General features: G+C 37.8%; 4 protein-coding genes and 2 long non-coding RNA genes across 11 annotated transcripts in view; 5 read left to right on the forward strand and 1 right to left on the reverse strand.

The window, feature by feature from the left end:
• The first annotated feature begins 1,836 nt into the window (after positions 1–1,836).
• Positions 1,837–17,989, forward strand: LOC119151821. Its single transcript, XR_005105563.1, has 3 exons — positions 1,837–6,431; positions 8,522–8,577; positions 17,568–17,989. It is a non-coding gene; the product is annotated as an uncharacterized LOC119151821 (long non-coding RNA).
• Positions 17,990–28,062: 10,073 nt separating this feature from the next.
• ARHGAP5 (Rho GTPase activating protein 5) lies at positions 28,063–82,759 on the forward strand. Of its 3 annotated transcripts, XM_037393427.1 has the most exons (8): positions 28,065–28,354; positions 35,701–35,807; positions 41,004–44,902; positions 56,345–56,492; positions 68,644–68,721; positions 70,202–70,333; positions 72,058–72,163; positions 77,835–82,759. In XM_037393427.1, the coding sequence occupies exons 3-8, from the start codon at positions 41,180–41,182 to the stop codon at positions 78,163–78,165; spliced, it is 4,518 nt and encodes a 1,505-aa protein (XP_037249324.1). In that variant the 5' UTR covers positions 28,065–28,354; positions 35,701–35,807; positions 41,004–41,179; the 3' UTR covers positions 78,166–82,759. The 3 variants fall into 3 exon arrangements, with proteins under 3 accessions (XP_037249325.1, XP_037249327.1, XP_037249324.1); XM_037393428.1 differs by lacking the exons at positions 70,202–70,333; positions 72,058–72,163; positions 77,835–82,759 and adding an exon at positions 57,170–57,256 and having other exon boundaries at positions 28,063–28,354; positions 68,644–68,710; XM_037393430.1 differs by lacking the exons at positions 56,345–56,492; positions 72,058–72,163; positions 77,835–82,759 and having other exon boundaries at positions 28,063–28,354; positions 70,202–70,327.
• A 20,009-nt stretch (positions 82,760–102,768) lies between these two features.
• On the reverse strand, positions 102,769–161,402 carry LOC119151673. Of its 3 annotated transcripts, XR_005105498.1 has the most exons (6): positions 160,990–161,402; positions 158,670–158,913; positions 157,179–157,219; positions 103,995–104,096; positions 103,646–103,857; positions 102,769–103,184 (listed from the first exon to the last, which is right to left on the reverse strand). It is a non-coding gene; the product is annotated as an uncharacterized LOC119151673 (long non-coding RNA). The 3 variants fall into 3 exon arrangements; XR_005105499.1 differs by lacking the exons at positions 102,769–103,184; positions 103,646–103,857; positions 103,995–104,096 and adding an exon at positions 117,840–119,089; XR_005105497.1 differs by lacking the exons at positions 102,769–103,184; positions 103,646–103,857; positions 103,995–104,096 and adding an exon at positions 139,028–139,109.
• On the forward strand, positions 135,536–422,952 carry AKAP6 (A-kinase anchoring protein 6). Of its 2 annotated transcripts, none has more exons than XM_037395841.1 (14): positions 135,536–135,831; positions 188,327–188,684; positions 227,198–227,449; positions 232,807–234,573; positions 256,099–256,221; positions 274,792–274,888; positions 276,161–276,327; positions 332,942–333,090; positions 338,953–339,073; positions 369,694–369,840; positions 373,272–373,496; positions 390,275–390,490; positions 413,439–416,902; positions 422,004–422,952. In XM_037395841.1, the coding sequence occupies exons 2-13, from the start codon at positions 188,361–188,363 to the stop codon at positions 416,859–416,861; spliced, it is 7,011 nt and encodes a 2,336-aa protein (XP_037251738.1). In that variant the 5' UTR covers positions 135,536–135,831; positions 188,327–188,360; the 3' UTR covers positions 416,862–416,902; positions 422,004–422,952. The 2 variants fall into 2 exon arrangements, with proteins under 2 accessions (XP_037251738.1, XP_037251739.1); XM_037395842.1 differs by having other exon boundaries at positions 276,164–276,327.
• Positions 422,953–473,611: 50,659 nt separating this feature from the next.
• Positions 473,612–476,437, forward strand: LOC119151320 (transcription initiation factor TFIID subunit 4-like). Its single transcript, XM_037395127.1, has 2 exons — positions 473,612–473,905; positions 475,963–476,437. The coding sequence occupies exons 1-2, from the start codon at positions 473,748–473,750 to the stop codon at positions 476,435–476,437; spliced, it is 633 nt and encodes a 210-aa protein (XP_037251024.1). The 5' UTR covers positions 473,612–473,747.
• Positions 476,438–477,330: 893 nt separating this feature from the next.
• The window catches only part of NPAS3 (neuronal PAS domain protein 3), a 611,211-nt gene continuing 534,722 nt past the window's right edge, over positions 477,331–553,819 (forward strand). The window contains exon 1 of the mRNA XM_037395881.1: positions 477,331–477,875. Coding sequence (XP_037251778.1) covers positions 477,826–477,875 — 50 coding nt within the window. The 5' untranslated portion in view covers positions 477,331–477,825. The remainder of the gene's footprint in view (positions 477,876–553,819) is intronic.

The following is a 553,819-nucleotide window of genomic DNA, read 5'->3' on the forward strand; positions in this document are numbered from 1 at the left end:
ATTTTCAAAATTAAGTTTAGGCTCCTAAAGTAATTCTTATGTCTTTATAAGCTTTACTTTGTAGCCATTTTCTATGGTTTTATGTATTGCATCTATCAGTTACTGATCAATTTAACCAACATACTGATACAGAAAATCTTCTGAACTCAAAACATAAGCCCTATGATACTGTCCCACAAACATTTCTTACCTCATCTGTACATGGTTTTTATTCTCATCTCTTACAAGGTGCATCTGTAGAAGGAACAAGCACACAAAACGTACAGTTAGTCAGCCAGTATCTAATTGTGACTGGAACCTTCTGATTTTTCTAATGAAACTAATGAACCATCAATATTCAAAAGGTATGTGCACACTATCTTCTGCTTGGACTTTCAGCATTTTTTTTTCTTTTCTTTTGGGTGCTTGAAGCAGCCAGTGACAGTGCATCAGCTGTGTGCTTCACTACAGAAAGATGCTTGGGAGTGTGTCTGTCAGTATTGTTGCCTGCCATAATTAATGGCATGATAAGAGCTGTAAGGAACCTGGGAAGCTTGATTGCATCATGCATCAGGGAAAGGACAGCTCAAGAATTTGTGAGTCTTTTTAAATTAAAAAAAAAACACCATGGCCAACCAAGGAAATAAGTTTAGACACAGTCCTGGGTTCTGTGTGTTTGATAAAAATGCTAGGTTAAAAAAGTAAGTAATGAAGGTGATTTGACAAGGAGTGTCATTATAAGAGACAAATTAAATAAATGAAGTGAACCACTGATAAAATTAATTTACACATATTTAAACTATGGTTTGATTTGATCATGCTCAGTGTTTCTGCTTCATTATGATTAGAGGGTCTGATTTCCCAGCTCTTTACTCCTGATTTATGCTAAAGAACGAGGTATACTGTCAGTTTCAGACTTTCTGAAACATCTTAACTTAATGCTAAATTAACCTTAAATTATGGGTTGGATCTCATTATGTTTCTGATTTCCAAAATTAAAAGTGTGTTTGAGAAGCAGAGAGGGGGAGAGAGAGTACAAGGGAGAGAGAAAGCAAGAGTGCAATGCACTGCCCAGATGTCTCTTGTAGGAACTAATGCTGGGAAGCAATACATTACACCACTGTTCTTTTTTTTTTTTTCATTTGTGACTGTTTGCCAGAGATTATTATCACACTATTTCTCATCAGAGCTGGAGTTCTAGTTTATCAAAGTGTCAGTATAAGGACTAACACTAGGGCAAATTTGCTGCAATATGGCTAGACTGTGAGCCCCGGTCTGACAGCAGACTCACTAGAATGAAACCTATCTCTGTAGCTAAAAAGGTTTTCTAAAAATTATTGGACAGCGAGGGACAGATTTTATAGGTACTTATGCCTTAAATACTTTAGTGTGATGTCTACTATTACAGTTTTCAAAAGCATCTGCATGCCCGGCCCTCTTGTTTTACTAGGAAGCAGGCGTATAGGCATTTCGAAAAATCATAGTGATTTTTGTTTCTTGTGTTACTGCATGTCTGACACTACAAAGCATATGCAATTTCTCAGTTGTAGGGGCTTTGCCAGACACAAGGTGCCACCCCTCCCAGAAGCCTCCCAACCTTTTCCTTAGAGCCTATGCTGATAGTCACAAGGAGAGCTCCACCTAGATTTATGACAGCCCACCCTGTTATGTTTTTCAGTTATTCTAGTCATCAAGGAATTAATGACAAATATTAGAGATTTTTTAATTATGATGCATATAGCAAATATGAGCATGCATAGTCACTCTGTTTAGAAATTTAACTTGTTTAACAATAATTGAAAGAAATGGAGAACATTGTGCTATTTTGCCCCGTTCCCCGACAGCAACACTGCACCTATAAACTTTGGGTATTCCTTACCCCAAATCTTCATTATGCTTGAGCTTTAAAAAGCTCTCAGACTATTTGCAATCTTCTATATATTTAGTCCATTAATGAACACAGAAACACAAAGTTTGTGGCTCAAACACAGTAGGGGACAAAAGGGAGGCAGTTAGATGAGGGGCTGAAAATACTAATGAACTGACATTTATCATTATATCAATGGTAGCAATAGCTGTGTGGACACCCGCTGTGAACTGTTCGGCAGCCTAGCCCCAAAGGAGCACAACAGAAGGCCATCACGGAAAGAGAGTGCAATGTTTTTTTACAGACTCCAACTCTCGCTTTTCAGCTCTGAATCACAGTATCGTTCCCACTTATATCACCTGGCCTTGCAGAATAAAGCTGAACAGTTTGGGATTGTAATTCCCAAAAGCACTATTAATGTAAGTTGATCTCATGGACTTCTGGGACCAAATCTTCCCCAAAGTCATGAACCCTTGCTGTATTCTCTGGTGACTAACCAAAACTTTACCTATGCCTACAAATCGATCATGTATGTCAGCAAAGTGTTTACTACACACATTTTTCCCTCAAGATGTGTTTTGCTAGTGGAACCAGAGTAAATATTTCATAGGATGATAGTAGCAAAACTGAATGGCAAACAAACACTTTTACTGATCTCAAACTTGCTGCCTGGCCATTATAGTGAAAGACACACTGGAAACCTGTGGATGGATGACTAGGCACTGTTCTCTGTGAAGCACTATGTTGTGCTCAAGTCCTGAGCCTGAAGTGCTTGTGCAGATAAAACACTGTCCATTGGAAGTCTGTGGGAATTTTGCCCAGGTAAAGGTTGATGGAATGGTCCCAAAGAGCAGTCATCTACAGGGGACCTCATGGGTTAAGGTCACTGCTGACTTTCTATGGGAGAGGGATCAAGGATCTTCTGCCAGGGGTGCTTTGCTGAGTCTCATGACTCAGACTCTGGTTTTGTTGATGGTCATTGTGGGCAGCTGCTGTGATGAGAAATGACAAGCACATCTTTGAAGGGGTGTAACTTTTGTGATCCGAAGTTTTTTTTTGTTTAGAATTAAAAGCCAATTAAAAGTCTCCACACATGTTTAGGAGACTTCATTTTTCCTGCCAGTGAAGGGATGTAAACATGATTTAAGTGATTTTTTTGTTTGTTTTTCTATGACTCTGGACTCTGTATCAAAGCTTACTTATTTTTCTTTTGTTTTAGAAGTATCTTAAAACATTCAGTGTTCACAGAATATTTTCTCCAGAACAAAGACTTTCTGAAGGACAATATCAAATGCTGAAATGCTGCATGATCCAAAATTGTTAGTTTTAAAAGAAAAGCATTTCCTCCTTTTTGAAAGTTTCTTTATTATTATGAGATCCTTTCTGTATCAGCTCTTTGCTACTACAAGAACTATTCTGAATAACCAATATTTAGAAGATGAAAAAAGCTAGTTATAGAACAAAACTCCCCGAAGAAAAAAAAAAAAAGATGCAAAATAACAGCTAAAATACTGTCTTCTACCAGGTCTGTTTTTAAAATTGACCTTTACTTTCTTCTCTAGGGCTGTGACCAGAATTTTATTGCTCAACTGAGGTGTTTCATCCAAGATTTGAATAATACAGTAGTATACATTAGACCCCAAAGTGTATATTAGGGAATTAATATTTGCTTACATAATCAAGGCCCCCAAGACAGTAGCATCTTGCAGTGTGAGCACTAGATGTAGGTGATGATGTGTTGAAAGAAGCTGTGCTTTTACGTGCCATTTATTGCTATTTGTTGTCATTCGGTTTTAAGATGATTCACAGGGCTTAGAATGAGGCAAAGGTATAGCTGGTATATGTCATGATGCAAATTCACTGGTTCACTCTCTAGGTTGCAATGGACTGTGAAAACTTCAGCTTAGTTGGAAAATGCTGTCTACCAGCTTATTTATTAGGGTTTGTCTGTGAAAGCCAGGTTTACCCGAGCTTTGTCCAAGGGTAAGAATTTGGTTGTAAATATTCTTCATTTATTTAATAAGAACCTCTTTTGAATATTTTTGACTGATTTTACAACTATGTGAACATATTTCTGTTATTTTTCAACTTAATAGCTTTTTGAAAACTCTGCTATTTCACTCCTCGTCATTTTGAACTTACATGATTTCATTTCAGGGGGATGAGATTTTGTAGAATGTGTTTTGAAAACGTGCTGTAACTCTGTTGTGCAGCTCACCTAATTGCCCCCTTCAGTGCAGGATGCAGCTTCATGTTACACACCATTCAGTTTACCTGCAGTCACATGCTAAAAATGACAGTCCTGTGTTTATTGACTCTCTGTCCCATATATTTCCATTCCATTCCCTATATAAAATCCAGGCTGAGAAATGACTTTATTTAATTCACTGCTCTGACAGTATTTTAGCTGTTATTTTACATCATCTTTTTCTTTGGTCTTGCTTTGGGTAAGTCAGATTTCTGCTAAAGTGGTAAGCTGATCCAACTCACCCTACAGCCACTGAGTTAGTAGGTTGAATGTATGCAAAATGAGGGGCAGACCATACAGATTATGTGTGACACAAAACAGCGGTCTCAGTGACTGTTCCTTATACTTGGTAGTAGCTGTGTCTGGGCCAGAGTCCACTACCTCATGCCCCTTGAGCCAGCTGCATCTACATTGCCTGTGGCAGCAGGTTTTCAGCTGCCCTGGTTTTGATCACTGAATCTTCCGACCTGTGCCAGTCATCCCTCTTGACAAGCCAGCACAGGGGTGATAAGAGAGTTTTGGCTCAAGCCTGTGTGACAATATTAACACAGTAATCTGAATATCAGAATTTACAGCCATTTTTTGTGAGGCCAGACTTTAAAGTTGTAGCGTCACGCTACAAGGGGCTGCTCAACACACGCGGCAGAGTACGGCATGACCGCGGTGGGTCACCCTCCGCAGCAAGGGACTGAGCATCCTCACCTGGGATCTGAGCTCCTGGCATCTGTCCTGTCTACAGTGGAAGTGGTAAGTGAAACAAACTGTACTAGTTTGTATTTTCTTTCTGTGAAAGAAAATATGTAATATAGGACTGATGAAATACATACAGTCTTTCACAGACCTTCATTTTGACTGAGGAACTTAATGCTATGTAAATATATTGCATTTAAGTAAAATAATGCAAATATATTTATTCATGTAATTAGAAGACAGTTATCTGCCTGAAGGACCTTTTAATGATTTTATTGTTAGATTTTTTTCCCCAGCATGAAGAAAAGTTGATGGGAATAGAATCATCTGAAGTCTGTGGGATGTGTATCCTATGTATTGTCTGCATGTATATTTATATATATTTTGGAGTGTAAATACAGTGACAGCCTACTTTATATGGGTGGAGCATTAGAATCTAATAAAAAGTATAAGAAAAAGTATTGATATGAATAATAGAAGCTTTTTGTTTGTGCAGTAGAAACAATAAGAATTTATATTAAATCAGGTAACTGGCAATAAGCATGATTTTTACCATCACTAGAAGAATAATTGGTGGAATCAGTAAGAGTAGTTTGTTACCATTGTCATTTGTCTAGGTGCTACCAAAAAAGACAGTTGACTAGAAATAAAATACAGCAAATACTTTTAAAAGAAAAGAGCAAATCACTGTGCAGTTGCTTCTTTATCATTCACAGCATGGGATGCATATTAGTCATCACAAACGCTGTGCTGAGGGAGTAGACGCTTTAAAAGCTTTCTTCCTCTTCTGGAAACATCTTGGATGAAGAGTGTAGAAGGAAATCCCTAAAGAAGAATAAACTACCATGTTCATAAGACGATCCTATTGACTGACTAATTGGAAGGATACTGAAAGATTCCTAGGGGAAGTGATCTAGAGCTCTATGACTTTTACAGTCAATACTTAGAGCAAATTTATTTTTTTTATAATGACAGAGAAATCCATGTAAATTGAAAATACTCTATATCAGACTTTCTAATCTGACCATATATTCAAAACCAACCAGTGACATTGAAGAAAATAATAAAGTATGTGGTAGAGAAAAAAATTCCTGTACTAATAGTGTGTCTGTAAGTTCAAAGCTGCTTTACTACTTAAATTTGTGAGAGTTTATTTCAGTAGGAAAAGAATAAAATATTGTATTTGACAAACAAAACTAGTGCCTTAGAAGAAAGAAAATGAATGCCCCGTTTCTCCAATGGCCTGTCCAAAGGGTTGGTCTCTCCTCTGCATTTCATTTCTGTGCCACCTTCTATTACAACAGAAGCCCTGCAAATGCAATCAGGGCAATGTCACTAAGGAAGAGTCCACAAGCAGAAGCTGAGGGGGTTTCTCTCCTTAAAAATAGAAAACACAGGAAAACCCGTGAGCCTTTCAGAGAAGGGATAGGGAACAAGCAGAGAAGCAGGTCAGTGAACCCAGCATTTTACTTTTCTGGAGGATTCCTGCACCAACCATTACCTACCTTTCATTTAATTTCTGATCTCTTGCTTCTTGTCTCTTCTCTCTGTCATTCCATCATAACAGGAAGAAATGGTGCTTGAATATTAGCCAGGTTTCTTGGAGCCCTCTACCTTCTAGGGTCCTAACCCATCGGATTCCTCCAGGTAGGTCCTCAAAGAGGCCAAAGTTAGCCCTCCTGAACTCCAGGGTTGCAATCCTGCTCACTGCCCTGCTTCCTCCATGTGGGATCCTGAACTCCACCATCTCGTGGGCACTGCAGCCAAGGCTGCCCCCTTCACATCCCCATCCAGTCCTTCTTCATCTGTGAGTACAAGGTCCAGGAGCACACCTCACCTTATCGGCTCCTCCACCACCTGTGTCAAAAAGTTATCGTCAGTGCTGTGCAGGAACCTCCTGGACTGTGTGTGCCTGGCTCTGTTGTCTTCCCAGCAGATATCAGGGTGGTGGAAGTCCCCCACGAGAGCCAGGGCCTGTGATGGTGAGGCTACCCCCAGCTGTCTGTAGAAGGCCTCACCAACTTCCCTTCCTGGTCAGGTGGCCTGTGGTAAACACCCACAGAGGTGCCACCCATGTTGGCCTGACTCTTAGTCTTTACCCATAAACTCTTGACTTGTTCTTCATCCACCCCGAGGCAGAGCTCAATATGTTCCAGTTGCTCCTTCACATAAAGAGCAACGCCACCACGTCTCCTTGCTGGCCTGTCTTTCCTGAAAACTACACAGCCATCCCTGACAGCGTTCCAGTCATGCAAGCTATCCCACCATGTCTCTGCAACTGCAGCGAGATCACGGCCCTGCGACTGACACAGATCTCTGATTCTCCCTGTTTAGGCCCCATGCTGCGTGGATTCCATATTTTTCTTAATTCCAAAGCCATCTTTGCAAGACAAATTACAAGTTTGTTTTCAGCATCTTTACAGTGAAATTATCTTACAAACATATTCTGAACTCAGAAGACTGAAAAGTAAAATTCAGTTTATAAATTCAGTATGCTGTACTTGTCTGCTTGTAAATAAGTATAAAAGAATATTCAATTCAGCAATGCATTAGACATACCACATATCCTTTGTACTCTTCCCAAGGAGGATATATACCATATGAAAGATTTATATGGATTGGTTTCACATAATATCATGATTTTCTTGGTGGTGTGGTTTTTTGATAGCTTGTGTATTAACATCAGCATAGCCTAGAAGTTTGTTTTCATCTGGAGCTCTGCTGCAGCTGTGCCTATCATATAAACAAGGAGTTAGCATGGCTCTCTTCAAACACAATACACTTATTCTGAAGGTCTTTCTAGCTCTGCCTGTGACTGAATAGCATTCTGCTATAAGTTCCTGTGTTATTTCACTTCTTCCTAACATTTCATTCCCTTTGTCAGTTCTTTCTGGCAAATATAAATGATTTGCGTGGTGAGGAACAAGAAGGGAAAAGCAGAATAAGCTGTCCTTTCCCAGCGCCAGGCCTGCTCACTTCCTACTTCCCAGCTTATACCCAGAAAACTAAAGCATGGTTTGAACTGCTGTCAGCAGGCACATGGCAAGAGACAGACAAGTCTGACCTAAAGTTTGTCCTCAGACTCCTTTTTTACAGTGACAGTGTGCTATGTTCTTAGCAGCATTTTTTTCACAGTTCAACTGTTCTGCCAAACTAAGATTGTGGATTTTGTTTGCGAGTCCACCGATAATCTTCATTGCATAGGTGCCAAGGTGTGCTGGAGTGCACCCGGGGCTCCCTTTCTAGGGCAGCCTGTGCTTGGTAGAGGTGCTGCATGGCACACACTGTTGCATCCCAGTGCTTCCCACAAACAGGGCAACGTAACAGTGGGTGCAGCTCACTTGCAAGTCTTCCAGGTCTTGATAGCTCCTTAAATCCCACCGTGTCCTCACACTTTGCATACATTCACCATCCCCAGGTACACATTGTAAAAAGCCATTTGATCCCACCTATTCGGCACAGCAGCAATACACAAAGGAGCAACCTGAGCTCAGAAGAGACTCAGACACTTCTTGGTACAAACAGAGATGAGGATTCATCTCTGCTCTGGCAAGGAGGATGCCTGACAGGAGCATGACAGAGCTGCCCTAGGCTGGCTGTTCACAAAGCAGGGAAGAGTTACACTTGGAGTTCAAACAAGTATCCACATCTGCAACACCAACCGTTGCAGACAGACAGATCTCCAGAATCCAGGAGACCCATCTGCAGCTGCTTTCTTCTCATTTTCTCTTCATAAGGAGCTGAAACCAGGAGATGTGGACCAGCTAAACATCTGGAGAGGAGCTGAGCTGTGGTGAGTATGTTTAATGTTTTGGCAGTGGGGAGCAGGGGTTGTGTAGGTGATGGTAAACTGCTCTGCTTAGATTTGGGTCATCTGATAATGACGGGCAAGTTCTAGCCAGACAAAGGCAAAGGCAGGACATAGCACTCTTGAGGAGAAACGGAGCCTTTCACAAACAACTCACCCCTTCCCTATCCATCTGCTCTCCTTTTCTTGTGGACAAAGGGGAATTCTGGACTGCTTATGGATGGAGCCATACTCTGTGCTGGGGAGAGGCCAAGGTATGTGTAGCAGGTTGGCTGGAAGCTCCACCTGGTAGCAGGCTGTGCCATGACTGGGTTACTGCTATGCTTGACTGCAGCGCTGGAAGGCATTTCTTTCCCAAGGGACACAGACCTTCCCAGATATCTGCAGATGACTTGCACACACAATCCTTGTTCCCCATTCTATACCATCCTGGAAGAGCTGCCATGGCAGCATATTCAAGTAGTTGCATGCAACTGCTGAATGCAAACACACCATTCAGATTGGTAAACAATTACCTGGCAGGACTTTGTTCTGATTACATGGCATGATCTGGTTGTCATCAGGCTCTCCCAGCCCTAGCTAGACATCCTCTTGGGCACCTCCCTCTTCTTCTGGTCTTGGCTTGAGCCATGGGCTTGTCAAAGCACAACTTAGCATCCCCCCGCCCGGGGGTTTTCTACATACACATGGTTCTGGTTGCATTCTGCTTGCTTCACCTCCTCGTTGCTAGCTCACTAGTAAAACAGAGTATGGCTCTGCACAATATCAAATAACTCTAGGAAGGAGAAAGGGGGTTCCTGGCAACCCACTGGGACATTAGGTCAAGTTGGAGACTGCTGCTTTCTTTCTGTGGAAGTGATCTCAGGTGCAGGGACAGCAGCCAGGTTATGTGCCAGGCTTGATAAGGGCCATGTCCCACCCACTCACTTTCTGGCTCCCCATGCTGCCAGGTCCTTGGTGAAGCACTCCATTAGTACAGCTCACAAATGTGTATCCTTTGAGAATAAGGACATTTGGAAAGGGAGTGTTGTTGGTAACTCCCTATGTGGACCCTGACAAACTAGTTAGGGCTATACGATCCATAGCCCAAGGACTGTACCATCTGCAGGACAGGTAGGTGACTTGACATCACGAATATCCCTCTTTGCTGTCAGGAAGGGAGTGCCACCCTATGTGTGCTGACAAAAGGCAGAATACCTGGACAAGAGAAGGTGAACTTGGTTAGTATAACTGGTCATGGCACCTGAGCCACTTAAAAGTGAGAAAACACAAAAGCGTCATTTGCAGGCATCCTGTATTGGCTTGTTAAGTGGGCTGTAGGTGTACATTTAAAATGGTAAGACGTGGAAGCAGGTTCCTCAATTTTTCTGCAGAGAGGAATGTTTACACTAGATTCACATTGTGCATACGTATGCTTCATCCTTGTCTAGGCACTGCAACAGCTAGCAAAAGCTTCTGGTCATGGCAGGTCTGGAGTGCTGTGTGGTTGGCGCTAGCTTCTCTTGTCTGTGCCTGGCATTCTACAAATGTGAGACTGTTTTGGACTATACCTGAAGCCTGGTCTACAGACAAAGGCAGGCACGCTCTCCTGTGCATGGATACGGGTCAGGTGAGGCATGCTAGATCCCCCCTAGTTTGCCCAGCCATCTGATGGAGATGGAAGGTGGCCCTAAAGTGGGCTGGCTGCCCCTCAGTTTCAGGATGGAGCCTGAAGAACAGCAAAAAATGAGATCTTGATTTTTTAGAGCACCCTGGGGTGAACACAGGAGAGTCAGGGGAGTTTTGTGAACTTCGTATAACATAAAAGCTTCTGGTTGTAGACTGCAAAGACCCATGGGATGGTTCATGGTGCTTCTTCCAAAGCATGGGATGGACATCCTGATGGGCTTTGCCAAGGCCAGGGCACTGGGCTGGGTCTGGCAAATGGTGTATGCATCTGTGTGCTGTTAACAGAGGTAGAATGGGCACAGCCAGAGTAATCAGTTTAATTAAATGCTTTGTATCTATAATTTGCCTGATTTTAGAGCATATTAAATTGAAATTGAACTTTCAATATATTATTACAGGAACATATTCTGTTTCCTTTATGTCCCATTATAGCTGTTATTAATATGTTCAAAAGTATACATTACACTGCCACAATAATGAACAGAGCTAAATGAATATAAATATCTGCAGTAAAATACAATGAAGTCCTGCGGTGCAATGGTAATGTTAGTCATTTTTGCACGAACAAATTAAGGTAGAGTGTGAAATTCCTTAACTCTGCTATGAACCAAAGTCCCCAGTGGGCATGGAGCATCAAGTCTTTGCAGGACTAGTCTGTTGTAAATATTTATTGCTACTAATTTAATGCTTAGTCACAAAATGAACATTTTCATTCTTCTAGGTGATTTCCTATCTCCAGTGTGTTCTATTTTCACACTTTTCTGGAAATGAAAGCTTGAGAGTTGATTCTGACAGGGTCAGGTTTGGATGTAAAAATAACAGAGAAGCACTTGCTCTAGTCTCTTACAACAAGTGATTCAGCACTTGTGGCTGATTGCTGAGAATCCTTTGATGATGGATTTTATTGGCCAGACTCACTGATTTTTTAAGACCAGAGAACAGTATTATTTGGTCTCAGCTCCCTCATAGTATGGGCCATAAGTTTAACTGAATTAGAGCATATTTTAAAGAACAATAAAATCTTGTTTGCATAGAAGACTCCACATGCTTTGGTAAGCTACTCTAAAGATTAAACATTGTTATATTTAAATATCTGCACTTTGGTTTTCTTCCTAATTAGATCATTTTCATCCACTGTATCTCTTTCTTAAGCTGGGCAAATGGTGGAGTTTTTCTTTCAATAGATACAGGATAGTAATCCATCCTGAACCCCATGAATGTGCCAACAAGTCTGCATAAAATATGGGTGGAAGCTCATGTTAGGATAATATAGATTGGCTTTTTATTTTCAAAGAGACCAAAAATCGAAGAATATTTGTGGTTAAGTCATAATGCCTTTTCTATAAAGAAAATTAATTTATTTCTTCAACTGGTTAAATAAGCTCTTTTAAGCTTTCTTCTTTAAAAACGTATTTCAATTTCTTATTAGAAGCGCTACAGAAAAGGTTTAAACCTTCATTTAAAAAATGCCTTAATGAACAAATTGAAGCAATTCTGAAAGACATTTAGCAAATATTGAAACAAAATATTCTTATATCTTAAAACTTTCCTCTCCACATTCCTGTTGATCTTTCTTCCTTTTCAGATACATTTGCCAACTTGTACTGAAATTTGTAATTTTCTTGGTTCTTCTGAAATACTACTTCACATCAATGAATTGATTACTGAAATAAAAACTTAGTAACCTATAATCATTATTCTCTTGACTACTAGACTAAGGACTAGTCTTTTACTATCCAAATCTTTTCCAGCGCAAAATACGCAGAGAGCATAAACAAGTCCACTCTTACTCTGTTTCTGATGTACGCTGGAGAAGTAAAAAGTACAGAGTGAGACAGGCTTCGCAAACTTCTGCACAAGCTTGCAACTCTTTTCCAAACTCTTTCTGATTTAAAATGCAAATTCTGAAAGGTATGTAGATGTTCTAGTACTTTGGTCACCAAACATGAGTTCAGAAGTACTACAATATTGGTAAAATTAAAGAATCGTGTAGTTTGGAAGGGATCTCCAGACCCTGTGTGGAGCAATGGCCTGCTCAAAGCAGGGCCAGCTAGAGCGGATAACTGAGGGTAACCCCCTGCCTGTACAAAGATCACCTTAATCCATTGCCATGGAACTTGTATTCAGGTGTTATCTGCCATGAACCTTGCTCCTTTTTGAGCCACCTCTTGACAGGTAAGCAAATGCCAACTGAAAAAAAGAATGATTTAGGTCTGTTGACCTTTTGGATGCAATCTCCACATCTTCCTAGCAGATCCTCAGTGCATGTTAAAATGACATCAGGTAACTCCAATGCATTTCTAAGCGTGCTGTTCAGGGTACCTTTGGCATGAAGGAACCCTGAGATGCCCCAGAGGCCACTTTGTGTCTCTCCTTGCTGTCCCTGCCACAGGGACTTGTCAAGATTAGTTTGGGATGGAAGAGTAAACCAGGAGTGTCATTCACTCCACAGTCAGTGGTTGGTTGCAAGAGCTGTAGTTTTTTCTGGTTTTATGCAAGAATTCTAGTTTGTGTTGGGGCTTGCTTTGACCTCAGGTAGCTTCTGGAAGAAGGGGAAGCCATTGGCTGCTGCCATCCAGGGGGTGCCTGGAACAAGGCCAGAGAGCCTCCTTAGCATAGTCGTTTGTACACCTTTAGATCCCCTTTAATCCAGGCTTTAGTAGACCAAAGAATTCAACCTGACAAATAACTGCTGTGACGGTAGGTCATGGACAGAGCCCTGCTGTCAGGCTGTGGGGGCTGCAAGAAAAAATTGTTTGAACTTAAAAATACACAGTTGCCTGCATCCCTGGTGAAGTGCTCTCAAAAGCAGCAACTGAGCATGTTGTACTGCTGAGAGGTTTAAAGAGTTCCTGGGTGAAAACTGTAAGTAGGAGCAAAAAAGGTCACTTTTCTACATCATGGCTGAAAAGTTGTCATGTGAAGGGAATATGCACAATCTTCTAGGAATCTGGAGACAGTAAAAAATATTTCTTACTATTCACTTTGCTGATTACCAGGAGGAGACAGTAATTTGCTAGGCTAACCATTATTTTTTTTTGACATATAAAAGGACGTTGTCCTACTTTGAGTTCAAATAAGATTTTAGTTAAGTGTTTTGCTCTTTTCTGTTAGTGTACTTCTATGCTGCTGTCTTCGGCAGGTTATGCTTGAGCCAGGTTTTTTTATTTCTTTTTTGAGACATTCACTATTTCTATTTTTGAAAATAAAGTTGTGAAAACTATGTCAATGTCAAATACTGGGTAAAAACTGCTAGAGGTGATGGGATCAGAATGTGGTTTTACAGGCTTGTGTAATTTTTGAAAGTGATTAGAAAACAAGAATAGAAATTCCTTTCATGATCTGTTAATTCTTTAAAAAAGTAGGCTTTCTTTGTTCAGCATAGGGCCTTGAAAGTCTTAAGCAATCCCATTAAAAAACTGATTTTATTAGCATTTTAGAAGACATACTTGTGGGAAAAAGTCTTAAAAATTTGTTTGGAGAACTTTGGAACATAGCTTCACTTTACTCATGCACAGTATTGTCTGATCTTTTAACATGAAAAGAGAATTTAGCCAAAATTGGCTAAATGTTATAATAGCAATGGTCTCATGTGCTCAGTTGTAAGCTGATGGCACTGTTAAAATGTAGCATTAAGTCATTACTCATTACTCCCTTGTAATATATGGATCTATCCAGGAATGTGTTAATAGTCCTGGTCCTAAACCCTGGGTTTGACAGTCAGAGGCTTTTGGTCTATGTTATGACCAGTGAAACTTCTGTTTTCATTTTTGGGAAAATGAGAGTTTAATTTACAGCAGAAGCAGGTTCCTTCACATTACATCACTTTGTGCTGACTTTCTCTGGTACCACTTCTGTGCTTTCTGCTGACTCTGCCAACATAGGAAAGGACAAGAGCAGCAAGCAGCCACAGGACCCTCAATGTATGTGAAGGGACCGAGGAAATCTTTAGGGTTGAGTAGTTCTTCAGGATTATATTCTTGTTACCTGGTCCATCAATTTCTTTTTAAAAGGTTCCATATAAAAAAAAAAACAACTTACCATTTTCAAAGCATATTGAAAGTGACATCAACTCAAAAATCTCTAGTTGTGAGGAGAAGCAAGAGATTTTGAACAGCTGAATTTTAAAATTTTAAAATCCCCGTGTTTACAATTTCAGCAGTAGGAAATATTCCTATAAATGAATGCTTTGCTCTGAGTGATTTTCAATGTTACTTGTGCCGCATTATCAGAATGGCTTTCTCATCAGAATTATGCACCGTTTTGAGTGCTGGGGAAGCGCTAGTGAGTTTTTGCAGCACTTCCCAGGCAGACTGCATCTAGACCTGTGTTTGCCCCTTTTAATACCAAGTCTGGACCTAATTCTTCAGCCTCAGGAAGTGGAGCACCTTAATTAGAAAACAGGGAAGAGAGTTGAAGAGGAGTTAAAGAGTTTATATTTCAAAGAAATAAACTGAAAATTGAGTATCCATATCAAGGTAGCACTGTATCCGTAGTGAGAACAGTTCAGGAATCTGAATGAGAGGAAATGGAATGAAAATGCTCAATTAGATTACAGCATAAAAATAAACAGATAGTCTGAACCAAATAAAAATACTGACATTTATATTAAAACTGTAAAAGGCTACAAGAATAGTATATGCATTATTGAAATGCCCTAAGATCGTCATGCTTCAAAACCCCACAGATTTACATACTTCTGGAAAATTTATTTAAAATGCACTTTTAAAAGAATAAAGAAGATGACTAAGGTATTTTTGAACCAAGGAGAAATCTTACCTGACACAGGAAAGCACACAGCGTTCATTTGACAGATTACATTTATTTAAATGATAGATAAACTAGAATATTACTGACTTAACTTTTCAAGTTACTGTTGAATCTTGTAACTTTGGAAATGAAAACAATTGGTAGTGATTTTCTTATTGATTTACTCAGAATTATGAATGTTATATTAAGCACATGATTTTTCTAAGATTTATGAAAACTGCAGTAGAGCAATTTGTTCCCAGAGTGTTCTCACCAACTATAAGAGCAAATGAAAGGGAATATAGTAACCACTCAGTGAAGAAAAAAAAAAATCCCAAACCAAAAAGAAAGCTAAACGATGGTAAACCTATATGTAAAGGAATCAATTTTCCTATTATCTCACAAACACATGCATTTATAAATTTATAGAATCATAGGATAGTTTGGGTTGGAAAGGACCTTTAAAGGTCAGCTAGTTAAACTCCCCCTACAATGAGCAGGGACAACTTCCACTAGATCAGGTTGCTCAGAGCCCCCGTCCAACCCGACCTTGAGTGTTTCCATCCACCACCTCTGGGCAACCTGTTCCAGTGTTTCAACACCCTCATCATAAAAAATTTCTTCCTTCTATCTAGTCTGAATCTACTCTCTTTTAGTTTAAAAGCATTACCCCTTGTCCTGTCACAACAGGCTCTGCTGAAAAGTCTGTCCTCCATTTTTTTGCAAATTATTTGCAAATTTTTGCCAATTATTTTAAAGCACCTTTATTACTAGCTTTTCTTTGTTCAGATTGTCCAGTGAGGATTGGTAAAGAAATTCACAACACAAGCTATAGTTTACAGCCAACAAAACGAAATTAATCAGATAAGGTAGGCATCTTCCTTTTAGAGAATGGAACCTCAAAACATAACTTTTTGTATTTGAGGGGGTCTCCATCCATTGTTTACTATAGACTTAATCTATGAATGGAAACTGTAATAATTCTGCTATATATGGCATATCTTAGTAAAGCCACTTTATCTGCCTATCTAGTCATTAAGTGCCTACCTGGAATTTAAGTGGATACCAGAAACATAAAAACATGTAAAAATAATGATGGATGTTATTTCTTCTAATGTCATTTTCTCTTATTCATTACATGAGGAGACACGGTGACCCTGTAATCACTGAAATACATGCTTAACTTTGCAAATTTCACATGTCAAGCTTAGCTCAAAAGAATTACCAGCATGTAGAAAGTTAACACATACAGGGATGTTCAGACCTATTATCTTAAAAAAAAAGTAATGGTAGCAAGAGTACTACTCTGCATTTTTCTGATGGTTTCTAGGGGTTTTACAGATATGAAATTAATGAAGCCTAACAATAATCTGAGAGATGACATTGCAATTTGTTTGTGGACCTGAGCTGAAAATCTGAGCTGTAAAAATTAAGAATTAGTTACAGTAAAAGGCAAAAGCACCTAGAAATTATGTGCTTGTAAGTTTAAGGCCCCTGGTGCTAAGAATGGGATCCAAAACCAGACTGGATGCTCAGGCTCCCCTTAGCAATTCGTGCAGAATAGCTATGCAAAGCACCATTTGGTGAATGGAGAGTGATGCCCAAAGGAAGTCAGGGAAGCCACCTTAGAGGTTATGCAATTAAACCCCTTAGGTCAAAGAGCTGAGCATGGTGGAAAGTCATCTACGGAAACAGAGATGTATCTGTCCAATATCGTCTTTGCCTTTTCTCTTCAGATGGGGAGTATTCAACCTTCTATCTTTTATTTCTGCGAAAGATCCAAACTATAGACAAAAGGCAAGTGTTGCCATTGGAGTTTTCTATTGGAGCTGTGTCACCAGGCGGAAAGGAAGGAAACACATGACTACTAAGAGTGTAAAGAAGAGCCTGACACCATGGTTAGGACACCAGCTGTAAGGGAGGATGCTGAAACAGTGGTCTTCCTATCCATCCTACATTAGACAATTGCTCAAGAAAAGTAAAAGAACCAAAATAATTTACAGCACTGGAACCAGAGCCCAGGGTTCCTTACTCCTAGGGGAATGCCCTGCACAATACAACACAGAGTGATCTGACTGGAGGTTGGTAGGGCTTTTCTGAATATGTTTGTGTCCTGTTTTGTGTATCTATCAGCATTTTTTAGATTTGGCCCTAAGCAATTTGTTGACTCCACATAGCAATTTAATGGCAAAACTAGTACATGCTTCCGTACTGTGACCAACAATTTTAACTCCTGCAGAGCAGTCTTGAAATAAATTTTAAAAGCCTGACACAGATGTCAGCAATTCATGTGACATATAAAGGTGTGGCAAATGCCAGAGAATCTGGTTACCTCTCCTGAGTGAGACAGGGTTTTTTGACAGCTGAGACAAGAATTGATTTTTTTTATTCTTTGGCCACAATGGGTAGCATCTCCCAGTGTAAGGTGGGGAAACCAGGTAAGTATCTGGGCAAGAGTTCTTCCTATATCTGTATTATTGATGTAGGTTTGGCTCAGCTCTGCTGAGGATTATTTGCCACTCACTGCTTGCATCTTATTATATTAATGAATCGTATAGATGCATGACGGGAGAAATTTGGATCTTAGTGGAATTACTGGCAAACATCCCACTGACTAAACAGGAGACTTAGTTGAACCCGGTGAAGACTAAGGACATGGATGGATGGATTCCTGTGGGGTGTTTCTCAGCAAAAATGACCTGCTCCGCAGCCGGCAAGCCTCTAAAACAAGGAAACCATTAGCTATCCATCAACTCTTTAAGTACTCCAGGTAATGCATTTAACTGGAAATAGAAATGAACTGTTACTTTTAGTTTTCAGACAAAGCTAAAATAACACTTTCAGAAAAGTGAAAATACATGTTCTTTTTTAAAGCAAAGAGCAAAATCAACTAGTCAGTTTTCCAAATGCAATCTGTGTGATTAATGTGTCTCAAAATACAGACGTTTCTATAAAATATTAATTACTTCACTTCTGGACTGTATTAAATTACATTTAGCAGTTTTGAAATTCCTTCCGTATATTTTCATGAGTAAATAATATTTATTAAATTTTTGATCATGAAACGACTTCCTGTGTAATTTTACTCTTTTTGTTAAAAAATCTGACTTGATTGCCAGGCACAAAAGAAGTCCAAGGAGCTTCCTAGAAGCAGAGATGACATTTGTGAACAGGAATCTGAGGAATGTACTTATTTTTGCTTATAGCTATAGTGTCCAATATTTCAGACACACGAATGTTGAAGAGTTACTGATTTAAAAAAAAATAATTTTGCTTTTTTAACGTGATAGCATCATTGTAGCTTCTCTAATTTAAATGATTTACATAGACAAATCTATATGGAACTTGTGAATACAGCTCAAATGCTTGATTTACCTCAGAATACCCAAAATGACTGAAATGTGTTTAATTTTCTGTTTTACTAAAAAGAAAAATTCCCCTAATTGCAAAACTAATTTGGTGCCATATTAGTTGTTTGATGTAATAAGGTTTATAGTTCATAAATACATCTGTCACTTAACAAGATTATTTTCTGTTTTCCTTTCAGTCTTGTTAAGATGAAACTTTGTAAAGAAGGATTAGATTATAAGATAACAAAATGGTATAATGATAGCTACTGTTTAACAAACACCATATTTTCTCTTATTCATGCGCTCAAAGATAGAGAGGAGTGCCACACCTCTTCCATGTGCACAACAGACTCACTGTCAGAAGAGGAAGGAGTTGGCAGGCTCATGAATAACGCTAAAGGAGGAGAGCAGCTGTTTAGTAACAAAACCTTCCTAGCAGAGCCTTTCAGCCAGTTGCTGTACCATTTGACGTGGTACTCGTGAGAGCATGTGCACATGCGTATGTAGCTGGAAAGGCAGGAATGTAGAAAAAAAGACCACAGTGAAGCACTGAGTGTCATATTAACTAGGTAAACATGTCGGTTTTGTAAGAGGAAAATATTTTAAGGTTTTAAATACGAAAGAACCACCTGAAAGGAACCTTTCCTCTGGGTCTTTTTAAACTTACTTTTGTCAGCACAGCATAAATACACGAGGTACTCTGCCACTACTTGTTTCTGCAACACCCCGTCAGGTAGGTCATGGCTTTTGGACAGTCAATGGAAATGTTGCCATTCATACCAACCAGATCAAAATTTTACCTTATGACTTTTCTCAGTTTTTCTCAGCTTTACCTATATATCTGTATATCTATATCTATAGATCGATATATATAAAGGATCATGCACTGGAAAAGACAGTATAGAAATTACTGAGGAAGAAACAATGAGAACTAAGAAAATCACCAAGGAAAAAAAAGCACCTGAAAAAAATGGTAAAGAATGACTTTCAGGCACCACACGACATAAATGTCTATGTTGCTTTTTACTGGGACAGTTCCCATAAGCATATATGCACGTAAGTTGCTCGTACTCAGTAGAATAGCTGTCTTGACTGCAGTCTGTGAAGTCTATATATAGAGAATGGGAAGAATAGGCCTGTTATCCTGAATTCATACCACTGGGCAAAAGGAGGGAACTGCATATCTGTTCAAGGCAATTAGCATCTATTATGAAAACATGGCTGCTCTGCATTCTTCACACAGGCTAAAAAGCCACATACACTTCTGGTGAAAAAACAGAACACATGCAGGAACAATAGGTTTCTAGAGGATATATTCCATAGCAGTATTTGTTTGCTTTTGTCCAGGACTCTAAAACAAATTCTTCACACCAAGGATTTAAAAATCCCAAGGTTTTGCTTTTTTTTCTTACAAATTTGGGCTGTTATACTTCACTGCAGAAATTACCTTAAAAAAGAGAGGTGTACAACATAATGTCAAAAACACCATTACATTAATAAATGTAGATTTGCATTTAAATGTGTTCATATGAATCCATTAACTCTTTTTACAATGAAAACAAAAGATCTTTTTCCCGTTTATTGTCGGTATATAATAACTTGGGCTTCTATTTGGCAACACCTTTTAAGACATGTTTGCTCAACTGACTATTTTCATGCAGAAGTGTTTTAACATGTGACTTAGATGTGAAGTATTTGGCATAGGCATATAGAAGCCATTTCTGAGTTACAGCTCAGAATCCAAGTTTTGGGAGTAAGTGTTCTTAATGTTTTGTTAACTTACGATGCTCTCATACAACCTGAATTCTCCTAATGTAGTCTCATCTGACTACATACTAGATTCATACTATTGGGCAAAAGTACGGAACTGTGCATCTACTGAAGGCAGTTAGCACCTATTGGGAAAATAATGGCCGTTCTGTGTTCTTCACACTGAAAAAAAGAGCCACATTCACTTTTGGTGAAAAAAACCCAGAACTTATATGCACAAACAGTAGATTTCCAAATGAGGCATTTCATAGCTGTATTTGTTTGCCTTTGCCCAGGATTCTGATACGTATACAAAACAAAAGCCTACTCAGCCTCTCCAACCTTTAGTGCAAGATCCACCAATCCTTTCCAGCATAATTCTTTCCTAGCTCTCCCTTTACGTCTGGGGAGGGAGAACACAAGGAGGTACAGCCCTACAATTGTAATTTGGCTTGAAAATATTGCAGCCTACAGTCAATTTCTCGGTAGTTGATGAACTTTCTTTATTTCTATTAGATTTCCTATTCAAGATAATTTCTAAATAGTAAAATATCTTTACAAGGACAGTTTCAATAGTAGAAGTCAATATAATCAATGGTGTGATCACTTTCTAATTGTAATCTGTTGGTAAAATGAACATCCCCCTGCTCCTTCACATAGAATTTGTTGCCTTTAATCTCCTCAGATGTTTGTACTTTGGAGGAAACTGCTCTTCTTGTGATATTAAAAAACTGCAGTCTCTGACAACTTTTTATTAGAGAAGGAAAGGTGCTTGCCATTATAAGGAAGACTGCTTTGAAACACAATGCTTAGTACTGTTTCTTTGGAAACTTAATATTTTAGCGTATTTTTCTTGTAACATCTAAACTGTTAGTATTCGATACTACAACAACTTGGCTATTGAAATCACCTTGCTATGTTTGGAATTTGACCAGTAATATTGTAGTTAAATGAAGTGATGTATTATTCATGCTTAGTTAGGTCAGCTGAACACATTTCAGCCTTACCGTGTTTGCAATCATCTTGACTAATGTCATAATATTTTCCATCACCTCTCCCAAGGCACATTTAGCACCTTTTTTTCCCCCCTTTCAGAAAAAGAAATTCTCAGTTGTAGCTGTTAAAGCAAACAGGCAACTGAAATCCACCCATTTCCTAAAGCTCTGTTATCCCTGAGGCATCTGAAACAAGAACATATTGATACTAATTAGCAGAAAGCAATCAAGAAAACCTTCTTACTCCCAACTCTCTCTGCTCCCCTTACTCCTACAACCAACGTGCCTCTAAACAGAAAAGCCTGAGCTGTCTTGAAAGCACACAGGGAGACATGATGATAGCAAAAGCAAGCCTCCTTTATGGCCTTGACCCCTGTAGTCTTTTCTGGTATCTTTTCCTTGCAGCCCTCTTCTTGTTCACCTATGATAACTGTAATCTCTTCTCGGCAGCCCCCAGTACTTCACTCACTGATTTCAACAAGCAAGCAAGCAACAGAAGAGGTGTTGTTCATAAAAAATCTATCCTCCTCTCCCTTAATCAGATTGACGCCTGCACTGAAATGAGGTGTCATCAGTAGGAACTGGTATTCAAACCTGCGTAGGTTACAGCAGTAGCCTCTGTCGGCTGGAGAGGATGCTGCAGGTATGCCTATGCCTGTTGGAAGCCTCCAGCAACGGGTGCAGGATGCTGTGGGTGCACCAGTGCTCTGATGAAGCCAAGGCTTCTGTGAAGCTGGGCTACAGCAGCCAGGGGTTTGGAGCAGGAGGTAAAACTGACTCATTATAAGTGATAATGAGCCAACAATACCAAACTGAAACAACTGGCTGTTTCCTTCTCTATATTAGGTTCGGCAATAGCTCTCTCCTCAGTGTTTAGGTTTCATTAATATAAAAAAGTGCTAAACTTATTCTGAAAGGGGTTTTTTCTTTTCTTTTTTTTTTTTTTTTTTTCTAAACTAAAATATGCAAGGTATCTGGCTAATTTTCTTTTCCAGTTAATTTTTAGAAGTAGAACTGATTCCGTGTCTTTGCACACTGTCTCTTTCCCATGCCCTGTTCAGTCTTTCTGCACTCCTCCGACATTTTCCAGTCTCCAGGAGTCATGGGCTCCACATTGGCAGATGGAACGTAGCACGGCTTAGGAAAAGGCAGGCAGGGAGTCAATGGCACAAAAAGCTGATTTTGTGAACCTGGTAGCTGTCATTTCTGTATTGGAGTGTGGTATGGATGTTTTGATCCAACTTAATTCATGAGACAACCTCCTTTGTATGGCAGATTTCAGTTTACTACTCTCGCATGAACAGAATTTTCTGTGCATTGCTAAGGAGTACAGGGGGATAGGAAAAAGTGCTTTCTTGTACAACATGCTCTGCCCAAAGTGCCCTTCAAAACTGCTTTTTTTTACCCCTATGACATGTTTCCAGTATGGAAAAAAGTATGGTTATTGTATTGGGTTTGCGTGGCAAGGTTTCGGTAGCAGGGGCTATGGGGTGGCTTGTGTGAGGAGCTGCTGGCAGCTTCCCCCATGGCAATGGAGCCGATGCCAGCCGGCTCCAAGATGGATCCGCCGCTGGCCAAGGCCGAGCCTGTTAGCGACGGTGGCAGCGCCTGGGGGTAACGTATTTCAGAAGGGGGGAAAAACCTGCGCAATAAATCGCAGCTGGAGAGAGGGGTGAGACTGTGTGAGAGCAGCAGCCCTGGCGGCACCCAGGGCAGGAGGAGGCCGGGGGGCTCCAGGCGCCGGAGCAGAGACCCCCCCGGCAGCCCGAGGTGCAGCCCCCGGTGCGGCAGGCTGTGCCCCCAGCCCACGGAGCCCACGGGGGAGCAGACACCCCCCCGCAGCCCGCGGAGGGCCCCACGCCGGGGCAGGGGGTGCCCGAGGGAGGCTGTGACCCCTTGGAGGAGGTAGAGAAATTGGAAGTGAAGATGAACCTGGGAAGAAGGGAGGAGGCGTAAAGGTGTTTTTAAGTTTTGGGTTTATTTCCCATTATCCCACTATGATTTGTATGCTAATAATTGAAACTAATTTCCCCAAGCTGAGTCTGTTTTGTCTGTGATGGTACTTACTGAGTGATCTCCCTGTCCTTATCATTCACCCATGAACCTTTTGTTAGGTTTTCTCTCTGGTTTGTCTGGTTGAGGAGGGGAGCAATAGAGCAGCTTTGGTGGGCAACTGGTGTCCAGCCAGAGTCAACCCACCACCATGCTGGTCCACAGGAGTGATAAGGATGACAAGAAAGTGATGTGTCAGCATCTGTAAGAAGAAGGCAAAAAAAAATTGTTTAGTAGAGATACTGACCATACTCAGTTCCTTTTCCTATGGTTTGCCTACATGCTGCCCACTATTAGGCAATATAATCTAAAATAATGGATTTTTTGGGAAGAAAAAAATAAATAAACAAAAACCAACAAAACCCCCTTTGGATGCCTGGTTTTCTTACAGATGTGGACAGAACGATGGTTCTGTCATTCATACTTAACCAAACAATAGTGAAGCCACAGAATAAGAAAAAAGTACATAATTTTGTGTATATATATAAATATTCTTGACACAGAAATCATTACATGTAAAATAATAAGCAAAATTATGATTCTGGTAAACACTGTTACATATAGCTAACTTGTAAATGAGTGCATTGACATATTCAAATATTTACTTACATTTCAGTTTTCAATAGATAAAATAGCATTCTGCTGCACAAAAGGTCAATAAAAATTTAAGGGAAGAAAAATTTCCATAATTTATTTCCAAAATAATTGACTTCTAGAAACCCAAATGGTGATCTATGGATAATTGATTGTTTATTAATAGCTTTTTGTATTTATGTTAGGTATCCTCAAGACAGAATATTGCAACAAAAAAATGCTTGATCTTGCATAAGCCAGGTTCAGTGCAATCACTGATCATGCTCCTGACATTCCTTTTGAAATGGTAGATCATCCAAATGAGTAAAAAACAGTGAGCAATGCGGTATTAAATTTAAAAATGGATAAAAGATTTGTTTAAAACCCCCACAACCCTGAAATCTGGACCCCCAAACAAGAACCAGGTTGGAGATAAGAGAAAGGTGAAGAAAGGGGAATATTCTACCTTCTATTTGTTGTGTCAGATGTGCTGATGCTCAGGAAACCAGTAATATTGGTGAGCTTTCCCCTTAACACCATGGAATTATGCAGTGATGTGGGTCTCTTAGCAAGTGAATGCATTTATCTAAATGATCCTACTAGAAACCAAACAGGTTTTCCCTAATAATTTGAGATAATGGTGTAAGTATTTATGCTTCTATTTTGCCCTCTCTTCCTGTACACAAATGTTCTTACAGTGCAATGAATTAACATGAGCATAAATAGTAGAACAATTTCAAAGTGTGTGAAGACTTTCTCACAGAGAAGGTGCTGTGACATCGATTCTTAAATTTTATGCAAAACAGTGCCTTTTCCTTAAAGTGAGACAGACCTGGCAGTTTTGTTTAGTGAGAGATGTTGGGGAAGAGGTCTGAAAAGCAGCTTGTGGTAAAATAATATGGGCAGTTTTCATGTTCTAGAACCAAAACCAGCACATTTATTTTTGGTTCAGTACACTGGTACCAATGCTTGCTTTGTACTTCCGAGTGGTATAAAGAAAGCAACGATGGAAGAGCAAAGGCAGTTAAGAAAATGCTGTACCCATGGAAAGTGTGTGCATTACTGATCTGAAATCCCCCAGTTCCAGAGACGTGAGGAAAGTGAGGTGTGAACTTTTCTCTCCTTTGGCCTGGCTTAATGAAAGAGACAGAAAGAGGCTGGGAAGTGGTGGACCGCTGATGCTGATGCTGTTGTTTTCTATTCCTAGGCCCCCTTCCTAAAAGAAAGACAGGCAAACTATCCATTCTTTGTTTGCCTTGCATCGGCTTCTAGATATCAGGAAGGCGCTTACTTTATTTGTGTTTATCATCAGCCCTTGAAGCATGAGGGTATTGCTAAGGGGAAATCTGCTACAGAAAAAAGCTCAAATAACAATAGTCATTACAAATTACAAATGTTGCACATCATTAATGACTTTCGTCTGAGCTTCTCAAGTTTTACTAAAACATTTCTCTGAAATTTCTTTCTGTATAATTAACAAAAATTATTAATAGGATTTCATTATTTTATTTTTATGCCTGCCTTCTCTAAGTTATAATGCTCCCTGTATTCTCCTCAGTTGTGGAAAAGATTTTTTGAAAGATTTCTTATGAAAAATACAAATATTTCTGAACTATTTTAATTACATTTTATGTTAAAAATAGTTTGATCGAGTTGTCATTTATTTTATTGCTTCACCAGTGACATGAAATCTTTAAGTAGCCATATAGCCCTAATTATTATAAGGGCATACAACTACCTGTATGTCTACTGTTTTCTCATGGATTTGAAACTTTCTCACCACTTCCCCTCTGAAACTTTATAAACCTTGCTTGTCTTCTTAAGATACCTCTGAAATGGGCTGCATGTATATCTCTACCCAATAGTTAACACTAAACTGTAAAGCTTATACATTTCATAGAGTCTAGGAAAAACACTGATTCATAAATATGCTTATAACCCTGCTTGCTGGTTTGTTGGCCATAACTCTTGCCTTTCTGTAGCTTTATCCAAAATCAAAGGGTTTAATAAGCTCTGCAAAATCATATCAAGCTGCCTACTCTAGCCTGCCAGATTTTTGCATGCTTCCTAGAAGGCAACAAGCAAATGCAGTTTCTGCACATCAGTTTCCTCTAATTGTTGTGATCTGAACTGAGGAAATCTATATGAAAATCAATTTCTGTCTTTACAGTCTTCCTCCATTATATTAATTTTTTGGGGGAATATTTAAGGTCAAGGAAGAAGAATTAGCTGATCGAATTCTGTCTGGAAACCTGTTCCTTTCTTTCACTGAGGACCGCTTTTGGAAATGATAGTGTGACTGCAGGGGACTAACATCACAGGAAGCTACTCATACCTGTTGCCTTTCATTTGCTCGCTGTGCATCCTTGTGAGGAGAGTACCTCCACCCTCCCAGTAACTAATGGTGTTGCCATCTGCTTCTGACTGAAGCACTCCTTGGCTGTTCTTGCATGCTTTATGTTTGAGCTTGCTGGGAAAGGCTTCCTGCTATTCCCAAGCTCACGTCCTGCTTCATTAAACGTTTTGGGGTTTGGATTTTTTTTACACCTATGTAAGCCTGCTTGCTTTGCTGAATTATTTTTTTTTTTTTTTACTCAGATCAGGATCAAAGTAAGTGATACAATCAGTTCCTACCTGAGAGGTCTTCTACATGAAAGGTCTTCTACATGAAGGAACTTTATGAAAATTCATTAATATTAACTGCTTAAGGTAATTAATACCTAAGTGGAGTTTCTGAAGGACACAGATCGCACTCCTTTAAATTTCTATTTTATTAAGGTAAGAAATCTCAAAAGATTTTTTTTTTTCATATGAATATAAGGTTTTGATTCTGGTAATGTGAAATGGGGCTTTAATACCGCAAGGTAAGTATTTTGAACAAAAAAAAAATAGAAGCAGCTAAAAATCAGGCAATTCAAATTAAAATTAAGTTCTGATTTTAGGCTTGTTAGTTTGCATTTCTTTTTTTTTTTAAAAAAAAAAACAAACAACCCACCTACCACATAACCACAAACACTCTTGAGCAGATGCTGTGATTACAGTGTCAAATAATGTTACTTTTCTTCAATGTGGACCTACCTAAGATGAGTATTTCTAGAAATATTCTCCTGTAGGGCAACATCCACACGAGGCCATTTGCTCAAATTTAACATAAAAAAGTTTAGCTATTTAGAATTTTCTCAAAAATTCAAGCTTACAGGCACAGTAATGTGCCTGTAACATTTTATGACACAGTTTATGAATCTTTAGAAAGCATCTGAATTTTTAAGCCTTTTAATTTTCTAATTTTCAGATGTAAAATTTTAAGACGCACATGCAACGTGTAAAACTGCACAGAACGAACCATACTGTGATTAAACACTACGGTTACAAGTAAACCACTCAAAATTTGGACTGCGCCAGGAAGATGGTTGCTAAGTAAAATATTACTTTGTTCCTTTGTACGTACACATGAAAACCACCTTCGGTAATAAAAGCTGTGTAGAACATGCATTTCCGCGTACGCAGAAATAAGGCGTAGGTGCACTGTGCGCACAGGTGCCCTGTTCCCTGCAAGGGACAGAACGGATTAGCACCTGCTTACTCGTTCTTTCCCCGCGTCCAGTGCCTCACCCAGCACCCCCAGGGGAACCCAGCGCCCAAGGCGGCCACACAGCCACCAGCGCCCCACAGGCCACACAGCCACCACAGGCCGCAGGCACAACCCGGGAGGCCTGCGGGACCAGCAGGAGGATTCCAACCTCCCGCCGGCCACCCGCAACATGGCGGCGCATGGGGATGGTGCTGGAAAGCATGTGTGACATTTGGCTGCTCGATGGGGTTCTGAATTGTCAAAGGCAGGCGGCACGGCTGGCGAAGCAGTGCCCTACGGCCCCCTTGCAGGCAGAGGGTACGGCTGTAGGCCGCAGAGCGGGCTCTGCTGCCAGCCCTCGTTTTTTCCGTGATTAAAACCCAAAAGAAGCGCCGTGTTACGGCAGGGCAAGGCCACGCGAAGTTGCGCGGTAGCCCTCTCGCCGGACGCAGTGCGGAGCTGGGCGGCGTCCCGACCGTGTGTCGCTGCCGAGGCAGGACTCGAACTCGCGGTCCTTCAGCCTGCCGGCTCTCTACGCTACTCGCGCAGCCACTGGGGCAGCCTACGCGCGCGTCCGCGCGGGCCGCTAAAGGGAGGGGGGGAGGCGGAGCGGCCCGCGAGCGCGGGCGCGCGCAGCTGGTCGCCGGCCGCGCGCACTCTCCCAGGCTTCCCAGGGATTCCAGCGGCAGCAGGAAGAGGCGCTTCCCCGCGCACGCGCAGCTGGCCGGGCGGGCGCGCGCTGAGCCGCGGCGGCGGGAGGGAGGGGGGAGGGGAGGGAAGCTGCTGAGGTAAAGTTAGGGGGAGAGAGAGACTCCGTCAGCGAAGCGAGAGCCGGGGAAGCTCGGCGGCCGCCATTACTGAGCCGAGAGCGCCGGGGAGGGAACGGAGAGGTGGGACGGGGCTGCGGCGGCCGGGAGCGCTCGGGAGCTGCGGGCCGGAGAGCGGAGAGAGCCCCGCGGGGAGGAAAAGCCGCCGGGGGCGCCGGCGTGGAGAGAGCGTCCCGGGAATGCTGCCGCTCCCGCCGCCGCCGAGGAGCCGGATCCCGACGGCGCGAGGTGAGGGGAGGAATCCGGTCCCGCGGGACCCGGCCCGGCCCGGCGGCCCGGAGCGGGGCGGCCGGCCCGGCAGGCGGAAGGGGAGCGGGGGGAGGAGGAGGCGGCCGGAGCCTGGCGAGCTGGTGCGGCGGCCGCTGGCTGCAGCCAGTTCAAAGGGCTGGGGCTGGCGTGGGGAGAGGGGAGCCAGCCCCCCCTCCCCCTTTCCCCCGCACGGCCCCCTCGGCACCTCCGTGCGAGGGAGGGGAGGCGGGAAGGGCAGGGAGCGGAGTGCCTGGTCCCAGACAGGTGATGAAGGCCTGAGCAATGGGAGGGTCTGAGCCTGCTGTACGAGGCTGCCAGCTGGTCACGGCTCTCCAGGGAGGGAGGAAGGCAGGAAGGGGAGCTTCCCTGCTCCTCTTTTCTTCCTTCCTCATTCCCTTCTTCCCCCTACTCCTTCAGCTTCCTCCCTTCTTCCATTCCTGCTGCCCCCCCCCTTTTCTGTTCTCCTTTCTCTGTACTTCTTTTCCTCCTCGTCGCCCCCTTTACTCATTCTTGTCTTATCTGTTCTTTTCCTTCTCTACTAAATTTGAACAGTTGTCAGTTCCTCTCCTCCTTCCTTTCACCTTCAAATATTGCTCGATATTAAATTTCAGAAAACTTCACTCTCCTAATGATGTGTGTGCATTTCTGTTTTTCCACCAGGTGGATTTTAAGGCTTTGAAATAGGGTAGCCAGTTGCAGTGTTGCAGCTTTCAAGCGTTTTGAATCCCTTCGACCAGCATAACCTTTAGACTCTCTCCACCCAAGGAAAGCACCAGATATACAGATATAATGCCACACTGTTCCAAATTTAGGCCACAAGGACTGTAAACTGCTGTTTTAATTGAAAATAGAAGAAAGACCATTTACTTGTAAAAGGAAGACATACTTGTCACCTTCCCTCCAGAATACACCCCACCCTTCCTCGCTACCCCCCTTTTGCCCTCTCCTGTATCGCTTTTGATAACAGCATGGAATATTTCCTTAATAAGTAGGAGGGAAACGTTTTTAATCTAGACCAAAATAGGCCTGTGGGGGTATGTGTGTATTCTTTAGTTCAGTGTCATGCAGATAACTGGAGGGTTATTTCTTTCTTAATAAAGATCCTTGACAGAAATTTAAAAACTCTACACTGCAGAGTAAAAACAGGAGGGAACAGCGTTTGCTGGTCAATTGGACGTCCATTTTAAACCTGTGCATTGAAGCCAGTTACAGCACTGGTACTTGTATACTTATGTCATAAATGAATGAGGAATTAATAGGCAGCTTTTTTTCCCTTGTGTTGTCTTACCTTCCTGAGATTCTTCAGTATGACAGCTGTTTTCAGCAGTGACATCAGTGGCCAGAGTTAAGTGCTTTCTCAAAAACCGTATATATTTTAAATTTATAGTACATAACTAAAATGAGCATATTAAATGATCCATCCAGGTGCATTTTTACAAGGGTTTATTTTCCTTTGTGCTGCTTTGAAAATCATTTTTAAGGAAGTGCTAAAATTCTCAAAAATCTATTTATAGCACTCTACTGAAACTCAGTGCTACTAGAGCTTGGGAAGTATGATGTAAATACAGTAGTTTTTTGAAGGAGTCTGTGGTACTACAAGTATCAGAAATTGTTTAAGCATTTGTTACATTATCACTAGCTTGTGTTAGTATAACAAGTTGCTTTTAAGCTTGGAACATACTGAGCTTAAGTAGTATGCTTTTCTTTTTTTAAAGTATCCCTATAGAAAGCAGCTGCCAGCATTGTAAAAATGTAAATAATTGCAACCAAATGCCTACCACTCCCTGGTATTGGACTTTATTTTAGCTAAGGTGTTGCATGTGTAACATAATCCAATTAAATACTTTGGGCTGAGACTAAATTGTTTTAAAATGCTATATTTAGCACCAACAGCATCAGAGGCTGCACATGTTTTTGAGGTTAAAGGTAAAACGTGCTTTCCTAAAGCTGTAGGTGTTTCTACGTGTGCAAACTTTGTAGGAGAGAAAAGCACTGATCATAATAATAGATTGTTCTGTATAACTTCCCCTTTGGGACTTGTTATTTGAGTAGATAGCGCAAAAATAATTCCATTCTGTTTAATAGCAATATTAGAAGTATGCTGATGGGATCTTAAGACTTCCAGAAGCATTGCCTTAACAGAAGATAAATCGCGTGTACTGGCGTCCTTCAGGAGTATTTTGTGTAAAACTTCAAAACACTCCACTACTCATAGTAGACTGGTATGTGGCGGTGTGTTCTTAGCGTGTAAGGCATCCTTCAGGAGGACACTCGCAGACCTTCGCTGAAGGAACGGAAGTTTGCGAAGCCGAATATTCTGCGTTGAGTCCCGCCGGCGTAGCTGTGTCCGTGAGCAAACCGAGAACAGTCACGTCGGTGGCCGTGACGCACCTAGGCAGGCAGAGCCCGTGCTGCATTCTCGCCGGGTGATAAGGAAAGAAATGCTCTTCCCGGGAGCTCGCCGTGCCCGTGCTCGGGGACGGTGCGCCGTGCTGGCGCGAGCTGCTGGTCCCAGTCTCGGCCGCTAGGGGGCTTTGTAAGCGTGCCTGTCCCGCGCCGCCCGGCCCGGCCCGGCCCGACCGCGGCGAGCTGCCGGCGGGTCTGTCCCTTTTAACTACATGTTTAAAGTAAATAATGCAGGAGCTGACCTAAGCTGCATGTTGCTTTTGAAGTACTCCACCGTACTCATAGCTATAAGAAAAAGTTTACTTTCGGGTAGTCCTGATAACACGGGGAATTCAGAACTAGGACCGTCAAGATTTTCTCTGTCGTATTTCTTTCTGTCTTAATGGGCGCACAAAACTCTATCGTTTCTTTTTTTTTCTTTTTTTCTTTTCTTTTTTTTTTTTTAATTCCCTGAACATTTTAACCTAAAGGTCAGTGTAAGTGAACTGGAGTATCCTTGTTTTTTTCATCAGTTTTAAAGGTATTATGTTTTACAGATTGTTGGTTGAACCCTCTCATCACTTCCGTATATTGATGGATTTTAACGAAATATTCCAAGAAAAAATGATTTCAGAATTCCTTGGAGGAAAATCTGAACTAATTATAGTCAATTTATTTTGAATTAAAGTTTTAACTGTGCTTCTCTAGTCACCAACACATACTGGAAGCTGAAATAATTAAACTGTTGCTAGTTCTGCACATTACATTTTGTGGTACATTAGAGTTATTTCTTTGACTTTTAGTTGCAATTCCCATGCATCTTTGCAATCCTGCATCAGTTGACATGTAAGTGTAAGAGAAGGCTGTTTGCATTTAAAAAAGTAAGACCAATACCTGCATGCACAATTTTGGAAATTGTGTATGTTGTTGCATCTTGGCATTAATTTAAGTTGGCTAATTTTTATGCAGAATATTTTTTACTGCTTACATATGCCTTTTCACTTGCTCATTTCATAACTTAAAAAAGAAATGAGTAACCAGTGTTCTCATTTTACACAAGTAGAAATTATACATACGGCCTGTACAAGGTCAAAGAACAGACTACTGTTTGAATTAGGTCTCAAAACTTTGGGTGTTGGGTCCTGGGTTCTATACTGCCATGCAAAATAACATTAAAATATCCAGATATGTGGATCAGTGAAATTTGTTAGGTTGCTGCTGCCAGGATGTAAATTTTTGCAGGAAATGTGTTTTAGCTCTTTTTCACTCCTTACCTTGATCCCTTCTTCCTCACCTGCTGCTTCTTTTTTTTACCAGTTCTTTCTTGGGTCCCCTTTGTAAAATTTCTCCCATTGGTTCTTTTGTGTTCTTCCTGAATAACTTTGTAAATAAGCCTGATCAGGTAGTCTTGCACTAAGGAACTTCTGTGAGCACTATACATGTCTTTAGTAGGAGCTTCTCCTGTGCAAAGATATGAATTTATTTTTCTTTTAAACTTGTACTGTTCCCTTTCCTGTTAAAATATTGGCTTTGAACCTAGATGGAGTGCTGTCAAATTCTCGGAAATCTGTAGATACGTAACTTGAGATGCCTAAGCTCAGACTAGTTTAGCACTGATAATTTGAACCTTTGCAGTTTACCTGTTCGTTGTACCTTGATCTTACTTGTATTATAGGTTGCTTTGGGGGTTTTGGTTAGTTTTTTTTTTTTTAACAGCAACAATGATAACAGATGCCCCCTGGAATGCGAGATTCCAGTTAAAGTATGATGTTTTGTTTTGAGTTTAGAAATAGAGTTTAGGCATTGATTTCATTTTTCGTAAAACACTGGCGGTCTTGAGAGTATTGCTACTAATAGGAGGAATTTAGTGAACCTGGTAAGAACTAAAAGCTTTGAACCTCTGTTTTTAACCGCATTTTTGCACTAATTTGTAATGTGAAGTTGGGCAGTCAGGTTTTTTCTCTTTTTTTTAAATAAATGTAAAGAATTATCTAGGCTACATAACTCCTTCAGGTATGGTAGTTGGCTATCATGCTAACCGAATCTGAAATGAACAATGGTTGGGGTAATCCATTCTTATCCTTCATTTACCTAGCATGACTAATCACCATACCACTTAAACTGTGTTGCTTTTCAGTCAGAGTATCACTATTGAAGGCATTTCAAGGCAGTGCCCATTACTGTCTTGTTATTGCCTGATTAAGCATATTTCCCGATGAGCAATCTGAATCTTTTTTTTTTCCTAGTGTTGGCTGGTACTTGCAGTATTTTACCCTTATTTTTATTGTATTTACCTGTATTTATAAGTGAGATTACAGTTACTTAAGATTAGCAGCATTTGTGAAGGGAAGAATATTGGCATGTTAATAATGGAGACAGGACACATGAAGTGGCTAGGACCTCGTCAGACTTTGGTAAAGTTGTTGATAAGATGAAATTGGTATACTATGTATCTGGTTTAGTTTCTAAAAAGGATTTTGATTTGAAGAGAAGATTCCTCATGCTTGTTCCAGTGGAAAGATACCTCTTGGCAAATACTGAATGAGAAGTAACAAATTACATTAAACTACATCAACATCAGATTTTTTACTGGTTCTTGAAATGAAAATGGTTGATTTGTTTTTCTGGTATGTTTTGGGTAGAGCTGTAATTACTGATGTGCTGATAGGTCTTGGAGTTTGGATACCTTATTGAATATTTTCCAATGCCAAGTTTTGGTTCTCAAAAAATGCAGTGAGCGGTGACTTGGTGTAAGAACTTTCTGTGAGCAGTAACCTGAATCCAGAGCTGTAACTTCCTTGGGATCATGGTCTTTGTTTTTTGAGTGTGCTGTGCATTCAAAAGTCATCCTACAAACCATTTCAGTGATATCTAATGTGTTTGAATTTATTTTACGATCCACTGTAGAGGTCACAGTAGCTTTCTCTTGGTGTATTCGTATACCCTGCAAAGCTGACTAGACTGTGATGGCCCTTTTTCTCATGTGTGCTTTTCTTCACTTGGCAAGCTAATTTACAAACATTATCACAAGACTACGGTAATTGAAAATAACCCTTAAAAATACTGGTCTGTAAACTGTTGCATTTAGACAGCATTACAGAGTGAGTAAAGGACTCTGGGAAAACACTGTTACTTTCCCTATTGGCATTATTTGTGGCTGCTTAAATGGTTGTTGGTCATGAGCAATTCTGTAGAGTCTTTCAGACAACATTTCTGCTTTGGCCATTTTAGGTCTGAAGGTGGTAAACATGTGTAGGGTCAGAAAGCAATTTTGGAAAGTATTCAGCATTACGCAGAACTATTTACCTGTAAGTGATTTTCTTGGCTATGGACCCACATACAAGTTCCTGTGCAGCCACAATTTCTAAATGATAAGGTATTAACTATTTTAGTATTTATTAGTTGCTAATAATATGGTATTCTGTGCTAATGTTTAGAATTCTGCTCAGAAGTCATGGGGAGACAAGTATTTGAAAATAGGGCTTTCTCTGGCCTATTAATGCTTCTGGCTCATCTTGTGGTGGCCTGTCTTGGAGCTTTCTCTTGTGGTAGTGTGCATTGCAAAATGGCTGATGTTCCTTCCCCAAGCACTAGATGCATTCTTTCAGGCAGAGAAACTTTTCTAGTGATCTGTCTGCTCTTCCACGTACCCTTCTCCAGACTCCCATAGTTTGTTTCCTCACCTGCAACTATCTGTTCTGCTCGCCTAGCTGTGGACGTAGAGGAGTGCCACAGCTAGGAGGTAAGGGCAGGGAGTTATTTACCTCCTGTGTTCTCTTCCAAGTAATAAGAGTTTAGCTTTGCAGCTGAGCCAGGCTTAGTGTGGGACTGGTAGCCTGCTGCCTAATGATTTTGGCGTTTGGTAACAAGTTGGACTTGAAGTATTATTATGGTATTGGTATATTGCTTATCACTATTGCTGAACCCTTTCTGTTCACAAAGAAAGTTTACTAAAGCTTAGACTTTTTAAATTAGCTGTATTATTCCCAAAGAAAAGTGGAATTACTAAGAGTATCATCATAAGTAACAAAACAAGAAGAAGCTCTGCCATACCTTCTTGATGTGATGTTTAGCACATGCACAGTGTGGTGCTGCACCCTTCTTCAGAGTGACACTTTTCCTTAGTTATGTGGCTTACAAATGCCTCAAGTTCTCTTTCTGCATCTTAATATGTGCTTCACTGGCTTGGCATTCAAAGTCTGGGTTTTGTGTGGGTACAAGCTGAAGAAGTTCCCTGGAAGAGAGGTCCATTTTTGGTTACTTTGTAGCAGCATCCCTGCAGTACAATCATCAACACTTATCAAGGTTATACTAATAATTTGTATCCTAGTTGAGAATTTACAATTTTCAAATATAATTACGCTTTCAATTTCTGATTTGTCATAGTCTGTGAGGCCTTTTAATTAAGAAATGCTGTACTACAGATAAAAGGGTTTTGAGGTAGATTGTACTTTTTCCCACTAATAAAATGTATATACATGTATTTAAGCATACATTAATTTTATATATTTTGTACTTACAGACTATACTTCCTTCAACTTGGAAAGCTATGTTCTAGATGTTTCAGAATTCCAAATTCTTGTGCAAGTGATTAGTGATATGCATAACTCACATCTGTTATCTGAGATACTACGTTTGGGTTTTTTTTCAGAAAAGGCTTCTGCAACCTAGGTATTGTTAAAATACCAAGTTGAACTTGTGAAATCACAGTCACTTAAGAAGAATTGTTCCCTTTCTGTCCCAAGTATTAATAGCTGTGCTTACAGGATTTAAACCCTCTTAAGTTTAGAGGAAGACCAACATGAGTTCTGAGTTCTGTTTATAGGTTTAAATTGAGGAAAACAATCCTCATGCACAGGTGAAGTGTTGTACCTTCTCTGATTGCTGCTGCTGCTTTCATAATTTTGAAAATATTAATGATTCTTACTTTTCATTTTCAGATCCCTCAGGGAAGGACTTACTGAAGGACACTGTTTAAATGTGTGGCATTACTGCAGGAAGATTGCAGCAGGATAATCATCTTGCTTTGCACCTTGTTTTCCTAAGGGTAAGTTGGGACTTTAGGTCTTCATAAACTTGTGTTTAAGGGGGGAAGTGAGTAAGAAAGTACAATATGATACACCTTATTTTCTTTATAACTAAATCTGGAAATCTAAGAGCCTGTAGAGACAAGGTCCTATGGTGTGACTGTAGAAGGTCAGAGATTCTTCCTGCGGTGATGTCATATATTGTCTTCTGTAGTTCTTCAGAAATTTTCTATTTAAATATAGAAATGCTCTATTTTCAATTCAAAGATTGAAATTAGTTGGGGAAATCAAACAACTCTTCCTTTGAATCTGTAACAAAGATGGGGGGGGCAATGAATTGTAGTGTTTTCAATTTGTTATAATGGAATTAGGCAGATTGAAGTAAGATAATTGAACTTACTTTACCATGAATTTCCAGTGTGTAGTGTATGTTTTAAAACAGTATAAAACTATAAAGTACTTTTAAATTAGTGGTATACTGAAAAGAAGAATCTTCCATTTAGGGAGCAATTTGATAATGATTGCATATTAAATGTGTAGCCATTATAACTTCAGGTTTCTACCAGGTTTATTACTTAACATAGATTTCATTCTGTGACTTTGCTTTGTACAATCAGTGCACAGTAGAAACTGTATAAGGAATGGAAAGAAAACCACACTGGTTTTAAATATCTTCAGTAATTCAACTGCCTCTATGGGTGAAATTCTTCCATGTCAGAAATTTTGTGAGAGACTAATGTGTGTGTTTTCCCTGTGTCGGTGTCCCATTTCACCTTTCTCTTTGTACTTACTTACAAATGTATCGATTTGACAAACATTTATTGCTTGAGGAGGATGAACCTTTGTTAAGTGAGGATGTAGAGTATCTGAAAGTATTGATTCTTTCTTATAAACCAGTTGCAAATTGATACTGTCTTCCTGATTAATGAAATAATCCCATGGATGAAGATTTTTGTGTTCTGGTTTAGTCCACACCAAATCTGTATTGTGCTGTGGCAAACAAAACATTTTATAGTGGAAGTGCTGACTAAACTTCTCATTCTAATGGTTTGAATGATGCTACTGTGATAAGCTTTGCTTCAGAAAGAAAATACCAGGTTTATTTGTAGTAATATAAATGCTGTTCATGAAGAATTTACTTTCGCCATGTATTTTTTATTCCCAGAACCATTTTCTGTTACCTCTAAAATCTGTGTTTTAAGGATGTAAAAAACAGTGGAAAGAGTAAAAACCAAAATTTAAAATACAAATTCTTTTTCTGAATGTGTCATTGAGTAAACTGATTTAAACAAAAAAAGAAAATAATTCCTAAAACATGGCATAAACATTTCCATTTTTGTAATACAAAAAATCTGAAGTACAGAAACTAGAATGAGTTTACTTTCCTCGTCATTTTGTAATGAAGTTGAAACTTGTAAAAGAAGATACTTTCCTTGACTATGATTTCTGTAACTGAAAGCTGGTTTTATGTATATATATAAAAAATATATTTTATTTTATACTTTGGTCAATTAATTTCATTACAAATACTGTTAGATAGGTACAATTTCTAGATGTTAGTAAGTTGGAAAGCTCTGTTGACCAGGCACTGATTCTATACAAGGTATTAAAGGTTTCAATATTTTTATCTTGTGTTGCAACTTGTCATGATACAAATATGTCCTGGTTTCAGTTGGGATAGTTTTCTTCCTTATAGGTAGTACAGTGCTGTCTTTTGGCTCTGATGTGAGAACAATGTTGATAGGACGCTGATGTTTTTAGTTGTTGCTGGGTGATGTTTATACTAAGTCAAGGACTTTCTGGTTTCTCGGGCCCTGCCAGTGAGAAGGCTGGAGGGGCATGGGAAACTGGGAGGGGACACAGCCAGGGCAGCTGATCCAAACTAGCCAAAGGGGTATGCCATACCGTATGGCATCATGCTGAGCACATAAACCGGGGGAAGAACAAGGAAGCAGGGGACATCCGGCATTATGGCGTTTTGTTTTCCCAAGTAACCATTACACATGCTGGAGTGCTGCTTCCCTGGAGGTGGCCGAACACCTGCCTGCCCGTGGGAAGTGGTGAATGAATTCTTTGCTTTGCTTACATGTGTGGCTTTTGCTTTACCTATTAAATTGTTCTTATCTGAACCCTTGAGTTTTACATTCCTTTCCGATTCTCTTCCCCATCCCTCTGGGTGAGGGAGGAGTGAGCAGGCGGCTGCGTGGTGCTTGGTTGCTGGCTGGGGTTAAACCATGACAAAATACTACTTTTACTGCTGCATGTCTTCAAACTCAGATATATTTTAGCAGTTGTGAATTAGTTTTACAAGTATTAAAGCAGATTTTGAGAGCTTTTTGGGTGACAGTTTCTACACTATTTATTTTTTTTTAAACAGAAGGAAGGTACTACAGTACCCTTCTCAATAAATTGTTGCTAAGAATGAAAAAATACATAATAAATAATGGTGAAATATGGATATTATAAATTCAGTATGAATGCTTGTTATGCCCTTTCCTTTGTATAAGGGCTATAGTCGTGGTTTAACCCTGGCCGGCAACCAAGCACCACGCAGCCGCCTGCTCACTCCCCCCTCACCCAGAGGGATGGGGAAGAGAATCGGAAAGGAATGTGAAACTCAAGGGTTGAGATAAGAACAGTTTAATAGGTAAAGCAAAAGCCACTCATGCAAGCAAAGCAAAACAAGGAATTCATTCACCACTTCCCACAGGCAGGCAGGTGTTTGGCCATCCCTAGGGAAGCAGGGCTCCAGCACGCCTAACAGTTACTCGGGGAGACAAATGCCATAATGCCGGGTGTCCCCTGCTTCCTTGTTCTTCCCCCAGTTTATGTGCTCAGCATGATGTCATATGGTATGGAATATCCCTTTGGCTAGTTTGGATCAGCTGCCCTGGCTGCGTCCCCTCCCAGTTTCCCATGCCCCTCCAGCCCTCTCACTGCAGGGCCTGAGAAACTGAGAAGTCCTTGATTTAGTATAAACACTACTTAGCAACAACTAAAAACATCAGTGTCCTATCAACATTGTTCTCACACCAAATCCAAAACACAGCACTGCACCAGCTACTAAGAAGAAAATTAACTATCCCAGCTGAAACCAGGACAGCCGTTTACAGGTTTGTTTACATACATTTATGTTGTTACTTTTTTACTCCACAAGTGTAAACCCAAATACATTAAGTACAGTAGTCTGTACCTTTCATTTATAGGGCTATGTGATAGCTGTCTTTTTTTCTAAGAAAATGAGAAGTATTTTTTATTAGAATGTTTTCACGAAATTATAGAACAGTGTAGGTTGGAAGTGACCTCTGAAGGTCATCTTGTCCAACCTTCTGGCTCAAGCAGGGTCACCTAGAGCAGGCTGCTGAGGACCATGCTCTCTGGGTAACCTGTGCCAGTGCTCAGTCACCCTCAGAATATAAAAGTGTTTCCTGATGTTCATATGGCACCTCCTGTGTTTCTGTCTGTGCCCGTTGCCTCTTGTTCTGGCACTGGGCACCTCTGAAAAGAGTCTGGCTCTGTCGTCTTTGTGCGTTTTCTCCAAATATTTGTGCACACTGATGGGATCCCCGCCCCCCAAGCCTTTTCTTCTCCTGGCTAAACAGTCCCAGCTCTGCCAGCCTTTCCTTATATGAGAGATGCTTCAGTCCATTAATCAGTTTAGTGACCCTTTGCTGGACCCTGTCTGGTAGCTCTGTATCTCTTTTATTTTACACTGTGTCCAGTTCTACAGTACATCCGGTGTGGCTTCACCAGTGCTGTGTAGAGGGGAAGGTTCACCCACCTTGACCTGCTGGTAATACTTTGTCTAATGCTGCCCAGGGTACAGTTAGCCTTGTTTGCCACAAGTGTGCATTGCTGGCTCATGTTTAGCTTGCTGCCCACTGGGATCCCCAGGTCTTTTTCTGTAAAACTGCTTTCCAACCAGTTGGTTCCCAGTATATGCTGGTACATGGGTTATTTCTCCCTGGCTGCAGGACATTGCAGTGCACGAGGTTTCCATCAGCCCATGTCTTCAGCCTGTTGAGGTCTCCCTGAAAGGCAGCATGACTCTTCGGTGTATCAGCCAATCCTCCCAGTTCTGTCATTAGCAGATATACAGAGGGCACACTCTGTCCCGTCATCCAACTCATTAATGAAGACGTTGAACAGTGTTGGTCCCAGTGTTGCCCTCTAGAGCACAACCCTGATTAGTAGCCTCCAACTAGATTTCACACCACTGATTGCAGCCTGCAAGGCCCAGCCATTTAATTTTTTATGTTTTCCTTATAATGTAATTGTTTCTAAATCAGTTAATATCTTTCCATTTGCAGTATGTGTGTAGGCAAAGTCTTCTGATTATTAACTGAGTGTTAGTCGTAGTCGTTACACTTGACAACAGGTTCAGTAAAGCCACTGGAACCTTGTAATAATTCTGTGGAAGTTTGAGTGTAGATACAGTTTTTGTTTATGGTTGTTAAAAAGTTTGTTTTTGTCTTTTGTTAAAGATAGAAGGAGTAATACTACATTTGTAATCTTAAAATCTCCGAAATAAGTCTCATTTTTCTATGTCTAGTATCCGTATGGCAATATTTGTATTTTTCTGTAGAATTCAGGTTAGAAACTTCTTAAAAGCAGTTTACTGTTAGTATACAAGTGAAGTAGTTCACTTGTGCAGATAGGTAGTGGCTGAGCCACATTGCCAGCTTCCTGGTTTTACAGCTTCTTTTTTTGAAACCTAAAACCAAACGTAGAAATGCACAGAAAAGGAGTGTTGTTCATGTAGGTAAGCAGGCTATCTAGTGGGAATATGAGACTGAATAGATGTATGTGTATGTGAATATTGGGTTTGGTTTAGTTTTTCTGTTGTATTTATTGTGGAAAATGCTACTGCCTAGTTACCTGTAAGCTGTAAAGGAAAATGGTAATTTGGGATTTTGAGTGTGGTGTTTTTAGTTTGTTTTGTTTTTTTTAGAAGTATGATGATCACCTATCAAAATATGTGATTAACTGTTACTAAACTGTACCTAGAAACTGTTTATTTTAAAACATAAATAGCATTAACATGAATTAATAACGGGTTTAAGACCTCATTTAAAATAGCTGTAAAATTTTCATGTACACAGAAAACAATTTCAGGGTGAGCAAGCAAAATGCTTTAAAAAAACTCTTTTCTCTCATGAATATCAGAAAGAAGTACCTGCAAACTTTAAATTTTTTCTCCTTTTTGTTTTCTTTAGGAAGATGATCCTCCTCATCCTGGTTATCTGAGCTTCTCTCAATGACAAGCTGAAGTAGGAACAACTGAAAGCTCTTTCTGAAGCCCTGGATATACAACTTAAATTTGTAGGAACCTTTCCAGAATGAAAACCACATACAGTTACCTTGATAATTGCAAAAGGATGAGAGAAAAGTTATGATGGCAAAAAACAAAGAGCCACGCCCCCCATCTTATGCTGTTAGTGTTGTTGGACTGTCTGGAACTGAAAAGGATAAAGGTAATTGTGGAGTTGGAAAGTCATGTTTGTGCAATAGATTCGTTCGTTCAAAAGCAGATGAATATTATCCTGAGCATACCTCTGTGCTTAGCACAATTGACTTTGGAGGAAGAGTTGTTAACAATGATCACTTTTTGTACTGGGGTGACGTAACACAAAGCGGTGAGGATGGAATTGAGTGCAGGATTCACGTGATTGAACAGACTGAGTTCATTGATGATCAGACTTTCTTGCCTCATCGGAGTACGAATTTACAACCATATATAAAACGTGCAGCTGCCTCCAAACTGCAGTCAGCAGAAAAACTAATGTACATTTGCACAGATCAGCTAGGCTTGGAGCAAGACTTTGAGCAAAAACAAATGCCTGAAGGGAAACTAAGCATAGATGGGTTTTTATTGTGCATTGACGTAAGCCAAGGATGTAATAGGAAGTTTGATGATCAACTTAAATTTGTGAATAACCTCTATATACAGCTCTCAAAATCTAAAAAACCCATAATAATAGCAGCAACAAAATGTGATGAATGTGTGGATCATTATTTGCGAGAGGTTCAGGCCTTTGCTTCAAATAAGAAGAACCTTGTGGTAGTGGAAACATCAGCGAGATTCAATGTCAATGTTGAAACATGTTTTACTGCACTGGTACAAATGATGGATAAAACTCGTGGTAAACCTAAAATAATCCCCTATCTGGATGCCTATAAAACTCAAAGACAGCTAGTTGTTACAGCAACGGACAAGTTTGAAAAACTTGTCCAAACTGTGAGAGACTATCATGCAACTTGGAAAACTGTTAGTAATAAACTGAAAAACCACCCTGATTATGAAGAGTACATAAATTTGGAAGGAACAAAAAAGGCCAAAAATACATTTTCAAAACACATAGAGCAGCTTAAACAGGAACATATTCGAAAAAGAAAAGAAGAATACATTAATGCATTGCCAAGAGCTCTTAATACTCTTCTGTCAAATCTTGATGAGATTGAACACTTGAGCTGGTCAGAAGCCTTGAAGTTAATGGAGAAAAGGCCCGACTTCCAGTCCTGTTTTGTAGTGCTTGAAAAAACACCCTGGGATGAAACTGACCATATAGATAAAGTGAATGACAGAAGAATTCCATTTGACCTTCTTACTACGCTAGAGGCAGAAAAAGTTTATCAAAACCATGTGCAGCATCTTATATCTGAAAAAAGGAGGGTTGAAATGAAGGAGAAATTCAAAAAAACTCTTGAGAAAATCCAGTTCATTTCACCTGGACAGCCATGGGAAGAAGTTATATGTTTTGTGGTGGAGGACGAAGCATTCAAATACATCACTGATGCAGATAGTAAGGAAGTGTATGGTAGGCATCAGAGGGAGATTGTTGAAAAAGCCAAAGAGGAGTTTCAGGAAATGCTTTTTGAACATTCAGAGCTGTTTTATGACCTGGATCTTAATGCAACACCAAGTTCAGATAAAATGAGTGAAATTCACGCTGTTCTGAGTGAAGAACCTAGATACAAAGCTTTACAGAAACTTGCACCTGACAGAGAATCTCTTCTGCTTAAACACATAGGGTTTGTTTATCACCCAACTAAAGAAACTTGTCTTAGTGGCCAAAATTGCACAGACATTAAAGTAGAGCAGTTACTTGCCAACAGTCTTCTGCAACTAGACCATGGCCGCTCAAATTTATACCATGATAGTGCCAACATTGATAAAGTCAATCTTTTCATTTTGGGCAAAGATGGCCTTGCACAAGAATTGGCAAATGAAATTCGGACACAGTCCACTGATGATGAATATGCATTAGATGGAAAAATATATGAACTAGATCTTAGGCCAGTTGATGCAAAATCCCCATACCTGTTGACTCAGTTGTGGACCTCAACCTTCAAACCACATGGTTGTTTTTGTGTGTTTAACTCTATTGAATCGCTGAATTATATTGGGGAGTGCATTGCAAAAATAAGGGCTGAAGCATCTCAGATAAGGAGAGACAAGTATATGGCTAATCTTCCATTTACGTTAATACTGGCGAACCAGAGGGACAGTGTTAGCAAGAATCTGCCTATACTGAGACATCAGGGACAGCAATTGGCCAACAAATTACAGTGTCCCTTTGTAGATGTACCTGCTGGTACATATCCACGCAAATTTAATGAGACCCAAATAAAACAAGCTCTGAGGGGAGTACTAGAAGCAGTTAAACACAACTTTGATGTTGTAAGTCCAGTTCCTACCATTAAAGATCTGTCAGAAGCTGACTTAAGAATTGTCATGTGTGCCATGTGTGGTGATCCGTTTAGTGTGGATCTTATTCTTTCACCCTTCCTTGACTCTCACTCCTGTAGTGCTGCTCAGGCTGGCCAGAATAATTCTTTGATGCTTGATAAAATAATAGGTGAAAAGAGGCGTCGAATACAGATAACTATATTATCATATCATTCTTCAATTGGGGTAAGGAAAGATGAACTTGTTCATGGATATATACTGGTTTATTCTGCGAAGCGGAAGGCGTCCATGGGAATGCTTCGAGCATTTCTTTCTGAAGTTCAGGATACGATTCCTGTCCAGTTAGTGGCTGTTACTGATAGCCAGGCAGACTTCTTTGAGAATGAAGCAATCAAGGAACTTATGACTGAAGGGGAACACATAGCAACAGAGATTACTGCTAAGTTTACAGCTTTATATTCATTATCTCAGTATCATCGTCAAACCGAAGTTTTCACATTGTTCTTCAGTGATGTATTAGAGAAGAAAAACATGATTGAAAGTTCTTACATGTCAGACAGCACAAGGGAAACAACACATACAAGTGAAGATGTTTTTCCAAGATCTCCCAGAGGAAGTTCCCTTGACTATAATTATCCAGATTCAGAGGATGATACTGAAGGACCACCACCTTACAGTCCAATTGGTGATGACGTAAGGTTACTCCCAGCACCTAGTGACCGTTCAAAGTACCGACTGGATTTGGAAGGAAACGAGTATCCTATTCACAGTACACCGCTCAATTGTCATGACCATGAACGCAACCATAAAGTGCCTCCTCCAATAAAACCGAAACCACTTGTTCCAAGAACAAATGTGAAAAAACTGGATCCTAACCTCCTGAAAACAATTGAGGCAGGTATTGGCAAAAATCCCAGGAAACAACCTTCTCGAGTGCCTCCGGTACCACCAGAAGATATAGACCAGTCTGATAACTATGCTGAACCTATTGACACTATTTTCAAACATAAAGGCTTTGCAGATGATATCTATGCGGTTCCAGATGATAGTCAGAATCGTATTATTAAAGTTCGAAACTCAATTGTTATAAATACCCAAAGTGAGGAAGAAAATGGGTTTTCTGACAGAATATCCAAAAGTCATGGGGAAAGAAGGCCATCAAAATACAAATATAAATCCAAGACTCTGTTCAGCAAAGCTAAATCTTACTATAGGAGAACACATTCGGATGCGAGTGATGATGAGGCTTTCACCACCTCTAAAACTAAAAGAAAAGGAAGACATCGTGGAAGTGAAGAAGATCCACTTCTTTCACCTGTTGAAACATGGAAGGGTGGCATAGATAACCCTGCTATTACGTCGGATCAAGAATTGGATGATAAAAAAATGAAAAAGAAAACCCACAAAGTAAAAGAAGATAAGAAAGTAAGTCAATTGATTTAAATTTTATTTACAACTTCTGGTGCATTGTAAGAAGGGAAGAATCAAAATATGCAGGAGTTGCATCCTATTTTGAAATGGGTGCTTTAAAATTTTGATGTAGCAGTGTTTGATTTTTGTCCAATTTTCCACTTAACTTGCTCAGAACTGGCAAAGCTGAGGGAATGAGATGGTTTGTGTATCTAATCAGCTGTTCAGTAAGTTTCAGTTCTTTTCACCTCTGTATGTAGGTATGCAGTCTCCCTTCCATATGAGTAGAGTGGAGACAGAATTTGTTCCACAGAGCCTTTTTTTTGTTAATCATAACATTATTATTATTTTTAATTTTAAAAAAGCTCCTTTATGAGTTCTTGGGTAGAACTGGTTCTTTCAGTTCTTGCAGTTCTGGCTGTTGGAATGAAGTTTAGGGCTGGTGAATGAAAGGGGTGGTTTCTTTTTAATTCTCAGTTGTCTACCTGAAACTCTAAAACAAGAGCAAGAAAAGGAAACTGTATAGTGGTTTTACTGACTGCTGCATTTTCCTAGTGTGAGCAAGCAAGTAATCAAGTTGAAAGCTGTGCTACCTGTACAATTCTCTATTACAAAATAGAAGGGAACAAAACGCCTGCCCAGTGTGGGTCTCTAAATAATAATGTGACATTCCACTTGAAAAATGTCTGCATTTTATTTTGATCTTTATGCTTGATAGTTACTTATTTTTTTGATCTACTGTTTTAAAAAAAAATTATGTCAAGGTAGTGTTGTGGTGTAGATTCTAGATGTATACGCTTTTCTACCCTAAAATTAAAATTTAAACTATAATCATTGTCTTGCGTATAGGTTTTGTTTAATATTAAATCAGAAGCATTCCTGGTTAGGTAGATATTTTCTTTCTTGTCTCAAAATAAGTCAACCTTTTTAATATGATCTTTCATAGCATTTTAAAAATGTCCCTTTTAGCTTAAGTCTGACGGTACTTGAGTAGCATTTAGAAATAAGTTTTGTTCAAGTAGAGCATAGTTAAATTTTAGTAATGGATTAAATTCTGAATTGCATTTCCTAGTATGCAGCTGTGATTTGAATTACACATGGCTGATTTCAAGGGCACTAAATTTTCTTAAGGCTTACTCATAAGCATAGATAATGATGTCTTGTGGGTATATAATCATATGGTTAAAAATACTTTGAAGTTATTCTTTTTGGGAAAGTTAAATGTTTTTTAAAACAGTAATTTATATGCTTTTGATTGAAATAATCTTGCCACATAGAAATTGAAATGTAGTATTCATAATCCTACTGTTTCAGCTGTGTTAAGTTGACAGAAAGCTCCTCCGAGTTGGATATTTACACTTAAACTGTGTAGACTTGGTATAGTGGAGTCTTTTATTCCTGGCATTGTGTCAGGAAACCCCCTGATATCCAAAGCCTCCACTTTTGGCTTTGGCCTGTTGAGAGGCAGCCTGACTTGGAAGTTTCAGGCTATTTGAATTTTTATAGTGGTTAAGACTCTTGAAGAGTACAAAAAGCTGTTTCAAATTTTCTTTAACATACCTCTTGGTGGTGTTGTGTTGGTTTTTTATACTGTTCTTTACTTGCAAGTTGTGGTCCAGGGCTGATACTTTGAAATTAGTCAGAGAAAACTTTTAATAGTAAAGTGATGATGGAGAAAGCAAATTTAACTTGATAGCTAAAATGTTTGCAAGCATTCAAAATATGAGTACTTAATGTTTGATAAGTAGTGACTTCTATATGTGTTGAATTTCGTTATGTTGAAGTGAGCGTAGTTCCAGTTTTGTGATGAGTCATTCTAGTCCGTAATATACTCCTTTTGGTGTTTAACTGTTGATTATTTTTTTCTTTTCCAAGAGAGATGCAGTTTTACTAGTTTTGGAACTTATTCACTGTGTTTTCCTGTGTTCTTCTAGATGAGCAGCTAGCAGTCTTTAATTGCAAAACCTCAAAACTTAGTCATATTGTATTTTCCTTGTTCAGTGTTTTTTAGTCTATGTGAGGGATGTTAGTGCCCCACTGTTTACAGATTACTTGCTGGTTTTTTTGAGAAATTTGACCCCCTGGATGTGAAAGAGATAAGTAAAACATTTGTAGTCCTTTCTGAATATTTCTTAAAGCTCTTACTGATACTTTTTCTAAATTGTTCAGTTGTATGTAAAGGGAACATCAGATGCACATGTAGCTACTCTTGGTATAATTACAGTGATTCTGAAATATAGAAATCTTACAAACAAAACGAATTTGTTTGGAAAAACTCAACTTTTGAAGTCAGAGGTCCTCACTATCTCTGTCAAAGATTATGACTTGATTTGTTTTTTAATGATTTTTTTTTTTAAATCAGCTTCGTAGTATGCTGTTGCTTTTTAAAGCCCGAATAGGATATGTAACATTCTTGATACTCCTTTCCTCTTTGTTGATTTGAGGGTTTTGAGATCCCATGTGCTGGGTGAGTTTCTTGTACAGTATTGCAGAAAGCTCCTATGCAGTCATTTATGGGCTTTGCACGTTTTTTCAGTTACACAAAGCAAATTTCATTTGAAGACATAATTTGCCTATGCAAATTTTTACATTTAGAATTTTTTTAAAAAATCACGTTGGGGGGCATTGGTTTGTTTTGGATTATTTGGGTTTGGCTTTCTCCCCCCCCCCCCCCCCCCCCCCCAAATTACTTTTAAAGTTACACACAATGAAAGTTTCTTAAAGTGCTATTTACTTTCGTCTTGGAGGTTCTGGAAAATGTTTTAAAGTCAGGGCCAGAATAAGAAAACGTTTAAAGATAATGTGTTTCGAGAAAGAGACATGACCTTGCTGAAGGATGCTTATTCTGTCCTGATGCTTCCAGGTTCCAGTCTCCCAACTTACTAGATGAAATCATATAAAGGTATGGGCACTAGGACAGATACAGTCATAGGATTCAGGTAGAAATTGAAGGGAAGAATGCAAGAGCTGGGTGGGTAGGAAGGAGGAATGGAGTTTTGGTGAACTACAGAATAGGAAAAATAAGAGTTCCTTTTTACAGCCTTGAAATTAGCAGCCATAGTTTGACTGATCTGCTAACACATGTACCAAACTTCTAAAAAATCTGTTGTGATACATGTTATTAAAAGCAGAAGTGAATAGTCAGAATTGTGCTACTTGTTGCTATTCAGAAGCATAAATTCAGATGTTTTACTGTGGATAGTATAGCCATGACAAATCTGTGGTGAGCAGGTAATGTTACTTGCAAGGGCCTTTAACATTGCTTACTACCAGAGGAAATTAAACAATCTAAAACTGAGATCAGTTCAGTAAATGTGCTTTGGTCTGAATTATTTGCCCGCTGTTGTTGTCCGTAACACCATGTTTGTTTCCTCAGATCTTGTTTCTGTATACTCGTAGTGAGAACTGGAAAAACCATCCTTGTGCTCTGTTTTCAGTTATCACAGAAATAATTCCTATGAAAACTTCTATTCCTCGTTCTCACTGTTCTGTAAAACTCATCCAGAACTTCAGTTTCCTCCGTATTGGTGAGGAATCTTCTAGCAGCTTCCAGTTTTCACCTTTCCTTGTGGTAACCTTTCTCCTGAAATGTTTTCTTCTGTTGTTATGTCTCTGACCTCCAAAGAGGTAATGAGAATATGACTGCTACTTGACCCAAGTTTTAGAAGATTAAAAATGGTTTTGTAATTCCCTCTGAACTTATGTTTTTGAATGAACATGGATGAACCTGTGTAGAATATTGCAAAGAATGTCATAGCAGTGCATTACAAAATCTTAATGTTTATTGATCTGTACTAGAAATTACTGACACAACTGTGTGATCGCACCAAACTTTTTCGTAGCTGCAGTTATTGTCACTTAGTAACCACTGGCCTATTCTTGTCCTTGATAATTTGCAGCTAATGACTTCCTGCCATCTAGTACAGGTGGTTTATAGTACATGTACATTATAGTATGTGCTATATGACATTCCAGTACATGATTTTTCCCTTAGCCTATGACTTTGTCCTTTTTGTTGTTGAATATCATCTTGTTTCTGTTACTCCAGCTGTTGTGGTAGTTTCCTATATGCCACCATTAAATGCCTTCCTAAAGGCTAGATTGGTAAACCCAACTGATTGTTGTAGTTTCTTTGCCTCTAGAAAAGAACATGTTTCCAACAAAGAAGGTTGAATCTGTCTAACATAGTCTAACTTGTGATGTGTCCACCTGTATCCTATTTCATGTTATTACCGTGTTTCTAAATGTTCTGAAATATTTATTGTATGGCCTTGCATGTGCTGTTAACAAGTGGATTGTTAAACTTTTTCTGGTAGGGAAGTAGATGAAGAAAACTGGAGAGAAGGAGAGAAAAGAAAGCAGACTGCCCTCAGTCATAGGACGTTTTAACCAAGTTATGTGGAGTTGTTTGTGCACACTGTGCATGTTGTGTGCCAATATTTGTTAAGATATGATGTGCTCTCCCCCCCCCCCCCCGGAACTTTTTCTGTAGAAGTTTCTCTTATGAAAAAGCGCCTAGTCCAGTCCTTTCCGCTGTTACTATGCGAAGTATCTCTCAGATTAAATATGTTTTCCAGAGTGAAGTCTCCCCTGTATCAACACGCTTTCTATGTTTGATTGTTTCCTTACCGTTGTGCAAACTTGGAAGAACTAAGCACAGAGTACTATGTTCACATGCAACTTTACCCCTGTTGTTTCTGCTTTACAAAGTTAGACCTCTCCAGCTGAACTGTGTGCTCATTCATCTCCATGTCTTTTTTTCAAAAATTGCAGGTGGGAGCTACACAACTACAGGTAGATGCTTATCTCAATTAGAATCTTTATTGCTGTAATATTAAGGTCTAATACAGGACATTATTGTGTGTTGATACCCACCAGACTCTTTAAAAGCAGCAGCCTTAGTTTTTGATTTAGTTAACTCGATGAGTTTGGAGATATGGAACATCAGAGAAAATGCAGAAAATTTCAGGACATGAAAGGGCAGTGAACATTCCTAGAGGATAAGGATCCTGCTGGAGGAAGTCTTCTTACACCTCAGACAGGAGGATCCTCTTCATGTGTGTGCATTAACCATAAAGCTGCAACGGTCATGCAGTTTATGCCTTGATACAAGGCACAAACCACAGTGCTCCTTGGCTTTTCGTTGTTCTCACCATGTTTTAGTCGTGTAAACAAGCTTCATGGAAATATTTTAAAATTATTTATCCATTATTATTGATCTTCTATTATTATTACTTTTGTTGTATATATAATAATTGCAAGTTATTTTTGACCCTTGTCTTAGTAATTCCCTGTATAGCAGGAAGCCTGCCTGATCCAGGAACTTGTAGCTATTCCATGCAGATACAAATAATAACCTTATTAATCTTTACTATGGAATTGATGAGTATTAAAAAATTACCCATTTAATTTAGAGCTGTTATCTTTGTGAACACTTTGAGATATGTTGAGTATCTACGCTGTGTTTTTTCCCCCTCTTATAAAATATAGTTCATTTAGTTTTTATCTTCCCCAGCATATAAAGAAATGCAAATATCCTGAATATATTTCTGCAAAGAGAAAGGCAGAGCCTCATCTTGAAATAAATTCTGCAGGCTTCTTGCCTTGTTATGGAAAACATTTTGTAAAAGGATGAATAAGATTAGTATGAGTATCTTTCATTTATTTGTGTGGAAGAAATTATTTGGAGTACTTTTGAAACAAGTAGTAACTACAGAGATCTTGTAAACAATATAGTAAATTAACTGACCAGTGATAATGCCATTGTTAAAAGTTATTAAATCTGAAAAAGTTTCACTATTTTTGTTTGTTGACCAATAGTCAATAATTTTATTATTCAAAGTCTGATCACTTTTTTTTGTTGTTACTTTTTTTTGTTGTTGTTGTTGTGACTGGAGTTTCCACCTTTGGTGTTCAATTAAATCTGAAAAACGGTATTTTAAAACATTAAGCCTTGTAATCTTGTTTGCAAACATTTGTTGTTTCCAAAGAAGATTGTGAATTACATTCTTTCTATTTTCCTTTATACCAAGATGATTGTAAGATGCCTTTTAATTTACATTAACCTGAAAACTTGTCTCAGTATTTTAGCAAGAAAAATCCACTAGCACCTAGAAGGATTTTTTCACATGTCTTACACTGACTTGTTTTAGAACACCATAGTTGTAGTACAGGTTTGACATCTATTTTTCTATGCTGAAACTTGTTTCCTCTCATTATAATTTCAAAACTATATGAAATTTTGTGTTGCAGCTATTACTGAAATAGTGTCAGGAGCTGTATAGCCCGTGTGTGTTGATCTCAGTTTTAATAAAACTGTGGTAAACACGTGAGAAATGGGAGATCAACTTAGATTTTTATTCAGCTGTTCTAGTGTCAGTTCAGTGGTTGATTTAGCAAAGTACTGTCTACTTCAGACTGGAATGTGCAGTGATTATTTTTTTTTTTTCTTCTGAGGAGTATAGGAAATATCAAAATCTGTACTTTCAGGTTTCATCTGTTCAAATTTAACACTTTTAAAATGCATGTTTGGAGCCATATGCCTTCTTGAGCCTCCATAGTTTAAAACTTAGTATAACAAGCTGTAACTCTAAAAATGGCAGAAGGCAGGAGGGGAAGAAAGACAGAGCATGTCGGGGACTATCTTCTGCATTATTCATGTTGTATAGTTTCTGACGAGCTAGCCATGGATTAGAGATTACAAATACTTTATTGAGCCTATAAAATGAATGCTGTTCATACTGTGTCATTTTATGAAGTATTTTAATAGTCCTGAAAATATTGACTTTGCCCTCTATGACCTAGGGCTGACTACAAATGAAGCAGACAGAAAATATTCTTTGTTTTAAAAGTAGTAGTGAAATGTGTGGGAGGTAGAGAAGTGGCTGAATTTCCCATTTGATAAATTATGGTGGTAGTTCCGATGGGATGGAGGTGGGGGGGGGGGGGGGGGAAAGAAGGGAGCCCATCTTGAGCAGAGAGGACTTGCTAGAGTAAGCAGTCCATCAATAAAGGGGGTTGATAGCTAGGTTTAGGCAGTTTTTCAGTTTTCTAAGTTAATTTTGAAAGGTTGTATTTAAGTGCATTGTACTCTCAAGACTCACAGACAATGAGTGGTGCCTAGCTAGTTCCCTGGCACCTACAGTCAAGAGGGTTAATCTTGAGTATGCCTCAAATCCACATTTTCAGTTTGATGCTTTTTTAAAAATAATATTTCTAGTTTTGAAATCAAGAATTGTATACTGTGCTGTGTTAGAATACATGTTTTCTTGTTTACCTTGTCTTTTATTGAGAGGACTTCAGGTAATCTTTTGCAACATGTATTTCAGTGATCAAACTACTGTAATTAAATCAATATTTCAGGTAAATGCCTTTGGTATCAGTGACTCAAGACAAGTTTGCGATTCTCAGAGTTAAAGTGCTTTCCTGCCAAAATATGTAAGGATCAGCTGGAGGTTTGGCGTTGACCTCTGTTAGGGTATGAAGAGAAGTTGTCTTTGGCAAGACAAGTACTTTCACAAGTAGTGAAACCCATGCTGGAAAGCTCAACATTAGTGCAGCAATCAATTATTTAAAAAAACCCCAAACCAACAGATTTATATGAAAACTAAGGATTTCAGCTTTATGGTGTTGGACTTGTATTTTAATTACTAACATGAAACAGTGGTATATGAAACAATGAGCTTTTTGCTAGGATAAGCTAACAAAACCTTTCTAGAATAAGCTAACAATAACTTGGTGCCTATTAGTCCTTTTTTATTATGATGTATAAAAAGCATACAAAAATGTCTTGGACTGTGCCTAGGTTAGTGCTCTTTGTATGCAGTATTAGGGGACTGCTGTATTGTGGGGAGTGGGTCTATTGGGCAGAACTATTGAACTGAAAATACCGGTGGCAAATTCATAATCTCTCCATCAAAATCTAGGAATTTAGAAATAATTCACTTTTTTTCAGGTGTTGTTTAAATGAACAATTTAATGTTTAACAGTATTTTTGTTTGATATTGTTTCATTAGAAAACTTCTAAAAGTTAATTTTACCCAGAAAAAAATATGATGGTCATTATGTTGACTAGTAGATTTTAAAGTTCAATGCTATGACTGATGGATCAGAAAAGCTGTTATTTTCTCAGGGTGGGGAACACAGATGAAAAAAAAGCTTTCACTTAAGCTTATTTTTCTTAGAAATAAGACTTGTATCTTTTCCTAAAGTCAGCTGATCTTTTGACAGAGATCAGGCTTTTTGCACAGTGACATGGCTTTACTTTCAGAACAAGTTTTTTACCTGAGAAGTCTACAACTAAGGAAAGTGTGGAAGTCTCAAATCAGGAAATAACATGGTGTTTTTTTAATACCTTAAAGTTTTGTTGTTAATTTGCAGATGTTTTGGTGTTTGGTTGGTTGGTTTTTTTTGGTGAAGATTGTGTAGATAGGATTATTTGCAGGAAGATTTGATTTGCACTGTCACTGGAGAGTTTGCCTACTCACATGCCCCAAAAGAAAGGGAAATCATGAGTAAGGTATTTAAATAAATATTGGATGGGAGGGAGACAAAATATGTAACGGGAAATAACTGATAAAATTATCATTGTAACTTTGCAATGTGAAATCATAATTTCACGCTTGTGGGGTAGCCCTGCAATGATCACCTCTTCTCCTGCCTTACATTTGGATCAGTTTGAAAAGGACTTCAGGGTCTGGTTTTTTTGCTTTATCCTTTTATTCTTTATTATTTTTTAAATTCTGTAGACAAATTCTTGCTTTCCAAATTGGAGAGTAAACTGTTTCAGCAGACAACTCATCTAAGAAACCTTTCTGCTTTTTTGAGTGTATGTCATACTTGATATGTCAGTTCCTTACAACCATTCTTGTAAACACAGGACAACTATTAGAAGAAAACATTATTTATTCTGGCTTTGCAGACATATTTGATATTTCATACTATGTCCAGGTATTCTATGCAGTAATAATATCCATTAGTATCATAATTGTCATAAAAATTCTGTAAAATCCTAGTTTATTATTCTATTAACTGGATTGCTTTCCAATCACACCAACAAAATCTGTTTATATTTAATTATTTTATGCTAATATCTTGTCTTAGAAATAGACTGTGTGTCTCTGATTATCTGCTGGGTCTGAAATACACAGTCTGAATGTAGATCCATTTATTCTAAGATGGTGTGGATGTGCACTGAATACCTTGGGGGAAAAAAACAACACTTTTTCATTGTTCTAATGTATGTCTCTCTAAAATGATATTTTCATTTAACATTTGACAAAGATGTTTTCACTGAGTGTTACAGGTTCTTTAGCTTCAGCTTGGCCCTTCCAGCTGCTGCTTATCTGAACTGGTGTTGCCTCTAAATAAATACAATTTTGCCACTAAAGAGAAAATGGCTGATGAACTAGGTTGGGTGCTTGGGACATCAAAGCAGGGACTGTTGCAGTGAGTAGGAGAGAAGAAAAAGAAAAAGCTGTTTCTAATCTGAAGGCATATACTAGTGGAAGCATAGATATCTTAGTCAAGATGAATAAAAGTGACCCAAGGAGCTGACAGTTGAAAAGAATGCTTTCAGATATAGTCTGCTTTAGTCATGAAGGTTTATCCTAAAGTTTTATCCTAAGCTTTTTTCTAAACTTTTAAGTAAAATTTTCATTAAATTTAAATTTTCAGTTAACGTAAAACTTTGAGAATTGAATTGCTGGAAAACAATTTCTTTCTAATGTTTTGGAGAATGCTCTAGTAAATATTCCTTCCTTCTAAGCTGTAAGTGCCAAACCTTTTCTAGAAATCCCAAATTTGAAAGATACGCAATATTTTTTTTTTGCTACCCTTCTGTTACTGGGGCCGGTCACAGGTACTCTGCTGCTGATTGTCTTACAAAGAGACATTCCACATAAAAGGTTTCACCTGTGTGAAATAATAATTATATTATTGAAAGGCTTTGATTAACAGAGTTGTTTCTTTATCAAATGTTGGAGAAGTTCCACAGGTGCTGTAGGGTGATGGTTGGAGAAATGTTCTTTAGGCTGTAGTTTCCACTTTTCCTCCAACTTCAGCTCATTAATTCTCAGTGGGCAAGATAATAATGAAATATGTACCTTACTGAATTGAAATTTGAGGTAGTCAGTAAGCAGTGATTGAGCAAATTTGATGGTGGTTAACTGTTAACTTTTTTTTTTTTACACAAAGTGATTGAAATTCAAGACTCTTCTAGATGTAAAATGCAGAAACAAGACATTTTGTCTTAATAGTTAATTGAGGTGTAGTCTTATTATACATTTTAACATTCTCAAAACCTTAAATTGTAATTTGGCTGTTGTTGTGCTTTTTGTTTTTCTTTTATACTATTGGATGTTGACTGAAGAGCTTTTATATGAAAATGTAACTTCTTTTAACTAACTTCTCTACTGTATATAAACTGTAGGTAAAATGCTGAAAGGGTGGTCAGGCATTGGAACAGGCCGCCCAGGGATGTGGCGGAATCACGTGTTCAAAGTGTTCAAAAAACATGTAGCTGCAGTGCTCAGGGACACGGTTTAGTGGTGGACTTGGCAGTCCTGGGTTAATGGTTGGACTTGATCTTAAAGGTCTGTTCCAGCCTAAATGGTTCTATGATTTTAATGGTGATGTTCATTCAGTTTCCATATTCAGTTGCCAATATACAGCCAATTGATTGACCATTGAATATGGCTATCTCTGAATATTTTCATTAACAGTCAAGAGATGAAACATGGTATCCAATGCAGTATATTGCAGTTCTTGTAATTGTTCAAGGGTGGTTTATCAGTTGAACTGATAAAAGCCCCTCTCCAAGCAAGAAAATTCCACGTGAAACTCATTGTCTTACTAGATTCAATTGGGTGCGGACTTCCTTTTGGCTCAAGATCTTGTGCCTGTAACAAAGCAATCATGCTTTATAGGAGTGCCTGCAACTCTAAGATTGATTACTATATGCTCTGCATCATCATGTTTCTATTCTAGCATAGTTACACTATAAAGGTTATTTAGTGTCTTTAATGAGATGCATACAGAAAACCCTTTTTTGTTTTGTTTTGATATGACACTCAGTCCTGTCCTAAAGATTTCTGTGGAGGTGTGGTGCTGGTGGGATTCATAGAGACTCTTCTGTGAGTGGTGCTGAAAGTTTGTATGCAGACTTGTCATAGAACTCTAAACAACAAGTAGTGTGTTTATTTTTATTCCTACGGTGTTTCAATTACTGATGCATTGGGTGATCCAGTTCCTAATGTGATACAAAAATGACCAAATTTATTAGAAGTTATTTGAGTGCTTTGTCTCTAACGTATGCTATTTTAAAAGTACATTTTTTTTTTTCAGTCTGCCTTAGAGGAATTTTTAATGTCTGATAGCTGTATAATCTCTTTGTTTTTACTGAATGGTTACAATGTGAATTAGTTAAAATATTACTTAAATAACTCTGTTTTGTTGTAGCCGAAAAAGAAAACTAAGACATTCAATCCTCCAATCCGTAGAAACTGGGAAAGTAATTACTTTGGGATGCCCCTACAGGATCTGGTTACACCTGAGAAACCGATACCTCTGTTTGTTGAAAAATGTGTGCAATTCATTGAAGATACAGGTAAGATAGGAGAACTGTTGGAGGAAAGACTTTCCCACTTTGCATACTGAGTAAAGCCTTTCATTTTCTGTTTTAAAATATTTTTAGAATTTTATCCTGGAAATAAATAATTATGGGAGAAGCGCATTTTAAAAGTAGAATATGCTCTCTAAATTGTATGCTTAATATGTGATGGTCTTTTGTCTTTATTTACACAAATATTTAATTTCTTTCTGACAAACATTTGAATTTAACAATTTTTTCATGTAATTTAAAAAACTTGTATTTTTTTCTAATGCCAAATGACTTTTAACCTGATGACATTTCAGTCTTATATGTCTCACTGTAGCACTCTGTTTTAATTCAAATTTTAAAAACTTCTGAAATCCACTTTTTCCAACTGCAGAAAATGGGCACTTCATATGGCTTAATTAGCTTGCTTTCTTTATTTTACCGATAAATGTAGTTTTGTACTTTTAACTTATACAGAAATGGAAACATTTGTTTTTCTAAATACTGTGTAATTCTACATGGAAAATGATAATCAGTTTAACTTGCAGATTTCCAGTTGAATGTAAAATATTAACATATATGTGTGTGCACTGGGATGAAATTTCACAGTATGGTTTTCTCTCTCTTTTTTTTTTTTTTTTTTTTTTTTCCTGGCTCCCTGGTTGTGTGTTTGTCACTGCTTTCAGCCTATTTACTGTGTGACCATGAGGCGAATAGGATGATCTTGCTGGTCCAACAGAAGACTACATTTAGGAGTGGGGAATTGTGTTGAGGTTTGGGACTGACCTGTGGTTGGGTTTGGTTTTTTTTTTTTTTTTTTTTTAAAGATGGTGAGCATCGGTTTTCTGTTAGTGTGTAGATCTTGCTTGCTGTGAGGTTGCCTGAATGCTGTATTGCTGTATTTGAAGCAAATGAGAGTATGAAACTGACTGACTGAAGCTGAAACGTGAGCAGGACCATCTTTTGATGGGTGTCTGCAGTTCAATATTGTTTAGCGTGGGGTAAAACTGCACCTTTTCTCAACATTTCCTTAGTTCTGTAATACAATTTTGGCTATACGATGACAGTAGCAGTTTTAGCAGGAATAAAACTGATAGATATTCTTTCTTAAACTAAAATTCACATTTACTGCTATCTGTGAGAGTAGTGTTTCTGGAAGAATTACTGCAGGTGGTACGCCTAATGACTGTTTTTGAAGACTTAAATACTGCATTAATGCAATGAAAAGAATTAGGTGAAATCTTAGGCACTGATCTTTTGGGAGTTAGATATGTTAGTATAAATCTGTCTTTAAACTTTACCTGCTATTGATTCCTTGCCTGAAGGTAATAGCTGTGTTTTCTTCCCTCTTGCTTTTGCTTTCCCCACCTCATCCAGGAAAAAAAAAAAGGGAAGGAGAAAGAAGGGCAAGGAGTAATAGGGTGGTATAGACAGTTTTATATTTTGTTCGCTATTGTATGTAGCAAAAAAACCAAATTAAAACAAATCAACATAAATTTATGGGTGAGTCACTGTCTGAATGTGTTTTCTTTAAAAGTGGCTACATGCAGCTACTATGTATAGCTATATAAAATAAACATACACCAGTAATGAAGACCAAGTGAATTTTGAAGTTTGTAGGATCTGGAAGGTAGTATCTTATATTTGAGCATGCTTAACTTTATAAGAATGCTTTCAAACAACAAAATTATAAATCTAGATCTAAAGAAAATTGTATTTGCTTATAAGTAATGGTGTCTGTTATCTGACTTTGTGGTAGGCTTTTGAAAGGAAGTGTAGTATTTCTCCAAAAGGATTTTCACCAACTTGTGGGGCGAGAGAGAACTAGTATTGTGGGAGTATGATTTGTCATCTTTTTTTCCTTATAATAGTCAAATAGTGCAAACATCCAGAAGATTTAACACTTTATTCTCCTCTAATCACCTGTCTTTGAGGAATTAGATGTTTAGTTAAGCTTCTGATGTTTTCAAGATGTGAGTGGCTCCTCAAAAGTGGTGACTTGGGAGGTACTGCATTACCTTTATTTGGTTGAGTATTTGTTAGTTCATCCTGGGATGCTGCTGTGCAGCTACTGAAAGCTGGAGAACTTTAATTCTGGACATACATGTAAGCTGGACAACCATTGTGCCATCTGTATGCCTTTTTTGTGGCTGTGAAGACCATAGTTGTCCTGCTGTTTCTGTTAAGCACTTAGCAAAGATGGAAGAAAACCTCTACTTTTTATCTGTATTAGATTTTTTTTTTCCTCCTACGCTGAATTCTGTGTAAGTAGCTTTGGTTGTTCTTTTCAACTTTATACTTGGCTGTGGGAATTTTATTTTTGGTGTTTATTATTTTTATGTTGGGTTAATATTCTGTAGGTATTTGAGTTTCAAGCATTGTTCTGATGGAACATATTTGTTGCCTTTGAGGAGGTTGTTCACTTGCATTGTCTTCAAATCCTGTGCTGAGATAGTCTCAAAGTCAGTGATGTGAGCCTGTCTGAGAGAAAATGCCACAAATACGGTTTTGGAGATGATCAGTCTGCAGAAGGCAAGTTGGGGTCTGTTGGCTTCAGGTGGGAATCCAGAATGGTACCGTTCCCCTTTGACAAAGCTGCTTGGCCCTGGGGAATCATCCCAGTACTTCAGCTGTCTTTTAGCAAGTCAGCCTAGTACCAGTACTAACCGAACTGAATGCCGGTGTTTATTGTCATTGCCTTTTTATTCAAGAAGTGCAGTCTTTCCCAACTCTTCCTGAATGAGGCTAATCAGTATATTTCTCTTACAGATGATGTATTTGTTCAGCTTTTCCTTTTAAGGTACTTCTGTGAAGTGCATCTCCTTCCCTTTGTATTACCACATACAATTTGTATTGTGGCTGAATTGCACATGTTTTTGCGACGATATGATTAACCTCAAATTGAAGAGCTAATTTTCATGTTCTCTATCTCTGCCTCATGAAATTATACAAAACAGTGTGTCGTACCCACTCACCTAAATTGTGACTGAGGCTAGAAAGTACGCAGTGTGAAAAAAGTTTTCTCTGCTTTGTTTTGGATGCTTAGATGAGAAGATGATATCAGAAGGTGTTGTTGAAGATTTGTGCTCCACCGTAAACCTTAAAGAATTGAGTGCATGCAGAAAATACCATCAGATTTTTGTTTTACCATACTCTTCTGGAATATCCTCATAAAAAAAAAATCATCTGCATCAGTAGAAAAGGAACAATATGGAAAAAATTAAGTAAATCCAGGAGCTGAATAGCTCTAGCTTTTTATAAATCAACAGATTTTTTTATTTTGAAGGAGCTATACAGATGCTGTCAGGTTAAAGGGAGATCTGGTAGAGATAAGGGATCCTAAGTCAGGGCCTACAGATGTAGGGGTTTTTTTGTGTGTTTCTGTTTAGTTTGCTATTTTCTGACAAGAAGTTTTATTCTGAACTGGTTTAGCTTTATGGAGTCAACTAATTTCTGGTTTTGAAAGATAACCTAGTGCTTGAATCCCTTTTGGAATCTTCTTGATAGTATTGGAAGTAGAAAATGAGGGAGTGAAGTGGTTAATACGTGAACAGATCTAAACCTAATAAGCAGCAAGTATGTATCAGAACCTCCGTTTCAGCTGCCCTGTGTACTCGCTGCTGGTACTGGTAGTAGAAAGCAGTAATACTACATAGTACTTTGTCTTGTTAGAACCTATTGATTAAAAAACACTTTGTAAAATACCATGTAAGGTTATCTTAAATTTAATAACACTGTCACTTCTGGATAAGGAGTGAGGAAAGGTTGGATAAATACTGTAAAAAAGCTTGCTTGAGTATTTATGCATTCTCCGTGATTATATGAAAACATTTTCTCTATTGAAGCCTTTCATTTTTTAATTCATTGTAATTATAGCAGGATGAGTAATTTTTTGGCTGGTTGTCAGAGCTCTTGTTGGTTCATTTAACAAGATGATCAAAACAATTTTTACCTTTCAGGTAAGTAAGTTGATAATGGTGAATTACCAAGTTTTTCACTAAATGGCTTGGTATAGATGTATAATGTTTTCAGGAAAATGTGTTTTCTGGTAAAGATATTGCAATCTTATCTGTAACCTTCTACAGACTATATAAACACTTACCTATCATTAGTGACATAGCGTAAGCTATAAGCTGCTGGTGTTTGTATGCTCTGTCACATTCTTTGGAAATCAATGTGTAACTTGCTCCTGAGGGCAGCTAGTTAAAGTGACTTTTTGACGTTGGTAGTTAACTTTCAGTTATGGGTTTCCAAAAGAAGAATTTGATGATACGGTTGTTCTGGTGTATTTTGTTGCTTTCTCCTGATGGACTGAAGGTCATTGTGTTATGTCACTTGCAATGAACTTACAAAGTGTATTGGTTTTCTACAAACTAGGTTTATGGAAATGTATTTAGCAGGGAAACTAAAGTATAATTTTCTTAAAACTGAAGTCGCGTTTTTTGTGCAGAATAATGGTGATGTGAGATGTGCTAGAAAAAAAATGAACTAATTTAAAAAAAAAAAATCTATCCAATGTAGACCATTACTTTTTTTTTAGTACAGCTCATTTTTTCTAAATGTAGGCAGAATTCAGATAATTGTTGAAGCTAAGCTGTTTAACTGTATTAATAGCGTGGATTCTGTGTTTCTCTAAGAATTATGTAGAGAGTAAGTAGGATTTTCTGATAATTTTGAGAGAATGCAATGCAGATTTCTGAAGGCTAATTTAATGTTTACCTTCAAAATGCTGGTATGATTTGAATTTTCTGTTGCAATACCATGTGGAAATATATATTGAATGTCTAATTTTAAGTGGAAAAGCTCACATGTTTATGGCAAGTTTGTAGCTCGAGTGTTTTCTGAACAATAAAATTTTTATGCTGTTTTACATGACACCAATTTAATTTCAAGTACTGTTTGTGTGCTATTCAACACATACTGTTGTTGATTATTTTTAACTTTCCCAAACTTATAATAATGTGGGAAAAAATTACTCATGCTCACCGATAGTATTAGCTTATGAGGGTCTTCTAATATTTCAGTATCTTTTTTTAAATTGGTTTTGGATTTGATTTTTTTCATTGTTGAAAAGTTTGGTATAAATTACATTCTGTTTACTGAGGAAGGAGGCATCAAATTAATATGAATACTAGTACAATTTTGCAATGTAATGAATTTAGCTCTTGACTATTTGCAACTGTAATAATAATAGCAGTATTTTAATGTGATTTTCCTCTGGGTTTTCAAATATTTTTTTTAAATCTTTGTAGAATACTGACATTCCTGTGCTTCATTGACAAGATTAGAAATTTTAGATTCTGTACTTCATAGAAAACTGATAGCATTAATACAGTGCTAATTCTACATGAAACAATTTAGGGAAGATAAGCTTATTAGAATAATATGAATTTTAATAATTTAGTTACTCAATTTATGTCAGACAAGGAATGGAATAAAGAAGGATGAATGAATTTGAGCCATATCTCATTTAATGTCTCACATGGTCTTGGTAGGGAGCTATAGGTGAAATTAAAAGTTTTGTACTTGCTATGTGTGCAGTAATCACTGCTTTTGATATTGATGCCACTTTGTAATGCTGTTAAATTAACAACTTTGGAGGTAATGCAAGTAAAAGAATACTGCCTTCTGTGAATTTCCCTCTCACCTAAGTTATACCCAGGTCTTTACATTGAATCTGCCATGAGGCTGGATTTTGACTTTGAAAGTATAGATAATGCGAAGTTTGTCTTTAGAGAATGAGGATTGGGTAGAAATAGGCAAAGAAGATGAGTCAGCAGCACCTGCTGAGGTCAAAAGGCTGGTAAATCATTGAAAAGTATTAATAGTGGCTGCAAAATCCAGAAATTCAAGATTAATTATCTCCCCTTTTATTCAAAGGGCTTGGGAGAGCTAGAAGCTTTTAAGGCGCTGTTCTGTTGGACACAGAAAATAGAATAGGACAAGAGTGGCCATCCTCCTTAGCCTTATGTATGAGATCCAGCATTCTGAGGGTAGTTTCATAAGAAACAGTGTAATAGCCAGTACGATCCTTTCCTGCTGTATGCTTCTGTTGCTTTTAATTTTGGGTGCTTGTCAGACATCTCTGAATCGGTGGAGTTCACTGTCTTGGAAAGCTACATCAGCAAAAACGGACAAGGTCCTGCTGTGTAGCATTACAGCTGGTAAGTTAAGGGTCAAATCCATGTCAAAACAAGTGCAAGGCATGGAGCAGGGCTATGTAGCTAGGAGCAAGGGAAGGATAGAAAGAGTGATTGATGAGGCAGGGAGTTAGACCATCTTTTTCAGTTATAATGTTCAATTAAGTTGACCCAACTGCCCATGAAAGTACATGTTTAGCAAAAAAAATGCATAGGCCGTGGTTGTTACTATCGATTCTGGATGGAGTAACAATAGAGTTAAATAGCCCTACAGTACATTTTGTACCCTCATGAAGTGTGTGAGTGATCCTAGTGGTGTAGTTAATATATTCAAGGCCAGGGCTTCCATTCAGGGGAGTGTAGACAAGCTGGAGGAATGGGACAACAGGAACCTGATGGAATTCAACAGGGACAAATGGAGGGTCCTGCAACTAGAATTGCAAGGACTAAACTTCTGCAGTGGTACATGTTGAGGACTTGAATGGCAGGATAGCAATGCTGCTGAAAAAGATCTGGGGTTGGGGTGCAGAATAGGCTAAGCATGAGTCAATTGTGCATCCTGCTAATGATGCCGTCCATATTGGACTGTCCCAACAGACGGGTAGGCACTACAGCAACAGAAGTGATTATTTGTTTTTACTCTGCACTTGTTAGACCTCATCTGAGATACTGTGAGAAAGGTGTTGACAACTTTGGTTGGGTCTAGCCACCAAACAAGTGGGTTTGTTCAGCTTGGAGAGGGAAAGGCTGAAGAGATACCCAAAAATGACTTAAAGTTGCAGCCAAGGCTAAAGTACTGAAGTCCATGGCAGGAGGAGCAGAGACAATGATCATTAAAATATGAGGTTCCAACTAGAAAGAAAGGAAAGACTCTTGTCCTGAGGATATTTAAGCACTGGTTCAGGTTGCTCAAAGAGGTTGTGGGCACTGTGTCCTTGGAGATACTCAAGATCAGATTTCGGAAAGCAACCTAGTCTGAATTCAGTGATGACCCGTGTTTGAGCAGAAAGTTTGATAGATGACTTCCTGAGGATCCCTTCTGTGATTGCTTCAACATTAAAATAGAATACATTTCAGCAGTTAAGAAGCTATATACCACTTTGTGTTTTGCAACTTGGGAATTAATCACCAGGGAGGAAACCCTGTCCAAACTTGAGAGGAGGGGGAAACAGGCATCAGTTGTTTCTCCTAATGGAAGACCGACTACCAGACGGGTGGAGGAGGAGCACATGCATTAATTCATTAGTGTGTGAGAATCACTGAAAACAAATATGTTTTGAAATACTCATAAACACGTTGTGCACTTGAGCTGTATTGCTAATTAAGGTATCGCTTCAAAGGGAACATCATGGGAATTACATAAAGAATTCCTAAACAGTGCAGACAGGACCAAGATATCAATATCTTTTGCAGAGTACTGACAGTGCTTACGCTGCTCCTCTTACTCCCCTAGCTTTTTCCAGGCCCAAAGTGACCAAACAGCCAGTATGCCTGGAAAATTAGAGTATCTTCAGATGTCACCCGTATTTAATGAAGTAAAGAATGTGCCTACCTTTTTCTAGGTGTGTTTGGCATGTCCTATTAATTGAAGTCTTTTATTCTTTTTTCGAAATGAACAGGCCATGAAATATGTGATTGAGCGATGCTTCATAAAATGATTGAGAGCTTGTTTAATAATTGGTTAACGTATATGATAGAAATGTTAATTCAGCATTGGCTGAGAGCTGCCTGTTCTTTGAGTCTTTAAAAAGTACTCCTTATTTTCTTACACTGCTTACTTTTTATCAAACTTATCATTATTCTTTAAGTTATATTTTTATAAGAAGCAGTAAGACACTTATTTTTGGTTCTGGTTTTCAGTGTGTGAATTGAACGTCATGGATATTTAAAGGCCAGTGTTGATAGGCACAGATAACACCTTGTATGTAGAATTTTAAATGTATTTTATGTAAGTCAGTTTAGTTGCTAGACTCTTAATTGACAAGAGTTTAGATTCTTTGCTCTGTAATTACATTCATAGAAGTTACCATTCTAGATCAGTAGGGTGGTAGTTCCTTTAGTCTTGTGCAGTCTGGGTAGCACAGGGGTTGGGAAGCAGTACACCGGGTCAATCTGTGAAATAAAATTCTAGAATTGTATAGATCCCAAAATTTACAAAAGTAGGTGTGGGAATGATAGCTTCAGCTATTGTGGTGATGAATGATTCCTGAAAAGTTCAAATGGTTGCTGTAGAGGAAGGATTTAAGCTGGGGAGAGAGAGAGACTTGCTGTGATTAGGTGGCACATATTCAGAAATGGAGACAGAGCAATGGTAGCGGAACCTGGCTATGGATGTCAAGTTGGCAGATGCTGTGTGACTTTTTTTTTTAACAGACTAAATATGAATATAGCTGTTGTCACTCAGGAAAAAGCTTTAAAACCATTATAGACAGTTGTCTGAAAAATTTAAACTCTTAGTACTTGCTATCAAGTAAGCAAAAAAGAGTTAGAAGAATTATGAGTGTGTGATATGGGGGCCGGGAGGAAATCATGCTGTTATGTAATTCCAGGGTATGCAGGCAGTTTGAATTGGTTACAATTTGGGTCAGTCTGTCTTAGAGTAGAAAAGATTGGGAAAAGATACTTCATATGACAATAATAGTAACTCTTGGATAAAAAAAGAGACTGAAATGATTAACTTAGAGAATTTCTGAGGAAAGGAAATTACATAGGTTTTTATAAATATTGCTGGGAAAGAGCAGAGAAGTTACTGCTTCTTGTTAATAAAGAAAAAAAGATTTTATGAAAACTTCAGCTACTGAGCATAAACCTAGTGTGCTTTCATGATGTGCATTCCTGAATTACAAAACTACATTTGCTGTGGGTAGTTGTAAAGATCACAAGTAAATGACTTAAAGGGATTTGGATGAATCGGTGGAAGATGAATCCACAAGTGGCTATTACAACACCTTATGCAAAAGTCTGTGTAAGCCACCATTTGCAGGAAGCTGAGAGTATATCCCACAGGAAAATTGTCTCCCTCCTGCTCTTCCTACTTGTCTTCTCAAGCACATACTGCTTACTGGTGTGGAAACTGGCTATTGTACCAGGTAGGCTTTGATCTGCCCATGTGTTGAAGTTAGTATGTTCTGTGGAGGAACCAAGAGTTGTGAAATGTGTTGGTGCCTAAGAATGGAATTGTCCTACAAACTAAGTATGTCTGTAGGTGCAGATCCACTTTGCTTGTTTTCCTTGAAATGCTTTGAACCCTGTGTGAAGTTCCAGTTAGATGGGATGGAACACTAATCACAACCGGCAGCACAAAAGAAGGCACAAGAAGAGAATTTATGAGGCAATACAAGCTACTTCGAGAAAGGATTAGTCCACACAAAGATGAGCTCTGTCTTGAAGCAAATGTAGGCTATTGTGACGTGAAATAAGGAGGATCTAATTCTTTAAACCTAAAGGTGTATAAAGCTTGCAGGTCAGAGAAGCAAATAAATTAGATTATTCTGATATATAGTATTACAACAGCCATTCTGTCTAGTAAGGTTATTGTGAAAATTACAGCTGGACCAGAAGGGAAGCAGGATAAGAACATAGATAAGAATTCTGAAAAAATCAATGGGCTTGCAGATGAAGGAAGTGGATAAATTTTAAAAAATAAATGTTACCTTCTCTCTGTTTCTCAATATATGAACATATATTATAGATACACAAGAAATTTAAAAGCTAAAACTAGGGAACTTGTATGTCTTATCCAATCACATCTTCATGAAGTATAATAAAAAACAAACAATTGAAGCATTACTTAAAAATTACACTTTCAGACTTCTAGCTGTGTGTATGCCCATGAACAGATTAAACTTGTGTCCTTGTGTGCCTTAGAGAAACACTTTAATGACTGTTGACCAACTGTTTTATGAAGTGTTACTTTTTAAAATATACAAGCAAGAATAATTATTTTTACTCTCAGTAGGCATCTCCTTGTTTAATCTGAAAATTTTCTGAAATACTGTAAGCAGTCTTTCTGTGTTGCTTGGGGCTGTACTGGTCTGAGTAAATATGTGTCTACTACATGATGAAATGGGGAGGGGAAGCCCAAATATTGCAATAGAGCATCTCTGTCTTCAGAGCAGCCCAGTTCAAGGATTAAACATTCCTACTAAACAGTGACTGGATCAGACTTCTCAGAAAATGTTGTTGCAGCACATTCAATTCCTTTTGTGCAAAAACAAATTGAATAGTAGTTCGATAGAACACAGAATACCCTGGGGCTGTAGGGTCTCCAACTGAGAATTCTCCCATGCTAAACAAAGAGAATCTTGATCTTAGCTTGCTCTTATCTACTAGTGATTTTCTTATATTTCTTTATTTACAACTTCTGAAAGAGGAATGCAAAGTGTTTACATCTGTGATAGTATGTAGCATATCCAGGGCATTCTTTTGAAGACAGGTTTGAAATCCCTTCCAGCTGTGGAAACCATTGAATCACTGAAACCACTTTTTGCCCTGTGCCACCAATTATACCCTCTGGTGCTTTTTGAGGATGTCAGTGAATGAGTCTCAGTTTCTTGAAAGAACTGTTTAGGAGTGTATTTACCAGAGAAAACTCTTTGACTATGGATTTGGAAAGATAAATGGTAGGTATAAAAGTTAGTTGAAGAAAAGCTTACTTCACATAGACTTGGTACAGCCAGTAGAGAGACATGTGAATTGTTGTGGCATTAAGTTAGAAAAGTTGATATAAAATTAATTGATATAAATTTCCCAGCAGTATGAAGCATTTAAGTGCTTTTTGTACTTTGGGCATTGTAACAGGATTCCTAGTGTTTCTTGGTAGCTTAAAAGGCACACTCGGTGACTGTGGTGTGACAGCGAAGTTATGTATTGATCTGATAATCTAAAATGTGTTCAGTCACTAGGCTGTGATGGTAAAAAGCCTAGGGATTTCACAAAGCTCTAAAACTTGGGAATTTGTAAATAGAACCATGTACTGTTATGGAGATCTAGCTTATAGGTAATTCTGCATCCATAAAAGTAACTTGGAGAATTATGGAACTATAAACTGCTTGTACTCCTTAATGGGTTCTAAATTAACAAAGAACAAGATCTTGGGTAATGGTGTGAAATAGCAGGATGGACAGTTTCATTCAGTGAGTAGCTGTGTGCGAAAAAGATAGCAATGTGATAGGAAGCATAATCACTGGAGTGGAGTGAGCAGGGTGTGTGTGTGTGTACATAATAAAGGTGTATTTTTTAATATTTACTTAGAATGGCTGCTGTAATTATGATGGCTCCATAATGCACAGTAGAACAAAGTAATAACGAGAAGCCTGGAGAACCTCTGCTTCCTAACACCTGTCTCCTTTTCCCTCTTCCTCTGCACCCTTAAAGACAGACTTGTAAATGGCATGATGGTTTATCTTAGCAAAGAAATGAGGAGAAATGTATGCAAGACTTATAAAATATAAATGGTAAAAGGGAAGGTATGTTAAAAGATTAAGTCCTTGCATCTTGCAGGAGTGCGTTACGCCATGAAATTAAAAAAAACAGGAATCAATTACAAATGCTGGATTTTTCTGCAGAGTATTTTACCAGTGTGTTATTGCTTGCCAGTAAGTTGTTACACCCAATTTGTGAAGACTGTTTTTAAAAACATAAATTCTGTGGGTACCAAACTCCAGAATTAAGATTTTTGATGATATAAAAAAAAGATGTAAGTAACAAGAGTCTAGTAGAGATCAGGAAGGGAATAGTTTTGGGTAACTATTCCACAAATGCCTACAGTCAGATTCTTGCTGTCCCACAATGTAGTTTCAGAGTGATTTGTATTAAATGGAATACTGGACTCGATAAACAACTGATACTTTATGTTTTGATAATACTATATCAGTAAAATGGTTAACATGTTAATTTTTAGGCATCTAAGATTTGTATTCCTACTTTTGGTTTCTGTATTAGTAATTATGACTGGCTGTGTTTTGCTCTATAGTATACAAACTTGGTTTTTAATTTGTTTTTTTCCCTCCCCTTCTAAGGATTATGTACGGAAGGCCTGTACCGTGTTAGTGGGAATAAAACAGATCAAGACAACATTCAGAAACAGTTTGATCAAGGTAATGGCAGATTTTATTATTTAAAGTCAAAACAGAACTTGAATTCTCCATGGATTTATCATAGTGCAATATAAAAGGGTTGCACTTCCAAACTGACTTCCATAGCACCGAGTACTTAATGCTCTGGTAGGTTGTATTGGTATGGTCCATTGGTTATTACCAATAAAGCTATGTATAAACACAAGATGGGATAGAATCTTGTTGCAGCTGGCTTTATTAAGTGCTGTTAAAAATATTTTCTAGTGGTATTCTAGTTTTTAAGAGTTTAAATGGAGTCCTAGGTGCTCCTTGTGTTAATAGTTTATCAGTACCTAGGCATTAATGCATTCGCTTCCCCCTCTTACCCTCTGGTAAATGTAGTACTTCTTGATACTTGTTTTATTGAAAGCTGTCTTGAATAATATGGATTAACAATTAAATCTTGATAATAAATTTCTAATGCAGCCTTTCTCATGCTAGAATGTACTGAAATATGATTGGTAGGTTATGCTGTTTACTTTGATGTGTTAAAGGAAAGGGTTGCATTATTTTTTTCCTTCTGTTTTCTCATTTAATTTATGATCTTGGTTGATATTTCAAAATGAAAACACTTATGAATTGTTCTTGGATATTAATAATGAAGTTGAGCCTGTGAAAAATAGTAAAAACACTCTTTGGTGGTAAGAAAAATAAATGTGCTAGGTTCGAGTTTTTTATGCCTTACTATGCTGTTTCAGATAGTCTGAGATTTTCTTCAGTCACCTTATTAAAGGATGTTCCAGAGTTTCAGGTGGAGTGGACTTTTGGAAACTAAACTTATTATTTTCAAAATTTCAGTTTTTAAATATTTTAAATTTTATGTTTTTAAAATTTTAAAAACATTTCAAATATTTTACATTTTGAAGTTCTGCAGTTTGCAGTGCTTCCAATTCTAGCCTCGGTATTAAAATTATGTAGCATTAATTTATTATTATAAATTTCATCTTAAAAAAAATCTCTAGTTATAAAACATGAAGCTTCTGTTATTTGGGAATCTAGCAGTAGATTATATGGCTAAGTGTGGTCACTGTTATGTTTTGTTGTCCTTTTTTTAAAAGGCTTTATGTGGTTACATGAATTCTGCCAATCAATGTGCCCTGTACCAGGTTTTAACAAAATGTTGGGAAATATAATTTAAAACTTACTATTGGGCAAAAATGATAATCAGAAGCCAGTCAGTGACAAATAGAAAAGCATTTAAGTCTGCATGGAAAATCAGACAACTTTATTTTTCTGATCTTCTGCTGATTTCTTATACTGTCAGATTTTCTTATATTTGAATTCATGTGGGTCACAGTGATGGCACCTTATCTGTAGGTTCACCTTTTCATGCATTCTTGTAATAAACGTTTGGCAACATTTTCATATTCAGTGTTTTGAGTAAATTCTTGTTTCATTAAATACTAATGAGGAATGATAGCTGTAAGTTTTATTTACACTGCTGTTTAATTTTGTTTTACAGATCACAATATCAGTCTAGAGTCTATGGGAGTAACAGTAAATGCTGTGGCTGGGGCTCTTAAAGCTTTTTTTGCAGATCTGCCAGATCCATTAATTCCTTATTCTTTGCATCAAGAGTTGTTAGAAACATCAAGTAAGTAATAAACAAATCTTGTCTTGGCCTAGTTATGTTATATTGATTGCCCTTATTGCAATTTTTACTTCATTGTAAGTTGAAAGGACTAGCCACACCAAAATATTTTTAAAAGTGCTTAGACATGTAGTTTTTTTAAGCATTCTTTAAAATTAACAGAACTATATGATGAAATAATTTTAATACATTATTTTTTCTAAATAAGTTGTGGCTTATTATTTCTTCTTTTTGTAGAAAATTTAATAGGAGAAAACTACTTTTTTCTGTTCTGTATTAGGGCTGCATATGATGAAAGCTCTTGGAACTGTATTGCAGTTGTTAACAGGGAAAAAAGTCTTTGAATTCATGAAGTCTTAGATTCAAAGTAGGCTTTAGAAATCAGACACATCTATGGAATGTTATGGTAATTCTTTTAGATTTTTCAAATTCTTTTTGAACTCCTTGTAAGATCAAATACTTAATTATGTTTGCCTTACAAATATTTTTTGGACACTTCAAAGTGAAAAGACTAAATTGTTCCCTTCTTTTAAACAGTATCTCTCTTGTATTGTCAGCAAACTGCTTTACAAAAAGTCTGCTAAACGTTTTTGTAGGATACGACTCTGACAGTATTCCTAATGCTTTTTGTTCAGAACATGGAAACCTAAGGCTTGGGCCTGGACTTGGTTAATAATCGTCCAAAAATACAAAACTTCTAATAGACTATATCTGTAGATACATATTTGTAGTATTACACCTGTATTTTTCAGACAAATTGCTCGTTTAATGTTATTAGTTAGGTTTTAGTTTTTCTTAAAAGCATATCAGTTAGATTTCAGCCAAAATGTGTAATAACTTAGAATATAAATGGACTTACTGCTTAAAATGTCATTAATACTGCATTAAATCACTATTTGTGATATATTGGAGCATATTTCATATTATTCCTACAGTAGTGCTAGGCTATATCAAATTTCGTTTTAGCAGTGCAGTCAAGTAATAGAGGTGAATTTGTATTCCTTTTTATGGTACAAATCATCATGGAATAGAAGTATATTCTGCAGAATGTATCGTTCTACAATACTTCAGTGGTATTTTCCACAAGTATTTTAGCGGCAGCATGAGTTGTTTCGTTTTTTTTTTTTTTAAAGTTGTTTTATTCTGTAGTCCTTTCTTACACGTTGCACATTTCCTCTTGGAAGCATAAATGATGTTGCTTGGGCCTGTAAAAATCCCTGTTTTTCTTTCAGTTGTGTATTTAAAATAGTTACATCAGGCTCATTCATAAGCTTATCAGTTATTTAAATGAGAAAATTACGATATTCTAAGTTCATGTGAATGTCTTCCTTCTTCCAAATCTTTATGAAACTTCAGTCTAAATAAATCTTATGTCTAAGTTTTCACATTTTGCAAGCAGAGGAAAATCTAACAAGAAATGACCCTGTCACATTGTTACTTGTCATTCTACAAGCCAACGATGAGCTAATCAAGTGATTCTTTGCTGTTAGACACAGATGAGTAATTCTGCTTAAATACAGAAAAATATTTCTTTGTTTAGATAGTTACCTCTATAATAAAAAGTTATGCTATACAATAGTATATGCAGACAGGAATTTTATCAAATATTTTCTCACTTGATATTTCTCTGTGGGTATCTTATCTGTATCATTATACCAGGAAAAAGGCTTAGCAACGCTTTATTCAGTATGTCTTGATGTGTCAGAAAATGTCACTTATTTCTATAGAAATCATGGATAAGACAGAACGGCTACACGAGTTAAAAGAAATTGTGAAGAAATTCCACCCAGTGAATTATGATGTCTTCAAATATGTAATAACGCATCTAAACAGGTTTAGTATTTTTCTACTAAAATTTTGTTTGTTGTAACAATTGCAAAAAAGATTGTGTTAGTAACAATGAATTGACCACCAGAATAGAAAATGTTATGCTGTATTGCTTATCTGTTAGTATAACTCTGGAAAATGAAACTAGGAATTAGGGATTCATTAGAAAAGGATTGTATGTTCTGTTGTCTTTTACTGATGTATAAATAGCTGGCGTCATTGCTACTATAAAGTTGTAAGGGTGATTGGTGTATATAACAAAAAAGCTTGAAAAATAACTATGCATCACAGTTACAGGTCTTTTTTTCAAAAAAAATTCTTTTTGTTTGTTTTCAGGAAGTAGCTGTTAAATTTATAGACTAATAGAGGTTTTAGGGGATCTGAAAGTCATTTGGCCTAAACCTAACCCCCACCCCTTTAAAGCAGGGCTGGCTTCAATCAGAATCTAAAATGTAGCACCCAAACTCCCTGCTGAGTAAGTAAAATGTAGGACAAAGCTGTAAGTAACAATAAATTGGTTACACTTGCTTCCTAAATCTTGCCTCCTGCATGGAATTTTAATAGGTTTGTGTTTAGTAAATAGAAAAATAACTTTTAAAATAATCTGATACTGGTAGATATATACTGCCTCATAATCTGCTGCTTTACATGCTCAAGTGTATAATATTAAGTTATAAAAAACAGGAAGACAAAGACCAGCTTAGTCATGTTACTTTTTCAACTAAAATGGGATTATTCTCTGAAATAAAGCTAAAATAACTTTTTTGTAAGAAACTTTGTTTTCCAGTATATGTCATGTAAAGATTAGCTTGTGATTTTTTTTTTTTTAATCTGTTTTTAGACAGAATCACAGAATTGTTGAGTTTATGAAGAACCTCTGGAGGTTGTTTAGTCCAACCCCATTGCTTTGGCAGTCAACTGGAACAGATTGCTCAGGATGGTGTCCAGTTGAGTTTTCGGTATCTCCAAGGAGGGAGACTCCACAGCCTCTCTGGGCAACCTGTGCTAGTGCTCAGTCACCATTACAGTAAAAAAGTGTTTTCTTATGCTCAGGCAAAATTTCCTGTTTCTGTTAGTGCCTGTGACTTTTTGTCCTGTCACTGGACACCACTCAGAAGAGTCTCAATCCATCTTCTTTACACCCTCCTATAGGATATTTAAAACCAATTACAAGACTTCCCCATAGCTTTTCCAGGCTAAGCAGTCCCAGCTTTCTCAGCCTTTCCCCACTTGACAGATCCTTGGTCTCTTAATGATTTTTGTGTCCCTTCACCGGGTTTGCTTCTGTGCCTCCATGTGTCTGTTTTGCTGGAGAGCCCAGAGCTGGACCCCGTATTCCAGATGTGGCCTTTGCAGTGCTGAGTAGAGGGGAAGGATCACCTCCCCAACCAGCTGGCAGCACTCCTGATTGTTGGCTGCCTTCGCCGCAGGGGCCCGTTGCTGGCTCCTGTTCTGTTTCTTGCCCACCAGGATTCTCAAGTCATTGTCTGCAGTGGTGCTTTCCAGCTAGACAATTTCATATATATACACCAATAACCTCTTAATGACTTTTAAGTTGTTAAATTGTTCTAGACGTGTGTGTGTGTGTGTTTGTGTTTTCGCAGGTATTTGTAACACTCTAATTGGGCATGTGATATGGGGGCAGAAATGAGACCTTTTAACTTCCCTGTTTAGTCAACAGAGAGAATGTAGGTACTCTCCATTGCAGTTTGGAAGGAGTCATTCACTGAATGAGAAACTTGAGAATTTAGGCACCTACTTTTACACTTCTCTATCACATATACAACTTACTAAGCGTTTATAAAAGTTATAAGTTCTCCTTTGCAGGGAAATCAATCAGTTTTTCCATTGCAGTCTTGCCAAATACAAATTGAGCCCTAAAACAGATGAACTCATATCAATGGATATAATTATTCCATGCATTTACATATTACAGAATTGCAAGATGTGCTTGTGCGTACGAAGTAAAACCAAACATCTCAAATTTGACACAGTTATTAATTACCTGAAATGTTTCAATAGTTCTTAATGGACCTGATAGAAATTTTTGTGGAAGGATGGCAGTCTCTGAATTGTCAAAAAGCTTCATCTGGTTACCTATTTCCGTAGTGCAGCTGAATGTACAGTGTGAAGTACCTGGATTGCTGCAAGTGAAAGAGCTAAATACAATTTTAAAAAATTCTGAATAGGTTCTAATTCACACCTATCTACAGACAAATGAAGTTGCATTAATCGCAGAACTTACTGGAGAACTGCTTTCTGGTCCACTCTCTTTTTAGTGGTGACCGATTTACATCGCAGGTTGCTAGTAAAATAATCTTAAGGCTGTCATTTTTTCTTTCATTTGCAGTGCCAAGTAGTTGTGGCCCATTCAACAAGAAAACTGCTTGAGCATAAGCAGTTGCAGAGGGTGAGGTGGGGGCGAGGGGTAGATAGAGGTGGATACAGGATCCTAAAGGAAACTTGTAACTAAATTCTTTAGAGTCTGTATTTATTTTTTAAGAGATTAATTTATGGTAAATTACTGCTAGTATATAATTAAAATGGAAATGTTCATCAATTAATTGTTAAATGCGATAAAACACACTTCTACGTGATGGAAGAGTTCTCATCGCAAACTGATGTTTTAAATGCTTTGTGTGTGCATCGTATGTCATTAGAGTAAGGATTGGGGTATTGTATAGATTATAGTGTTAGTGATTGATGCTGGTTTGCTGTGTTCATGAGCATAGGACTTAGTTGTTGAAACAAAAAATACAAGTGTTATCCAGCTGAGTGCTGTTGTAATATGAGGCCAATAACCATGAGAATATAATAAATAACAACAGTGATGTGAATTTTTCTTCAGTGTGATAAGCACCTTTCAGAGGATACTAGCTAGCTAATTGTGGTTGATGAACTATGAGCAGAAGTGAGTTTGAAAGATGTTGAAACAGGACAGTGTTAGATTGACATTGGCTTTTTTGATACTGGTTGTGTTTTATGTTTGTTCTTTGATAATTACTCCCTTTATAAATAAGGGCCAATATGGTATAGTATGCTTCTGAAGTCTGGGGAGACAGATGTACAACTTCTAAAGTCTGATCATAGAGTGGGTTTACAGCCTGAAGTTCCTGAAGAGTTTGCAGTGGAGGAAGGTGGCAGGATCAAGAGAAACAGGCTCTTCATTTTTCCTTTTTGTGTGAACCTAAAAGAAGGTGAATGGGCATTTGCTAAGTACTTACAAGAAGATTGTGAAATAGTTTGGGAAAGTTTGGTAGGAGATGGCATACACGGTGGTAGGTTTTTATTTACCCTTAGGACAGAGGTGAGGTTTAAAGACAGGAGAGAATAAAGTTGATTGTTCGTTATGCTTAATCTAGTTGTGGGTTGCAATCAGGAAAGAGGTGCAGCGCTTTTCCGATCTCACTTTTAGCCATAGATTCCCACTACTTCATTTGTTGGATCTGATGATTATGCAGCTGCAGCATGTTCTAAAGGAAAAGAGAAATAGCGGAAAACTAATTTTCTGTAGAACATACTAGCTGATCTCAGACACCCTGTGGTCTGATGCCAGAAAGTTGGTGGAGAAGGAGGAGGGGAAGAATGAAACAGCAGCAGCAGTCTACAGCTACATCAGATTAGATTAAGAAAACAGTATGAGAGAACCGGCAAGCAGTAAGCTCATGACAAGGGTGGGGAAAAAAGATGCATGAGATGGCCAAACACATAATCAAACCTTAGATGTGCTTAAGTATGTTGGAGGGTGTAAGTTTTAGCCTATGTGACTGAAGAAGCCTCTTGAAAGATTTTTAAATTCAGAGCAAAAATGTCAGGAAAAAAGCAGTCCGTAAAATAGACTATCTGGCTTTTATTTCATAAAATAGGTTTTATTATATAGCAGGTGCTATTCTTTCTCTGGTTTTATAACTTATCATGGTGTAGTTTGTTCTCTAACGGTACACCATTACAGAGTTTGAAATCATGCTCATTGTACTCATTTTAGGGAAAAGGTACAGGCAGTTCTGATTCAAAACTCTGACCGATTCATTGTCCCATCACAATGTGTCTTACACTTAAGTTTTATTTAATTCTTGGTAAGTCTCATTCATTGCTCTACCCCTAGACTATAGTCTAGGAGGAGTTTATACACAGAATTCAGTATAGGAAGGAAACCACCCTTTAATAAAAACACTAAGGAAAATGTAAGCTTACATTTGTATTTTTGGGTTCTTTAATCCTTAAATGAAGTTAAAATGTGATTGTTTTAGGAAGGGGCTTAGGAACATTACTGTCACTAGTATTACTGTCAATAGTATCCAAATATCCTTTGGACCAAACTTACTCAAAACAGATTGTGAGAAGCAGTGTCTGTGTACCCTTACACTACTTATTCCAAGTAATGCGCATGCTAAAATGTAAGCCTACGCTTTATAGTTTTCACTATACATGCATTGTAAATGAGTGAAAATATTTTGTTACAGCATTAGTTCTAGTGTTTACTATAGTTTTCACAGCTTTTGAATCTATGGACTACAGCCAGCTGTCAGAAATTCTTGCAGTTTGCTCTTGTTAATCATCAAAACTGTAACAGACAAATTGCTGAAGTTTTATTTTCTGTCTGTTTCTGCAGGACAACTGTAGCTCAGTTAGCTTTGTGCTGTCTCCTGTAATACAGGGATTACATGTTCCCCGCTGAATGAATTTCTTAGGTGTTTGTCAGATTTATTAACACACACTTTTTTATGTATCTCTCTTGCTAATTACTTCTAGATAAAATTGTGATGTTACTTTAGAATGCAGAGTATTTTTAGACAACAAAATATCCTGTCTCTTACTAGACTATTACTATGAAAAGGACTGCATTTTTTCTGAGGCGGCATTTAGTTGTAGATGGTAAATTTGGTAACAGGATGGTTTGTTTTTTTTGGTTATTTTTTCTTGTAATAGTATTGTAATAATGAATTTAGATCATAAGTGAAGAATCTGTTTCAGCCCTTGCTTAAAAGCAGGAAACTTCTAGAAAGAAAAACCCAGTTGGAAGTCTTTGTGTTATACGCTGAAAAATAAACCAATATTTGTGTGTGTTGATACTAGTGAAATTTCCGCTGGTGGTATTCTTTACAGCTTGGCCAAATTCTGTTGCTGGCCAGTATGAAAAAACCTGCAGTGGTGTGCTTTAGTCAACACTTGATTTGTTTGTTGGTTTTTTGTTTTGTTTTGTGGGTTTTTTTTAACATGTGATCTAATGTGATGCCTTTTTCCTTTGAGTGCCATAGATGTTGGTTAATATCTGACTGTCCTCAGTAAGAGGTGATTTCTGTCACTTTTGTTCTAGACATTTTAATGGACAAAAATCTTAATTTTATGAACTCCTGTAGCTGGTTGAGAAATTGAAAGTTTGTTTATAATTGTCACATCAGAATGTTGGTGGAATGTTGAACTTCTTTCTTAATTAAAAGCTTAATCGTGTTGATAATTGTTAGCTATTCAAATCTGGAAAAGTCATGGTTTCTAAATTTTCTTCTGCATAATCACTTTTAAAAAACAAGAATGATTGTTTAAATAGATAGCTGGAGGAAAGCAACAATAACCTTGAGAATGTTTAATAATACTGCTTACAGTTAGAGAGCTATGAAACTATTTGTAACTGATTGCATACTGGTTTGAATTCAATTTGTGCATGTTCTCATTTCAGGGTTAGTCAGCAATATAAAACCAACTATATGACGGCTGATAACTTGTCCATTTGTTTCTGGCCTACTTTGATGAGACCTGATTTTGAAAACAGAGAGTTTCTTTCTACCACCAAAATCCACCAGTCGGTTATAGAGACCTTCATTCAACAGTGTCAGTTTTTCTTTTACAATGGAGAGATTGTAGAAGCACCTAATCCCGTGGCGTGTCAGCCACCGCCTTCCAACGCAGTACAGATGGTGGAACCAATGGTACCTCTGCAGTTACCACCACCGCTGCAGCCTCAGCTGATACAGTCGCAATTACCAGCAGACCCTCTTGGTATTATATAGACAGAAGATGATTGCAGGCAGCCTGGCACTGGACAGTAAAGACAAGCTATAGACATGCATGTTTCAGGATACAGTAATGTATTTCATATTTATGAAAACTAATTCCCATCCAGCTGATTGGACATCTTTTTGTTATATCCCGTACTGTGTTCCTCATTTGTACACACTGCAGATAAAAACTATGTGATAAGCATGACTGGAGAGGTTTAATTTTTAAAAGCAAAAATAGCTATAAAGTACAAAGCTGCTGCTGCATGATACCTTATTGCAATCACTATATCATTCCTGTGACGGTTTGTCACAATATATTGTGAATAAAATTTTTCTATACAAATTTAATGATTTAAAAAAAAAACATTTATGAAACATTCAATGCTTACAGCCTGCTTTATGGCTGTTTTTGTTATTTAACATGCTATTTTTGGCAATTTTATTCGCATTCGAGCATTCTGTGTAAACAACTAAAGCCCAGCTATAGTTTATTTTGTAATCTCCTGGCTACTTATGTGACGGTATGCTTAGGATGGTTTATGGAAGAATGCAAAATGCACTGTTGAGAATTTTACAATCCCTAACCATCCATCTTTACTTGTAAGTAAACCTGTGGACAGTTCGTTAAGGGTGGGTGAAGTTGCTTATTATTTTTTACAGCACAATACCAAGGACATGCTTGTTGTAAAAGTGAGTTTCAAATACTGTACAAAAATTTTGATGTTGCCTACTTATTTCTTTATGTTCCATTACTGAACTAAACATTTTGTAAAACTGTTAATTCTGTAAACAGCTGCATGTTTAAAAGATCATTGATGGTCTTGTAAACTTAATCTAATATATTTTAGATATTTTAATTTTTCCCACTTGGGAATACATGTAGTGTTTAGAAAATAGTTCATGACATTTTCATATAAGGTTATATAACTTTTCATACATAAACATGAATTTTGTTGTAGTAAAATTCTCTAAACCAAACAATGTTTTAATCTAGGACTTCAATTAATCTATTCTTTAAATCTATTTTTATGTGACCCTTTAAAGATATACAAAAATGCATTGCTAATACATAGCAATAAATACTTTGGGTACTGACAATTAACCTCTTTGGAGTGTGTATATATAAAATCACATAAACTTGTAATCATATTTTTTTCCTGTGGTATGTTGTGCTAAAAATTCAAATGACTGAATTTTTTTCTTTCTTCTCCCTCCTTCCCCCCCCCCCCCCCCCCCCTTTTTAAATTATCTCTCTTTTTTTTTTTTCCCCCCCATTTATGTTACTTTTACGTTGGTACCAATTTTGCTGTAAAAGAATGCTGCTTAATTTAAACAAATCTTTTGGTTAAATATTTTGTTAGTGGTAAAAAATTTAGAAGGTTACAAATTGTAGCAAAGGGGAGACCATAGATAAACACTACCTGTGAGACTTTTCATAGCAGCTTTTTTTCTTTCATGCTCAAAGTACACCTTTTTAGGTCTGCAAAGAAGACAACAGTTTTGGCTCATTCAGCCGCTAGAATGTTTTGTGTAGTTTTAAAAAAAAAAAAAAAAAAGCTTTATGATGGTCACTGTTGTAATCTTCACTTATAACAAGATTTAAGATCGCCTTGTATGTATTATAGTAAATAGATGATTTTGAGAATTAAGGCTTTTAAGAGTTTGATTTGCTCCATTTTCCCAAAATAAAAATTGCCTTTCCCACTTAATGTCCTAGGTATTGTACTTCTAATTATGACTTGGATTATCGTTCTAGATTACTATGATACCATAAACCTGGCTGCTGTTTGAAGTACATGTATATTATAAATTATCTTGATATTGTGTTATATTCTTGCAAGTAATTATCTTTTCTAAGAAAACAAACAAAAAAGAAAAGTCAACCCTATTCCTATTGCAAAGCACACAGGAATTAATAGTACAATAAAGTCTGTCCTGTACATTGTAGCATTCTTAACTTGTTCTACTTTACCTGTTGTCTATATAGCTTTTATTTATAGTTGTCAGTCTAATCTTGGCATGTTTAGCAAAGAAAATGAAACTTCAAGAGTTTTATAAACTATTTCTAGGTTGCTAAAGAATTTATTTTTCTACTGTATATGGTATAGACAAAGCATCACCTGTACAGGAAACAAGTCTATTTCTCATAGAAGTAAGCTTAAAAATAAATGCCAGTCATATCCATATTTAAAAGTTCTATCTATAAAGTATCTCCAGTCTTTGTAATGTGAATTGCATTTTAAACTTTCTATGAATTCCAAGTTGTTTGCCATAATATTTAACTAATCTTTGAATACTAATTTTTCAAATAATTTACATTCCGTTTCATGTTGGACTTGTGATCAGCAGTATTTGTGGTGTCATTTATTTCTTGTGTATAATGTTACAGCTAAATCACTTCATGGTTTTTTGAAAATCTCAATGCTTACGTTTGGCCAAATGTGAAAGTGTTATTACATTTACTGGATAAAACAAAAAGAAATAATACAAAAACATGGCATGTGGCGCTTGATTGTCACATGGAAGAGTCCCTGCATACTGTTAGCATTATAGAAGTGTTATATGCAGGAATGTGGATATGTGTGTATGTATAATATATACACGTTGATATTTTTTATGTGTTTGTGTGTTTATGTACACAAGCACATGTGCACAGACTTGCATGCACATACACCCACATAGGTAAAGTTTTTAAAAGACTAGGAAATTATACCATCGTTATTAAAGAGTTATAATAGAGCTTTCTCTATTATTATTTTTATTAGTGCTATAAAATGAGGAAGCATGTCATTATATACGAATTCCTCATACTTTGGCTCAATGTAGTCCGTTCTAGTTTTAATGAAAATCCAAACAATAATAACTATATTTTTTAATGTGAGCATTTTTACAGTAATATCTATCTTGATAAAGATACAAAAGTATATTATTTTTGGTTGAGCATCTCAGTGACACTTTATGGAGTAGTTTGTCTTTTTTATGTATTATTGGTATAGACATACTGCAGTGTATTGTCTTTCAGTGTTTTCGCAATTTTAAAATCCCAGCCCTGAGTTACAAAAGTGCCATTTTAAGTAATGCTTAACAGGTTATTTCAAAATTCCTTACCCTCGATGATCTTGTGGGATTTTAACATATATAGTGTAAATAGATTACGGATGTCAACTTAAGTGAAAAGACACTTTTTTTGTTGCTGTATGTTTTCTCCATTATTTTAATCCTGGTTGCTAGGAAATTATAGATATGTTTATTTTTAGTTGCTGGAGTTTAGCTTCCAATATTTATGATAAATATAGAAAAAACCTATCAATTGGAAATGAAAAAAATTGGCCTTAGCTTACATGCTTATTTCAGGTTTTTTCAGTAACTGTGATGCTGTTTGTCAACTGAAAAAATTACACATCTATAAAAATTTTAAAGTCAAAATTTTGTTCTTTGTTTATAATGTAATCTTTTGTTGCTACGTCAGCAGAATACTGCAGTGAATTAAATATCAGTGAAGCTTATTCTGTATAAAAGATTCAACGAATAAAATACTAAGATGCTTACTGTGTATAATGTTCAGTTTAGTTGCCTGCTAAAGTTTTAAAGGCAAAAGCACCCTGTCTTTAACATACACAGAGATGAAATTTAGTAGTAAATCTTGCTAAACTGAGTGCACTAAGTGTTTAAGCAATTCTCAGGGTGGGGAGGGTGTCTCTTATGGGTCTCTTAAAATTATTTTTCCTACAGAATTTTTAATCCTGAAGTAAATACTGAGGCTTTTCAGGTCAGCTTTACATTTTCAGAGTTGTATGTCATTGGTCAAAATTCTACGAACTATATGGGATAAATCCAACTCTGATGATACTATTGCTTTGAGTTCTTGTGCACGCAACATCTATGCTTGTTTTTTTTCAAAGCATCTTCAGTCACATGGCTGATGCAGAAATAACTGCAAAAACTTCCTGACAACCTTCAAATCTGAACACGGTTCAGGTTTTATTATATATCTTAACGCTTTCAGGTACTGGAGCATTTTAATCTCAGATAGGATATAGGATGCCTTTTACCTATAACTTACTCAGTGTGCAAATCTGTTTTTTAGACTTCTGTTATCAGAAGCTGTCTGTGCTGAATCTGAGGCACAGTGTATTGTGTTCGGGCTCTGAACAGACCGCAGGTTTCTGATGAATAGCTGTCCTAGGGAACCAAAGTGTGACATTAGTGTTCACTTGTGTCAAATTCCATCCTTCAGCTAATTCATGGTTTCCATGGAATCAGAAGGAATGAATTTAATCTGTCATCGTGGCTAGTGAAAGCAAAGACTTCCTTCCTTTTCCTATTGACAAGTTCTTTCCCAAGTGTGTAGATGGTGCATGTTACGGCTGTTGCCCATATGTTTCTCATCTTCCTTATAAAATACAATGCATGTGTGTTTAGACCTGGTATTTTTGTTGCTGAATTGAGTGTCATGGGTGCCTAGCCAACATTCTGGTGCTTTTATATTACAGAATAGGGTTTAGTATGCCTGATTACATTAATAATAATTTGTCCGTTACTGTTTTTTTATTTGGTGTGACTTATGAAATATGGAGAATTAAATAATTTCACTGAATGCCTACAGTGCGGTAACTGTGTTTTTTTCAGACTTAGAGTGTGGTGATAATGAAAGGCCATCGTTGCTTCTACTTATGAGCTGTTTAAGCTAAGCTGGGAAGGGGATCTCATGGTGGCCCTTCCAGCCATGACTGCTTATCAGTGCTTCAGGGGTAGATACCCTGCCTTGAAGAGTACCTCTGGCTGCTTAGGTGGCTGACTGATAGTAGTATAGCTGTACTTTATTGTACATATTATAAGTAGTGTAGCTGTAGCTTGTATTTTCCCCAGAATTACAGTATCACGGTCTATCTGTTCTTACAGATTTTTCTGCTTCATAACTGATGAAGTGAAGGGGAGGCAAAGTAGTTCTCACCTGTTCCTGCAGCGCTCTCAGCTTTGCCATTGATGAGAATTGTCAGGGACTCTGCAATAGCTTTTGCAGGATTTTACTGAATTACAAGTAGAAAATGTCCAGAGTGGTAAGTTATGAGTTGAAGTTCTTTGGTTAACTGATGCTGAGTGCGATGAACTGGTGAAGCATCTGGGAAAAAACCAAGCTGCGCTATTGAATTACGGGCTAAGTCTCCCTTGGAAGGTTCCCCCCTCGGTACTTGGCCGTGTGACCTCAGTTTCTACCGTGACTGCCCTTACTTGGCCACGTTGACCCCATGCACGTTGGGAATGAGGAAGAGATCAAGAAACCTACCTCAAAAAAATCATGTACTTTAAACAGCCGCCTCTTAAAACACTGAGATGAAATTATTAAATGTAGAATGTAGGAAAAAAATACGGAGAATGAAATGTCCATGGTTCATTACTGAAATATGTATGTATACACACATACGCTTTTGGAATTTAGTAAAGAAGTAATGTTGGTGGCCAGCCTGCTACAGATAAACATTGCTTACAATTCAGATGTTAAGTTTTGAAAACAGAATGTAAACATGTCACTAATTTTGATATCCTATCTGTGAGTTGTCTAGCTCTTCACGTTGATTTGATTTTGTTATCCTGTGTGGTCACACAGACGAGCCTGATTTTGTGTCCTTTGGTTAACTGTATCGGAGTTGCAAAGTTTCTTTATCTCTTCACAGATGGCTGCCGTCTATTCTTTCTTCTCTTAGTACGTCTCTTTGACTTGATCAGTTTTAAAGTCAAAACTTAAAATTTATAGCGTGATCATACTACTTGTAAAACATACTGGGTCCTGCATAAAGTTCATAAAAGTCTGTCAATACTTTCTTGTCCCCTTGTGTCTGCACTTGTCTGTGTGCACTCGTTTGCTGTTTTGGGTATGCAGGACCTGGGGCAATGTGGCACTTGTCCATGTCTGGAGATTCTGGTCGCTTGGAGGTAGATATTGGGGTGATCCTTTTCTGTATCCTAGCCTGCTTATCGTGAGAGTGCTGGAAAGAGCAGCTAGGAAACTTTAAAAATGGCAAAGGGTAAATACTACGTGTGGTCTGTGCGTCGGTGAGCTGAAGATGCTTGCCTCAACTCTTCATGCCTGTGCGAGAGGTTTGTGTGTAGGGAGCTTTCAAGCTGTCCACTGATGGTGTAAAGGGAGGAGGAGATGGGAAAGCGCTTCCCTGTACCCTTCTCTCTAACCTCAAGGGCCAGTGGTGTTCCTGCAGAGTTTGGGGCACCAAGTCCTCTGCCCAGTGTGGAGTTTTGGCCCCCCAAGAAGAGGGTCATGGAATAGCATGTGGCCTTCAACCAAAACTGGTGCAGCAAAAAAATGGTGACACACTTACAACCTTGACTTGTTCCTCAGCATCCCTGTTCCTTGAAACATGCTGCCCTACGGGTCTTTTGTTGCTGTTTTTTAGTATCAAACAGTGTTGAGTGGTATTACCACCAAGATCTGCAGTTCTAAGTCATCTCCTTGTAGCTGGCCAGACTGACTTACCAGGATACAAAGCTGCTTTGACCTGAAATGCTTCTGGGGAAGTAGAAATCAAACTCTGTTCTCCTGGAGCTTGTACATGGTGCCATCAAGCATTATTTTATTTTCTCCATTCTTTTCAAAGAAGGTAGTTTCTAAGACAAATGAGAGGGCTGAGCTATTACCTGACAGAGGTGTATGTTTGTAGCGTGATAGCGACACCAGAAAGTAAATGTCCAGCTCATTCAGTGAAGACATGGAAGTAGCGTATGAAGATGTGAACCTTGCTGCAGTGGTGTGGAGGACTGTCCGTGGCAGAGTTAAGTGAATTGTGGAGAAAATTATCCTGGCTGCAGTTCCTCTTGGAAGGTAACAATACTATTTTATTCCTTTCCTTCCCTTCCCCAGAAGGGAGGCGAACTGGTGTGCATGTAATTTGACTGTCAAAGCTGAGCTCCTACCCAATGGGGAAGTGAGCAAACAACTTGGCACCGGGAACACCCTAGAAGACTCTGCAAACATCTATGTCCCATCCTGGTATCCAAAGTATCAGGAGGAGCTGGATGCTTCTGTTTTCCTCCAAAACCGTGTGCTGCTCAGCTGAGGGGCAGGGTCTCACGGCTCTCTTTGGATTTTGACCACTGCCCCACAGCCAGTATTCTACTTAAAAATATTGGCCATAACAATTGTGGTTTTAAGCTACTGATCTATATGTAGGTTGAGTCAGATTTCCTGAAATGGTACCATCATCCTCCTCCCCTCCATTTTTTTTTTTTCTTTTTTCTTCATGTTTTTTCTCCCCCCCTTTACACCCCCTGGCAACAGCTGAGCTGCTCAGCTAGAATTCCCTCAATATGGAGCAGGGGTTCTGCTGCAGGCCATTCTCATTTGGGAGTACTTGGCTTTACGTCTCACCTCTTCTCCTTTGTTCTACAAGAATGTATGTTAACTTCTGGACTTGCTACAAAACCAATTTTTTTTCCCCTCCCTAAACCTGCTGAGGACGAGTGGGCTGAAGTGAATGTCTCCAGGCATTTATTTATCTTTATGCACCAATTTATGGGACAGGTGCTCAGAGCTCTAGGATGGCAAAATTTCTTCAGAAATGTAAAGAAAAAAACACCTTACAACTTCTGTGATCCTCCTTCCTTCTGATGTACTAGTTAAGGAAGCCTACACCTGTTCTTGTGCTAACAGGAAAAAGTATGTTTTGAGCTCATGTAAACGTTAAATGTCTCTATATTCAGAATTGTGCTGCAAAAAAAAAAAAAAAAAAAAATTAATTGCTGCCTTGGCAGATAAACATTGCAAGTACAGGTGAAGTGAAGAACCACCAGAAAAAGTGCTAAATGTAAGCAAATAGGATGTGTGACTAGTTTAGCTCATCGGTAGGATGCTAAGATAGAGTGGGAATGTTTAGAACTTAGCAGTTTTTAACTGAATTGAAGGAAAACTTACGCTGGGTGTTTTTTCCCTTCTAGTGTTTTCAGTGGCTTCTGTTGCATCTTTATACACGAGGACATGTTCCAGCAGGCTCCATCCCCAGTGCCGCAATGCTCTGGACAGCTATCTAGTTGTGTGCTTGATGGGGAGACTTGAGGAGGTGCTGGAGACAGTTTGCACCAGCCTTTCCCCTTTCAACATAAGAACCGAGTGCTGTAAAACCAATGCCTGCTTACAGGGAGCCTTTTCTAGTTTCATGTAGGGTAAGAGTTTCCCACCCTGGCAAAGTTCTCAGGGGTATACATGGTACATATATATATATGTATGTATAGATATACAAAACCACAAGCTCAACAGTTTTTGTAGGGTTTTGGGGGGTTCATTGATGGGGTGTTTTTTTCTTTTTTTATAAAAAGGAGGGCAAAAAAATGTTAATAAGCATTTTATTGTTGAATGGGAAACATTTTGGGGGTGGTGGTGGGGTGGAATTTACTCTTCAAAGAAAGTATTAGGATTAGCTAAGTAACACTGTGGAAATACCATTGAAGAAAATAAGTTTTTGTTTTTAGTTTTCCTAGTGGCATCACATTTTTCTGACTAGCAAGCAGATTCTTTCTTACAGCTTTGTATAAGTATATTTTATTTGCAGGTATATTAATGCCATTTTTAAACTACTGCAATTGCAGTCATTAGTTTCAAAAGAAACTAATGTGTGGAGGTACCTGCCTATAGACAGCCCTGGATTATTCCGTCTTCTGACGGTGAGTAAAAGGGATTCAGATTTCTTACGATATAAAAAGGAGACAGCTGATGTTCTTCCTTACTGAAGAAAAACTAGGGTATTCTTTTTTTTGCCTGGACTGGTGGAAGTTTTTTTCTACTGCAACATCTGGAGCACCCATGTGCAAAGGGAAGAGAAGCCGGTTCTGTATATATGTAACTTTCTAAAGAGTGAAGCAATGGGTAAAGCAGATAAAATCATGTCTTCATTTTTCCTTCCTGGAAATTTGACTACAAGAATGACTCTTATATAGCCTGTTTTATAGTCTTGTGCCGTAATCTGGCCAAGTATAAATGCTAGACTTATATTTTCTACCCTGTCTCTCAAAACTCCGTAGCAGACCCATATTCCTACATTCGTTATATTCTCATTTCTGCCCTGTACCCAGTTTCTTTTAAAAAAGAGTAGTTGTTTACACATGTACAAAACCATATTAACTCAAAGGCAACATTAGCTCAATTTAGAAGTTTTAGTGAATGTTGTCAGAAAACAGTCTTTGGTTGGAGTCTATCTGATAAAGTTAGATCGAGTCCTGTGTTAATAAAGTGCTTCTTCACCTAAAAGTGAAGTAGAAATTAACTTGAGGTGGAAATGTTGTGCTGCCTGCTTCAGTGAAGGTTCAGTTAGCAAGGAAGGAATTGCAGTTTTCATTTACATGTGAAGTCCCCAGCAGGCAGATTCTACTTGATTGGTGGAAGTCTCTCACATATGTGCATGTACATGCGGAGAGTTATGAGCATGGCTCTCGGGCACTGCTGTTTACTTGTTAAACTATTATTACTATGTCCCCAAATGTCTCAGATTCAGCTACATATGGCATAACCTGTTGAGTTTTCCACCTTGTATTGGAAACTAAACCTAAATTTGCTCTAAGTGTGTGAATTTTTGGTCTATGTCTGCTTCCTGAGGAGCATCCATGCTTTATCCCTGTATCTGGTATTTAAGAAGCAGAGGAGAAATTGAAGGTGAGTGATTTTTACCTCTGTGGATTTCAGAACAATCTGGGAGTTTCTGTATTGGGAATTGGCCCCTGTTCTGTGTCTGTGGAAGAGCTCCAGCTGCAGCATTCCTGCAGGTGTGCTGTGGGTAGCTGGTCCCTTGTGCCTTGTTTCTCGGCAGGGTAGAGGCTCAAAGGTTGGCCTTTCATCACCAGGTGTGTCTTTGAAAACCTGTGGTATGTGACTGTGTACTGCCCTCTTTAAATACTGCTGAGAGAGAGTTTAGAAAATTATCCTCGTTTCACATCAGAAATGTCAGTATTTGTCCTTTTCCTCAAAAGGCTTAAAGGAACGCACTTCTGTTTCTGAACTGCACGCTTTCCCTGATCCTTCTGATTAATTGATGTAGGAGATAAAGAATTGTGTAAACAAGCTTTCAGAATAACTGAATGGCAAAATGGAAGAAAGAAGTTCAAATACATGCATGAGATCTTCACGTGCACCTACTCACTGAGCAGAAAATAATTCTGCCACCCCACCCACCCAGTTCTTTATTTATTATTATTATTTTTTCTGATCCTGTGGAAATGCTTTCACTTTTTTCCTTATGTAACACCCTACTTTCTTTCTCTCTTCCCTTGCTAGGTGATAGACCTTTATGGCCATATAGTGTTTTCTGTGAACAAGATGCTGGAAGTTGTGGAGACTGCACAGGTTGTTTAAGAAATGTATGGTCAGGGCCAGGGGATGGGGGGAGCGTGCGGGGGGAGAGTTATAGAATATTGATGAGAATAATAAAGAAAAGGCCTCAAAATAGTGAACAAAATATGGAAATGGATAAGAACTAGAGTTAAGGCAAAGGTCTTTAAAGGGGGAAGAATTTAGCTTTTAAAGAAGGTGAAGATGCGCTACAAGATGGAGAAATAAGCTACTTCATAGACAGGGGAATGGCTGCATGTATTAACATAAAGGTTCTAGCTCAAGGTGAGCAAGTGGTGTTTTTTTTTTTAACTAATCTGTATTTAAATTGTGCTGGTTTAATAAGTACAAATGCTCATTAGGTTTTAAAACTTACGCAAGTATTGAGACACAACAACTCTTGACTCACAAGAGATATATTATAAAACCAAGTATCTTTGAGTATACAAATATAGGTCTTAATCATTCTTGTATCTCTGATGAAATTAATCTATGCTTTTCTTCTAAACCTGTGAAATAATTCCACAGCTTTCTCCATGTCTTATTTCAGTGATTCAGTATCCTTATGGGAAGAAAGATTCTCTTGCTAGCCAAACTAAATCTTCTTTACTGCAAGATAAACTGACTTCTTCTAGTTCTATTGCAAGTGCACGTGGTGAATATTTATCACTGTCACCTTTATGGTGATCTTTAGATGCTGGAAGGCTGCTATGTCCCATTCCTCTCTCACTGCTTTCCACAGCTGTCTTTGTCAAAGTAACACATTCCTTTAAGCTTTTTTACCGTTTGTGATTATAAACCTTGTAGTATTTTTGTTGCCTTTCTTTTAAGTACATTGGTCATCCAACTGGGCACAGTCCTGACCACTGCAATGAATTACACCACTGTAATATCTCTTCTATCTTGTAAATGTAAAGCTGATAAGCCTCTAAGCCAATATACTGTAAGCCCTGAATTTTGTTATCAGTGTGTGCCTTCAAAATGGTAACAAACAGGGGGACTTGGTTTTAGCTGAAGCTTACGAGATGCAGGTTCTTCTATTGCACTGTTCAGTGTGTGTTTCTGTCCACTTGATGCACTGTGGTGTGAGCTGTTGGGTTACGGGCATCTCCTCAATAAGCATGTGAGTGATGGGGAGAAGATGCGAGGTGAGGCGTTCTGCAGTTCTGCCTTTCAAAGTCGAGAGGCGAGTGGTTTTATTATTAGTTGCTCCTGAAATACTAGCTATTAAACCGTGCTACAGCGCTGTGATCCAATGCTGTCATTGAGAAGGATGATAGAGAAAACACAAAAGACACGGTGAGCCTTGGATAAAAGCAGAGGCAGCATTCAAAATGGTTACTGAATTGAGTGGTGAGGAATAGGAGATGTGTCTTCTTAAAGCATGTATAGTTAATGCAGATGTGCTGTTTTCTTCAATTACCATGGCTGGTTGTTTCATAAAAATATTAGAATTGCTTTGTTCAGTGAGGATTCTAGAATTACCATTTGTTCTTTAGTGAATGCTTCTAACATTCAAGAGAGAAATACAGTTAGGTGATGCAAGTTGGATTCTTCACCTCTGAATTACTTCAATGTATCCAAACTGTTAAGATATTTCCCACTTTTCAGAGTACCTAATTAACATTTAATAACTCCTTATTCTAAAATTGAAAGGAATGAGGATTTCTCTTGCAGCATTTTTAGCTTTGTCTGCAAAGATGTATGTGATGTTGTATAAAAAAATACAAATATCTTTGGCACTGAATCCCATAATAAAGATCTCATTTAGTACACGTTAATTTAAGATTTAATGTCATGTTTTCATAAGGTTTGTTGACTTAAATTTATGGCTTCCTTGATCAGTTCCAGGGCTAGATAAAAGCAACAAAAAGCCCAACAAAAAACATAAACCCAAACCTTAAATTTGTGACGTAAATACCACTGTCTGAAGGCCAGTGTCTGATTTGGCTTTTAAAACACATAGCTGTCCTCTCATTCTTCTCACTTTCTTTACACTCATAGGAAGGTAAATCCATAGTGCTGCAGTGTGACTTCTTATTACAATAGAGGCCATTAATCAAGTTACGCTGGTTTTGGAGTGTGGTATCAATATCACTCCCTTCAGCCTTTAGTGTTGACAATGCATTCTAAAATATTGAAGCAGCAGTTTCTTAAATGACAAAGCAAACAACTTATGGTACACCTGTAAAAGGTAATAACATGAAAGGATTGCTTTAAGAAAAATATCCTATTAGGAAGCGTATTCCTGTAATGCTAACATATTTATAGATACAAGTATGCACACCTGACACGATATAGAATGCACTGTATATTATTTCAGAAATGCAATCCATTGTGGTGTGAATGTGAGGTTTTATTGACAAAAGCGTGGGATAACCTAGGATAAATTGATTGCAAAGCCACTGCAGCAAGCACTAGTACGTACACAATAAAGAATATATAAATCGATTTTATTTTTCGCCATCTAGCACATTTGTGTACTGTTGAGATACTAACATAAGATGAGTTTGTCTTCTTTCTACCCCAAGTATGTTATCAGTATTCAACTGGAACTTTATTAAGGTGTGTCTGGGAACCAAGAGGGGGGTTTACTAGGGTACTGATCACCTTATCAAAGATCACGTGTCTTTGAGTCTGGAGCTTAAGGGGAAGGTCACCAGTGCACTCAGGCTATTTGCTTACATTGCGCTGTTTGAATAGACTCAAAAATAATATATATAACAGTGGCACATGAATTATTCTGGCTAGCAAAGGCCTTGCTGTGAACATGGTTTAGGTAAGCTTCCTTCATCACCATTTCAGTGTTTTGGGCGATCTGATGACTAGCTAGCTGGACATAGTAGAATTCATTTGGCCTGCAAGTGGTTATTTTATTCTGAGCAGCGGCCCACGGCTGGGCCTCAGCAGCAAAGTTGTCTTGGGTTGGCATGTGTTGATGTGCTCTGTGTAAGACTTGCTACGGTGCCACGTGTGCTGGGGTTTCCAGCCATAGACCCGGTACTGCCTATGAACTGCAAGCTGCCTTCAGCTGGGAGTCATGGCTGGGCTTCAGGGCTCGGTGAATGAGTTTCTTTTTAATAATGAAGCAGGCAAAAAAGAAGGCACATAACTAGGCAAGGAAAAAACAAACCCCCAAACATTCCTGTTGAAAGATAGGAAGTGATTTATCTTTTCTTCCAACTTTCTCTTCTCTGTGAAATGCCATAATGCTTTCAGGGGAGCGATGAGATTTGTAAAATATTTCACTACACGTGCTTTCTGTAATAATGTTTTCAAGGTAAAATGTTAATTAATTTTGCAAATGCATACCTAATTGCTTGATCAATGGGATTTTACTCCTTTTAAAATTAATTTATTAATGAAAAACAAAACAAAACTGCTTGAACCATTAGAAAAATCACTTTTCTGTTTAACATGCTTTGGCCAGTTTTCACGTTCCTTGTCTCAACCATATTTGTGATCTTGATGTTCATCACTGAAAGCATTTGCTACCCACAGCTTCAGGTCTCCTCAAGCTGAATTAGACATAGGAGTGAGCCTTATGTTACATTTTCAGTCTGAATACCTTCGTCCTTTCTATCCTTTCTTTTCTGGGGAAGGGATCAAGTACCAAGTGGTGGTTCTGCTCAACCATGCTGATCAGCAACTTGGACAGCAAATCACTCTTGTGGACCTTTTGCACAAAGAAGTTGTTGAGTAACATCATACGTGTTCCCTCTTTCTCCAACACTCAACTGTCACTCTTTTGAGGTGATGGTTTGTATTGGCTGCAGGCCTCCAGCCACAAAATATTTGCTAGGGGACAGGATACACCTGAGTCAATGCTCCAGCAGAGCGACGTGCCGTAAGACAGCAGACAAGTTCATTATAGACAACTAAAGGCCGGGAGGTCACATAGCCTCAAGTGCCTAAGTTGTGAAAGGAAGGAGGACAGGATGTCTTCCCTCGGAGGTTCAATATCATCACTCCAATCTCCAGATGAACATCTGGGAGCTGGCATGCTGCCAGCCCCTGTGAGCAAGCTGGCCGAGTGCTGCAAGTATGCCTCTGGAGACCTGACCCCTGCAGAGTTTGCACACCTCTGCTCCTTTCCTCACTTTCCTCTGGATCTCCTGTGGCCACAATGCTCCACTGAATGTTCGCTCGTATTCTATCGCTGTGTTTCAGTTTCTTTTCTCACAGATGGATTAGCTTGTATTTTTCCTAGCTAAAAAAAATCTCTATTCAGCCAATACTGAAAACTTCCTGAATCTGTTCTCTCAGTTACAGCGATCTTCATGAGATGTATTATTAACTAAGAACTTGACCAACATGCTGTTCTCTTCTTGGCATACTCCTTTCAGTCAATCAGTAGAGCTGTTAAGCAGCAAGGGGCTAGTATGAGTCTCTGGGATGTGCTGTTGTGATAAAAATTTCAGCTTTATGTTATGTCATTTACTGTTATCCTTTGTGTATGACCGCGCAGCCAGTTTTCATTTGCGTTGACTTACGCAGCTGGACCAGCCTTCAATTAAAGACTCTGGAATAACTGTATTGAATGTTTTACTGATATCTCATCCAAGGTATTCTCATCTGTGATACTCACTTGTACAACAACAACAAAACGTTACACATGGCATCATCTCAGATTTGCTGTCAATCAACTCTGTCTCCCAGTATGGCCACTTGCTGTAGAGCCTACTGAGCAGCTGTGTCCATTTCTCCTTCCACCAGCAGCAAACCCAATAAAACACTGGATGATGTGTCATTACTACATGGAAACTTCCGAGTAATTTTGGTGGGGGCTTCACTTCTTTGATTCTCATATTTAATTAGTTTTCAGTATAGCTTCATTTTTTTTCTGTTGAGGTTTTTATGCTTTTGTGAGGTTCCCATCTAGCTCTTCTAGACTATCTAGAAGTTTTACAGAAAGTAAAGTCTTGCTCACTCTTTATTAACTTTTTCTTTCAATTAACATAACTAGGCAAAGTGTAATCCCTCAGGCAAAGAGAAGTGCCCTCAGGCAAAAAGAATTCAGCTCTCAGTGTGGTATCCTTTTTATGTTTCTCCTGAACCTGCATGGGACTTAATCCAGATTTATCTTCTCCTGAAGATTGCTTGCCTTAAAAACACACATACGACTCAGCCTGGGATTTCTTCTAAACATTATTTTTGAATGTGAGAAAACCCAGAGAATTAAATATTTTCATATTTCTAAGTGAGTTCCTCCTCTCTGTCATCTAAAAAAGTCTTTACTTGAGTCTGTTCATGGTCAGAAAATGAGTGTATGTAGTGGTTAGGACATAAAACAGGACTCATGGTATTCATACGTACTTCTGTGCTGGCTGTTATCTTGAGGTGTCCTTACTGTGCCTATGGTTCTTCAAGTTTGTGCTGTAAAGAAAGCAGCTTTTCTCTTTCTCTATCACTGTGAGAGACTCATTACTGCTACTTTAAATAATTAACTTTATGAAAACAAATGTCAACTTGCCATTGCTACTGTTACTTTATTTTGTCAGCAATGCAGCTAAGGCAAATACTTCACTAAATTATCTCTGTGTTGAGTCATGACCCTGCTGTAAACACTGACTATCCCTGTTTAATAGAATACCTAAGAAATAATATTCTTCACCATGGGATAGTTTTAGAAATTATTCCCCCCCCTCCCCCTGCCCCGATGTTTCATACAGTAGGCTTGATCTCTAAGGTAAGAAAAAAAGGAGAGGGGAGAGCTGTGAGACCTCCAATTCATGTTCTCCATTGAACCTTAGAGCACAGCAAATATCTATGAACAGGAAAAATAAAGACTTAATGCATCAGGTCTGCATGATAGACAGACCCTCTCTTCACATCTCTGCACATTACATCTCTTTTAACCAGATGTGAATTGTATTAGAGCTAGAATAATGGTTATGTGTGCTAGAGGCTAATCTCTTGAATCAGAAAGCCATTTGTTTTATTATTTTTAAGGCTCTTATACTGCAGGAATCTGCTGTGATTCAAAAGTGTGAGTAGACAGGCTGTTGCTGATGAAAGTAAATATTGCAAAAAAAGCTGTTTATAGCAAGAAGTATAAACTGATGTGTGTGAGCACATTATTTCCATTTAGAAGATTTCCAGTGTTGCATCAGTGCAATTCACCAAAGATAACTGAAATGAATATCATTGGGGTTTGTTTTGTTGTTGCAGTTGTTACTGCGGCTTTGCGTGTACACATACACATTTACTACATGTTGAAATAATTTGAGTATTTTGTCTGACAACAACAGGTTAAAATAATTAACATTTTTTAAAATAATACCAAGTCACTGCCACTTTTCCTTTCTGTCCGTGCTCAACTGAATGTTATGTATGTAAATGATAATTGAAGCAAAGATTCAAAGCCCTGTTTTTAAAAAAAGTAATTAAAGCAGCCTGCATTGTCACTGGAGGTAAGATAAACAATTTTAAAATGTCTCAAGAGGAGAGTGGATCTGGACACAACTCTTCTGTGTCTCAAGTGGTATGCTGCAGCTATTTAACTATAGGATGAAACCAAAAAGCCACCACTTGGCCCCCTGGTTTTATGGGCAAGTGTTGTAGGAAACACCAAGTCCTAGGAGCAGGCCCAAGAGCATGATTTCCACACAGACACAACCCCTCGGTTTGGTCCATACTTCCACCAAGACTGTTTTTTGTAGATCGACCTTTAGTTATCAAATCTTTCCACACATCATAATGGAAGTCTAAGTCCCAATTAAAGGCTGTGTGTTGTACCAGACCGTGAAGTGCCGAAAAATAGGTGCTTTGAGAGCCAACTGTGGATCTAGCCTGATTAACAAAGGGTATTCTCAGGCCTCTGGAAATAAGCAGGAAAGGCTTACGCTGGGACAACTTTTGCAGTAACTTCTCTGAGTTTCCTGCCCTGCTCGGTCTGTGTCCAGGTTGTTAGTGATCCAGGGGCTTATGTTTTAGGTTGAAATGTAACATTTTACAGAGATCTATCACTCATTTCCATGCACTTTAAAACTGTACTGTAATATAGCCCTTTGGGAGCTGTTTCACAAACAGTTTGAAAATCCATGCAGTGGAGATAGAGAGATGTAAGCTTGTCATGTGTCCCAAGGTAATACGTTCTGGATGGTTAATCAAATCCTTCAGTTAAAGCAGGGATTGGAGTGACTGACTTCTTTTGTGTCCTTGGAGCATATTTGGAAAATTGGCACTTAAAAGACTTAAGAGGTTGTTAAAAGATACTCCTCTGAGGGAAGGCTGCTTGCTTTGATGCAAACTAGTTGCCTAACAAGCAGCCAGCTCAGGTCTGTGTACAGCATCAGGAGAGGTGGACTGCAGGGAAACTTCTTTTCACTGTCTGTTCAGTTGTCATCTGGAAAAAGCGGTTTGTATATGCTGCTGTTTCAGTACAACGTTGCGGTGTGCCTCTGATATTTATTCCGAATTTACTTTTACAGCTTTTGTCTAGGTTTTGTTACATGAAACAGGCAGGAGATAAAGACAGTGGCTGAGAGACAGCAATGCTTCTTTAGCTGCCCCTCTCACTACATGCTGATACAGTCATCCTTAATTCTCACTTATATTTGGTACACTAGATTTACATTTATTCATACTTTTTGCTTTGTTCACCTTTATTTCGTTCTCTTTTTCAGGCGGTTACTCTGCTTTATTGTTCTTGTGTGCGCAATTCCACTGCAGTTATATTTATGAAAGAGATTTTAGCCAAACAAACCAGCTTAGCCTATGCTCCACAGAGACCCATTAAAGTTCTTGTTATTCTTACTATTCATGTCAATGCTTTGAATTTTAATTACTTTCACATGCAGATAAATAGTACATGTTCTTTTTACTTGTAAAGCAGGTTCTATGAATTCTATAAAATCACTTCTGCTTCATCTAGTATTTAATAAGATTTTCAAAAGGCGTAAATTCTGTAGAGTTTGCTGGGTTAAAATTCACACTGAAGTCCTTAGTGATTTTTATCTGTGCTAGATTTAACTTTTTACAGTGTTTTGTACAAAATTGCAGGCTTTTACCATATGTGCATGAGGTCCATGTTTAGCTGTGTCACTGCACTTTTAAAAAGTGATTGTTACTCGTGATCCTTTTTTGAATTTTAAACACACACACACACACACACACACGTGAAGAGCTTGAGCAATGATAGAGTAGACTTGAACACATTGAAGCAGTACACGACACAAATAATAATGCAGCAAGTGAGACCCAGGTAAGATCTTACTGAGCTGCAGAATCAGCAAAGATGATTTCTAATGGAGTTCACAGGGTGGTGTGGATGGGTCAAAGTGAGAAGAATGCTGCTCCCCCCAAAAAGCCTTAAGAAACATCACCATTAGCAGTGACTGGTTCAGTGGCTTATGCATTCTTTGGAATTTTCTGAAAGTCAGCTCGTTCCGTAGATAACATGGCTAAGGACTGCCATGTTAATTTGTATTGCACAGCTAATTCAAGTTCAGGAATGACACTTAAATCTGACTAACTTTGTAAGACATGCAGCAGTGGAGTATATTATGTGTTGCAGTATTTTTCCACGGGAAAAGAATGTTTCTTGACACCTAAGATCATGCTTAGAAACCATTCAATAATTTCTTAATATCACAAGCAATTTGGTTGTTAAGTAAATCATTCCATATGTAGAATAAACCACAAAACATTTAGTCCCTTAGTTCTGTTGCTTGAAATGCCTCTATAGCTGTGGATTAGGAAGGAGCTTTAAAAGACTTAGAAAAATCCCATAGAAGGAATTTAAACAGAAGTAATTTTTCGTTTTTTGTTTTGGTTTTCCCCTCAAAGAGAACATTCATACCTCTGACAAAGGTTTTGAAAAGTTTAATGATGTTTGTACTTTGCGCTTTGACTTTGATAGACAAAACTATATATTTTTCTCTCCCCCAACACAGGTTTATTTTAGATTGTAGCTGGTATGATGTTCAAAGGAAAAAATAAATAGCATAGGTTTTCCTTGGGCTGCCTTAGTAAACCATGTTTTCCTTAAAGTAAAGAAAATTATGTTAGCTTCCAAATTAATTTGTGCAGATATTTAGTTCTTTAGTTCTCTAGACTATTTACAAGAAAAAGAATGCCTTAACTCCCTAATGATATAAGACCAAACCAAAATAAAAAGCCCTTTTGATGTAGCCTTCTAAATCAGCAGGCAAACCAAGACCTTTTAACTTCTTTGTAGTGCTGAAATGAAAATTTTAAATCAAATGGTTTTTTTGCAAGAAAGAAACAACAACACAAAAAAAGCAGAAGAAACAATTCTTAGTTTTCACTGGAGGGTAGTATCAATTTTGCTTGGGTTTACAATGGACTGGTTGTGCTCAGATGAACAGTTTCTACATCGTAACTCTTGCAACAAGGCTAACAGGAGTTCAAGCATTCGTCATATTAAAACCTCTAGAGACAGGAAGGCAGCTAATATACTTTAATATTCTCTGGCTTGGTGCCCTGATTTAAAATACTCCTATAACATCTTTTACATGTACTTTGGATTGGCTGTGTTCAAAGTAATGGTATGCAAGTTGTGGTAGTTAACAATGACTTAAGAATATATGTACTGTTTTGCATCCAAAGAACGCAGAGCAGTTCAGCACATAATTTCTTTATAACCTTTCTGAAAACACAGCTTAGATTTTAAATCTATATCAAGACATGTTATAACTGTTACTGGAGAGGGTTACTGATGTTTTTTATTCTTTCTTTATTCTCGGTTAGGCATTTGGTTTATCTGTTTTGGAGACGGAATGCTACAGAGGCAAGCAGAATTATAGCAGGGGTGAATTTGGCTGGGTACCGGCAGCCACTGCGCGTGTTATTTACATTATTTATATGCTCCTTTGGGAGACTTGCTTCACTTCTGTCAATCATAAAAGAAAAAAAAAAAAAAACCCAGACAATGAATACCTTGTGATTCTCTCTTTGGCTGGATGGGAGAAGGGGTGCACAGAAATTGTTGGATATTTCTTTCTTTCTCTTGGTATCTCTGACTTCCTAGAAATGCTAGTGAACAGTAATGAAGCAATTGTGCATACCATTTAGTTTTTCAGCTACTAGATGGTGAGATTCAATATCCTGAGGTTTATTTGTGAGGGTTTCCATAAATGTTGTGTACAGAAGAAAGAAAAAAGGTGATTCAGTTATTAGAACTGGAACAAGTAAGTACCAGGGCAAAGCTGATTTTGAAATCAGGGCAAAGCTTGGCTAGTTAGGCCAGATTTTTCAGCTTAACAGCTGGGAGTTAGGGATCATTTGAAGTATTTGTATCCCTGTCTTTAGAGTTTGTAGGGGAATGAAGTCCACTAAAACTATCCATAGTTTTTACCTGTAGAGTGACCTGCACCTGCCAGAGTCGGGGCTTGTGCTCTGACCGGTATCCTTGATCCCAGCCACCCTCGCCCAGCCCCGCTGCAGGCAGCTGAGCAGCCAGCAGGCACAGGCGGGTGTTCCAGCTCCTTTCTCCTTTGAGCCCACGCTGCGGGTACTGCTGCCTTACTGACCTGCCGTGCTGCTTGCCCCTTCTTGGGCTGCAGCTGCCATCCTGCAAGTGCCCAGTGGTTCTGTCCCCTGCCCCAGCACCACAGCCCTGCTTTGTGTGCCCCTGCAGCCAGCTGCACATCTTTTTGCAGCATGCTTCGCGGACAGCAGGCTCCTGCTGATGTACGTCCAGGTAAGCCACTACCATTGCTTTCAACCAGTTCTGGCCTTTTTTATGGTGTGGGAAGGGGGATGAGGTGGGGGGAGGATGCTTAGGACTTGAGACTGCATCCTGGCTCTGCTTAACGAGAAAGAGCAAGAGCGCTGTGCTGCAGTAGCCTGCGAGGCATGACCTCATGGTCCTTCTTACCTGGAATGCTTTTGGGTGTTGCATGTATGTTTGTGGGGTTTGTTTTCTTTGCAGTGGCATTATTCATAACTAAAACTCTTTTCTTCTGACTCTTGACCCTAAGTAGTGCTGGCTGTGATTTAATGCTTTCTCCCTTTCTGGCAGTCCCTGCAGTTGGCTCCCAGTACAAGGCTGTGGCAGAACTTGAACTCCAGCAGCCTTAGTATGGATTCCAGCTCTTTCTTGTTTGGACTGAGAGGTATCCTAGTTCCAGCTTGCTTTTCCTGTACCGTATTTCATTATTGCTTCCACATTACGAGGAAGAACTAATATTCAGACAATTTTTTTTGCAGAGACAGATGGTGAATAACTGAGCCTAATGAGGGGAATAAGTTGGATCACGGTAGTAGTGTCAGAGGGGATTACTGGAAGTCTGTCTTGTACAAGCTGAGAATGCAACAAACATAAATTGTAGCCAAAGTATATTGCTATGCAGTTTTCTTATTTAATTTCTTGCCTCTTCGCCAACATTTTTGCAACTGTCCTTGTTACTGAAAGGTAAATCAATGGCATTCATGTGTAGGCATGTGTCCTTGTCAAAAAATAACTTCGAAATCTTTTTTTCCTAGCCCTGTCCATACATGTGCTTTAATATTTCTTTTCCCAGATCTCAGATTCTCTTTCTTTTTCTCCAAAGTGATAGGAATCAAACCAAATCTTTTATTTTTTTTGTTATTCATGTTGTATGTGGAAAATGTTTGGCAAGTGTCGCTGTGCTTGAGGATTGCTCTGACTGACTGGTGAACTGAGAACACTTAATTGCATTTTGCTGTCTCTGTCTGTTCTTGGGAGATTATGGTTGTGCATGTGTCCCCAAGCCTGGCAGTTGGCCTAATTTAGGTTTAGGACCCATTGTATCTAGAGGTATTCAGGGCTGGCATTTGGCCAGGCCTATTTTAATTGCAGCTTCTCTCAGGCTCCTTCCTGGAGTTTTGCTTTTCTCCCTCCCCTACTCTTCGGTTGTGTGGCTGGAGGGGGCGTAGAAGAGCAAAGTGTTCACAAAGACTTGAATCTTGGAAGGCATGCACGGGCAAACTCCTTTGCTGCAGACTAGCCACCCATGAACTCTCATCATCCAACTGGGTAAAGCCTTTGGCACTCGGTGGATCCTGGTTTTTCGGACTATAGTCACTAACAGGAGTGAGTTCAAAAACTGAGAAGGAAGGTGTCGTTTTCACCCTTCTATTTTACGAAGAGGTGATCCTTGCCCATGAAAAAGATTTTTGTTTGCAAAATGATGGCCTGCAGTCAGGCTTACGTTCCCGAGTGGGCTGTTTAAATCAGGCTGTGTCTTTTACTGACGCTTTTCTTTGTCAGAAGGTGACTCTTGAGCCAGAGCCCACTCACTGTTGTTTTTTGATTTGCAGTATGCAAATGCTTCAGCAGACAATTGAAATTCAGGGAAAGAAATAGGATTATGTGCTTCTAATGTCTTAAGTGTTTTGAAGAAAAAGAAGAGTCTTGGTTGTGAGTTATTTCTTCACTTCCATGTTATCCTTTGTAACTCACTCGCCATTTAACTATATTTTTTCTTCCATTTGCCTTTTATAGCAAGAGGGAAAGGACACCTTCCTGTAACTGGGCTGCAGCCTTGCAGATAGGTTATCTGCTTCACTGCTTGTGTGCGGGGTGATGGAGGAGCATGTAGTTCAGTAGGAAACTTGACTGCCTTTGTCCCCCATCTTTTCCTTCGGCTACAAAGCTTACTTTCATTCCATCCAAATCTGGTGGTACCACTCATGCTTTCTTGTGAACACATCTTTTCATCCATTTACAATTGAAATGCAAAGTCGGGAAGCTTAAAATGTCACATAAAAGAAATATTCAATCCAGGGAGGTGAATTAAGTGAGTTTCAGAGGAAGGTGGTGAATCGTCCTTTACTTAATTTTTTAATTTATTTTATTTTAAAGGCAGAAAACTTTGCACCATATTTTAGAAACAACATGCAGTAGGCTGGATGTCCCACTATTTCTCTTTCCTGGAAAAGATTGTGAATATTACCTCAAAGCAATCAATCCTTCATCCTATTGCCACTTTATTTGCAAGATTGGTTGCACATCTGGAACAAGGCTGGGAAGAGGCGTGTTTGTAAAAGGAAACAAGTATTAGAGGAGATGCTCATTTTTCACCGCCTTTTTATTCCTTCCTATCTGACTGATCTGTTCTGCAGCAGAACACAGGTGCTCCCAAGCACCTTTTCATCTTGTAAGCATTGGCTAGTATTTCCAGCAATAGAAAGCACTCTCAGTAAAAGATTTTTGGTTGATGGGTAACGATAGGGCATAGAAGCTGGGGAACAATTTGTGCCTATAATAAAAATTGCAATCAGGTCTCCTGCCAGTGAGAATAAAATTCACTTATCCATTGAAGTCAACAAGATTTTTTGCAGAAAAATTGCTCAGGGAGAATAATGTTGGGAGAATGTGGCTCACAGCATCCGCTGTGATGATAGTGAAAAATCTAGTAGAATGGCTAGCTAATATAGATGACTGACTTCCCTGATCATAAATATGATTCACGGTGATCAAATTCAACTGCATCTGATGTTGCCATTAAAAGACCTGAAAAAGTTAAACACTGAAAAATACAAGAACAAAGCACATGAACCCTAATGACTGCATCTGATTCAGCCAGAAGAAACTGCTGTGATCAATCCATAAGAGAACCTTTCTTCTTGAAAGCTCACGTACCTTACAGCCTGCCAGCCTTTTGTAACCAGTCCCTGTTCTCCAGAAAACACAAGCTTTAAGGCAGTCTCACCTTTCTCTGAATTTTTATTCTAAACATCATCTGCATCATGTCTGTTCATTACATCAGAATACAGATAAGATTTTTGCATTTCTGAGCAGGATGTTGCAGCTGAGCTTCCTAAGTCAGTTAGAAATGCTAATGAACGGAGCCTCCTAGGCTCACCTTGTTTGACAGTTACTGTTATCGTGCTGGTTTTCACAAAGGCCCATGGTGTTTAAATGGAGAATGCACAGACAATATTTCAAGGAAACAGAAAAAGAACTCAAACATCCTGTCCTTCTCCCTTGAATATGCAGGTGCTCACTTGTTTCTCTTCTATTTCACAAAAATAATAATATGATGCTTTACACCTTATTGAGTCCTTGGTTTGCTTGGTTCTTGTTTTCCCAAGTGTGGGAATTTAATTTCACTTGTCCCTTGGTGAAAATAGCCTTGAATGAACAAGAATTTACCAAACATTGCCTATCTCCAGCATTCTCCTTTTCTTCAATTTTTCTTTTCTGGTAAAAATATGTTTTACACGTGAAACTTCTGTCAACTTAATCCTGCTTCAGCTACAATATTTTCCTGCCTTTTAAATATTTTGATTTTGAAAATGTTTGCAGTCTTTGGGTTAAGTTGTTCTGAACCAGACAGGGCTGTTCCAGAGTCTTACCAAAATTAATCGGTAATAATAAAAAATATTTCCTTCTTACTTAATCTGAAAAAGAAAATTAAGCTAAATGTCTGAGAAGCCCAATGCTTCTGATTTTCAAAAGGAAAAAATAAAGTTGCTGTACTGCCAGAGTATTTTGTCACTCCTTTATTTTATGGCTTTACAAGGGCTTTTTAAGGTGAGAATCTTTGTACTAATCGGGAGAGCAATCATGTACTATGCAGGAAATGTCGTCTTGACCTTCTCAAGCCCTGGAAGTGGTTATCCTGAAACATGAGGATTAATATTTCCTGTGTTCTCGTAGTGTGTTTTACAACTTGTTATACCACAAGATCTCAACAGATATCTGAAATATCGGTATTACTTATCTAGCAGCTGTGAGTACAGATAATATTCTTCAGAGCAGTAACAACTGAAAAAAAGAGCAGAAGTTAAGGGAATGCTACAAATCATCCGTGGTAAAGAGTGTTATCTTAACTTCTTTTTTGTATGTGTATGATTGCGTTATCTCTTTTGCATGGCTTTCAGAAGTACAACACTTTTCCTCTAAATTTATCTTCGTATCAAAGCACCATCCCCTCTTTTGTTTTTTTTTTTTTTATGGTCTTTTTTTTTAAAACTAATTTTTTTTCAATATGGAATATAACTTCAGTTTTATATTTTAAAACTTCTATAGTTTTACATGATTTATTAAAGTGCTCATTAATTCCAGCTGGTCAAGTTTAGTATTTATTTAGACAGAGATCAGTTAGGATAATGTGTGTGTTAGAAAATGGTGTGTGATCAGAGAAAGGTGTTTGATTTTGGTTGTTGTTCTTTTTCTGTAGAAGTCGTTTAATGTTCAGTATCATACAGATTATTCACTCTTCTTACCTGTTTGTCGGTGGCCTTGGAGTATGTATGTGAAATCCTCAGAAACTCATAAAGAAATGCATTTTCCCTTGCATGAGAAGAGATTGCCTTTCCCCCACCATAGCTGCAGTTGGGGTAGATGGGAAAGTCAGCATTGGCAGTGTACTGGAAGTCATCTGAGAATCGACATTGCAAATGTATATTGAGTGCCAGGTGGACATCTTTCAATCTTACTGCAAAATACCCAGAGAGATCATTTCAGTAAGTAGGATTTAACCGGTCCTTGTTTATTTGTCTGCTTTCCTAGACCCAGTGTGTAACGAGATATTCATACCAGAGTTCCTCAGAATCCAAACATTGGGTTACTCACTTCAGACAATGAAAGCGGTTCTCTTTGGTCAGAATTCCACCTTCCAAGGTCCTATAAAGCAGGCAGTCCATAGTACACATGAGCTAAATAGCCCTACGTTGTCTGAAAGAGAAAATCAGGAAGAGATGAGCAAACATCTTTTACTCCTCAAACTAAAAAAAAAAAAAAACAAACAAACAAAAAAACCCCAAAAAACCAACAAAAAAAAAAAGCCATAGAGAACCATAGTTGTCACAGCCAAAGGAAAGGGTACCTGGTTTAGCTGGTAATAACGTTTACTGAATGAGAAGTGTTTGTTTAATTAACTGACAGATCTTCACAAAAAAACCCTTCACATGATAGGAAGAGAAACCTTATTACGAACATATACGTAGAGAGGGAGAGTGTGACAGAGGGGTTAAAAGCCAAAAAGGATTCAAGACCTAAAGCAGAAGCAGAGCGAGCCAGAGAAGGAAAATCCATCCCATGCAAAATCTCACTGGGAGGCACTTTCCAGGCAAAAACTCAGTTTGAAGCTCCCTGAAAATGAATGTTTGCCTCCAGATTACTTGGCTGGCAAGGATCCCGTCAGTTTTGTTCTCTGAGCTATACAGACAACATATTGGAGACTGATAGCTTGGCCTTCATTTTTCCCAGGCCTCTCTTTCCTTTCCAGCCTAGCAATAGCTGCTGTTGATGTAGCTGGGTCTGGTATGTTAATCCCGTAAGAGATTTTTCTTTCTTTGACTCATATACAATTTACAGGAAACATGCCCATCTGATGTAAAGAAATTCCAGGTCACCTTTATTGAAGTCCATAAAATTCCTTGTCCATGTGGTTTAACTAAGTATTTCCCATGTGTACCTTATGGAAACAGAAAATTTCAAACACTACTATTTCTTGAATTATATTCTTATTTATATAATAATCTAATATAAATATATATTTATATACTTACATTCCATGTATTGAATAAACATAGTTGTTCAATTCAGGATCAGTTCCTCTTTTCTTTGCTTTTACTGAAAGAAAGTAACTATTTGGTTATAAAATTTATAAAACCCACTGTCTCATCCAGAAATAAACAGGTCTTCAGTAGAGTTATTACAGGGGTTTTTATAATCTTTCTCAATGATGAGACAGACCTTGGTAATTATTCCTATGAATGAATTTCTGTGCTCTCTGTTCACCTCTGGACCTGTACTGCAGCCTCCCTTTCTTCTCTCTTTACATCTCACATGCCATTAATGAAGAATGCTATCAAACACCTTTATCTTTTCCTCCTGTCCTGGACAGCATTTTAATAGCTGTGCTCCATTCAGGGTTACTGCATTCTGCTTTACAGAAGGTATCCCGTTTTGTGATCCTCAATAATATATCCATTTGTCCTAACTGGCTTCTCAGGATCTCTTCGTAAATATAAGGATCCTTTGTTTTTCACTGACTCACCTAGTTCTCTAGTCCAGTTAAACATGGTCCTTTCACCGAACATACCAGCTGAGTACATTAACCTTCATAATAAGACATCCTTTCCCAAGGTGAAGTTCTTCCCATCAGCTGTGCCAATCTCGGGGATAACAACTGTTTCTCCAGATTCTCATGTAGCACCCAGACTTCAAAATAAATGTTTTTATGCGATTTTTCCCTAGGAATTACATATAAATAAAATAAATCCTGGATGCAGTAATCCTTGAGCCTTCTGTTGATCTGCGTTATTTGTCATTGCAGTTTCTTTGTCAGAAACTCGAGATTTTTTTACATCCCTGAACTTGTTTCATGAGGAAATCTTGTTTTTGTGGAAAAAGGTTGCTTTCACTACTTTCCCCACTGTAACTACTTCCGCTCTAAAATCTGTCTACGTGCACTAACTAGATCCTACCTATTACAGTCCAATTATTGGCAATCAGAGTAGGATTTGTTTTCAAGTAGGTGTTGCATGGTTCATCTTTCTTAGACCAGCTTATAGCACTTTCTTTATAACCCTTGATTAGTCTTTGCCTGTTAAAATTAATTAGATGCTTAAACATCCTGTACCATCAAGGATTATCATGCTTCATTAGTATTGTTGTTTGAAATGAATGCCAAGAAAGTGTTTGGTTACAATGAATTGTAATATCTGTATTTTTAGAAACATTTGAATTTGCTGCCACGCTTACTAAAAGGATCAAGTCTGTATCTCATTAAGACACGGCTAAAGTTCAAGTTATTAATGGATTTCAGATGCTTTTCCTGTGAAGGATGAGACTATAAGATTGAGTTAAGACATTTTTTGTATAATATATTTGGTTTCTTATGGTTTCCGTAGATGCCAGTAAATTAGCACACATATTGTATCAGACGTCAGTAAGCAATATACATTATCTACTGCGTGTGCTAGGAAATTAGAACACATTTGGCAAAAATTGATTAGCATTTCTAATTCCTGTGATAAGGATTCCTAGCCTTATTAATAATCACTAGTTATATTCAATGTTGTTTAGTGACAGAGAGGATGGGCATACTACATATAAGGATCCGCTTGTTTCCTGAAATAACCATGACCATTCTGAAGCACTTTTCTGAAAGGCAAGTCTTGAATGGCTATACATTATTTCAATTTCTTCTCCATTTGAAGCAACTAGCAAACAAAGTTGCAGCAGTCTTAAAAATCATCACCAGGCTTTCAGCTGTGAACAGTTTGGTTTGTCTATCTGGAATGGCAATGCCTATAGAGATGAGGGCAGAGGCTGAATTTCCATGCGGCAGACTTGCTGTCGAAGAGGCACTGTGTGTGGCAAGTGCTGGAGTGCCATCATTTGTGTGTGGCAGGTACAGGATGAATCTATCTTAATCTGTGCCTTCAGCTGGTTCACTGAGTACGTCTGATTTCCAAGAGCTGCCCAATGATGTGGGCCAGCACAGTGGGGGATTTTTGACAGGGGAAGGGTACCAAATTCTTCTCTCCTCCTTCCCCACCAGTTACTCTGATTGCCACCTCCGTTCTATTTTTAAAAGGTTGCCCTAAGCACATGTCAGTAATGTACAGAACAACTACGGTGTGACGTTAGTAGCACATGGGTGGGTTTCTTTTGTTCACCAGCTATGTCCTAATGTAAAGGATCACCTGTGGTAGTTCCACATCTTCCACCTTCAGTCTTTGGCATGGCTTCTCCAACAGCTGGTCAGGAGGCCTGTTCTAGGGGTATGGTTGGGGAATGAAACTGATACAAGCTGGACTGAAAGGTTAAATGTGTGAACAGGTACTGTGGACCAGCAAATTCATAGTAACACTTTGTGTATGTGCTCTTAACCAGAAGAACTGTTAGATAATTAGACTTAGCCCATTTTCATTGAAATCCATTAGTAAAAGCTGCTATATAGACTAATTAGCCCTGCTTGTTAGTCAGACTAATACTGCACTGATGTGTTTGTCTTGTTTCTGAATTAATGTTTTTGGAGGCAGCTCAGGTTTGATCTGTGTGATGTAGGCATGCCCCTGTTACACCATTCAACAGAGCTATGCCAGGCTGCCCTGGCACATGGAGCAAGAGTAGGCAGTTGCGGCTTTTCCACATGTAGTAGAGGTCCGGTCGAAGTATGCCAAACAGCTAGGAACACTACAAAACGTGGTATGTTACTTTGGAGTGTCCAGGATGCAGCTAAAGACTTGTTTTTTCTTTGCTAAACAAAATCAATTTTTTTTTTTACAACTGAGATGTATATGCAGTTGTCTCTTTACTTTACTAAAAGTAGCCTTCAGCAAAATGGCTTAAAATCTTGAAAACACATTAAAGACATTAAAGTAGTGGGAAGTATGGTTTCTTCTTTTATAGGTATATCTTTTGGTCAGTGCTTTAATGCAATGATTGATGAAAATGTTGTCTGTGGCTGACATCTGGGATTATTAATGGATGTAGAATCAAATTTCTTTGGCATTAGAGGAAAAGGATGATCTGTGTTTCACTAGATAAAATGTTTAAATGGGAATGGACGTTCAGTTTAATTTCAGGTATTGCATTTTAAACCTGTCAGGCTAATAAATGATGCTTATTGCTCCTATTGCTTCTGTCTGTGTTACTTATGAAAATGTGTAACTTGGAAATGGATAAGAACAAGAGCTTTGAATTCTATGGCTAAAATCTGAAGCTTTGATATGTGCAAAATTCTAATCGAAGCCAAAAGGACATCAAGTAAAAAACAAATAGGCAAGTTCAGAAGGTGGCACTTTGCTCTGTAATTGTTACATTTTACGGCACTCCGAGAGTTAAAAGTAGAGCACTGCACAAGGCTGCTATTGTGAGAAGCCAACTCAAGGATTTTTAATGCTGTAAGACAAAGGGTTCCCTTAGCTAAAAATAATCTTTTCTTTCCTCTTGCTCCTAAGCTTTTTCCTCCAGGGAGCAGAATCATTATGCTGTCCGTACCCGTTCAGTGCATTGCGGGAGTTGCTGAGGTTTATGACGTCATGGCTCTAAGCCTTCCTCCTTTGCCACAAGGTCTGTATGCATAGCTGTTGCCTTTTGTGTCTTGCTAAAATGCCACTTTGATGTACTAATGTGCTTTTTACCTATGTAGAAGGCAGCATTTGCCATTCTAGGTCAGTAAATTTTCAAAGGGGAAGCATAGACGAAGAAAGTGAGCTTTTTGTTGTTGTTGTTGTTAGACAAAGCTTTCCCTCGATTTTAGGGCTTGCTAATCAAACAAAACAAAACACACACCTCATCAAGATTTTACACGGTTCACTTGTCAGGCAGAAGTGTGCCTGGAATCCATTTCCGGTGGAGGTCAAGGATCAGGAGTGCTAAGGCAGTCAAGGGAATGATTCCCCTGTGACACTTTTGCTGTGTTTTGATGAAAGTGAAAGTCATGTGGTACATGGATGAAAAAGCAAACAGATTTTTTCTTCTTCTTCTTTTTCCTGTGGCAGCACTGGATTTTGAAGCTAAGCACAGCAGATAGGAAGAGTCTAATATTTGACAGGCACTGGTATGTGGAGACACCAAAGTGCTTACCTCTGTCTTTTTAACGCCTTGCTATATTTCTTACACAAGTCTGTGTTTTTAAGATTCACGGTAATTTTTTTTTTTTCTCCAAAGAGCCCGGGTGTTTCTCTTAATTAATTCTTCCCTTGGAGTAGGAGAATTATGTATGTAACACATGGGAGGTCGTGACGTGGCGAATGATATGCATAATATCTTACTAGAAGAAGTATACTTCCCCAGTAGAAATGGTCATGTTAACTTAAGTATGTGAATGATGTATGTTGGAATATTACCTAAGGATGCGACTGGAAGCCAAGCAATAATTCATTTACTATGTAGCCTTTTGACTATGCCAGAAATAATGTCTTGTTCATCTATTTGGTTATACAATTCTATTCTCCTGACAGAATATTTCCTTTCAATGGGTAGCAAGCCTTTTACTTCCGACCCTCTTGACTGTTACATAGTGTTGATTCCATTGCATTGGCACATTTTGAGGGTCATTTAATGCAAATTTTACCACCTCTTATGCGTGCAGCTTTTTATTACACATTTTTCTGAAGCTTGATGAGCATGCGATTTTTATAAGATAATAAATAACAATACTGCAAAAGCCACCTAGAAAAAAATTATCAAGGGGTTTTATTACTCAGGGGATCAGTAATGGAATACAGAGTTTTTCCCCTCTAGGGCACTGATTCAAATATAACCTAGGTCATTAGTGAGCAAAAATCATTACCAGCAGCTGTTCAGTGACCTACAGAATGTGAAATGAGTTTGTGGTCTCAATACAGTTTCTACTACATGTGTACGCAGAGAACAGAAAAATCACAGTCAGTGTTGGCCTCCCTGTTGGCATTCTCACTGGAGAAACTAAAATCCAAACAGATGCATGGAGTGACTAGATGGCTCTCACATTTGTGTGCATGGAAAGCATTTGACTGCTGTAAGGAAGGAGAGAAATCCCATTGACAGCATGTTTAAGAAAATGCACAGCTGACAGTTATTGATTGAAAATCCTCTTGCCTCTAATAAGGATAGATTCCCTTTCAAGTGACTGCTGCTGTGGACATCTGAGGGTCTTGAATTAGGCTTGTAGTGATTTCATTGTCGTTAACATATTATGCTGCCAACAAAGCAAAGAATCGTGGGCTGAAATAACAAAGCATTACTATTGCCAAGAGATGAATTTCAGTTTCTTAAAGTTTAGGTGGGGATTGTGCGGCAGCACAAACAATGTGGGTGGAAAAATGTTGTGGGTGGTGGGAGGGATTTCATGGCAGCTCTTTCCACATGACTGAATTAGTTACCGCCTTATCTTCTAAACCAGTTATGTGTTCTTGCCTCAGCTGATGGATGTAGGAAGAAGATACATTTTTTCTTGGCCTTTTTGCTAAGAACAAATGTATTCTCATCTAACTATCTGATACATCTTCCGTGACAGCCCTTGCAGTGACATAAATTTGATGAGCTCTGTAAGTCATTTCCATCTTAAACTACAGTGCAATTAGAGCTTAACTGAATAAGGATTTGACACTGAGCAAATTTTCTTCCTGTGTGATTTTTATAGTATTTTCTAAATTCCTGGTTGCATTAATTTCTTCCTTTTTCTTCTAGTATTCCCAGCAAATGAATATGCAGTGTTATAAATGCTTTCATATTTTTAGACAATTGATCAGATTTGTCACATTTTATGACAGGGTTGGGACTTTATTTTAAAGAATTGCAAACTTGATTGCACTTCAGATAATGTTGATGGGAATAAGAAAGATGTAGCCATGCTGTCTCTGCCACACTTAGTTAAACAGGTTAATTTGGGCTAAATCATCTGTGAAGATGCACAGAAAAAAAAAAAAACCCTCCACCTGCAGGGGAAGTTCCTGACTGCATTGCTTTTAGGACTTTATATTATTTATCTAGGTATGATGCTAAATGATAGCTTCTGGGTAAGAGGTACAAGGTGCATAAAGCCATTCTCAGTTTTGCAGAGAGTGGGCAAGGCAGTTAAGGCTGTGTGAACATGATCAGTAATGGCTGTACCAGATCTGTGGTGTTTTTAACTTGGCAGAAAAGTGCCTTCCTTCTGTGTAGTGCTCCAGTACCTTATCTTCGTTTTACCTAAGCACATTTGGTCATAATTTTCTCTGTACCACCCTGATACCCATTAACTATAGCAAGTAGCTTTGCAAAGTAGATTATCCCTTATATAGTGACACCACCACCCCCACCTTGTTGAAAGCTGGGAACCATTTGCAGGGTTTCCTTTGGCTCATTCTTAGGGGGAGTGAGCAGGCTGTTCTTAGTGAGTAACTCAAGTATTTAGCACTGAAACCAGGCAGCTTTAGAAGTCTGCAAGATCTCAGCAAAAGGACATAAAAGCCAGTGCACTGCTTCATTTCCTTCATTCCTGCATGCCCCATGTTCTGGCAGTGTGAAAGCCTGAAAGCTGTTAGCCAGAACAAGCATGCACCTGGTAGAGCATGGGGGTGCTTATCAAGGGGGCAATTTGCAATATAGACTGGGGAAATTGGGGCTGACCCTGTTTGGGTAGACTTGAAAATACAGATCCAGCATACTCTGGAGATGGTGTCTTCATGCAGAGTGTACTTTTGGCCTGCTCTGATATGCTTCTTTCTCAGCTCGGATAGAAACTCTCTTGAGCATCAGGGCAAAAGTGGAAGAGCAGAAGCTTCCCCACTCAACAGCCTGCGTGGGGCCTGCCATGCTCTTATTTTCCCTCTCTTCTGTGGTCTGTGAATAGTTTAAGGTAAGCATGGAAGGGCATTTTATTGATGTTTACCTTCTTAGTCTTCTTCTGTTAAGAAAAAGCAAGCCCTCAGCATTTGTTCCTGTCTGAAAAAAACCCTATGATTTAAGTAGATCAGAAAGGCACAGATGAAGCAGATGTGACACACTGCCTCCATCGTTTCCCAGGTGAAAGCAGAGACACAAGTCATCTGAGGCAATGCAGAGAACCTGTGAACGAACCATCAGGGTGACAAATCCCTGCCTCCTGAATTTCAGCTGCAAAATCACCTTTTTTCCCAGCTTAGGTTGTGAATAGGATTAATCTTTTTCATACATGAAATAGAAGCACTTGAAATGTGTTTTCTTTTTCTGTGAGGAGAATCTTGTTAAATGCCCTGGCTTCTCTCAGATGTAGGACATTATCTCTGTAGATGCACAGTCCCACTGGTATAAACAGAAGCTATTCTTAAACTCCACTAAATTACCTTGGAGGCTCTGGCTGCTTTAAACTGAAAATCCAAAACCCAATAAAAGATACTACAAATTTTGCTTGTGGCATCCCAAACATGTTAATGTATTTCAGTGAATTAATTTTAACTTAGGTCTGGCCCACCTGATTGTAGAAGAGGGGGAAAGCAGAGAAGACCCACTTCTCAGGTCGAACGGCTGACACCACATGGACAAGCCAGAGATGAGACTGAGGCACCTCTGCAAGTCTGGTGGGTTTTCACAAAAAGGCCAACTTTTACAAACCAACTCCCCCAGTCTCTAGGGCTGAAACAGGAGGGAGGGATGACACTGTTGAAGCTGTGGTCACTGTGGCACTACAGTGGACATCAAAGCTGTCACATAGCACAGCCCAGCTCCTTGTAGCTCTTCTGTTTGCGTGTGGGCAACACGTTCAGTCAGATGATGTGCTTTCTTCCTGACAAGCAAAAGTGATTTAAAAATCCCTTTTTTTACACTTCACAAAAATTTTAATCTCTTTAAGCTGATTTTTAAATGCTTTCCTAATTTGATTTTCTGGCTTCAACAGACTTTGGAATAATTTTTCAACAAAATCACAGACATTTTCGCAAGTTGAAGAGGTTGTTTGTCACCGAGACGAGGTCATGTCAGGCCTTCGCAGCACGTGACTCTTTACCGCCATTGCTGCTGTGTACTTGGCCTTAACGCTTCTATCCATTTAACTAGCTTTTGCCCTAACTTCTGATTATCTTTTACTACTTATTCTATTCTGAAATAACTACAACAGTCAGTTCCACTAAAAGATATTTCACAATTTGTTATTGTGTAAGCCTCTTAAAAGGCCAGCTACTCATATGGTGTGGCAGGGCTGGAGGCCTTTCTGGAGGGTGTAAGGATCATTCCTACCACTAATCCTCAAGGGGGAAATTGCAATTTATTGATAGGAGGTGTAGATGAACCTGGGAGGATCTGGTATAGAAGTAGAGAGGGCTTCTTATGTACATGAAGCATATCTTTTTATCAGTTGTAAAAAAACTAGGGTCAGATAGACACTGAGAGATACTGTGGGGGGAGTGATCAAAAAATAGTGTTGGGCAAGAATTGTTTCCCTTCTGAATTGCAGTGATCTGTTACAGCCAGTTTAGGCAAATCTAGGAGAGGAGCAGAAATGTAATCTCTAGTTTGAAGTGGCTTACAACCTTTTTGTACAGAGGGAGCTGGTGGTGCACCACAGGGCCCTGGCCAGGCAGCCCCTCAGGCACCAAGCTGAGCTCGCAGGCTGCTCCAGGCTGCAGAATCCATTACGGCCATACCAAGTCTCATGCTTCACGCTGAATTCACACGAGGCTCCTGCCCCTGCCCTGAATCCTGGATCTCCAGTTGTGCCAGAAGGCTTTTCACTGCCAGCCAGCCAGGCAGCCTTTGCTCTGCCCACCTGCCTCCCCCTCAGGCCAGCACTGCTCCCCCGAGCTGGCTGCCCTGCCACGCTCCTGTCCCAGCTCCTGTCCCACAGACACATGAGTGTCACCCCGTTTCATGGACAGCCCTGTGTGACCCAGGGCTGGGGGGGCCTTCCCCACACATGTCCTGTTCCCTCATTACCTGTCTTAAAAACTTGTGTTTTAAAAGCCACTTTATCTTGAGCTTCTTTCTCTGAAGCTTTATCATCTGAAAACTCATCCAATGTGAGGTTATTGACCTCCAGGCTGGTTTCATTTATTATAAATATGATCCTCTTTCTTATCCAAATTGCTTTCGTATCCATTTTGGTTCAGATATCCAAGGTATCACCGGGATGTTTGTGCAAAGCCGCCATTTGCATAATAATGTTTGAGTAGGTCATGATGACTAAGCAGTTTAATCTCTTCTGTTTGTGATCTTCATCCTTAAAACTTTGTAATATCATATGGGTACATTGCACCGTTCCAATTAACATAGAATTAATTGTTTAAGGATTTATTTCGCTTGAGCGGTAGGACTTTTACAGTGGTAATTCTCTGACAAGACCGAGGTTGGTTAGAACCATTATTGGTCAACTGTGTGGTCTTTCTGCCACCTTGTGGAGAAGAATCACTAAACTGTTGAGGTGAAACCGAAGTCTTGGTTATTAAGATCCATACTTTTCATAAATGGGCCTAGGAACTGTTGTAGCAGAGCAAAACGTGTTGCTCTCTCCAAAAGTGTTTAAAATTAATTAAAATATTAAAAAGTGCTGAGATCACCCCAGATCACTAAAGCATAAACTGCTTGCAACTGTACTAAGCTATTACCACGTGTTCTTTAGACCATGCAGAAAACAAAAACTATCCATATCCTCCCAACACCAGTCTTCCTGGCCTCCCTGGCTCACCAGTTTTGAGCAATATGGGTTGATATGATTGTCCTCACTTGGACCTGCAACTTCGTAGCTTATTTTACGAGGGTTACCATGCCTGTTCTCCAATTCAGTCATAGCACACGTAATTAGCCTAAGAGATGCACCAGCCTCTGTTTGTTGGCTGTGATGAGTGTTAGTGAGCACCAGACGTTATTAATTTCTCTCTTCTAATTCCTGACTAAGGAATTAGAATCCCTAGCATCCAGCCTGTATGTAGACACTGAAATTACGGTGTTGCCAAATGGGGAAATTTCTGCCAAGGGTAACCATGTTATTCAAAGATGAATTTCATTTAGAAGCATGATTTGTTTCACCCAGACATGTCAGAAGCTGTTAAGTGCCTATGTTTAGCTCTCTATTGCTCATATGCAAAACCTTTAAGTTCATTGCTATACGCTATACATAGAAAGTTCAGAACATTGCAGCTCTGTGCATTACAGATCTTCAGTGAACCAGGAGGTAAAGTCTTCTGTAAAGATTCCTGGCATTTGACAGTCAGTTGAGAAGTGTTCTGCATTTTCCTTCTTCCCTTCCTTCCCTGCTGTGTAAAGGACAGAGAATCCAGCTTCTCCTCTTCCATATGTTGGGACTTCAAGGAAATGGAAAAGATCCAGTTTGTTCACTCCCACTTCCATTTTGCATGATCACTGAATCTGTGAAAACTTTAAACTAGATATGGAAAGGAAAAGCCCCTCCAATTTTAGAGTGTTTTGTGAAGATGGACTATTCAAACAGAAGGTGTTTCTCAGCCTACTTGTGCTACTGTTAGAATGACTTACAACAACAAAATTTGGGTTCCTTTTGTGCTAGGTACTCTACAGGTATGTACTAAGAGAGATCACCCAGACATATTCTGGCCTGACGGAGAGCAAGGCTGGGGAAATAGAGATTAATTACATAAGGAGAAAAGTGTCATTAGCCCATTTTATACTTGGTGATCTGAGTCCTATGGAACGAATGACTGATATTGCAGATAGATAGGTTTGTGAATAATTTAACCTATGTGAAAATAACGTCAAGAGAAGGGGCTCTTGGCATGAGTAAGGTTCTCATCTGCATGAGAATAGGTGTGACTGCCTCTGAAGCATCCTGAGATCATGCAGACAGTGTGCATCAAAGCCCCCAGATAAACTCAGATTTCTTTTATTCCAGTCAAATCCTATAAACCTTTATAGTCTTCAGTATGACCGCTTCTATGGATCAACACATGGAACATATCAATGTCATACAATTTATATGTTTGCATATCTATATTATCCATTATTACACTTTCTGAATTATTTCAAGTTTAGACACATAATTTATATTTTTAAACTGGAACATTACGCTTTTCATAGATGGCAATAGAAATTACTCTCTTGGTAGTCTGGCTTGCTTTGGTTCTACAGCTCTGCAGGCAAAGAGCTTGTATATTAGTTTATCTTTGTTTTATTTCTTGCTTTTTTGGCCTGGTAAGAATAATTGATACAACATAGATGTTGGTGGTAAGAGCATCTGTATTTAGATTTTGATTAGCTGTATAATTCCAGTTTCTGTAAAGATGTCTTTCCCAATTCCACTGTGTCAATGCCCTGACTTTTCATTGCTCTGGGTGACAGAAATGTACTGGTATTTCCTCCAAGATCTGTAGCAAATGACCAACGTTTTGGGGAATGCATTTTCAGTTTGGCAGTTCTTTCACTTCACTTGGCTTTCTTCTTACATTTCACTGCCAGATGTAGCAAAGAACACAGTCCCTAGCTTTTGGTTGTTGTATTTTAACATGTAGTTAAATACAGGTTGTGAACATAAGCGTATCAGAGAATAGAAATAAAGTTGGTTAGTGTGCTGTATTGTACAGTATTTTTGACTCAGTGTAGGCCAAAGCAGTGCAGCAGAGGAAAGCACAATATAGATGGGCCTAAGAACTCTGCGTGTCACCTCATTCTCCTTTTTACAGAAGAGAGGAGGCACATTTTCTGTGTTGCAAGTAGCTGTGTTAAATCTTTCAGTGTCATGTTGGCTATCTTGGCACTCATTCAGGAGAAATCAACTAGATTTTCCTTTCTGCTGAGAATGAATATCACAACATGAAATTGCTTTAATTGCTGTGACTGTTAATCATCATACTTATCTATTCCACTGCTGTTGAGGATTAATTCTGAGGTAAGTGCCTGGATGCTATTTCATTGTTAGTTGAGCCCTGGCAAGTTTAATTGCAAAGAGATTTGGAGGGGGCTGTGTGAGAGAAGCAGACACAAAAGCTGGAGAAGGGAATTCCCACTCCACCAAAAGGGCTGGCTTTCTATTACGGCTCTCTAGCTTGTAACAACTTTTATCGCCTCTGAAATCTGTCCTTCCCTTGAGGTATAAATACAAATGCTGAGGCTCAGGTTAGTTCTTCATAGACAACCTGTGCTTAAGAAAGAAAGAAAAAAAGAAAATAACCTGTTTTTTCTCTTCTTGAATCTGTATTCAAAATTCTGTGGAGTCCCTGCCTAAGTGCTTCAGGCTGAGATAATTTTACAAAGAAAGAAGACTGCTTTAACAGAGTTAGCAGCCTCTTCCTTGGTGCCTGTGTCACCAGGAGGGAAACTCCATCTTGTCTGTGTAAATAAATGCAGAATATTACTGTAGAAAACAGGCTTTAAACATCTTCCGAGTCAACAAAGTTGAGCCTTGATTTAGTATTGTGCAGAACTGGGCCTAACGCTTAGGAAATACTTAGCAAATTCAGAACAGACAAGTTATTCTCTATTTTGTCCGTTTACTCCTCCTTCCTGTTATGTTGTTATAAAAAAAAAAAAAGGGGTTTACACTGGAATGTGTCCAGATCACTGAGAGAGCCAAGCTCATCTAAAACCCTGAGTGGAATATTTTGATTACTGAAGTTAAATTCATGGAAAGTGCCGCAATGCAGTACCACGGAGGTTACATTTGCTGGCGCTGCTTTGTGCTGGTGTAGGCAGCAAGGTGGGCTACAGCCTGTGTTTTGTATACATTGAAAATATTTGCCTGTTGAATGAACAATTCAAATGGTATGGGAATGACTTCTCCAGACATTTTCACCTATAGGTTTTGAACTACTTTATGTAAGAACCTGCTGAAATATCCCTGCTTGGACTAGAAATGCTGGATGCTAAAAAGTTTTTACATTATTGCCTTTTTATTTAAGGAATGTGGCTTAGAACATGTGGCCTTTTAATGTGAAAAATAAATTCTATGTTACATTTAAACACCTACAAAAAAAAAATTCCATTCATTCAAAATTCACACTTGAGCCAATTAAAGTAATTTATTGCTCTCATATGACATATGTAAACTCTGAGAATTTTAATATATACCATATGTAGGAAAATCTAGGCAAAGGTAGAAAAGTGTTTTAGTCTTTTGTAACATGTTCACGTTTGTTGGTTTGGTGTTTTTTTTTTTTCTCCAGAGGGCTGAACATCCTTCCTTGAGGGAACGTGCTGGGGGTTTGGGTTTTATTGCTTTCTGTAGGTAGTTTATATATATGAAGAGGTGCAGAGTGTGATTGGGCCTGGGGGTCAGTGGCTGAACCAAATGAAGCAGTAGCTACTGAATAAAACCTTTTGATAAATGTGTAAATATAAAACCTGTTTCATAGTACAACTCAGAAGTGCTATTCTGAAAAGTGAGATAAAGTGGTAGTTGAAGCTTGTGTGACAATTTTGGCAGAGTCTCTGCTAGGTTCTAACTTCTGTTTTCCAGAATGAAATCTCAAGTATAAAGAATTTTCAATGACATTTAGGATCCTAAATGGTCATGTCAATCTGCAGTGTGGGACTTGGGAGTTTAATATTTTTGTTGCAGATCAGTTTCATCCCAGTGACTATCAAGTTCCGTTGCATAGAGGTAAGCTGTAGGTGAGTCATCCTATCTATGTAGGCTAAAATCTAGACTTGGGCAGTCTCATAGACTCATTTAATTTGGCAATAAGAGGAAAAAATAGTCTTTCAATTGAAGTGGGATGGTTTTATCGCAATTATTTCAGTCTAATGCCCTTAGTAAGTTTTAACAGGTTTCACATCCCATGGTGACTCTCTCACACTTCTATGCAGGATTTTAAAGCAGAACAAAGCTGTGTTGAGATGTGCAATCTTTAAAGCAGAACAAAGCTGTGTTGAGATGTGCAATCTGTGGCTGACCAGTTCCGTCTCGTCCACTGTTGGTAGCTTCCAACCTCTTGCAAGTGAGGCTAATAAAAGTCTTTTACAGATAGCAGGATTTTCCCTATTTCCCCTGCAAAATCTGTGTTGAGGAGAATGCCCATATGTTTCCCTGTCTTTGAGCCAAATGGCATCATGAAATGATGTTCATAGTCTCATTATCTCAGAGGTTCCACACAATGATATGATTCATGAAATGATGGAATGTCTTTTGAAAGCTCTGGAAACAGGCTGACACCTCCCATTGAAACTGTCAGACTGTAGCTGTTTGCTCCCTCTGCACCAGGAAACGCTCAGAGGGCTGGAGGCAGCATGATTCAGGCTGACGCGTCTGTGTCCTGGGCTCAGGGAGCAGTATCTAGGGAGACTTGATTGTCAGACTAGTTTCAAATCTAGAAAAGAGAGGTGGATAAATATTTGAAATAAGAGTGAATTTAGAGATGCACATCTCCCCATTGTGTTCTAATTCTGCCAAAGGTTTAAGCTATCATGTTATGCCTCCTTCTCAGAACTGTCTATGAAAACTTTGATTTCCACCTTAGAGCACCAATGGTCAGCCACTGACGCCTAAATCTGATTACAGTTGCTTGAGACATTTCAGTTGAAGCCCTGCATGCCCCAGCGTAGCACAGGGGGTCCAGAACCAGGCTCTTTCCTATGTCATCTGCTATTTGTAACCCCACCTGATTGAGGCAGCCTGTTTTCAAGCCCAGCGGGTGGTAGGTTGTGTATCGAAGGGGCAGGGGCAGCTTTGCAAGGAGGGCAGAAGAGAAATTTCACTCCTTCCTCCCTCTGTTAGCTGCCATGTTGCTTCTCACTGTCCTGTCGTGGCACCGATGCTTCATATGCTCTTTGCTGTTGTAAGCTGCCACTGCTATTTCTAGTTCACATGAAGTCACAGGACTATGACACTGCCATTCGGATAGGCAGCATATATAGTATGGGGGTTTTTTTATGATGTCCTATCACTTTCCTACTTTCTGCTCCCATCTAGACAAAAAAACCCAAAGCAAACCAGCTTCTTCACTAGGAGAGTAGAGTAGCACTGGAGCAGGTTATGCAGAGAGGGTGTGGAAGCTCCATCCTTGGAAGTTTTCAAGACTGAGCCAGACAAAGCTTGGCTCATCTGGTCTAGTTCTGGCAATAGTTCAACGTTATTCCATGGGTTGGACCAAACACCTCCAGAGGTTTCTTCCAACCAACATGTCTATGATTCATCCCTCTCCTGCAGCCATGAACTATAAAACCTCGGACGGACGTGACCCAGTGTAAGGGATGGATTCAGTTCTTATCTTTTACAGTGGAGCTGTATCTGCTGCTAGTGTAACACATGTCTGTTATTGCTTTGCAGTGATTATTCAAGCATACCTGCTTTTATGGATTTTTTTTCTTTTCTTTTCTCCCGCCCCCGCACCCCCCCCCCCCCCATTTTGGTCACTTCATAAAAGAGGGAAAAGAGAAGAACATTAGTGTTACTGCTTTCAGAGACTGAGTAGTTATGGAAAAGGTGGAGTGAAAAGCTGAACTATATCAGATAGAACATTTTGCAGGTTCAGGCCATACACGCTCCTATGCAAACCTTTTGCTTTTGTGCAAATTTCTACGGTGACTAAGCATATTGCCAAGAAGAGATGATGTACTGAAATAGGCACATATTTTCATTTTCCTGGCAAGACCTGGTTAAACATACCACATCACTCATCCCATTGGGAGAGAGCATATATCCTTAATTAGCCTGGAAATAATATCAGTGATGTGCCCAAAGGCATTTCTGGGATATCTTTCTCAAAATTCTGACATAAAATTTATGGCAGGATTCCTGGGGTAATTCTCTCTCCTCTTTCAGAGTTTCCAAAATGCCCTGTGGATAATGTTCAGTTATTTCTATATCTTATAATAATAATACATCTGTAAAATACATTTTTTGAAAGGTAGGAAGCTGAATATTTTCACGAATTGCCCTAGGACATGGAACCTATGGATTTCTATCTCTTTTCATTTTACAACAATTTTACTTTCATACACTGTGCAATAAATATGCAACCCTCTTTCTATGTCCCAGAGCAACTATAAAGTTTTATAGGGAAGTCTAGCTTATTAGAGGATTGTTCATTGCATTATGCTGCTTTATTGATGCTGAAGTTAGCTCTTTGCATTATTACTGAACATAAGTTTAAAGCTTACTGCACCAAATAAATAACTGCCTTATGGTAGGGAGACACGTAATCTTTGTCCCTTTCACAGTCTTCTCTGTGGTTGAGTCTAGAGATCTACTCTAGAATGCACAAGTTACAAGAGCTAAAGAGGTAAACACGTTGTTAGTTTCATGTTATGCTACTGAATCTATTAGAGATTTGAAATAATGCCTTGTGAAATGAAGAATTTTGAACAAAAAATTCACCAAATATCTAAGGAGTCAAACATTCTTGCAATCTTACTAATACCAGTAAGCACTTAGTATCTAGGAAAAGGTGAGTGACAGCCATTTAAGCCAACTATACTTTTATTCCCAGTTGCACTAATATGAATGATACATATTTTTAAATAACCTGTCTAATAGGGAGAGTTTCTAAACAGACGTCAGGAAATGCGTTCAAGGTTTAACTTCACTGGAGAACATGACAGGCCACTCAATTGTAGCTGTTGGGAGCCAGCACAGGAGCTTCAGTGCACTGCCAACAGCATTATTCCCTCAGCATGTTGCAAACAGGATGGCTGGTAGAGTATTTGAGCACTTTCAAGGAGAGACACTGGCAGAGATTAGATTTGTATGAGGAAATTATGAGTTGCATATGTTCTTCCTGCTTGTGGAGCAAAGGGGGAAAGCAACCAGAACTCCCATGCCAAGGAAGAGAGACAGACAGGCTGTGAGCTCACTTCCAGTAAGAGAGACACTGACTTGGGCTGAAATACCTTTATTACAGTAGGATGAGTGCTTGCTTGTGCTAGTCTGTCAGGAAATAAGTAAAGTGTTTGGCTTTTTTGATTGCTACAGCACTGAGCTCAGGTTTGCATTGAATTATTTATGAAGTCTGCAAGATCTCATCCCTGACTCATAATGGACACCTCAGCACCCACCACTGTATTTGCAAAATTAGGATAATTTTTCTTGGGTACGTTACTTCACACTGATGTCTATTGAATTTTATCTGCCATTTTAATGCATAGTCACTTACTCTTGTAAGCTCTTCGTGCACTTCTTCAGAGACAGCTCTCATCTTTACTGGACTGATTAACCTACAATTCCTAACATGCCACTTTCACCTTCTGGCAGAAGTCCCCTGGTGATCTCTCTTTACTGGAGAAACTGTTTTTTCCTCCCACCTCTTTCCAATATTTCATCTGAGAATTCCTTTTGGTTTCCAGGCTGCTTAATAACCTTGAAAGCCTATGGTGAAAAACTTGGTTGAGTACCTTTTGGAAAACCCCATGAACAGTATCCTCTGGACCATTTTTGGTCATTTTGGTCATATACTTGCTGACACCCTGAAAAGTCTCAATACATCCGTGAGGTGCATGCTCCCGTATTAAAATATGTGGCAAGTGTTCCTCGCTATATTGTTTGTCACAAATTCTTACATTCTTATTCCTCAATGTAGATGCCAAATTAACTTGTTCATCATTTCCAAGATACTCTGTGAAATCCTTTTGAAAATTGGTGCCATTTCCTACATGACACACTCGAGTTATCAGGGCAGTTTTAAAGTGAGAGTTAACATACCATTGTTGGTATCTTAGTTATTTCATGTTTGAGTTTGTTTTGTACTCCTGATTGAAGACTGTGATTCTGTTAGTTTGTTCTGTCTGTTTTGTTCCATATCAGCTTCTCAGTAATTCAGTTTTGATATCCATCTGGTGACTCCCCTGCAAAGAGTTTTGGGCTACAAACTTTGTAAATCTCTTCCGTAGTAACCATAGAAGTGAAAAATATATTTAGCTTTTTTTATTATGGTCTTAGCTTATTAGTACTCCATGCATATCCAGGTTATCTACTAGCTTGACAGACTCTTGACAAGCTTTCTGCTCCTGCTATGTTCAAGAAAGAAGTTACAGCCTGTTTTGGTTTTATTCTTGTGTAAGCTTTCCTCTTCAAACTCTTTCTTTTATTTATTTTTTTCTTTTTGGCCCTGACATCACATTTTCACATTTAAACTGCCATGGTTTATAGTCTTTTTTACATTCCTTATTTGGCCATAGATTTTGCTGTTTGATTCATGTCTTTCTGCCACTAAAAACTTCTTTACCTTGCTATTTAGTGGCTTTTTGCCCTTCCGTAGCCTTCTTTGAAAGATGATGTGTTTCTTCTATGCCTATAAAGTGGTGTCTGTAAATAGTCAGCCTCCAGCCTGCCTGTAAAGGTTTACGTCCTACATTGCTCATATAGCTTCTCTTTAAGAAGCTGTCTATGTAGTATCTTTCTGATGTTGATCCAGTAAGGACACAGTTTTAGTATATTACAGAACAGCTTTTGATCATAACTTTTTGAAACAGGTCCCATGTGCTATTCCAAAGTTATATTAGTTTGGTGTTATATTTTTATTCCATGCCACCAGCTATTCCTTCTTGTACCATGTATGATATTTTAACCATCTTTCTCTTTCCTATTGGAGAGAATCACTGTATCACTTCTCTCCAGCACCTTTTTCCACTCTTAAGTACCAGCTTCATTTTCTCTCATATATTGAACTGAGCTTTTTTTGAAAACATTTATGCTCAGCTTGTGCATATCTTTGACATTCTTTGCTTCTGTTTACAAAGAAGGACTAGTGTTTAATTTTCCAGCTTTGTCAGTTGGTCTAATGAGAATATTTCATTTTTCAACTTCATGTCTAGCACCGATCAGTTTCATGGGCTACTGGGACCTTGTTACTTCTGCCTTATGACCTGTGCAATGCCTAGAATAAATAAGGGACTTTTAAGAAAAGGTTTCTTTGAAATCGAGAAGAAAGTTCTTCAAAGCTTATGAGGAGCTTTGCCAAAAAAATGAATGCTAGTAAGCAACCCGTTTTGAAGGCTTGTTTTTAAGGGTGATGAAGTTTCATGCCTTAAACTGATGCTGATGTGGAGATGGAAATGACAAAAGATTGGTATAGTGGTGATGGGCTAGGAAAGGAACTGAAATTCAAGTAAACAATTTAAACTTCTGAGAAAGCAGAGGAATGCAGAGAGCAATACAGGCAAAGTAACAGTCAAGGAAGAGATGGTTTTAGTTTCAGTCTAAACCTATCAAGGTCAGATGCCAAAAGGTGGCAGTAACTGAGCCATGAAATGATGACTGAGTGGATTATTTCTGGAGCTGTGCCTATGGAGAGACAAGAAGGGTTATCTTGAAGTCCTAAGGCAAAAATACTCCATAGGGTTTAAAGCCCATGGCCATTTTGCTGCCTGACTGTTGAAGAGGAATACAGACATTTGTTTTCCTTTGTTAAAGTGAACTCCGGCCTTTGTGGGAATAAAACTATTTTACTTGTATGATGCCTTGTTGATGACACCACTGAGACACCCACAGCATGCTGGGAGCCAGGTACTCACTGCAAGTGCCCTCAGCTCCCAGTGAAAATCCCATGCAAGGGACCATGCTGCACTGCAGCCTTGTCTGCTTGTCCTGTTGTCAGATAGGGACTCGGGCACCAGCACTGTTCAGAACAGAGGGAGATATTTAAAAATGAGAACATTTTACACAGTGTAGAAGTAAAATGTCACTTTTGTTTTTTTAGAACATTATTGTCACATTTAGTTTTTAGTTCGCTATCATTGAAGAGGCAGATGTGCAGCATTGTGCTTGGGCTATTGTGTTCTCACGATGTCTTGAAATTGAAGCATTTTCATGTTTTCTTCTTTCTTGCACGCTTACTTTTTTTGAGTTTTCAAGTATTCCTATATTGTAAAAATCCACATGCATAACTGATTTCTATTCCTTTATATCTAGATATAATAAAGCATATATTCTTATTAACTAGAAAACTGATTTACACAGAGAATATTAAGTAACCTAATCAAATCATACAGTAAACCGATTTATTTTATGGTCATTTCCAGGAGGCGTGTGAGATGTAGATTTTGTTTTAATCAAAAGCTGATAATTATCTTCTTGTCTGGGAAATGCACATTCAAACGGAAAACTTTAAGTAGAAGCGCAAACTCTGCATAACTTTGTAATTTTCAAGGTACTAAGATAACCAGCTATGTATTAACTAACCTCGCATTAGAAAAATGATCAATTATTCTCTTTGTCTGCTGGCAGCCAGTAGTGCTATACATTCATCACCTAATATTCTTTATATGAAAATGTATTCTGATTTATTATGTAATGATAGACCAAAGATTACTAACGAAAAGTCACTTATACAGTAAGTCAGTCACCTGAGTATTTCACAGCATTAGAATTTAGCTTCACTTGATGGCCAGACAAGATCTGCATCTGCTCTTTGGGGCTTGTACCTCCTATGCATGTACCTGTGTTAAACTGACATTTTCCTACCTATATCGTACACAACATAAACTTTAATATTAAAGTAAACCAGACATATGGATCTACCCCATGTAGGATCAAACACACAAAGTTACATGTATTGTTCAAAAAACCTGTTCTATAGGTCACTGTGAGGATCTGGCTCTTGACTTTGCTAAGGTAGACAACATTATAATTAACATTTAACCGACCCTCTTGCACGAGTGCTTTCTAATATAGTCTGTAATTATAATGCTCATCTACTACTTCCTCCCCTCAAAATGCCTGCATGGGAAGGATCTGTGATAAATGAATGAAAGCAAAAAAGGCCAGGAGAAGATTTTTGTATTATTCATCAGTCCTCTGTGGCATAGGTTGAAAGCATGCAAGTGAATACAGGAAGGTTTTTTAAAAAGTGCATAATTTAGGCCATTGAGTACAGAACAGCTCCTGCCTGTGTTTCTGACTCTTCTACAGAGCTGCTGTATGATGTTGGTCAATTTATTTAACCTAAACTTCTGTCACATTGATACTTGTTTCCTTGTTTTCCTTAGCCCTGACTTGAAACCCTGGGAACTGGCTTGCTGAGTGCTCACAGCTGAAACTGAAATCAACAGCAGCTGTGCTTTGAATAGAAAACATGCTGTAGGAAGCCATGTGCTCTTGAAAAGTCAAATCTTAGATCAGGCACACAAAATTAGTCATACTTTTGCTTTTAATCTTCATGTGTCTTTTTTTATCTTCCTTAAAGCAGGGTTAAGATCTCTCCCATTATAGGGATTTTGTGAACAAGAAGGAGCTTGGTTTTGTGAAGCTTTCAGGTACCCCAGTGAAGGGTAACATAGAAAAGTTCACAAGGAAATTTAATCATTCTGTCTTTTGAATTCATACAATGTATGACAGTCTATGGCTGTCCATTGAATGAAAATAAAACAGGATGGAGGAGCAGCATGCCACATAAAGTTGACCTACCTTATACAGGGAGTGAGATGGCATCTTCTAGATTACCGTAAACATGGTCCCTGAGTGGAACAAATACAGCGCTGTTTATATGCCATAGTTGGAGGATGGAAAAGTATTTCACTAAACCCACAGAAAAGGTAAACTAAATATAAGCACAATATGAAAAGAAGGGCACAGAGGAAAGGGACATAGATGCTCTGATGATGTTGGATCAATTGGAGGTGTAAGCAGCACAAGTGATGGGGAGGACGAGCGCATAAGAGCAGCAATACATACAAGCATTACATAACCACACTGAAGTAAGTGTCAGGCTGTCTCCTGTCGTTGCCAGCCCTGATCCAGCATCAAGCACTCTCTGAGGCATGAGCCCTTCCCCACCAAGCCCAGAAAAAATACATCAAAGGAAATGAGCAGTTTGGAGAGAGGTGAAACCATCTCTTAGCTTACTTCTCCTAGAAGTGGGAGTGGCACAGACTCGACTGTTTATCCTCTGTCAGTCAATTTATTTTACTAATTTAGCAGGAAATAAACCCAGCAAAAATTGTATCATTTTCTTTCTGAACTAGTGTGTTAAATAGGCTGATGAAAGTATCTCGCAAGTTTCATTGGTATGAGGGAAGGGGTGAAACTGCACACCTGGAAAGTTAAGAAGGCTCTAGGAAGGAAGGATTAAGATTTATCTTTTTTTTTTTTTTTTTTTGGTGGACAGTGAACAACTGGATCAGCTCAGCTGCATTTGACAAATTTTATTTGTCAATTTTATAGGAAAATTGCTGAATTCAGTCTTGCAATAGTAAGATCCCTTTTTCATTTGCCATCCAAAGCACAGATGCATGTTTCTTCCCAGTGGCAGGTAAAGGCCCAGCTAGACACCTACAGGAGCTGCAAAGGCATGGGGCAGTGTCAGACCCACTGTACCAAGGACTGTGGAGACTCAACCACACCAAGTGAGAATGCAATAATCAGAGACTGTGGCCAGCAACACCTGAAAAGTTCTCCCAACATACATGAATTGGTTTTGAGAAATTTTGAAGACTGAGAGCACATGGAGGTTGAGTGATACAGGTAATTTGTTTGGGGAGGATGCAAGCAAAGGAGAGGGGTGGAGAGATGGGCTGTGGCATAGGGAAAGCCTGGAGGAGGAGGAGGATGGGGAGAAGATGTGGTTTTCTTGTAAGACTGGAAGGAGAAGAGGCAATGATGCAGAGCCAGCCCAGGTCTACTAGGACTTACTAGATTAGATGCTGTGCTGTGTGAATGCAGCTGTACTGTCTTCAGGGAGAAGCCAGATTTTGAGGCTATGCAGTCTCTCTAATGCAGCACAGAGATAATAATGCTGGTTCAGAGCCAGCTGTTCCTGAAGCTGTGACCAGTGAAGGTGTGTTGCAGGGAACCCACAGGCCCAGCCTGGTCTCATGGCCCTGCCTCAGTGGCAGTGCCCACCCAAGCAAGCTCTGCCTCTCAGTGAGAGCACAGCTGTGAAGCAACACAGCTGGTTCTGGGGGCCAAACAACTACATTAGAAGCATTGCAGGAGGTTTCACTGCAGACTAGACCCCATCTAGTTCCCAGGATTAAATACTTCTTAGCAGTTGCAGTGCATTGGGTGCACTCATGGAGTTCATCTTCTGGTTTAGTCTTGTGAGAAAGGAATGCAGTTTGTGTCCTCAGAGACTGCTCAGTGATTTGAATGCAAGTACAATCAATGTAGATGGTTGGGAGAGTTGCTTTGAAAATGTGCTTTTGCTTTAAACCAGAAAGCTAGTTTAAGCACACATATGAGGATCAACCAGTTTAGATCTAGTCTTCCTTTTGAAAAGCACCTGAGTGGCTTGACATAGTCTTGGCCTCTTTTCTGGATCCGAGGGGACCATTGCATTCCATGTGTTGTGGAGACAGTGCTGCCTCTTGGTGTTTTGGCCCCGGTTGTCTCAGGGGACCACAGTGCTGCAACAAGACTGAGTGTTGCTGGTGAAGATGGCTGGCGCGCCTGGCCCTGGGGTAAGGGGCCTTCTCTGAGTGGCAGCAGGCACACCGTGCCCAGATTTTCAGATTTTAACCTTGTTTGACTCAGATTTCGGTCCCTCGGTTTGTTTTGCATATATATACATTGGCCAGCTAGCCATACCAAAGGGCAGGTAAATCTGCTCTGTGGCCGAGACTTGAGGTAAGCTGTTTTGCACTGTCCCGTGAGCATTCTGAGCTCCCTAACTGTTTAAAGAAAATGTGTTCAAAAATCAGAGGGCCATTCAGTCTTTGTGCCCTGACACAGCTTTGGCCTTGTCTTCTCCAACTCCCAACAACTTCACTTGGAAGGAAATTGTGGGAAAACAAGGGCAAAGCCCAGCTAGAGCATTGCCTGTAGGTCACCAGACCCATCATGGGCCAGCAGCTGCTCTTGAGTGGGAAATCTACTCAGCCTGTGCTCTGGGGTCGGCTTTTAGATTCAGGGACCTTGATGAAATTGGGAGAGCTGCAAAAAGCTTTATTGGCCCCCAGCCCTGCCCTGACAACTAGATTTAGCATCTGTGTGTCTGGGAGCCCACATACGAGGGGTGGAAGCTGAGGGGGCAGGGAGGGCTCTGCCGGGCCTGGCAGCCCAGGTGTTGGCCATTTCAGCCGGCGGCGGCTGGGAGAGGCTGTGCTTGTGGCAGCAGGTTGGTAAGGACTCTGGCTTTGGTGCAATGAGGGGGGGGGGGGAATAGCTGTTGATAAATTTGATTTTTTTGCCAGTGGGAAAAGCTGTTTCTGTCGTGGGTTTGGGTTTGAATTGGGTGCTGAGTTCATGTGGGCAGGCAAAGGGAGGGCAGGCCTGCGGCTCCAGTGTGCCGCCTCTGTCAGGAGAACTTGGTTTCAGAGCAGTGCTATCTGCGGGAGGTCTGAATTTGCTGAGTTGTTAAATTTATGCTGTGCTTCAGTCTGGGGGTAACGTCACACTTGTTCAACTCTTTTTATGATCTCTAAAGCCCAAAAGATTCATTCAGACTATAAACCGTAGCCAGAGCTACCTCCTGGACATGGAGAGGCAACTAGTGAGATAATAGTACCTCAGCTCTGCTAGGCAGAAGATACATGTCCAAGGCCCAAAAGATAGTTAATGCCTTTTCAGATGTGAGGATGTTTGTAATATAAAATTTAATTTAGAAGTAATAAACATAATAAGTAGTGACTGTATTTTCAATATATGAAATAAAGTATTTAAAGATACATTATTCATGCCCACATTGTAGGGTTTCTGAATAAGTAAGTTCGTAACAAGATATTCTAGCCATAATAATAATGTAACTAAATATACTTATCTTTAGATAGTAAATGTAAGCAGTTACAGTTTATAGCATGGAGTGAGTAAACTTGTGTTGTGTGCAAAAAGTTTGGTGAGTTGGCTTCTACAGTGCGTATGTACTCTGCTAGTAAGCCCTCGCAGAGACTTCCCAAAAGAGCTGTAGTGGTGTGTCCCGAGGAGGGTATGTACAGCCCTGCTCCAGGCACAGGCATCCAGCTTGCATCCTGTTCACTTGTTAGGGAATGACATCGATTGTTGTTTGATACCAACAGCCAAGGTGGAAAAAATAAAGCAGCCACAGCCTTTTTTAAATTTGTGGTGTGGTTTTGGTGGTGTGTTGGTTTTTTTTTTTGTTTGTTTTTTGGTTTTTTTTAAGATAATAAAATAAACAGATTTACTGTCTCCCAGTACCTGGGTCATTTCAACAAATGGGTCAATTATTGGAATGTAATTTTTTTATTCTGCTTATAAAAGTACCTGCTACACAAACTACCTAGTATGAGGTGGTAATATGCCAAGTAGGGCTTGTAAGGTGTTGATGGACCTGTTCAGCATTTTTTCTGTACAGTCTTTCTTCAGGGCTATCAAACTAGTGTATAGCATCTACTTAAAGATATAATGAGTTGTTTTCTACTAGTGCTGATTATTTCTGCTATGTAGTGGGGTTTAGTACCTTGCAGCAACCTGTGGTCACCATAAGTTATCTGATATTTCTTGCTGTGTTCCTCCTGTTGTGTTTTTTTGTTGTGCGTGTGGTTTCTTTTACCCATATTCTATTACAATAATAGCCAGACTTTTTTCCATCCTACTGTGTTTAAGTACTAACTTGGAGTCCACTTAATGTTGAACTATGTTTTTAAAAAGAAAATACGAAAGATTAAAGCAGCCTTGTAACTGCTGTAACAAGATGCTCTTGAAAGCATTGAGCCTGTTAAGATAAAAACAATCTTTTTTTCATTATTAATTTTTTAATAAAATGACTGTTGCTTTCAGATGCTAAAAATAGGTCCCTGCTTTAACTAGTATGGGGAACCATGCTGTGTTTTACCCTCTGTGGGTATGTGGGAACCATGCTGTGTTTTACCCTCTGTGGGTATGTGTGTACAGGAGGTGACTTAGCTTTAAACTAAACTAGAAGTTTAGCCTAATACTGGAATGCCTGAGCTAACTTTAAACTACCCAGTTTCAGAGCAAATAGCTGTAAATCCAGCAGCATGAAGCCAAAATGGTTATTCAGCTTTTCCCATGGATTTTTCAGTCATTTGTGTGTACAATGTTTATGCCATTATCCTGTTGTTCCTAAAATGCAATATATAGTAAATATGTGAAACAAGTGGGGAGGAGCATCACAGATTGACTGGAGGGGGCTAAGGTGGATGAAGGAAAATAAAATGTTTTAGAACATGTTGGCCAAATATGGTATAGAAGTCAATCAGTGACGGTAGTCAGCTTCATAGAATCATATAACGATTTGGGTTAGAAGGAACCTTAAAGATCACCCATGGGCAGGGACACCTTCCACTAGACCAGGTTGCTCCCAGCCGCATCCAACCTGGCCTTGAGCACTTTCAGGGATGGGGAACCCACAGCTTCTCTGGGCAACCTGTGCCAGTGCCTCACCACCCTCACAGTACAGAATTTCTTCCTAATATACGATCTAAATTTATCCTCTTTCACTTTAAAGTCGTTCTCCCTTGTCCGATCAGATGACCTTGATGACAGAGTGGACAATATCCCCTACCTACACTGTAGGTAGACATAGGTGTTTAATGAGTTTAGTCAAAGCAGACTATGCATATCTCTGACCTTCAACATTCAGCTGATGGATTCAATACAGTAGATTCAATAAGACCTCGATTTATAACCCTTTCCTTTTAGAGAAAAGGGATAGAGTTCTTATCAATATGTGTGACCTAGCCTTTCCTTCTGACAAGGTCAGTGGTGGAATGGAAACCCTGATATATAGCTGTTTAGTTAAGGCACTCCATCCAAAATCTGGGACATGGGTTCTTGAACTGGATTGCAAAATCTTGCATGAGAATCATGACTTCCTTTGAGTGCCATTACACATTGCTGATGTGTTGTGCACTGGCATTCGGTAATTGTGATTTTGCATTTTATTTTTAATTTAAAGCCTGCTTCTGATTTATCTGACAAGTAATTCAGAATATGGAATTCTCATTTCCTTTGGTCCTTCCATGTACTTCCCCCTTTCTTTCTTGGCTGTTTGGGTAGTGTAGCTGGCAACTGGTAAGCAGCTGCTTTCCTTCATTCAGAGAGGGGAAACAACATAAAAGGAAACATCTGGATTTTGCAGAGAAAAGGTCTGCAATGGCATTTTACTTGGTTTAGCTGTGTTTGTGAGTTTGCTCCTAACTCATTTTCTTGAACATAATTAAATGGAAAGTAAATCATGTCACGGTTAGTCCTTGGCTTATTACTGGTCTTATTGAGGGGAAACAGAACTTTTTAAAGTTAAGGCAGTGCCTGCTTACATGGCAAAGACTTGCTCATTGAAAACCTCTGTGGATTGTGCAAATGTTAGTTATCCACATAAACTGATTGTAAGGAAAAATAATGGCAGCAGGTAGGCGAAACACTTCTTCCCTTCAGATGACCTTGTGGTGGGTTGAGCCTGGCTGGGCACCGTGTGCCCACCAAGCAGGTCTATCACTCCCCTCCTCAGCAGAATGGGGGGGAGAAAATAAGATGAAAAACACCTTGTGGGTCAAGATAAAGGCAGTTTAATGAAGCAATAGCTAAGGTTGTGCACTTGCAAGCAAAGGAAAAAAAGGATGTCATTCTCTACCAACAGCAGGTGATATTTAACCACTTCGTGGGAAGCAGTGCTTCAGTACTTGTAGTGGTTGCTCTGGAAAACATCGTAAATAACAAATGCCCCCACCCCCTTCCTCTTAGCTTTTATATCTGAGCAGATATCATATGGTATGGAATATCCCTTTGGTCAGTTTGGGTCAGCTGTCCTGCCTGTGCCCTCTTCCAAGATCTTGCCCACCCCCAGCCTACTGGTGGTGGTGGTGGAATGTTGGAGAGACAGCCCTGATGATGTGTGAGCATGGCTCAGGCTCAGCAGTGCTCAAAACACTAGTGTATTACCAGTACAAAGCACAGCACTATAAGGACTGCTGTGAGGCTCAGCCAGACTCAATACAGAACATTAATAAAATTTGTTCCCTTCAAAACAATGGGGGGGAATCCCAGTGTGAGGAAAGGGAAAGACACTACAGCTTGTGTTGGAGAGGAAGAATGTGACTAAAATAAGGATTTAGAGTAAGAAATCTATGGCCAGCAATGACCTGCGTTATGATGGTTGAAAGTAGGATGAAATATTTCTGTTTTGGTAGGAAAAAGGTATAATCAAAGCCCTGTGCTTTTGGGTTGGAAACCTACTGGTGATACTTCAAAATGATCAAGGTGTTTATGTGGTGATAGAATGGGTTGGGTGCACTCTCTCTCTCTTTCCATCTTTTGTTCCAGTGAACTGGAAGGAATGCAAATGGAAAGCAACTTTAAGGCTTAGATTTAAAAGATATGTCAGTTCTGGGTTCGGTGAATAACTGCAGCTGTCTTAAAACAAAAGCTTCATTTCTACACCCTGCCAAAGGGGGAAAAAAAGGCAACTGGAGCAGCTACGCACAGTTCTCTTCCTCTAGATCTGCAGTTTTAATTACGGGCTTGCAAAGCTTGAGAGTGCTACCTTTTGTAATCATAAGGTAGAACTTCCTTTTAGCATCTAGTGGTTGCAGTCCTCCATGTAAAGTCACTATAGCAAAATTCATAACACCTACATGACAAATCTTTAGTTTACACCCTTCCTGGGACGTTCCTGGTATAGCTGTTTTGCATGCGATCTGACATATGCCCTGGCTCATAATAAACATTTCTGGAGAAATACCAGCAACAGACTGGTATTTAAAAAATACTAAACACTCAGAAGTCAGGAAAATCACTATAATTTTGTCTTCATTTACTTATCATTTGCATATGTGAATAAACAGACTCATTCAGTCTGTAGTTAACAGTAAACCGGCAGAGGTCTTTGTAAAAATAGCCTGATAATTCCCCTGCTCCTGCCTGACCTCCCTCCCCTCCCTATATTTCTCTGTGTCCATGTTAGCCATGCTTCTACTTCACGACTGCAAGAGGAGCTTACACGGAGGTCACACACAGCCAAATATGTTCTGGAGACTGTGGAGCATAAGCCTGGAGAGGGATGCCTGGTGGGGCTGGCTACTACACTGTGGTGGGGCAAGCCCAGGGTGGGCTTTCCTGATGTGCCTGTCCCACCAGTTGCACTTTCCCAGTGTTCAGGAACAAGGACCAAGCTGACAGACATGAGGCAGAGCCCTCATATCAACTAGATTGACTCCTGGCTTGCCATAATGATGATCCTGGATGTCCTACTTTTCCTAAGAAAAACAAAAGATCACTGTCTCCATTCAACTCTATTCCCATAGCAGTCAGGGTAGTAAAAATTATATCAAATAATAATTAGCAAAAGAAAAATATTCCTTTAATGAAAACTTTCAGAAACTCATATAATTTGAACGGTGTGGCATTTAGCATGCTGCAAACTTTGCTAAGTTGCAATGACATTCCTTAGCTTTCATGTCAGTCCAACCCAAATCATGTTTCAATCATGTAGTCCTCACCGAAATTGTGACTCGTATCCTCAGAGACCTAAGAAAGTTTTAAACATTCAAAAATCTAGAGCTATAGCTCTTTTGGGACTAACACTCTACTATAGGCCACTGGACTGGATTTGTTATTGAGTCAGTTTGAGAGCTTTATTGTGTTGTTTGGAATTACATAGGATTAATGTTAAAAGAGAAAAACAGTCAAAAATGAAAACATAGAGTGTCAAGACAGCACTAATTAGAAAGGCTATGACATTTCCTAGATTTATGGAGATGCTTTGTATTTAATCCATTAATCAAAAGGTACGAATGTAACTTTTCTTTCAAAAGTGGATGATGGGTAAAAGCATATAATTATTTCCTGTGGTTTCCTCTGAAATCAAAATTTTGACTCACAGGTTGAAGTTTAATGGAATGAGGGGCTTCAGAAAGTGGCACCCATGTTTGTTGGACATCTTCAAGGCATTGAGGCTTCTTGGTTCAAGCTGGGCCTTTGCTTTACTCTGGGCTTCAGCATATCAAGTGTTTAGGGTCCAGCCTTTTGTGTACTTTTTTTTCTTTTTTTTTTTTTTTTTTCCCCTACTGTGTAGAAAGGGATTTTCATGGCTAGGGAAAGCAGGTTTTGCCAGAAACTTTTCTCACCCAAATAGAACTGGCGAGTGGCCAAAAATGTGCTGGTTCTTCTTTGGTTGTGAATTTTAATTTCCAGACAGCTCCTTTTGGTACTTGTTCACATAGCCTTTGCTTCTCTCATCACTACTGTGAACAGAGGATGCAAGCAGGTTCCCAGTGCCAAAGATAACATCTACAGGCTCAGCCTCACCAATCCCAGCCCCTGAGGTAGGTTATGGGGAGGGGCTGTCCCTTCTGGCCTTCCCTTTCTACCTGGGCAGTAGAGGCTAGCAGCAGCATGGCCCACAGCTTCCAAAGTCCTCACTCATCCATCTGTCTGATAGGCAGATGAAAGCCAGGCTACTCAGCATGCAGATGGTAGTGCAGGTTGCCCTACAGTTGAAAAATGATAAGGAGATTTTTACTTGGTTGGTTAGAAACTTCTTTACCCTCTTGTGAATAACCACACCACCCCCCCACCCCCCGTTTGTTTTTTTTTAAAACTCATTGTCATTCATTCAACAGTGTGAAATCTGCTCATTTTGAAGTATCAAGCATTTTTCCCTAGCAACAAGATTTTTCTTCTAAATGACAGATTGGATGTAGGAGCAGGGTGGGGCAGGGTGAAAATGTATATTTCTTAAAATACTGTTCAATAACTGTTGTCTGTACAGACCTAGTGGTAAAATCGTACCACTGACTGTTCATTTTAAGTAAGGTTCCCTTACACGATAACCAAATTTGACTTATAAAATTTGTTCTTAAATTGACACACGTGATACTAAGTTTTAAATATAAAAATTATTTATAGCTCATACATCTGCATTCTGTATCACCATGCAGGAATAATTTGTCTAAAATATTCCTTAATAAAAGACATGTACTTGAATGTGGGCTCTGAAACCTATGGCACAGTACTTTAAAAGCCTGTTTGTGTTTTGTCTGTGTCTTTAAAGGGCTTCCGTATTGTCTCGGGCTCCCCTGGAAATGCAGTAAGGATTCGTATCACATCTCTGTTGCCATAGCAACAGCAGTCTTTCCCATAATGAGCTGCATCATCTGAACTGATGTCACAGCATCATGCAGCAGGTCACACAAGGCACCTCCTAGTATTGCATCTTACAGATGTGCCGTAAACATCAAAAGAGGATGATTTGAACAGGACATGGTAAGTGCAAAATGTTGTTCTGTTCTTAATTGCACCGTTGTTTTTTCCTGTTTATAAGGTTTTCCTAATATAAGAATGTGTGGATTTTGCCTTGTGAAAATCATTTTGAAGAAAGATGCTGCATGCCTAAATATTATTTTTCAGGCAGACAGGTTAAGACAAAGGCCTACAGAAAATGCATTCAGTCTGAATGTTTAGACTTGTCTTTGTGTTTGTGATAATACCCTAAAGATTTGCTAAGAATATATTTAAATTTCACAATCCAATTAAAGTTGCTACAGTCTGATTTGCTTAAATGGAAAGAATAGCTGTTTTCACTTTTAATGCCACAAACATAGCTTGTTCCTTTCCCTTTCTCTTTATTTAAGCATTCTTATTATGTGGAGCTCTTCTTTTAACCTATTTTATTTCAACAGCATGAATATCACCTATTTACTTTCATTGGCCTTCCATAACATGATAGTACAGAAAATACTGTGAACCAGTGCTGAACAAGCAACTGGAACAATATTGATTTTAAATATGGTTCAGTACTGTCCTATTTCTGTTGGTATTCTTAAAAAAAGGAAAACATTGACAGAATTGTCAAACAATAATCAGATATTTTTAAAGTAACGTGGCTTTTAGCTTTCCCACTGTTTGACTTGCTTTTAGTCTGTTTTTTTAAATAGTAATATGAATTTATTGAATTTTAGATCTATCTTTTACTGGAAGGAAAACAAGCTTTTTTTTTTTCTGCTGCAACTGCAGTAAAAGGTGTAGTCAAAGATTCATGCATTCTGAGGGGGTTTGCTATGGAAAAAAATAATAGTAATAATTTTAAAGCTTCTACCTCTATCGTAGGAAGAAAATACATATTTCTTACATTTAGCAAGCTGGCTAAAAACATGTTTATAATATTCAGTAATTCTTTAAAATATCTGATATTTGTTTATATCGTATTAAGGTCTGGTTTCTGGAGGCCAGGCTAATTTTGCTTAACTTCAAGTTAATCTTGCTGGATGGTATACAACACTAATTGTTTGATTTTGCATGTTTAAAAGACTCAGTCTTTCAGCTGCTTGCTATTAGAAAGAAAGAAAAGACCAGACACATGTCATTTTAATTGATCAATATGTCCACTAGGAATTAGGGAGTGGTCTCTGGCTCTGTTCTGTCTGTGTAGTTTATATTTCAAAAATGCAGCAAGAAAAATGCCAACCACTAATCTTGTAGTGGTGTCTGTATTTATTGTGGGTTTTAGTCCCTTATACTTCATAAAGTATGGAGTAGTAAATATAATGAGATCTTACTGCTTTTCATAGGGATGGGTGCGATGGTCTCGTCTGGCACAAGCTGGAATGGAGCTCCTATGTCTTAATTAGTTAGTTTATACTGCATCATATATGCTTTTTTTTCAGTATGGTCTGTGTACGTTTGCTGAGGTTTTTTTCTACTGCAAATCCCAAAGCAGATGACTGTAAATGAGCATTAGAATGATGCTTTATTTACTTGTGATGCATTTTTCAGTGTGAAAATAGTGGTCTCCTGTGCTTGCTGTGCTCTCATCAGGCAAACTCGGAAGGTATGAGTTAGCAAGAGGATGGGAAAGAGGGCGGGACAGCTGATGTCTGGCTAGTGTCAGAATTGGAGATGTGAAGAGAGCTGGTGAGCCATGCATTTTAACTTGCGACTTTAGGGACTGTCAAAGAACAGTTTATAAGGAGCAAATATAAGATATATTTGGTTGAAATATTGTGCCTTTACTAATAATAATGTATTTTGTTAGGCCTAGCCTGAGAAATTCTAGTGGTAATCAAGTCACTTGCAAGAGTTAAAAATGAGGGCAAACATACTGGGGGAAAAGGATCAACTTTTGACAGTATTAATAGAGAGATGACCTGCTGTGAAGCATACAGTGCAGATTTTTTTTAGTTTTTCTAATAATGAGAATGCAAATCATGCTGTGTTTTAAACATTATTTTTTTAAAAGTTCCTGTTACTGTCTATTCCACACACTTCTCACAGCATTGTTTGTCCTGGGGAACACTCGTTAATAATGGAGTTGTGATGACACTACTTGTTTCTTGGTGAACATCTTTGCTGATTCTGACTCCAGCTGAATACCTTGGCTGTAGAATACTTCCTGGCCATTTCTGTATGGACCTAAGTGTTTCACTAAGGTCTGTATATGAAGACATGAAAGAGTATGGAGTAATGAAGAGAATCTTACTATGAAGAGCAAGCCTACTTACCTGAGTCAGAACATGAGCAAATGTAGAGACACTACAGATTTAATACAGTTTTGTTTGCTGTTGAGGCAGATTCATGACTGGTACAATTATGAGTGAGACAGCGTTCAACAGTAGGAAATGTGTTGCTTTCAGTTTTGTTACACAGCTGGTTTTACTCATCATTACTGAGGGCAATATGTTTTGTAAATACATATACTCTTCCCCAAAGTAGCTGAATGTGGACAGTTAATCTGGAGGCTTGAGTTCCTCTGTGTATGCAGTTTCATACTGACATGTAGCTGGAGATGGGTGTATACTGGTGAACTTGAAAGGATGCTACTATTTAATCTTTACTTTGCTCTAAAGATTTTTATTATATCATAAATTAATTAGTTCCTACATAGCTTAGCACTGAACAGAGAGAAACAGAAGCTTGGTTCCTCCTAAAACAGCTATGAATTGATGACAGAACCTGACTCCAGCAGTGGAAATTGGTACAGTTTTAAGACTGTGAATATTTCTGTCAGTATATGGCAATGCAAAGGCCACTTAGAGGGGATCAGAGTGTGTCCTCAATGGAAGAAAGCCTTCTTTCTTTAAAGAGGAGTTGAGGGAACCCTGTGCTCTAGACTTCTGTTGGTCATTTTGCATTATAACAGTGGTGGGTTAGTGTCCTGTCCTTCCCACCCTCTGGCAGATCTGGAATGGGTCTGCATCCAGGAACTCATCCTTGGAAAGTCAAGTCAAAGGAGTCCTCTTTATCAGAAGTGCTCAGGCATTGATTAAAACTTGCAGTATTCAAAAAATGCTGGTGAAATATTTCCTTTGAAATAATTGAGAAATTAAGAATAATAATAAAGAAAATCCTATGCCATGTCTTAATTTACTTGCACCCGTCTATAAAAAAATCACTGCTGCATCATGAAAGAAATATTGACAAAATTCTGTGCTTGCCTTTTTTTTTTTTTTTTTTTTTAATTTTAATTTTTTCTGGTCTGTGTTGAATGCTACTGGCTTAAGGGAGATGTACAGTTATCCATAATGCCTGAAGTTCTGGAGTTGTATCTAAAAGAAAAAAGATTTGTATGTATTAGAAGATACCATGTTTGTCTGTTGAAGTAGAATATTTGTATTTTGTATTGTAAGTATGGCCTATGCTATATAACGAACTGTCTGTACATTCTGTAATGAGACATACTGATACTACTGGCATAAAATTAATGATACATGAATGCAAAAATGGCTTCAAGGAATCACCTTGCAACTAATTTATGTCTGAGTACTAATATTTCTGTGGACTAGGGGGGAAAAAATGTGCCTTTTGCTTTGCTGTTTTGATGAAAACAGCCACTCATTAAAGCAGATTCTAGCTGCAGAAAGTGGAAGTTGTATGTATTACCCCTATCATGTGCTGGGCCAGGTCTTTCCTGCCACAGAAAGGGAAGGAGAAAAAGGAAAAGCTGAGCTGGACAGAGAGCCAGGGGGAGGTCAGATTGCTGCTCTATGCAGTAAGGGAGCAGGACATACAGTGGGTGAAGTGACAAGGGATAGGCAACCATATCTGACATCACTGTCATGATCCAGAAAAGGTGGCTGCCATCCTGGGTTTCTCGGCTTCTGCAGGTTTTCGTACAGAGGAAGGGAGACCTCAGCTATGTCCCTAACCCTAAAAAGTTTTTGCTATAGACTTTTTCTATTTTGTCGGTGCTTAAAAGGTCCTTGTCCCTTGTTTGCTGAGTGGGCACACATGCTGTTCAATCAGTTCTCTTGTGCAAAGGCCCATGGAGTATTTTCTTTCTCATATTCAGTTTTGTATCTAATATTTTCTATTAATTTAAAAATAAAGACACCTAACCACACTTCACATCCCTCAAATCAAACATAAAAATGCCTAATATAAATCCCTTAAACTGGTTTGGTATGGTCACAGTAATTTTAACTGCATTAATATCCTACATATATATATATATATATACACACATGTGTACATATGTATAATGTCAGAAGGATCATCACAAAAATCACTCTTAAAGAGTGTCAAAATGTGCTTTCCTGAAGCAAAAGATTTCTTCTTATTAGAATACCTTCAGAAAAGCTTTGCTGCATGAGGAAAAGGGCTAGGGGATAAAGAAAAAAACCAATCCCGATAGCTCTTCCCTTCCTGTTTTATCGTTGAACTACAGGTTTCAAGTATCTAGACTCCTGGCTGCTCTGAATCCCAGCAAGACTGACTCAGCTTTTCATCCCTCCAAGGTCAAAGAATTCAGCTCTGTGCAGTTTATAATGTCTGGTGCTTTCAGATGAGATATTTAAAGCCAGAAATGCTCTCTGCTCTATGAGAACTCTCAGTTCTCATGGCATGTGTCAGATACAGGCTTGCTCTGGCAGCCTTGGCCAAAAGGCTGTCACCTCCTGCTTCTTGTCCAGTATTCAATCCTGGTGCCAGGCAAGGAGAGACTTTCTCTCAGCTGCTGAATGACGTGTCTTCTAAGACACCTGGAAGCAAAGATGGCTTGTAAATGTAAGTGAAGTGTTCTTCAGCCCAGGGCGTTGTCATCATGTCCTGTGGAGACTATTGGCCTCGATGTTAAGAGTGCAGGATGAGCACTGTGAATTGTCATAACACTTTCTCACCTTTGCCAGCTAAGTGGCTTCTGGATCTGTTAAGAGCACCCAGGGTAAGTAGTCAGCTCTCCACAGGACCAGTTGTTTTGCAGGGTGAGGCAGTAGAGGCGCTGTGCCAGGGGAACCACAGGACCCTCTGTGCGGCAGTCAGGTTTCTGTGAGTCCTGAGTGCAGGCACTGAAAGGCCTGACCCCAAGTACTGCTGGTGCCCCAGGTCCAATTACTTTCTCATAGACACTAAGTGTATAGCCAAAATGTGCTCTCTGTGTTTGGCAAAGAGATCTTTCCAGCGATAGCGATTTCTATGAGGAACTAGCTCTATGAAATAGATTTCCCAGCCCCCATGGTACAATGCCTTGTGGGAGCTGACACACTTAAAAAGATGGCCTTTGTTAGCTTTAGGTTGTGCTAAAAGAAGTCCTAGCTTTAAAGTGAGGAAGCACCCAACTGCAATAATTAGTTCTGTTTTCAGTCTAAATGTGTATCTATTACTTTCACATATAGTGGTCGGTGGTTTTTTTTTCTTTCAAGAGTTGCCCTGTACTGATTGCCTTGTAAACTCGATGTTGCCTTAGTTTCAAGGTTAGGATGCAGACATGAAGTTCCTTTATGATCTGTCAAAGAAGAATAATAATTGTTTACCAGCCTTGTGTGTGGATAAAATAAAGGAGGCATGTATCTTAATATAAAATGAGTTGGGTTGTAGATTTTTTTTCTTTTTTTCTGTGTCATTTTTGCAGCATCTTCTCTCTGGACGAGAACTTTGTAGCCAAGTCTTTAATGCATCAAGTTTTAAAATGCATCCCACCTAACCTCCATTATTACTTCTTGCAAACTATGTTAGACTTGCTTTTGTTGTTTTCAGTTCCTGCTCAATTCTATCACGTGTTGACTTCCTCTGGTCTGACTTGCTCTGTCCACCTTTCTGTTCCTGAATGTTATGCCTGTAATTGCTCTCTTCTACCAAGTTGTCATTTTTTTCTTATTTAAATCCCTTGGAAAAAAGTTGCGTGTCCTCTGCACAATCTCTAAAAAGTGGTTTGTGATAAGCTGTATACAGAAAACTTGTGGGACTTCAGGGTTATTACTATATTTTAAAATAACAAAACAATTCAGGTATCCCTACCAAATTTTGGATAGGACCCTTACAGCGCTAGGGGCTGTACAAATACCTGAGAAATGAAGTCTTTCTTTACTAGATTGCATTAATTTTCAGTTTAAATTGAGGTGAGAAACTATTTTCCTCACTTTTTGTAAATATGCCTCATAAAGGATAGGTAACATGCTCATTTCTTGGAAAAACTTTGGCAGACCTGGGAGAAGAAGCTATTTTTCTTATTGCTTGTATAGTACTTAAATAATCTTTTAATCTGTCTGGTTTTGTATTTTTCTGTTTGTACTTCTGTGTTTGTTTTCTGAGGTTGATTAATATTTGGTGTTGGTGGTTGTATTGGGTAAAGCTGAGCTCGTAGTGTAGATCCATGAAATTTCAAGGGATCTAAGGCAAAAAAATGATTGTTACCTATCCTAAATTATTCTGCAGCTTAGTATGATGAGCTTGGGAATGTTCTAGTCTTTCAAAAGAGGAGGATCTGCTTGTCAACCTTTTTTAGACAAACCTTGACTGTATTGTTTAAGATGAAAAACATAATAAAAATCCATACCTTAGTTGCTGAAAGCTGGACCTTTATATGCTGAGTTGGCAACAGAAAAAAAATTTCTGTACACTTAGTTGTTTGGTTTTGTGTTCGGGTTTTTTTTTTGTTTGTTTTGGGGGTTTTTTTTGAAAAAAGCACATTTGTTTTGAAAGTTTTAAAACAGCATTTTCTTTATTGGCTAGGTAAATGCTTATCCTTTGACAGATTTCTGTGACAGAATACCGCCAAGGGAGTTGATATAAAAAAATTTTCTGCAAAATAATTTAAAACGTTTAAGAAAATAACCTACCTGCCTACTGAAATATTAGGCTTATTAGGTAGGAAATTAGAAAATAAAGATAAATGCCTGGTTTACACTACAAAATACAACCTTAGATGCTTGTAGTTGAGCCCACCAAGAAATAATGTTTAACAGGTGACTTGCTGCATTTTCACCCTTTCAGTAAATGTAAGATTTCTGACAGATATTTGGTGGAACTCACACAGTGAATACAAACCAAAAAGGAGCCAGATATTGTCAAGTCTGAGGGCTGTATAAGATTGTTTTTAAGATGATAATTCAAGTGTTAGAGAAACTCAAATAAAATACTACTTAACAATGCCAAAACTAATGAAAGACTTTTCTCAACACTTACTTTTTGTCATGAAAAACTGCACTTCAGAGTTGAATGCTATTAAGAGAATAACTAGGGTCTGTTGAGAATGTTTTCAAATACAGACATCTTTCAGAGCTGTTGCATGTAGCTACTCTAGGCTGCTTACAATTCTCAAGTGTGTTAGTCATGTTTAGAAGCCGCTTTTCCAGCTAAGGAGGCTAATTCCCTGGCCAAGGTACTTCTGTACTAGCAAGTATGTATTGTTCCTGTACTTCAAGCTGCACTGCTAGTTTCCTAAAATGTACCATATTTTGTTAGAATAATACATCAGATTTTGATTGCCACAAAAAACCCCACCCAAACCCCATAGCTACAGCTAGAAAAGGCTGCCGCTGTCAGATTTCAGCATGTCTAGTCTGTCACTGAGGCAGTGACACAGCAGATATGTGAGTTGCCATTTTAAGGGTCAGCTATTAAAATATGCAGGGTATATATTACAGATCCTTAATATGTCATCTAGTCTTGTTCCTTCTCAAAACTTCATCCTAGTATTTTACTAGGTCATTAATAATAACACCCTTGTTTAGTTTTTGGTGACATTATGCACAGATACCTTGGAAAAATAATTAGGAGATTTTTGGTTTTCTTCTGTCTGGAAAAGGTGGAGTCCAAATATGCTCTATGCATGATGTAGGAACAGACAGTGTATCAGCAGCAATGATGATTCCTCTTTCAGAAGAAAACAATTTTAACCCTCCAAGTGCTTGGTACCTGTTTGCAATGCAGTAGCTTTTTAAAGAGAGATTTGATTTTGCATTTCAGTGAATTATGCAGAAAACTTCTTAATTACTCCTTTTGTTTAGCTTCATCATGTCATTTTAAATTGGATTGGAACTTCAATTTCATTTGCTGGTCCCATCTATGTGATCCCTTCTCTTTCTTGTAACTTGTAAAGTCACTTTGGTCAAGAAAATTAAATCCCCCTTAAATTTTTGTTGTTCTCTCTTCTCGTTGGGCGATACAGAGAAATGTTTGTCAGCATGTTGAGGGCTTGAATGGTGAGTTATGTAGGACGCTAGTATTAGATTATTATTTCTTTGAGGTAAGGATTATAGGTATTCTCCCTCATTTGCTTGTCACAAAAATGTACTGAAACTAGTAAAAGGACTTCATGGGATTAAATTTTAACGTAAGATATAGAATAAGAGCTGGTCAGAGAAGTGCTAAGTTACAAGAATGGTAGCCTTGGGCTGTGGCCTGTGATACTTGAATCAAGGAGACCTAGAAAATACTTCTGGCTTTGATACTTAATGTGCCCTGGCACATCATCTCTGAACCCCTGTCTCTTGTTCATCACCTGTGGAATGGACATAATTAATGATATTGATCCTCTTTGTAGAGTGCTCTGTGAAAGTGCTAGGTGACACTACTATCAATTTAACTTTACACACACATATATATACAGGCAAGACAGCAGCAGATGCCAGACAGAATGGTGCAAGGGAACACTGCTGAATAAAAGACAAATTTGGATGCTGAAAATAGTTTAATTCCTTTTTATTTTTACATTCTACCTTTTGGGATTTTTGTCCTGGGATAACGGATTGCACAGTAGAAGACTTACCAAACATATGGAAAACTTAGTGGTTTTGGCAACACAAAATTTACATTTATAAGTAGCATATGTCAAACTGTTGAGCCTACTTAGCTGAAAATAAAAGCTTAATTCTACAACTCAGCTTGAAAAGACAAAGCAGACATCTCTACTGGCTGAATCTAAATGATTGCCATACAGAGAGCAGCAACACCTGGTCTGTAAAGCTTGAGGCCACATGTGCGTGCCATCCTGCTGTAGAAGAAATCTTTTTTGGTGAAGAAGGGGGACCCACCATGATTTTGCATGATCTTCAAGGATTTTTTTCAACAATTAGAGCTTGATAAGAATTATTCAACAAAGTACTGTTTTCTCAGTTATTGCTGATTCATTAAAATACCTATTGTTGATCCTCATGAAACTTTTTTGCCGAGGTTTTGTTCAGAGAGCAAACAACCCAAACCAGCTTATGACTGAGGGATATGCATTAAAATGAGATGTAAGATATGTATAATAGACTAGCATCTATTCTGTACTAGGCAGACCCCTGGGTTCCGGAGATCTCTCTTTTTCCAGTCTAATAAATACTTAATTATTTATAGAAATTAGAATAGCTGTGTCAAGTGACATAAGGATGTATATTTCAGATAGTTCAGGAAAGAGGGGCACGGCAAGAAAGGCACCTTATCAAGCTCCCACAGTTAACCTGTATTTTTTTCTGACTCCCAATATAACTTAGAATCCACTTCAGTTTAGCCTTCCTTAGACCTATATACTGGCATGTAGCTTTGATTCCCATAGTCATCCTTTGAATTGTTAAAAAAAAAATAATCTAAGGATGTAAATAAAACAATCTAGTATGCTAAAATTAGTGCTGGACACACCTGAATTCCAATAACATATTTTCTTGAACTTTCTTGAATGGCTTATGAATTGAATTGTGTGTTTCTCTGTGTTCTTACCGGGTGTTAACTGTTAATGGATTATTAGTGGGGTTCTTCGTATTATTCTTATAAACTGATTGGTTCCTCATGCTTTTAACTAATTCTTAGTAAGTTCAGACTCTGGACAGCAATGACCTAATCAAATGTGTGAAGATAAAATAGGGTTCTGAGAAACATTCTTTGATTTGTCTGGTGCTTTTGTTGGTATGGGAGAACCACAGGGAGGACAGAGGTTGTAGAGAACCTCAACAAACCTTCAGTCTGTGAAATGCTATTTCCCCCTTCTACATCCAACCTGAAAATTATACATTCTGACAGTGAAAACTGATAGCATTTGGAATGAGGAAAAATGCCACTTTGGCAGGGCTCAGATGATATTTTTTTTTAAAGCAGTATTTTCCTAGACTGGAGAAGGCCTCAGGGATTATAATTAGCCTGTCTTAGGCTGATTAGTGTTGGGTACTTGAAGATTCTTGATCAGCAAAATAACATATCCTGACAGGCTAGTGGAACGAGGTCCAGTGTTTCACTTCTCACTGCAGGGAGCTGAGAAAAGAATCGTTTTGGTAGATTAAATCCTTTTATGAGTAAAAATGCTGGATGTATTGAATATTTAGAGGTGGTTATCGCCTGGGCCAGGATGCATTGTGCTTCATTCCAGCTTTCTGAAGTGTTTTACTGAAGGTGAGGAAAATATGGTCTATGCCATATGACTCTGTTTAAGGTGTCCTCATCTTACTGCTAGCTGCAGCATAAAGAAAAGTTGGCTTCTTTCTTAAAACTAAACCCAGACATCTTTACATCTACAACTTAAACTTCACACAGAAATGTACTCATGATTAAAAAGCCAAATAGATTTTTTCTGTTGATCTATGTAGTTCTATGATCAGAAAAATTGTAAACAAGCATTTCAATTTTAATTGCATATATTTTAGATCTAACTTAATAAATGAGTTTATATGATTTGCTAAAATGGAAATTCAATTGTCTGCATTCAACAAAGACTAGAGAATGAATAATTAAATGGAATGTAGAATGTGTATATTGGATATGGTTCAAATTTCCTTCTGAAAATTGTTTCAAGTAATCTTGAAAGATCTTTACACAGAACTAAAATACTAGGGAATACATTATTGCAACATGATTATTTTACACACCAAAACTCTATGAATAGTTGCATTGTCTGTAGTCAAAAAACTTCAGAGTTGGTTATACTATCAGAAATTATTTGCTACAGTTTGCAGCATTTAAACAATCTCTTTTAAGACATCACAGAATCAAAGTTCGATTCCAGTGGGATGAAATAGGCAATACTTCAAAAACAAACAAAATTCTGTTCAGTGACCCTTTAGAAGATTGGTAAAGATGTAGATGTAGGTCAGATTACCAGCAATTTGATATAAAAATTATGAATCTAGTGGTAACTCTGTGGTACTGAGAGTAGAAAAAAGTCCAATAATGTTTCCCCATTGTAGTTAATCATACAGTTATTACACTTTTTGGGTGGTAATACAATACAAATAATATCCTTTTTTAAGGGGAGGAAAAATATTGTTCTTTAAGATTAAAGAGATTAGAGGAGTAGATGTATGGGGGTGGGAAGGGAGACTGCTATCTAAGCAGTCAGTTGACTAGCTCATCAAGTGTATGTGCCAGGGACATTAACTTTGACTCCAAGAAACAAATCTAGAACATATTGAAACACAACAGGGAAAACTTGATTTAAAAAAACACACAAATAAAATGTGAGCTTCTGCGGATGAGTTTTTTTGTTTTTAAATAAGAGTGAAGGAACTAAAAAGGCATAATGGCACTTTAATGGCTCCCAGGCTTTGCAGCAAGATAATTCCTGCTGCAGTGACAAGGGGGAAGGCTGTCAGAGTTCCCTTGAGAGCGGTGCAGTGGCTGGGAGGAGCAGGGTCTGCAGCACAGCAGCGGCGAGTGGGGTTTGGTCTGCTCATTACCTGTGACAATATTGCATGCTTGTAAGTTACGTCTTGGAACTGCCCAGAAATGTCAGCACAAGGTTAGTCTTGAAACTACCTTAGCACGTTTTTCTTTTCACAATCATTTCTGTGCTGCACCTATTACAGGCATGCCGCTGAAACGTGCCTCAGGAGGTGTTTAGTTCTTGGTGCAGGTCTAACTGCTGCTCCTGGCTTCTCATGTTTCACGTCTAATGGAAATATAAATCTGTGGATCTTATTCGAGGCTTACTGGAGTGATTAATAGGCGTCAGGCCCAGTATCTTCCCATGTTGTGTGGGTTTTGGTTGGGTGTTTTTTCCTGGTTCTGTGATTTCCCCAAGGAAAGTGTCATGTGGTGAATTAAATGAAGCCAAGCAGAATTCTTGGAAGCAGCAAAACCATTTGAAATGTATGTGTCTCATTTGAGATTCAAAGGTTTGAAAAAGGACTATGCAACTGTAAAGATTTGGGAATAATCTTGCTCCTCAGCTTCCTGCTAAATACTGAAAATGTTACTGGTATTGCCTGTGAAGCTCAGGGTGCTGCTATAGTATTGTGGAGTGCTAAAACATTTTTTTGTGTGCTGTCAAGCTGATTAAGATCTGAGTACCAGTAATATTACGCAGGTGCGTTTTAAATTCATTTTTCAAGAAGATAACATGAGTATTTTGCCTTCCTGAGAAGTGATAAAAAAATCTTACCAAATTTGATGTGCTTTGTCCTTGCTATCCTTTGATATATATAGCTTTTAAAGGGTAAAGAAGGCAAAATTTTCGGGAATGCATCAAGAACTTTAAAGATGTGTGGCTTTATTTTTGAAAAGGCCAGGAAAGATATCCATGGCCTGAAAATAAGATTTAAAAATTCATTGATTTTTATGTGCAGAAGGCTAGACTGCTTGATATTATCATCTTAAAGTTTTGGGTGTATTTTGCTCTTATTTGAAAATGAAGAATCCCCAGTACTGAATCTGAGAACAGAAGATTCTTAGTTGTGCAGGGAACAGTTTCGTGTAGTGCTTTCTTTGAACTACAGCATAACAGCCAACTTGAAACATGAATTTACAGGAATTATTTATGATAGCTGCAGGAAATGAAGTCCTATTTAATGACAAAGCAGGGATAATAGTGACAAAGTAGACAGGCAGTAAGAACATTAGGGTCAAGATCCACAACTCCATCTGCTGATGTAATTCAACCTGTTTTTGAAGAAATCCACAGTAGGTACAAGTTGTTTTTGCAGAGCCTAAAACCAAATAAGCCGAAGAGAGTAGTGTGATCTGTTCTGGTATGGGTTATATTTCTGTGGTTATTGTTGTTGCTAATGTCAGAAAGAGGGTCTTAGCATGTGAAGTCCCACACAGATGCACACGGAAGTCCTGAGTATCTGCTCCCCACCCCAGAACACATACTGTGTTAGTGTGTGAGTCTGAGAGCAGGCCTGCAAAGGAACGTGGCAGGCATGTGAGAGGATATTAAAGATTTGTGACATGAGCTCCTACATGACCTGTAACAGCCCTATTAGGTACTCCTACCACCACTTATTGACAGATAGATTTTTTTTTTAAGAAGTGATTCTTGCTGCTAGACATATGTGGGGAGTGCTAAATGAGAGAGTCAACATCCTTTTAGGATGCTTGGGCAGATAAGGAAGGGATTTGAGAGGAAGAAAATCACGTGCCCAGGGTGTGCTTGTCGTATCAGGGTACCCCGGTGCACAAGGAGATGCAGAGAGGCAGCCAGGAGCAGCCCAGCTGGTTGGAGTCTGGAGAAAGCATTAGTGAAGGGGCACAGAATGGGAAGAGTTTCATAAGAGCTACCTCAAGCAAAGAGGGGAGGAATTGGATTGCTCCAGGCTGAATGGGTTTGCTGTGGGCTGTAACAAGCTGAGGGAGAATGAGGTAACAGCTGATACAAGTGGGCCAGAAGTTAACTGCTGCTTAAAGACTCCACAGGCCCTTAGTCCTATTCAGCTCCTGTCAAAATGACGTGAACATTGCAAACCCCTCTGTGGCCATCTAATGGGTATGATGCACTATTTCTTAGACTTATTCCCAATACAACTAGAAGTTTAAAGCACAATATGCAACAAAATATATGTAATGGCATTACCCAGTATGGTTACAGCATGCAGAAAATGAATCAGCAGCAATATAAGAACATAATAATAAATTTAACTTTGGCTAAGCGAGCTCATTTTTTAAATCCTTGGAGACTCTGCAGGATGTTTTAATGGGTCTTTTGTGATGTGGATATTTCCTCAGTTTAAAAACTAGACTAAGGAGGTTCATTTTGCATAACTTAGGAAGGAGCCTTCATACGTTAATGATTTTAGGTCACTGCTAAGCTAGACCAGATGTGGATGAATGGCTTAACAGTGAAATGCTGCATATCCCATTACAAAGCTTTTTAGGCTCTATACTTACCCTTTGGCAATAAGCTTGCAATTAATAAGTCCTTAATACACAGCTGTATGTCAAAAAAGGCAATATGAGTTCCACCACTGCTCTTGATGATTTTGGGGGAACCTTTGAAGCCAGCCATTGACAACATAAATTGAGGGAGCCATCTGTAATTAGGAATAGCTTGATCTGTGTATCATTGCCACCCAGAAAGATATTGTCTCCATCTGTGTTACAGAGGTTAGCAGAGAACCATATTGAAACCACAAATTAAACCTATTTTCTGGGTGAAAAGAAGGAAATGATGTGATTTAGAGAGCTGCTAAATAGGGAGTGCACTTTCTGAAATACCAGCAGTAGTCTTTAAGATTTGAATAATTCTCATCTAAAAAGAAGACATTATTGACTTGCAGAGATCCAAAAAATTCTGTTCTCTGAAATATGAAAAATAATAAAAGATAATTTATCAACCTTTTTTCTTGTTGATATTTGATATAGAATAGGATAGTTCCGTTGGAAGGAACCTACAATGATCATCTAGTCCAATTGCCAGAGCACTTCAGGAAGTCCCGAAGTTAGAGTATGTTTTAAGGGCATTGCCCAAATGCCTCTTAAACACTGACAGGTGAGGGGCATTGACCACCTGTCTAGGAAGACTATTAAAGTGTTTTACCCTCTCAGTAAAGAAATTCTTCCTAATGTCCAGTCTAAGCCTCCACTGCTGCAGCTTGGAACCATTCCCATGTGTCTTATCACTGAATATCAAGGGAGAAGAGATTGGTGCCCCCCTCCCTATTTCCCCTCCTCAGAAAGCTGCAGAGAGCAATGAGGTCACCCTCAGCCTCCTTTTCTCCAAACTAGACAAACCCAAAGCCCTTAGCTGCTCCTCAGTACATCCTTCCAGCCCTTTCGCCAGCTTTGTTGCCCTCCTCTGGGTGCATTAACATCCTCTTTAAATTCTGGGGCCCAGAACTGCATACCTCAAGGTGAGGCAACACCAATGCTAAATGCAGTGGGATAATCACCTCTTTTAACTGGCTGATTAGGCTGTGATTGATACACCCTGGGATGTGGTTTGCCCTCTTGGCTGTCAGGGGACACTGCTGGCTCGGGTTGAGCCTGCTACGAACCAGCACCCCCAGATCCTTTCCTTCAGAGCTGCTCTCCAGCCACTCCTCTCCCCAAAGATGCTTGTGTCTAGCATTACCCAGATTTATATTAATTTTACTATATTAAAATTAATTTAAAAATTAACATTATATTAAAATATAAAGGTAGATGTGGAATGGTTAAAATGATTGGGCTCACATGCTCAAATAGTTTGGTTGCATTTGGTGCCTAGTACTCTATTCTTATTTCATTTATAGATGTCCTTTTTGTTTAGACAGGTGTTTTGCAGTCAGAAATGTTATGTGATCCTTTTAACAGCGATGGATCTTCCACTAAATGTTAGAGTGCTCAGTCAATTAACTGATGAAGCCGTTATTGTATCTGTCTTCTCCACCATTAATTCTGTCTATATGTCAGTGCTTTGTCATAGATGAATGAAAATTTAAGTAAACAGGTGAGAATATAATTAAAATCCATGTTTCTGTGGAACCTTTATATCTTAAAATTAATTATCAGTGTATCTGTCTATATCGTGAAACAGATTTATTCTATATTAACTTCATCATCAGTCCACATAGAAAAATCTTTTTTAATGATATGTGCTGTGATTTAAAATGAAAAACTGGCAGGGGTGGGGGGAAGTATTTTTACCGACTTTGCAATATCTGAAATGTTAAATGTAAAAAGTAGACTACTTGCCTCTGCAAAAGAACAAACAATACAAATAGCTGTATTACTTTCTGAAAATAATAGCTACATCCTTCTGGCATGGAGCTCAATTTAATCAATGCTGACTTTGCATCCATTATTAAGAATTTGTTTCCCTAGACTATTAGAACATGATACCAAATTATGATCTGCTTAATAAATCCAAGCATACTAAAACTACATCCTTAAAACAGCAGCTGAGGACTTTAATTAAAATTCTGGCATAAATGACATTTTCTGTGTGTGAAACTAAACCATAGCCACAATTTCATATGTTGTTTTTATGTCTGGAGCATATAGGTTAGGCATACATTTTTCAGCAAATATTGTAGACATGCTTAATTAGGCAAGCGATTTTATTTTCTCTGGGGAAGAACATGTTTTCTTCAGCAGTTTGAAGACCACTCATGGTTTCAAAAGTATCTAAGAGAACATGTACTGACCTAGTACTATAGGTCACTCGCAGAACTATTCAAAGATTCCAGTTAAGACCCAGGAAATTTTTTTTAATGCATTTATGTGGGCCAGAATTTAGAGTGCCTTATGCCTCCCAAGGTAAGAAAAATTGCTTGGAACGAGGCTGAAAAAGCCAGTTTCGTTCCTAGAATTTAAAGTTTTCTATGATGAGATTATTGCAGCTTGTTCATTAAAATGTATGTACCATAACTAAATTATCTTAGTGCATTTTATAGGATTTCATATTTTTTTTTGGAAGTAAGAGATGGAAGTCGTTCATGATTCTTTCTTTATTTTTCATGAAATTGGTGCAAACAGGTATTTCCGTTGAATTTCCTGTCTTGGTGAGTTTACTCTTAAAGCTTTTGAAAAGATATTTACCTTCACACATATATATGAAATCCCTAAGAATGATTGCATTGTAAAGCATCATAAAAATTGTTGATCAAAGTAGTAGTAAAATGAAAAAAAGAATAATTTATTTTGTTGTAAAGCTTTTCCTTGTTTCAAAATTTTAAAACCTTTTAGAAACGGATTCTAAAAGATATTTTGAATGGTTCTGAAACTTTATCTACTTGATTCTGAAAAATGTAGGTACAAAGCTAATATAATATTTTGGAGCTGTTTTTTGAACAGTCTTGTTTCCCAATACACTGACTTACAGTTAAAAATTTACAAAGATTTTTAAAGAATGAGGGAGAAGAATTTGCAATTCAAGTGATATTTTCTGACTTCCATGACAGAAATTTCTGATCAGCGCCGAAAAAATAAAAAATTGTGGCAAGTCAGATGTTAATGGTTGATGAGATAGTAATAACCTAAATGTAGCAGAAACTGTGTAACATTGACCATGTATTTACAATCCCTTTCACACACGTTTTCTAATATTTCAGAAAAAAAAATCTCCTTAATCACATTAGTTCAGAATCGTCTCTGGTTCTAGCAGTATAAAGTTTACAGAATAAAACATTTTCAGATATAAAACTAAATGAAGTAGTAATAGTAAAAATAAAGGTAGTAGTAAAGCTGGTACCCATTTCAGTCTCTGTCATTGTCAGTTTCCTAAAGAAAAAAATGTATTATATGTAGTAACAGAATTAAAAGCAAAGAGAAAAAGAAAAATTGAAGTTCAGCTAAGAATAGATAGCTCTGAAGTCTGCAGCTTTAATGTATAGCGAAAGGTATTGGCCTTTTCAAGCTATTTGGTCTTCTCAAGCTATTCAGTCTTCCCAAAAGGGAAAAGAAGCATTCCTGTGGCTAATATGTGGATTAGTCTAAATGCTTGTTTGGGCCTCAAAACAATTTTTGATGTGAATTTTTGTCCTGCTATGCTCTCTGTTTACTTCTTTCTGCTCTTGGAAGTTCTGAAGTACTATGGGAACACATTCTTGTGGTGTTTCTGACCTGACCCAAATGGAAAATTAAATAACAGAAAGCACCATTACAGTCTTGGTGCCTGCTGATACCTATTGCTTCTGTTAGATTCACTACATCATAACTTTCTGAAATCTATGAAACTAGTTACCTTAGGAAACATTGTGCTGGCTACTGAGCATTAAGAAGGTGTGTTTCTCATTTTATGCACTTGAGGCTTAGGTGAGATACTGGTGTTCACTGAACTTCAATTTCACTAAAATCTGAGTAGCAGACAAAACTTTTGAATGATTGGAAGTTAACATAAAGCTAAATGCTTTATTTTCATTTTCACAGCCATTGACTTTCATTTAAAAGTGCCCTTGGCTTAATTCCATAATGTAAGAAGTGATGGGTGTTGCTCAATGAATGAATGAAGACTGGAACAAAATAAATTACAGTCTAGAATGAAAAGCATTGACAATTGAGCTAGCAGTCTAAATCAGTAAGTCATCTAGCACCTGATAACTCTTATGACTGTCAATGGAACTATGCAAATTTAGGTGCATTGCTTTTTATGAAGATTTTATAAAGGGTGAAAACCTTTAGGAAAGCTGGAGATTGCATGAGCAGGAAAGGTCCTTTAATAGTTTGTTCCTAAATTGTACAGATGTTGAGCTTGATTCCTGCAGAACAGAGATGCTGGCAACTCTGAATAGGCCCATATACAAGCTTTGGCTGGTTAGAGCTTGGAAGATCTATATTGGACTAAAAATATGCTGGTGTTTTAGCACATTTATAAAAGATGCACATCAGTGACTATCAGGGTATGAAAAAGTGGTTACAATAATGCCCCACAGTGCCTAAAAACAGGAATGCATATATTAAGTCTCTTTGCAAGAGTGCCAGGACAAGTCTAGCACTGGCAATTCTATAATAAAATGCACTACAGAAACCCTGAGATAACAGTAAATGAGCTCAATAGCTTTGCATCATATAATGCATTGATACAGAGAGCTCAGGCCACTAAAGCAGTAAGGCTCCATTAGTGGAGTACTTTACCTGAGGCAATAAATTTATCTGTCAGCTGGGCTTACTAATGGAACGTGGCTACTTTTGGAGAAATCGGATTCACAAACTTGAGAAGCCCTTCACTGCATCCTGCTCTGCGGTAGGGATGATCAACAGTGTCCATCTCACATGTAGCTTTACCTGGTGTCTACAAACAGCTAAAGTAATGACAAAAGGGAATCCTGAAAACTGACTAATAATTTCAGTTGAAAATTCACTGTGGAAGAGTTCGCATTATCATAGCATGACTGATAGAAGATTTGTCTGGAACCCTAATGTATGCATGTACACATACATATGCATACACGTACATGTTACATAATGAGTTCTGGCATGCTAAAAAGCTTTCCTTCATTTAAAAATCTTTGCTTGATGACTCATTTCATCCCAATTTTAGAAGGTTTCTTTCCATCTTCTCGTAGAAGGGTGACAATGCTTCACTTCACCACCTCCACTTTGGTCACTGGCAGATGGGAAATGGGTCAAACTCTCTCAGAAGCCATATGTTTGCTCCCCGTGGGGTGCTGAAGGAAGAAAGGATTGATTTAATCCTTATTACTGCAAGAGCAGCCGTGTGGAAGGTGGATTTCTCTTAGGACCTTAAAAATTAATTCTGATTAAGGGAGAAAGTGAATTGGAAGTGCAATACAATAGAATAACTCTGTGTACATGCAATTCTATTTCGTCGTGATGAGTACTTTCTGCTGCTGCCTGTTTGCTGCCAAGCAGCTGCCTTAGCGTTTCCCTGGCTTGCTGTTTCCTCAGCTGTTATCAGCACTGCCTTTCCTCCTCCCCCTCTCCTTACTGAGATAATGGGGAATGTAGTTTGCTATAACCTCCACCAGCACCCGCTCAGCGGCAGACCAGCCCTGGCTGTTGTGCTACTCTAGAAGCTGGTTTGACTTGTTGGCAGTTCTCTTTGTAGCTCCTGCAGCAGCTTGCCTCCAGCCATTTCTCGTTTCTTAAAGGATTCTTGTTCCTTTTGCTGACACACGCTCCTGTGGACATGCCTTGTTTGGACTGGGGCAGAGTTTTGTGAAAAGCAGTACTTTATTATTGTGTCTGGAGGTGGAGGAGAATTTTTTCCCCCTGACGTTACCGAGTCCCAGCAAAAAGGAAATGCTAGCTCTTTATTTACTTGAGGTATAGGCTCAGATTCTTTGCCCAGAAGCTGCTGTAACCAGTTTAACCACAGAACAGGATAAGAAGTGATAAACAGAAATGAGGAACAGCTAATCTGGCAGCAGGGCAGGGACCTTGTGGTAGCTATAAATGATCTTAGCAGTACCTGAGACACCAATTGCACTAGAACGTGACTGAAGTGTCACATTCTGCAAGGTCCAGACTGGAAGAGGAAAGAGGCTTTCCAGGCATTTCTTTTGAAGCGTTCTGTATTTTCTGATGATATATACAAAGACTAAGCTCTAAGAAGTCTTGTGAGTAATGAAAGCATAGATGGAACCACAGATGAATCGTTCTGTCATGTCCTATCAACACTTGGTAGTTTTTCAGACCTGCAATCCTGAGAAGATTTGAAAAATTCCTGATCTGAATAGTGACGTAGATGATCGGGCCTTAATACATTGTTTTTTTCTTAAAATTCCTTAGTGCTGGTGTTGATGTCAGCAAGTGCACATGATGAAAACATACATAAACATGTGTTTTATACATTCTGCTCTGTTTGTGCTAGTTGTTGCACATGGTGCTGCCAAACAGAATTGTCTGCTCTTTCTATGCTTAGTTTTTCTCCCAGCTTCAATTCTGTCTTGAATGTCTGGGAGGCAAGAGCTGAAAACCATAGTTCTTCAGGTTTTAATTTCAACAGCAAAATGAGATTATAACAGGTGCAGGATTTGGTTTATGTTATGATTTAACTCCTAATGTACCTATCTGTTTCTTCCCTTGCTGCAGTAACTAACACTTTCTGATTTTTCTTCCTGTCATTTAATCCTTCAAAAATTCTGAGCCATGAATCTGTCAGGAGAGTAGGTGTGGGTGCCAGCCCCACATCTTTGCCTTCACTTGTTCTTGGAGCTGCTATTTCTCCACTGCCTCTCCTTTCTCACCTAAATGTAGCCAGTGAGAAAGGGAAAGGGTGAAACTCCTCTTAGTAAATCCATGTCATATTTCTTTGAATTTATGCACCATAGCTTTTCCATGTATGTTCTCAAAAACTTTGGGGTGGTGGTGTTTTTTTTTTTTTTTCTTGGGGCATCCTCCGATAACTACCTGCTGTTTCTTGAAATTTTTGTGGTGGAACTGCTGCATCCTGATGCCTCTCCAAAGTCAGGAGTCCTGCTGATATTAATGTACCAGATGCTCCAGAACCTTCATGTACCCCCCCCTTTTTTTTTTTGAGTGGTGCAGGTAGCAGGCAGCATGTCAGTAGTAAGGCTTAGTAGGTTAAGCCTTTCTGTTGAATTGCTGGATCTGTAGAAATACAGCTGAATAGCCCAGGATGTAAAAATCAAGCCAGTGTAAGGTGTTTCTAATAAAGAAGGGGAGAAAGAGGAAATGGGATAATGTAGCTGAGCTGGAGGGAAGCGTCAGTGCATGCACTACAGGGCTGTCAACTCCTACGCTTACATCCTCAGAGCTGAATCATTAACCTGCACTGAAGTAAAGTGAGGTCAAATCTCTCTCTGACTTACCTGTTGGTTGAAGTTTCCTAGGGCTTGGACCTGAGAGTTGCCTGGCAGAGAAGTTAGAGAGAAAACTTGTAAAACGCATGATAAACTCAGAGTGAAAAATTATTTTAGGGGTACTAGACATATTCTTTATCCCAAGCTGAATTTATTTCACTTTTCCTATTTCCCTCACCAATGCAGCTCTGCTCAGAACAGCATTTATAAGAACATTGGTATAGACCAGCCACTAGCACTTTAGTTACTGTTATATGTACGTACAACTTGTACTAGTCTAGAAACCAAAGTGGTGAAGATGCTGACAGTGTACATGTATTTCTAGTCATGCTTGATAGCTACATTTATAATGATGGCAATCCCAGGATGCCTTTTCTATGCTTGAAATATGCTGTAATTTCATAATGTTCAACCTGGAAGCAGGATACCACCCAGCACAATGATCTCTGACTCATCAAAAGAACTAAGTGCGGAGAAACCACTGAAGATGATTGTGTGTGCAGGCTTGGATTTGCAGCTAGAGCTGTGAGACAGAATGGAGGAGCAAGTATATGTGAATATTATTGTGGGATTGGAAGACTTAAAAGATCACCACCACTAAGACTAAGAAATGAGATCTGGGTAATTCTCCACCATACTGGGAGAAGTATCCAGAAGCATTCTACTGACAGGAGGGTGATGCATGTTCTTCACTGTATATTTAACTAGAAATAAGGTACAATTAGAATCAAGGCTCAGCTAGGAACAAGGTTCAATATGTTTCTCTTGCATTGTTGAACACACAGACTTGAACCAGTTCTGCAAGTGGAGCAGATCAGTGTAACTTTATTAACCTAATTGGGTCTGAGGATCAGCCTCAAGGGGCTTATACTGTTTGTTTTGAGATTATTCCTTTTCTCTCACTCCCAAGTCTCTCCTGCCCCCCACCTTTTAGCTTGTACATTTTCAAAATTTGATACAAAGACAGTTTCACTCTCCTTCATCCAGTGGCTATTTTGTGATTGTGAAGAGTAGGAATAAGCAGGTCACAGTGAAACACTTAGGATGTAGAAAGTATTGCAGCTATGTAAATTGTACCCATTCAAGCAAAAACACTATCTACTGCACAAGTTAAGATATTGTCCTGTAGGAGACCTATTTACTTGTGCCTGCATGGTCACATAAAGATATAAATACATTTTTATATATATGCAGGCATTTTTTTTTTTCTATCCGTGTAAAGTGGTGTGTAAGACCTTGATAAATGTTTACCATTGGAAATGAAGTTTTTCCAGATGGATAAACATCTAAGGCTAAATTTTCTTTGGATTTCTTTTGTGAGAGGGAGATAACATTTTTAAAATATATGAGAGAAAATACAGATTTGATAGTATTAATTAAAAAAATGAGGAAACAAACCATAAGAATTTCTTTAAGAATGAGTATATCTTAAGATACTTTAGTATCTTTAAAATACTTGAAAATGATACTTAAAAAGCATACTGTAAAATAAGAACTTACTATTGGCAGCAGGCTTATCCTCATGTCTCACACGCTTTTTTGCTTCCACAGCTGGTTAGGCTATATGGCCTTGAAAAAACATTCTTCATGTGGTTGCAGTTTACCATGCATTGCTCCTTGAAATTTCCAGGGGTGATTCTTATACTCAGCATGAAAATGAGCACAGGAAATAGTTTTCCTCTGTTTTTTATGATCTCTTTGCAGTTGAAAGTGATCTACAAGTTCTCAAAAAGTGCAAGATTTCCTGTATCACAAAACAGTGATCTAGTTTCAGACCGCATACATCTTGACAGAACATTCACTTCTCCAAAAATTTCTTTCCTTTTCAGGTATTTAACAGGTTCAAAATTACTTGTCAATTAGAAAGTAAAAACCCTTTTTTGACTATAGGTTGCTTAATTTCCCCCAAAGCACTCTAAATATAAAGTACAGCCAAAATGAGTTTTACATGCTGTATTTAATCTGCGTCCAACAAATTTCCAAAATTCGGATCCATTATATTAGTTAAGCATGACACATGGAGATATTCTGTGCACTCCTGTGTAGCCTGAGCACAACATCATTGTTGCAATAAAATCGATTACATAATGGATGTTGCTGGGTTTGCTGCCAGGAGAGCAACTACTCTTACGTGAGGAAGCCCCAGGAGTTTGAGTTGACTTTGTTGGACCTTTTTCTTTACTTCCCATTAACATCACAATCTCTTTGTATTTCTTTCTAGGGCTTACAGTAACTTGTGTACAGTACATGAGTAGAAATCTACTTTTGTTCTAGAATTTTTCCAAAACCGTGAACAGCAGTCAGTAACTGTTGATTTATCGTACTTGATATGTTTTACCTTCTCTGAATCTGATGTTAAAGTAACAGCCACAGAAACAACAAAGATAATTTTCTAGTAACATTTTTTTTAACCAGGGTAAATGAATTTCCACTTCTTCCCCCCACGATGCTTAGTTATTTAAAAAACAATACTCATGTCACATCATGTCATCAGAGCTTATAGATCTTGTAGAGGTACAGGCATTTTGGAAAAAGCTCTAAGGCAAGGCATGGAAGGGATGAGAAAGGGAGAAGACTTAAAACCTTTAGTAATCTGGATTTGTAATATAGAGCTTAAAACTGGAATATGAATATATCTATAAAATTAAAAAAAACCTGTAGCACTTTAGTTTCCTTGCCCCTGATCTTGTCCAAAACAAATGGTAGTTAATTTGGTTAATCATACTTACAGAAGTGGTCCCATTTTTTAGAATGATGCTGTGCCTAAGAGAAGCCATAGCGATCTGTTCCCTTCTTTGTTTCATTAAAGCCTACCGGAGAACTTTGCCGAACAACTGTTATTTACCTAATTAACATTACAATGTAGTGTTCTAGTTCCAGTATGCGTTACAGAAGTCTTTCACCAAAGACACCAAAACTGTCAATTAGTCGGTCTTGATTATTTGATTACTGCTCATTATGATGCTCATAGAAAGAGCCATCCTCATTATTGCTTTGAATTTAAGCTGCACACAGGCACGTTTCTTGTTTTTGGTTTCGCTTGACTCTTAATTGCTGTAAACTACTTGAACATAAATTATGAAGATAAGGGGCAACTGCATGAAAGCATGCCTTATTCATGTCCGCGTGAAGCCAAACACTGCCCGTTTGGGGGGTTGTTTTTACTTTCTTTGGTGTGTTTACCATGTGTTATGGTGTCATATCATCATCTTTCATTTGATAGGAGTGCATTTCAAAGGAAGACAGCTGAGACTTTTAAGAGATCATGCATTTTTGAAGGCATGCTGTGCACAAAATTTACCAGTTATGCAAAGTCATACGTTTTCTCCTTAAAGATTTACAGCAAACAGACCAGCGTGATGCTGGTTTTGCATGCATTTGAATGTACATATGAGAAGTTTTGTCAAAACTACGTTAGTCAATCTTCTGTTAATCTAAACAAACAGATTTGTCTGTGTATTTTTACTTGGAAAGAAACAACTTGGCATCTTTTAATGTGCTTTATGTGATCAAACATTAAGTTAATGAACGGAAAATATTTGCATAGATGGCTCTTTTCTCCTTTTCCTTTCTTTGTGATATACCCTGTCGCTTTTATCACTTGTATAATTCTTTTATGCAGTAACAAGGTGCACTGCAGCGAATGCTCCATTCTGACACGCTGTGGCCTCTTGCTCAGCCTGTATTTCTGTTTCTTCCATTAATTAAAAAAAAAAATTATTTTTTTTTAAAAAGTATATTTATTTATATATATATTTTTTTTTTCTTTTTAAGACAGCATTCATAAACACGGAAATATGAGGAACACAAAAATTCTTACCTGGTCTTCGCAGCTGGGTTACAAGACTGAGGACCAACATCACATATTATTACTTCTGGGACTTGTACTTGCAGGAAAGAACTTCCAGCCGTTTCCTCCCTGCTCCCTGCAGACTCCTGCCTGCAGGCAGTGTGTCCCTGAGTTAGTGAGGGTCAAGGTAGAGCAGTTAAAGCTACTTTTCTATGCGATTGTGATCTCTTTTCCTTCTCCCTGTGAAATCCTAATCTCTCCCCAACATCAGCTCCTAGAGTTCTTTATCTGCAGATTGAGACAGCTGACAGCTGGGTTTTTATCCTTATCAGAAGGGAGCTTTCTGAACAATGTCTGGCCCGGTTTCCAGGTTGCCTGCTATTACTATTTCCTTTACAGATTTTCTGCAAAAAGTGAGTGTCACCTTTGCTTCCATGGTGCTCTAGCCCATGCAGAGTATCTTGTATATACTTACTATCAAAGGACAGCAGTTTAGTTTATATCAGAGTGTTACTGCTGCAGGTTACAGCTGAGGCTGCAGGGCAATCTGGAGAGGTAGCAAGCCAGGCTATTGTCACAGTTTCTTATTTTTGGATATAAAAGAGCTATATTATTTTGCCTTAAGCCTCCTAGAAACATCACTCGATTTTAAAATCGAGTGGTTGTGGGTTTGTTTTTTTTTCTTTCCTGTTTTTATTTATGGGACCATTATGATTCTATTCAGAAAGAAAGATCTTTTTCTGCTACTGAAAAACATCTGCATGGTACACTACTTGCTTCTGTTTAGCCTTTCAGCTATTGCATTTTACTGGTGTTTAAGAAAGAATAAAAAAGGAGTAAATATTAGCAGACAGTCTATACTGGTGTATATCCCTCTTGTTAACAATAAGTCCCCAGGAAGATATGTACAGTTATGGTACTTATGCAGGATTAATGAGTAGTTAAGCAAGAAATCCTGACTGAATAAAGATTTCAAAAATGGACCCTTTTACAGGGTCAGAGAACAGGCCAAAGAAAGCAGTGCTTCAGGTCAGGAAGGCTGTTGTGATTTCAACAGTGCCCCAGATGCTGTCTGTATTATTTGCTGTATGAGAGCTTAGAATGTATTAATGTCTCTAAACTTATTGGTACTGCTGTATTTTGGTTTTCCTTCTGCACTTCACATCCAATGGCATTCTTGAATGAGCATTTAAATATGAACTGGGATGTTGATCCCAAGTAGTGTAGAACATAGGTAGCATGAAACTAAAAAGTTGAAAAGAAACTGTCAAAACAGCAGGAGGTTAAAATACAAAACAGAAAAAAAAAATATATATAAAGACATTTAGATATGATTTTGTCACAACAGGAGTTCCTGAAATAACTACATAAACAGAGGCTTGCAGGTAAGGACACAAACCTTAGTCTGATTTTAAAAAACATAAATAAAATACCGCATGTCCTGCCCCTCTTGTCCCCTTGCTCATGAATCTACTTTATACTGCAACATAAACTTTAACTCTTTGAGATGATATGGGTGATGAGATAAACCGCAAAATAACATGTGAGTGATGGAGCTGGCAGCTGACAGAACTCACCTGTCAATATGAATTTAGTCTGACCTCTGACTTTCTAATACAATGTCTAATATCTAAAAGTAACTTCTAAAGTAATGTATTGACTTTCAAATTTTTTTGCAATTCTTTCTTTCTGTGCAGTATGCCAGTGAACTTTTGAATGAAAGTTAAATTATTTCTCATTATTGCCCTTGCTTGTTTTACTCAGATTGTAGTACGCATGCAAACTGAATTTCTGTTTTCTCTAGTTCATGTTATCATATAAGAGTACATTGATTCATTGGATTTTTTTAATAGCTAGAAATGGTTGGTTTGCAAAACTGAACAAAAGTAGACCTTTGTCATCTTTTTTTCTGCTTCACGTGTTGTGGCTAATAATTCATATAGCAATGTTTGCTCTGGAACTGTAATGTTTGGTTAAGGGAAATCTCATTTGGTGAACTGTGGTCTAATACATAAAAATACTTTGGCATATAAATGTCACCTACACTTTTAAAAATAAATTTTTTTTAACCTTAATCTCATAAACTCTACAAATAAAATTTGAGTGCAGGTCAAAATTAGCGAATGGATTTTGAAGATAATGAAGTTCAGTCTTCAGATCTCTGTTTGTCTTTTTTGGAAGACAGGGAACAGTGATATGCTCAAACACCCGGCTGAAATTACTTACATTATTTCAAATATTCTGTAGTTCCATCTTTCAATCTACATCGTTGTTCCAACCAGGAGCAAGCAAACAAGGATGTGATGTTCAAAACCAGGGTGGTAGTTTGGCTCTTACAAGTATGGAAATCTCATGCAAATGCCTGTTCTCGACAATGTGAACAAATGCCATCGTTGGTAATACTTCCTGGGATAGAGGAAGAACCTGAGTGTTAATATCAGGTTTTAAAATGAAAAAAATTATAGAGGTAAAAAATAATGCAGCTCTTTAGGTTCTATTGTGTTCTACAGTATTAGAACCTTCTTTGGATCAAGTACAACATAAAATGAAAATCTATTTGAGAAGTGACTTGTTCCAAACTTCTATGATGGTTTGTGCACATGAAGTCTGTACTGTACTATATGTTTTTCCTGATTGTGTTTATCATTAGATACAGCTATTGTTATACCGGAAAAGGGACAATAACAATTAAGTTGTAATATAGATGCCTTATATATTTAAGTTATATAGAAGTTTTATATAAAATGCCTTAAATTTATGAAGGCAAAGACATATATTAGTAGTCTAGCAGAAGGATGAAAGACAAGCTTTTGCTGTAAATCAAGGTATGGGACTGTGGAAATACTGGAAAAGGTCATGACTGGGGTAGAAAGAGTAAAGGGAGGCAAAGAGAACAGTGACCTGGACACAAGAACAAACACACCTATGAACATATACGCATTATACAAGTGTACATACATCTAGATGAATACATGAAAAGAGTCAGTCTAATTCATGTTGTTAGTATATAATACTAAGTAGCTTATGCTCATCCTATTCAAGTGACTTTTCTATCAGTCTCATCTTCAGATATGTTATGTAGAACTACAGCTTGCCAGTTTACAAATTACTATTTTGGGAGCATCTAGTTTTATATATTGATTTTGCGAAATTAACTTGATATATATACACTGCATTACAAATCGAACTTATATACAGTGGGTAAGGTACCTACCATATGATATCCTAAAGAATGGAGCTTGTACAGATGAAAACAGAAAATGGTTAGTTTTTAGTACATGAAGTATCAATCTATCTATAGTGAGATTTATGCTAATATGGGAAGTACCAACTTCGAATTAGTGCTTCGCTGATTTCCTTTCCAGAGAAACTTTTTAGGAATAACACTCCAGAGAAGAATTCATAGATATCTATAGATACCTGAGGTGTACACAGATGAGCAGGAATTACTTGCCCATCTGGATTTTACAGTTTTGGTGACACTTTTTTTTTTTTTTTTTAAATAAATATAGAAGTGAATTTTCAAGGCTGTTTGCAATATTTTTCTTAGAGGAGGTATGTTTTTATTAATCATTGCTTTACTAACAAGCCACATATGCAGACAGGAACTATATGCTGAAATATTTAATAAAGACATATTTTAAGCAAAACATTGCAATGGAGGAAAAAGCTGTGATTAATAGGTTTTTGGCCTTAAGGGCAGTTCTTAGTTGAACACAGTAAAAATGGTTGCATTGTGCTAAAGAGGTATAATACATCATGAACTTTAAAATGTGCAAATGAGGTGATAAAGACAACTTGTGCTAATGGCCCATAACATCATGATGTAATAAAAGTGATAGCTGAACAGCTGACAACTGTGGTTATAAAGGACCTTCAAAGAAAATGATACTAATGCTGTAGAAAAACCTAGCAAATCTGTAATGACATTTCAAAGTAATGTGGCAAATTTAGGGTTTTGAAAGCAGAGTCTGCAGTAGACATGCAATCTCAGCTATCAGAGTCTGCACAGATGGAAGTGTGGAGTGCACCTCTGGAGTTAGGGAAGCCAGGTATGGGGTAACGGCAGGGTTACATACTCCTTGCCAGGTAGCTGTCCTCACTGGCATCATTGTAGCTGGGGGTTTCAGCTTTGTACATAATAATATCAGACTACAGAACACCCACAATGCCCTTATCAGCCCACCTGCTGCCCAGCCCATGGACTATCCCATGTTTGTATGGCATATGACGTAGACAAATAATTAATTTTTCCTAATTTGGACTGGAGAAGGGTTTTGTGAAATGCAGTGTAACAGAACCTGGTTGTTCTGTCTAGAGATAGAGGAGAAATTTCTCTCCTTGTTGTTGTGTCCTAGAGGAAATGCTGTAGCAGGATTTCCAGCAGGGGAGCAACCTGTGACCAGCTGTCCACTGGCTTCCCTGTGTCACCTTCCCTCCTAAAAGGACGTTGAACTTGGGGCCACAGCTTTTGTGACTTGTTAAGCAACTGACAGCATGGTCCCTGAGAGCACTTGAGACATCATGTATCAGTTCACAAGATTGTGAAGTATATGCGTGCAGCCAACTGTATCACTGGCAAAAACTCAGTTGCATGTTAAGGCCCAGGTATGCACACCCAGGTGTGTGGCAGGAGTGCCTGGGGAAGGCTGCAGCTCGCTTCCCTCAGGAGGGTGAGCAGCTCTGCTGTGAACAACTGCTGACAACATGAGATGCTAAACTTTTGAGTTTGGAATGCAAAATGCATCAGGACTGTTTATACCTGCTGCAAACAGTTACCCACCGACAGCTCCATATCACATATTATACAAACAAAAGCTGTGGTAATGGCAACTGATATAAAGTCTTACTGTTTATCCATGCCAATGTTCTCTTGCTTGGTGTCAGCTCAGATCTTGTAGGTATACCCAATATCTTTTTCTCCAAGGCACGGTCATGGTTTTTTCTTCCAAGGCTATGAGTCATGCTTTGTTATTCTTTTGCTCTGAAGCTCAACGGAAAGGATCCAGTGTGCATTTCGGGGAGTGCAGAAGTGAAGGTATAAATCTCTCATCTGAAAGGGGTTAAACTGAGTCTACAGTATATATGATGGTTGTGGTTTTGACAACATGGCATGTCAGAGCAGTTCTACAGGAACTACAGGCAGACTTGCTGTTCCTAGAATCATATTTACATAAACAAGTCTGCAGCTCTTCAAAGATGGAACAGTTCTGTGAGTCAGTGAATTTTCAGTTGCTTCAATGTCGAATGAAAAACTGGTCTAGCAGAATGAAACCATGAGTAATATAGACTGCCTCTATATACAAGATTGCTGTAATTACAGAATGTATTGCAATGCCTTTGAAATTATTATGATTGCTAAGTACAGAACTTTCAGAGTCTGTTCAGGAATGTTATGAATTAAACAGGAGCCTTCCATAAGCACATCCTATATATATATCTATATATATGAATAGAAAATAGGATATACATTAAGTATAATTGTAGTTTTATTATTATTATGGAATGTGGTTGAGGGTATGTTCTGTAAAGTTCAATGCAAATTATTCTCCTCTCCTTTTGTAGACCTGTTTCTTCACTCTTAAAGAGGTGAAAAGAAATGGAAGAAGAGGTCTGCTTCTCTCCTTCTGTCAGGCTGTGTTTGCAGGGGATGTAATATACAAACCAACTATTCCTGACTGACTGTACACTTTTGGAAGCAGAGCTATTCTGTGCAATTTGTAATAAACACCTCTTTTTGAAACTTATTTTTAGTGTCAGAAGCTTATATTACCAATATGTTGAATCAAACCAGCATGATACACTGAGTAATATAGTCTAAATGAAGGCACCCAGAATAGGCTGAGTTATCAATCATGCTATTTCAGCTCTGCTTCAGGAAGGGAGTATTTAAAGGCTACGCTGAAGATGTTATTTTCATTGCCTGTTTTCTGCAGTGCTGGAAAAAATAGTGGTGGACAGTTTACTGGACTAATTTATTTACTGGGTTCAAAGAAAATTCTTAATCCAAATCTATTTTTTAATTGGATATGGCCACACTGAATTTTCTAACTGTAGAAATATGGAAAGATACTGAGAAAGAAAACTATAAGCCATAAATACTAAAAAGTCTTTTCAGTGTAAATCTTCTTTAATTTCAATCTCTCTTCCCTTCAGAAATTATTTGAAATGCAACTTTGATAGAAAAGAAAATATTTCAGAAATGCTAGTAGATGGTAAAATCCATTATTTACAAAACAACATGTGTTTATTAATGAATCTCTTCACTTGGTGGGGGGAGAAGGGTTATAGCACTGAAATAGAGTTAGGTATTCAGAACAATAATGGCAGTAAACCAATAATTCTTTAAGGCATGATCAGAAGGAGTCAGATACTTATTTTTCTGATGGTTTAGCAGTCTTTAGCGTTGTGAAATGTAGTACAGCCTAAGGGTATGAATACTGACTACAGAAATCCTTATTTCTGTTCCAGCAGTCTTTTCTGACAATTTTCTTTCCTGAACAGTTTCTAGGTTTTAAAGTTGCTGAATCTTCGCATGTGTTTGGGCCAAATAACTTCCATTTGGCCAACTGTTACCTTCCTTTCTGGATTAACAACAGGCAAAGAATCCACCTTTTTTTCCTCAGCAGTTTGATTATCATGATTAATTGCCCTTATTGCTGGAGACATCTTTCATAATTTGAACTTGTCTGGCTTCAACTTTCACACCTGAATTTTCCTCTGCTTTTTAATAAGAAACATATTCTTCTTTGGAGTTTCATGTGTTCTCCATGTTAAATGTCCATCAGTTTTCCTGTTGATACATTAAACATAAAGCTATTTATGCCTTCGAATTTTAACATTCTTTCTATTATTGTTTCAATGACTTTTGCCATACACTTTCTGGTTTTTCAACATTTTTTTTTTAAATGTGTATACCACGCCTCCACACAGCATTCCATTCTCACTATTACTTATGTTCAGAGGTAGTGCTAGTTTTTTCCTCCTGTTTTGCTCCAAAAACCGTATTAACTCAGGTGATCACAGCATAATGTATAGCACTCATTTTCAGTTTGCCCTTAACAATCCTTAATTTCTTTCCCAAGTCAGAATTCTCCCATATGTTAGTTACTGACTTCATTCCTTGATCTTTGGTGTGCAACTCAGCATTTGCTTAGATTAAAATGTGTTTTATTTATTGGGCTAGTGTTCAAAAAAGCATGATCTTAGCCACCAGTGGGGCTCCTCTGGAAAAGCAGGGGAGGTTTCTTGCTGTAACAGGCTTGGACCAGTCATTCTTAGGTTTCCAGTAGTCTGCCTAGCTGCAAACATTATGAGTAGTGTTTTTATATTTGCCTCTAGATTACTGGTGGAAACGTCAAAAAGCATTTGGCCTCTCTAATCCCTGTGGAATCTCACTCAAAACAGCCTTGTTTGATTGGCCACCAAATGCTTCTTTCCAAGATCCCTCAGCTTGCCACCAGCTTCTTAAGTCTTTTTGATATATACTTTATTTCTATTGAAAAAACCCTATGTGCTTTATCAGTGTTTACCTCTCCTCACTGTTAGGATGACTTTGGGGTTAACAGGCCCTCAACTCTTGTCACGGAAACTCTGCCTATGTGCCTGAATAGAAGCAATCAGCTCAGAAAGTGGATAGGTTGTTATGGGAAAACTTGCATTATTTGAGCTTGTTCCTTCTTTCCCCACTGGAGAAATGTATTTCCTATCCCCAAGCCTGTTTTACTTGTGTCTTTTAAAGATGACTACATTTGTTCAACCAGAAAGGAATTCAGGGAAGCAGAGCGATGGCAAAGACTGTCACTGTGTGTTACTCTGAAGAGCCACTGTTTCAGTTAATTTTAAAGTTAATATTCTGTACTGTCCTTTACCTCTGTTCTCTGGTAGACAAAAAGCTGGTTTCTGTTCTGACTGAAGCTGTTTGGTAACATCAGGATAAACTGGGGTCATTAGTGTTACAGAAGAGAATGCTAATTGCTACTGTGCTATGTTAATGCAAAAAGATGCTTTCACAAAGATAGATACTTGAAACAAGATATGCATTAAAACTCCTACAGGGAGCAATAGCAAATGCCAAAGTTCACCTCTTCCTTTGGCACTGCTACATCCTTCTGATTGTTTAATGTCTATTTCTATTTAAAGAATGAAGATTAGGTGATGTTCATATAGCAGTGTTCATGCAGATACTCCTACACACTACAATAAAGTTCTAATAGTTCATTACATCTTTGTATTTCATTATGTGTTTCTGTTGCACAGTGTTGTATAAACTATCCAAGTGGATTATTCCAGATTTCGGAATATTCAGTGAGAATATTCCCTTGAAAAGAATTGCATGTCTTGCGTGTCTTGGCATTTAGAATTACTTTTTGATATATGGGATGAGACTCCACAGCGTTGTATGACAGTTTCTTACTGATGAAGTAGTAAGCTGAAACTTGGGGCATTTTCGTATGGTAACTATTCAATTGCATTCAGTTTATGTTGTTATTTAATTAAGGAAAAACCAGGATGTAGTGAACCCAAACAGTGTGATGTCAACATAATATTTGTAATTAAAATAATTTCAAAAGTACTCTTGTAATTTACCAGTTGGAAGTTCTCATTCTCAAATACTTTTGCGTTCTCCTTTCTGCCTTGTGTTTTTAACAGCAGCAGAATTAGTTCCCTCACTTCTCTTGAACATTCTTTCTTTCCACTGATGACTCACTTTCTTCCCAGGATCAGCATGTAACTCATCTGGAAGCTTTTGCTATTCAAGGAAAAGGTACTGAAGGCATCATGAAAATGGTCTTGACAGTATATTCAACAGCTTTGTAATGCAAAGGAAATCTTCTGAAGTTTATTTCAAAATGTATTACTCAATTTCCAACACATTCTACTGTACTCTTCATCTTTTTGAACAATATTTCAGACTGAATTTAGTTGAAAATTTAGGTTTTTTTCTGTGTTCATTTTGGCCTTTAATATATAGTATATGCAATCGGGTATGCAATACTACAAACATAGTAACGCATCTGTTTTGAAGAGGCAGAAAATCCCTTAACAAAAAATGAAAGCAATGATAGAGAATAAGAAATTCAAGATTGACAGCTGAAATATGACCAAATTTCTCTAAAGTGAGCTTGTCCATTAGGGCAGAATATTTCATTGTTACAAATACAGTATTTCAGAGAAATATGTCTTCCTCGTAGACTGCTGAAAAAAATAATCCTCCAAAGTTTTGATGAAGAAGATTTCCAGGTGGACATACAATTTACAAGGAAGATTCTCATTTGTCCTGAGTAGAAAGAGACTCAGGATAAAATCCAGGACATAATGCTGTGGGGCCCTAGAGTGTGATTCAGTTAGGGCATGTACTTTGAACAGAATTAGTGGCCAAAGGTAGACGAGCAGATGAAAACATGCTTTAATGAGAATTGTTAGGGAGATGATGTGGGCCAACCATAAAATGGACTGTTTGGTTTTGATTCAGTTGGCAATAGGGATATGAGATGCCCCAGAGCAGTTCTAGCTCAAAGCTTTTTGCTTGGGGGGATCTCAGCAGGCAAGGGCACGGTACTTGCTCTCCTGGCATGTAACGCTGCTTCTGGCGAGTTGTGCAAGGCTTGATTCTGGCACGTGTGCCATTCATACTTGGTGTGAGAAAGGAAATATAATTGCAACATGGATTGTAAAGGTCTGGTGGAGTGGGACTGTCTCCAAGGTTAGAGCTGCACCATCCTAGAATATTCTGCCTGGCTTCCAGCTGGAAGTTTACAGTTTTCCCATAGCTCCTGTATCATAGCTACTAGCCCACGCAAGTATCTTAAATATTGAAAGGGTATAGTCCTAGGTGCTGGTGTTTGAACAAATGAGTTGAGGTCTTCCATATCTAGGTAGGGAAAATGGTTGCAACTTAAGAATTATTGGATATGAGGTTGTTTTGTAGGCAAGTTTGAGAAGAAATGGTGATAAACTAATTTTAGGAGTGAGATATTAATTCAAATAGGAATGAGCATCACAACAAAGGAAGGGTTAGAAAGCTCTTTAGTCATAGATGTTTAATGGGACTGCAAACCGTCTAATCAAATTGTTGATGTCACTGTTGCAAGCATAGGAATGCTTGAGCTTGCGTGAAATCACATGGAGAATTTTCAAATTAATTACAAACAAAATAAGTTTATGTATGTGGGTTGAAACTTTACACATCTGGTATGCTTTCTAAATATGGTAGTTTATTGCTATGAAAATTAACTGATTCCCTTTCGAATTAAAAACTCTTTGTGAAATGACTGTTAGAGCCTCTTCTGAGACTCACTCATGTTTTTACTCATTTTTCTCATGCTCAATGACTGACCCATTTTTCAGTTACTTACTGTCATACTCTTAGAGACCTTCCTTTTATCTAGCAAGCAACTCTAGAAAAATTTCTCACTGAGTTACTGAACAGGAGGTTATAACTACTTTTTAGTTAGGTATATTTTTATAGCCTATATAAAACAATGTTAAACAAACTAGCATGTGATACCATTATTCACCTGCATTTTAGTATCAAGTGTCATTTCCCCCTCAAGGATCATAACAGTATTACATTATACGCTCTTCAAAGGAACTAGGAGAGGAAAAAAATGCAGGATCATGGAATGGCTGAAAATGACAGAGCAGTGAACATGAGCGAATTACAGTATCAAGAAAATCTAGAAATGATAGTGCAGTTCTGGTACTTTCTTGGTACTACAAAGAAGGAAACATCTCAATTTCCTTGTAACAAACTTGTAAAAGGCCTGTGCGAGTTTTACTACCGTGGATTTTTATTAGTTTTTGTATAAAGCAATATATACTATACTCACTTAGTTCAGTCCCCCCCAATCAGTTCCATTATAAGTGAGTGGGATTGTTTTCAGAAATTCTTTAGAAGGTCAAGCACAAACACAGAATGATTTGTGTAATAAATCTAGTGATTAGCCTTTTTGAGGGTATTGGATCATTGTGGGTATACCTGTGGCTACAGAAAATGTGAGATGACATTCTCAAAAATACCCAATATGGGTCTAATTCTGCTCACTTGACAGTAAAATCTTTTGAGTATAAAAGGCAGCAATAAGGCTAGTGCTGCCTTAAGCTATAAAGTGCTGCCTTTATTTATAAAAATGCTTTGACACAACCAAGATCTTAGGCACATAACCAGATGTTCACACATTACTTTAGCTGGACAATTTACAAAATTCAGTTAAGCACAGGATTTGGTATTTCTCTAGAATGGTTTTGATGTAGACCAAAGTTCTCAGTAAGCCAGATAAAGAAAATTATGAAAATATTGAGGGGAAATGAACATGAAGAAAAGCTTGAGTCAAGAGTTGTTAAAATTATAAAGACTCAAAAATACTAATCTGAACACAGATGTGATCATACCTATGGGGAAAACACTTTGCGTTCAGTTTAGATGCAGGTATGCTGTTTTTATGGGGGCTGTGCACTAATACATTTCGAGACTGGATCTAAGCGTGAGCCCATGTAACGAAATGGAAGAGACAAGAATCCTTTTTCCTCCAATTTCATTCTCCAGTTCTTGGTAAATGTACAGCTTTTCCTGTGGTTTCACTTGTTACACTTATTGCAAGACTGTGATAGTATAGTTAATTTTAAAATGCATTGTATATGCATTTTTGGTCAAAAACTATCATTAATATTGAACTTGCAATTTACAAGCACAAATAAATACACATATAAATATAAATTTATAGGTCATAAATGAAATTAGTATTATTCTATCATAAATTTAGGTAATTTTTATTTCTTTGAAATCCTAGCTATTTTCTCATAATGAAGATTTTAGCAAATTTCATCAGCAACCTTTCTCTGTTGTAACCAAATATAACATCTTGTATAAGAATATTAAATGTGCTTAATAGCTATACTTTCCTCCTTTTAAAGCACTTCCCACAAATAATCTCTGAAGAACTGCATGCCATAAACGTACATTTGAAAAACCTACTTTGAATCTTCACACAGACTTTATGTAACATTCATGATACTACCATGTTTTAGCATATCCAGAACTGTTGATTGATGCATGGTAGGTATTAATAGTCTTATACTAACTGAAAAGGAAGCAACAATAATGTCGCCCTGATAAATATTTGAATATGGCAATCAAAACGGAATGTAATACTTTTGGAATTTTGCTTCCAAGATTACATCCAGGAAAGAATAAGTCCAGTTAACAAAGTAGATATAATTTGTGATATGAACACAAGGGCATTCATACTCCCAGTTTAGTTCAGATTGCTAAATGCAGTAAAAAGAAAAAAGTCTTATTATAGGCAAGAAGGAGAGTTAAGGTTGGAAGAGCTGTGCCAGGTCTTTGTATTTACTCTGTTTTTTTCATAGCTTCATGTTACTTCTTAGGCAAGTGATAAGGGATCATTTTCTCCAAGAAAAGAACCCTGGAAACAGTTGCTGCTCAGCAAATATGTCTTTCATTTTAATTATGTAATGGGAGTGAAACTGGGTTGCCCTTCATAATTAAGGTGTCTCTACTTAAAGTGTACCACTATGTCTCATTGTTACTAAAGAATATACTGATGCTATCTGGAGGGAGGATGGCAAGTCCTACATTCAGACTGGCTGTTACTTTGCTTTCCCCTTTTTTTCACAGCAAGTTATTTTTTACTACCTTTAATGCTTAAAATTCCCAGACATAATTAGGCTCTGTTTTGTTACTTCTGGTGCATACTGAAAAGTTATTGGCCTGAGGAGCGTGCTTATCAAAGGATGGAAACAGAAGCACAGGGAGGTGATTTGCTTATTCAACAAATGCAGAATCAGTAGAGGAGTGAAGGTGTCTGACATAGCTTACTCTTTGTCTACATAATGGAGAATGTAAATGACAGCACTGGAGAGGAGGAAAGTATTTTCCTTGTTACTAAAAGCCCTACGTTCCTATGATATGTTCCATAACATAGTATGCTTTTTATCCTCCTGAAAATGTTTATCAGTGAATGAAAGAACAGACTGCGGAGATACAAATATCTGATTACACTGTCCATTATAAATTACTATTCTAATTTTATAGGAGTTTTTAAGCTGTCATAGGATAGCATAGTTTTCATTCCACAAAGAAGGATCTGTAATCCTTGTAAAATCAATTTTTCTGAACATAAAGGACAAACAGATCCATTCATCCATGACACAGTTTTCCTTTTGCTTTGCAAAATAAATTTAAGACAGAAGCATCTGTTCCTGTTTAAAATATCATCAAGGAGTGTAGTTACCAATTAGAAGAGGAGCGATGCAGAAAACATGCATGTCATCTTAATTGTATCAGATTTTGGCAACTGCAAAGAAAATTACCTTCCCAGCTGACTGTTCATCTCTCCCTCCCTCTTAGCTTTCCACTGATTTTGAGATTTTTCTGGAAAAATGTTATCACTTGTGGCAGGCTCTATAAATAGCATATAATTCCACAGCTGCTGGGAACACAGACATTTCCAGCCTTTTCCACTGTTTCTGCTGGTAGCTTTCTGGCGGCTGGAATATCTCTGTCATTTTCTATTACTAGACTCTAGAATAACTGAAGCTCATTACAGTCTTTTCTGAATTTATGAGGTAGACCACTTATCTTCTTTCTTTTCTGTCCTGGAGCCCTGGTATCTGACCTAAAACAGGTAAATCTCAGGGACTTGTGAAGTGGCTGCCTTCCAAATTTGTTTCAGCTTCTTGTTTGAACTTCCACTTCTCCTTACTGCTAAATCAGTCAATTATTTGTCTCAGACACTGATTTCCCAAACAGCAAAATGAATTTTCATGGGCAATGCAGAAAGAAAAACAACATAACCAGAATGCAGCTTAAGTAGGCCACAACTTCTGAATGAAACACACCTGGGAACTCTCCAGAGATAACTTACTGATTGCAGATTGTTTCCTCACTGCTTCTTAGCTCAAGCAGTTAGCCAGTGCTTGATGTCTTGGTTGTTTCTGTTTGGAGGGGACCTAGTCATAAAACTGAAATTACTTCATTGAAGCAGTTTTTATTAAACCAGGCTTAAATACAGACTTAAAACACATTCCTGCATGCATATAATTCATAGCTGTATGTTTACCCAGCTTTCTGAACAAATTCTGCCTAGCTATATAGTTTGCTTTTGCTGAGTTAAGAAAGACAGACATATGATGAAGATATGTTTGACTTGTAGCAATATGTTCAAAACAATGATGCAAGTGTATTTTTTGAAGTAGGTACTATTCCATCATAATAAACATTCAAATTTTGTATAAACTATCATACAGAGTAAGAAAATCTAGATTAAAACCGTGAAGAATAATGCTGCAATTGTCCAGACAATTGGTCTTCTGGGTCAATGACTGTTTTCCTGTTCTGCCTATTTATACTCTTCCTTTTTCACATACCGTACGTGTATTTGGTAGCAAGATGAAAAAGTCTCAGAACCGTAAATAACCTGTAATTATATACACTGACTTAAAATTTAACCAAAGAAAAATTCTAGTTCATATCAGCATTTCAGTTCTTCAGAATGTATTACGATCCTACTGTTTCTGTAGGTGCTTGGTCTAAAATTTAGACTGCATAGCAAATTTAATGGATCTCCTGTGTACTGTTTTATGGCATCTCTATTAATTCATATTATTGAATTGTTCAGTACAATTCTGAAAATAATAAGAAAATTATCCGAGTTGTACAGATTTACCAAAAGTGTACACCATATATGTGCAGAGAACAAGGGTTTGCAGCTTGTTTATTCATAAAATGTGCTGGTGCGAACGTTTTACCGCCTGCTGGTGGCAGCAGACAGGGTAAGATCCATCGTTCTCAAGCTACTCTTATGAATCAAATTATATTTTAAGATCATATTTGGACAAGTGTAATTATTTCTGGCTCTGGAAAATGAAAATATAAATCCCTGGTCACATTTCTATCAGAATTCTCTGTGCTTGAAAGCATTCAGAGAAGTCTTGGAGCATAGTGCTACATGTACCTTTTATATTAGAAGAAAAAATAATAAGCCCAAATGAACAACCATAACTGTCTGTATGTTCTCATTGTACGAAATGAGTGTAGCCCAGTCATAATGGGGCAGACAAAAAGACAACACTCTCTGAGTTACTGGGGTCCAAGAATCTGAACCAGAAACATCCATAACTGTTTATTCCCATGTACAAGTAGCTTTCATAGCTGGAGACTGCCATCCCTCTCTTCTGTGCCAGCCCACAGACAACTGTGGAAAAAAAAGTTGCAATCTACTGTGCAGATGGTCTAGTTCTGTGATATATGTTCTTTCAGTGCATGTTGGCCAGCTTTGGGGTGGTCTTTTTGGAGTATTGTAAGGTGATATCTGCACCATCATAATCTGTTGGGTCTCACTGAAAAAAGTCTGTGTTTGGGTGACTCTTTGGTCATTATCATAGAACCACTCCTGCAAGAGTCAAAATCACTGGGAAAGGCAGGAAGAAAGAGAAAAAGCATCCAGAGTAAGTAGGACTTCTGTTCAGAGTCCTTGTTCCCTATAGTGGAACTTCAAACTTTAGATCTTTAACTTTTCCTTTCCTTGCTGAGCCAGAGTCCAACTCCCACACAGACAGTGTTGATGCTTAAGCCATATTTTCCAGAATTCCTGGGCCATTTCTTAAGTACAGTCTCAATAACATGTGGTCCACCTTATATAGCCTTAGAATATAGGCAGTGCCTCCCGTGATAACAAAATGCCATATATAAACAATGAAAACATCCTTATAATTTTATAGATGATGCTGAATAGTACTGATTTCCCCTTCTTCTTGCCTTTAGGAAGTAAAGAGTTCTGTCCCTCTTAACAATTTGTAATTACAGGTATAGTTCAGCTTTAAAACAACATTTGTACTCATACCTATGTGCAATTTGGGGGATTGGAAAGTATCTTACTACTTCATTGTGTGGGACTTTGAGAAGTATGTCTTGCAAGATTAAAAGAGGAATATTTTTTTCTCCTAAAGTTGTTCTGATTGGCAGGAAGCATCAACATATTGCTTTTCATGAACTGTGGCACAATGGCTGAGTTTTCCTTTGCTCTACAGTAAAGGTGAATTGTTAATTGTAGAAAATATGTTAATAAACTGCTTGAGCTATACGAGTGAAAACTCCTGCCTATTCCTTTCTTGTTTGATGATATTCTGTTCTTTGTGGTGGTATGCTCTGAAGTCTGGATATTTTGTCATGTGGATGTTGAATAAAAGAGTACCGTCAAGCAGGACACTGAATGTTTATATTTTACTAAACATCCGTTCTGGTATTACCCTCTTGCTGATTTTTTCCAATATAATTGTTGTGCCACAATTTCTTCCTGCAGTCGTTCTGTTACTGTTGCCTGCAGTTTCAGGCAAGCTAAGCCTCTTCAGTGCACTGGGGGCAAAGGGCCTCATTTTGCCCTGGCGTACCATTAAGGTGCCATGGTTAAATGTGGTCAAGGTAGTGCAAGCTCTAATGTTGATATAGATCAGGGGTCCTCAAACTACAGCCCGCGGGCCAGCTACGGCCCCCCAGGGTCCTCAATCCAGCCCCCGGTATTTACAGACACCCCCCCCCCCACACACACACCCCCCGCCAGGGGTTGGGGGTGAAACCAAACAGCCGCAGATGACTGCCTGGCACTGCATCCGTGCGCCGGGCCCCTGCTTAAAAAGTTTGAGGACCCCTGATATAGATGAACATAGTTATACCCTGTTAATTCTGCTTGCATCTTTTCCTCTTGTTTCACACCAGATAAGCTGTATTTTAGATGGAATTTCCTATTACTCTGATTACTTGCTTTTTTGAGTCTATTCCCTAGCATCTTTTTGTCTTGCACCCATATGTAAGCTTCTCACTTTCTTGTAGCTCCCACTGACCTTTTTTTTATTTCTTATGTCTCCAGCCTGTAGTCCTTGCATTTTTGCTTTATCTGCTTCTTTTCAAAACACTGTCTGCTTTCTTTTATTTCCTGGTCAAATGTTTAGCTCTTGGAATTTAGAAGTCACTTCAAAACCAAGTTTGTGTTCTTTTATCACTGATCCTTCCAAGATATATGTGTTCTTCAAGGACTGAGCTTCCTTGGAAGAGTCTTGTGCAAAAATCTGTAGTATTCCTGTGAAGCATTTCATAGCCTTTTCAAGACAGTATCTGTCCAGATTAGAAAAAAAACTTACCAGAAGTACTTTTTTCATGAGTGCAGTCAGACTACAAGAGTTTGAGTTTGCCCTTAACAATATAAATAGCTTAGGTATTGATGTGTACCTACATAAAGGGGATAAAAGGGCAGGTTGGTTTTTTAATTTCTTTCTTTTGTTCATTCATTCTTTATTTTTGTTTTTTTTTTGTTTTAATTTTTTTTTGTTGTTGTTTTTGTTTTCCTAGTTGTATTCTTCTGTTGTACAAGATTGTCCTAGGTGGACAAAGGTGCTTCCTTCCTGTTTTTTTATTTTTTTTTTCCTCAGGGATTGTGCTTTGAACAACCCGTGTCAGAACTATAGTTTCTCTCCCAGAGCATGTATGATAGCTAATATCTGTACAAAGCTACCCAAAGCATCAGTGTTAACGCTGAACTACTAATATTATAAATATTATGTTAATATCGCTAGTTAAAGTTTTGAAGCAATCATTTTGTACCCTAAAGTTTGAGAACCATCAACATTTGGATTCCTCTTCTAGCTTAACTTAATTTTGTTGAATCTGATCAAGTTTATGGTAAAAAAACCCATATTTTTTGATGTGAGGATTTTTCTATCTCAGAATCAATTAACCTTCAGTTAAAAACATCCTTTCCCAGCTGCCAAGTAAACACCGAATTAAAGATGCAAATGTGAACTAGGGTTCTGTGAATGATTTGGTAAGATATTTTCAGGTAGCTACAATTAAATCAGGTTTAAAAATATAATTTAGACCTTAAGTTTTGTCCTGAAGTTGAAATGAGGAAGTTCCCTTTAATGCACAACTGGAAAAAAATTAGCATTGCAAACCAAGTGAACTTCCATCTAGTTCAGCAGCAGCAGCAGCTCCTAGGGAGCTACCAAGCTAGCTGTGTTTAGAGAGAATTAACAGTCATCTTGCTTGGAGCTGGAAAAGGTTGGTCCTTACGTAGTGCACCACTTGCTTGGTCGAGCCCTTCAAGAAAGTGACGCAGACAGATACGAAATGAAATGTCATGTCTGTAAACTGTTTTGGTTTAGGAAGTGGAAATAATCTGTTTGGGATTTTGGTGGCAGATAACTTCTTGAGAAAACTTCCCAGTGACTGAAGAGTTTAAGATCGTGTCTGCACAAATGCGTACAAACAATTATGGATTCTTCCTGCTCATTTACCTGACTGGACATGGGTCAGATTTGGTAGGCAAAGACCTGTGGTAGTATATTCATGAGTGAATAAGCAGATCCTCTGTGAAACAGTTCTGAATGTTCTCACCTAAGTCTCACAGCCTCTGTGCATACTTAAAAACCATTTTAGATCCAGATTAGTATTCAGCCAAACCTAATCTCGATTTTGCTGTCTTCCAATTTAAAAGACGTTTCATATTATGTGTTTGGAGAAAAATTTTGGAACAAGGGGCTGCCCTCTTGCTAGAATAATTATTTTGCATCCTTCACCATCTGACTTTTGTAGCTGGTGAAGGGAAAAAATTATGTTATGACTGCAAATGCTTTGGTCAGTAGAAAGGCCACTAGAATGACAAAAATGGCCTTATCTAGGGAGATTATAAAAAAATCCTCAAAACATAAACCAAAAACCAGCAACCAACCCCTCACAGGTATGTTGAAGAATCAGCATATGAAAGTTACAGCTATGTATGACTTCTATGTACTGCTGACATTCTGGAGTGAAAATTAGGAGAATAAAAGCTTATGGTGGTGTAGGGTAATTAGCTAATAAAGGATGCTGAAGTGAATTAATATGAAGCAGCTGATTTGTCTTTGTCTGTGTTAATGCTAATCTCTTTGCACCACATCATCTCTCAGTCACTGTTTCTTACTGCAGTGCAAACCTGCACCAAGTCAGAAATGGCCAGGGAACACAACTACTCAGCCCAATATGATTGAGTCTTTGAATACACTCCTCTACCTCTACAAATCTAGCACTACACAATTGTTTTCAATGTCTGTACATGTTGTAGTGTAAATTTTTTTCTGATGTACCTCATAATGGTTGTCTAACAGGATCCTTTCCAGCTATTCCCCCTGTTTTTCATAATGATATGACCCGGGAGTGTGTAAATTTTATGCACTGTTTCAGGCAAGACTTCAGTATACATCACAGTGTTTAGGTTTTTACATAAGCATGTATGGCATATTTTCTTTAGCAGAGAATCACTCCATTCTCTCCGTGGTGACTTTCTAGGGTCAGTATGACAGTTCCAATACTCAATTAATTTCAGAGGAATAGTTGGGGGTTTTGGCTGGTTGTTGTTGTTGTTCTGCGCCCCCCCCCCCCCCCCCCCCCCCCCCCCCGGCTGTTGGTTTTGGGGTTTTGGGGGCTTTTTTGTATGTGTTGTTTGTTTTTTGGCTGGTTAGTTGGGTTTTTTTAGGATAATTGCAGTTAACGCTGGACTAGAACTACTGGATATATTTTTGAATAAACTTGGTTCTTGTGTAAAGGCACAGTTGGTACATCTTGAGATGTGAACTCTCTCTCTGAAAAAGAACTGTTTTGCTTCCAGTACTAATCCCTGATGAATTGTAGGGCCATAATACTGTACAGTTTCCATAGTTTATGAAATTCCTGGACTTGACAGTACAGGTGAAAAATGTTGATACAATGAGTGTACTGGATTTATGCCCAAAGCTTTTATTCATACAGATTATCATACTTGTGACTTTGTAGATATACTGAAATTAGTTTAGATCAGGGACTTTGCGTTTATTGAAGCAGTTGAAGACACTGAATAAACCAAGGGCTTAAAGAGAGGTGAGTTCAGGACTGCTGTTTGAAATTTTCAGTTATGTTTTCTTTAAAAGGAAGCTGTTTGCAGGTCAAGGTTTTGTGCTGAGTTGTTCCTGAAAGGAATACCTGAAAAAGTGGTCCTGCTTGGATCTTCCAGGTCTCTTTAGGAGAATTGCGCACAAAACCCACAACAAGTAGAATGGCTGAAGCACCCTTTTAGGTATATATTATGCGGTTTGGCAAATGACTGAGACTGTGAGGAATTGTCTACCACTTTAATGTCCTTTGGACAAAAAGCACATAGGAAATATAATGACCGCTTCCATTGATAAGAGGTTGGGGTTCTTTTGCAGAACAAAGAGGCCCAGGTTGTGAAAGAAAGCAACATTTAAAGTTTCTGGACAGCGTGGTCTTAAAGTGTTTTTTTTATGACCTCCACCCTATCCTCCTAACTCAACTCTTTTCAAGGCTGCAAGTCTCAACCTGCTCAGTTTTGATCTGAACAGAGGTGGTTACTTATTCCTGTTTGTCCTTCAAGCTGTCTTTTTTGAAGGCTTTTTTGCCTTTTCCATCTCCCTGTATTTCCTTTGTGATGAGGGGGCCAAAATTGCACATAATATGCTGGATGTGTACCATAGATTTATATTGTGATGTAATGATATATTTTTTTCTGTTTTATTTCCTATTCCTTTGGTAAATGTTCCTAACATTTGATTTTCTTTTTGACTGCTATTGTGTATTAAGCCAATTATTTTTATGGACCTTTGATAGTTTTCCTTCCAAGACGTTGCTCTTGAGTAGTAACATTCATCTTGGAGACCATTCTATAAATGCAATTAAGACTTTTGTTTTTTCTCATACACATAACTTCAAATTTGCTCATAGTGAGTTTAATCCAATACTGTATTGTTCATTTTTTCAGCCTTGTAAGGTCCTGCATTTACTCAGAGTTTGAATTTGTCCCAAATATTTCAATACCTTCTGCAGACATTTTAATTTGATTATTCACCCATTTGTCAGGTCATTTAAGTTTATTGAGAAGCAGTGTCTAGCAGAGGTTTCTGTGAAATTCTGTTTGTGATCTCTGTTTGTCTCCATTCATTCTCCATTCCACTGTCTAATTCTTGCTACTGTTTCCGGCTTTTACTCAATTATTTGTCTATTCAAGGACCTTTCTCCTTATCCTATGGCTATTTAGATTCCTTTAGCTTTTGGCATTGCGTCTTGTCCAAAGGGTTTTTTTGATCTGTTTGGAAAACTCCAGTAGTGTGGTTTTTCAAAAGCAGTGGAGTCTCTTCCTCTAAAAAATGGTACATTTTCAGGTTTTGCCTCATTCTGCTACAGTTTCTACTAATTTTCCTGGTATAAACATCACGTGGAAAGGTTCCCCAGAACCTTTCTTTAAAAACTGTTTTCCTAAGAACTGAAGAAGTTGCAAATGAAAGATTATGCACACCACAATCAGCAATTTGCCTATTTCATCCTTGGCTTCTCATAGATTGCTTGACTATATAATGCCTAGACCTTGTGGTCTGTGTGTTTCATAGTCTCTCCTACTATGCCACCAATTTCAGACAGATCTTTTGCTAAATCCTCCAGTAGAATTTCCACTTGCCCTGATTTTCCACAATAATTTCCAGTTTCTAGCTAAACACTTGCCTTTTAAGTTCTACATTGCCCCTCATCTTCTATTAGAAAGAGAAACAGCAGATACCAAAGAACATGTTCGGTCATTGCAGTGTCTTAAATCCTGATTTATAGACATAATCAGGAACTCAAACATTCATGGTGGGATTTCCACAGTTAATTATTAGTCGCCTGGCTTTGCTACCATTAAAGCCTTGGGGGTAGACTTTTAAATGGTCTTTAAGTCAGTCACATTAAAAATTTTAATCATGATTGGATCTATGTTCAGGCTTAATATTGTCATTACTATGCAAGGCTCTTTGGTCCACATCATGCAGGAGTTCAGGCATCATTGTATTTCCTCTCAGATGTATCTTCTAGGAGTCTAGAGACATCAAATAGGAGGCCCAGCAGTGCTAAATTATTTTTTTTTCTCTTCCTGTCCAATTTGTTCAGATTTGTAGCTGTAATAATAGTATAATTGTAAAGGAGATATTTTTTAAATATATGAATGATACGAAGAGAAAAACCTAAACTGGCTCTCTTATAATTCAGTTCTTTGAAAGCTTTTTTAAATTATTGTATTTCTTAAATTATGTAGGAAATCAGCAACAGAATCAGTGCAGCATGGATAGTGTTAATATGTTATTTAATTCAAGTTGCTCTATATATAGTTACTCACATGATGTATTTCATTTTTTTTTGTGTACTGACAGTTTATCTTTGCATAGATGCAGTACAGTGCATTTTCAAGGAAAGATATAATGAGCCTTAAAACTTGGCAGAGAATTTCTGAGACTATTGAAATGGAAAAGATATTGAAGTATGACTTGGCTGTGTGGGATATTAATTTTCATTGTATCTGTTTAAGAAACCTCAACATCAATGAATGCGTTAAATTGATGTTAAAATTTACGTCATTAGATTTCAAAGTCAGCAAGCAGACATAATTATTTAATGATGGAGTTTCTCTGGGGTTTTGGGGCCATTTTGGAGAATGAAATGAATTGTTTACTTGACAGACAGGTGGCTGTATAGTGCTTATAGCTGATTTTAACAATATGTGACAGTAAGAAAAATTAGAGCTCATTAACATTCACTCGACCCAGTGTCTGCACCACTGATCAATGCTTGGGCTACTGTATGGCTTAAAATGCTTAATGAATCTTTGTTTGACAGGAACCAACTGCTGCTGGAGGAAAATGTGGATGATCTGATAGCTGGCAGGGTGAATATGGCCTGCAATTTATAAACAAGGGAAATGTGAATAACTGGGGAGCAGAATGAGTGAGAGAAGTCTGTCAAGGCTTGTGGCAATTGATGAACTATGTTATGGTTGACACACACACTCTACGATTTGCATAAAAGCGTTAGCATCTGACTGAGCAGAAAACCAGGGGAAAGTGAGATTGCCTATGTGATTAGTGGAAGGTAATCAGCCATCTGTTAGGCATAATGCACTTACCAAAGATGAAGATAGAAAGCATATGTGTGCATGTGCTTACACAGGATCTCTCACCTTTATACAAGCATCCATGAAAATATAGAACTGTATACAAAGAAATAACACATGGCAAAAAATACCCTCAATTAATCTGTTTTTTTCTCCCACCAGAAAGAGTACAAGCTTACAGCTGTGTTGTACAGTTCATAAATGAGTCCTTTCAGCAGATTGCAACAGTAGCTTCAGAAGTGACAGAAAGAAGTAATTTGAAAATTTGAAAAAATAATGGCATCATATCTCTCACTCTGTGATGATGAAAACAAGGCTATGCTCTAAAATATTCAGAGATGAACTTTGATCAGGACACTTGAAAATGTTTTTTCAGCTGTTCACCTGCAAATTTAAAATACTCTAGTTTATACAGCTATTCCAGGTACAGAAATGATTTGGTTTAGAAGAAAGCTAGTCTGACTTAACATTGCTTGCCAACCTAAAACTGTCATTGATGCTACCAGGATTTTGTGATGTAGAAAACAAGGCTGAGCTTAGTTTTTCATGTTTATAAAGAACTTTAGTGGTGCTAGAGGTCCTGCTTAGAAGGAAATTAATCACTTTACCTCTTTTCAAGAATTATTTTTGCATAGTAGTGTAAAAAGAGCAACTCTAAAATATTTATTCAGTTTTAATATGTGTTCTAACACTTATTGTAGTGGTTTACAACTCACTACCTGTACATCTTGCAAAATCTGCAAAAGAAAAATACTCTAGAAATATAACAAATTATAAGGCCAGCATTTAAAATCAGTCAGTTAAAATACCAAATACCACAATATATGACCCAAAGTATTGTTTAACTTGATCATCCATTCATATCTTTTTTAGTGAATGTTTTAATGCACTAGATGACAGCTTGTTACATGGAATATTGTTCTTAAATACACTTTTTCAAATGTCAAATTAAAACTGGCTTTGCTGAAATTTTCATATGTCGCTGCTGGTATGTTATGCAAATAGTGGAACTGCTGAAGAAGGACTTCCATGCCCCATCTTGCTGTTTCCACCTTTCATGTGTCAGTACAAAAGTAATATCCTAAATATTGGGGGGGAAAGGGTAGAGCTAAAGGACAATACATGCAAGTGTCTATACAAGAATGGGGTAGAGAGCAGCTAATTTAGTCATCTTCAGTAGCTTAACAAAACTATATGAATGCAGTCCTCTGCAAGGTTGCTGACCTAGCCAGGAGTATGGAAGTCTAACTTGCACGTGTTCAGAAATCAAAAAAGCAGAACCTACTTCTGATCCAAAGTATTTTGGCAAGTTTTATAACTCCAAAATTGCTTGAAATGGGTATGTCTGTGACATTTGCTGTTGCTGCTGGGCCTTGTTGTGTGCTATTGAAATATTTCAAGATCAGAACTTTGTAAAAAACACCTCTCTGGCAGGGATTTTCCTATTTTCCTTTCATAACCAGTGCATGGGGTGACTGAAGCTTGCACTCTCAGTGCCCTGCCAGTGTGTTTCGTAGGTCAGTGCAGGCGTGCCAGGGGAATGGTGTTGCTTTCCACAGTTGTGGAGGAGCTGGGGGAGGGATAGCAGGGTGGAGCTTACTGGTTCTCCAGTGAACTTAGGAGCACCCCTGTGAATACGCCGCTTCAGTGCCAGTTTTCTCGGAAGGTGCAGGAGAACCTTTCGGTTTTCCTTTCTCACAGCGTAGCTGGATGACGATGCCTTTTTATTCTGCCAAGAAATAATTTAATGAATCTATGCCCTAGTGTTTGGATTCAGCTGTTTCTAGCTGCAACAGTTTCTCCTTTCAAGTATTTCTGAGCTTTTTAAAGCTTTCCCGGTTCTTGCTAATTAGTATCCGCAGTGTGTTTTATTACCTTTGTAGGATTTTTTTTTTTTTTTTAAGAATGTGGAATGATCTATTTTAAAGTTTCTCCACATATTCTTATTTAAAGTGTTGCAACTTGTTGTGATCGGGCAGAAAGGAAAGGATTCAAAGGACCTGACTTTCAGAGCAACTAGGATTAAGGAGGCATTAGCTGTAGTGCTGGAGAGCCAGTGTAGAGTCAAGCACATCGTAACAAACAGGTCAGCACGTTCCTAATGGTTGCTTATTGCAAACCCAGGGTATCAAAGCTAGAGCTACACTCTGCATGCAGCATGAACTGCCTTTTGTTTGCTTCTGCAGGAGCATGTTTTAATTTCTGTTTGCTAATTGCTTTAATGTCCCTACAAGAGCTGAGTCATGTTTAAAAATGTTTAAAAGTGCCAAGCTTTTGTGGAAAAATTATGAAGCAAGTGCTGCACTTCCTATAAATTAGTGATTCAGGATCACCTGTTTTACTGGTAGGCATGTTTAATTTGTTAATGATAAACATGCACAAATAAGGACCACATGTGCTTCACCAAAATTTCATTTTCAGGAGTAAATAATGTAAAGTATATGCTTAAAGTAACAAAATGGTTTTGGCTGTTCAAACAGTTGATTTTTATACTTTTAAACTGGGGCTATTATCTGCAGTGTCTAAGACAAAAATGTTTCCAAATTGAGTAGTTGTCTAACATTGGTACATTGTAGATATGTACCATGGTAGCAGTTTAAGTTGAAAAACAGGCAGTGAAAAGAGATGGACTTTTCAGCATCCTGAAATGTTAATTTCAGAGTCTTGCTGCAGTTTTTTATTTGACATCATTTAATTCTGAAGTCTTCAAAATCAAACTAAAGAGTTGGAAATTGTGCAGCAGGCACTGAGAATGATTGGAATATTCTTTCATTCCCTTTCATTGATTGCACTAATAAAAAATTCTGTTCTGAAGTGCCAAATTAATATTTACTAGCTTAGTATCAGTTTTAAATAATGTTTTGTGGAGGTGATAGATGTGCAAAAGATAATTTACTAGGTAGTGGCAGGATAGGAAATAAAATCAAATTAACAGTATATGTGATCTTTTCTTGTCCTTCGCAGCTATGATAAGTAGACTGGTGTTTGGATACTTCTTCGATAGTCTCACTGCCTGCCGTAGTTGCCTCTGGATGCTGAGGCTCCACTTGAAATATTTAGGAATATAACTCTGTAGTCAGTGCAGTTGATTTAATGGTGAGAGGCATTTCTTTCTTTCCTGCAATCTTATAGCTATTATGCTAAATGCTAAAATGCAGTTTTTATAGAAAAGGAAGTCAAAGTATAAAAACTTGGAATGTTGCCCAAATTAATAGCGGCGTGAGTTATTTGCAATCTTAGCATTATGGAAGAGGAATACAAGCAAAAGTTATTAAAATGTAGTTGAAGTATTTCTAATGTGCACTGGTTAAAAAAAAGAAAAAAAGCTTTAAAGGACATAATCTTCCTGATTCTCTTAATATAAACTTACTGAATATAGCTTAGGGTTGCAAAGTATTGAAGAAGCAAGTATGTGCTGGTATAAGGTTTAGTGAAGTTTTAGTGACGACAGGCACGTGTCATATTTGAGTATCTCCAAAATTAGGCAAAAAATACATCTCCTACCAAATTAAAGTTTTCATAATGCTTTAGGTACTTAGCTCCAAACCAGGTGCATGCTGTTAAGTAAGGTATTTTTATTTCTTGGGCATAGGGTTTATGGCAGTCTTCTGTATTTTGTACAGCTAGAGTGTACAGAGAAAGAGGTACAAAGAGGTACATGTTTTACTGATTTACTTGCTCCAGTGAACCTTGTAAATTTATATTGATGATACAGCTTTTGGAATTTAATAAAGCCACTCATAAAATGATGCTTTAATTTTGGGTACATATTTTGACATTTGGAATTCTTATCTCTGAGTTTTGATAGTTATTGCTTATTGCAACAGTTCATATCTAACGGAACTGCAAGAATGTAAACTTAAAACCTACTATCTGCCTACAGAAAATCAACCCAAGTTTCCTCAATAGTTGCTTCAAATTTGCCTTCAAAATTTTTGTTCTATGTGATCAATAATTGAGTGGACATTTGGGAAATTTGAATAAAACTTGAGGTATTTTGTGTTTAGTCATACATTTCAGGCCAAGGAATATGTTCTAATATGTATTAGTTTACAAATACCAGTCTTATTGGAGATGTAGAGTTCAGCAAAGTTCTGCTAACTTTGTCAGTGCTCAATGTTGCAGTTGTAGAAAATCAGCACATATTTTTCATCAATGGAAACTGCCATTTCCAAGGTGATTGTATACAATGAAAGAAATGAAGTTTGCTGTTTTCTTAAACAAAGAACTTGTTTGTACAAATATGCAAAGTTAATTTGAAAAAATCTATTTATTCTTGAAGTTATTGTATGGATTTGCTAGAAGTATGATACCTCTCAGATATGAGCATTTATTCCTCGTGAACATTTTTGTTGCAAAATTTGGTCTCATAACAGCAGTCTCTTTTCTTTTTGTCTTTGCAGCTATTTTGGAAAGAATTATGGTTTAGACTTTCTCATGTTAGCCATGGACGTAGCACTTTCTCCCATGAGAACACAAGAACTGGATCCCGTGCTGTCTGATGCATCTCCCATGCTTATAAACATGACTCCTACAGCAGAACAAGATGGGGAAGAGGGTGTCATGAAGGAGCTCGATTCTGGCCAGCAGTATGAGAAGCCTCCTCCTCTACACACTGGGGCCGATTGGAAGATTGTTCTCCACTTGCCAGAAATTGAGACCTGGCTTCGGATGACATCTGAAAGAGTCAGAGATCTGACCTACTCTGTCCAGCAGGACTCAGATAGCAAGCATGTGGATGTGCATCTAGTACAGCTCAAGGTAGGATGAATTTTATATTGCAGACTTTTCAGTGAAAGGTGGTTTGCTCAACTCTGCTACTAGTAGAGTAAACAAAAGGGCTTTCCGTAACTGCTGTAGCATGTCTGACAGCCTGTGTTGAAAAGCGAATAAATCCTTTCCAGGGAGATAATAGAAACCGCATCGTTCTCAGATTATTGGCAACATTATTTAATCATCACTTAATTCAACAGTCATAACCATATTAAAGAACATGTTCACACTTCAAGAGCAGCTAATACAACACTAACGGTAACCTGACTGGACATCTCAGAAGTACCCAGAAAAATTCCCATTGATTTTTATGCACTTCAGTACCTAAAACTCCCAATTTTTTTCCCCAATAAGCATGGCTGCTCATTTGAAAACTAAGCAAGTTACAGAGGCAGAAAGGTAGCAAGGTTGTCTAACGTCTGGCTTTCAGTCACGTAAAGGTTATGCTGAAGATTGAACTCTGGTGGGACTACATACAAAATGGTAAACGTGTAGAATTTTTTTTCAGATCTGATTCTTGGGAAGAAATATGAAGTGATAAAATTCAAACAGTCACAGCCAGTAAATCAACCTTTTTATTTTCCCCAGCAAGAAAATGCATTACAGCAAGACTGCACTTTGACCCTAAAAATCTGTGTTTTGTGTAAACTAAAAGAACAATCTTCCTTCCCCCAACCTGACAACTGAACACAAGTATCTTTAAACAATTATTTCTGTCTTCATCCCAGATGTAGATTTTGATGTTGAATCTTTAAATTCAAGGTGAAATTAAAATAAATAGTGTCTGGCACTGTGTGTGTATGTTCGTTTGCATGGCTTGGTTTGCTGCAGCACATGAAACATACTTTTGAAGGCAGCAAGCAAACTCCAAAAATAGCAGGCAAATGTTATCTCTTCAGACTGAGCTGTCTTCAGAATCGCATTCTGAAGCCTGTTTATGTGAACATAGTCTTGCTTCATACTCAGCATGATGGTATTTTGTTTGTGTTTATTTTAGGACTGGAGCTGTAGGCTGCCTCAAAATACCATTCTGTGTACTAGTGCTAACCATGGAGCAATTGTACTGTAATCAGTCCTAACAAAATAGAGAGCCAATCTTGAGATTTTTATGGTCCTATCATTTCTCTGAAAAATTTGGGGTAGACATTACCGGCTTTTGATGAGAGAAAGGACTATGTCCACAATGTGCAGTAGGCTTTTAACAAATATGCCTGAAAGGTATTTCTGCAGGCAGACGTAACAAATCTTGCTGGACTTGGTGCCAGTTCTGATCTGGAATTGCTTGTGGCTGTATTAGCGCAGTGGATGAGCTGAAATTGAATGGCTGTGGAGCCTGTGGATGGTATTCACACACAGCTTTGGGCTGGCTCAGAGCATAAGCAGAAGTGATCTGTGCCTGCTTGCAAAAGGTGAATATTCTGTACGTATAATTCAATCTCATACATCCACTAAAAGGTTTTCTTTCCAAATGGAAGTCAGTGAGTGAATAGCATTCCTCTCAGTTTTTCTCCTTTGTAAAGTCTATTTTGAAGCTGCAAGAGTCAACCGTAGTTCATAAAATACTTCACTACTGTGTTTCTCCATGTAATTGCTGTAGCACTTAGGGATTGTTTGGGACTGGGAAAAATCTGGTTACTGCAACTATAAAAAAAGACAAAATAATAACAAGAAGGAATCTCAATTATCTGCAGTTATCTGGCCTGTCAGCCTAGGGGGACTGTCATTGAGGCTGTCAAGTATTTGATGTACAGACCCTGGACTCACAGGGAAGTGTTCTTTTTCCTGTGTATTTATACGCGTGCGTACCTGTGTGCATGCGCAATTGTGACTTGTATTTGAAGATACTTCTAAAATATTTGATATATCTTTGGATTTTTCACAAAGCAACATAGAAAGAAAAAGCTTTCAGAAAGATCTGGAGTAGTAGTAAGAAACACAGCAAAGTCTTAACAAACACATTAGGAATACAGAACTTTTGTAACCTGCTTACCTTTAAATCTGTTTACAGACAAAAAGAAAAAGACTTTAAAAGCAAGTGTTGTGGAAATGCTTTTGTTCAGACTTTAGTAATATTTTAAATTGTTTATCCTTGTATCCTCTTGCATTACATAACTTAATGAAAATCAGCTAAGCAAAAACCCCCAAAAGCAACCTCATACAGATCCTCTTTTTTTATTTCTTCTGTGCTCTGATAATTCTCCTTGAGGGACTCCTTCCAGCTGACCTGAGTCCTTCTGGAATTGTGCTCAGGCTGGACACAGGGCTCAATGTGAAGCTTCACCATGGCTGAGTAGACATGAAAAAGTATTTCATATGTCTTTCAAACAATACATAGAATCATAGGACGGTTTGGGTTGGAAGGGACCTTAAATATCATCTAGTTCCAACCCCCCTGCCATGGGCAGGGACACCTTCTACTAGACCAGGTTGCTCACAGCCCCATCCAGCCTGGCCTTGGACTCTGCCAGGGATGGGGCATCCACAGCTTCTCTGGGTAACCTGTGCCAGTGTCTTGCCACACTCAGGGTTTAGTATTTTCTTCTTTTCATAATAGCAGGAGATGGTTGGTTCATGTTCAACTTGTGATTCACTGTAACTCCTAAACTCCTTTGCTGCATTATGGCTTTTTCTTCTCTCTTATCCATTTTATCTGTGCAATGTTACATGTAGGATTTTGCCTTTGTCTATTTTAGATTTTTTTTTTATTTATGTATTTTATTTTATTGTGTCTCCCATTTCTCAAGCATGCCTGTGACTTTTTCAGTTCTGAATCTGTCTGCTGGTGTGTTTGAAGTATCTCCCCCAAACGCATTGTTGTCATCTGCAAATTTAAGAAGGCTTCTCTCTACTCCTTTGTCCAAATCATAAAGCCAAAAGTGAATGATACAGACTCAGGATAAAAGTCTGTAATATAGTAATTTCTGAATATAATCTTTAAACTCCAGATGTAGCAGCAAGGCAAACAATTTTTCTTTTTCTCATAGTTTGTATTCCTCAGCCAGGAGAGGTCCAATTCCATTTTTATGCAGTTTTCTATTGATTTTGGATGTTTAATGTTGATTTCTCTCCTATGACTGTTGGTTGGCTCATGGTGATACAGCTGGTTTGATGATCTAGGCCATAGCAGACTTTTTATGTTATTTCTGGGAAAAATTGCTCAGCAAACAGATCGTCTCTTTCTTTTGTGAACATTTGCTCTGTATCCCTGTTGCAAATCTGTCTATGCTTCTGCTCTTTCTGCAATCCAAAGCATTGTTTCTTTTCTCTGCCTTGTTCCCTGGATATTTTCATGTTTGCTGCCAGTCTCATGCTACATGACTTAAAGCTTTACTAGCCACCACTGATCCTTTGAACATACTTGTTTCTCTCAGTTTTGCAATGCCCTTTCTCAGAACTAGCCATGCAGCATGAGTGCAAGGCTTGTCTTATGTTGTCCCTTGGGAAATTTCCTGGCAAGCTCAGCTTCACATGAGTGCTTCAGTAAGCTAGATGCATGAATCATAACTCTCTGGGTCCTGGAATGCTTTATATTAGTCATTTATCTGGTCATCACTCTTAACTTAAGCTGGGCTAACATACATTTACATCTCTGTTACACATTCAGTGGAGCTGTTACTAATTGCAAATATTTGTAAAAGAGATGAAAAAACCTTTTGAATCTAGTACAAGCGAATCTGAAAATGCTCTTTCTGTGCTTGTATTGTGTTAACCTGCTGAGATGCTTTCATGATCTATTTAGCTTTTTTATTGTGAAGAAAATATGCTTGCCTTTACAGCACATTCTTTCTTGGATTCCTCCTGAGATCCAACTTGGATTCAACTCCAGTTCTTCTGCTTTACTTTATATCCCTTAACCCCTCAGGAAAGGGTCTAGTGGTTCAACTCATTGATTATTGATTTCTATCTTTTTGAAAAAACCTGTCATTTTGGATGATCTAGTACAATGGTCTATATTTGAGATGTCAATTAACTTCTAACTTACTGTGTAGTAAAGCACTCCACCACCGCTTTGTGACTTAAATATATGAACCACATATATTGGCATAGAAACAGCCACATTTTCTGCTACGATAGTATCTTTAGATCTTTGAAGAGCACTGATCCTTTCTGTCTTTCCAAGAAAGAAACTTCAGTCATCTTTTTCCAGGATACCTGGATCAGCCTCAAACATCTCTTGACAGGATGTTTCATCTTTCCTTTTGACTCCTACAACAAGTTTGTCATTACTTTGGATAGAGGTCAAGTATGATGCAACCATTATCCTTTTGCTATCTCTGTTTCCACTTTTTTGAGCACCAAAAAATTGTTAGTTGCTTTTCTCCTTGTACTTAAATCCTGGATAAGAGAAGAGTGTAAGGCATTGTCAAAGAAAGATATTAAATGGTATTAGCTTCTGATGTATCTGCAGTTAGACACAAGTTATTCTATTTTTCACTCCATTACATGCATTGTGAAAATAAATGTAAACCTAGGGTACTGTAGGAGCCTCTCTCTTGCATCCTCCCCCCTTCTTGAATTCAGTAGGCTTTTATTGCATAAATAATATTGTTTCTGGTTTTATTGAATAAATACGAAGGGTAGACCAAATTACTTTTCTGAGTCCTTTTCAACTTCTTTTTCCTGTATCAGTTCTTTTCAAGAGCAAAAATCAGTATTTTTTTCCTCATGTTAAAATAAGTGACTCAAAATATGGCTGAGTCTGGAAGATGACTTCAGTAGGTTTGGTTTCTCTCTTCTAACCTTTGGTTCGATGACTTAGTGGCTCTAGTATTCCTAGGCTTGTGACAACATACTTGCTTCTGCAGCTGTACAGCTTTTCAGCTGTGCTATCTAAACCACCTTTAACTAAGTGTACAGATGAAGTTTTTCTAAAGTCTAAATCTCTAGACTGCACAGGCAACCGTGTATTGTAAGAGAAGTATTAAGAACTTACCACGTTACCATAACATAATTAATATTTTACTAATAATCACAGAAAGTGTTAGCCACAGTCTTTACAGAAGGTTGTATAGATGAACCTCCTAATGGAAATACTCTGTGTGCTGCTTTATCTTGACAGAAGTTTGTCACACGAGATGACAGTTATACTCAAGAGGTAAAAAGAAAACCTTAATTGGAGAGGTTGACTGCAAGTTTGCTCAGCTGTTTTGCTTGCAGGCAAGATATGATGCCGGTACTTCATGTGAAGGGTTGCTATGCAGATTCGTGAGTTATTCAAAAGGAGGTGAAGGGAAAGAACAACTTTTACATTCACAGAGATATTTCTCAGAAGACTTCTGGGCCTGTTTAACAGTTATGCTTCATGAAACAAATCTCTCTGACAAATAGTTTTATACCTTCTATGTGTGAGCGTTAGTATGAGTGTTTATAAAAGCAGACATTTGGCTGTAAACTATGACCTATAGCTCCATGGTGACAAAGACATACTATTGGGTTTAGTTCTGAGGATCAACAAGCTGTTGCACAGAAATTCATGGGACTTATTATTTGCAGTCTCAGGTCTAGCAAATAGGTTGAAAGCCAGTAACATTGGTAATTACTTGGTTTTGTCACTATTAACAATCCTATACTAAGAAGTCACCTGAAGTTGCATATGAAATAAAATCTATTAAGCATAATTGAAATGCAATTCCGATAACCAAACCTAACATTTAAGGGTTATCTGTGCAATAGGATATCTCCACTATGAAACGTGATTTTCAGTTTTTGAGAATTATTTTAGATTGTTTGTAGCTAAAGGACAGAATGTGCACAAAAAACCCTCCTAAAACGAAAGCTGACTGTAACTACAAGGAAAATGTAACTTCTTTCATATTGAACTATTTAAAACATGACCTAATTTATTAGGATTGTGCATCTCAAAGGGACTCTCTTAAGCTAATGACACTTGACAAATTCCAGTCTCCTTGATCCTGTTAAAGCTGTAAACTTCTCTGAGAGAAAATTAATCTGAAAAGTTTAAAGTTTAAAAGAGAGCTTGAATGTTTCAGTTGAATGCTGAGGGGGAGGGGAAATATTTTCCACATTATTGACAAGCATAAGTAAACTCAAATTTACTGAAGATTTTTTTAAAGAAAATTTTCTTGCAGTACTTGAGGTTTTGGTGTCCACTGCAGATTGAAGCAATTAAAAAAATACTCCGAATTTTCAAACTCTTTATTAACTTCAAATACAGAAAAGAAAGTTAGTTGCAGCTGTATTGTGGATTCAGTTCTGAGTATCGGATTTTCTTAACTGCAAATTTGGTAAGAAAACTTTAGATCTTGGTTCTCTATGTAACATACAGGATATTTCTGTGTTAGATTAATTATGTCAAGGAAAATATATGCAAAATCATTTTGCTCTTATCCTTTTATTTTCTCATCTGATGACAGGTCATATATTTGTGAAACACTTGAACACCAAACAAATAGCAATTTCTCTATAAACATACCATATATTACACTGCTTTTTATGCATAGCGATTCCAAAGTTGTGACAGTCTTTTTAGTTTACAATCTAAATAACTGCAGATTACAGATGTGACTTTTTTTTTTTTTCCTCTCCTCCCCCCCACCCCCCGCCCCCAAGGGCTTAACACAAATACAACATAGGCAGAAATTTGCTACCTGACTGGCTGCAAATCAAATCCAAGTTTGCTTATGAAAGTATGGTGAAAGACTAGATAATAAATAAATTTATCTATATGGAACATTACCAGTGGAATATATTTATGTAAACATAAAATATGTTCTATTACACTGTATTGGTGATATAGTTTTTTTTGGGAGGAAAAGGGTTATGGTTAAGAGCACATTCTAGCTAAGCCTCTAGACAAATGTTAAATTTATTGTGTACTCATCCCAACAATATCAGTGGGGCAGCTTTATAGGCCTTAATTCACCTAGCATTTAACAAATGGGTAATAGGATTTATTTGGATTAAAACATTTGTTGTGGATTTTTTTTAAAAACTGTTCGTAGGTTATATCATATTTTTTATGCTCAAGTTATTTTTTCAGACCAAATATATTATGCACTCCAGAAATGTCAGGCACTCATAAGTAGCTCTACAGGAGCAGATGCTACATAGTAATGTGTATCTATAATGCTGTAATGATAGCCTGATGCATCTATAAATTGGCAGAACATATCTGCTATATATTTAGTTCTATGCTTTGTAAACACAAGATTAACACACACTTTAAAGGAAGCAATTGGTTGGTTAGGAAGTTGTATTCTTATATAGTTTGCCTCTGAACAGCTTGGTGGAATCCCAGCATTCAGTAGTGCAGTTGAGTGTAAATGCTGCTAAATACAGATTAACTGTTCCAAAATTGGGTTTTGCAGAGGCTACCCTTTACTTACAGTCCAGGCTTGAACATCAAACAGGTGGGTTTATTAGCTTTTCTTATTTTCTGATTAGTTGAGTGTGCCTACACTTTTTTAATTTTTAAATTTTCTTCTGTGCCTTGAGCATATTCCAATTTTGGAGAAAAGCCAGAATGGAAAATACTGAGTACCAGAAATAAATCTGTGCTTCTCAAACTTTATCTGGTCAAAGAATGACGTTGTTTAGAAGCCTTCCAACTTGCACGGCGTTTCTGCAGTCTTGCTCAGATCGATTTTTTTAATTTTTTTTTTTAAAGATGATGATGTGACTTGTTTACCACATCTTAAAATGCTTTACTAAAATAACTACAATACCACACCTATAAAAGTCATCTTGGTTTTGTAGCTTTTAGGCTAAATTCTCTTCTGCCTGAGGGGAGCAAACCCACTTTTTCCACATGCCTCAAAAATTGTTCTAATCCCTTGGCTATATGTTACCAGGCATGAACAGAGCGTAGTGCTCGATTTGATATAGAGTGCAACCCTGGAGGTGCTAGGTATGCTGCTTGCTCACCTACTGGGTCAGTGCCTTCAAGGATGATAATAATGATCAAGTAAATGTTGATTTTCTAGGTACTAATTACGTTTAGAAACTAGGTGTGAGTTGCTCAGACTTGCTGGGACTGGTGGTAGTCTGAGCTCAGAAATGCAAAATTTTAGGTTGCTGGATACTTCTACTGGAATGAGTGACAGAGGTGTATCTGTGGTATTAGGTATCTACAAACTAAATGGTGACTGAGCAAGATGATTCATGATGGCATTGTTGCCTACCTTCTGTCCTAGTGTTTATTCTGCTCTAGTCATTAAAGTCTGTTAAGAACACATTCCTGAAGGCCCATATTAAATTCCCAATGAGGAAAAAAACCCCCTCATCTGATTGCTTATACCATTTTATAATACATACTTGAATGCATTGGATTACTGCTAGTTATATGTTACTGTTGGCGCTAAAACCATTTTTGGTGCTACAAATATTTTACACTAAGCAAGTACCTCTTAAACCTGTGTAGGCTCTTACCTATTTTTAACTTCAAGTACCTAAGTATTGCTAGTGACTGTATTGATTTATTAATACTCAGACAATCTTTTCTTCAACAGTAACCTTAGAAAAAGCAATAAACCACCAACATTTGTAATCTAATTCTAAATTATGATCTAGTACAGTTATAGATAATACTGCAATTTTCAAATCAAATTGTATACCCTTAACATTTAGCTAATGTACACTGATAATTACATTTTTTTAAAAAAAGCAAATAATGGTATGTTAGCACAATACTTTTAAAAAATTAGGTGGATTTAAACTGTACCATTCGGCCTAATAGAAAAAAACTTTCCCCCTCTCCTGCCGCTATTGTTCAGTCTGTGCAGATACAATGAAGTTAAAGTGATTTTCTCCTGTTATCATTTAGTAAATAAGTCTATTGATATAGCCCATATTTATGCACACCCACCATCCTCTAATTGTCTGCTTGGATGCCATAGGAGACATAGTATGAACACAGAAAGAGCATACATACTTTACTGGAGATTCAGTTGCCTTCTAAAGAAGGCTGGTCATTATTTGAGGGATCAAATTGAGATGGAAGGCTGCTGGTTGGAATATAGTAAGAGGATGAAAGAATTGGGAGCTAATAAAGAGAAGAAAAAAAATGGAGAAACAATAAGAAATTCCTGTCTGCTGTGATACCATTTCTCAGTAGAAAAGTCAGAACTACTTGGTTAGCCTGCTGTTATCTATGTATCAAGGGAATGAAAGTAGCTAAGAGCTGGAAAGGACTTAACTGGTAACCCCAGTGATAATGGTGGATCTGGCTTGCATAATTTATCAGGATAAATTAATAATTAATAAATGTTGCAAACAGTGTGCTGGACCCTTTTAAGCTTGGACTTTGTTTCTAGAAAAGCAGAGAAAGAACACCAACAAATAATGGTTGGAATTACTGCTCTTGTGACAAAGAGACTTGAATATTCCTTGGAGTGGTAGAAGACACCAGCACTTGGATGTCCCTTTTAGGCTTGGGCAAAAAAGATTTAAAAAAAAAAAAAAAAGAAAAGAAAAAAAGAAAAGAAAAGGCATAGGTTACTTAATTGATTAATTTAGGGTCCATATGCATGGCCTTTGGAGAGGAATTGCGAACAATGCCTGAGGCTTCTAAACCCTCCCCTTAATGCAAGGGTACAATCTGAACAGCTCCTTGAATTGGCTTGGATTTCTTCAGAGCAAACCGGCAAGGACACATGGGGCAAAAATACCACGACCTGTGATATTACCTCCAAGGGACATTACCTCTTCTTGTGAGGGTAGAGATGGATTCGGTAGTTTCTGAGCGATGTATTTGGACATAGAAGGGTGGTGTGTATTTCAGGGGGATGTAGGCAGAAGAGTAGAGTAGCATCTGCAATGCTGTGGAGGTCTTAAGATTGTCCAAAAATAGACATTTGGATAATTCAGCAGTCAGGAGACTCAGGAGAAGAACGGTGAACATTTGCTTGTGAAAAAGGGAATCAGAGCTCTCAGATGAGGAAGAAAGTGGGCGATTTACCACTTTCAGTTTCCTAATCTAGTTTTGAAAATAAAAACGCTGCAAAATCTCACTCTCATTTGGATATCTACACTTTTTAAATATATACTTATTCCAGAATTTCTGGTTTAGACCTCAGCGATACATAAATGCATGTAAGTGCCCTTTGACCAAATATAATGATTATTCTCTCTCTTCCACTTCATGTTGCTCCTACGTTAAAATATGTTAATACAGGTTTGGAACATGAGCTAATGTACTCTACCAATGGTCTCTGGAGAAATATTAAATCAAATATCAAATTCCAGCACAGATGTTTCCTATTACAGTCTTTTCTAGCCTGTATTCTAATCTGACTCAAGCACAAATGTTTACTGCATGTAATGATATAAAGACTTTTCAGTATGATGAAAAAAATGTTGTATGTTAAGTAATCATGAATTTTATTAACCAAAACACTTGCTGAGGGAATATATTTTATAGTTTAGTATATGCACATATTATGATAATAACACCTATTGATGTCCAGATTTGCTGGAAAAATCCTAAATATTATTTCAATGGTATGAATAAGATTAGTAATGTCAACTTTCTAAACTAAAGGTCATTGACACTATATTGTTGTTTTGATTTGAAAGTAAAGGTGCCAATGGGAATTTTTATTATGGTAGCTGTGACTTGGTTGAAAGAATTTATTTTATAATGTAAATATATATGTGTGTATAATGTAATATATTTACATTAATGTAAATATATATAAACAAAACCATACACACAAAAAGCAATGCGACATAAATCCTCCTGGTGATTTTTTTTCTCGAGGAACTGTTTGAGTCTGTATGTAGTTTAGAAGGTAGGATATTATTATGTTTTATAGCAGTCATCTAGTTCTTATCTGCATTGTGAGCTATTATGTTTACAGATGTTTTCTTGCTTTGCATATTTCAGTAGGCTTTGTGGATATATTTATTAGTCATTATACTGGCAGGGTTTGTTGCTTTTTCAATTTATAATTACATGCCATTTATAATAGATATCTGAAAATTGTAATGTGGCATAAAGGAGCAGACAAAGAACAGGCACAGAAAATTGCACAGAATGTAAGGAATTTTTTAGTTTGCTTCATTATTGGTAAAACTGCCTGATGGGCTTTCATTATGAGAGTTGACAGAAGAAATTTCAGATTATAGGACGATTGCTGTCTGAAAGCCAGGAATGTGACATGAATATTTCAATAACATAACACACTTGCATTTTAGTCAGAACAAGTTCCATAAGTTTGTGTTTTTAAAATATCCTTGGATATTTGCCTCTTGAATTATACGCATTCTTCCTCAGAATGAAATCCCTTTCTGTATAGTTAATCATTAAAATGCTTTCTGTGAATTCATGGGGTTCCTTCATAAATCAATCAAAATCTCACAACTAATGAGCAAACACAGCAAAAGGGTGTTGTGTATTTTCCTGTGGAGAATGCACTGACATGTCTGCATGGCTATGGTTATAATTTTAATTGAAATGTTGGCCTACACATAGTACCCATCCTGTGACTAAGGTGCATGAGATGTCTTCTGGAGGACTAAGATGAAGTTCAAGTGGCCTTGCCCGAGACTGATCTGTCATCTTGGGCAGTCTGGGAACTGTGATGGACACTGAACTTTTCTTAAGGATTGCTCTAGAGCTTGGCCTCATTGTTTGCATCTAACAAATACAGGTGGGTGGCAAGTCTGGGCAGGAGCCTAAATTCAGGCTAAGGTCTGGCTGACTTCATAGGTGTAATGATGCCATCTTCTTCAGAAAATGTTAGAAATACACACTAGATTTTTTTTCTTGAATTGCCTTATGCTTCCTTGAGTTGTCATTAAAGAAGTATTAGCAGAATTACAGACATACATCCAAAAGGTTTGATCTGAAGATTTTAACATATTCCATGTAACTGTCTCCAGTGACATTGTGCAGAATCTGAGACAGATGAACAAACTTGCTTTTTGAATGGGAGCTGAACCATTTACAACGGAGTGTGCAGAAACAGGGAGGAAAAGGAGAACTGATATCTACCAGTTCCATCTGTTAAAGCTTTATGAATGTTTTCTTCTCTTTCTCCCTGTAAATGATTCCCTGGAGGAAGATAATAGCTTTTGTAGAGTCAGTTGTGATTTTACACCTTGCATTTCTGAAGATGGAGTACTTAATTTTTTTGAAATGTTTCCATTTCTTTTTAGAAAACACATGTAATTTAGAAGGTATAAAGCAGCACTGCGTTAACAATGGTAACACTCCAAAATTCTGCCAGAGCTTTCATAAGCTTTCACAAAATATGAGATCTGAGTCTAGCAATATATTGCAATTTCCTTTTCCCGTTGAGCAGTGTACTTACTTTTCATAATCTATATTTCACTATATAACTATATTGCTTTTATTCTCCTCAGTTGGCCCTGCAACCATACCTGCCCTTACCTGTGGTTCCATACTCCAAAAAGGGACTTGAAACAAGTTACAATATACAGTTGTGTCTTTTGGTGTGACCATTCATCTCTTTGTGTTCTGATGAGTACATTTGCTTCTGATCACGTATTATGCAGACATTCAAAAGGCAAGAAAGCAAGTAACATTTCTTCAGAATAGGTTCTGTAGATTTAATCATAATTTAAGTGGTAATGAATAGGAAATAGATGATTTTATATGTGCATTTCCAGTGTGATCATGATCTGACATCCTGAAATACATTCTTAATAAATACATATAGGGGTATATATGTGCATAAATATATGTGTGTGTGTATATCATGTTTGTAATACTGTAAAAGACATTCAGTGCCACTACTTCAGTATCTGCATATCCACTTATTCATCATACATTTCTGTTTTTTCTCCAAGATTCTTCTGAATTATCCACCCTATTTGAGCTGCTATACTACAATTCACTGTAGTACATAATTTAGTTTGTTGTGCGTAAGATCTCTGTGCTTGCAGTTCACCTCGTTATTGGATAGTTATTGAGGGTTACTCTATGTCTATGCGTCTAGTATACTGACAGAATAAAAATTTCTGACATGACAGAATATTGCTAATGTCCTTTGGGAAGCAGAAAATGTATTCAAGGAGCAATGTTATATTGTAAATGGTGCAACATAGCTGTACTTTTGGATGCAGTAACACATGAAAATGACCCCCAGAATAATAGAAACAGAACTGAATGTTTAAAGCTATTAAGCTGTGTGGGGTGAGCAAAGTGGTTCACACACCACTCAGTTGGCTTGTATGAGAGGTGTGGCTGGAATTTGTCACTACATCCCAGCACCGTCCAGTATCTAGAAGACAAAATCATCAAATGGTAGTCTGCCAAATCATTAGCCAACTATGCTTTAAAATCATAGAGCTGAAATATTAAACTGAATGATCTTACTTGCTCTTCGGTGGTTCTTTTGAGGCTATTTTAAAGAAGAAAGCAAGGCTAGAAACCTTTTAATTAAATCCAGGATTTTGAGGTAACAAATGAATTTCACAATCTGGACATTTAAGAATATTATCAGGTATCATAAGACTCATGATAAAATAAAGGGAAAAGGGATATTTCCAAGGGCAATACAGTAGGATTTGTATAGATGTGTTATCATTTAAGTTATCCTATGTTTTCTTTGCTGTCATCTGGACTTCTTTCATACAGTGTTTGTAGGGGCTACCTGAAAGTTCAGATGCCAGATTTAACTGTGAAGAAGGACAGTTTGTTACACATTTGTCTGTCCGTTATCAGATACAGGATCCCTTCTTCACCTGTTTTTCACATGGGGCTAGCATCTTAACTTGAAATAGATAATTTTGGTACATTGGATTAAAATAGCAAAAGTTGCACAGCGCGCTACCTGTGCATGTGTGTGATCTCATATGGATTCTTGGATACGAAGCACACAAATATAATCTTCTCTTGAAAGAGTAGTTTAAGTATCCACATTATTTATGAATTTAGGCCAGAAGTTCAGTATGAGGGATTAAAGCAGAGGTAAATAGGAAAAATGTACCTGGGAAGGGAACCAGTCTCTTTTCTCCATAGGAACATTACATCTCTGGTTATGAATAACATTGTTTTCTTTCAAAGAAACACAAAATACTGACAATGCTGCATTTCTTCCAAACATCAGGTAGAATAAGTAACAAATGCTGAAAACATGCTTTTTTACCGCATTACAATTTAAATTATATGCTTTTGGTCTTCAGTTGAGATCTGCAAGAATAGCTTCCCTGACTCAAATCTGTTCCAGATTGTTTCTTGATACCAATTATGAATGGAATACTTATAATATCTCTCTCAGTGTCCCTGTGTCCTGGTTTCAGCTGGGACAGAGTTAATTTTCTTCCTTTTTTTTTTTTAATTGCTAATGAATAAATAAATGTAGCATCAAACTAAGCATTTGAGTGGCAAAGAATTCATGGTGATGTCCACTGTAATAGTGGTTTACACTATTCTCAGTTTTGTAGTTACAATATTTGGGATTGATATGTGAATTTTGCACCAGTTCTTAATTGTTAGCTGGATTTTCTTTGCTACTGTGTTGTCTTACATACAAGATCTGAAAAAGATCACAAGTCAGAATGACAGGGCCACACCTGTAACTTATTACAGAGGTTGCTTGAAAAATTACCAGGGAAAGACCCACATTACGTAGCTATCCTACAACCTGCTGAAAAAGACATTTTCCTCCATTCAAATGAATAGTCGGTGCAGACCAGCTCAGGAGTTTTATTTTGTTTGGTTGCAAATCAGTTTCTAGCTATCAGTTGCTAGCTTTATTTTCCAGCCTCTCTCCTGTGTTTTCTTTTCTGTTCTTGTCAGGTTCTCTCTCTCGCAATTTTTGTCTTTCAAAACTCCCATCTGATTCTTGTCCTTTTTCATTTTCTTCTTCCTATTTGTTCTTCACCAAAGCACGTTGCCGAGTCATCTGCTACCATGTTGCATTGCTAATTCAAAAAACCGTTCTTTCTTTCTTAACCTGGACCAGTGCCACATTCTGTGGCGACGGCAGGAGCCTGCCAGAGCACATGTTTAAGAAATACTTACTGCGTTAGGAACGAAGGAGGGAAGCAAAGGACAATGCTGTTCTCTGCGCATGGGCCTTATTTCCTCCTAGTGCCTTTTTTGTTAGGTCTGGCTCTGTGTAATTCGTATGACCATAGAAGAGTAAAGAGAAAGTTTGGTTTAAAATTTTTAATACCTTTTCTAGTGTGCTCAAAACAATGGATGCATAGGTTCTTAGGATGGAGGGCTTCTGCTTCAAAGAGTTTCTAGTATGGTCACGGTATGTGCCTGTAGCAAATTATCTAGTCAGCAGTTGGCTCTGCGTGCAGACACACTGTCCTGCATTACTAGAATCTGATCTTGCTGACTTTAGTGGAGGTTTTATAGTTAGTCTTGCATGTTCCCTTATTAAAGACTAAGATTCACTTGTTATAATTGAATGTATACTGGTTTTGTTGCCTTGCTATTTGAATAACCTGGCCTTGAGTAAGAAATACAGCTATTAGCTTTTACAGAAAGGAAGCAATGTAATTTTGGTAGTGAAAAATGGCAATTGAGAAGGAACTATAAATTACACATCTATAAGAATTTCCAAAAATTCTCCATTAAACTGCAATTATTACATGCTTCAAGTCTATTTTGAAGATTTCACTTCATCAAACTGTTCTCGGCAAGTGGACTTTACTCTCTTGCAGAACTAGCTGTAATTGGGAAATTACCCAGTGCATGGAAGTCTACTTACCCAGGCCAAAATGAACAAATCTAAAAAAGCTACACAAAGACAAACCCTCTGCTTTTTGTAATATACAGAAAGCTGGAGAACTAATGTACACTTAGGACATAGTTTTGCAGGAGTGCACGGTGGTAATGTCATGCTCCTGAGAAGCCCTTGAACTGTGTGGCGTAACTCAGATGTGGAGTTTAATAACAGACTGGATTTGCTTTTTAGCATGCGAATAACATGATTATAATGTTGTACCTTGTTATTTTTATAAAGGATTAAAATGCCTTTATTGATTGTACCCCTATTAGAGAAATTGCTTTCACAAGGTACAAGTTTCATACTGTAGGAAAAAAACTTTACGATTTGTCTTCTTGGTTCACTGCGTGAGAAGATAAAGGAGATAAATTACAAATTTCAATAATATTGGCTTTGTGTGCAATTAATTGCATTTATGACATACATTACTTTTCATCGTTATTGCTGTTCATAAAGCATTTGTGAGAAAACCACGCTGGATATAGTCTCCTAGAAAGTCTCCATCTTTTTCTCCCCAATTCTCTAACAAGTAATGCAATTCCTCCATTCAAGTTGCTGTTGCCATAGCTATAATGGTTCTTTTGTTGCAAAAACTTTTTCTAGTTTAAACCATTAGTTTCAGAGCGTGAAATCTCAGAATTATCAGCAGGCACTAGTATATTAAAAGCCATACCTCCGGTCTAATTTGTGCAGTAAAATCCTCAGCAGTTCCTATCTGCTTCAGTACTGTAAAAATGCCCTGAGTCTTAATCATTTCATATACCAGAAATATTCAGGTTTTCGAAGATATGTTTTCTTCTCTGTTAATGCAGATGTATAAGCTGCCAAACCCAGCTGTTTGCTTTAAATTTTTTTTCCTACAAAACTTGTCTTGCACTAAACTTGTGGAATCCCAATTGCCTAACTGTAAGACTCTGCAATGAACAGGCTTGCCTCTGTCCCGTGCAGTTCTTCCCTGCGTTCCTCCTAGAAATACCCGTTCCTTTCACCAGATCATCCAAACTATCATGGATCATGACTTGCAGCAGTGATACTTATGGGATGCTTACTATTGTTAGCATGTAGAAAAGCAGACAAAACACGCCAGTGTGGTTTCAATCTTATTTTCCCGGGGAGCTGGAATGTCAGCTGGGTGTGCGGGCAGCTATCGGGGATAGCGGCGGGGGAGCTCGCTGCGGGGCCGGGCGCTGGCGCTGGTGCTGCGGCGCCCCCTAGCGCTGCGGGGAGCTCAGCGCCAGCCGCCGCCCGGCGGGGGGGGGCGGGGGGGGGGGGGAGGGAAGGGGGTGAGGCGGTGAGGCGGGACATCAGTTTGTTATAGCATGCACGGAGCATCCGTAGTCACTTGCAAGGTTTTTGAAATGCTTATCTGGAAAAAAAATAATATCGTGACTAATATGGCAAATTTAGCATAATAAGACTTAAAATAAAATGCTTGATCCTGCAATGGCAAAGCTGATATAGAGCCCTTAGGGAAACCTGTGTACATTTATGTAGATACTTATATTTATAAATATTTATACTGGTACTCCCCCGAAACATTCAATTTCTACAGTGCTTTGTATGAGAAAAATAGCAGCTTGGCAGTGCCGCTAATGGGAGACAGTGTTTAAGGTAAGGATGTCCCTGAAGATGGTGATACCTACAAACCCACAAGTTTCTCTTTGGATACAAAATTACAGCTTCTCCAGGTCTGCGTAGGTCACTGGATTAATTACTATTTTAGTTGGGTTTACCCACTACTTTAAAGTTGTTTACACAGTGCGAGTTAGCATGATCACACCCACTGTATACCTGACATAAAGCAGACCAGACAGACACAATATGACTTGTACTGAAATGCAAAATAAACTGGTAGCAAAATCAGGAGCAAGAACAAGTTCCCTCAGTTCTACCAATCCACAAGACCACTGCTGTTATTATTCCTTCAACCTCTCGGGCAGTTCCTATGGCAAGATCTCTCTTTGTAATAGCATGGTTCTTTCACTGTTTTGTTTACACAAATTTAAATTTACACAAATTTTTAAATTTATTTTAAACAAAATAAGCTTTTATATTTTGCAGTAAGCATTATTACAAAGCAAGTTTTCTGCAAGAGGTGCAGACATCAATACAACAACATCCTGGAAATGTAATGTATCCAGCATGATAAAATTTTAGCATGAAAAATGCCCTTATGCATTAAGTAGACTAATGGATTGTGTTTAACTTCCCTTGATAAGTTAATGACCATCTGAATATCTAACAAGTAAATATGTTTCTAAATCAAAACATGATAAATTCCTTTTATCCAGATACTCATGTTTTCCTTCTCTGAAAAAACAAACCAAAATCAGTAAAAAAGATGTAACGTAGACTGAACTTGAAGCTCAAAAAACAGTTAATGAAATGAGCTGGCACGTATCCTCAAAAGTATCTGTGTTCTGTCTTTAAAAATCTTTGTGTGCTTTCCCTTTTTTTTTCTTTTTTTTTTCTTCTTCTATGAAGCCCTGTAAGAATTATCCACACATAACACATACAGCTGTGCACATCAAACCCTAGTAAGAAGCAATGTGAAATATGCAACAAAATACTGCCCTGATTTTTGTGTGGGATGAATAAGGGCCTGACAGGCCATTGAAGCAGTGATAAGACCAAGATTTTTGTATGCTGTGTTTCCCCTAAGCTCTGTTTTCTTTCTGTTGCTTTGGAACAATATGTGCATTCATTTAACTATGGAATAAAACTGTTTGGTCTTTTGCACAGTTTCATTTTGCTGCATCTCAGATGGGCTGAAAGAACAGCTGAATAACTTGATATGGAAAACTTAAAGGTCATGAATATTGGATGTAACAGCTGTTTCCATTAAAAAAAAAATTGAATGATGTAATCCCATTGCCTAGAAATGTCTGGAATGTGACAATCAGTCACTTGGAATAGGAGAAGGAAAACCAGTTTTAACCAGCCTTTCATTTCCTAGGAAAGACCATGTTTAGAATTTTACATGATTAAATCCTTCAGGGCAAAGGCTAAAACTGTCATTTGTCTAGCTATTTATTCTGTATGAAATATTAGAAATGCAATTTAGAAAAAGAATTCCTCTGCAGTGGGCTTACTCAGCTTTCATTTTTTTTTTCAGGAGGATGATGAAATGTTATAACAGGGAAGTCTGGCTCTACTTAGAGTCTTTCAATTACAATATATTTATCTCCTAATACGCCAACTCATACTTTGTAATGATAACACATTGAGGATTTTTTTAATAGGTTACTAAGCTTGAACAGTGTGAGTGAAATCTGCAGGTTCATCCATTTTCGGTGCACTTGTTTGCTAGAATAAATAGGAAGCCAACATGTGTGCACTCCAAGCAGCCCCGCTGAATTACTTATTTTCTGAGAGAAAGAATTTGAAAACATAGGGAGGAACAGATTAAACCTTTGCTCTCTTCTGTGTGCAAATGGAAGATATGTTGCAACAAAGGGATACATAATAGGTATGCAGTGAAAAAAATTACTCTCAATGATTCCCAGTTTAAATGCCAGTAATGAAAATGCCAAAGGCAGTATTCACCGATGTTTTCTTTATCAAAAGGAGAGGTTAATGTCTATACTATGTCTCTGGGCCTCACATAGGTGCATTTCTTCACATAGTTTTTCTGAAGGCATTAAATAAATGCAAATACATGCCATGGGACCAGCACATGGGGCAGATTTGTTGTTAAACTTCATTTTTCAACTAAATTATGGTGATACCCAGACTGCAAAAGCTGTCATGTTAGAATTCATCTGTTTTCCTTTTGATCTGTTTGTTGCTTCTAACTGGTGTGTTTTCCTTTTTTGTTTATAATGATTGAGTGGGGTACTTAGTGAAAATTTTAGGGAAATTATGAAAGTATCAGTTAATTAAAACTTCATTAAGTTTGAATTTTCCCACCCTTGTATTCAGACTTGGTTATATTACCCGTAAGAAACTAAAGCCACCCTATTCTTATATTGTCAACCCCCCAAATAGAATTTTATCTAAAAAGTTACAGAACAACATAGTATCATACATCCAATGCTTGTCTTGACACCCTTCTTGAATTATCGTGCATAAGTCTTTGATGTATTCCATGCATAGCTACACTTCTGTGAATTAGTAAATACCAAGTGGAAAAGCGGTATGTATTTTGGTCTCTTACATCCCACTTGAGAACCACAGAAACATAACAGGCTGTAAAAAACTTTTTTAAATCCTGCACGTTGAGTCACTTATACAAACTGGATATCATGGAGAGAAAGCCTATTTTGCTTTTGAGAAACATTTCCAGTCAGATTGTACATAAATTTCTTTGCAAATTCTTGATTTAAAGTAATAGATTTATTTTTTTTTTCCCAGGGAAGATTTATTTAACTGGAAAACCTGAAACTACCTTAAGTCATGTTATCTAGCTCTGTTCGTCAAACTCATAAAAGATCACCTCGGTTGCAGTCCAGGGCTGCATTCTTAGTCTATTATATAAAAAATTGTGAGTTTGTGATATAAATTATGTAGGTTGTCTGTTTTGTTGGAAAAGATAGCACAAGGGAAAGAACATGGGAATTAAACCTCAAACAAAAGGATATAATTGAAAAGTTACAGTGATGTTACAAGTTTGAAATGAGAAGCCTTTCATATCTTATTTCTGATATATTTTTTTAACAAAAAAAGTCATTAGTAACAAATAAAAAAATGCCACTCAATAATTCTATTTAGAGTGTATAAGTCAGCCCACGAGTAATGAAACTGATCGCGGGTGTCACTTCACTGAATGTTCGCATTTTACCCAACACTTCTAAGAGTATTTGTATTTCAGGGAAAACATATGACTCACTTATTAATTCTGCCCCTGAGTTGTTTTCCTTACTGCATTCCCTCTTCCATGTCTCCAGATTAATTTGCCAAAAATCTGCCCCATTTGCAGAGCTACTAGCAATAGAGATCTTTCAAAAAATTATGAAACCATCCAGCTCTACTGAATTATCCTCCTACTATGTAGTGTTTATTAAAAAAGTCAGCTCGTGTATGTTATTCTGCATATATTTCTTTCACCATGGATTTATTAATGATCTTTATAGTTTCTTCTGATTAAGATAGCAGTCCATTTCCAACTCATCAGTAGACTTCATGCCTTTCTCACCCAACTTGACTCAACTATAGCTCCCTCCTGGAACAGGGAGTGCAATCAGCAAGGAAAATACTAGCTAGTAATGCAAACAACATGCTGAGATGTAGTTCTTGGACTTACCTGGTATTCAATGGGAAATGAATTTCCTCCTATTTGGCAGCTATGAATCAAGTTTCAAAGAGAGAACTGAGCCACTGATCCTCACTTATACTTTCTCAGTATTTTACAAGTTAAGCCCCAAAACAAAGGAAGCCCTTGCAGATTCATCACATCTCAAGGTATCATGACACTGTTATGTATAAATTAAATAAAGGTTTTAATTAACCTTGGAAAATCTATTTAGTGTTGTAAAAAGGATACAAACCTACTGTAGCCTATGATCTACCAGTTTAAGTATTAGCAATTGATCAAAACTGATATTTTTCCTATGAAAGATATAATATTTCTGAACCAGGATTCTTTGAAACTGAAACTGAAATAATTTGCAACTGAAATAATCTGAAATAATTTTGAACTGTGGTGTTTTAAGATCTGGCCAGAGAGCTTTGTATAACATTGTTCTAAATGGCTTGAGTAAAACCAGGTAATGCAATGTAAGATATGTGTCTCAGGCACAGAGCAAGCAACTATGGCCAAACCTGGAAAAGCTGCTTCAGCCAGATTTTTCTCCCCTCTACTCTGAAGTCAGTAGCCTCAGCCTGCTTTTTTACTAAGCGCTGAAACAAAATATTTACTTGGCTGGTATTTTTCCTGCCTTTTTTGAATCAAATACTTTTATAATGTTTTTTTTATTATTATTATTTTTTATTAGCGCTTATTCCTACAGAAGTCATCCTATTTATATGTTCAGGAATTAATCTAAAATGGAAAACACCCACTTAAAATGCAGATTTTATGATTCTCAGGTTTGAAAAAAAAGGATGTCTGAGAGAGGAAAAATGTTTTTTATTAACTTCCTTAGAGTTTTTGACAGCTGAGGCTATCCTGTGTTAGCAAACCAATGCTTTCATGATGTCTTCAAATAGTTAGGTTACGATATTTCAGAAGAAATCTCCTCTTATAAAGATATTCTTCTAAAAAAGAGGTAATTGTGTATCCATGACAGTAATGTTTCTGTCCTTACACTCAGAGTTCAGAAGCGTGCATGCATTCAGGTACTGCACTATTTGCGGTGACTACAGTGCCCTTCTGAGTGTTGACTATCTCAAAGGTGTATGAACGGTCAGTTCACTCAGAAACTCTAGCTCTATATCTTGTGATATATTTGAAGACACTGCTTGGTGCCTATATTGTATCTTAAACTTTGCTATTTAGGATACGTCTAACGGTCAGCTTGTTGCTAATTGTTTTGAATGCCATCTCAAGTTTGTATGTAACTCAGGATACACTTCATGTTTTTAAATGAGAAAACAAATTTATATTGTTTTCATTTTTTCTTTCAATATTCTTAATTCTTAAATGTACATGTTGCCTCAGGTAAATTATGTTACAAGAAGAAGAGAGCAGTTTCATTGTGATCAGTGATGTGTAGAAGTGACTAAATTACAAAAGTAACACCTCTGTGAGGATTTTTTTTTATTTCTTCACTATTTATTTTCTCCTTTAAAACAAATCTCTCTCTTTTAATAGTGTTTCTGATTGTGATGCTTTCAGAAAATCTTGTCTCGTGTCTGTGTGCAGACACGAGCTGGCTGACCATTATAGCTCTCATCTGGGGCAGTCAGAGGAGCTGTTTGTCATGGTTCTGCGAGGTTAGATCTGCTACTATTGGAAGTATGAGGATGGGTGGGAACAAGAAAGCTGATCCACGAACAAAAAAGAAGAAAGGAGGGGGGAGGAATGAGGATGAACAACGGATGAGGGTGTGGAGGTATGACTGAGCCTTGCGACATGACTCTGAAATAGTTCAGCCAGCCAGAGAATTCAGAAGGAATCCAGGGCAAACAAGGGTTTCCAAAGGCCTGCACAGAAGAGGGAGCCCTTTTCAAGATAACCAAGGAGAAACTAAAAGGTATTGTTATAGAGTCCAGCTGTAATAAGTTCAACTCTTTAAGTGATTTTCTCCTCCCGTTCAGAACGTGATAGGTAATTACTACAAATGTGAACATTACCAAAGTAACGGTCTGTTTTGTAGGTGATGAATCACTCCATGGGGGAAGTCACAGCTTCCTATTAATACATTTGTTCCAAGCATATGATCTACTAGCTCCTAAAATAAATTATAAGCTTCCTAATATTAACCCGGTAAATATTTCCATTCCACTCAAAGCTTGAAAACAAAAATCAAAGTGAATTGGGGGTCAGATATTTACTTTTATGCTCTCTCTCCTCTCTGAGATCAGCTTTACAGGGTCACCAAGTGACTGATATTATATTAGATGCCTTCCTGTCATAATGCCATAAACATTCTGCTGGAACTTAGATCACTGCTTAAAATAACCTTGCTAATTGCAAGTCTACAAGTGTCGGCTGAAATTTCAGTTAGCTGCCACACAGCCGATCTGAATGCTGAGAAATCACTACTGTAGCTCAGAACGTGCAAGGGAAGAGCAGACAGGCCTAAACTTGATCTGCACAATAACACAGGTAGAGACAGCAGACTATTTGCTATATTTCATGCAAAACAAAAGCTGTTGACGCTGCACTGAAGATGGATTGGGTTACAGATCATCTATGACTTACTTGTCTGTCTTTTAAACAGACACTTATTTTCTGAATTGCTGGTTGCATGTAATGCCTTTAGCTGAGGAAAGGAAATGGGACAGATTATCTTTTTGCAAAGCTGATACCTGAAAACTCTCCTTCCAGTATAAATGAGGTAAGACACCATTAAAGTGAAATATTTTACAAAACACTAGAAAGGTCTAAACCAGTAAATTATCAGTGCTTGCAAATATTATATCAACAAAAGCAATTTTTTTTAAAAAAAACTCAGATTGTTTGCAATGTCTTTGGAAGTATTGCATGACTAAATGTGTTTGGTTTGAAATAATACATTGCATTTCCTGTGCACTGCAAATCTAACTTGCAAAACTGAGAGATCTTTTTCCCTGTGGATGTAGATTTCTGAATAACAAGAAAAGCTGTTCGGTCTCTTTCATTCCCTGTTCTACACAGTGTAAAGTTTCACCAATCCCAGTTTTAGGCTTAAGCAATCAAAATCTTTCACTTCTGAAGGTAAAAAAGATGTTTGTTGTCTAAAGCCCTTACTCCCATGTTTTGTTGAGGACATTATAGCTTTTGTATGTGTCTTGAGGTGAAACTTAATGCTCAATCTTCCCTATTCCCTGAGACATTACTCAGCTAACTTTTTATAGGTCACAGTATAATTAGAAATAGACACTGTAAGATTATAATTACAGTACTTTGGTTAAAACTTTGACCTATATTGTGAAGAGATGTGTTTAGTAAAGGCTCAGGATGCCAGCAGACTTGAAAATAATAAGAAATAATAGAAAACACGGAACATCTTCAATATATCTAGATTTTATTACCATTATTAGAAACTTAATAGATTCTGTAGCTTTTCATAGGGAGACTGAATGTCACATGAACAGTCTGCTGCTTATCATGGTTACATTGGTTTAGGAATTTAAAAAATATTCTGAGAACTGTACCCTTTCCAAAGGCCCTTTGTTTTATTTTTGTTCTCAGCTCACAAAGTTGTGTGTGTGCCATGTCCTGAGGAATATGCTCAGGCTACTCAAAAGTGTCTGTTCTCTCTGCAAAATTATTCATTCTTTTGAAATTGTATCTACAGGAAAAGTTCAGGAATTTTTGGTTAGCCAAGACTGTTTTCTTCAAAGATTTGCATTGGATTAAGATGATAAAGCCTTTTGACTTCCCTGAAGCAAAAGTTGGCACTTGTTGACTGATGTATAGTTTGTACAAGGTGCCAGAAGAATGGGAAATCAGCCATACGTTATGGCAGCAGTTACATCTGTTATTTGGCTAGGAATTTTTCATTGACTTTAAAAAAGTTTTTACTTTTGCTCTTCAGCTGCCCATGCAGCAGTGGCCAACTGTTCTTGTTTAGACTTTGCTGGCTAAGCAAGTTAGGACCTTCATTTTTATAATGGCAGTCGTTGCTGTATTCTTCTCTAAAGTGCTATTCCTGAAAGTTTCATTTAAAGCTCAGAAGCATCAAGGAGTGGAAAATTCTGCCACAGCTATATGTGCTTAGCACTACATTAAGTGTAGTTGGTGCTTCTTACATAAATACTGTTGCTCCATTTCTTACTCTTTTCTGAATGCTGTTTCAGATATTGAAATGTATCAGTAAGTAAGAGTCTCAATTCTTTTTGCTCCATATAAGAACTAGAAAGATCTTTTTGCTTTTCCATGGGTATGCCTAAATTACCATTTAACCTTGGGCTGAGAGTGTGATTTTGAAGTGAATCTGCTATTTATCCCCAGTCAGCACTCAGGGTTTGTGCTGGAGAGCAGTCTTCCTGTGTGCAAACTGCTTGCTATTCACAGTCTTTGCCAACTAGAGGTTTCTTTTTTTTGAGGTTTGTTTTCTAAATCCCTTTGTCTCTATTTGTTTCATTTGTTGTCACATCTGTAGGGATATTTTCTTTTGCATTTCTGACTTGATAGTTTCTTGTGCAAGTAGGTTTGGCATTTAAGGTATAGGTGATTGCCTTGAATGAGTCAGAGATAAACTTAGCTGCTATAACATTTGCCTTTCCTGTCTCTATTGCCTGTACTGATAAGTGAAGAAAATTTCTGAGAAATTAGTATTATTGCTGGTTTGCTTTTCTTTTTCAGTATGCTCACTTCACAGACAAAATCAGGAAGTATAGAGTCATTCAGTTTTGATTATTGCCTGAATTTTATTTTAAGTCTGCAAAACAGATTTTTCATACTGTATTTTCTATAAGTTCAAGTTGCAGCTATCTTCAGGAGAGATTTTTGAATTATTTTGATTCTCCTAATCCCATTTGAAAGTTTTACTGAAATAAACATAATGAAATATAAACAGTAAGGGTAGATTTTAGAAATTTTTCACACTGCGAGCTTTGAAAGAAGGTATGGCTAATTATTTGGGAAAGGGTCATTACAACAGGCAATTTTGTCATCCTCCATGCTTATGCTCCAATCACAGAGCTAGAGATTGCTCAATTCATTAAGAACTATGGCCTCCCCCAGCCCTTTATAAAGAGAGCTAAACCGTTGGTACGGGTTTTAGGATGTCTTCTTGATGGAAGTGAATTTATAATAATGGCTAAAAGGAGTCAGAACGTTCTGACATATTTGTGTTAGGTTAATGTATTTTTGGAGGGTAGGTTATTGAATTATTGGCAGTTCTAGAATTTTATAAGAAAGGATGTAGAGAATATATATATATATATATTAGGTTTGACAGACTTGCTGTTATCAATGCTATTTCAAAATTCCTCAGCTGACCAAGTTTCCTATTGGCTCAGTGTGACTCGGTTTCTCACAAAATTCTTGATGAACTGCTGCAAAAGTCTGTGAAAATACCTTGCTATTCAAAAGTGTAATATAAATAAAAAGATTATTTAAAAATACCAGTACTTTTTAACTCAAACTTGCCAGTTATTATGCCAGGATTGGCTGCTATCCTACTGTGGCTTGTCCAGAAAGAGAAAACAGTTGCAGTTTTGGCTTTTTCTACAGTTTAATGGTTTTCCTGTTTTGGTGGAACATGACCTGCGTAGAAATATATTGTAGAGTTGAAATGTGTAGAAAATGTAAAAGCTACAGAATCCTCTAAGAATGTAGGCTTTTGGGCTGTATAGGGTGGGGGGACGTTTCTTGTTATCAGTTCCAGACTAAAATTCATGGCTTTGTGGTCAGGCTGCTGCAAGTGTTTTTCTTTCCAAGATTGTCATACAGTAATGTTGTCTTTAGCCTACAAGAGTCGTTCATTTTCCATGGGCATTTTATATTACCTGTGCAAGAGGTGGGGACTTAATGCAGAGTGAGTCAGGCTTTGGCAGGGAGGGATATTAGCTCAAGTGTGACACCATGAGAGTACAGTTACTGTATTTCCAGGGTCACATCCAACCCAGCAGCAACGTGGCCTGTCTATCACAGGGGAAAGCTTGTGAGAATAGCTAGGTCTTTGCAGACCCAGCTCAGTGGTTCCAAGAAGAATATGGAAATACGAACACTTGCAGTTTGATGTGCTTCTTACCTTTCCTTTTTCCCTTCAAAATGCTACAATCCAGGGATCCTGTGCTATTTCTTGTGAATCTTACTATCTGAGGAAGATAAAAGGTTTGACTTTGTGTAAATTCAGGATTCAATTTGAGGCTAAACTGATGATGACTGTTTTTGCAGGAAATAAAAATATTTACAAGAGAATAAAATACACAAATATGCATTTGCAGCTTGAAGCCACTTAGATTCATTAACTTCCACGCAGAAAATTTCAGCTATTGAATTTCAAAGGGCTACTTTACAAGCCCAGGCATGGCAACAACCTTTCTTTTTCTCATTGTGCCTGCACAGTGGCAAGTTACACTCATCACTGAAAGCTACAGTCTAGAAAAAGGTAATTTATAACTTATCTCCATATAGCTGGAAAATAAAATAGCATATAAAGAAATGCAAGGCTGTTCATACATAAAATCATTCTTTTCTCCATCAGCATAAGAAAAAAAATATCTAAACCAAAACCACAGGTCATGCTGCCTCGCTCTCTTAAAGATTGAATGACACCGACTATGAAGTGCTTTATAAATCAAGGATCTTATTTCAGTTAGCAATATGTAATAAGTATATTTGTCTATATATACATATGTGTATACAGAAATGAATAAATATTTAAATAAGCACTGCTCATTTCCTGCTTCTTTCAAGGCACTTCAGTCCTACTGTGTAGTGCATGAGTACTTTCTCAAGCAGCATCAACATTTTAACAGCCATTAAATCTGTTGGTACTTTACACAGGAAAGTTCTCTTGTAAAGCTAAAACTGGCACTATTAGGAAAATTATCCTGCCAGAGCACAAGCTGACTTCTTAGAACTGTTGCATTGGAATATGCTATATATGAGTATGCTATTGGAATATGCTCTACGGTCTTGTAACATGTTTCTAAATTACAACTACAGTTTCTTTGAATAGTTCTATCTATGATATTATGTATAATTTTAAAATTAAATATTTAGTTCTAAATATGGTATTAAACCACTAACGTTTGGCACTCTCAATCTTATAAGCAGCCAGAACAACCATTTATTATTAATGATGCTGAATTTCAGATTCCTTAGAGCCAATTTAATTTGAAAGAAATGCTTCATTGTGTCTATTGAGTATGGCAATGTTTACCAGTTTGTTAGAAGTATTTGTGATTAAAGTGCTGCAGATATGGTATAAAATCCGAGTTTTGATCATTTGCTGTTTATGCAGTATCCTCTTTACATCTGAATCAAAAAATCAAAGATATTATGAACATGATTTTGTGTGAAAAGAAGGTGCCATACACAAACTTCAAATATATATCTGTATTACCCAAGAGCCACCTGTGGGGTGACAGTGAGATTTGGAAATACTTAGTACAAACTACCAGATAATATATGTTAATTGTTTTTATATGTGAAGTCTCATGTTGTAAGCACTTTGATACTTGCCAAAAGCCAATTAAAGTAGTTTGAATGATTCGGTTAGCTTTGGATGTCATGCCAGTCCCATAATTCCAGGTTTCAAATTTAGTCTCTGTCATATTCCTTCTCAAAAAAGCCTGCAAAAACCTACTGTATTCTTCCTTCTGTGGATGTAAATTAGTTTTTTTGTTTAGTTTCGTCTTTGTTGTATTTGAGGCCAAAAGTCACAGGAACATTCTCTACATCCTATGTTGTACCTATCACAAACCAATTAGGAATGATTTCTAACATATTGTCTAATTAGGAATCATAATAAGGGGTTTGATTTACCTGCTGAAGAGCTTTTTCCAAAATCAAAAAATTCCATGTGCACTTGCAGAAGTGGCATTGTGCATTCTGTGCATTTTGGATGTCTTTAAGATTCACTTGTCTAACTGTTATTTTTTTTTCTAAAATTTACTCTTTTATTTCTTTATTCGCTTAAGACTTTAAGTTCGTAAAATAGATTTCTACCAGTCTTTCAAGTTTTTCTTCCTGGATATAGCCAACTTAGGTGTGGTTCTTTGTTTGTTGTTGTTTTTTTAACTAGCACTGATACATATTCTAACCCTGACTCTTAGAGGACAGTGAGTGATATCCAGTGTGGAACAGGCCTCCTGCTACTCTGGGTAGGTGGTAGCTGTTTCAGACTACTGGAAGTACCTCCACATGCTTAGAGTGCTTTGTTACTAACTCATTGGAGGATCTACAAGAGCTTTCCAGCTGACTTGAACATTTGTCATTCTGGAAAGAGGGCAGGAAGGTCACTAACAGCAAGCAGCATGCAAGATAGACTATAAGGCTTCTTATCTATATTTCTGAACCAAGCAAAAAAATGTCAGTGAACCCCATAAGGGTTCATGGATTAAATGTTAGCTTTTGGTCTTTTCTAACCTAAATGAGTCTATGATTCATTGAAGAACATAAAAGGGAACAAGAGTGCTAATAAAGCAAAGTCTGATAATAAAGTACAAGAGAGTTTGTGTCCTTTTCACTGTCCTCAACAGTGACTGATGGAAAATAACTTCAAAAACATGTCACAGAAGTTCTTGGAGGCTTAGCTGCACTGATATAAAACAGCCACTTATCTTGAAAACTTCCTATCATGCTATCAGTTTTCATTATAGAAAATTTGGCACAGATGGTAGTTCACTTCTGACCTGTTCCAGAAAAGAAAGGAGAGCACAGCTACCATATTGAGCATTTGACATGAGAGTAAAGAGTCTCACCAACCTTCATCAAATTCTGTTATAGCTACTAAGCTGTAGTCAAAGAGACTGAATGAGGTTAGCATTCTTTGGCTTGAGCAAGTCAAAACATTTTGATTAAAATTTTTCTCTTGTGATATGCATGTCTATGCAGAAGGACTGAATTTTTCTCCTGTATGAACTTGCAGTTCCTTTCATTTATTTTGACATCTTACATTTCAGTAATTCGTTGCTGCCTAAAATACTTCATGATATTTATGTGGGGTTACACTTTGTTATTTGAAACTTCATTATTTCAAGAATGAAAATTTCTTTTCTCCAAGAATTTTTTTTTGCTTCATCTAAACTCTTCAGGAGCAGCTGATCTCCACCAAACACCCTAATTAAGTCTACTGAGTTTAATAAGAACAAGACTCTTTCTGAAGAAGTCTATAAACTGAAAAATCTTTTAAGAGAAATGCACCTACTATCTTGTATAAACAATAAAAAAAGATCAGAAAACAGAGCTGAGACAAAGAGGATCCTACAGCCCTGTAGAAGTCTTAAATAATTCTTGAGTGGGATATACTCAAAGCTGAGATGTCAGAGTAATAGTTTAGCTGCATAAAGCTTTGAAAACTCATTGTTTTCAGAAGTCTAACCATTTCGCTGGAAAATTACTGAGCTATTTGTGCATTAGTATTGTATTCTACTAGTTATTTAATGTAGTAGATCAAATTATGAAAGTTTTATCAAATAATAGGAGTGGTCTTCTTCCTGCTTCTTCATGTAGCTGACATGATTGTTTATCACATTCAATTGATGTATGTCTTGCATGAAATGATAGTATGGGTTTCTTCATAGCCAGTTAGCTACTGTCTACACTGAGATTAAAAGTTGCCTAGTCCTGGCCAGCTGACCAAGAACTGGTTATTTTAGCTACAATGGAGTTCACAGTGTTCACTGTGGGTAAAACATCCTTCCATTTGCATCCTCATTTTTTATTTGCCTGTGGTAATTGGAACTTGTTAGAGATGCCTTTAAATTCCATTTAGTATATATGGCTTACAGAATCAAGAAAGTGGTGAGTAAAGAGAGCAAAAAATAAGAAGCAAACGTTGTTATCTAGAGGATGGTAAAATATATCCTACATACTTCCATTATTACAGAAAAAGGCTAGAGTTGTGTGAAGAGATCTGTAAGGTCTCTTATGATGTTTTAAGATCTCTTAAGGATGATTTTAAGGACTTTTTTAAAGGATGCTTTAATAAGTCTTCACTCTTCTGTTTCAGTAGATATGAATATATAGTAGATGATGAGTATGTCTAGTATATAAAGCTACTTCATCATTTTTTCTCATTTCTTTGTGATATTAAACAATCAGTGGAATATATATGCATATATTGTTATTATTGTCCAATGAACTGACATTTGAAAATTTTTTATTGTTTTTCAAAACTTGCCTCTACTACCAATTGCTTGACTAGGTTTTCACACAAGTTTGGGTTTTGGTATTTTTGCTTTTTTGTCAGCAGTAGCTAGAATCAAAACCTGCTATTGTATTGCACAGTTCAGTACCAGCTATCTTCTTGCATGAAAAACTGCTCTAGAGTACCTGTGCAACACTGTCTTCCAGGGTGTGGTACAAAACCAGATTTCAGTAAGCACAGATATGACTTTTGCTATCAAGTTGTAAATTTTTTTTGCACACTTTTTAAAAATTTAGAAGGTTAGACCTTTATAAAAATCAGTATGCTTTAACATGCTTAAAGTAAGATAGAAGTTGTAAGGTTACTCACTGAGGAAATGTTGTACAGTGATAATTTTAATGGGCAAAGTCTCTGAACGTTGTGGGCTTGGCTGGTTATGGGGTGTACAGGAGTATTCTCATTCAGCATGTTTCAAAGGGTAGGCACGTTACACAGTGTGGAACTAGTGGAGGTTCAGGAATATCAAAGCAACACTGAGCTGCAGATATCACATCACTCCCCACACCAAATCAGTTGCCATGTTCAGTTCATATATGTGGCTTCTTACACAAATGAAATTCATGCATCAGATTTACTGATGTCAGGAATATCCCAGAAATGGCTAGCCCAGATTTGTTTACATGATACTCAGCACATTTCGGAGGTGCTTATTTTACTGCCACAACTTCTTCCGTATTTCTCTAGTTCCATCCCAGGCCTTACGGTGGAATGTTTTTGTGCATCAGCTGTCTGAAGCTTCTTGGGTGAACTAAATACTTCCTAGCATTTAAGAATCTGGCCTGTGGTGAGTGCTGTGACCAGACAGTCATTTTACATTAAAATACTCATTAAACTTAATAGGGAAAATAAATGTTTGAAAGCAGGTTGTCGTCTTTGCAGCCACCCCCTCCTGCAGAAGAGGTACAGGCTGGCCTAGGTTTGTAAGGCACTGCAGCTGGTCCTGGAAGTGAGCTGGAATATCTTACAGCAGCAACTGCCCTGCTCCTGGACAAAAGAATCCTTTTGCTTCTTCCCAGTATGTTTGATCCTTTGGCCCCAGCAACGGCCCATATGGCAAAACAAATGCAAGTTCCTGGAATCCTGAGGCAGGAGCTTCACAACTAACATCAGGCATTAGCGCTTAGCCAGTGATATCATATCTTACTCACTTCCTTTCTTCTTGCTCGTTTTCCGTGCAGGTTGGTAGTCAACCAATATACTTGCACAAGAAACAGCTTAACAAAGCGTGCCACACAAACTACTAAGAAATTATTACAGAGCAGCACCATGCCTGCTACGATCTTAGACAAACCATTACTATTTTAGCAGCTTTATCAAAGAATTGGTGATTTGACATCTGTTTCACTTTCTTTTGAAGTACAGGGATATAAAAATGTAAATAACTGATTCCTGACATAACAGAATACAGTAAAGCATGCCTACTTAGAGTTCACCAGACTGGATATTTATTTTCAAAACTTTTGAGGGCATATTGTAATAGCAATGTTTGCACAATAAAAAGTGGATCATCTTTCCTTGCAAGCGTGTCAAGGCAGCTAGGCTTCTGTGACACCTGGAAATTTCCATTGAAGAAGAAATCTGTTTTAAAACAGGGCTTTCTTAAGGAAAAAAAAAAAAAAAAAAAAGGAAAACAAATTTTCTTCAGGGAAAACACTTCTGTCAAGTTAACAACTTTCTCATATTCCAAAAAAAAAATCTAAGATTTTTAGCAAGAGGTAAAATGAAGATTACTTACTGGAATTTTGCAATGATGGAAATGTTGCTCACTTATAATGCAAGTAAATTTATCAAAATAAAAGCCAAGCTGGGAAAGAGAATAATGTGTATTATCATGAAGGAAGAGCAAAGACGCTTACTTTGAGGACCAGTGTGTTTCCAAGCTGTCAGTGTCAGCAGAAGGCAGGGTCAGTGATCTCAGAGCTGTAGCTATTTTCCTGCTGCACTTGCATTCTTCACCAGGTAAAATGTACTTATTTCCTCTAGCCACTGAATGCCAGAGCAATACCAGCTACAGCACTTTGTCAGAAAGTGAGCTCAAGTGCTAAACTTGTCACTCCCAGTGAGTCTAGAGTTTTCCACGACAGCTGATTTTGCTTAGTCAAACTGTATTTTCCATGTATCTTTCACTTACTTGTTTACTTAAAAACAGCAGTTAAAAAAAAGAAAGTGAGTAGCATTTGCTCTTAAGCTTTCACCAACAATCCAAAACAGAAGAGAATAATTTTATCCTTTTTACAACACTGTTTGGATGCAGGTAAAGATGAAAAAATTTTCTCTTTAAGAAGTCAGAGTGCATTTTAAAGGAAAATTTCCTTTCTGAAAACTTCAAATCTTTATTTGTTCAGTAATAAAAAAGCCTCTCTTGTGTGGTCTTTCTCTATAAGCATTAAAAGAACAGTGCAGAGAGTGAGTTTAATTCATAATTTTCAAGTTCATTTTTTAAAAAATGAATCTAAAAATTATTTGGCAGATATTGTATTTTTTTTCTGAAGAGAAGAATTGGTACATTCTGTTTGGAATCCTTGCCTTCTGAGGAATTAAAATGTACTTAAAAGGAAAAACCAAATAGACAGACATTTTCTTAAATCATGGTGGGTTTTTTTGCATGTACAGTAGTTGTAAGACTCAATGGCAATCAAGTTTTCCTACTGAGGTTTTACCGTGAGATCAAAGAACAGAAATCTGCAGTACAGCTTCTCTGTCACTGATACTAACTCTAAAGCAACATACTGCAACCTTTCATCTTGCAGTAGTTTCATGTGCATCTTAACAGAATTTCTTGAAGAGCAGAGCAAAAATATTTTTTAAAGTCAACATCAAAGCTTAATTTTCATGGACTCTTGCGCGTTTGTTTATGCACTTTGTCTACTGCAGTGTTTGCAGTTCAGGCTATTTTGGTTGATGTGGAGGGCTACAAGCTGGCTGATGGATTCAGCAGCTGCACATTACAGGATCAGCTGTCTGGAAGACTGAGTGAAGTGGGCAGTTGGCAGCCAAATGGGTACAACCCCTGTAGCCTAAGAAATTCCACAGTTGGTACTCCAGGATAGCTTATGAGAAAATCTTTACCTTAACACCACTGTGAAACTGTGTAAAAATAAAAATGCCTAGTGGATATGTGAGATTAATGATTTCAAAAAGTTGTTTTGGAAATGCTGTTTTCTAAACTATCAGGCTAGAATAGCTTTTGATATGAAACTATATACAATAAAACGGGGAAGGATTTCCATGCTTGTATTCGTATGCTGTATATTATTGCTATTGACCAGGAACTACGCATATTTAGAAATAGATGCCGATAGATAAATGCTGTTTTCTTATTACTTAGGAGTACATGGTTTATTTTATCTACCTGCCACTTCTGGTAAAAGCAACTGGCACTCATGCCAGCACTGAGGTACAGTCATAAATACAAAGTGTAAAACGGGCACATGACAGCTGGTTTTGTTCTAGCTAATGCTAAATCACCTACAAAGAGCTAGGAAGAATGAGGACAATGAGGCTATGTTGTACCAGGTCTTGACATTGAGCCTCAGTAAAATTGGGAACTTACATAACATGACATTTTTGTGCTGCATTTGAACTGCATTAATTATTACAGAAAACTATTAAATTCGTAGCTGTGCTAAATATAATTACTTCATTTTGCTGAATTATATGTGAATCTAGACATCAGGTACAGCAGGAAGAAAGTGTTGTACTGGATAATGCCAACTGGACTTGACATTATATCGTTTCCTCTCAATATGCTGTTTTGTGCCAGTCAAGCGTAAAGAGAAAATGCCAGTAAGTAGGCTGCAGCTTTATTAATGCTCTTCTGCTGAAGACTAATCAGCATTAACTTATATTTCAAAAGTGATCATTTCTTTGTAATCATGTTCTCTTGATAAACATCTGGTATTAGCCTTTACACAGCTATTCTTTGTGCGACCTTCACCTTTGCATCATCATATGACAGTTAAAAAACAAGGAAAGGGGATATGAATAGGGGCATAAATTCTTTTTCCAAACTTTACGTAAGATGGACTTCCTGCAAACCCAGGCCTAATCTATTTTAGTCAGGAACCTGGCCTGTGGTAAAATGAAATCCAGTACCTTTGACAGTGGCTACTGACTCAGCTGAAATGGAAGTTACCTATCAAAACAATGTTATGTGATGCAGGAATGTCAACTTATGGCTCCTAAGAATTTTTTCAAGAAATACCCAATAGACCCATATATGACCTTGTGCCATGCGTGCAGGGTCTGACGTTATTGGGACTGCTAGTCAGCTACTAGCTACCACACAAACGGTTAGTGCACGTTCAGCAAGATTGTTGCATTGACACTACTGCTCTTTTTATATATATATATATGTGTGTGTGTGTGTGTGTGTGGTATCAAACCGGGCATACTGAACCTGTGCATGCATTGTAGACATTTGTCCAGGACTTCCAGGTGTTGAATAGCTGCAGCAATTAATAAGGGAGTTAAATCGCTTAAAATCTATGCCTGGCCCTATTGCAAATTAAATCAGACTTCCTGAATGGTTCAATCAGATTTTCATCTAATAGGAAGAGAAGAAAAAAAATATAATCAAACCATCAGCCCTAAAGATCACATCATGTCAACATATCAGCAAAGGAAAGAATACTTTCTATTCTCCCATGAAAGCAAATACAAGGCTACAGTGACAGCTCAATGCTACACTAATTCCAGGCCAGAAGGGAGAGAGAGATGATGATCATCATAAAATGGAGCTCAGAGTTTATGTATTATGAAAAGGTATGTAGGGACTTGATTTCCTCATTCAGCCACTGAGAAAATAGCTTCCTGTCTTGTGGCCACCCACTTTTTCTAAAACCTACATCCTTTAAGAGCTGGTACTTTGTCTCTGACTAGGATGGTAGTCTTATATGTCAAGATCAGAGTACATGACCTTCGCTTGTATATGGATGAGGTCAGCCTTAGGTTCTCTCTGTGTTACTGAAACTGCCAAAAGCCATTCATTATCTTGTTAGTGCATAAAGCATTTGGCTGCTGCCGTGCTCACAGTAGTCTGTAAGTACTTCTGCCTTTGCTTTTTGAGGAAAACAAGCAACTTATAACAGTCCATGTAAAAATTAACAGCACATGTCTTTGAATATGTGTTTCTTTCAAGCCCCTAGTGGTGCTGGAATTTGCATTTTGGTACAAAATTTTCTGTGTTGGTGTGGAAAGCTTGTCTGCTTCAGAAATTTGAGATGGCTTGGTAGCTAGTGTAATGGTAGAGCAAGACAAAACTTGTTTGAAGTGTAGGTCTGAACTCTTGCTTTAGAGTGTTATCTAGATCCATTAGCCAGTATTTTCAGTACATTACTTAACAATTATGAGGAGACACTTACTCATTCTTAATAGTTTCTTCTTATGGCTTCACATTTTCAACCTCTCTGAAAATTCTTATGGCAGTTGAATTCACCGTGTGTGTGTGGAGCTGGAAAATATTGAAAACTGGTTTTGCAGGTTGGTACAAACTTAAGCTCGTTCACATAAGTAGTCTAACTGAAGGTACATTAAGTATTTTTCTATACATTGAGTCTAATTTACAAAGTTACAGTTACTGGGCAGCAACCTGTTTTTTAATCCCTGAAATTAAAATTAAACTGCTTTATGGCCAAGACAAAAGATGTGAATGACGTTGGAGAAGCGAATGCAAATTCAAACAAGCTAATTCACTAAGAATATTCTTTAAAACATTTGAAACCACAGGAATACAGCTGTGCTTTTCAGTCAAGATTCAGTTGTAGTTGGATAAATGGATAACGGTAATCTTTCCAAAGCTTGGAAAAGATTTTTCTGAGAGTTTTAGCCTTGTCTGTGTGTCTGTAGAATTAGATTAATACACTAATCTGGTAGCTAGTGTCGATTTGCTCACCTGCAAGTGTTGTGGATGTTTGAAGCCCTGAGCACTTGCAGCCCTATGTGTTTCCAGGTGAGGCTGTGTGTTTTGTACTTGCAAATATAGGTGCTGGTTGTCACAATAAGGGAACTGAGGATAGAGGGGAAGAGATACTGCCTCTCTCTTAAGGCAACCTCAAAACTCTGCTCTTTGAAACTCCAACATTGTGTGTTCATCTCTGGCATTCCTGAGAGCTACCCCTGCAGTGGACTTGATTAATCTGTTAGTGATTTATTAGAATGAATAACTACTGATAGTACTTAACCATAAGAGTTTCTCATGGGCTAATATTATCTGTTATCTGTTGTACTAAAATTATTTAAAATTATCTAGGGATTTGATTTTGATTAATTTGTTACATTCATACACTTACATATTGAATAATTTGGCTTTACTTTCAGATTGAAGATGCCATATCTGAACTAATAAAAAATACTGTACTGTATTTTTAATTTAGAAAAAATCAGCTTTAGTGATTTTCTTGTTATTCTACTGCTGTACAAACCCACAGGAGTATCATCAGAGGCATAAGGTTTCATTATAATTGCCTGATAGAATTGTTTTGATACCAGTTTTCAAATGAATAAAAATTATATTGTTTAGTCTTTTTTTTTAATTGGTGTTATGCATATACAAACTTTTACCTCAAAAGGACACTTCTGAAGGTTTGAATTGAAAAAACTTCTTTATGTTTTTTTGAAAGAAATAAGTTTGGGATTTAAAATATGCTATTAAGGCATATTAAATATGTGCAGAAATCTGGAACATTAATTGCTAAATTTGGAGGATACCATCCCATCGAAACCTTAATTTTATAACCTTGTAACTTGAATTTTCTCCTTTCTAGACACAACTGTTCACAGCTTCTCTGCTTTACCTCTTTCTCCTTCTCCACCCATCTTATTCTGTTAAATTTTGAGTCCAGAACAAGACTATGCAAAAGTTAGCCCCCTCTCATCAGAGCAGTTAGCAATGGATCTCAGACACAGCTTATCCACATTGAGTCTATCCCAGACTTTTGCCCTACTTTGCTATAGAGGCTAGATTAAAAGGTAAATTCTGTTCAAAATATTTTTTTGTTGATGATGGCACAGTTCTAATTCTTTGCATTTTAATGGGGTGGGGTGGTGGTGAAGCAGAGAGGGAGACTGCTTTTGGCAATCTTACCATGTTCATTCCTATTGCCGTCTTCTAGGATGTCACTTTACAGTGTTAGTTTTCTGCTTCTGATTCATGTGATCTTGTTGTGCCAGGCTTCCTTATGATACGATGTGTCTGCACTTACTGAGCAGTCCTGCCAAACAGGACAGCTGCTGGTTCAGTTGCTGTAGCATTGCCATAAATAAAAAAAGAAATTAAAAAAAAAAGAACCTTGGATGTATTAATTACTTTCCTCTCTGAAATAATCTGTTCTGCATTTAATAAAAAGTACTTGAAAAGTAGAGCTGATCCATGAAAGGACCATGCCTGTAGCTAAATATCTGCTTTATTTTTCCATTACAGGATATTTGTGAAGATATATCTGATCATGTTGAACAAATTCATGCTCTACTAGAGACTGAGTTTTCCCTGAAGCTTCTCTCTTACTCTGTCAATGTGATAGTCGATATCCATACAGTACAACTACTCTGGCACCAGCTACGTGTTTCTGTTCTGGTTCTGAGAGAGCGTATTCTCCAGGGACTACAAGACGCCAATGGAAACTACACCAGGCAGACTGATATTCTACAAGCATTTTCTGAAGAGACTAAGGAGGTACAGTAACTAAATTCAATTTTGAGAATTTCATCTATATTTGAAACAGCTCATCCCTGTTGCACATTTAAAATTGCTAGGATGACAATTTAAAGGATGGCTTACTTGTCTTCTAGATATTTTGCTGATTTGGTGTTTTAAATGTCTTCACTGATATCTGTTCTCACTTCATTAATTAAAGCACATTAAGGTAAAATTTTAGAAGTGTCATGCTAATGGATAGCAATGTTTTCTTATGATTGAAATATTTTTCACAAAGGATTGGAAACACTTGCAGGGGTGCATCTGGTCCAAAGTCCTTGGTCTGGTCACTCGTGAATTTAAGGTTCATATAAAATTCAAAACTCAATTTTTATCTGCAGTGAATTCTTTAATGAAAAATGTAGATATTTCCCTTCTTGCTTACACAATGTTTTCCAAAACTTTCCAGACTAGGTCAACATTCCTCTATAACAGAGAGGCTGAACTTTATGGGAATTCTGCAATATGCCTCTAAACAGTTACACACTCTGTCTGAAAAACAATGATGCATGAATCATACATCTTTTATTCTAACGGGGTGTCAAAGTTGCACACATGTAAATGGTTTGTAAATCTGGATTCATTTAACTAAAATGCCTTTTCCTTTGAATTAATCATTACTAAATTAGCTTAGTTAGAAGGACACTACTGGCCTAATTTTGAAAACTGAAAGAAGAGGTAAATTTTTAATAGTTAGGGTAGTTAATGGTTAATAGAAGATAACTTAGTGTGTAGAGGATTCTTTATTTGTGGAAAGTCATAAGATTAGGATAAAATGCTTTTTTAGGATTAGATACATTTACATAAAGAGACCTCTAGATCGATGTAGTGAGATTCTGCGACTTGTGTTACAGAGGAAGTCAGAAGTTCCCTAACGATGTCCTGAATTTCAGATCACTCAACTTTAAACAGAATGTGCATGTTTCTCTGCTCCCTGTTGGGTTTTATAGTTGACTTTGGCACAACAGAGTGGGTGGTTCTGAAATCAATGCTTAGATATGCCCAGGCCCACCTTCCACACCCCCTCTTCCTGATGTGTACATACCTGGTGCTTCAGGTTCAGTTTCTGCTTTGCTCTTCCTGGTAGACCCCCTCAGGCAAGTCTGAAGGAAATCCACACTTGTCTGAATATCCAGAGTGGTGAATTAGGGTGAAGTCATCATTTCATGACATGAGCGTGATGATTTCAAGACATAAGGAAGGGGCAGATTCAGATACTAAGAAACAGGAAATGTCCCATCTGGATCTGATTACAACAGCTATAAAAAACATCCCTAAGTACAGGAGAGGACTGACTGGGGAAGGATAGACTATTTTTCAGTGGGGAAAAAAACATGTTGCCAGACAGGTTTCTATGGTAATTAAAAAGACAAAATATCCTGACACGATAGTTTTTCTCCACTCCAACAAAAACATAAATAATATTTTGTAAAATTAATGGCTAGCAATAGCAGGCACACAATATTAATATTATGTTTCTGGTCTAATGCTTGAATAGGTTCCCAGAAATTGCTCTGCAGCTTTTAACGTTCAGGTATTTATTCAAGCCTTTCGGCAGGTATAATGGTCATGGCTTTATTTGATGAAAACAAATTAATACATAAAATGTAATGTAGAGGCAATTGTATCTACTCTCATCTGCCTCTGTTTTTTGGTGCGTTTCCCCCATATCCTTTCCCAGACAGGACTACACTGTAGGGCTAGTAAGTGCCTCATGATACAGGTATTATCTATTAAGGATTTTCATGCATGTGTGAATAGTGAGACTCTGAGCAAACCTAGAAACATTTGCCCATACAGATAACCCTTCCTTGGAGAATTATTACCCTAATTTTCAGTATTCCTTGAGGATTATGAACTAGGAACGACAACTTATTTTTTTCTCCTAAGGTTGAGAAGTCATCTGGTTTGAAATCAATAGAAGGAAACTTTCACACACAACAAAGACTTCTATTTTGGAATTCACTATCATAAGACACTTAGAAGTAGAAAGAAGTTAAAAGAATAAATGTGAAAACTAAGCAAAGATAGGACAAATTATAACTCTAGATGAGGAAGTCCCTATGCTGCTCATTGGTAGAAGGTGGGAGTGCTGGTAGAAATGTTGTATGTGGAAGGGCCACATACGTATACCCATGGCTTATAGCTCAGCTAGCAGAAAATGTTTAGAACTGATGCAGAGACAGTACTCAGCTAGACAGAAATTTGATCTGAAGCTGTACTGCAAATGTTATGCTTTCCTGTAGTCCATGAACCTATCATTTCACAAAATGTTTGGCTCACTCCTCAAGTCAGCTGTGTTCTGTGTAATGCTGAAGAGCATCTTTGACTGCCAAAGTTAACTGAGGAGCTCCACGGGAGAAGTGACCTGCCAAGGTCTCTTTCGTATTCAGTAGACAGTCTCATCTAGTTAATATTTGCTACACAGTTTATAGACTGCAGTCAATCACAGCTCAACAGTCCCGCCAGGGCTATATTTACAATGTAGCTGTAACGCACATAGATGTGCACAAGCTAGCCTCAACATAACAAACGGGGATGTAGCCACTAATGTACCTGCCAAAACATGGAAGTGTACAGCACAAGCTGTCCTGGCTTGGTTAGGAATCCAGCTCATTAACTGGGCAGGCAGTAACTGTGCTTTTGGCTGTCTCAGCAGTGCCATACTGCATAAGATGTCAGCAAGAAAAGGCACAAAAAGTTTTATGGGTTGGAGGATATAGCGGAACCAGTGAGGCAAGCAGCCTGCCATTATGGAGACGCCAAATTAAGAAAACACTTTTTTAAATAAAAAACTTCAGAGAGTTAAGGTTCTGGAGGACCATTTCTCCTTCAGGAATTACCCAGAGATAGGTAAGAAGGGAAGAAAAATGAGTTCTGTGTGGCCCGAGTTCTGTCCAGCTGAACCTAGCCTGTGAGTTTCATTTCACATTTGATAAAGCCAGGAAGTAGAGAAAGGATCAGTACAAGGCTATGCTAAAATGCAGTGAATCCTTATGTTCTCAAACAGTTGGTAAAGTCACAAAAGGAATATCTTAAAAATTAAATCAGCTCATTTGAAAGAGTTAAAAAAAAAAAAAGAAAAAGAAACCAAAACCAGCAGAATTGTCCTGGTTTAAATAAAAATACAAGAAAGTATTGGAAACAGCCTACACAGCTTTACAGGAAGCATTACTATGTGAAAAGGAACATATTTTTTGAACTAAGGTATTCCTATTGGTAGCCATGCAAATAACTAAATACAATGCTTTTCTGAAAAAAAAACCAAACCAAAAACATGGTAATACTGGCATTAAATAATGCTCCTCTGAAGCACACATTTAAGAGACTGCTTGGAAAATGATGAAGCAAGATGGTTTAATGCATGTGATTGTAAATTTTATTAATGTTAATAAACACATTTTTAAGAGATGGAGGAATGGAGCTCATTACTCGGGAGAAATGAAAGCCCTTAGGGCCTTGGAAAAGATTTTGATTTATATATGGTTTTACAGTTTCTAATCTTTTCCTGAGATTAGAGGGAAAATGCAGCTGTAATACTGATCATTGTTTGGTCATTATTTTCCTTATTAAATGCAGCTTCAATATATAAATTTGACAGATTTATAGAAACTTCCTCTTTTAATTCTGGACTATCGACAATGTACAATTTGTGGCATAGGTTCTACATCTGGGTAAATGGTGATAAATAAAATATATTTCCAGTGCCCAAGATTATGGTTAATAAATAACTTTCTAATAAATCTTTTCTATAAATAAATAATATTTTTATCTGGAGGATTTTTTGCATTTTTATTTTGAATAATATAAGTGGGGTGGACAGAGTACAGGACTCAAACATTACATGCTTATAGAAGATGGCAAGCAATAGCCTTCTTTATTGACGCTATTCTTGTTCAGACCAAAATCCAAATGGTTTATTGCGAGATGAAGAGATTATGGGGTTATTGAATCTTCTTCAGCCGTGATGCTCAAGGTCCTTAAACTATGGATTTAGGCAGTGTAGTGAGACAAGCTTATTCCAGAGAATAATTCAGACAAGCACCTATTGTGGATACTCAAGAGTTTGCTTTAAAGAACTCTATTATGAAAACCATACCTCGGAAAACCAGTACACTGATTAAGGCACCTAAAGTTAGAACCCTAAACCATGAGTTTCTGCCCTGTATGTTTTTAAAGTAGTTTCTGTAAGCACTTGGGCTAATGTTGGCTTTTTTATTTTAAATTCTGCTTTTCAGTTTCTTTTGTTCAGTTGATATGCTCTGCCAATTACTCTTGTTCTAGATAGTTTCATGGAGTTACTTAAAATGTATACCAGTGTAAATAAGAACAGAAATTGTTTCAGCATTATTTGATCCTGCATTCAGGTTTCAAGTCATGTGCTAGGATCTGGGAATAGTTGAAACCTGCCTAGGTGTTCATCTACTAAAAATATGCTTATAAACTCTTGACTGAACATAATTTTTTCTGTGATTGTTATAATATCAGGCTGCTTTTGGATCTTAATGTAGTCAGATTTTTTTTAGTATCCTTCAAATAAGTCACCGATTTATAGACATTAATGTGACTTCAATCTTAAAATCTTATTTGCCACCTGAGATGTGTCCTCTGGCTATATCTGCATTTCTGAGATTGAAGGATGTCCATTGAGATGATGCTGTCAAGGGATCACAGCAGGCCAGAGGTTTAGGAAAACTGGCTATAGTTTCTTTTCCTTGAGTTGTTCTCTATTTGTGCTCCAAATATCCAGCAGATAAATCCATCCTCAGTTCATAATGCTACAGAAAAGTGACATGTAGTTAACAACATTTATCTCACAAATACAGGAAGAAATGTCTGTCATTGTAAGGTGGTGTTTGGAAAAAACATTCTGGCAATCAACTGAAAGACAGTAGAGAATGATAGATTTCTCAGAACACAAGATTAACAAGTTGACTGATACAGTCAGCGGTCCCCAGGATCCCCTCCTTCCTTTTTGAGGTTGTTAGCACAGGAAATATGAGTCTGCTGTATGGAATTTCTGAGTCCCCCCTACAGAGTATGTAGAACTGAGAACAGAATTTAAGCAGGAGAATACCAATAGAAAAGTGAGTTGATATTTTTAGGTAACTTGACACACCTGACTGAATCTAAGCATTTTTCAGTTTGGTGCCATTTTTTATTCCCAAACACTTTGGAATGGTTTGCTTATCTACAGGGTACTGCCAGAAGAGGCAGGTCAGTGATAAATGCTTTTCTAGGTGTTAGGAAAACATAAAAGCTGACAGTTTGGTACTTTGTGTGCTGTATATGCAAATTAATTTTCTAAAAAAGTACCATTTCTTTGTCTATTTCAGGACCGTCTTGACTCTTTAACTGAAGTTGATGATTCTGGACAGTTAACCATCAAATGTTCTCAAAATTACTTGTCACTGGATTGTGGTATTACTGCATTTGAACTATCTGACTACAGTCCTAGTGAGGATTTGCTTGGTGCTCTGGATGATATGACCTCTGGCCAAGGGAAAGCAAAATCATTTGAATCCTGGAACTACAGTGAGATGGATAAGGACTTTCCAGGACTTATTAGAAGTGTGGGTTTACTTGCAGTAGCAACTGATTCCATCGCTTCCCAGTGTAATGAAGCATTACATGAGAAAGAAACCCATGTACCTTTTCCAGTGGAAGATGGAGAAGAAAGCAAAGACAGGAAAGCACTGCATGAGCACTCGCTAGTATCTCCTTCTGTGAACTCCTCTCTTCCTAAAGGACCATCTGAAGATGGTGTTTTACCTACTGACAGCAAACCAGCTTCCACAGTAAAGAAAGCAGAATCCAATCTTCCACAGCACACCAGGGAAAAAATCAACCATTCTCAATGTGAAAACTCAACTCCTAAGAGGTCCATCAGAGACTGCTTTAACTATAATGAAGACTCCCCTACACAGCCTACATTGCCAAAAAGAGGTCTATTTTTGAAAGATGATGTGCTTAAAGATTATATGGAAGCCAATGATTTTAAAAGGCAAATCTCTCAGATAGTTAAAAATGAAATGAGTAGAAGTACACCCTCATTGTTAGATCCACCAGACAGGTCCAAGCTTTGCCTAGCTTTACAGTCACCCTACACTAACAGTCCATCTGCAGTTAGTCAGTCATATGATTGCTTAAATACAATAGGTGACAGAAATCTTGAGTACACAATAAATAATCACTTTAAGGGCAGTCCCATAAGTCTAGGAAAGTCTGCTTTCTATAACAGTAAAGAAAAATCAAAACACAAGAAGCCTCATGATGCTCCAGAGAAAGTGAAAGCTGGCAGAGCACCTGGAGGTCCATCAATACAAGTCAAAAAAAGAGGACGTTCTTCTCTACAGAATGGAATTTCTTCTCATAACTCTCAGTCTCTGGAGGAGACGGAAACAGATTCTCCTGCATCATTAGATTCTTGTAACCAGGGAGACCCAAATGGGCAATCACAAGGTAAAAATGAGTCTTTCAGTTCACCAACACGTAGCCAGAAGAGTGCTTCCTCAGCTGGTTCTGAGCTTAACAACTCATCACCTCTTCCACTGAGAAGAAAGAATAATAAAAGCTTCTCAACCCCAAGCTACACTCAAAAAACCAGTAAAGATGGTGAGGTCTGGTATGGATCTGATGAATATTTAGCACTTCCTTCACATCTCAAACAGACTGAAGTATTAGCTTTAAAACTAGAAAATCTGACAAAGTTGCTGCCCCAAAAGCCCAGAAGAGAAACAATTCAAAACATTGATGACTGGGAGCTGTCAGAAATGAACTCTGATTCAGAAATGTATCCAACATACCAGACCAAAAAGCACAAAAAGATGGGTAGAATTTCACCAAGCTCTTCCAGTGATATAGTATCCTCTTTAGGTGACAGTATTGAATCTGGGCCTCTCAGTGATATTCTCTCTGATGAAGAACTTTGTATGCCTGTATCTTGCGTTAAAAAATACATTGAAAAAAAGTCAGAAAGGACTGCTGTCACTCAGTCCACTGAGAATGAGACTTCTGCCTCAAATAAATCAGCTTTAATTCATCAACTGATGCAAGATATACAACATCAAGAGAATTATGAAACCGTATGGGAGAAAATTGAGGTAAAGCAGTAATCCTGTGCTGTTCTGTTCTGTTCTTGATAAGACTGTATATGGAGATGGAGGTGTGGACAGGGGTGGAGTTGCTTTCTTGTTTTCTTTTAATGTTGAGAATGGTCTTGTCTAGTGACTGTTAGAAGTAGAAAACAGCAGCAACTGTAATTCCAATAGACTGCAGGTAACTTTAACTAACTATACAGAATTTGCCTACATTATTTTACTTACACCAATGCCTTTACCCTTGGCAAAACATTATTTTAATCAATACAGTTTCTTTTTGCCAAGATCAGGTACATAAGTTATTTTTAAGATGACGTGAAAAATAAACATTGGAAAATCAGGGATCTTTGTTGTATTTGAATGAAGTTATACCTAATATCATCTGCCTACTATCTTAAAAAAAAATAAAAAAATTCTTTAGTCCAAGAATAGAATAATAATTTTCTTGATTCCTGTCATATCATGTATAATAATCACATTTCTTTTTAATCAGGTCTTTTCCCTGACAGCGAGTATATTCCCTCCAGTGTTGGTGGAACTAAGCACAGCAACTGTTGGGGTTTTTTTTGGTTTTGTTGTGTTTTTGTTTTTTCTTAAATAATCCTTTCTGAATAAGAGAAATTTAATAGGATTTCATTCTTGGCTTCTGACATCACTTCTTCAGAAATACCTCTTTATAAAAAATGGAAACTTTTGCAGTAGTTAACACTATGAAAGATCTTTCCGAGTAAAAAGATAAACTTTGGAAAGGGAGGTGAATTTGAATGAATAATCAAATAAGGACCTAGACATCTCAATAATATAATTATTAGCTTACATTCATAGTAAATTTTTGTTTCAGTTTTCTGATGGGTTTGTCTTCCTTACCATTGCAGAGCAGAACTCTCCTATGCAGAACATTTCATGTCCATCCGCGATATAGTTTAGTAAAATGGCTGTCAGAAAAGAAAGCTTCATCTCTATTAGATTTCAAAATCCTTTGAAGCTCATGATATATATATTAAAGGGTGATCTTGGCATCTAAATGCTAAATCTGGTCTCTGTATTATCTTCTGTTTTATCAAGCTCTGTAAGAGCTAAGAAAAAAGGTTTTATAGCTATTACTTCAGTAAATGCTTCTTACGATGCATGATTTCTATAACTTTTGAAGGCATTCCAAGTACTATAACTAGTAGAAAAGTAGTTGAGCTAGAAATGTTGGATGATAAAGTCAGAGTAGAAAACACAGAAAGAGAAAATTCTTAAACAAAAGAGGGAGCAGCAGCTGTCAGCCTTGAAACTGTCAGCTCTAAAGGGCAGCGTTTAATGATTCAAGTTGTTCCCTCCATCCTGATGGCTGGGGTTCATCTTCTGGGCTCTGATGAAAGAACCATCTTCATAAGTGCAAGCTATTTCTGTGCTTAAGTTTGTGTAGTGTTGAAAATTAGTCCAGATGAGTCTGACGGATACAGACCCCTTCATTCTGTGCAAGCAACAAATCCCATCAAAGCTGCTTGTGAATATGTAACATGGTGTCTTTCAAATGATACTACAAGAGCCTGTTTAAGGAATGGATTTAGTTGAGTGTCTAGGGACCAGCTCCCTCCACTAGATGCTGACTAGCATCCTTTTGGCCAGAAGCAGATGGCAGAGAAATTTTGCATCACCCTCTCAAATCATCATGTTTATTTTTCTCAAACTTTTGGAAAAGTTAATTCTTCTTTTTGGGGTCATCTGTCTTTGTGTGATTCCCTGCAGCTACAGTTCAGTCTTGCCAGGATGGAGGAATAAGAACCAGCTCTAACAGCTGGCTGCAGCTGTAAACACCCACTTCTCCATACCCATCTTCTCCTTACCTTCTCTGGGGAGTGAACTGAGCTTGTGACAGCAATTAAAGGTAGTTAGCTGCTCTCTGGCCAGAGTAAACCCTTCTAGCTAGTGATTACAGCTGCTGCTCTTGTCCTTGAGGAACTTTGCTACTGCTGATGCTTTTTCCACAATTTCTCAGTGTTCCTGGTTGTGGTGAATGTTTGGGGAGTGTTGATCACAGAGTTTGAAAATAATCTTATGAAGTGAGTTGTGGGAAGGGGCTCAAATTAGAAGGGCTTTAAACAAAAAGAAGACCAGATGCAAAGAGCACTGCTAGGAAGAGATAGCTCAGTGATCCATGCCCTTAAAAATCAAACACAAGAATGTTTCATATTTATTTCATGAAGAAAGATGTATGCTAGCTACACTCAATGGCTTGAAAATGTACTTCCTGAATAGTGAATAAAAATAATCAAGATAAAAGTTTTGAATAAAAATTTTGGCAAAGCAATTATAATATTTTAAAGAACTAGAAGGTTTTTCCAAGCTGCTTATTTACCTGAGTTTTCCCATTGTTGCTAGTAATTATATCTTCTGCTTGTAAGACTAATAACCAATTTTTCAATACAAGAGCTCTTACTGAGGTAAATTCTTCCTCAGTAACATTATGGTGTCTTGCTGAGGTGCTTTAATTTGACATAAGTAACAGAAAAAAAGAAAATTCCTCCCTTATGTGATGTTATGAAGTATTGTAAACAAAATCTAACATAAAATACCATACCTGTGTCACATATTGAGTCCTTTCAATTGCTAGATCTCCTGTTTCATAATTCCCTAAGCAGCATATCAGAAGTGTGCCATTGCTTTTTAAATTAGTCATCTGGCATTTACATTAATTCCATTATTTAATAAGAAGTCTCCAACTCAAAAAGGAGTTTCCTAATTGCATGAATACATGTCTTAGCAATAATTCAGTAGTACTATTGTTAGTGGTACTTTTGTGCTAAAGAAGTCAGATCTGAATTGAGAGCTTAATTAAGGACAGAAGAAGCATGCTCATGCCCATTAGTAATCCAGTTACACTGCTGCAAATGTCTAGCCTAATATTTTTTTTTTATAATTTTATTTATTGAGATTGTAAAAGAGAACTAAAATAACACAACCTTTCTTTTTCAGATAACAACAGCTTAGAAACAACAAAAAGCATTTATTGGAAGCCTTATTCATTTCTCAGTTATATGGTGGATAGTCATGTGTAGAAACTGATAAAATGTGGGGTTTCATACTTGCAAATTATGCAGATGCCCTTGCATGTGTATTATCATGCTGTTAATCTGTCCACCTACAAACAGAATTCTGCTTGACTTGCCCATTTGCTGTTACATAGGATCACTTTCTTGCTTTGCAATAAGTACTGCATATTCTCACCATATTTTGCCTTTTACTGCAGCTAATTCTTTGGCAAGTGCTTATGCCTTTAGTACTGGGTATTTCCATTCTGGGGTACATAACAATTTCTGTGGCAGCACCTTGTATGTTTCAGAAATTACTTTTTGGAATTAAATGTAAGAACAAGTCATAGCAAATTCTGAATGTTTCTCTTACTGTTGAAGTATCATTCAGCTTTTAGTAGCCACCCCAAATGAATTTTTAGAATGCACATTAAGCTCTGTAGCTTCTGTTATACTAACTGGAGAGGAAAAAGATAGAACAACATCATTCTCACAAGTAAAGTCAACAGAGTTCTTTTTGCTGTAAGAAGATGGTTGATTGTCACTTCTCATATGTAACACCAGGACTCCATAGTATTGGGTTCAGAATGCTTTAAAATTTATTTTCTGTAAGAAAACTTAAATAATTGATTTTTTCTCCCCCTTTTATGTGCAAACTGAAAAACTGGAAGAAAAAAATGATCCTGGGCTGATCTAATGACAATGATTTTCAATTATCTTACGTGAATACTGTAATAATCACAATAAACCTTGTTCAGGCAGTTCCATCTCCCTCTCTAGAAAGCGATACTAGGGTTGTGACTATACCGACATCTTTGTGCTTTAATTTGGGGTCACTGATACTCCCGTCTACTTGATTTTTGAGGGCACTATTGTAAAGGGTAGAAATTTTCCCGTTTGCAACACTGTTCATTTAAACGAAGATGTGTTTGCTTTGCAGGCCTCAGGGTTAATTGTATGGAGCAAATTGCTGATTTTTTCCTGTTATACAGACTCATAGCTTGTTTTATCACAGACTCTGTTTCTGTAAGAGGCAGCTAAATTTCCTCTGCAAGAAGCAATTTGATATCTATCGATCCCATCTTTTTAGCTCATCACATTTCATGAATTTGCCTTCAAGTCTGTTGGCTTTGTATTATGTCTGGGAAGCCCAGTTAGCCTTGGCACTGGTTACCACGTTCTTGATGTGCTAAGGGAATAAAATAATTCTGCTCTGCATGATTTTCTGCTATGGGTTAGACCATGCCACAGGGATCCTGTAGCAAAGAGACAGGAAAAAAAGATTTTGCTGCCTACCAGGACCCAGTCAGGGAACGCCTCACCCTTGTGCAACCATTTATCCCCTCTGAACCCAAGATGCCTCAGCAGAGCAGAGACTAAAGACTCCTTTTCCAAATTATTGGAGTAATGTGAATAATTTTCCTGTCTAGGAGGGACTAAGGATCGGTGCAGTGTGCAAAGGAGAGTGCAATATCAGTGCTAAGCCTTGTTAGTATGACAAATAGCTTGTGTGTTTAGGTGGGAAAGATTTGCATTTTTAGAGGGTAGTCACAAAAAGTGATTAAACAGTAGGCTTCTGCAAATGGTTAATGGACTTGGTAGAGAGTGTGTGTATTGGAAATATGGCTGGGGGTACATTTGGGCAGTGGAGAGCCAGCTGGTTAGAAAATATTTGGAGAACTGACACAAAGGGGAAAGAATTTGTGGTGTTTAGATTGAAAGGGGACTTGAGTTGCTTCTGGGCAGAGAATGGACTGAAAACACACGAGTACCGTTAAGGTGGAAGCTGTATTGCTTTAGGGGAAGCACAGTTTATTGTGTTTGGAGGTGATTTTCATCGTTAGGGGGAAAAGCATGCATAGAGGACAAATGAAGTTTGGGCTCTGGGGCTAACATAGTGAAAAACTAATAAGACCTGGTGATGCTGATGGGGCTTGGTAGCAAAGAAAAACCAGAACTGAAATCAGCAATGACAGAACAGGTGGAAAAAGCAAAGGTAATCACCAGGGAAGAGGACTGCCTTATTTTGGATTACCAGATAAGGGATTTTTAAAGTGTTGCAGTGCTCCCTTCAGCCCTCTTGCTTTCAATAACTTAGTAATGGTGCTTCTAATAGTGACCCTTTTAAAAGAAATGGGCTGTGTATTTTTCCTAATACATGGAGTGCTTGCCAAAATTTGTTCATCTCTGTATCTTACTTATACTGCTTCATACAGTTTAGATTAAAATACTGCTCTTGGTTGATAACCAGTTTATGAAAAACAGTAATTGAAAGAGGTATCAGATCCAGAAATTCCTTGGCAACTCTGCAGTTTTCTCAGCAGTCTTGCTGCTTTGTGCAGCATAACTGAAAATGTCGCTTCACATTTTTGTACTGGGAGTCGAGTCTGATGATACTTGCCTGCTTTGAAAGTTCATTGCTCAGTTTTCAAGCTGGTTAAAGTATTATTAAGTAGTAATGTAGGATACATATGGAACTTTCACTTTTATTCAGACAAATGCTTCTTTACTAGAAGATGATTCTGAAATACAGTGAACCTTCTGTTCCTCCAAAACACTTAGCTCCTGACAGTTTGCTTGAATTTTAAACAGCTTCTCCAAGTACATTCACTTTTCCTTGGCATTGGCTTCACCACCAAGAATCTGAGCGAGTTTGTCACCAGTGATCTTTGCGAAAACAGAACTTCTATGTGAGCTGCACAAATTCTGAATTTGTAACTTTACATCTAAGACTGACTGCAGGAATTATGCCTCCTTAATGAAACACATCTATTGCGAAGCATATGCTTGTTCAGAGCTGTTTGAATTTCCAGTGTAAAGATCTCAGAATGATTTGGCAGTGAGCAGTTTTAGATCAGGGACTCTTTTACATTCAGTATTTGGCAGTCATTCCAAATAATTTTTCTGGGGAAAAAAAAAGAGAGAGGAAGAGAGAGAAATAGAAAAAACCTGCTCACAAATAATTTTAGTAGCACTGATTTTAGGGTATGTCTTTACTGGTATTTAGAACTGATTGTAAGGGATATGTCTGCATCCAGTGTTTGGCTCACATCTGATGTGAGACCTTTGGCTGCAGAAAGCCTCACAATTTTCTCTTGTTGTGTACATAGCTGGACACCACATCTCAGCTCAGGGATGGCTAACAGCTTAGAAGAACCGAGGAACAGCTGCTTTTGCATGCACTCTGTGAGCCCCTCCTATTCTAATGCAGTCACCCAGCTCAGCTTTGAGTGACCATTGGCTTTACAACCCAGAGTCACGTCTTAATCATCTGTATCACAGCCTAGCCACACATCTGCACCACAGCCATCCACATTATTTGTTTGTGAATTGGAAACTTCCTATAAATTGGTCAAGGATTATTTCTTACGTTCTGGATCTCTGCTAATAGTCAAAAGGGTGCAACCAAGCTGAAGATGGAGAGAAGGAATGCTGAGACTGCAAGAGGTGGACTTCTTGCTCTCTGCAGCAAAGGACAGGCTCGAAGGTGAGCAGTGAGTGCCAGGTGACTTACTCAGAAAGCCAGTAGAGGCTCAAGATTTAAAAGGCACACAGTGATAACCTGGAAAACTAATCAGTATTGACTTTAAGATGATCATATTATCAACTCCTTTCTATCAGTGCATACACTCTATTATCTGGGATTGTTCACAGCTTTCAGTTCTCTCATGGAGGTAAAGGCACTCAGAAACCACTGAAGGAGGTTTGGAAGCTTTCAGTGATGGCACTAGCTTTCAAAACAGACAGAAAGAGTCAAATAGCTGTTGAAAATTTACTTCAGGGTATGTATGGTGGTTTAAGAGGAATCTTCTTGTGTTGCTCAGGTCTGAATCCTCTATAACTGCTGTTTTATGGGGGCAGGTGCTGGGGAGAGGGTTGGTTCGTTGTGAAAAGTTCGAGAATATTTCTGAGCTACCCTGTCAACTACTTACTGTATTGATTTTAGGACTCCTTGAAGTGTCACTGTTATTAAACACAAAACTATTGAAATTAAAATCATGCTTTCTAATATTCCCTTAAAATATAGTAAATATGGAGCAGTGAGACAGCATGCTCATTGATTTTTATTTTCATAGTGATATGCCTTTCCCAATGTTTTAAGGTCCAGCTCTTCCATTACATAATATACTTAGGCTCTTGGGTACTTATGTTTTATGTATCTTATGTAAGGAGGTACAGGATATTCCAGAAAGATACAGTATACCAAAATCACTATGCTCTATTCTAAATATTTAATTATTTAAATAATACATTGCTGCTAATTTCCACCTAAATCAAACTCCAGTCTATCTACTGTTGTTAACGCATCATTGCCTTAAAATGTGTGTGTGCTGGAGATGAGTCAGAGCAAGAAAAATGTCCAAGGGTCTAGAGAGGATTAACCTGAGGAGAAAGATCAAGTCCACTTATGTAAGATTATTGCATAACTTCTCAAAATGTGTTCATATCTTTTTCTCGTGTATCTTTATATATTTTGACAGCAACTGGTTTTCATTCCTTCATCCTTTCCAGTATGTTATGATCAGGAATGAAACATTAAATAATGCTGACTCTTAAATCACAGTTGTCATCATTAGGCATCAGAGTGAAGATAATTTGTGGTAAATATGGACAGGAAACTGTCTCTCAGAGGCTTGTTTCAGACTGTTTATATGCTTATGCAGGTATTTGAAAGTTATCTTGAAAGCAACCAGAAAGGCAAAAAATTGTTTTTTCATCCTTTTAGGTTTTGGAGCACAGATGACAGTCCTCACAAACAACTGAGCTGTCCTTAGCAAATCAAACTGGAATCTTATCTGAATATTCCTTTATTGTTAGTAAAGACTTATTTTGAATGCTGATTCTCATGCAGGTCAAGTAAGGTTACCCAAACAAGGGCTAGATTTGCCTCTGGTTTCCCTTGGACAATGCTTGGAATCTCTCCAGGCTGACAGAGGGGAGGACCAGCAAGCAAACAGATTTTTGGTAGTAGACAGTGTAGATGTTCAAGTCACAGTAATTTAATATTACTAACTGCTTCTTCCTTACTGATCTGCCAGCATCTGACTACACAAATGTTTCCTTGCTGTGTTGTGTAAGACTAAAGACAAATACTTTAAAATGTTAATACTGCTGCACTATTAGGAGCAACTGAACTATGGCAGGTAGCATAAAATTAGCTCAGGTAAGTCCAAACTAGGTTCAACCTCATTTATGCATTGCAGTGCAAATCTCCTACAGCTCTGCTGAGATACACAGAGGCAAGAAAAAATACTAAATTTATTAGAAACAGTGAAGCTTCTGGAGTAAAAAATAAAGAATAAGAAGATAAAAAAGACGAGACTGTTTTTATTTTACTCTGTAAACATATCCCGATTTTGGGATGACAAAAGTAAGCCAGAATTAGGGTCTAAAAAGGGTGTAAAGGAATGTCCACTGGAGAACACTGAAAAAAGAAACTAGCTAAAAGGGAAGGCACATGAATTAGGAAGCAAAGGAAAAGCAATTAATGGAGGAACTAATAGTGACAGGATTTCTTTGGAGACTGCAGGTGAAGAAGAACCAAGTGCATAACAGGAGGCTAAATTAGGAAACTAGAGGAATAATAATGGAGTAAAGAAAAGAGGTGGTAAATATTAATTTCTCCTCACTGCTGCCATATTTAGCAAATAGTGGCAGTCACCATTTTCCCTGTTTTTAAACTCAGAAATCTTAACTGTGAAGCAAGTTCATGGGTCAAAGAATTATAATATCTCTTGTGAGGTGACAGACTTAACCTCTTCTAACCAATTAGCTTTGAATAATAGGAAATGCTGTATTAAACGTTCTGCTTTTGAGGGAGAATCGTGGTCATTATATCTTAAGTCATGTCAATGATATAGCAGAGGTCAATGCATTTAGCAGCTACCCACAAGCAAACAGCAGCTGTTCTATTTAAGTAAAAAGTGGTTTTTTCCTTCATTTTGGAAAACTTTTAGACGTGGTGCTGTATCTCCCTCTTGAGGCCAGAACTTGTTACTGCACCTATTTTACAGAAATGTTTGATTTCCTTCTCAAATGAACGAGACTCATTTAACTTTACAAACGTAGTTGTTAGAAATTCAGAGATTAAATAAAACATAAAATAGAATCTTTCCTGCTTTTTAAGATTCTTTTTTCCTTTAGTGGAGTCTCCAACATTTTTTTTTACAATTTTATTCCAACAAATTTAGTGTTGAAATATTGTCTTTTTTTAAAAAAATAGCATGTGTCTGCCAATTATACTTTCAAAAAATGTAACCTTCAAGTGCACTTCTACAGATTTTGTGAAATATATTAAACCAATACACCTTTTCTTCTTACAAAAATTTAGAGATGTTATCTCCCTGCAAATATAACTGCCATTTTTATTATTATTTAGAGAACTATAGTTACATTACTTAAATAAGCAGTGTTTAGTCCTGCTTTGTGACCATCAGGCCAAGAATACAGTTGCTTTTTTCCTCTATCACTTACTGGCTAACTTCCTGAAAATGTTATGTGAAAAATAATGAATTTAATTTTTATTCAAAAGGCACTGAAAATCCTATAGAATTAATTTTTTGCCATTGGGTAAAGGTATAAAATTTGGCTAATTTAATTCTTTTAGCATGATTTGTTCTTTTTTTGGGAAAAGGTGACATTTTTGGAAGTGCACAAATCTGTTTAATTGACATCAAGCCATATAGGGCCACTCTGATTTCAGGTTACTGGAGCAACCATGCTGTATATATATCACATGTACCTTTCAAGGAATTAAATGCTGGAGAATGAGGTTCATTTCTAGCAACTATGAGATCAAAGAGCAAAGAAATGTTAGGACCAGTTAAGGGAGGTGCCAGCGTGGCTCCAATAGAGTGTCCTCTGATGCTGGCCAGTGTGTGTGCAAGGTAGCAGCTGACCATCAGCTGGAAATAACAGCTGCACAAGGGCATTCCACCCCCAGTCCACTGTCTGAAGCCCAAATACTCAGGGTAAGCAAGCCAAGGAATGATGGTCATCCATAATTGTCTATTTTTTAGAGCAGAATAAAGCTGAATACTAATATATTACAGCGGCCATTATACAGAAAAATTGCAAATGAAGATTAGCTTGTCTTTTGGATGCAGTACAGCTCATAATTGATACATAGATTAGCTGTAAAACAATCTGAAAATAAGGTATGTTGCCAACACGTATTTTACAAAATTATATGAAGAGACAGTGCAGTACTTCCAAGTACCCTTAAATCACTGTCAGTTGCTTCAACATCAACAGTTATATTGGCAGCGTTTTAAGAAAAAGTGCATCAGAAAACTGGCTTCACTGAAAATGAAGATACTGTCTATAGACTTACATTAGCCATAGAGTTTCGATCAAGGCTGCTGCATAACAAACATTTCGTACTGAAAAAAACCAAGTTTTGATCAGGAGATTTGATTTAGGATTATCAGTAGAATAAATAAATTTGCAGTTAGGAACAACACGTCCTGGGCTAACTTCTACATTTTCTATTCTATTGCTCATTCTTTCTTGCTGAGAGTGGACATAAAAAAATATTTGGGGCTGTGACATAGATGTGAGTACACTGCAGCATTGTGCCATTATCCTTTAACAGGACATAGCAACTTGTGTTGCTGCCTGGTACTTTTCCCAAAGACAGGGCCCCCTCCCGTGCTGTGCTCAGGGTCCCTCCAGAATCCAGACACTCCTTTCAGCTGCTGCTGCAGAGCTGAAGTCCCCCTTTTCTGGGAGTTACTGGCATCATCTTTCTTGCCTTTGGCAGATTTATTTGCTGTTCTTGTCCTTCCCTTGATATATCGCTGGCCACAAATGTCTTGCTCCCTGGTGTACCAGCTGAGTGAAATGAGTATGTGACCTAAAAACATTCACATCTCTTAGCTGATCTCTAGATAATGGCACGTCTTTGACTTAGGGTCATATGAGGGTATAATCAAAAAAGGCCTCCATTTGGGATATCTGGTGCTGTGATGCACAAGAGACATGCAAAACTTATCGTGTACTAGACGATGTTTTGGGCACCTATCTTTATTCCCTAACTGCTGCTTAGGCCTCTTGGGTTTTACATAGAAAATAAATGACTCAGGAAAAGGTTCTTTTAGGAGTAGTGAGAGTTTCTGTGAGACATGACCAATAACAGGCATTGCTCTTGGTGCATAAATGTATTTTCAGAAACAAAATGTTCATTCCTAGTAGTATGATGAACTTCGAAGATGAGACTTGGATGATCATTAAGTTTGCACATTACTCAGCTGAGTCACAACAATATCACAGGTGCTGACTGTTCTGCTTTTAACTCTAGGAGCTTTTCGCTGCCTGTTTTATTCCCAATGGCCCAAAGAACATCACAGTCTTATTTATTTAAACTAAATAAAAAGAACTACCTTGTCCTTTGCTTATATTTCCTCCTCCTCAATTTTCCTCCCTGTTTAATGCCCCATTTCTGTATTGTCTGTTCTTCCTTCCTGTTTCTGTCTCATTTTCAGGGTTCTTGGTATCCTTTAACTCCTGTTTCTCCCTTCTGCTGCTTATAGTATTCATTCCATTGTTTCAATATCATTTCCTCAGGAATCTATTCCCAGTCAACCTCAAAATTTCATACGGATTAGGAATGCTGAATGAGATGAGTGCTAGAAACATGCAAATACAGGCTTACACTGCAGAGATTTTCTGACAAAAGCCAGTACTGATTAGAACAGTGGAAAATATTTCCTTCTTTAACCAATGTATCTGCATGGGCATAGCCCAATGCCAATAAAAGTGGTGAGTTTCCTGTCAGTATTACTTTCATACGTTGGAAAGGAGGGTTTCGCGGCCCTGCAGCGCGGTGGGTTTGGGGCAGCGCAGGCAGCCTCCCTGGGAGGGCTGGCGCAGGCCATGGGCCAGGTCAGGCCATGGCAGCCTCGCATGGGACTTGGGCCATTTGAAATATTGCCTTGAAAATCACTAAGAATCCAGTTAGTGTGCATGGTAACTTAGGAGGCAGCTAAGCAAAATTATTTTCTGACATCTAGAATGTGAAGGCGTACATAAAATTTTTCCATACAAAGAAGGGATATGCTAATTTACTTATTTACTTGATTCCCAGCAGTGCTTTGAATCTCACACCACTTTTGAGATACAGTGCCGGCCTCCCATATTTTCTTAGCATGAACTCTGTCTTCACCTGAATGAATGCAGGAGGCTTAAAACTTTATCTGGCTTTGTGCCTGTCAAAATTACATCTCAGGTAGAAAGCATGGCCACATCAGTATGAGAAGAGATCAGCAGCCATTTTGTATGCCTGGCATTGTTGCCATCAGAGCAGATGGCATCTCTGGAGGTTTACAATGAATCCATACTGCTGTTAGGTTCATACCAGATGATTCTTTAAATGACGGATGAATCAGACAAGTCTTCCCTATCCTCTTCTCAGACAAGTCTTCCCTATCGCCTTCTCAGACAAGTCTTCCCTATCCCCTTCTTTCTCTCCACTAGCCCTCTCTACTCTTGAACACCTGCAAAGTCACAATGATGCTGGGCTTTCCTATGCTGCTGTATGACCTTCATATGTGTGGCTGTTTTGGATCTCTTCACAGCAATGTTCTTCCAGCCCATGGATTTTGCTTCTGTGGTTCTAGGTGTCCAGTGATCATTCAGAAGGCTGGAGAAATGTTACCGGTGGTGTTGGAAGCTTGCCTGTTGTCTAAGAATATACCTCTCAGGAACAGGGTTTAGGAAGCATTTGGCTTAATTTTCCTGTATCTACCTTTGCGCCACAGTCAATCTGCTGATGTTAAGAATGTCCTTTTTTAGATCTGGTAAGTTTCAAATAGCAGTGGAGGCCTTGTATTTTTTTTTTAAATAGAAAGTAGATCTTCACCTTGAGCAAAAGGTAAGACAAGGCGTAGGGTAAAGAATGAATGTTGTTTGTGGTATCATGGAAAGTTTTAAGTACCCTGCATAGATACATTTAGGAATGATTCTTAATATTCAATTAGCATAACCTGCTCTTTGTCTAGAAGCAGAAATAAAGTCAACAGTCCCATGGGGGCAATGAACTTTTTATTGCAGAATCAGGTTCATTGTCTTCAGTCATAGTTGTTTTTAATGGATTGAAAAGTAACTCTTTACGTGTTCCTCTGTATCATGCTTTTTAAGCCCATCCTACTTTTATGGTTCTGGCTCTTTTAACTAGAAGGCTTTTGGAAACTGAGAACTTCTTAAAATTGTTGTCTGCCATTTCTGCTCTAGTTAAAATACAGTATGGAAAAAGAGCTTGGAAATGTAAGCAAAGTCTGTCGATTTAGTAGCAGACCAAAACGTCTGCAAAAGAGTACCTTATTGTCAACTTTTAGGGACAAAGCTAGAACTGAGTTAATTTGTAGTGTTCTCCTAGTCTTGTAAGTACTGTGTTTTGTTGTCTTTACTGTTTCAAGTACTCTCAGCTCTCCAGTGAAATCTCCCTGAAAAGCTGAGATACGTCTGACTGGCTCTGATTGAAATAACTCTATATTTTTATGTACTAATCCTTCTCATTTTCCAGCATCAGAATGCATCCTAGGGACTCTAAACGCAGGAAAAGTCATGAGCCAGTGACCAGCCTGTGCTACCACTTCCCCTTCTGTGTCCATATGAATCGTGACAAATCAGATGGCCATTAGGGAAAATACATTGAATAATCATTTCTAATTCTGTGTGTAGTAGTTGGGTACAAAGCCTAGAGGTGGTACTTGTGAAAGATTTATGTAATTAAACAGTCTTAAAAATGCATAACTAGACAGTATATAGTAGAAGACGAGGATGTTTCTTTACACAGATGCCCACTAAGAAAAGTATTTAATCTTTATCTTCTCCGTTTGGCAGGAACATTAACATATTCTTCTTTAGCAGAAAGCTGCTATTTTCTATTTCTAAAGTGTGAATGAATGTACCCTGAACTGTATATTAAGCACTGCCATCCTTCTGATGTGTTTGGTCAGTTGTATGTTTCTGGGAGGTCACTGTCTGCCACAGAATCTTGACAATATCACACAAAGAATATTTTCCATTGTGGCATCTTTGTTCTTTGGGGACCCCTAACATCTGTAGTGTTAATGGTTTTATCGTTGCCTCTGGGTCTAACTCCAATTAAATTGACCGTGGCAGTTTGTTGCAGCCTCATCCTCTTGAGTACCTGGATTTCTTTGACTTACCTTTGCCTATGAAGAAAGTGCACTTTTATCCTTTTGAAAATAAAGTCCATGGGCAGGAATGTGTTCCTCCTGAGACTAATATGTAAGTCCTTTTGTGGTTAGACAAAGGGTTTTCTTAATTCATTCTGTGATAGAAGTGCCCTTAGAGCCAGCCCATCCTTGTGCACAGACCCCTGTGTGAGCTCCGTCTTTTCGTAAATTGGGAACAAACTTTACAACACTCCTTGCTTGCAACAAAATTGGACATTCATTTTTAAGCACACAGCCTCATAATCAATTCTTTAAAGAAGAGAACTCCCTTTGTGCAATAAAGGGAAGGTGGAGAGAAAAAAAAAAAAAAAAAAAGGTCTGGGGTAGTGATTTAATAAGCATTGTTGTCTGGTGCTTCCACACCGAGGCTTGTGGGATACAGTAGACTTTCCACTGTCACTCTGTCACTCTTAATTACCATGACTGATTATTTTAGTATGTTTGCTTTTAATAGTTTGGTGCATCTCTTATATTCTGATTTTGATCTTAGTTCAAGTCATTAGAAGGGCTTTGTACTTTTAATGCAATGACCAGAAGTGCCTTAAGTATAAGCCAGCATACATGTTAGACAAAAAAGCTAGACTAATAAACTGAGCAGTGTTAACACTGCACAGTTTAAAGTTACAAGCCAAAAGGTATTGAAATAATTTGAGTACCTGTGCCATGTAGGCACAGTAAATCTGGAAATATTTTTCCATAAAAAGCAAACCCAAAATCTGGTCTAGGATGAGGGCCATAAAACTTTTCATAATGGTGTTAACTGGATGCAGTTGCATCCCCTGTGTTTTATGGCATAATTTTGGCAATGTTAACGCTAGCTTCTTTAAATGCACATATACATATACCCTGTCTAAAGGAATCTCACATTAAAAATATACTAAAAACATCTAAGATACTGCTGCATTTGGTGTAAAAAAAATGGCAATTTTTAATACAATAAAAATTCCATGTTTTCACATTTATTTTTTTTTTTTTAGCCATAAATTTGCTATCTCTTAGACTAGAGCTCAAAATTACAGAACTGGGCTTTAGTCTGTTTCCATTCTAAATGTGGTCTAATAAAAGCTGGATTTGTAAAGCGACAGCTGCAGCTGAGATGGAAACATCTTCCTTTCCCACTCCATTCAATTAATGAAAGCTGAACTTCAAAGTCTAAACAGGATCATTTGAAGTGCTAAAATTATTGAACACCAGAACTGTTTACCTTCCTATCTGACCAAGAAAAAGAGAGAGCTTGAAATGTAAAAGTAAAATTAAACCGCTGAAATAAAGTTAGGAAACTTTACAAGTTCTAGTTGCAAGTAGTGGTGCTAGCTTGGTTGAGAGGCATTTGTGCATAATTTTAAGTGACTCACTTGACAGTCACACATTTTTTTCATGACTGTGGCAGTAAAAACTTTTCTGGGAGGTCTTAGTTGTGTGCTGCTCAGAAAATTGAATTCCTATGAGAGTGTGTCTAAGCAACACCCCTGACAAGCTAAGAAAGCATGCATGGATGTCACCAGGGACTGAAGCCTTTCTACAGTGTCATAAGCACTTATGTTGTTATCACCAGTTTTTATCAGGTGTTATCAGAAGTTTTTAAGTTGGTCAGCTGCTTGTTATTTTGCCCACAGGCCTTAATATTTCTCCTGAGCTCTACTTTGTCCTTTTTCACCATAAGCACTGGCTGTGCCACCAACTCAGGGGGACCATGTAGTGAGGGTCAGTGGGTACCTAACTTTAACTGACACATTTGATGGCAGTAAGCATCAGCCTTGGGTCTTCTGCCGCAAACTGTGAAATGGGAAGTTAATGGATATCTGTTTCTAAAGGTCGGTCTTTGGCCGGAGATGGGGTGAGCTTCTGAAGTTCAGTGGCAAAGTGCAGGAGAGGACTATAGGAGCTGGAGAGGCCCAAGGAGAGACTGACTCCTGGGCAATGCCAAGAGGCAGTAGTGGCTACAGGTAGTGAGCAATGAGCTGTGCTGAGCAGTTGTCGCAAGTAGGGAGGAACATATTTGCAAATAGCATCAAGCGAAACAGGAAAAAGGAATGGAGTCAGGCACAAACTGCTTGGGATGCCAGAGACTGCCCATTTCTTTTTTTATTTTAAGTATTTAATTTTTCTGACACACACTTGGGATAGACAGAACACACACAGTCCTATTAAATGTAATGAATTGCATGTGAGACTTGTTCATCTGACCACCTCTGTAGGCCTCGCTGCCACGCTCCAGGGTTTCTTGTACTGGCAGCATACCACCACAGCTGCTCTCCCACTCTGTTACCCACATGCCAGACACAACCAGGCTGCCTAACCCAAGATCCTTTGACCAGCTGTACTGGGTGTAGGGAGCCCTACAGCCCTGTGCAGCAGCTGGAGGATCTGTAATTTTTGTGTGCCTTTATATTTAACAAAACAAAGGTGGGAGGCACGCTTCCAGGTACAGTATCTTCTTCAGCCCAATATCCATGCATGCCTTTGGCCTCTGAGCTGGTCCATCCCCAGCCTTTTTGGGTGACTCAGCAAATGAATTCTCATGTGTTATGATTTAAAATATTTGAATGTTCTGGTCATTAATGAGGAAGTCTCAGGAAATTCAGTTAAATCCCATCTAATTTGTTTTTAATTCTTCAGTTAATTAATTCCTTAATTCTACAGAACAATTGAATTAAGTATATTTTAATTCTATAAGACACCAAAGCAGACACACTGAGTTACAGCATTTTTTTCCCCCCAGTATTTACCATGGTCTGTCTTTTTCATTCTTATCTATCCAGAGCAAATAGAATTAGACTCCAAAAACAACACTTTGTACATGCCAAATTTCAAATGAAGGCATTTTTGCCCTAGCTTTGTTCAGGTATGTGTGATTAGAACTTTCTTCCCGCCCCCTAAGAAAAATCTGTAACCTGTCATGAAACAAAATGGAAAGCTGAATGTTTACAAATTTTCTGTGTAGGGTAGGGAAAAGCTTTATCATTATTCGCAAACTTGACTATAGAAGTTGCTACAAATCATCCAAGAACAATCCAGAAACATTTGTTTCTGTACTAAGCAGCACAGAGTAAGAATAACTTTATGCTGTGTCATGTAGGGGCTTGAGTTTTTTAGAAACATCTAGCTTGCTAGCACAGTACAAAACTATGACAAAACTATTACAGTTGCAATACTGAACCAGCTGGTCAAAAGGCAGGGACTGGATTATACTGGTGCTCCTTTTTTTCTGTTCTGTTCCCTTCTTTTCTTGCTGAGGAATTCTTGTACGGTAATTTTTAGCTTCAACGTGGCTGCCTGTGGGTTTTCAACTTTCAAGAAGTTTTGATGGAAAATACAAAAGTTTAATTTCTCATTGGCAAAGCACAGGTTGAGTGGATTTTACAGCATTTTCATTACAAATGGGATAGTGATTAGATCAGGCCCTTAACTAGTATAAATCAGCATAGCTCCACTGAAGTTTATACCTGTTGAAACTCTTTTCCACCTTAAGAATGATGAGAAACAAATAATCTAGAGAAAGAAAAATGTAAGTTCAAACAGAAAAAGCAGAAAGGTTAAGTGTCTAGGAAGGGATATAAAATGGTTTCATGGGCACCTTATAAAATGAAGAAAAAAACCTGAAAAAGATCCTTTATTGGTTATTTGTCATCCTATGAATTTATTTCTTTTGCTGAATACTCCTTGATTTGGATTTAGAATTGCACATTAAGCCTCATCCTTTGTTTTGATATAATTTATGTTGTAATCTGTTCTTTCAAAGCGTAGTTTCATGGTCCGGCAGGGTCTCACAACAGATTTTCTGTATTGTAAGACGTTTTTCCCCTATTATTTTTTAGAACTTATTTTGTCTAAAGCTTTTATTTAAATGTAGATTCTGGCAAATACCCTAAACGATGCGAAACACAACTATTGTAATGCTGCTTGTGTCCCTGGGTACACATACGTCACCGATTGCATTCTGTTCCAACTAACTAAGCCGTCCTGATTACGCAGAAATGACTTTGTGCTGGTCAGTCTGCGGAGGAGCAGCAGCCCTTCCATCCGGGCTAAGTTGTGTTTGGGCTTCCCCTCTGTTATGAGAATCGAGGGGATAAAGGACGTGGATTTTTATCGGTGATGAGGGGCTGATGGCCCGCCGGTATTGCAGATGCTCCTTCCCCACGTGTGGGAGCGCCGGCAGCCTCCTGCTCTGGCTGGGTCCGCACAGCTGCGGGGTCTGCAGCCGATGGAGGCGGCGAGGCCGGGCCGGGGCCGGGCAGCCTGTACATCGCTGCGCCTCGGCAAAACGTCAAAGGCGAGAAGGGAAAGCTCAGCACCGAGCGCCTTCCGCGGTCTCGTCCGCAACGCCAGCGCCGCCACGGTGGGGTGCATTGGCGTGGGTTTCGGTTCCCAGGTAGGGACGAGTCTCTGGGTGATAAAAGTGGCTCTGTCCTCGCTCACCGGCACCAGGCTATTGAAATACATAGGCTGCAGTCTACAAGCGCTGCTACAAGCCCGCCGCGTGCCCCTCCGCGCCGGGGTGCGCAGTCCGAGGGGCGTCCCGCCCCGTCCCGCCCCGTCCCGCCCCGTCCCGTCCCGTCCCGTCCCGTCCCGTCCCGTCCCGCGGGCGGGCGGAGTGGCGGCGCGCGCCGGCAGGTGGCGCTGTGGGCCCAGGCACGGCGCTCCCTCCGCCGGCGGCCGCGCGCTGCCCAGCCCTGCCCGTCCGGCCCTGCCGCTTCCCGGCCCGCCGCTGTTTGCGGTTTCTACAGATGTGCGCTCTTGCGTGGTTTCAACGACATTTTATTGCCGTCATTTGAAAGACAGTGGGATTGTTGTGATTTGTGATGCCTGGCAAAGAAAGCGAATCCGGCGGGGCTGGCCGCGGCCCGTGCTCTCTCAGCGGGGCTCCCCGCGGGCAGTGGGTCCCCAGCCGCAGGCCCGGCCTTGCCATGCTCAGTGCCTGGTGCTGGCAGCTCTGCCTCTTTTTTCCTCAGATAACTTGGCGCATCGTGGCTCTGTGGGAGACTGCATGTGTATATATATAATTTTTTCCCCCAGGCCCCCAAACCAGCCCCCCGGCATTCCTTGTGCCACCCCCACGCCTGCTCAGGCCTGCAGCCCACCTCATCTGTGCGGCGAGGGGCACGTGCCAGGCTGCTGGAGACTGCTGCTTGGCAGTTTCTAAGCACCAGCGTGAAGCAGCAGATATAAAAACACAGGCATGTTTTGTCAGAGGGCAGAAGTAACTTGGTTGCTAGTAGTTGCTTTTTTATACTGGTGCAAGGCTGCAATGTCTCCGAGCACCCTTTTGAAGGCATACAGACATCGAGTACTGCAGGCAGATGTTATACGTGTCTGTCTCCGTAAAATACATGACGCATATACAAGAGAGAGCCTTTCTTCATTTTTTTGTGCTTACCATATCACCTTGTCTCTCAAGGACAACACATTGCTAAAATGCAGGCAGAGATTTATTGGAGGGACTAGAAAGACTTTACTCCTCCTGTGCCTGCCTTTCCCCCTCAGCTCATGTCCTACTGCTTTGCCAGTCTGGCATCTCTTACGCTCCACTGCGAGCTGGGAGAAAGCAAGAAACAGAGCTGAGGAACATCTTGCCTCCCCTTGGTCCCATGGCTTGATGTGGGGAACATAGCCTTTGTGGTATGGCCTGATACGGGAGAGAGAAGATGCAGCCACCTTCATTACTTGCCCCAGAGTGGAGGGAGGCACGTCATCTCACCACATCCACTGGGCTGTTCTGCCTGTCTTCTTTCCCCCTTTCTGGAATGTCCTGATAAACAGCCTACAACAAAACCCACAGAATAACAGTTTTCATCCTTATAATGTTCTGAGATGCAGTGGGTTCCATGAATAGAGATGGCAATAGTCTCCTTTTCATACTGAGGATGTGTAAGGGTCTCATATAAATAATAATACTAATTAAAACAAAGTATTTAGAATGCCTGAGTGAGTGCTGTCATGCCTGCAGTATGCACTGGAGCGTCCTGTCAGAGGCTAGCTTTGGTTCAGAAGCACTGCCACTTCAGCTGGAAGCCAGGAGTTTGTTCTTGGGCCCTGCTTCTTGGCACAGTGTTGGACCAAAATAACTGCTACCGTGAATTTTGGAGGAGGTGTGACTCTGCTTGGTCTGGGCTATTACCATTGCGCTTCTTTGCATAACACAGCGGTGCACCAACTGCTCAAACTCATTTCTCTCTTGTTTAGAATTCCAGTTTCATGTGTCACTTCAGAGAAGGGGATTTGGGCTCTTGAGTTGCTCAGGAGCCTTTGAAAGTTACGTGTAGCTTGCTTTCAGCTATCTGAATGGACTAGTAATTGACAGAAAGCATTCCATAAATAAATTGGTGAGAACGAGATACTGAGTGTATATACAGAGTTGTTTTCTGACTAGAAATTAAAATTCTCACCATGCTGTGAAATTCATAGTTAGTAACTAATAATATAACCAATATTAGACCTAACTTAATCTGCTCTTCATCTTGTAATAGATGGACATTTCTCTTCAGAGTTAATTTTCAGCATGCTTATAAACATCACAGTCAGTTTATTCCATTTACTCTCTTGCTTTGTGGTGGATAAGATTTCAGTAAAATTATCTGTACCCAGTATGTGCTTACAGTATCATCTAATCATGTAAATTCATGGGCACTATTTTTAATCAGACAATATAATTGGTACTAATCTTGAAATAAATGGTGCTTCTGAGAAGCAGGAGCTCCTGTCTTCTCAGGAACCCCATCTGTGTGGCTCATATGCAATCAGCAATATTTATATTAAATGCTATATATTCTGCCTCACCTACTGTTAGATTTCTTCTGAGTCTCATCCTGTGAACCAAAACAGGGATCACAAGACCCAAGTTCTGACAAGTAGTTTCTTCCCTCAGTCCACTCATGTATATAATGCAGCTTTGTTCAGCACTTAATTCAGCCAGCAGTGCTCATGCTACACCCAGTCTGCCCAGTGCAAGGTCTTCAGCTCAATTTTCATTGTAATCTATATGCAGCTTTTTACATATTCCCCTCATATCTTCTAAAACTTACTGTTTTCTCCATTTCATCACAGTCATATAGATGTCGCATTGTTCTGTTCCAAAATATCACCTTAGATTATCCCCAGAAACACCAGTCTGCTCCTCATTTACTAGAAGGCCACTTGCTAATTGTTTATTTCTTTGCACGCTTGTAAAGTAAAAGGCAACATTTTACAAAATGAGAGTACAAAACTCTCCTGGCTTAAAAAAAATATCGAGCATACATTTTCTGGATTGCCATTTTACTAACAAATATGCTTTTCTTGTTCTTTCTCTTTTCTTATCTGGTAAGGGGTTTGTAAGCAAGCTGGATGAATTCATTCACTGGTTAAATGAAGCCATGGAAACAACAGAGAATTGGACTCCTCCTAAAGCAGAGACAGACAGCCTTAAACTGTACCTGGAGACGCACTTGGTAGGACAAGATTATACTATGATTACTATCTGTAATTGAAGTGTTCTGCTGTGCTTTTTACTTGATTATTATTTTTTGATTACTGGTGTGAATCTATATTTTAAAGTAAGATTTGCAGCATTGCAGTTTATTTTAATGAAAATACCAACAAATTATTTTCTGTATTTGAAATATGTACTGATAGCTTTGTAAAAATTAAATTAAGAGCCAGAATTACATTGCAGTTCAGAAATTATCTCCAAAACTGAAAGAAAATGGCGATAGCAAAAGGAGAAAAGATAATGTTTCTTCTGATCATTCTAGGATTTTTACTAGACTGTAACATTAGCAAAACTGCCACTAGCAAGGAACTCTTCCTCTCTCCCACACTTTTAACATAGTACAGAGTAATTTAAATAAAATATATGAAATAATTATTTCCATCATTTTACTTGATGTGCATTTTTGTTGTATTATTAATACAACTGTCACTAAGCTTGTTCTTGTGCAAAAAGCTAAATCATTGGGTGGAAGTAGCAAACACTTGGATGAATAATCTTCTGAATATATTGCAAGCTGGAATTACACATTGAGAAATATTTGGTAAACCTCATGAGACATTCACTGAGTTCTTCCAGTTTCTGGAAGAATTCTGTTTCTGGTTATGTGGAGGTGAAACAAAGACCTGAATTAAACCAAATATTAAGTTCTCAAAAGCAAAATTTTATGCTGCAGGTAGAAAACAGACATCAATATATGCTGTTCAATGGATAGGTGTCTTAATAGGTAAACTATACAGTAAAAAAAAAAAAAAAAAAGAAGAAAAAAAAAGAATGGAAAATTAAGCTAAGTAATTCCTTCTCTGCCAAAATCTTAGGTTCTTGCCGGTATGAATTGGAAGAAAACCCAGTGATAGCACTATTCTGAGCCAATGACTTAGACGCCCCAGCTAGATAAAACAGTACATTAGCTGAACCCACATCAGAGCATCAACCTGCAAAGCTCAGGCTCATTTCCAGTCTCTGATAATCTGATGGTGGAAAATTATTTGACAGTCCCAGGAAGTCACATGATGCATTACAGGAAAAAATGTCATTCTGCCCCTCCCGTAATACTGGAGTGACTGTTATTAATTAAATATACATTAACCACATATAAAATTAGAACCAAACTGAAAACTGTCTTTAGAATTTCAGCTATAAGAAAACTCTTTTGTGTCTTTTGTTCTTAAACATTTCTGTTGTAGTAGCACCTATAGGCAGCCACTAGACTAAGTGCCTGTTGTGCTAGTCTATTAAATGTAGTACGAAGACACTACATATTCACCTTACATTGCAGATTTTGGATTTTATGGCAGAGTTTGTTTTTTTGCCTTTTCTGCACACACTTGGTCCCATGATTCCCACTATGTTTACAGGTGCTCTGAAGACATAGAGATCAGGCCTCAGGAAAGGCATTGGTAATTTCAATTTGTTTTCTTCTTACTCTGCAACATGAAACTTTTGGAGAGATGAATTTTTGCAAGTAGAACTGCAATTTTCACTCTTGACTGGATAGAAAGAAACATATTCCAGGAACAGGGCAATCACCAGTCTGAGTCTCTGTCACAGTCAGTTTCTTTTTCTCCCTCTTCCATGGGGAGTAGCACAGTAGCTCTTTTGCAGACTTCCAAATTTGCCTTGTCCTTCTGTGGGAGGTGAGGCCAAACCCATCTATCAAACTGGAATGTGGAGTAGTAGCCCAGAGGCAACTCCTTCATTGCTAGAGGTAGTCAGAATTAATGAGTATGTGGGCACCTGTACAACTTCACTTTCCTCTGCAAGTACTTAGGCTCCCAGCTGTACTCTGTATATCTGCGTATCTTTGGGGCAAGAAGATCTTCGTATGTTTCAGGATTACTATGTTATGAAACAAGAAGATTGGTTTGTTGTTTTTTTTCCTTTACTACTGTGATGTAAAATGTCTAAAGAATAGTTCGGTTTCAATTTGATGATATTATAATTATTTTTGTGGCATATATAGCTAGTGAAAATATCATTGTACAACCTAAAAAAAGTAACTGTGACTTTTTAGATTTCAGAAAACTTGCTGTTGTGTTTGTTTCTACACAGTGAATTGAACTATTAAAATACAGAGCATTTTTATAGTGGGGAAGATAGTAATTTATATTAATTAGATTGTCAGCTTTTCAGTGTCATTTGTCTGTCAGAAATCCTAATCTGTGTTTAAACAGAAGTATATGAACTACAATTCGCATTAAGCTCAATGTTAAGATGTCCCTTGGTTCAGCATTATGAGACAATGGTGATTAAGGTCTCTGTGAGGGTACTTATACTGCTCATTTTCTTCTTTTGCCAGTCGGTGACATGCTGTTACTCGCCTAAGATTTGTTGAAGAGGGCTTTAGTACTTTACAGGTTTAGGTTCCAGACTTAGGGGTTCAGACACTAGTAGCAAACTAACCTGGAAAACAAAGAAAATGTATTGGTTCTTTTCTATATACTGCATCTGCACTGGCGAACCTTATAGCTATGATTCCTCACTGGTGCACATTTTCTGGTTGTAGAAGGAGTGAAAACTCTGTAGATTAGTATTTTTATTAGTAGAGGCAAGGCCTTAGCCTTTGGCACAAATTATCAATTTCACCACCTGTGATATTGTTTTCTTGGAAATATGTTTGTTGCAATAACAAAATTAGTGCCATAAAGTGAGAATATTTTGCATTCATGAATTAAACGTCTGCTGTCAAAATCTAAGGAAAGAAAATATGGGAGCAGGAAAACAGAAAAATGTACTTGTCCCCTTTCTCCTTATTGGCTGGGAAAAGTCTTGCACAGGACACAAGGACAAAGTTGTGAACATCCTCAAAATTTTTCAGTATGTAAAATTATTGACTCTTATTTTAGGGTCTCAGTGTAAATTGTTGATACAAGATTGAATTTTAAAGTCTTTCCTCACTCTAACTCGCTTTTTTACATCTTTGACATTTCCAGAAATGGTGTGGCACAAACACTTAAAGAGAGTGTATTTATATTAAGAAAACCCCCAAAACCCCACAAAAACACACCACAAGAAACCGACAACCTCAATTTATTAGAATCTTTGTATAAGGTAATGCTCACATGAGGAATCAAATCTCTTGAACAGGATGGCAATGCAAGTCTCTATTATAAGCATCCTTGCATGACATCAGCTTAAATTGGTAGAACTCCCCAAACTATTGTTCTAGTTAATTCTTATACTTGGTCTGACATGACTGTCCACGCAGGATGTTAATCAGCACTTTGAAGCATACAAATAGTGTATGTCTATTGCTCTTGGCCTAGCAAGAGCTACCTGGAGTCATCACTGTGACTGTCTGAAGGCCCCACCTGGACAGCTCCTGAAATAATTAGTGAAGCACTTCATTGTGAAAGGTGGAAGGCAGCCTCTCCTCAAGTTGGTCTGTTGTTCCCAATTAATCCATTATGTCGTCTGTGCAGAGACTAGCTGTGGAGTTCCTGGGCCATCCAGGGAATTGTCAACTAAGTGCGCTGTGTGTGCACACAGGCACAGCCCTGATACTCAAATACACCACAATTATAATTACTAACTGTAGGACAAATTGAAATTTCATTCTGAAATTACAGTTACAACTTAAACTCCATAGATTTTGCCATGATGAGTGACCATATGGTTTGGTAAAGAGTAAATTTCTTCTACAAATTGAAATGTAGTCTACATCTGGAATGTGCACCAAACAGACAATCTTCAGCTTGGAGGCAGTTTTCTTGCAAATTTTAAAATTCATTTCCCTGATTTTCTGAAAAAAGACATTGCTATATACTTCATTTTAGATAACACCAAAGCACAAAACAATCAATAAAAATACTCTGAGAGACCCCTGGAATAGTGACCGAAATTATTCTTTCAATTTTATGGGTCTTCACAACTGAGCAACATTGGTGAAAGTGATTTGGGCGTTGTGTGCTTCCCTTTCATATAGGAGAGCTGACATGGAGCTGCCACCACTTGGACTTCTGGCACCACTGCAGGCAGCCACCCAAGCCGACAGATGTTGAAAACACTCTCATATGTTTTTCATAAAATGGGCATTTTTCAGCAGAAATCTGCTTTGCCACAAAGGCCTCAGTCAGCCCCTACTAGAGAAAAAAGGGGGGCAGGATTTGAATTTTGTCAATGGTTAGGCTCAAATCACTTCCTAATGAAAAGATAGCTTCATTATCCTTACAAAAAGGAACTTCTGAAAATGGTTTCTAATTCACTTTATCTTTTGTAGCTCTTCTTTTCTGTTTTGCTGATTCTTGCCCATTGGCACCCAGATCAAAATCAGCTACTAGCAGACTCTAAGCATAGTCTTGGTGGTATGCAGATGAGTTCTCATCAGAAACAGTATCCTGAAGGTAGCTTGTGAGCTAAAAGCATCTGTCTAGATGGTACTGCTGTGCTGGTGAAACCAAACAGACTTTCTTACCAGCTTAACAAATAAGAATTCTCCATGTTACTTGTGACCATTTTAGTCTGCTAAAATAGACATTTTACTGCTCTTTCTCCCTGACCTGAAAAGATACATTGTTTTAGCACAGTAAAGAAGTAAGCTAGCAAATGGGGAAATGTGAAGAGCCATCAAGGAAAAGGTTTAGATGAAAGGCACTGGATATATTTGCTGAGGCCTGGGACTTTTAATTCTGTAGTCTCAGCTTTTCCCTTTGTTGTCAATACAGTAATCTGCTTTCTTGTTGCTGCACAACTCCTGGTTGTGCACCATAGTGTGGTGTCCTCTTAGGTCTTTTGGCCAAATCCATTTCTGTGTTTAGTGTCATACTTAGAGCTAGGTAATACAAGCCTTTTAAATTGAAACCTGCAAATTAAAAATAGCTTATTTGACGGAACTTTTTAAATCCTTGCATTTATTAGTGGATGTTGACAAACTGTTTTTCAGTGGAGATAAAATTAATTAAGGAAAGGTCGTCTTAGAAATTTGGAATTAGTAGTCAGGTATTTTTGTCCTAGCAATCTTGCTCTTCAGAATATCTTAAGGTTAAAATGCTGAAATCTTGAGTACAAGGAACAAGAGGGGAAGTAGGATGATAGATTTAGCATTTTTATTTCAAAACCAGCTAAAGAATTGCTAGAGGTTCCTAAGATGATGTACTTTCTTTTGAAGTGCCTGTTGCCTTTTGAGTAAGACCATGGCTGTGACCTGCTTACATTTAAGTTTGCAGTCTGGATGAGAGCAAATTGTATAATCACATAATCATAGAATGGTTTGAGTTGGAAGGGACCTTTAAAGGTCATTTAGTCCAACCATCCTGCAGTGAGCAGGGACATCTTTAACTAGAGCCCGGTCCAACCTGACCTTGAATTTTTCCAGGGATGGGGCATCTACCATCTCTCTGGACAACCTGTTCCAGTGTTTCACCACCCTCATTGTAAAAAATGTCTTCCTTATGTCTAGTCTGAAACTTTTAGTTTAAAATATTACCTCTTGTCCTGTTGCAACAGGCCTTGCTAAAAACTTTGTCCCCAGCTTTCTTATAAGCCCCCTTTAAGTACTGAAAGGCCACAATAAAGTCTTTCCGGAGCCCTCTCTTGTCCAGGCTGAACAACCCCAAGTCCCTCAGTCTTTCCTCATAAGAGGGGTGCTTCATTCTTCTGATCATTTTTTGTAGCCCTCCTCTGGACCTGCTCCAGCATGTCCATGCCTCTTCCGTGCTGAGGGCCCCAGAGCTGGATGCAGCACTCTAGGTGGGGGCTCAGCAGAGCTGAACAGGGGCAGAATCACCTCTCTCAACCTGCTGATCACGCTTCTTTTGATGCGGAACAGGATACGGTTAGCTTTCTGGGCTGTGAGCGCACATTGCTGGCTCATGTCCAGCATTTAATCTACTAGTACCCCCAGGTCCTTCTCTGCAGGGCTTCTGTCAGTGTTTCACTTTACTGTCATTGTAAATGTGGACATAAGTTATCCTTAGAAAAGATGGCAGCTGGTGGTTTCCTGTTTCTCCAGATAGCACAAAGGAGTTGTTGGTCACTCACAGAAAGAATGGAGGAAGATGGCCTCCTTGAAAATAATTGTTCACACCAGGGTTATTTATTTGTTGGCTTTTTTAGGCAAAAATATCTGTTCTATTTAGTTGAAACTAGAATAGCAAATACTGTTCTGTAGAAAGTACAAGTGGCTTGGATTGGATGGAGTCATTGCAGTACAAAGTGTGGTTTGGCTATGCTAAATGATCATTTCCATCAATGAGAATTTTTTTGGTTTTATTTCTAAAAAATTGTGTGATCCCTTTCTGTATTTTTAACCTCATTTTATTTGCAACTTTTATGCCACATTAAAGGGCTTTTTAGCCCAGAATTGTTCCATTATATTAACCTTCTCAGTCACCATATTTACTTTACATGCTACAGTCTTAAAAATATCATAGAGCAATTATCACTAGTATTTCAAAGCAAATTATACATGTTGATTCACACTAGCATTTACTTCTCTTCTGTATATGAAGTTTAGATGTCAACTCCATTCCAAAACTAAATTCTTCTTATGATATGGGAGTTTTGATAGTTTTATCTACAGAGAAATGAAGTAAGAATTTTCCTATGTCCAGTATAAATGTTTCTGGCCACATCATTGCTCAGCACTTTCTTAGCTGTAAATAGAAAATGCTTTCATACAGAAAATAGACTATTTCCCCGTTTAAGAAATTGTATTGGTGAAGTAATGATGCTTCTGTGATATCTCATGATAACTGATTGTCTGTTTGTAACAAGTCTGCTATGTCTGAAAAAAAAATCATTCTCATCTCCTTGGAAAATCTCGTTTTCTGAAAAATGTCAGTTTAGAGGAGTATTAAATACCTGTTCTTGTTGAAAATAAGGTTAAATACACATGCCTTGGGCTAATCTACTGGCTGTCTTTGTGGTAGTGGTGGTAACAGTAATTTTATTAAATGTATTAAAGCCTCTGAAATGGCAAAGTTATGTACTGTGCTTTTGCTGTTTGGGCATTTCCAATGTCCTTGTCAGCCAATTTAGATTTTTTTCTTCAAAATACACAATAGTGTCTGCAGGATGATGGTGCTGAAGAGTCTGAGCGCCATGGGTGGACTAATCTCTTGCTTTTCTAAGGACTTTGGTTTGAATCTGTTTAGCCTATTGTTACTTTGAATTTCTGAATCCTATGCTGTTATCTTGAAAGGTATTTTGGGTATGCATGGGTTCCTGAATGTATGCCCTTTTATATAGAGAGCAGTCTGCAGAACACACTAATCAGAGATACAGACTAAACCCAGCAGATTGCAAATGACACAGGCAAATAAAAGGACTTAATAGAAAGTAAGACATCAATCTTAAACAAAGAGAATGCATGTATATTGCCAGTTGTGACTATTATTCAGCTTTTTAAATATGTAAATTCAATAACTTCTATGTATTTTTTTCTGTTTCTTGAGTTTGAGATCATCAAGAGGAAATGTTGCTGTCATTTAATGCATTTGGCTGTACCTGGAGCCAGACAGCGTACAGTTGCTGACAGTGGGAAAAATAGAGGCTTCTAAACTGTTTGGACTGTTCTTTAGAATTTCAGCGACTTTTTTGGTGACTAAATAAGAGAAAAAATCAGGTATATAAGAGAAATCCAGGTATATAGTCTGCTAATCACAGTACTGTTGTCCTGACCAATAGAGAGATGCTGCGCTTGATCTAAAAATGTTTCCCATAAGGTCACGCAATGAGGAAGAGCTGACACATATCTTTTCTTTGTAAGAAGGAGTGGGCCATGTTTATGCTCCCAGCATCACAGAAGTAGGCGATCTGTTACTACTATGTTTGTTTTCAGTGAAGGAAGGACTTGTCCATTTACTGGCCCATGCTGTTACTACCAGCTGTTACCACACAGTCCCACTCAGGAGGTTTATTTTGTGCAAGCTTGTACCAAAAGAAGTGATGGCTTAGTAATTTTCCTAGAGACTGAATGGCTTGAATGCTATTAAGAGTACAACTTTTTTCTAAACTTGTCGTCCAAATTTGTAGATACCTAACCTTGCATAGGTACTTTTTACAGCCATGAAGAAAAAAAGGCTATTGCATTTACTTTTTTTTTTATTGGTTCACACCATCCCAGTACTCCTTTTCTTCTCTTTGTTACCACACCGAATTTACATAGTTGTGCATAGGAGGGGAACAGGATCCCGTCATGAAAGGTAGCACTGTTGGGCCTGCCTGTAACATATTAGTTAACTAGCTTCACAGGAGGCTGTCCCAGCATCTCTAGTTTTTAGAGCTGCAGCTCTCTCTGGACAGAGGAGGCATTAAACCAGAGGCAAAGAATATTAGAACATCACCCTAAAGTAGCTCTGCTGCTTCTAATGAAGGAGAAGGGAAAATTGTAACGTCCAAAATCTAAACTCCATCATTTGTGAGGATTTTGAAGTCTTTTGATCTAAGTGTATGGAAATCTAGTGTATGAACAAGTTTAATGTGTGTCTCAAGAACAATGATATTGCTCTGTTGTTTTTTTTGTTTGTTTGTTTGTTTGTTTTTTAAAAATAATTCATGATCTTTGAGATTTGAAAAAACCAGAATTTTATTTTCACCAATATCCAGGATACTTTTAAGCTAATATTTATTGCTTTGGAGGAGGGAACGATGAGATCCTTAAAGCATAGTGTTCTTTTACATGCAAGAATATAGAGGGTGGTATATTCCTCTGGGTATGTATGAAATATCTGATGTAGTTTTGTTAGAAAACAAGGCCAAACGCTGTCATGAAGCACATTAAAACCCAGATTGTTCAGACTTTGGGAAAGGTTTAAATTCATTTGCACTTGTGGATGAAGCTGAACAAAGCAGGGTAATGACTTGGCAGTGTTACAGTGTTCATCCCCTCTCAAGTCTCACCACTCATAACAGTAAAACTCTTGGGTGCTGAGGTATCCCAAAACACAGATACTGTAAGTCTGAGTGGCGAAAGTTAGGCATTCCGCTGGGTCCACTGTGTGCCTGGCCTGCAGAAGAAATTGTTTGCATGCAGGGGATTCAGTGCCTGTAATGATATAATGGAATCAAACTGCCATTATAAAATGTTCTGTACTAACTTGATCAGGAAATTTCAGTAAAAAGTATTTCATGTAGTTCTGACTTAGAAGCTTTATAGCAATTGCCAAATAATCTCTCTTTGAATGACAACTTGGTTACTCTCTTTACACTAATTTATCATTGTAAGATTTTGCAAAACTTTAAAAATTTGATTTTAAAGTTATGATTATTTTATTAATGAATTGCATAATGCTTTGTGTAGAAACTCTGTTAACTGTGATTTTTATGTCTTAATATATATGCTATTGCCTGAAATTTTAGTATGCTGGCATGATCAATATAGATGTAGTCTGTAATTTGTTTTTGAAAGTGAAATGAAATCTATTCTTAAAAAATTCTGAGACTAAAAAGAATATAATGCTGGGATCTCAGAGAACAAACAAGCACACTTTCAACAACATTTAAACTATATTTGCTTTTACTTATCTGCCAAGAGTTAGTTCACTCCCATGGGTTCTGTGCTATGTCTCTCAAAGGCATAATATTCACACTTTAAGTACTAGAAGTGATGGCATTGCTGACTGTGTTTTGGTGTTTGCAATGCCAAAGATTTCAGCAGAATTACTGAAAAATCAGGACATGAATGGAGGTCTTCACTGGTAAATGTTTTGCATTGCACCTCCTATGGTATTTGGGTTTTTTTGTTTCCTAATTCTACAGATGAATTGGGTTAATAATTTGGAATCTCAGTTTGTTAGGTATATTTTGCTAAGAAGGCATAAATTGCATTAAACCTTATATCTGTACATATATAAAAAGCAAATTACATCTCATTCATATTCCCCTGAAATTTTAACAGAACTAAAATCTTTCAAGGATTTTTCTAAAACTACATACTGTTATTTAGTGTCAGTGAGTGCTTTTTGGTCTGTAAGTTAGTAAATTTATTTTTAAATTTTATATCTATATCTATCTATATCTATATCCACCCCTCCCCACCAGTAACTCCATATTTGCCAAGGCTGCTGTGCCCCATTAATTTATCTTTGGATTGGAAAGTTCTTTTCTCTTGGTTGGCTTTTTTTTGCATGTAGTAGGACAATACTACTTAGGCATATTTTGGTGAAATATCTTTCCGGCATGTTGGGTCTCTCCAGATGGAAGAAGTATACCTAGAAATGTGTAAGATCAGCTAGACAAATGTCATCTTGAAAGAAAAAGGAGTCAGAAGACTGTGACTTCTGGGGATTATTTTCTGAGTATGTCAGGAAGACAAGACGTGATCAAGGACAGTTACATATGGTGGACTGGATGTGCAGTTCTCCGTGCTTATGACAATTTAACAATTGTTTCACTGTATAGCCATTTTGCCCCTGTGCTTTCTTGCCCATGTTCTTCCATTCCTCATCCCTTGATAATGAACAGAGATTCAATTTAGGAAGCCTCACGTAAACATTTTTATGAATGTACTATGCTTAGACAAAAGCAGAGAGAAATTTCTGTAGTGAAACACAAAAAAGAAATCAGAGTTGGCAGCAGGAGAATTTACGTGAGTTTGTGTTGTGGTTTAACCCTTGCTGGTGATGAAGTACCACGCAGCTGCTCGCGCACTCCCCCCACCCTGGTGTGATGGGAAGGAGAATTGGAAAAAGGTAAAAGCTATGGGTTGAGATAAGATTTTAATAATTAAATAGAGTAAAACACAACAACAGCAACAACAACATAATAGTAGATAATGAAAAGGGAGATAAAAAAAAAAAAAGAGGCAGAGGAACAAAACCCAAGAAAAACAAGTGATGCACAATGTAATTGCTTACTACCTGCTGAATGATGCCCATCCAGTCCCCAAGCAGCAACTGACCTCTCCCAGCCAGCTCCTGCCAGTTTGTATATTGAGCATGACGTTCCATGGTACGGAATATCCCTTTGGCTAGTTCGGGTCAGCTGTCCTGGCCATGCTCCCTCTTGCCTTTTTGTGCACCTGCTCACTGGCAGAGCATGGGAAACTGAAAAGTCCTTGACTTAGGGTAAGCACCACTTGGCAACAACTAAAACATCAGTGTGTGATCAACATCATTCTCATACTAAATCCAAACCACTGCACTGTACCAGCTACTAGGAAGAAAATTAACTCTATCCCAGCTGAAACCAGGACAGTTTGAAATTGGAAGCATCTGCAAAAATAGCCTCTCTGCCTTCTAAACTAAATCTGCAAAAAGGGCTTCCTGGAGAGTTGGGCTAGCTATACTTTTTTCTCAACGTCTAAAATTAGGCATTCAAAACTTGGCTAAATTCTGAAGAGATGAAAAACACCATGAGAAATGAGAAACAGAAACTGGGAAACCTAAAGTATTTACTGTGAAGAAGATTGTGCTATTCATGGTTAGGAGGTAACAAAGGGAAAAGACATTGATTGCCTAGTACTGGAATGGCAGAAGCTGTGATGGAGAAGAAAGGGGTGAGGTGGTTTTACAAAAGTGTGAATTACTGTAGGACTTCTGGGGTAGAGCCTTCCCCACTGTATTTAGATTTTTTGGCCTGTCACAAATTCGATGGTATGCGAAAGACCTAGGCTGCTCTCTGTCCTTGTATTATAGTTCTTACTCTTACAATTTTATCTATTTAAAGGTCTCAAGGGATCAGGGCTTTCACTATTTCCCTTAGGAGATTATTACACAATCTAATAGATCTGACTTTTTCTTAATTTAATTCCATTAGTCCCATCTACTAGACCCTCTGATACTGTACTATGCTAATAAGTCTTCTTTCTGCTTGGTGTTCAGATTCATAGAATATAAGTAGCTGATAATGGCCCTTAATCATCATTTAGTCAGTCTTGTTTATTTCTTATAAACTTCTACCATTTCCACCTTTAAACATATTCCGTTTGCTCTTCACTAAACTCCCACCAGTCTGTGTGTTCACAAATATGCTGGGTCCTCCCAGGCAAAATGTATATTCAGATCAAGTGAAAGGTGGAGAATGCATATCGGTGATTGGAAGGTAAAATCATTCCTGGGTTTGCTATAATTATCTCGTTACTAAGCATTTTGAACTCAGAATGTTCAGTTAATACTATGTTTAAATGAATGATAAACTTACAAAAAGAAATTGTCTGAGCAGTCAAACCACCTTACATCTGATCTACATCTACAGTGGCACAATGCCAGCATAAGATGATGATTGTGGGATTTCAGTAGTGAGGTTCCCAGATCAGTTTTATGTCAATTTTAAAGGCATTTTAGATTATAATCTGATATTGTGAATCAACATAGATAGTGATACTGTTATTTTGCCCAGTTTTATCTGCCTACAGATGCCAATGGAAGGAATTACCCCCAGAGAAACCCAACAAATTAATCTTTTAAAGCTTTCTCATTGTTGCAGGGAGTAGAAGATGACATCTTTCCACTAGCTATCCAATTTTAAAAAGTATCTACCAGCTCCCATCAGTTACAGAAGGAAATACTGTGTGGTTCATCTAAGGAAAATGATGATCATATTCTATTAGGCATTAGAAATTTGCTTAGCAGTTGGTGATAATTGGCCCCTTGGCCATCGCTGCTGTAGGGAGGTTATGTTCTCCGTCTTAGGGAAAGAAGAAAAAGATCCTTAGTGGGTGCTGCAGCTTCAGAAGTGGATTCACCATGTTCTCCTTAGAAAGCAAAGGTAGAATGTCTGCTGTTGTGGTAAAAATAAACCTTGACTATGGAGCTTCGTAAAGCATTTCCATGGTGTTTGTGTTCTGTTTAATAGGTGGAGTGTTACTCAGAAATACAGCTTAAAAAAAAGAAGAAATTAAAAAATTCTTTATACTCACCTAGGTTTTATAGAAAATGTGATCAAAGGAGACATTTACTGGAACCATTTCACATGTAACATTTAATGCCCAGGAAAACATATCCTACTGACTTCTAATAGTGAGTAAGCTTTATATCTCTGATGAAAAATGTAAGGCTTTCCTAAGCAAGATATTCACCAATTGTTAAAAACTCAAATAGTTTGATGATCTATTTGTAGATCTGTGAAATGCACTATTTCATAGAAGATAGGATCTTTTTCCATGTACAAATTGCATATGAATACCCATTTTATATAACCATTGACCCATTAATTATGTATTTATTATTATGTCATTAGAATGCTAAATATATGACCATTTCCTTGTTAACATAAGGGCAGCTTTCACAGTAGTTATTTTTTTGATTTACTGAACGTCATTGTTAGGTAGTGTTCAGGAGTGTGAAAGTACCATATTATTACATGGCTTATTAGGTTATTAACTCGAGTATGTTGAGAGTAGACAGTGACCAGACAGAGACTTTCTGTGTGGTCAGAACTCCTCAAGGAAAAAAAAACAAACACCAAAAAACCAAACCAAACCAAAACAAAAACAACAACAACAAAAAAAACAACCAAAAACCCCACCCAAAACCCGCTATCTTTGCATAACCAAAAGTTGAATTCAGTACTTTATATCTTGGTATTTTGTCATAGCAAGCTATTGGGAGGTAACTGTGCCAGGACCAACATAGTTGCAAAAGTATATTAAGAATATCAGAACAAATTTTCAGGATCTGTTTCAAGTAATATTCCCTTTAAGAAAAATGTAATATGATAATTAAAAAAAAAACCAACATTTTTTTTTTCTTGGAGATTATTGGTATATGGCATGTATTTAGTAAATAAGTGAAACACATTTGTTGCTCCATTTTCTTGGAACTTTACTGTGAGTTGAAACTGTCTACCTATCCAAAACACAGCATGGCTGGTAATATTTGCAGGAGTTTGGTTACCCTTCCAGGATTGTCTCAGTGAAAGAATCACATGTCTTTTCTACCAGAAACTGTACCCATCACTCTAAATTTCACAATTTAATTCTATCTGTCACAGAAGGTGTTGTAATTAAATGTGCTACATTATTAGCAAAAACATACATTCAACTGTACCTAAATATAGAAGTCCCTACTTTAGTAATACTGTGGTTTTCTTGAAAAATGCAAATGACTATAGGAAATTTTAAATTAAGCTTTCTATTTAAAATTCTAAAATCATAGCTCACTTAAAGTTGAATTGTCTAAACCATTGCTCTAAAAATAAATACCCTAGAAGTGGTGATATTTTTCTCAAAGGTATTCAAACACATAAAAAAATGAACCTCAAGAAAATTAGGTCTCAGGGGTAGCCCAGTACTCCACACACACTAATAGTATGATTGACTGAGATAATTAAAATATTTATTTTAGTACATTACCTTCATCTGGCAGTAGTTGTAATCTGCTGTGTCATTTAAAGTAATCTATATTAACATATACATTTTAGGTTCACATGATACTTAGTTGCTTATTTGTGTTTCAGAGATGCAAAGTACTCTAGAAATCATTAGTCGGACACATCATGACTTAAATAAAATACATGCTTACACAAAGTCTGTGTGCCTCTGGAAACAAAAATACTCAATATTTGACTTCCCTTACTGCAGATATGAAGAGGTCAAGACCCAAGTTGTGCTTTATCACATTACAAAGATTTGTTAAGAACAGAGGGTTGCGAAACAGTGAAAGATTGTATATCAGAGCTCAATATGTACATACTGTAGGATAGCTACTCAGTAGAAGTTTCCTAAATATAAGTATCTACAGCTGTAAAATATATCCTCAGGGGAACTTCAAATAAATATTTTTTCAAATATTTTTTCTCATCCCCAGTTGCACAGGCGAATAAGATGAGAGGGCGAGATTATAATATGTTGGAAAAGTACTCTTATTTTTAGTGTGTTCAGAGCCCAGTATAGATCAGGAGGTGCCTTTTTCCCCATGGAGGTTCTTGCAGTATTGTTGCCCTATGAATCAATCAGTTTGCTAAGTGTCAGGGGACAGCTTCATTTTGTGAAGGCTGAGCTCCTTGGCCCCGTGCAGCCAACAGAAGATAGCACTCCTGGGGCTTTGTACTTACAGTTTTGGAGTCTTTATTCCTGTTTATTTACAGTTCTGTAGCTTTAACAGAACTGCATGATTCCTGCCTCACTTTTCCTTTCTTGCTAAATAAGAACAGTTGATATTTATATATAGATGCATGGTGACTGGGAAAAGTGCAGAGAACTTCATAAGGATGTTTTGCTTCTTGCAGCTTGTAAACTACATTATATACACTGTAGTGCTAGGGATGACATTAATGTGTTGTTTAAAAAGCTGCTGTCAGGCCAATGCACATGCATTTTCCATAATGTATATGTGCTCATGTGTGATATTTAGACTGCTCCATAGCTGCAAATGTGTCTGGTAAAATGGCTTTGATTAATTGACTACCCTCCTCTTCTCCTTTCCTCTCCTCAAATGCAAAGGCTCCATTCATTATCAGGGAAGATCAGAGGAGGAGGGGAGCAGAGTTCCTGGGTCGCACGCTGTTAGAGTTACAATTTTCCAGATGCCATAAGTAAACAGTAGGGAACGGGAAATATCTGGGATGGGAGAGGACCTCTATGTTTGAAGTTCCTCCTTCATTCTAAATATTTCACCTGATTTTATTTTTAGCTGTGCAAATTTGCATCTCTCCATTGTATAAACATGTAATACTTGTTACATCTTCAACTCTTCCTTTTTCATGTGTCACGTTATCAGCCCTGCGGTATGAGGAACCATGAACACCGATGCCCTGATTGAGGGCTATTCTTTCCAGCGTTCCTTGTCCATTTGTTTCTTTTTCTTATGAAATTACCACCTGTAAGGAATTATACATACATATATAATTCTAAAGCCAAAACTCACATTTCACCTACATCAACTGACAATTTCCTTTTCTTCTGTTGGTATTTAAACTTACATGAGTGGTTCCCTTCTTTTAGTGTGTGCTGGTTTTGGCTGGGATAGAGTTAATATTCCTCACAGTAGCTAGCATGGGGCTGTGTTTTAGGTTTTTGCTGAAAGCAGTGTTGATAACACAGGGGTGTTTTCGTTAATGCTGAGCAGCGCTCACACAGAGCCAAGGCTTCTTCTGCTCCTCACCCCACCCCACCAGCAAGGGGCTGGCAGGGCACAAGGAGCTGGGAGGGGGCACAGCTGGGACGGCTGGCCCCAACTGACCGAAGGGACATTCCACACCATATGGCATCATGCTCAGCATATGAAGCTGGGTGAATAAGAAGGAAGGGGGGGAATGTTCAGAGTGATGGTGTTTGTCTTCCCAAATAACTGTTGAGTGATGGAGCCCGGCTTTCCTGGAGGTGGCTGAACACCTGCCTGCCGATGGGAGGTGGTGAATGAATTCCTTCTTTTGCTTTACTTGTGTGTCTGGCTTTTGCTTTCCCTATTACACTGTCTTTATCTCAACTCACGAGTTTTCTCATTTTTACTCTTCTGCTTCTCTCCCCCATCCTGCCCGGGGGGAAATGAGTGAGTGGCTGCATGGGGCTTAGTCTCTGGCTAGGGTTAAACCACAACGTGGCGGCTCTGTGCTGTTAAGAGTTTATTTCTGCTAAATTTCATGTATGTTCACAGTATTTGTGCCACACATGATTTAGCCTTAAAATCAGAATTTTGCACAAGGAGAATATTGCTAGTCAAATCCCAGAAGTTTGGCCCCATCTTTATTCATCATATTTTGCTTCTTCAGTTTAACATTATTACTGGTTAATAGGTGCACCTGAAAATCAAGCTGTATTGTAGTATCTGGTGCGTTATGTTAAATGAATCTTTTCTAGGACACCAAGCCTCTTTTTTTTTCCCTAATGAAAAAGAATACCTCATCTTTTCCAATTTTCCTATCAAACACATCCACATCATCTCGAGACACTGCCACATCCAGCTGCATCTATACTCAACTTCAATTATATGAAATTACACAACCTACTCTCAGGTCCTTTAGGTTCTCTTTTGCTGTGTGAGGCACACGCATAGTGCATTTCCTGTGAAGTGCATGATTACAAACTATTCAGTACAAGCCTGTTTTAAGTAAACAGAAAATTAAATATTGTCAATGCTTGTTCAGACATGCTCTTACGAAGGAAAAAGAACTTCTAGATTTGAGTTCATAAAACTCTAGATTTAAGAAAGGGCCAGACGTAAACTAGGCATCCTTTCTCCTTCTTAACTTCTCTCGGGGCTGCCCCAGTTGTTCAACAGCTGGTACGAAACAATGTATTCAGATGCCCATCCAAGGAAAATTGGACTAGGCAAAATGCTGAAGGTAGCAAAATTCTTGTTTATTGCTCTATTTGAATGGAGAATTCTTAAAAATATTCTGTCACTAAGTGTGAGGTACACTGTTGCCTGAGACTCTTAGTCTGCCTGAGCAAGATGCCTCTTTCAACCATGACAAATACAGTAAAAGAACATCACTTTTTTACAGTTCAGGCAATATTATTTTCTGCTACACCAATCAGCCTGACTACAGAAGTTAGGAAAGAAAGGAAATGGTTGCTTCCCTAAGAAATGAAGGCTTTTGAGTATTTTGTGGTGGCTGCTACTTCAGTACTAACATAGTCACTAGTATTTGGAGACATTTTATAAATAAGTTTTATAAAACCCAGAAGCTGCGAATGTACTCTTGCAGTCTCCTTTCATCTCTTTCATCATCTACTTAACTCATTCCCAAGAGAAGGCAAAACAGTTTTCTTCCAAGGGGTCAAATATTGTTTTCATTCATTCCATAGACATTTCAAAGGGAACAAGAGTTGCGTGTGTGTGTGTGTGTTCAGGGCTGCACATGGTTTATGATTAAATACAGCAAGTACCCCTTTCTTTATTGTATTGTGTTTCTCTTTCTTACACACAAGTACGAGTGAGAAGCTCTGGCAAATAATTCACAAATTTATCCAAGTTATTGGTAGTGTATGAAATGGCATAACATATAGTACTGGATCATGTTTCCAGTTCCTTTCTTTATCACTAGATTTTAATGCAATTTGTAAAAATAAAAATTAAATTAAAAAAAGAAACAAAATATTTTAATCACTGTTAAAGCGGAGATCCTTTGTAAACTAGTAAAAATATTCGTGAAAAAAGGATGAAAAATACTTGCTTTGCAAATTAAGAATGCAGAGATCTAAAGCAGTCTGATTTGTTCTTTGAAAACGGATACGAGAGAAACTCAGAAACACAATATTAATAGTTTTGTATGAGTGCGCATAAGGCCAATATATTCAATGCTGTAATTTTTTATGGTTTCATAAATAGTGCTATCACCAACATTTCAAAGAAATCTGAAAAATACAGAGCTCATATGTGGTAGCATAAATTTAGTGTATTTTATAGAACACTGTTACTCCAGATATAGCCTACGGGTTGTGACTTTTCATAAAACCTAATGAATTTCTAGATTTGTCAGCTGTTTCAACACAGATGCACTTTGCTGATCTAATGGAAACATTTTGAGCCCAGATCCAAAATATCAATAGCTTTTAGTATCGCAAATTAGTTTGGCTATTGGGTAAATAGGGATGTGGTTCTTGATAAAAAGCAGCAAGTAATTTTGTACGTGTGTTTTATGATAACTGCCTCTCCAATGTCTGATACTGAGATTTTTCCTCTTTTTTTTTCTTCTCTTTTTTTTGCAGAGTTTTAAGTTGAATGTAGATAGCCACTGTGCTTTAAAAGAAGCAGTGGTAGAAGAGGGACGTCAACTTCTTGAGCTTATTGTATCTCACAAATCAGGTAAATCCTTCTGAAATATTGCAAGTCTTTATGTCTCCAGACTATTAAAGAATGAAGAAGCATTGCTGTAAATTACTGCATATATTCACTTCCTTATGTATTATTAATATTTACATTATCAGATTGACCTTCAAGATTTATAAATGTTTCATATACTGCATACAATGCAGTGATACTTATAAAATGAAATACTGCCTGCAAATAGTCTGTTCATTTTATTTTGGTCTTGCTGCTCAGCTGAGTTTCAATTGAAATCACATCACTGAAAACTTCACACTGACACATTCTTTGATGTAGGTGCTATGGAAATAACATTAAGATAATGAATTAGGATTTCAAATATATATATATTTTTACATACTCTGCATGGATAATTGCATTGGTAAAGCTTTATTTTGCCACTTAAACTAATTCTTACATTGATTTTAATATATTTATGAGGAATAAATTAAAAATACCTTTTTCCCTTGGTTAGGCTTGTCTTCTGCAGAGGCCTTAAATCGAGAGGAGGAGGAGAGATATGCTTATTTCCCTATCTCTATCCCCACCACCCCCTATATTTTTAGGTGTTTGTGTGACTTGTATGATAGTAGGGTTTTAATCAGCATATACTGATAGGGAATGTCATCTTAATTTTGGCCTATTTGACATGCTTTTCGTCCTGGTTGAAGTTATCCTTTGGTCTACTGTTTTCTGCTCATGTGCTTCTATTGTTTCTGATCATGTGCCTCTTTCACATTGTGCCTCTATTGTTTCACAGCATCAGACATCTGTGTAATGTGAAAGCTATAGGAAATTAGTGACTTCTATGTATAGTTCCAAAAAGGTATAGAAACCATAACAGAGAAGGGTAGTGCATGTCATCATATACTTAGGAAACGATAATGTGTAAACTGCAGATAATATTTACAAAAAATGTATTCTGAAGATTCTGAAATGTTTTGAAATAAAGACTAGATATTAGAGGTTCAGACTACCAGAGCATTCCCTACTGCATAGGAATCACAGTTTATGTGGGATTTTCCTTTTCTTGAAATCATCAGCTGAAACATAATCAGAATTTAACCTGATGGCCAAAAGAAATGTTTTTACCATATAGCACTGTTGTGCAGTATGAACAAAGGTAATGCTTGAATTTATTGCTGAGAAAATACATTAAAATCCGTGGTGCAATTATTCTTTTAAATATCCTGCTAATTCTTTGAATAAAGAATAATATTTAAAGATGCAGTTGAGTTTACAGCTTTAACTCTTTTCCCCTTCATTGTGGAGAAGGACTGAAGGACATGCTGCAGATGATTGCAAGTCAATGGAAGGAACTACAGAGGCAAATCAAACGGCAACACAGCTGGATTCTTAGGGCTCTGGATATCATCAAAGCAGAGATACTGGCTACTGATGTGTCTGTAGAGAATGAGGAAGGGACTGGGAGCCCTAAGGTAAGTGGCTTGAAGTTTGCCTTATTTCCTCTTATTTCTGTCTTCTTTTGAACTAGGCACCACTGAAGTTTTCTTTCTTTTCATTTCTACTGGGTAAACTTTTTTTTAATAAACAAAATGAAATGCCTTACTCTGAAACAATAAAAAATCTTAGAACTTTCAAGTTTTCCAGGAAGACCTGTCTCACTGTGTGTGTAGAGGGGCATGGGGGGGAACATAAAACATTTAGTAAACAAAACATAAAGCATCTTTAACATGAATAATCAGAATGGTTTTAAATTGTTTTGTTGCAACTATAAATCACTATAATCAGTGCAATCACTCAGCTCTGACATCCATTAGCCGCTTGGTTACAGCAAATTAACAAAGAAGAGAGAAAGTGATTCATTATCTCATTCCTGTTAATGACTATCAGATGCATTGCTTAATTAGGGGATGGCCATTGTAGTGGGAAGAAGGTCATATGCCTTTTCACAAATCTTTTTGCTCTGAGTTTAAGTCCTCTGTAATAGTGCATGTGTTAAATACAACAAGTACTTTAAGAATAAGGTAGTGACACCTATCATAATTGTGTGGGTATTAATTATTAAAGGGGGCTTTAGTACTTACCAGTTGCCAAACTTAATATTTGTAAGAGAATTTTGAATACAAAACATGCTTATTCAAATTGGTGCAAGTAGTGTGGGGACACTACACACAATAGGAACTACTGGCAGAGGATCCATGACCTTTCATTATCATCAGTAGTAAGCAAAGGTGGTTGGGGGAAGGTGCATTGGAGAAGTGCTGATTTTTCCAATGCATTCTAAGCAAAGAATATGCAGCAGAACAATCCAATAACGTAATGTCTTGGCATGTAGCAGGCTCAGATTTGTAGACAAATTCACAATTCCGATTTCTAGAAATAACAGAGATGTTTGTGCTGAATAGATTTTCAAATTCTGATACTAGACAATTCTTTGCATTTGTCTTTAGTGCTTCCTAGTGAACTAGTTTGTAGAGTGACTTGTCTAGGATTACATGAAATGTTCTGGTGTTTTCTTATAATAATTCTACATAGCAAGAATGTTCCTAGAGATGGTGGAGGAAGAGCCAAGGATAACAATGAAACAAAAATTCAGGAAAAGACATGTATGCAGGAGACACAACTTGAACTGATAGTCCTCATCACATGCGTGGTGGAAGGTGCTGCTGTGGCACGCAGCTCTTTAGAAAGGAGGTAGTGGAGCAACACTTGGTTTCATAGTTAGGTCTGTTAAAGTAAACAGAATAGCTCAAAGCTCAGGTTCTACCCCACCAATAGTATGACCACACTGAATAGCTTGACGCATCTATAGCCAAAAGTCTAACCACATAAAACTGGTCTAAAATTCAGCTGGATTTTGCTGTGGAAATCATGGAATCCCTAGCTTGGAGTAATTATATTCAAATATTTGCTTCAAAAGGGAGAAATGGAGGCATGTTTTATGTTGCAGTAACTTTTTCATAGAGATAGGTGGTAGGTCCTTGCCCCGTGCTTTTCATCATAGAGATAGGAGCCTGAAGCAATGCTTTTTTTGTGCCTACAGTTAAATAAAAACGCAAATAGACCAAAAAAAAAATAGACCAAACAAGAAGTATTTTCAGGTTAATTCATTAATTAAATCACATCCCTGTATGATTCTTATAAATACGGGCAATAGTGCAGTCAAATGCCATCTACCTCTTCATGCTGAAAGATTAAGTAATGTTAAAATACAGTTGGTAATATAACTGTAGGTTTCAGTTTGCATTTATTTGAAAAGCCAAAAGGAACCTGAGAAGTATAATAGAAAATCTAAAGATTATATCTAGAGGGTATTTTTCTTTTTGCCTTGTTTGAGAAGCTACAGGAACAGTGCTGGTGTTAGAAATCTGTAAAGAAATAGGAAAAGAAGAAATTTCAAAGACCCTAGGAAACTTTTCCCTTAGGACTTTCTAAACATGTTTTCATAGTGCTACAGCATCTTTTATGCAAGCAATGGAGAGTGGAAGGGAGAGAAGGACATTCTGCACTCTAGAAATACATTGTCAACATTTGTATTCAAGAATTCAGATTTTGCTTATGAAATTTTTCATTTTATTGTATATGAATCTCGTAGTGGTTCCTAGTGATTGCTGTAGAAGACTCAAGGGATTTCAAATATTTCTCTTGCCTAAGCTTTTCTAAGGTATTGCATTCTCTGTACAATCTTAGAAAAACAATTAGGTCTCCTCTTTAAGTATTTACTATAACTGTTATTCAGTCATTTTTATAAAGAAACAAATGATGACTGTATTCAGCTTAAATTGAAGGATATAAGGTTTTGCCTTCTTACCCCATTGAGAAATACCTTTAAAAATAAATGTCAGAATTGCCATGATACATTCCAACAAGTACTGATCTAACATTATGAGTAGTAAACATGACATACAATACATATGACTTCCTTTCAGAATCTTAAGACACTTAGCTAACAGTAGGGGTTTTCTCCCTGTGGAAATAGTAAGTAATATTCTAAAATATCCGGAAAATAGGATGAATGTTTGCATATGTGTATGTATCTTGTGTTTTTTCACCTTCTGGAGATGTCTGAGACCACTTGTTTTGTAACAAACTCTATAATTGGGCCACTTCTCCATCAGGAAAGGCCTACTGGAACAGTATTGCTTTCAATGAACAGTGAAGAGTGGTATTGAAAAATAAAAAGATGAACTTTCTTATCTAGTGGCTGTGTTATTGCCTGAGTATTACCCTGATCTATTTAAATCATTGTTTGGTGGAAAAGTTCTGAAGACCCCGTAAGTTAAGTGTTTAACTTATGCCCATGGCAGACATTCTCCTTCATTGAAACTTGTATGGAATACTATTCTTAGGGTCACCTGTAAGTTTTACTCCCAACATGCTTTTGGACAGTTGGTTCATTACTACAGTTTTTGGATCTGGATATTTTTGTTCTGCAAGTAAATGTTTGAAGTAAGTTTTGTTTTTTATGTAACAGTTCAGAGCAAAACATCAGAATGTAAAGGCTGGTAGGTTAAAAGGATAGCGCTGTACTTTAGAAATATATATGTAGTCTGTACTTCTGGACATGTTCCTTTCCAGAATAACTGCTGTATTACTGGAAAATATTTCTGCTTTTCCATTCCAGCTTCAGAGAAACAAGCATGAAACTGTTTAAGGCATTGGGCCTAATGCTTAGAACATTGAAATCTGACTTTGTTGTCTCAGGTGAAAAGCACTCTTGGGAAGATTGTCATAACTCTCTGATAGACTTGTCTGTCAGTGGGTTATTGATAGAAACAGTAAGGATTTAAAGAATATTAGAAGGAGAGGTGAAAATAACAAAGTAAACCTAAATCACAGAAATAATAGATGGCTCAGGATAACAGAGTTCAAAGTGGTTAAAAAAGCCTTTGTATAAAGGGAAAAAGAAAACCAGTCTATTTTCCTCTTGATGTGTAATTAAGCATCCCACACGTCAAGGATCATCTCCCACTCAATTGCACATAATTTTACAGTTTTACAGCCATTCTAAATAAATGGTCTTCAGTACATAGAAAAGTGATTTTCATGAAAAAAAATAAAACTTGGTGAAGCTGTTTAATATCTACCTCAGTTTGAGATTCTGGGAGCACTCCTTGACAGACAGTTTTATAGTGGCACTGGTCTCAGACCTAACTCGTGGACTTAGCACTGCAGTCCAGAACAATTGCATCCTGTTTGACATTTTAATATGAGGATGAATCTGTGAAATGGACAAGACAGACCAAAGGTTAGAGAATGGTAACAGTCCGTCCTTTATTACTTCAGACTTGTAATGTCCTGGCCATCATATCATGCTGCTACGACTACAACATTTAGATTAATATGTTGATACAAAAGGAATATACAAATGAAGTGTTTTGGCATCTTTGTGATCAGTGCAGAAAAATATCATATTTGTGAGTCGACATTTTGCTTTTTCTCAGTGTCTTTTATCAGCTCTAGATTTCTAATCTGCAGACATCAGTATGATGCATGTGCTGTAATATAAAAGCCAACACACTGGTATTTCTTCTGATGTCTTCCATTATTTAAAAACAGGCAAAGTCTGTATTGGGACAGTCTTAAATATTGTCAACAGATAACAGAGAGTTAGTTGCATCTAGGCAGGAATAGCATATGCTAGAGGGATCATTTTACTTGGGTTGCTGGAGTTTCTTAAGTCACAGAAGAATTCTGAAACTTCACACCTCAAACTGAATTTATTTATTTTACAGTCTCTCTTTCTCTGTCTTCTACATGCACAAACTCAGTGTCAGACACATGCGTTCAATCCTACGTCTCATGTTCTTAATATTGTGGAATAAAATGTCAAATAAATAGCCATCACTTCGTCAGTAACAATTTGAAAAATAATAAAATGAAAATCAGACTTCCATCTCTGACATGGTACAGACATATGGAAAGGGAACCTCATCTGGTGGTACACATGCCATGCGGTTATCTCATGGCTTAATCAAGTCTTTTCTTGGAAAAGAAATGTACAAGGAAAGTTTGTGCTTTATTTTTTTTCTCTAATGTGTCCATAATGAGCCACATTCCCATCTAGACATGAGAGAGCTTTATGCTGTGAATACAACACCTTATAGATCAGACATTAAAGTTAAATTCCAACCACCTTTATCCAGGCTTACTTCCAGTATCAGTAATTACCATCTGCTGTCTTAATTCTTTGCAGTTTCAGCTGAATGTATTAGTCTCTTCTGTTCAGAACAACTGGATAGTGCTGGGCACAGTTAAATAGTTACTACTTTTCACTGGTGAATAAATTTCCTTATAATACCTTACAAAGTATTTACAAATTATTTCTGTGCTGAAAAGTATTACTGCAAGTCTGTAGCTCACCATTCGCTACTGCAAAAGGTGGTAATAGGGGAAGTGATTTCCTGTAATTAGAACAGAAGGTTTTGCTATGTTGCCATTGCGGCATAGTCTTAAATTGTTGAATATTTAAAATGCTGTCTGTACATAAATAGTATTATTGTGCCTAACAGCTGAACAGTTTAAAATCATACATGTGACATTTCAATTCTGAATCTTTTGTAACTTTGGAAGTCTTGACTAAAGATATTGTGATCTCACTCTTGAGTAGAAATGATGCTGTTAATTCTGCCCTACTCAGAAAAAAAATGCATTGACAGTTATTATTTTGCTTGGATTTAGGTATTTTAGTATGTGACATTACAGTATTCTTGATGTGTCAGCCTCTATGGTGGGGTTGGATGAGTTGGTCAAATGGATAGAAAGGGTAGTGGTATTTCCAAAATCCTTCTGTAAATTGATAGACAAAATTTTGGTTTTGTGAGGAATAAGCCTGTCTATTAGTGTTTTTACTGGAGCATGTGAAACACAACTGAGTTCTTTTTATATTAGTTGTTATCCAAATACGGGATTGAAAATGTCCATTAAGAATTTCCAAGCTAGTCAAAACAAGCTATGTTGGTGTAACAATGAAAAGAACCTAAGAAACAAGAAGGAATATTTGTGTCTTTTAGTGCAGCTAGACACTTCTGCTTCCTCAGTTTGCTAGTTTTTAATACCTTGCTTTATAAGTTAAGTATTTTTAATCTTACAGACATCACCTAGAATGTGCACAGACCTAGCCATCATTGTAACATAAAGTATCTTCAGGAAGGATTTGAGAGGTGAAACCATAATTTACACACCATTTTACAGTGGATGAATAAAAGGAAACAGAAGGGTGTTTTAGATTGTGTAGTAGCACAAGCCGGCATTGGTAAAAGGACAGCCTGCATATGGAAAATTGAATGGGACTGACTTATAGTGAGTCTTGTAGAAACAAGAAATACAGATAAATGGAATCTACTGAAGGGTATCAAAGATGTGATCATGACAACTGGGCAGAAAATCTTTTTTGAAAGTATTGTACTAGACTGAGAATTAGTTGGAAAATTTTACGTGAGAACTGTAGTATAGAGAGAAAGAAAACACAGAACTTTAGTACTTTTTAGTACCTTTCTGGTATGGGGGTTTTAATCGGCAAAATCTGTGCCTTGCCAAGGAAGTGCCTTTCTTTGTCACATTTCGAAGAACAATTTTCTTGAGATAAGCAGAAGCTTTCAAAAACCCATGCAAAGACAAGGTAGCCATGTAATCTTCTATGTATAGAAAGTTTCCTTTAAGTTTCTAAGTGAGTGCAATCTTAAATTTATAAATTCTATACAGAATAATATTCACAGAATGCCTCGGCTTCATCATAAAACTGCTAAGATTCTTCTGTCTTGTCTTTTGTGTCTATCCTAGAGTAAAGGAATTATGTAGTTGAACAAGTTCTTGCTTAGTTAAAAGGCTTTAAATGAGCAAGTAATTTTGGGGTGAAAGATTGTAAATTTCAAAGCTCATAAAAGTTGAATTTTTAGGATCATTAGACCAAGGTCTTTTTCACAAACATAGGCACAAGCAAACTGAACCTTAAAACCTTCCCTTTGTCAGCTCTTTTAGAAGGGCTTTCTCCCCACCACACCCTGAGCAGGTGTCTGAACTATTGTTCTTTTTCTGGAGGAAGAGTGTTATATTCCAGCTGGCTTTTCAGAAGGATTTACACAGCTGAGATCTTCCAGGAAAATGCTGTTAATCAAATCATGTCCTTGGTAGCCTCATCACGTTGTGCCCCTGTAAGCCTGCTGTGGACCGTGCCAGTGGGCTGCTTCACAGGAAAAGAGATGGTGTGGTTCTTTCCCACTGCCTTCCTCACCACTGGCTGGAAATCCACAGCCTGCACTACTGAGGCCACCTGGGATGAATCTCACCCATTGTTTTGGTGGGAGTATGTTGTGATAATAACTACATTTTTCAATGGCTGAAGTGCAGCATTATGCAGGTGTGCTTGTAAATGGATTAGTAACACTTTACCATTGCTTTTAGAAGTCATTTTTAGTTGATAGAAGAATTTAAAAGTTATGTATCTGGGAGAGCTGTATTTTGAAAATGTTTCTTTTGTTCAAATAATTGCAGATTTTTTTTTCTGTATGATTGAAAGCAAAAAAATTTGAGGTGCCCCAAAAAAGATTTAGGGCTCTTGAATGTACAGTCAGCTTCCACATGGTAGATTCACTGGTATTTACTGGAAGATGTTTCTCCCAAGTTGTTAACTGTATGACTTTTAGTGAGCAGGAGGAACAGTTTTGTGTTTAATTCAGAGCCCCGCTTCACGGAGAAAGGAATGAAACTAAGCAGACCGTGCTTGGACTGCAATAAGACAAATGAATACGAGCGCCATCCTCTTTCTTTCATTCTTTTCTTTCATGTTACATAAGCCCTCTTAAAACTTCTCTATATCACAACTTAACTAAATATCTTGCTAGTTTTCAATGATACTATGTCCCTGAAGTCTTAGTTAAGCAAACCTGGGTCCCATTTTAGTTCTCAGATTGTTTTCTCATATATCCATCAACCTCCTTGCATATTTGCTGCAAATTCTGTATGACAATATTGTTTTCATGGTATCTAAAATAATTTTGATACTCTTTAACAAGCCAGATTTCTAAAACAGTAGCAAAGCTCCTCATTTTTTTCCAGTGAATCTAAAAGTAACCTTATCTTTGGTTTATTGAGCTCACTAGCAAGTATAAAATGCAGAGTACTGTACTTTAAAAGTCGTATTTTTGCAGCTAAGTTGCATCTACTATTAAGCACAATGTTAAATCCTGTTATAAAACATAGGTATGTATTTAAACCAATATATTCTGATATTTCCTACAAAAATATTAAAAGTCATATTCTAACTGAAGATGTGAACAAGGACTCCAAGGTATCTGTGGTACTTATAGTATGCTTCTATAATTTTCACACCTTAGTGATTCTAGATAGTGTATATTGATGACTTTTGGCAACTGTAGGCTCTTTAACAGCCATCACTGTTAATAGAAACAGTTACACTTAAACAGTTAGCAAAGAAATTATGATTTTTTACTTTAAGAATAAGGAAAGCTACTTTCTATTAAAACATAGATCAAGTTCAGTTTGAAAGATGTTTTAAATCTAAATCACTCCACTGAGAACAAGTGCAGACTGAGAACTTGATGAGAACTGATATTTAAACTGACATACGCCCAAGGGGCAAATTTTATCATAATGCTATTTGAATCTTTGAACGCTATTATCTGAAACTCTGAAAGTATGTTAGGCTATTGTAACTTCGCATGCATAACTGGACAACTCCGACATTTTATTTAGACAAAAATCCCAGTTGGGCTTGGCCTGTATTTGAAAATACAAAGACAAGAGTGTAATTTGTGTATGTATTCATATGAACACATTTATCTTAAGTGACTTAAACTAAGTATTAACCACTCAAAGGCCTTGATTTTCTATTTTGCCAGTATCTGTTCATTCTGCTTTCTCTATACAATTCTATTTATGCATTTTTGTTCTGTTAGTTTTAATAGAATGTATTTTCAGCAGTGAATATTGGTAGAAGGCTGTTCTTATTCATGTCTGCTTATTGTTTCACATGCTTCTCAGATTTCCAGAGAAATCCACATTTAATAAGTGTTTAGTAACATGCACATACAAATATACAGATTCATTTTACTGAAAACTGGACATCTCCCACTTCAAAGCAGAAATTTCTAGGATAGGCTGTTGGAGCTATTACTTCTCTTTTTCCTGTGTGGGCTCAGAATCCGGTGTGCCACTTCAAGTTTTTACAGCCACAGGAGAAACAGCTTTTTTCTTTATTTATTTTTTTGAGTTTGAATTCAGAAATAAGCAAGTGAAAAGAAGGAATACTAGCTGACTGAAAAGTCTTGGTGGAACAAGTTTGTGGTTGGCTTTGTAGATAGTGATCACTAACAAAGCAAATTATTTGAAATTCAGATCTTTTCAGTTAACTTTCCTTCCTCATTTCTTATCCCTGCTCCATTGCCCTCCATGCCATCTGTTGCTCTTCAGAATAGTTAAGGATTTCACCAGGATCACAAGCGAAACAAAGTACAGGAGCGTGTGGGGAGACTCTTCTCACAGGGTTCACTGCGTGGTCAGACCCAGATGGAAGGGCAGTAGGACTGAAAGCTGGTACTCTATGGACATTGTAGCTAAATTGCAAACAAAATTGGTTCTGGTCAGCTCAAACAATAGAGTTTGAATGTGTGTTCTACCCACGTGTTGTTTACCAGTCATCACAATGATAAATATTTTGGATTGTTTAGATAATGTGGCATAAGAGTTAGAGGTTGGGCTTACAGGGCTCTCTTTGACTATCTCCACTAGCCTATTTTGCCTTTTCTAGCTCTGGTAGTAACAACACAGAATCACTTCATGCTTATCCTGATTACCTCTGGTAGTGCAGGCTTCAGTGGAGTAAACTCAGCTTGCCTCCTGTACTGAGGTGCTTTCTTATTTTTGTTGCTAAACTGTTCCCACCATGTTTTGCTTGCACAAAAATCATGTTTAAAAATCTAGCTTTTCCCTTTTCACATAGTCTCCTGAAAATCCTATACTTTAAAAATGGCAGCTTAATGTGGATGCTATTGCCAATTGTCATTACTGAAGATTGTTGCTTCTGTTAATAGCATTCGATCTTTGTCATTTTATTAAAATTATATTACTGCTCTGAAAACAAGAATTACTGCTTTATTCAATTGAAGAGTGACTGGCATGGCACTCCTCTGATCTTTAAAAAGAAATTTTACTTTCATTGTATTTGTGCATTAAATTAAGTGTTCGTATCTACAGAATAAACTAACATCTTATAAATATTACTGTGTTTAATTATCAGTTCAGTATTTGAGTTTTTGCTGTTATGGTTGATGTCTAGGAGTGATTAAATATGTAATAGAGAACAAAAGAAACATTGATGTGAACAAAGATACTATTAGATAAAGTTAAATTTTATCTTCTGCATGTTTTTATTCTTTTTAAAGTATTTTAATTACTTTTATAGTCAGTGTGATTGGGTGGCATTTCCTTTTTTTCCAATTCAGTTCCTATTTTAGTCTTTCAGAACAACATCTTCTAGCAATGATTTAATCTGTAGAATCTTTCCATTCTAGTCTCAGCTGTATGTATAAAACAGCTATTCTTCACTGGGGTAGTCACAAAAGCGAAATCAGGTAAAATAATGTATGAAGGAACAATCTAGTTGGACATTCAGCATTTTAAATCTGATTTGTTCTTAAATGTCTTGTGGCATAGTACACTTGACTACACTTAAACTTTTAGATTCAGAGTGATGTTACAGATCTTGTTAGTTTTGTATGGTAATCTATTAAAAGGCAACAGAATACCATGCTGAGTGTTGTGTCATCTAACGTCTTTATGTGTATCTACATTATGAAAAAAAAAAACACCTTTTCAGCAGAGCACTTGGTGAAACATAGGCTTACATATTAGAAGACTGCAAAAGGCTTATGGTAAAAGCATACGCAAGTTTGTATGTCAGGTCTAGTAACTTGTGGATAATATTTTTTGTAGTACTTTTCTTTTTGTATTTTGCCAGGATTTTTAATTAAGCCTTTACCACAATATCTCAGAAGGTCTTAATTTATTGATAATTATAGTTACCCAGGGTAGTGTGACTAATCTGAGAGGTATGATTGGGGCTGCATCACATTTAGAAATCTAGACTTGTTTCTTAAACACCTGGAAGTAACTACAGAAAAATATGTGTGGTAGTAGTGCACTTAGCTACATCCCATGGGCAGCTGTAAACATTAATGACAGTTAACCTAAGATGGCTTTAAATGTAAAATGGGAATTCTGACCAGGAGACAGGTGGTAGCCATATTCTTTTATAATCGCCCCATAGCATGCTTTATGAACCATCATCAGGCCAGAGAGAAAGAATAGCTCATCTGGGCATGTACACTTCATTTCTTCATCTTATTTTTCCTCTTTACAACCATGTTATAGAAAGGAGCCAGGCATTTAGCATAGAATACCTTAATCCTTGGGTTTATGAGCCCTAAGAACATCACAAATATGGTTGATACTGATAGGTCACATCATGAAAGGAAATGGTAAGAACAGAGAGAAAATTGCAAAGGAAAAAGTTCAGATCCAATTAAGTGTTCGGCACCATGTGTTCTGAAATACTATGACTTAAAGCTATGATATGCAACAGAAGTCTAGAATGGTGCATTTATGATTGTGTACATTTGAGGACTGTCATTTCAGTTTGGAGGAGAGGTGCAAGAAGTAGGTGACTGAGGTCAGCTTGTCTTTTCTGTACTTGCTGTTGGTTTGGCAAGTTTTCCTGGAGACCGCAAGGATGTTAAGTACAAGTATTAACCTGTACAGGCTGCCCTTCCTATCTTAGATTTGAGGTGCAAGGGTTTAGAGCACTGTATAATAACCCAGTACTATTAGGACAGCAAAATATAAAGAGGAATGGAAGAAAATAGGACCAGTTTCTATTACACAAATCCTGGGTGTAGTGAGATGAAACAGCCCTAAAACAAGGAATGGAAGTAGATGCCCAGCTTTTTTCTAAATATGACAACTAATGAGTTAGTTTGTAAATTGGTGATTTTTTTTTTTTGTTATTAACAAGTCAACAATAAGGTTAGAAAGTTACTTTCATAGGTTTCTAATCTAATAAAATGTTTTTAAAATATGTTGTCTATCTGTTGGACAGGAAATGTATTAAGGAAATAAATATATTTAAGTTCATGTTTTTGCTAGTTCATTCATTTGGGCCTTGATTCTTAGTCTTTAGTATAGATATTGCATGATGCATCCATAGTTATCTCAGTGGACTTCTTCCTGACATGTACTGGTACAAAGACTTTTGTTTGTAGAGTATCAGCTAATTAAAATAAATCTAAAAGTGAACATGAAAAATGTTGATTTCCAATTCAGTGAATCCTAGCAATATTATAATGTTTGGGTTTAATTCTTGAAAAACATATTAAAATTAACTTTTCCCCCATTTACGTAATGCGTATAACTAAACTTCCTTCCTACTGTGAGACAGTTTCATTTATTGTTATTTGTAAACAGCTTAGTAAAGATGCATAGTGGATTGGTCTAGAAACTCCTTGAACAGTTTCTTTTGAAATAACACTACATACGTTAAGCTCAATTACACATCCAAACAGCCACAACACACTTTTGGTAATTTATTCATTGATTTAACATAGTACCCAGAAGAGTCATGCCTGCTGTCAATTTTGTAATATATTATGTTTTAAATATACTCATGCTCACCCATGCACGCCATTAAGGTGTGCATAAACCTGTGTTTTTCTCTCTTGACAGCTATAAATGTTTGTTATTATTACACAAAACATATGTTCATGTTGTTTTTGTCTAAATTATTCTATCTGGGGCTATAAAGTTTTAATGTTATTAGTTGCCCTTAGAATTTTAATGTTTCACTGCTGTAACCTTCTTAGGATTTCTCTGCAATTAAATAGAAACTATTTCACTACAGCCTGGAAGAACAATATATTTTATACAAATAATAAAAAAATCCTTCTTGCTCCATTTTCTTCCAGTGTAGTAAACTGTCTACTTGACAAGGTTCTATATACAGCAGTGCTACCTGTAGTATTTTCCAGAACTGAATAGAATATTGCACTTTCCTCCAGTCTCCTCATTAAGAAAAAATCTAGCTTAACCCCTTTAAGATAGGAGGTATGTCATAAGCAGTTTGCTTTGAAGGCCCTCTCCCTGTTGTTCTCTGTTGTCCCCTTTCAGCAAAGTAGCTCCATTACCGAGGAAACCTCAATCAATGTAACAGATATACTGAAAAAAGCTGGCCGTTTAGACTACATATTAGTGTAGAAAAATAATTTGAAAAAATGTCTCCCGTGTTGTCTTCTAAATAGCAGCAGTGTTGGCAATAGGAAAATGTATTACTTCCCCCTTTTCAGGTTTCAAGGCCCTTTTCTAAGGAAAGAGAGCAGATGAGAATTCGTCCAAGACGTTAAAAGATATTTACTGCTTTTAAATGAGCAAAGGACTTGTTTAGGACATTCTTTTCTGAATACTGGATTAAGGCATTATATGGACCTTTTTTCATGTATTTTGTGCCAAAATACCCTCTCATAGAGCAAGTAACGTATAACAATGACATGCAGATTTTAAATGTCTGATTTTTACTATGTTATTTCTAGCATAGCACACTGGTATTTCTTATACATTCATCAGGTATCGTTCCACAATCTGACTGTAGCTCGCTTCATGTATAGAGGAGCCAGAGGAAGCAACAGTGATCAGAACATTCAAAATAAACTGATTAGAATATACTTGCTCTGTTAAATTGATTAAGCATCTTTTAGGAAAAAAAACACCTGAATTTGTGCAAAATGGTTGAGGTACTTCAACATGAGCATTTGAATTGGAAGGTGCTTCTGGAGTCTTGTATTAAAAACTTGAAAACAAAATAACCTGCGTGACATCTTAAAGAAAGATATGGGGAAGAGGACATAGTTAATGGCATTACTAACTACTAATGCTTGGTATTTCTGAAGCACAGGATACTTAAACTTCAGAATGCCTTTTGAAAAAAAGAATATTTTTTACATTTTACAGAGAAAGAAACTGAGGCAGAGGGGTGAAGAGCCTTCCCCACAGTTTAAGGGAGTCATTAGGCCAGCTGTAATTAGAATTCAGGAGTTTTGTCTTTCAGCCTTATGTTGAGCTCACTGAACCAGTAATTCTCACACTTCTACAGTACCAAAGACCCTTTAACATTTAATGCTTCCAGGACGCTGCCAAAAAGATTTCTTTCTTTATGAAAATTAATTCTGTCCACCCAAATCTGTTTCCCTTGCTTTCTTTGCTCTTCTTTATTTGTTCTTTCATTCTGTCTTCCCTTTCACTTCTTTTATGCTCCTGAATCTTTGTCTTTTTTAATTCATTTTTCTTTTTTCCTCCTTTTGTCCACATGCTGTTAAGAGAATTAGGTCTTTTCACCCCCAACAATATTTCTTTTTGTGTCCCTCATTTTCCCTAGGTATCTCAAACCTGCCCTCAGTACTGCTCTGTCTTACAGGGCCACAATTGCTGCTCACAGTGTTTCATAGCACCCTAATTTTCAAGATTTTAATTATATCTGAAGCTTTGCCATGGGAAAGAATAAGACCACAGCCTTCTATCCGCAGAACTAAAAAAGCTTACAATAGAAAAAAATGTACCATTTGTTGAAGAATAGAGATAACAGGGAAAAAGCAGTGTGTCAAGGTACTTGGTTAAACAATAATCTCTTACAGAGCACTCATTACTGCTAAATAATTGACTGTGTTGGGAGAAAGGTTTCTATGTGAAGAGAGGTTCAAGAAGGTCAGTTATCTAGTGGTAATGACCGTAGCGGTCATTAGAGGGTATTAATGCTATTAAGAACAGAACTTTAACTTTTTATTGAAGTTTTTATTTAAATTATATTAACTTTGATTCAACTTTTAATTGAGGTGCAACCATCCAAATTCTATAGTCAGGAACCAAGAAGTAATGAACATAAAATTACATGTTCTTCTGATAGGCTGATGAGTCTTTAATATATTATCATTTCAAGAGTCCCTACAGAGCAGTTATTAGTATAAAACTATTCAGAGGTATGCTGTTAGAATGAGAGTTGGGTGACTGATTCAGGAACAAATCCCAGCTTGACCCGTAGCAAATGCAGGCGGTATATTTTTGAGTAAAAAATAACTTCTTTTCATAAATACAATTGCATGTGTTCTCAAAACTCTTGCTAAGTTAAAGCAAAAATCCTTTGATGCCTAAAAAGATCTGTCTTATAAACCTGATGCGTGGTGGCAGCCACACTGAATTGATTCTGAATTCAGTTTATAGTTCCATGCTAAGTTCAGTACTTGTTGTATAGAGAACCTCATCCTGAAGGTAAGTGGGGACAGTATCGCTGCTGTTCTTCCAGCCACACAAAATCCAGTCGGGCTGGGGCTGGGGCTCCCAGGAACCTGAAACAGCAGCTACTAGGTGGAAGGGCTGAGCTAATACATGAGTAGCCCTCCTGCTCCATCTTTCTATGTTGTCCCCTTCCCTAAGGCATATCAGGAATAGGCTGTGGAATAAGTCTGAAATGCTGGAGGGCTAGAGAAGAGGTATGAGACTGTAAAATGAACTCTCAGGGGACCAGAGGAATATCGCATATCTTGCCACCTTTTAGTCTTCTTGAAACAGAATTTTTTGTACTTGCCTTTCTAACCCGAGGACACAGTAATGTGCTTTAAAATAACAGCAGCAAAACCAACACGCTACCAGAACAAAACGCTAAACACTGTTTTGTTCACATGGAGGAATGATGAGCAGAAGAATGGCTGCTATATGATAGAAGTTAATCACATTGCCAAGTGCATGTCTGGGCAGGTGCTAAGAGACTTTAGTAAGAAAGGAACAGCGTAGCATACAGAGGATTGCAAACTGAACAGAATCCTCTATGCTGTCATGGCAACTTTTCAAGGTCCTATTTGAGAGCCAAAAGCTATACTGTGTTTATGCTATGAAAAACTGTGACATTAAAAGAGATCTAGCAGTCTTATAAAGTTGCAAAGAGAAAAGAATCTCAGGGTGAGTTATTTATAACAAAGGAGAACATGCTATCCAAAAGATTTTTTGCTGCTTTTATATTAATGCATCAAATGAAACCAATAAGGTTAAACGGTGGTTATTTGTTGTATTGTTACCGGACAGGGTTTTCTGCAGTGAGGAAAACCCAGTTACTAATACTATTAGTGTCAATTGACTTTACTACAGAAAAAATATTCTAGGTTTTGGAAATGTTCTGGGTGTTTCCAGAACTTCCAGGATGATGCTCAATTTGCAGTTCTGTTGTTCATTATATATTTCTATAGTTTCATTGTATGGAGTGATGCACAGTTCTAAGAAAGCATCTTCTGCTTCTAAAATCCTTTGAACCTTTTTGTTTTCTCATAATTACAGACTTGGGGAATACTTTAAATTGGTCTATTGCCATTTTCTTGCATGGAAATTTGCTATATGAACTGATCATGGCTCCTTTCCCATGTTAAAAGAAAAAAAAAAAGTACACCACTTTATATTTTTGGTAGGAAGCCAGGTTTTTGTCATTTAGACATGTCACATCATTATGAAAACATCATGCATCATAACACAACATAACAATGTCATTTGCTGAGATGCTGACTCCTCTTGAAAAATGGTGAAGTGGTGTGTGCATATTTCCATGCAAAGAACTACTTCAGTATTTTAGAGCGTTTTCCTGGGGCTGCCTAGTGCAGTGGTCTAATGTATTAGCCTTGTAACTGGGAGAAGATGGGTTCTAATAAGTGATGCGCAAGTCCTTGTAGTTCTGTTTCATAGGTACGTGACATTTTCAGAAAATCATAGAACAGAGTACTAAAAAACATTCCAGGAGGTCATTTAGTCCTCTCCCTTGTCCAATGCACAAACAGTTAAAGAACACATCTGAACTGTTTAAGCTGTCTGACTGTTTTCTTAAAAACAGCCGGTGGTGGGTATTCTCTAACATCCAAAACAATTTATTCCAGTGCTTAGCAAACTTGAAAGCTTTACCCTACAGTCTTGCCTAAATTTACCTCACAGCAGTTTATGCACAGTTGTTCTTGTCCTATCCCCAAAAGACACAGAGAATCGTTACTTTATTCTGTGTGGCAAGCTTTAATGTATTTGAAGATCACCATTTTGCTGTTCTGTTTCACATTGCATGGGCTTGTTCTGTCAAACTGTAAACTGAGTGTAAAACTAATAATAAATGAAAGTCAAGATAAGTCCCTTCCATGGTAAACACAAACAAACAAAGGAAGTGACATCTTCTCTGCACCCCTTGAGATTCAAACATTATCCCAATATTCTGCAGCGTGGCAGAGAGCCTTCACTGTATCAGCATTCACAAGAGGACACTTCTATCTCCCCTGGTCCATTGGTGCCAGCTCTGTTGTTTCTCACCATAAGACCAGTTCCATAATCCCTTAGACACAGTGGAAGATGAGCCTGGAAGCTGAGGCACTGCAGGAGTGTCTAAAGGCAAATGATATTTAGTCACCTGCCACCCTTCCAGTCAGGAATGTATTGTTGTTAACCTACTTACCTGATGTGGCATTTGAACTAGATTGAAGTAAAAATGTAAGAACAAATATTCGAGAAAGGTGAAATATTTAGTATGTTTAGAGAGGGCATAAATGAAGTAATAAAATAAATTACACACCTAATCTTTCTCTCTCATTCATTCAGCCTGGTCACTACTTGCTCCTTGTCAAAGTGGGAGATGGGGCCTTGTGCATGCTTTGCATCTCCCATTCAGATCTTCTAAAAGGTCTAGGCTGTTTTAATCCTTTACTCTTCAAAACTCCTATTTTCTTCTTCAGTAGGGGAGACTTTCTGGGCAACCTCTTTATTAGAACAGTTTGTTTCCCCTTTGTAACTATGTGGCCAGCAGGAGAGCACCTGAAGAGCAGCGCAGAGGAATTGCAGCCACTCCAGCCAGTAAGTCAGCTTCATCGGGGGCCCAACTTAAATGCCTTTATGCAAAGGCAGTGCACGTAGCATGGGGAATAAACAGGTGGAGTTAGAGATGCACGCACACCTGCAGGGCTGTGATCTTATTGGCATCATGGAGACTTGGTGGGATGGCTCCTATGGCTGAAGTGTTGGAATGGAAGGATACAGGCTCTTTAGGAAGGACAGGCAGGGGGAGACGAGGAAGGGATGTTGCCCTCATCTATCTGGACTTGTGCAAAGCACTTGACACTGTCCCACATGACATCCATGTATCTAAACTGGAGAGACACAGATTTGATGGCTGGACCACTCGGTGGATAAGGAATTGGCTGGATGGACACACTCAAAGACTTCTGGTCAACAGCTCAATGTCCAAGTGGAGACCGGTGACGACTGGCATTCCTCAGGGGTCAGTATTGGGACAGGCGCTGTTTAACATCTTTGTTGGTGACAAAGACAGCGGGACTGGGTGCACCCTCAGCAAGTTTGCTGACGACACCAAGCTGTGTGGTGCAGCTGACACACTGGAGGGAAGGGACACCATCCAGAGGGACCTTGACAGTTTTGAGAGGTGGGGCCATGCAAGCCTTATGAAGTTCAGCAAGGCCAAGTGCAAAGTGCTGCACATGGGTCAGGGCAATCCCAAGCACAAATACAGGCTAGGCAGAGAATGGACTGGGAGCACCCTGAGGAAAAAGAACTTGGGGGCGTTGACAGATGAGAAACTCAACAGGACCCACCAATGTGAGCTTGCAGCCCAGAAAGCCAACCTTATCCTGGACTGCATCAGCAGAAGCGTGACCAGAGGTTCAAGGAAGGTGATTCTGCCCCTCTACTCCACTCTCGTGAGACCCCACCTGCAGTACCGCATTCAGCTCTGGAGCCTCCTACATAAGAAGGACATGGACCTGTTGGAGCAAGCGCAGAGGAGGGCCGTGAAGATTATCAGAGGACTGGAGCACCTCTCCTGTGAAGACAGGCTGAGAGAGTCGGGGTTGTTGAGCCTGAGAGAAGGCAGCTCCAGGGACACCTTACAGATGCCTTCAGGTAACTAAAGGGGGCTTATAAGAAAGATAGGGACAGACTTTTTAGGAGGACCTGTAGTGTAGGACAAGGGGTAATGGTTTTAAACTGAAAGAGGGTAGATTTAGACTAGATATTAGGAAGCAATTCTTTACCGTGAGGGTGGTGAGACACTGGCACAGGTTGTCCAGAGAAGCTGTGGGTGCCCCATCCTTGGCAGAATCGAAGGCCAGGCTGGATGGGGCTGGGAGTAACCTGGTCTAGTGGAAGATGTCCCTGCCCATGGCAGGGGGGTTGGAACTAGATGATCTTTAAGATCCCATCCAACCCCAACCATTCTATGATTCTATGATTGTACTAGGAATGATTTCCTGCACTTGCTAGTAAACAACTGTTTACATGGGGAGATACACACTTCCCCCGCCCCCCCCCCCCCCCTTCTTCTGTTGCTACTTTAAATTCTCTTCAGCATGTAATATACCTTTTGCCTGACCTTATGTTCTATAGTAATATGTATGTTCAAAAATATAGGATAAGTCAGTTCTTAGTTTTTTACTGTCTCATGAGGAAGCCCAATGTCACTAACATTTAACAGCTCTGGAGCGTTTGATCCTCAAAGTTTTCCTTTTAATGACCGTAATAGAAAACAAACAGATGAGTAGGTGGTAAGGTGTAGCACTGGGGAGATAAAGGCAAAAATACTTTTAAATCCTCATTGTTTCAGTATTAGCACATGTATTTCTCCATCCAATGATCTTACAAAAGACAAAGGTTAACATGAGTAGAGTGAAGCATGTTCTTGAAGGTTACCAGAATTGAGGTATCTGTAAAACGTACCATGATAAATGGTTAAACATTTGTGGTAGTAGGGTTTTGGAGAAATAGAGGAAAACAAAACCAGGAGGAATAGGCATGCCATGTCTGCATCATGGTAGCTAAAAATTAGGAGTCAAAAGTCATGTTTGTTTGAATTGTCACAGTCCTTTTGCTTTTGCTTGTTGGAACTGTGTAGGCTGATGTAAAGAAGTTGTGGAGAAGGGAGGTGTCTGAAGCAGGCTGAATCTGATGAAAAACTGAAAAAAATGATAAAAAGATAATGAGCTGAAGCAATAAATAGTAAAATAATGGGACAAGAAGCAAGGTTACTATCTTCTCCTTGTTACTGACTGTCCTATCTGAGCAAAGGACAGGGCAGATCTAAGCTTGCTGAGATCAGAGCTGCTGTGCACGATCTGTCATGAATGGGCCTTCTTGCTTTTCAGAGGTGGTAAAACAATGGGGAACAGAAATGACACTGCCAAATGATGCAGTTACAAATGATACTGAAGATGTGTATGGAGAAATTACATTTACAAAAAGATAGCAGGGGTGAACAGGCCAGTCAGACCTATTTCCTTTGCTTTTAGTGCAAGCTGATGGTGAGATCAGAGCTCCCCTGGAAGAGCTGAGCTGTTCCCAGGAACTTTTATTAGAGGAGTGGTAGATATAGAGGCTGTATATGCAGTCTGGAGTGGGTGTTATGCCATTCAGTAGTAGTACCAGGGCATATGGTGCATTTCCTGTGTCTCAAGGATTGCAATGTGTGCAGTGCAAAGTAAAATTAGGCCAATTTTCATGTGGACCAGTTTGTTTTGGGAATTTTGTGCAAGATCAACTTGAGTAGAGTCTCTTCCTTATAAGAGCATTAATAATATTATCCCCAAAAGAATGGCAAAAACCCCTTTAAAAATCGTTGACTATATGAATATACATGAATCATCATTTGACATCTCTCCTATGAATTGCAGTGTTAGGCTTACGTGCTATGTGAGCAACATTTTTGTCAGGAAAGTCAAATGACCACATGTATTGATTTTTAACTGTAATTGAAATAGCTTAGTGTCGCATGGTATCTGGTTCCAATTTGTGACTTTGATTTGTAGGGATTGTGAACTAATCTTGCCATCACATGTCATATTTGTAAACCAAAGTTTTAAATTGTGCTGATCAGACATATGTAGAAAATTACAGCTGTACTGCAGGCTTGCACCTGTGCCTGGATTTCATCTTTTCTAGTCTCTAGTCAGGGCACATGTATAAGCTATGAGAAAATTTATGGTGTGGGAAACCTGTATTAGTAGTATGTGTACCAGAAACAAGTTGATAGGAAGATGTGGTTCTGTTTTACAGTTATGGAATCAGAAGCAAAGAGATGGAAGCATTACTAAGAAGTTCACATAGCAGGTCAGAAACAAGGCAAAATCAGAATCCGTATGTCCTTACTCTCAGTTCTGCTTTGTGTAGACTCTGTAAGTCCAGCCTACTTAATTTTTTGGTCCATTGGTTGCTACTTAAACATGGCAGAACATAATGCAATAATAACCCAAATTAGCAAAGGCAAGTAGTGGTAGAAGAGATCCCACACAGAGTGGTTAGCAGTGATACTGTTTCCTTTGTATCTAAAAGCTTGTCTGCATGGTGAGCACCTAGGAAATCTTACTAAATCAATGCAGGTTTTGTGCAAAAGTTGAAGAGCATTAAAATCCCGAATGGATGTTTACTCAGAAGTCATTGTAGCTTGCTCTTGTTCCTTTGGGGAGGATTAAGCTACAGCAAATTAAGACCACTTTAGCCCTGAATGAGTGTCCACATGGGGGATTAATGCACTTTAACTTCTGCACCTTAGTTTTGAAACATTAGTTAATTAACCTTAGAAGTCTTGTCCCCATGCTAACAAATGCTCAGAGAGCTTCCAGAGATGTTGATTGCCAAAGTGCTGGTGAGTTAGTTCTTTGTGCATATGTCCTAAGATGACATTTTTTGAAGGAACATATTCTTAAACTTCTAAAGTTCAGTATTTAAATGTAATTTCTAAACATGTGCAGTTCTGTTCCTTTGCTTACTAAAACTTTGGAAACACCATCTCAAATAGATGATGTATGTTGACATCATAACGGTGTCAGAAAAGAACTCAGTCCAATTTGGTAGATAGCAATCATCTTTAGAAGGGGAAACATCACATAAAAATAAACACGGTTAGGTATAGATTTGCAACACTATACTACGATTTCAGATAAGTATAAAAGCTATTACAATTGTTTTTGCCAGGTTAGGCTGTATGAATGAAAAGCAGAGCGGTATGTGGAAATATCCCTGAAATGCGATAGTTTCTCCTGGCAATGCAGTTGAATTTGATTAAGATATTTACTTTCCAGAGCTTTTTTATTAACTTCTGAAACAGGCTTTTTAAAAGACATTGCACAAGACATATCTTGTATTTAGAGCAGAAAACTAATATTGCAAATAAGGAATGAATACTGGTAGGTAGTATTGTTATTACCCAAAGTAAAAATAATTCCTCTAAGCTTTTCAGAAGTTGGATGTTGAAAAATAGCCAAATGGGCATTAATTTAAATGCAGGCACTTCAAAAAGATGACAGAAGTTACTGGTCTGACAATTTATCTGCCATTATTTTCTTAAATGTTCATCTTGACTGCAGCTGTTTGTATAGGAAGCTGCTTAGCTATAAATAGGGAACATGGCAAATTCTGTTTTTTTTGTCCCTGTTGCGTAACCTTACATTGTGTAATTGATAAAAGTAACCCTCGGATAAAACTGCTTGAGAAGATATGATTGTTTTCTCCTATCCCAGGCCAAGACTATCCAAAAGAGTACTTAAATAATTTATGTTATTAAGAAGATATTAATTTATCCCCTTGTATACTTTGTTGCTCAGATTGTGCATAATGCAAAAAAACCCCCAGCAGAACAAACCCCCAAAACAAAACCAAGATAAAGTCTGAAAGGGAAAAAGATAATTCTTTATTCATCATGCATGCAGAGTTGTCAGTTCATTAAAGTATAACTATAATTAAAAACTTAAGTTAATTAAGTTTTTAGTTTTTTATATTCTCGTTATCATAAAAGAGAAAAAAGAACAGTCTTGAGGGATCTTAATGTCTCACAACTACTGCTGGTTGGAAAGCTTCCCATCTTCTTTTTCTCTCCATGAAATGCTCTTACTTAAAAAGAGGATGGTTTTTCAAGATGAAAACTAAGATGTTGTAGGCCAGAAGTTATACCAAAACACAGTGTTACAAAAAAATTTGTGGTAAAGTACTTTTTGCAACACAGCAAAATATATTATTAAACAATATAAACAACATCCAGGAAAATGAGTACATAGTATGACATCTTGCTTTGCAGGTTTGCCTTCTGTATACTTTTGTATCTTAACTGATTTTTTCCAGTCCCTAATGATTGTTTTCTGCAAAGGAATAAATCCATTACTGCCAGTTACCATAGTTTGACATACAGAAAAATTAATCTTTTCACCTCTAGGATTTAATCTCAATGATGAACATAATATATGTGATTCTCTGTACGTTTTTCAAAATGTTGTTAAACAACACATTTTAAAAATAGAAGTGCTGGGAAATTTTCAACATGCTTTACTCAGCACAGTAAAATTTTGCATTTAGTTCATTTTACGAAGTAAGTTTTATTGGATTTGGCAATAACTGCTATTGGCAGTTTTGTATTTATCACTAGTAGCAGTTTTTGTTGTTTTTTGCAGTAACCTTCTGCATCTGAAATTTTATTGAAAAAATATTTCTAATGAACTTATGAGCTCAGAGAAACTTGTGAAGGGACTCATGCTGGTTTCTGCAGATCCTGCAGGAAAGACAGTGTCTCGTTTAAATACTTTGTAACAGTATTAAGTTTGTGATAAATCAGGAAAGGCAGCTAACTTTAAAGTTTATATTCACTTTGAATTTTCCGTCTGAATTCAACGTTTACTGTTGTTTCACTTATTGGGCCTTTTTGTCTTTCTGGTTTCTAAAAAAAGAAAAAAATCTATTGCACATTGCAGAGTTTAAGTGTTCTCAAATTATTTCAAACCAAAATAGGGATGGATTGAGGGGTTTGTTCTGTTTTGGACTGATTTTTTTTTTTTTTTTTTTGGTCTTCTTTTATAGTACAATTTGGCTTTTCTGAGCACAGGCCATTCATACATACAGAAAAATATAATAATATAAAGTATGATTTAAAGTGAAAAGTTGGACGTGGGTTTTTTGGTTTTTTTTTTTCTTCCTGTTTCTAAAATGACTTTTCAGTTTTCCTGGAAATCTACAGCACAGACACTGAAAACCTTGTAAAAAGAACCCAGCAGTACACCCCCACCTCCACCCTGCTTTTTTGGGGGGTTTTGGCATAGAGTAACACTGACATGAGGAATCAAATCTCTCAGAGAAGATGACCAGTCATTTTCCAAGTGCCAATAGACAAAGGTTCCTGCAGTGGTGGCTTCAGCTGCATCACATGAAGCTCCCCAAAGTGCTGTTCTGTTGAATTCTTAAAATTAACTGGCCTGTTGTCTTATGTGACCAATACAGCATGTGAAGGATCCATTGCTACCGATTATTAGCAATTAGTTACTAAACATCTCTTTATGGTCTTAATTACACAGAAAGGAATGTCCTGCATAAGCATTTCTTCATCTGCAGAGACAGTTTCTACTGACTACTACAGGTATATCATCCATGTCCAGTTTGGTCAGTCCTGCAGCAGAAACTGCCTGGGGAGTCTCTGGTCTGGCTGGGTTGTCCACCTAGGATGTTAAACAGCACTTTGAAGCACACAAGTAGTGTCTGTCAGTTGGTCCAGGCACAGCAGGAGCTGCCTGCAGGAATCTCCAGAACTGAAAGTCCCACCTGGAGAGCTCCTGAAACAGTGAAGCGCTTTGCCGTCAGGGTGGTGAGGCAGTCAGGCAGTTGCTGCTTAAGTTGGTCTGGTGTCTCCAATCAGCCTGTTATCTCTGTTCAGACACTAGGCAAGGAGTTTCTGGGCCACTCAGGAAATTAATGACTAAGTGCACTGGATATGCCCACAGATGCATGATCTCCTTGATTTCCAGCTGCACAACAATTACAACTTCAGCACAAACCTGAATTTCATCTTTATATTACACCTATAACTTAAATTCCATAGGCCTTGCCACAAGTCTGTGTTGTGAGAGAATCATTGAAGGTAGGAAGAAATGGAATATCTCTTGCAAAGCTCTGTAATTGTGAAGAAAAAAGAATTACAGAGGTGTTAGTATGTAAGATACAAAAATCTCTGTTTTGGCATATTGAAATATAAGCATGAAAGAGAGCGGATTTGTATTTGTGTATTTCATTGTCTTTTTCTATTTGTGTATCTGTCACTCCAAAATTGGGACTGAGCACACAATAGAGATTAATTAAAATCAGAGTTACTTCGAAAAGCACTTCCTATAATAAAGCTGTATTAGTAAATTAGTTGTGACTAATAGTCTTTTGTAGATGGATTAAAGGAATGAATTAAAATATAATCTGAAATAACATTGATAGAAATTATGTCTGATAAATCCAAGGTAACTTCTATCCTTGAGTGGAAATGGAATGCCATTATGTCACTGTGTGCTCCTACAGCAACACATAGTACAAAAAGTGGCTGTGCCCTAGGCTGTCCATTTTAAAAAAATCATTAGCAAGAATAATCAAAAGTACAAATAATACCTACTTATCAATTAGCTGAGTCTATCATTGGATGCTACCCACCTCATGCCCTCTGCTTGCGTATTTCGACCAATGCATAAATTAAACTAATGCTATAAGTATGTATTTTCTATATGTAATACATTTTTATCAGTATCTAAGGGGTTGGCATCATTTAATTTGTTACTGTGACAATTTACTACTACTCATCTGGTTAGAAAATTTCATCCCAAGCAATTTATTAAAAAGGGCACTGTTTGTTCAGGTTTCAGATCCGCCTAGAGGCGGATGAGGTGTCCCTCTTAAAAGTTACTAGTGTAGTCTATTACCCACAGGATATTTTCCAGATTAGTTGCCATGTGAGAAATAATGCACGACATAATAATTTTATAAACATTTTGGTGGAATATAATAAATCTAAGGCAGTATTAATATACATTTCAAGCTGTTACATTCCAGAAATGCTTCTTAATTAGGTATGATGTTTCTTTGCCAGCAAAGATGACTAATAGAAGTATTCAGATTGCTCATGTCAAGTTTCTGAAAATCTTTCACAAATTAGCATTGGTTTGGACTTCTCAAATTCTATTAGCAAGCTTTCAAAGTTTATTTTGAAAGACCATAGTGAAAGAACTAAGCTAAAAGCAGCTCTCATCATTAATTCACTATTTGAACACCAACACCGAAGTTTACTTTAGGACACATACAAAGTTTAGCAACGCTTCTTCATTGTTTCTGTAGAAAGGTTTTTTTAGACTGAGCATCATGTATTTAGACATGGGAAGCAAGGGCAATTTTTTGAAAGAAATAGGTTTAAAGGGAGATTTGTACAAGGATTCAGAAATTGCTTGACACGTAGGATTTGGAAAGCTGATGAAAGCGTTAAGAAGTAGCATGAAGAAAGTATAAAGCTGGGAGTGGGACTAGACAGAAGACGAAATACACTGCTATGTGAAAGGCCAGCACAAAATCTATACATCACTTAGATCTTACTTAATCCCTCAACGTAGGGGTTTGTATAGCTATGAACTGTTTGAAGAAATTATGATGGAGCTTACGTGGGACTCATGCAGAGCACTGATCTTGTGCCAACTCATTGCAAAATGAGCACTTATCATATGGGGGAGAATTGTGGTGAGTCTTAGGAGTCATATGGTATATATATAATGAATTGAAAGTACAGGTATAGAAGAGGTCAAATGATGAAGACTTTGAAAGTATAACCAAACGAAAGGAAGAAATTATTAGGAAGTATAAAGGAAATCTTTCCAGATGTACCTCCTTTAAGAAAATGGTAAGTTATGACTCTCCTCAGACTAACATAAAAATGAAATTAAAAGGAAAAGAAAAATAAGGTCTCTAACACCTATCTTGTTTATACTAATCAGGGTTAGCTTTATCCTAATCAACAATCTTAGATTCAATCTGAATAATATTTCATTAGCTTTTCAGATCTACCTTTCCTGTCTAGGTCTAATTATATCTAATGGAATGTAGCTCAACTCACTATATTAAATCATTAAAAAAACCCTCATCATTTTAAATGATTATGGGGCCTTGGGAAAGAATAGTCCCTCCTTCTCCTAAGACCTAAAGGGCTTGCCCCAGATACTTGTCATCGTTTTTCTCCAGCCTGTTGTATGCTTGAAAAGAAACTTAATATATCCATTTTCATTTGTAACCATCTATAAACAGCTACATAAGTACAAACAAAAACATCTGTTCTAATCAATCTTTAGAGAAGGTTACTTATTCATAGAAGTCTGCATTCTCTTAGAGGGAGATATTCTTACAGTTATAATACTTTTGTATTATACTTATTTTTGTCTGTTCAGTGTCTTGCGTATTCTATTATTTAGAAAAGTGTTAAAGCATGTATTGAATTGTATTTGAATGGGCTATGGAACAGCCAAAATAGTCAGTACCATCCACACATGTTGCAAATATTGAAAGTACAGACATATATCACTTAAAGGATGTTTACTAGGGTAAGACATATTAAGAAAATAAACTTAAAGTAGAAATTAAAATTATTTTAGAAATAATTACTCCCAAGCAGATTAGGTCTCTGAACAGTGATAAGGAGCCTTTACTGGAGAATCCATAGAAGAATGTAGCATACTAGTTGATCCCAGGCTGGATCCTGGATTTTTAGGAGAGCAGTGGGGCAGAAGTTGATGAATGGTGAAAGATGCTTGAACATAACATAGGCTTGAGAAAATGTTGCATCTGTATTTCATCTCTTTGTGCTTTGACTAGCTGCAAGATGTGTCACTTTTTAAGGGCAGGAATTCCCAAGAACTTAAGGAATTCTGGGAAAGAGTTATAGTAATAATATTGTAGGTTTTATCACTGCTTATTTATCTTGCTGGCAACTATCATTCTGTATATGTGTGACTGTGGTATCATGAGCCTGAAAGAATAAAATGGTAAAACATATTGATTCTGTGTTTTATGTAGTAAAGTTGGAGACCAGATGTACATATATGAAGGAGGAAAGGAGAGACCCTACTGGGAAATTCTAGGGAATCTTGACTTGAGTTTAGGTATTATTTATGTGAAGAGGCATGGTAGTCCTGTTAGGGTATTTATGCTGAAAGATGTGTTTCCAGTACTCTGACCATTGAAGAATCCAGCTCTGTCATTAAGAAAAAAAGTGGTTAACATTAGATTTCTGAAAATGTTCTATCATCTGTAGAGAAGAACAAAAGATGATTAATACAGTCTTTTTGATGGAGGGAAACTATTCCACAAGATAAAAGGCTGTTAAGCTAATTAACTAGGTATCCGTATTATTTTATTTGCTTTTTTCATCTTTGCAAACTAACGTTATTGCTATTTTGTTCTTGTTGTTATACTTTGCTATATATTGATGATAAGAGAACATAACATGAAAAATTACACTGCAGTGTATATATTTTGTAAGGTCTGTATTTCGTAACTTTAGCATTGCCCTTTTTGGAGTCTTATGGTCATTTCCCAGTAGCATTCAATAATGGGCTTGCAGTCAGGAGCATTGTATTTGCACAGTTTTATCTCTACAAGATTTTTATCTACATTGGTGGAAAATTTCTGTTTCTGTTTAAAATTTTAATGTAATTTCTTGCCTCCCTATTTTGGGCAGTAGTTTGTTGTTTTGCTTTGGTGGTGTTGGTTTGGTTGGGGGTTTTTTGGGGTTTTTTTTTTGTTTTTTCACAGATGCTTCCTTGGTAGCTGTCTATTTTTCTCATAGTGTATAGATTTTATTTAATAAAATGCAAAAAGAAAGTCCTTGAAATTAGATATCTTCCTTTTAAATGGACGATTCGAATAGCAACAAACTGGAACAACATCCGTATAAAATTGTTGAAGTTACCGTTATATTATGCTACATAAAAAGCTATGTCCTTGTTGTTGTTGTTTACATGTATTACATGTAAAAGAGAATTGTTAAAAAAAGTTAAATGAGCCCAAATAAATTTATTAACATAGCAATATATTCTTATTTTGATTCACAAAGATTTATTTCACTTAGTATCCCATACAAGGCTGTTATGTTTTAGAACAAATGTTGACACTTGTGTAAGTGAAGCCATTAGAGTGTACTAATAGAGTATATCTGTGTGTACATTTCCCAGGGTAAATGCATGATGGTAGTACAATACATCAGAAAATGGTCAACACAACAGAAAATTCAGATAATGTCAGCAGTCTTCATAATTTCATTGTTTTTTGTTAAAACTACCACAGCCTGGCACAGAATTAGTGTACATACAAAATTGCCAGTGCAGTTAAAGTATACATGTAGATACAACATACATCTCAATTTATAAAGAAAGCGAGGAGAAATAATAGAGAGAATACCCTTTCATTCTTGGAAAAGAGAAATTCTGAGCTTTTATTTCTGTTCACAATATGTTTAAATGTTTTATCCAGTAATTCTTTGTTGAAAAATTGCATTCAGCCTCTAGGTTAGGGCCAGGAACACAAGCTGTCCCTTCTTCTCTTTTCATTTACTTGGAAGATTGTTCTCACTGGCTGATAGGCAGGATCCCTCTTGCTTATTCTCTGTCATCAGCAATCTTGTATTTCTGATTCTCATCACCCAGCTTCAGTAGGAGGAGCAGACAATACCTTGCATGCAGTCTAGCTGTCTAAGCAGTTACTATGAGAAATCAAATCTCTATTTTCAACATCCCAAGAGAATGCTCTAATTACCAAGCTATCAAGAAACAGATTAATCGTAGCAGCTCCAATCCCCAGATTTTTTTTAAGAAAACAGTGATCTACTTTTCTTGCAGAGCTAACCTATAGGGATATCTTATGTGCATTTTATATGTTCAGGGGGCATTTTATGGTCTGAATTCGAGATTTCCATGACATCTATTTTAGGCTTATAGGCGACAGTGTGAAATTTGGTCTTCTTCATTTTCTATTGGTTCCTTATATAACGTTCTGCTCAGTGTGCTGAATGTCAGAAATCCCATTCTTACTACCCAGCTATCTCCATGCCTTGTAAAGAGAAGTTGGCCACCTTGCCTGGACTGTGAATTATATTTTTAAATTCCCTCCCATGTGTATGTCTTGATCTAGGTCTCACATGTCTTTTTAATTTTACACACCTTTTAGGTACATACTATTCAGCATGTGTATAAGTCATGGCAAATTTAGGATTTTAGTTACAACTTTCATATTGAAAAAAAGATAGATTAAACAGCAGGGAGCCTAGTATTAAAGTGCTGAATTGAGTAGGTATAAGTCAACAGAGAGTTATGCATAAAATTTTTCCTGACCTTGGGAAGGTCACTTAAGTAAAAATATTCAAACCCAAGTGTTCAAGACTGCATACTTAAATCAACACTTCGATGCTGGAGTATCTTAGGTTTTCTTGGCAATAGCTAGGGCTGTGAGGCACCACTTCTGACAAGCAGACTATTTATTGTAATGTCCAGGTAATAGTTTTGCTATATAATTGCATGCATGAATGTTTTTGTCTTATTATCCGATATCAGATTGTCTCCTGGATGAAAGATTTCCCCTTTGAGGTTCTCCAGATCTCTTCACCATTTGTTTGTCTGAAGTTTCCTTTCACCTCATTAAAGAGGAAGAGCAGTTAAAGGATATGAATCTTAAGGATTCAAACAATATATAGAGACAAGTATATATCAGCTATGCATGTGCATATTGTCTACAGCCTTCTTAACTGCTATTAGCATGGGCTTTTCCTGCCAGCCCCTGTGTGAATAACCTATGGTTATTCAAAGTAATACCCTTAAAGTTTATCCATTTTCCTGTAGGTAGTTCTGTGGATTATTGTAGGAAAATGCTCTTGGACCTACCCTTCCATATCCTAATTTATAGCTGATAATTTTAAATTTCACTCCTGCTGCCTCACCAAGTTGAAAAATTCAGTACACATAAACCATAGTGCTTGCTTCCAAGGTAATGTTCATTGCAGATCCATACATTTTCCTGATAGTAAGTAGGAATTTCTGTTTTCAGCTACACACCATCTGTCCATTTAGAAAAAGAGAGTATCCTCCCTACGATGGTCTGGTCCTCAGGAGATCAGTAGTTTGATTTGATATTCTCTTTTCCTGTAAGAATATTGAAATGTGTACTAAGTAAGATGCTGATCTTCACTTCATTTTTAATATACTTTTCACATCCTCCTCAGAATTCCATTTTCCCTGATTTACTTAATTTTACCTTCACTCCCCTCTTTCTCATAATCTTATGATGACATTTTCTTTGACAAGGGGCTGGATACTCCTTCACTTGGAGACCAGCTGAGAATGTCTAATGACAGGAAAGGTTTTCTGAGAGTTCTCATAAGGCTGCCAGTACTGAAGGGATGGTTAGCATAAGCACCACTGTATTCAGCTGAAGAAGTCACAAAACAGTCATCTCTGTTAAAGATTTGTGTGGTGGACACCGAAGCTAAATCCTCTGTTATTATCTTGATCATAAAATGTTCATGGGCACATTACTTATGTTTACAGAGTTCCCCTATAAAAGAAGAATATCTGCTTCCCTAAAAGACCTTCCTTCTTTCTAAAGGTCAAAAGGAGTCACTGCTGTTCTGACACTGTGCACTGAAAAACTAGATCAGAAAAAGCTGTTATTAATTTCTATGCAAAAATCTGTGCACATTTTTAAAACTGCTAGTGGCTAAAGCTTTTTTGCAGCAAGAGCCACGGTCATGTAAACACTGAAAAAGTACCTTTCATTAAAATCACAGGAAGCAATCAAGAATATTTTTGTATTTATCCTTTTGCAACACTGCAAATGCCAAACTGCCAGTCTGAATCCAGGTAGTCCTACATTCTGGAATGAGTTTGTTTTTGCAGTACAGTCTTGCCACACTTCTACAGAAGACTGCATGAGATCTTGGCATCCAATTATTGCTATTTTTTTCCTTCTGTTTATATATTTTGTATATATTGTGGTAATTAGCAAGCATAAAAGAGGAATTCAGGCAGTCAAAGAACATGTTATTTTCATGCTTCAAAAAAATACTGTATGACTGCAGTCACTTAAAAAGATATTTGCTGAGATCGTTTGGTGCCCAAACGTCCCAGGGGGTCTACAAACCCCTAGAAGCATTTTTAGAAATACCTATACAAATTAAGTATTGATATACCCCAGAAAATAATGAAAATTTGGATGTATGCATGCATACTTCTGAATTTCAGTACCTAGTTGAATCCCTGAGCACTACGAACACCTTTGAAAATTGGTCATTTTGAGCCTTCTTCATATTTATTTGTTAAAATCTTCATCTTCCGACTACTTATGCCTGAGCAGATACCTACTGGTTTCAGTGGAGCTTTCCACACTGGGGTCCACAGGGTCTGCCAATGTGCAGCAGACTGCAGGAACTGAAGATATCAGAGACATTCAGTCTCTGGGAAGTTCTCACAAAGGAAACTGAATTGAGGAGGTAAAAGTTTTGGCTGATTTAGTTCAACCATTTTAAAAGTTATTAAATCAACGTGGAGGAATAATAAATATAACTTGGTGAAAATTATGCTTTTGCTTGGTTTATAAAAGTTGGTGTGAATATATTCAGGATAAGTCCTGAATGCTTGAAAATGAATTATTAGTAAAAAGAAAATGTAGCAGTGTAGAGATCACATCAGAAAAGATGTGGAAACACCCAGGGAAACTTGACTGAGCAAAAGAGATTTTATTCATCCCCCACAATGAACAGGTAACTTTAACTGACACATTTTCTCCTACCTCTTGCATAAATGCTCAGAAAAAGACCGTGGCACGAATTCAGTGAAATGCTTAAGCATGCACTAAAACTTAAAGCATATATGTTGCCTCATTGACCTTGCTGAAGCTGCTCATCAGTCTAAAGTTCCTCTCTCTATTGGGGCCAACAAACACTGCAGTCGAAGCAAAGATAAAGATTTTGGGAAGTACAGTCTTCAGTTCTGGGGGTAGTGAAGATAACTATATTCATCCATGGTGGTTAAGCTCCTGGTTGTTCCAATTTCTCCAAGCTGCTTTTTTTCCGAAACAAAAATATTTAAGTCCCAGTAGTACAGCAGTAAAAATGTGTAAGACCTCTGTGCTCAGTATTTCAAGATATAGAGACATATTTTTTTCTTTAAAATCTTTGCTTGGAGTATTATTAAAAAAAAAAAGATAATTGTTAATGCACTGCCAAAATTATAAATAGAATAAATTATGAGATATAACTGTTGTAAGCATTAAATCCTCTTTGATATTATGCTCACATCTGTGTCTGATCATGAAACTGTTAAAATTAAACACAATTATCTGTAAGACAGCTAGGTTACTTTATAAAATTTAACCTCATTAGTACATGCTTTTTGAATTGTACGTCTGTACATCTGCGTTATGGACTATCTCTAAATTCCTTGTGAGTGTGTGTTCAGCAAGAATGATGAAATGTTGAGGTGTTCTTGTTCGCAAAAGAAAACCCCAAACTCAGAAGTATCGCAACATTTTCCAGTGTTCTTTTTGATGGTGAAGTAAATTGTAAAGCTTTACATTAGCATCGTGTTCCATTAACAGACATATAATACATTTTCCCGTAACTGAAATAGAAGTCTTAAAAATCTTCCGGTATGCAATCCCTGAACACATGTAGCCTAAAGGTCTCTCCTGAAGAGTCAGCTCCTACATGTTGGGCTCTGTGAGGAACAAAAGGCAGCCTATACTGTCTTGATAAGAAATGAACTACTCGGTGTTGGATTGCTAAACATCTGTTACAGAAAGTGGCTGAGCCAGTGTTTTGGTAACTTTCACCATTCTTACAGCTGCTGTGGTTTTGTTTCAGTACATTTAAAGAAAAATAGGGTACAGCCCTCTTTTGGTTTTGAAAGCAAGCTACGCCTTTTTTTGAAGGAACAGTGAGTGTAAATTTTAACTTTCACCTGATCGTAACTGCTTTTGAAATGTTTATGCAGGGAAATCAGGAGCCCCAGTGAACATATATTGTAAGCATTACCTAAGAAAAGCAGTATTTTAACATTTTTTAAATTAGGTGTCTTTTATTTCTGAAAAGCTAATATCCAAACTAGCAACAGTAAAGATGTCCAGGTTTCAATGAAATATATTTCATAAATTAGCTTATCATTGCACTGATTTAGCATGCCTAGCAGGTGAGAGACAAAAACATGTGTTATCTTCCCTAGGGAACCTTCAATGAATGTCATTCTAGCTTCATATGTCTTTCTTCTCTCCCCTTCTTGAACTGATATAAAATTCTAATGTGTGCCCTCTGGTTCCATCTTCATTGAAATCTAGCAAAACCGCTGAAGGTAAGATAGTGGCAATGGTGCATGAAAAAAGGGAAAAGGAATACAGTGATTCATAGCATACTTGAAGAAAGTTGCAGTTGTTAACAGCACTACTTTTGTATGTAGACAGGTTAAAATGTGTCATATATCAGTGTTAAAAATAAAGTTATTCATCTTGGCTATTTTCTCAAAGTTCAGAAAAAAAAGGCAGTAAAACCTATGCCATGTGTATCTTTAAAAATTATTTCGCATGTCTCTGAAAACAAACCAATTCAGTTGCTCCCAATGGTAGCAATAGTAAAGGCAGCATTTTTACATGGATTTGCTTGTGTAATTTCTCTAGTTTTGAATGGTGATTGCTCTTTGTTGAAAAGCTTCCACATGTTTTCAATCCTTTTTTGTCCATGGACATCCGAGTTACTAACATATGGTGACTTTTTATTTCACATTTTCCTTGGAAATCAGCATTGAAAGTAGACATGGAAAACACCCAATAGATCATCGTTGTCAGAATTTTAATTTATAGGCACTACATGGTCAAAGTTCTTCTGTAATTTAATAAATTTGCACAATAAAATAGAAAATATAACCAAATAAGGCAAAATGATCCTGTTAAATATTGAGCAAATCAATAGCAGAAAATTAAATGAAAAGAACATAATACTCTGTTTCCCCATATTCACAGTAATGAAAATGAAAGTGGCAATAAAAATGTGACTCAGAAATGAAATGCTGTGACCAAGTTCTTTAGTCCTTCGCTGAACAGTGACAGGAATTTGTTGTGGCATTGGGTATGTCAAAGAAGCAGAATCTTGACTGAATGATCTGACAGTCCTTGCTGCCACCACCTCTTTGGGTGGCGGCCATGAATTCAGAAGGACCACTGTAGGAATAAAGTCCCTGCATGAGTACGTGTTTGCGGGAAGGAGCCTGACTTGGGGTGCTGGCTCCCGGGCTGGCACAGACGTCATGGAGAGCTGTGTGAGTAAAACCAAGTGCAGCCTTTGAAAATGTAAAATGTGTACGTCAGGGGAGTGGAACATCCACTGACTTGAGACAAGCAGCATCATGCTACTCATTTCATCTTCTTCAGCTCCTCAACTTAAATCTTATGCAGCTCACAAATGCACAAGGTGGACCGGGTTGTTTTCCGCTTGCTTTTTGCAGTTATTTTTTAAGAGGCAGGGATGACTTTTAGACAGTAAATTATTGGAAGGACCTTTAAGCCACCCCATTCTTAAATGACTCATGACTGTACACAAGCCACTGTCACCTAACTGTATTTCAGGCTCACACAACATTTTAAAATAATGTAAAGAAATGTAGTTCTGGAGACAAATATTTTGATTAAGGATATTTTCATTGATTCATTGGGCTTTGAATCAGGCTATGAAATTTTTCTTCATTAAATACTTGAAGAAAGAGGGGAGAAATATAAATTATACTGACTGCATGAAATAGATCATTAGTGTGTTTTTGACAAGCCTGAAAGTCCGGTATCACATCTGTCTGCAGAGGAGAGCTTTCTTCTTTTTCACACTAGAAATTAAATAACCTGCTGCAATTAGCCTTTCCATAACAGTGAGGATTTTTAGTTTTTTAAATCTTAGGTTTTTGACCCCATATTTGTGTAGCATTCAATTCACAAGTAAATAGCAGAAAAGGAACAAATATGTAGGTGTGAAGGTCTTGAGTCACCAAAGATGTTAAGCAACTCCACAACCTGTAGCAGTAACTGTGGGAGTAATCTTATTGGCCTTCATTGGGACAGATTATGTGCTTGAAGTTAAGCATGTGTTTTGCAGAATTTAGTGGGGTTTTTTATAGTTATTTTTTATAGTTATTATTTGCAGGACATTAGTTATCGGGTTTGCACTTTTTTTTGGTCAAGATACTGTCACGTTCTGTATAGAATATTCTAGAACAAATGTTTTAGAGGTAGCAAGTGGTAACAAAGCGTGTTCTTTATAAGACCACAATATGTTCTTATGTGGTATTGAAAAGATACAAATCAGTTTGATTTAAATCTCCCTCATATTTAAGAAAAAAGGCCTGGTTCTTCAGTGGATTAGTGGCTCATGTAGAAAGCAAATTTTAGATAGGGAAGACAATAGGATTTGAGAACAGTGAAATATTCACATATGTTTATGTGAGTAAAACTAAGTAGATAAATTTTCAATTAATATTTAAAATTTGTGTTCCTTTCTAATATTTGTTTGCTGATTATAAATGGAGCTGAATGGTTTCTTCAGTACTACATACTGTATATTAAATCATTTGCAAAAGGATCCCAGCCCAAACTGAAAGCATTTCTGGACACACTGCAGAGAGTTTGGTTAATGTCAGTAACAATAAATCCAACATATTTGGAGGCACACACTCCATATTTGTTAGATTAGAGATTCTAAATGACTGGTAATGGATTCAAGCGTACAGCCAAATAAAGCTGCATTACTCATAAGCATATGTATCCTCATATTCAAATGTAGAAAATCCAGTTAAGCTTCAGCCCTTCTTAGTTCTTCATTCATGAGATGATACCTTTAAAGCAAAAGCAAATAACTAAAAAGTTTCTTTTACCCCAAATTAAAAAAAAACCACAACATTTTTAAAATATAAGTTCGAAGTTAGTCTTCCACAGATAGCCAATTAAATTATGCTAAAAATGACATTTTTAATTAAACACCAAGGTAAGCATAAATGGATTTCAAAATAATTAATCAAACATCAAAAAATTGAAACCTTTTTCTGCTTGAGCAGCAGAAATGAAAGAACCAGTCTTCAGGTCTCATAGAGATTCAATCTAATTTAATTCTCTGTCTTCTCTAAATAAACATTCCTAAAACCTTTTTTTCATCTGGGGGAATAAGGATGAGAGGGGTAATCAATATTTCTAGCATTTTAATTAAAACCGTTAGTGGAATAAATCCATTTAATTATCAGTTAATGAAATACAAGGTCATTTACCTGACAGGAACTTTGAAGGTGGATTACTAGCTGGAATAAAGTAGAAGAACCCAATGTCACAGCCATTTAGCTTCTGTCAAATTTAAGGTTAAAATCCTTTTAGACTGTTTAACCTATTCTCTACCATTTTCTATTATGTATGTCAATTGGCAAGAAGAAATACATGATCAAAACTTATCTACCTTTAATTTTTCTCCAAAGTTTCTGCTAAGTTTCAATAATTTCTTCTCCATTTTTTGTCTAAAGAGATGCAAAATGCAAATGAATCCTGGGGTATTTCCACTTATTGCAGAAGGTTTGCTCCTTGAATGAAGTTAGCATACTGTGCTTGAACTTTCTTAGGAAATTATTAGCAATTAAACAAACTGAACACGGATGTAGCCAGTAAATATATTTGTTGATGAGAAATATTAAGCTTCTCTATTTTTTATATGTAGTATATACTTTGATCACAGAGGATTTTTAAGGCTGGTGTTCTCATCACACATGTAAGAAGGAAAACGGAAACAGAAAAGGTTTTCTGTGAGTACGGCAGCAAACTTCCCATGCTCCTGGTAATGTCTCAATAGGACAGCAAATCAAGTGGGGAACAAAAGTCCTGCCAGAGACACAAATAGTGAATGTCAGTACTGGCAAGCAACAAGATCAACAGAGAAAGAAACACTCTTTCTAGGATTCCGGGACAACCATGCAAGTGCAGGACAAGCAATTTAGGTGGTCTGTTCCTACTTTTTGGTAGGATTTGAAGTTCAGATAATTAGGAATAGGTTATATAAAATTCAAATGGGTACTAATAGCTATTATAAGCTCACACTTGAAGTATACACAGCCATTTGGGAACGTGCTAAGGTGCATGTTTTTTAAAAAAGAAAGTGACTCTATAAATGACATGACATGCAATATAGTGCTTACCGGAATGACTACTTCTAATGTTTTGCTGTTTTCTATATTATGGCATTTTAAATGCAGAAAAATAAAATGTAGGTTTTTAAAACTGCTTTAGTGAGTTAACTCAAAGTTGCATTCTCATATTCATTGTGGCTTTTGTAAGTGTAAGTCACATTTGCCAAATTCCTCACAAACCTCCATGAGACAAAAATAATAGTTATCATTCTAATTCATAAAGGATGTTAGCTATGTATTTTCGTAGCCTAAGAAAAGTCATTGTTCTTAACAAAAGGACATTGAGTGCTGTGTATCACACCCGTTTTGCTTTTCGTAATTACAGAAGTGTTCCAGGCACATTTGAAGTAGTGCTTCAGAACATGTTAAACTCTATAAAGGTGCAAAACTGCTCATAACTTTAGTGTGTAAGGACAAGTTATGAACTATAGATAAGGGAGGCAAAGTTTAATATCTTTTATTAGACCATCTATTAGAGACAAAAAAAGAATTGAAAGCCTAAGGGGTGGCTCTCAGCACAATGCATGGTACCCATGACCCCGATGTCTGCAGTTGTCTGTGCCATGGGAAACTTATAGCTGCAAATGAAGAAGTTGGGTAGAAGAAGTGGCAGCTAGTAGAGGAAGGCAAAATCCACTTCCCACAGTGAACAAAAGATATTTGTTGTCTCCAGCCCTTCCTTCCTGTGGCTGTACTGGAGAAGCAAGGCTGACATTTGAAGTTCCAGCCCAAGTTATTAACTGATCCCGATACTGTCCTGTTTTCTTCATGATAAAAGGGGGATACAGTATTCTTAGAGCAGTAAAATTCAAGTTTTCCTGTAGCTACTAAAACGAACCAAACTGCTAAAACCAAAACGTTGACTCCTCTGCACTTGCTTTCAAACTTTTCTTTGCTTGCAACCCCATATTGTGATAGTTATGCTACAGTATGCAGTCGTTGCCTTAAAAATATGTAAAATATTGGTGTCAGGAGCCCGTATCTCTGAAATCATCAGTTTATAGATATATACTTTTTTTTGTCACATAATTTGTAAGAGCATATTTTGCTTGCTTGAAATAGAAATAAGAAAATTGTCATCGACTTTGACAGAATGCAATCCACCTTTCATTTCCTACATTTAGCCTGTTTTGCTAGAGGTGCTAGAAGATTTTGAATGGTAGCACTTTAAAGACCACACAGGGGAAAAAAAAAAGAAACCTTTCAAAATGTCATGAATGCAATGCATTTCAACCCTGTATGTTTATGATTCTTGTGTTACTGGAAGTCCTGAAACTTCTTTTACACAACTGTTTACTGATGAAAAATACTGCACTGGAGGAGGACATCATGGCTACTACACTGACCAGTCTGAGAAGTAGATGTTAATATTTTAAAACTGATGATTTTAGCAGATTTAGAAGTTGCTTATTTATAATATTGTATGATGTGTGTTTTTTTACTAAGTTAGGACCCTTTTAAAGCCATTCATTTTTAATAAGAGTCTGAACAAGTTTCCATAAGGAAACTCAGAAATTGTGTCACAGATGAATGAGGAACTGATTTTTATATGATGGAATTTCTGGGCTAGTTATTCCCAACTTTTAGTTTAGTCTTAAAAGTCATGTCTATTTTAACTTTGTGGTATCAGGACTAATGAAAATTATAGTGTTTGTAAAACCCATCACCCTAACTTCAGGCTCATGTAGGTAGTACAGCCAGCTGTGAAAGCAATCAGAAACTGTCACCAAACCCTACACAATTTGCAGGTTACTGCAATCGAAAGTGAATTTTCTTGTTGTAGACTTCTGTTGTCCTCATTGCCCAACAACAGGGAGGATTCCTCTGAAAAAGTGAAAGAGTAACAGGTAGAGCCAGCTATTTGATTATGTTGCAATGACGATGTGAGGATGATTTTCTGTTGGGGCTATAGAGAAGCTGGATTTCTGCAGAGTTATTGCATGTTCTACAGAGGAACAGGGGTTTCTGTGGCCCCTTGATCATTGCATGGTCAATACACTGTGGGTTCTCCACCTCAGGATGAGACTACCTTGATTCTCAAGATGCTGCTCAGCATTTTTTAAGCACTTTCTTTACATATTTTATTCTTGCTTCTTTGTTACCTGAAAATACGTAGTTAAAGTCAAGCAAGTAAATAAGACAAAAAGATATTTTTGTGCATTCATTCAGTATTACATGTAAATCTGAATATGCACAGACCTCGAAGAACTCTGTATTGTGAAAATCACTGTTTTAAAAGTATTGTCACATTGCTTTACAGAAAACAATAGTTTCCTGATCTCTATGGGTTACTCAGATGCAAGTCAGGACAGATTTTTACTATTTATGTTGGTTTCAGTCTAGCTGTGGTTTTGCAGGATATAAAATATGGTGAATTCAACAGCATGCCATGAAAAGCACTCAGCAAAGTATTCTTTTAGCTGTAATTCTCTTTTAATTTCAGGGAGAACTGTCAAAAACCCACAATGTGTCCCACAGAATCCCACAAAGTCTGGCAAATTGCACCAAAGAGATCTAGCTTTTTTTAGCTGGAAGCATTGTAGATTCAGTGTCTGGAAAGCCTTACATTTGAGATGTGTGTGTGTGTGTTACGAATATGAAGCACAATGTAGGATTTACTCCCATAGAGAAAAAGTGCTTAAAATTAAGTGAATCTTTCCAGTTTTAAAGCATTTTTCTTGTCTTCATGTTTCTTTCATGAAAGTTCTTTCCGGTTTAACAAAAAGAAATAAACAGAACCCTGATGTGACATTGATGTGGTACTTCTAGGAGCTTCAGAAAGGACATACTCTTTTCTCTGCACATGTACATGCTGTCTTTAAGATCTGCAGATATTTGGATGCAATATGAATAGAGTATATAGTCCTTTAACATTGTCCATTCCTTCCGCTGCCAAATGCAGTGGAGGTTCAGAACGTGCAGAAATTGTAGAAACAGACCTAGGTTTCAACTGACTATTATTCAAGCCAACACATCCAGCATCTTATTATGAGAATTGCATAACAATAATTAATACACATTCCACCTCCCTGTATTGAGAAAGGAAACACAGGAAATAAAGTGACTGGATTAAAAATAGTTTTTGTGGTAATACTGAGGTTGTAGAGATGGAACTTACTACGTTTAAAGCAAAGCTGTCAGGATCGTATGAGTAAATGCATAACAGAAAGAAAGGATTAGGAAGATGAAGGTATCTTTACATTGTTTGGAAATGTATTTTGAAATAAACTGATGTTAGATTTTATTTAAAGAAGGATTTTTAAGCTGGAGCTCTGCACCATTTAATTTCACGGATGGAGGCCTGGACGGAATTCCTTATGTTGGATATATCTGGAAACATACTATGCTTCTAAATAAGAATTTTGACTTCAGATGCGAAATGAAACAGTCCAGAGTCATAAAGACCTTGCCTGTATCAAAGAAAAATTCCTGTATTTGCTTGAAAGCATGAGTGTACCTGTTCAAGTTCCGTTCTCACAGAACTTGGACAGCTGTAAATGGGACCTGCTGTGCAGAAAGGCTGATCTTGGACCAGCTCAGCTGCATCACTGCAGCTCCCCAATGACTTGAGCTCCCAGAGATGATGATGCTCAGCAATGGGCTTTGTGACACAGTAGGACAAAAAGTTTTGGAGCAACGGGGTAGTCCTTGAGGATGCTGTTTAAGGCTCTGAGCAAACTCAAGAAGATGTTCAGTTTGTGTTTGCAAATGTGTTTGCAGTGATAGGCCTACTTTGGGGAGCAGCATGATGTTCAAATGTCATGTGTTAAAACAAGCATGATGGGAAACAAAGCGAGTACTGTTGACAGGACATTCATTTTTAAAATGCCAGGTCTGGAAAATACTGTCTTGGACGGTGCCATAGAATTAACAGTGAGCAGTGCATCTGATTACAGCTGAATTATTTTCATTTATAAAGCGACTATTTAGATACACACACACTATATCTATAATATACCTATTTATACATTTTAAACACAAGTTTTAAGGTATTATGTGAGCTTTCTTCGCATTTTATATATTCTTAAGAAATCTTTCCCACCATTTTAAATGTTCGGTTAAAGAAGGATGTATATTTTATATGTATATTTCTCTTTTTAAAATATCTTGATGTATTTAAAGAAAAGAATTGATATGTTGTATGATTTACAGTCTTGGAAAAAAATAACATAGTCATAACTTTGCAGTTTTTGTGATGCATGAAGATCAGATTTTTTAATGTTGGTTAATGCTTTACTAATTAAAGTGTGCATGTTAATTAAAGCAGAGGCTAATGTTAATTACCTATATTAATGGAATCTCATGTAGCACCTGCCTGAAGCAATGGGTTCAATTTTCAAAATATCTCAATTAAGGCTGAAACTTTTGATTTGCATCTAGTAGGGTTTCAATTAACTGCATTGCAAACTTAAATAACACACTTAAAGGGATAATATCACCAATCACATGCAGCACAGTGGAATTGGTCGGTTCAATTATTGACTATGGCTATGAGAGCTTTCACAGTTGGTAGGTAAGTACTATGGTATTGGCAAGTGATTATTGTCTAGGGCTGTCATCGCTTCTGTGGCTGTTGTAAGAGAGATGTTAAATTGCTGTACTTGGGTCTCACTGCAATTCCATTGTTGAGGGAGACAAAAATAGAATGATGTTTGTTCACATCCAGCATTTAATGGTGAAGATTCAGCTTGTTCCTCTGAAATAAATGACCACTGTTCCATGACATGGTGAGGCATTTTATCAAATGGGAAAGCAGCATTTGTGATAAAGTGCACAATGTTGCAGTGTACTTCTCAGCCAAGCCAAGAGATGTGATTGTATTCCCAATCTCTGTTTCAGCCACCACAGCATTACGTGTTGACATAGGAGCTTTTAATGAGCAGCTTCAGGAAGCGATTAACAAAGCACTAGAAATAGATGCAATCATGCTGATTGGAAATTCTACCTAAGCTCCATAAACAAGATCGTAATGTCCTGCTACCATACAACTTTCTAGGGTAATTATTCCTGATAGCTCCAAGACTTGAACTTTTAATCTGAGCCTACTCCAATAAGACATTGACAGTTCAGTTATAATGAAGCCAAGATCCAAAAAAAGCATGCTAACTTTTGTTGGTTTGGACACACAGTTGAGGAATGGATGTAGGCTTCTGTGGAAGGCTCCAAATTTTGTTCATACATGTGATGCAGAAGTACAGCCAAGTATATTTCTTGTGTGGCCTCTGGGGAAATAGACCACCAGAGAGTCAGTTTTCAACCATGCTCAGCAAAGAGAACCTGGAGCACAAGGTTAGCCTGTGGCTATATTGCCAGAATCTATCATGTGTGCCTATATATTTTCCTGCTAAAAATGGCCTTAGACCTTAGACCATCCCACTAGAGTGGGTGCTGACTATCTGTATAAGAGATTGCCTACACCTTTTAATAAAAGCTTTTTGTAACACTCAGGCCTAATGCCTCCATTTTAATTAATGCTATGAAAAAAGAAAAAAAATATCTTCATACTATCAATCTGTTTAAGGTATTTGTGAGATTAGAATAAAACCCTTTCACCAAACTGCATTTAAAATATTTGTTTTAAAATGTTGTAATGGCCCTTGACTTATGAGTTATCAGTTAGTGACCTCTCTTGGGTCTTGATTAATCAGTGTGTAATGATTTTTGTTGCAGTTTTCACTTCTAAAGAGCCTGTGTCCCACATCATATTGTAAGGTCACTAGATGGTTTAGAAATTACACTTTTTTGTCTCTGGAAACACATTAAGTCTATCATAATCTAAGTGCCCAGAATCCCCATGTAGTGATACTCAACTTCTTTAACAGTATAATGTTCTTTAGAAGTACTGTATGGCCACAAAGTATTGTCTTATTTATGGTTACTGGAAATGTGCATCTTTTAATTAAAGCTTTCCCTTGACAGATATTTTTTGTAGTAATTGAACTTCAGATTCCTTGATTCAATATGCATCTTATTTTAGCACCAGAAAAGTCATATTTTCATGGGTCAGGTGTTAAAATACAAAGATGCAGGAGGTATTCATATTATACTGTGATATGTTCTTGTCATCTCAGTTATGCTTCCTAATATTCTTTGAAGCAAAAAGATTAATTTATGCAATTTTGTAGTCACATGAACATTTGTTACACACATATGTCATCTTTGGACATCTACATCTTGAGATGGGTGATTTTGCTGTTCTCAGTCTGCTTAGGACCTGGCTTCTTTTCTTTGTGAAATTAAAGTGTTTGATCATATCCATTTAAATATCTGTCTAAACTTAAGTAAAAAAAGCCAAATGTCTCCTGCTTGTTGGGCTCTTGGTAGCACAGGATACTCTAGCAATAAATCTTGTATTCATATGGCAATTTAACTACATTCTAAATGAGAAATAATACACCACCAAACAGGCGGTATCTTGTGTAATGGTCATGTCTTTGATGAAAATCTGTTGAAATCATTGTATTTACAAGATTACTGAGTTTAGGTCTCTCTGGGTATTAGTTGGCCCAAAGGCACTTAGCCAATTAAGGCTATTGGAAAAAATGAAAGCAATCCAACCTGGAGCTTTCTGAAAGGAATCTTTAACACCATTTACTTCTCTTGCTGTATAGGGACTATAATATAGCTCTTTCAATATCTTAGGTATATTTGGTGTGGTTTTATTTAGCTGGGGTGTTTTTGTTAGGTATGAGAGAGAGGCTAAAAAGTTTAATTCCTTGTAAAAATTAGAGAATAATATTTCAAAAAAAAGCATCCAAAACAAGCGATTCTACAGTACCATTTTATTAGAGAACAAGGAAGAAGGAAGCCATGCAAATTTGGATAGATTTTTGTCAATAGTGATTTGAAAGGTACCCCTTTAAAATTCATATTCTTACATTTAGGCATATGTATTCCTTCTGGAATGTTTGCTTTATGAGTAAGTGAAGACCTCAGGTGCTTTAACCAAATCAGCTGTGCAGGTTTGGGTCTGGAGTCATGACAAGTTCGTAAAAGAGGTCCTGGGGAAAAGTAAAACAACTACAAGTACATGGAATGCACTCTGTTATACTGTGGCATTTTCAACAGAAATGGAAAGAGCAAACAGGTTAAGTCGCATTAGATACTCATGGGCTAGAATGTGGGTATATATTTTAAATGGTTCACATAAAACCCAATTGTGCAGTCTTTACTCTGGCAAAATTCCCTTTTAAACTGTAGAAAGCTTTCCTCAATACAGTATCTAAAGAATTTGAGTGCTGGATATTGGCTTTTCTTTTACAGTTATTTTTGGAGCTTTGACACATAACATACATGTGAATCAAAATCTACCTTAAAGTGCTGAGATAAAAGGTTTCCACTAAATTTTGTCTTGGTAATTCAATAAAGTGTTATCACATTAGAGTTCTTGCCGAAGTAAGGTGTCTAACATGTTTCTGAAACGGAGCATTCATGAGAAAAAGAAGTTTTTGGTGCTAGAAAAGGGATGTCACTTGTTATATTTTAGGACTTTAATTGTTCTCTTAGTTTGTCTTAGCCTTGAACAGCCTCTCTACAAGTGGATCATATCTTAATATTTTATGTATTTATATAAACTGAGGTTTTTAAAAATAATTTTGTATCACATCTGTTTTTACTGCATGTTGCTGCATGTCTCTAGAGGCATACAGCATTTTTATTTTCAAGTAAATTTATATTAGTTGCAGTCTCCAGCTGTTTTAGATATAGAATCATTTCCTGTTGGTACAGTTTCCAGGACAATGCCCTTTTTTTCTTCTCAGAAGAATGAGAAATTTAATTTAACAAAGACATCCTATAATTGCCTTTGTATCTAGCAAGGTATCTAGCAATCTAAATATTTTATTTTATTTAAAACATCTGTCTACATAATATCATATGACTATACAAGCCTATATCAGCCTCCTGAAAGACAGCTGCTGCCACTTTTATTTAATTTATAAGAGACCAACAAAATTGCTCCTTAAGATAAAGCCCGTCTGCCACTGAGTCATATATAAAAAAATTTTGCAAGATGAAAATTGCTTGCATTTACAGTTCTTGTTAAACTAATCTAAGTCTTTTTCAAATTTAGAAGCATCATTTTTCCTTTTTCCCCTCTGCACCCCTCCTCCCCACCCCCACCCCCCCCACCCCCACCCCCCGCCCCTAGCCAATCGCTATGGAAACATAGGAGCTTTACATATACATTTTTTAGAAGCTCATTTTATTAAGATTGAAGGTACATTTCTTTTTAAGATTAAATGCAAAGTAGAGTCGCATCTTAATTGCTTGCTTGTGGGATCTATTTATCTCCTGCTATCCTCATTTTCACAGACGTTTTGTGCAAATTATACTGGTCAGAATTTTCATGCAGTTTTTCAGAAAATATATAGGGGAAGTGATAATGCCAATATAGATTTTTATCTGTTTTGTGTTACTAAGCTTTGTTTGCAGTGATTCTAAACTGTTTCTTTGTATGAAGCAACTCATACTGAAAAGAAAATGTTTAATAGATAGTATCAATTTAGGCACAGCAGCCATCCTAGAAAAATAGATATAGGCATTCTACAGTATGTCTAAATAGGACAAGTTTACCTTTTCCAGGGAAGTAATCAAAATATTCTTTTTTTGGAGAACTAAGAGTATGAAGGGAAAATGTTTATGGTTCCCTACTGGCACACAGTTATGATTGACAGGAAAACCCAACATGTATGCCACATGAGACATCTTGTTCAGGAACTTTCAGGAGGGTAGTAAATTGGTGTTGGCACAAACACAAAAAAATAAAATGACTTGATTCAGCAGTTTTCAATTCTAAATCCCCAGGCTCCAAAGAAAGAAGTAAATATTCATCAAATGATCAAAATTTATATTGATTTTTATTCTGCATTAGCAGCTCAAAGTCAAGATTCTTGGCAGGGTGGATGTCGGTTTGAATGATTCTCTTTGAAATAAGGATACAGGCACTGGGCTGAGTGCTACTGTGCATTCCTGAACCATAGGAAAAGACTATTAGAACCCTAGGAAGCAATTTTTTTTTAAAGAATTGTATAAAGGCATGCTTGTTCTGTACTGTTTTGATAACTAAATTGTTGTTATTAGTATGTAAAGTAATTCTTGTTGTTCCTGCTTTACTCCATCCTTTCCATTATCATCTAAGGACAACTTTTCTATAGTACTTCAAAGGGGAACGGTAGTTCATGTACTACAGTAACTGAGTTAATATCAGTACTTTCCAAAGTAAGTGTATTTTAGAATGAAGTGTTAGCCTGGCAGAGCAAAGGAAGCAAAGATTGTATCTGCACATTATACATCTTTAATTTTGCAGTTTGTGCCAGGGAGTAAATAAAGATCTTGGGGGAGGTGGTGGGGGAAGGAGGATGGAAATCCAGGGGAAGAGAATGTGAGCATGAATGCAGCACTGAAACACAAATGTGATGACTGTGATTACCGAGCTGTGAGATTTAATGAGAAAGCCTGTATTAGAGTGAAGTAGAAAATCATAACCATCACCTCTAGTCTATAGGGCTATAATTGGATCTCAGCCCCCAGCAAGAAGTAAATAAATAAGTTAGTGACATTTTTAACAAACTTAAATATATTGAGAATAAAAGGGGAAGCTTTCTCCATTACTGTACTGGTGCAGTATACTTGGGTTTTTTTCTTTGGTTTTTTTTTTTTTTTTTAAGTATCTCAGCTTGCATTAAAACAAGATTCGTTGTCGTAAAATGGAAGAAGAGAATAGTAAGTGTGTTTTAGGGGTGTGTGTGTGGGGTGTGTTAAATAAAAAAGCAAAGTGAGACAGAAATACTGTAACTATCAAAGTGTTAACAAATTTCCCAAATGTCCTAGGTGCTTACAATTCAGCAAACATCTTTAACAGCATAGCTTTAAAATTAAATTTTACAAACATTATGGGTAATGCTTTAATAGTATGCAAATTGCAATGAAGTCAGAAGCGGCAAAGCTGACCTCTCAGCAATACAAATATTTTATGTTTAAAACAGTTATCTTTTTACAGTTCCCTCTGCCTCAGTAGGTGTCAGGTGCTTCAAGAGGCTCCTCAGCTGAGGATCATAAATAAACTCAAAGGAGCAGCGGTCTGTGCCTGCTTTTTATACATGGCAAAGCAGTTGTACAAATCAGCGTATTAAGCTGTATGTTTTGTTGCTGCTACAATAATTACTAATATTTTTACTAATATTTTTTTACATTTCCTCAAAATTATTTTTTGTATTTTCTGTTCCTAATCTTAGTCAAAGCCCATATATACACACACATAATTTCTCATATGTCGCAAGCTTTCATATATATATATATGAAAAATAATGTACAGAAAGAAATACTTAACCTGCATTTCTCTGCTGTTAATGATTTAAGTAAAATGTCATTTTTATCCTCCTTCATAATCTGCCTATTCTTAGTTATCTTGCAATGGAGACAAAATCCTGTGTTCACAGCTGCGCAATTTTATAACATTAATAGTTTAATATCTAAAAAATGGTTGAAAAAAATATAATTTCTCCACGTAATAGGAAAAAAATTGATCATATTAAAAAAACCCACAAACAAAACCAGCCAAAAACAAACCACTCTACATTGTATAGTAAGAAAACATTCTCATCTTTAGGGTTTATACAACATCAAATAGACTATGTAGGCATGGAAAGAATCTCCTTAATTTCTGAACAAGTCAAATAAGCAATCAATGAGAGGCATTTGAGGTAAACTCAGTGTAGGAGTTTGGCCTTGAAAATGTTTTGACACTTCTGAGCATTTCAAAATATTTGTCTCAAAATATTAGATCAAAAGGAGAACTTTATCTCAAAACTGCAATTTTCTGAGTTGGTGTGTATGGGAAATTGTGGAACTAGTTGTTAAATATGAAACATTTCCCAAGCATATAGAAGTTTAACATGGAGCTACTAAAAGAAAACAAACCCTGTTTATGCACTAGTTAAAATAATTACTATGTAGCATGCTCATAAATGATGTAGTATTTCAGGAAAAAAGAGTTCACATTTTTTTTCTGTAATATGGCATCATCTTACTAGCCATTTCTACATTTTATGTAGGTTCCTTTAGCATAAGTGACAGAAATACACAAACATTTCTGTTCATGAAACGATATCAAAACATAAACCGGGAATACTATTACAGTATGTTAAAATTAATTAAAAGTATTACCAAAGTAAGTTCAGATTCATACGTTGCAAGTTTAAAGAAATCATTACCTTATATTTACTTTCAAATATAATATATAATTTTATATATATATATATATAATATAATCAATATAATGCATTCAAGATAACTTGGAAGCCACTTTCTACAAATAAGTCATCAAGTTGCACTTCACTTTAAGGCAGTAGAGCTTCCAACAGTGGAAAAAGAGATTTCTCCAAAATATGCACAAAGTGGATCTCTGAGAAAAATTTCCAATGAAAAGGCCATAGCATTTTTATATTAGTTCAGTCATGCCTTCCTGTTTTCCCTACAATGTATTGGTTTTGCAAGACCTACTTCATCTCGGTTTTTTTTAAATACAAAAGTAGGTGTCAGTCTGCTGCAGAGATGGAGGTGAGGGAATGTGCACCATCACGCGAATTTTTCTTTTGCACATGTGTACCATCCTGAATTCTGAACGTTGGTACCTTTAACCTTAAAAGCATGGCCATTTTGAATGCCCAGCCCTACAGATCAAGCTAGGTGCATTGCCTGCCCATGTGGTTTGGTACACAAGCCTTTCAGAGGAGCATGACTTTTAGAAATACCAATGCTTTGGGGTGACAGGCAGACTCTTAACAATCTCTTGTTAAGCCACTTCATTGCTCTAAATGTGCAAACAAAGGGAATGGTAGGAACAATCAGAACTGTGCAAATAGTGAAGGTTTTAATTAAGTAAGATTAAGTTTACAATTTTTGCACATTGAGGAAAGACTTTTTGTGTCTGACTAGTCTTTCTTCTTGACTACTTGGGGATCTTGAGTCTGGCCTGGAATGGTGTTCAACCTTGTGTTTAAGTACAACATATCTGTGTTCTGACCTCCTATAGGAAATTGTTTTCTCTGCCAGACAGGAAAGAAACCAAGACAAAAGGTTGTGATGATGAATTGCTACTTTAATAAAGAAAATTCTTCTGGGTTTGTAAGAATGGGACTGTTTGGACTTACAGTTCTTGTGGCATGTGAAGATGTGTCACTGAAGGAGCTGGAAGGCATGTGGCAGTTTTGATGAAATGCACTCCAACTGTTATGTTGATGAGTTCGGCTGGATCTGCATCCTTGTTAATTTGTGTATTCCGCCTGGTTTTAGCAAGCACTATTCTGTTCATCCCAGTCCTTTCTGTTGTCAGAGCAAGCCTGTTCCCCACCTGGCCCCCAGTTATTACAAAACCTTCCTTTGCATCCTACCTGTCGCTCCAGCTCCAGGCTGGAGGTGCAGACCTGCAGGACAAGAAAAGTAAGTAGCAAAAGATACTGGCCATTGTGTGATTCCCAGTCTTACAAGGACTTTTTTTTCACTTTGTAATTTTGGAATGCTATTGTCAGTAAATATTCAGTCTTGGAAGTCGCTGGAAAGGCTAATCCTTTCATACTTTTCTTCAGTGCTTTTTGGTATTTGTGATATAGGGAACTTCTCTGAGTACATCGCTGATATCTGTTTGATGCACAGGGCATGCCACACTCTCGTGTTGTGTTTAACATTACACTGAACAGAACCAAAGACAGGGGGACAGTCAGGAATTAGACACCAGAGATCCAGATTTTAAATTAACAACATGATCAGGATACCTCCATGGATTTGGTCAGACAATGCTGCTGAGGCCATGCTACTGGTTGCATTTGCACTCCACAGTCCTGAAGTAGCAGGTCATGTTCCTAATCTTTATACAAAAACCCAAAACCACTATGTATTTCTGAAAGCCAAGGGCAACTCTGCAAAAAGGTATTGCTGTTATTTACTGGCCTTCTCCCCCCACCCCCTGTTATTTCTGATGGCTCTGGGAACTGCCTGAAGTTCTGCTTGCTATAACACAACCCTACTTGATCTAAAATTTCAATTTCTGGCTCCTGTAGATGGGCTTAAAATTCACTGTGCTGTTACTGCTGTTACTTAAACTCTATGATGAATTTAAGTACCTTGATAAGTAAGAATGTTTTTGCCTTGTAATTTTGCTCATTCTGTGTGGAGGTTTCACATTGTTGTGATTATTTTAGTACACTGAAAAACAAAGTGATAAAGTTATTACCAATATAAAAGCATTTCTGAGATTTATGATGATAAAAACACTTTGCTGAGATTTAACTGGTAACAAGCATGCCCTGATTAACAGAATTCATTTCCTGCATGATCAAAACACAACGTGTCCTTTTGTAATAGGACTATCAAATGTTCAGCTCTCAGTAAACACATTTTATGATATAGGATTATTTTTTAATCTGATTCAGTTCTGAAGAAAGTGTGCAAGATGAAGGATGGAAGAGGCAGGGGAGCCAAAAACAGGAAGGGTAACAGACTAAGATGTCAACTGCAGCAAGGTCTCTGTTTTAGTTGTGCAGGGTAGGGGAGGATAGGGAGAGAAAAGTGGGGGAAAAAAGCTGATGATAAGAGTTACCATCCTCCTTCAGCAACAAATGCCTACACTTAGGGTAGAAACAATACTTCCAAGTCACCTGAAGTCCAAGAACCCGAACGCTGCCAAATGTTAGACTCGATGATCTTAAGCGTCTTTTGCAACCTGAATGATTCTATGATTCTGTTATACGATTCCATTTAAAATGCCAGGGTAACCTCTTGGAAGTATCGCTTCTACCCTAAGTGTTTACAGCAACAGAAGACCTGTTGGCTGGCTGTGGGGATGAAGTGGTGGATGGTCAAGTCTTTGGTCAAATTGTTGCCTGCCAAAGAATTTTTTCTGTAAGCTACACCCCCATGGAAGATATGTTGAGCTGTGTACTTCTTAACATAATTTTATACAGTGGCTGCATCTGTGACAGAGCCAGGATCTGTTTCATGTTGTGTAATAAAGCTTTCTCCACAACTTTATAATGTGGAGAAATAGACAGAATATTGTGTCAGAAAACAACAAAAAATGCTTGAGGGCACACATATGACCACGTAAATGCTACTGCAATCAACTCAGTTCTGGTAAGGAATTACTCCCAATTTTATTTCTTAAGAAATTCACCAATTACAAAGGTATAAAGCGTGCCGAGATGGGACATGCATGCTTTTAGAATGGTGCAGCTGAATTTGCACTTCTATAAAATATACATATAGGTGAGCCTTCTAAATCTACATACTGTATAATGCCATCTGACCACCTCCTTGTTTAGTGCAAACTGGAATTTGTGCTTTACTTTAAGAGGCAATGCTTTTATCTAGCTTAAGTTCCAATAATGGCAGAGGAGCTGAACTATGTCTGTATTTCATATGTAATTCTACAGTAATTACAGTCTAGTGTGGCAGTGGTATAGCTTTTCTAAAGCACTGTAGAGAAAGAATAATGCAAGATAGAATACTTTCATAATTCAAATCAACTGAATGTGTTATATTTTGTATATTTAAAACAGAGAATAGTTTGCTTACAGTACCATAGTTTGTAACAAAAGACTTGTGCTCCCTAGGAAAGAGTATCTGAAAATACTTTCCTTTCAATACCAATTCAGTGATATTTATTCTAGTACCTTCCCTCATAAAAAAATCTCCAATTTACATTGGTGTAAATTTTGAGTCTCTGATTTGACACTGTATACAATATAACCTTTCAATCTCCTTCCTCCCACAGTAGCAGCCATTATCCCTCCTCTTGTCTTTCTCCACTTCAGAATAAGGTCATTCTAACGTGTAGGTCTAACAAGAAATACAATGTATTTTCATTGATTTGTATTGTCACTGATTACCCCTTCGTGTTCTATAGTGATCTGTATAGTAAAGGACATTCTGTGTTGTCATGCAAAGCCAGTCTTAAGGAACAGATTCTGCACCCCAGGCTCCATCGGTTTATTTATAAGGTCTTACTTTTTAGAAAATGAGCTTTCTGACAATAGCCTTGAAAATATTTACCGTTATTAATCGATCACTAGAACTGAATATTTGGCACTAGTATAAAATTTTTTCACTGTTTTTCCCCAGAGACTACTGTTTTCTCATAGTCTTGTTCAGAGATTGGATCCTCCAGGCTCAGGAAAATGAGAGCGTTTTGTCATTTGATTATTGGAAATATCTCAGTTTAATTTCCAACAGAAAACTGTAAACTCATTCAATCCTGCTAGGCAGAGAATCTGTACAAATGTGTAGCCAGACCATCACCAGCATCTTTATTGTGTTTTTACTGCAAAAAATGTCACTTAGAAGAGGACCACAAAGTGGAAAAAACCTGCTGAGTATCATTCCTTGGCATTTTTTTAACACGTTCAATTTTTCAATGATTCTGACTGGCTACATCTTCTGAAAAAAAGAAGAAACTGAATTCCACTTCTAAGATGGGGCACCAAGAGCAAATGAATGATTACCTCTCAACCAATTTTAACTACATATATTTAGGATGATGCATATCTCAGTAGACTTTCTCAGGATTTCCTAGATATCCAAGTCCATAGAGGTGTGTTTGTGATAGAAATTATAGTTGTGTTAAGTAACAAGAAATCATATGTAGAGCAATCTGAAAGTGCACACTTAAAATAAGCTAGAAGGTAAAGCAAGTAGCTTTTATGTATTTGATTAGCAATTAATAAAGTTGCTACTTTATTCTGCCAGTATACTGCAAAGCTAGTCCTTTGTTATCAGTAAAGATTTTAAATTGAAAATAAATGGCAGTAGATTTATTGCGTATCTGTGCTTTGTACTGGTTTTGAGATTGTGCCTTCTGCCTACTTAGTTCAGCTTCTGCAGAATGTAGGTTTTTGAGACTTAAACTGATCAATACCGACTCGAGTTCTTCAAAGCTTCTTTGGCTTTGCAGTTGATATCAGTAGAATAGGGACACAAAAAGTGCTTAAGTACAACAGTGAGATAGATGAATTCACACAGTGAAGAAATCGGAGAGATCTATCTGAAACTCTGCGCTGCCTGAGTTTGAGTTGCTGTAAGTATTTGCAATCGCTGAAAACAAAAATTGGGTTTAAAACAAAAATAGTTGATTTATAGAGGGATCATAGTTCTGAGATACAATAACTGGGACACAATTGCTTGTATTCAGGATTTTTAGAGTATGATGTTGGTGGAGTTTGTAATGCTCAGTACAAGAGGGCCTTATAGCTGTGAGGAAGAAATAGTGCATTCTTATTCATCCCTCTCCATATATTTAGTTACCTTTCCATCCCGTTTTTCCTTTCCCCCACTATTCTGTTTCATCCTCCTGTTTCTTCTCCTATTTTCCACATACATTAGTGATTTGTTTACAAATATTTTTGCAAGTGAACAGAGAATGAAAGATCTGTGAAAAGCTGCTTTCCTTATTTTTCCCATTTTATATTTTAAACTATAGAGGAAATTATAGAGAGGGGATTTAGAAAATGAAAAAAAAAAAAAAAAAAAGATTATCTCAAGTATTGGGATAGTTGTGCTGTTTTAGAAACACCATGTGTTCATATAGTTCAGAGCTGAGTTTTAATTTGTGTGTGTGAGGTTCCAGAGTTTAGGCTATATGTGAATTCCCTCTTTTTGGAGCACTGGAGCAGTGGGGGAGGGGGGCATTGTATACATAATTTCAATGACAGCCAACCCACCCTCCCTCCCAAAAAAACCCCCCACCAAAAATAACCCTAAAAAAACCCACACAAAACTCATAGGAAAGAAGCCAGAATTACTAATCTTGATTCCCAAACCCATCCTGAATACCAGGGAAATTACTTGCCTAAAATCTTCCACAAGATTTCATTTTTAGGCTTGAAAAGAATCATGGAAGATTGTAATTGATAATGTAATTGTTTTAGAAAGTTACTGGTCACTCACAAGAGGGCTTTTGACTGAGTGTCATGGAAACCATAAATAAGATAAAAACAACCAATGGATAACTGCTTTCTGGTAAGAATAAATTAAAAGAACAAATTCATAGCCTTGTGTGGAATTAAAAGAACAAATTCATAGCCTTGTGTGGACAAAAAAAAAAAAAAAAGCTGGAAGATTATCCTTACTGGTGGAAGAATCCTTCCAAAAAAGAAATTTGTTGAGGTTCCCCTGTATCCTGTGGAAGGGGTTTGTTTATCAGCTTAAACAGAAACATACTTGGGGGTGGAAGTGGAACGGGAAGGTGATGATGTTTGTGTATTTGCTGCTTTTAGTAGTTTCTGAGTTATATAAACAGCAATTTTAATTATAGTTTCTGAAAGAGCGTGTTTTATAGCACTCTCAGACCTTTAACATTTTACTCTAACTGGACAGTCCCAAGTAGTTTGTCCTGTATTCAGGTAATGTTTCTTCATTGTAACCCTGTGTGGTTTAATTTTCCACTATTGTAGAGAAGGTATGAAAGCCTTGTATTTTATTTGTGTGCATACTGAAAGACCTGCATGGTTTACTTGCATTTTTTATCTTCTGTCTCCTTGGAAAATTGCTAGTGGTTTGTTTGTTTTTTTTTCCTTTAATTTCTCAAAACATATTTTGGTTTACTGCCAAACGTAACAAATCTCATTGTAAGAGGCAACTGAGAGAGAAAGCTGTAAATGTTTGAATTTTAAATTTTAAATTTTAAAAGGAAATGGCATTTCCAAATCAGCCACATTATTACTCAGCAAAAATTGCACCAAGGCAAGGCATAAGCAAATATACCTGTTATTACCACAAGCTTATAAAGACATTCCAACCTTCCTTCAGGCTTTCCCTGCTGACAATCTTCAGTGCCTCTTTCCATTCACTTGCCTGAATTTTTCCTAGATTTTGCAGGTTTCCCTTCTCCTCTCTAGCCCTTTCATTACTTTTTCTTTACAGCTGCCATTGTTCCATAGATTGGTAACTCTGCCGTGCTGTCAGCAGCCAAACAAACTCTTCATTTCCCTGCCTCCCGCAGCAGAAAAATGCAAGAGTCCTCATACAAAAATTTCCTCTGTGCTTGTTCCATTTACTTGCCATAGCACTAAATGGTTAAGCAGGCGTTCCTCTCCTAATGGAAATAAGAGTATGTAGTTACACAGAAGTAGCAGGTTTTTTGAAGCATTATCAGAATTTGTAATGCTTTTTTTTTTTTTTTGGTGAAGCATATTAAAAGAAAACAATAGCATATTGGTCCCAAAGTGCTTTTGAACTTACTGTACCCTCTGTTCTTTGTCCTGTTCCTAGGGGCAAGTGTGGCAAACAGCAAATTTCATCCTTTTATCATCTGGTTCTCTGAGCCTCAGAATCAAACTGATCACCACAGCTGCAATAAATAAAGTGTCTATTCAATAAGTTATGATGCCAAGTATTCAACATTCTTCTGGCCAGGCACAGAGTCTGATGGAAACCAGCACATCTCACTTATTGCCTTTTTCCTTGCAATTAAAATTGCTGAATAATCAGTGGACACCAGATATGGGAAAGCTGAATGTGAATGATGCCAATTTGCTTGGTTTTGTTTACACTTACTATTTAAAACAAATATACCTATGGCAATGTGGCTTTCATTAATTATGAAGCACAGGCAACGTATTAATAATATCAGTCTTGAAGCCTCTAAGAAATGTAATTTTATGTATCTACCTGTTCTGTCTTAGTGCGTGATTTCTCATATCTTTTTTATTCATGTCCAGACATCTTTATGCAGCATTTGATTGGATATGCATCTCATCTCATGGAATATATAGCACATTCTCTGATAGAAACTAAATAGTTCAGTTCTAGCATTTGGGAATACACTGTACTTTTCTCTGACTTAATGCTTCAGACTTTTCAACTATCATGCAAGGAGAAAAATCATGGTGTGAATCATTTGGTTAAAATTGTTGCCGTCCAAAAATATTTGTTTTAAATGCATTCTTTCTGATTTTTTTTTAAAGTTCTTTGGTGTTTTTTTTTTCTCTTTGTTTTCTTTTTCTAGGCTGAGGTTCAGCTATGCTATCTGGAAGCACAAAGAGATGCTGTTGAACAGATGTCCTTAAAGCTGTACAGTGAGCAGTACAACAGTAGTAGCAAGCGAAAGGAAGAGTTTGCTGATATGTCAAAAGTTCACACAGTGGGAAGTAATGGGTAGGGAACTATTCTTTTTGTTGTTTTATTCTCACTGATCTGTATTTTTTTTTACATGATATACTTTTTCTTACTTGTAGTTAACCAGGATTTTTCTTCCTAGCCCAAGAGGCAGGGGAAAACTCTATTTATTTTTTTCTTATATGAATGCAAAAAATAATGGGTTCTGGATAATTTATCCAAATCGTGGCTTGTTCATGGGACTACATAACATTACCTAATAGCAATCCATTATTTTGATATTTACAAATGTAATGTGTCCTTTTTCTTCAGGCTTTTCTCCTCCAATGGCTTTGTATCTTTTGATTTCTTAGCATCTTCCAAGGAAGCATCTTTATAATGTATTAATACCTCTGCAAGACAATATAACTGCTATTCTACTAGTGACTAGGAAATATGAATGTGAAGCAATTCACTTAAAGTTCACCAGTTCAAACATCCCAGTTTTGTACTTCTAGAAAGCTTTAATTTTAAATGTTTTCCCTTAACTTGGTCTTCTCAATCTGTTTTCTTATAAATGTAAACACACATACTCCCCTCTCCCTCCACTCTCCTTCCCCCATATTACATATGTAAGTGTATATAAAAGCACTCTTCCTAATAGTTTGAGCAAAGAATCTTGGACAAGTTAATCACTAGAGTATGCTAAAATGAAATCAATGCTGCCCCTCCCTTTTTCACAACCAAGAAAACTTGTAGTTCTGGGTTAAGATTTTTTCTTGAAGGTCTTTTGAAAACTGAATCTTCCAACTGCTATTTCCCCTAAATTAACATCAGAACATATCTGTGAGTTCATAGTAGTGTGGGGCAAAAGCAGTTCAAAGGAGCGAACTAGTGCTCATTTTTTGGGCACCCCCTCATCCTGATAGAAGTCTTCTTGGAACATGTAAATACAGCAGAACCTTTGCCTGCTGTTCCCTATGCAAGGAAATTCATTGACCAAGGTGTTCAGGACTTCTTTGTCTCCAGAACTTCCTTTTCCAATTGTTAACTCAACATTGAGGTCTTGGGAACACAGTTTTATTAAATTACCGACTGTAAGGATAAATGAGCCTTGTAAACATCCCCTCTTATTATACGGAAAGATGACTGTTTTAGAAAAGTTGATGTGGGCTAATTATGTAGGATTACTGAGATCTTGATTACATATGCAGAAATCTGTCAGATTCTCAAACACGCCAGTGCAGCTAGTGCCAACCATAAAAATAATTTGTTCAGAATTAGTGTGTATATGTATATAAATGTGCACTGGGGGCTACATGTTCAAAAACAGCTTCTAATTTTGCAGCCATAGTTGAATGTGAGCAAGACTTAAGGTTGGAATTCTGTGTGGGACATAAGACAGTAAGACATCAACAGACGTTTGATTTTATTGAGGATAAAGGATATAAAGCTTTAAACCTCACGGAAAAATCCAGTTTGTAACTCTACATACCATATGTGAGAAGGAAATAGGCTCTTAAATGCACTTGTTTGCACTTGTAATTATATGCTTATTACTGGGAATGGTAACCTACTAGTTAGTGTTCCCTACCTTTTCTGTGCTGTGGCCACCTTTCTGGGCCCTGATGGCCATCCCAGCCCTTAGAGGCTCAACAGTGGCTCAAGGGGCCAAAGGACCAGAGGGAGACAAATACAATACCATGTATTCAGCCATTATAGAAACTAGGGTGGGCTGGATTCAGATGGAAAACTTCCAGTTGAACCAGTCTGAGGTATTGTATTGAACACAATGGAAATGCTTTTCAGCCATTTCAATCAGTTGGTAAAAGATTTCTCTACTGCATATTTACATATATGCATATATACATATATACATATATATTTGCATATATACAGAAATTCCACAGTAGGATGACCTAGCAAGAGGCTGAGATGTCTACAAAGAATGGCCATTTGCGTGGCTGGGAAAGTTAGGGCATCTTTCCATTAGCTGTTGTGGAAGTTTGACCTAGGAGGAAGAAGAGTATCTACAGGGAGAACAAGATTTATTGTAGATAGAGAATTTTTTATATAGTGGGGGGAAAGATTTGGGAGGTGGCCTTGTGTAAGAAATAGCTACAGTGAGATAGGTAAGGTAGTATCTGCAGAACAGGGTGATGCTAGTGGGTGTGTAGATAACAGATTTCCGGCAGAACAGCAATCTTGTTACAACAGCAATAGAGACAGTTTACATGTATCTGCATGGAAATAGCTAGTGACAATGAAAGAGAAGAGAATGGATATCCACTGCAGGAGAACACCAGCTAGCCAGGCAGGGCAGCAAGAGGTAACCAAGAGTAGCTGAGAGCAGCTGCAAAAATGTTATAGCAGATCTGGCTGGAAATACTGCACCTCCTCAAAACTGGGGAGGACTTTATACAGGTACTGTTGGGAGATATGGGTACGATATTTACAGTACCATTGCACAACATGAAGGCTGGATCCTGGGATCCTGTCATCACCTAGTATTGGGCCTTCATGGGTGAGGCTTTGAGATAAATGAATTAGAGGGGGCTTCAAGTATGCACAGAATATAAAGCAATTTCACAACCGTTAAGGTCAGAACTCTGATTTCTCCTATACAAGAAACATGAAAGGAGTTCAAAAAAATGATGACCCAGAAACTTGGAAGAACTTCTTGTCTGGCTGAATTTTTTTGGTAGGCATACTAGTGTGTTTACAGTATTTCCAAATGCCATGTGAGTTATGCCATCAAAGAAATAATACAAACTGGAAGTGTGTGTTAAACATGGGGAAAAAGGCTGATGGAAATAGCTTCACATTCCTTTTTATTTATTAATGCCACAGACGAACTGGTTTTCTCATGAGAAAGGTGCTCATGAATTTTCATTCAAAATAATAAATTGATGTCCACATTTTAAGAAATATGTTTAGGGTTCAAGGGATTAGACATGCAACTCTGCATATCTGATACCCTGTTTACCAAGATAAAATATACTTCTTAATGTCATTTTAGTTATTATGTAGATAATGGTTTTAGCTTATTAACCACAAACCTGTATTAGGGAAGCTGTATTTACCTGCCCTTTAACTAATATTATAGCATTCTTGTTGGCAATGTTTGGGTATCTCTAATGGAAGAATTTTTATTATTATTTTTTTTGTGATGAACAGATGACCTGATTTATTCTTGTTTTAGCAACTGGTGGATTTGGATAATCAACCAAAATTTGATCTTTTCTGTAGTTCTTGCATCTGTAGCACACATCAGTATTTCAGAAGTTATACTTTCCCTGATTCTGCCTGTGGCAATATGAAAAAAAGATCTTCTAAGCCCAGTAAAAATAGATTCTGAATAAAAAAGAAATATTCAATATACCACAGAAATACTGACAGGTACATTTTAATCTTAACCTGTCACTGATCCTACAATTGCTGGATTTTCTGAATATCTTTTTAGCAGCTTAGTAACTTACATCCTCTTCCAAATAGTAATTTAATAGTAATCAGTAGACCCATCAATTTACATGTAAGGCATTCATTTTAAGAACAATGCTCCCCCCTCCCCCCCCAAATAGAGCTATTTTAGAACTATTAAAAATCTCACAATCAAATTTTAACAAAATATTTATGATGCTTTTAGGCTGACTTCACTATCTTCAGGCTCAGGCAAATAACTGCCATAGACAGTTTGCTTAAAAATACTCCCAGATGACTTTATTTTACAGCAGAAAACCAAATAAGAGAATAGGCACAGTATGTAAACTAGGGAGGGGGAAAAGGTCCCCATTACCTCTTGCATCCTTTCCTGGTCTTTTTCTAGTGAATCCTGTCTCTCTCACTCTTCATTTTGTGTTGAGTTGCTGTTTAGAACCTCAGCTAGAAATCATAGTGTTCAGCTGTTTCCCAATTCTTATCTGAGTTTTGTAAAGGTCAGGGACAAATGCTTTGGTGTGTCTTCAAAGGATTAGTTCATTCTATTACACCAATATATGGACCAGTTTGGACTGTAACTAAGATGTGTTTCTATAGATGCAAAGCAGGTGTTTGGATCCAGCACATCTTCTGCCTATTACAGCAAAATCCCAGTCCACTTCCTGGTGCAATTTCTAAAGACAACCCGCCCCATTCTGGCAGGAGAAGGTCATGAACGTTGGATGTAGGCTTTGTTTCTCATCATCTTCGTATCTTAATTTAGATTTTTCACTGGTACTGACTGTCCAAGTCCAAGTGAATCTGTACCGATTTATATGAGATGAAATTTCGCCTCTTTATCATAAAACATATGTTTTAATAACTGCCTGTCAGTTTTATGACTTTGGAGAGTATTTGGATAAGATGGAAGGGAAAAAATGGAGCTGTAGATACTGAAGATACAGAATGGTTATACTGCTTTCTGAGGAAGGGATAAAGATTCAGTATCACTGCAAATATACTATTCAAAATGGAGTTTAGTTTTATTTTACTTGCAAAATGATATCTGAGTCAAATACCTCCTGAAACAGGAGAAAAGCCCTGAACTCCAAATGAAACTATTATATTTCAACAATAGTAACTCGCCCTTTTATGCTGGCTCTTCTTTATAATAGCATCATTGCTTACCTTCTCAGGGCAGCAAGCAATTTTAAGTAAGTACACCTCATAAATTATTGAGTAAAAGTATACTAAGTACAGTGGATTAAACTAGAGAGTTACTTCAGAGGCTGGAATCAACACTTGTGCATTATACAAGACTTCCTTTGTTGTTGACTCATTGAAAATAATACCACAGAAGGCAAATGCTTTCTTCTCTCTTGCTTGCTTTCTTGCAGAAAGAGAGTTCTGCTTGTCACAACTTTATCTATAAGCTTTCAAAATCGCCATGCATATGGTACTCTAGTTAATAACTGAAACTGTGATAGTCTTAATAACATTAAAAACATGTTTAGTTTATTGTTTCTCTTGTTGAAATACTGCTGATTTATTTAATGGGGTTGCTAAAAAAGTTGTTAATAATTGGAGAAATGAGCTTTAGTGGAACATACACTATTGTTTTGATCAATATGTGGGGTTTTTGATACTACTGACAAGGCTTTTGTTAGTTCCAGTTTTGCAAGTTTGCAGATCCCTTTTCAAGGGGTATCTTTTGACGAATGTGCAGTTTTTTAGCATGTACCTTCTGTCTTGTATCACAGCATTTTAGAAGAATCTATGCTTTACTTATTCACTAGGCTTTCAATAGAGAATCACATTAATCCTTTTAAGCTCCTTATTCTAATGATTTATTTTGTTGAAAACCGTAGTGATCCTCCTTTGAATTTTAATGATTGCTGGCTATTCAAGGATTCATTGTTTTGACTTCCTGTCCTTACCTTTGTTTCTTACATGTCTGTAGGGAACACCTGTCTAATACTGTATCTGGCCTTAGTTCTCACTGGCTTACCATATTCACTCAAGCCTATCTTAAGGCGTTAAGTTGAAATGCTAGCTACTCATCCATGAAAATAAATGTAGGATATTTACAGAGATAGGCAGATAGACAGCAGAGGGATGGCTGAATGGATTGAGTCATTTTTGGATGAAAATAATATTTTCCTAAGAATTATTTCAAGGTGATTGTTGCAAAGTTTCCTCAATATACAGTCAGCACTTTAAAAACCATTACACAACATGTATGGGGGATTTCTGTTTCAAAATTTTTGAAGCAAAGGCAGTATGCCGACGGTTGTTAGGGTTTGGCATCAGCCACTGAATTTAGGTCATGGCACTGGCTTAAATTGGATTTCAGTTTTCATTTTCACCCACTCTGTATAAATACAGAATGTCTCTTTAGAAATATAACTAGGAACATCATGAGTTTTCAAGAATATATTATTCTAATACAAGATTTTAACAACTACGCAGTATTTATGCATAATACATTTTGTTCCTTATCTACAGACTTCTGGACTTTGATTCAGAATACCAGGAGCTCTGGGATTGGCTGATTGACATGGAATCCATCGTGATGGACAGCCATGACCTGATGATGTCAGAGGAGCAGCAGCAGCATCTTTACAAGGTTAGCGCTACCGTTACTGCCTTTACCTAGCTATAGAAGATCTGATTAGCTTGACAAGTCTTTCTCTCACAGGATATCGCTGCGTTCATTGTATGTATCATGGTGTCTATTAGAATTCCCTTCCCTGTCCCCAACCTCATTTCCATCCCCTGTGCGCTGACAGGCTGCACCGACATCATAATTGCAAGAAAGTTCCCTTTATCACATTCTATTTGGTGTAATTCTATAGAAGGACAAAGATTTGTCTTCAAGATGAATAGAAATAAATGAAACCGCATTAATAAATAGACTGAAACAAAATGAAGGAAAAAAATGAAATGGTAGCATTTAACAAAATGTGTTTTGATTGGAGCTTTCAGCTGGATTTTATCCACCTTTCAGACCTCATCTGGGAAGAAAGAAATTTGCCTTGATTTTGGTTTGCTGCTGCCAGGATACGGGACTCTTCCAATTTAATTTTTATTAGTTATACATAAAGCAGACATTGTCATGTTAAGTCATCACACTTGCTTGTGATTTCAGCAAAATGATTTTGAACTTGCATATTGATTATAGGGTCTTCATCTAACATACACACACACACACACACACACACAGAGAGTTTCTCTTATTTGTCATAGCAGCCTTAGCCCAGAAGCTTTATCACTTCTTTTAGATAGACACTACTTTTAAGAAGTTCCCCAAAATGTGTGATTTGATCCTAAAATTGATTCAGGCTTCACTGTGTGTCTGAGAAGCTGTAGTCTACGGGTCTGAGGTGTGGGGGTGGGGGGAAGAAAAGAGGGGCTTTCGACAGAAATATCAGGCTGCAGTAAATCTTCCTCATTTAGGCAATTTTTATTGGAGTAATTCTGACAGTTGTCATCCTTGAATTGCTTTGAGCATATGGCATATTTCAAAGAGCAGATTGTGAATCATAAAAAATAAAATTAATAACTAACCACAGAATCAGCAACAGTATAATGACAAGAAACAACTACCCTCTAGCTTTTTTTTATTTCTTATCAAATAAATGGTACATTCAAGGTCAAATAGAAGTTGTTTTCTTTCTTCTATGATTGCATGATTTGATAATTTCTATATAAATAAATAAAATATAATTTATTTTTACTTGCTTTGGCATCCTAATTTCTTGATAGTCTTCTTGCATTTTAGTCTTTCTAATTTTAGTCCTTTTATTTAAAATACCAGTGAGAAAGGGTTGTCACCTGAGTTAAAATATGTTTATAAATGGAAATACGGTTCAGATCCAAACAGTTTTAGCCTGCAAGTGAGTTTAATTCAGTAGTCTCCATTTCTTGCTTTGACAACCATTTCTTATTTTTGCTAATGTCTTTCTCCTAACTTTCTAAATACTTAATCAGAATTAGCCCTACATTAACAGTCCTGGCCTTGGCCAGGCTCAGAAATAAACAATGTCAGAAATAGGTAAAAAGTTTCTTGCAAATCTAAAATAAGGTGTTTTGGTAGTGCCTGTTCACATAAGACCAGCTTGCACTATGCCTGTTATAACCACTACTCTAAGTTGTATACTAAAAAAATCAATAAACATAAATTTTAAGGAAAGAATCCATCCATCAATATGAAAAGGAACAAAGCTTAAGCAGCCATTCTAAGTATTTTAGGTGTTATTTAGAGTACTTCCCTTTCTGATATCCAAATGTAGCCATTAAGAATAATTATAGATGGTCAAGCTGGAATAACAATGCATGGCGAGAAGAATAAATGAGGGCAATAATTTAGGAATTAGTTTGCAGTACAGTATGGTGGCAAAATGAGGAATATTGAATATTCAAAATGGGAAATAACAGTTTCTTAATATTATGAAATTCTGTACTATGATAGCATGACACTACCAAAAGCAAAATGCTTCTGCCAGAGAGAGAGTAGCTGAGTATCCAGTCTTGCAGCACTGACAAACCAGTACTGCTGCCAAAACACAGGGAGGGTCATCTGCTAATTATCAGAGCCCCTATCTCAAAAGTACCTATTTGGTCACTGCAAAACCACTTGAAGAAGGGTAGAAACAGACTGCCTGCCCTCCCGCGGTGAATACTCTCTGCAGATACATTTCTAGTGAAAACAGCAAGGCAATTGTTAAGGACTGAAGGCAAGACTTAGCTAGAAATGTGGAGTTTGCTTAAGAGATGACTAAGGAGTGTCCGTAAAGCAGCAGGAGTATTTGCAGGTAATGTAAAAAGCTTGAGTGCATAACATCCAGATCTATTAGCCTTTCAAAAAACCCCACAACAACCACACAACAAAAACCCCACCTCCAGAAGAACTGTTGAAAGCTCCAAAGCCCCATAATTTCAGACATTTAAAAGCAGACAAAAGAAAACCTTAGCAAATGTAATTCAGGAAATAATTCTGCACTTGCTAAGGAGAAATCAGATAAATCACTAGGTCTTTATCATCCTTAATTTCAGAGACTCGTGTAACAATGAATCAAGCCCTGAAAACCAGTATGAATAGTTGTATAAAACTAGCTTAGTAAACCTCTTTTCTAATCAATAGTGACACCCTTTTTATTTGGAGCCCGTTATACAGTCATGAATGGTCGAGTGCTCACAGCTAAGGGGCAGGAGCACTGCTTGCACTTCACAGGGAACACAGCCATTCTGGTCTGTAGGGAGGGAAATCCGTAAAAAGAAATTTGAGCAGCTATTATTATCAGAATTCCTCAATGAGGTGGGGTGTTATGAAAACACAGGTCTTGCTTTAGTTGTTCTTTACCGGTTACAGCTTCCAATGCGAACCTGCTAATTGCACACTCTGCATTTTGTTGGGTTCTCCTAAACCCACAGTTCCCTCTTCTCAGTTATTGAGCTGACAAGTAATTGCACCTCTGAGCCAGCTCAGCAAGCCGCCTCTGCCAGGGAACCTGCTGTGGTATCACTATTACCAACAGTAATCATTGCCCCTAAGGAGTCTATGAATGGGAAGGAGCAATGATAAAACAGGTAAATCGGAAGGGGAAAGCATACATTAAAGCAGCGTAACATAATATATAAATGCTAAAATTGCATACAGGAAAATAAAATGTATTTTCATGGTTAGACTGTTTTCCCAGCACTCTGTTTTCAGATTTAATATAGATTTAAGTCAACTCTCAGCTTAACTTTGTTTTGTAATATTCCAGGAGCTTCACAGTTTTTTTAATTAGGATCCTTATTATCTCTCTTTAACTATTTTTATTTTGCCCTTAATTTAATAGGAGCAGCACAGCCTTATTTTTTTTTAACTCTGAGTATGTATGTATGATTTTATCTGGGTTTCCTAGATTTCAGTGCAAAGATTTAGAGAAAGAGAAAACCATTCTTCCTCGCTATGTTCCCCCACAGCCCTAAATAATGTCAGCTTTACAGTCTTAAGCTAGCTAATGATTTTGAAAATCAACTAGTGTTTGATAAAATGGCAGTCACGGAATGAATTGCTGACAGTTTATTTGTCCTCTAACGCTTTATCTATTAACCAAGAAAAAATTAAAAGGAGCATTTCCATGTTTTTGGAGTCTCACTTCTTTGTACTGCTGTAATGGCTCTGTTTAATGCCAAATGTATCATGTTTATTTCATTTTAATCTACTGCATGTGAGCCTGATCTCATAAGCTCTAAGTACACAGAACTTGCATTGACTTCAGCTGTATTCATATGCCATTACTGGAGGATCAAACCCAAAGAATTTAAACTCTGCTAATTAGCCCTTTAGTGGGAACTTGAGTAATTCTGTACCTTGAATGTTCAAAAATGAAGCAAATCAGTATTTACTGGAACTGTGGAGATTAGAAATGAGTATACCAGGCAGAAAAGTTAATGATAATTCTTTCAATTTTCCTCAGAAGATTAATTGCAAAACTTAATTGTGTTAGATTAAAACCCCATTTAAATAAGTACAGTATGATTGTTAAAAATGTTAGTATGTTCGGAATAAAATTAACTAAACATTTTAAAATGGCAAATAAAAGGAATTACATTTTTCTGTCTGATTACAAGTAATGTATGGCGTATTTAATAGAAACTGCATAAGCCGTAAGTCTCGCACTAGTAAGTCTTCGGCAACGATGGTCATGATAGATGGGAAAAGACCTTCATGTAGTAATGCAAAGATTTTGAAAACATGTAGTTGACACGGCTTTTGAACAGGTTAACTGCCAAACTACTTCATCAAAGGGAAGCGGTTCGCTGTATTAAATAACATGAAAACGCACATCAAAAGCTGAGGATACCTTTCAAAAAAAAGTTGAGGGGAAAAAAATTCTCCCAGCAGTTTTTAGTCTCCCTGCTGGAAGCTAGCGCTGCTCGGAAGGTGCAGTTCGTTTCCTCCTCTGGGTGTGCTGCTGCTCCATTGTGCCTTTCTCCCTGGCTCACTGTGCTGTGGCCCTGAGTGGCTCAAACAAACCGTGGTGAAAGTTTCCCTCATTTGCATCACTTCTAGACAGCCCTGTCGTACTCTTTGCTGACAGGAAATCACTGTCTTTGTCACCTTTTTTCAGTGATCTCCTTTTGGCAGAGATTGGCCATGTGACCAGGATTAATCACAACAACAGTTCTGGCTCAGAACTCAATGACATGTTTTCCTCAGCACTTCAATAATGGTGTAGAGGAGTCAGTAGGAAATGACTACATTAATTTCAGAGTGAAAAGATAATTAACACTTAAGGACTAGTGCTATAACCTATGGAGCTATTATTCAAATTAAAACTGATTTATTGCAAACTTGTGAAAAAACTCCAAACCTGTCCTTTAATGCAACTGTTAAAATAATCTTGCCAGCATCGCCGAGTTTAAAAAGAAGCGCAAACAATATTTAAGGCGGTAGTATAAATACATAAAAAACTTCAACATTTGAAACTGGAGGCTGAAGTATGTAAAGTGCTTACTTAGATGATATGAATAGGATACTGGCAAACAAAAGCAGCAGTGTGCTCCTAGAATGCTGTGCTTCAAGGAGTTTCCTTGGCAACAGAAATGCAGTTCCAAAAGTAGACAGAACTTTCCTCAGAAAACATACTATTAATAACAACCTTCCGGAACAACTTGGAACAATTTGACTACTTGGCAATAATAATGCCAAGTGTTCTGCAAATTAATCTAACACATAACAGTAATATGTTTCTCTTGCCCATAATTCTCCTGAGCTGGGGGACCGAGTTCTCTGCTGTTAGAGGATACAAATGTGCAAAGCGGTTCCAAATGCTGCGCAAACAGAGGGGGCTCAAATAGCAGCAGCCTATAAGGATCAATTAATGTGCTTCATATCATTTTAACTTGTAAAACAGATTAGTTTAATTGGATTACTTTGTTCCGTTTAAAAGGAGTTCTGCGTACCTACTGAAGCCACATTGTAGTTCAGTCTTCATTTCAAGCAGATTTTCCATATAAAGAAAACTTATTAAAAGATTAACAGCCTGTAGAGTGATATATTTGGACAATATGCTTAGGGGATTGGTTATAAACTAGAAAACGTGAAGATTTTTGCTCCCTACCCTGCATATTCTGCACAGCCCGGGTTGCCTTCTGTCTGTCTGGTAATCTGTCAGTGCCTGCACGGAGCTGCTGAAACAGTCCGTGGGAGAAGACGATGATCGTCGCTTTGGAGGAAGCTCTCAGCACACTGCAGGATTGAGCCCCTTGTAGGTAGTAACTACAAATCTGCTATGCATGCAGTATTTTTAGAATGTCATCATTTCTGTATGAGCCAAGAGAATAAACTAATTTCAGATTTGCCTTGCCAATAGGAGTCATTAGAATTCCACTAAGGGCCGTAAGTTTACCAGACAGGAAAGGTAGGCTTTGCTGCTACCTCGACTTTTCCTGAATTCTTAGATCTAAAGGTTAAAAGTAATCAATATCTCATTGTGCAGCCTGATAATAAGTAATAACCATGATGTTAAAATCTAAATGATTGCAGATAGCACTTGGGTGTGTTGACCCATTTGGAAGGGCTTTTTAATTGCAATCAGAATAGTCATTATAGTTTGCTAATAAACTTTCGAGCTACCTTGCAAAAATCACCACCTTTTTGAAATATGATTTTAATGCTAATAGCAAATTATGTCCCAAATTATACCCCAAAGTGAAAGCTTTTATTTTTTCTGACAAAGCATATATAACACTTTAAAATAAAAAGAGGAAGATTATTCTGCTAAATAATATCAATGGAGTTACCCATTAACAATAGTCATTCACAGCACTCACTCATGTCTACAGACACGGATTGATGCATGCTTCAATGGAAGTTATTCTTTACCTTTGATGTAGTATATTTGTAACTGTCATGTATAGTAAAATGACTGAGCTAAGTTTTGCACAAAACCTCTGATTTCAGTTACTGTTCTCCATGAATTTCAATAATTTTTATGTGCTGGTCTGGGACTGTTTTTCCCCAACAGATTAAGAACCTCTATGACTTTCCACATAGTAGGAAAATCAACTGTTTTGTATGAGAGGTCTCAAAAATGCCTGATACCTCAAGCAACAGTAAAAATCTGACTGCTATTAGAACATCAACTAAATGAGTTCAGGACCTGACACAGCAAAGTTTCCTAGTCTCTTATTGCAGGGGGTGATGAAATTCATTAACTTTTTCCACACAAGTATTTTCAGTTTAGTTGCACTGGAGAACAGAGCGAAAACTCCTTTGTGACACATCCGGCAACAACCAGCTTGACCTTCAGTGGTCCATATACTTAACTTTGTAATATGATTAAATTCCTTGCTACTTCTGGAAAATTTTATATTTTAAAAAGCAGAAAAGAAAATCATTGCTGGAAAAAAATCTTGCTTAAAGCAGAGAAATGTGAAGTTTTAATGTCTTATGTAATTACAACAGGAAAACACTGATTACTATGTCTACAGAATTACGAAATAAGTCTACAAAACAGATAAAGAAAGAATATGAGAAATATTTCTGCATTTTCTTGGTTGCTTCCATAATATATTTCAAATGTAAACATGCATTTTTAAAGGCCGTGTTGTAATTTCTATGGAGCAGACTCCCTGTATTTCCGCAAGAAGTGGCTTCATGCATTTCACAAGAGTAAGTGGGTTTCTCCCATTTCTTCCCAGCATGACATTGAAGATGAACTTCATATTGTAGCAAAGCAGTATTTACTGAGCTTGTAGCAAAAGCCAGCACAGCTTTTGGGAGATTAAAGCAGTGTGTCTAGAATGAAAGAGGCATTCGACTTCAAACAAAAGTAAATGTGTACCACATAGCTGTCATCACCATTCCGTACTACAGCTGCAAAACGTGGACAATTTACAGTCATCACGTCAAGCATCTTAGTCAACTCCACATGCTCTGTCTTTGTGCCCTTGCTGGTATAAAATGGCAGGATAAGGTCCCAAGCAGTGAGACCTTAAAGCAGTGTCAAATACTCAGCACTGAAGCAATAGTCTGGCACACTCGGCTATGGTGGTTTGAGGGCATAGGTCCAGCAGTAAGTTACCCAAAGCCATTTTCTGTTCATCAAGCATTTGTAGTTATTAAAAAATGGACATGGCACCTCAATTCACCCCAAACGATGATGAAAATTACAGCCTCCGTTGCTTTCTATATGCTAGGGCTGCCTCGTGTACAAACAAGACAGAAAGGGCTCAAGATCAGTGTCAGATATACTAAATTATTCACGTTCTCTGAAGTACAAGTGAGAATAACTGAAACACAGCAGCACTCTAGCTTAATCATTGGACCAAGAGTTCCTAAGAAAAAGTGTTATACTTGTGCTGTTATATGTGCAGTACGACACCAGGGACAACAATACCAGTGCTGCAATGGTCTTCAATACCCTGAACTGAGTAAAGAGTCCATATGATGCCCCAAAATATGGGCCTGCTCTGATTTACATTGTGCTTAGCACAGCCTTTCCAAACGTCATCCTTTGGTCTAAAGGAGTTTAAGTTATCTATATTTTCCTGTTTCCTAACACATTGGATCACATGCAGACCACATGTAAGCATTGCAGTGTCCTGGGAGCTGCCCACTCTGAGATTAGTATTTGATGTATTATGGCAGATTTTATGAAAGTTCATGTGAATCAGCTGACTAAAAATATCTTATGAAGTGATTTGTGAATTTGCACTCACAATTCAGTCATAAAGTCTCATATACAAAAATGACAAATAAGGGATATCAGTTGTCTATAAAAATGAAATTCAAAGAAGCCAGGACTGGTTTATCTATCACTGCATCTCAGAACCTTTAGTCTAATATTTCACAGCCTTTGTTCTGGGATGTGAAACCATATACTACGTTTAAGATCTTATACGATGACTATATAACACAAAAATGGCTCCATCAGCTCAGAGAATAGTGTGTTCTATGCAGTTCTCCAGATATTTTTCTTCCACGCGGTTGTCCAGTACTCGTGAGCCCACATAACCTTACATCCTGCCCCAAGGAGTCCCACCAGTTTAGCCCCACACCCGATGAACCACTTTCTGTGCAGTGTGTCTGTGCGTGTTTCTGCTTTAAAGCTGCCTTCCGCTGGTCTCACCAAATAATACACTGAAGTAAGATAAAATTAGGAGTCTTAATAACATGATAGCAACATAATTTTTGAAGTTGTGTGTGGAAATGTTCTTAGTTTTTTAGCAGCTTGGTGGATTAGGTGGTTCTAGAGGAATGCAGGTAAAAAAAAGCACCAGCAAAAAATATGCGGGGCAATAGTATTACCCTATTCCTCAAGTTAGTTGCCAGTTTTTAATTCACTTCCCTATTTTTTCACCTCATACTCCAGGAGAAAATATATTTTTTCTAGACTCAAGGGAATTATGTGCTTTATCCATGATGTTTTGCTTCATAAACATAATACAGGAAATACTATTTTCTTTCCCAATTATTCCTCATCAGTATAGCTCATAAATAATTGATAGTATAATGTTTCTTTTTTTAAAAATAAACAAAAAACAAATGACCACAGAAAACCTTTTTAGCAGGTTTTCTATATGAAACCTAAATTCACTAAATCTCAGTAAATTTGCAGTGGCAATACATTCAATGCATATGTATCTAAATTAGAAAAAATAAGTTGTAGTGAAGTATACCAGTTTATAATCTTCTGAGTTCTTATTTGTTATGTATTTTATTTGTATTTTTAACTCTCTATATTGTATTTATATCTTGAAAATACGTAAAATATCAATATAAAATATTTGTATATATTTGTAACCATTTTGCACACTTAAGGTTAGGTGATATTTTTACATTGTGTGTATAAATTTTTAATACATTGTACTAAAAATAGCATGTATTTTGCATGAACTTCTCCTTCTAACAAGGTAAAATAAGCAAACACTGTTGTTGAAGTTGTGCTTGCATTAAGTCCAGTGGGGACCTAGGGTAAGCTCCAGCCAACTCCAGTGGCCAGTGCGGTCCTTTGGTTCTTCTGAAGTTCTGGTGGGTGGGTGCTGATATTTTAGCATTGCAGAAAGCGGTTACTATAGAATTCCAGTGATCATGACCTGTAAATGTTAAAGATGGCTCTATGGAGAGATGCTCTTGGGGAAGGCAGCAGCTGTAGAATGGCAGGTGCTGTTACAGGTGTGCATGACATATACCAACGGTGTCACTGTGCAGACCAGCAAGACACTGTCACAGACTGCAGGGAAGGCAATGGAGAGGTGGGAGCTTCCCCAGTAACACACTGGGAGAAAGGGTCATCTGTGAAGACTGATTTAGATTACTAAGGGAGCTAAGCGGACCAGCCTCTATCATGAGGAGACTCCTCTGACTGGTGATTCAGAGCAGAAGCTTAAGCTAAGCACCCTGAAATAGTTTCAGAAGAAACCTTTTCTCTCTTATCTCTTTCTCCACTGATTGTATAAAGAGGTTATGAAGATCAGCCTCACTCAGCGTTACCTCTCACTGACTCTCAGTTATCATGAAAAGAGGGGTTTTTAGTACCATTGTGTCATGTCTATGCAATATTCCAGTTTGAAACCCTGCTGTGATGCATCCAGATTTTGACAGACATTACACTGGAGTTTGATCATGTCTGCTTTACCCATTGATTTTCCTTAGAAATGGGAGATGATAGATACAGAATTGCCGTTACAGTTTTTCAGGTGGTAACTTTCTAAAGATGAACATTAGCCTTTTTGAATGATGTATTGAGACTGATGCATGTTTTTTGCTGGCCTTCATCAAGGAGGACTATGTGTCTGCTTATGCAGCTGGAAGAACAATAATTCCCAATATCTTTTAATTTGTTATCATGTGTGGAAAGAACAAAAAAGTACCATCAGAGGTGAAAAGTGGTTAGTCATGTGATCCCACTTTGTTGTCTCAAAAAGTTCATCTCCACTATTTTGGTTTTTCAGTAAGTGTACGTAATTTATAGTCAGGTTTTATTTTTCTCCAGAAAGTCAATAGTCAAATGGCTCACAGTGTTAGTATGGAAGATTTTTGCCTTTTTTTCCCCCAGGTCCTCGAAAAAGAAAGGTAGAAAAGCTTTCTTTCTGGTAATATTTAGTATCCTTATTGCTTCAGCTTCGGTCCAAGAAAAATACTGCTCTTAGGACTTCTGCCTGATTTAATCTTCAGTTCTGGTTTTTAGGTGTCTCTTTTCTGTTAGCCATCTACTAGAATACAAAAAGTATTTATGCCAGAGGCTGAAACATGTAATAGTTAAAATAAAGAAATAGAGAGAGAATAAAGCAGGTGATGAAAATCACCCCTTGTTTCACCTTGCCTCTGTACTGAGCTAGGGACCTTTCTGTCCATTCCTCTTTCCAACAGTAATGGTTGAATCCTACAGCCGTTGTGCTGTATGAGCCTTGTAGTCTCTTTGTGCAGTTAATTTACTTGCTAAATAGAAAGTAACATTCACAAGATGCCTACTCAGAATTAGAAGGGGTATGAAGATACATATTTGAGTCAGGTTTAATAAACATACAGGATGATTTTTTTGTAAATATGGCCCAACGGCAGTTCCTCATCAACTCACGAATACCCATGGTAGATTGGTAGCTAACTCAAGGTGCCCAGAGAGTTAGACACAAGGGAGCAGACCTTATTGCAGATTAAGACTATGGCTCTGGGCTTCCTGGGCCTGCCAAAGTTCAAGAATCAATCAAGGGAGTAAATAAAGAGCCAGTTTAAGACTAAAAGTACTATATTATTCCATCTCATTTTCCCAAATGTAGCATATGAGATCTGAGACAACAGTCTCATTAGAGAGGAAGGAAACATCTGCCATTACCTGGGCAAAAACCCACCTAAAATCATAGGACATAGATAGTGGTGACTCCGAGAACCAGGAGAAAAGGAACTGCAGACAAAACAGGCTTTGCTTTGAGGCAATAGAAACGGTGTTTTAGTCTTTAAAAAGAATCGATCAGAATGAAACAATTCTAAGTAAATTTAAAGCTATTAAAATGTTTTCTTAACTAATACCAGAAACAGACAATAGGATACGGTGTGGTACCAGGAACCAGCGCACCCCTGTGTAGTTACATAGAGACATAAAACATTTAATTGTACCTCTTCCCCAGGATCACTTGTGAAATACACAGTTCTCATTCACAGGGAAGATGTTGAAGTCAAATATATGCCTCCACAAAGTGGCTGAAGTATCCAGAGAACTGCAAAAACAGAAACAGCAGAACACATACATAGATGTAAGTCAGAAGAACCCATGAAGCAGGGCAGATGCAGACTAACTGAAAATGTAAGCATTTTAGAGCAACATATGTAGTATAACAGGCAACATGAAAAGTAGAAGGAAAAATGTTCTGGAGAAAAAGAGCCAGGCAGACAGATTGAATATTTCAGTTACCTTTGAAATTAAAATATAGTGTCTGAAACCATAGAGAATTTAAGGTTTTAATGAAGAAGGAGATATCTGTAATGTGACTTAGGCAGATCTAAAGATTCTCAGTGTTCTGGCAATGCAGAAGGCTGCCAGGCATTCAATTGCTATATTTGCAACTATGCTATTAGATCAATGACTAATTTGATACCAGCTGGATTGTGGAGCCAGCTGCAGTACAACACTGATAAGGAGCAAAATTAGACTGGAGAGATGCAACCAAGCACTGCAGATGTGCAATGAAATCATTATGAGACCAGTGGATAAATGCAGTCAGTCAACAAGGAACCCCTGAAATGAGAGATGTCATCACATAAAGTTTTACAAGAATTCTATGTGCTCATGGCCACGGGTCTGTACAAACTCTGGTTTGAATTGGAAGGCAGTATTCAAAGCAGTACCTGCAAGAAACAGGAAAGTCCCTGTGATTGCTCCCTAGCATTCTAGCTGAATATAACATATTTGAAGAAGTTGAGCACTTAGATGTTAAATCAAAGTTAGCACAAAACTCCACAAATCACCCTAGGGTCCACCAAACAGAATTCTGTTAGTCTAGTAAAGCTGCTGAAAAAGACAATGTGGCAAAGCAGAGACCATGTACCCACAGAAAGTAATGCAAAATGGATAAATGATCTACTAATGGTCAGAAAACCTTAAACTGTTTCCAAAATCATTGAACAAGATGCTGAGAGCTCGGGACAAGTTACAATTTTTTATTTTTTTTTTTCAGGGCAACATTGTTCACTGCGATGTCAAAACCTCATTTTGGCATCTGAATGAACAACATAGTCACTGTTTTGCTGCATATTTACTGAGGTATCTGTATTTCTGCTCATCAGCCTGAGCTTCTAGAGGTATTTCAGTATGTACCAGACTAGGCACCCTTCCTCTAGTGTGTAGCTGATGTCAATCAAAAAATAGGAAAGAGAAATGTCAAAGAAGAGGCAATCCATAACCAGCTCCTACATGGAAACCTGGACAGGAGTGTTAATCTCAGTGCAGAAAACTTGACAGAATCTGAGTCACCTGTGGGTGGCATCCCTTGATTTTTTAAGGACTTAGCTGCTGGCCATGAGAAACCAGAGCCCCTCAGGAAAACAGGCAGAACACTTGACAGGACAGTCCAGTCTTTCACAGAGATGAGCAACTGTTTTTACAGATTTTTTGCACACTTGGCAAAAGCCTATGTATTTTTGCTATGGACAACATAGAGTGACTCAGAAAAGAAACAACCCAAAAACAACTTAAAGGACCAAAAGCAAATAAAAGGGGGCAACAGGGACAGGGGGGTGACAACACTGACCATGGAGGAAGCAAGATACCAGGACACAAGTCCTTAAATAGTAAGGCTATTTCAAGGGACAGAGTTTTGGGAAACTTCCCTGATGATACAGAGTTCCTGTATCCGTTCCTCTATCATTTTTTCCCCACACCATGGTAGAAGTAGTGAATGAGTGTAGGGGTAAGTTAGCATGAAGGTAGTGTTCCTTCCAACAGAGATCCCCAGAGAGCCCTGGTTTCTGAAATCAATGAAATTAGGAGTTTTTGCCTTGCCCAGAAGCAACAGCGTATCTTGCTGCCTTCACACGTACAATGCATTTGTCTGCCAGAAGAGGTAATGGACCACGAGTTACCTGATGGGTAACATCTCACCTTTAAGACACCACCTGCAGCCTCCAGCTGCAGACAGACCCACACCCCACCTTGTTTTATCTTAATTCGAGTGCTGGATGTATCTCTACAAATTAATCAACAGTACTGAGTCCTCCCTAAAAGTAGATAGCATAGTCCGGAACTCAGTACAGATGCAAAGCAAAGAGAATATAGTTATTTAAAGACACATATCTTCATTTAGTTCAGCTGTCTGTAAGATACATATCTATATACATGTATTTTGTCTAACAGCACAAATGCTAAATAAGTGAGCTTTGCTATTCCTGACACATGTCAAAGTTACTCAGAATATTAAAATGTTAAGCAAGAAAATGTGTATTTTATGGAAAATGTTTCTGTTGGGCTCACATTAATTAAAATTCAAGTCTTCCTATTAGAAGCCAGATTAAAAGAGAGGTAGAACATTGCTGGCCAAGTGCAACAGGCGACAACAACCCAAATTGCTTATTGTGGGGGTTAAGTGGAATGTATGTGAGGAGCTTTTTGCATCTTTTCAAAGCCATGTGTCCCACAAGCTATTTCTTGGCTGAACAGCAGGGTGTTCTCTCTCTGTGGACTAACCATTTCACAGACAGTGCTCTTCATTGCCATGGTAAACCAGCAAGTAGAAAATCCTGACCTTGGTGCTGAGGCATGCCTGAACGACAGCTAAAATTTTCTGGTTTGTCCCTGCATGTTTAAACAGTGAGAAAATATATTTCCTGCTCTTCACCCAAGTGAATTCATGCCAGCAAATGAATCTTCTACCAATTTCCCCTGTTTCCTTCCCTTCAAGCCAGTCACTAGAAATATACTACTATAATAACTTGCACATCATTTAAAAGCTATTATGCTGATGGGTGCCTATATATGTCCTAAACATCTCTTCACTGTCTGGGTAATCTCCAAACAGGGAAACCTAGAGTGATGGGATATCTGATGGTTTAGGCATTCAGTTTTATTACAATCAGCATAGACCATTTTGATCATGCATATGATTTGTTTGTGAATTTGATGTCTTACAAGAAAAGGCTTTTATATTTATATTTATGGATTTATAAGGCTAAAAATAAAAGAATACCCACCATTTCCAGTCCCGTGCATATTACTTTGCTCTCTGGTGCTTCTAAATTCTTCCCTCCTGAAGCATATAGTCCCTTTTCCAGGTTCTTCAAAGACTGCTGCATCTTTGCATTTTTTTTGTAGCCCTATCTTTTAGCTTGCTGACTTAATCTGCCAGCATCAGAATTTTCTACCCTTACTGCTACAGGCTTTGACACCGCCAGATTCTGATTGAGTGAATCTCAAAACCAGGCGCTCTCCCATGTTATGATCCCCAGTTGTCAGGTCATCCAATAGTTGAGGATCTTTCTGAAGTTTTGACCTTAACTCATCTGTTCAGGCATCTCAGCTACTTGTCAGCAGTCAGCAGTGACCTTACATTTCATATCCACTTCTTTTGTGAGGCTGAATGTACAGCGTCAACAATAGCTTGCACTGATGCCTGTTGTCATTGATTTGTATGGCTATATGAGATTTGGACACAGATCTGTGGGCACAGGAGTCTTCGTTCCTACATCCCTGTAAGTAGCAATTCCAACTGACATATTTTTGTGTAGCCTGTGTTCAAGCTTCCCAGGGAAGCTCCTGGAAAAGAGTTATGGATTTTTGTTTTTCATCCAGATTCTCTTCTGGTCTTTCCTATGGAGCTGAGGGGTATAGTGTGATAGACTTACCTGTTATGGAACTTCATTTTATAAAGTGGTCTGGAAAACCCTAGGAACTTAGCTAGGTTTTTTTTTAACACCAGAAAACATCACTCAACCTTGGTATCCTGCTTCAAGTAGTGACCACTCCTGGAAAACCTGAGATAAGATGAAGAAACAATCTCTTTCACATATACATACATTAGTGACAATAAGCTGTAGGTGATGGGTGTTATGCATTTCTTTCATGTTGATCTTTTCTTTGTATGGTCCTCTAATTTTTTTAGATTAAAATGGCTAATTAGCTGGTTTGACCACCAGGTGGCCTACTACACTGTGCTGTGGCGTATGCCCTCACTGTGTCTGGAGAAAGGTGTACAGTAATTTTTATTAAAAATAATGTTATTGGATGGTGTTATTGTGTAAGTGCAAGTGTGGCATTTGTAATCTTGATCTTTTTTGTTGTACCAATCAAATGTAAATGTAGTCATACTAGTGGGACTTGTTCAGGCCTATGAAAGGTTGCAAAATGAAAAACGTATATAAAGTCCTTAAAGATTTTTTGCATGGTTTAAATATTCACACCCTTTTCTTAAGTGCCTAATGGCTTTACCAAAGTACAGTTAAATTCTGCCTCTGCCATTTCTTCCACACTTTATTAAAGACGCAAAGAATAAAATCAATGCAATGGCAATCCTTCAAACAGCAGTACCAAATGCCAATCACCAATGAGCTGGAAAAATTACCTTTAATAGGGTTAATGTAGTGCTAGTGTAGTCACTTAATGTACAAAAGCTCTATGGCCTGTTCTAAAATATGTATTCATTACTTTAATTTCTTTAAATTTCACTTCTATAGCAACATATTATACCTCTAGCATAATAGCTAACAAAATGACCTAAAAGTGTTGACTCAGATGTGCATTTGTAAAAAGTAACCTAGTACTGTTAGGAACATGTAGTATTCAACAAGGCATACTTTCTTTTTATCCTTAGAATTGTTGCTAATTATAAAATGTTTGTTAAGATAGGAAGTGCAGCCACCTAAACTAAGCAGTGAAACCAGGGGGTCTATGTCATTGAAGTGCAGATACCATTCACAAAGTTTCTGTCACCATAAAAATCAGAGTCGCTTACTTTTGCTGATATTGTCAATAGAATGTATTCCTTAAAAAATCTGAAAGACAGAAAAAGCAATGAGATCTTGCTCATTATCCCTCATGCTTTTTCAGTTTTTTCTTACGTTTTTCCATTTTTGTTTGGAATTACTAAATTCCCTGCATAGTATAACAAACATCTATTAACAAAGCAGACAACAGCTGAAGTTGAAGACATCAATACACATTAATTTAAGCATATATCTTGTCTTAATGATCACAGGTCTTTCCAATTTGTGTTTGAACAGCCAGGCAGCTATCATGGCATGCACGGTTACCAGGGCAGGCTTTCCAGAAAGCAGGACCACAATGTCTTGAGAGAATGTCAGAAAGACAAAAGTTCATGTCTTCCCTAGTGTTCACTATAGCTGAAGTAGATCCAAAATATCCTGAATTTGCTGCATGTTTCTCCACTACTGGTTTTGTGTCTTGATATTTTCTGCTGCTGTGGTCCTTTGAAGCACTTCTTTCCTTCTCAGATATATGCATACCTTTTCCAGCTTTGAAGACATGCATTTTCCACCTTTTTTAAGTAGAATTCAGACATTAAAATCACAGTAACTTACCAGTCTCTAAATCCACTAACATTGCAACTGTTAGATAGATGTGAATGTTGATGTTATAGTCACCAGTTTATCAGTTTGCTTACAGCTCAGAGATTAGTATTTCACCGAGGCAATGTAAGTCAACACAACCTTGTGGGTTTTTTTTCTGAAATAAATTTCTACAGTTTCATTGCAGAGTCTTTACATAACTATTTTCTTTTTTAATTGCTGTAAGACAGGTACTATTAATATACAGGTGTTATGCTGTGTGCTGGTTTCAGGGAAGCTCATTATAAAATGCTAAACACAAAGGGGCAGATTCCCCGGTCTGTCCAGATCACATTCAACCTTCCCATTTCCAGTGAATCTAGAGCAGTTGATGGTGTTCACTAGAAAACACTCTCCTTGTGGGTGGGTGGAATTCTCATTGATATCATCCACTTCATCTGCTACTATGTTCTTTTTCTCCTGCTCCCCATCCTCCTTTCCAGCATGAATAGAAGCAGAAAAAAAAAAAAAGTGAAACAGAAGAGCCTAACAAGTAAAAGTCAAAATGTGAGTACAGGCAATAGTGTCCATAATCACAATTTACATCCTGACCCAATATTTTTCATTTATGTCAGGGCCAAGTTATTGAAAATTTGCTTTCTGACAGTTTTAAGAATGTCCAAAGCATGTATATTTGAGTTCACTAGCCTATGCAAAAATTGTTCAACTTCTCTATGTGTTGGTTCTATAAATTGTAAACTCAGAAACACCAAAGAGACTTAACCCAAGATCAGTGCAAGTCATCTGGTTTCATGTGTGATTCTTGTAGTAACGTCATGCTTTCAGAGACATTCAAGCTGTTGACAAAGGTGTAAGAAGATAAAACAGCAAGAAGTTAAAATTTAACAAATTCAAACTAGAAACAAGCCATACAATTTCTTACGGTGAAGGAAGCTAGTTGTTAATCACATCACCAAGGAATGCTGTGAGTTTTCCATCATTTGCATCTTTAAATCAGGGCTGGTTGCAACACCAAAAGACTTTCTCCAAGCCAGAAAGTTGAGAGCTTAATATAAGCAGAGAAGGTAAGACATTTTGTACAAATGGCGATGTTAGATTATGACAATTTCTTGAACTTCAGATCTGTGAATCAGCCCAAGTTTTGTCAGAGAATATTTTGGCAGAATGCCATTAGAGATGAGAAGAAGCTTTCAGCTTTCATCACGCCAGCGAATAACAGAGTTCACATTCAGCAGCAGCATAAATCCTTGAAAACAGACACCTGAAATCAGGGAAATAGAAAGAAACAGAGGAAAAGTTTCTTTTGTTTCTGTCTCGCTCATTGTTCAGTAGACAAAATGAGTTCAGTGTCACTGCATTCATGTATGTTTTTTAAAGGTAACTATTAGTGTTAGCTACTAAATTTCTTGTAGAAATAAAGATTTATTGAGTTTAGAGCTGAGGTATTTTCTATGTTGACTAAAATGTACCGTGAGTGCAATAACTCATTTTTTTTCTGTCTAGTGTGAAACAAACAACAATAACTAGTCATGAGCTCAGACAATATATTCTGCTGGACAGCATGCTGGGGTAGATCTCAAAAGACTTGTGTTCCCACATCAGAGATCCTCCCTGAGACTGGACACGGTGTCTATCTGTATGTCAGTTTCCCATTTTAAATTAAGAATAATATTTCTCCACCTCACATGACTGTTGAAAGTCTGCAACTGTTTGGAGCATGGGAATGGCAAGCTTGATCCTGCCTGTAAAAGGCTGTGTTAGGCATACCCGTGCTGGTGGCCATTTGGAAAAAGGCTGAGCATGTCTCCTAGACACAGCAGCTGTTGGAAATACAGAAAGACTGGCTTTCAGCATGTCCTGGATTGCCAGTTTCCAACATTTCTGGACAGAACTAAAGTTCAGAGGAACACCTCACCCCATCACATCACAGTATAACAGAGTGCGTATCTCTGTTCCTGGTGGTTCATGGTCACACTTCACATTCTTCTCGGAAGTTACAAGGGTCTTAAAGAGCAAGCCCAATGCCACATGTGGGTGGCCAGAAGCAGGGATTTAAAATCTTTTTTTCCCTTTTCCCATTATATGGGTGATAATTCCTCTCATTTTCATTGCTTAGGTTGTGTCTTCTTAAATTACTTAAAATATTAAAATTTTATGGAATTCAGAAAGTCCATTTTTAGAAATGAACTCAGAGTCAAAATTGGAAGACTGAAGAGATTAAAAAAAATCATATGTTATCATGTATGTTAGTTTCTAGAAACAATGACCACATGACCACACTGATATAGTCCTTTAAATATCATTCAGCAAATACAGTGCTGCTGTTAAGTGTTCTAGAACTGAAATACATCTTGGAAGAAGTTTTTCCACCTTTCAAGGTAGCCTGGCTCTTGCTGAAGATGCTGCTTGGGGGTAGCATTATCCTGTTTTGATCACCAGTGATGAAGAGAGAAAACATCTGTGTTTAGTACGCATAGGTCCATCAGACTGTTATCCGTCTCAGATACTCGGAAGGATGCTGGTTAGTTCTCGCTGCTCAGTCATCTTTATACACTTAGTTTGTTTCAGGCCCTATTGAACTCCTATCGATAAGGCAAAAAATGATCACTGCTGTAGCGTTTGCTATCAAAGCTGTTAATACCATAAAAAAAGAAATATTTTCTTCCATGTTAAAATAATTCAATGACATTTGTGAGGTGCACAACTTTTTGCCAGCTCTCCTAATTTAAAACATTATCTGTATGAGGAAAACATATGTTAGAAATTTTTAATTCAGTGATAGGAAAGGCACTAATGAAATATGCATGTATGAATTTTGTATTGCATAAGTTTCCTCTTTCTTGAAATGTGATTAAAAGCCAAACATCTGGATTATGTTTAAAAAGCTTGAATTTCCAGTTTTCAGAGAGATTCAATCTATTTTGACACTGTACACTTAGCCTTAACATTTTCAGCATGCTGTTAACATTACTTGCTATTGTAAAAAAGTAAGTTCAGGTTTAAACAAAGTTGGACTTCTTGTAATGCTAAAAATGTTTTCTGAAATAGCTGTTTCTGCAGCATTCACAGAGCCATAGTTTAGGCTGTGTCAGCAGTTCCTTTATAAATTTGCTCTTGAAAGCGGTCTGTAGTTGATCATAAAAATAACTTTTCAACTTGAGAGTATTTTTTCTTTTATTATAAAAGTACTGTGTTTTTCCTAGAATAATATTAAAAATGAAATACTGAGTTTTTAAGAATTTATAAAATTCAGTATAAAATGAGATTAGCCCACTTAACAAATATAATGGTATTGCAATGCAAACTTTCTCCTTTTGTTTCAATAGCTTTAATGTGTACTGGAGAAGTGAATAGCTATTGTCTGCTGTGTCTCTGCAAGGGTTCAGGATATGTCTGTCTGGAGATGACAGTCAGTAGCTAACTATATAACTTTCTTCTTAACATGTTTAACAATAGTTTTGATGCAGTATGTTGTCATGGTATTGCTGTAAGAGGAATTACGGTGATTACCAGTGTTTTAGGGAGTCAGTGGAGATGCTTTAGCACTCCTAGTGGACCTGCTGCATGTGCCAACTTTGACATAACTCAAGGGAAATTATAAGGAACAAATCAAATAGCACATTATAAAAACTATTAGCTTTCACTTAATACAGTACAGAATGTGCATTTAAAATAAAAATGACATATTTCATTATTACTTTGGGGCAAATTGAGAAATCTGCTGTCAACACTCTTTCCGATCAGCACCTAGATGGGCCCTCAAACAGGTGCAAATTCCATCGTGTAGAAAAAAGTTCAAATGTGTTAAAGTTCCTGTTGTTCCCTTAGATACTACAGGTAATGAGAACTCAGATCCACATGCTCTGAGGCACAGACTGAGCAAGCTAGACGCAGAGTCTCTCTGGTCTTGACTTGAGGTCACCCACCAGCCTGCAAAGGTTGCAGGGCTATCACCACAGGCCAGGGGTGATTTTCTTTTCTCACAGTTGACAAGGTCTAGTAATCTGGGTTACTAAAGCCATTGTGCCAAAGGTGGGTGTACTGTCCTTTGGTGGAGACTTTGAGTTCTGCCTCTGTCAGTCTGAGGAACTCAGATTTCCATTTGGCTCTTTTTGCAGTGGGGAAGCTCTTCTTCCATGAAACAGTATAGCAAATAGGTAAGAAGAAGAGGATCCGTATATTCTACCATCAGTCATATCCCAGTAGGTATTTCTAGAAGAGAGGATAATTTATTTGTCGATTTTCAGTCAAACTTCACTCCCAGAAGGCTATTACTGACCGCCATTAGCATTCTGGCTGAGTAACAACAGAGTAAGGACTTCAGAAGAGCCAGTCTGTGAAAGATAAATGTGCAGGAACATCCATTTCAAAACAGAATGATGCCTGTAACACACAGCCTGACAATAGTCAGTGCATTTGGAATTAAATCTTTGTGTAGAGGAGTTTCAATTTTGTGTTTCATGCATACTGCAAAAGCAGGCACAGCTTAGCAGAAGAGAGGATAACAGGTTATAAATGACTTTCTTTGATTATCTTCTTCAAAAAAATCTCCATGATCTTACATTGTTGTATTTTATTTTGTAAAAATGTAAATGTAAAGATGTAGCTATATGAGATTTCAGAAAATCCAGCCAAGGATGGAGCTGCAACTCCACCTTTTTGTTTCCAGGCCAAACAGTTTCCCTGCCATCAAATACATTTTCTGCTCAGTAATGGGTGAACTACAGTCTACACCAGTATTTTGGAATTTCTCTTACTCTGTTTTTTTTTCTCCACAAATATACCTGAGCACTAACCCAAAGGTATAGTAAATATTAATTCTTAAAGGGCATTGATTTGTTTTTATTTAATATCAGTTATTTTCCCAGCAACTAAATAAATGTAAATTAAGCTAAATCCACATTTGATATGTTGAGCATGTTTGTTGGTTGCATCTGTATTATTCTGTACCAAAAGCCACACCTCTGGTGCAAGGCGTGAAAAAAACCTCAAAGCTGTAACAGCACCATTGCAAGAAATGCAAAACAAATCTCAGGAATTCCCATGCAGATCAGCCAAAGATCCCAGTAAAACACATACTTTAAGAGGTCAATAGATTGTTATAAAATGAAGTACACCACCTGAATCGCGCTATAACCTGTATTGTGGGACCATGTTCTACCATCGTCTGCCAGGGTTTGTCTTTATTAGTAGGTGGGTGGCAGTTTCTAGATCTGGTGGCATCTCGTGCACCTGATACTTGATTACCCTTGCTATACGAATTCAAACTGCTGTATTTTGGCTATACATTCTTAGAAATTTAATTATATTTAAAATCTGGTTAATAGTGTAGTAAATAACTGGTATTGCTACAAAATTGCATTCTGAAGGTAATGGGATTGAATTTCAACACAAGTTGACACTCAATTAAAATTTCCATATATCTAGTGAATTAGCCAATTCTTGGCTGCTGTATTAAGGTGGATGTCTTCCTGCTTAACTGAACACTGGGAAAGACGGGCAAAATGCATAATAAAGCCAAATCAAGACTTAGTACACCCACTCAAATTTCTATTGTTTGTATCAAGTAGTAAGCTTGCAGAACAAACTCAGGGATGTGGACTGAAAAAAAAAAATTAAATAGTCAGCATTTAAACAAAAATCCTCTATATTTTAGAGTAATGAAGCTTAAAAAAAAGAGAGGCCCTTAAAACTTCTTACTGAATTACTGCCATCAGCCAGTAGATCCATGGGGCTTGTTCGGCTAAAAGCCACAACAGACTTTGTAATGCAATGATGTAATCTTGGCTTTGTGTCATTTATATTCAACCTAAAAAAACAATTTTCCTGAATAGACAGGCTGACAACAATATTGTTCAGTGTTGGTTTTTATTTGGATTGTTTCCAAATGGTTCATATGCCTCCACAGCAACACCCCATGCCCGCTTAAGTTTTTACTCTGAATTCCGAAGTTTCCCCTTTTTCCTCGCATTTTATTTTGCTTTTAAAGTCCCAGTTATGTTTGTGAAACTAACCAGCTCGGCCACAAAATTAGGATGTATCTTGCAGAGTGCATTCATTTTACTTTTTGCATATTTTTCCCGAGGTCATGTCAAGGTTAGTTTGAATTCCATCCTACATTAAGACTTCTTTCACAGCTATTTAGCTCTGCAGCCTACTCCCCGCTGGGGTCTGCCCCTTGGGCACGTCAAAGCTTCAGACCTGACAAATCACACACAGATGAAGCTGTACAGTTTTTTAAACAGTTTCATCAGTAACGTGTTTTTTTCTTTTTCCTTTCCTTTACACCATACTTTTTTTTCCTTTTTTTTTTTCTTTTTTCGCCCACTCGAGTTTATTCTCTGAATTGCAATATTCTGAAGGCTGATTTCTGTATGGAAAATTCCCTTGCACAGGCGAGTTGTAAAATAGAAATGGCGTTGTACAGTACGTGCCACTCACAGCCTCCCAGAAACTGAAAGCACTGCAGATCCTCTTAATTAGTAACAAGCTATAGCTCCTTGTCTAATAACTGTAATCGTATTGTTAACATCTATTTGCACAGAAGAGCCTAAAACTATAAAGGCTGATAAATATTCAAAATTTATCGTCCATATTGGGAACCCATTAGTTATCCAGGAGAGCTGTTAGTTGTTCACAGGAATAAACTTCTGTCATCCTTGGGATTACTCAGATGAGTAAATGTTCATCAGTGTCAAGAAATGACGCTGTGCTTTAGCAGTAATCCTTATGGGACCTGGGAAATTTTAGGTGGGTGTATATGTGTGTATATATATAATCAGCTTCACAACTATGTGCAGGGTTTTCACCACCTACGTTCACGCACAGACATCCCCCCCCATGTGTATGTTGCTGCACAAAAAAAGGTTTGAAGTGTGTAGTGCAGCTTGCAGTTGAATATACGTTTTCTATAATTCTTAGCTGTACCCTGCGATCTGTATTTTAGCATTTTGTGAAACTAATGGTGCAACACCATTTCCCATTTAATTGATGAAGTTAAAGTGCTTGGCTGCTAATGAGTGTATTAGCAAACAATATACCCTTAACAAGCTTAAGCAGCTCAGGATTTTAAAAAGCAGCTTACTGTCCTCCTCATTTTTATAAGACAAAATGTACTGCCTTCTACAAATTGCTTGATCGACTGATGAAGTACTATAATTATAGTTGTATTGCAGTTTTGACAAAGCCACAATAACAGATTGTAGTTTAGTCCCCACTCTAGGCACACAACTCTTTGCATTACAAAACCCAGTTTTACTGGTCTAATTCTTACTGAGAACAAAAGGCACCTGGAGATGTTAACTATATACTAAAAGAAAACTTGGAATCTAGGAAATAATAATATTGAAGCATGACTTTTTTTTCTCGCAGTTAGTTCATTGGGAATGGTATCTAATGAAGAGTTGTCTAAAGGCTTGCTTGTTTGGAACTAATTAAAGACAGATATCCTAAATAGAAAAAGGATCATGGGAATTACATTAGGTGTCTGGAGACTTGTTATTCTTTTGGTACTCTGAGTAGATTGTGGAAGTTGTTAGGGATTCAAGAAATAAGGCAAGCTAATAAAAAGTTCTATTTTTCTGGTTATTGGCCAACTATTGTATTTTTGTTTGCAATAAGATTTGTGCCAACAGGCTAGGGGCTTGAATAAAACATTTAAACATTTGTGCATTAACACATTATGGTGAAAAGAGAGTCTTGTGCTTTCACTCAGTGCATTTCAGCCTTCAATTAATGTGAAAGCACTACAATGCCTATGCAACTTCTCTTGCCTAGTGGTGCACCATTTATCATTGCAGTTTTACATTGACCTTGACACCCACTTCATTAGAATAAAGATTGTCTACCATTTAGGTTACATTGTTCCTCTGCACAGAGACCCCATGCAAATTTCTGTTCAGATAGAAGAGCTGTGAGCCTGTCAGAGGTCATCTGCATTAAATGATTGCAGCTATTTTCCAACTGCTTCTTTTCATTCTACTCAATTCAGGCTAGGAGGATCAATCAAGCCCTCTGCCTGAAACAGTGGGACTGCTGGGAATATAACTGTTTTTGGTAGTAGTGGATATGCCCTAAACAGTATTAAATATTTAATATAAATTCATTAAAGGGCATACAGAGTCCTCAAAAAGATATTACATTTATAGTAAGATTTAAAGGGTTGGGATCACCTTCCTTAAAAAAAAGGCAGAACAATGTGTACCCACTGCATAATTTTTTAATGTAGGCAAAATTTAGTTCATGAAGTTGCTTAATGATTCTTTCAATGTGTTTATTTCTCTAGCTGTCACAGAAAGGAATGCCTAGTAGAAGTGTAATCCACATTTGCTACTCTGTCAAACAAAAAAGCAAGGTGTTTGCAGGGGTTTGAGACAAAAGCGCTAAGATTTGTTTTGGTTTACAGGCAGGCACCCATACGCACATGCACTCTTACACAAATACATATAGTAATATTGTGCTTATTTGTAAGGGAGAAAAGCAAATGGAAATAAGGTAGCACTCGCTGTCTTGAGTTTTCTGAGTGATATAATTGGAATTAAATTATTAATGGGAGATACTTAAAAAAGATTGTTTTATGATCTTCTATTAGAGAATTTGCAATTCATTTTAATATTTGTAGTTTGATTTATATCAAAGATAATGCAATCTATGTCCAATTAACAATACATAGCCAATGTAATATGATTTCCAGATCATGCAAATGGAATAAACTAGAAGAGGAAAAACTGATTCTTAACCTCAGATGTAATTTGCTGTGTGAGTTCTGGCAATTTTAAATGACATTGCACTTTTTAATTTTTCCAAAGGCTCAGCAGCAAATTTATACCAATCAAGAAAGCCTATTATTAATTTACAAGGACAATTGTAGGAGTCTTTATAATTTCCCTGTGCAATTATTTGTCATAAATTGCTAATAGTGAAATACATGAAGTTTGCAAGAAACGGCAACTGCTATTTATCTAGACAGATCACTCAGCCCAGATCTTGAATGTTGTCCAGAGGTTCTAGTGCTATTGACAGCGTAAGAAATAAAACCAAGCTTCTGGACTGTTTCTGAAATATTTCACACTGATAGTACCAAAAAGGTAGAAGCATTAAGAGCTATTGTGAAGGGTAGGCTGGCCTCTAGCAGATTCCTTCACTTTGCTTGTATACGGCTGAGCTTTGGACCCTGGACTTTGGAATAAAAAGACTCTTTGTTCATCACTGAATGGCATTAGGCATGGGCTTCCTAAGGGGCCACCATGAAGCCTAGCATGAAGAGTGCAAACATTATCCAGATCACAAAGTGAGAATGTGTGTGAAGAGATGATGGACAAATATTGCTATATGTGCATTGCTATATATTTTTATATCTTTATATTACATATTTTGGTGAATTTGCTTGCAGACTATTTGCTTAACTTAATGTATGCAGTATATTTTGCAAGTGTGTGCCAATGCTGACTGTGCATGCACTCACACACACACAACGTGTGTGTGTATGTATTTGTGTCTGCAGCAGCCGAAACACCCCGAAAGACAAGTTTTTTAAATTTAAAGATCCAACCCTGGTAAAAACTAAAACTGCAGGTCACTCAGTCCTGATCTCAGTTGTGTATCATACAGTGCCATTTGACGGAAGATACTTTGTTAGTATGTGAATGGTGGAATGCAGAACATCTACAAATAGCACACCCTTATTCCAATAATGGAGAAAATTCACTGGCTTAATTCTTCTGTACTTCGTAGCCATAGCTCCACTGTGTGTTCAGTATGTCTAGTCTCTTTTCACTATAACCAACAGAAGCACCATACAAAAGTCTTACAATGGATGTCTTAATCTCTCTGTGTGCTTTTAGAGCATTATTTTGAATTCCATCATGCAGGCTTTTTTTTTTTTTTTTTTTTCTTTCCTCTTCTGAAGTTTTATTACAACAACAGAATTCCCAGGGAGCTTTAGGGGCAAGGTTCGCATAATATTGCCCTAAAGTTTTGCTCGAGGGGTGGAATCCGCACCCCAGTCCTGATCATCTTTTTGTGGTGTTTCTCTTTCTGAAAGATGCAGTGCGTAGTCTTACAGAGTTGTTAACTGTGTACAGATTTTTTTATTGTTTAGCAGACAGTGCACATCTACGGACCTTTCATGATGATTTCTTTCTCTGACCTCTCAGTGACTAGGCATCTTGTTCCTTAACACTGAGGGAGGCTGAAAAATGCTTGAGTTGCTCAATGTGTGCCTTCTATACCAGTTTCAAAATGGCTTATTCTTCTGGTTTCCATGGTGACAATTAACACTGTTACAAGGCATTGTTCCAGTCTCCATTTGGGCAGAATTTTCGGGTGTGATTTTTCACACAAAAAATGTTTTATATAATTTTTTAAAGGAAAAAAAAAAAAGAAAGAAAGAAAAAGATGGGGGGTGGGGGGGGAAAAGGCCCAGTTTAGTATAAAGTGTCAAAAAATGTGTCTCAATCAAGCCTGCCTGGATTTCTTAGAATATTTTTATCAGGGGAGGTAAGGTTTTAACTTGCTTTGTTTTGGAATTCAACTTCTTGTGGTTTAAATATTTTTGCCAAACTTATTCTCAGATAAAAGCTACTGTCTTTTTATAAATTCATCTATTTGTCCTTTGAGAAATATTGATTTGAGTGAGGAGGAATAAAAAGCCAAAATTCTTTAACTTACACAACAATGTTTTGAATTTCTTTTGAGTGGCTTCAGGAACACAAAACCAGCCATGCATGCAGGCAGCTAATCATGCTGTAAATATTTTGCAGTTTTTCCAGTATGTTGTTGTTTGGGTTTTTTCCTCCAGTTTTTTAATATGCCAGGTGTTGTGGGAAATTAAATATTGCTCATTTATTTATTATCGTGGCTGTTGCAAGAAACCTGTGACTTTAACTTTCTTAATCTCGTTTTTGGCTATTAAACAGTAATCTGTATCATAGCATCCACAGACTGTCACAATGGAGCAGCCTTTGCTCACTTAAAGCTGAGAAAAGAATGAATTTGAAGATTAAATTATCTTCTCACCACAGGATTAAGTAGTCCTACCAGACTAGGGTTGTGCAGCGCTGATAGAGCTGGTAGCTAATTTTTCCATGCAACTGCCTAGAGTGTAGGTGTTTAATGGATTAAAAAATAGCATTAGCAATAGCATCTCATGCTATCAGTTCTCAGACTGTTCCTCCTGTACATTAAGCTCTTCCCTTAACTTAAAATACACACTGCATGTTAAATATCCAGGACCAAAACAATACTGACTCTCAGTCACATACCAATACATCTAATAACGAACTGAATTCTTTCATCTTTTACAGTTACAGTATAATGCATTTTCTATCAATCAGCACTTTCATCATGCTTGTTTATACAGTAGGTTACACGGTGACAAAGACAGAGCACGTACATAAAATCTAGCTTATTTATTTTTTAATGTAATAACCTTTTATAACATCTGTCACACTATTTGGATTATACTGCACTGAATTATTTTATCTAGTCCAAAATTAAATGAAACATCTTCTGTTTCTGTGTTAACAAGAGCACTGTAGTCATGAAACATGCCATGTATTTTATTTCTTCATCCGTCCTGCACTGTCCAGGCACATACCCATCCCCGGTCCAGGCAGCAGCCACTGCCAGCCTAAAACAGGTGATGAGCATTCAGTGGCTGTGCCTGCACCAGTGTCACACAGCTAGAGGACTCCCTCAGTCTATTAATTCACTTGACAAAAGAGAGGGAGTCGCACGAACTGGATTTCAGTGCCTAGCAAATTGGACTCTGGATTCCCCTTGATATTACATGTACTTATGGAAATAATTATGCAAATCCTTTTCAGCTATATCATCTTTAAATAGAAATCAGATTACATAAAGAAGATTGTAATCTCCTCCAGTAACCGTTCTAGCTGAAAAGGCAATAATACAGGACCAAGAAGCATACTTGTTGAACATTTTAGTCCAATAAAATGGTGTTGCCTCTTGGCAGATCCAGTTCCCCAGTGCCAAACCTGGCTGATGCCTCCTGTTGTGCATTCCTAAAACCTTAGCGGCAGTACACCGAGTATCAAAAGGCAGGTTCTTTATAAACAATTCCTTGTTTTTTACCATGCATATTCATGTAATTTTGGATACGCAGACACCTGATCAGTGTTCATTAATAATGAGAAATGGTTTAAATCACCTCATTTAAAACATTTGCTCTATGATCCACAAATGACTAATATTTGCTGAAGTTTACATAATACAAATGATGTGCATGTGTTGTGTAAATGAGAGATTAAAATATGAAACTAACAATATGCAAACATATGCATGGAAATGCTGAAGACCTGTTAGCTGAAACAGTGATTTCACACCTTTATTATTTTCTTTAAGCTGTCTCCAATTGTATTTTTGCTTTGTTTTCCTACAGAGCATGTTCTTGGATCTGGCAAAGGCACCCATGTTTTAAACATTCCTTATTCTAGTTTAATTTTTTTATACTTAGCCCAGTTATTAACATTTTCAGTATGAGCTGCTATGACAGTTTTCTTGGCTGAATTTAAAGCAAAGAAAGCCTAATGTTTAGGATGCAATTTGCTAACAGCGATGCATAATTTATGTACGTCTTGTAAACACCATTTTAAGAATATGTGCTGAACTCTTCTCTTGCAGTAAAAGGTGCAGTTTTGACCGGATCAGAAGTTCTGTTTCTCTGAGTGTTTGATACATAGGAGGGAGAGGGGATTAGCTTAACTATGTGTAGGGTATGTATATGAGTGGATGCCTGTGCATTAAATTTTGTGTTTTTATTTACTGTACCAGCTACTAAAACATAATTAATCAATATAGTAACTATTATATTTAATACTTAATTCAGGTTTTAAGGGAATACAGGTTTTAAAGAGATTTATTTGCTAATGTGTCTGTAGATTAGAATACCTTTTTATAGAGTAAATAAGTAATATACAGCTAAAATATTTAGAAAGCCATATTAAAGTAATTTTGGAAGAAACTTCTGGGTTTATTCCTATTTTCCCTGTTTGTTTGGGTTTTTTCTTTTTAACAATAAATGACATTGCAGGAAATAAAAGGTATGTTGAGCTTGAAGAATCTATTGGACTGTATGAGCATTGTGGCTGTTCTCGTTTGTGTGTCATTTCGCTGCTCCTGTTGGTTGATGCGATAAAAATCAAGTTTCTCGTATTGTGTTGTCAGGGAGTTATGTCTAATTGTTTTTCTAAGGCAAAACTTTCACGTTTTCATGTGTAATAACATTTCAGGCCCATATATGAGACAGAATCCACAATGAGAGAGAGAAGAAATAAACTGTACAGGAAAACATAATTATGAAATTCTTTCCTTCTTGGGTTTGTTTTTTGGTGGTTTTTTTTTTTCCTATGGAAAGCATCAGTGTTACTTGCTGAAGTAGCACATTTGAAAAAGGCACCACTGATTTAAATGAGACAAAGGCAGATCAAGCTTCAGATGAGTGTTAGTGAATATTACCGCACAAGTGAATATTGTGAGTGAGTGAATATTACTATATGTAATCAACTGCTAACTGCCTGCATAGGTACGTCACCAAGAAGACCACATACGTGGTACCTAAATCTCTTGTGATATATCATGACATGCTGGTGTGCTTGAAAAAAAAAAAAAAAATGACACAGTGAGCATGATCGTAACTGGGCACATAGAATTAAAGTTTAATTTTATAGAGGAAACTCTTTACAGTGGCTAATGTTACCTATTTCTTTTCATTTTAGAGATACAATGTAGAAATGTCAATCAGGCATCCGAAAAAGATGGAACTGCTTAGTAAGGTTGAAGCTCTGAAGAAAAGTGGTGTTTTACTACCAAATGATCTCCTTGAAAAAGTGGATTCAATTAATGAAAAATGGGAACTGCTTGGGGTATTTGCATTTTTATTACTGTTTGTGGGTTATGTGTACATTTTTGTGTTGAAGTACGCTGTCTGTCTGATTTCTAATTTGAGGCACAAATATCTCTCTCTTTCAATTCACCACGTACATTTCAAACAAGCTACTCATGCTATTATAAAAACTCCACAGTATTTTCCTCTTCTGTAGATTTTTTTTTATTCCATGCTTGTCTCCTGTCTGACTTTAATAATTTTAGTTCTTTAATACATAAAAAATGTAAGTAAAATATGCCATGTATTACGGGTATGCACCAAGTCAACTATAATGCAGTATATCTGATATACACTGACTGTCATGCTTGAGTGAATGTTAATAGAATTTATTCTGAAGGTACATGTTAGAGACATCTACTGTTTAACTATTTACTATACCCTTAAGATGAAAAGTGGGGTTGTCACTGCATATTTCAGGTCACACTGATGGCTCAAAAACAAATACACAGATTCAGTACAAATCTGAATACCTGAAGCTAAGAATACAGCCGGGATAGGTTTCATGCTGCTGTATTCAGCACACTTTTGACAAAAGCCAAAAAAGTTTCATGTAATTCATTTCACGCTATGATGGGCTGGGTCTCAGCCAAAGAGTGAGATACAAGAATCTGGCAAAAAAAGCAATATAGTGACTCTGTTACCCAGAGACCAGTGATGGCACCGTGCAGGAGACACTATTGTCCTATTGTTGTAAAACAGCTGAGAGAGAGAGAGGTCAAACTATATATTTTTCCATCCACTTCTCTCCTTAATTGCCTTCACTTCAAATCAAGGGTAAGATAAATTTATAAATTACTTTAAATGATTAATTATAGATGTGTGATATTAGCAATACAGTTACATTGCATAATTTTGCATGCTATTATCTTAGTTTGAAAAACATTTCTAATATATTACAAGTAAGCTATACATGCAACCTGCCAACAGCATTTTAAATACTGACTTGTGTTGCTTTAGCTTATTTGGTAATGCAATAGCCATTTGAGAGGGTGGGGCTTTTTTAGTTCAGCACAGTTGTTTCTAATCGCTTGATTCTCTAAATGTGCAAATTGTCAGAAAATGTTATAAGTTGCCTTATGACTAGTGAGCTTATTACTTTTTAATTGTAGTCTGCAGCAGCATCACAAGCATTTTAAAAGTATTTGAACATTAATAAATTTACTGATAAAAATGGGGCTTATTAACTATTCTTTTGTGTCTGATCATGACAACTTGTATTTTTAAAATAATTTCAGTTGTAAGCCTTGCATTTATGACATTCAATGTCTTTAATCAGTTAATTCAGTGGCACTGATTAAAGCTGGTAGGATATAAAACTGTGAGATAAGCAACTGATCATAATTCTGAAAATCAAGAATAACTCTGTCTCAAAAAAGATTGAAGCCCTCTGCTTCTCAGTCTGTTAAAATCAGAATATACCTCTGGATGAAGTTTTGCCATTAATTTCAGCATTTACAGAAAAATAAAATATAACTATTAGAGTTTTCCTGCTAAATGCAATTTCATGAATAATAAGCAGAGTTTGATAGAGTTTTGTTTAATTTAATAAAAACCTCTGCAGAAACTAACAGCACTAGGCATACTGTTTTAATTGGCATGATTACGTTTTAATTGGCATGAAAAAAATTAAAGACAAGGATTTTAACTTCTAACAATGGTAAAATAGAGGGATATGGTTTTTAATATTACTTTCATCTAAGGTGAACAGTGTGGAATGGAAATACATTAGAATGAAATGTCAGTGGTGCGTACAGTTTAATCTGTGAAATTTTGTCCCCTGTGCTGAATATTACTCTGTCTCAATTGCATATTAAACAACCCTATCAAGGCAGGCATTGGCATCTGCTGTGCTGACACAAATTGTGAATTAAATGAAATTGATGTCCTCTGTCGTATATTTATGAAGACGGACCATTCTCTGAAGTATTCTGTTTATGAAGAATTTATGATTGCAAACTGTTCCAGAACAAAAAAGTGGCAATAAATTCTTTTTTGTGACCCTACCCTCCAAGGGCATTGATTTCACCTCCTGCTGCTACTTTTGTTACAGCATAAAAACAATAGCTAGCACTGGATTCCACTGAGGGTCTTCAAATTATCAATATTTGCACCATGAAAATAGAAAGGTGGTGCCAAGAAAGCATGTTTTTCAGTTATGATCTCCTAAAGATGTTATTTACAGAATGCCACATAGTAGATTAATGTCTGTTGGTCTAATTTTATTTGTGTTTTAAAGCTTATTTTTGGAAGCTAACTTCATTGTTATAAATTATATTCCAGTAACTTTCTGAAGCACGTATTTTCAACAGAGCCATTCTGTGTCACCTAAAACTGTATCTTCACGTTACAACAATTAACCGCTGCTAATTATCAGTTTAAAAGGTTATTGGATGTGGTTGTCAGTGTATATTCAATATTCTACAATCAGTAACACAGATCTAGTGCTTATAATAAGTGTCAGCCTGACAGCCTCTTATAGGTCAGATAAAATACTGCCTGGCATAGAAGAAGCAGGCAACAGCATATCTCCCTTGTGATGTTAAAGGATTGCCTTTCAAATCCTGAAAAGGAAGGTAACTTTCTTCCCCTGGCCTCTTCAGAATATTCATTATGCTCACAGCGCCCACTATCAAAATGTTATTCAGCAGTTCTTTTATTAGAAATACTACTTTGAAAAGCTGTAGTAAATTAGTTTCATTAGCGGTCAGAGGTGAATGTTTATTCTGGCCCATTATTTTTAAAGTGGATGGTTAACACGGAGAACTTAAATCTGAATTTAGTTGCCTAAATAATTGGACTGATGTTCAGGAACATCGAGGCTTTGCAGTTTCTGGTTTGTTGGTGGCTGAACAAGTTCATTCACTTTTAAAAGCAAACCAGTGTTTGTGACCTAACTGCTCCTATATGCAACCTCAGGGCTACAAGTTTGGGTACCGGGACCTGACAGTTCTCAAAAAATATTTCAGTGTTTCCCCAAAAACTTAGACGGTACCTTGGGTAAGAGTTTGGGGAACTCAGTGCTTGCCAGATTTTCTGTTGCGGCCTAGAAACCAGTAACCCTCATGGTCATAGGTGTCTAAAGCCATGGACAAATTCTGTGGAGTAACTACTTGACAAAGTTATGTACAATTTTGTCCCCTCTGTCCATAGTTGCTCTTAATAAACATTGATTTACCATGCTTCCAGCAAAGTCACTGACCAAGAGAGAACAGCATAAGTGAGAAACAAGGATACAAAAAATGAAATTGATTGAAACAAGGAAAGAAAGAATTAAACTGATTGATATGAATAGTAATTATTTAAAAGCCCACATCTGTAGTCATCTAAGGGATGCTTCTTGTTGCACATTAACCTGTGTATGTTTTGGTACGTAAGACTAATCTATGTTTTCTTTATCTGATGCTTTAGAAAACCCTAGGAGAGAAGATCCAAGACACAATGGTAGGGCACAGTGGGTTAGGTCCACGTGACCTGCTCTCGCCTGAAAGCGGCAGCCTGGTAAGGCAGCTGGAGGTCAGGATCAAAGAGCTGAAAGGGTGGCTGAGAGATACAGAGCTTTTCATCTTCAATTCCTGTCTGAGACAAGAAAATGAAGGAACAATGAATGCTGAGAAACAACTGCAATATTTTAAGGTAATAAAAAAACAATCATAGTTTTCATAGAGAGACTCCTCTTTATGGTAGGATAAAATATTTATCCTATGCATAACATAATGCAGTTCATGTACATATGTGATCATATATTCATATTTTCATCTTCATTTATGTACTGTGTGTTCATTCATGTTGATTTTATTGAATCTTTACAATAATATTTATTCCTTAGACTTTTTGCAAAAGAGAGCTGTAGAGGGCTTATCGCATGGCATTGGAAAAGCAATAGTATTCTTTCATTCTACTTCACTATGAAGTTGAGTTTTTTCACAAAAAGCTTCACTCCGAATTTCACTCCCTACATCAGTTAAATTAATGTGTTGCATGACCATCAGCTTAATAGCCTATTTCTCTGCACATATAATCCAAGAATAGCCTATTTGAGGTCGCATTTACAGAGGTATAAATTTAGCATACATGAGAAAACATTCAAGATTGTGGTGAATAGTTATGTAGAAAAAGACATATACACTATGAGATTTGCATTAATCTAGGCCACACCTTACGCCTAAGCCTGACAGTTTATGGAAAAGAAGGAAAAGAATTGTAGTCACAAGGCTGTATTCAGATCGATAAGCTCTTTCAACTGAAGAGCAGCATTCAGCTTTGGAACTGACTTAATGGAGGTTGTATGTTTTGTTCCATGCCTCTAAAGTAGTGGGACCATTTAGGAAAGATGGCTATTAAGTTGGCAAACAAACCTGGTAGAACCATGTGATTTTCTTCTGTCCATAGCTATCACTTCTAAATAAACCCTCACCTGAGTCATCATTACAGGTCACTTTACTCTGCAAGTGATCTTTGACCAAAGAATAAGAAAGGAATCACGAGTAATTGTTGAGCCTTAGAGGTAAAGAGTTTTTTCTCTTCCACTAGTACATCAGGGTATCTAGGGCAACAGCACTCTTAAAGTGATGGACAATTTATTAAATACTCACCTCAAAGGGCATGCTGCGAACACTTTTAAACATACTTTTTATACAAGCATTCAAGAAAATAGCAGCAGAAAAATTACTGTCTTCTCAATTAGTCATTCCTTAACTCTTCTTTTTCCAGTCATATGGATTAGTGAGAAGATTGTGTCAAAGTAGATAGAGTTGATAGGGGTTTTTTTTCAAGTTCCTGAGCGTGTCCATTTGAATGCAATTTAAAAATTTCTTATAACATCTATTTATTTGTTTTTAAATTATTTGTGGTCTTCTGCTAATGGGGAAAAAAAATCGTGCTGATTGTTCTATCACCAAACTTCAAAGCTAGTGATTATGTAGGACTATTGATAGACCTGCAGAACTTCACAGCAGTAGATCCATGTCTTCCAAAGGAAATGGTAGATGCTTTTTATTTCTGTGGAAAATTATGGCATTTATTTAAGTGCATAACTGTGGATTTAAAAATTTGATTTCAAACACTTATTTTTAAATATACATTTTATATATGTATGGCTTAGACTTTTATGCAGAGATATATATATATATATATATGGACAGAAATACCATAGCAGTGTTACTTAGTTATTTGGAATGTGCATAAATCTTTTTTTTGATGAATGAAATCTTTTAGTATGTATATGACATCATGTCAGGCCAACAGCTTTAGAGATGTTAAACAGGATAGTACCACCCACCATGACGTAACCAGAGTATTTCATTACTCGGTTGATTATCTATTAATTACATAAATAATGCATTAATTATTTTCAAAATGGTAGCCATTAGAGTATAAAAAATAATTACCTATCAAATATGGTGAGAGCACATCACTTTGTCATATATATTAAACCATCTTTGTCTCATTAAATCTGAAATCCACTATAAGTAAGTTTTCCATTCTTCACTGATCTCCTGGGGAAGTGTATAAAAGAGAAAATGGATATAATTAACAATACTGCGATGTATAATACATATATTTGAGGAAGAACATTTAGAACATTTTCAAAAACATTAGCTATGCCACTAGTAGGAAACCTGCTGGGGTTTAGTTTGACTTACTTTCCACTTAACTTAAGAGCTTAACCTTATTACTGCTTTCACTGTGGTAGGTGAATCATTGTTTCTTAATGGAAATTTATTGTGCTGCACCATCCTGATTATACACATAGCCACTGTACACAGAGAAACATTTTTAATAACATAAACTCAACAATGCCTTGATTTTCATTCCATAATGCTATGATTTAAATTACACTTATGCCTTAGGAAAAACAGTTATTTCATTTTTCAGGTGTTTTCCTTTCCTTTTGCAGTTGGAGGATGAATTGAATGTATAGTTCACATGCAGTTGGGACCCAAGTTGAGAACAATGGGGTGGGAGGGGTTGTCAAACTCACTTGTAGGAAATAAAATGCATGGAGATTAAATTACTTTCCCAGGTTTTAACAGCAAGTCAATGGCTGTGTTAGGGTAGAACCCAGCTACGGTGACCCTGATCTTTGGCGCTAAACGCAAGGCAGCCATTCCTTCCTTCCTTCCTTCCTTCCTTCCTTCCTTCCTTCCTTCCTTCCTTCCTTCCTTCCTTCCTTCCTTCCTTCCTTCCTTCCTCCCTCCCTCCCTCCCTCCCTTCCTGCCTGCCTTCCTGCCTGCCTTCCTGCCTTCCTTCCCTCCCTCCCTCCCTCCCTTCCTTGTTACTTCTCAATATATTCCATTTTCACATCTGAATTAAAGAGACTGTTTTCTTGCATTTACCACTTTTTCTTGTTTATATTCAATGTTCAAATCCTGCTGAGTACGTTTGGTTGATTTTTTTTTCATTATTATTAGCATATTTAGACATTAGTGTTAGCATATTTAGATATTAGAATTACTAGAATACTATTAGTTAAGGTCATTACCCAGCTTACGGAAGGTCCTGTTTTTCTTGGTTGTGTGGAAACTATGCGGTATACTTTGGTCAGCCCAGCGATCTCTGGGCAACACAACGTGCAGCCAGTCTGCAGAGCCATTTTGTTACTCATTCCAGCAGCTTTCACTGCTCCTGGTTGCCTCAAACATGTTCATATTTAGTTATGAAGGAGAGGCATGGACTTTGCTTCAGCCTACAGTGACACTAGCTGGCCATTCCACAGCAGGATTAAGTGGGCTTCCTTCCAAGTGTAGCCTAACCCAGGCTCCTGTTGAGAAGGGAGAAGGAGTGAACACAAGTTGCTCATCAGTAAAGGGGGAAGAGTAGGTATCTTACTCCTGGTTTCTTTTCTTCTGTTGCAACATGAAAAACCCATGAATCTGGACTAAGAAAATCAAGAGATTGACTTAAAATTTGTGAGATCTCTGTAACTATGAACATGCATTTATTTTATGTATTCATCCTTTTTATTTCTGTTCTGCCTTTTGAGTGCTTCAAGTTCATGTTTTCTTAGCTTTTCACTGCAATGATGAGGACCAGAACCAGTAACATGCTTTTAAAATGAAATACAAGATTCTCAGGTAAACACTGAATTGTAGCAGCTGTAAGACCTAATGTCATGAGACTAATAATCAGCATAACTGATTTCCTAACCTAATGATGTATGGCAATTTTGTGGGTCAGGAGAGATTTGGAGCAGGAAAGAATGAGGAGCAATAATAAAAAGAATTCACATTCTTCCATGAAAGTTTTAGCAAATTTCATTTGAGTGAGGTCCAGCCAGAAATTTGTGTGCTTGTTGGCTTGTAAGTAGAAGGAAGTGTTCTGCCACATTTGCTTTTATGTGTCTGGGTCTTCAAAAAGCATGGTTTTTTCGCTGCAAAAATGCCCTCCAAAAGACAGCAAGGGAGCCTAAATAATTAGTCATGTATTTCTGTCACTTGCAATAAAACTGATGACTTGAAGTGTTCAATATAGAGAAAAGACCCATCAGCATCAAAAAGGTAGTTGTGATGGCCTCAGCTCACAGACCATCTACTCAAGAACAAGCTTAGACTTGCAAGTATCAGTTCATCTCAGAATCCCTTGTCAATCACATAGAACTGGGAAAGCTTCTATTGTTTTCAGTAGCAAGATTCATAAAGAATCCTGTTCTCCTTCCCCTCCAAACTTGGAGGGGAAACAAGATTTTCCTGTTCAGAACAGGATTTTAGCAGAGGTTTTTTGCTAGATGGTGTTCTTTGGCAACAATAATGTTGCATTTAATGTAGTTTTCTGATCTGGTTTTATTTGAAGCAAAAAGCAACATGCTGTATATGTTATTCTTGTCTCCTTTATAAAAGAGCCTTTAAAAAGGAAAGACCTGTTTTTCAGCAGTACTGAAAGCTTATGGTTCTCATTGACTTTAGTCAATGTGTTCATTAAAGAAATCAGACTACTTATTCACACCAAAAAATGCTGGAAATGTTTTCTCATTTAATATTTCTAAAAGTCAATGGTCTATTGAGTTCCATAGCTAGTAGTATTTGCAGCCATTTCTGTTTGCCTTGTAAACAGTGTAAATTATCTGATGCTTGTAACTATTTCTAATGACTAGACTCATTCAGAAATGTATGTTTTCATCTTCCACTAAATTTGTGACTGAGCATACCAGATGATGCAACATCATTTTTTCAAAAAATATTTTTCAGCATGGGCTCTTATTTCTCCAATGACAAAAGCAACTGAACTTTTTGATTAAACAATATAAGTCGCATTGGTAATTAATAATCAGGCAGTTACTCAGTACTTGTTATGATGCTTTTCATTTTAATGGAAAAGTTTGCATGAGAGTCAGCACTGCACATCTTAAACTTACAGTTAAACATAATTCTATCAAGTAAAACACAAACGAGTTTAGGAGCGTATAAGATTATGGCCAAACTTAAATCAAAGAAAAGTATTAACTTTGAGTAAAGGTTTTGAAAGTCAGAGATTGGAGAAAAGTCCTGGCTGTTCCTACAGGTGCCAGGAATCGCTTTCACTACTGCATTTTGGATCCTTTACAATTCTTGGAATGATGTTCCTGGCAGAGCTGTAATCAAAGAATTACAGAAATTCAATATGCATGTAACAAACGTATGCAAAACGGTTTCCAATGGAAAGTCCAAAAGAAGTCAAGCAGGATTTAATCCTTTTTATACCTCTAAGATGGTAAAAAAAAAGTTGTAATAATTTTAATAAATTTCTCAAAAAGTGTGACTTCAGAGCCCTAAATCTTTTCACAGATGAAGAAATGTTTACCCAAATTTTGTTTGGATTAAATTTTAACAAACAGGAAGGCATACAGTATCAAATCTTATGAAAAACAGGTAGGATTCCAAAGTCAAATGTAGCCTGATGCAACTTAAAATGGTTTGAAGCAAACTCAGATTGAATTTACATGATCCACCATCCCAAAGCAGCACTGCTGTAGACCACTTAAATGAGAAGCCACCTCGTTATATTTTTACATATTTTTTTGCCAAAAATGTTGTATTTTGGCCCTTGTACAATATGTGGGTTTATAGCTCTAATTTGATTTTAATATACTCAAATATCAATGCTTAATACTCTAATTATATATATATATATACACACACAAGGTACTTAAATACTTAACATACTCAAATGTATCTCAAAGTTTGATTTAGTATACTTACTGATAGAAAGTTCAGTTTGTGTTTTAATAAGCTCTGCCTATTTAAGGCAACACTAGCACAATTTACGGTTCCCATTTAGGATTAAATATCCCAACTGATATAGCAGCTTTCATTCCATCATCCCATTTGGACTGTGAAGCTTGAACTGTGAATTCTCTGAGGTTTTTTACATTGTTACTTAGGTTTTAATTAATCAAAATCTCAAAATTAATCATAAACACTATCTGGTTGTCTAAAACCTTTTTACCCCACAAATGCTGCCTTTGCTGGGGGAAAGAAAGAGACACAGATCTAGCCACCGGGGATGGTTAAGTCTGACATGCTGCAGAGTTCCACAGGGGTGTCATGAAGTAGCTGCACGCAGTTGTAATTCAGCAGTGGCAGCGGGCTTCTGGACTGAGATTGGGATGTGGGATGTAGGCTACTGTGGTAACAGGGAGCCCTGAGTGCAGCAGAGCTCAGGGACAGCATATCAGTGAATACACTGAATCCTTTGGAGAGAATAGCCTAGTGGGTACTTTTAGGAAACTAATTCATATTTTGCTTCCTTCCTACCTCTGTTTTATGTACTGCCCTTATTTCTGGCATACCAAGGTGATTACCCTGCAGACAGCATAGCCGTAGGGTAGAGGTATATTAAAACACACTAGCTTTAGGGACCTACAGTGTCCCTAAAGATCAGACAGATCTTGTCTGAGCTTCTTTTATGGCAGGGGTGGGGGGGAGCACTTCTGGGATGCAATTAATCTGTCCTGTTTTAGGCATCAGGCTATGGAGAGGATGTACTGTACCTCAGAATACCTCCTTCTGAACGACTAGCTCAGGCATCGAGTTCTCCATTAGCTCAGATGGATCCTACTCAGGGAATCATCAGGAATGTTGTTAAGACTTGAGGGACTTGAAGATGTTGAGGCAACTGCAATCCCAGCTCAGAAAGGTTCACTGCTAATATCTGTGAGATTCTTCTACACTAACTACAGGGTTATTGTTTTTTCCAGAAAAGTTGAGCCTAAATTAGCTCTCAGCACTCCTGAATGTGTAGTCGGGTACTTATTCAAACCAGTGCCTTCTTGTTAATTGGAGCCAGTGAGAAGGAGGCAATGGGGCTCTTGCCCCCATCCTTCTTACTGTACTGGGATGGTCTGCATTTAATTCTCATGGCATGAGCAGGCTTGTAAGACTTGAGGTCTGACTCAGGCTGATTAACCCAGAAGACACCTTGGCTTACAGAGAAAGCTGTCCAAAACTGACCATTACAAAGTAAAACCTGCAATTTTGTAAGGATAAACAGCTTACAGTTCCTTTCCCAAACCTTTCATATCAAGGACATCTGCAGACTTTGGGCTATTTCCCCTCTCAGTCATGGCCTCTTCAAGAGTCAGATGTGTAGAAGTGAAATAGTTGACTTGGCTTCTTTTGAGAGAACGTTGTCAGTTCCATCAGTTATTATTGTCATTATCACTGAAGGTATAATTGATTTTCTTCTTTTAACCCACCCAAATGACTCCTTGAAAATGTGACTGCTTATTGTCCTGCTGTTGCCTTGAAGATCTATTTACTGCAAAACCAGAGTCTTTCTCTTCTGTTACTATCAACCTGGAAAAGGAAAAGGAAAACGAGAAGAAAGCAAAGGATGACAAAAGAAAGAGAAAGATTTCCCGTAAAAATAAGCCAAGATTGACTTGCTCTGATTTACAGTAATGGTTGGTCTCTAAGATTTGTTTCCTTTGTTAGTGATAACATATAGAAAAACAAGTACAGTGTGGCCTGGAAATATGAGAGAGTTAACAAAAAATCATGGTACTGTCTCCATTAGGGTTCACTTTGCGCTACTGCATGTGATTATACAATTTATTTGATTGTCTGTAACTGCCCCTTTGGACCCATAACATTGCATTTTCAGGTGCAAATCTCTCTGATATTAGTGGATTATTGATTGAATAGTGTTCTTCAGAGTCATTAAATCCTACTAACAAGGTTTTTCTTTAATTGGTGGATCACTGACCTAGTAGACCGTTGCCTAATTTTGGTTTCAGTACTGGACAGGTTTCCCAAGTTTCATCTTCACATGTAAGTTAATAGATCATAGTCCCAATAGGGAATAGTATTATAGACTGTACTAGTACATTTACTCACACTAGAAATAGTTTCATATGGCCATGAAACCCACTGATTTTAGTAGAATTATTTGCAAGGTAAAGTGTAATTCAATATGAGTAAGAATATGAATGTAAAAAGAACAGGCCTTCAGTATACATTCTGAAGTGTTATTGCAGTCCTTATCAGGTATATTATGTATCACAAGATTGAGACGTCAGTCAGGAATGGGATTTGCAGACTGGCAACATATCACTAAAGACAGCACAGCAGCTTACCTTATGCTTGCTGCATAAAGTCAGTAGAAAAAAACAAGAAAAGATGTGTGTGGATTCCTGTCCTTTGCAGGACGACTCCCCTGCTGGTCTGTTGGGAAAGTGCTGCATTTCCTCACCTCAGAATAAAACCGAAGGCCTGGACTCTGATGAGTTTTGTGTGTGTTTTGCCAGTGGCTGATGATGCAGTCTCACCTTTCCTTTTATCACAGTAATGCTTATTCTCATATTAGGGACACGATAAGAGGAACCTTGTTATGTTCTCTAAGGTTTAGTGAGGGAAGGAAAGCCTGGTTTGTGCCCTCTTTGCTTCCATCCTATCTAGTCTTCTTACCCCAGTCCTGTTGCTCAGGCAATGGAAGAATGGCAGCTGAAGGTGCAATATTATGAGTAGTGCCAAGGCCCTGAGACCGTCATACACAGTCACCTCATCCAGATATTTCGCTGACAACCCTTAGTGTTTTGACTGCTGTTCTCAGTCCATCTTGACCACACCACCTGAGCTGGAACAAAAAAAAAAAGTGTGTCTGTCTGGGTATTTATGATTAAGATATGGCAAAATAATTAAAATAATGTTTTTATGTTTTAATCACGTATCCATTCTGAGGATGCATTGCTTTTTTGAAGTAAGATGAGGAACACCATTTCTAGAAAAGCCTGCTTGTCCTCGTGCATATACAGATACACATGAAAGCACCATAATATATTTTCCTCTGTTTACCCTGGAGCAGCTCAAGCTGTACATTTCTGAATCCAGGGTAAATTTGCTTCACTGACACAAGAAAAAAGCCAAAGGAAATCTCTTTTTCCCTACTCATTAGATATGTTTATTTCCCCTTTCCTATCACCCTGCCTGTCCCCAAGTCTCCCAGAGATTAGTCGAATTTATTTTGTATTCGCTGCTTTCCCATAAAAAGGTAATACCAATGCAACTGCAGGATGGTTTTTTTGTCCCTTTGTAGAACAGGGTAAACTCTCACTACATTTCAGAATGTACCAGGCCCATTGCACAGACAGCTAAAAAAGCATGTCTGCCATTTGGGTGTGTTTGTGGGGGCAACTGGATTAAAAAAGGGAGTAAGTACAATATGAAAATCTGAACCTCGGCCTGAGGATTGCAGGTATTGATGTACATCCATGCAAAGACGTTTTTACTTTAAAGCCCCTTGTATAGCTCTGAGGCAGGACACCAAGTTTTAACACTTTTAACTGTTCATTAAAGATGTCTGAAATTCTGATACCTAAAATTTTAAGGCAATTGGAGGGAGTTTCTTAGCATCTAAAGTGTAATGTAGGTTGAGAAACATCTTGATTTCTTTTAAGCTGTAATTGTAAGTGAATTCCAACAACTGGAAGTAAAGTTGAGCCTAATGTGCACCTTCCTTATTTTGTAAAGTTTCCACCTGTACCTTAAGTTATTTAATCTCTTAAATTTCCACACACACTCAGTTGAAACTCTGCCCAGTGTGGTGATCTAGCAAAAATGTTGAGTTTGCAATGTCCACTACAGGCAAATGAATTTTTGCGTGGTGTGGTTCAGGATTCATTACAAAAGCAAAACATACTAAAAGCACCTACCTATCTGATGGCTTCCCTACTTTTATTTTAGCATTTTCTGGGGGCACAAAAGGAACCCTAGCAGATTGTGCAACTTCTTTCAATATTTCTCCCTTGCATCTTTTTCACTGGAAAGAGAATTTTAAAATTGAATGAAAAGAGGGCACGAACTGAAGGCATTTATAAACACAAACAGAGCCAGACTAGAAAAATGGGTCCTCCTGCCGTCACGTCTGACTCCTCTGTCTGAATGGCTTGGCTTATCCCCTGGAACCAAGTTAACCTCAACTTTGCAGTGTGTAGTAAATAGCTCTAAAATACTTCAGTGTGGAAATGAATCTAATTAATGCTCTCTGTTAAACACGAGAAATATAAGGCTTGGAAAAGCTATGTTGTATTTCAGTAGGGAAGATGCATTTGCATCCAACACTCTTTTCCTTTTATTTTTAAAAGTTACCTTCCTGTAATTGCAGACTAGTTTAGAGCTAAGATAGGAGCATCTTAACAATAATGGGCACTTTTTTAACAGATTATTGCCAAAAGTGCATTCTTTATTCCAGGGAGACGCTGTAATAGATACCAGTGCTTTAGTAATGATACAAGCAATCTGAAAGCTATTATAGTTTCTTTTATAGTAACTTAATCTTCATATTGTTTTATATGTCTGGAATTTTAATAGTGTTTTTAATTTATGAAGAGAAGTATATTACATATTACTAGTTACATGGGAATATGAGCTAAATAACAGACCATTGAACTATACTCATACAAACAAATATTTTGAAGTACTTAAACGAGCATAAGGAATGGAACAAAAATTAAAACATGTTGTAGAGATATAATAGCATCTTTTATTGAATGAGCCCAGAAGCATCTATTCTGGACTGTTACTGGTTTTAATGCACATATTGAACTTCTAAAGAAAAAGGGGAAAGAACACGGGTACTTTTAGACTGCTATTTAAAAATAAATATTTTATTTAAAATAAATGTATTTACCTAATTAATAAATGTATTTGCATTATTGATTGCAAATAAACACAAATTCCCATGTAATTTTTTAATGCCAGCGAAATGAATTAATTAATATAAACACTTGATTATAAGTAGAATGTAAGCGCCTATGTAGATTCTTGAAGCCAATGCAAAAATGAAGTATTTTTTCCTATTAGTTCATTGCCATTTTAAATATGTATAGAAATGTTCACAGTTGACAAGGAATATAGTGAACTGTGCTCAGACTTGTAAGAGCGATATCGTAACACTTTGCTAAGCAGTGAATTACAGAGAGATATGATCAGCGTAGCAATTTAGTGATTGTAATGCTATTAAAAGTAGGGATTTTAAATAAAGAGAACCAGTTCACTGTTTTGAAAAAAGTAATATTCTACTTTAAACTGTCATTCTGTGTTTCTGACTCTCAATTAGATATTTCTAAAATGTCAGTCCCAGATTCTGTTGTGACCGTCATCATAATAAAATGTGACAGCAAAGATATTATATCAATACTTTTTCCATAATTAGCATTAAAGATCTCTCAAGGGTTAAGCACAAAGGTTTTCCACTGGATGGACTGCAAGCCTTGTGCCTTTAAAATCTTTTAATATAGCCGAGACTGGTGACAACCAGGAGACAAATCTATGAACAAACCCGTTTGGAGAGAATAGTTTTGTGGTGTGTGATGTATGTTACGTAAATGAGCTTATTAGGACTCTCATCTATTTTATTATTGGTGCCCAATTTAATAGAGGCATTTAAAAAACAATATTTCTGCCTGACTCCTTGAAATGAAGAAGATACATTGATATAATTGAGAGCAAATGATTGCATGTTGTGCCATTTAATCATGTCATTTTTCAATTGCTGTTTTTTGCACTTCACTGCATACTTATAGAATATTTAGCTTCAGTATAGATTAAGTCCCACAGTATGCAACTGAGTAGAGTTCCCATATTAGGTGACATTTTCTTTTAACCTTGAAATCAGCTAAAGCACACAGGTTTGGCAATACTTTTCTAAAAGATGACAAGTCATCATTCATTTCCTATCTTTGTCATTTAGCTTTTTATTTTGAAGAATTACTTTCTTCCTAATATTTTTTGAGGAATTATTGGTTTTCTTTTTCATTCAGAAACGCAAATTATTTTCACTACGTATCCTGTAAGAATGGAATTTGAAGTACAGAGATGCACCACCTCGGCAAGAGAAGTTCCAGCAGGCATTGCCATTTCACAGAGAACACTGAAACCTACATTTTACCCAACATTTGCGAGCGTACCGTTTCCTGTTTTTTAGTGCTGTTAGCCATGACACTTTAAAGTTTTACATTAGCACTTTTGAAGTCCTGCACTAGCCAAAAATCAGACTTTAAAATGCAAATTACAGGTTTTTTTAAGAGTTGCAGTTTGATTGTTTTACTCAGAAGGGTAACTTCCATTCTCAGATTTTGCCTTAATTTCTGCTTAGGGTTGTTGTACTAAATAACAACAGTTCCATCTTCATTTCATCTTCCATCAGGCAACAACTGATGCAATTGGAAGTGTGTCATTCCCTCCCTCACACACCCACGTCCTGTAACAAGGAGAATGAGTAAGACTTTAACAGACCAAGGTTAGACAGAAACATCCTCTTAGGTCCGGTCATTCCAGATTTATCTGTAGTCAAGATTCTTTCATTTTCCTAAAAACACCCAGTATTGTTTGTAGACAGAAGCACAATGTAAGCCTAGAAATAGTATTTGTCTCAGTATACCTTGGCATTTCTTCTGAACCTGAAAGCGCGAAGAAAATTCCTCTGTGTAAGTTACCATTTGTCATCTTCCAACTACTTTCAAAGCTCTGGGCATCTCAACATGAACCTTTCTTATTCCTAATTGTAGAGTAAAAGCAAGAAAGAAGGAAATGGTTGAAAGAACCTCAGATCCCATAAAAATTAATTTTCCAAACAATATGTAATAAATGATGCTACAAAAATCATATCTCAACATTTTACATGGTGATTATATGTGGATTACGTGGATTTAAGTGAACTAATCTTGAACTGACTTCTAAACTATTAAGCATAAGTATTCCCACTGAATTCACTGAGCACCTTAGTACTTTTAAATGGTTAATATAAAACACTTGCTGAGGAACCTTGACGTAGCAGTGCTTTAAGGGGCCAGGTCATCTACGGTGCTATGTGAGGAAGCTGGCTTCCCATCCATGTCCTTCAGTTGGGCAGAGCAGGCAGCGCAGTGCAGCTCGGGGGCTGGTACACTGCAGGAAAGCTGCGGGATGGAGGGGACTGGGGCTTGAGGGACTTGAATATTCCTCAGCTTCCCACCTTTCCGTGCTTCCCATATGCTCTGGCACTGCCTAAAGCAGCACACATGTTTCTGGTCATATGCTGTTCACTTAGGAGTCACGCAGCTATGCAGAACACCTTCTGTTCAGATCATGGCTAGTTCCATCCCCATAGATAGTGCCATTAGCCCATGGCTTGGAAAGAGTGTTTGATGTCATTTGACTCAGCAGGGGCTTTTCCAGATGATTTAAGGCATGGTATTAACAAGCTGTGAAAGTAGTTTCAGCTAGGCCTTTTTAGCTATGCGGGTGATAACTTCAAAGCACTGAAAATAGGAGTAGGCAGAGGGAAGAAAAATCTTCTAAGATTCTAGCAACGGGGACAGGAATCCTCAGTATGGGAAACCACGACTCGTAATAACATTATAATGAATAACACCTCGATGTTATCAGAGTATCTGTTGCAAAGCAAAGGACTCAGGCACAAAGTCAAGTTCATACACGGCAGCTGTGGTTACTGTGTATACTCTTTGCCTGCAGCAAAAAAGTCAAATACATTAATTTAAGTCTCACTGCAAATGGTTTAAGTGAATGTGTTTCTCCCACATTTGCAAAGATTTGGATTGTATTTACAGTTACCACAGCTCAACGGACACATGATAGTGTGAGGAGCCACAATCGAAAGCATCTGATCTCTTAATCTATACTTCATCAACGGTTCTGCACACACAGGAGACTAAGTGAACCTAAGTGATGCTCCTCAGCCCACTGTAAGATCATGTCCTAGTTTTCTAAACCGAGTACCCAGTAGCTTTATATAGCAGCTGTAGACCATCGGGTTCAAGCCTTAGTAGAGACACTCATAATCTTTCATTTTTTTTGTCTTTTTTTTTTTTATTCATCATGATTTATAGCTATTAATTCACAATGTAGACTATACCTTGCAAATAATTAAAGTAACCTTGGGCCTGGAAGCATACCTTGCATGTATAACTGCCGTATTGAGAGGTTTTTATACAAGCATGCCATTTTAACAATAACAGAACATGGATGAATATACAAACACTGTGAGATGTTGCATCATAGAATACAGGCAATTATTGTGTCCCTTTAGGTCACTGTATTCCAGACCCTAATACTGCTTAAATTCATTATTGCTAGTGCTGTTATCCAGGGTTTAAAGATGTCTTTACATGATTAAGTTCTCTGGCTTTTAAAGTATTGTTGCTGTAGCCAACTCCTTCAACACACTGTTAGACACAAGCACTTCATTCTTATCCTGTTTAATATTAACCATAATATCATGTAATAAAATTGAAACAAAAGTGCCATAGGCCTAATTGTACTGTCACAGACATGTAAATCAGAAATAGCTTTGGTAAAGCTACTGTTATTATGCTGGTGTAAAATTGATGTAAATTAGAAATGACTTGGATGCTGTAGCTCTGCTTTCAGATAACACAATGTAAAGGCTTCACTTAAACTCCTGTATAATGGCTTATGAATGAAATACTCCTCACCTCATCATATTATATGGTATTGTATGCAAACCCCCCCCCCCCCCCCCCGATATTTATAAGGGATGACATAATCTGATAGATCAAGGTAAGTTAATGCTGTGGGGCCAAATTCTGAGCTGTATTGGCTTCCATGAAGTTAATGCAGATCTACGTAGATTTGACTGCCATCAGCATGTAACTTACCATCACTTCCATAAAGCTGAATTGCTTAGCAGCCATGAACTGTAAAATAAGAACCCTGACATAATCTTTAGGTAGATTTTTTCGGGTTGGGTTGGGTTTTTTTGGGTGTGACATTAGGCTAAGGAACAGCATTACAAAGGAAATGTGCCAGACACGGTGGTTACATCAAGAGCTATGAAGGAAACTAGTAATGAAGTCTAGGAAAATAAATAAGGGCAAGTTCAGGAAACATAAGTGAAAATGCAGCTCTGGTATAAATTGAATAATAAAATTCCTGGTCATATTTTGCCATAAATAGTGGTTTGGGAATTTGTCATTCACCTTATTTAAAATTCAGAAACATTAAAGATACAGGGTTCTCTCATTATAGAAGTAATAGAATTCTAGCTATTACAGAGTTAGGGTAATTTAAATAGCTATAGAATGCATTATATCGATAAGTGGAACATCTGTATGAAATGTCCACCTGCTAATATACTACTCAGTGTACTTTACAATGAAATTGCACTTAATCATTTTAAGATGTCTTCTAATGAAGCCTTATCAGGATTAACATTTTGAACACAAATACTTTTAAGCATTAAAACTTCTGCTTTAAATGAGATTGCATTGTCTTGTTTACTCTTGTTGATTAATAAGCAATCTGTTAACTGTTAGAACGGCCCAATTGTGCCAGTGAAAGTAGATTAGTAATTCAGCTATGTCTGTGGGTTCAATCATCATTTCTCTTGAAGGCTTTGAATAAAAAAAATCACTTGCACACTATCCATAGTCAAAGAAAAGATAATATTTTTAGATGTGTATACCAATGTTTTCCTTCAGACTTTCAACTTGGTATTATTGATCAAGAACATAGAGCAGCAAAAAACTTCTTTGAGGAACAACATTTCTAAGTATAAATTCCGATTTTTAATAAAAAAAGTGATATGAAAATCTGGAACCTGAATCCACTTTTTACAGAATGTTATTATTTTGCTAGTAAAATTCAGGAGGGCAGGTCCTGATTTTTTATCAGTTAATTCTTGTGAACAGCTTTGAGAGGTGTGGTGGCTTTTTTTGTTTGCTTATTATGATTAACTGGGGAAGCTTAAAGGCAAATACCCTGTCTTCAAAAAAGATGATAGTTCAGATTTTCTCATGGGGTCATGCACTTTCATCTGTGGCATCCCACAGAGGGAAACAGATGTTGGCAAGTTACAATTTAAATTATTTGGAAAGCTCCCACGTGTGGAGCACAGTCCTGTTAAACTCAGAGGTAGCACAGGCCTGTGATAACAGCTGAATACTTGAACCATGCAATGCTATAAAAGTATAGGGCCTCAGAAGCTGGGCTGAAGTAGTCATCCACAGATGTGTTTGTGCCTTCTGTGCCCTAGCTTCATAGATATTTATTATTATTAAGACAAGTTCAGAGTTAATAAAATCCTGATTTGATGTTGAATGATGGTAGAGTGCGATTGTGGATAAAACCATGCTCAAAACCACCCCATGCCATTAACTGCTTCTGGGTGGTAGCTCCCTCTTTAGCTTAGGCATGTAGGATGCATTATTTATACTGCTGTTCAATAAGATTCTCAGTGTAGTTACTCGAGTTTCTGGCATAGAACCAACATATCCTGGCTCCCATCAATATTCAGCAATATTAGGGCTTAGCAATTGTGTCCCGTCATGCAGTTCACGTCAGACCACATTCATGGTAGCGCTGGAATCAGTATGATAAAATAAATGCAGTGAATTACTCATCTTTTAAAAGGATACAGTTATGACAGTATTCCTACATTTACTTGAATATGGAACTACCCTGGTAATATTTTATGATAACAAAAACATCTGTAAAGAATTTTATACTGAATTTTCTCCTTCCTTAAGGTTTCTCCTCTGACAGGGTACATATGACCCATAATTCCTATTTTTCTAGAAAAATACACATTCTCATTGCATGACTACAGTTCTTTCCCCCTGTTTTTTCCTGAAGAATTTCTGAAGCTGATTACTGTCCCGGTAACTCATTTCAGATGTGTCGCAGCTGAATGAAAAAAAGGGAAGAAAAAAACAGTCTACATCATAAAACTTTCAACATTATTGAGACAGTTAGCTATGTATGGCATTTGTTTGAAGACCAAAAGTAGCTTTACTCCTTCTGTGCTGTTAAAATTAAGACTGAGTTTATCTGAAAATAAAACACTAAGCTTTGAGAATTCATGGAAAAGCTGAAAAAACTATTGTAAGACAGAGACTGGGCACTATTAAATATCAGAAAATAGTTAATGTTTTAATTTGCAAAGTATTCCACATGGATATCTGTTGTTTATCTATCCTGCAGTCTCTATGCTGTGAGATCAAACAGAGACGTCGTGGGGTAGCCTCTGTGTTGCGATTATGCCAGCACCTCCTGGATGACCAGGAGACCTGCAACCTAAATGCAGATCACCAGTCTATGCAGCTGATAATCGTAAACCTGGAGAGAAGATGGGAAGCCATTGTCATGCAAGCTGTCCAGTGGCAAACAAGGTTACAGAAGAGATTGGAAGAAGACTCGGTGAGTAATGGTTGCTTTAGAAAGATCTCATGTGGTTTCATTCTTCACGAGAGACACATTTTCAGTGCAAGACAAACACATTCATCTCGGTGTTTTCTTCTGATGGAAGATGCCATTCCTAGTCTTTACTGCCAACAGGTGAAGCTTTACTTTTTCAGAAAGTTTTGTATTCTGTGGACAGAAATTATTAATAAGGTAAACTTAAAGTATATGTATTCTGTTTGCTGGATATTTAATCTCGTCTGATCCTGTCAAGTAACAAAAAAAATCTTCTTGTGTTGCCAAATTGCTCACTACCTAACAGAACTGGGCCCAGAGATATATTCCACCAATGGTAAATATATTTTGGAAAAAGTATTTTCTGTGTAAGTAAGACTGATTTTAATTAGCATCCCAGCAGTAGATGTGTATTTCACATAGAATTCCATGGGTATGTGATTAATATACAATTCTGTGTTATTTGAATATAAGCAAAATGCATTAATTTGCTTTTATCTCAGGGAAATGATTCCTAAGAGGCACAAGAGCACTCTGCTTAAACCATCCATTAAGTGGCATAAATTAGACAGGTTTTCTACAGCAAAAAACTATATTACAAAGCAGTATCTACATTTAAACAATAAACCATAGGGGGAACAAAATAATCCCTACTGTAAAACCGTTGACTGTAATGGATGAATTGGCTCAGCATGTTTCGTGCTACTATCATAACGCTGAAGTCTGTGTACTGCAGCTACATTGGCAACAATGATAACCCCGTGTAGTGCATACACTGCAGAGCCTTGATGAGATTTGAGAACAAGTGACATATATTTAGCTTACATAATTTTTTAGGCTTATATCAAACACATAAAAGGAAAAAACGCTTGACACTTACATGCTTCCTAACAATTATCTGACTAACAGTGAAATACTACTTTTGACTTCTTTTCGTTAAAGTTGCTTTACAAAAATAACAGAAGCTGTAATTCTCTTGTTAAGTTATAGTAGTGTAATATGAAGATATACAAGACATTGTCCAGAAACCCTAGCAGTTCCTGCATGAAAATACTCTTGGTTTATACAGGCGAAAAATTGGTGAGTTATTGAGGAGGGTGCTGTGGACGAGTGAACTGTTGAAGGTAATAATAATCTGTTGCTTGCCTGCCTTTATCAAATGTTACAAAGTAGGAGTGCTTCTCTGACTGTTTGGTTTATTGGCTTCTTTGTCTCAGGTGCTGAGATAGAAATGGGACCTGAGAAAGGAACAAGATTGAACAGACTTCCATGACAAGTCAAAAGGGGCATGTCTGTGTATGAGGCAACATGGAAGGAAGTCATAATTGAAAAGCAGATGTGTCATTATTTAATAAGCATGGGAGTAGTTGACTGACAATGTAAGAAGTGTAGATAAATGAGGAGAGTCAGTTAACCCCTCAAAATTTTGATCTGGTTGGAAGAAGTGTAAAAATTATGAAGCTACATGTGATTGTACGAAGGTACAGAGAAAAGATTGTTTTCAGCCTTTCCTTATATATCTATGTGCAGAGAGGGAAGTATCAACTAGAGCAGAATGCTATGGGAAACAGCCAAGGAGATCAAGCAAGGGCTTTTACTACATGACCAGCAGAAAAAGGTCAAATCTTAACGATACTAAGATTCATCTCATAGAGCTAGTGAGAGCTGTAGGTGTCACAACTGATGCAGATTACCAGAGGGAGAACAGTCATACTGACTGAGCACGAAGAACAGAGGAGATCTGGAAAGGACAGATCAAGAGTTCAACTTTTTCTGTGCTTAGTTTATGTTGATGGATACTAAGTAGGAGATATTTAAGAGATAGGCAGAAGAGTGGGGTTAGGAGCAAAGGAGTTTACTTGAGTTCTCAGTCCAGAGATGGAAAGTGCAGATATAAGAATGCATATTATAATCTAAAAAGGAGAAAGGGAAGCAGGTAAGGAAAAAGGCTTGTTCAAGTCTACTGAAAAGCAGATGAAGGAAGAACAATTAACAAAAAACACTCAGAAGGTGGAAGCAAGACAGGTGTCCTGGGGGGATTACAGAGAAATTGTTTGAGCAGCCAAGGATCAGGTTAGGAAACCTAAAGCCCTGATGGAATTAAATCTGGCCAGGGACATCAAGGACAACAAGAAAAGCTTCAATAGTTGCATCAGTGATAAAAGGAAGACTGGAGAAAATGTGAGCCCTTTCTGGAAGGAAACAGGAGACGTGGTTACCTGAGGTATGGAGAAGGCTGAAGTGCTCAACAACCTTTTCACCTTGCTCTTCACCAGCAAGTGCTCCAGCCACACCATCCAAGTCATAGAAGGTAAAGGCAGGGACTGGGAGAATGAAAAACCACCCACTGCAGGAGAAGATCAGACTTGAGACCATCTAAGGAACCTGGAGGTGCACAAGCCCGTGGGACCTGATGAGATGCATCCGCGGGTCCTGAGAGAACTGGCAGATGAAGTGGCTAAGCCTCTATCCATTATATTTGAGAAGTCATGGCAGTTTGGTGAAGTTCTCGCTGCCTGGAAAAGGGGAAACAGAACTCCCGTTTTTAAAAAGGGAAAAAAGGAAGACCCAGGGGACTACAGGCCAGTCAGTCTCATCTCTGTGCCCAGCAAGATCATGGAGCAGATCGTCCGGGAAACTATGCTGAGGGACATGGAAAATAAGAACATGATTGGTGGCAGCCAACATGGCTTAACTCAGGGCAAATTGTGCCTGACAAATTCGATGGCGTTCTGTGATGGGGTTACAGCATTGGTGGATAAGGGAAGAGGAAATGCTGTCATCTACCTGGACTCATGCAAAGCACTTGACACTGTCCCACATGACATCCATGTATCTAAACTGGAGAGACACAGATTTGACGGCTGGACCACTTGGTGGATAAGGAATTGGCTGGATGGTCATACTCAAAGAGTTGTGGTCAACAGCTCAATGTCCAAGTGGAGACCGGTGACGACTGGCATTCCTCAGGGGTCGATATTGGGACAGGCGCTGTTTAACATCTTTGTTGGTGACAAAGACAGCGGGACTGGGTGCACCCTCAGCAAGTTTGCTGACGACACCAAGCTGTGTGGTGCAGCTGACACACTGGAGGGAAGGGACACCATCCAGAGGGACCTTGACAGTTTTGAGAGGTGGGGCCATGCAAACCTCATGAAGTTCAGCAAGGCCAAGTGCAAAGTGCTGCACACGGGTCAGGGCAATCCCAAGCACAAATACAGGCTGGGCGATGAATGGACTGGGAGCACCCTGAGGAAAAAGAACTTGGGGGCGTTGACAGATGAGAAACTCAACAGGACCCACCAATGTGAGCTTGCAGCCCAGAAAGCCAACCTTAATCTGGACTGCATCAGCAGAAGCGTGACCAGAGGTTCAAGGAAGGTGATTCTGCCCCTCTACTCCACTCTCGTGAGACCCCACCTGCAGTACCGCATTCAGCTCTGGAGCCTCCTACATAAGAAGGACATGGACCTGTTGGAGCAAGCGCAGAGGAGGGCCGTGAAGATTATCAGAGGACTGGAGCACCTCTCCTGTGAAGACAGGCTGAGAGAGTTGGGGTTGTTGAGCCTGGATAGGAGAAGGCTTCAGGGACACCTTACAGCCACCTTCTGGTACCTAAAAGGGGCTTATGAGAAAGATAGGGACAGACTTTTTAGTAGGACCTGTAGTGTAGGACAAGGGGTAATGGGTTTAAACTGAAAGAGGGTAGATTTAGACTAGATATTAGGAAGCAATTCTTTACCGTGAGGGTGGTGAGACACTGGCACAGGTTGTCCAGAGAAGCTGTGGGTGCCCCATCCCTGGCAGAGTCCAAGGCCAGGCTGGATGGAGCTTTGAGCAACCTCGTCTAGTGGACGGTGTCCCTGCCCATGGCAGGGGGGTTGGAACTAGATGATCTTTAAGATCCCATCCAACCCCAACCATTCTATGATTCTATGAGAACACAGAGGAGGTATAAAAACAATCTAGAGAGCAGAAAAATTCCGGGCAGAAGTTTGTTGACAATCTGATCAAGTGGAGTGAAAAGTAAAACAGAAGCTGGTAGAATAAGGATCATGAGAAAATGTGAGAGAAATTTAAAGGGAATTAAAGGAAGAAACAGAATTAGTGAGAATCTAGAATGAAGCTGGATAGAAAATGGAGATAGGACTTTTGAACAATACATTCACATTGAAATGAGAGGGAAGGCAAGAAATAGAAAAAGATATAACAGAAGATAAGTGCCTCTCAACAGTGTCAGAGAGACAACATTCTTGAGTTCTGATGGTAATGAATCTGGGAGAGCGGGAAATGAGAACAGAAGTAAGAGAAGTCAGCAGCGAAATAGGCTGGTCAAGTGAGTGGGTTAGAAGACAAATACGAGACTGAGGAATAGGTAAGATTAATAAAGAAAAAATGTAATAGTAAAGCTTTTTAATTCTTTTGCGAATTGCTGGTTATATTTTTGTGATAGTTCCATCTTCAGAATATTTTTAGTCATATTACTAATATATTACATCAGTAGTTCTAGTAAACTGTTGGTTAGTGCTACATGAAATGTTTAATGAGTTGACTGGCAGCAGAAAAAAACAGTTGAATTTTGAAGCTTCAAAACTAAATGTGTGCAGTGTTAGGCAACCAAACAAAGAAAATCTTTCTTGGAATCCTGAATGTTAGTTGCTAGAGGCTGATACCTGCTGGGTGTGTAACTGCCCAGGAGAGACAGGACTCAGTTTCTGCTGTGTTTCTCTAAAAGGTGAAGTACCAGAAAGATGAGGACTTGCCTTTTTCATCTGCAAAATGTATCATTTTGTTTTAGTAATATGTATCTTCTATCGAACTTGGAACAGAAACAAGTTGCATTTGTGAGCTAACTCAGTGCTGAAGGGAGGTCCAGGTTACTGTGGTGATAGCATATACTCTCCTTTTGCTTGTGGGCAGCTGCCGTGCGGAAGCAGTTTGCTGTTTATATCTCCAGTTACTCTAAATAAACTGTTATGAGCTAATTAGAGCTTGGCGCTGCTCTTGCAGCAGGAGCGAAGGAAGTCTCACGTTTCTGTTTGGGATTGCCACTGACCGGGAGTTGAGGCATGGTGGGTCTATGAGTACAGCACCTTGCTTGATATATGGACTCTAGGAACCTCACAAGGTGCGTGCTGCTTTGTTCCCACTTTGCCTGAAGTAGTCTAGAGTTATTTGCTGGGCTAAGTTGACTTTCTCGAGGCAGGGGGTGTATCGTTCTTTCTGCTGAGAAATGACAGCCTTTAGAGCTATCATGATGCTCACCTAATTTTCAATGTGGGCTGTTTATAATAATATGATTCTTTGAAGTATGTCAGTATCTACAAGTTTCTCATGTTGATACATCTGTATTCTCAACATTTAAAGATGCCCCAGTCACTGCAGAATTCAGGTTTCTTTGTCTTCCCTGGCCTGAGTTGGCATGTTCTAGCCTTCCTTTTCATTCAGTTCCTGTGTAGTCATTTCTTGGGTAGGTACCAGAACTGTTTCTTCTGCTTCCCTATCTCTCTGTATTTGATGGAGTGCCAGTCTTGGCACACAAACAGTATCCCTTGGTAACAAGTCTTTATTTGTGGTTGCCCACAAAATACTGTAATTTATGAAAACAAATGAGATGGTTTTATACCCTGATGGCATCTGACTCATTCATGGCATTTGACTTGCTGACAGTAAATAATATAGCCCAAATGATTATATTGCCTCATATAAGTACAAGAGTCACTTGCATCTTTACTGTTGTCTTAATTTGTGTGCTTGGATCTTCCTTTGTCCTGTTTCTGCCCCTTTTTACATTCAGTCACTCATCTAGGCCACTCAGAGCATTACAAAGGTATGCTGGAATTAACCACAAAAGGCTTTTCTGTTTCTTTTGAATTGTTTGTCTACATTGATGGTTTTCAGCAATGTTTAATTTTGCTCAAATTTTGCAATAGTGAGCACCATAAGTTTACAAATAAGAAGATATTAACATGTACTACAAGCACATAAAGTCTGGTAAAAGATGTCCTCATACATGAAAAGTTATGTCTAAAATGTGAAATTATCAGTAAGAATCACTGCAGAAGGATGAAATGTGGTTAGATTCAGTAGGCTAATCTAGCTATAAAGTATTCGTACAATGAAAAAAACAAAGATTACTTTTTTAAAACAGCAGGACACTTGTCTGCTGGTGGAAGCAGTCCTAATCTGTTTGAGCAAAAGAGGTTTTTATTTCCTACACCTGTTTGGGTTTTTTTGGTGTTTGTTTATTTGTTTGTTTTTGTGGTAAATTCTTTCCCCCCAGATTTATCATTCCATAGTTTGCTGATATAATATTATACGTCACCTAAATTTTTGCTTCAGAATTAAACAGATACCTTATAGTTTGCCTAACAAGACCCTGCTAGCAATCATCTTAAAAGAAAAAGGAGACTGTCTGGCAATGGCAACAGCAATAGCAACAATCTTTAGTCAACTAAACCCAAAATTGCCATCTAAAATTTCTGCTTAACAGCAGGAGAAGCTTTAACACACTATGCACTTTCCTTTAAAGGGTCTAGTCTACCTGAAAGACTGAACAGTTAAAAAAAGCATTTGGGACAGACTCAGTCATGGCCATGTCCACAAGTTTACAACAGTTAAATCAAAGTGGGAATACGTTGGGTTTTTTATGTAATTTTTCATTTTTTTAATCTTCTGCTCAGCCAGTAGTATACCCAATGTAAGTTATTTTCATTTCAGTCAGTTGTTCCAGCTGCTATAGGTGTTCACAGTTTGGGGGTGTTCTGTCCAGGTCAGATATGAGTCTGTATAGAAAGCTACAGCGAGGTGACGTGGAAATTCACTTTTCTGGGACTGTTTTACCAATATTGGAATATATAGAACTGTTGTACTGCCGCTGCTGGGAGAAAGACAGAACTGTGGTTTCTAATGGATTTTACTTCCTAAGTTGCAATTCAATATTCCTGCCTTTTTGGTGACTGGAGAAGCTGCTTTGTCTCCAGACTGCTCATTCATTGAATGAGAAACATATCTGTTTTACAGAGCAGACAATCTCTTTTCTTATTCAACAGAGAGAGCTAATTATTGAAGGGACAGTATTAATCATGCTTTTAAAATGGAGATTTTGAGCTAAGGCGATTTGGGTTAAGGTGCTGTAATTCTCACATTATCCTGAAAATGTCTGAAATATTCATTTGTCTGATCACTAAGTTCACTACTACGCTTCACGAAAAAAAAAAAATTAATTTCTCTTGTTCTCCTGAGTCATCCCATGTGTACACTGTACTGTATGTCCAGCAAAACCCCCACCTCTGTTGGCTAGAAAGTATGCTGTACATCCCGCCACATAATTGAAAATAATAAGGCCACAATAAATGGGATGGCCTTGGGGTATAACACCCAAGGGATTCAATTGGTGTCGCTTTGCATCAATGTCCATGCATCATGGTAATTGAGGTAACATAACCAATTACCACATTTTAATTAGAGTTGTAAGGACTTGGGAAAATTTGCAATGGCGCACATGGAGGAAAAAAAAAAAAAAAAAAAAAAAGGAACCTCCTTCTTTTCCACAAGCTTGTTTCTGATGAGGTAAAGAGCCTGTTTAGGATTTTTTCCAACATCCTCTTAGTTTCATTCTTTATAATGCACTTCAAAAAACAAACTGTTTAAAAATGCTATATCACTTCTGATCTGGTATCTTTATCCTTTTTCTCAATATATCTGTTTCCGTGATGCTTTCTGGAAAAGAATACAGTCTTTAATAATACTAGGCATGGTGTCTTCCCTTCACTTCTGTGTATTTAAGTCACTGGTGCAGTATTTTTTCAAGCCATGGAATGACACTTGTTCTAAGCTTAAAAGAAAAAAGCACAAAAAAACTTCCTTCAGAGGTAAAAAATGAATTTGTCATTGTTCAGTTATTTGTTAGATAGCTTCAATAGACAAAACCTTGTTTCCTAAAAGATCATTATTTTATCACAAGCCATTATTTTGTAAGGTGAGATCTAGCTAAAAATCTTGCATAAAATTTAGAAGTTCATCAGAAATGCCTAACACAGCAAAGTACTGAGTGATGATTAACTTAATCGGCTGAGCAGGGCACACTACATGTTTTAAAGTGTTGAACACCTCTTATACGATCTAGCCCCCCAAAAGTAATTATTTAATGACTGATGTTTGAACCTTTACACATTGTTTTCTTCATTACCACAAGTAGTTGGTTTTTTTTTATATTTGACCTCTTCATATAGTGTATGACTGTAAAACCTTGATTGCTTGTATTTGTTTTGTCAGTCATCTTGTTTTACTCATATTTCAACACTGAACACTGCTCACTTCAGTGCTTCCTTAATATATATATTTTTTAAGTGAATGGGCATTTCATTGTAGAGTCTTTGATGTGATACACCATCCTCATACTTGAGGTCCTTACATTTTTGAGCTTCTGGGTTGCATTGTGTTCCTGATTTGTGACATGGAATAATCATCTGTAGGATCTAAAATGAAATTACTTAAATGGTGAACATAGGTCTAGATTTTTCTTGGACTTTAATTGGAGATAGTTGATAGGCCCCACGCTCTTGCAAGAAATTCTATATTTCTCATAATTTTTTTGAGGACCAGACATAATTATGAAGGCAGCCATAACAGCAGTATGTAGAGTCTGGATGATCTGGAAAAACTGAAGCTGGTAAAGTCCTTCTTGTTGAGCAGATCTTGGTAAAAAAATTGCAGACCCAGCAAAGTTAAATAAAAATTCAGAAAAATGCTTGTTATATTCTTGATAAAATCTCCTGAGTGGTCACTTACAGTGATAGGTTTTTAGAGTGAATAGAAAGAAAAAAGAATACATTTAAGTCTTCTGCAGAAGACTCTTCTCCATCCTCAGAGGCTGCATAACTTTCTGTCACAGCTAACAGTACAGGGTAACAATCCATAGGTGAAATACTCCATGCAATGTTACCAATCTGCTAAATTATTCAACTGTTTCCCTCGCTCTGGCAGATATCATTACGTTTTGCCATGGCTTCATAAAATGATAGGAAGCCTGAGATGTGTATTCAAACTCATAACCCCAGCCAAACCAGAACAAATTCCAGTCCTCTAAGAGAGCAAACCTTCAGAGGGGGTCATCTGAGCTCACTACCACCAACTTAGACTTCTAGTTGTTGCTCTAATTTTAATTATGTTATGAACTCTAGTTGTTGATTGTATTGGGCAAGAAGAGGTTAATGGTTAATGCAGACTCGAGAGACTAAGGCAACCCTATTTTACTATTTCACAATCTCTGTTAAACCATAGTAAGTCTCAGCTCTCCCCCTGGAGAGGATGAAAAGTAAAGGTACGTGCTCCTAACTTTCTCTAGAGTCCCAGAAGATGATTTGGGATTACACTGAGTTGTTACAGTTGAGAGCAAATGTACTCACCAATTCTACTTTTTTGCTTGTCTGACCTTTGCTGTTTTCCATTAATGAAAAGGGAGCATGCAACAGAAAATCTTCACGTGTAGCACAGTTTCAGTGTGGACAATGTTAGGAAGAGGCATTCCTGTGGAGCCTCTTACAGCGCAGTTTATCTTTGCTCCATAAGGTGAACAACCTAGAGCAGAAAGAGTAGCTCAGCATTCTTGCTCTTTCAATCATTTTCTCTGCACTGAAATTTCCAGACCTAAAACATTTCCTGCTAATATTGATAGTGTTAATTACATATTAATTTTTAGTTTACATTACAATGAAACCTACAAGAACATTTCTTGTAGCTTGTTCAACCACAATCCTACATTGGCAAATTTCAATCACCATCCGCCTCAGCTGGACTCAGTATACTTCTTTGAGGTGTGTATTTCTCTTCTGTGGCTCCTTGCTAATTCTGCAGACGCATTTAGGCTTTTTGCCCTCTCCAGGGTACCCAGCAAACTTTGTGACATGAGAGGTGAAAGTTACTTTTTTGTTGTTGGTGTGAGTATAGGAAGATAAATGAAATTACATGAAAAGTAAAGAGTTATTTTAATGAGAAAATCGATTGCTGTGATACTTTAGTTACTCCAAGCCCCCTTTGATATTTTTTTTTTTTCTTGATGAAGCACACAACATTTCTGTGCAGTATTTGAAATTTACTTGCTTTTTTAGAAGAAAGGTTTCTTTATGAGACTGGGAATGCTTCATAATGGTTGATCATGTTTTTAAACAAAAAGGCTGTAAAAGCAAAATAAATAAAGCATATGTTTCCCAATATTATTTTCAAACCAAACATGGTTGCATGATCATGTATAACTACTGTCCATAGCTCATACTGACTTAAGGTATTCAAGGCAGAAAATACCATGATCATAGTGTTACAGGACTCAGCTCTTGGTGTTATAATTAGCTCAAAGCATAGTGTGTGAATCGGGTATAAAATACTGCATCTGCACTAATGGTTTTGTAGTAGTGTCCTGTGAGCAGTCTGTTTCAGTGGCTGACAAGTCTGAAAGTCACAGATACTTTCTTTTTTTTTTTTTCTTTATTATGTTCCATTATGTTAGGGGAAGAATGACATAAATTTGCTGGCTCAGTGCCATAAAGTTTTGGATATACACCTACAAATATACATATATAGTCATATCTTAAAATGATTACTTCTTTGGATTTCTTCTGTATTCCTTTTCTGGTTAATTCAGGTTTAATCTGTTCAATTGTATAAATTCAGAGAGAGGGAAATCTGACATAGTTTGAAGTTTGCTGAATCACTTCATTATAGCTCAGGAACATTCAAGGCTGGTCAGCGGTGCTGTGTTACCCAGTGAGAAGCGGGAAATCTTTTCTTTTGGGCATATACAAAGCTTCTGTGTTCATCCATGCAGCCAGAAGACATTTCTGTTCCTCAGCTATCTACTGGTAACTCTGTGTTTCAGACTGGTGCTGTTCCAGAGTTGGGTGAGGGAATTTTATAGCTGGTAGAAAGTTGATATTGCTTCTCTGAGGATCTGATGGTTTTTAAATGGTTGGTGTTTACAAACCCTCAAGAGATTTAGAATGCCATTGAGGCCTTCAAAAGTGCCATTTTATCACACGGCCCTGTGATTGAACATATGATGATGAAAACACTGTCATATCTCATAGGCAACAGCATTTGACCCCCCTTGGTGGTGTATCTAGCATTCTTAATTGCTTTGCATTTATAGATAACTACAATATTAGTAAATCGACTTGCCACAATTCTTTAAAATAAATATTCCACGAGTATTCAGAAAAATTCAAGTTTTGAGACAGCAGAATCCAATCCTATAAAATCTGGAAATGTGATATTTGTGACTTTGGGATGGGGAAAGTCAACATCACAGTAGAAGGTTTAGGTCTTTATAGCATGGTGGCCTCTGGTCTACCAGCCATCCGCCAATCTATTCACCTCTTTTTCCATGCGACAAATTGAATAATGGTCGAAACAGTGTGGGTAAAACACTTTCCACAGCTTTGATAAAGAGACATTCTCTGCTCCTGAACTGTTCATTAAAACTGTAAGATGCGTAAAATCTTAAGTGAATTCTCAGGAATAATCAGTTTTAGTAGGAAAAGATGTAATCAGAAATTGGAAGCCTGATGTTTCCAGTGCGTGCAGATGCTGAAAGAACTGTCAAACACCATTTAAATGGCAAAAGTAACTCATTAAAAAAAAAAGAGAAAAAATGGGTAGGCTTTTGTTTTCAAGGACAGAGATCTTGTTTCAAAAGATTTCACTTCCTCTTTAGGCACTTCAGTATAGGGCCAGACATTTAAAAATGCTCAGCAGATAGCAACTCTCATTGCAGTACATTGTGTTCAGGTTACAGGATGAAGTCAGTGTTTCATTTAGATGCCTAATATACACTAATCAGAGATCATGACTCACGCCAGCATTGTTTAAAAAATTAGAGTTAACGGAAACACAAAAGTCACAAACTTGTGATTTTTTAAATTAATTGATTGACTTGTTGCACTGCATCTCTAATGGCCCCAGTTCTGCAAGGAATGGTACATGAGTGTAATTGAAGCTAATTTTCTCTTATTTTGTTTCAAGACTTATCAAACAAAATAGTTTTTAGAAAGAGTAAGAAACCTTATGTTCTGACAGGTTGTACAGCACTTATTTCCATCTTACAAGGGTCTTCCTTATTGGATAATATGGACCCAGTCCTCCAGCCATTATGGAAATATATTTGCAGGATGTTCAGTAAACATATGTATAATCAGTGGTTCATTGTTCAATATTATAGGACGTTCCAGGAGCTGCATCAGCTGTAAGCAGACAGGAATACAATAAAAAACTATTTTAAAAATACACGGAAAAAAGGTACAATTAATTAACTTAACACACAAAGTAAAAGGTACTCAATGAAATTATGAAGCAGGAGATCTAAAAGAATCAAAAGGAAATACTATTTTCATGCAGTGCATAATAAAAATTAAGCTGGTTCCTACAGGATGTTGTGGCTAGCAAAAATACAAATGAATTCAGTAAGTAATTAGATAAATTAAGGGAGAAGACATCAATTAATACTTATTGAATTCCATTTCTGAAAGTCCCCACAGGCTGTCTTCTTAAATTTGGGATGGCAGCTTTCATGCCATCCTGTGTGGTTTTAACTTTCCCATAAACATTCTGGCAACTGCAGGAGGTGAACTCAGCTGAACAGACTGTCCATCTCACCCAAAATAACAGACGTTTTTTAAAAACACATGAACTTGCAGATTTGGAGGCCTACCTGTACTATATTTTTATGTAAAGCAAAAAACTTTTAAGGAATCCCTAGAGGGTTTTCATTGTATTGAGTGGTTTCTGGTTTTATTTTTGCTATTTCCAAAGACTGGGATGTGGCCATTTAGGTAGTCTGCTTTCACCAGAAAAAAAATTGAAAAAATACTGCAAAATGTACCCGCTTAACAGATTTTCAAGATATTTCTAGCACATTTTTCTGTAAAATATATAGAAAATATAATACATACATCTACTTTATATTTAAATATGTACATACATTTACGTCAAAGGTACTATAATATACATTAAATAATAAAATGTAAATCATTAGCAATGATGATCTGAATTCCATTTCTGCTTACATATAAGACGTTTGTGTCATCATTGTAGCTCTAATCCATATTCAGGTCTTCATGTTTGGTGTGCAGTAATATGTAAATTACCTAGCCAACTGCATTAAGCAGTGTTTGTTTATTCTATTTCTTTTGGCGTAGCATATAACTGAATTTCTGCCAAAAATGTGGCTGCTTCAGGGAACACTGTTCAAGTAGAAGGAAGTTTTGAAAGGAAACGCACATCATAAGTCTTTACTCTCCGAAACAGTAAAATCAAAGCAAACTTTCTGTTCATCATAATTTCTGTATTAATGTAAAATAATGGGCTTGTAAAATACAATGAGAGAACTGAATCTTTTTAGAATGCTCTGTTTACATTGGCTTTGTAAACAAGAATACAATGCTAAGAGGCAGTGATTTGGTTATATGTGGAAAGGGTGACTAAAACTGGTGAAATGTGAAAATGGAATGTTTAAGAGAACTTATTTCAAAATGGCATATTAATCTCCCCTAAAACATAGCATTAAAATGCATTTAAATTTAGAAAGCAGTGAAGTTTAAGTGTTAAAAAAATTGCATTAATGATGCATAGAGCTATCTACTTATGCTTGCAGTCCTTTCAGTCTTCCAGTCTGACACTTCCTTTTTTATCCAGCCAGCTAATTTCCCCTCTTTTGTGAGGAGTAACTGTTTTCACAGTAGTGCTTACCCAGCAAGCCTCCTTATTGTTTCATGGTTAATTATCTTCTTGAGCTTCACCTTCTCGAGTGAAGGGAGAAAGGCTGGGCCTCCCCACAGCTCTAATGAAAGCTAGGTTTTAAAGATGCACTGTGTGAATAAATGCAGTGTCTGATCTACCAACATAATAAATGAGTTCCTAAACTTTATGGATTCACAGTTCATCCAGCAGGTTTACTGAACAATGTGGAAAGATGCTTTATTTTAAAAATCTCTTTTTATTTTTAAAAGGGGGGGAGGGGGGGGGGGGAATATTGCTTCAGTATGAAACCAAATACCACAAACTCTTCCAAAATTTCTAAGTGTTACACAAAAGGTGAGTGTCAAATGTTCAGTTTCAGTACAAACCTGAGCTGCTGTGTGAAAGGCTTTGCACTCTATACTTTAAAGTTCTAGATTAACAACACTTATATTAATAATGTTAATACTAGTAGCCCTGTGACCCTCAGTTGTTACACCACTTTGTAAACTCTTAGTACTCATTGGACTTTTTGTGCCTCACCAGCACTGAAAATAGCAATTGTAGACAGACTTAAATCTTCAGTTTATGTTCCAATTTGAGCTCAAGTTTAAACTGTGTAACATTTAAAATAAACTCTCCTGTAATAGAAGAAAGTTGAACAATAGCAATAGTGGTTTTGTAATAATGAGATACTCCCCATTGTAATTTTGTACTCAGCCAAACTAAAGCAGCCAAATATAAACTTCTCACCGTAGTAAGATATAGTTGTCCATTACTTTGTCTTCTTCTAAGTGAATTTCTACAGGGTAGGCTTATATTAAGTAATTTCTTAAATGACTGAACCAAAATGTGCATATAACACTGATACCTTAAGACAATGGACAGGATCTATGTGATGTACCAGATTAGGCTGCAAATTCCAGTCCTTATTTCTCAGCCATCTCCAGGGCTACGTCGGCATCTGTTATGTGCAGAGAAAACTATAAACGTCACCACTTACCAGTGATGGAGACAAGAAAAAAACCCTGGAAGTTCAAGGATGAGATGATCTTAGTGAAAGAGCTCTGCCTAGGGATCTCTTATACTTGGAAATAAGGCCAGTGTTTCTATTTTGCAATGTTTGAAAGGCAGCTCTTCTTAGATATAGGCTGTGTAATGGCAAGGAGCAGTTGTATTCTTGTAGCCTTAAGGTGCTTGCCATTGTAATTTTGATTCATCACCAGAACTCTCTGCCACTCATTGACAACTGAGGTGTTTAACTTAACACTCGGGAATCCATAGGTAGGCAGACTGTGAAAGTATTTATAATAGGCAGCATTCTTCTAGCCTTTGACTTCACAATACTTGCTTATTGACTCCCCTCTAGTCAATATCCCAAATTTACAGATGGCAAATCAATGACTTCAGGAAGTGCCTGAACTGAGATGACAAAGAAATTGTGTTGAAAATTTAAAGGGGGGTGGAGTGGGGCGTGGGGGGAAGAGAACATTCTCTTTGATAATGTAAATTAGGCTAAATCTGGTAGTCTCTCAACTGCTTCATGAGGAGGTGAAAGTGATGATAGAGCCAGATATTTTTCATGCAGTCCTGTCATTCATAAATAATAAAGTCTGCCTTCCCAGTATACTGGAAAAAAATTTATTTAGAAATTCAAGCCTCTCTCCTCCAGCTCTCGGTGAGAAAACTTTCTTCCTAGGTTTATTCTAAGGTCAAGCTCCGAAGGGCTTATGTCCTATTCTTTTGTACCTTATCTGTTTCTATAGTGATCCTCACTCTAGTTTTTCTTGCAGACACTCATTTCTGCTGAAACAAAGCTCTTAAAAACTCTGTGATTCCAGGTGTGGTGCTGTGCCTGTTGTAGGTTGGAGATGACCATTGTGGCCATGAGTGTGTTCATAGTGTCCACTGATTTGTTCTGGTTTAACTGAGAGTACATCATTAAAGGAGTACCAGTTCCAACGTAAGTGATGCTAAATTGAAAGTATTCTTAACCAGTATGCAGTTTTCTTAACTAGTACAAAGACAAAACGACCATGATTTTATTATGCCACTGTAGCTTTACTAGTACAACTTTGTTCACGAGCACCTGAATGCAGAATGTAACTGATTTGCCATCAATATGGGTGTACCAGTGAAACATTGTGCCGAAGTTCTGCAGTGTAGAAAAGCAATAGAGCAATAGTTAAACCTGTTTAAGCATGGTCAGTTCCACAGATTTCCTGGTTGTGGTGGATTTTTTTGGTCTTAACCATAAAGACTGATCTTTGATTGGGTCGAATTCTGTGATTGGGCATGAATGAACTCCCACCAGCTTGCATGGGTATGTATCTGAGGTAGATTGCCAGGATTTGTTCTTTTCTGAACTAGGTGTGCATGGCAACATTTTAGGTTTGGGTAAAGCTAGGAATGTTTTTCTAAAGAGTTTCATAAAGGGCTTGTGTCAGATTCTTCCACAAAGAAAATCATATATTCCTCTGAAGTAAAGGTGAGACCAAAATGACATTCAAGGGCGAAAAATCCTGTCATGTAACCTCTTGACAGATGAAAAGAAAACTACAAAGCAGCAAAAACAACAGTCAGTAAAATATGCCATATAGCCAGGTTTTCTCATCACAAAAAAAGCCTCCCCCCCCCCCCCCAAAAAAAAACCAACAACAAACCAACACCAAAAAAAAGTGCCCAAATACACAACTTGGAATATAGGTCTGGGATTGTAAACCTATTTGGATGACAATATGATTTGATAAAAAAATGTTATAGATGTTCTTCTGCTCTCTAGTAACATTTAAAGGGCTTCTTCAGCAAATGAGAACCAGAGATGCTAGAAAGGCCTGTGAGGATATGGTGGCAAAAAAAACGAGGCCACTGCTTCCCCAGAGGCTGGATAACGGGCAGTGTGTCAGCAGTGATACTCTGGGCAGAGCGCAGGGACTAAACATGTTGAGTCCTTGCTTTTGCCTTGATCTGTGATAGAAGTTAGTTCCTGCACACCTTCTGCTGACGCAGGTCACCTTCTGTTCCAGCCTGGTTTGTCTGCACCATCTGGTTCTGCAGACAGCTTACCAAGGGAGTTAGAGGAGGCTCAGAGGACCCACCTGCAGGCACAACTGACCCCAAAGAGTTACCTAGCATGATCACATGGCATTCAAAGAGAAGAAGAATGGTTAGAAAATGGCCAATTTCTCTGACTTTTAAAAATATTTTTGCTACTAGTAGGGACTAATAGATTTCAGCTGGGCCTTAAAATGTCACTGCATTTCATCTGTTATTTCATCTGTTGCTTAGAAGATGTTCCCACAAAGCTGCTATCATGATTAAGAAAATTATCAGTTTTAAAACTTTGATATGACAGTCCTATCCTCAAGACTTTCACTGCTGAGCATTATCAGAGAACTTCAAACATTGTCATAAAGTACCTGAGCAACGGTGGAACCTCAGTTGTTCCCATAAGACCCAGCCTGCACTGAGACCCTTGCAGGTGACACCTCTGACTGCAGAGAGCAGAGGTGACGTCAGTGTTCTTCCTGTGGTACAGGAATCTGTACATACAACCACGCATTTAGGACCCCAGCAATACCTGTAAGCATCCATAACGCCTAAGAGAAAAGCACAAGTTCTGCCTGTGCAGGACTGAGCATATTACTTCATCGAGGGAGGCAAAAATAATTGTAAAATGAAGCAAAAGAAAGTATGAACCACAGTTTTGGATCTTATTTTCTTGGGAAATAAACAGATGCCTTCTTCTTTTGACTGCAATTATATCAAATATATATGTTCATGATCAGTTTCTCTGGTGATCTGTGATAAAGCATACTGCTTCCATATATTTTGAGACTGTATTGTAATGTGCAGGTCACTTCAATATTATGCACATGGAATTTTATGCGTATGCTTATGCATATTAAAACGTTGGTGTTGGGAAATGGGGAGTGTTTTCTTGTTGGCTATGGTATAGGGAGCTCCATTTAGAAAATGAACTTAAGTGAAGCTGAGGTGAAGAGGTACTGTACACATAACTATTTCCCTCAGCAGAAGTACTTGGCATGCTTGCATTTTTCAAAAGACAAAATCATGTTTGTCTTCCTTGAATGTGCACACATTCCTGGAGATGGGGGATGGTTTTCTTTCTTTCTTTTTCTTTTTCCCCTGGCCCCTAAGTGCAGTTGAGTTTGGTTAATTTGTCCACGGCAACTGAAGGATATGTTGCAGGGGAGGGAGGAACAGAATTTGTATTTATTATTGTAAAAGCTCTTTTTTTCATGTTAATTCCTTTAAAAAAATATAATGGTACGTAGGGGTTACATTACAGGCCTGTTTCACCAACACAAAGTATCTGTACTGGAGTAGCACATGCAAATGAAGCTGAAACAGAGAATCTTTGTTTAATATAATTTGCTGCAGAAAAAGCAAAACTATCTGTGTTTTAGTAAAGGAAACAAATGAAAAAATGCATTTTTGAGACTTTTCCTTAAAGAGCACTGGGATTGAGGAAATGTCTTTATTCAGTTTAATAATCTTATTTCTTCCCATTAACATTTTCAGCAGATTAACTATTTAACCATTAAACGCCAACCCTACAAACACTTAAGTGCAACCTAACTTTGGTCACAGAAGTTATCCCACTGAAATGGGAGTACTGTCTTGTGCAAATAGTTCAGGGTTGAAATTGGGAATAGCCAAGCTCCTTAAAGCAGCACTTTCAAATACATTAGAAGTAATTCAACCTTTCACTCTTCTGAGTCTGTGATTTAATTGATCTTGGCTTAAGTATATATGAAACTTTTAATGCAACAGTAAATGCTTCCAAGTGTTGTTTATCTAGTGGTAATATTTTAAAAACAGGAATATGCATAACATGGTGGATCTTTTTATTCTTATTGCATTGTTATTTTTTACTTGTTTGGTCAAAACTATTTACCTTCTTTTACTGTGAACCATGTGATCATCAAGATCTACTCTACATGCAGTTGTATTTAGTGACTTTACAATGATAAAGTCACTTTGACCTACTTTAAAAATGCCCATTTTTAGAAAGATGGCTTATACAGACACTCTTGCATATATAAAAAACAAGCTTCTAAATTCTGGGAAATTTAGTGCAATCAGTTACACCAGCTGGTGTCCAAAGAATTTTTTGCCAGACAGAATGGTGCCTATGCAGCATGTTCTGTCACCGACTTCAGCGAGGCCAGGATTAAGAGTGAGCGTATAGGGCAGACCCCATTGAAATCTGAATCTTTGCAGCACACTCAAAGCTTCTCTTTAATTATGGTCTGTCTTACACGTGGAGATCAGCATGTCTATCTGTCACAGACCCCTTTCTTGTTGGGCATTTGAGGTTCCAGGAGTGATACCTTGAACCATACTAGGTAGAACATCCTTTGGAGCGTGTAAGTGAAAACTTACACTAGAAAAGCCACATTCATCATTAACTGAAATGGGATTAAAAAACTTGGTGCAGCTCTCACACAAGTACATTTTTCCCAGTTGGAAATGGCAATAGATTTGTCTGCCTTGTGTAAAAGATGTATTGTGCAATACTATACAGTACTTTGTAATGAAAAACAAGACAGGGGAAGAAACAACAGCATTTTTTTCCCAGTGAAATGAGCAATCAGAATTTAGCTCTGACACCAACTAACACTTAAGGCGTTGTACCTGCCATCCTCTGTATAACACCAAGGATCAATTTGGGGAATTTTAAATGCTCTGTTGGCAAGACCTAATAATCTATTACTAGCATGATAACTCCAATCCTCCAGAACCCTACATAAGCACCGAGCAGCCTGATAAGGTGACATCTGACATGATAAAAATAGTCCTTAGAGATTCTTGGGGTTTACCTGCTGTGGAGGTCAGTGCAAAGATAGGCTGCAGTAACACTGCCTTCCTTTCTTCGTTACAGAGATTTATTCAAGGGTCTGTATGATGTTGCTCTCTCCAACAACTACCTCAATGTCTAAAGGCTCTTTCTTGTTTGAGCAGCTTGCTAAATTTTGTAAAAAAGACAGGGAAAATATATACCTCTACTGAAAATGCTAAAGCTGAGTGGTTCGTTTCAAAGTTAAAACTTGGTCTGTGCTTGGGAAGGGCTGCGAATGTAGCTGATAACCACTGGAGCTGTACTTCAAGGGAGGTGATGCTTATAAGAAGAGCAGTAATTCACTAATATCAATTCAGTCAGTTCCTTGGACAGAGAAAGCTATGCTAGAAAAATAAGCATATCTATATAAAAGCCTTTGCAAGAATACCTGTAACAATCAGAAGGAAAAAAAATAAATACCGAATCCTTCACCATCATAGCTATGCCTGCAAACCTTCTGAGTAAATACCAGGCCTCAGAAAAGCACGTGCATTTGAAGAATAAAAAATAGGCTTTGAAGCAAGGAGCACTCAGTGAAGATGAATGGGCTGAGGTCACAACTCTACATGTTTTATTGTTTTAGTCCATCTGACTTGCAGAACAAACAAGGCAGCCAAGTGCTGATTTACAGGGGGAAGGTTATCTTCCCGACCAATAAGGACCAAATGTTTTGTTTTTGAGAAACAAAATCAGATTCTATGGAACATAAAATCCTTGGAACCTGCTGCTGATTTCCTGCCTTCAGGAATTTCTTTTTGCAGCTGGCAGAAGCTTAAACCAGTAAAACTGTGCAGTTTAGGAAGCTTTTCACAGCAATGTCTTCCTAATGCTAAGTACAACAGAGTCGTAAAACATGCCAGAGAGAAAATGAGTAATTGTAGCTGATTTCTTGTTTAACCTAACAAGTTTTCAAACCAACAATTTAATTATTGTCATTTTCTTGTATTTAACTTGCAGGATGGCTAAGGGTCAGCTACAGGTGGGAAAATGGGTCCAGCTAAGTACCAGCCACAAGCCATTATGAAAACAAGGCCCTCTGGCAAATCCAAATATGGATTTCTAAAGTCCACAATGTACAGAACTGTTCTGACAGCTGTGGTGGTCTAGAAAATGGATGTTTTCATGGGAATTTAACATTTAAGCTATCACTAGCCAATGTGTCATGGGGGGTGGGGGGGGGGTGGGGGGGCGGTGAAAGACTCTAACAAATTTACTGTAAAAAAGCTTTGGAGTAGGTTGATCCACAAAGAGACTCCAGCCTTCAACATTAGGCATGACACATTCTCAAAATTCCAAAAGCCTCCTAACCTGCCAAGGAGGAAAAAAATCTTTGGCACCCTTATTTCTGCCCATGACTATGTGCAACATCTTACCACAGCTGCAGAACTCGGGGGCCTGCCTTACAACTAAGCCCAAGGAAGCACGAGGACACAGATTTATCTTACATGGAGAATGTCTTGCTTTGTCAACCACCCTGCTGAATGGCGGATAGCTAAGCTGCCCAATTTGTTGAAAATAATTCTTCCTTACGTCAGTTGAGTGTTTTGGCCACCCACCGTCGGATGGGATAGCCTTGTGCCTTGCACAGAAACAGTGCCACCTACAACAGGAATTAAAGAGTCACTGGAGCAGGGATTTGGACCTGTCTGTGCCTCTTGCTAGCCAAGTGTGCTGAACACTGTGCTGCAGGATAAAATTCTCCACGTCTATCTACGACCCAATTAATATTTAACTCTTTTATGCAAAATGAAACAAGAGAAGCAGGCTTCTTTTCAGAACAGCATGTAGGTAGGGCTTCTCCTGAGAGAATGAGAACCTGGTTCATGTCTCTTGTGCCCAGTCTGACAGTGTCCCATGCCTAAAATCAGTGTCCCATTAAGCTGTTGGAGAACATCCCACGATTTCTCACAAAAGGGCTGAGCCACTTTGGTTCCTACTTTAAGGAGAGAGTTCCCAGCTGAGAATCAAAGCCAGAGATACATGCCGTCCCCTGCACAATTAACCTTGGCTGAGTCTTGATGAATCTGAGTCAGTAACTAAGCTGTATACAACTGCACTTCATTGGACTACAGCCTCCATTTACCTGCCTGTATTTCATTAACTTTGTAAGTTTGTTGTGATTTAGATTGCTATTTGGCATGCGATCAGTGCTGTATTTGAAAAACAAAACTTGCTCCAAGAAAGCTCGAGAGAGTGAGAAATCATAGTTGAAAGGGGCTTTTTTTGTAAAAAGTGCTTGTTTTTCTGGATACAGTGATCATTGTTCAGCTGTTAGGATGATTTAAACTAAACAATTCTACATTAGTTAACAGTTCCATTACAAGACTTATTGTGTAAGAAAAGACTTCCCTAAAATGGAGGCCTGTCAATAATTAATTAATTTGTGCTCAGAGAACCAGCCCCAAAACCAGGGACCACTTCTGTCTTATTTTAAGGTGTTTAAGGTGAGTCGGTACTGTTCGCTACTTGACACATCACATTTCAGTGAGAGGAGTTGCCAAGGTATTGTCCCTCTCCCACACGTGTTTCTGGAAGGAACAATTCTTGATGTTCTGAGTCATAATAGCAAATACTACGTGAAAGTTACGAAAATCTTAGAAAAAGCAAACTCAGTTTAGCTCAATTATTTATCAGCCCTTTCCTAAAGAAAGGTGTCAGCACAGACAATATTTGAAATTCATGCAGTATTTGATTAGACTGATTGATTGTTCTTACAGCTGAAGATATTAACATTAATTAGTCTTACTTACTGGTCATTAGTACTGCATTTATTATGAAGCAAAGAATAAATAGAAATTCTGATAAAATTCATTGAGTTATGTGATTTCCAGTGCATTAGAGCTGCTGTTTTAAGGCTGACGACATAAAGGTTTGTTATAAACATCTCAAAAATCCTTTAATAAACCCTTTATATCTTAACTTTTTTAAACTTAAGCAGGCTAAGTGAGGTTCTCATATATCCAACATGCTAATCTCATGTTTTCTACTAACACACTAACTAGTCCTATGTGATTCTGCAGAATGGTTAAAACTTGTTACATATAAAGTGGCTAAGCACAATTAATCTCTATTAAAGAAAAGTCAAATTTCTGTATCATATTTTGACAGCAAATAAAAAAAAAACCAACCAACAAAACCAAACACCCTAAGAAGACTAAGAAATCATGCAAAATTTAATAGATTTCATTTTCATTGGTCATTTTAATGGTACAAAAAACATAACAAAACTAAAAACCTACTAGTGATCATGGTCCCAAACCCACACTTTACTCCAATTAATTTACTTTTATGTTTTCAGTGGAAGCACATTTAAAGTGCAGCTGTAAATATTTGTAATCTTTGACTTTTTTTTTACAGGAGCCTCTGAATGTTATCGAACCCAGTTTGATGGATCTAAATGGTCCAAGTGAAGATGCACTGGAATGGGATGAAACTGATATAAGTAATAAGCTGATCAGTATTCATGAAGACTTAATTGATCCTGATCAGGAACTCAAGAAAGATGATCTAAGTCAGAAACCTGCTTCAGGAGAATGTGGCGATAACGATGTGAATGAAGACGAAAGTATCAGTGATCGTGGAAGTCCTCTTTATTGTCCCAGCATTTCTTCCCCTCCAAATCCTCACATCTATCAGGTCTATAGTCTTCATAATATTGAATTATCAGAAAAAAAACACATGCCTTTTTTGAAAAAAACATCCAAACTCTCCAATGTAACGCAGTCTAACATGTTAAACAAAAGTCTTAGTAAAGACTCGTCATTTTCATCTACCAAATCTCTGCCAGACCTAATAGGGGGAAACACGCTGGCAAAACCATATAACTATATGTATCAGAGTGGAAACATAAGCAGGCATTCTGAGAGTGAGAGTGGAATAGTGAGTGAATGCGATACAGAAACTACAAATAATTCCGAAATTTTTTTGCTAAATGATATTGAAAGCACTCAAAGTAATCCTGAAATTGGGCATGCAGAAACTCAAGTGGATGATGTAGTTGATGTAATAAAACAAAAAATTAAGCAAGATGAAGATGACCGTGCTAGTCTCTCAGATGGTTTCCAGTTGGCACCTTCTGCATGTTGTGGAAGTGAAAATGGTGAGGATTTGGGCAGTATTACCACATGTAACCCTGTTTGTCTAGAAGAATTGCAAGGAAAACATGACGTGTTTACATTTTATGATTACTCTTATCTTCAAGGCTCCAAATTCAAATTACCACTGATAATGAAACAATCACAAATTGAAAAACCACATACAGAGGGCAATTTGTTTCATAGCTTTTGTTTTGATAAAATACCTGGTAAATCTGAACATAAGCCTGGAGAGTCACAACCAGATGGGTTTATTCATGACCATACTCTGGCAAGTATCACTGGAGAATCAGATCCCAGTTCCTGTAAGTCTGCAGAAGCTGTAAGAAAATTAACTGTTACAGAGAATACAGGACAGATTTCAACTTTATCTCGTAGTTCTTCATTAGAATCTCTGTCTGTAGTAGGTGATCTGTTCAGCTCAGGTATTTTTAAAAGTGGGGACGGTCTTCAGCGAAGCACCTCTTTGGAGAGCTGGCTGACTTCCTACAAAAGCAACGAAGATCTTTTTAGTCATCATGGCTCAGGAGACATAAGTGCAAGCAGTGATTCTGTTGGAGAGCTCAGCAAAAGGACATTAGATCTTTTGAATCGCTTAGAGAATATCCAGAGTCCTTTAGATCAAAAGATAAAGCGCAGCATCTCTGATATAACACTCCAAAGTAGCTCTCAGAAAATGTCTTTTACTGGACAGATGTCTCTAGATATTGCATCCTCAATAAATGAAGACTCAGCAGCTTCTCTCACTGAACTCAGCAGCAGTGAGGATCTTTCTCTCTGCTCTGAAGACATTGTACTGCACAGAAATAAAATACCAGATTCAAATGCATCATTTAGAAAACGTCTTAATAGGTCTGTAGCTGATGAGAGTGATGTCAATGTCAGCATGATTGTTAATGTCTCTTGCACTTCTGCTTGTACTGATGATGAAGATGACAGTGATTTGCTCTCAAGTTCCACCCTTACCTTAACTGAGGAAGAGCTAGGTATCAAAGATGAAGATGATGACTCCAGTATAGCAACTGATGAGGATATTTATGAAGAATGCAACTTAATTTCAGGACTTGATTATATAAAAAATGAACTCCAAACTTGGATTAGACCAAAATTTTCTTTGACAAGGGAGAAGAGAAAAAGTAACCTCAGTGATGAAATTCAGCGGAGTAAAGAAGTTAGTAATGAGACATCAAAAGCCACAGATACATTAAGCATTGAAACACTATTGAATGGTTCAGTACAGAAAATACCAGAAAATAATGGCAATAGTAAGAATGTACCACGTGATTGTGAAAAGGGGACAAAGAGTCACCTGATGAAAGGTATCTCCCAGGCTGCCAAGGATCAGCTTGTGGATGATATGGAGAATGGCAATGTTGAAAATACTCTTGAGAGTCAAAAGGAAAGTCTTGTTAGAACGTCAGCAGCTCCCAAAACTCATGCATCACCTGATGTCAGAGAAGCTGAAAATGAGTGTTTTGTCTGTGAAGCATTTACAGACAGTTCAGATGATTCACATATGGATGGCAAGGAAACTGTTCTGTCATCAGATGGATCCAGAAACATTCCAAAAGAATGTCAAAGTCTTCAGCCTGATTGTCACTCTGTTGCTTACTCTCCTGCTAAAAAGCCTTGTCTTGACTCTTGCTCAGAAATGAATTGTGTAGACATACAAGAAACAGCTTTACAAACATCCTTACCTAATGGTCAACAACACAGCATAAGCATTACTGAAAAATCTACTGATCGCTGCACAGCCTTGAAATCCAATGAAGCAGAATGTGACTCCTCAGACAATGGTCTTGATTCATGCTGTAACTGTGACTCTGCTGCCTTTGATAAAAGAAACATGGAAGATGGCTCAGTACACAATTTTGTGAGAGAGATAATAGACATGGCATCAACAGCTTTGAAAAGTAAGTCACAACCTGAATGTGAGTCATCAGCTCCAGCTTCGTTAGCACAGATCAAGGAAAAAGTGTTAGAACACTCTCACAGACCCATTCAGCTAAGAAAAGGGGACTTCTATTCTTATCTTTCACTTTCTTCTCATGATAGTGACTGTGGAGAAGTAATCAAGTACATAGAGGAAAAGAGCAGCACTCCTGTGCCACTGGACTTCACAGATGAGAGAGAAAATATCGAATGCTTTTTTGAAGCCTGTCCTGAAGAAGAACGAGTTGAGCAGCAGCAATCCATTTCTAATGGTACTCCTGAAGCACGAGCTGAGCAGCAGCAACCTCTTTCTAATGCTGTTTCTGAAACACCTCCAGAGTCACTAGACAAAGTGACTCGAGAGTCATTAGAAGTTAAAACTTCATCTGAAAGCAGGGATTTATCATTCTTATGTGATGATGCCAATGATATAAACGTCCCCAATCCTAACAAACAAAGTGTATCAAACAATTTGAAAGATGGTGATTTGCTGATTTCAGACAGGCAAACTGAATATTTGGAAAAGAATTCTCCAGAGCTTAGCACTAACAATAGTAGTAAAGGAAAATCACCTGGAGCTGAAGAGCCCAAAGGATGTGTTGCTGCTTCTGAGGAGGCTTCAGCTATGGAGTTTCAGTTAAAGCCTGGCCATTCACAGGAAAAGGATGTTTTGCATCAGAACAGTAAAACTCTTACTTGTGAAGAAAATCTCCTGAATCTTCATAAGGAAAGACATATAAATATGCACAGATAGAATGTAACTCTCTCCAGGCACGTACATTATCCTAAAACCAGGTATGTACTCTACAAGTTGCACATTCATTTTTTTTTTAATTTTTTTGGCCTTTTTTTTTTCTTTTTTACATTTTTTACAATGAAAGGAGATGAATCACCATCCAGGGCTTCTGTTTCATGATAGTGCTATATCATTTGTCTTGATTACACTATAATCCAAATTTACATGCCACTGGTCAAGAACTGCAGTGAATACTAACTGCTTCTTGCCCTTTGACTTTGCACTGACTGGAACTGCTCCTTCCTGGAAAAAAATCTGCTTTCTTGCAGAACTTGGGAATTCTTCAAAAGTAATTCCATATCAGCCTTCTCTTCCCTCCTCAACTGAGCTGTGGAACCAGAAACCAGCTCTACTCATTGATTCCCTTGTCTACAGTCAGATGGCCTTGTGAGGTGTTCAAAATCACTCCATGAGGCGGAACTTCCAGTTTTACCAGAATTTTGAAAGACTAGTGAGTTGGAGTTCTACCATACTTCCATACAAGCCATGAAGAATGGCTAAGCAGACTGGAGAGAGATAAAAATTCATCTCTTGATGTCAGTTTACCATGATTTAAGTTCAGTAAGCCATTATTAAGAACACAATTATTACAATGCAGTGTTAGGCCAGAAGCTGAGGTTACCAAAATAAGAAATCTTTGCAACATCATTAAAGAGTATAATGTGAGGGTAATGTAGAATAAGGACCTGAATACCAAAGCAGATGGAAACTGATAGCCACACAGCAGTAATGGAACCTTTGGTTCTCTTTTGTGGTAAGGATTTTGAAACTTAAGTAAGATGGTGGAACCTAAGATGAAAAAGTGGCTCTGATCTCATCCAAAGTTTGAAAGTGGTTCAGATAGGGAATTTCTGACCTCACGTAAACATCTAAAGATAACTGCATATTTAACAACAAAAGAAGATTTACAAAGCAACTTCTGGATCAGATCCCAGCGTGTAGCACTGCTGCTTTGAGTTGGACTAGTTGTTTACTACCCAAAAGCCAGCACAGCTGTATAGAATGCCATTAGCCTTTGGAAACACTCCTCCAGTAGACCAGAGCCAGCATGACAGCTCCAAATACCACTCCAATTCCAAATTGCACTGCTTGCCAGAAGCTATAGCAAGGGAATTTCCAATAAAACATGAGGCTAAGCATGGGAACCAATTTCCCCAGGAAGCTTTGGAATCTCCATCCCTGGAGATTTTCAAAATTCAGGTGGACGTGGCCCTGAATAATCTGATCCGCCTTTGAAAATAGCCTTCCTTTGAGCAGGAGGTTGGACCAGATGACATTCAAGTTTCCTTCCAACCTATGTTATGCTAGGATTCCATGATGTTGCTAGGAGAAAAGGCTGTTATTCATCACCTCCCATGAAAACCATTAGTACTCTCCTATTGCAAACCATGTAGTTGTAGTAGAGGATCTGGGCCTATTTATACAAAATAGATTGCTTTGCTGCTATTAGATATCTAATTTCTGCACTTCCTGATTTTGCTGTATTATATTACTGTGCTTTGGGCTTTTCTTTTGCACATATTAGTGGTTTACCCAGTGTTCACACATTTACATATGTAAAAATGTGTCTACTGCTTACCACTGTCTCTTTCAACACCTATCTATTTGAATAACGCATTATCTTGGAAACATTGTAGCAAAGAGGATATTTCTTGAATGGCTTTGAAATAGGCTGTCATGACTTGTTTATTGCCAATTAAGTTAACACTTGGACACACCCAAACAACTGGAGAAGCGATGGAAATCAAATGGGATTTACAAAACTCACAGATGATACTATGTATTCTAGAATTACATTAAAAGGATTATGTGTATATGGAAACCTCTATTTGGAAATGGAGACGATGACAAAAGTCTGAGATTGATAAGGGATAATTATGTAAACATACGCTCTTCCTAGATTACTATTTTATTAGTTTTCTTTTTTTTCCCCATTCATTTCTATAATATCAATTTGAGAAAGAATACTTACTATAGTGTGATTTTATTCTTCATCTCATTCTTCCACTGATGAAGATAATAACATGTTTTTTCACTTCATTAGTACTTTTCCTCTGAGGATCTCAAAATACTCTGTAAACTTTCCCTCACTCTTCAGAACTTTGTAGTTATGTACAGGGTAGATGGCTGTGATTTTCATGACAGGAATATGACAAGATGCAGCTGCCATAAGGTCTAAGGTTGGACATAGAGGATGGAGATAATTAATAAACGCTCCACAATGCAATAAAATGTAATGCTATGTCTGTATGCAACAACTTCACAGGGTTCCATTATAGTTTTAATTTTTGCCCAGGGGTTGACAAATATTTTTAAGGTAACAAAGCCCTTCACCGCTTCCCACTTTTTACATTTAGGTAAATATGCTGGTTCTTATCTGATACATACAGCATTGCTTCCATGAAATTCTGTATTATTCCCAGTAGTAAAGCCCTACGATAGTTATAGTTTGTCTCTGGCACACCAAAAAATGAAAATATGAGCTGCTAGATTTAGTTTCATTAAAGTCTGAGCTCCCTTCCCCCACTCACAAGCCTGGTGCTTTAACTTCATCTCTCATGCTATGGGGAATGAATTACAGAAGCAATCTATCCTAATTTGTTAACTTATTCAAATAACAGTTATTATACTTAACTATGCTAAAGATTATCTTTTTGGTGGCAGATTGTTTATTTTTTGATGAGGCTAATTACTGATTTTCCAAAGGTAATTTACATTTATTACTAATACATCTTTTAAAATGTGACAGATAAATGTTGTTCCCATAAGTGTATTATGAAAAAAGTTACTATTTAAAAACACATTATTTAATTTGAAAGATAAATGGCAAACACCATTATTTTTCCTGTAGCACCTGTGCTGTAAGCTCATTTAAATGTGTAATTCCATGTGTAGCTGCAATACTTAGAGAAAAATAATCTATAGTATATGTGTACCTTAAAAACATAGTGAGAATTCCAAGCTGAAAAAGGCATAGTTTCAAATGTAGTTTGATTTTATTAGTTTTACTGGTTACCTTGGTTGTAAAGCAGAATGAAAATAATAGTGAAGAAAATATTTTTGCCACATGATGCAATCCTGCTATTTAGCAGTGTGCTACAAAAAGTGACCATTATGAGAAAATAATAACAATTCTGTAAGCAGGCTTAAAAATATCTCTGTGAGCACTGCCTTGTACGAGCCAAGACAGAGTTCTTCAGCAGAGGTGCTCATAAAGCTATGCAGATTGTATTTCTCAAGTAGGGGACAGCTTGAAGGAAGTGTCCTTCTGTACATGAGATCATGAGATCTTCTGCTGTCACTGTGACCCATGACTCACCAATGGGATGGGAATTTTAGTCACATATTCAAATATTTGTAGAGATCAGTACATTAAGCCGGTTTATGTGATGTGTCCAAGTCTTTTCTAGAGAACATGGTTAGAATTCTGTGTGTAATCTGTTAGTTCTTACAAGTAAATCCAAAAGCTATTTCCTTCCTTTTGTGCAGAATTTGTAATTTAAACTTAAGTTTTAACTTCATTTAGGGGAAAAGATATTTTACTTGGGCTTAAGAAAGCTAAATTGGCTTTATATGACAGTGCTGCGACGTTAGCCAGAATATCCTGCCACTTGCCATAGCCAGGAGAGAAACCCCAGACTGGTACTCAGAAGACTTGACTGTTATTTCCTGCTAAGCAACAGATTTTTTTGGTATGACTTATTCCTTCCTTGCCTCAGCTTCCTTAGCAACAAAATAATGAGAATAATGATCAATGGGACCTGTGAATCATGATTTATTTACTGAAAAGTGTTTTGAGATCCACAGATAAAAGATGATACATAAATGCAAAGGACTGTTAGTTAATTATTCATTACAAGAAAAAATAATATATAGGTTTACACAATATTTAATATGTAATAATTTACTTTTTAGAGAATGGAAGTACAAGAACGATCTAAATCTTTGCTTACTGTTTTTTTCCTAGAGGTTTTTATAGGGAGGTAGTTACTATAATGTTTCTTTATAGAGTTATAAACAGTCTGACTTTTTAGCTCCTTACAGTAGCTGACTTTAAAAAAACCAACACCAAAACCAGATAATCTTGTACTGTTTCTGAATTACATGATTTTTTGAAAAACTTGACGTATCCATCAGTGAGACTTTTCTTACTATAGATGTATGAAACTCACGCCAGAGTTTTAGAAACCTTTTGATAGTCTTCCCATTTATTCAGATCAGTTCTTCTTTAGTTTCTTAACAAACCGTTGAGCTTTTCACTATTATCATATAAGTTTATTTCTTCTGTAAATTGGGGGGGGACGGACACTGGTCAGTTACAGCAAATAAGATCAAAGGAGAAGGTAACTGGATAGATCCAGATATTCCTGCTTAATTTGGAAGGCACATAATGCGTGTCTGGAGTGCCTCCTAGGAAATGCCTGAGATGTACTTTGCACTAATCTTTGAGCTGTATTCTGACAGTTATTTCTTCATAATCCTCATCATAAGCCTGTGCTCTTTGATGAATAGTTTAACCCTAAACTCTGAGCTGGATAATTCTATAGTATGAAAATTATCTCATTGCTGCTACTAGAAGTGTCTAAATAGCTAATTATAATTTAAAAATACAGTGATGACACTGACAATTCTATTCATGGACCACTTGTGTGACAATCCTTTCCTCCTCTCCATTGAAATCTCATTCTATATGTTTACATAAATGTTAAAATAAGTGATGGGTAGATATTTCTGTTGCTTGGCTTTTGAAAATTCCTATGTTTTCATTGATCGGTGCACTTTTGAGTGTGCTGAAGGTAAGTTCACAGGTAAGGATGAGGACAGAATCCAGGGAAAAGGTCAGATTTGATGAATTCCCTTGTTTCTTTAGAAACAAAGTCTTTACAAAAATCAATGACTTTTCTACATCAATACAATTTTTTACACTAACTTGTACCTCAGGCTGTTAAAAGTCATTGTTTGCCTACTGTATGCTTCTACTTTAAAGGCTCTGGCATGTGACCGTTTAATAACTATCTGTGGTTGTTCTGGGAGAGCTATGTTTTGCAAATAAAACTTCGTTTTCTGTAACCTATTATTACTTTTTTTGTTTCCTTTTAGAAACTTGGCTGCAATTCAGGTGCAGGTTCATCCTGTAAACCCTAGAATGACCTCCAATTCCATTGTATCACTGCCTTTCATTACACTGACTCCCAAGATAAATTTTCTTTCCAAATGTGATTTGTCCATGTTGGCTTTGTGATCAGGCTGCATATGCTAGTCCTATTTTGGTGATCATACTGTATTGTAGCAAGGCCATTTGCTTCCATATGGGTTCCTCTCCCAAGCTACCTCTAATGACCTCCCCTTCCTAAATTGGATGCTTCTGTACTACTTATCACTAGTTCTGTTCTTTAAAGTTTTGAAGTTCCACAGAATTCACGATCAGTTTGTTTCAACTTTTCAGAACTGTACCTATCAGTACTCTTTTATTTTATGTATCAAATTTAATATTTATGTGTATAATGCATAAGTTTATTGAAACTATTTTACTTTAAAAGTGACAAATTTGTTGGATTGCAGCGAAAAGAAGTCATTAGCCCTCCTGATACAATACATCTAAAAATTAAGCAATTAAAATAAATGGTGGTTTATTTATTTAATTTTAAAATTTAATCTATGCAACACTTCAAGAAACAACTACATGGTGTTGTATATTAGGAACTGTTGACATTCTACTGAATTAAGTACAACATTTTGGTTTTTTATGCTTCTTGAGGTGGTAATGAGAAAAAAAGTTTTTAAAAAATGTGTGCCTTGCTGTATTTCTTATACCATTTATTAAAAAGCTGCTTTCACAGTAAAATTATGTTGGTTTGAAAGAAGGAAATAGCAAGGTTAAGATGTGTGAATAATTTCTGTATATATGTATAACCAAGTGCAAACATTGATGTATAATGACAGTATAAAATGCTTTCATGTTTGTGATGTCCAGTGATGTGGAAAATATAAGCCTTAAAACCATTAGATTGCATGGTAATTAGAATTGGCACAATAAACATAGTTTATTGGGGAAAAAAAAGCAGAACTTGTGATCTGTTTTACCTGCGTTCCAAGAACAGAATGATTTATCAAAATACAGAAGATTATGGGTTTTTTTGCAAATATTCCCTAGAGGTATGTGATTCCATAGCTGGTGAAGATTTTTATTACCTAGATCAGAGGTAAAGAACTTTTTCATTAAAGATTCTGCAGGTCTTTTGGACTGAAGAAGGAGGCACAAATATTTAGCAATTTAAACTAGGACACTGCCAACTGCAGTGGTGGCAATGATCAGGCACACATTTATAGCAGATCTTTTCTTTGTTTATCAGTAACAGTTTGTTGCCTGCTTCTTAAAATTTCATGCATTTACATAATTATATTGAATAAGCTTTTTATATACTTATACAGGCTGGTGGTTTCAATGACTTAGCCTGTACATTTTAGATGGTTTTATCTTGTGTTAAACTATATTGGGTGGCTAAAACAAGCCAGACAGCTTTATAACCTACCTCTGCAAACATGGCATTCATCTCCTAAAAACACTATTGGGAAGGGATGTGAAGAAATGTAAAAGGCAAGAAAAGCTCTCCCATACAAATTTTAATCATTAGTTTTCCGAGTATATAAATGTTTTTACAAAAAGCTTCAACATCCTTCTTCCTTTAAGAAACATGTATTACTTTGACAAGCTTAGCTAGAAGCTTGGAGGAACTACGCTGACCAGAGGATGTGTTCATACAAGACTGAAGGAACAGGTACTTAAAAAAACCCAAAACGCATGTTTTCCAAATTATTTACCTCCTCCTATTACTGCAAGAAGCAAGCTATTTCTCTCAATTTTAACTTCCACTGCGTAGCCTTGAGTAGGCTATCATGTGGATAGGGCAGCAGAAACAACTCTGCTTAACCAAGAGTATAAAAAAGTATAAATAAAAATATTTATAAATAAATTATAAGAAGCAATTATTAAGAAAGCCTTTTGAATCCATAAAGTTTTCTGATCATGCATATCCTGTATCATGTACAAATCTATAGATTAATCTATAATTACCTAAAATCTATAACTGTATAGCTAAGGATTACTTTAATATAATTTAAATATTTTAATTCAAATATATATAAAGAATTCAGAATACAACTCTTAATTTTAGTAAAGTATTTACAATGACAATTATGTTTGTTTATGAGTTATTTCAAACATGATTTTAAAAATTATTTTGAAATGAAATTGAATTTAGAACCATTTTTTTTTTTTCTCCACAGCATTTTCTGGTTTACGTTGCATTTTTTAAAACTTGCTTTGACTATAGTCAAACCTTACACTATGACAACAGGAAAGCTAGTAAGTCAGAGGCTTTTCAGACCTGTCACCTCACCCAACAGACTGTGCAGAACTCCATCAATTACTTGTACCATTCTATTAGGCCATTTGCCACAAATTCACTTTTTTCCTGGGGGAAAAAGGTAGTACTTGTCAAATCAATAAACCACATATTCATCATACAATATTTGGAATATTATATGGTCACAACTCAAATTTCTGTGGTTCCTTTCTGAGAGATGCCGAACATTTTAATTTAACTAGTGTTCCCAGATCTATATTATTTAATCTCATGAGATAAATTCATCATTTTTATGACTGTGATGCAAGACCCATCATTACCAACTATTCCTTTTTTGGCATGGTTAGGAGATTTACCCTTTTTTATTTTTCTTCTCAGAATATATTGGACTTTGTTGTCAGTAAAAATTGATTGCTAGAGGAAAAGAAATCTGATATATACAGGATTTATTCATGTCTTAGGGTAAGTCATATGCTTATGGCCAAACTGTGCCTAAAACTTTGTTAATCAGTTGCCAGCTGGGGTTAAACCACAACAAACTTTCAAGAAGTTCTAGTGGCAACTCCCTAAAGAAAAATACTGGTATAGTGTAAAATTAGTGTTGACATACCAATATTACCTCTAAGGTCAGCCTATACGCAGATTCCTGTATTGATCCTGTTCCTTGGTGGTGAAATTCTCTTGCGATGTAGAAACATGCTGCAAGCTTTCTGCAGCATTTATCTCCACCCAAAGTTCTATAGGCTGCTTTTCATTCCACACACTCCCTGGCTAATGCTTGAACAACATCTGCAATGTGTGAGGAGGCCATTTGACAGCAACGGCCCTGACACGTGGATCTCCCTTTCCTGCCTGCTTCACATTCCTCCCACGGAGAGCCAGAGCTCTCCAGCTCCAAGTGAAGGGAATGCACACAAACACTGGTGGTAAAACACATGCCCGGGACTATAATTTAAAAGGTGTTTTGTAATCACAGTAGTTTTATACATGGCTAGCCTTGTAAACCACGTCCCCAGTCTTTTTCACTTAACAATTTGTCTTTTTTCCCCAAGGTAAGTCAAAGAGTTTTTATGGAACAGTGCTTCTGCACCTTTGTCACAGTAAGAGAAATTTAGGTGGCATCTCTATGTCCTTATGGTTGGTTGTGCTGTTCATTGTGTACATGTAAGCATGCAAACATATGCAAAGATACTGAAATTATTCCTGTTTGTTTCACAATAAACTCAGATAAAGAGTCTCTGTCAGTTAGATGGCATCTCGACCTTCCTCCTTGGTGACAGGATGCACGGCTGACATAGCCTCCGGTGTCACATATTTTAGATTTTTATTCCAATTCCTCTGTGTTGAGGAAAACAACATATTTTGACTAAAATGTATCTGGTAAAAGGGTTGCCTTTTTTTTTTATTCTTTTTTTTTTTTTCTTGAAGACATCAGGAACAATGTTTTAAAAGTTCCTGTGCTGCAGTGCACAGAAAAGGGGTTATTAATGTTTAGGCCAGATGGTACTAATAGTTGGCTCAAGAGGATTAACAGGGATGTCAAGTTCTAAGCCAAGTCAATCTCCCTTCACTGACAAGTTTCTACAAAGTTATTCCTAACGAAAGCACCACTTTGAGAGGGATTTTGGCCAAAAAATGACATCTGATCTATTGCCCTCAGTGCTGCGCTTCTCATTTTTCAGACTCGCCCTGTTTCTTGTACCTTTTCTACCAACCTGAATTGCTTACATTTTTCATGTGACTACTGTTTGCTCAGTAAATACATGTTCATTCCTGATTTTATAAATGTTTTTCAGGACTGGACCATAAATGAACTTGACATCACTTAGGTCTGTGCACTGGATGAATTCAAAGTGCTTTGGTGCTTTGAAAATGGAATTACCTATGCAGTAGCAAGTAGTATTACTTTATTTCTGGGGAGTGGGGAAATAAGGTAAGTTAAAAGTGAAGTTAGATTTGTATAAGTCAGTAATTTTAGTGTACAAATATTACTGGGATATTGTGGTTATTGTCAAACAAAACCTTAAAAATTACAAGTAGTACAGAATTACACCATGCTTAAAATGAAATTATATGGTGTGAAAAAAAGACAAAAGTTTTTACTTCCACTTTATGTTAAGCTCACATCTCTGTGACATTCTGTGTTTGCAAATGAAAGTGAAAATAATTTTTAAAACACATGCAAGATTTTTAAGATATTCCTCTTTCTTGTAATTACTGTGAGGGTGTTTTAAATGCAGCAAGAATCCAGTTGTAGCATTTTGCAAAGAAACATTATGAGAGTGACGGGGAAAGGCAAACATATTTGACAAGATTTGAAGCAATAGCGGAAAAACAAACTATTCTTGATGCACTTCATTTACAGAATGAAAAAAGTCAGACTCTGGAAGAACGAATATTGAGCATCAACCATCTACCCCAAATCTATCCCTTTTTTTCAGGGGGAGATAAATGCTACGGGAAATAATATGCCCTCGAGCAAGGTAGTATGGCAATTTCTCATACAGGCTACTTGTGCACGTATACTTGAACTTCTGCTTTCTGATTTCTGCTCAATGAAAAGCTTTATCCCAGAACTGCCTTTAGAGGGCATGGGTTTTGCTATTTCTTCATAGGGAACTGGACCAAATTTGGGCTGAGAAACATCTGCCTCTAACAAGCTTGAAAATGAAGTTGTAGCAAGCAGAATTTAAATAATATACAATAGAAGAGAAAAAATTATAAAGGGAAAAGAAAACAAAAAAGCAACTCTTTCTGTAAATCCTAGTGGTCCCCTGCCAGTAGTTTAATCAAGAATACTCTAAGCTGTGTAGGATTATGATAGTTCTACTAACTGATCATTATTTATCCTGACATACTGATGCCAAACAGATCTATGCCTCTCTATAGTTTGTGCTTTAGTTACCTCAAAGTAGGGCTTTTCAAAGTGCTGAAAAGATTATGGAAATGTCTTTTCAACAGTTAAAATCGTGGCACAAATTAGAAAATAGCCCAGCCCCACAGCTCTGTTGGGTTGCTGAGCATCTGTGCCAGCCCAGCTGATCAGTGACGCTTTTGGCCATATTTTGTGGAGGCAAAGTCTTTAAAAGGCTTTTCATGCACATAGAGCTCTATGTTCCACTATTAATATGCCTACTAAAGAAAGCTTCCTCTGTAAGGGGAGTCTGCCTTAAATGAGCGTGTAAATGTGTCTCAGACCTGTTGCTGTTCATTTTACATATTCCTGCATCTCTTAGCCTCTGGTCTTTCGATCTGAACAGTTCTCTACTTGTAGCTTTTCTTCTTGCACAGTTCAGCAGCTAAAGGAAGAGTTTGCATCTTGTAACAGGCCATTTACAGGTAACGTTTTGGAAGGCGTGCAAGTGGCAGCCAGAGCAACAGGGGCTTGGAGCAAAGCGAAGGTGGCTGGTACATCTGTAATGCTGCAGCTGTGCCAGCTAGGCTGGAGGGAGGGGTCGGATCTGCCAGCGACATGCTGGCTGATGACTGAAAAAGAAGAGAAGCAGAGAAGGAATTTGAGCTTCAAGGATAGTTGATGGGAACTAGCTCTGGTTAAAATATTTGTGGAATGATAGGAGCTTATACAGGATCGAAACAGATTTATCTCTATTGCTAGACTTGTAATTGCAAACTGCAAAGTGATGCTATTTGTGAATACTCATTTTTCTGAATCTGCTGTTCAGTATGCCAAGTATATCAATCAGATGTACCATTGTCAGTTAATTAACATTTGATTGCATTAAACATAGGGTGTTGAAGAGGAGGTTCCTTCTTGGAGGGGGAGGAAAATCTATGTGTGAGTTCTTTGGAGGGACAGGATATGTTCTTAACAATGATTGTCAATTGTGAGTAAAGTCAAATTATAATCTGTGTGTAGATATTTCTGTGCCGCTTGCCACTCTAATGGCCATAGTAAGAGGAGAAGACAAAGACAGTGAGTAGATCTGTACCTTAGTCCTTAGCCATATATCCTGCACACTGGATTTTCATATATAGAAAAGCATCCAGAAATGTAAAGGTCTCCATATGAGACAAATGTGGAAGTAAGATATCTGAGAAAAGAGAAGAAACAACATAGAACAAAATGAAAAGAAAAAATAAAAGAAAGGAAGAGGCGAAAGGGAGGGAGGAATGGAGGGAGGGGGAGAGGGACAGTTGAGTTATGCCTACAGCGTGTATCTATAACTATTTGATAGCATTTTGTAACACAACAGACATGATAGTATTCAAAATAATGAATGGTTTAGTTAAGACAAATCTGTCTGTCTTCTTCTCCCAGCCATATAATACCAAGTCACTCACAGAAATGGATTGGTAGTGAATTTAGACATGATGGAAGGAGATACCGTACTCCTTTGCATGATATATAATTAATCTGTGGAATTTCATTTCTACGAGAAATTACTGAGTCAAATAGCTTAGTGGGATTGTAAAGGAGTCTAAATATAGAACAGGCAGCTGTGCTAAGATAGCAGGTTAGTTCAAAATAATGACAGTGGAGAGCAAACTTCATTCTCCATGATGAAAGCTGTTATCCACTGAAAGAACAGGGGAAATTTCCCAAACTCAATGCAAAAATGGCCAAAGCAAGATGGAAGATTTCTTCCTTCCTCTGAGGCAATAAAAAATGGGCCGCTGACAGGCACAAGGCACATACAAAAAGCATAGAAAATGCCTGTGTTTCTTCTCTTTCCTCTTCATTCCCTTGTTGAGAATGAAGATGTGATGTCAGAAACAAATTAATTCAATTACTTGACAAGCTATTGTGCTGCAGTGTAAGAAATTATCTTGAATATGATTTTGCAGATAACTGTAACCAGGTTTCCATATGCCATATGTAACATATACATGGTTACCTAGAAGGAGTTAACTGTGATAAATTATATTTCAATAAAGAAAACACTCATATTTCAGCCCAGTTGGGTAACAATATTTCAGAAGAATAACCCTTCTTTAATCATACACTTTGATGGAGGAATGCTCATAAGCACATCAGCACAACTCAATTCTTCCACAAGGACTGACATCTTAAACTGCTCTACACAATGAATCACCTTGTCAAATAAAGTGCGAAATGGAAAACCTGTTTTCAAACTCATCTGATATAATGACATTTACAACAACATGTTTGAGGTGATAAACCGACAATAATAATTATATTTCTCTTAGACTTCCATTGTACTTTGAAAGTTTTATGCAATCATATGCTCTTTTTTTCTTTCTTCCAAGAAAATTTTATACCAGGACTTTTACTTTATGGGTCTTCAAAATAAGCCAGGAGGGAAACCACATTTTGCATACAACAGGAATTCTTAATGCTAACGTTTCCTTAGAAGAAACTATATAGTTTAAATTGCAAGCCAACTTATATATCCTTACCCAAAGATTCAGGCAGTTCTTTTAGAATATGATAGCCATGAAAATTATTTTCTTATGGGTTTTCAATGGTGATCAATAATATTTGTCTTTCCTGATCCTTATCATGACCATAAACACACTAAGGAGTACCTTTGAATGTATGTCTTAAGGTTAGTCAAATCGAAAAGATGTTAATCTTAGACATCTACATTCTGATAATCATATTTTATCATATGCTTATGAAGCTTGTGGAAGGATAAAAAAGAAAACCCTTTCAGGAACATCCTTCCAGTTGCTCTTGCCACTATCGGGACAGTGTTCTTGGCTTGCCCTGTCTCACCTACTGCAACTGGCATCTCACAATAGGGCTCAGATGTCATCAAAACAGGTATGTGGCTGAACCCTGGCACCCGTGAACAGGGGCTGAGATTTCATCCAGCTCTTCTAAAAAGAAGGTTTGACGTGACATTTTTAGAGGTATTAGAACTGCAGTTATTTAGTATCTGCAACAAACACATATAGATCTGGTGCTGTAGAAAAATGGGCCTCTGGGGAAAAGCTTGACTTTCAGCACTGAATATGTGTGCTGAGCTGGAAAACAAAGGCTTAAGAATGTGGGATAAACTTCCCAGACTGGTGAACAGCAGCTGACAGTCTTTAATAGAAGGAATGAAATGACAGATCAGGTGCCCAGAAAGTAGCATTTGGTAAGTGTTGTATATGAGCCAGCATGTGGCGAAGAAGGATTTGGTGAGGCTTCTGCACAACCAAGAAAAAGATTTCTCAAGGTATGTGTGGGATACTAACAGAATTCTTGCAATGGCTATAGTTATATACTTGTATCTAAAGTGTAGCTGGTAACTATAGAATCTTTACAATACTGTTTGCTGAAACATCTGTTTGGATAAAAATGTCCTTATCTTATGCTTCATTACCGATGGACATTACTACATGACAAAATGTTCAAATTAACATTTAAGTTATTCCCCAGTGCTTCTTCTTTTGTGACTATATTGTTATTTTTGTCTTGCACTAAAGGTAACAGTACAGTAGGTTTTGGAAGAGCACCTGTTTGTTATTAAAAGGAGACAACAGCAACTCCTACTTGCAATGTCTCCTACATGAGACATTTCTTATCAGCCAAATTTTAAAAAAAAGCAAAATTACATAGTATACAGTTCTTCCATTTATGCCCATCCACATTTAAAGCCAGGTCCAAAGTCCTTGGGTGTAGTTTCATTGTGACGATGTTAGCGAACAGAAGCCAAGCTGTTCCTACACAAGGATCCATAAACAGTGGTCCTGAAAAGGGAGCTCTTGCCGTTTCATTTACTGGTAATGCCTGCACCATAAAGCAGGCTACAGACTCACATTGTCTGTTTTGTTTTATCAGGAAGTTCTGTTCTCAGCACAGAGGGCATGATTAGAATGAAAGGGGGAAAAGATCCCTTAGTATTTCATCCTTTGCTTTATCTTAAAATGGAAGCTGGATAGTGAGGTCTTGTATTCACTAGGGCAAAGCAGTGTGTAAATAAACAAGTGGTGATGCGAGTATGGGAAACTGGATGAGAATAGGAAATAGCTGCTTAAAAAGGCAGTATTGTTATGATATTAAAAAAATTATACAGTGGCCCCGTAAATAGCTATCCTTTATTGCAAGATAATTTTCCATTACATAGATAGAAACCAGAAGCAACTAATATGAACTCATTAAAGTGCTAATGAAGTGGGATGAATCTACCTATAGAATCAGAGGGCCAGCACCTGTTTGAAGTGTGGCAAATGACTGAAAAAAGAATTACGATGCCTTTCCTTAGCCCGAACCTTTAAACATATTTACATATTGTATGCTTAAAAAAGGCATAGTGATTTGTTCGTGCTATAGCAGCTTCACCCAGACTATACTTCATCATACATCAATACTTTTGATTAAGTAACAATCTGGCATTTTAAACATTATAAGCTTGCTGTGGTGCTGCATATTACTCTACTGCTTCTATACTGGACTGGGTTTTTTCATGATCTCATTCTGGACATAGAAATAAGTCTCAAGGTCCACTTAGAAACAGATGGTTTTAAACGTAATTTATTTCGTAACCAAATCTTTACATTTTTCTGTTGTAATATCTTTGGAAAAAGCAAATAACAGTTGCTTTGATTTGAGTATTGGGTTCTATAACAAACTATGCACTTAAAAAGAAATAAAAATGACTGTGTTCTAAAGAAATTCTACCAGTTAAATAATACATTAACTAGCTATATTTTTAAAATTCCATTGCAATTTGTGACTATTGCTGCCAGCATAAGATTTTGCAGAATTTATATCCTTTTCACAATTAAAATTGCCAAGTGCACAGTGCCATAACACAAGACAAATTGCCCTTTAGCACTGGCTAATGACAGAGAGCCAGCTTGATTGTAACATGCCACGATTCCTAGAATATAAACATGATAAAAAGTAAGCAATGACAGAAGACCTTTAAATGGATCACTCAGGTAAGTCCCCTAGATTAGGTGATGGAATGGTTCCTGGCTTTAAATTCCTGGCTACTTTTGTAAGAGTAATGTTTTAGTATTTTTAAAGACAAAAATGGAAGAGGTATTGCACTATTGATTTGGTTTACAATCTTTGAGTTAAGAGTATTTACATAAGACAATGCTGAAAGGCTTATTTTTAGTAGTGTAAAAACAAAAACTTTAGTGTTTTTATATATTTAATACTCTAGTGCTTGTACATGTATATTCTAGTGCTTGTATATGTATTCTGGGCAGCTGCATAATTTAGTGTTCCAAAAACTGCACTTACTTTTCCTGTCCTAACCAATACTGGCCTCCTTGCTAGACAAGCCCATACTTTTGCAGAGAACAGAAAACCCTTATCCCCCTCCCTTTTCAAAGGCACAGAAGGCTTAACTTAAGCACACTGGAGAACATGTAAAGAGAAGTGTGCCCCCAAAAGGGGACTACTATGGGGGTCCAGAGCAATAGCAAAAGAATGACTGTCTTTGCTCACGCTGGAGCAACCTTGAATTTTCTTAAAATCAAGTCCAATAAGGCCAATATCCAAGTTCTGAGGTTGCCCAGAGGAAAAGGTTTGTCAGACTATAATCTTTGTGGAAAAGTTGTTCCTTGACCTTTTTTGCCACTGTATGTCTACTGCAGCACAGGGAGGTCAAAAGTGCACTAGTTGTTAGCACCAAAGATGAAGCTTAACCAGACGCTGAGAGCAATGATTGTCAAACGGCTCCATTTGCAAGACAAGAAGTGTATCCTTAGCAGAGCAAGGGAGATGAAAGAGATTATTTTCTAGGGGTCACATTTGTTCTTCTCTTCTGACCTCTCTCAAGATTGCAAAAGAAGCTGTAAGAGTTTTCTATAGTAAAGAGGTGCTACAAAGAAAATGGGACTACTCTTTCCTCCTCTGCCTCTGCCAGTCTTCCAGCCACGGTTAAGCTCTGTTCTGCCTTTCTTTCTGGCTCTTTCATAAAAGCCTAGTGAAAGCATAAAAATTGAATAGAGAAATTAAAAGGACAGTTTCAATTGCCTGTAATTTTACATATTAAAGCCTTCGCAGAACCTGGAAATGAGTTTGGGCTGTGGTTTGAAGCTTTTGGTTGTTTCTTGTACTCCTTTCCTCTGTTTTTGTCATTAGTACCAGTACGGTGGCAGCACCTGGGAAGCCCTAGTCATGAGTCCGTGAGGTACCAGAAATAAATAAGCTGTTTCTGTTTTGCATTTCCAGCCTCCCTCTGGTTTTTATTAACTGTACCTTGAAATGAACTTACCTGATTTAATTTCTGGTTCCCATAAACTCAACTCCATTCAAGGTGTTGGAACATTTCAGGGAACAGGTGGGTTGCAAAGCCATCCTTATTCCATCCCTTGGCTGTCAGGCCCCACTTCACCAGGGTACAAATATGAAATCTTGCATGAAGAGAGACTCTTAATAGGTACTCAGAGTTTTGAAGACACTGCAATGATACTATAGCAATTTATAGACGCATTTGGCTGATCTTAAACTACTTCTTTGATTTTTCTTAGAAACAGGAAAAACACATCCAAAAGCTATTCTAGCTCTAGAATGCTGAGTTTTCTGAACTTGAAATAAAAAATAAATTTCTGAACCGTCACTAAGTCTTCAGGGTATTATATATTGATAAAATTAATTTTTTGCCATTTAAAATGATGTGCCTTTTATTACAAGTAGTGAGTATGAAACTCATCACTTCTCAACTCTTTGACAAAAGATCAGGGTGGTGGATAAATGAAAGGGTTACTAGAAGGCACAGTGTGAAGTAGTTACTGGGTTTTGTACTTCTCTACTGCAACCTAAAAATCAAGTTTGACATAATTTTTCAAGATCCAGGAGGGGGGAAAGAGACAATCTGTGCAGAGGCAACTAGGAAATATGTTTCAAGGCAATTGACTGGAAATATGGGATAAAACTCCCCAAGTTACTACAAGAAAAACAGCTATTGATTACATTTTTGAATACTCCCATCTTGACGACTATAACAATCCAGATATCACTTGATAAACATCCCCATAGCAGGAAGCTCAAATTATGGCCAAACACTTCAAAGCTATGCAAAAATTTTTAACAATGCAGTAAGTCAGTAGGATATGAGACTAAGAAGAGAGAAGAAATTCTGACAGTAATGGGCTACATTGTTTAGCTTGAAATGGGAATTCATGTACCTTTGCAAAGCTCTCTATCATAGCAATGGATTCTGTGATTATTTTCCTTATGATTTTAATTTATGTTTTACTGTCAGTCATCAATGTTTGTTTAACACGTGGAAAAGTTCTATTTAAACATTCCCTCAAGCTACTTGGCTAAACTTGCTATCCATTGGGTGCCTCAGAGGATAAATTATTGAAATCTAAGCAGATTAATACCTCATGCTTATTCCCATGGCTAATGCACAATTTTGCAGTTGGAATGAGTTTTAAGTCAGATTTTAAGGGATGGGAAAATTCTGCATGCCTTATAAAGTAAACAGGATCAAGTTGCATTTTCAGTTTGGGAGGAGCCCTTAAGACTCCCTTAATGTGGGAGGGATGGGCTGGTCACCCAGTGAGCCCATTGAGCAGCTTTTCAGTAACTACAACTCAAGCAGGCAACTCCCTAGTTAAAAGGATAACCTAGGAATGGAGAAGATCTTTAAAGGTATTTAATCTTGATCTGGAATATCTTCACATCAAGTAATGTTTTTCTGAAGTGAATAAAGCATTATCATTAATGGAACAAAACTGTCACTACCTTATTCCAATTTCTGGGCTGCTTCAAAAATATTGTTTTCCTGATAGTTAGAAACTTTCTTATAGTTCATTTTATTTCCTATGAACTTTATCTTTATCAACAAGATAGTGATGAGAGTTATTACATATGGAATATTTTATAGCTAAGACACAACATCTTTCTGTCTTGTTTCTTGTCCCAATGTCTTAAAACCCCCTGATAAATTCTCTCTCGTTTCAATTCAAGGAAATGGGGGAGTGGGGTGGGTGGGTGGGTGTGAGTAGAGGAATAATAGAAACTAATCTGCTCTTACAAAACCAGGATCTGAATAGAAAGATACCTCTGCAGTACTGCTGTACCCTCCCCACCCAACCCTAAAAGCAAGAAACAACATCATGATCTACTACAAAATAAATGAACGTAGGTCTCAAAATTTGGGGGTCTCAATCTATATCTGAATCCTGAAATGAGTCGTTTTTCAGAAATTCTGATTAGCCCCTATTTAAATGACAGCTTTCAAATTGGACCATGTAGATTGAATTTAGGGTCCTAAACCTTAAATACCTAATTTAGGTGCCCAGAGTCATTAAATCTGATGTTCTGGATGCTTTGTAGAGCTGTCAGAAAACTTTTATGTATCAAGGGCAATATTAAATATAGCTTTCAACATTAAAAATGGCTTGTGGCCCTGCTTCTCCTGTTCTCTCTCACTCTTTCTTTCTCTTTCTACACTTTTTAACTCAAACACCATCCTTCATTGTAGCAATGGAGTGTTAAGCCAAACTCAACATGTAGCTCAACACTACTATAATACAACTGACTGTTGTGATATGGACTGTGCTTCCAGCAATGAGTAGAAAATACTGTACTTAGCACATTTTTTTTTGTACCTCTTCTCTTAAATCTTCTGCAAAGCACATTTTAAAAAGCAGGCATGACCTGGCTCATTGTGCTCAGCATCTTTTATAAACTCAGCGGAGCTGTGGAGAACAAGTACAAAAAACATGCTTCTGCCTTGATGTATCAGAAAGAAACAAGAATACCACAGAGGCTGACCTGAGCATTATGAATGTATGTTATGGACCGGAGCCAGGAGGTGTGTTAGGTTGATTACCTCAGAAATAGTTGAATGACAAATAGCAATGATTAATTTAATAGAAAAACCAGCTATACAAAATGTATGAAACCTAATGAAGATCCTACTGCAATTGTTTCCTTGTGCCTGTTAAGTTTTTCAAGATCCAGATGCTTTTCCGATAATTAATTGTATAACTCACCATGCTTCTCAGATTTAACTTGAAATTATTTGCTTTGGAGAAAGGAAGTACTCAAGTCAGTTTGGATTTTTAAGTAAACAGCAGTTTTTCAAATACAGAGGTTACAACTTACATTATCTTTTAATTATATGTTACTTTGTAGGAAGTAATTCATTCCACAAAACTCAATACAACATTCTGCACCCAGGAGGGTTACTGCTGGAATGACAACCATGCAGTAGGCTAGAACTGAAGTATGTTGCCTAAGTAATATAGACTTCATGCAAAGAATCAATGATCTGGTTGGTACCTATTATGATAACATACTCCTACAAAAGTAAAAGTATAATATGATACTGAGTGAAATTAATAGGTCCTGGTCATGCTGAAAGGTAATAACGTTATATGAATTTGATACAATACATAAAGTCCTGACTGCATATAAACAAACTCATTGATTATAACCATTTACATATGGCCTATATTTATGGGGAAGGCTAAGAAAACAGAAAGAACATGTATTGTCTTCATATGTACAGGTGCCATTCAAATTTCTAAGTCATCAATTGATACCAGCTGACGTTGATGCTATAGTTAAAACATGCTCGCATCTAACTTAAATGTTCAAGGTGTTTTTGTTTCAAATTCAGCAGGGGATGAAAGATCACCTTTAAAATCCAGGAAAAAGTGTCTGCTTTCATTGCACTTCTAATGCAAAAGGCTGAAGATTTAAACCCAGGTCTTTTGTACTACATCCTCATATAGTTCAATAAGTGTCTGAACTGATGCAGGGCTATGCTCACAGTCTTTGTCCTGGTGAATATTTAATAATTCAACAGGCAGGACTAACAAGGATTTCCCTTCCAAAATCCTTGCAGCCTTGTGGCTATAGCACTAGCCAAACAGTTAAAAACGAAGGCTGAAGTCTCCCAGGGCACAGTAATTTAAACTGTCTCCTGTATTTGGGGAGTGCTCTTATCGCAAAGATATTGTAGATAGGTTGGTATCTTCTTTTGAAAGAAGACTGGTCATCACAACGCTTGTTGAGTCTTTAAGGGAAAAAAGGGTTTCCCCAACACATCATAAAGCATCTTCAGTTCAGCAGGTTAAAGTATAAAACTCTCTCCTTTGTTTAGGGAGACTTTATTTGAAAGATATTTCTTCAGTTATATAGGCAGGCTATTATTTGAAAATATTGTCAAATTTTTCTTCAAAATGATGAATGTATTAGCTGTCATTGTGATTATTCTTTCACTGTAGCTTTACCAAACCCGATACCTACTTATTGTGTCCATATGAGATAAACTATTTTTGCTGGACAAGTAGAACAAGTAACTGTTTCCTTTTCCAGTAAAGAGGTAAGGAGTTTTGTTTTGTTTTGTTGGTTTTGGTGTGTTGTTGCTTGGGTTTTTTTAATTAATTACTTGTTCTCACAATGGTGAAAGAATGGTATCTATCTTTCTGGAATATTCAGGTATCACTATGTAAAAGATTTTTAGATTGCTTTGAAATTCCTATTCAGAGCACAGGCTCACATGCAATGGTACACTATCACAGTCCAAAAAGCCACTGTAAATGGAATGATCTTGCAGCTTAATGAAACAAGCAGAAGTTAATAATCTGATTAAGCTGGTGGCCTGCCTAGATATAAAAGCTTCTCATGGAATTTGTATATAAATTCCGTATTCCCGGTACCAGAAGAACATTTACTTCACTGCAGTTAGGTCTCTTTAACAGAAGGGGAAATAAAGCACAAAAATTGGCATTGGGGAATGAATACACGAGCAGTTGTACTGCATCTATATGAGGTGAGCACTGACAAAACAGCTGCAAACAGCATTCAGTTAGAAGAAGAGAGTTTTACATTAATGTTTCTTGGCCTGCTTTTGAGGAAGGTTATGTCAACGATCTTAATGGCAGATTTAACCTCTGCTCTTGTAAATCACTCTGGCTGTAAATAAGAATCTCTCTATGTGGACGTCTTCACTGGATTAGGACACTAAGTGTTGTATTTTTGCTGGGAAGATTATGAGACACTTCAAACTGTAAATCTGAATACATTTGGGTACCAATCAGGCAGTTTTAGCACCAGCAAAAGTCTCACTGACTTGAAGGGACTTTTGTCTGTGTAGAGAACAGGATTAGCCCTTCACATAGTTATTTCCTCAGAGAAAATACCAGTGGAATGAATGAGATGTGGTGCATTTCTTCTGAATTTAACATTATTTGCTTAAAATAGTTTTCTCCTATTTGTCATTTCCACATCCAGGTAAACTCTTTGTGTTACATACATCTGAAGACCACTGACTTGAGGATCTTCATTGCGCCTTTAAACCCATGTCATACAGCACAGATGTTGGCTTCTCATCTATCTTGACACTATTTCCCAGATTTGTTTATCATGCTATTAATCTGTCATTAATGAGAATAACCCACATCAGAGCAGCTGTGGCACAGTTACTTCTGAGAACTGCATGCTGACAATACTTTATGTTCACTGGGTGAGAAGCTTCACAGATTCTGTAAGAACTGGGGTATGGCTCCACTTCCTAGCTGATGTCTTCCAAAAGGCAATGAAACAAATGAAAAGAATTAGTATCTTCCTTGGCATTCTCAATCAACAGAGCTCTTTTCTAGAATAAGAAAATTAAAGCCGTGATAGAAAACATCTGATAACACAGATTAACAGCTACTGCACTTGAGAGTCTTGTGTAGACAGAGACTAGGTGGACTGAATTAATACCATTAGAAAGAAGAGTTTTGAACTCCAGCAATAATCTTAATTTCTTAAATACATCAGGAATTTAGAGTTAAAATCATGGCTTTTATTCAAGCCTAGAAAGGACGCAGCAACCCCTGCAGAAGTCTCCAATGTGAATACCAGTTTTGCCCTGAAAACAGCCAAATCAGTCAGTGAATTGGACAAGTAGTAATGGGTAAAACTGGACAACTGGTACTAATTCTGCTATGCAGATCAAGAAATGTTCTCAGCCTCCAAATTACCTTTCAAAATTCCTACTTTAACCTGAGAACAGAAAATTTGATTCATCTCATGCTTTGAGAAGAGTAGGTAACGGGAGAGCTGTAGAAGTTAGGAAGTTAAAGGTTTTGAATGTTTTGAATGTCCTTTGGCTTTCCTACACCATTGGCCTATGTCTACATGCACCCTAAAAACACGACTATCAAACTGAAAATTAACAGAAAACTTAAAGGAGCAGTTGCATGTGCACTAGACTCCAGTGGTGTAGTATTTATTCTTCCATGTGCACCAAACTTCCATGCTGTAACAAAGCTGGTTCCTAGAGCAAAATTAAGTGAAACTAAATGAAAATATTGCTTTATGTGTACAGGATGAAGAATAACCTCCCTGTAATTCCCTCCCTCTTTAAGAGGTTTTTACCTCTGCCTGAAGTGCCTATAACATATTCCTGCTCGTTTCCTTTCCAAGCTTCCTGAAAACCTCAGTTGGAGGCCCTCTGGTTTCACAGGAGAAAAGCTATCACTTTGTTCTCTAGGGGACACCCAGAACAAAACACTAGAACTTTGTATCATCTTGCTGCAACACATGCAATCAATACCTATCATCGCCCCATAAACTTTACTCAGTTTCTTCATTTTGTCTGTTTGCTCCGTAACACCATTAGTTTTACAGTGCATTTTTTTTTCTTTGTGTGGAAAAATAATAACATCATGCAAATATCGTTCTTCTGGTTCTAGGCACTTTGTATCTCTGTTGGAATTTCAAGAGAAGAAGCATAAACATCAGCCACAATTATTGAAAGTGTTTTCCTTACTTAAAATAGTCAGTTTTCAAATGCTTTGAACAAGAAATCAGACTAGCTTGTATGAGATGCCTGTCTTTGCACTAGCCTAGCAAATGCTGTTTGCTGAAGAGTTTTGTGAGAAAAGTAAACTGTAACTAAAAAAGCCAACACTGACTCTGGTTTAAAATATTTATGTTTATTGATTCCTATTTGTTTGTGGCAAGAATATTGCACTCTTGACAGCAAGGAACTAATAGGATCTGTGCAGCGTATTCTTTCCTGCTATAAATTCTTACGGATGGGTATTACGGCAATTATGTCCCAAAAAATGACTGTTCTCTATGTAGACATGTAGGCTTATGTCAGCCTTTCTGGTACTTGCCATCTTTCTGAAATCTGAGCCAACATGTTGTGAGGAGCGTCTTGGTCTACATAGGGTGACAGGGGAATTCTGAAAAAATCATGGTAAACGAAATTCATTCTTTGCCTGTTTCTCTCACAGCCCAAAGAGAAATCTTTGTGGCCTCTACATGTAGCAGTACATAAATGAAATGGAAAAGTGAGGAAAGAAAGAGACATGGGGGAAAGTGTGGAGAAGAGGCACAAAGGTTACAACTGGTCAGAATTAATGTACTTCACATTTTACACCCCCCTTGGACTTCATTTCCTTTGGGTCTCAGAATTACTTCCTGAAGTCAAATCCACAGGCCTTTTATTACAATAATCAGTATTGCTTCCTCAGGAAAACATGAGCAAAAATTTCATTCAATACCCTTGGTAGGAAATTTAGAAATTAAGATATACCACCACATCCTAAACAGGCTTCTAATTAAAGTGCTAGACTAGTTGGCATTTCATCATACTATAGAGTAGAATCTAAATGGAATCTCAATTAAACCAATTTTACACCAAATCCATCAACTTCTACATTTCAAATAAAAAAAGAAATATATGACAAAGACAAAAGGGAGGGACTTGAAACAATGCAAACATAGGGAACATAAAATGTGAAGTCGCAATAGCATAAATAATTTTCTACAGTCACTTCCCTACAACAGGCTCTTACTGACATCAAAAGACACCAGATCTGCATTTACTAGTCCTTATGTTACATTGATGAATATTTCAGAGGCTTGATTTCATGGCTGCATCACTTAACAAAGAGTTGTTTATCTTTATGGAGGCAAACATGGAATTAGTACCAGTTTTCTGGGCTCTCACACATTCCCTGTTCAAAAATTAGCTGCCATATCTCTCTCAGCCGCTGAGCATACTCTTACAGAAGATCCCCCGCAACTTTTATAGCCTCACTTTATTGCAAATCATTCATATTTAAGATGATTTATGTCATACTAGCATTTTCATTTGGATTCAAAGCATGCTTTTGAATAGTAGATCACAATGATTTCCACTTACCATGCTTTCGTTCACATTGCAGGTGGTGTGAGAACATGCAATCTAAATTGCTTTCAGGTAAAACATTTTAAAAATTATGTCCCAGTGCTCTAATGTACAGGAGCTGTAACGCACGCCTCTTATGTAGAGGACCAGACTAGAGCTAGTGTGAAAGGATCCTTTTTCCACCCTCCAGGTGGATATGCATTAGAAAAGTATTGTATGGAAGCAGGGTCCTCAGCACCAGCTGTTCTCCTCTACAGATCTGACTTGGGCTGTGTTTACATGATGAAGTGGTGCAGCTAAGAGAAGCGGATTTCTAGATGAAAACATTTCAAAACAGAGCAAAGTAAGTTCTGATTTATATGATATTTTGGTGGTTGATTTGACTTTTACTGAAATAACACCAGTCTCCCCACTGATTTGAGAGCTGATTCTCTCTGTTTAATGAGCTGTAATTAAAAATAACAAACACTCCCCTCTACTTCCCCAAAAACATGCCTGTTGCTTGTTTGAAAGCTTGCTCTTCTCAATTTGGTAATTATCCCTACCATATTTCATGATTACATTTCCCCTCAAAGGAGCAGTGCCAAAAGGTAGGAGGCTGCATCTGTCGGGGGGGGAGGGGCAAGGTACCCCTGGGCTGCTCAGGCTGCTTTCTAATGTCACAAGGATGGCTGTCGTCACCTGCCTGTCAACCACACATAAGACTCATCAGGTGAGTTTACTATTTGAGCACTGCCCAAAGGGACGAGAACTCAAGACCAGAGTCCTGCTGTTCCACAAGGTACTGTGTGAATGTTAAAAAAAAAAAAAAAAAATAGAAAAGTCAGCTAGGACTTGTGTCCTGAGCGAGAGCATCTGCTGACAGTGAGGGAGTCAGCCAACTAGCTGTCAGAAAAGTAGTCGTTTTTTTCTTACAGGCTGAAAGTTAAATTACTTGTAAAGAGCACTCTGCTCACACCTGTTGAAACCGTGCTCTGCAACAGTTTGCTGACTAACATTGCTTTCCTATAGGCTTGTTGATTTAATGCACTTTGCATATTTTTTTTTATGTCCCCGACATTACAAAGCAAGCAAGCACACTAGGAGGACTAGCCAACCACTTACAACAGGGTGCAAGTTCCCCTACCAGCATGGGTAAAGTTTAGACACTGGTTTGTGCTCTGTAATTCCAGAGTTCAAGCTCAGTCACTCCTGAGGCACATGCAGATGTGACTGATGTTTTTAAGTTGGCTTTTAATGCTACAGAGAACCTGGTACCAACAGGCTGCTTGGCCAATTGCAGTCCTCTGTGGTTTTGCTTTCTTTCTTGGTTTTTGTTTGTTTTTTCATTTGTTTGTTTTGAAGATCCACAATCAGTCTTTCCCACTTCAGTTTGGGGTTGGTTTGTTTGGTTTTTTTTAATGAAAGTTATTCACTGAAGTTTTCTGAGTTTCAGTTATTTCTTCAGTTAATATATCAGGTGTCCTTTTTTTTTACTACAAAAAAGAGTCTACTTCTCTTCAAGTGCAAGTGGGTTTCCTAATGATATTAGTGGGAGCTCTTTGTGTGAAATATGAGATAAAGTTATTTTGTTTTGGGGAACCCCCCCCCCAAGCCATTAACACCTGAAAGCAGTTTTTTTCAATATAAAGCAAACATGGTTAAAGACATCCCACTTTCTTAATCACTCAGGTAAAATTTTGTAACAGAAAGCCACCAAAGAGACCTGAAACTACAGTCTTAATTCAGAGAAGGTGCTCTTTGAATCCTATGAAAATTTTAGCTGAATAATGATTGTAGGATCTAATGATTAAGACACAAAGAAAGACTTAAAGCCCACCAGTTGAAAAGAAGCCTACAATGCCAAACTGACACTCTTAACAAAATATACTAGTTCAATTGCTACTGAAAACAAACAAAAAAAGCAGAGGTTCAGAAGGCAGCCTTGTGGCTTCATGATGAGTGGTGGAGTAAGACTTCAACAAGAACCAACATGTTGCTGTGGAAATTCAAAATGGAAAGAACACCAAGGGGTGAAAATACCTCAAATCTTGGTTAAGATGAGAAGGCAGAAAACATTTCAGCTGAGTGACATAATGCTAAAAAATGTTTTAACAAGAGAAAGTTGTCTCTGTAATATCAAGAATAAAGTCAGTCTTACAGGCAAGATATACACCATATGTGCTCATCAAGAGCATTCTCAGATGTGTTGCAACTCCTTTCCTGGTCTGCCTTTACATGGAAACCAAGTTGCAAAGTGGGGTCATTCCTGGCTTGACCTCACCTTGGCACAGAGGTGGGCTGCGTACATAGTACACAGTGAGACTTGTAAGCTTGGTAGTATTCCTGAGCCTTCCAGATATATCATTCATACTCCTATTTACTTCAGAAGAGGCAAGACTGAGCTAAGTGCTTGGTCATAAATGATAAAAGAAATTAAAATAATACCTTAAACCTGTGTAAGGTACAGTACCAAACAACTTAAAAATAATTCCTTCAAAGCAAGTAGAGGAAGGTGACAGAAAAATTAAGGCAGGGAGACCCAGTAAAATTTATACTGGGAAAGACTGAAAAAGGGAATACTTGAAGTATATGAGCAGTTGCAAGTTGCCTGTTTAAGATGACTGACACCCTAACAGTGCCAAAGGAGTTACACTGTGAACTTATTGTACCACTGGCATGTTTATCAATTTTAATTCCTGATAAAGTAAGATATACAGGACTGTAAAAAGAAGAGAAGATAAAAGAAATGAGGAAAGAAAAGAAGGGAAAAAATAGAAAAGTAAAAGGATTTCAACTTTCAAAAATGTTCTGACCTTTGGCAGTGACTACTTTGTATCCCATGGAGAGGAGGAATGGCGCCAATAAACATCCAGATGACTAAAGAGTCCTACAAAATAAGCGCTGTGAGTTTAAAACTAGTAAAACTTAACTGTTGGACATGATTACTTTTTTTTTTTTTTTTTGACAGAGTAACTGATGACTTTATTTAATAAGCTAAGAAAGTCTGTAAGAATCTGTCTGGTTGGACATGAAGTGATGTTTATAGAGCTGACTGTACTACATTTGGATTCTGGTTAATATTAGTCTATATTTGCTTCTAGTTTTTACAAACTCAGATCAGTTTGGTTTGGAGGATATGACTTGCTATGACAACCTGGATGACCGTATCCAAAGGGTATTGACCAACAGCATCAGTCAATGGGTATGAGACCCCTAGATTACCACAGGAATCTGTATTACGCTCGGCCTTATTTAACTTTTAACAGAAAGGCAGTAAACAGAGCTACTAATTTTCACAAATTATGTTGAATTGCAAGGAGCAGCCATTACTTGTGAGGAACAGAGAAATAATAGCAGAGAAAATCTAGAAAAATTAGATTTGTGAATAGAAAGTAATCAAATCAGATTCAGTTACAAAAAATAAAAGGTAACACACAATTAGTACATTAATCCTAAATGCCCTAAAGCTAAGCAGGAGACCTAAACCAGTTCTTTGAATATGATGTTAAGTTATAGTGAGAGCAAGCTAGATAAGAAGATGCTGTTTGATAGAGTACAAAAAAAGAAGCCCTGCAAATATGATCTCTTTGTGCGTGTCTACCGCATCAGGAAGCCAGGAGGCAATGTCCTTATAAAATAACTGATTCAAAGCTCACTGAAGCAAATGGAAGGACTCCAGCCCCTGTCAATAGGCTTGGATCAGGCCCTAGGCATGTCTGTGTGAAGTCACTTGGAACATTGCATTCCCTTTTTAGGCACAACCATTACCACAAAGACACTGAGAAACTGAAGGAAGGCCAGAAAACTCTACTACCACAAGCACAGGGGCTGGAAAGACTGAATTCAGGGTGGATTGATTCAAATCAGCACACAGGAAGCTCGATTTGTACAATTAAATATCGTCTTGTTGTGCAGTTGTACTTCATTTTCCTTAAAGAAAAGTTTATTCTTTCCAATAAATGAGCAGTAAAACATGTTGATAATTTTTTTTAGATCCCTCAAATTTAAACCTTTTGGATTTAGCTGAAACAATTAAGTATATTTATATGAATATGTTTTTAATTTAAAACCAATTTTACTGAAGGCAGAAAGTAGGAGAACTGATTCTTTCTGGCTACTATGTCCAAGAATTTATAAATAATCTCATTATTTCCCCCTAGTTGTTATTCATAGAGTAGAAGAGGAAAAGATTTCCTGCTTTTTAAAAATTGCAATCAGTTATTCAGTTTTGAAAGATGTAGCTAATGAACTGAACCTGTTAGAGAAACGGAAATTAAGAAAATATCCTCTTGTAATCTACGAGCAGGGCTGCCACCAAAAGATGCTTTAACTTTCCAACAAACTGGCTTTAGGAATATGGCTACTGACTTTCAGCAAGTTCAAAAAAATCTGTCTTTTGAAGTTCCACAGCAGATATATACTGTGCTTTTAAAATTATAAGTTACCTTAAAATTAGAATAACTAGATATTTTAAAAGCTTAGATCAGACACCTTATACAAATGTTCCTATGGAAAAGTATCTTCTATACCTTACTCCTTACTGTCTTTCACAGTTTTCATCCACTTGATTGCTTTACCGTGTCTTCCTTTATTACTACTAAATTGTTAACATAGCTTAAGTGAGAGGGAAGCAATGGAGAGTACTATGGTTATCAATCCAAAATTAGCTGGAGAAGAATTAGGCAGTGGTTGCATAGCTGCCTGTAGAAATGGGTACTAAAATAGGTAAGGGGCAGGGAGAGAAAATTTGACCATAATCCCTGTTTTCCACATGGCTGGCCAGCATCTAGGTACTAGAACTAAATCATACCAGCACTTGGAGCACTATGTTTTTGTTGCAAGTCCATTTCCTCTGGGGGAATACCTTGTGTCCTGTTCCTGACTCTTGATGTTATGGCCACGTTTAGGCCACTAGCAGACAGGAGCTGTTAAGCAGCTGTGCAGAAGCACATATGGGAACACCATAGGCTTGGGAACAGATCTTATCTACAGTGATATGGGCTGACAATATGTATGGCATGTCATGGAAAGAGAGGAGACCTACCAGAACAACTGTCCTTCAAAGAAGCAGGTACTACAATGCTTTCAACCAAGCATGTATACCAAACAAATTCACAGAAAGATCTGAATGACTTGATGCATTCAGGCCAGAGTCTCAAAAACAGCCATGGTTTTCAGGTGTCTATCCACTGACACCATGCAACTGGTTTGATATAGGGATTTTATCAGAGGCTGCTCCTACTAACTTCAAATGAACTTACAAAGTTTCATAGCTTTGGAAAGACAGTACAAGTGATTTTAAATTGCACATCAAAGATTTGTAAATGCTCCTATTACATGTAGGTCCAGATTGTAATGGAATGAAGCTGAGTTAATTAGCATTGATAATATACAGCTGTGGGTTGGCTTCAGGGGCAGCAGGTTGGTCGATGTAGGTAAGGTGCAGGTGTGGCTGGTTAAGTGGTTGAGAGCCAGTGAAGAGAAAGCAGCCAAGAAAAAAGCAGAAAGAAGAAGTAAGAGAAGAGAGAGCGTGCCCTGGGTGAGGAGAAGGCAGCAAAGGGACTGGCATGAAGAGTGTGTTGGTATGAGATGGTAAAAGACCTTGTTGCAGCTTGATAGTTTGGAGAGTGCTGTGACACAGATAATTATTTCTAATTGTTATTTTTTCCATAGTCACACTTGTGAAAAATGTTGTTTTAAGACATTTTGGGTTTAGTTTGTTTTGTAAACTTGTTTGGGAGAACAGAGCTGTGGCAAAGAGGGCTCATATAAGAGAGAAAACGGGTGAGGAGAAAAGAAGTATCATTATTTGGACAGACTTTTACTGACATAATCCCTGTCTATATCCCCAAAACAAAAAAATAAATGTTGGAATTATTTGAAACAATTCAACTGTTTCCTGCTCTTCTCTTGTCAAAATGCTCAAATTTGAGTACCTATATAGGATGTGTGTAGCTAATCATGAGGATCTATTTACTCAAACAGACGAGGCATAAAACAAGCCAATGACTGAAAACAGAAAACTTCAAACTGGAAATAAGATGCATTTTTTGACAGTAAGATACTAACCTTGCATCAGGGACTGCTATATTTTTTTGTTAAAATTAAGATGGAATCCTCAAACTTTTTCTTCTTATCACAAGAATGGGACAAGTAAAGACTTTCAGCTACTTTGGTTCTGTGGCCTACTGCTTGCTTAAGGTGGTCTTCATCTCAGAACTTTAACAGCCTAAGACTTTGGGGTGTCTAGTGTCATCTAGTGTGATTGCTGTCTTCTAAGAGAAGGTGCATTGAGCCTAGAATCAAAATGGGATGTCTTCTAAAATATATTTTCTAGCTCAATTAAAATTTATGGTCTCTGTTATGCAGGAATCAGCCTGGTTAGCCAGACCAGCTTCTCATGATTCTGTAACTTTCTTATGAAAACCACTGAACAGAATAAACTTTTTTTATTTAATTCCTATCTATAGGTTAAAGAAAAATAAAAATAGACAATAGTCTACAGTGCAGACACTCAAGGGGGAAAAAAAATAATTGCTCCCTCAATACTTAATGCAAACAATGAGTCAGGAAGAGAAAAATCTGTAGCATCCCTTACCTTCATGCTGCAAAAAAAAAGGATGTAATCTGGAGTTAAAAAAAAAAAAAGTAAAATAAATAAATAAATGAAAATCAAGCCACTCAAGTATATTGGCTGAAGTACCTCATAGCCTTTATACTTTTCTCCATGATGAGGGAGAGGACCAAAGAATCCATGTAATGATAGATCACCTCTTACAGCTATTGCTGCTCTGCCACCTGTTCTCAAGCAGTCACGCCAGAAGTTGCTTCTGAAGTGAATCTGCAGCATTTAAAATATACAACTATCCCAGGAAAGCTTTCTTCAGCATGGTCTGTATATTCAGGAGCTACTTATAATCAATAGCAGCCTTGTTGGTATTTCATTTGATAATAAAGGCAAACTTCTGATCTAGTCACAGGGCTTTTTTCAGACATTGTCCTGGCTCCTCAAGCACAAGATTTAAATGTACCTTTTATCTATATGATTAGCTTTTCACAGTGGGGTGAAATTTACTCAAGAGCTGAGGATCTGAACCAGGTCCTGTGAACTGATTTGCTGTCTGATGAGCTCCAAAAGAGACATTAAAAGCTTTGGGTTTTAATGGCTACTGCACTACTGTCTTTAGCAGTACTGGATGAAATTATATAGCACTACGTCTTGTGCAGCCTTTTATTGCCAGGAGAAGCATGACGCAAGGTGACAGAAAATAAAAAGATGGTCTTCTGATTAAAAGCTTATGTTGCTCTTGTTGGAAATATTACACTTAAGTGTCAGTAGCTATATAAACAACATTTTATCTCATACTGGACTTTTAAGATAGCTGGTTTCATCTTGGCTTCCAGGATGTCTTGTCAGAAGGGCATGTAGCCACATAGGCTGTGGTCTTGTCCAAAATTAATCAACATTTGGATCTTTGTGATTCAGAGTATTAACCAGATTACAGGTCATAATCTGTAAAAGATCCCCCGCCACTGCTCTGCTTGACTCCATTCCAGATGAAATCTCTTCAAATAACTCCTGGATTACAATGGTACTCCTTTGTGTGTCTACAGCCAAAAAGAAGAGGGCAGACAGGAGGGGAGGGAGGGGAAAAAATTGTATGCATATAAAAAGACGTTTCCTTCAAAGGTAAAGAACTAAATTCATGAAATTCTTCATTTATCATCTCTGCAATTTTAAAGTATCTGCTCTTCTAAAAGAGGCCAATTACAATGTTTAGGGTAAAGTAATTCATCTAGTGACCTCTCTTCCATTTGAAACTTCTTAATTTCTTATGCTTTTTTCTGTGGATTCACAATGTGAACGTACCTAGGCATGCATCTGTTAGTTAGGGCAATTTAGAGCAATTACTTAATTAACTATGACGTATGTTTTTGTTTTACATTGAGGTTATTAGACCTGTTTTCTTTTAAGATGAGAAAAGAAAGGCTAGAAGCAGACAATACATGTGAAAGGAATTAATTTAATTTGTTGTATCACATTAGGCCATTTACTGCTTACCATTCAAGACAGCGAGGGATCCAACTACCTGTTTCTAAATCCTACATGAAATGAATTTTTGCTCAGCTGCTTCCAATTAGGGCAGAGACAATACTGAGTGCACAAAACAGGGAAGAATAAATACACTTTCACTCAGGGATGTAACTTAGGTGAAAGGTATTTATAGACTTTTCCATAGTATGACTCCCCACACTATATGGCCGTTCCATACAGACCCATCCCTATGCAAAGGCAAATTTTAACACCACTAGTTCCTTCACAAAGAGAGCAAGGAACGACAGTGGAGAGAGAGGGAATAAAGAGTTTCTCCAGGATTACTTGGGAATTCTGTGGAACAAAGATGATCTGAGCACTCTTTTTTTTAAGCACCAGCCCACTGCATCTAAAATCTAGTCGTTACCATCCAAAGAAATAGAAGAAAAAGGAGAGCAGTTGGCAGTTTTATCTAGACCAATAGATCTAAAAGTAAGGGTTTAATGCTAAATCCACTTCAATGTTCATAAATAATACAGGTGTTGGTCTCATGCTGAGAAATGATGTTTCAATCCCACTGATTTTCCTTCAGTGGCTTTTAAATGCTGAAGTCACTTTGGAAAACAAGACTCAAGAGCCTAAATCCCCAGTACCCTTCAAAAATCCACTCTGCAGCAAGACAGAGAAAGGCTGACTTGAAACTAAACAAACTTTTTGTTACTCATTGAAGAAAAATAATGTCTTTGCTTAGATGTCATGTTCATATGAACAAAAGTCTAGAATTTGTGATCTAATCCAGCAATGTCTCCCCTATGGCTGAGCTCATTCTCAGCACCTTCCACCATTTTACCTAACCAAATGTGATGCCAGGAAAAGCCCACCAATAAGTCCAATAGTATACAAAGTATTTGATAGTATATCTTAGCTATCACAATGTATGACTTAACTATGTATCTTATGACTTTGCATGTGTATCACAATATATGACTTAGCTTATCTGGTCACAAACACCAGATCTGGGTTTGGTTTCTTTGCTACATCCAGGGTGCTAGAGATCTTGGAAAGGAAAGTTCAGCTTTCTTGGTTTGACAGTTGTTTGGGGTTGGTTTTTTCCCCCCCCTTTACTATTTTTTTCAGGGGTAAAGTCTGCTCCATAGGAGCCATCATGCAGGCCAAGGAATATCTGTTTTCAAACTGGAGCTTAACTCCAGGTTTTCAGATTTCTCAGATATTTTACTAACTCTCTTCATGGTCTAATGAGAGTGCCATCTAGAAGTTCGTTATGAAAGTTATTGGTTCTAGCTACTAGAATATATCTCTGCTGCAGTAAACTCTAACTGTCCTATATGTAGAATGGGGGTCTTGAGCACCTTCCAGGAAACGAGTCCTGAGAGTTATGACAACCAACTTCAGTAAAGCAGCAGACCTTTGAGAGAAACGTTGACCGCTGGGAGTGTATACCAGGAAAAGTATTACACTACGTGATGTCTCTGATACTGTTTCCTTAGCATCCATTTTTTACTACCCAGGTGAATAGGTTTGCCTACTGTCCCAGAAAGGCAAGTCTTACTCTTTGATGATAAATGGGTAGTAGCAGCAGTAGTAGTAATACCCCAGATTACTTACTGTATAGTAGAAAAATGCATATTCATGCTTCATAAACTAAAATCAGTTTCTACACTGTCTTGTTGACTATTTTTCAGGCTTAGGGTACTAAGTCTTGTATGTGAGATGCTGTTACTCAGACTGCTAATGGGCTGATATTTTTCCTACTGCCTTGTAATGGACACTGCAGAAGTTAACATATCAAACACGTGTTAGTCAGAGGGTCTCCCAAGAAAGTAATTGTAGTACACATAAAGGAGGGTGCCTAAAATGTCATTGGTATTTTAACATGAGTTTCCTTTGAATGCATCTACCCAGAGGGAAAAAAAAAAAAAAAAAAAAAAAAGAACAAGGTATTTGTATGAGGCAGAAATCAGAATAACAGTGCACACTGTTTCAAATAATTACCCGAGGAAGCTCAAAAGAAAGAACACAACAATTAGATAACCTGAAAACCAGAGACTTGTGAAGAAGCTTCCAGTTCTCTGGGCTGGCAGGGGCCACAGAGGGGCCACCCGTAAGGGTTTGGCTGCTTACCTTGTTAACACTGCCTGGTTTCACCTGACACGAGCCATAAGGCTGTAATGTAGTCACACTTCAAGTGCCTTTCATGTGCACTTCAATTCTTTTCTTTTGAGATATTTTTCACTAACAGGATTTCCCGCTTTGAAAGGGAGGACTTTTTCGAAAGATGACAGAACCTCTCAAAAACACGGCAAAAATGGAGGGGGGAAAAAGAGTTAAAAACAAAACAATGGTTTGGCACAGCCCTAAAAGGTAATGTTAAGTAGGAAGAGGTTTACTTTCACCTTTATCAAACAGTTTTATTACCTGACGTGATTTTTGACTTTGGTATTTCTTAAGCGCATTTTTTCCCCCCTGTAATATATACTTAAACAACAAATTATGTGACAGACTAAATGTGTTTGCAAGTGTCCTTGCATCCTTATAATTTGCATTTTGAACTGCCCATGTGGGTTCTACACATATCATATGGCTTGTTGCCAAGGCATTCAGCTACAACACAAAATGTTTTCAAGTTCAAAGCCTGTATCGTTGTTCACCTCGTTCTTATGTTTTACCCTAATTTCTGTTATATCATTAGAAGATATTTCCCTCACATCAATAAAATCCTTAATAACTTGCTCACTTTTAAAATGTGCAAGCCATAAATGGGAAAAGAAAAGACCAGTACATAAAGATAAAAGACGCCAGCTTTGTGCAGCTGCTATATTCAGCTATTTTTAAACAGTGTATAAGGATCCAGACAGAAAGTTCAATTAACCCGTCCATAGAAATATTATTGCTCTGTTAGCGACTTTGTCTCCCACCCCAGAGCACATCTGTAGACCCTGTTGCCAGGAGGGTTCCACACAGGCCTGGGGCTTCAATGAGAAATCTCCAGTTGCAAGACCACAGCCTTTTGTGCTGGCAGCCACTGACAGAATAAATATATATATTTTAAAATATAGGTCAAGTTACCTGAATATGCTCTACTTGCATATAGTATCAGTGGTCATCTTTCTTTTGTATGTTTCCTGGTATTAAATTATTCCCTTTCTTAGCAAAGCTTTTTAAAAATAAATAAATATATAAATAAAACATGACAGAGCTGCTTTTCCCCTCTCAACAGTCAGGTTTTCTCTCTTGAGTGGTAATTGGGGAGGGGGAGTACAAATCTTGCTTTGAATTTCTTGATTGCATTTTCGTGCTTGTTGCAGAGGCTTTTCTTTTCTTTATATATGCACAGTAACAACAGAGTTGGGGAATAAATTCTGCTTGGAAAATACTTTTTAGATGCCCTGAAAGTGTCTATAAATAAGGCTTATGATTGAGTGGAATATAAAAGCAGAAGACAAATATCTCTGTGGGATCTAGAAATTCTCTGGATTTTCTGATCCTCCTTATTTATTCAGCAATATGTGCAGGACTTCATTATGTGTCATAACCTATGGCATCTATGATGATTTATAAAGGTTAAGGATTACATCTGCATACTCTCCGTTCTCTTGTGTTGCACACCTTTTTCCTTTTTTGTACTTCTACTCATTATTTTTCAAGAAGCACCTACCTCACAGGCATTTGTACTAACAACAGATTGTTGGACCCATATGGTCGGAAAGATCGCGTTAGGGTACCTGTTTCTTACTGAGTGTATTGTATCTCACTTGAAATGGTGACACGGTACAAATACAGATCAATACAACGTGGTACACGACAGTTTGTGTTATGCTCTAAGAACAGATTGCTGTGGTGATTTTAGGCATGCAGTCAAAGGACAAGTGCTGTCACTGGATAAAGCATGCTATGATTAGACTTCAGTACTCAACCCCATCCAGATTCTGTCTTGAACTTTAAAAAATCCAGGCTGTCCTATTAATTCGGGATGCATTAATTGTATCACAGAATGTGAGTCTTTTTGTCTTTGGGTTTAACATGAGAAAGTGGTGGAAAGAAATAATTTTCCATTGGGTACATGTCCACGTTTTAGGAAGACAGTCTTCAACCACTGTGTGTGTATTGCGTTTGAAATATTGCTTGCATTTACTCAATGTAAACGTCATATGTGTTTATCTGAAAGGAAAAGAGATTCTTCTAGAGCTACTCCAAACACAAGGAAATAGTACAGAAGACGTGTTGTAATAACTTGCCCTTTTTACTTTTTAGAGAAGTGGAATGCTTTGGAAAGTGTTCTGTGAAGCACATGTTTAATTATTTTGGTTTGTGCGTATTTTTAACGAATGTGTCAAGTTATGCATGGGCTCAAGTTATCGTGCTGAATCAGACCCTATGAATATGTTGGAAACAGAAGGTTCCCTGAAATTCTGGAACTGACAATTTAAATTACATAGGAGAAGGAAAGGAAAAATACTGACAAATAGGTCAGAACAACTACAACAGAGGCTTTTCAGTAAGAGCAGGAAAAGGGAAAGTTAATGAGGAAGAGTGTATCTGAAAAGTGTAAAGTGCCTGCAAAAGAAATTACTTGGCAGAAGAAAAATGGGTTGGTGGCAGAAGAGAAATGCAGGAATTAATGTGCCAAAGCTATGCATATCATGGGAGAGACTTAAAGAAGAAGCTGTGAAACTGCACTTCTTTCCTCCCTCCTGTCCTCTTTCCGTCCTTGGTACCCTCTTCCCCATCCAGTCTTTATGAATATGTCTCTGAAAAGAAATCTTGGTCCAGTTAAACGAAATGGAGCAATGGTACCAATTTCAGCTGCAGCTTCTCAACTCCAGCCTGCATCATGGCTGGCCAGGAGGAAGATGAGTTGACCATGACCAGATACTTCGGACACAATTCAGTGCCCAAATGTAAACGGCTAGTGTTGCTTTTGCTACCCAAGGATATCCCACCTGAGTTGTAGTTGCTACTCCAGGAGCACTTTGGTCTCCTGCAGGACCTATCAGATCTGTGTCACTGGCTTAGGTGCCCCAGGATGACTCAGGGGCTTACAAGGCCATGATAAGGCATCCAAACTGTACCTTAAATTCCCTGATCATGTATTTATCCAGAACATTGGATCTATTGACAACCATAGTTTCAATGAATGGTCAAAAGCTGTATGTAGCGAATAATCACACATTTGTGCTAAAAGGTCACCAGTAGGAAAATGTACAGCTAAAATGTTACTTTTTTTACCGTGTCTACATAGTAAAATTCAGCAGATCTGCATACACTGGTCTATTCAGTATAATTTAATGCTGCTTCGGTGAATATTATACACGGTCCTTATGTCCAATGTCTCTGATTTCAACTTAAAGAAAAGATTTTGCAAGTGGAGAATGTCTCTCTTTACTAACCACGAGAAGATACTTGGAGCTGAGGACAATCACAGAAATTTTCAAGTTACCAGATTGTTTGGATCAGTGTCAAATATTAAACCAGGTTGTACAGACAGAGAACTGTAATCCACACACAAGTGTGTTATTAAATTTCTGGAAAGTAATGAACTGGCACTGGAAGTGAAAAGGAAAAAAAGCAGTAATGTGGAATGGCCCCTTATTCAGGAAACTTTGAAAATGTGCAGCCATAATAGCTGTGGTGAAGTTCCTTTAAATGAGACCTTGGTATGCTGTGGAATAAAGTCAAAATAGGAGATTGTGGCATTCCAAGTCATACTGAATAAATGCATACATTGGGCCAAATTGTGGTCTTATTCACAAGGGAACATTTTTTTCCCCCTTTTCAATAAATAAAAAAGGAGCTGAGAACACTTTAAGATACAGGGCACAAATGTGTAATTATTCTTGGCTAACATGGTAGCTGTTGATCATTTAATGAAACCATAATTACCATATAATGGCAGGGTATTTATATGACAGATTACTACATTATTATAGGGTAAGTGCGTGATTATTTCTGTCCTCAAAATCAGAATAAAAAACACATGGAAGTGGAAAAATAAGTTGGGAAAAAAAAAAAAAAGGAGGGGGGGAGGGGTGGAAATCTGAATTTCCCAGTGCTACTCCCATATTGTTACTCCATCCCCACCTCCATCACACAGTGATGGCAATGGCCACCGGCATTCATGATGAAGCCAAATCTCCGCAGGAAACCCATGCCACAGTACAACAGATCATAAGGCTCTTTGCCAAATGGCTACAGCTCTAGGCTTCATTGTACTTATAGTTCAACTGATTCAATAGCAATTTGGTCACTGGTCTCTTGTCCTCAGAAGACACTGTACTCCTGCTTGCTTAGAGCGATAGTATGGATGATGGGTGTAGGAATTCGCACTGAGAGGTACTTAGCTCCCACTTCCATGCGTTTAGGAGACAACAGTGAACTAATGTGGATTTCAGAGGAGTATCAATTTTGTACTGGGTGGAGAAGTTGAATTCGACAGGGCTGCACATGAGCTGAGCACTGTTTGGCATGGTTTGATTTCAATGAACACTGCTGGTGTTCACCACTGTATGGAATTTTGACCATTTAGTAAGTATTGATTTAAACTGTGAGAAAATGTTTAAATGATTCTTTGAATGGAGAAAAATGCATTGACAAATTGTGATTTTACAAAGTTACAGAGAGAGTTTTATACGCTTAATAAAATCCATCTCGAGCTTTATGAACAGAATGGCAACTTTCCATGTGGGAGGCAAAATCAAATTGCAGACCCAGCTGACTCACTGATTACCAAAGTTTTATATGGATGTTAAAAGTGCTAGGCTATCATCTCTTCTACCTGAAACTTGCCTCTGCATCTTCATAGTGCCACTTCAGCTGGTTGGGGGAAGAAGGCTGGCACTCCCTCTTTCCAAAAAGCACTGGCTAAGCCAGTATTCGAAGTTACAAGTTATTATAAGTACAAGAGCTTGGCCCTGAATAGTAACTTCTGAATTTGGTGGGATTCTTAACTCTCATTTTCCTAGATTTTTGTCCAAAAAGCTGAATTGTTGTAGCTATTTTCAGTCTTCAGTCATTTCTTCTTGAATTTCTTTACAGGGAGGGAAATAGACACAGGTAAAAGACACGTGCTGTTGTGTTTGCTCAGGATTTATCTTGCATGTCTATAAAAGAAATACAGGTTGCAAGAGAAAAGAATTTGGAGGCACTAAGAAATCAGCCTGTGTATACTTAGAAGGCAGCTATAATTGCAGTACCTTTGTAAATAGCTCCCTTAATAAACTGGTTATTACTCTGAATGGTCAATGATTGCTCATAATTCACTGCTGCTAGGTTATTTCTCTCTGCAGAAAAGAAAAAAAAATATATCTCTAGTCCTTAAAAGGGTAGTGCACCCGTGCTGTCAGTGGGAACGGGGTTACGTTAGTCTCAGCCTGCTCTCCCTGAAGTCAGACAGGGCCCCAGCACAGTCCCACAGGAGCAGCGTTCATTCAGGAGAAGCAACAGGTACTGAGCTGACTACACCTGATACAGTCGTGATTTCTTTAAACAGTTTCACTGATATACTTTATTCAGTGCGGTGCCTTTTGTGAAACAACTCCCCCCCCCCTCCCTCACAACTACGTTTACTGTAGATGAAAATTAATGAATGAAAGAAATTTTATGAACTGAACCCTCAGCTTCTGGTACGTCTTCATTACAAGCTGCTTCTGCCTTCACTATGTTTTTAGAATTATAAATGTTTACCATATATTGTCTAAAGTAGCTCCTATAGGCAAAATGGAAACAGAAGTCAAAATTATGAAGCTCTAAATTAGGAAATTGAAATATTAACATTTTTGCCTGACCTCATAAAATTTATTCTGATGAAGTAAAATGTCGCTAGAATCTGAGTTATTTTAATGTTTTGCAGCTTAAGTGTATCTATAAAATCTTTTCTTAGAAGGTGCTGGTTCCAGTGGAAATCAACAAAAATTAAGACATTCAGCACCAGAATAGGAATAACCTTGTTCTTCTTCTGGGGATAGTGATGTTTTGACTATTAACATTTCCATTAGGAAAGTAATCAGAAGAGTTTATCAGATCTATTTTTAAGAAAAGGTTTGGTCAATCAAAAGGACAGCAGAAAGCATTTGCCCTCTCACCCCCTGATCTTACCACAAATATTAATTTTTTTAAAATCTTCAAGTAATTAAACGCTGTGTCACTCTGCAAAACCTTTACAGCTGTTATAATGTTGTTATCAAGGACCCAGTCCTTCTGACTTCAACCTAACATGGTAGGACTTCAAGTAAGTCTCATGAGTAAGAGCTTTAAAATAAAGTTCAAAACAATTTGTAATTACCTCTTAGAAACGCATTCTGTTTTCCAGGTATTGTTATCTGTACTTTTCCTCTTTCATCTGTTTCTAAGCAAAGGTCCTATATTAGTAATTTTATTTTCAGATTCTTCTGGGGGAAAAATCAGGCTCATGAAATTTTCTCCCAAGCTAAAATAAGCCAACTTCCAGGGTGTCAAATTCTGGAAAAAAACAACTTCTCCAAGGTCTCGTAAAAATTCTGAGCTGTTATCTCCATATGCCTGATAGACTTTTTTTTGTGATCGTAATTAAAACCGTCTGTCCTTTCTCTGTGACTTCAGGAGAATGGCAATGAGTCACAAGAGCTCTGAAAAAGCTAGAAGGATAGACGTTAAGGTTAGCAGCTCAGAATCACTTAATCTGCTGTATTTCATCTGCAGAAATGTAGATACCCAAAGCACAACCACCTGCCTTTTAATTCAGACGACTTCTGAAAGAGTCACAACGGCAGAAGGCTCTACCACGGTTAGCATGAGGAGACAGTCTCCTGCGCTTGGGTTGAACCATAAAGAGATGTAAAATATATATAAAAAAATATATGGAACATCATTATTCTTGTAACACTAACTTTCACTCCTGTATAATCTATTAGAACTTCTCAGTAATATGTTTTCTACAATTTCTGGGTAAAATATTTTTTTGAAATACAGGAGTATGTGAAAAGTGAAACGATGAATACATGAAGCACAAAAATGACACTGAAACCATAACTGGAGCGTTATTAAGGGGAGAAATATTCAACCTTCAAAATATAATTTAGGAAATTAGTTCACTATGATGTTGTTATGTTCTGTAGTATTTGTGACTGCTCTTTTTCTCACACCATGATATCCATTCTCCAAGTTTAATTAATGTTCTGTCTTTTTTTGAGCAATATTCAGTTTTGAGGGTTTTTTTGCCACTTAGAAAAAGCTTGCTCATCAGATAGATCTCTTCTCTAGCTCCTAGAGCCCTGGTATTCTTGCCTTTTAAAATAAGAAAGAATTTCAGCAACAAATTGATCTGATGTGAGAATATATATTTAGATACTATATAATAGATACTGGAAGAGATAATCTTAACGAAAGCCTTAATAAGCCAATCACACTCCTGAGGATCTTCTACCACTGGTAATCTGATGCTCAGGGAAGCAAAAATGAGTGTTTGACATGGTCCTTGGAAGTTCAGTTCCTCCCTGATGAGTCAATGAATTATGCAAAACTAAACAAAGATTCATATGCCCTGGTCACATCATTCTCAGGGTGAATATCACCACCAGCTTCGGCTCCCAAATTTTGGGGGAAAAGTTGAATATCATGTGAGAATGACAGCATATGTCTGAAGCATCAATACACTGGCTGCCTCCTGACACTTGATGACCTTGGCAATCACTGGAGTTCAGAAAACCAAGTATCTCTGAAGATCTGGATCTTAGGTAGTGTCACTTTTTATTCTCACAAAGAGTTTATTTTCAAAAAGGGTACTTAAAACTATTTGAGGACTGGGATCTAAGCTCTTCACAGGGTCAGGCTTTTTAACTAGAATAAGGTTTGCTGATCAGAGACTGGATCTCTATCAAACAGTGTGCAGTGCTGCCCTAATAAAGCAAAACATATAACTAGCATGAAACAAATACTCTAAAAGGAACAAATGCATTCCTGGTATAATTCTCCTGAAACCAGGACAAGAGATTAAATTAGAAGCAACCTTCTTAGGGAAAATCTTTTATTTTTAATAAATAATATTTCTTCAGCATATAGTAATTTTAACAGGTTCTCTTTTATCAAATTTATTTTGATTTCATGAAAACATGCACAACTACTAATATAAGCAGGCTTATCAGTTCAATTTCTTACTGAATGTTCTTTTTGTTAGTTTTCTTTATTTTCTTTTTAGTTTCCTGCTTTATCATTCAGTAGGTTTGCACTGTATTCCTGTACATATTTGGTTTGGTGCCCAGAAATGTATTATTTTAACAGGGCTAGTTCATTAAAAGTTATTACTTTACAGGGGTTCTACCATGCATACATAATTATATATATGTCCTTCTCCAACGAACGGTGTGGTAAAGCTACCATAAAAAATTTTGCTTTTTAGGGTTTATCATCTTTGCCTTTTCAAGTCACGTTGATTTGACTAATCCTGGCATCTAACTTTCTTATTTCAATTATTTTTTAAAACGGTAGTAAATTGTCAAGAAGTAACTTTCGTATTAGTCCTTTATAAGCTATTGGGACTGTGAATTGTCCTCCCTTTATGCTGTTCAAGGAAGAAAGCAAATGTTGCTGCTAACACAGAACTTGTCTCAGCCAAAACCAGTAAGCCGGTTTTCAGTGACCTGCACAAGGATTGACTGTGACGCTTTCTCAAAATCCTTTTCAATTACTATATTTTTCAGTAACTCTGTGTCACTATCTGAAGAGAGTTTTTGGAGAATATCTTCAGATATACAAGAGAGGGTTGTGAGTTTTTTTTTCTTTTTTATGACTTTGAGAAAGGTTTGAATAACTGATTTTTTGATGACAAGAATCTAAGTGAATTTGTAAGACAAACAAGAAAAAAGAATGACTTTTCCTTGCAACAGTTTCTATGAATCTGCATCACAAGGCCACGTATGGGTGGAAGAAAGTTCTGCACAACCTTTGAGGAGAGTTGGCATTAAAAGACAGAGCATCAGTGTGAGCAGTGTAACAGAGCATTGTACTTGTGTAGTTGGTCAGGAGCCAACATTTCCAGGCTGACCTGGAAAGCACGTTATATGCTGTTGTGACTTTAAAGTTACATAAATGTCTTCTATACTGAGACACCTAATTTACTTCCTGCAGCTAAGGCAGAATGAACAAAATCACCTATTACACTTGAAGGACACAGGACATTTAGTGTTTTGCTGCTTCATTCTCATCATTGCTCACCTGGAGTTTCAGAGGACTGGTTTGACACTACTTAAACCGATCTACATCAGCTGACTTAAACTTTTCTAAGTCCTATATTGACTGGTTGGCATATACTTTGTTAGTCTTTTGTTACCCTGTGTACACCATCTAGGTTGGCTTATGTATTTTGTCCCAGTGTTGATGGGCCATTAAGTAATACTTTCACTTCAGGGGTTCCACAATTACAGATCTCTTCTGAGTTGCAAAGGCACTCGTGAATATAAAGAATTAAGCATTCAGTGAAACTTCGAATTGCTGTACTTATACTTAAAAAGTAGAAATGTTTACAGGATCATTTTTTCATCAGTGGAAAATAATCTAAAGCAGAAAGAACATTTTAGAATTGTGAAGAAAAAAACCCAGAAAACCAAACTGCACATCAATTATGCAGTATGTAATCACTTTGAACCATTTATATACCTCTACATATCTACATCATGTTTGTGTATAATATTTGTCCATTGACAATGTTTTCTACTGTAATGTGATTTTACAGTGGGAAGTGTTTGGAGAATGACAGCACCCATTAAATGGTAAACTAAAGGAAGTCTCTCACTCATGAACTCGTATAAACCACAGTAGGATCTAGTCATGCATCTGCTGGTTTTACATGAGTTCCTCTAAACATTTTAGAAGTTAATAGTGATTAAATTTAAGTTTAAAAAAAAATATTAAAATTCCTTTTCCTGATGATATAAGTAGCTGAATTTATTCTCCATTAGTCAAATGTTGCAAACTCTGTAAATATTCACTGAAGTGAGGGTATGCTTGCTCTCAAGGCAGAAGACTTGTTTCTTTTGTTTCTGAAGAGAAAGGCAGCGGATGTGCTTTTTGCAATTGCTACCCTTTGCATGAAGCCATCAGTCTCCTTCAGCCTGATTCTCATGGCTATCTAGCAAAAGCAAGAGCTTGAGGCACTGTTCAAAGACTATAGGATATGTGATATCTTGCCTAACATTTCTCTCTTAAAAAAAAAAAATGCTGTAGCTGTGCTGTTAAATGGTATTGTACAATTATCCTAAAAGCCTAGCTGCAACATCTGTTCAGTTACTCCACCAGCCTCTGTGATAGTATTGTGGGGTTTTTTTTTAATACATTCTGTGAAAGTGATGATACACAAAGCTCATACTTAATAAAGCCTTTTCTTACCTTCACAAGATGAGGCTGTTTTGAATGTAATTGCACTGTGTGGGGTTAACTTTCTGTAGCTTGTTCCCTTTGACTTCAATGGCTTGAAATAAAAAATTAATCTCCACAACTTCAATGAGACTCACTTCTGATAATGTTGGCCCATTGAATTCAATGAAACACTATTAAAAATTATTCTCAATTCATTTTAATACTCATTCTTAATAGCATCAGACTGCTGATTCCACTATCATACTTTCAAGACCAAATGTTCAAACACTTCATAAAGACAAAAGCAAACCTTGATATACTTCAGTGAAAACTAGTTCCTTGTGGTTGTGGTTTGTGGAGTCCCAATACGCAGTACCAAATATTACCTCATATGAAGGAAAGAAACATCCTGCAGACTTTTTTGCTAGTTCCCTTTTATAAACTTGGTTTTTGGGGATGGGGGAAAGATGAAAACCTCTGAATGACATTTTCAAAACCAAATGATCAGCACTCCTTCTTGTCCTCTTGTGAAAGTTGTATGAAAAGTCCAATATGTTATATACTCAAAATATTTATGGAGGTTTTGGTGATGCTTTGTTTTGTGTGGTGTTATGGGGGGGGGAGGAGGGGTTGTTTGTTTGGATTCTTTTTTTTGTGGTTTTTGTTCGGTTGGTTTTGTTTGGTTCATTTTTTTAGGAAACTACAGGATTCTTCCAAGACTGTGGAAGAATTAAACTGACAATGGAAATAATTGGGAAAGATGAGCATGCTGGTTTTTGCTTGCTTGCTTGAAATAAGACTACAACTCATTTATTACTCAAATTCATGATTGTGTAAGGTATGTTGCAGTTTTAACCACTACGCTGTACTAGAATGCTCTTCTTATTCTTCTTGGTTTCTCAGAGGGAAAGTCTAATCTGAACCTTTTTTTTCCCCCATCCATCCAGATCCCAGGTTTGTTATCTGCTCAAGACATACACATGCCCTCTGATATTTATGTATTACATTTGCCTTGTTTGAGTTCTTCAGAGTTTGTCATTCGTTTAGATTTTTCTGTTGTAACCACTGATTTAACTTGAAATCTATCCCTCTACATGCAAGACAATTTTGCCATTTTCCTTCAGAAGCCAGACAATTTATAGATGAGCTCAGACCAAATAAATCAAGTGAGATATATTTATAGGTCCAATATACCATATATATTAATATATATTTTTAATCACCATCATACTGTCACTCTGCAGAAATAATTAGCTGCGAGCAGGGCATACACATCTGCTATCCAAGCAGATACTGTTGCTGGTATCCAGGTTAGGACACTTCAGAACAGCCAGTGTTTAGAGTCAGTCATTGCATGCAGCTTGTGTCCATTAGGGATGAGGTGAGCCTTCTTCGTTTCCCTGCACTAATTCACCTGAATGACTGTGTAACTATAATTATCCTTAGACTGAGCAATTTCTCTGTGAGAGAACATTTACAGTAATTCTGAACAAAGACATATAGATTCACATTCACATTAACTTCAGTACTTAGTTGTGGAAAAAGGCATTGACTCATCTTCTGCTCCACAGCTCCTTTTCTTACAGCATGAAGCCTCAGGAAATCCTGTTTTGCTTTTGAAAAAGGGACTGTCTCTCAGACAGTGGTCTCCATTTTGGCTTGCTGAGATTTCTGAATATTCGTGTGTGAAAACCAGTGGCTTAACACTCAAAGATACCGTCCCCCTGCTCCCCAGGACTCTAAGCAAAGTTTAATGGGATAGTCAAATTTAGTCTCTCTAGATGATAGTGAGGATTCAACCCTGGACCCCCTTTGAAAGGTTAGTAGTAATTTTATTTTCTAGCAGCATCGTAACTGAACCTAATAATAAATCACTAGGCATCTGCTTGCAAAACTATGTTATTTTTTAGATTATGGAATAATGTGTGTATGATAAAATGAACAATGTCAAAATGCAGTCCCAAACCTGAATAAATACTGTCTGGTAATTATAAAGGTATGTTCAAGTTTGCATATACATGTTATGGTCGTTTTGAGTTTTTTTCTAAATGCTTGTTTTCCCTGAAAACCATATTACAGGTTATTCCTTCTGTTTTTAAAGATCTTCTTAACTAACAGTGAAGATCGCAGATATTTTAAACTTTATAAATTAAATAATTTAACTCTAGCCACGTGTGTTCTACTAACCAAACAGCACCATATGAATGTATGTACACAGTCTATTACAGATACCAGGACTTACAAGTAAAACAGAATGATTTGTAATGTCAAGCATGATCTGTTATAACAATAGGTTTGAAGAGCTTACAGTGTCTCAAAAGTCAAATTATTTTGCATTATCCTCACTCGTGGACTCTTCTTCACCTAAAAATCAAATGCAAAAGAGTAATTTTAGTGGAAGTAGCAAGGACCCATAATAAGAATATTCTGAAAGCTAAGAATACTATTGCTATTTGAACTGAATATTTCCTCTTCCTATCTTCAAATATGCAAACTTTGAAGTATTATTAATGTATACAGTAAAAAGTGTAAGATGTACAAAGAGTTCAAGAAAAATCTTAACCTTGTTTTTTTTCTACTTCAGGTGTTTGATATATCAGCTTTAGTCATTTTATGTTTTGCACATAATATCTTCTTTATTATGCAGATCTTCACCCTTATACTTCTCCATAAGCTGATAATAGTTGAATAAAACTGATTAGAATCAAAAGTTCAGCTTCAGAAAGAGTAATAGATTATAGTATATTCTAGATAAATCTGGTCATTGTACTTGGTTGGCACATAGTGAAGGACTGGATACACCAAAAAGCTGTTTGAATTGATTGGCGTAGAAAATACCATGGGCTGTTAATAGCGTTCTTCAAAACAGACTTATAACTTATTTAATGAATTCAATGATTGCATTTGAGTATTGGAAGAATTACTGCTATATTGTCTGGATATCCCTGAAAAGATTAAAAATCACTTGTACCTGTATGATAGTTTTTATCTGCATGTGGTTTAATTATTATAGGAAGAAATATTGATTTATTCCAGTTAAAGGAAGTAATTTTTCCTCTTATTTTTTTAATGATGAAACTTCCCGTGATGCTACAGTCTGACACAAAACCAGTTTGCCAGAAAATTGTTGCAGAAATTGAGAAGCTAAGGAGACGAATAGTGATTATTACAAGTTGCAACTAAAAATAAACTCTGTCATTGTGCAATGTTGTTGCTGCTGTTATAACATCTACTTGTATGAACTCTCTGATATTTCTTCTTGTTCCAGACTGAAAAGGCCAAATCTATATTAAATGAAGTATGCTTGAAAATCTGTAGGAGGTTTTCTGCAGAATAAAGGACTCATGTCGAAAGAAATTATAGTTTGGCTGTAGGAGTCCCCTTGCTTTTTCTTCTGTATTATATGTGAAGAAGAAAAAGGTGACACCCTTAGCAAGTAGTAACTTTCACCAGCAGGTCCTATCAAGGGATTAGTACAATGCAGTCATTACTGGTTTTCAAGTTATTAAAGGCAAATGAGTATCCGTCTTGGGACAAAAAACCAGAAAGGTACTATAAAGCCTTTTTCATAAATTTCGAATTAAAATGAATTATAATTTTCTTCCTACAGACATCCATATCTACCCAAACTACACATACTCTATAGCCAAATATATGTTGCTTCAAATGTGTAATAGAGAGAAAAATGGCTAAACTCCATAATATTTTAAACTAATATACCGATGACCAGGCAATCGCAGTATGTGTTTCCTTCAAAGAGTACAGAAGTTCTCCATCCGATATGTTACCAAGACCTACCAAAGTGAGTCTCAAAAGTAACAAAGACAATTCCTATGTTGTCTAATCATGTACCAAAGTGAGATAATGTGATGCATCAGCAGTGAACAGAGAAGAATGGGTTTTGTGTGTATGTACCTTTTTTCAGTAACTTCCAGTGAATGAAGTAAAGCATTCAACTTTATGTAGACAGAAACCACGGTCCAGACCACTTTCTGATAAAGAAAATACACTTTGAAGTGGTGCGAAGACTTACAACCAAAGAACAAGAAAGACACTCATTCTTAGAGTTCAGCACATTCCAAATTTGGTGCAATTTATGGCCAGTTTGTAGGCTACACCATCTGCAAAAATTAAAATTAAAATGAAGATCTAGCAGTGGACTAAAAAGATCTCAGATTATTTTCTGCTTTTGTCAGAATTAAACTCCCCGAGCAATGACTTCTGAAGAGTGAAATGTAAGGACACTTGGCTGAGTGCCACAACTCATATTCGTTAGCTCTTCTCAGTGGTTACTATAGCATGGAGAGCAATGACAGAAGTGCAAGTAATGTGGGTGGAGGTCTAACTTTGAAGTGAATAAAGCTATCTCTTTAAGGTTTCTGATGGACCATGTATAATTAGCAGAAAGATTTATTTGTTTTTTAACCCAAGAGAACTTTGAAATTGAAAAAGTAAGATTTGAGATATGTTTAAACTTTGAAGGCCTCCTGTGAGTATGCTCAATACTTGAATTTATTGATTAAGAAAGAAATGAAGGAAGGAATTCAGACAATCAGCTTCCTAATGGTAAGAACGGAAACTGCAGAATAATAAATAGCTGTAAATAAGAGCGGTACTCTGTTAGACATTCCTGCGCATGGGTGCATTTGTAGATAAACTAGCCTGCATTCAAGTCTTTGATCCATAGATTTCCTTGCAAGTTTTGATTATTTTTGGAAAAACACTACAACCAAAGATTGAAGTATTTATTTCTGAGTCTTTAGTATGCTTGAAGTTCCAGAAACTGTTAGCAGAGTCCCAGATTTACATGGCTGCCCACTTGGGACCGTGCTACGCAGGAGCACAATGCATTGTCTTCTTCAGTGAGTGGAAAAAATTCTGCTGCTGTTATAAAACAGAAAAAAAAAAAAAAAAGAAAAAAAAAGAAAACCCAAACAAACTGTGGAGAAGCATGGCTTGGAGGACCTAGCACAGCTTGAAACTGCACTGGATGCTTACAACCTCTGCTGCTGAGAGATGCTAGCTCCCACTTATGCACTGTTGGTTTTGGTGCCGATTGGGACTTCCACCTTGGACAGTAAGGGAGGAAACACAGGCATGGGTAGTCTTGTGGATATTCTTGTTTCATGTTCACTGCTGCATGACTCAGCAGGGCACTGATGGTAGCTACCAAAGAAGAAAGGTTACATTGGACTGTACTAGGTTTGTCTGAAAGAGCTTTGAGTGAAAGCTAGATGCTTTTTTTGCTGGATGTATAATTAACTTGGATTTGTTCACCAAAAAAGAACTAGAAGAAAAGAGACCATGTTTGGTTTCTGTTTCTTCTGAATTAGAGGGGAATGACTGTTTAGTGAGGGAAAGGATAAGAATCCTTCTTTAAGTACAGTCAAAAACCTTGAGCTGCCTATTGATGTTGTCCTTCCAGGACACACCAACAGCTGCTTCCACAAATTATTTTGGTTTAGGAACACCACCAGAGGCTAAAAATAAAGGTTAAATAAAAAGGAAATGTGCATTGACTGGCCCTGCGTACTTTATAATTTTCACTTATCTTATGGATGAGCAGGACCACAGGGAATTACTGGACCAAAAATCTGAATGTGGTGAGAACACAGGATAACATGCTGGTATCTCTTAGCAGCCCTGGAGATAAAAAGCATCTACATGATTTGTTTTTCCACTTTCTTGAATTAAGCTTCTTATCAGGCTGTGTGGTGTGAAACAGGTTTTTGTAAAGGTGGAAGCAGCACAATTTAGTTGTGGTCTGTACGACCCCAATTTGATGCCAACGAAGTAGCAGATTACTCTACTTTGGAGGTGTAACAGTGATCTTGAAGACAAGGGAAATAGATACTCGGGTGCTAAAACTCCCTGGAGGAACATCACAGATTACACACTCTCTGCAGAAGCAGATGGAGTCTGGAAAAACTAGCTGGCTGCCCCTTGATCTTCTACTGGAACTGCCAGAAAATTTGTGGGGGATCAACACTGCAGAAAACCTCTGGTGCTAAGAGATAACTCATTCACTAAAATTTGGGGCCACAGCAAATTATACAACACAAGAGAAATTGACTTTAACACTGATATTCCACCCTTGGAAAATTAGCTGTCCTTTGTCATTACACAATGGGCCAGAGGCACTCCTTTGCTTTCACACAGAGAGCAAATTAGGCTGAAGATAGAGAAAACCCGATACTCCTTACTGAGACGGCTCCGGTGGTCAAAACAGAGCCTAGGTACATACCTTTGGGCATGTGAGCAACGTATCAGTCTTTCTCCGCTGTGGACTCATCATCCTCGTAAGGCTCTCAGCTGCCAGTACCAATGAGTGAGATCCTAAGATTAGCCTCAAACCTCAGCTGCATTTTCCCAGTGGCAGCGCAGTGTGCTAATCACTGAGCCATTGGGATAGCCCTGTAGGGCATTCTTCTAATAGTTTTTCTAGTTCTTCCACTGATGTCCTTATACATCTTTTATGATTTCGATAGTGATGCTACTTTCCCCAGGCACTTTCCTTCTATCTTACTCTCTGCTTGCTTTTCTTTTGAATACCGGGGGGTTGTAGGGGTGGGCTACCTGAATCTTGCCCTTCATTCCCAGCACAACCTTTCAGAAAAGACATTTCCCTCATCTGCTCTTCCAACCCTGAGTACCTGTCAAGGAACTGTGAAAATGGAAAATATTGGACTACTTCCTATTTAAGTTTTGATAGTGTTTTTCCTGACTTCATGTTCTATTTAGAGATTTTTACTTCTAAACAGATGAACAGCCAGTTCTTTTTGATTTAAAATTAAACTCCAAATATTTTCTTTAAACAGCGCTCATTGCTTTTACAAAGGAATGAAAACAAAATGCAGCATGTGACATCATTTGAAGGAGAAAATTATGTTATCTTATATGGTTCTAGAAAGACACCATATTTTTTTTAACTGCAGCTCTTCCCTAATGTGCACTGCTGATAAACAGTAAAAAGGAATCCTTTCCTAAACTATATATTTCTCTCACATTATACATATATAAATTCCTTTGGGAATAACTTTAGCAATATAACTTGAGATAGGACGTAGCTGATATATGTGAGGTATTAATATGAAAAATATTTTCACTGCATGTATGTTATAAAGCTCTTGGAATATTACAGGCAACAAAAGTATAGGTCAGTTAAAGAGTTTCCTTATCCCTGTTGTGCCCATATTTTTTTTTATGCAGGTTCATCTCTTGTTTTCTTCTCCTCTGTTATTTTCAATTCCCTTCTCATCTTCCATTCAGCTTTCTGAGGAGTTTCTTTTGCTTCACACTGATGATACATGTTGGTAGCAGCAACAGAAGCAACAGTCAGTGGACACTTGTAGAGATGGCAAGTTGTAAAATAATAAATTGAATATTTAATACTTAGACAGAAGATGTGGGCTTTATCTACACTTAATGGGTGGGGAGGCTGATTACTCATTCATAGCTACGCCACTTGTGAATGATGAGGTCACCCCTATCTCAGGAAGATAAATGCCATATCCTGTTATGACATATTCCTTTTATATAAAATTAGTTCAATTTTCTCACTGGTGAGGAATCAGTATAACTTTAAAAAAAAATAACTTCAAGATAAAGGCATTTTTCTACTGTAATTCATTATATATCCTATTTTCATTTTATTTTATTTCTGTTCTGTTTTGTTCTATCTGATCCTGTTCTACATATAGTATTTTACTCTCTACCTAAATGATATCTGACTAAAGTGAAGCAAAAATTAGATGATACAATGAAGCTTTGTAGCATTCTCTCTCATACCTGTCACAAGCTCCTTCCAACAGCAGATAATGAAAATTCAAAGTCAAACCATTTAACTTTAAGTAAATGGAAATGAATTTCCCGAGAAGAGATATTTTTTCACCTGTGAAAGAAAGGAACAGTAGTACACTGACAATGCAAATAAAGATATAATATATAATTGTGATAGAGAGGTATATGTAAAGCATAAATATTAAATGTTATTATATTACACAGTCATGTGTTTTTAATTTTTATCTTTACTATGTTTTTACCTAAGAGAGGAAGTTCTACAGTACATTGTTAGAAACAACTGTACTCTATTTGAGTATTTCTTGGCTTAATACTAAAGCAACTTGCAGAATATCTTACAATAGTATATGGTACTGAGACAAAAACTATGTCACTTAGACACCAAAACCTGTCAATAATTTGAGCAAAATGAGAAATAAACCATTAAAAATACTGGGCTTCGCTCTCATTTACACTAGCATATTGCTCCAAATTTATTTATATCCACCATGGTATGTTGCAACACTGGTGAATTATGCGGCGAATGGGTCCACGCTATTTAATATAGCACAGAGTATAAGCTTGATTATTGATATTTTCATTGGTCTAGAGAATAAGTTTCAGAAATTCTAACTGGATTCCACCATCGTGATTAATTTGGGAAAAAAAGATTCAAACAATCAAACAGGCTTTTCTTCAGAGATAATGTGTTGGGGTTTTTTTATTTATTTGACACCTTTTAAGGGCTATGAGAAAGAAAATGGTTCTGTTTTCTGTAGACATTCACAAACGTACCTCTGAATCCTGCTTGTCTTATTCATAACTACTTGTCAGTAGTTCCAGTGACTCTGTGGGACTACTTGTGGAAGCAAAGGTATCAAGACTGACTTTTCAGTTACATTCACACTTAAATTAAGATATTAATCAATAGTCATAAAAGATCTTATTAAGTATCAACAGAACCTGGTTCTGCCTATGCGGGTGAAAAGCGGTGACTTTCAGGACTATGCTGAAGCAAACTTGGCAAAAGACAGGCTCTCTGTCCTGGCTGTCCGTTTGAAACATGGAAATCTGCTTAGAGTTGCCACTGTAGAGCAAAGAGTGACAATCAATGGATGGGGACTTCGACATGATTACATCCACTCTACTGCCTGGCCATACATTGACAGACAAAACTACTGTAATGGAGTGATCATTTGGAAAATGGCTACTACCCACATTTAAATTCCTTTCAGTGTTATTCCATAGCCAATTAGAGTGGTAGCCCAGCCTATATTCATGCCAGTCTTGTACTATATTGTAAGAAAAAGGAAAGGAGCAGCTCAGAAGTCTTTAATTATTCCTCCAGCCATTTATTGACCTGCTCTCTAAAGGCCGTATACGGGCCTACATCTGCATGCAAAATTCCTATTGACACCACTGAGAGGGCCACAGGCAGATGGAGGGTACTTTGTAAACCTTACATTTTAAATATGTTGTAAGAGAAAGGCACAGAATTTGCAGTCCCTTAAAAAAGTGAGCAGCTTCATCTAATACTGCTCTTTAAACATGTAGATTGAATAACATTTTTCCTAGCAATAACATCCCCCCTCTTCACCGCAAGCTATCTAACCTACACGTTTCTGTAAAGCCTTCATATTTAACACTCAAACAATTGATGTCCCTATAGTATAAACAGGATAGATAATGAATATAAGTGGGATAGAAAATTAATCCTACTTGCGAGGAAGGAGAGTCATAATTCACTTAGGCTTCTCAGCTCTTACGTTATGAGGTCTTCAGCTAACTCATGGGATCCATTCCACATCCCACAGATGCTCATTATGAATTCTTTTTATGTGCAACATGTGGGGACTAACCAGTTTCATATCTCCTGGTATTAGCTGCAATCCAAAGCATTTTGTATTAAAACAGAATGCAAACACAGATGCTTTTTAATACAAAGGATTTGAACGCAGATTCTGTTTTAACATAAAGTTGGTGTGTCTTAATTTGGTTTGGAACAGCAGTGGAAAGTCAGGATAGGAGGATATTGTTAGATTAGGAACCAAGCTATGATTCCAAGAGGCACACAGTTGCCTGGGAAAAGGGGAGAGTGGCCCAGGTGACAGCTCTGATTTACGGAAGCAAAGGTTACAATGTCTTTGGAGTGACGGGGCAGCCTGGGACGTCTGCCCCTGCCAGAGATGCTGCCATAGCCTTCCCAACACCACGGGTATTCTGGAGTGCAACCTGCCTTCCGTCCCACGCAGCTCCCCTTGCTGCGAGCCGCGCTTGCCGCAGAAGCGGGTCAGCTGCGCAGCTAACGCGCATGCAAGGTGCGCTCCCTCGGCGCGTCGCTGTCTGCTGCGGGGCCCCTCCGCGGGGCGCGCACAGCCCCTCCGCCGGGCGGGCACAGCCCCTCCGCCGGGCGCGCACAGCCCCTCCGCGGGGCGCGCACAGCCCCTCCGCCGGGCGGGCACAGCCCCTCCGCGGGGCGCGCACAGCCCCTCCGCCGGGCGGACACAGCCCCTCCGCCGGGCGCGCACAGCCCCTCCGCCGGGCGGACACAGCCCCTCCGCCGGGCGGACACAGCCCCTCCGCCGGGCGGACACAGCCCGCGGTCCCCGGCAGACGCCGCGCTCAGCTCCAGGACCCGCAGCTTGGAGCTACAGGTCCGCGGTGTCAGAGTCACACCGCGGCAGCGGGGAGGTGTGGTGGGACCCGACGACGGGACGGGACGGGACGGGACGTGTGTGGGTGTGTGTGTCCCTTTTGCCCCCCGTTCCCTGCTGCCCCTGACTCGCCGGGCGGCTCGGCTCCCCCCTGCCCTGCGGGACAGCCTCCTCACCCCTGGCCTCCCGCTGCAGCTGCAGGGCGGAGGGGACGCGGAGCGCAGCCCCGGCAGCACCCGCCGAGCACCGCAGAGCGGAGAGGGGGCTCCCGTGGCCGCGCTGCCGCCCGCACCAGGCGGGGGAGCCGCCAGGGTGGGGTGGGGGGGCGTCCCGCCGCCGACCCGCGCTCCCGCCCAACTTTCCGCGCTCCCCTGCCGGCGGCCGCCCCGCGTAGCGCAGCGCAGCGCCGCGGCCGGGCGGGCTCGGCGGGCGGCAGGGGCAGCGGCACGGCCCCGGTGGGCTGGCGGAGCCCCGCAGCGCCGCGGCCAGGGATAAGGACTTGGCGGCGGCGTGAGCGGCGGGCGGGCAGGGCTGCGCAGCCCGGGGCGGCACAAAGGAGCCGCGGCCGCGCGTCCCGCGGGGACGGCGGGGCCAAGCCGCCCTCCTGGCCGCTGCTGGTGCGGTGCCTGCCGCACCCGGGGGGGGAGCTTTGCGAGGTTTGCTTGGGTTTTGTTATGGGTTTTTTTTTTTGTGGGGGTTGGGTTTTTTTGGTTTGGTTTGTTTTTGGGGTTTTTTTTTTCGCAGCTCTGGGCGGTATAATTGATATGTTGAAGCAGCGGTAGGGATCAGTGCGTGCACACACACCGCACACCTTACAAGTTTGACTAGCAGTAACATTGCTGCACACTAGGAGGGGAGGAGAGTCAGCTCCCTATAATAGGGAACAAACTCTGCCATTGCACAAAAGCGGCGCATTTCCTCGCTTGTGAAAACCGTCCCTTCACAGAGAGAAAGAAGGGGGGGGGGGGGGGGGGAGCAAAAGCAAGTTACCAAGAGCAAGAACTTGCGCTGCAACAATCCTCCACTCTTCCTCTTCTCCTCAGGACTCTGGGAGCAGGGATATTCCTCCCCCTCCCCCCCGCACAGTTGGCGCTAGCCCAGACTGTGGTCAGCCGCCTTTATTATTACTTCATTGAGACAGAGAAATCCTCTAAGACTTGCATTTTGGGTGGAGGGTGAGGGGTGGAGGGACGAGAAGGAGGAGGGAAAAAAGGCAACATTTGCTGCTCATCATTTTCACTGCACCGCTAAAGTAATTGCGCCCCCCTCTCTCCTCCCTGTCCCTCCTCAGCCTGGATTTTTCTCTTATATCTACAGCTCCAGTGGTATTAGACATACCTTTTTTTTTTTTTTTTTTTTTTTTTTGTAGCTCTGATATTCCACCCTCCAACCCCCCAACCCCCACCCCCACCCCCTCAAATCTTCACGCGTTGCATGTTTGCAATTCGGTAAAAATCCCCCCCTCCCTTTACCTCCAGCCCCCCCAAACTCCTCTCAATCTCAGCCCAGCAGCTCACATCAAAGCGCCCTTCCTCACTCACAGTGGCCGCCACTCACTAATGGGATTGCAGTGTGCCTGGCTCTGCTGCTGCAGCCGCCGGAGGGAGAGTCGCTGCTGCTGCACCTCTTCGCCGAGACTCGCCGGGTGCTGAGCCGCGGGGATGATCAGGATCTTCCCGGATTTCAGCGTGCAGGTGACGGCGGCGGCGGCCGGCGGGGCGGCCGGGGGGGTGCCGGCGGCGCCGGGCATGGGGCGAGCCGGCGCCGCGGCCAACGGCAACCCGCAAAACGTCCAGGGCATCACCTCCTACCAACAACGGTGAGAACCGAGTGGGAGAGGGGTGTGCGGCTCTTCCCGAGGCTCCCTCACTTGCTTTTTCTTTGTGCTTTTGTGTTTCTTTGTTTTCCTTTTTTTTTTTTTTTTTTTTTTTTTTTAATCTCTCCTTGCTGTTTGTTGGGAGGGCGCTTGGTTGGAGGGGAGGGTTTTTACCTTTTTTTTTCAATACAGCATCTTTTAAAATGCACTGAGAAGTAAACACAATCTCCTAGTTTTGTCTTGGATGAGCTGGGAAGCAACAATAGAGAAAAAAAAAAAAAAGTGAGACCCCGGCAGCTTAGCTTGGCTACTGCAAAGTTTGGGATCCCGTCCGCTCATCCTTTTTAAAGAGGAATTTCTCAATGTCAATGCCTTGTGCAAATCCCAGTGTGTGGCAGCCAGGGGGATAATTGATCATGGTATGCTGATTGATAATTTGCTTTCAACCAAGAAAGAGAACAATTTTCACTTGGGGTTGCACACTTGCAATTCCACATTGTAGTTTAACAGTATTATCATGTCACCTGTTACTACAGGGAAATATAGCACGAAACCCTAAGTATACTCAGCACTGTTATTTTTTCATTTTAAATGCATTCTAATGCAAATGCAGGAAATTCACAGAGAGCGCCTTTAGGAAGTAAAGCTTAGAAAGTTGGCAGTAAGTCATAATGAAGTTTAAAGACCTACCCCATTCCCCCTAACAATTCATCGATATGTGCTGATACTAACATGAAGCTTAATTAATTACCTGACATTTCTTCGTGTTTCTACAAGGCAAAACTTGAAGTTTGAATCTGTTAGTTTTCTCTATCATAAACTTGTAACCGAAGCTGAACCCTCGAAAAAACAACAAAAAAAAAAAAGAAAAAAAGATTACAACAGATAAATGTAGGCTGAAATCAGAACAGAACCTTTACACTTCTCTAAATGCAAGAAAAATGGCACTGTCCCAAGTATCTTTCTTTCCACTATTGCATTAAATTAAATACCGAGAAAAATGCGGTGTAATCTCAATATCCGAACTAAATATCTCTATGAGGTAAAAGAAAAAAAAAATATCATAGGAAGTTTCAGCATAATATTTCAAACTTAATTGGTTTAGGAGCCAGATATAGGTAATCGACCATTGCCTGTTTTGCTGTTAAGCAACTTTGAGTTGCTTCCTATAGGTTTGGAAAACACATGATGTATTTTCCATTTGGTGCCCATGATAGAAAGCGTTTGGTGGTAACTTTTGTAGGTTTTATTAAATGAGAAATTAGTAGGAAGCTGATACTCCTACAATAACCCCTGATGATGCCTAAACACTTTCTTAGCTGAGAAACATTTGAAACTAAGTATGAGTCTTGTTTTGCTCAAGCAAACACACCAACCTTTCATATATATATATATGTGTGTGTATATATATATATATATATAAAACTTGAATGTGAGAGATATAAAGAATGGATTAAAGTTTATTTCTTTTCATGGTTTCTGTATGATTTTTGTCACTTATAAAATATTTAAATTACAATGGAAACTGACGGACACTTTAACGAGGAAGTACAGGCAGCAATCACAATAGTTTAGTCTGTGAAGTGGGGAAGTCAAGGGTCAGAAATGTCAGATTGGCTTTTAGACAAATGAAAGGGACCTCTGGAGACTTTAAGTTAAACAGAAATATATAGACAAGGCAGCATGCAATTTTTTAGTACCTCGCGTTTAATAGTTTGATTATGTCAGTCTGTAATCAGAAAGAAGTTACAAAAGCAATACTTCTCTGACAAACTACTAACACCTCTAATTCAAATAGTGTTTAGGAGGCATCCAAGTACTTTGACTAACAGGGATCCAGACCAGCCTGGATGTCTCGCACACTAGCCTAACAGGGGGAACCATTTTTGCACTTCTTCCAAATTTTGACTATGTATTATCGACAAAACAGCGTGCTTTATGTCGAAAGATTTTTCTTCGTGCTTTCCGTAAACGCTTAAATTATAGCAGACACCGACACCTTCCTATGCTGTTGCAAAAGCCGAGGTGACACCTGTTAACTTTTTTTTTTTTTTTTGGAGGCGAGGAGACAGATTTGCCGGCAGGGAACGGCATGTGGTACTTTCTAGACACCCCCCTCCCCCGTCCAGTTCTTCAACTCCACCTGCACCCCCGGCCGCGCTGCCAGCCCCGTGGTACCGCCGCCGTGGGACCCGAGGCCGGGCGGCCGCCATCCCACCGGCGGCTGCGCACGTGCACAACGGCCGCACGTGCGCAGCGCGGGGCGGGCGGCAGCTGCCCCCCCGCCAACCGGGGCTGCGCGGGTGGCCCGGGCCGCTCCGCGCAAAGTTACGCCGGCCCGCGTGCCTCCTGCGGTCAGAAACCCTCCGGGCCCTGGTGCGCGGACGGCGCCCCGCAGCCAAACTTCCAGGTGCTTCGCTAACTTCTTCCCCACCGGCTCTCCCCTGCGGCTCCCACGCGCGCTCACCCCCCCACCCCCGGAAAAAAAAACCCCACCCCAAACTTTTGGAGAGGCTGCCGAAACGTTTCTTGTGAATAAACCCCCTCGACCTGTGGGGTTTGCTCCTTTCCCCAAGAAAGCCGGGTGGTTTTTCTCGGGGAGCAGGATCAGGCCCAGGACGCTGTACTTCCCAGGCGGCAGCAGCAGCAGCAGCAGCAGAGCAGCCGCAAAGTTCCCTTGGAGGTGGAAGGCTTTTAGCTTTTAGCGAAGGAGGGATTCCTCCTTTAAAAGCTCTCAGCGCTCGGGTTTTCCCGATGTCCTGGAAGGAACAATTAAGGTAGCGGTTTCTTTCCCCCGCTCCTTTCTTTCGTGATTAGTTTCATAATCTCCAATAAAACAGCGTGAAGTGCTATACCCTCTCCCAACAAAGCGGGTCATCACTCTCAGTTAGCGTCCCCAGCACTGCGCCCCTGATGCCGCTAGCACCCAGCGCGTACTCTCAGGACGTGCGCGCACGTTCCCGGAGGGGGCCGGGGGGTGCGGGGGTCGCCGCCGTCCCCGCGGGGCGGCCGTCGGGTACCTCCGCGTCCGGCCCCGTTGGGCCGCAGGGCGCTCGCACCCCCCGGCCGGTCGCCCCCCGCCCTGGCCCGGCCTCGGCCGTGGGAGCCCACGGGGGACACGCCGCCTGCGCCCGCCGAGTTGCGGAGAGTCCCTGCCTCCCTCAGCCCCTTCCCGCTGGAGCCCAGACTCCAGAGGAGGAAAGTGTGCGAAACTGCAACTGAGTGGCGTTGTTGCGCCGGCAGCGGAGGCTGCGTCCCCTGCACGCAGAGTGGGAGCGGAGCTGGGGAAGCAGCTGGAAAATGCCCAGAAATACTTTCACAGCGGTCAAGCCCGGAGATCCCTGACTCCCCTCCTTCCCTCCCCCGCCCCCGCCCCCGCCTCGCTGGCCCCATGGCCTGGCACCCCGCGTAGTCTGGCCCGCGGGCGCGGCGGTGTGAGTGTGTGCGAGTGTGCGAGAGAGAGCGTGTGTGTGTGTGCGTGTGTGTGTGTGCGTGTGTGTGTGCGTGTGTGTGTGTGCGTGTGTGTGCCGCACCTGCCGGGCGATGCCAGCGGCCGGGCTGCCCGCCGGGGCTGCGCCGCGGCTCGCTCTCCCCGCCGCCGCCGCCGGCCGCCGCCGCTGCTTGCGCTGGGCATGTCTCTGGGGCCGGCGGGGCCCCGGCTCCCTCCGCTCCTCGGCTTATGGACGGCGGCAGCGGCAGCAGCAGCGCTAGCAAGCAAGCGAGCGAGCAACCTGCACCAGGACTGCGCGGAGGAGTGGGAGCCCGCGATGCTTTGGCCTCAGTACTTTTCCTTAGCCTGTCTGGCTAACCAGGGCCATTGCTGCTGCCGCCGCTGCTGCTGCTAGACACACAACACACACCAACATCAGGAGGGGGAAAAGTAAGGGAGAGAGGAGGAAAAAAAAAAAAAAAATCCCAGGAAGATGGCGCCCACCAAGCCAAGCTTTCAGCAGGATCCTTCCAGGCGAGAACGGTAACACTTTCTCTTTATTGAACCTGCAGCAGCAGCAGCAGCCGCAGCAGCGCCGGGCCGTGCCGTGCCGCCGCCGCCGGGGGCCGGGGCTGGCTGCCATGCCGGGGTGGGGGGACCTGCCGCCGGCACCCGCTGCTCGCACAGCCGGGCACCGGGAGTTCCTCCTAGTGCGTACCGCCAGCCGCACACACACACACGCACACACACACACACGCACACACACAGGGCGAGCCGCGCAGCAGCAGCAGCCCCGCTCCGGCAGCCGCACCGCCGCGGCTCGGCGGAGCCGGTGCTCGGCGGGGCGCGTTGGCGAGCGGGCGTGTGTGTGTGTGTGTGAGAGAGAGCGAGCGCGCGTGTGTGTGTGTGTGTGTGCGGGGGCGGGAGGCCCCCCCAGGCGGTCCCCGCCGTTCGGCGGCCCCGGGGGCGGCGGGGCGCCGCGCCAGGCCCGACTTGGCGGGCGGAGGGGCCGGCTCCGCCGGTGCGGTTCAAGTGCCGCTAGGCCGGAGAGGGGGGGGGCCGCGCCGCCGGCCGCGCCTGCGGGTCTGCCCGGCCCGGCCCGGCCCGGCCCTTCCGCCCCGCCGCCGCCGGGCGGGCCGCGGGTGCCGGCGCCCCTCGGGGTGGGCAGAGCGGAGCCGGTGCACGGGCGGGCGGGGAGGCGGTGCGCGGGGCCCGGGGAGGGAGGCGGGGGCCGGGGGGCGGGGGGGGGGGGGGGGGGTGGTCGCGCTACCCCCCGTTTGCTTCCCGGCCCGCCGCCTGCCCCACGCACTTTTGTTGGGGGAGAGTGCTGGCTATTAATCTGCTCTGCTGGTGACACGAATTGCCCGTAGCGGATTTGTTCTAGTAAAGTGAATCTTTCTAGAAGTGACTGGTAGGAAACAAGAGTACAAGTTCATGTGATGTTACTTTGTGATTCTTACAAAAGTATTCAAAGCCCCATCGCTACCCTGCGATGTGTATGCCCAGAAGGAGAGCAGCCAGAGGGTTTGGGGTGGGCTCCCCTCCTTTCCCCTCCCCTCCCCCCCCCCCCCGCCTGCACCGTTAGAAGTGAACTTGTGGGTGGGGGGTGAGGAAGGTGCCTGGTTAGCTGTGGAAATGGAAGTTAACATTTGGACAGCTTTTAAAAGTAGCTGGAGTGTGTGTTACTCGGTTTATATTCCACAGCAGAAGTCTGAAAAATATTTAAACAAAAATAAAGTCCAGGGAATCGGGCTTATTTTAATCTTAACTTCAAACTTATATTTTTTTGTGTGATCAGCACTTCTGGTACAACTTCCAAAAGCTTCAGATCTTATCTAAATAGCTATGCCATTTTTCCTAAGGAAGCAGACTTCCCGGTATCAGAAAACCATACATTTCATATTCGCCACTGATGTGTCAGCGTGGCTGTGTTAGATGCATTAGTATTAACTGTTGCACTTTGACAAGGCTATATTGATATGTAGCACAATTTGGAGATACATGTAATGGGAAAACAGTGCATCCTCAGAAGTCAATGACTAAACTTGGAGATTTTCATCTTCAACTATAAATATTTTTTAAAAATCTCCATTTCAGTGGCTGCAAAGGCATTTCTACTGTGTTAATAACACTTACAGCAGCAGGCTTTTCTCCTGCAGAGTTCTTTGTTGAAAAAACAATTTCTATCAATACATCCTGTCGTCGTCCCCCCCCCCCCCCAACACACAATTCTCCTGTCTTCTTTCTGAGAATGGTACTATATTAGTGTTAAGTGTATTTGCCAGGATAGCTTCAGTAATCTCTCCAGCAGAAGCATATTTGTGTGCCATTTTGGGAATTTCTCTGAGATAGGAATCTTGAAGATAGAATTAATTTCTAGGGGAAACTTCATAGCCTGTGCATGAGTGCTTTCTTTATCACCTGTCTCCATTTGGCATTCGGAGAAGGTAAATCAAAGTGCGCGATTTGTTATTCTGCTCCACTTGAGAGCTGAACTAAATAACACTTGGTCTGAAATTCTGATTGAAGTTGTAGGAGGATATACTGTATTTAATTTAATGCCCTTTAATAGCATCTTCTTGTTCAGCTCTGATGCTGTCATTTTAAAGGTTGGATCGGAGTAGTTTTTCCCTGTAGGGAGTGGGAGGAGTAATCATTTCAGGGGAAAAAAAAAAGTGGTCTAAATTCCTGGAACACTAATAGTCACAAACTTGGCCTAGTGTCCAGGCAGTTGTTTTTTGCCCTTAGGGTTCACTGTGTTATCACTCTTTACAATGCTCTGAACAGTTTAGTTATAAATATTACATGTAGAAGTTGATGATATTTTTTTGTAGCAGATATAATGGCAACCTGTTTGTTCCTTAATAAAAACAACAACAACAAAGTTTTTGGAGAAGGTGGATCAATGCTTCAATAAACCGGCACTCACGTACGTTTTATTAAAAGTTATGCAATGTGCTCCTGAAGTCTTGCATGTGACTGTTTATTTGAGCTGGTTTTGAACACATCCTTTCAGCTGTGTGCGCCAAGCTATTTGAAATATGGGCGCATATGAGTTACTGAAGGGTTTTTGCAGTCTCTTCTTAATTACTACTTCAGCAGACTAGTGCTCAAGATTAAGAATCCTGTAACTGAACTTTGTGTACATTTGTTGTTTAGTCTTTGCTTCCACAACATTTAGGTAGATTGTGTTACATTTTTTCAAGTAAGGGGTCAGTGCTTACAAAACAAATGTAAAAAGTAACAGTCTCTGATGCAACCAAGCACTTGAATTGCCTTGAAACTTTTTTCACCTGTGGAGGTTTTTTAAACAATGTTTGAAAAGTTACTTACATTTGTTTGATTTCCTTTTAAACTACCAGTGTTAGCAAATTTTACAGTTACAGTAGCAGTTTAGAGTTTTTCAATTGTGTGGCTATATAACCAAGAAAATTAAATAGACAGAAGTGTCATGCATATGATATGCCAACATTGATTTGTAAAGCATATCATAATATCAGAGTGCTATTGGTTTAAAGTGAAAGAGAAAAAAACCCCTTTATTTTGGCATTTCTTTCTAGAGCATGAGCTTAAACATAGCAGTGATAAATGATGATATGCATTGTCTAACACTTGCTTTTATATAAATAGCTTCAGAAGATTGCTTAAATGATAATCGAAAATATGAAATAGGGTGGCCTTCATATCACAAGGCCAAGGGTCTACAAATGGAAAAACTGAAATAATGAAATATTTCCAAGGCAACAGACTGTCAACAAGAACAGTAATGCATGGGCATATCATAGAGCTACCAGAGAGGATATTAGATCTTATAGCTCTAGAGCCAGGAGTTATAATGACCTTTATTAAATAGAGCCCTCCCACATTACAACAATCTTTCCGATTTCTGATTTATGGATTAGCAGTCATACTACTCTTCATAATTTGAAACATTCTCCCACCATATTTGATTTGCTGCATTTTTCTCCGCTAGATTCATACATTATTTAGAGCTTACATGAGAGTATTGATCAACAAAAGTTATATTACATATTTTCAGTAACTAACGGGATTCTGAATAACAAGATTTTGTCTGCAGCACTGTTTCTACATTCTTTAGAGCACAGCTGTTTTTTTCTTACAAGTTATATCCAGTTAGCTTGTTTTCTACCAAGTTAGTGGCATGATATTCTAATGCCATATAAATGAGTTATAAATAATTAGAGAGTTTTGTTAACAGATTAATACAGCACCCAGAACCATAGGTATTTTTAAGGGAATGTCAGGATATATTGTCAACATCCGTCTCCTTTTATTAGTGTCTCACTTGAATTTTTGAGTGTAATATACTGGCAGTTTCAAATCACATTTGTCTGAAACTTGGCACACAAGTTGCCAGCCCAGATGGGAATTTTACTGCGAGTGTGATGTAAAACAGTTGTTGAAAATTGACGTTCTAGGCATTAGTTTCATCAGCGTGCTTCCTAAAAGGTACAATGTTTAAATAAATGTTTGTTTCATAAAACGATCTTTACAATAATGCCCCCTTTATTGGAAAATGTATTCTAAAATAAGAATTTTCAGTAACTGATACTGACCATGAAAAGTAACTGTTACCATTTTATTAACATTTTGGGATTGATTCTGCTCCCATTGATGTCAGTAAGATGAAGCTGTTTCACAAACATGGCAGAATTTCATTTGCTATCAGTTAAGTAATTGTTTTTTTAGAATTTAATGTTATGAGACCATTTCCTGAAATCTCATCTCACGTGAATAAACCTTACATTCAGTCAGCCCATCAGAGTCATTTTATGTTATTGTCACTAGTAGCTCTTGCAGGTATAAGAGCACCTCCTGAGATGAGCCATCAGCATTAGTTACATTGTTTCAAAATGAATCAAACAAAGTTGTTCTACAGCAATTCAGCCCGGAAATTTGTCTTTGTTTTCAAAACATAAGATATTTTAAAGTCAAATAGGCAAGACTTGCCATTTTCACCCCAGTTGTTTATTTCTTTGGTTGGTTAGTTTGTTTGTTTATGCTTAATGTTTGGCTTGTTTTTTAGTTTTTTTTTTTTTTTTAAGAAGCTGCCAAAGATTCATGGCCATGAGAGGGAATGTTTTGAAAATTCATTTTGTAATAATTGCATTTTTTTCAGAAGAGGCAATTTCTTGCTATGTAATATTTATAAAGCTACTGCATGTTATCTTTAACATACAAAGTCCCATTAGTGTGAATGAGGTTGCGTGACTTTTTGTTTAATAGGACTTTGCATAATAAGGATAATTTGTAATAATACTGCATTTTGCTGCATAAGATGTGCCACAGTAAGAGCATAATGGTTGCTGCCATGTCTTATATGACTAGAGCATTGTTCTGTGACTAGCTCGAGCAGTAGTTTTGCAATACACAAAGTCCTAGTCAAATGAATAGGACCGTTGTGCCATCGATCTGAACAGGACTTCCAGTAGTAAAAATATTTGCTAATTTTGTATGCTACACTGGTATATTACACAGGGCAAAGAAGGTATGGTAAGGGTACGATACTGTTTGTGTTTGTAGCTTGGCTGAACTGGACCCTGTCTTTGGGAGAATATTGAGTTCAAGTTGCAGTTTAATCTTTAAAAAAGTCCCAAATGAAATTATGCATATAATTAAAGTATACTACAGAGAATCACAAGCAAGGATAAAAGTATTTTTACCATATAATTCAATAGATATGAATTTGTTCTCAGTATTGCAATGACAAGCTTGAACCTACTTAGTGGGAGGAGGAATGAACTTTGCATCTGTATGTTATTATAAAATGGGAAAGTCTTGAGATTCTCGAGTAAAAATGGAGCAGTTCTCAAGGAGATTCTGATCTCAGCCTGCTGCAGCCAGATACTGAGCCCTTACCTGGCACTCTGATTGTGGGTGAGAGTCAGGCACATTAAAGAACAAGTGATATGTAAGCAAGAATTTGAAATGATTACCAGAAGCAGAGTTTTGAAGATTTGTTACAGGCTGTTTTCCCAGCCTTTCCTATATGTTACATTTTGGACTTTCACTCTTCTGTCGTATCTTGTCATTTGTTCTAGGGAACTTCTCACTGATGTCATACAACGTCTGCAGAAGACTTTAATATTAATACTGGGTATTTCTGTAGATATGTTTCTTTATATAGCCTGGTGTGCTTTGAAAGGTCTGTAAACACCATTCTACATGTTTTACTGATGAGATAGTTACGCACAAAAGATTTTTGAGAGCTAGCAGAAGTGGCAGAAGGTGTCAATGTTAGCACTAGGAATGAAATTCCAGGCCCCATTTTGACTGTGTATTCAAAGATTACACTGCCTTCGTTAGAGGGATTTACATTTCTTTTACAGGCAAAACCTCCACTGAAATAAAGTGCTTTCAGAGAATGGCTTGATTGCGATTTAAAATTAGCTGTTAGCTTGATATATAATAGAAGTTCAACACTTACGTTAAATAATTTAAGTGGAAAAGTACTGTTCCATTACCTGCAGGCATGTTAGGTTTACATATGTACATAGTGAATTTATGGGATATGTTCTGAATAATATGTATGTATGTAATCTACAATAATGTCCCTGGGGCTCGGATTTTCTTAAGAGCCTATTGGATTTAGGCATCCAAAATGTACTGCATTTCAGTGAAATATAGGCACCTAAATCCTATAAGCCCCTTTTAAAATACTTGCCTGGGAATTTTGTCTCTAACAGGAATTTAGAACAGGCTTCATTACACATTACTTGTTTAAACTGAATTTTATTGGGTAATGAATAGTCTTTGAACAGTCATTTTGGATTAAATCCTAAAGGGTTATAGTTTTGCTCAAATTTAGGCACAGAACCGATACATTTATATTTTGACAGCGTGTGTGTGTGCGTGTGTGTGCTTTTTTTTCCCTCTTGCTTGTGCATGGTGTTTGAAAGTCATGTGCAAATTTACATTTATGATCAGTTTATGCACAGCCTGGGCTTATATGGTGGCTCAGAATTATCCTGCCAAAACTGTAGTTCATTTAGCAAAAGTATAACATACCAAATTTTAGAAGAATACTTGTTAGAAAGCTGTTTTTTCTTAGAGATGATGGGAGGCAGAATATGTTACTTTGTGGGGAAAAAAACATAGGTGGGCAGTCTTCACAGGTCAAGGTTGAGGTCAATAGAAAGAACTGAGTGACTGAGTCTGTACAGTGCTTGCTGGCAGTGGGATTAAAAAAGGAAAAAAGTCTTAAAAAAGAAAATAGCTGCCAGTGGTACTTATCCTTCAACCTTCACAGCTGCAAAAAAAGTAGCTGATGTTATTTGTCTGACTATAGTTAGATGTAGGATTGGCATGTTTGCTTCACCTTTGCATAAATTACTAACAGTATGGACAGGAGGTTCTTAAAAAACCCCCGCATTATAAAAAGACAAACCTGTTTTCTCTTGGTAAGCAACAAATAGAAGATGAACATAAACACAGAAACAAATGCTTTGGGTGAATTTATTTATTCATTCTTCCTGAGTTGCTGTTCATTTTTACAATAAATCTTGTATTTCTTGTGGAAAATCAAAAGTACAGTAATTTTTTTCAACAGCTGAATGAGCTAGATAAATGGTACTCAAGTAGCAGTGTTTGAAGGATCCAAGTAGTTTACTAAAGTATCTTAATTAATTGGATGTTCACTTTAATAGTGAGGTTTCCTGTTTGTAGGCAGTGCTCTGTAACAAGAACGTATATTTGATACATAAATGATATATATTATTTCACAAGGCCCATTTTTATTCAAGATGTGTTTTTACTAAACTGCTGTTTTGGATTAACAAAAAAGAAGAAATAAATGGAGATGACAGAAAATACAGACTTCAGATGAGAAGTGTGATAGAAAAGATACAGCAGATTCCAGATCTTTCAAACATATATGATGTTTCTTTTATCAGGCACTCTACTTACAGTTAAATTTTGAAACTAAGAGGCGCTGTCTTTCATTTTATTCCTTTGTTAACAAGAAGAAAAATGTTTCTCTACAGAAGTGCAGTTTGGCAACTGTTATTCCGTGCTGTTTGAGGGCAGTTTTAAAAATTTTGTGTTTGTATCATTTCTCCAGACCAGAATAGGAGACCACAGGATGCAGCAAACACTGCAAATCCCATCTTCTTCCCCCACAAATTCTCTGACATACTGAATGTACATCTTTAGGAATATCCAGTATTTAGACTGTGGATTTAGGAATCCTTTCAGAGTGCTGATTTTTTTTTTTTTTTTTTCATTTTTATCGTTCTTAATGGTTTTGTGACACTATGGCAAAAAAGTATTTAAGTCCGATTCATGACTGATTTTTTCTTGTGGCAATTATCATATATTCCAATATTTGTTCAGTTCAAATAGGAACAAACCCCAGAATTATTAAGGAAAAAAGTGTGGTTTAACTGACAGAAGGGCAGAATATTCCACCTGAAAAGCAAAATTAGAATTATATATTTATTCTGCTTGTTACTAATTGTGAGGGAAACTTTAAAGATTTTCCACTGACTTGCACACATGTATACTACAAAGTATAGGCATATGTCGTATGTTAGATAGACACAGTATATGTATTTGCTTGAATGGAATAATGCTAGTTGATTGTCTCCCACAAGCTATAAATGTCTTACTTTAGATAAAGTTAAATGTAAATACATGCATTGGAATGGCAATTTTTTTTCCTCTAATGCTGTGAGGGAAAAGTAGGCTCATCCTTTTTTTTTTTTTTTTTTTTTTTGCACATTTTTATTGTTCTGTGTAAATGTAATTTGTTAATCCTGTGAAATTTGTCATAGATAAATTTGCTTGGATTATCTTGTCACCACCGTATCTGCATTCTTTTGTTCATTGCTTATTCATAATTTAACAGTCTGGCAGTGAGCCTTTTTGGGATGCTCACAAAAGATATATGACCTCTACCAGCTGCTACTATAACCTGCAGAATGCACAGCAAGACATTAGAAACGTGAGGATTCCTCTACTGATTAAAGTGCTCTTCATTTAAACAGTCTGTTCATAAGAATCTCAGGAATCTTTGTGGGTAGCAGTTTTGATTTTTCTTTTCTCACAAAATTAGTTCTAACATATTTTTTTTTTTTCCCGAGTGGGAAAACTAACGTTGAATCTTAAGATGGTGGTGCTTTGCTTTCAGATGGACTAATGGAAATTAAATCCCTCATGATATATGCATATGTATATGTAAGTGTGTGTGTGCATGTACACATTTGCATATACCTTTACCTATCTCCACCTATGCACACGTGTGTATAAATATATATATATATATGTATTTCCTGCAATTTTACAGTGGGAAAAATTAGTTCCCATGTGTGTTATTTTAAAACTAACTCTTCTAGTAGTATATTTTTTAGCACATACTGTTATCCCATACTAATTTACAGAAGAGTTTTCTGATTTAACCCTGCTTTAGCCCCAGCATCTTACAGATTGTATTGTGTAAATACTTGATATTATACAGTACACGAAAGACATTAAATAGAATGTTACTTGAAGTGTAACAACATTTTAGATTTTCATTATTTTCCCGACTCAGTTTAGCATATAAATTTTTTCCCATTTTTACTTTTTTTTTCTGCTTCTTATCTGCAGATCAGCTTGTGAGTAATGGCTAGTTTTTACCTTCCCTTTGTGCTGGCACATGATTATAGTTCAAAATAATTCATTGCTAATCCATGCAGTATTGGTTCATCTCCATCACTCTGTTTTGTGATTAGAGCCTCAGGCCTGTAAGAACACCCTTCTGCACAGTTTTCTATCCTGGTTTTCTTTGACTGCAACCCATATTTTAAATAGTTCTGTCATTACTGTTCACCTACCAATCCTTTTGCATTTTTCAAAAATGGATCGATTACAAGAAATTAATATTTTGGTGGGGTTATTCTTCAGTGGTTTATGAAAAATATTTGTTTTTCACTGCAGTAAGTCTCCAGCAGTGGTTTATATAGGTCTTGGTTCATCTCAGCCGATGATGGAAATCTGACTTGAGTTTCTCATTTTTCCTTAGCAGTCTGAATTTCCTGTGTACTTATTTACATTAGGTGCCTCAAGAGGTACAGGATCTTAAAAAGAAACACCGTGTCTTTCTGAGATGGACTATAGTGGAATAGTAATTACAGTCTTGTCATTTTTAACACAACATTTCAAACAGAGCTGGTGTAAAATAAAGCTGATGGAGGAACTTTTAAAATATATAGGGCCTGATCCTACTATGATCACTCTGGTTGAAGTTACTGTTTATTGGGTCAGATACGAACTGATATGATGTTAGAGCTGGATTTATATGATATAATGATACCGTACCTTGATCAGATTTAAATTTAATATTTCCAGATTATGAAGCAAATCCATCATTTTATTTCACATCAAACAATGCTAGTTTTATGAGAAGGTCATCTAAAAGATTTTTCAAGACTTTGTTTCAGCATTGAGTAGTCCTGTGTTCCTTTTAATAATTACTTTCATCTCATTGTAGCTGTGTGTTTGAAAGTGTAGGTCAATAAGGATGATCGCATTCAGAATTTCATGATCTGTGTAGTGGAACAAATTGAAAGCAAAGCCTGTATCAATCACTGTGAAGGGAGGGTTAATTGTTACTGCTTCTCAAGCCTCTGGACAGATAAACCAGTAATGAAATACTTATTGCTCTGATATGTGAATGGTTAAGGATGAAACAATGGAAACAGAAGCAGTCTTCAAAGATAACAAAAAAACCCCACCCAAACCAAACCCAAAAAACAAACCCAAAAAACAAAGAAAAAAGAATAATCTGGACTAAAGTAAAATACTCTATATGCTGCATATTAACATTTCAAAAGTAATTTTTTTCATCTAATGTAGCTTTCTAGTGATGATGTAAGACAGCAGAATGTATTAGGTTTCTAAAGCAAACATAAAATATGAATTTAAAAGCTATTATTATGCAAACAATTTAAAATGGTTTACATGAAGTCTGGACCTTAGGTAAAAGTAACATTTCTAGCATTGTGTTTTCTTTTTGTTTCTTTGTTTCTCTGTGGTACCATTAAGTGGGGTTTTTGGTTTTTTTTTTTTTTTTTTTCTTTCTTTAAAAGCACAGCTGTATTTACTAAATCGAGTATGTTTTGTTTTCTCGTGAAGTCATTTTAAAGCGTTTTGTCTACAGCCAACCAGGACTCTAACAGAGTGTTTAAAGATAGAAGCAGGAAAATAAAAATGAGTGCAAAAACAAATTATGATATTACAGTAAACATTTAACCATTTCTAGAATGTGAACTTAACATTTTAAACATCTGTTAGTTACTTATATGTTGAAATATATGCAAAAATATTTAGCCAAATTGAAGTCTTAGGCCCATGACAATCATCTCAACACAGTGGGTAGTTCTGAAAATTAATGAGAATGATAATACTGTAAAGACTGTTCCAGAGTTTGCCCAAATTCATTATCTAAGACTCTTGTTAAGAACATCTCAAAGAATTTTAACCAGGAAAATATATTAATGGTTCAAAAGCATTTTTCAAAATGGTGATTTATAAAAGTATAATGGAATTATATATGCAAGTGCTATAGTTAGAAACACAAAACACAGGAGCAGCACATTATGAAGGAACATTTTCCGATAGCTAGGGTACTTGCTTTTTGATTTTGTCCATAGATGTCAAGGTTTCATTATTGATTTATATTTTGGGATGGAGGAAATGAAAAAGCGAATGCAACTTACAAAAAAAAAATTGACTCCTTGTTAGTTACTTAATGAGGCCTATAGCTGCTTAAAAGCTAAGTAAAGTAATTAATAATTTTAGAACTGGCGTAAAAGTCTTTTAGACAATCGAAAAGCACTTTTAGGAGGAAGGGTGATGAGATACATCTTTAGATTTCTCTTCAGAATGTTAAGAATTTCCTGTTGCCTGTTTCCTGATGGGATTGACGCAGCTGTGTATCATATGGAATGAAAGAGGAACCGAGTGCCTGACTTTGTTTTATGCAAGTCCTTTATTTAAGAAAATGTATGTGTTGATTTTGCCTTTTTTTTTAGCAGATCGCTGATGTGAATGCTATACACAAAATTATCCAAGTGGGAGCTAATTATAATTAATTTATTTTCCAAGGTACAGAAATTTTTAATAACTAAAGTGTATTAGTTAAGAATGCTTCCCTCCCCCCCCCCCCCCCCCCTTTTTTTTTTTTTACTGTTTGCAATGAAAAAGAAAGCAAAATGCTTGGAAGATTACTATGTCATTTCCATTTGTACTTTCAGAAGTCATTGATATATGTGTGATACAGTAATTTTGATCTAGACTATCCAACTTCATGGGCAAATTATTTGAAAAGAGTTCAGGGTGGGAAACTGTATTAATTATATTTCCCAGTAATTTCCTTCCATGGTGAGAGAAATCTTAGCTGAACGTAGTTAACCTGGTTAACTGATCTGGGAATGGGTGAGGAAAATGAGGTGCACACCTGTAGCATTGGGGCCACCCTTCCACTTGTAGCTCAGTTGCTGGTAGTCAGGAACTGTATCTCATAGAGTTGTGTAAGACTCCGTTCCAGTCGGAATTCATACTACCTCAATCAGTATTGACTTCTGCTCAGAAGGCTGCATAATGCAAACCCAGTTACTACACAAAAAGCCCTGGGCGTTGCAATCACATAAGTAAACCAACTTCTTAGCATCATACTATAGCCCTGTGCTACTAAAATAGAAGCAAGCACAAATGCAGAGTGCATTGGAGTGATGGGCCGTTGTACTAAGGCCATAGTAGAAGGCAGAGCAGAGGTATATGTGACTAAGTGGGGTGATCCCACTGGGTTGCTTCTGAGACTGTCTCTCCATGCAAGATACAGACTTCTAAATCATTAAGTGAACTGCACTTTAAATCTTAAACTTTGATCCTCTCAACCTGCCAGTCAGCTGTGAAAACAGTTGACCATGTCCTTGTTCTTTTTGCCCTGTGACTTCTTGGCAAGTGCCCTCTTTCTGCTGTCTTTGGATACTTTCATCCCTTTTTCAGTGCATCCTTTGGAGGATCTTTCTCATTCACTATCCAGCTTTGTGTGGGAGTTATGCAACGTGTTGTCTCTCAACCGCCCCCTTTTTTTCACTTATTCTGCTCTTCATCTTTGCATAATCTTATCTGGAAATACAATTTAAGTATCATCTCTTTGCAGATGATTCATAGGTTTATGGTATTTCTACCTCAATGAAAATTTAGTCTTGCTTCTTTGCCATCTCCTCCTTTATTGCCTAGCTTAGAATCCCTTAGTCAAAACAGATCTCCTAGAGTTCTTTCCAAGCCCTCCATCTATTTTTCAGGATAACACTGCCATATTGCGTGTTAGGAAAGGACTGTAATTTGGCAGTCTCACAGATACAGCCCTTCCCTTCATAGTTTAGCAAGTAAAAAGGCAAATAGAGTATTTGGTATTAGTGGTAAAGAAATAAAAAACAAACCGAAAACATGAACGTTGAAAGAATTATGCCGATCTATAAATCCACAGTGTGTGCAGTCTATGTATTGTGTGTACTTTTGTCATAATTTCAAAAAGATACTGTAGTTTGAGATAAGGGCATGAAGGGTGCTGAGATATATAGAAAGAGTTTTGTCAGAGGAAAAGTAAAATACTTCATCTTGGAAAAGAGATGACTGAGGGGAATTGGCTATAACATCATGCAAGGCCTCCAGAAGGCAATCAGGGAACAATTATTCATTAAGTCTAATATTTAAAGAACAAGGAAACATCCTGTGTAATTCTCAGGAAACAGTTTTAAAACATTTAACAGAAGTTGTTTTTTTGGTTTTGTTGTTTTCGGGGTTTTTTGGTGTGCTCCTCCTCCCCCTCCCCCCCCCCCCCCCCCCCCCCCCCCCCAACATACCATGCAATTGAATAGTGGAATTCCTTGCCAAAGGGTGTTTTAGAGATCAAAATATGAACAGGTTAAAAAATGGATCAGGCATTACTCTATTATGTCTCTGGGGAGCTATTAAATGTGACGGTGATGATGCAACTCCAGGAAGTTTTTACACAGCTGACTGCTGGATGCTGACATGGGATATCATGAAAATGAACACTTTTTCTGTGCTATATGTTTTTTTACTGACCTATTATAACTGTTTTGTTTTGTTCTTAAGTTCTTTGCGTTCAGACTACATCTAAGTCTTGCAGGTTTTTTCTGCCTAACAACCCTGCTCTATGTGTTTTCCTTCCTGCCTACTCCTCAGGCTCATCTTTACTACCATTGAGGATTATTCTTTCTCCAGTCATATCTGTCTGGAATCCTCTTACAGAGATCATTTGCAGAGTGACAGCCTGTCACTCTGACCATGTCTTTTTATATCCCCATTGGCCTCCCTTCTCTAGTGCATGAAATATTAGTAACTTGCCCTAAGTTTCAAGCCCTTCTTCACCCAACTGTATCTTACCATTTCTCTTTGTCAAGGCTTTCCTTCAGGTTGTTAACACGAGCCCTGTTGCCCATGCACTGTATTTGCAAACATACATTTGATACCTAAATGCATGGACTAGTACTCTTTCATAACTTCACCTTTCGAGTTCATCTCTCTGTTCCCCAAGATGTTCCTTACCTGAAATGCCTACAACAGTAAGACACCACCAAGCTACTTCTAACAAGATATCACTTCTTGTGATGCTAGCTGCTTTTGCCTTATTGCTTCTAGTTTCTCTTATCTGATACTTGCACTCTAAGACTTTGGGATAGGATTTTTTTGCCCTTTGTCACTTGGTTAGCTAGTGGATGTGTTAGTACTGTAGTTACTGCTGCTAATTTGAATATTTTTGTCAATGAAATCTTTATTCTTCTGTGTGCTTGTTTGATCTGGGATGCTGAGTGCCTGTAAGAGAAAATTATGTCTTTAGAGTATGTTGGGGTGTGAAAAGCTTTTACAAAATTCAGAGGAGATGGGACAACTTAATGGCTGAGAAATCCACTGAATGTTACTAAATACATATATAACTGAGGAGGTGCCTGCAGTGAAAAAGATTGGAGACTATGGGTACATATCCTGATATGGTGTCATTGTTGTTATATTGTTCCTTGCAATTTTGGGGGTTGTTGGAGATAAGGATACAGGAAACACTGGTCTGACCCAGTACACCTGTGCTCACATTGTTGTGTAGCAATTTTCTTTGGTGGTTCTCTCTATTAGGAAACTGTTGGAGAAAATGGTTAATTAGTTTTGGGTACTATTATTTTCAGCACTTTTCACGAATGGATATGAGACGTGTCACAGCTTAATTACATTGCTGCATAATGTATTTTTGTCTCACGTTGATATGGCTAAGAAAGACCTTACTGGGACTGTATGGACAAGGTGTCATGCCGTATGAATGCCTTGGAAAAAAGAAAAAAAGAATCCCTGCTTTGAAGAGTTCATAATTTTAATTGCTGTTTATTTTTCATTTGTTGGAAAGGGTTTTCTGTAACATAGCAGTTAATTTTACACTCATATTTGAAGTTTGATTTTTTTACGATCAAGAAAAGTGCATATTAAACAGGATGAATTGAGCAAAATTAAATACTTGGATATTATTTTGCTTGGTGAAACCCCAATGGCATAAAATTAATTGCGGTGATGATTTGAACATTGCAATGAACACGTGTGAACTTCAGTGTGTATTATACTTTTTAACTGGGATATAATCTATTTTATACACGATAACAGTAAACAAAACAAACTAATAGTGACATGGACATGAGTTTAAAGGGCATGTAGTAGAAATATATATTGGTAACTTCTTTCAAAGGTACGTAATACCAGTCCACATATAATTCCTGTCTTTATGCCAGTTTTGGAGAAAGAACTGATTCATAATAACTGTTTTCATAAACATGTAAGTTTGCATACTGGCAGAATGGGTTATCATGTGTGTAAATTTAATTATATATACAATTGTTTGAAGTCACATTTTGCTGTTGTATCAACGTGGACTCCAGCACTGTTAGAACGGCTTCAGATTTATTGTGGTAGCAGCAGGTATACAGTTTGCTCTTCATAAGGAAGAAGCCTAGAGGAGCGCTTTGGAAGGAGAGTGAAAGGAAGCTCGATTTGTTCCACAGTATAATATGAAGAGGAGGAAATAGTCCTATTTATTGTCAGGTTTGAATGTGTATCACAGTCTTGAGCAGGGCCTGGGTTTATGGTACGATGTGAGAGGCTTAGGTTATAACTCCACTGAAATCACACCATAGCTGAGGTTGGCAGGGATAGCTGGAGATCATCTAGTCCAACCCCCCCCTGCTGAAGCAGATCAGCTAGAGCAGGTTGTCCAGGACTGCGTCCAGTTAGATTTTGAGTATCTCCATGGATAGAGATGCCACAATATCCCTGAGTAGCTTGTAGGGTTTGGCAACCTCATGACAGAAAACATTTTCAGGGTCTGACTCAATCTTCCTTCTGGCACTTCACTAGATAGCTGTAGACGGAGATGAGAGCTTGCTTTCACCTGCTGTTCTTATGGCTGAACAAGCCCAGTTCTCGCAGCCTCTCCTGGTGTATTAGCTAGTGCAGTCCTCTGTGTGCCTTGGTGGCTTTCTGCAGTGGCTTACTCCAGTATGTCCCTGTACTTCTTGTACTGGAGAGCCCCAAACTGGACTCAGTACTCCTGATTCAATCTCACAAGTGTTGGAAAGAGAGGGGCACCTACATACGGTCTAGTTACTATAGCTCAGTATGTGGCTGGCTGTTTTTGCTGCAAGGCTGCACGCTGATAAGGTCCACCACAGTCCCGACATCTGAGGTTTCTTGTGGAGTAGACCGACTCTAAAACTGTAGATCCTTCCAAGGGGAAACACAAATTTCATGGATGTTAGTGGAATATGGTCAGTTGTTTGAATGTGAGCTTTGGGACAAAAGTGTTAAGGGTGGGTTGGTAACAGCAGTGATTTGGGGTGGCTGAATAAACCCTGACTGAAGGATACACCACAGCAGATGGTCAATCTTCAGCTGTGATCAAGTTTGTTATATGCGATACTGAATATATTGAGTTTAAGGCACTGAAATTCACCTGCAGTGAAACAGTGGTAGTCATCAGCTAGGACAGAAAGATTGAATCACATTCATTTAAAATTGTGATGATCATAATAGATACTAAAATTATGGCTGTGGCACAGTTCATAAGTAATGAGCATCAGTTATTTTCTAGAGGGAAAAATCCCAGGAAGTTACTAATCAGGAGTCTTGTTTTATATCCAAAATGATGCAAAACTGTTCTGGGAACTGTGGAATTGTGTTTGTTCCTCTTACATTTAACACTGAGGACAGGATTAATCAGAAATGGAGGCATGCTACAGACATTCATTAGCATCAATGGTTCAGGCTGAAAGAAGTGTCATCATATATATATATATATATATATTTAATTGCTGGTAAGCTGTGCCTTGAGCATCAATAGGTCTGCCATCATCATATATATATATATATATATATATATATATATATGTATATATTTAATTGCTGGTAAGCTGTGCCTTGAGCATCAATAGGTCTGCCACTTGAGATTTTTTTATGGTTACTACATGTGTATCCCTAGGTATTCTGAAAGAAACCAAGGAAGTCTTTTCTATGCTGCGGGCAATAGGTAATTTGATGTAAGTGACAATTTCTCAGAGGTCCACTGATACTGGATCTTGATAAAAGAGGATGCTGGAAATGGACAGTTAACAGCAGGAAAAAAAGTTTTACTTCTGTAAGAAATGGGTACATAAGAAAATTGCAAATAATTCTTAAAAACTCATGAAAGGTGCAGCTAGTGACATTTGGGTTAGCTATGTCTGATGTGTCTCTAAGAGATATGCGATGCTTCAAGAATGGAAAAAAGTAGATTAAATATTAAAATTTCCCTTCATGGTGCAGGAATGTTTTACATCACATTGACAGTATAAAAATGCACAAAATAAAGTGGAGTGGATGAATAATTTTTAACAACTGCTTCCGGACATTAAAAAAGAGCTCCTGTGAACATCCAGAACTTCAAAGCCTGATTTTTCAACTAGTGTTGCAGCTCATGTTGATGCCTATTATTGACCTGGAAACAGTGTTATTACAGGAATAGAAATCCTTGTTCTGTAGGAGCAGCAAGCTGCTGAAGAAATGCTTACTGCTCAAATGGGCAGCATAGTCTCAAACATTATTTATAAGGGAAGCATTTTGTTCTTCAAGTAGATCATAAAGGATTACACTGGCTGCAGAACATGAGAGACCACTACGCATATAATTAGGTAGTGTTTTACTCTGCAATCATATGATTTCACTGCTTAGCATAAAACATGTTATAACGCATGCACGACTGGTGCTTGTTTCTGTCCTTACAGTTGAAGCGCTTGTGTGTGGGAGGGCAGAGGGCTGAAAAGAAAGAAAAATTCTCAGGGAAAGCTGACCTTAGTGAATAAGGAAATGTCTTAATGAAGAACAGACAGTGTTTACTATGGGGCAAGACTTCTTCGTTTGTGGAGCAGAAATCCCAAATGGAATCCCAGAGCTGAAGAGATACCTCCTAAGTAAAAGTGTTATGGAGTCTTACAGAATTGTACAGAACTGGACAGTTGTTTCTAGAAGGACCGGATCAGAGGTACTGAAAATTTATTCCTGTAACCTGTTGGCTGGATGGAGGGTAAAAAGGGAAGGTTGTTTGATCTGCAGAATGGAAGAAAGGAATGTTAGTGGGGGCAGCATTTCATCTGGAAAGCTTTTTAGCCTCCAGGTAGAATTATTCGGGCTGTATACGGTGTGGGCACCTCTCCCTGCTTCTTCTCATGATCCCATGAGCAAAATACATCCAATGTGCCATGGTGAAGGTTTGTCTGGCCATGCAGTGAGAGTGCACATGTGCTTCAGGTTGAAGCTGAGAGGCTGTGAACCTATCTCTTTCTGTGAGAAGATGGGACACATTAACTGACCAGCGTGGGGCTCTACTTAATGCTCTCCACGTTCTTAAGGAACCCCAGACAACCTAAGGTTGTAGGTCAGTTGAATAATTTGGTGAACTTGATTGCTGTCCAGATAATGGAGATGCCAAGCTCTCTTATTAATGAAGGTGAAGGCAGGAGGCAAGATCACACTTGCTAGTTTTATCACAGAGGTAGACATTTGTAGAAAAATGGAAACTAGGATTTGTGAAGTACTGCCGGTGTCTCCGTTAGAGCAGTAGGACAGCAGGAGGTTGGGGTGGCTGGCCAGGAGCTGCTGTGGGAGGCAGAAGCAGAACAGGCTGCGAACAGGAGGCCAGGCCTGGGGCACGCACTGATGACGGGTTTACGGATGGTACTTTTCACTTTGGAAGGTAAAATATACTATAATCAAAAGCTGTAATAAGCACCTTTAAATGGAAAAGTAAATTGGTATGCTTTCATGCTTTTCATAATTTTGTGCTTTTCGTGACTTTTAAACTGGAGGGAGGAGCCTGAGCTCCCTCACGGGCAGACATCGCAGGCCCGGTGCCCATCCGTGAGGGGTGGCGTGGCGTGCCGGACAGCATGCATCATACGAATTTTATTTAATTTGTAAAATTATTTCACAACAGAGTGAACTAAAAGAATAATGCAGTTTCACTGTATGTAGATACCTAGTCTGAACAGGTATTTTAAATTGATTTCCTTAGACAGATACTACTGATGGTGAAGTCAATGGCAACATTCCCATTGACCTCAACAGGATCAGATTTTATCTTTCTTTCACTGATAAACTTGGAAGGGTTGGACAGGAGAGGCAGGCTTAATTTTATAATACCAATACTAATACTACTATTAATAGGACATGCTAGGAATTGTTGTTCTTTGCACTTCCTGTTAGGAACTATGAGACGGTATCTGCGGGCAATGGCACAGGGCCCCTTCAACTGAGGCCTTCAAGAATAGAATAGGTGTTTTAAAAAATCTTGGTCCAGATTTAGAGAACACTGAAACTGTTTTATAGTATTTGAAATATGTGGAAGCTATTGAGCTGCTGGAAACTTTCTGCAAGAAACTCTAGATTCATCATAAAAATGGCACTGCACAAACCACTTAATAAAGTGCTAATAAGATATTAAAAAGTGTGCCTTGTAATAATACCTGAGGTATACCTCTCTTACTGAGATTATTTTAAGATCAGATATCAACAGATATGTTTTTAACAGTGTTTGAAATTATGTCAGACTTGAAATTTATTGCCTCTGGAGAGCTCTTAAAAACTTTCTTTCTAGCAAACTCCTTGTTAGTATAAAGTAATGGATTCCAAGAGATGAAATTTCAGTATTTAATCAAGAGAAAATCTAATTTTTGCATAGGGCCAGCAGCTTTAAAACCATAGGATTTTGAATGCTTAGAATTGAGGGTTTGCCTCTATGGTGTGATTCAGTTTAAAAAGTAATTGTCACTATACTTTTCTCCACATCAGATTTTTTAAGATAGTGTGATCAGCTGCTTTGCTGACACAGTAAGGTGTTAATGGATTTTGTTTATTTGAGTTCTTGTTGAACTATGGATCGTTATTTGTCCACAAAGATAGCAAAACAATCAAACAATTAAACCCAATTAAAACCAATTAAAATTACTGCTGAAATAACATAAAGTTAACTTCTGGTAAAGTAATACCACTTGTGTAGAACTGAGCTAGAAAACTAATGATAAAATATAAAATTATCCTTCTTGATCAAAGAGAATCTTTTAAAAATAGTTCACTGGCTCCTTTTTACAAAGTAAAGGTGGTGAAATTTCTGAAGCAGACTGAAGTCCTACATTAAAATATGGCTGTAACACATGTAAACAAATCCTGTCAATTGTTTTGTGTTTAGTGCAAAGTTTTTAATTCCTCAAAAATTTTGTGATTTATATAATATGCTTTCACATATTCAGGTTTTCTGGTTAAGAAGAAGTAAGTTAAGATGGATAAGTAAATATATATATATAAAATAAATTAAAAAGATACGTATATAAATAAAGGCAATGTTTGAGTAAGAGATCCAGCTATTAACAACGGGAAAGAAAAGTAGTAAGTCCGTCACAAATAATTTCCTTCCCAGGAGGCATAAAGCTCCTTTTAGAGGGTTTGACTCTGTGAATGGGGAAAAGGGGTGTGTGGCAGAATGTGCTGTAACGGACTTGCCAGTTTTTACACTTTTCTTATTGGAAGGGTGTTCATTACTGCTGTAGTGATGAATTTACTACTGTACCATGTATAATAATTTGGCAGATATGTTTTATATATGTAAATTAATATAAATTGGTCCTATATGGGCTTTGAGAACTTAGCTGCACAGCAGAAATATACTAAAGCTTTTTAAAGCTTTCAGTAGAAAATACTAACTTAAAGATTGGAAGAAGAATCTCCAAGGTGTCTGTTGATGGGCAGCATTTTGTTTGCGCAGAAATAAATAGATTGCTGCAGTTAAGTCAGTTAATTTATCTGAACTGATTAAAACGGTAGAAATAATTAAATAGATTAAACGAAAAAAGGTTAATATTAGAAATTGAAATTAACTCCTGGAATATTTTAATGTCTTATTTGTAATAGTACCTAAAAAAATCTAATGGCAGTTCTAATGTAAATGAGGTCAAACACAGTGTCAGAGAAGTTTATATATATTCACAAAAATAATTGGAGTAGGAAGGCCAGCTTGTTAGACATAGTGAGAATTCTTACAAACCAAGGGGTTTGAGGGAAAATCTGTGCGACTCAACTAATCTTGCACATAGATCAAAATCCAAGCCTATCCAGAGTGATTTGATTTGATCTGCTGATATTAAAATGTTGAAGAGATCAGCAGTATCTAGTGTTCTTCCATTTAAAGTGGATTCAGTAGTAACAACAATGTCAAAATGACTGAAATTTGCATTTTCCAGGCTTTAGGATCGTACTGGGAATATCAGCGTGGATTAGTCATGAGCTCTCTTTTCCCTGGTAGAAAGTACTCAGGAAAAAAAAGGTGTAAACTGTGAGTAATTTTTTGTCATTAGCTATATCCACAGTTCCGCTCGTGTTGATGAAGTTGCAGAGTGTAACTGAAGACAGAAATTGGCCCTCTGCTATTGAAGTTTAATATATATTCTGAAAATTTTTTCTAGAAAAAGTAAATCGGTTCTACCAATAATTCAAGAAAAAGGTGGGATTTGCTTAGCCTTTAGGTTACAGTCTTGATGGGGTGAACACTATTTGCCTCAAAGTTTTGTGATTATTTGATTCATACACTAGTGTTGATTTTCAGTTTATCCATGAAATGTCCCCAAGTAGTGAAATTGAAAAAAAATGATTAATTGCTGCTCATAATTAAACACATAGAAATTAAAAATAATAGTATTGATATTTTATTTTATTTTAATGCTGGGCTCCTTGGAGACAAGATTAATTGAAAAGAGAAAGAGAAGCTAGCCCTAAAGGCTGGATAATGTATTGCTTTCAGTTTCACTTGCTAGTATAAATAAAGCAAATGCTAAAGTTGCCTGAAAAATGGAAACTTCGGTTTGCATATTTGTTTACGTGAAAATCTTCATAAGTCCTAGTAAATTATATGAAAATTGCTAAGTTAAGAGGAATGCTACTTTAAAGCAAACAAATAAACAACATTTTCTATTGAACAGTTATTGAAAGTTGCATGGTAGTATTTTCAGAAGAGCCAAAGTGGTTCAGGACCTTAAGTTTCATTTTCATATATGATTTATCTACATAAACTTCTATCTCATAGAAAAGAACAGAGATGTGTAGGTGCCTAAGGGCCTGTTCTGAAAAATAGGACTTTGGTTTCTCAGTCACTACTATTTTTTTTCAATTTTTGCCCACTAGCAATAAAATGTCCTTTGGGTTGTATTTTTCATAGAAGAAATTGTTGGTAACACACAACATCACCCAGTATTCAGCAGAAATTTGACTGGGTTCTTTATTTTTGCCAGAAAGGGATACTTTTGAAAGAAACAGATAAATTCTTTGGAGAGTGAAAACATGATTTGAAGTAATAGATAGCAAAGGGTGTCAAGAATTCACGTGAACATTTAAGGCCTAATGACAATAGATGCAATATGCAAGTTCAGGTTGAATTTTAAAACCAGTTCTGTATTATCCTATGTTTTTAGATAAAATAACATTCAGCATGCACTGGTGCTCTGCTAAACGCTGCAAAAATGATCGTCCAGATTCTGTTCCTGTTGCAGAATGCATGGCTCAGCCTTTCAAACCCTTACAGTTCTACTTCCAATGTAAAACCTAAGTACAGGGATCCTACGCAGTTAGAGATTTTCAGGATCACTCACATATTAATGAATGAGTGCTCAGTGGCAACATACGGTATGCCAGAACATAAAGTTATCCAAAGAACAGAGCATCCATTTAATAGTTATTCAAAATATGAAGTGAATGCAGGGCTACAAAACGTAGAAGAGCGAGCTCTGGGGTATAACTTTGTGTTAAATATTTCCGTTAATTTAAGGAATTTGTATACCTCTGTTTGTCTTGTAAAGGTGATCTGTTTTATCCTCACCATTCAGAAGCAAGCAGGCAGAAAGCTTTATTTTAGAATTTTTACATCACCATCTATTGTTAGGTGCGTGGCACAAGTTTATTTTTGATTGTGGCTAGGGAAGCTCCTGAATGCCTCCCCGGAAAACTGGCCGTCCTCCGAACCGATTGAGACATTCTGTTCTGCCAGCTCCTAGGATCAGGGAATCGCTCTGCTGGCAGGAGCACCTGGCATTTGTCGTGGAGGACGTTCCCCTATTGTGTTCAGGCCATGCCATGATTGCTTTAAATACTTCAGATTAATGTGTCCCAAAAAAGGGAGAAAGAATCCCTGACAATCCATATAGTATTAACAGAGCTTTGTGAGCTAGTGGTACTAAAGATTACTGAAGAGGAGGCTTTTCCTCTGTCATGATAGAGGTACAATAATTGCATATTTGTACATTCCTAATTTAATTTTATTTTGTAATGTATCCTGAGGCATCATTACTGACCAATTCAGGCCTGTTTTAAAACTCACAGAAGTCAATCAATGGAAAGACACTCAGTGATTTCAAGTGATTTTGGATCATACTCTTAGTCTAACTTAAAAATTCTCCTTCAGTGGTAGCTTTGCTGTGTTTAATATTATTAACTAGGCTTGAACAGTAATAAAATCAATACATTTTACTTTGATTTCTGTCTGATAAATTGTCAGGGTAGTCACTGCACTTACTAGAGTGCCTATGAAATGAGTCATTACTTCACAGAAATCGAGAGTAATTTCTGAAGGTTAGGACAGTAAGATACTTTTCACATCATAGGCATATGAAAATCTGTAAAAAACTGGACTATCAGATAGGCTAGCAAGTTTTTTTGTAGGAATTTTCAAAACAATCTGTCTGTGTTGCATATTGTACATCTTTGAGTGTCACGTGACTGTGGATAGATTTTGAAAAATTATTAACTCACATTGACTAAAGACTTTTGATGTTTTAAAAAAAGTTTTTATTTTTCATGAAGAAAGTTGAACTGTTTTATCCTTAAGTATGCAGCTGATTGCTAGTTATTCATGTTTTGCCCATCTCATAATACCACCATTAATTTATGTGAATTTAATTTCTCAAAGGGTGTCCAGCATACTTCGCAGGTTTAAGTACCTTTCAGTGCTGTATCGTGGGCTCACAGTCCCCTGTCAGTAAGTTTTTCCTTATTTCTGTGGAGTGCAAAGGCACACATTGCCATGGGCACTACGCATACAGCTAGAGATGATTTTCATTATGAATCTCTTAACAGCAAGGTTACATGAGGCATTATTACTCTGCCATTACTGTCTCTGTCCCTTCATAATTTCTTTTGATTTGCAGAAAAGATAGAGGATTTCCCCAAATACCATCTTATTAATTAGGGTCACTTTTATATTTTAATGTCTTTGGTGGGAAAGTATGTACTTATTTTTGTCTTGACATGAGTAGATAGAGCCAGATTATCAGTGTTAAGTACTGTGGCTTCATTGGCTCTGGTGTTGTGTTTTACACAATTCAGTTTACACAAGCTGAATATCCAGCTGAGTATGTGCAGTGCAGCTAGGAAATCCCATGAGAAATCATTCCAGCTTTCCTCTTCTGCTTTTTCTATTATTTTCTCTCAATTTGTACCCATGGTTTTATGCCTTAGATCAAAAACCTTCACTTCGTTTAGGTCCTAGAGCAAAAATTTTATAGAGTGTCTTGATATTAGTCACCAAATTAGTCAGTGCTAGTAAGATGCTCAAGTCCTCTTAGAAGCTGGCTGCGTATATATATATATATATATATATACATATGACATCTGATTGTTTTTCATCACTTGGGACCTATCACAGGTGAAATCAATAAAAGACTGTTCTTTGATTTCAATAAAAGCTAGGTAATGCTGCCATATCTGTAATTCCAAATTGGAGGTAAGATACTGGAAGTCGGTTACATGCATTCATGTGTGGGAAAATCACCTTGGGGGGGTGGGGGGGTTTACAGAAGAGTTGGGTCCTAATAGAAGTGTAATATTACAGAAAGCTTTTAAGGGTAAAATACAGCTATCACCTTCAGGATGGTTGGCATGCACATAATCTACATCACCAAAGTTCCCTAAACCACACAACCTGCTATCCTAGAGGAGCAGTGGAGGGTAGAGTGAAGTGGAGACACCGCGGTCAGGCTCTGTTGTACTCCCTGCAGGACTGGAAACGTGATGGTACTGTCCAGCTGATAAGCTGCATAGCGGCTGTAAAATATGTGAGATGTCCATTACTGGGTCAACAACTGTGGTGAAGACCAAGCAAGAGCTTCATTATCTGCGACAGAAGGCTGGGAACTATGCCCCCTCAGCACTTCAAAGCCTTCTGACAAGGACGTGCTAACTGCTAAAAGAAAGCAAACTGCTGAAGAGTTAAACTCAGGGATGCTAGGGTAAAATAATTGTGGTAGTGGGAGATCACGACCTCCTACCCAAATGGCCCCCACACAGAGAGTGAATCCCCTGCTCGAGGAGCATGCATAGTAAATTTAAAATTAACTGTATCTTTAAATGAAAGTGGGAGAATGTTATACCAATCATAATAAAGGAATGTGTATGTGGCATACATGTAAGCATGTGAGCCTTAAAAAGTATGGGATTTCTATTCCTAACATCTGATAAATGTTTGGTATGTAGTAAGATACAAAGAACTGTATCAATGCACAGTATGCCTTGAACTTTTACCCATTGCTTTCCTTACTTGTCTTTGTTATTTTTTGTAAACACCTATGGTGCTCTTTGAAAAGCCTATTTTCTACTTGTATTGCCTTTAGCTAAGAGCAGAGTTTTCTCAAAATTCTCTTTACCTTAGCACTGTTTGCCATATAGCTACAAATCCCGAGTAAGCATATTTCATTGGTAACATCAGTTATTAAAGATGTTATCATTTGATAGTGATGTAAAATTTACCAAAACTGTTGGAGGAAATCTATTTCATCCTACACAGAGAGAGAGAGAGGTATTTAAACACACACATATATGCACACACAGAGGTATTTGAACCATAAAGGAAAGGATATTTTGATTTAAGTGTTTTCATAAGGTGAGCTTCACTCATATCAGCTGGACCATGTTAATCACTATTTTTGATCTCTTTGCTTTTGGAGAGTAAGACAGATTTGTTGGAACTTTCAGAAAGACTCTGGTCCTGTCTATGTTGGTTTAAGGAAGATCATGAATATAGTTTCCCCTTTTCATAAGAAAAGCACCATCATTCCCCAGGAAGACAAGGAGTAGAAAAGGCCACGCAGGACACCGTGGAGGCATGTGTCATGCCTTCAGAGCCTCAGTAATGTCACCCTGTGCTGACTTTGGTGTATCTTTATGCATGCTTGCAAGGCAGTTTTCCAAGGGTAGTTACAGGTAGGCAGAAAAGGAGGTAACTGACAAACTAATTGATTGTTTCCTTTTTTATGAAGTAAACCCCCCCAAATTCTAAAAGAGGATCACTGAGAAAATACCAAGGCTGCAGTTACCAAAACATAACAGAGGTTAAATTTAGATGAGAAATGAAAATCCTGTTAGTCACAGAACTAACAAGGTTGTCCTCATCGTTGTTGGATTTTGGGTAGGAAAAGGGATGTTATCTTAGTTTGTTTTGCTTCCTTTGTCTTTGCACATTGTAAGCTCCTGACCAGGGATGACCATTATATGCCTTTTTATTGCCAGCACACTAAAGCCTAGAGCTCCATTAGCCTTTGGGCACTCCTGGATTATAAATGATTGCTAAATAATAATAACAATAAAAAAAGGAAAAAAACCCCTTGTGAATGACTGGCTCTAAATTGAGGTCTAAATTCAGTAGAATGAGCTGTTCATTTTAAAGTTATAGGGAGTTGACTGGTTTGGCAGAAATTTTGCTAGGAAGTGGTTTTGGATTTTGGTTTAATGCTATGGGAGTCACTAGGAATTGGAACTGGGCGTTCCTTGAAATGCAAATTTTTGCCAGGGGTTTTTGAGCATGGCCATGGAAACCCAAGAGTCTTAGGTACTCACTGGTATTTCCCACCCTTTCTTGTGGAACTCTGTAATTAAGGGCCCATCTGTCTGGAGTGGCTGATCGGAGAAACAGAGGGTTCTTTCTTAAGTGGAAATATGGTTTCTCTGACTCAGATCTACCCTCTGGATTTCATTCTGAGTTGTCTGGAGTGTCAAGTTTAGTTAATTGTATATTCCTGGGGAGTAGGAAAACTGGAAACAAGTCTCGCTTTTGGTTTGTTTTGTATTTTCTGAGGCTTGGATGGTTTTGTCTTGAACTCCAAGTAGGCTGTTGTAAAAGTTGAATTGGTAGCTTGAAAAATGTGAGCTATTATTGACTGGCAGGATAGGGTTCAGCATAAACAATTGGTCTGAAGGGAAGATCTGAGTTATAGAAACCAAATTTACAGGTTAAAAAAAACCCCAACAAACATTGTGCGGATTTGATTGAGCTTTACCTCGGTTAAAAACATAATGAAGAGCTGCATGTTAAATTTTCTACAATGTCATGAATTATAATACTGAATCCAGTGTCATTAAATTGTAGTTTTTTGTTTCTTGTCAGCTACAACAATTTCAGCAGAGCACAACCCGTGTGAAAGTATGAATAAAATTCAGGGAGTAGCATCAAGGACTTCTGAGCTCAGGAAACTGAGTTTGGCAGTGCTAATTTGTATTAAAGTTGTTGTTGCATGACAGCAGGAAAAAGATTTAATGCTTGCCACCTGAATCAAGCCATGGAACATTGGTTTCTATAACTGCCATGAATTTGAATCAAGGCCAATATCTCTAAATTTGAAATAAACTGATACTCTGTCTTGAAAGAAGATACAGGCCACTTATGTTGCGGAAGGTATTTAGAAAATGTATTTCAATTTAATTTTTCGCAGTATATATCTTTCAAATTTTTAAGCACTGGCCTTTTTGGCTTTTTCTATATTCCAGCAAGTATGCAGCCTTTCAGTCCTTTATTTATCAACACCCAGTCTTGAACTAATACTGACTTGCACAAGACCACAGATGCTAGTTTTACTCCCACTGTCACTATGCAGCTGCTTACCTTAATCTGAAAGTAATTTTTCTTTTGTATATAAGTGCATTAATGATGAAAATCAGATTTCAAGTGAAGTGGTCACACTATGAAGCTTTACAGTCATCAGATACAAAGCTTGTACCATGAGCCTAGTGTAACAATAATGCTTTTACAATAGCATATAGTGTGATGACACCTTTTTTTCTGAAGGATCCCCAAATGCTTTAAAACAAGCAGGCCAAATTTAGGATTTCTTTGCTTCTCTTCAGAAAACAGGCAAGAACTATATGAAATTCTTTCCTGTAACTGGACTGGCTGTGAATCTCTGTTATAAATACCACACATTTACCCTCAGAGATTATTTATCATTGTAACAAGGATAATTTGGCTATTTAAATGGTATCTTGGAATAGTGAAACAGAACCCATCATTCCTAAATGTAAATTAAATCTTGAATGTCCTTCCATGGCTGAGTGCACAACATAGTGTGAAGTTTCAGGACTGGAGGTGTGAGGACTAAGTAGCAACACTTGAACCCAGCTGCTTGTTTTCCGCACATGCCCTTTTATGGGTAGTTTCTGTTTTTCTCTTGGTACAGAAGGTTCCGATAATTGATCCATTACCTGGGAATAAATTAATCCACCATTGTAATTCAGCCATCTAGATTTAAATGTAGTAGCTGTTTCATAGCACATAGGAGCAATACACAAAAATCTTGTGATGGAAGTGGAAAAAGATATGGTATACATCTGGAAGTGCCCAGGAAACTTGTAGAGGTAGAAGGCAGCTATTCCACTAAAATTATTTGATGTCTTTGTTGTCATATAACATACTTTCTTGGGTTGTCTTTCATGTCCCTGATGGAGCCCTGAGGATATACTCCATTTCAACCCTGTTTTTAACCTCTCACTATGCTCAAAGACACAGCCTTCATAGTGAGGAGGATGCGATTCTCTTCAGAGCCTATCAGTGCTGCTCCTTAATCGGCTGAAGTGGTGTCTGCACGATAACAAGAGGTACTAGTCTCACCCCAGGTTGTGCCAGCCTGGGAAGCTGTAGAGAGGCTGGAAATTTAACCCAGATCTGTGGCATGGTAATACAGAGCATTACCTTTAGGCTAGCAGGCCTAGCTGCAGTCCATAGTTGAAATTTAAAGTGATTTTAAAAAATGCATTCAATTTGAAATGCCCCAAGGTTCCTATCACTTGTGAAGCTGCATCTCTTTCAAAATATTATGAGTGACATTGAATTTTTGCTTTTGGTGGATATGTTATAAATATGAAGAGTGATAAACTTTAGGGGTGACTAGCTGTAGTATAATATAAAGGAAAACTTGCACTGTGAAGTGTTACTGCTGTCATTTAAGTGGCTAAGTAGCATTAAGGCTGGGGACAACTGCTGTTACTGAGTTTATGCCAGTCTTCATGAAACAAAAATACATAGCTCATAATTTATGCTTTTATTTTTTTTTTAAGGGTGTGGGAGGTAAACTTCTTTTCCAACACTGTCTTTCCACTGAGCGTGAAAGCTATTCTGCAGTATTTTTCATAGGTACATGTCTATGTTTCTCTAGCAGTATCTTTCTTTCCTTTACAAACTTGCTGTCTTTTGCGTATAGTATTAGTTCATTCTATTGAGTTGTAACATATAAGTTGTAGCATGTACCAAAACATCTAAGTACACAATATTATTGCTTAATTTTCATGGTACTGTGTAGTCCCTTCAATGTCTGCATTACACGATGTATTTACATTTTGAGGGGAAATAATAATTTTAAGAAGACTGAATAACTGAAAGATAGAAGAGTATATATTTTTTAAATTTATTTATATTGTTTGGGTTTTCCCCCTCCATAGCAACTCAAAACCAGTGGTTAAGAAGCATGCAGAAACATTGCCCTGTATAGCCTTCATCTTTTCAGCAATCCTACCTGCAGCTGATAATCTTACATTATTTTCATATTTAAAACCCTTGGTTTTGGACTGCTTCTCTGAAGTATTTTAACATGATTTCCTTCAAAAGTACTTTTTTCCCTTTCATACTTTAATGCTCTTTAATAAGCATCTGGCACAGTACTCGTGGTGGACAACAGGCTAACATTCAGTGCGTACTGGTCCTTTCCTAAAGCAAAGACTTCAAAAATCTATTCTCATAAGGCAGCTGATTGTCTTCCCTGGGATAATTTAATTTATTTTGTAGAGTCAAAGGGGAGAAGGAGTAAGTGAAAACGTGCTTTTCTTGACTGCCGGTGCCACAAGCTCAACCTGGAATTTGAAAGTCTAGCTATGTTCTTTCTGGTTCATGGAACACCAACAATGGGGACTCCACAGCTGGAACTTAGCTACCAATTCTGCTGATGCACGAGACAGAACAGAATCCAGTGTATTCTCCCATAGCTGTGCTGACTCTATAGAAGAAAAATAAAAAGTAGAATAACGGTTTTTCCCATTAAAGCAATTATGATTAATTTCAGAGAATGTAACAGAATCGTACCATGTTTAAAGAAATCTGTTAATATTTTTCCTTTTAAGTGGTGGTAACAGTTGGATCTCTTTCTGTCAGTGTGTTTGGAGAAGTATATTAAAATAATAGATACATCATGATACACTGTTAAACATCTGTGGAGAACGGGTTTTCCTTCTTTCCATGGCATAAGACTTGGATCCCAGTTCCAAAGACATGTGAAAAGCCAAGGGTGTCCCAAGTCCTACCTTCTGGTAGAACATGCCTCAGAGGTATTTCTACAGAAAAGTAATCAGCCTTCTGTTTTACTTTTTGTGGAAAGAATAAAGGTTCACAGTGCCTGTTCAGTCTCCCAGTTCTCATCACTCTTTAAGTGTTTGTATCCATCGTTGTTGCTGGTAGTTTCTTCAGAGTAAACATTTGTGTTTAACCTGCAGGATTTTTAATATCCATTATAGTATCTGGAATCTAGGTGCCTAAATAATCAAAAACCAAAGGAAAAACTAAAACAAAACAACAACAACAGAACCCCCTCCCAAGCAAACATTGTAGTTTTTTAAGAACTGTATGGCATTTGTCTACTTGAAACATGGTGGTTTTGACAGAATATGTTGCAGCCAGTGTACTAATTAGTAGGTAGGTATGCAGGAAAAAAATGTGCATGGGTGGTAAGGTGACATCCTTATGTTGTGTTTATTATTGTATTATACATATCTATATATACACAAATGACCAGCATTTGACTCCAGCAATAACATCCAATAACATGTCCAACCTGAAAGTGTCTTTATGTCTGTATTTACAGAACACAGAAGTTTATATACATTATGTGTTGTTACTTGTGACTGCAACAACAGTTGGAACTTCACATTTCATAACATGCTATGTACATATAACTGTGCATATGTAGTATATATTTCTATACTGATAACATTTGACACTTTCTCTGGTCTAATGATGTGTTTGTTAAGGCCAGGTTTAGCATTCTGAGTACCTAACCACCTTTAAAACAAACAGCATTTTTGAAAGTACTTGGAAAGTGGGTTTTTTCCCTCCTCCAAGTATAGTAATCCTCTTTTTTTTTTTCTTTTTTTTTTTTTTTTGTCTCTCAGAGTTAAAATTTTCTGACACTCAAAATGGCAAGAACAAGCCTTTGGCTAATTCTAGCTCTTCTGTACAGAAAGATGGCACAGTTCTAAAGTTCAGTGTCTTGAAGCTCTTCAGGGCTAGACTCAAAATATTTAATAACATTGGAAAAGAAATTGTTAAATTTAGAGGTGTGTTTATTTTTTTTTTATGGGTGGAAGGATCTGAAATATATTTCCAGCAGTTTTTTTAACTTTCCAATATTGTCAAAATTATTTTTGGGTAACATAATGTAATTTCATGTAGAAAAATATGGGACCTTGGTGGAATGCTCTAGTAGTCTAGCATATTATGATATAAAAGTTTTATTAATTATAATTTCATCAATTATCTTGGGATAACTCCCAAGATTTGCTTCTCCTAGGAGAAGTTCTTGCTCCTGAGTCATGCTGATGATACTTTGAAGCAATTTTACCTTATTATGCCTTCCCTTTTACCACACCTGTGAGAAAGCCTAGGTAGTAAAGACAGATTCACATTCTGCATAAAGTACAATTTACACAGTGAGAATTCAGAGTATTTGCAGAAATGAAAGTTATTGCCAGTATATGTATTTAGTCTGTTGGAAACTTTTTGTACTTCCTTTCATCTGTGGTTGTTTTTTCCCTTTCCACTGTTTAATTGGGAGTGATGATACATAATATCCACACTAAAATATACAACATTTGGAACAGTGCAGTACTCTAGCCTCAACCAGGCTGTGGTGTGGAAATGCAGGTCTTTGGGGTAGATAAGATTTCACTTTTGTAAGGCGCAGAAGTGAATGAGGGGTGCATTTGTGTTTTACACCTTGGCCAAATAGTGGACTTCTCTGTGATGTAACCTATTAGGTTGGAGAAGCTTTTCTGTGTAGCTGCCCTGCGGTGCTGAAAGTAAGTTATGAATGCTGTACTGTTTAAGAGCAGAAAGGTTTGCCTGGAAGAGAGCGGTATGCCTGGGCCCCCTGCTATTGAGAAGATGCCAGTCAGAAATGAAAACGTCTTTCATGAAACTATAGCAAACTTCCCTGTGATACAGTACAATAATGCAAGGAATTTTTAGTCAAAACCTGTAAAAAATAATACCTTGAGAATGGCAAAGAACTACTGGCTTATAAGGTACTATTTTAAGAGGTCACTGCCCAAAATATGTGTGGTTTTGACACAGTTTTAGCAGTGACAGGATTGAGGAGTTTAAGCCATTCCCCTCCCCCCTCCCCCCCCCCCCCCCCCCCCCCCCGCCCTTTGAGATCTCCAGTTTCTTTTGCCTTTTGGTTACAACTACAAAAGATGTCTTCTGAGAAAAATGCTTTCTGCATGACATCAGAATAAAGGAATGTTCCACACTATTCAGCATGCTTAAAAGTATTGGTTGACTGAAATAACATTACATTTAAAATGAATGCTGAACAGAAGGCCAGTTAAGGGAGAAAACAGAGCAGATCATGTTTTTGCAAACTTTTATCTTTAAGAAACATTGATTTATTTGACTGTAAAAATGTTTTCTTTAAGATAATATAATTATGCTGTGTGTTACAGCACAGTAAAATAAAGAGAACTTCTGTTTTGTTGTGTGATAGAATGCATAGCCACAGGTAAAGACTGAAACATTTGGAATCAGAACATAAAAATACATACATGTAGAAAAGTTAAGACGTTACTATAGATAGGAAAGAACCTGTAGGAAATGTATTTGCTTTTTGTAAAGTATCTTAGTTTTTTTCATTGTCAACTGTTACTTTTTATTTTGTCTGACTTCAATTTATTTTTCATATAGTATTAATAACAAAAGCTAAATATCCTCATCCACTCATGCATTTATAAAAGTATTTATTTTTCTTGAACAATAACAAATACATTATTGCTTGGGCACTAGTCTTTACATTATTCTTTGGCACAGTATAATTTTCATTGGCATTTGGGATAGTCAAAGAAAGAATTGGAAGTGTTAAAAATAGCAAAACACAGACGTGAAGCTTAAGCAAATATCTTCTAAACAAATAAAGTATACATAATAAATAGTAGTGATACAAGCAATTGTTTTGAATTAAGAATTGTATCTGTTATAAATGTAGGGGCCTTATTGTCCAGAATCATGAAAATGTTAATTTAATTACCACATGTAGTGTTAAAGAATAATTACTAATTACAGATCAATGGATTGCTTTCCTTGTTGCAGAGAAAAGCAGGCTTAAGATGCACTTCAGTTCATAGGTGAGAAGGAAAACTTAAGTTTACATGATCAGATAATAAATGCTTTCGTACAAAACCATTGGTGCATTGCTGTAAAAATCTACATGAATTTGTAGGACAGAATAGAGGTCCAAACCTTGGCCTTGAGAGTGTGTGGTGGCAGGAATTTCCTAAATACAGATGTCAGCCATACCCTTCACTGGAAGCATGGAAGACTGGAAGCTGGGAGAGCTGCCAGTCCCCATCATCAGTGAGACTTGCTTGCAGGGCAGCTGTGTTGTATGGGTACTGGCCATATGCTGCAGGTGGCATCTAGGTTTTAGTGTTGGTTATGTAAGGCCCTTTAAATTCAGATTTCTATTTAATAATCTAAAACCACTCTAGAGTCTGTAATCTGAGCAGAAAAATGAGAACACACCCCCAAAGTAGCAGCATTAGCTCAAAGGAGTGCAAGCAGTAGGCTGTGGGGAGACACTTGCATCCCCTCCTGGGATCAAGCTGCCTGCTCTAGACTTTTCTCATGCAGCACCCTTGGAGCAGGAGCTGGGGTGAGCTGCAGGAGAGCTGAGCCCAGGTGTCCAACAACCTGAGCGATGGCAGAGGGTGCACCACTGAAGAGAACCAGGGAATTCCATTTTTTTTTTCAGAAATGCAAGTTTCCATGTAGGTTTGTCCAGTTTTGGAGAGTAAACATTTGTGGGAAGAGCATGTATTTTTTTATAAAGCTTGTGGAAGAGAAAGTGAGGAACAAGAGAGAAAGAGTTGCATGATAAGGTTTGCTATAATATTGCCAACTCTCATCTAATTATGAGTTAATGAGACTTTCCTTGAAATCCCCTAGCATCCTGTGCTTGTGTATTTCTTTTACCTCTTCTTTAACAAGACTCTGAAAACTTTATAGGCTCGAAACCAGGAAGACTTATATCTTGAAATTTATTGTTATTATTACTATTTTATTATTTTTATTATGCATCTCATGAGATTTTTATTGCTGCAGTTGTCAGCCGTTCTACACTGGGTACCTATTCATGAATCCATGCAATGTCTCACACCAAATGAGACACCACCCATTTTCACATCTTGCAGCATGAGAAGCATCACAATGCATGAGAAGCAGAACAGAGGAAAGGGACACACTGTCCTCTGTGTGGACTCTGCAGCAAGTCACATCTGCACAACAGAACATTTTGGATGGAAGAGTTTTGCTGTTTTCTTTTTACTATAATCTGTATGACTGATGAAGTTGCGTTTGATACAGTCATGGAGTTACTTGGGGAGATACCTAGAATATACTTGACATGAAAAAAAGAAGAAAAAAAAATATTGTTATTTTTAACTTTGCATTTTGGAAATAAATACTAAAGTAGTGAGGATAACACCATCAGGCAGACAGCAGGTGGGCCAAGCAGCAGGAGGGAAATGATACTTGCTGCACCTGCTCTGCACACTTTACAAAAACAAAAAAAAAAAAGGAAGAAAATTTGGTAATTCCTGCATGACATGTACTTTTATTTTCTTAGTTCATCTTAAAATATGTGGGAGGGAGATCTGGAGATTCAGACCACTTTATGCTGTGTAGGTTTATGTGTATACATACGTTCTTATATGAAGCACCATGCTACCTGAAATGTAGTGTGGTGCTAATAATGGTAATAAATTAAACCCCATGTTTAGTTTCCTGAATGGAGATAGTCCACTACTATTATTCCCATTTTACAGGTGGAAACAAGTACAGAAGGAGATCAGCGACAACCCATGGCTTAACTGTAAACATAATTTATGGGTTATAGCTCAGTTGTGTAGAGGATAGAGCCAGTGCATAAAAATGGCTTTAGTTTTGCTCTCTTGCTTCTCTGCTGATTCAGTAACCCTGTACTTCACTGAAGAATTTGCTGTCTGGTCTAATTTCAGTCAGATTGGAAACAGCTGCAGGGGTCAAAAAGTGCATCAAGTATCAGTGTGGTAAAGGAAGTAGCTAAGCCTGGCCCTATTTTTCTTAGGCAACAAGCAGTAGAGTAGACAACAGCCTACAAGCTCCAGGTTGGGTATGTGGTGCAGTAGGATCAGCTGTTAACTGCTTGAGGCATGATTACCCAATTAAGTAATTATTAGGGCCATTGTATATGGAACATTTGCTGCAAAGCAGGTGGATTCTACCAGTAGGTTTGGCTCTAAATTATAAATTTATAAATAGAACTATGAGCTGTTAGGGGATGTTTCTAGAGAGACAGTTGGTCTAAAAGATCCATTTGGGATTAAGGTGTCTGGTGTTCCTGGCTTCCATTCTTCAGTCTGCTATGACTTGTTCCAAGTGACCTTAGGTAAGCCACTCTGCTTTGTCTCAGATTCCTCCTTGGTGGAATTTTGCCCCATTGCCTAACAGAGATGCTACAAATATTACTTGTGTAATGCTTTGCTTTGAACATAGGAATTGTCATAAAATACAATGGTGCTGTTTGTCTTATTACATTAATTTCTTCCTTGGAAGTCCTCTAATACAGAATATAATGCATGCAGAAGTTCTTAATTTGACACTAGAGCTCAGATGTATGGAGTAAATAGCATTGAAAAAATTAAGAGGGGATGAGAATTCCCTGTCTAGACTGTGTCCTGGCTATTGTGATTATTGAGAAAAGTGTCTCTGCCTTCAGAGGTTGGATAATATTCAAATGCCAATAACACGTATTTGAAAGTTAAGCATTTTGCATTACCTGATAAAAATTATGTTCCTTAACAAGAGGGACCAATTCTGCAAATAAATGTTTCAAGATGTAGTCTGTAATTACAGTGTGAGAAGTCCAATTACTAGCCAACAAAGGCTTCATAAAAGTAAGTACTATGACTAGTGATAAGAAGTGCAGAACTGGGTCATATACAGCAGGAATTATTTCATTACGATACTGATTAATCAACATTTTTTTCATTGGCCACCACTGATTCAGGATTTCACTATGGTAAAATGAAATTTACCTTTACTCAAAATCCTGGTTATCAAGGCTTGTACTTGATCGTAGCTCTTTGAAAGTAGTATAGATGTTATTTTTCCTTTTTATGCTTGTCTCATTCTGAAAGAGGTGAAGAATCCCTGAAGAGCTGACCATAACTAAAGATGGTGAACAGACTGTTGTCTGAGAATTGTGACATTCTTAGACAGGAGATTCAACTGCTTCTTATTAGGGCAGTACAGAAACCTTCAGTTTAGCAATAAACTACAGCTGGCTTGAAATGAGAATTATAGATAGCTTGATTGAGTAGATTAACTAGGTGCTGTATTACTCTTTAAATGAGAGCTCCCACAGTTTATATTCCAAGTGTGTGAAGTACATTTTATACGGTTGTTGAATCATTTTGTGTGTATTTGTGGAAAAGCCTATTCTGCATTCACAAAGGTGGCTCATATTCACCTTAAGAGAACTCTTTATGAAATGGATTACATAAATAACAGCTAAATTTTTTGAGGAAGATCCCCTTTAACTCCCAAGTGTACTGTATGTTTAACTAAGCTATCGCTGTCAGTTAGATTAGTCAATCCAAATATTTGAAAGAGAAGCTGAGCATTGTGTCCCTAGAAAGAAACAAAAAAAGTCATGCAAATAAATTTTATACATGTTTTTTGAAGAGAAGTTTTATATTAAATGGCAAAGCTACTGTTAATACATTCATTCTTTCAGGCACATTAAAGGAATTTGTTTTCTAATGTGAAATTAGGACAAGTAAGTAATTGCAACAAGATGTTTAGAAATTTGTTCCTTTTATCAGTCATTTATAACTGTAAAACAGCTTTGCATCTTGAAATACAGCAAGTTGAGGGGGGAAGGTGTTGTATTTTTTAAATTATCTTTCCCCAATGAAAAATAAATATGTAACTGAATATGTATAAATGTATAAAACCTTGTTGCAGAACATACAGTAGCGCAGTTTTTAAAAAAAAAACAACCAGGCAGCTTACTGCAGATGGGCTGTTGTTTGGCTCTCTTGCACTTCAGCAAGAGGAAATTTCCCTTTAGTATAGATTCTCTTTCACAAGCTGACAATCATTATGTTCAAGTGTGAAGAAAGTGTAGCAGCCCTAACTTCAGCTATTCATTGCCTGTGAAGTTCAAATCACTGAGTCAGCTGAAGATGAGGTCCTGTTTCTTCACAGGTCAGGTGCAGTGCTGGTAATCAGAATGAAGGCTTCTGTAACCTGGTCTGCTTACTAAGATACCTTAAGGAGTTAGAAAAGCAGGGAATACTGGCCCCAAACTGGCAGTAGCGTATTTTGCAATTGATTTTTTTTTTTTTTCTTTGTGGGTGTTGTTGTGGGAGAGGGGTGGGGGGTGGTATTCTGTTTTTGTGGGGTTTTTGGTGTTGTGTTTGGTTTTTTCAGATGGGCCTGATTCTAGTCTATACTTGTATGATTCTGTTTATTTTCACAGGTACTATAACTGCCTCTGAAAATAAGATTAAGACATATGCTATTGCATCGAAATATCCATTTGCATACCCTGCTCCTTAAGTAATCTGTCCTTCAGAGCTTGCCATGAAACTATATGTGTATACTTTCTAGATCTTGATTTACTGATTATTTTTTTTTTAAACACTTGACCTTTTAGGGTCTGTGTTCTGAATTAACTTTAGAATATACATATATATTTTTCTCCTAGCTATATTAAGTCTTTATCACTTTGGTGATCTTTATCCTCTTTTTTTAAAAATTATATGTATATATATTTCTGTTGGCATTGTTTTAAACATTCAGTTTGCATACTGCAAAATGAACTTGGTATTTTTAACATATTAAAAAAAAAAAAGCGCCTATGATGACATTCTGAATTTCTTTACAGGAGACAGTGATTCTCTGTTCTGAAGTTGTAAATCTTCAGCCTTCAATAGGCCACAAGCACAGCCACACAGTGTTTGTGAGCCTGTAACTGTTAGAGGATCACACAAACTGCAGACCACTGATTACTGCAGAACTGTGAAGCTAAGATACTTGTTTATGTGGTTCTGTCCTTGGTATTGCAATGCATCATCTTTGTAAATTCATCTCATCGCTGGAAATCCTTGTGCAGTTTAGGTGCAGGGATTGATAATAAGGCTTTTTGTGTTTTATAACAAAAGCATCTGAGGAAAGATGGAGAAAGTAATTGCTTCTTCTTGGGTTGTCATCAAAATACATGACTCTATAGCTGAAAGAGGAGTCTGGTGTGCTATCTGTGCTACACACTGAGGACTAAATGCTTTCTATCTCACACAATAGTAATGACAAGTAATTGAGGAGCTCTGCAGGATACAGAGAAAGTTTTAATTTGTGTGTGCTAAAGACTGATGAAAAGACACATCATATCTTGCTTCTTTTTGATGCTGTGACCATGCCTGGTTTTCTTTGCCAGAACCGTAGGCTTTTTGCTTGCTGTAGGTCCATAAAGCTACCCTTCTGTAAAGGAAGTTGCTCTTACTTCTTATTTCTTCAGCCTCCCTTTCCTGCTGCCTTTCTGCTCTGTTCGTCTTCTGACAAAAGCTGTTGCAGATACTGGGTTGAACTGGCTTGCTTTGTGCCGTATACCATAGGTTAGTAATTCTTATACCCATAAGCATCAGTGTGTGTGGGAAGTTGCTTTTAGTCTGTAATAAGATGTCATGCTGGTGTTTATAGGATAACATTATAAAAATAATATGACCCACATGTAACTATTAGATTAGCCTTCAACCAAAAACATACTTAGACATATGCTTTAACTCTAATCCAGTGAATAATTCCATTGACTCCACTGGACTGTTCACCTACTAAAAAATAAGAACGTTTAAGTGCTTTTCTAGACTGAAGTCTTTATTAGTAACCTGCATATTATATGTGTATTGTTCAGATACACAGGATGTTCATGTGGTGAATTATTCCTTTATGTTTGATAGGATTGAATAGTATTTTTGTATCTGTCTGCTCTATTAATTTTTCACATGTTAATGACATTCATCTTGTCTATCTGTGGCGTTTTTAATGTGCCCATCGCCAGAGTATCTGCCTGTCTCTTCTGCAAAATAAATGCCTCTCAAGAAGAGATAGGAATGGTAATGCATGTTTAATTATTTTTTTTTTAAAAAGGTTATTACTGAAACATAGTAGCCTTCCTTCCCCCACTCCAGTACTTATTTTTCCTAGTGACAAAATCAGCAGCAGAAAACACTGAGCAACAAGTTTATCAATTTGAACAGGCCAACTGCACAACTAAATGTATGTGAAACTTAACAAATCCCTTGGGGAAGCTGACTGTAAGAATTTCCTAGTCTGTGGTGAGTTACTGAGGTGCGACATGGTGGATTGAACTTAATGCCTTAGGCAAGCACAGTCAAATAGAGAGAGTTTAAGATTTTGCTGTGTCCATGAAGGGATCAGCTGGTAGTTGTCTAAATTAAGCTTTCAAAAAAGAATGTAACACTATCATGAGCTCTTTCTCTTGAATATTTTGGCAGGTTATTCTGGTGTTAAAGAAATCCAAGTAGGATTTCCTCTGTGTAAGCCTCATGGCAGTTGCAAAAAGATTGAAGTGTTATTCCTCTTACCTAGAACAGTAAAATACTGGAACAGGTATTTTCCATCATGTTGTGCTGGCTGTTTTGAAGGCATAGCATCTTAGCCAAAACCAAGGATTCCCCACCCCACTTGCATGGGAATTGAATGCTATGACCCCATAGGTGCTGCTGATGCTAAGGTTGTGAGAACTGCACAACTCCCTGGGTTTCTCACCACCTCCTTCCTTCTTGCTTGATACAAGCAAAGGGAAAATTGATCCTGGTGACCTGTTTGGCCTTAGTGAACTTTATGACCCTGTAGCAGCTAGCCTGAAGAAGGTGGCATCACTTCATGGAAGAGTGTGTACATATGCTATACAGTTTAGATGAAGTCTGACAGTGATAGTGGTGCCTTCAGCTTGCAGCAGTGAAAAAACAACTTGCTATATATATACTAACAGCTGGAAAGCCACCAGGAGGGAAGAGGAAAGTGTTGGTACTCAAGTGCCATGCACAAATCCAGACAAATGAGCTTGCATGGTTTTGGAATATTTTTTTTTGAGCAGAGGTGAGCTGGCATCGTGGAAAGTTGGAGTTTTTGATCAACTGTCTGCAGCACAGCTTCAGCCATAGATGATACAACTGCAAGGGTAGCTTTACCCTGTGCCCGGCATGTAGCTCAAGTTCTCAGAGAGAAGTTGGAGCTGCTGGTAGAGTTGGGCCCTGGGTAGAGGAGCAGGATTTGAGCTGCCTCAGCCATAGCCCACAGTGGTGGCAAAGTAAAGAGGGGCTTTAGAGTTAAAAATCTCCTCCTCCTTGAATAGAAGATGGGAATCTAAATCTCACTGTGCCCTGTTCACCTTCAGTTCTCATTGGGATCTCCAGCACCGTTTCTTCTGTAGTGTGTACACACAGATGTAAGTGATGTTAGGACTTCTTGCACCACTCTTGTTTCACAAAGGACCTGGTTTCTTGGGTGACTGCAGGACAAGCAGCATATTTACCAGGTGGCTTGCATGTAAGGCACAGAAAACACCATACTATTTTCATAATCTGAGGCAAGCATTCAGTGTCTGGGGAGTGCCTTTTTTTTTTTTTTTTTTTTTTTCCCCTCTCTCCCCTGAAGCAGCCTGACATCTGGACTTGAACAATTGTTTTACTGTTCTCTGATTCTTTTTTTTTGTTTAACTTGTTCTCAGATATATATATAGATAGATAGATAGATATAAATCATTATTTTGTTGTCCATTTAAATTGACTAGATGGCAGTTTGCCTTATGCCTTGGTAAGAATTGGGCAGGGAAAATTAAGCAAGTATATACTACTTGGATTATTTAAAGGTGGTATGGGGCTAAGGTGCCTCTGCATATTTGCCAGCTCTGTATTTAGATTGTAATATTTCTTTAGCTCTTTGTGTTGCCAGTATTGATGGTGATCTCAGCTGTGGGATGAGCCTATGACTTTTTCTCATTTGTTAACCCAGGACCTCCAACAATTAGCTAGAGTCAAATAAATATCATGGGATATAAGAATGATGCTGATGTCTCCAGCTAAGTGATATGTTTACATCAAATCACTACTTTTTTTAGTTAGATGACAGGAATTAATGAGTACATTTCTCATGGCCTTCTAGACAGACTGTTGGTCAAGTGTTGAACTTGAGTGACAGGGGCCTGTCTAGCTGTTGATGCTACCTCAGAGTTTCTGGTTCCAGGGAGGTGAGATGCTGCTTCAAAACCTGTAGGAATAGAGTTAGGCATATGAACAAGTGTGTTTAATCTGCCTCTTATTGCTTAGAGCAAGCAGTAGTCTGCCAGCACAGTGACCAATCCCTAGAGTTAATTACCATAATTCATTAGCAAAGCATCACTTCCTGGATGATTTGAGTTGATTAGTAGGCACTTTGTTCTATCACCTTTTTTGGCTGAGCATTCAGTTAGAGGTTTCAGACTCCAAAGACTTAATGGATTTACATGTAGCATTTGTCCAACAGGGAGAAACAATTGAAATCTAATGTAACGTGTCGCTCTTCAGGTAGCCTTTGGGACTTGGTGCAAGGGTTAATGGGAAGGAGAATTCTTAACTTGAAATAGCAAACCTTTTTTTTCTCCTGTGCTTTCCTTCTGAGCCCTATGACTTTATTTTACCTAATTGCAGCTGACCACTTACAGAGAACTTAATTTGTTTCTCAAATGCTAGTAACATTGCAGTTGGTTGTAGATCTTCCTGAAGAAGAACAGGAGCCATGAAATTTTTCTGTGGGACTGAAACCACCTTGATATTGACATGAGCCATTATTTTTCAGGTAGAGAAAAAAGTTACTGATCTATTACTGATGTGTGACTGAGAATGACCAACCTTTTATTTACTTATGTATCTTAGTGATATGTAGTAGGATCCTATAAGTCATAAGGCTCTGGGAAGGTCCCAGTTCAGTCGGAGGATGTACCAGTTGCAGTGAACCCTATACTTTCAGATTTTGAGCAGTATTTAGTGACTGTTCCTCCTATTTGTGGATTTCAAGTTTTTCCATTCCTTTTTGTATGTTTGGACTGAAGCATTGTTCTGCTCACCTGTCTAAGAACAAATAAAACCAGTGAGATACAGCAAAACTTGGTTAATATCTTGTTCAAACTCAAACGAATTACAGGCAAGATCAGCTCTTCCCAGTATTGTTGCCTGAGGACATAACACTTCAAATTTCTTATAATTTTCTTTTGTTCTGCTTATTCAGTTACAAAACTAATAAAAAAATTAGGATAAGAGGTATGTTTTTGAAGAAAGGCTAAAAATGCTGACTTTCCTTCCAGACTGATATTCTTGGGAGGGAGGGAGGGTAGTAGCATTAAGTATTGAGCTGGGAAGGGAGCAACTTGATGCAAGGAATGGGTACTTTTTTGATTCACATTAAAAGGTATCTATAACCCTTGAAGTACAGGAGTATAATATTGACCTTATATTCTACAATGTTACTAACATAGTTCTGTGAACCTAGCTCAAGATAGACAGATGCATTAGGTCAGAAATTAGCAAGCAGCAAAGTTATTTTCTTCAGCAAGGTGTGTTAGTGCCTGTATAAACATACAGGTGGTTCCAATGACAAGTTATGCACGTGCTTTATACGTTCATTGAATCTAGTTATAAGTGGTTTACATCTTATCTCATGTTACAGAGTTAGTTGAATACCTTTGAAGAGATGCTAGGAATCTAGTACTCTGGCTACATTTGGTTGAGAATAGCCAAATACTCTTGGTTTTTCTGGTTGTCACTTTTTGGTTAAAGCCTTCTTGCACCAATTTTTTGAGATGGGCAGTAAGACAACAGGAAAGGAAGAGTTACTGCAAAAGAAAGTTTTATTGCCATATACAGGTATTACTCCATTTTTAGTACTTCAGAACAAAAGAGTTCAAGTCTCATCAGTAATGGTAGACTTAGGAGTTTGACATTATGGCTGCACTGCATTTCTTTGGCATCCAGTGTATATGGTGTTTTGCCTTGGGCTCTTATTATTTACTACTGCAAGGACTATTGGCTGTCAGATAATTCTGTGGTGTGAGTTACTGTATTTCAATAAAGCTACGGCCTTGGCCTTTAATCCAGTTACCAGAGATCTATGTTTTCTGTCTGTAGTCCAGAGTGGCATTTGCAATGTAACAAACATTTTGAAGATTTACTTTCTTCTGGCACATAAGAATGTTGTTCCAGTATGATGTTTCTTCCCTAAAATAAGTATGCATCTTCAAATAGTTAATTTCTAATTTGAGCAAGTAACCTGACTAACCTTACACACCTTAAGTGTCCTGGCTTTAAAGGAAGGATTTTCCATTTTGCTGAAAAGACTTGACAGTGTTTTTTTCTTTCCATAGTGGGTTTTGCATAGAGGAAACTAGCCAAAGTTATTGGAACAGCTAATATTTCAATATATTGGTATACATTAATGCTTTTAAACCTTGAAGTTTATTTCTAGTAATAAAAGCATTTCTATAACATCACAATATATTAATATTTAGTTACAACTGAAATCCTATGAAAAGATAAGCAAAATATGCACTTTCTTGTACTCAAAAGTCTTAAAATTACTTTCATTTAAATACATTACGAGCAGCAGTAGTATGTGGAGGTCTAAAGTCAGTTTAGACCTTTCCTAGTTGTGGGGCTCTGCCAGAGCACTCTGGCACAGTGAAGGGGTGTGCCAGATGCAGAGCTTGTTGTAAGTTGAAACTAAATGAAAACACAGAGATGGAGAGGCCTGGAAACTGGCAGAGCATGGCTCTGCCTTCCATCCACTGATAAGCCGATCTGGCCAGCTTCCCGCTGATAAAGATGATGCAAAAATCTGTTGCATCCTGGACTACTGGTACAACCACAGCTGTGGGAGGCATTTCGTTTCAGTTATTATTTGCAATATATCCTACCAAGCTTTGCTATATTCTTTCTGCCTGTCTCATCATCGATATTATTTTGTTAAAATCGACTGGTCTTATAATTTGTAAACATTTAGAGCATTAGTAAATGGAAACTCTTACCAAACTTATTTTAGGCATTTTCTGTGAAAACTTTTGAACGTGCTCCATCTAATTTAGTGCGCAACTGACATACGACACAATGTTTTATTATGAGCCAGCTAATTTATTTGCAGCTAATGGGCAACAAATAACAAATACTAATTCATAACAGACTTTCTCATCGTGAATTGTCTGTAAACATTTTCCCAAACTTATTAGCTATTCAAAAGTTTTAATCACAATTTAAGTAAATTTATTTAATACTGATTTAGGAGGTGCTATTTGTGAGAGTAGCTAGGATGTGAAACTTAAGCTTTTTCAGTTGGGTTCACAGTCATTTTTATTCCCCGATTGAATTGATACAACTTTTAAAACTAGGTATTCCAAATGTTAGTGGTTATAAACGCCAGAGTAGGCAAAGCAATTCCCTTTTTCTTTACACAGTTCTGTCAGGAAATCAGTTTGCCAGAGCACTGGTAGAAAACAAACACAAAACCGTGAATATCATAGAACTAAAGTTGGTAAACCACTAAAGTGAACATTTTTCAGTTTCTGCACTTGGGAACAGAAATATATGAAAAATAAATGGCTGCATGTGGAGTACGCTGTGGACAATGATAATCTATTCTGAGCACTTTCCCAAATACATTACCTTTCCAAGAACTTTTGCATATTTGCCCCTCTTCTGTCTTTGTTCCTTCCAAGTAAACATTTATAAACTGTTTAATCCCTTCTCAACATGTGCATATAACTGCTACTGACACTAATGATAATTACTTAAGTTTAGTGCCAAGGAAATAGAAACTCTATGAGGGTCAAAGAAACTTTATTTTCATAAAGCCATGTAATTGACACTTCCAAAAATCCACGAGTGCAATCCAGAACCAAGGGGTTCAGGCTTATGAATCACAGAATGGTCAGGGTTAGAAGTCACCTCTGGAGATCATCTAGCCCAGGGGTCCTCAAACTAAGGTCCGCGGGCCAGATACGGCCCCCCAGGGTCCTCAATCCGGTCCCAGGTATTTACAGACACCACCACCACCCCCCCACCCCCCCTGCCGGGGGTTGGGGGGGAAACCCAGCAGCTGCAGATGACTGCCTGGCACTGCATCTGCACGCTGGCCCCTGTTTAAAAAGTTTGAGGACCCCTGATCTAGCCCAACCCCCTGCTAAAGCAGATGCACCGAAAGCAGGTTGCACAGAATCACATCCAGGTGGGTTTATGGGTGTCAGGTTTGCTTAAGTGATCTCTAATGTGATCCTCCTCAACCAGGGGAAAGTCTTCCTTTCTTCAGACTTCCTCTCTTTCCTCCAGGGTTTGAGGAAACTGAGGGTTGGGCTTGGCAGTAAAGCCTGAAGCAAAGGTGGCATTCACTAACTGCCTTCTCTGTGTCCTTCCTCACCAGGGCAGCCACCTCATTTCAGCAGCGAGGCCACATTTTCCCTAGTCACGTTTTTCCTGCTGATGTAAGAAGCCCTTCATGTTGTCCTTGACCTCCCTCACCAGATTTAATTCCAAATAGACCTTAGCCTTCCTCACTGCTTCCAGAATGGTCTGACAGCATCCCTGTATTACTTTCAAGTGGCCTGTCCTGTTTTCCACAACCTGTAGGCTTCTTTCTTCTGAGTTTTGCCTGAAGCTTGTTGCTCATCCATGCAGGTCTCCTGCCCCTTTTTGCCTGATTTCTTCTCATAGGGATGCACCTACTGTGAGTTTGGAGAGAGTGATGCTTGGATATTAGTCAGTTCTCCTGGACCCCCCTACCTTCTAGAAACCTAAGCCATGGGATTCCTCCAAGTAGATCCTCAAAGAGGCCAAAGTTAGCCCTCCTGAAGTCCAGGGTTGCAATCCTGCTCACTGCCCTGCTTCCTCCACGTGGGATCCTGAACTCCACCATCTCGTGGGCACTGCAGCCAAGGCTGCCCCCTTCACATCCCCATCCAGTCCTTCTTCATCTGTGAGTACAAGGTCCAGGAGCACACCTCACCTTGTCGGCTCCTCCACCACCTGTGTCAAAAAGTTATCGTCAGTGCTGTGCAGGAACCTCCTGGACTGTGTGTGCCTGGCTCTGTTGTCTTCTCAGCAGATATCAGGGTGGTGGAAGCCCCCCACGAGAGCCAGGGCCTGTGATGGTGAGGCTACCCCCAGCTGTCTGTAGAAGGCCTCACCAACTTCCCTTCCTGGTCAGGTGGCCTGTGGTAAACACCCACAGAGGTGCCACCCATGTTGGCCTGACTCTTAGTCTTTACCCATAAACTCTTGACTTGTTCTTCATCCACCCTGAGGCAGAGCTCAATATGTTCCAGTTGCTCCTTCACATAAAGAGCAATGCCACCACGTCTCCTTGCTGGCCTGTCTTTCCTGAAAACTACACAGCCATCCCTGACAGCGTTCCAGTCATGCAAGCTATCCCACCATGTCTCTGCAACTGCGAGATCACGGCCCTGCGACTGACACAGATCTCTGATTCTCCCTGCTCAGTCCCCATGCTGCGTGTGTTGTGGTGTGCAGGCATTTCAGAGAAGCATTTGAGCATGCAGGTTTCCCAGGAGAGGTGTGAGAGGATCTAGCACCAACCACCTGCACCCCTGAGGTGGCTGGCTGCCTGGTACTCATCTTGGGAGGCAGCTATGGAACATCTGTTGCTGGTCTGGTTGGCCTGGCTTATTACCCAGTTGGATGCAATGGCACGAGCATTGCCACTTTGGACCCCTGCCTCAAGTCCTTCAGTTTAAAGCCTGCCTCACCAAGTTGGCCAGCCTGCCAAAGATCGTTTTGCCTCTTCTAGTCAGATGGATCCCATCCCTCCCTAACAGGTTACAGTCAAAGGAATGTCCCATTGGCAGAGAAGCCAAAACCCTCATGATGGTACTAACCATGAAGACAGCTGTACTCTTTTCTCTTATTCGTAAAATGGAAGAAAAAATAACTTGGGCACAAAGTGTGCAACGTATAGTCTTGGCCAAATTGCTTGGCCTTATTTGCCCATCTCTAGCATTTCCACTGCTACAGCTTGGCTAGTTTTCAGTTTTTTGATTAGTTTTCCATTGCCTTTCTGGTTGTCAGGTAAGAGTTTGTGCTGCTTTCAGAAGATGTAATGTATCCTATGATTAAAGACAGTAAGCTTCAAGAAAGTGTGCTTCATTAAACTCTGAGAATTGGTAGGTAGCTTTCTGTAGGAAGCAAGTGCGTGGCAAAGTGATATGAAGGCAGCTGATAGTTCTTTAGAGAAGCATTCACAAGGGCTGAAACACTAACTTTGCTAGTACAAAGAAAGGAAATTTAACCAATTCTACTTTAATTAAACACGAGCTCTTCAGTGACCTAAAACTTGAGGGATGTTGCCAAAAGTTGAAACTGGTCAAATTATTATGGATGAATATCAAAGAATGGTGTGAGAAGTGAAGATAAATTTTTTAAAGACTTTGGCACAAAGGGGAATTCAACTAATAAGAGGCAAAGCACTGAGAAAGGATGGATGAGAAAAAGGATTGCCCGTTGCATAGAGAGTAACTAAGAGACTAATAAATGCCTTGGCATTCTCAGAATAATTTAACTTCTTGCTGCATAGTCCATTAATACTTCTAGTGAAAACATCTTACTATTAACATCCATGGCAAAGTGTATATAGATGCCTGAGTTTCTTAAAAAATAAAAGAATAAAGAATGCCTATGTAAGTAGGGTTGTGGTGTGGGTTTTTTTGTTTTCTTTTGGTGGTGGTTTTTTTTTCCTTCTTCTTTTTATAATCAGTGATGTTTATCAAAGAGTAACTGACAACTGGCCAGGTCATTTACATAGTTGACAGCATCATCTATGGAAATTCTTGGAGAAGTGGTGAGAACCCTTGCATGCTAGCAGGTATAGAGCTTGCTTCAGCATGTGAGTTAGATATCTAACTCAGACTCCAGGCCCCAAAGAGCAACTAGAGGTGAGTCAAGGCTCCTAGTGGATGCAGGGGACTCCGCTTGGCAGTGCCCTTCTGTATAAGAAATTATCATTTAGGCATTTAATTGGTTTCCTGAGAGATGTTCTGTGAATACTGTCTCCTCGCTCAGCTATGCTTCTCTTTAAACCTTATTGACTCAGGCAACAACAGACCAGTCAGAAAACTTCAATTATTAGAAAAATACACATTGATCATAAGCATCTGGAAGATAACACACATGTAACAGTCAACATGACTCCTTCAAGAGCGTACTGTCAAACCTACCTGATTTTTTTCAGTAATAGGATAAACGCACCTTATAGGTAGCAGAGAAACAAGGGAAGTCATATATCATGATTTTAACATAATTTTAGTAAAATTCTAACTTTTAATAAATATCTTGGTTTTGAAATTCTTTCTTCAGATATCATTCTTTGATAACAACTAAGATAAAATTACCATGAAGGGGGTGGGGATGATGATTGAGAGAAAAATCATAATCAGATAGGAAGCATAGAATGTAGGTACCAAACTCATGTCCTAAAATAAACAGTGAGAGTACAGTTTCAATGTGGAGGAAGTCTGTGGGATACCTTCTGGACCTGACCTAAGTCTGGTAACGTTTGTCTTCACTGATGCCTTGGATGAAGGAGTAGTAAGTATGTACTTAGTTTGCAGTTGTTACTTAGAGCTACTTGTAGCAGGGAAGGTCCCCACTTTAAATCATAGGGAGAGAATTCAAAATTATATCGATAAATTGAGGAAATAAAATATGTACAAGTCAATAAAGGGAAGCACTAAACTTTATGATGCAAAGGTTTTAAATACTTTGTGAAAAAGTGATCTAGGAGAAAAAACATTTTGGGGTCATGGCAGTTGGTAAAAAGCTGAACGTGAGGCTTGTGTGGCATGTTAATACATAACCAAATACAGGATCATCGTTCTGAGATGCGAAGCATAAGTCTTGAATAAGTACATGAGATCTAGAAACCTTGGTCTAAAAGGAAAAAGTGACAGAATTTGAGTTTTTTTGATCAAGGAAATCCTAATGAGAGTGTTATAACTCCATTTAAATGTGACAGGTAAGGTATTTCATGCATTGCCTGGAGCTAAGACAAGAAAATGGAAGAAACCCACAAAATCTCTTTTCCTCAGTCACATATGAGTGTGTTTGGACACTGTGGAAGGTCAAATAAAATCTCTTTTGGGTACAAGTGATGGCAACAGTGTCTTGAATTGATTTAGACATGCTTCCCAGTCCATATAATCAGCCAGTTTGAGATACTTATTAATTAAAACCATTCCTTTCATAAAAAGAAAATATGCTGGTGTGCATATCTACACTTTGTTCCACAGCTAATAAAGTTAGCATCAGGTTATATACTGACATGTAACCTACTCATAAACACTAACTCTGTTCATAATACTTCACAGGTATGCAATTTTCATATTACTATTGTAATGTTAATACAGTAATTGCTTTCTTTTTTTGTGTATATTGTGGCATTACTGTAGCATGTTAAGTGTAAACTGAATGTGTATTAGTGGTGTGTATTGGCATGGGTTTAGCCTTTAAATTTATTTCACACAAAGAAGTCTATAAGACTTCTTTCAAATTATGGCACAACATGACTTGGGAGATGATGCTAGAGTATCTTTCTACCTGTGTTTCCCTTGTTCTCTGTGATGGTGATAGATGATGAAATCCTAAAGGCTGCTCTTGCATCTGAGCATCTACTGTTACTTTCTGTTTGGCTATAACGTATTTTTCTTATGACATGCTTTCTGTTTAGATATAGTGTATTTGTCTTATGAAGTGTTATGCTCAGTCACATTATCTAGAGTAGGTACAAACAGAACTGTTTTGATTTGGGAGAAAGTGAATATTTATAAAGATCTTTGGAACTGAATTACAAATATTTGCTTTTAGATATAAATTCGTTCTCTGGTTACTGCTATGTGAGGTTTTGGAATAGATTAAATAAAGCTCAGGACTACTGAATCATAGAATTCAATTGTGGAAAGACCATTTAGATCATCCAATCTTTCTACCCTTACACAGTGAATCTCCACATTTAATTTTTGAGTCTTCTGCTTTGTTCTGTTACAAAAGTCAAAAGCTAGTGGGCTTCTTGCATCTACCCAGTGAGACTGTTCTATGGCCAGAAACACTTGGCTTTTAGGAAGATTTTCGCGATGATGCCTATGTTCAAGCTTTAATCTCATCCTAGAGTTTCTTATGGTTCCTTCATGTTTCCAGTTAAGTGGATACAAGCTTTCCAGCCTTAATTAGGCAATCTGAAGTGGTCCTTTGCAACTACAGCGTGATGTTCCTGTATACCGATGGAGAATCCATATGTATTTGCCTAGACTTTTGATATTCTTTGAATCTCTTAAACAGACCATTATGAGAGTGCTGATCAGTCTCCAGTTTTGCATCACTGGGGAGTGCTTGGAACAGACAGGATAGGTGAATACCATACCTCAGCAGTAGTCTTTTCTTGCTGTCTCTATTGGTCTCTTTTTAGGATCTGTATGGTGTTGGATAGGATGCCAGAATTTTTGTGGTTAACAAATGGATGCCTGTGTATGCCAAAGCTAGATAGAAGTTGTAGGCTGCAATTGTAGTAAGTTTGTGAAATGTGGGCAGATTTCTTTGCAAACTTACAAAGTTTTGAACCACTGAGAGGGCTCATCAGGGCATAGCTGTTGGTGTATAAATCGAAGTCTGTTCCTCCTTTATGTTAAAAAGGTGTGGTTTTTGCTAAGTGGAGTGCTCAATGATCAATATGCCTTTAAAAATCAAATTTTTATGTTTGCCAAGCCACCGAAGTATTATAGGCAGTAAGAGACAGCTTTTTTGATGACAGCTGTGTAATAGTGATCAAAAGAAAGCTGAAGCAGTGCTGTCGAGAAGGATGGGTTTACTGCATCCAATCTGTATTTGTTCAGTGGTTATGAAACTGATACCTCTGGAAGTTATTTGAATGTGTTAAGTGGAAGGGCTAAAAGAATTTGAGCTGTAAGCTTAAGCGAGGTTAGTAGAATAAGACCAAGTTTTGTAATTCTGTTGAATGCTTATGAAGCAAAAAACCTCAGAACCCCGTGCCTCTAGATTCTAGTCCTGCACTTATATAGCCCTCGCAACTCCCTCTGCTTCTGCAAAGCTGGAGAAACATAGGCAGGGATTTAGAGAATGATGTATGTCTTCATGGAAGATTACAACCTGAGCTATTTTAGCCAGTATTCTGAAGTACTGCTACCAATAGCTATGGTCAGAATATGCCTTATCTTATAAAATGGTCATGATTTCTTTACTTCAGTGGTACCTTTTGTAGAGTATCTCAGTGGGTTGATCACCAAATGGTCTACAAAAATATAGAAGTAAAATTTTACTTGAACTTTTGGTAGAAATGACAATGTTTGATTATTTCCTCGATAGCTGATTTTGATGCTTTTTTATGTAACTTTTTAATTACATAGATTACACACTAATAGAGGAGGCGTGGCTCAGCAGAGAGTGTGGCAGTGAGAGCAGGGCACTAGGTCAGCCATTGGCTTGGGTAACTGATGAATTTTACTTGCTGTGGGCTGGATCCTGTCTGTTACATCAGTTGTAGTTCCTTGACACTGGTCTCACAACAATGGTGTAAAAGAAGAACGATAGTTTTATTTATTTGAAGGGGAAAGAATGACACGAAGCATAGTGCCATCAGTGATAGTTGCACTTGGTAGTAATAGCCATGGGGTGTGGGAGATAGTCCGACACATTGACTTCTGTATGTCTAGTGCTGACAGTCTGCAAGATGTAGCATGTTCACTGGCCTCTCTGTACAGAATCAGTAGGGGAGGAAAGCTCTCTGCACCTGTGCCCCTTGTATGAGACTCCCAAACACTGAACAGAACATGGACTTTTGGCTCCTCTTTTTGTGAGACAAATTATTGTACAAATAGCAGCTGCATATAAACAAAACAACCATTTTGGCTTCAGTTGCATTCCAGCAAAAGGGAAGGGAAAAAACCAAAATCCAAGTATGTTGCTACAGTTTATGTTTCTACAGAAACATAAGGGAATTATTTTCAGTTTCTTTTTTCTACAGGCAAATGCTAGAAAAGCAACGAAGATGTTAGAAGGGTAAGAGATACTGGTTTTACTTGCAGAATATGATGACTTGTAGAGAGGTGAAATGGATGCTCTTACAAGTGAGGTGGAGAAATGAGACAGCAAGTGAGGAGATGTGGAGTCATCAAGTGTTTGGGTTTTTTTGGTTTAAATACTATAATTCTTGTAAGGAAGTTGATCTAACTGGATGTGTATGTGTATATATATAAAAAGCAACTGGCAGAAAAGACACTAGGAAAAAGATGTGGAAGACAATGTTTGCAGCTATAGACTAAAAATCATGCTTTCTGCCCTCATGGCATTGTACACATGCAAAAGTAATTAAAAAAAAACCCAACACCTTAATTGGAAGTTTCTGTAATTGTAACTACAAGTTATGCATAATAGGCAAATATATACATATTACTATAACAATAACATACCCAGATAATTTCTTATACTGTGTATTAAAGAAAAAAATCCCAAATCCAGATCACACTGAACTTTCTGTGATTATTTGGAATGGGATAAAGGTTAGTCCATTAAACAGCACATTACTATTTGTTCTGTTAAGAGAATAAACCTGTTGAACTGGAAGAAAACAAATTTGGTTTTACTTGTTTATGTGATGGAGCTGTTTTAAATTAGTAACGAACAAGACTGCCTTTTAAAGGAATGAATTTGGTGATGAAAAATAATGTGTGTTTGTTCTCTGTATGCCATGTTAACTTTATGGGGTAAACTGATTTCTTAGAATATCAGCAAGCCGTGGTCAGAAGAAACATTTTTTTTCTCCTTATTTTGCTAAGTGCCAAATGCTGAAGTGCTACTTAGGGATCTACGATAGGAGTTCATGTAACTAAAATCATAATGCTAGAAGCAGTTGTTAGATTATTTTGGTTTTAATTAGAAATAATTTACCCTCTTTTTTAAAAAAAAATTCTGTCCTTTTTGTAAAGGCCAAGTACCATGTTGCTAGTTTTCTTGTGTCCTACACCCTGTGTGTCTGTGTATGCAGGTTTTTTTTCTTGTTTAGTGTTGAAGGCTGGAGCATAAAGACATGTTAAATAGTCCAGTGTGAGCAGTGGCATTTTGCAGATTTTTTTTTTTTTTTTGTAGTAGGAGTTTAAATGGTTACATAGAATACAGGACTGTAGACAAATAGGTCTTATTTTGCTTAATTTATTTTGCAATAAATCAAGGATGTAAGGGAAATACAAGTGTGTGGGTTCTCCTGATTATATCTGTGAAACCCCACTGACGGCACTGGGTTGCTATCAGTGGGATTGCAGAGGTGTAATTTGAGTATACTTAAGAAGTTGAATAGATGAAGCCAATAATGTCCCAGTGGTCCTTTGAATTTGGCCCCATGAAATTAATTTCCACCTCAGCTTGTACACAGAATAAATTAATTCATACAGACCCAGTACTGCTCTTCTATAATCTGTGTAATTGCTTGTTTATTCCAGCACCTGGTAGGTCTCTTTATCTCTGAACTTTTGTGCTCTGCAATATTAGCTTGTCTAAGGCTGTAAAATTAAAAGTTACTTAAGGATTTTATTGAGCTGAAGCGATTGTGTTTTCCAGCCATAGAGGGTTTGTTTACTTAGCAGTGATTCAACCCCACCCAGTTGTAAGGCCAGCCCAAGCTGTTATCACACAATAGGACTTGGTGTTTGACCATAACTGCACGTCTCACTCAACAGGCAATCAGCATTTTAATTAGTGATTAAAGGAAAGTCATTGTACTCTAGCTGCTTTATCACAATAGCCTAATAATTTTGTGCTGAATAAATAGATAATGCAAAAGGGAAACCTCCCCTCATAATGTTGTTGTCATTAAGGGCTCTTTTACTCATTTGTGTATGTATTAAAACACACATGACATGAATAGAGGTAATTATAATTACTACAGGTTTTTTGGCAGATTAGCTGACATTTTTTTCATTGTAAACCTTTTCCTTTATAATACCACTCCAAAATGAATGCAGTATTTAAAAGTTCAGATAAAGGTAAGTAGTGGTGGCTCTGGCTCACCAAGGTGTGTGGATGTGAATGATTGATTTGCTGTGTGCATCACTGGAATTAGGTAACTTGCATCATGACTGTGATGTACTCTGTAATTGAGGCAAGCCCTTTCATCGCATTCTGAGATTGAAATCAATATTTATTTGGAGTGCAACAAATGTAATAAGCTGCATTTCTTGTGTAAGCATTGGTCTAGCTCCATTTTTAGTTGTTTTGTAGAAGATCATTCAGAAGCAACTGATACTTGTTTTGGTGTGGTTAAAGAATTAGTTAACAGGATTCAAACAAGACATGGAAAACAATCTAGTCTGAAGCTATGAGTGTACACAGTTAGCAGATTATTTTTTTTACTATGAAAGGGCTGACACTTTATTCGTTATCTTGTTTATTTAAAACTACAAATATTCTTCATCTGCATATCACATAGATGGGAATTTTGTGTCACTAAGCTTCACTATGCTTTTATCTATACTAACAGTGGATTTCAGAAAGTAAAACAATAGTTTGGAGACAAGAAAATCTCACCTTCTATGTACTCAAGAGACAGATCTTTCTCAAATTAAGTTATTGCAAAACTGTAGTGCTGTGTATACAAAAATTTATTTATAACAAGGATGCATCTTTGATGCTTGGGATGGCTTGGTTTGAAGGTTTTCTGTTTTTTTTGGTTTTTCTTTTGAAAAAACAAAACCAACCACTTTTACTTGTAATGAGCTCAGCCTTTCCGAACTTAGAAATTATAGGGCATAGTAGCTAAAGGGACACTGTCAAATAGATTATTTTGGGTACTTTGCAAAGGATTTATATACCCAGTTTTGATTAGTTAGGACAGGGAGTTTTGAGTGCAGTGCTGATTGTCACCTATGCTTGCTTTGCTAAGCTGTTACGTTTGGGTGTTAAGGTTCAGAGACCTGTGAGAGTAGAGACTTTTCGTAGTCCCATTACTTTGTGATGTGATTCTGAAGCATTGCAGTTCTTGTTTTTTGAGTCAACACCCACTCCATGCTCTCTTGATACGCTCTTAGTAATCCTCTCTGCTGGCAACTTAGGCATGTTGAAACAACAAGCTCACCCACACCTGACTGTATAAAAGGAGCTCTGAAATAGACGCAGTGGTAATTTGCCACTATATTTTTGTAAGTGATATTAAACCATTTTGCATGTTATGTGCTTGAAGATATGAGAAGTTTCATGTGAACCATATAAGGGACAGCTTTCATGCACAGGTGTTTTGTGCTTTCTTTTTTTTATCTGTCCTTCCTCCCTATCTCTGACTCCTTGAACAGGTGAAGCCCCCAGAGATGTTTAAGACTATTTTGGTGCTGAAGTAGGAGTTAACTGCTATTGAATTTTATTCCCCCCCCCCCCCCCCCCCCCCCACAGGTGATAGTGGGATTGTGAGGCCTGAATTACCAACACATATGTTGCTTTATAGGCTTTTTTTGGAGTACCTGTGCAAATAGCTTAAATGCTCAGAGCAGAGGATAAATTAAATAATTAAGTAAAGACTAGATGTCCAGCACGAGGGGTGTGAACAGTCATGCAGACAGATCAGGCACACAAATTCTAGTTAGACTGGAGATAGAAAGGGAGGTTGTTAAGTCCACCTATACAGATGGAGAAATGTTGGCTTTCATGTACAGACTCTTTTTCTCTCAGTAACTGGAAGTCTTTCAAAACTTCCCTTCAGTGTAGAGGGAGCACAGATTGCCACACTATTTTGTTCCACGGTAGCATGTGACTTTAATTCATCTGTAAATAAATCGTATGTTATGAGTTGTGTTTTATTCTGTGTAGTAGGATTTTTCAGGGAACAGAAAAGTTTAACAAATCTGAGATTTTAATAACCTGCTTGTGTTGGAAATGTCAATAACATTTTAAATGTATGTGTAATGTATAGCTTAATGGGAAAAGCACATATGGAATAGATGAGGTACCAGTGCTAAAAGTTGCTAACTGAACCATGATCCTTCTTCCTCGTAAGTTTGTATTTCCAACAACTGTATTATCTTGGTAGATGTCAAGTTCACACATTGGGTGCTCCCACAATTACAGTACTGTTAAATGTTACATCCATAGAACAGTATCTAACAATATTAATGAGGTAAGTCACATAGCATATTGAGTGATTGGTAGTTCACATAGCAATCTGTGTCTTATAGATGTCCAGTACAGAAAACTTCGGGTACAAATCTGAGCCTCAGTTGTCAGTTCTAACAAAACAAAACCAAAGCAATCAAAAGAGACTGGCTTTACGGATACAGACATTAGCTCCTGTGTGGAAATATGTACATCCTAACCCAAACTCTTGGGGTTTTGGGTCGGTTTATTTTTTTGTGCTTCTTGCATGTATCTTCCTATTTGTTCTGTGTCAGATTAGACCAGAAGTCCACAGGAATGTCAGTGCCACAGAGGGCTTGGCTGCTGGGCTGCCAGCCTCCAGACCTGCTCCGATCTGGTCTCTATCAAAGCTATGGACTATCATTGACAAGAAGCAATCTGGAGGTTTCAGAGAAAGATCTGCCCATGGTAGTTACTTCACATGTAAATGTTAGGAGGTTAAAACCTTTTCTGGGGAGCTGAGACACAACGTTATCACTACTTGGAATGTCAAAGATGGCCTCTGACATCACTTTTGGGACACAGCTCTTTCTCCATCTTCACCAACCCCCACCTCCCTTGATGTATTGTGTTTTAGTTTGGTTTTTGAGTAGCTTTACTTTTTCAGATTGTTAGTGAAAATGTTTTTCTGCCTTCTGCTGCAGGGGATGTTAGTGTTGCCAGCTGTTTACAGTCATATCCTCTTTCCTAATCTATTGGAACCACTTTGTGAGACCTGATCAATTTATATGCATTTGGAGTGACAGGTGAGTTAAGGCATTTTCAATGAAGGATTCATAGGGAGAATGATGTTGGCCCATTTTTGCACAATGGCAAATACCTATTTTTTTTTTTTTTTGCTGGAAAAAGCAGTGGAAGAACAGGAAAAAAAATACATCAAATTCTGTACAGGAGGACAAAACCATACTAGAAGTCAGTCTTAAGTTGGATAGCAAGCATAAAATTATCATCCCTATTCCTCTTGCACACTATAGAAAAAATCCCAAGAAAAGAGAAGTCTTTTGTGAATGACACTCATAAATGTCATGTGCAGTTGCATGTCAGGGTTTTGCGTTGTGCTTGTTAGTGAAACAGTGACAGGTGGAGATTTTTCCTGTGTAATGACAGGGGTGGGTTACTGTCTTCACTACTACCACCATAAAAGCATAATTCTAAAATACATGATGAAGTACTAAAACCATGTGGTGCTACTGTGATTCCTGTAATATTTGTGTTAGCAGTAGGGTGCTCTGTTGGGCCTGGCTCCATCAGCTGTGCTGGTGTCCGTTTCTGTCTTCCCAGTCTTGCCTTTAGCTGAAACAATGCCCTGTGGGTGGAGTGGGTCAGGAGGAAAATGGATAAGGGAAGAGTACTGCAGGGAGAGGTGGGCGTTTATCCCAAACTGGGAGGACTGAGCTGTCCTGGAAGTAGATAACACTGAGGATATAGATCCTATATGCTTAAGTATGAGAAGCAGGGAGGTTGGGGAAGGAAGCGGTGCCCATGTCTTTGTGCTGCACGCCTCCATGAAGAAGACCCCCAGGTACAGATCCTATATAGGTAACACATAGGTCACCATTCCAGAGAAAATGAATTGCGAATTGGAAAGTCAAAGGGTGAGAGATCCCTGCTAGCATGTGCAGTCCCCTGAATCTCCACTGACTTTTTTTTTTTTTTTCCCCTAGCCCAGTAAATTATCATCTGACAACTGTTCTTTTCAGCTGGTAGTTCATTTTCATATTGCTTAAAGGCTAAGAAATATCTCTGTGCTGCAGAAAGCAGCTGCACATCTGGGAGAGGCTTTAGTGTTGGTGGATTTACTTGCAGTCTAAGGCTCGGTTATCTCCCTTATGAACAGTGTGACAAGCTCATTTTTTTAAGAAAAAAAATAAAATTGGTAGGAAGCTTGGCATGATACTTGCAATGACCATTAGCCAAACTATTGCAGGATTGCATATATTTCTCTGCCTCTTTCTCTTGGCTTGAGGTTTTGATGTAATGAGCAACTTCTCCTGTAACACTGTGTAAATAAAGCAGTCCTCTCTACTGTCATCATTAATAGTATACTAGCTGTATTATATAATGTTATATGTGCATTATCAATACCTGTGAGAGTAAGATGGGCATTACATCATGAAACTTTCCTAACAATGGAATTGCTAAACCAGTCATTTGATGGATTTTCCAATAACTGTTTTGTACCTTTTGTAATTACTTATGGCAGATGGTAGTAAATATGTGACAATTATGCTCTTATAATACCTCTAAAATTAGTTTATTTATAACTTGATATCAAGTCGTATCACAATAGACTTTAGAATTGTGAGTCAAATGTCACCCTGCATTCCTATCCGTGGGGTGTGGAGAAAAGTTTTCGCATGTGTGTTGTGTTTTTTTTGTCATTCATATGTGACTTAGGTGTCTTGCAACTGGCAATGTCCTTCCTCTGCATGGTTGTAGACTCCTGTTGTCCCTCCTTCCTGTTCTGGGGTTTGTAATGTTGTTCTTCCTCTTGTGTATTCCCACTGAGATTAAATGTAGCGGCATCGTGCCAATCTATTTTTGAGAACCTGCCAGTTTGGGAGTAGGATGTTTGTTGTGATGTGGTCCATGCCCTTCCTTCCTAAACAGTAAATGAATAACTCCTGACTGACTGACTTAGCTAGCTCACACTGAGTTTCAGACCTTATTCCTATTCTGTAGCTGGACCATCCTGGATGGCAGTGGCTTGGCTTGCTGTGAGGCAAGGGGATCAGTTTTCTTTGGCCTCTTAGTTGTGTCTTTTTGTGATTTCTCTTTTTCTGATGTATGATCACACTGAAAGAAAACACATGATAATTTTGGCACTGTAAGAAGGTAGGGGCAGAAATTTGTGTGGTTAACAGAATAAGATCTGGAGAACCCTTAGATTATGGAAATGTTATATTTTTTTTTTAATAGGCAGTATTATTGATGTGAAGTCGCAAGGCAATGTATATTTCCATGCACAGTATTTCATAGCAATCTGTATATATCAGCTGTTCAGAATTCTTTTGCAAACATGCAGATTCCCAGTAGTCCTTTCCCACTGTAGTTATTAATGCAACCACTACTTATCATTGGTGCTATTATCCAGAATTATCAACAGTTAATAAACATGTTATCCTCCTAAGCCAAACTAACAATTCACGTTTTATTAATACAAATAAATTTATAAATCTTATAAAATACGTAAGCTAGTTATAGATCTATTAATAATATGTAATACATTAATATGCAATTTATTTTTTTAACATTAATACAAATTTTCTTAGCCACTTGCCATAAAAAAATAGTTATTCTTCCGCTTTAGGTTATTACTATTGCCATAAGTCAGAGGAGCTACTTAGAAATGAGGATCCTTTCTCCTATATAAACCACAACAGGAAAATATAGCCATATACTCTAATGGAGCTGACGTGATGCTAGTTAGTACTTTGTATCAGAACGTCTCCTAGACCTAAGGCATAAACACAAATTAGTTTTACAACTAAAAGTTTACAATACATGAAACAAAGATGTGTTTTAAGTGTACATCTGAACAATTTACTGTATTTGTATGTTTATTTTAATGAACTTGAAATTCTTTACTTAGACTCTGTCCTCTTGGTTTGGGTTGAACCAAAGCCTGAGGTGGGGGGATTCCTTTTATGAAATTGTAAGTATGTTGTCACTCTGGCTTCTCTGAAAATGTATTTGTTGTCCCTTAAATCCAGCCGTCACTGTTAAAAGTTCCTTCATTTGTAGTTCACATTTTTTGACATGCTGCAGATTTGCTAAGGTCTTGTGACATGTATGCTACACCAAGTTCTTCAGCATTTATTTTCAGATCTGAATTATCAATCTTCTATAAAATACATTGTACCTGTGTTTGCAGAATTCTCTGTAATCCTCAAGTTTCTCATTTTACATGCAGAGAAGTTTCATGTCCTGAACACTCTGGATAGGGTAACACTTTCAAGATTTCTTAATGACTATTGCATTGTAAGCTGTCAAATGGCATTATTTTTGGCAGGCGGTAATGCAACCATTTTTCTAATTAAGTTTTATAACTTCATAAGCATAGAGTTCGTTTTTATGGGAACTAGAGCTAAAAGAGTGGACCTCATTACTCAGTGACTTTTGATGCAAGTCTGCATGTTGATAGTATTATCTTGTGTAAGAATATCCGGAGTCCAGCTTGGTTGTTTTTTGGTTCTTATGATGGTGTTTTGTTTTGTTTGGTTGCTTTTGGGTCTCTTTTTATTGTTGGTGGTGTGTGTGTGTTTTTAGTTGGTGTGGTGTGGGTTTGTTGGTTTTTTTTTTGTGTGTGAGGAGGGGTTGTGGGGGTGTTGTGTGGTTTATCTTTGGGGTTTTTTTGTTCTTTTTGTGGTGGGGTGTTTTGTGGGTGTATTTTTGTTTACTTTTGGGCTTTTTGCTTGTTTGATATAGTTTCAGCTCCAGGTTAGAGATGGGAGACACTCTTCAAAGAATTTTTAATTCATGGTTTATTTCCAATGACAAGTGCACAGTGTTATTTTTGGAGCAAAATTGTGTTTGTGGAGTAGATGGTGGGTCCACCTTTTTGAGTTGCTTCCACGCATATATTTTGATGCAGCAATATTTCATCCAGGTAGTTGATATTTTCTGTCTCATGATCAAAACAGACTGACCACATAGCAAAGCAGCGAGCTGCACAGTGCTGGTGAGGAAACAGTGCAGTGGGGAGAAATAAGTCATCTATACATTGGGTAGTCACTGTCTGTGCATTGCATGGGTGACTTGCCAGACATCTTTCGTATAGAACGTGCCATTTCTTACAACCCATTTTTTTGGTTCTTTTAATGTGCTGTTCTACAAATACAGCACTGCTGTAGGCCCTCTTAAAAGCTGTGCCAACCTTGTGCCAACTGTGCCTTCTTTTCAAGTGGTCTTAACTGTGTTTGTGAATTATATAGCCTTTCAGCTATGCTTGGTAAATGGAAGGCTGAAATGGTGTTTGTACTGCAGCTTGAAAATATGCATATTGTAAAGCTATTCAGAAGTAAGGAGTTGAACCTGCACGTTGGGTTTCAGCCGTTCAACCAAAGACACAAAGATGATTGAACTCAGTCTTAAATTTTATAGAACTAAATTTAATGGTGAGCACAATCACACTCTGTGGTGATTGTTTTCAGTGCTGCTTTATTAAGTTATGTAATGGCAAGAGTTCAAACTCCAGAGATTGTTGAAATGGTAGATTTAGAGACTACGTTAGAATGCTTGTCAGTAACAAGTATATGGGTTTTCAAAGTGCAGAGATTTTTACCTAGATATCGCTGCAGCTTGTGATTTTTATTTAAATAGTTTGGAGGTTTTAGACTTAATACCCTGCTTTTAAAAAATGTTTTAGAATCTTGTTTTATTCCCCAAAGATTTGTTTTCTGCTGTTGCGATTAGATGATGACAGCTAGCTGGCTTTTAAAATTGATCAGGAAGTATTCTGGCAGTCATTCAGTGTTGTAATAGCACTTTAATGGATATGAGCTATTCACCCAGATCAGACTCAATGTCAAAACAGGCGAAAATACAGCTGTCACTCTGGACAAGAAGTTGCATATATGCAAGCAGCTGCTAATAATACTGGAAAGAAAGTCTTATAATAATGCTTTAAAGGTGCATGCATGTATATGCATACATACTGGTTCTGCATGTGTAGAGGCCTCGTAACAAATGTGCTAGAGATGTTATTTTCTGGCTTGGTTGTGGTGTGCTGAGGAAAAAGAGAAAAGTGAAACATACATGGTGACCTGTGAGGAGGTTGTGATAAGTTCATTAGGTGCTCGTGGCATCCCAGGTTTTTTGAAGAAAGAAGGCTCTGAATGATGCGTTTCTAAGACTGGTGTAAATTTAGTTTTAATAAAATGACTTTGCTGTGCGTCCTCATTTAATGCATGTGTTGTGCTATTGATTTCAGTGGAACTTTGTGCATATAGATCAAGAATATGGTTGTAGAAATGCAGTGTTTTTTAAAAAAGCAATTTTCTGTCAGAAATTTAGTAACAGTATCTTAATGCTCATATATATGTTAGAATCTCATTTTTTGTCAGGGTAGTTTGCTTTCCTTTGTGTGTATCCTAGGATTTAAACTGGTCGCATATATGGTTTATTTTAAGACCCTTTGATGTCAGAGAGGTAATTGGATAATCTTCATGTGGACAAAAGCATTCATGGTTTCCTGTCATGAAAAGCATATATAGTTAAACGTAGACTGAGCCAATGTTTGATATAGGTGAAAACTGTGGTTTCTAGGGATGGTATGTTTTCTTTCCTATTTGGAATTTTAGGATAGAGATAAGTGACTATAGAGTACAGAAGAGTTTTGTTGTTTGGCTAAATAATGCTTAAGAAAATCCAGAAGCAGTGAGGTTGGGGAATGTCTTGTACTCCTCCTTAAAATACAATAGCATGTGTCTTGTTCTAATACAGGCTATTGCTGAAGCTAATTGTGTAGCGTACAGGTGATGGGGATGTCCTTGCTTGATTTCTCTACTCTTGCTTGCATTAGTGAGTATGAGGTCTTTTAAAGTTTTGGGTTTGTTTTGTGTTTGGTTTTTTTTCTTTCATAGTGTTATAGCTTGATGTCTTTCCCAGTGTTAAAAATGGGAGAATTGGGATATGTAAAATTACAAGAAATGCAGGATGTCCTCTGAGTATATTAAATATGTTCACATAGCTCCCCAAGCTAAAGGGACAAATTCAGATGTTACAGGAGAGAGTTTTGAAAAGGGCAGAAAATAGTAAGTCACTTATACTGTGCTTGTATATAAATGTAAATATTTTCTAAATAAGTTTGAGAGTTAAAAATAATTATATATACATACACACACACAGAGAATTTTGTACTGGAGCTTTCTCTTTCAGGCACACACTAAACCTACAGACGCCAACCTGCATTCAGCAAGTGTGTGAAGGATAAAATTGGCCAAAAACTTGAGGATTAGCTCTACTTTTGTGTGGCTGAGAGGCATAGGAAGGACTCTGAACAGGCCAGTGAAAGCAGTCCATGATAAAATGAGAAGTTATCTGCCTGGGCTGAGACATCTGAGACAGGGCTGTCCTTGGGGACAGCAAGTAAAGGAATGTGTGTCACCTTAGATCATTGAACCACTGAGAGAAAGAGGAGTGGAGCTAGTCCGTATGCAGTTCTTGTTGGCTAAAGTGCTTCTGGTTTTTGTGTCATTTCTCATCTACAGTGAAAATAAAGTAAGCATTAGATAGTGCTACATGTGACATGCATATTAGGAGTATGCACTTAACAGACTCATTTCTGTTCCTCTTTTGACATGTAGGTCTGTATTAGACTTGAAATTGTGCCCATATAAATGGAATAAGGTCATGTTCTGTATAAGCAAATCTGTATCGTATGTTGTTTGCTATATATCTGAAAGCTAGACATCTGTTGCATCCTTTTGTAACCTCCTGGAAATGGGAGTTATTTGCAAGCTCATGTATTCCTCCTGGATGGCTGGATTTTCAGAAAATGCTGAGTTTTTAAGTCTGTACAAAGTACAGTTTAGGAATTGTATTGTTTTGGCTATTTAAAATAGAAATCTCTTCACTCTAGCAAAATTTTTAAAGAGAAAATGAGCAGTATCGTATTTACTCACAGATGCTGTGGGATTACTTATTGTTATGTTTTTGTTTTGAAATCAAACTGAATCAGGAGAAAAATTATCTTTAAAACACCAACCAGAAAGAATGTTTTCCTACCTTCAAATTGATTTTAATTTTTTTCTCCACAACTGTGTCTCCCCCTCCAAAATTGAAAATTTACTGCTTTGAACAATAATGTGTGGTGTTCATTTGCCTAATGTTCCTTTTCTTTTCTGCTCTCTAGCTATTCCTTGGAAGATTTACAATGCCTATAACTGCTCAGTGCATTGAGAAGAAAATACACACCTCTGCACTCCTTTGACTTACAGGCTTTTAGAACTGGTTCCCACCATGGTAACCATGTATGGCTGTGGAATCAGGATCATGGCAGACTTGCAGCACATCTCATGACTTGCTGTGCCTGGTATAAATTGCTCAAACAGCATCCTTCCAGGTTTTCCTCTCAAGGGAGCAAATGATTTAAAGAATGACCTTCCTCTGCCCCAGCATGTCAACCTGGAAAGTTTCTATTTGCTATTGAATTCTTGACAAGTAATAGGCAGTACTTAAACCTACTTAGGACATAAAATGTGAAAGATATGCTGCTGTTTTCTTTAATACCGCATAAAAGTATGTTGCCTGCATTTCAGATTTTCCTTTGTTTGTTTCCACACACCCCCCCCCCCCCCCCCCGCCTTGTGTCAAGGAATCCAAAAAGGCATTTGTTTTTAAATATCTCTTCTAAAACTAGAAGACCCAAAGTATTTTTTTTCAAAACCATTGTTGTCAACCTGCTCATCCTTGAATTACACCATACTGAAGTGTTAATTCCCCTGGGATTGGAAGGGCTAATAGTACACCCCATGCTTTCAATAAATGACAAACCTAAAAATATTTTTTTATCTTACAATCTTTTTTCTGAAACATCAGATTCATGAGTATTTTGCTCTAACAGAAAACCAGTTCATTTTAAGTCATCATTAAGTGAGCAGGCAGCAATCGCAGCATTGTCTTTGTGATCAGTCATTCTGATATGGTTCTGAACTGAGTCTTGCTACTTGCACTTGGTGGGAATCCCACTGAGTTTTTTCATAACTGTTTTTCTTAGTGCAAAATTAGAAATTATTGTGAATATTCAGGGGACAAAATGTTCTTAGAAACCAGAAAGAATACGTATCAGTTGTCCTCCCTTTACACACTGAGAAAAATAATGTGCAGTTGTAGCTAATTACATGGAGTCTTTAGTAATCCTCCACAGAAAGTACAAACTGTCAGGCCACTCTGTTCTTTTCAGGACTTGAGTTGCTTGCATGTGAATCTGAGAGGTTTTTCTGTGGGGGGTGTGTGTGTGTGTTGTGGGTTTCTTTGTGGTTTTTAATATGTTCAGTTCAAAAGCAGACTTTTCAACAATTTTGTTACATTTTAATATGGGATGCTGGTTAGGAAGATAGTGTGAAAAAGTAGACCCCAAGATGAAAAAGGTAATTAAAATAATTAAAACTGAGTTTTGTCCTTCTTTAGAAAGAGTAAAACTTGTGAGGTTTTGAAATGTTATAATTGGAGATTTTTCTACTTGGACAATTGGTTTGTATGAAGAAAAGGTCTGTAAACGCTTCACAAATGTATATGTTGTTTATGATTTTTTGGGGGGGGATATTTGCTCCTTTTGTATTAGTTAGGCCAGGGGTGTAATTATTTCACTCTTAAAGGAACTGTCTGACTGTTATATTTTGTATAACTGAGATCTCTTGGGTTTTGGTATCCTTGTTTTAAAAACAGAAAAAACCCACCAAGCAAATTGCAAGTGGTGTGGATTAACATAAAGTGTTGTAAAGGTATGCTTCTAGCAAATTTACTTCTCTAGGGATCAAGTTGACTGTGCAGAAGTTCACTGTGTTTTAAGTCAATGTCTAGTGTAGAACTGAAAGTTTCTGTTCACGCCATTTACTCCAAATATTGTAGTTGGGATGAGATTGTTGCTGAAGTGGCCGAGTGTTTTGGTAAAAGCATCTTACAAGTAGAAGATGCAATTTAATGCTTTGCACTTGATTGAGTTCTATTTCTTCAGGTTGTTGTTTCCGTATAGAAAGTGAACGGCAGGGCAGTTCACTTGGAACACACCCACCTGCCAGGCTCCCTTTGCTTAAAAGCATGTATATTGTGTCCGTAAACACTTGAGTTTTAACTTGTGGTGATGGTTTTGTTGGTTTTTTTTCTCCTTTTTTTGTTGTTTGTTTTTTGCTATCCAGAGCGGGGTTAGTATTAATTAACACACAAGCAATATGACTATTTATCATTTTCATTGCAAGGGTCTAAGGTTGATCTTTTTACACTCAGTAAATAATCATGAAAAAAAATAATATATATGAGAGGTTAGGCTCTTGAAGTTTAATTTGTCTATTTACCACTGTTATTCCCTGAGGCCTGTATTTTATGCATATACCTTTCCAGAGCATGCTTTACTGCTAATTGAACTTAACCCAAGCCCCTTCGCTTATCTCTTTCTTATTCCCATCCCTCACACATCTCTCGAAGATAAAACTATACTCAGATTTCATTTTTCTTTTTTTTTTTTTTTTTTTTTTTTTTTTTTGACAGCACAAGTCACTTCAGTTAATGAGGTGGTGGAGGACTTTAAGGGAGTGATAGAATATTGTCCCACTATTGAGAAATCAGGACCTAGAAATTATGGGGAATGCAACAGTTTACTGCCTCTGTAGCCCATGCTCACAGTAACCGTTCCAGTTTACAGTATGGTTGGCACTCCAGCCACACTTTTCCCCAGCCATGGAGCATGTAGTACCAGCTGGTACAGCTGTTGGTGATGTGTTTCTGTGGAATCACCACTGCAGTGCCACGTCACCTGACGTGTTCTTCCCTGTCTGAGGAGATTATCCACAGTAATAGATGGCACGAACCTTTCTGTGGTGTGTGCAAGCCATGGGCTCAACTTGAACTCTAATGAAAGTGCATCCTGCAGCTCTGTGCTTTCCCTGTGTGCCAGCTGATGTGTCCCAGATAAGCCTAGCTGCCATGCAGGAGTTCAGGGAGGGTGTGAGGGTGTATAAAACAGCGGGGACCCATGCCACTGAGGTCACTGAGCTTCCCATTAGGCTTGGAATTGAAATTAGGCCTGGCAATCACTGTGGACTATGTTGAATTACTGTGTTTTAGTTTTGTTTAACTATTGGGGATTTACGGTCTGTTCCATATGGGTGGCTTGCAGGCTCTGTTTTCAAAGCTGCATGTTAAAATAGCTTAGTCTAGATCTGTCTTAATGATTTATTCTCTTGCTGAGGTCCTTGTCCATTAAAAAAATAACAATTCGCTGTCCAACTGTAAATGGAAAAGTACTTTACTTTGGCTACCAGTACTATCTGGGAATCCAGTAACAGATGTGAGACAAAAATATCTTGATGCTCACATTGTGCCTTCTTAATGGGGAGAGGTAGCTCTGGATACTAGCACCGTGAGGCTAGAGAAATGTCCTCTTGGCCTCTACTCACAGAGCTGAGTCTGCAGTTCATGGTCTTTAGGTAGCAATCCTAAGCACCACCATGCTTTTGGATGTTCTGAGAGGAGCCACCACAGGCAGTTTAACTATACTCCGCATATCAGAGGAGATAAGAATCGCATGATGCATGGTGTCAGCAGGAGTCTGTAGATCAAATAGCATTAGTGGGTTTTGACTTTGTCCATAGCCAGCAGGTGCTAATCTACTGAAGCCTCACTCAAGGCTGTGTAAGATTTCTGTACATTCATAGTGCAGCATTATGGAAGCTGAAGAATATTGAGCATGATGGAATTTTGCAGTGCAAGTTAATGACGTTTCCTTGTGAATCATTCTGCGTGGAGTAGCTGATCCCTGCCATCACTTCAGTTTGTTAATAGTAGCCACTGTTTGAATTTTTTTTTTCTTTTCAGGCACCGCAGTCTCAGCTGTTTTGTGGCAGGCCAGTAGTCACACACACACTGCACAGCCACCTTTTGCCCTCCTCTGTCTTAGTGAGGGGCCCGTCTGCCCAGCTCCAGCATGTAGCAGAGAGGAGCATCTGGCCCTTTGTGATTGGAAACTTGCTGGGTAACTGATTCCTTATGCAGAATTAAGGATGCTGAAATAGACCCTGATGACAGCAAAGCTTTCATGAGAGGGTTCAAGAAGTTGACATTGATGCCTTAGAACAGTTGAAAAGAAATAATGACGTGGAAGTGAACTAATATAAATAATTTAATAGGAAATCTCTGTGCAGTCTCAAATACAGTCCTCTTTTGTTCAGAAATATGTCAGTGTCTGGCTATTTTGCTAGTGTTATGGAGCCAGTATAAAGATCTAGAAAAGTTGTAAAATACTGTCACCACCAGAATAGCAGAGTCAGAGCGTTTCAAAAGAACAGCAGTTTTTCAGAGAACAAATTATGCAAAGTAACATTGGGGGAGGGAAGGAGCACTTTATCCTTATGCGTCTTACAATTTTACCATTACCCTGAATGTGATCTTAACAGTTTGGGAGTTGACACTTTTACAACATACTGGGCAAATGTACTGGAAATTCAGTTTCCCGGTGCTGGAAAAAAAATTCAACAAGGCTAGCCTGTTATCCAAGTAACTTGAGAAATGTCCCTCTAGTTAAGTTTAATGCTTTACTCATCAGGACTAATTATTTTTTTTTTTTATTAACTAAAAACCAGAGTGGGGTGATGGGACAGAAGCTGGTCACTACTACTAGTGACAAAATATGAATAATCATCAACCCTGTTCTACAAAACAATTAGGGATAGTCACTAACATCTTTTGCTGGAGTACTCAGGGTTATTTGGAATATTGGTTTGAAAACAAAATAAAACAAAATACAGTTGTGCACCACCTTTCTGTATGTTTACTGATGCATTGAAAATATTTTGTCAGGAGCTGCATTTTTCTTTGCACTGACCATGTGCCTCTGTGTGTGTGTGGCTGCAAGGTTTGAGTGAACAGACTTTGTCCTGTAGGTTTTGAAGACTTTTGGCTTAGGTTTATGTGGCTTAATCATGTTTCAATAAAAGATCGGAATATTGTATACAGTTGTCTTCAGCAGCATGAAGTACAGTTTCATTAGTGGACTTCATCAAAGTTTTCTGAGTTTGAGGTAACATTTGTAGATACTAAGCAGAAAGGCAGTAGACCTAATCTTATGCAGTTGGGGTTTTTTTGTGTTTGTTGTGGTGGTTTTTTTTTTTTCTTGTTTTTCCTGGAGTCCTCTTCTACTATCTGGTTGCAGTCTAATTTCCATTGTATTCACTCTGCTATAGAAATACTTAATGTCAGGAAGGAGATATTTGCTGGAATACACGAGTCCAGAATTCATCATGATTCAGTGTGAAATCCGCTCGCCCTTTGCTCCCCACCCCCTCTTGAATTGGAATGAAATGTGCCTTAAACTGAAGTGAAATACATCACATGCAGCAACAGTGGGCCCTCGCTTCGCCTCTATTCCTGGTGTGAAATCGATACACTATCTTTCCTCCTGACCTGTTCTGTGACCTCCATTGCAGCTTTCATGCTGAACAGCAATTGCTTTGAACAGTCTGGGTCTGCCACAGCTCACAAATGATTCTTAGCTTCTGTCTAAAACTGGTGCTGATAACAAAGACTTGATTTTAAATAATGCAGTTGTAGTCATCTTCTAATTATGAATTACATCAAAGTGCACGGTCTTCTATTATTAAACACTTTCAATAGCGTGTACAACGTGTATGCAGCCAGAATAACTCCTCACTGAGAAGATGCAGGAGTTCTGTTCCTAAAGGTATCTGATAAAGTTTATGTTGTTATGGAGAAGGACAAATGTAGCAAATACTTCAGAAGACTCTTCATGCTATTTTTAAGCGGAAACAGATTTTTCCTTTGGCTTTATCACTGGCTAATATGGTACATTTTTTTTTTTTACTAACATTTGAATTTTCAAAAGAAAAGATGTATTGGACAGTGCATACATTCAAAGGAAGGGGACTGTTTGTTGAAATAAGACGTTCTAAAGCTGTTGGAAAACTAAGCAAAACCCAATCCTTTGCTTAAAAAGAAAAAATCAAAACAGAGAGGAAAATACATTCCTCATTCCTGATTACTAACTAGTATTGATTCTGGAAATATCAGCATTTTAAAGATTTATTATTTATTATGAGTGTGCTTTACCAGAGGATTACTGAAAGCAAAGACGAATTGAAGATATAATGGGCATTTATGCTTGCACCAAGAAGTCTATTGTGCTCTTAGCTAGATTACTCTAATAGCCTTTACTGGCTTTGAAATCAAGAAGCTGCATGAACTGCTAGATAAACATTCATTTTTCCAAAATTTTGTTGTAAGAAATAGGATATTTAAGGATTTCTGTTTTGAAATGTATGTCTCTTAATAGAGTATTCCTCTGCCATTCTTCTCCCCAAAACAAGAATGTGACTGCAGCAGCTTTGGCATCATGATTGAAGTAAAAATCAGCTTTCAACATAATACAGTTTACTAAGCAACGCTAAAGCCTGTAATGATAGATGTACTGTCTGGATTTCACTTATTTATGAAACTGTTTACAAGGAAATTAGTAAAGAGAGAATTTTGCTCTCTATATACATTTTAATGATACTTAGCTATATAAATAATCTAATTCTTTTATTGCTTCTTCATGTATTAATTCCAGCTGTTACCAGCTTAGATTTCTTATATCACCAAAATCTGAGAAGAGAGAGATATATAATAGCAGTGTCTGTGTAATACAAAGAACCCTAAGAGTTGTTGTGAATCACTTGTGTCAAACTAAGTAGTACGTTACTGAAATAGGATCTGTTTGTTAAGTAATATGTTTAGAACATTTTCTAGTGATCTTATAGTGTTAGCGTTTTACCATTACTGTTACCTTGATTTTGGAAATTAAGGTGTGTAAAACTCTGTGTTTCTAAAACGTAACCATATCATTGTAATGTAGGGACTCAAGATGTACTTTTCGATGCAGTATCACTGTCCAGTAGCAGTATTAAAAACCAAAAAACACAGAACAAAACCCCACAAACTAGCAAAAACCCACAACCAACCAAACCCCAACAGAAAACCCTCAACCAATAAACAACAAAAATCAAACTGTTTTAAGAATTTTCTTAAAACGTGTCTAAATGAGCTCATAAGAATGAGATAACCGGGAATCAAAAGTAAAATAAACAGGTGGTGCTGCTGGGAAGCTTTTTTATTCTTCCCTTCTAAACAAGTTGAAAAGTTTTTTAAAAAGTAAAAAAAAATTCTACTGCATTTTTCTCTGAGGCTTTCAGTGCCACCAGCTGTTTTCTCACCATTAATACATTTAGATTGCCTTATGTTTTCACTCACTGTTCATGAAGAGGTGTATCTCAAAATAAGATGCCTTTCAGAACAGGTCCAAGGCAGCAATAGACAATGAGGAATTTGTGTGTTTGAGCAGTAGTTACAGAGACCATTTATTCTTTAACGTCAACATAATCTTTTTTGACTGCTACATGACATCTATGGTTTCCTGTACTACTCCAGGTTTATTTTCGTTAATTTTCAACTGATCTCTGTTAGTTGTTTGTTTTCAAAAGTCATTTAAAACATGTTGTACTCTAAACTTGGATGAAGTAACATAATGCAATATATTCAGCTCAACCCAATATTAAAGTATAGGTATGTGTGGAATAGTGTAGTTTCAAGGAATAATATCCCTGTTCACTTATTTGCAAACAAACACAAGTTGATATGGCTTCTTACAGTGTCATGTAAAAAACATATTGAATATCCATGACGGAAATTGCACTTGCAAAACAGGAGGGACAATTTTTGTTACTTAGGAGTCAATTTCTATTTAGATGTCCCGCTGTGAATGGTATGCATATGCATTTCTGCACAAGTAGTGCTACAGGCATAAGTTCAGCATCTGCAAAAACTTAAGCTCCAAGAAAGCAAAGGGAAAATAAGGAGCTCATATTTCCGTGTTGCTGCTGCTGTTGTTTCTGTGTAAATGCAGTCTTAGTTGAACATAATCTTTTCTGTGAGAGTATATTTTGTGACGAATTGCCACACGATGTTTCAAGAACTGTTCTTGTCACTCAGGAATTCAAGATCAATAATAGGGGTCTCCCATTCGTAGGAATAATCAGTTTTAATGGTGAGAGATTTATAAGACTGTATAGTACTCAAAATCCTTTTGAAGTAGCACAATGGTATGCTAACCTAAAAATAGAGTATTTCTCACATTTCCTTTCATGGAATACTCCCAAACAGTATTTTCCAAGCATTTTGTTAAAGTTAAGTTTCCTTAGCCAGAGTTTTTTTTAATTATTATTGTGAATATGGGCAAGTAATATAGGGTATGTTCCTTCCAATGAATTGCTGTGTGGCAGGACTTGATGCTAATTCTATCTTTCCAAAAATCTGATATTAAGCAATTTATCTTCTAAATAATACTCTTGAGTACTAAAGCTCAAATATTTTGGCTTCAGCCCAAGTCAAACTTCAGGAAGCTTATTCTCAGGAGCATATTCCCTATCTCTGTAAATTTAATTGTTATAATGAATAGGATACATGTGTCAAGATGCTGCTTATGAGTTTTACCTGTCTATTTTTTGTTCCTGAAACAGAAACATCAAAATGACAGCATGAAGCTCACATAAAGGTTTTGGAGGCAAATTGTTAATTTTTTAAAAAAGGGGAAAAAATAATCCTGACAGGTAAACCTGCTAAATTGGACAAATCCTATCCCCTTGTTTCTGGGGTCTGAAAAACCTTAGTACTGACATGCAGCAGCAAAAATGTTCGCCCCTATGTTCTGCAGAGCTGTGCATAAGACCTCCCTGCATCGTGCTGTCCTAGGAGAATCTGTCAGCAGAAATGGATGAGCAGTAACTACATGAATCCACCAGCAAAAAAAGTACTGTATATACTGGGGCATTGAGGACATGGACTTCAAACCTGTCCAGGCTGGTCTATAGCATTGGCAATTGGTTGGATCTTTTTTCCCCTCGTTCATATGTCAGGGAATGAAACATACAGCCCTACGCAGATTATGGACTAAAGTTTGCATGTGGCCCTGTGGGTCTGGTTCTGCTGCTGGTCTTATTCTCTGTCAAAACAACGGCAAAATGAGAGTTCAAAATTTTTTTTCAAAAAATAATACTCTTATTATCCCAGTAACGATATGAGTAATATTTTATATTTTACAATAAAACACCCACATTTTATTTGAAAATAAAAAGATTACTTAAAACTTAAGTGTATAGAAGAAACAAGAATTACTCCTATGCTTGAAAACAGTGCCTTTCTAATTGATTAGTAATTTGTCATAAAATATTAATCAGAATGACAAAAAAATGGAGTGATATTTCTGTCAAAAGTTTCTGAAAATGTCCTCTATTATGTTTATGAGTCTTTTAAAAAGAGAGTAAGATATGGAAGCTCACTTCTGCTTATGTTTGTAGAGATGAGAAGAAACTGAGGGACTTCTGAGGCACCTCACTGAGCTAACAGGCAGCATAATGGCAAATGATTCATTGCTGATAGATGAAACATAGTGCACATTGGAAAAAACAATTTGAACTACTCATACACATTGCTGGGTTCTAAATTAACTGTAACCTAGAGGAAATATGCCTGGATGTCACTGTGGACAGCTCAGTGAAAATCTTTGCTTTAGCATGTAACTCTAAACATAAAAGCAAACAAAATGTTAAGCTGTATTGAGGGATAGGGTAGAAAATGTTATTGAAAATGCATCTAATGATACTATAATGTAAGCATTAAAACAAATATGTTGTGCTATATGGATTGATAGTATGACATCACTTGAATAGTTTGTTTAGAGAAAGATATAAGAATAGAGCCAGGCTGAAGCAACAAAAATTATGTGTTTAACATGAAGAGGCTGAAGAGATTGGGTAAGTATTAAGAGAAATGAATGACATGCAAAATACGAGCAAAGTTATACACTGAATGCTCCTATTTGCTATGCTTATAAGGGGAGATGCAAGTGGATGTAAAGAAAAATTAAAAGCTGTCAATTTAAGAATACAAAAATGTACTCAACCTCCCTCCCTATGCTGTATGATTAATTATTGAATTTCTTTGCCCTCTACATCCTTGATATCAAAAATGTAGAAAGACTGAGAAAGGATTTGACATTTGTTGAAGTATTGAGGGCATTCACTATTTCAACAGGGGATGGACCAAGGGCTGGGAATTTAAGACCTCACTTCACTTCTGTCTGATCCTGACCTGCTCTGTGACCTTGGTCGTCACCTCACAGTCTTTCTCAGCTGCAGATGGTTTTAGTTGTAAAGGACCCAGGACAAGACTTACAAAACTATTCAACTGCTTAACTTTTAAGCAGGTGCTAAGCTTTCTATTTATTTGATATGAAGTTAGGTTCCTATGTAAAAATTAACTGTCCAAGTGTTTTATGAATCTTTTCCTCTAGACAGAGGTCCCTGATGATCTCTATCTAAAGTATACTAAATTTTGAAAAATGTTTTTTTAAAAAAGTGATAGAACTATGTATGTTAATGTAGGTATGGGTCATCTACTAACTGGATGAACTTCTGCCATAATCTTAACCTGAGGGCAGGTGTTTTTTCAAAACTGTTCAGACTTCATGTGCTTATGAAATGCAGCAAAACATCACACCCAAGTAGCATAATCAATATGAATAATTGCTGCAGTCTGTGCTACTTTATAATATTAGTGCAGTGGGGGAAAATAAACCCCAAAACCAGACAGACTGGATGTGCAGGTTAGTTTATATAATAGTCCGGTGCCCTGGAAATGGCTTTCAGTCCTTCTGATTACATGAGATTACTATAAATTTTGATAGAAGGCATTTCCCCAGCAGATACCAACCCTGAATTTTATGATGAGAGGTAACTCATACATGCAAGTCAGCCAGAGCCTTATTACTTTGCTGTTCAGGTATCCTATTGCACTCTGCAGTAAGGATTGGGGATATACATAAGGGACTCTAAGGGGTTAGGCAGCAGGCAAACACACATGCGGACCATAAGGGATGCTTGTTTCTGGAAGCAAAAGTCCATATTTGATGGTATCCTGTCATGCATTTCAGTGGTGCCTCTGAGCTGTTGCCTGTTCTTCTCTGCCTAGGCTGATGTTTCTCAAATCTTGACCTGATTCTGTTTTAGAGGATATTGTAACATTTCTGTGTCCTGCTTGAAAATCTGATGGTACAGAACACACATTCAAGTATATGTATGTATATATATATATATATATTTTATTTTTTTTTCCCCCTCTCTTGGCTGGTGTACAGACTATGGATAGAAATGAGTCATGATTCTAGTAGTGGCCTGACTGCTTCAGCCACTTCTTTCTTCAGGGGATGTCAGAGATGCCCAAAGCGTCAGGCAGAAAACCCAGGTAGATTATCCTCCCTTTGTCTCAGCACTGGTCAAACCAAC

This window comes from Falco rusticolus, chromosome 7 (genome assembly GCF_015220075.1).
Source record: "Falco rusticolus isolate bFalRus1 chromosome 7, bFalRus1.pri, whole genome shotgun sequence".
Classification (NCBI taxonomy): Eukaryota; Metazoa; Chordata; class Aves; order Falconiformes; family Falconidae; genus Falco; species Falco rusticolus.

Bases quoted from the DNA above. Each gene is read 5' to 3' on its own strand.
- ARHGAP5 (XM_037393427.1), top strand. From the start codon at position 41,180: ATGATGGCAAAAAACAAAGAGCCACGCCCCCCATCTTATGCTGTTAGT. The intron at 44,903-56,344 runs GTAAGTCAATTG...GTTTTGTTGTAG, and splicing joins AAGTAAAAGAAGATAAGAAA to CCGAAAAAGAAAACTAAGAC. The intron at 72,164-77,834 runs GTTTAGTATTTT...TTCTCATTTCAG, and splicing joins GTAATAACGCATCTAAACAG to GGTTAGTCAGCAATATAAAA.
- AKAP6 (XM_037395841.1), top strand. From the start codon at position 188,361: ATGTTAGCCATGGACGTAGCACTTTCTCCCATGAGAACACAAGAACTG. The intron at 256,222-274,791 runs GTAGGACAAGAT...TTTTTTTTGCAG, and splicing joins TGTACCTGGAGACGCACTTG to AGTTTTAAGTTGAATGTAGA. The intron at 390,491-413,438 runs GTGAGTAATGGT...TTTTTTTTACAG, and splicing joins AGAGATTGGAAGAAGACTCG to GAGCCTCTGAATGTTATCGA.
- LOC119151320 (XM_037395127.1), top strand. From the start codon at position 473,748: ATGATCAGGATCTTCCCGGATTTCAGCGTGCAGGTGACGGCGGCGGCG. The intron at 473,906-475,962 runs GTGAGAACCGAG...TTTTTTTTGGAG, and splicing joins ATCACCTCCTACCAACAACG to GCGAGGAGACAGATTTGCCG.